Source organism: Notamacropus eugenii, chromosome 6 (assembly GCF_028372415.1).
Source record: "Notamacropus eugenii isolate mMacEug1 chromosome 6, mMacEug1.pri_v2, whole genome shotgun sequence".
NCBI lineage: Eukaryota > Metazoa > Chordata > Mammalia > Diprotodontia > Macropodidae > Notamacropus > Notamacropus eugenii.
The window spans coordinates 96,285,952-96,862,667 of NC_092877.1; the positions used below are offsets into that span (position 1 = coordinate 96,285,952).

General features: G+C 37.2%; 3 protein-coding genes, 1 long non-coding RNA gene and 1 pseudogene across 13 annotated transcripts in view; 4 read left to right on the plus strand and 1 right to left on the minus strand.

Annotated features, from left to right (window-relative positions):
- Positions 1–121,655: 121,655 nt before the first annotated feature.
- On the plus strand, positions 121,656–130,172 carry SHISA3 (shisa family member 3). Its single transcript, XM_072620624.1, is given in 3 exon segments — positions 121,656–122,277; positions 122,280–122,681; positions 125,360–130,172. Coding segments are annotated over 3 exon segments (942 nt in total). The 5' UTR covers positions 121,656–122,192; the 3' UTR covers positions 125,815–130,172.
- Positions 130,173–130,694: 522 nt separating this feature from the next.
- On the minus strand, positions 130,695–409,258 carry ATP8A1 (ATPase phospholipid transporting 8A1). Of its 9 annotated transcripts, none has more exons than XM_072620614.1 (37): positions 409,120–409,252; positions 373,150–373,264; positions 369,322–369,421; positions 365,094–365,192; positions 359,301–359,346; positions 347,385–347,425; positions 340,126–340,199; positions 337,505–337,574; positions 332,524–332,651; positions 327,539–327,650; positions 324,680–324,845; positions 321,709–321,836; positions 317,247–317,324; positions 315,945–316,033; positions 306,636–306,680; positions 290,287–290,359; positions 286,182–286,287; positions 284,194–284,276; positions 283,993–284,042; positions 279,003–279,072; positions 272,627–272,711; positions 270,687–270,826; positions 249,241–249,379; positions 247,092–247,156; positions 217,472–217,644; positions 199,451–199,634; positions 199,248–199,358; positions 193,186–193,260; positions 192,939–193,061; positions 189,083–189,161; positions 184,556–184,617; positions 183,400–183,456; positions 171,069–171,176; positions 146,653–146,741; positions 145,877–145,969; positions 136,797–136,888; positions 130,695–135,733 (listed from the first exon to the last, which is right to left on the minus strand). In XM_072620614.1, exons 1-37 carry the CDS (start codon positions 409,166–409,168, stop codon positions 135,636–135,638), a joined length of 3,495 nt encoding a protein of 1,164 aa, XP_072476715.1. In that variant the 5' UTR covers positions 409,169–409,252; the 3' UTR covers positions 130,695–135,635. The 9 variants fall into 9 exon arrangements, with proteins under 9 accessions (XP_072476715.1, XP_072476714.1, XP_072476722.1 ...); XM_072620613.1 differs by lacking the exon at positions 340,126–340,199 and adding an exon at positions 343,222–343,295; XM_072620621.1 differs by lacking the exon at positions 340,126–340,199 and having other exon boundaries at positions 409,120–409,258.
- Positions 409,259–409,676: 418 nt separating this feature from the next.
- On the plus strand, positions 409,677–472,892 carry LOC140511485 (uncharacterized). Of its 2 annotated transcripts, XR_011969566.1 has the most exons (5): positions 409,677–409,893; positions 410,969–411,098; positions 431,678–431,804; positions 444,918–445,004; positions 463,864–472,892. It is a non-coding gene; the product is annotated as an uncharacterized lncRNA (long non-coding RNA). The 2 variants fall into 2 exon arrangements; XR_011969567.1 differs by lacking the exon at positions 444,918–445,004 and having other exon boundaries at positions 409,807–409,893.
- LOC140510805 (AFG2-interacting ribosome maturation factor pseudogene) lies at positions 413,562–419,028 on the plus strand (annotated as a pseudogene).
- Positions 472,893–504,812: 31,920 nt separating the features above from the next.
- Positions 504,813–576,716, plus strand: part of GRXCR1 (glutaredoxin and cysteine rich domain containing 1) — a 225,062-nt gene continuing 153,158 nt past the window's right edge. The window contains exon 1 of the transcript XR_011969565.1: positions 504,813–532,986. The gene's annotated coding sequence lies outside the window, so the exon portion shown is untranslated. The remainder of the gene's footprint in view (positions 532,987–576,716) is intronic.

The window sequence follows — 576,716 nt, forward strand, 5'->3', positions numbered from 1 at the left end:
TAAATAGGACAAGTGTTATTATATTTCATTTCTTCAATTCATGGATGAGGAAGCTGAAATTTAATGAGAATGTGGAACTGGAAAGGTCATAGATGGCAAAACTACAAATGAAATTCATGTGCCTTTAACCTGAAAATAGTGTTCTTCCCTGCTAACCATATTGCTTCCTAATACATTTTTTAAATAGTTTCAACAGTGATTACCTTAGCTCACACTGCCCAAAGTCCAGGCAAGTTATATTTTAACTCTCCCCAAGGAGTTTAGGAGTTTGGGGGTGTGTAGTCTCTCTTTCATTGGCTTCAACCCTAACAGATGGAGTTTCCTCATTTTAAGGGGTCCTTTATATCCCAGCTCCATTTAATCTCTTAACAGTCAGATTAGCTTTTCAAAGAAATATTTACTTCAAGGTAAAGCAATAATAAAAATACAACCCCTTTAACTTCCCAGTACCTGAAAGTATAAAAACCTCCTGTAATTCCTCAGTCTCTGGGGAGGAGAAGTAAATTAGGTTCATAGCTTAGTTCCTATATAGTTCAGATTCTATATAGCACAGTTCCACCAAGTTCCAAGTCTAAAGTCTCCACCGTCCCTGAATTTTCTTTCTGGCAGCAACATCTAGTTTGGAATCCTCCATTCAACATCCCCATGGCTTGACTCAGGGTCTGGAGATTCTAATACTTAGATTTGAAAAAGATAAATGAAATAGCCCAAATGAAACCCCAAGCCCATTTCTGAGAGCCACGAGGGAAAAGGTGGGAGGAAGAGAAGGTAGCCCTTCTAGTTCAGTTCATGGTGACCATATTGTGGGTGAACAGGATCTTCACTGTTTCTGGACACCCTGGGAAAAGAGAGTAGTATCCAGCTATGGAGTCAATGGAAAGAGGGTGTTGCCATCTACATGGCAGGTGAATGCATGCTGTTTTATGCTGGAAACAGGTGACCTCCATGTTAAGTCATCTGGGCATGTGCAGCAAAGCCCCATTATATAGTCATTAAACATGAAAGCTAGAAGGAAACCTGGAGGTCAATTAGACTTGCCCTTCATGTTGCAGATGAAGAAACTGAAATCTAGAGATTAAGTGACTCAACTCTAGATACAATTAAATTAGAAAGTAGAAATATTGGAGAAACTTTAGGGAAACAAAAATGGTTTGCCTCTTAAGGAAGTTAATTTCCACTCACTAGAGATCTCCAAGAGAAGGATGAACTTGTTGGCAATATTGTAGGGGGGATTCCTGCACAGATGTGGCTTGGGCTAGATGCCCTCTGAGGTCTCTTTAAACTGTGGTTAAAAAAACAACAACAAACTTTCACTATCTGCAAAGGAGAGGCAAAGCCCATATGGTCTCTGGCCAGTACCTGGGTCCTAAGCATCTTTGATTCTTGGAATTTAAGTAGGAGAGGATAGTTTTCTTTTGCTCTTTGGTTGGTGCAAGTCTGGCCTTCTGCCAAGTGGACTGAGCAGCAAGTCTACAGAAATGTGTACCTATCCAGAGAAGTATTGGTGAAATGATTTGTTTGGAAATCCTGTCCAAGTTGATGCTACCAACATCCAGTTTTTAAAAACTATTATCTTGCAGACGCTTCTCACAGTGCTAACATTTCTATTAGGATAGTACCTGGTTTTGAAAGTCAAACATTTTTGGGATATTTTGCTGCATCAGTATTTCTGATGACCATTCGGTGTAAACAGGGTGGCAGCTTCTTTTAGTAGAATGAACGTTTCTGTCTGTAATTCAAAGGGAAATAATGTCTGGTTTTGGTTCATTTATAGTTTATTTGGCTTATTTATAGCATCATAGTATTAGAAAGTAGGAAGGGACCAGTAGGGATCATCTGCTCCTTCCCCTTAGCTTTTGATGGGCTGGTCCAGATGCTTACATGTAGGGTTGGTTATGAACACAAACCTGAAATAGGGACAAGAATCCTGGACCAAACAGTTCCTCTAGCACTATTTGGACACCATTAAGCACTTCTCCAATATTAATTAAGGCCAGGTCTAACACAATTTATTTTAACTTTTTACACACATTACTGGCATGCCACCAGAGGGAATGTGCAAAATCAGTCTCAACAATGAAAACAGACACAGGGAGTTGGTAGCACAGTTCCTCAGGCTATGGAGTAATAACACAACGTGGGGCACAGTGAAGGATTTTACCATGGCTTTCTTCGGTTCTAACAAGGCCAGAGTCATTAATCCTACTCTGAACTCAACTGGAAGATACTTAAGAAAAATGCAGTGATGTCATTTATCAGGGTTGCACTACTCTCTGGAGTTATAATGAGAAAAATATTTGTAAAGTGCTTTGAAAACCTTAAAAAGCTATGTAAATGCTCTCATCATCATCATCATCAGTCTTCAAAGTCCAGTCTGCACAGCCAAAGTCAAAGAAAGGGTAGGTAGGTGGGAGATGGGCCAAATGATAGTGGACAATTTGAGATGCTTGGAGATGGATCTATCCAATCTAAATTGGTTGTCTACACTGCATGATGCCTAGAGAGAAATTGTTTAACCCCCTGCTTTTCTTTGCTTATATAGATGTGGCCAAGCTACTAGGCCTTTTCCTTCACAGTCACTGCCTCAAAAATCTGTAGGGTTTTAGTTAAAGATTTGTGACCAGTTTTTGTGGCTCTTGAGCCATAAACTAAACAATAGAGCAAAGAAATAGCCTCAAGCTCCTGGTACTCAAGTTATTTTTCACATCATAGATCTTAAGCTGGAAGGCACAACTTCAGAGGTCATGTAGTTCAACTCCCTCATTTTACAGGACCTCCCATAGTTTTGGAGAGCCTGAGGTATGCTTGAGGAAAGTTCTGTACCTCATACAAAGTCATCCTCATCCTCTGCCCATGTTTTCTTTTCCTATCTCCTTTCTACTTTTCTCCCCTCCACCCTACAATTTGGTCTTTTTAAAAAGACCATAACAGACTTTCATTTACTATTTCAACTTCCTTTGATTATAGTAGGAAACAGTTTCAGAATCTTACTGAGAATTTTTATGGCCCCATAGTTCAAGTAAAGAAAAAAAATTACATGATAAGTGGGCTGCAGAAACCATTGAACAAGTTTTTCACAGCTTTTGCAATCCTGATTCTCAATGCCCAGCCTAGAGATGCCTTTCTTCCTGAATCACATGGTGCATGCTTCAGTCTGAATAACATTAAAAATATTTCTCTTAGCAGAATGTGGTGGGGTTGTTTTCTTTTTTAATTTCAAATAACACTACTCCTTGAACTGGGAACAAACAATTCACTTGCAGCCCGGCTCTGCATTTATTTGTAATTTTCACATAAATCAACTTATATGAAAATGTATTCATAATTTGAGCTTTCTCTATAGCGATAAAATGTTTCTGCTTCTCTGGTAGAAAATAGCTTATTATGCAAACAACATTGCCACTGTTACATTATGCATGGGATTTACCTGGAGAACATCACAAAAGCTTCAGCCAAAAAATGGGGAGGGGAGGAGAGGGGAGAGGAATGAACTCTTCGAATTGACTCCACCATTTGCCTATGATAATTAGCTGCAAATGAGCTAATGTCTGTACTTAAAAACTTCTTTAACATTGCCTTAGTAAAATCACGGGAATGAAAAGAGAAAAGGTTGAACTGGAGGGAGGCCATCTGAACCTGACAAATGGTGCCTTTCAGAATGTCAGTCTGGTGAAAAATGACACCCCAGGCTTTGGAAACTTAGGCCAGTGGCAGTAGGTAATTAACAATTCACTCGTTTGTACTCATGCACTTGATTTAATTTAGGCTATTATAAGTTTACATGAATTGGGCTTTAAAAAAATGTAAAGCAGTCTGATTGTGTAAGACTGATTCTGATGACCCTAACTTGAAATGACCATATATCCTCATCCTTCAAATTTCGAGATGCTGCTGCTGACAGTGTTCTAACCTGTGTATGGGAATATGATTGCCAGGGGGTGGGGAGTGACTTCTGGTAGGGCTCATGGATTCTGTCACTGGGTCCAGGACAGACAGTAGGCAGGGTAGGATTGGACAGGTGAGAGGAAGACTCTTGGTCCCCACCTAATAGCGTTTCCCCATGTGGGCGTTGCATGGGGCCGGACATTTCATCAGGAGGTGATGCCAAAATGGGGGAAAGAGAAGAAGAAGGAGACAGGGGAAAGAAGCCACCCACTCCAATGGTTTGCCCTGCCTCAGTCTTAACCTGGTTTATAGGTGCTGTTGCCATTTATAACTGTCTTCCTGTCATGGAAGTGGGGATGAATGCTGCAAATGAGTCACCACTTCTCAGATGACTGCTTACATGTCAACTTGATACTGCTGTAGCTGTTGCTTCCCAGCAGTTGATACTTTCCCTGAACAGTCTGAAGTGACTCCACAGCATGCTTTCCATGGTTCGTCTTTATTCTGATGATCTTGTCTATGATCTAGCATATATATGAAGTTTGAGTACTAGGTCTTCTCCTCAAGTGCCAACCCATGGTAAAGTTCATGGGCCAGCTACACTCCTTAACTTGCTTGTTGGAGATCTTGTCTTTCAGTGTAAAGATGAGTGCTAAGTGGGACTGCTCAAGAATCTGGAGGTGTCATCCGGATTTCACATGTCTCTTTGTTCAGGATAGTGGAGGGGGACTCTGAGAAGCTATAGCACGCACAGTGGCCACACCTCAGTAAACAACCTCAGGAGATGGGCTAACCCAGGTTGAGGGTAACTGATGGGCCTCAAACCCTTGAGTTAGGGGAATGTCTACCCCAAGCATGAGAAGACTTACCCCAGAGGAATGGGTACATGAGAACAATTTGTTCCAATGGCCATGAAGACAGCTGATGCAGGCGCTGCATAGTGCTCAGAGGTTGGCCAGATAGCAAAGATGCCCAGGTCATCCACTGCATTCTGGGACATTAGCCGTTGTCTTGACTTTTGTCCTACTACTGGACTTCGATGACTCAGGAAGAGAGAGTGAGACTGAAGACTTGTGCAACTTTGTAAGTTAAGACTTCATATCATGATGTCATTGGTCCTTTTCAAAAATGAAGGGCACACAACAATGTGTGATTGACATTTTCTGGCTAATTAACCAGAAGAGTCCATTTACAGTTATTATTAGGGAGCTACTTGTTCTAGGTATGCATTCTTCATAGGGTCGGCTTCTGCTGCTAGTGCCTTTAAACAATCCCATATTTAATTACACTGTATATATTTATTCACTTTATAGTTATTCTTCATATATGTATACATCTTTATCTCCACCATTAGAATGTAAGGTTCTTAGGTATGGACACTGTTTCATTCATTGTGTTTATATTCCTAGTGCTTGGCACATAGTAAGCCTGGCACTTAATACTTGTTGATTGAATTAAATACTCTTACTGATTCTGACTTATAAGTAGTCAGTCCCAATCCCTCTTAAGTTTAATGGCTTATTTCTGTTAATGATTTCATTCTTATCCTGTATATACCTTGTTTTTACATATTTGTAAGCTCCTTGAGGGTAGGAATTATCTATTGTTTTTCTTTATACTGTCATCACTGAACATCGAACCTGGCATATATTAGATGTTTAATAAAATGTTTGTTGACTAGCTGACTGATTTATGTCCTGTTTGTCCAGGTTTCTTTTAGCACAATAATACAATGAATTTCTGGGCCCAATTGGCTATAGAAATCCTTAGTTTCACATTGGGATGGGTGATAAACCCCTCCTCCATTGCTGACCACCATGTACAGACATAAAAACTCTTTATCAGGAGCCACACATAAACTTGGATTCTTTTCAGAACAGCTAAGAGATATCTAATGAGAACAACATGGTCTCTTTCTTCATGTAGCATAAAAATGGATTTGGAAAAGCAATTAATAGACAAATAAAAAATTATATCTAGGTCTCGATTAGTGAGACTAATGAATCCCTTGAAGTAGTTGCTTTTATTTGAATTCACAGGATTCAAAATTATAATTATGCAAAATATGGTAATTGGTTCCAGCCCCAAGGAAATATATGGTGCAAATTCAAGTAATGTCACCACTTCACAGGGATTCATTATTCCCATTAATGAAGACCTAGCTGCAAATAACAAAAGAACTGAATAACAATAAAAACAGCAATACAGAGGATGGTGTCATAATGTAATGTACATTAGGAGTCTTACAGCCACCTGATTTTCCACGCTGGATTGGAGGTCAAGAAATGTATTTAAATCTCAACTCTCACACTTATTTTGTATCTGTGGACAAGTCAATCAACCTCTCTTAGCTTCAATTCCCCCAGTTGTGAAAGGGGACCAATTATAATTACAGCTCCAGACACCATTATGCTACTCCAAAGGATCTGTGATTCATTGATGCAGTTACTTCAGTCCTTGTTGATGAGAGCATTCTTTTCAGTGATGCAGCCTACCCAACTTGTGAAACTCTCTTCTAGGTCTTCCCATAATTTTGGTACAGGAGTCCCCGCAATATGCCTTCTTACATTCTCTTACTAATACTGGGATATCGATGGAGCACACAAGCTATTTATTGACTATTCTGAGATTAGGTTTGGCTTGAGCTCCTCTTTTTGTGTTATGATGTAAGCAGTAACTCAGATGTAAATTTCAAGTAAAGTGAGGAAGGCTAAGACAATGTACTATTACTGTCTGATCTGACTTAACCTTCCTAGAGCTCATGTTCTTCATCTGTAAAAGGAGAGGAGAGCCTTGCTCATTTATAAAGTCCTTCCCAGTTCTAAATCTATGATCCTATATACTAAGCCCTGTTATGAGTGCTGGAACTACAAAGACAAAAATGATATTAGAACTTATATTCTGTGGGGTTTGGGAATTGGGAGCAGTATGTTCACAGTTATCTGACTATAAACTGTGTAAAGCAAACAAAAAGTAATTTCAGGAGAGTAGGAAAAGCACTCACAACTGAGGGGATCATGAATTATCACTAAACAGTATCCTCTAAGAGAAAACTTTTTTTGGCTTTTGAGTGAACAGGAATTTTTTATGGGGATGATTATTGGGGATGACCATCTATAGACATGACCATTTCCCACTATTCAGCCAGCTTAGCATTAGACCTGAAGTCACACTGATGCTAAGCTTTGTCTGTATTTTTAATATTGTTCTTCATTCTTGAGGTTCCTCTATTAAAATGGTGACAACAACCCTAGGAAGTAGGTGATATTATTATCCCCATTTTACAGCTGAGGAAATTGAGGCAGATAGAGGTTGTGTCTTGCCCAGAGTCACACAGCTAGTAAATGTCTCAGGCTGGATTTGAACTCAGGTCTTCTTGACTTCAGCTCAAGCTAGCAGCCTCTGGTAGCACATTATGACCTCAAGTTGGTTAAGACTTGAGATTGATTATGGCCCCCAGTAGTACCTAATAAATGTTTGAATACTAATATATAATTATGGTGTTTACACAACCATATCTCTTGCATGTCTGGTGTGTGTGTGTGTGTGTGTGTGTGTGTGTGTATTTCTAGGGCACAGTTATCAACACAGACAGATAATTGTCTCAAAGACTTTTGGTGATGTTTGTGAGCTGTCAACAAGTATTATTGATTGATTAATGGACTGAGATGTATAGGTTCCCCAGAGGACCAGAAACACAGTCCACCACTGGCTGTTGTATCTCTTGTTGGAGCTTCAAGCAGAGCTGCTTAGGATAGATAAAGTACAAACTACCAAGCAGTTTGGCTTCCTTCCTTTGCACAAAGAGATTGGCTCTGCCTTGAACTCATCTGTCTGCATCATGATGTAAACAGTAACTCAGATGTAAATTTCAAATTAAGTGAAGAAGTCTAAGAGAATACACTATTAGCTCACTGCTCAGCAAGCCAGCAAAATCAAAATGTCCCAGCCAAGGACTTTTATTTCACTCCCCAATAAACTTGACAATTGTTCTTTTCTCTGGGGGAAGCTTGGAATTCAGCCCTAAATTTCAAAATAGGCTTAGAAGTTTAGACCTTCATTTTACAGATGAGGACACTGAGGTTGAGAGAAGGGAAGACAAATAATAAAGTTGTTAATGGCCAACTTCCTCCCCTATGTCATAGCCCTTTCTGATACTGAACGTTTTCTATTCTTTTTTTTTTTAAATTTATTTATTTAACTTTTAACATTCATTTTCACAAAATTTTGGGTTCCAAATTTTTTCCCCATTTGCCCCTTCACCCACCCCAAAACACTAAGCATTCTAATTGCCCCTATCACCAATCTGCCCTCTCTTCTATCATCCCTCTCTGCCCTTGTCTCCATCTTCTCTTTTGTCCTGTAGGGCCAAATAAATTTCTATACCCCTTTACCTGTATTTCTTATTTCCTAGTGGCAAGAACAGTACTCGACAGTTTGAGTTCCAACTTTGAGTTCCAACTTCTCTTCCTCCCTCCCTCCCTCCCCACCCCTTCCCTTTGGAAGGCAAGCAATTCAATATAGGCCAAATTTGTGTAGTTTTGCCAATGACTTCCATAATAGTCGTGTTGTATAAGAGTAACTACATTTCCCTCCATCCTATCCTGTCCCCCATTACTTCTATTCTCTCTTTTGATCCTGTCCCTCCCCATGAGTGTCAACCTCAAATTGCTCCCTCCTCCCCGTGCCCTCCATTCCATCATCCCCCCCACCCTGCTTATCCCCTTCTCCCCCACTTTCCTGTATTGTAAGATACGTTTTCATACCAAAATGAGTGTGCATTTTATTCCTTCCTTTAGTGGAATGTAATGAGAGTAAACTTCACGTTTTTCTCTCACCTCCCTTCTTTTTCCCTCCACTAATAAGTCTTTTGCTTGCCTCTTTTATGAGAGATGATTTGCCCCATTCAATTTCTCCCTTTCTCCTCCCAATATTTCTCTCTCACTGCTTGATTTCATTTTTTTTTTAAGATATGATCCCATCCTCTTCAAATCACTCTGTGCACTCTGTCTCTATGTATGTGTGTGTGTGTGCATGTGTGTGTGTGTACTCCCACCCAGTACCCAGATACTGAAATGTTTCAAGAGTTACAAATATTGTCTTTCCATGTAGGAATGTACACAGTTCAACTTTAGTAAGTCCCTTATGACTTCTCTTTGCTGTTCACCTTTTCATGGTTCTCTTCATTCTTGTGTTTGAAAGTCAAATTTTCTTTCCAGCTCTGGTCTTTTCATCAGGAAAATTTGAAAATCCTCTATTTCATTGAAAGACCATTTTTTCTCCTGAAGTATTATACTCAGTTTTGCTGGGTAGGTGATTCTTGGCTTCAGTCCTAGTTCCTTTGACTTCTGGAATATCCTATTCCATTCCCTTCAATCCCTTAATGTAGAGGGTGCTAGATCTTGTGTTATCCTGATTGTATTTCCACAATACTTGAATTGTTTCTTTCTAGCTGCTTGCAATATTTTCTCCTTGACCTGGGAACTCTGGAATTTGGCCACAATGTTCCTAGGAGTTTCTCTTTTTGGATCTCTTTTGGGTGGTGATTGGTGGATTTCTTGAATACTTATTTTGCCCTCTGGTTCTGAAATCTCAGGGCAGTTTTCCTTGATAATTTCATGAAAGATGATGTCTAGGCTCTTCTTTTGATCATGACTTTCAGGTAGTCCCATAATTTTTAAATTGTCTCTCCTGGATCTATTTTCCAGGTTAGTTGTTTTTCCAATGAGATATTTCACATTATCTTCCATTTTTTCATTCTTTTGGTTTTGTTTTGTGATTTCTTGGTTTCTCACAAAGTCCTTAGCATCCATCTGTGCCATTCTAATTTTGAAAGAACTATCTTCTTCAGTGAGCTTTTGAACCTCCTTTTCCATTTGGCTAATTCTGCTTTTGAAAGCATTCTTCTCCTCATTGGCTTTTTGAACCTCTTTTGCCAATTGAGTTATCCTATTTTTCAAGGTGTTATTTTCTTCAGCATTTTTTGGGTCTCCTTTAGCAGGGTGTTGACCTGCTTTTCAAGCTTTTTTTTCATCTCTCTCATTTCTCTTCCCAGTTTTTCCTCCACTTCTCTAACCTGATTTTTCAAAATCCTTTTTGAGCTCTTCCATGGCCTGAGCCCATGGTATATTTATTTTGGATGTGTGGGATACAGAAGCCTTGACTTCTGTGTCTTTTCCTGATGGTAAGCATTGTTCTTCCTCATCTGAAAGGAAGGGAGGAATTATCTGTTCACCAAGAAAGTAACCTTCTATGGTCTTATTTTTTTCCCCCCTTTTCTGGGCATTTTCCCAGCTAGTTACTTGACTTCTGAGTGTCCTTTCCACACTCACCCTGCCTCCAGATCCACCCAGCCAGCCCTTGGGGTCTGAGATTCAAATGCTGCTTCCCAGCTTCAGGGCTTTGGGCCGGGGCTGGGCTGCTATTCAGTGTGAGATTAAGTTCAGGTGCTGGGGTGGGGGCAGGGCCACCACAAGGGGCTCAGTTCCCTCAGGGGGTTTATGTGGAGACCTTCAACAATGGATCTGGGCTCCTGCCGGCTTTGGGAGCCCCTGTCCACTGCTGCCTCCTCTGCTGCCTCCTGAGGGGGCCTGAGTTATGGAGGCACCCTGCTCCCCTCTTGGCGAGCTGGAAAGACCCTCTCACTGACCTTTGGCACCTATGGGTGGAGGGACCTGCGCTGCTGCTGGAGATTCTGTCCCTGAAGGCTGCTCAGATCTGCTCCTCTTGGTGCCGTGCGGCCAAGGCAGGGCTGGGCTCTGCTCTGGGTCCAGTGCGAGACTCACCTTTCTCGTCAGGTTTTCAGGGCTCTCTGGAACAGAAATCTCCTCTACTCCATTGTTCTGTGGCTTCTGCCACTCCAGAATTTATTGGGAGTTCTTCTTTACAGGTATTTTATGGGCTGTGGGTTCGGGGCTAGCATATGTGTATCTTTCTACTCCTCTTGGCTCCTCCCCCAGGAACTCGATACTGAACTTTTTCAAAGTGTGGTCTAAATGGGAAATTCTCCACTTCATTTTTTTGAGATCATGTAGTGAATCATTAGTAAGAAATTCATACTTTATATATGTGTGGTATGAGTTCAGAGTGATAGAAAACCTCCCATCTATATCCCTGTTTCAGATATGTGAAATTCTACCACGTACCTCCCTGAACTCACCTATTAAATCCAAATTCCAGAAGAGGAGATAACAGATAAGCCATCATTGGTCCTTTATATAGTATGAATTAGTTTATCATATTCTTTCCTTTGATAGCACAAAATCTGAGAGCAAAAGACTTTGGTGGGGGAGGGGAGATGAGAGAGAGGTGAGGGAAGAGAGGACATAAAGATGTCTGAGCAGGTGGTAAATGCTCCAAAGAGGAATATGAATGTTGAAAGGCAAGAGATGAGGGCACTAAAACTTCATCTATTTTACATCTAAGCACCCCTGTTCTGCTTAGAAGCTTCAACACTTAGAATTGTTCTAATAGAGCTAAATAAACTTGGAATGGGCTACCTTAGGAGAAGACTCGAGGTCTTCAAGTAGAGAGTGAGGATTATTTATTAAGGATGCTGTAGGGAGACATCAAGGTAGGTTTTGACTTACATGACCACTACAGCCCCATTGAAATCTAAGTTTCTATAATTATATAATATATGTAGAGTTTAAGTGTATTTATATATTTACATTATAAAAATTTATAATTTGCAGTTACATTATCATTATATATGTATATATGTATTGATGTATAAGTATGAAAGACATAGAAAGACAAAGACATAGAAACAGAAACAAAGATAGAGATGGTATTCTCCCTACCTGTATAGTCTTGGGTGGCTCAGCCATTCATTTACCTCTCTGGAGTCCAGGTATAGAGTGGATTAGGTCTTGAGAGCACAAATAATAGAGTTTCAGATTGTGAAAGAACTTTAGGGCCCATTTGGTCTAATTCCTTAATTTTATATGTGAGAAAACAGAAGCCTAGAGAGGTCATGACTTTCTAAAGGTCATACTACTGGTTAGGAGTAGAGTTGGAACTAAAATTCAGAGATTATAAGTACCAGTTTAATTCATAATATCTGTTTTCATCTCTGATTTCTCATAATCTTGGATGCCAATATGAAGTCCATACAACTTAAGTGCAAAATTAAACACATCTTTCTAAGAGAATTAATGGTGAGAATCCTCTGAAAGTGAGAAAATGTCCAGCTGCCCTTTCTTCTGAATGAGGAAAAACATGAAAGGAAAAAATCCCTCTTCTTGTGGATCTTTGGGGTCTTCAAAGTATCTTTGGGGTCTTCAAAGTACAGAAAGAGAAAAGGCTAAGTTCTTGCAAAGATTACAATCTAAGAATCTAAGGATTGATGGTAGGTGTGGAAAGGAAGCTAATGCTTTTTTGGTGCCATGCATCCCTTTGGCAGTCTAGTGAAGTCTAGGGATCCCTTCTCAGAAAAAAAAGGTATCAAATGCATAAAACGAAATATACAGGCTAACAAAGAAAACCAATTATATTGAAATAGTAATCAAAAATTTAAAAAAAGTTCACAGACCAAAGGTCAAGACCCTTTCCCTTAAAGGACAGGATTTTCCTTTCTAGATGTCCTTTAAAGATGAATGGTAACATTCACTTCAGAATTTTCTGGCACACCCTTGCCCACCTCTATGACACCTACACCCAAGATCTTTGGTTAAAAACAGTTCTTAAAAGCAAGGAAGGGTCCTATGTTGTTGAAGTAGATTTTCTTGGGATAGTTGAAGGTCTTGATAATTCTTTACAATGTATTCAAAACATCATTGAGGACATGTACGATTGGAAGGATAGGAACAAGAATTTTGTAGGTGAGAAGGCATAGGGGATGGATTTAATCTGCATAGGTAAAAGGAATGCTTAAACCTTGGAGATCATGAATCCACTGTAGTGTTGCAATACAAACTGATGCTCCAGGAAGGTACATTTTCTAGGGAAGAGAAGTGTGATTCAACCTTGTCCAGGAGCATAGTTTTCAGATAGGAAGTTGGGAAGGCATGCAAGGTTAATTCTCAGTTAAGCCTTAGGATCTGACTCCCCAGGGAGACCTAGAAACCTCTAAGATCTTACATTAATATGTAACCAAATTTTAAACTCATATTTCAGCAACAAAGAATAGTAAATAATGCATTGCTTCATGAAGATTTGCTTAGTTTATTTACTTAAATTATTTATAGGTTATGTTGGGAATATACTTGGCTTGCTCTACTTCATTCACAGTAACATTCCATAAATATAACAGCAAGTAATAAAATAGCATCGATTCAGAAGTGAGATCATAGGTTCATATAATATCAAACATAAAAACTCTGTTACAATGATAAATACTAAATCTTTAAAATATCTTTAAAATATTATTGGCTTTTTACTGCCATTACTTATGCAGTACATATTTCAGAGTTTCACATTCAGTATTGCACTTTAGGCAAATGAATTATGTCCTGTTGCTTTTGGTACAGAGTGAGCAGAATAGGCATTTTGTGCCTTAAAAACCATAATGTTGAAGATGTCTATCCTCGTCTAAAGGGAACATCGAAGGATCTCCATGGAGAATGACTCTGAAAAGGTCTGAATGACAAAGGACTCACATCTCCATCTACAGACTTCTATTACACTTACAATTGGTGCTGTCCACTTCAGAACTTTATTGCATTTTTCATTTTGTTTCTCCAATTAGGTTTTGAGGTACCTGAGGCTACAGACATTGTGATATATTTCTTCATATTACTTATAGCATTTGACACATACAGAAGATCATCAGCAAATACTAGTAAAATGATTACACTCCAAACAATGGATCACCCCAAAGTCACAGGTCAAATGATGTTGGAATGGGACAAATGATACTAGAAAGTGACCCTTTGCTATTATCCCATGTTCAGATCTTCACTAAGGTAATCTACTGGTTCCTTATGGTATATAGGTAACCCTAGGTTGTCAAAGGCTATACCAGTGCAAAATAATGTCTGCAAGATCCTACTGCAGAGTTAAGCCCAGTTATATGGAAAAGAGATCAGAATTGGTCCACTTGGTATCTGAGGGCCAAGCTATGAGTGATGGGTTGAAATTGCAAAGAGGCAGATTTAGGCTCCATATAATGGAAAATATGCTCATAATCCAAGTTATCCAACTGTAGAATACGCTGATTTGCCCCTCTGATTCCATTAAAGTTCTTCAAGTAGAGGCTGAATGACTACTTGTCAGTGATATTGGTAGGCATGATAAAGTATGAGATGAACTCTACGATCCCTGAGCTCCCTTCTAATACCAACTCTGAAATTTTTGGATTTTCCATTGTTTAAGCACCAGTATTTGTTGAGGCTCTATTGTGTAGGTCAAGGACAAAGAAGTATACAGCATTATTTCTAGCCTCAGCTCAAAACCTATTGGAGAGATAAATTAAGAATGTAATTAAGCACAAAAATGTGTGATATCACTTGTAAATGCTTTAGAAGTTTAAGGAAGGGAGATGGGTGTCCCTCTGTTAATATTTTTCTGATCAAAAATCCAGTGACTGGAAGCAGAAAAGATTTTGAGTGACTATAGATCACTCAAAATTATTCCCAGTAATACACAGGAGAAGACCTTCACAGCAGCTCTCACATCCATCCCCTTCTCTCTATTTACACAGGTATAACCTTCTCTCTTGGCTTATGCAAGAATCCTCCTAATGTCTCTCCCTCCCTCAGGTAGGAGTCATTTCTCATCCACCCTCCATTCTTTAGAGATATTCCTGAAGTATAGATATGATAATGTCACTCCTCCCTTCTAGAAGCATTAGTGACTTCCCACTGTTCCCAGCATAATGTGCAAACTCCACTGCTTGACATTTAAAGTCCTTCACAATCTAACTTTAGTCTGTCTCTGCTGCCTGATTACATGTTACTGTCTCTCAGGCAAGTTAAAGTCCAGCCATACTACTCTATTTGCCATTACTATACCCAGTATTCCATCTTTTTCCTCTATACACTTGTACAGAATGTCCCCCATGCCTAGAATGCTGTCCTTGCTCACCTCCTGTGGTCAATGTTTGCTGATACACTTCAATCATTACTCTTCCTTAAATTATCTTAGGATCACAGGATTATAAATTTTGAGCTTTAGGAAGACTTTGGAGATCATCTAGTCTAAGTACAGATGAGGAAACTAAGGCCCAATGATTTGCATGAGGTCACAAATGTCAGAGATGAAAATTGAATCTTGGTCCCCTGACTCCACATCTAACCCCTTTTCCATCATATTGTCCTTTCATACTTTACTTTTCTGTACCTGGATCCATGCCAGGAAAATTGAGTTGCTTCTGTTTGAATTGTCTTAGGAAGATTCTAAAGATTACCTGGCAAGATAAGGTACTGGACATTGAGGTTCTCTCTCCAGCTGAACTGCCAACCATTCAAACTCTACTGCAGAGAGTGCAATTTCATGGGCAGGCCATCTAGCCTGAATGTCAAACATACATTTACCTAAAATACTACTTTACCAAGAACTCACACAAAGCAGGCACTCCCACAGAGGTCAGAAGAAGTGATACAAGGACACTCTCAAGGTGTCTCTGAAGAGCTTTAGTATTGATTGTAAGACATGGGAGATGCTGGCATGGGAGGACTGTCCAAGGTGACATGTCTACATCATAGAAGGTGCTGCACTCTATGAGTGATGCAGAAGAGCAACAGCTCAAAAGAAACATGAGATGTGCAAATATCCATTCCAAATATTTATATGGACTATTTGTGCCCAACCTGGGGTAGAGTCTTCACTGATCATATTGGTCTGATTAGCCACAGGTGGACATACTGTATATTGACCCTGACATAGTGGTGTCATTTTGGACCTCTTTGAGTATAAAGGGCAATAAATCTTCAATGAATTTAAGCCCCCTAAACCACAGGATCATAGATTTAAAGCTGAATCAAATCCTCATTATTTCATAGATAAGGAAACTGAGGCACAGAAAATTTCAATGACTTTCCCTGGGGCACATAGCACATAGCAAGTAAGTGTCTGAGGTAGGATTTGCACTCAGGTCTTCTGGACTATCCACTACACTACCTCAGTAGAGATGGTTATTTCCTTTTGGTCATTGTATGCTCAACATCTAACACAATTTTTTGTACCTAGTAGGCATGTAGATGGTTGTAGGTCTATTTTTGAACATGCCCAAGGCAAGAATTTGTTTTTTGCTTCATAATGTATTTTTTTTAAGACAAAGCTTTTGTTTTTCTTTTCCCAAGGTGCAGAGTAGATGAGAGGGGAATAAATGACATTTTTTGATAATTAAAATCATTTTTAAACATGGGGGAAAAGCAAAAGAAATCTATTGGATTGTTGAACTGAATTTCCCAAAAAGTTAAAGCCAAGTAATGAAGAGCTAAGATTCCAGGTTTCCTGACTACCAAACTAGTGCTTCAAGACATCACCTATGTTTGGGTCTCCTAACTCCTAGAATGATATTCATTTCCCACTACATCATGCTGCCTCTAAAGGAATATGAATAAAAAGTAAGAGGAGGAGAGACTGGGCCAGGCCATTCTCAGGTATTACTGTCATATCACACTGGTGTGGTTAGCTTACCTTCAGGCTGATGCTCTCCACAGAACTCAGAACTTGCGTAATTGAGCAGAAAGGTTTTTGGTCCAAGCCAGATCTCATGATGTGTAAGGATAAGTCAAGAGCCAGGTACTTAGCCCCTCTTGCCCCTCACCCACATTTTGTTAAAAAGAGGCTTCTACAGATTCAAGAAAATGATGGGATAAAAGAAAGCAGCTCCCAGCTCTGCCACCAAAACCTGCGGATGCCCTGAAAATGATAGTGATGCTGATAACCAGTTCTTCATTTCCTATCTGCTTCTCTTTCAACCCTGGAACTGAATACACCATGTCAAAGGACTAAAAACTCCTGCTACGTGGTGCCATAAGACGTGATATTTATGTGTCCCTTGCCTACTTCACCAAGAACTAATGAATGTCTGCAAAAGCTCTTTGAGATCCTCAGGTGAAAGGTACAATGAGAAGTGCAAAGCATCATTATTGTTATTAGAATATAATAGACAGCTTGGAATGATAGGTGATAAGAATAATTGACAGGGTATTTAAAGAAGTGCTAGAAATCACCCAGACATCCACTCAGATACTGCAGCCACATTAGCATCCACATTACATATATTACACTGTTTCCTTGACACCCATTCCAATAACCATATAATTCACACATTAAATCATCACTTGTGGTGAGCAGCTGAGCTCTCTCAGAGCTACATCAATAGTGACACGGGGAAGGTAGCAAGCATTCCGAGGTAGATGAAAAGTACTGTGTCGGGGAGGGCAATTCAAGAAATTAAATGGCACCACCCAAATTGGAAAGGGGAGACTGAAAGAATGGAAAATGGTAATGACAAAAAATGTGAAGAAAGAATGGGTCCAGGAGAACTTGGAAATCAAGGGGAATCCTTAAAAAAGTAGTTGGCATGGGGTGAAATGGTTTCTTCCAGTTCTGTGGTTGGTGTTACCAGTCATTGACCCCCAATTGAACACTTTTTTGTAACCCTTTGATCATCATCATCATCAACGCCATCTTCTACCTCTTCTTGAGGCAGAAGTTTCCTGTTTAATTCTTCAGTAATGAGACTGTTCTGTAAAATCCATTATTATAAGATTTCCTTTTAGTAAGGGTACTGCTATTCACTTGAGTTCTCTTAATGCTGCTTTTTTCTCCACACTGTATCACTTAAATATAAATTCTCTCCAGTTTCTTATATTCGTTATTTTTATGGTTTGATAATGTTATATATAATCCATATGCCACAATTCTTCAGCAATCTTCTCCCCAAACAATCCATTTACAACCATTTCCAACCCCTTCCTAGGGGTTTGTTTACTTGTTTTTGTTATTACAAAGGGTGTTACTATGACTATTTTACTATGTATAGGACTTTCTGTCACCCACCTTGGGCCATGTTTCTAAAGGAGGAGAATAGATTCATTGTCATCTTCTGAATCTCCTTCTAACATTTACTCATGAGGAAGAGTAATTTTAGGGCAATGGTTCTCAAAATGAGGTCTGGGGACTTCAAGTAGTCTTCTAGGGTTGTTCAGAAGACATTATGTTTTGAAGTATTCATTGTTAAAATATTTCCACACTGTATTTTAAAAGGTTTTATTTTCTAATGAAGTCATAATTTCTGATTCAACAAATGTGCAATGAATGTTTATTGAACACCACACATTGTGTAAGGTGATGAAGGAAACTCAAAGATCAATAGTATTCAATCATATCCTCAAATAGCTTATACTCTAGGAGGAAAGAGAAGATATGCTATTAATAACATGTATTTATGTGATATTTTAAGGCTTATAAAGGTCCCCAAGGGGCATCCATCAATCAATAAGCATTTATCAAATATCCACTATGTGCCAAGCACTGTGTTAAGTACCAGAGATACAAAAAAAGGCAATAGACAGTCCCTGCTCTCAAAGAGCTCACAATCTAACGGGGGAGACAATATGTAAACAAAAATAGCCCAAGTAAACTTATATACAAGATGAATAAGAAATAATTAACAAAGAGAATCACCTGGAATTAAGAGAGGTTTTATCATTTTGTCAATGCAAACTAATGTTGAAAAGTTGTATGGCTGGGGCAGAGTCAAGATGGAGGAGTGACAGCACAGACTTTCTAGAGTGCTCCTACCAAGCCCAGACAAATACAAATGGCTCTAAACAAATTCTGGAGCTTCAGAACCCACAGAATGACACAGTGAAGCAAATCTCTAGCCCAAGACAGCCTGGAAGGACACTGGGAATTGTCTATTGTGCCACACAGGGGACAGGGCACAGTTCAGTGTCGGCTGACACAGACAGGATCTGAGCAGACTTTGGGGAGACTGAATCTCCCACACCTGTAGTGGTTTCCAGACTTCAGGACCCCAAAACACTGAGGATAAATTGGAAGATCTGTGGAAAAAGCCTATGGAACCAGTGCAGGAGAGTGGCTGAGGGAGTGGGGGCAGAGGAACCCAAGGCAGCCACAGCAGAGTAGGGGCAGAGGCAGTAACTACTTCTGGAGCTCTAGGCCCACAAATTGTGGGGGGATCGAGCAGCTGACAATATACCCCCTACCCCCACTGAAAGCAGAGAATTACCTTGACAAAGAGCTCAAAAGTCAAGTAAATGACTGGGGAAATGGGAAAAAACTGGAAAAAAAATCAGACTATTGAATCTTACTTCTGTGACAAGGAAGACCAAAACATGCAAACAGAGGAAAATAAAGTCAAAGTTCCTCCCTCCAAAGTCTCCAAGAAAAATATGAATTGGTCTCAGGCCATGGAAGAACTCAAAAACGATTTTGAAAATCAAGTAAGAGAGGTAGAGCAAAAATTGGGAAAAGAAATGAGAGTGATGCAAGAAAATCATGAAAAATGGGTCAACTATTTGCTAAAGGAGGCCCAAAAAAAATGCTGAAGAAAATAACACCTTTAAAAATAGGCTAACCCCAATGGCAAAAGAAAGCCAAAAAGCCAATGAGGAGAAGAATGCCCTAAAAAGCAGAATTGGCCTGATGGAAAAGGAGATCTAGAAGTTCACTGAAGAAAATAATCCTTAAATGTTAGAATGGAGGTGATGGAAACTAATCACTTTATGAAAAATCAAGAAATTACAAAATAAAACCAAAAGAATGAAAAAATGGAAGATAATGTGAAATATCTCATTGGAAAAACAACCAACCTGGAAAATAAATCCTGGAGAGACAATTTAAAAATTATGGGACTGCCTGAAAGCCATGATCAAAAAAAGAGCCTAGACATCATCTTTCATGAAATTATCAAGGAAAACTGCCCCAATATTCTAGAACCAGAGGGCAAAATAAGTATTCAAGGAATCCACCAATCACCGCCTGAAAGAGATCCTAAAAGAGAAACTCCTAGGAATGTTGTAGCCAAATTCCAGAGCTTCCAGGTCAAGGAGAAAATATTGCAAGCAGCTAGAAAGAAACAATTTGAGTGTTGTGGAAATACAATCAGGATAACACAAGATCTAGCAGCTTCTACATTAAGGGATTGCAGGGTGTAGAATAGGATATTCCAGAAGTCAAAGGAACTAGGACTAAAACCAAGAATCACCTACCCAGCAAAACTGAGTATAATACTTCAAGGGCAAAAATGGTCATTCAACAAAATAGAGGACTTTCAAGCATTCTTGATGAAAAGACCAGAGTTGAATAGAAAATTTGACTTTCAAACACAAAATCAAGAGAAGCGGGAAAAGGTAAACAAGAAAGAGAAATCATAAGGGACATACTAAAGCTGAACTGTTTACATTCCTACATGGAAAGATAATATTTGTATCTCTTGAAACTTTTCTCAGAATTAGGGTAGTTGGAGGGATTATATACATATATATATATAGACAGAGGACACAGGGAGAGTTGAATAGGAAGGGATGATATCTAAATAAATAAAATTAAGGAGTGAGAGAGGAATATATTGGGAAGAGAAAGGGAGAAATGGAATGGGGCAAATTATCTCTCATAAAAGAGGCAAGAAAAAGCTTTTTCAATGGAAGGGAAAAAGGGGGAGGTAAGAGGGAAAAGTGAAGCTTACTCTTATCATATTTGGCTTAAGGAGGGAATAACATGCACACTCCATTTGGTATGAAAATCTATCTTATACTACAGGAAAGTAGGGGAGAAGGGGATAAGTTGAGTGTGGGGAGATGATAGAAGGGAGGGGCAATGGGAAGAGAGGGTAATTAGAAGTAAATACTTTTGGGGAGGGACAAAGTCAAAAGAGAGAATAGAATAAATGGGGGGCAGGATAGGATGGAGGGAAATATAGTTAATTTTTCACAACATGACTTTTATGGAAGTCTTTTGCATAACTACACATGTATTACCCATATTGAATTGCTTGTCTTCTCAGCGGGGATGGATGAGGAGGGAGGAAGGGAGAGAAGTTGCAACTCAAAGTTTTAAAAATGAATATTAAAAATTGTTTTTACATGCAACTAGGAAATAAGAAATACAGGTAATGGGGTATAGAAATTTGTCTTGCCCTACAAGAAAAGAGAAAAGATGAGGATAAGATAAGGGAGGGGTATAACAGAAGGGAGGGCAAACTGGGGGAAGGGGTAATCAGAATGTACGGTTTCTTGGGGTGGGAGTAAGGGAGAGATGGGGAGAAAATTTGGAACTCAAAGTCTTGTGGAAATGAATGTTGAAAACTAAAAATAAATTTCAAAAGATCATTTTATAATTAAAAAAAAGAAAGTTGTATATCTTCTAGGCTACCAAATACAATGCAATCATTTAGTAAATTAAGAACCTGAAACCTCATTGAGGAATGGAGGGAGATGTTATTATAATCTCCACTTTATAGATACAGAAGCTAAATAGGCTGAGATGAAATGACTTGTGACTGATCACAAACTAGTAGGAATTTGAGGCTGGATTTGAATTCAGCTTTTCCTGACTCCAGGCCATGTGCTCTTTGATACGCCACACTGGGCTATTGACATCATCAAGGAATAGTGTGATAGGGAGGGAAGGTCCATCATCTGGCAAGAGCAAGTGATGATAAGCCAAGAGCCATAGTGCTCCCCTGATGGATGCCCTTGTGCTTGTGAGAAAGCAAGGAAGGCCTTGAGCATGTTGTGTTTAAATCTTGTGGAGAACTTTGGAAGAACTTGGATGTAACAATTAACACGTGGAACGATAGAATAAGGATCTGAAAAGATCACAAGTTAGAACAGTGAGCCTCACCAAGTGTGATGAAACTTATTAGGGCTAAATATAAAGTCCCTCACACAGGGTCCAAAAATTAATTTCATATGTGGAAGAAGGGGTGAGCATAGCAGGACAACTGTTTGTGTGGAAAATGAGAGAGGCAGCTAGGCATCATAGTGCATATGGCACTGGATTTGAATTCAATAAGATGTGAGTTCAAATCCTGCCCCTAAAACTTATGAGCAGTGTGACCCTATATAAATAAGTCATTAACCCTCTCTGTGCCTCAGTTCTTTCATCTGTAAAATGAGGGAGTTAGATCCAAAACTAACAGTAAGGTTATCCTCCAGATCTAAGGCTATGATTCTAGTGGCTATAATTCTATGATTTAAAAGCTATTTAACTCTAAGACATAAATAATAAATAAATAATTCTATGATTTTAGTGAGCTACATGCTCAGTATGAATCAAAAGTACAACATAACAGAAGAAAAAGCAAATATAACATTGGGCTGTTTGGGGAAGCAGTGTCTAGAATGAGGTAAGTGACAACTTCAACTTTGTATCATCCTGGTCAGATCACATTTGGATTATTGTGTCCAGCTCTGGGTTCCACATTGAGATTTTGAGATTATTTGTAGAATGGTGATCAAAGAAGAAATATTAGAAGAAAGACTGCCATGGGGTCCAGGAGACATCCATGCAAATTAAGTGTATTTCTGGACACAAGGTGGATACAGCGAAGCAAAGAAACATCCCCATTGAATGCAAATGTCGGAGGAATGAAGGGCATAGGATCAGAGAAGTAATGGGACCTTTTCAGTTCTAGGAAGGGAAACATCTTATGCAAGAGATGGGTCTCGATAAGGTAGCAATAACTGACTATAGTCAAACCGAGTAAGTACATCAAAAGAAACTACTGAGACACCAGGAAAGAGCTATGAAGCATTGTTAAAGCAATTGATCGCTTCCATTATTGCTTGTATGGATGGCATTTCACAATCAGGAGTTATCAAGTCTTGATTACAAGGCCTACAGAAATTCTTAAATCGAGGGGTAAATTGGCCAGATGATTACCCAAGCTGTAAGACTATCATTTCCAAATTGAGCGGTGGCGGAGTAAAGAAGAATCATAATGCACATACATTATCCTGGCACCCTGTGTTGGAAAAATGTTTGCAAGTCCGACATTAGGCAAGAAGAGAAGAAACAAACAGCCAAACAGATCAGTTTGTTTCTGTCCTAGAATAGCCAAGATTTGTATAGCCAGAAGGATCAAGACACTTCTATTCCCCTACAGAAAGTTTCCAAATTATTTCATGTGACAGCTCCAAGCAAAGCCAAACAGCCAGACAAAAGATCCATTTGTAGGCAGCTGGACTGGATAAAAATCGATAGGAAAAGCATTTCAGGGAAGTAGTGGACCCAGAGTGTGTCATTATTGGGCCACCATTAAACACTGCAGGACAAAATGCAAATGCCATGCATGGTCTTTCAGATTAGAGCCCTTTCTACTCTGGAATGACATCTGAATGATTAGCATACAAAGTACCAGGTACCTGCTAGTTTTAAAAGTGGAAAATTTAGCCTTCTCCCAGTCCCAGGATTTCTGTTCCAGCTGTCCAGATGGTTTTTGTCCAACTATTTCTCTTCCAAATATACTTCTATCATAATTAAACACTCAGATATGTCAAAAAGTATAGAACTCATGGAATTCTAAAAAAGTGAAACCTGAGAAATGTTTTAAAATACAGTAAAGCACTTTGGACTCATGGTTTATACTTTCCTATAATATTTTTTCTTCAGGAATCCACTGATTTTTTGTTGTTATTGCTAATGGTATGATTTAGAGTCATATCATCTCAGAATTGGAAGAAACCGTAGAGGTCATCTAGTCCAATCTGAAGCAACAATCTGTTCTAAAGAAAGCATGCTAGAAAAATAGTCATCCAGACTTCACTCGAATACTTCCATTGACAGGAAACTCACCATCTCTCAATGCAGCTCTTTCATTTTTGTACAACTCTACTTGTTAAAGTTAATTGTTACATACTTTTTGTTCAGTATCTTTGGGGTCAAAGTAAAATTACAATGATGATAATAATAACTGTATAGAGCTCTTAATATGTGCCAGGCACTGTGCTAAACACTTTGCAATTTTTATCCAATTTGATCCTTACAACCCTATAAGGGAGGTGCTATTCCTATCCTCATTTTTATGCACAGACTGACCGTTTTCCCACAAAATAGCAGTTCTGTAATGAACACACATAGCAAATAGCAAAAAACCCCCATTTATCTGAATTGTAGCAAAATTGTTAATTAAAAATTAATTTAATTAAGTTTTCATAAAAAAATGGTCAATTGCCAAGCTGTAACCATTGCCATTACCAATTCAATTCAATTCAACAAAGATTTATTAAGTGGCTTGCTTAGGGTCATACAACTAGTACTAGTCTGAGACTGGATTTGAACTCAGATTTTCGTGATTCCAGGCCTGATGTTTTATCCACTGTGTACATTAAGTAATAATTGTTGTAATTATAATTATTATAGTTATTTTTATCAAGTCACTCTCTGCCTATCATTAATAACTGTTGGTCCTATTTTTGTCCTCTGGGATGCAGAAAATGGAAATTTGGAAATATTGCTACCTTACAAATCTGAAGACCATGTCCTCTAGTGAGTCTGCGTTTCTCTAGGTTCACCATCCTCAGTTCCTTCAACTAATCCTTACATGATGTGGTTTCAAGTACCCCTCTTCTGGTCATGACTTGTCTTCTGGTCATGCTCCTGACGGTCAATATTCTTCTTAAAATGTTATATTAAGGGGGCAGCTAGGGGGCACAGTGGATATGATGGGGTGCTTGGGTACATGTGCAGCTCTAAAATCACATTTCTCTTTAAAAGTCACATTTCTCCCTAGCTTCAAAATACTATCCCAGGCAGTTTCTCCCCAGCCCAAGGACACAGCCTGCTCCAGCAATGACCATTATCTCCCTTCCTAATACAGCAGCCAGCTTCACCTCTAGAACTTATTAGTCTGAACCAAGTATGTACTGACTGAACTGGCTGTGCACTGGGTCATAATGGCATTTACTACTCACTGACCAATCATATGCATCCTAGACTTAGACATACGTACACTCCCTTACATTTATCTTGTCTAACACAACATTGATGAGAGCAATCTGTATTCCTGAGTCAATGCTGACCACTTAGTTGACTTAGTGATGTTTCAGGCCTAAAACCACACCTCCAGGTAGCCCCTCCCTTGAGCTATTTCCCAATGAATTTTGGGTAAAATACCTGTGCAGTAGATACCAAAAGTTCATGTTCCTTGAAGAACTGACCACTGCTTAACCACTCCCTAATCCCACCCCAAAACACCTAGTTAGCATATTTGGCACATACTTTACTGTGGAATATCCTATATAAACTTTACCTATACCCCTCTAAGGTTGCAGGTTCCCTAAGAACTCTTGCCTGCTAGAAAGTGTAATAAATCTTTACCTTGACCTCAACAATGTTTGAGTCTGTGAATTCTTTCCAGGCGGTTTGCCCCTGGGACCTTGGTCTTTGTGGGGGTCTCATCACACCCCTCTTCCAGCCCTCATCAGATAGAGCTCTGGTTCTGGAGTCAGGAGGATCTGAGTTCAAATCTAGCTTCAGATACTTACCAATCATATGACCTTAGGCGAATCACTGAACCCTGACTTCCTCATCTCTCTATCTGTCTATACACACACACACACACATACATATTCATATGAAAACAAAGCTCCAACTGTGGTCTGATGAGGACAGTGTACCTAGCAGGTAGGGCTATCATTTTCCCTGTTGTGAACATGACATTTCTATTGAGTCAGTTAAATACCGTTTGTTAATATGATCTATGACCATTATGCAAACACTGAGCTCACAGTTTGATCTTGGAGGCTTGTCTTCATGGTTTGGATCAACTCCTGTGCAGAGCTCCAGATCTGACTAAACAGTATGGTGGAAAGATGACTGGGTTCAGGGGATCTGACTACCTATGTGACTTTGAGCTAGTCATTTCATTTGTCTTGGGCATTTGTAAAACGAGGAGTTTGGGCTGAGTGACTTTGGAGGTCCTTTCTACTTCTAAATCTATGGATCTATTATCATCTGGCTTATTCTTAGCCCTCCCATAGGGGTTTTCAGTCCCCTTGAAAGCAAACAAGATTATCAAGGGGAGTAACATTGAATAAATACTTGTAGAGGTCCCCACATGTATCAAGGTCCATGTGTTTCTAGGGACTGGTCCCTCAGGTGGAGTACAGGGATGTGACAGGGCTTGAAGGAAGGTAGAATAGACATCTCTAGTCTCTTTTCTCCTACCCTTATCTCTAATTTTTGCCATGAGGGAAGCAGGAAGTTGGAGTCAGAGGTCACTCTGATCTTTTCAGAGAGAGGAGGTAACTGGGCTAGAATAATAGATATCAGCTCCCCTAAATGTTATTAGTCTACAGGATATGATTTTCAGGTCCATGCTAAACTTCTGGTTATTGTGTGACTGGGGGGAAGGAGGACCTTAAGCTTTATATTCAAGGTCTGACCCCTTTCCCACAAAATACCAAGTTCTGTAATGAACACAAGTAGTGAATAGCAAAGAATTTATCTGAATTGTAGCAAAACGGAAATCAGGGAAGGTAGACAGAGGAGGATATCTACCAGACAATACAGAGGGAGGAAGCTCTCCCACTGGGAGTGAGATAACTCAGCTCAACCAAGAGAGAGTCCCAGATCTCTCCCAAAGGGAAAAACTCCCTGCAGTCTCTGGTATAGCAAGCTGGGGAGAGTTATTCTGCTGTGCTATCTTATCCCATCCCTTTTCTTAGGGACATGTAATGGATGTGATGGGTCAGATGGACCCTTCTTTTGTTAGTCAAGTCCACCACCCTATATTGGGCACAGAAGCCTCCTTAGCTGACTGTGAAAACCTGCTGACTTGTTGATCACCAGGAAGGGTTCCTAGCCCTCATTCCTAATCAAGTTAGGTGGTGGAGTGCTGCTCACCTCTTCTAGGTGGCACAGTGGATAGAGTACTAGGCCTGCTGTCAGGACTCCTGAGTTCAAATTTTGCCTCAGTTACTTATTAACTGTGTGATCTTGGGCAAGTCTGTTACCCTTTGTTGCCTTAGTTTCCTCATTATAAAATGTGGATAATAATGGCACCTAATTCCTAGGGTTGGGGTAAAGATCAAATGAGATATTGGTAAAGCACTTAGCACAGTGGCTGGCACACAGTAGGTATTCTATAAATATAAATTCTATCATTATCATCATTGTTGTCATCATCATTGTCATCAGATTGTAAGTAGAGAACCCCAGCATGATTTGTATGTCCCTCTGAGACTTTTTTTGAGGCTGAGTATGGAATCACTGGTACCATTTTCTAATTTCTTTTCCAGTTCTTGTCATCTCCTTTCCTACCCAGGACCAAGTCATGTAAATTACCCTGAGATTAGGAGAAGCTCCTAGAAAGCATGAGAAAAGCCAGAGGATAGAGGGCAAGGCTCGCTGTGTGTGGCTGAGGCTGGCAAATCTGATGTATCACCAGATGTCACTGTCCCATTACATTAGTAATGGGTATGGAGTGTGTGTGTGTGTGTGGATGTGATGTGCATTGGAAATTCTAGCCATATGCAGCTTAGGAATTTGCACTTGCCATGTTTTTACCTTCCTTTGAATCCTCTGGACTTAGTATAGTGACTGGCACATAGTAAGCAATTAAGACTGCTTATTGATTTATTGAATGATTGACTGACATTAGACAGACTGGATTGCCCTGGTCAGGATATCACCTTTCAAGAGAGTCACAGTAAAGTGATCGGGACAATGGGAGTAGGAAACAGGACAGAAAAGGCTCTGAGGAACTTGTACTCCCTTAGCTATGTTAGCTTTCCCTTCAAATACTAAATGAGATAATGCCTGTAAAGTGCTTAGCATATAATAGGCACTCTATAAATGCTAATTCCCTCCCTTCCCCTTCCCTCCCCTTTTGCCATCTAAGGAAGCCTATGGATTCCTCACAATGTTGTTTTTAAGTGTATAAAATACTACAAAGGAAGCTAATTATATTGACATACGGTTATCAAAATATTTTTTCCTTTCCTTCCCTTCTCTTCAATCTAGGGAAGCCTATGGATTCCTAAGAATATTGTTTTTAAATGCATAAAATACATCCTATTACAAAGGAAACTGATTATATTAACATACAATTATCAAAATAGTCTTCCTTTCTCTTGCCTTTCCTTGCTTGCCTTTTATCCCTTTCCCTTGCCTTGTCTCACCTTCCCTTCACTTGCCTCCTCTCCTCTCCCCTCCCCTCCCCTTCTTTCTACCATGTATAGGGCTGTACCTCTAGGGAAGGCAGTCAGAAGCTTATGGGACTTTATTCCCCCAGATATCTCTGGGGGTTGGCAGGCTTTATGTTGCTCTGGCACTAGAACATGAAGTACATGCCATAGTGTTCTGGCAAGTGTTTAACCATCAGCTCTCCTGAAAAATAAGTACACAGGACCTACTCTAAAGTTTAATCTGCATTATTTACATTTTCTCCCTCAACTTCTTGAGTCTGGAAATTCACAGAACAATAGTAGCCTTTGCCCTTTTCTGAGGTATTCCTGTTCACACTGAGAAGTTAACAACCAGCTCTCCAGAAAAAAGTACACAGGACACACTTTAAAGTTTAATCTGTATTATTAACATTTTCTCCATCACTTCTTTAATCTAGAAATCAGCAGAACAATAAATCAAATCCTGATATGTAGTCTTTGCCCATTTCTGAGGTATAAATGCTCCCACTGAGAATTTAACAATCAGATCTCAAGGGCTGGCTCCAGCAGACCCCTGCACCCAAGAAGGAATCTGAGCAATGATGATATATTCTGAGATACATATGATCCTCCATCCCTGAGCTCAGTCCTCTGTACCTGGGAGCTATTTCCAGCACTGTGTATCTCTATGATAACATCCCATGATTGACTCATTTGGAGATTACAGTTTACTAATACAAATCAGGTCTTTCCACTCACCCCCTCCCATTACCATCTATCTAGCTCAGCTCCCTTTTCTAACGCTTGATGTAATTTGTGTTGGATTCCTTCTAGATGGGAAAGAATTTGATCTTGCTGGGAAGTCCTCATGGATCTGTGTAATTTTCTAGTTCTAACAATTTCTCAGAAATGTAAATATTTTCCTTTCCAGTAGTAGAAGAACTAGTTCTGAAGAGCAGGCAGCAGCTCTTATTCAAGTTAATTATGATGTTTAGCTGGATAATAATATGTTAACTTAAGTAAATCCTTATTTCCCTGGGTCTCAAAGGAGTCAGCACCTGACAGTCAGTATTGTCCAAGTTTTGATGCTCAAGTTTTCCTTGAAAAGGGATTGTAATAATCTGTTCCTTTAGAAATTACCATTGTAGTAAGAAAGGGAGAGTCTGGAAGGGCCACTTGATTTTCAATATGACGCTCATGTTATCATCATCATCAGTGATAGAAAGAAAAACAAGCAACAGCCTGACTTTTTATTTCTGCTATTTACACTTATCTCGTTATTATGGTACTACCCTGGAAAAGATGGAGATTTACTATGATAATAGAGATTTCTCTTGAGAGGGAAGGATGGCATAATAGAAAGGATGGAAGATGGAGTCAGGCAGACCTGGGTTCGGTTCCTGCCTCTGACCTTGGTGAGCAGTGGAACCAAGAGAAAGGACCTCTTGTCCTTTCAGAGCCTCAGGCAACTGGTGTAATCTGTGTTATGGAGCATCGGTTCTTAGCCTGAGGTATGTGAATTTGTTTTTTTTTTAAAAATTGATAACTGTATGTCAATATAATTAGTTTCCTTTGTATTGGATGTATTTTATGCATTTAAAAACAATATCCTGAGGAGTCCATAAGCTTCCCTAGATTGCAAAAGGGGTCCATGACACAAAAAAGGTTATCACACTTATTTCAGTGAGATAGGACCACTATTTACAGCGTTCTGGCCCTTATCCTTCCTCATTCAACTTGGACAGGGTCTTTTCCCCTGAAAATGTTCTGGAGACTTGGTTGGCTGGGGGATCTAAGCTATACTTTGGACTGTATTGATGTGACTTCCTGCTTCCCTAAGGGCATCAGAAGATCTACCTCCATGAGATGGGACTTTTCCATCATAATGGAGGTCCCAAGACATCCTGCCCACTGACCATACTTGCTGACTAGATCCACTTCCATACATAGATGAGGAGGGCCCCTATTTACACAGGACAAGTGATGGAGTCCACTTGTTGAATATATTTTCTATGGCACAATTAAGCAAACCACTTTTGATTAACTGTTGAATGACCTCCCAGCTATTTACTTTTTTCCAACAACAAGCTGAAGAGGTTATGGCATTTGTCAGACTCACACTTAATATTTGGCATAGAACAATGAATAATGAGTATAATTTTTAACCTCAGATTCATAATTTGTTGCTAAAAGTATGAAAGCAGAAAAACACAAGATTGGATCAGCTCTCTAAAGGTCGTCCAATCCATCCTCCTGCTTCTGAGCAACAAATGTTCATTTTCACTAAACCATTCTAAGACTGATAGGGACTCAAATCATATATGATAGATTTAGAGCTGAAAGGGACTGTATTTTACAGATTGAAAACAACAAAATCTGAATCCCAGATATAGTGAATGGCTTCCCCAAGGCTGTTGTTGTCAGATATCAGGACTGGACTTCCAAGTCAAGTCCTTTGACCTCAAATTCAGTACTCTTCTCATTGTACCATGCTGCTGTCAGTTGTCCAAATTCATTACCAAGTTGTACAAACTGATGAAAAGGGACAGGATGAGCTCAACTCTGTGCTCCAATCTATGGAAATTTATGTTTTGTAAACATGAAGTATAGCTACAAAGTAGGGGCAGCAAGGTGATACAGTGGATAGAGCACTGGGCCTGGAGTCAGGAAGACCTGAGTTCAAATCTGACCTTAGACACTTAGTAGCTGTGTGACCCTGGGCAAGTCACTCAACTGTTTGCCTCAGTTTCCTTATCTATAAAATGAGCTGCAGAAGGAAATAGCAAACTATTCTAATATCTTTGCCAAGAAAACCCCCAATAGGGTCACGAATAGTGAGATATAACTGAAATGACACAACAACAAAAACTACGAAGTATTGAGATTGATCCCATAAGGGTCCTAAGAGTGATAGACTTCAACTGACAAATAGGTTTTGAAAACCATCAAATGGTCTTCAGATGAAAGACTAGCTTTCTGTCAACAAAACTTCAAGACACTCTTAGTTTCTGGAAAGGGATTGGTTAAGTCAAAGATTTACAGAGAGTAATCAGAACATTTTATTTCATTGATATAAAAACTGCCTGGGTTTATTCCTTTCTTATAATTTTCAAACTCTTTTACCTAATGAGTTCTACTCTTGTATTTTTTTCTGAGATAGTTGCTGTAGACTCCAACCAAGTTAATAAACAGTTTGATTCAATTCAGTGTAATTCAATTTAAGCACTTTTTGCTGAGGTCTACTATAATGCAGTTTGGGGCCAAATATCATTTGGTAATAATAATGCTTGTTGTTTCACTCAAAAATTTTAAAAAATCAATAAATACTTATAGAGTGCCTGTTATGTGCAAGGCATTGTGGATGCCACATGAAAAATAACCATTTGGGGTGGCTAAATGGTGATGCAAAAAAACAAAACAAAGCACAGAATCTCAGAAGCAGAAAAGACCCTAAAATCCCTCCCAGTCCAATGCATCGCTGAACAAGATCCTGTCTACACCATATTCAACAAGTGGTCATCCATTCTTTGCTTCAAGATGTCTACTCAGTGAAAACCCATTACTTCTCAAAGTAGACCACTCCACTCTTTGGTTGTCTCAGTTTAGAATTTTTTCCTTAACTTAAGATTAAATGTGCCTCCTTTCAATATCTAATGTTTGCTTTTCCTCATCACTCTCTGGAACCAAACAGAACAATTATTTTTCATGTATCAATTCTTTGAATACTACCATAACCCCTCTATTTTCCTTTTATTTTCCAGGTTAAATAACCTGATTTCTTTCAATTTATCCTCATATGGTATGATCTAGATGTACTTCATACTGATTCCCATACTGGTTCCTCCTCTGGATGGTCTCCCACTTAATGATGATTCTTCCTAAAATGTGATGTGTAAAATGAAATAATACTCTTGGTGTCATCTGACTAGGGTGAAATACAGTGAGACCCCTTTAGCCTTGGATATTGTACCTGTGATCACATTAATTTCCTTGGCTGATGTATTACACTGATGACTCACACTTGGTTTGCTATCTTCTAAGATCCCTAGATCTTTTCAGAAAAACTTTTGTCCTGCCACATCTCTCTGATCTTGTACTTGCGAATTTATTTTTTGAACTCCAGTTTTTTATATATATATTTGGTTTAAGGTTTTCTATTTATATTTGTTAAATTTAATATTATTGGATTTTGGTCAATATCCTAACCTGTCAAGACCTTTTTTTGATCCTGACTATGCCATCCAAAGTGTTAGCTATCCCTCTCAGCCTTGTATTATCTGCAGATGAGCTAAAAATATCATTTAATGCCTTTATCTAAATCATTGATAAAATGGTAAAAATGACAGGGCAAGGCACAGATACCTGATCCTTTCCTCTCCTAGGGACCTTCTTCTAATTTGATATCAAATTATTAATAGTTACTCTTAGGGTATAGCTAGCTTGTTTTTGAAATCCCCTAACTGTATTATTGTCTTCTAAGCTACATTTTGTCATCATTCCCAAAGAGTAACATTAAAGACTTTGTCAGATGTTTTACTAAAATCTAGGGGCAGCATTCTCATGATCCACCAGCCTAGTAACTCTGTCTTAGTCAGACATAACATTAGTTATCTCATAAGATTAGTCAGCCATGCTGTCTCTCTGTGATCATCACTTCCTTTTCTAGCCATTCCCTTAATAATTGGTTCTAGAGCATGAATTCCTAATCTTTTTTGTGTTGTCATTGATCCTTTTAGCAGTCTGGTGAAGCCTATAGGACCCTTCTCAGAATAATGTTTGTTGTTTTTACATGTAACTGGGAAATAAGATACACAGGCATAGAAATCTATCTTATTGTACAGGAAAATAGAAAGGGAAGGGCATAAGAGAAGGGGGGTGATAGAAAGGAGGGCAGAATGGGGGAAGGGGTAATTGGAAGTAAAACACTTTTGAAGAGGGACAGGGTGAAAGGAGGGACAGGGATAGGAGGAATAGGATGGAGGGAAATGTAGTTGCTAATGTGAAAAAAATTGTGAAACTCTGAAAAAAATTTGAAGCAAGCTTCTCTGATAAATGCCTCATTTCTCTAACATATTGAAAACTATGTCAAATTTATAAAAATAAGAGCCATTCCCCAATTGATAAATGATCAAAAGATATAATTAGTTTTCATATGAAGTAAAGATATCTATAGCAATATAAAAATTCTATTGACTGGAGAAATGCAAGCTAAAACAGTTCTGAGGTAGTACCTCATATCTATTAGATTAGATAATAGGACAGAAAAGGTAAATGACAGATTTTTGGGGGAGATGTGGGGAAAATGAGACATTAATGTATTGTCGGAGTTGTGAATTGATTAAACCATTCTATAGAGCAATCTAGAACTATGCCCATGCTATAAAACCATGTATACCCTTTGACATAGCAGTACCACTACTAGGTCTGTATCCCCAAAGAGATAAAAAAACAAAAAGGAAAAGGACTTATATGTACAAAAAATATTTATGGCAGCTCTTTTCTGGGGGTAAATAATTGGAAATTGAGAGGATACACATCAATTGGTATGGTTGAATTGGGAATGGTTGAATAAGTTGTGGTATATAATTGAGATGGAATTCTATTGTACTATAAAAAATGATGAGCAGAATGCTCTCAGAATAACCTAGAAAGACTTATATGGGTTGATACAAAGTGAAATGTAATGGGTACAAACTAACAGCAATATTGTAGGATGCACAGTGGTGAATGACTTAACTATTCTCAGCAATACCGTCCATGTCAACTCTGAAGGACTTAGGATGAAAAATGTTATAGACCCTCAGAGAGAGAACTGATGGTGTCTGAATGCAGATTGAAGCAACTTTCATTTTTTTCCTTTCTTTTATCACTTTATTTTTCTTGTTTTTTTAAACCTATGTTTTCTTTCACAACATGACTATTATGAATGTTTTGCATGACTCTACATATATAATCTATATGGAACTGCTCTTCTCAGTGAAGGGGGGTGAGGAGGGAGGAAAGGAGAGAATTTGGAACGCAAAGTTTTAAAAACAAATGTTAAAATTGTTGTTTACATGAAATGGGAAAATTTAAATACCAAATAAATTAAAAAAATAATTTTTGTTGTCTGCATTCATAATTGAAGGGAATGATAAATTTTAGTGAGAGGTTAGTGAAAATAAAGATGTCCTTTTTTCCCATTCAGGTTCACAGATCCCTTGAAATCTGTCCATAGATTCAGACCCCAGGTTAAGAACCCCTGTTCTAGAATTTTGCCAAGAATTTGAATGTAAGCTCTTAGGCCTTTAATTATATTCTCCTTCCTGTTTTGAAAATTGGATCAGAATCTGCCTTTATTCAGCCCTCCACTGAAAAATCACTGATAGTAGTTCATCAATCACACTCACTAGTTCTTTCAGAGCTGGCAGACAGTATATGATTAAGTAAGTGTCAAGCATCATCCCCTTCCCCTTGATTCTCCCTTACAAATTTCACAGGGTATCCAGGGAGGAGCTGCAGAGAAGTGGAAATTCCCTTTCTATCCCAGTTTGGATTTGAACTGTCTTAACTAGAGAATATGCAAATATGGAATGGTATATGTTCAGTGATGAAGTGCTGATGTAGTGATGTATCTGGAAACAGAAGGCCTGAGAGACTTTTGGGCTCTGCCTCTGTCCTTTGCCCTTTATGGGCTTCAGTTTCCTTTTCTTTAAATCATGGATCATTATATACCTCATGGGGCTATTGGGAGTAAAGCAGACTGAAAAAGAGAGAAGGAAAGGCAGATACAACCTCAGCACAATACATGCACAAGTACTCTAAAGGGGAAGGAAATAAACATTTAGTGGTGCCTCTTCTGGTTCAGGCACTTCGCAAATGTTATCTCATTTGATCCTTACAACAACACTGCAGGAAAAGGGAGGTTATTATGTCCATTTTGTGGATTTGTAACTTAGGCATTTAAGTGACTTGCCCAGATTCACCTGGAAAAAATTACCCAAGTCCATATTTGAACTCAGGTTTATCCTAACCCTAGACCCAGTGCTCTGTCCATTGTACCACCTAGTTGCCTCTAGGAAAGAGAGGCATTACTTACTAAAGTGTACTATTCATACGGATAGTTTCGTTCAGTAAAGAGGGAGGGAAGCAACACAAGGCCATTGGGAGAGGTATCTACACAGCGGTCTTTTGGGGAAGGGAAGTGCTATATGTAATAGGTCCCTGGGATATTAGGGATCTTTAAAAATTAGGCATTCTTTCATAATTTAGGAAATGATTTCATGTTGGAGGACTTGGTAAGACAGTGTGTCTGGATTAGGGCAAACCTCTCCCTACACTTCTCAAAGTATGTGCTCTCCTGAAGCCAGGTAACACCATCTTTATCATCAAGAGAGGGCAGTGTTACTTTTATACTTAGAATGAGGATTGAACATAGACATATTAAGATGTTACTGAGTCTAGTTTGTTTTATACTGGAATTGTTTTTTTTTTTTTAAAAGGGATGGGGATTGTAGCAGGTGGGATGGATGGAAAGGAAAGTCAGTGGGGTATGGTCCAGGCATGTGGTATTGGACATTCATCAATCAGAGAGTATCTGTGCTTATTTATGTGTCTGTTCGAGTGTCTGTAACACTACCGCTTACTGTTTCCTTATTACCTCCCTAGGGCCTAACAATCTAAGGCAAACCCAGTAAAGGCCTATAGTCAGCCCCTAGGCCATTTTCTGTATTCTCTGGGTCTGAACAAAAGAAATCTTTTCAGAAGGATGAACCAAAACAGGTAGAAGGCTGCCTTTGTCAAAGGTCATCTGATCTTTTAGGGGCTCTCTCCCAGTTTCCAGTGTGCTTCACTGATTTTTCTTCCTTCAATCACCTGTTCACTCATGTCTAACTCTTCATGATTCCATTTAGGGTTTTCTTGGCAAAGATACTAGAGTGCTTTGCCTTTTCTTCTCCATTCCATCTCACAGATGAGGAAACTGAGGCAAACAAGGTTAAATGACTCACTCAGGGTCACACAGCTAGTAAGCATCTGATGCCAGATTTGAACTCAGGAAGATGAATCTTTCTCACTCTAGGCCTGGCACTCTATCTACTGCAACACCTAGGAGCCTCAAGTCTACCCAAGTTGAAATCTTACAAGATCCTAAACCCTACTAAAGTTTTTGCTGATTACACCTGAGGTACTTTTGGGTATTCTGTATCTCATTTTCTTAATGAACTTTTGTATCTTGCAAGGTTTTCAAGACCTAAAGATATAACCTACAATGGTGGTACTTCAGGTAGGTACTATGGGATAGATATTTTTGGACAAAGGTGTTTTCCTAATGCTCCTCATATTATGCTCTGGAGCAGAGCCATAACAAGCAATTTTTACCCTGGTGGAGGGAGCAGGAAAGGTGCAGACCAAGGAAGAGGACATTCAGGGTATAGTTGTAGGTAAGGGGAAGTTGGGTAGGAAATAGGCAATCTAATAACCTTCTGTTTTAACTAATTCTTGCAAATTAGGTGTTTCCTGGGACAAAATTTGTTGTTCTCCTTGGAGGTGGCCACCCTCTTTGTCCACTCATAAAGTTGGTCTTGCTTTTGGGACGATGGTGTTATCCGACTTGAGGTTTACCAGCGAACATATATCTTTGATTTCCAATCTTTCTGTTCAAAACAAGCACAGATTTATTTAGCTGGCTATTTATTAACTAGCTAAGCACTGTGGTAAGCAATAAGGGGCATATGAAGGAGGAAAAGGCATAATCCTTCCCTTAATTGCCCTGTCATGGCCCATTTCCCTTTGGGAAATCTTGGAGATGTTTGAGATTTCCAGCTGCAAGCTCCCCTTCTCTGCGTGAAGCATCCTGAGCCCCACAGCCTTCAAGCAGGTACATGCTGCTCTCCTTCGATTAGATCAGTGCTGATAGCTAGGGTTGCCTTTCCTCTTCCTTCTCACCTGGTTTTAAAGTGTGCAGTGGGAGACTCAGAACATGAGCCTCCAAAGCAGCAAAGCAAAGATAACCTTGAAGGGAGCAAACGAACACGCATGTTGATAGACTGATGTGTGTGCATATTGATTCCTCGCTGCCTCTCCCAGATTTCTTAGGTCTTCTGCTGTTTGTTGAGGCTAGTTAGAAGGAATGCTATAAAATACCCTTTTCTTTCCAATAAGCCCTGGACAGATTGTGCATTTGTTTATAAATACATCATTGATGAAGAACACAATGTAGAAGGCAGTATTACTTGGTGGTTACTGATTATATAGATACAGCTATAAGCTGAACTTAAGATCCATGGCAGGTACACAGTACCTAGTCCTGTTGGGAGACCCAGGATCATAAGGGATGGTTCTTCCCTGGATCCTGGTTTGAAAAATGGGCCAGTTAACAATAGAACTGGAAACAAAGTGGGTGCCCATTGACTAGGGAATGACTGAACAAACTGTAATATATGAATGTGTCAGAATGCTATTGCCCCATAAGAGATGACGTGCGTGGACAACCCAGAGAAATGTGGGAAGGCTAGGAACCGATGTAGGGTATAGTAAGCAGAAGGAAAACATCATTCAAAATGATTACAGTAAAGGCAAAAGAAAACAGCACTAAAAGGCAGCTGAACTCAGACACAACGGAAACAACTGAACAATGATAACAACCTACACACAGCTCTATATGCGGTGAGTACTAAAGATGGTGGTTGAATTGAATTGGATTGCACCATTTAGTGATGTGAAGAAAAGGGAACTTATGAACTAGTATAGAACAACTAATTGCCATATGTACACTTGTTCAATGTTCTTATTTACTTTTTTAAAATTTTTTTTAAAGCTTAATAAGTATTTTATTCTGTACCCAAAAGAAAGGCGTTTTTAAACTACTGATCCTTTTTTCTTTTTTTAAAAAATATATTCATTTTATTTATTTTCAATGCTCCACAATCACTACCATAAAACCCAGATTTCTCTTTCTCCCTACCTACCCCTTACCACCCCGCTCCCTCCCCAAGACCGCATATAATTCCATATAGGATCCACACATACATTCCCACCGAACACATTTCCATTCAATGTTCTTATTTATTATGATACCTAGCTTTTTAAAACCACACACACACACACACACACACACACACACACATTGTGTCTCCCTAGGCAAATCACTTCTCAATCCTCTAAGAAACTCTAACCTGGGGTCCTCGGAGAAATGTCAGGGAGGTCCCTGAAGTTGGATGGGGAAAAATATTACACCTTTATGTTCAGTAACTTTGAAGTGAAATTTAGCATTTCCTTCAAATATGAATGAAATATGAAAAGGCATCCATGGGCTTCATTAGATCACCAGAGGTCCATGATACACAGAAAGTTAAGAACATTTCCTGCTCTAAGAATATAAATTTCAGAGAGAGAGCAGACCTCCAATGGGGAGTTTCCTTGCTCAGGTGTTCCCTGTATGAATGAAATCAAAGGTCTGGTTCCTGTCTATCCCAAAGGGGCGGTGGAAGGAGTGGGGAGATAATGGGTTCAAATCCCAGCTTTGCAATTTAATGATGTGTGACTTTGGGCAAAGTGACATTCTCCCTGGGTTTCAGTCTCTTCATTGGTAAAAGTGAGGAGGTGGTGGTAATTGACCTCTAAGTTTCCTTAAATCTAAGATCTCAAGTGTATAAGAAATGTATTTTGTGCTCTGTGAGGTCTAAGGAAGAAAAAAAACATTTGAAGTTGGGAGATCATGGAAGGCTTTATGGAAAAAGTAGCATTTGAGCTGGATTTTGAAGGCTAAGAAGAGATTGAACAGAGAGGATAGAGTACTGAATCTCAGCGTTGGAAGAGTTAAGAGATCATGTAGCTTAATGTCCACCTGAAAGGGAATCCCCTCTTCGGCATACCTAATAAATGGTCATGTAGTCTCCAGTATAGTGGGGGTAGGATGGGTGTTGAGTGAGAAGGATCACATTCTAGTTGTAGGAAAAGGTGTGAACAAAGTTAGTCAGGTAGGAAAACACAGGATGTGTTTGGTGGGACTCTTGTCTGATTCACTGAGTGTTCCTTGATGGGAAACAATAAAGCGGGCACAATTGTGGCAATGAGCTGTCTGAGAAAACATTTTGTTTACCTATTCACCTATTCAGAAGGAAGTGTAGAACCACAATAAGCCATTTTTACATCTAAGGCAAGACTGGGGGAAGTCCTACCATATGGTTCTTCTGGGGAGGGGGCAAATCTTACCCTGTAAGCAATACGGGGGAAGGAGCACATCTTAGGACACTGGGAGGTTTCTACATTGTTGGAGAGAAAGGGTGGAGAAGGAGACTGGAGAAAGAGATTTCTTGGGTCCAGGGCTGTGGGTGCTGGAGGAGCTTGCCCTCCAAGTCAGTTATTTACAGAATAAGTTGAACTTTATTAGCAAATATAAGCATTATCTTGGACAGTCTATATGAGATTGACCATCTACATTTTATATGCATGGTGCTTGGGGAGGGATTGGTAATCGGGAGAATAAGAGACACTCTACTTTGTCTTTTGGTCATTTATCTATTAGTTTTTCAGTGGGTTTATTAAGTGGATAAATTAGCTGTTGCAAAAATCTGACCTTCACCCAGGATCAAACAGTTGAGCTAATTTAAATTCATGCATGCCTCTCTTTCTCTCTCAACTATTTGTCTATGCACATATTCATATATACATGTTCACATATTGTATATATATCATATTATATTTGGTTAACTCTCAAAACTAGATCAACTAAATTTGTTAAAGCAATGTCCTTATAATCCTCCTCAGAATGAATTCCTCAGACCATTGTAGAAGACATCTAAATAGCTTATGATGAATCTTAATGTCACTATTACTATGCAACCCTGAATCCAAAATGATGGGAATAGAGGGAGTGAAAAAACCCAACAATGCATGATCCTACAAGAATTAGCCAAATCCCAATAACTACATACAAGTGCTGAGGTAATACCTTTCCTGCTCCTCCCTCACGTGGTGGTGTGGATGGCTAAGTTTGTAAAGAAGGCAGGTGAACCTTGGTCAGAAGACCCCCAAGACACCATACCGATTCTAGGACTCTGCCACCTTCTAGGGATAGCTAGGGCTAACTTCATTGCGACTTGTTCCATGAGATGGATGAAGCCAAGGGGTAAAATATTTTAGGAACTATTCTAGTCCATGCATTTGCCTAGTGGCCCATTTCATATTTGCAAAGAACCCTAAAATGTGAAATACTGAGCAAAAGGACTTTAGTAAATGTTAACCTGTTTGCTATATCTACAGATTGCTCTAGAGTTCTGGATACCAGCTCAAGAAAGCTAAAATCTAAATAAAAAATCTAGATCATGAACAAACCCTGGCTCCTTTATTCTTTGAGTATATGACCTCCTGTGAAGAGGAGAGTTTCTTAGAAGCCCAGCCAAGACCTGGGAGAACAAGTTCCTATCTCTATGAGATCAAGTCCAACTGTGAGATGAGTCAGATTCTCATCTTGCTTCCCTTTCACCCTTCTCAGTGCCCTCTACTAAATATAGTCAATGTTCAATGATCTCAAAAAGTAGATCTGTAGTTGGAGAGAACAGGTAACACTTTCTACCATTTCCCTGCCATTTGCCAACCTTAAACTTCTTCCAAGATGAGGAATTTCCCCAACAAAAAGTCGATAATCAGACTTTTCCTGAAAAAGGACAAGCTGAGAAGTCATTTTGGAAGTTTGCATGCTACCATCCCAATCTGGGCACAGATTTCTAGGCCAACAGCTGCCCCCTCCCATCTCCAGCCATCTGAGGGTTCCATTAGTGGTATAGACTACCCTATTATAAATCTCATTAGGACATGTGAGAACTGTGAGTGGGTGTTCTCCCTCTCTAGGATAGATACTATTTTGTCACATGATCACTCTCTCAGAGACGCCTTTGCCACCAAATGCAGAAACGGGTGGGAGGAACTGATCAGTCTTTCTAACTTTATGTTCTTCACACAAATAGCCCTCTTTACTGCAATGAGTAGTCCTAATTTCATTATTTTCTCTAGCTCTAAGAGGCTTTGATTTTATGAGCTGATCATTGCCCTTCTAAGGATTTTATCATCTATCTGGGGATTTGTGATAAAAGGTTTGGGACTGACTGATAATCCAATAGGAGTTAGGAGAGGAAAAATCAATATGGGCTGACATAGTCAAAGAAGTCTTCATGCAGGAAGTGAGAGAATACAGCATGAATAAAGATACAAAGGTGGGAGATGTATGTAGAGCTTAGTATAAAAAGTTATTGACTTCAGCAGAGTTTGTATGTTGAAGGGTCTTAAGTAATAAAGATTTTAAACTTTAATAGGAGTCAGATTGTGGGTGAGCAGGTAGGTGGCACAGTGGATAAAGTGCTGGGTCTGGAGTCTGGAAGACCTGAGTTCAAATCTGGCCTCAGAAACTTACTGTGTGACCCTGGGTGAATCACTTAACACTGTTTGCCTCAATTTCCTCATCTGTAAAATGAGCTAGAAAAGGAAATGGCAAACCGCTCCAGTATCTCTGCCAAGAAAATCCCAAATGGGGTCATGAAAAGTCATATAGAAGTGAACGAGATTTTAGAAGGCTTTGAATGCATGTTTAAGGAGTTTGGATTCTATCCTCTAGATACTGGAGGAGACTAGAACTGCAAAATTATGATTTGAATTTTTTTTTTTAACAGAGGAGCACCTTGGTAGAGATAGCATTTTAGGAAGGTTAATCTGATAATATTACACAGGATAGATTAGAGCCTTGAAGGATTGCTATAAAGTCATCTAGCTAATGAAGCCTTGGACTAGGGTGGTGAGAATGCGGAGAGAGAAGAAAGATCTAACTGGAAAGGATTTCAAAATAAAACTTGGAGATTGACTGGATAGAGGCAATTTCTTCTAAGATGTAAGAATGGTGGCACCACAAATAAATAAGAGTGATCTTTCCCCAGGCTAGACTAGAATCAATCTGGGATATCTGGGTGGCAGAAGGACCTGCTACCAGTGGAAGCATCTCTCCCTCTACTTTTATTTATCTTTTACTCTCTCCCCTGCCAGCCCAGAACCATCAGGGATGCTTCATTGTTCACACACCTTGGATAACAGTCATGGACTGCATTCTGATGAGATGGAAGACTACTAGCTTCTAAAAGCAGCTAGACAGGCCAGTGGATAGAGCATTGAACCTGGAGTCAGGAGGATCTAAGTTCAAATTTGGCCTCAGATGTTTCCTAGTTGTGTGACCTTGGGCAAGTCACATAACCTCTATCTGCCTCAGTTTCCTCAACTATAAAATGGGGATTACAATAGAACCTACCTCCAAGATTTGAATTCAGGTTTTCTTGACTTTAGGTCCAGTGCTCTATTTCATTAACATCCCAAACTAGTTGTGTGGAGAAGGAATTATATATAAAAAAGGAGACAAAGAAGGAACTATCAGAGGAGTAGGAAGATAGCAGATTGTTCCACAAACTAAGGGAGGAGTAGGTGATCAAAAGAGTTAAATGCCCAAGAGAGACTAAGAAAACTGAGTACCTGGAAAAAGTCACTGGCTATTGCAAGAAGTGGATCATTAATGACCTTTAAGAGTGATATGGATAAGAGTCAGATTTCTTAGGGCTCCTTAAATTCTGAGTGGCTGTGAACTACTGACGAATGTCATTTCTACCATAAACATCTATTTCTTCTCCTTCCTCCTCTATTCTCCCTTCCCTTCATTGTACTTAATTTCCTTCCTCAAGCCTCAAACCAAGATAGCAAATGGGTAGGGGCTGGATGGTCAGGTTTAGGGTGCTTGATCAGAGTTGCACACATAGGATTTGGGTTATGGGAAGGTATGATTTCCCTTTTCTTGCCCCATAAGCTCTGTGCACAGAATGGAGGCAATTCCAGGGTTTTTGAAAAAAGGCATATGTCGGGAGACCCAATTTTTTGCTTGAGTATTGACCTTCTCTCTGCTTTGAATATGCAGCCCCTCTTATTTCTATCTTTCAAATGGAAATAATCATCCTGTATTCACCTACCTCATGCAGATGCTGGACAGATTGATTAGTTAATGTTTACAATTGCTTTCAGGATGAAAAGTGCCAAGTATTATTATCATGTTCTCTAAAAGAAATTTTATAGCAGTTAAAAAGAAAATACAGGCTAGGTTCTTATCTTAAAAAAAAAAAAACAACCAAAACGTTTTCATGGGTAGAATATTTATTTGGTCTCTCCCAAAAAAGGTATCAGGCAACTCCCTGGAGCAAGTTTTTCTGTTATGAATGACCTGGTCAATTTACTTCCCAGGAATGTAACTGGGGCACTCAGGTGAAGGTGAATGTCAATGCTTGATTTCAGCCAGGGATACAGGATCTTCTCCAGATGCACTGCTGATAAAATGTTGCTTTTGCATCTTGTCAGATGGCTATTGCCTCAAATGTTACTGACATCAAGTTAAATCATATAAAGGGTGTTGGAGATGAAGCATATCTGGGTGAGTTTTTTTTCCTCCCAGAATACTTTGAACTTACAACCCTTTCCCCTTGGCCCAGAATCAATTATACTTCCTTAGGGGTCACATGCAGTTTTCTGTATAGAGGTTTTCTTCTCCTTCTTTTTAATATATCTGAAACCCAGAAGGTTCAGTACTTAAATTTAAAAAAAGTAGAAATGTTACATTCCTTATGAACATCTTGTTTTCCATCTGGGATGAGACTTTTTCCTGTTTTCAAGTTGATATAGTCAGGGGAAGTTATAAAGAAAGTCTTAAATTACTTCTTTGCAAATAAAAAAGAAATCTTTCTTGGTTTGAAGTGCAGGGCTTGAGAATGGATGCTGGTGGCCTGAGGTTCCCAGTCTGCTTGACTGGCAGCTCCATAGTCCTTGGTGCTTTTAGCATGATTTATGCATAAACTTTTAAAGTGGAATTTATGAACTGCATTAAATGCTAAGGAACAAGCATAAAAATCAGTAATTTGAGAGTCTGGAGCAGTAGAACACTGTGTACAAATAGTCCAAATGAAAATAATAGGGTAATAGATGCATCAGAGAAGCATAAATGGCTTTCTGACATGAAGGGGCCAGGCTTTGGGAAATTCTTTAATTATCTCCTAATTGCCTGGATGAGCTAGTGCTGGGGCAGATTGATGAAATCAAAGGGGGGCTATTAGAAAGATAAAGAAGTAGAATTGTAGCTAGGGTAGTAGTAATGACTTGGTCAATTGGACCCGAGGGTAGAATCAGGAAAATGAAGTACTGTCTCCTTGAACTTTGCCAGTTGGTGAGAATTTCATTTCTTCTAGGATCTCAAAAGTTTTAAGTAACTTCACAAGTCATCTAACTCAACTCTTACCTGAAGCATAAGCCTCCTCTGTAGCTTTCCAGACAAATAAATAGTAACTCACCAGTGAAGGGAACTCATTATTTTCTGAGGCAAGCGTTTCTATTTCAGACAGTTCAAATTCTTTGGAAATTTGTCTTTTTTTAAGTCAAAATCTGCCCCTATGCAGATTGGTCTTCTGGAGCCAAATAAAAATCTCTTTCTCATCTTAGATTTTCAAATTAAATCATATCTTCAAATTTAATCATATCTTCTCCTAAGGTGTCCCTTCAACTTGAATAATTTCCCAACTTACTTCAACCAATCCTCCTTTGGTTTCCAATTCCTTCATTACCATGTTTGTCCTTCTCTGAAAGTACTCCAGTTTGGCAGTGTCCAAATTCAACGCAATACCAGCTACAGCCTTGCATCTAATAGGGCTATCTGACTGCATCTTCCCAAAGGCTTTGAAAGGATTCAAACACTCGGCAGATGATGGACTAGCTAGTATTATGCAGGGACTAGTCTAGGTAAATTCAGAGAGGCTGTTTACTAGAAGACTGACCCCCAGGTGATGGTTTTTTTGTATTTGATTTCGATTTTTATTTTTGCGACCACAGCATCTCATGAAAACTGTCTCTGAAGGCAAAGCAACTTCATAATCTGCAGTGGCAGAAGCTGTACCCACACTGATGAAATTGTGGCTCTTTTAAATTATTAATTATTAAATTAATTATGTTATATTAACTTTTTTTTTTACTGCAGAGTAATGCTCTTCGCTCATATTAAGTTTACAGTCCACTAAAATCCCCAGGTCCTTTTCATAACAAACTATTGGCACATCCCAGTATTGTCAGAGGTAGATATATAACCATGGGCAAGTCATTTAATTTCTTCATGCCTCTGTTTGCTCATAGGTAAAGTGGGCATAATAATAATTCAATCACCAATTTCACAAGATAATTGTGAAGGAAGAGATTTTAAAGTGCTATTTTCTTGAATTATTATAATTTAAATATGATTAGTTATAAAAAGTCTATAGAGACTCTGTAGTCTGGAAGAAGTGCCAAGTGCCCTGAAAGATGCAATCTTTAAAAAAAATTTCTTTTTTCAATTAAGAAAAATCAAATTTTCCCTCCCTCTCACTCACCCCCTCTCAAGTGGAAAGAAAGAGAAAAACAAAATTCTTGCAACAAATATACATACAAGGAAAACAATTTCTCATATTGGCTATGTCCAAACAAAACAAAACACACATCTCCTTTTATACCCTGAGTCCACCACCTCTTTGTCAGGGTGGGGAGCATAAGTCATTATTGGCCCTCTGGCATTGTGATTGGTCATAGCATTGACTTGAGTATCAGAGATTTTTGTTTTAATAGTACAAGGCTAGCTATGTTGATGTGATTTTAGTTGTGTGTGAATGCTTGGAAAGCATGGAGCCTACTTGGGGTCAATGCCCTTTAGTTAATGGTAATAATCAAGGTTTTTTGGCTTGTGGTTTGCTTTGGGAATTTGTGTGTCTTCTTCCCATGGAGAAAATCCATCCATATGTGCACCATGTTGGTTGGTCTTTCTCCCACTACCATTGTTTCCCAATATTTCTCAGCTTGGTCAAATTACCCCACATGCTGTTGTCAGTAGATTCCTCTGCTGGCTCTGTTCCTGGTCCCTCTTTCCCGTATAGCTGACCTAACAGCAGCTGCTTGGCTAACTTGCTGACATCACCCCACCCCTCTGCACAGAGTTGGGTTATCAAGCCTATTGTGCAATAAGGGTGGCTTCAGTACTGCTGGATTCCCTCTGGGAAAGTACTACTCAAGTCATTCTCTAAAATTGCCAATGAAATACGGTTACACCCTGCTCATCCAGCACTGGTTTCTTCCAAATACAGTATATTTGGAGCAACTGCAATTCCCTGACTTATCCTATTGTTCTTTAATAAAAATGACATAATCCAAATCAAGTTATTTTAATGGCAATTGGCCCCACCTGCTGCCTTTTACATCAAAGAAATTTAGACTCTGTGATCATTACTAAGGCAAATCATAGGGATCCTCTTTAGGTAATTTGAGTGTATTTTGTAGAAAGCATTCGTTGTCGAGTCCCATCTTTCTTCCAAGATACTAATGACTTCAGGAACAACGTTCTTGTTCACATTTCAGCTCTACTGTGGGTCTCTTCCCAATCTGTCATTTCGTTATTTATCTATTTAAAATAGGTAAGGGATACAATTATAATCTTATTTGGAGGTCCTGCTGGTATTGTCTGATTCTCCTCATAATTACAGGGGAAACCAGTTGCCGGCAGGACTCATAAAAGGGTCATCAGTACTTCGAAGAACCCTAGCCTAGGCGATGTACCACAATTACCACCGCATGTATGCTGCCTGCTTCAGGCATCTCTGCTACACCTACTCATCTAGTCTGCAGTGAAGCAAGGGGCGAGGGACAGAGAGAGACAGAGACACAGAGACAGAGAGACAGACAGAGACAGTGACAGAGACACCGACAAAGAAGGAAGAGACACAGGGACAAAGAGACAGAGAGACAGAGATATAGAGACAGAGAGACAGAGAGAGACAGAGCGAGAGACAGAGACACAGACAGAGAGAGGAAGAGACAAAGGGACAGAGAAACAGACAGAGAGAAGGAGAGAGGGAGAGAGTAAGACAGACAGAGACAGAGAGAGACACAGAGAAAGACTACTAATTGTTCTAATGGAATGAGACCCAGATTTGGAGTTTTGAAGCACCAGCTTTGATACTTAGTAAGTATATGACCTTAGGTAAATCACTTAATCCTCCTGACTCAGAATTTCCTCATCTATAAAGAGGCTTGGTTTACAGACAATAAACTCCATAAAAGTCCATGTCAGTTTTAAATTCTATGAAAAAAGTGAAATAGTTTATCATTTTCAAGAGGCTTTTCAGGCTGTCTGTTGTTCCATTAAACTTAGCCTGATCTAAGGTACTTGCTTTGTTACAGAAAAATCTTCGAGAAGTTGAATATTTGTTTTTTTCCTGAACTAAGTACACTCTTAGATATTTATTGTCAGCAGAATCTCAGACTTGGCGAGGACATTCATAACATCCCTTTTTTTATATGTCAATAAAAACAAAATTCCTCTAGAGGGCACTAAGAGATTCCTCTTGAAAGGAGAGGACTGTCTGTAGAGCCCAGCTTTCCAAAGTGGCATTTTGCTACAAATGTGCTGAATCAAACTAAACTAATGTTTAGATACATATTTTTCCCACTGAGAAATCACACTTCACTGGGGTTTAGGTTGGCGCAAAGAATGAATTAAGAATAAGAGAGGTGACAAGTCTAGTCTGGGGAAGACTTTTTCTGTTTCTTCCACAGTTGTTTTCAGTTTAAAAAGTAGGATCCAAATTCCAGTGTCATTCCACTATATAATAAGGATCTTAACTTTGATCCAGATTCTCCATTTTGTCCCATTAGACCTATCAGGCGAGGCAGTGTGGTATAATGGATAGTGTGCTGGACTTAGGATCAGAAAGACATGGGATCAAATTCCACCTCTGACCTTTACTAGTTATGTGACCTTGGGCAAATCCTTTCACTTCTTGGGAATCTCTCTAAAGTTAAGTAATTGGACTAAATCGTCTCTAGGGTCCCTCCCAACTCTAAATCTATGAACATTGGCTCATTCCATGAGAGGAAAAGGAAACAAGATGTTCAGCTGTTTGCCTTGTTGAATTGAAGCATCCGAATTGGGGAGAAAGCCAAGGAGAGCATCATGTTCTCTGCATAATGAGGAACTCCTCAAGAGGAACTTTCTGGCCTCTCACTTGCTTCCTCAAGAAAGATCATTTGGCCTCTTTGGCCACCTGTAACAGCTGACTAAATGAGAATCCCCTCCGCCAATGGCCTAAGCCTTAGAGAGAGGTCTGAGGTTCAGAGAGGTGGGGACTTCTCAGGGTTCACACAGCTAGGAAGTGTGAGAGGAGGGATGCGAGGCCAGGTCTTCCTGACTCCCACTTATCAAAACATCACACATCGCCTTGAACTTAGACAAACTATCATTAAATCATAGTCTGTGGGTGAGTTTCTCAGGAATTTTAAATGGAGTCAAGCACTTAATTTCATTATGTTCTTAAGCACATTTTGATATGGGAAGAATATGAAAATGAAGCCAAATGACTACACTTTCTTAGGACTTAGCAATTGGGGGGAAGCTTCATAAGGAATGACATTAAAGCTGGAAGCAAGAGAGGAACAATTTAGGATGACCCACTCCTCCTCATCCAGGAACAAACAGAAAAGTGAAATAATTTGTCCAGAGAGCTGGAATAGAACCCAGCCTCCCGACTCTCAAACTGGTGTTCTTTGTATCATATCTAGTCGCTAAGCTATTCATGTATTTTTTTCAAATTATAAACCATGTTTTCTCTTTCTCTTTGACTTGCAAATAAATGTGAAAGATGTGGATTAAAAGATTTTACCTTCAGCTTGTCTAGTGTTGAATGGTTCTGGTTTAGACAAACGAGCTTTTTTGAGGGTGGGTTGGAGGCATAGATAGTCAGGAAAATTGGTATATCTTAGCAAGTCTCATGAGAGCAAATTTCTTGACTTTGAGAGGCTTTGGTTTAAAGGCCAGGGTAGTACAGCTCAATAAAGGGTGACAGACACTGGTATGCCAAGGCGTCCTGGGGCTTGACCCCTCCTTTGCTGCTCGTTCAAGTATGCCCTATGTCTGTCATTTCACTGCAGGTGACTTTTTGATCATCTTTGTTGTTTGTTTGTTAAATGCTTTGGATAAGGGGTTCTAGATGAACACATATTTTACCATAGAAACTGAATGAATCTCTCTGTTGGTTTGAATTTGTTCATTCTCATCTCTGACGTTGTTCTCATACCACTCTTCTGCAATATCTTCTATCTTTACTCCAATAATCTGAAAACCTCCCCCTCTCTCAGGGCCCCATGCCTCCTCCATGAAACTTTCCCCAACTCCTCTAGGCCATAATAATTGTTCATTCTTTTGAATTCTTCCAGAAGAACAGAGAAGGATCACAGGTTCACAAATCAGATTTTAGAGGTCATCCAGTGACTAGATTCTAGTTGACAGCATTTCACAAATGAGGAACTGATGTCCAAAGAGGGTAAATGACTTGCCACTGGTCACACACTAGTAGGTAGAAGAACCAGAATCTGAGCCCCAGTTAGGATGCTCTTTTAATTGTACTGAAAAAAAGTATAATTCAAATGGCTAGAGACTTGAGAAGGGGAAATGGGTCACGAAGGGTAGAAGGCTCTTAGAAATGAAATTCTGATTATATAATGATCCTAAGGGAGAAGGAAAAGGGGAAACATCGAAAGAAAAAAGTATGGCTGCATGAGGAGACCTCTAATGAGCTTACATTTTAAAAAGAGATGCACAAAGTATGAAGGGAGGAAACAAAACCAAGGATGAATACAAAAGAGTAGCCCAAAACCAGAATGACATTTTCCAAACAGTTAAATTCAAAATGGGTATTAGGGTCACTGAGAAAGACCTTTGAAGGTGTATTTGGAGTAAGGGGAAATTTAAAGAAAAGATAAACCCATGGCTTGGGACAAGTGGTGTAATGTTAAAGGGTGATTGTAAAAAAGCATAGCTACTCAACTTCTTTTTTGGTTATCTCTGCTTATTTTTGGTGAACTTTTGGTGAATATTAAACCAGGAAAATAGTAGTTACAAAACCCCCACCAAACACAATAAGAAAAACTTGAAGCCCAAGATAGTCAAATTGTACCTGATTACTTTAAATGAGTTCAAATCTTCAGGTCTAGACAAATCACACCCAAGGGTACCGAAAGAGCTCACAAATGAGACTGCCAAGGTGCTGTCAGGAATAGTTAATGAGTTGTGTAGAATAAGAGAGATTCCAAGACTTTTAGAGACAGGCTAATGTTATTCTTATGTTCAAAAGAGGTGAAGGGGAGAGGAAGTATATTCTCTCTCCTTTTAGTGCCTTCCTACCTTTGGGCTTGCTTCGGATCTTCTTGAAGAGATTGTGAGGGGACGAGGAAGGAGCCCATGGAAATGAGGTGCTTCCATGCAGGAGGTGTAGAGAGTGTTTGGGATTCCAATTCTATCTTTGTCCCTTCCTACATATTTGACCTCAGATCTCTCACTTCCCCTCTCAGCCCCTATTTCCTCCTTTATAAATTAGGAGGACTAGGCTTAAAGCTCTTAAAATGTTTTTATACTGCTCTTGTTGCCATGAGGTTTGTGACAAATAAAAGCAAAACCAGTAAACCAGAGAGTTCAACAGAAATGCATTTAATACTGCTGAGCATGAGACTGCCCAAAGATCCCTTGTGGTCCTAAATGGTGGGTAATATCCACAAATAGTGAATGCCATGGCTAGGAACTTTGGTGTCTGTGGCAAGTAGCACCAACTGTGTTGAGGATAAGTGACATGAAAGTATATGTGTGTGGGGTGGGAGGGGTGGGCAGAGGGACAGGGACACTGGCTATTGGGGAAGTTGTTATAAAAGTGAGACTGGGAGAAGGAAACAAGTTGGGTTGAAGGAGGAACGCATCCCTGTCCAACATTAGGTAGTTTCCTATTTCAACTAATTATTCTTGCTACCTAGGAGCTAATCTATGTTTTTTCTATGCTTCAGAAGAATTGGGATTTCTGTCAACACCCACTTAATTCACCACTCTGGAGCAAAGCCCCATTTCTCCATCCTAGTTATGTCTCTGTCCACAAAATAAAGTAAAGCTTGGCTTTGGCCCCAAACAGTTGAGAATGTTAACTTATTAAGTGAGAGATTTTGAATAACCATGAGATACTGTTATTGCTCCTGTTATAGTTATAGTCTGATTATGTGTTCTATAATTAGGTGTTGGAAAACTCTAATACATATTAATATTTGATTGATTTGATTACCCATTCTAATTGCACTTTGATCACTTCTGATAAATATATTGTTTAATATTTTAGTTCACTTACAGTATTCATTGTACAACTATGCTTTGTTAATATCTGATTACATCTTAATATTTGATTGCTGAGAATTGTTCTCATTTTAACCACTGGGTACTTTGAATACATTGTCATGTTTTTTTAGGGTCAAGTGGCCTCTACAATCCGATGGTACATTTTATATTTTTTCATCGTAGGTTTTGTCTAAATTCATAATGAAACTACTGTACAATTTACCCAATCTCTCTAGAGCCAGATATGTACAAAGCATGAGGTGAGCCAATCTTCTATGGGACTGGAAAGCTATAGCCAAATTTTGGGGTGACATAAGAGATGGGATGGCTATATCTGAAGAAAAAGTTCTGCAGTGAAATTGTAACTAAGATTTATGAAAGCATACAGAGCATTGTAGTAGGGGCTTCTAACCTCGTGACTCAACTGAAACCTTCTCTGCAAAATGGTAATGGCTTTTCAATGACCAAATTTAAGGATCTTTTCTCAATTCTCATTCCTCTTGACCTTTTTGCAGCATTTGCCATCATTACTCATCTTCTTCTGGATATTCTCTCTTTCCTATGATTTTGGGACACTGCTTTCTTCTGCTTCTTCTCTTACTTTTCTGACCACTCCTTTTGAGTCTCCTTTGTTAGCTCTTCTACTAGTCATGGATGTCACTTAAAACACTTTCCTGGGCCCTCTTCTCCCTCTATGCTGTTTTGCTTAGTGTTCTCATTAACTCCCATGGGTTCAATTATCATTTAATCAGATAACTCCTAGATTTACAAATCTAGTCAAAACTCTAGTCTCACATCAACGACTGCGTTTTGGACAGCTCAAATCAAATATTTCATAAGCATCTCAAACACATCCAAAACAGAACTCCTTATCATTCCCCCTATACCCTCCCTCTCCTTCTAACTTCCTCTTACTGTGAAGATACCACCCTCCTTCTAGTCTCCCGAGTTCACAACCTTGGCCTTATCCTTCCCTCCTCACTCTCTCATCTCACATATCCAATCAGTTGCCAAGTCTTATCATTTCTACCTCCACATCTCTCTCTGTCCCCTTCATTCCACTCATAGAGGAAGCCCCCTGGTTCTGGACCTTATCACTTCTTTCTTGCACAATTGCTTTCTAATTGGTTCCTGCCTCAAGTGTCCTCCTCCAATCCATCTTCCACAAACAGCTATCAAAGTGATATTCCTAAAGCACAAATATGACCATGTCACTACCCTGCTTGATAAACTCCAGGAGCAGAAATGTTTTCCAGGATCGAATGCAAACTCTGGCTGTCATTTAAAAGTCTTTTACAAGCTGACTGCAACTTACCTTTCCAGCTAAATTATACTCTACTCCCCTTCATGCACAATAATCCAATCTGATCCAAATTGGCTTTACTACTACTTATTCTACATGACATTCCATCTCCTGGCTTCCTGCCCTTGCAGATAGGTTGTCCCCATTCCTGAAATGAACTCCTCTTGCCACCGCTCCATCTTTTGAGACCTCCAATTTCTTTAAAAACTCAGTTCAAATGCCACCTCCTGCATAAAGCTTTTCCTGGTCTCCCCAGCTGTTAATGTCCCCCTCCCCAATTATTTTGTATCAATTTTGTTTCTATTGTATAGATAATTTGTATAAACTTATGTTTTTACATGCATTCTCAGATAATGATAAGAACGATAGCTAGCATTTATACAGTGGTTTAAGATTTGCAAAGTACTTTATAAAGATTATCTCATTTTTACTCTCACAGCAACTCTTTGAGGTAGGAGCTATTATCTCCATTTTACAGATGAGGAAACTAAAATAGACAGAAATTAAGTGACTTGTCCAAGGTTCCATAACCAGTGAATCTGAAGCTAAATTTGAACTCAGACCTTCCTGACTCCAAGTCTAGCACTCTATCCAGAGTTTCCCCTCCCTGCATTTTTAAGGACAGGGACAATTTTATTGTTGTGATTATATCCCTAGAACCACAGCCATATCCTTGACACATAGTACACTTTAGAAAAATGCTTGTTGATTGACTGATCAATGGGGAAGGGGAATTTAAAAAAATTTCATCCCTTACATTGATATAGCATCTTATTTTCACAAAGCACTTTACATACAGTCTCTCCTTTAAGCCTTACGTGTTATATATTATGTTTTTATATGTTATATATTATGTTTTTATTGTTATGTCTATTTTACAGAAAAGATTCAGAGAGAGTAGGTGGGTTGACCAGTGTCAGGGTCTGGATTTGTACCAATGTCTTCTGACTCCAAGTCCAGCACTCTTTCCTTCCACTTGATCTTCCTGGGAAAGCTTCTAGCATTTCTCCATTATGTAAAATGCTGGCACTTGGGTTTAGATACAATTTACTGTATATTCTGATGTTATTTAATTTTTTTAAAGAAAATAGAAATGGAGGTTGTATTTTTAAAAAAAGGTTTTTCTTCACCTATTGATACAAGAGTATGATTTGTTTTAGTTATTAATATGGTCTGTTATGTTATAGTGTTCTGATAGTTGGACCAACCTTACATTCCTGGTATAAATACAACCTAGTCACAGTAAATGATCTTTTAATTTGTTGCTGTAGCTTCTTTGCTAATATTTTATTCAGCTATTGGTGTATATTTTGTTCCTCTGTGGTATCTCTCCCTGCTATGTGTGTGTGTGTATGTGTGACACACACTCATATACATACAGAGAGATAATATTAATACCACAGAAGGAATTTGGTTGGATCCCTTCTTTTCCTATTTTTGCAAAAAGTTTATTTAATTTTGGATTTAATTGTTCTTTGCATATTTGATAAAATACACTCAAAAATCCAATTGCTCCTAGATTATTTTTCTAGGAACTTTGGGAGCTCTCCTGGATGTATTTCTTATTCTCCTGATTTTCATGCCATGACTCAGTTGCCTTCCCACTAGGGAATTTCCCTGGGGTCTTTCTACCCTGGAACCATGTTGGCCTACTTCTTCCATTGGTGAGTTCCTTTTAGAGGCTTGTATTTTGGGCATGGCCCCAGGCAGACCATACTTCATTCCCCTCTTGGCTGTGTTTCTGACACTACAGCCATGGACATCCTATTCTCACACTCATCTAAACTCTCACCTCTGGACATTCTCTCTTCCCTTGGCTTCTGTGTCACTGAATTCACTTGATTATTCTCTTACCTCTTCTCTGTCTCTTTTATTGGATCATTGTCATCCTTTTGCCTTCAACAGAAGGGCATGTTTTAAGGCTCTGTCCTAAAGCCTCTTATTTTATCCTTCTGGGGAGGCTATGTGATGTGGAAGAAAGTGAGATTTGGAGTTAGAGGTCCTGAGTTCAAGTTCTATATTTTTTTGCTTACTACTTTTGTGACCTTGGGCAAAAGGACTGGATGACATTTAAGATACCATCCAAGTCTCAGTCTATTAGCTTTTCTCCCTTGCTGATCTCATCATCTTCGATGGGTTTGATGATCATCTCTATGCAAATAGTCTCTCCCTTAATCCCTAGTCTCATATTACGAACTGCCTGATGGGTATGTCTATGTGGATATCACAAGGCATTTCAAGCCTAAATGGCCTAAATGAAACATATTTCTCCTCAAAGCCTCTCTCTCCTTCAAGCTTCTCCATTTCTATTGAGGGAATTATCATTCTTTCAGTCATCTGGGTTTCTAATCTTGGAGTCATTCCAGACTTCTTCTTCTTCTCATCAATCAATCAGTTTTTAAGTCTTGTCAATCCTACTTCCACATCTTTCCCCTTCTACCCAATTATGTAGACTCTCCTTTTGTTTGACCTTTATCCCATCTTAGTCAATAAACATTTGCTTTCTACTGTGTGCCAGGTACTATGCTAAACGCTGGAGTCTGGACTATTCCAATAGCCTCTAAATTTGTTTCTTTCTGTTTGTAGTCTCCTGCTATCATTTTTCTTTCTTTCTTTCTTTTGTTTTATTTGGAAATATTTATTTATTGATTTATTTTTAGTTTTCAACATTCATTTCCACAAGATTTTGAGTTCCAAATTTTCTCCCCATCTCTTTCCTCCCCCCACCCCAAGACACCATGCATTCTGATTACCCCTTCCCCCAATCTGCCCTCCCTTCTACCACACCCCTCCCTTCCTTTATCCCCATCTTCTCTCTTTTCTTGTATGGCAAGATAGATTTCTATATCCCATTATCTGTATTTCTTATTTCTCAGTTGCATGCAAAAACAATTCTCAGCATTCGTTCCTAAAACTTTGAGTTCCAACTTCTCTCCCTCTCTCCTATCCCTACTGAAAAGGCAAGCAATTCAATACAGGCCATGCACGTGTAGTCATGCAAGACTTCCATAATAGTCATGTTGTGAAAGACTAACTATATTTCCTTCCATCCTATCCTACCCCCCATTTATTCTATTCTCTCTTTTGACTTTGTTCCTCCCCAAAAGTGTTTATTTCTAATTACTCCCTCCTCCCATTTGCCCTCCCTTCTATCATCCCCACCCATACCTCACTTATTCCCTTCTCCTCTACTTTTCTGTAATGTAAGATAGATTTTCATACCAAATTGAGTGTGCATGTTATTCCCTCCTTAAGCCAAATGTGATGAGAGTAAGCTTCACTTTTCCCCTCTCACCTCCCCCCCTTTCCCCTTCTATTGAAAAATCTTTTTCTTGCCTCTTTTATGAGAGATAATTTGCCCCATTCCATTTCTACCTTTTTCTTCCCAATAAATTCCTCTCTCACTCCTAAATTTTATTTTTTTAGATATCATCCCTTCCTATTCAAATTACCCTGTGCCCTCTGTCTCTGTCTCTCTGTCTCTGTCTCTCCATCTCCATCTCCATGTCTGTCTCTCTGTCTCTCTCTGTCTCTGTCTCTCTTTGTCTCTCTCTCTCTCTCTTTCTCTCTCTCTCTCTCTCTCTCTCTCTCTCTCTCTCTCTCTCTCTCTCTCTCTCTCTCTCTCTCTCTCTCCCTCTCTCCCTCTCTCTCTCTCTCTATATATGTATGAATGTATATGGATGTAATCCCTCCAACTACCCAAATACTGAAATAAGTTTCATGAGTTACAAATATTATCTTCCCATGTAGGAATGTAAACAGTTCAACTTTTGTAAGTCCCTTATGATTTCTCTTTCCTGTTTACCTTTTCATTCTTCTCTTGATTTTTGTGTTTGAATGTCAGATTTTCTATTCAGCTCTGGTCTTTTCATCAAGAATGCTTGAAAGTCCTCTATTTCATTGAAAGACCATTTTTCCCTTGAAGTATTATACTCAGTTTTGCTAGGTAGGTGATTATTAGTTTTAATCCTAGTTCCTTTGACAAGTGGAATATCAGATTGCAAGCCCTGTGATCCCTTAATGTAGAAGATGCTAGATCTTGTGTTATCCTGATTGTATTTCCACAATACTCAAATTGTTTCTTTCTGGCTGCTTGCAATATTTTCTCCTTGACTTGGGAGCTCTGGAATTTGGCTACCATATTCCTAGGAGTTTTCCTTTTAGGATCTCTTTCAGGAGGTGATTGGTGGATTCTTTCAATATTTATTTTACCCTCTGGTTCTAGAATATCAGGGCAGTTTTCCTTGATAATTTCATGAAAGATGATTTCTAGGCTCTTTTTTTTTTTTTATCATGGCTTTCAGGTAGTCCCATAATTTTTAAATTGTCTCTCCTGGATCTATTTTCCAGGTCAATTGTTTTTCCATTGAAAGATTTCACATTGTCTTCTATTTTTTCATTCTTTTGGTTTTTTGTTTTGTAATTTCTTGGTTTCTCATAAAGTCATTACTTTCTATCTGCTCCATTCTAATTTTTAAAGAACTATTTTCTTCAGTGAGTTTTTGCACCTCCTTTCCCTTTTGGCTAATTCTGCTTTTTAAAGAATTCTTCTCCTCATTGGATTTTTTGGACCTCTTTTGCCATTTGGATTAGTCTATTTTTAAAGGTATTATTTTCTTCAGCATTTTTTTGGGTCACCTTTAGTAGGTTGTTGACTCACTTTTCATAATTTTCTTGTATTGCTCTCATTTCTCTTCCCAATTTTCCTCCACCTTTCTTGATTGATTGTCAAAATCCTTTTTTGAGCTCTTCCATGGCCTGAGATCATTGCATATTTTTTTTGGAGGTTTTGTATGCCAAAGCCTTGACTTCTATGTCTTCCTCTGGTGGTATGCATTGTTCTTCCTCATCCAAAAGGATGGAAGAAAATACCTGTTCATCAAGAAAGTAACCTTCTGTAGTCTTATTTCCCCCCCCCCTTTTTGGGCATTTTCCCAGCCAGTTACTTGACTTTTGAGTCCTTAGTCAAGTAGAGGGTATACTCTGGGGACCTCAGTTCCTTCAAGGTGGGACAATAAAGGGAGAGTAGTTTACTCTGCTCTTGGCCTGTGCTCTGGTCTGGGAGCAACCACAAGCTTTTCTGCTCAGGCTCTTTGAGTAGGATTCCCTCTCCAGAGCCTCCACCAGTCAGTGATTCTCCTCACCCCAGGAGTACCTGGGTGAGTACTCAGAACTGAGACCCATATCAGCTGCTCAATTCCCCCAGGGTCTTTAGGCCTAGGGCTCCTAAAATGGATGCTGCAGGCCCCTGGGGCCAGGGCTAGGGCAGTACCCTACTCCCTTCTCACCCAGGTGAAAGAACTTTTTCACTAACCTTTGCAGCTATCTTTCGTGTTTGTGGGTTGAGAAATCTGGGAACCACAGCTGCTGCCTGTGATTCCATGTTCTGAAGCTTGCTCTGGTCCTGTGCTTATTGCACAGCCAAGGCTGGGCTGCCCTCTGCACCAAGCCTAATATGATAGACCTTTCCTTTTGGCCTTCCAGGCTGCTTTGGGTTGGAGATCTCTTTTACTCTGTTGTTTTGTGGCTTCTGCCACTCTAGAATTTGTTTAGAGTCATTTTTTACAGATATTTTATGGGCTATGGGAGGAGAGCTACAGCAGATCTGTCTTTCTACTCTACCATCTCAGCTCCTCTTCCTATTATTTTTCTTTTATGTAGTTGCCAAATGAAGCTAGGTGATGCAGTGGATAGAGTTCTGGGTCTGGAGTCAGGAAGACTCATCTTCATGAGTTCAAATGTGGCCTCAGGTAATTACTGGCAGTGTGATCCTGGGTAAGTCACTTAACCATATTAGACTCTTTTTCCTCATCTGTAAAATGAGCTAGAGAAGGAAATGGCAAACTACTTTAGTATCTTTGCTAAGAAAACCTCAACTGGGGTCATAAAGAATCAGATATGACTGAAAAATGACTGAACAGCAATAAAAGCTTCCAAATCATATCCCTGTAATGCAGATCTGACAAAGTCATCTTTCTATTAAACATTTTTAAGAGATCTCTATTGTTTCTAGAGTAAAATACAAAATCCTTAGCCTGGCATTTAAAGTCTTTCACAATATCGTTCTGATTTATATTTTTATTCTTATTTCATTTTACTCCCCTTCATATACTCTCCATTCTACTCAGAATGGTCAATCACACCTAATACCAGTATAGATTCAATTAAAAAATGCTCCTTAAAGAAATAAGGAACAACTTAAATAATTAGAAGAATACTCAATATTCATGGATGGTCTCTGCCAATATATTAGAAATGACAATATATTGTAGGATAATTATATTCCACAATAAATTCAAAATGAATATGTGCCTTAAACATAAAAAATCTTATCATAAAAAATTAGAAGATAAGCAGAACATATATGTTTGACAGCTAGGGATAAATTCTTAACCTAACAAGGGATAGAGTAACTATAGAAGATAAAATAGATAATTTTGGTTATAAATTGAAATTGAAAAAACTTTTAGAAAAAACAAAGCTAACACATCTAGAATAAGAAGGGAAGTGGTTGGGGGGGAAATTCCAACAAATATCTTTGACAAAGTTTTGACATCCAAGCTACAAAGACAACTAACAGAAATATATGGCTAAAAACCATTCCCCCAAAGAAATGGTCAAAACACATGAACAAACATTTTACATGAGAATAATCGTAAACTCTTAACAATTATATAAATGGATGTTTCAAATCACTAATAATGAGAAAATGCCAGTCAAAATAGCCATGTGGTTTTACCTTGCATTCAGCAAACTGGTAAAGATGAGAAAACATGGGAATCATCAATGTTGAAAAAATATTGTGGACAAGACAATGCATTATTGGTGGAGTCATGAAATGGTCTAAGCATTTTGGAAAGTAATTTGGAATTATGCAAATAAAATAACTAAAATATGTGGAACTTTCAACATGGAGATCCCACTGCCATTACCAAAAAGGTAACTGACAAAAAGAAATATTCCATATACACCAAAGTTTTTATAGCACTAACTTTTTTTTGTGATAACAAAGAACTGGAAATAAAGTTGATGTCATCCATTAAGGAATGGTTAACTAGTATATGAATGTAATAGAATATTACTATAATGTAAGAAATAATGAACATAATAACTGCAAAGAAACATGGAAAGATTTATATAAGTGGATGCAAAGTGCCGGGAAAGGCAGAGATAAGAAAACAAATTGTACAAGGACTGCAACAATGTACATTGAAAGAACAACCACCAAATAGTTAAAATAACAACAAAAACAACAAAAATGTTCTGAAATTATTAAAAAGAAGCTTGGCCTTAAAGAAAAGATATGAGAAGATATCTCTTACTACTTCTTTGCAGAGGCAGGGGTCCATGAGTATAGAATATTACACATAATGTAATATTTTATTGATGTGATGATTGACTTAGCTTAGTTTTTCTCTTATTCCTCTTCAAAAAAATTTGTGGCAATTATTTGTCACAAAAGCAAAACATACAAATTAAAATCTATTTAAAAAAAAAAAAGACCAGCAAACAATTCCCCATAACATTTCATCTCCTCACTACATTCCTTTTAAGAAGTGGTCCTCTGTGTCTGCAATGACTCCTTCCTCATTCTTTGCTTCTTGGGCTTCCTTAATTCCTACATGAGGCCTTTCCTCATCTCTCCTCCCTGCGTCTACACTTCAGTTATTAACACTTTCTCTGTCTTGAAATTACTGGGTATTAATGTGTGTATATGTGTGTGTGTGTGTGTGTGTGTGTGTGTGTGTTCATCCTTTGTTGCTGAAGAAGACCATGCCATCAGAGAAATAATGACATGAGTTGCACTTGACTATGTTTTGAGTGAGGGAGGGCTGTGCAGGTCACCAGCCTCACTTCTCCTCCAGAGCCATCTGAATCCAGTGACCAGATATTCATCAGGATGACTGGAGATGACTGGAGACTCAAGATGAGGCAATTGGGGTTAAGTGACTTGCCCAAGATCACACAGCTAGTGAGTGTCAAGTGTCTGAGGTGAGATTTAAACTCAGGTCCTCCTGACTCCTGCACTGGTGCTCTATCCACTGCACCACCTAGCTGCCCCTGTGTATACATATATGTATATATGAACATATGTATATGAACATATGTACATGCATTTATGTGTTATATATGTGTTGTATGTATGTATAAACACACACAGAGCTAGGTAGCTTAGTGGATGGAACACAGGATATGGAGTCTCCCTGAGTTTAAGTGTGGCACTGGACACTTGCTAGTTGTGTGATCCTGGGCAAGTCACTTAACTCTGTTTGCCTCAGTTTCCTCATTTATAAAATGAGCTGGAGAAGGAAATGGCAAACCACTCCAGTATCTTTGCCAAGAAAACACTAAATGGGGTCACAAAGGATTGGATATGACTGAAATGACTGAATTATATGTATGTATGTATATATATGTATACATATGTATGTATGTATGCATGTCATGGTGTATCTCCTTCCTCCCTGTTGAATGAGAGCTTCTTGAGAGCAGTGATCACTTCATTTTTGTCTTATATCCTTTGCACTTAGTACAATGACTTAATGTTTGTTGTATTGAACTTCATCTATTATATATTTCTATTCTGAACTCCAATAAACCTAGTTAACAAAATCAGCACCAGCCACATGCCCCTAAACCTGATGTGTCCACATAACACTATGATCACTAGTGGAATATATTCTGTTTTTTCCTTTTTGCACTTAGTTGCAATTGTTCAGTAAAAAATGATATTTTCTTAGATGGAACATTTTATGATGACTAACCAATTGCCCAACAAGAACCAAATAACTTGGTCCCCAAAGACCACAACTTCCTCTTAATTGCTTTGAAGACAAGGTCTTCTTTTTTTATTAGCCTGACTAACATTGCCCTGAGATTCTTGAAAACAGACATTGTATGTAAAGTATCTGTTTAATCCAGGACAGATGTTTTTGAAAACATTCTCAATGGGGTTTGGGAATGCTTTAGGGACAGGAAGTGCTTGAACTGCGTTCAACGCTTAATGAGTAACTTACATGATATACCAATGTAGTGTTTTGTTGATGCTAAACTTGTGGTACATCAAACCCCTGTGTTTCCTTCAGTTTCTTTACCACCACTGCCCTTGATGTGACTCATGACCCTGAGCATCAGTTTGGCCAATTAGCTTTCTCTGGGAGTGGTAGAAAGATACTGATGTGGTCTCTCTACTCTCAAAGGACCCTGGCATATACACAACAGATATAGTAGATGCTTTCAGATGCTCAGGGTGTCGTTTGGGAAAATTTGGTGACTTTTGTGCTTGAATTTTGTCTGGGGGGCAAAAAGGCTTAGAAAAATTTTAGGATGTGATAAACCTAAAAAAGTGATTATGGAGCAAAGTGGAACTAAAGGGAAATGGCTGGGAAGAAGGAAGGTGATGAAATATGAGAGGTAGATTTTATGGTGTCTGCTCTTTCCCTCGTCTTGAACCCTTGGTTCAATGAGACCGAAAGCTGGAATACTGAGTGGGCTTCCCAGGAGCTCTCTCCATTTCACTTTTAACAGCATTCTTGCTTGGCTGCTGACCTACTCTTTGGTAGGAGCCAAAAATAAATGGAGCAAATCAATGGCTTAGTTAAAACATCATGGTTTAAGCTTGTCAGCAACAATGGCCTGTATGACAACCTCAGTGAACCAACTCTCGTGTGAGATGCTCATGTACTTGGTGTATTTGTCCCTGCTTTCTATCCATCTGCACTGACAGCTCTTTTACCAGGGTTGACAGCAGCGGTGGCAGCAGCAATATTTCTAACCTTCATAACTTGTGGTTCTTCACTTAACTCTTTGGAAATTTCATTTTTTTACACTTGCCTTGCAACTAGGTGTGACTAAATGCACAGAGACACGTCTAAACGCAGCTGTCCTTGTGTCTTAAGTTCCTAGTTGTCTGGATCCAACCTGCCAAGCCAATTTTTATCAGCCACTATTCCGGGATGCAAAATTTTGACTTCAATCAGGCCAGTCTCCTTAATCATTTACACAGTCATTCTCATCTCCATGACTTTGTCCACATTGCTTTACCCACTGGGCTAACATGCCAGTTTAAAATGCTTAATCATGTTCAGTCTCTAGCCTTTGAACCCATTTCTGTCTGTCAGTAAGAATCTTAGTCTTCCTTTAAGATCCAACACAAATCCTCCCACATACATGAAAACTTTCCTGAGCTGGGAGGTTCACAATGACTACTGTGACTCCCCTGTAATATTCCTGGTTTTTATTATGCAAATAAACACTTATTTATTTCTCATAATTTGAAGATCGTTTTGTTTACTCAACTGCAGAAAAACTCCTGGATGAGAAGAAATACATCTCTTTTAAAATATAATTTTCCTTTTTTGTTATGAACTTAAATATCACCATATGTAACATTTCAATATATAAAGAGGAGCAAAAAGGATTGCCAATAGAACTGTGAACTTCTGGTATATACAGTTTTTGAGTGCATGTTTAATTTAACATGACAGTAAAAACAAAACAAAGTGCCCTGCTTGTCTGTGTCTCTGTCTGAACTCTTCCCCCTCCATCTGCCTCTTCTGTGAATTTTTATATTTTTTCATTGATAATCCTTTCTTTTCTTTTTTTTTTTTTGCGTCACTACCACTACCCATCAAATTGCCACCTTCCCTCCCCAAATGGAAGCCCATTCCATACGGAGCCAAGCCAAACATATTGACTACATTTCATAATGCATCAATCAATCCACAAAAAAAAACCCCATTTATTAAGTGCTTTCTATGTGCCAGGAATTGTGATAAGTGCTGAGGATACAAAGAAAAGTGAAAACAGTTCTTGCTCTCAAGGAACTTATGTTCTAATGGAGAAAATCACATTAAATAACTACGTACAAGCAAGATATATGTAGAGTATAAATGAATCACGGGGGAAGAATGCCCAGAAGCTGGAGAAGATCTCAAAGAAAACAATATCTAAAGAAATATTTCCAACTTTCCTAAGCAACTACACCACTTCAACATTAAGATATTTAGGAGCTGAAGGATTTTGATATCTTGTTTCTTGGGAGATTAGAAGTCGTGTGGCAGAGAGCATAAGATGCAAGGCTTACAGTTAGGAAGATCTGGGTTCAGATTCTGCCTCTGACACTTTTTAGGCATTCACTTAACTTCTGTGCCTTAGAACATTCTCTAGGACTCACCTACTATGTCAGAGATGGCTTTTAGCTGCCATTTATAGGAATCGGTTTCTATAATGACAAAATAATTTGTGGATATCAGTTGGAGCTACTTCACTCATATCGGTATCTTACTGTTGGAAATCAGGAGAAATTTCCCAAGTTTATTCTGGAAGCACTTTGTTTTGTCATTCTGTTTTTCCTTAAGCTGACTTTCTTTTTCTCTGTAAGCTTTTATAGTAGAGAGTTTTACTTACATGAATCAGTTGCATATTAGCTTATTTTATCATTTGGTTTAAGGGATAAATTACCTGAAGGACTTTATTGTAATCCATATTGAGTCACACATGGGGCCCCCAGAAAAGCTGGTTCAGGATATATTGTGGTCCTCCATCCCCTAAAAAACTATGGCTCATGTATCAGTGTTTTTAGTTTTACTGGTGAGCTGGAAGAAACAAATAATTTGAAGCAAGGTAATTTAATGAAATAATATAACAATAAGAATAGTAATAAATCCCTTCCTCCATAAAGCTAGGGCACACTTTCCCACAAATATAAATATATATATATGTATATATATACATACATATATATGTGTGTATATGTGTATGTGTGTGTATACACACACACACACACACACACACACACACACACACACACACACACACCAGTAGTGGAAAAAGTGAACACTCGTTGTAGATATTCATTGTGGAAGATTACATATGGGTAGGGAGGAGTGGATGCATGTTGGATCCGGTTGGGAAGATGATAACATTGTACCCCTGACCCTGAAGAGCTGCAGATATCTTCCGGAAATGCCACTCAAGTGTTCCCAGTGGACCTACCCTCTGTTGTTCTCATGGGACAGACACATTGTCTCTGCTTGTGTTGGAAGCGTTTCTTTCCATCATTAGTTTCTGAATCTCATTTGGAGTCTAGCTAAGGGCCAGCTATGGTAGGAACACTGTCTGCCTTGGAGGCTAGGCTAGAAGGTAGGGAAATTGTCCTTGAGACTCAATTAATCAAGGGGATTAAGTTTCAAGCTATTAGTTCAGCTTCCCAGTCACCTAGGGTATTAAAAAAACCATCCCAGGAGGACTCAGACTTGGCAGACTTCTCCCTGTTGTGTGGTCACTTCGTCCAATACACCCTGCTCACCAGACAGACATCCATATGACAATGAGGGGCACTATGTCTACATGGACTGATGTTATATCTTTTTGTAAATTTCTTCTCGACAGTTTATAAGAATCTCACTTTATTCTAATCTTGAACTTGAAATACCAGATGGGCTTAGCTCTTGTCTCTTATCTGCTAGAAAGCACCTATATTTATGAATAGGTGGATAGCTCCTTAGTCACACCTAGAGACTAGAGTTATATTCAGCTAAAGGGGTTTTGAACAAAAGAGAGCAAACTGGCCTTAGGCCAATATTAATTTGTTTTTTATCCCTTGTCCCATATCCTCCCCTAGGTATAAGATTAAATCACAATCCTTTGTTGTCCTATGGAGTTGTCTTGGATCATTGTATTCTGAGAGTAGCTAAGACATTCAGTTGATTAATGTACAGTATTGCTATTATGGTTTACAGCGTTCTCCTGGTTCTACTTCACTTTGTATCAGTTCATATAAGTCTTTCCAGGAATTTTCTGAAATCAGCCTGCTCATCATTTCTTATAGAACAACAATATTCCATTATAATCATATACCACAACTGGTTCAGTCATTCCCCAATTGTTGGACATCCCCTCAATTTCCAATTTTTTGTATGGCCATTATATTCATAAATATGCCTTTATGCACATATGTCTTCAAGAGACTATATTTTAATTTTTGGTAAGTTCCCTAAACATGGCCTACCTAGCAGTTAAATCAGTGGTTATTTATTAATATCTATTTTACAGATATTTTTTATACCAAAGGATCAACACAAGTGTTGCTTCCCATGACAGTTTTTTCTGACTATCCTTTCATATTTATTTCTGTTATCAATAGCGAAATTTTTGTTTTCTGATTCACTCTTCAAGTATCTTGGTTTTTGACTGTATTGTTGATTCCTAGCATATTTTCTGTTGCTCAGCTATTCTGCCTTACTGTCCTTCATCTGGCACATCCAATCATTTATCAAATGGTGTTACTTCCAAAGAATCTCTCCGATCTGATCCCTTATCTCAGATCTCATGGCCACAACTCTAATCCATTCCTTCATCACAGCTCTCTTGGACTACTACAATTGGTCTCTCTCGTTCGAGCTTCCCCCCACAGCAGCTAAAGAGTTTTTTCTATGTGAAAATATGATCAAGTCACTCCCCTCCTCAGGATCCTGCAGTGGCCTCCTATTACTTCTAGGATCAAATATACGCTCTACCCTTCACCACCTGGCCCCAACTGGTATTTCCAAACTTGTTACTATTACTTCTCTTTCCTTACTCTTCTGTCAAGCCACCTGGTCTTCTTCCTGGATATTTCTCATACACGGTATACATGCCATCTCTGCTCCTTTATACAGGCTCTCCCCCATGACTGGAATATACTCCCTCCCTCCTCACCATTGCCTCTTAGAAATCTTTGTTTCTCTCAAAACTCTTCTCTCTATATAATAATTGACTGGATGACTAATTGATTCTATTGCCACTAATATGTTCTCCATGAAGCCTTTCTTGACCTCTTACCAACTACCACTAATATCCTTTCCCCCAAAGCCAAATTTACCTTCTCCCTTGACAAAATGTAAGCTTCTTGAGGACAGGGGCTATTTCTTAAATCCCCGTTGTATTCCCAGTACCTGAATATGGAAGGTGCTTAATAAATGCTTTTTGATTGATTAACCTAGATTACATTTATCATTTATCCAAGCCCTATTAGCTGTCTATGTTGTAGCTCAACTCATAATGTTAAGGAACAGGTTTGTATAATAATACCGCCATATTTTTTTTTTTTGGAGGGAGAGAGGAGGCCTATGATTTTATTTTCTGTAGGACCTACCAGTGTGAAAATCATCATTATTAAGGCAAATCTACAATTATTCTATTATATACTCATACCCACAGAAAAGTAAAAGGTTAAAATATTTTATTTCTCAGCAATGCCTAAAATAAATTGCATCATTTTCTATCAATTTTACCTCATATCAGGCTTCCAATCAAGAAATGCCACGAAATGACGGAAAGCATGGCTACATTCCTGTTATGTCCTAGTAGGATTCTGCACTAGTGATGGAGTGCATCCAATTGTAACTGGGTCACATGATTGGGCAAGAGATCTGGATGGGCTTCTAATGAGGCAATGCTTCTAAATGCCACAGTGTGGTTATGACCTGGACCAAAAGACATTGTTCTATAACAAAGGATGAAAACTGAGGGTGTACATTTTATCACAAGTGGGTTACCTCTTAATTTTGCCACATCTTCTGTTTATTTGGCTATCCAATTGTCTGTATGTGGCAGTGATACTCTGGTTCAATGAATACTTTGATTTTTTTTAAATAATAAATTCGTCATAGTAAATTGTGACTATACTATTGATTTTTTTGTACATTGATGACATATGTGTCATGGGATGAAGGACCAAAGAAAGGGTGTAAAGTAGTTTGGGAGGGGAAGGAGAAGAAGAAGAAGGAAGCTTTTCTGTACAAGAGTTAAGTATTACTTAATGGCAGCTGCTAGCATCATTACGGTTGTTCCCCTTTCCATTCTTGTTTTCAGTGAAAAAGAAAACTATCCCATGGGTGCTTCCATTCAATGACAAAGCAGTTTTTTGAAGTAAAAAAACCTTTATGTACAGTGACAAGTCACTGGGTTGTCGGTGACACCATTTTGCAAATGTGTAAAAGTGTTCAATTTCCCACCCAGATATTGAAACAGAGCAAGGCCTTCATCTTGTCATGCTCCTGCTAGTTGGGATGAAACCTGTCAAAATGAAAACAAACAGATGGGTTTCGGAAGGACCATGAGGTTCTGTGAAAGATTCCACATGTAATGTATTACTGTTGACACTCATTAGTTAGAGGGATAACTTACAGGACAAAGCACTGACTTGGCCTTTTGGAGACTCCTTGGAAATGAGGGGTTCAAATGCCACTGGGATTTTGATTCCCTTATCTTTTCCTTAAGATAAATGGGATTTCACAAAGTTTAGGTCTTTTGGATAAAGTGTTTCCATGGAATTTTTCATTAGGGTTGAAATCTGTGCCAGAGCAGAGTTATCCAATGCCACCCTGGATGGTACACTTGAAACGCTTTATCCCACTGGAATTCTCAGTGGGTGAATAAGAAAGTATGCCAACAAATCAATCAGTCTCTACTGTATTCTTGTGAGAATCAAGCAACATGTACTTAGGTTTATGCAGATCCATTAATATGCTACATCTGAGGACATCTGATCACCTGTACACTGCCAGTAGCTAATGGACCTCAGATGTTCAGTTAAGATCTGTGAAGTCCAGTGACAATTTTCTTGAATCCCTTTGGGAACAATGACTTCTGAATTTTTTAAAACTCTAACAGACTATCAACAACTTGAATGTAAAGTCTCTCTGTTCTGAGGTGTAAGGTTTTTTGGCCTGGGTACTAGCCCAAAAGGACCCATGCTTCTGCTCCTGGTCATGGTACACCCAGGAAGAATGTTCCAAATGGCTGGGTGGAGGGTGGGGGTGATGGCAGGTTTTGTTTTTGTATTTTTGTATTTGTTTATTTTCCTTTGAATTCTTTTTGCTCTGTATGGTACCTGGCTGATGGTAGATGCTCAGTAACTGCTTGTTGACTTAACTAATCATCCTTTGAAGAGTTGTCTAGCTTATAGGAAAGTACTGGATTATACTAGAGAGATCATTAGATCTGAAGTCAGTAGATATGAGTCTGAATTTCAGCTTTGCTGTTGTTATGCTATGATGATGGTGATGATACTATCTGTGTAACCTTGATGAGGGGCTGGGGGATCCACTTCTCTTAATTGGAATTCAGTTGCCTGGCACATAGTAGGTGCATTGTAAGTACTTCTTAATTGATTTCTATGTAACAATAGGAATTTCCTTCACATGCAGGCCTTTTGAAAGCTTCCCTATGGCAAAGCGTAGACTGGCCTATACTTTGAGATCAGGTCTGGCATCATTTAACCCTTCTGAGAGTGGATTCATTGTCCGAAAAGTGATAAGGTTCCAAACTCCATTACAATTACTCTTTATCATTCGGATCCTATTTGTTGGCTAAATGATTTCTAGCTGCTTGGATTCTTTGCTCTGGAGTCATAGAATCAGGCGTGTAGATCAGAACATGGTGAAGAAGTACAGCAACGTGCAATCTTATTAATTTCACTCTATTTCTTTTCAATAATCACCAACTTCTAATTCTCCTGTTCCCATTACTCATGCTCAGTTCTTCTGTACCACAATCTCTGATACCTTTTTTTTCTCTAAAGGAAAATAGGGAATGATGTGCTGCTTGATATATATCCTGTTCATATAATGCTTTCCCCCAAACAAACTTGTGAGATGGGTAGTGTCTATTGCTTCATCTTCCTTTAATAGATGCAGAAACTGACTCTCCAAAAGGTTAAGTGGCTTGTTTTAGGCTAGGGCTTCCCTCCAAGGCTAGTTCTTTTCTTCAAAGGCAAGAAAGTTGTTCCCAACACTTGATTGACCCAGGGATCAAACCACATCTTCCTGGTGGCCTCAGGCTAGGTTGATGAGTCTTTCTGGTGACCTAAGGCCACAAAAAGTCTGCCCAAGTGGAACTGGGCCCTTCAGATGTGGTAGGTGTCATAAGGCTTCTTTAGTGAGTCACTCCATCTTGCCCTGCTAACCAGGTGAGTAGGGCTGTTGTTTACTGGAGCTGAGTGTCGGGCATCATTTCTGTGCTGTGGCAAAATGAACCTCCTTTTGTTAACTCTAACTAATCTACTTATCCCAGTGCCTGACACATAATTACTAACTAATAAATGATGTTGAGCAACTACGCGTTAAGGATGACCCCCCAGTGGCATCCTGTATCTTGTTAGTTCATGTTCAACATTGGGGTGAAATGAGACATATGTAGGTCATCAGATAGTTAAAAGGGGTGTTACTTAACTCTGCATTGCAAGGATATACAGTAGCATTTTGCTTGGGTAGATGTGGGCCCCTTTGACTCCATATGGGAAAATGCTGGTCAGCAAGAAAGAGAGTGGTGACTTCTCTGGTCTTAAGTGTCCACCAAATTTGAGGGGCACTATCCCCATGTGGATGGACCTTTTAAGCTTGAGAAATCACATTGAAGCTATGTTGAAAGAGGTACAGCTTGAGCCTTGATCAGGAGAATCAAGTCCTATCTATTTTTGCTTTTTAGGGGAAATCCAGCCTAACCCATGTGGTGTGAGAGTGTGTGTATTGATGGGGGAAGAGGAGGGGAACTCTGGGATATTGGTTTTTACTTTAAGACAAGGGTCTCCTTTCATTCCAGTATTAGACATAAAATAGCAGGGAACTGGTACTTGCTATTGTCAGACAATAAGTGCTAGAGTCAAGGTCTGTTCCCAGGGTTTCTAATTCCAAGCTCAATGTGCTTTCTTTTATAACCTGAATATAACCCATTTTTAAAATATAAGGGTAGGATAGCAAATTTTACCCAGACTTAGCTTTCTTGCCTTTAGTTCAGAAGCCCCAGCAGAGAAAAATATGTTAGATCTTTCACACATTGTTTTCATGTCATCTATTTATTTTTGTTCTCCCAGGGGGACATTTTTGTGTCTTTGCCCAACCAAACTATACCCATAGAGCAGGTAAACTTTCCTTATCTGGAAGATGTTTGTCATCCAATCCTAAGCTAGGTGATGAATGCCCATCATTAAGGCCTACAGTGGAGCAGTAGCTAAGTCTTCTTCTGAGTTATGATGTATCTTTGGCTCCATCTGGGGTGGTACTGATTATGCAGTCCTCCATGACCCTTTGAACTCTGTTACTTTCCAAACAGCCATCATGAGCATGGGGTAGCTTGAGCTGCATTGTCTAGAGGATCCAGCGATTTATTTCCAATGCGTAAGGAGATTTCGTCTCATTTGGTTCCCAACTTTTCCTTATTTGTGGCTTTTAAAGCAATTTGGCCCCAAACAAAGACTATAGACTAATCGGCTCTAACTAGCATTTGTTTCACATAAATCCTGGTCTACTTTAGGAGAAATTCAGCTTGGAATGGAAAGCAAATTTGTTTAGCTATGCTGGGTTGTAGGCACTAAATTGGACCATATTGTCACTTCTCTTCACGAACATAAACAAGCTCACAGACTGTTTCACTCTTGTCAGTAAATGTAATCAGTCAAGCGGGCTCGCCAAGCCATAACTCAGAAGGAAAAAGTTTGATAACTCAGTCTGAGCTTCACCTTTCATGAGCCATCAGTTCATACATCACCCCTGACATAAAAAAGGGCCTCACTCCCACAGAGCAGGCCCCAGAAGACTTTTCCTGGTGTTAAATTCTTAAAAATAGCATCTGTGCATAGGGCATTATTCTCAAAAATTTTATAAGAGCAACTATGATCCCCCTAAATCAGAAGTGAGCATAATTCATCAGGGCTATTCAGATTTATTTAAACCATAGTGTAGCTTCATGAAAGTCATACCTTTCAGGTCAATATATAACTATTAAAGCCATCGTAAAATATACTTCACACCTCCCTTACCAGACAACAGTGGAGGTCACTCTGGGATCGACTTGCTATTTTATATTATTAATTGAACTTTTCCTGCTCTCCCTGGGGATATCCTCTAGCTATTAGCTGCTGATGGCTACTTTATACCAATGGATATAAGCCACAACTTTTTTTCCCCTTGATTTTAAAATGCTTTCTTTGAAAAAGCTAATGGTTGTATTATTTTTTGAATCATGAGTTTCCTTGAGTAAACAGTTTCACTTGAGAGTGATTGTGCAGGGAGAGGAAAACAAAACTAGGGAGTGAGTGAAATAAATGCCTTGAAGATTCTCTCCCCCTGCTCAGCAGCTCAAATCAATAAAAAGTACCCCTTGAAAGAAAAACAGCAACGATAACAAGAAGAAACAAGTGCCCTAGAGTTATTTGATACAGAAAAATAAATGGAAAACCTGAAACATCCACCAGAACTGTTCCAGTTTGAGACACAATCTGTGTCAGATTTCCTAATTCTTCCCTACCACCACCATACCACCCCATCCCAGGTCCAGTCTAGTCAGGGTAGAAGTCTAAGACACTACCCTTTATCCTCTACCACCCCCTCCCGGACCCATCTGATTTGTTTCTCCGTTTTTCCCTATAAGTCTGATCTCATGTGCTCTGCCCAGCCCAAACCCCTGCTTCTTTCATCCCTTACATAGCTTTGTTACTTTTCTAGTAACCTAGAAAGCCTAGTAACTTTATTTCTTACACCCAGACTTGGGGGCTAGCCTGAGTTCCTTCTCTTTTCCCACCCAGTCCTGGACTCACGCTGGGTTGTGACTCCTGCTTTCAATTGTAAAACTACAAAATTGAACTCCTGATTCTATCTGAAGCTCCTAACCATAGAACCTCTCTAGAAACGGGGCTTCTTCTGACATGAAGGCTCCCAGCTGCACAGGCAACACCTGGCCCACACAATATTCTTGAAAAATCTCGGAAGGGTTCCACCAATAATTATTCTAGATTTCCAGGAGCAGCTATAAGAAGCTATAGTAGCTCAAAAGAATGGCAGATTCTTTTTTTAATTAAAAATGAAAGTTAGTATAGAAAGACAAGAATAGAAAATTTAAACAATAATCAAGAAATTCTCCCAAAGAGTAGAAAGAGAGAATGGTAGATTTAGAATGCAAAAATGAAGATGCCAAAGAAAAATTAATTGAATAAAATTAGAAGAGAATGAAGTTGGAAGAATACATGAGGAGAAAACTGTTAGGGAAGATAATATGAAAGATAATGAAAGTGAGTAGTAGATGGAAACAACTCTATTTTGTGTATCCCTTGCCCTGTTTGTGTTGCAGATCTTCCATTGTTTGTAACCCCTCTTTTTGCAGAAACAACAAGTAAGTTAGAACAGTCCCACTTGTTAGGGTGGGGTTATGAGGAACAACCAAAAGAGAAGCTTTTCCTGTTACACATTCCCAAATCCCATCTCCAGCCCCCAGAAACAAGCTCTGTCCAATCAAGAGCTGCCTTGTTCCCAATCTACCTCCCCTTGAGTTGAGGTCTATATGAGCCTTGTCCTTTTCTTCCTCTCAGGTGGAGATCCCTTGTTGGCAAACTCACTCTCATGAGTTCCAAAACTCTGGTTCTGGTATTGGTTTGTTCCAGTATCAAAAATCCACATTTCAAGGACGTGCTGGAGCCAGCTCAAACCAGCTTGAGAGAACTAATTTTTAAATTTTCAGTGTGAACGTTTACATGTTAGAAACTAGCAAACATTACAAAACAGAACCTGATTTGTTGTCTTGACTTAAGAAGCCAATAGAGAAAATGTCAATAATTCAGATCAAAATTAAAAATGTGTTGTGCATACTTTTTTTTTGTTAGAGTACCAGGTATTAAAACTACACAAGAGACTGGGAGGGCAGAAAAAGAAGGAGAGAATTCAGAACTCAAAATTTTAAAAAAGGCATGTTAAAAATTATCTTTGCATGTAATTGAGAAAAAAGATTAAATCAAGGCTTACCAGCATATCCCTGATTTTAGGTCTTCCAGAGGAACATGATAAAGTAAAAGGCTGAAATGTCATAGATAAGGAAATGGTTCAGGAAAATTGCTCAGTAGTAAAGGAAACAGAAGATGAAATCGATAGTAGTCCCATACACAGGACACCTACATAAAGGAATCCAAAATTGAACTAATTAAGAAATACTGTGGCTCAAATGCAGAAATTCAGTGACTATCGATGAACAATTATCTCAATCAGCCAAAAGAAAACCCTTCAGATATCAAAGAAAAACCAATTTGAATCATACTTGACTTCTCAATGAGAAGAATAGGTAAGAAAACAAGATCCAATAATTAGTTGCACAAAAATACATTTAAAATTTACATACATGTAAATAATGAAAATGAAACGTTAGAATAAAACCTCCTGTATTTCAATACACACACACACACACACACACACACATACACACACACACAAAACAGTAGGAACTGTTATGATTTCAGTGGAAATAATAAAGATTAATAACATCAAGTGAGATAAATAGGGGAACTACATTATGTTTAAAGGAACCAGACAATGAAGCAATAACAATGTTAAGTGTGTGTGTGTACATATTATGTATATATGATTAAATATATATATATGTCAATTGATGAACATTTATGAAGTGCCTCTAATGTATCTGGTACTGTATTAAGTGCTGGGGATAGGAAAAAGAGGCAGAAGATAGTCCCTACCTTCAAGGACCTCACAATCTAACAGAAGAGGCAATGAGCAAACAAATACATCGAGGTAAGTTAAGTATAGGAAGAACAGGAAATAATTAAAAGGGAAGAATTGAAAAGGATTGGGAAAGGCTTTCCGTAGAAGGTGGGATTTTAGTTGGGATTTGAGGGAAACCAGAAAGCTAAGTGACAGAGAGCAGTCCAGGTAAAGCCAGAGAAAATACCTGAACCTAAGAAATGAAAGTGTCATGTTAGAGAATAGCAAGGAGTCCAGTGTGACTGGATCAAAGATGGGCAGTCAGGTGTAGGAGAAGTGAGAACAGGGTGGGGAAGGTTATGAAAGGCTTGAATGACAAACAGAGCATGTTGTATTTGATACTGAAGGCAAAAGGGAGCCACTGGAGTTTATTGAGGAAGGTGTTGACATGGTTGGATCTGTGCTTTGGGAAAACTACTTTGCTCTTTCTCTGAATCCGGTATTGTTTCTTTTTCCTTCTCACCAACTTAAATAGTCTCCAGAGTTCCCCCTCCTATGTTCTCTCCTATAATCTGATCTATTCCTGTAAAGTGAGTCTCAAAGTCCACTGGTATGGGGCTACTTTTTCATTGGTGGATATCTATGTCTTGCACCTGTGTGAGGGAGGGAACAGTTAATGAGAGCAGGAGAAGAGGAGACTGCCTGTCTCTTCAGGTTCTTTGGTTGTTTCAGTTGCTTTAGGCACTTCTGGTTTCCTTCTTTGAGAGAGAAAATGAATAATTCCAACTTCATTTCAGGTTGCTGAAGGAAAAGACTTTGGGGAGAAACTGACATGAGAGGAGCTGGTAGTCTCAATTATGTTTCTGTTACTACATTAGAGACTTTGGAGAGTTTCCCTTTGGGGAGATCTAGAACTCTCTTCCTTGGTTGAGCTATGTTACCTCACTCCCAAGTTGGAGAGCTCCTTCACTTTGTATTCATTCTGGTATGCATTCTCCTATGACTCAACGATGGACTCTTCCTTTCCCTTGAACACTTAACAGCCACTGTATGGATATTAATTGGCCTAATTTCAATATTGTTGGGTCTCAGGGAATAGGAAGGATCTAGGAAAGGGAGACAGATGGGAATGACTGGTTCATGGAGCAGTTAGAACACTTAAACACTATTTATCAGTTAAGTTGACCTTATTTTATGGATGTCGTTTACAATGCTCCAAACAATTACAATAGTAATGTCAAAGATCACTGATCACAGATCACCATAACAGATATAATAGGAATGAAAATGTTTGAAATATTGTGAGTATCACCAAAATGTGATACAGAGACCTGATGTGAGCATATGCTGTTGGAAAAATGGTGTTGATAGACTTGCTCAATGCAAGAGTGACACAAACCGTCAATTTGTAAAAAATGCAATATCTACAAAGCACAATAAAATGAAGCATAATAAAACAAGTTATACTTATAATTAGCTGCCAAATTTTGTCTCCACAATATCTTTCATATTTGTCCCTTTCTTTCCCTTCTAGCTATCATCACTTCTAGTTTAAGACATAATAGTACCTTCCTTGGAGTATTATAACAAGTTCCTATCAGATCATCCACTCTAGTCTTTCAGCCACCAATTAATTCCTCTTACATGTTGTTGCCAGCTCAATCTACCTATTGCATAAATTGACCATGTCGGTCAACTAATAAAAAACCTCTAATAACTTCTCATTGACCAGTGAACTCATCTTGGCATTTAAGGCTCTCCACAAACATGTCTCCAATGTACTATTTCCCCATATTTGGCATTTATCCTCTTCTTTTAACTCATATGGCCACCATCCTAGTTCAGGTCCTCATCACCTCCCACCTGAATCATCACAGTAGCTTCCTAATTGATCTCCTTCTTCCAAGTTTTTCCCCATTCCCATCTATCCTTTACAAAGCTGTTAAAGTGATTTTCTGAAAATTCAAGCCTGATCATGGAACCTCCCTATTCAATAAACTCCCATAGCTTCCTGTTATCATTAGAATCAAACATAAAATTCACAGTTTCACTTTTAAAACCCTTCACAACTTGGCCTAACCTAACCATCCATCCTTGGTGTAGTACTATCCTTTCCTCACTCTGTATTCCTTTTAGTTTTCTTAGATTCCTTCAAATCTCAGCTAAAGTTCCACCAAGTCAGAAGAGTGCTTTCTCTACATAGGTGGACTTTTTATGCCTTGACGTTACCGAACTTCAAATGCTTGAAAATTATAATGTGTGAATCCATGTTAAAACTGGCTCTTAGGAACACTGTGTTTCTTTCAGGCCACACTGGGATACTTGGGGATACCAGGAAACTAACTGAAAAATCTCTGCTTGCCACGCATTTACAAGGTGACAGAGAAAACACTGAGTCAGAAGATTCTGAAGTCTCTATTGTTGCTTACTAGCCATACTCAGGAATACCTTGTATTCTCAGAATGCTGTTTATTTTGTGAATTGTGAGAAAAGAAGAATGGAGAAGCTACAGATATCCTTCCACGTTTCTGAATTCTTTGTTGTTGACTGATATTTATTGAATTGAGATGGTATGTGAGATATGATGAGGTATATGAGTTATGATGTATAGGGGGTGAGGGGAACTTGGATGTTACAGGCAAATAGATGTCATCATAGCATTAGACTGGCCACCAGCAGCCAACAATAAGTATTTCTTGGGCCCCATTAGCAAAAACTGTCTACATATGGCTTGGGTAGTTATAAATTTACATCCCATAATTAATGTATAGGATCTTAGAGGATATGACATCATTTTCTTTCAGTGGGTAGATAGACAGATTTGAAATATTATATAATACTTTATTTTTTAAAACATTGCCATTAATTTATATGATGCCTTTTGTATTTCTATCCAGATGCTTGGAACATTAATTATTTTATTTTATTTTTTCAGTTTTCTACAATCACTTTAATATTTCTTAGATTTTTTCCCTCCTTCCCTCCTCCATCCCCTCTCCCTCTCCAAGACAGAGTGCAATCTTATTCTACACATGCATTCTTATTAAATACATTTTCACCTTAGTCATGTTGCATAGAAGAATTAAAATGACTGGGAGAAACCGTAAAACAAAACAAAACACAAGAGAAAATGGTCTGCTTCTGTCTGTGATCCAATTCCATAGTGCTTTTTCTGGATGTGGAAGGCGTTTTGCCTCAAGGGTCCATTGGGAATTTTTTAGGTCCTTGCATTGCTGTGAAGGACTGAGTCTTCCAGAAAAATTCCTCACACACTGTGGTTGTTGCTGTGTACAAAGTTCTCCTGGTTCTATTCCTTTCACTCAGGATCAGTTCATATAAGTCCTTCTGGGCCTCTCTGAAGTCTTCCTATTCATCATTTCTTATGGCACAATGGTATTCCATTACATTCATATGCCACAACTTGTTTGGCCATTCCCCTATTGATGGGCATCCCTTCAATTTCCAGTTCTTGGCCACCACAAAGAGTGCTGCTATAAATATTTTTGTACATGTGGGACCTTTTCCCATTTTTATGATCTCTTGGGGATATATAGTCCTGGAAGTGATATTGCTGGGTCAAAGGGTATGCACATTGCTCTCCAGAACAGTTGGATCAGCTCACAGTTCCACCAACAATGAATTAGTGTTCCAACTCTGCTACATATTCTCCAACATTTAGCATCCTGTTTTGTTATGTTTGCCAATCTGATAGGTGTGATGCAGTATCTCAGAGCTGTTTTAGTTTGCATCTCTCTAATCAAAAGTGATTTAGAGCATTTTTTCATATGACTATAGATATCTTTAGTTTCTTCCTCTGAAACCTGCCTGCTCATGTCCTTTTACCATTTATCAGTTGGAGAATGACTTGTAAACAGTTTTTTTTTTTAAGATAAACATTAAGTCAATTAATAAAAGTGCTTCCAGAGATTCCCTGGCAATAGAGCATATGCATAGATGCATACACAGCTCATTAAATTGTGTTGGCATTTCCAAGTAAGAACTTCATGTGTACCAGTCTATTCTTTCCTGCTTCTCCTTTTGCTCTACCCGAAAGTTGCTTGGTTTGGGTGGGGCTGACTTTTTAATTTTCCATTGCTTTGAAGCAGGATTGCTGAAATGCCCAAGATGCACAGCCTGGGAGCATTTCTTCCCCCAGCCTTGCTTGATAGATTATTATGCCATCCCATTAACACTGATGGGAGTTCTGTGTATATATTTCTATGCTTCAGTGACAGCTGGCTTCTAGCTCTTGCTGTTGAACAAAATATGGAGTCACATGATTGTTAAAATGGAGCTTCTCTCTTTCAATAAACTGCTATGCAAAGCTTGTCTTTTCATGGGAAAGAATGGTAGGGAAAGCAGATTTCTATCAGAATTTTTCAAGTAACTGGTTATTCACAGAGGACCACCTAAGGATTAGCTTTTTCTAATACTAGTAAGATTTTCTCTTGCTTTTAGAAAAAGACATCTGAAGTCATATATCTAGAAGCTGGGTCACAGGATTTAGAGCTGAATTTTAAAATCCAGCACACAAGTTTGGGAATCAGAGATCCAAAGTCACATTGGGTAATAACCAGCAGAGTTGAGATTCATATCCAGGTCCTCTGACTACAAACCCACATATATATATATACACACATACATATACATACACACATACATATATACACACATACATATACATACATACATATACATACATATATACACATATATACACATACATATACATATATGTATATAGTCTGGCTTTATTCCTAAATCAAAATTTAGACCTATTGGAAATAGGTTATAGGCTCAAAGGAGTGTTGATTAGGCTTTTACTTCTTCTTCTTTTCAACTGGTCTTGTCTCTTCACAACGTGTACACCATCTCCCATCTTGGGGCCTTGGTTCTGGTTCTTTGTTCCTTATGCTTGGAATGCTCTCCTTCATCATCTCACGCCACAGAACCCTTTTCTTCCTTCAATAACCAAGCAGCTCAAGCACCATATTCTCAATACCAGGGGTTCTTACCCTGGAGTCTGTGAATTTGCTTTAAACATATTTTGATCATTGGTATTTCAGTGTGATCCGTACCCTTCTTATTTTGTTTAATGCATTTAAAAACATTTTAGAAGGGGTCCATAGATTTCACCTTTGGGCACATCGTATTCAAAAAAAGACTAAGAATCTTTGTTCTTCATTGTCTTTTTTTTTCTTTGGCTAGTGTACAACTTTTCTTGTTATTTAGTCATTTTCAGTTGTCTCTGACTCTGTGACCCCATTTGAGGTTTTCTTGGGAAAGATATTGGAGTGGTTTGCCATTTCCTTCTCCAGTTCGTTTTACAGAAATGAGACAAACAAAGCTAAGTGACTTGCCCAGGGTCACACAGCTAGCTAGTGCCTGAGGTCAGATTTGAATTCAGATCTGACTCCAGCCCCCTATTCTATCCACTGCACCACCTAACTGCCACATTTTACCCCAAACTACCAATATTTTGAGGTGTGTAGATAGATAAAATTCTAGCCTAATATTCTTCTTGGAGACAGGCAAGGAAAAAAAGCAAACGCTGCCCTCCACATATTTCCCAAAAAGTCAAAAATTGAAGTTTTCCTTTAGATAGGGGTAGGACAGATACCACATCAAATATCTATCCACATATGAGGCAGCTGTCTGTTTATATCAGAAACCACACACACACACACACACACACACACACACACACACACACACTGCATATGCAAGGCTCTTTTAGGAACAGGAAAAAATAGAACAGGAAAGAGACATAAAGATCAACCCCTCCACACTACAGATGAAAAAACTGAGACAGAGGGAGGAGAGTTGAACTTGAAGGCCACAATTTGAGATTCAAACCCCCAGCACCTGTCTCCAAATACAGAGATTTCCCACTGTGTCACAATGTTTTGAGGTCCTGGAGTTCTCAGGGAACTCTCTTTAGAATTCTACCCCTATAATTGAGGCCCACAGAGGAATAATAATTTGAGAGCAAATGGCAGGGATAGAATTTGAACATGACTCCAGATTCCCAATCTGGCTCTCTTGCCACTAAATAACCACAGGCAGCCATACATAGGGGCCTATTAGTCTGTGATTAGCCTAGCCTGCTTTATGGAGTCAGTTCAATTCTTGCTTGGACCAGATCCATCAGAATCTTTCCATTCAAAAAAGAATGAAAGTTGGCATGGTGAAGAAAACAACTTTTAATAGATCTAATGGGTGGTCAGGAAGTTGGCTAAGGGTACATATTTGGTGATTTTAATGCCAGTTTCACCTGTAACTGTTCCTAATCTTCCCCCTGACTCCCCAACTTTGTAATTTCATGCATTTGGCATGTTTTCTATACTTTGTGAAAAGGGCATGGTTGAAACTAGGAAAATGAAATTCTGCTGTAACCTGTGGTCATTGTGGAAATGTCTATTACCTACAGAGGTCATGATGGTGCTTGGAGAAAAGGCACCATTTCTTAGTGCATGTCTTAGTAGAGTGCTTGAAATTAATGTCCATCTATTTGTCTGTACACATTCACAATTGCTTGGGACAAATGAATTTTGACCTAATCAGTGAAAAGAATAGTGGGAACACACAGTGAATGGGAAGAACCAAGACAGGCAAGAATAAACAATATGTTCTGAGACAAGATGCAGAGATATAAGATACAAAAAAATTTAGTAATATGATTGTTTACAGAGCAGGGCAAGAACAGGAAAAATTCAGGGCCACTTCTTGAAAATGTGTTACAAATATTTCTGCTTTTCCTCTATGGGCCAGTCAGTAAAATTGTGGCAGGAGGAGACCTATTTTTAACTTTTAGCTCCTTTTTTCTATTCTTGCAGCATATTCCTGCTACCTACTTCTACAGAAAAAAAAATTAGCACAACATGATATTAAATAAATATTAATGAAGTCAAAGAGCACTGGAAAAATTGTGTCATATTAACTTCTTTGGGCTGTGTTGTGAAGCTATGAATGAGTCCAACCATTCTGGACCAGTTTGGAACTATATTAAACTGCATTCCTTTCAACTCAGTGATGCCATTTGCAGGTCTATACCCTCCAGAGATCAAAGAAAGAGGATAAGAAACTAAATATTTATTGCAGTTCTTTTTGTGCTGTCAAGGAACTGGAAACTGAAGGGATACTCTCAGTTGGGAAATGGCTGAACAAGTTGTTGGTGACATAATTGATAAGCACCAGGAAAACCTTGATGAATACTTAGTATTCTGATGAACATTCTAGCTATAAGATGAAACAGGTCTTCATCATCATCGGAATGAAGACTTTGGTTCTGGGGTTTTGTCGAGCACCAAAAATCCTCCAAGATTAATATAAGAATGAAAAATGGAGAAGGAAAGATTACCCTCAATCTTTCTGTTCTGTCTTCATATTTTTCCTTTCTAATTTTAGATTCTGATAAATTATCCTTAGACTAATTACTGATCTGAAAAATGAAGATGAAGGGAAGAGGGTGATGATAAGATAAGGATACTCCCACTAAAACGAACTGAAATGAACTCTTCAGATGTGAAATTCAGAAGGGAAGTTCCAGATTCTATTTTGGACATTAAATATTTGTGCCTCTAATTGCCTTCAATTTGGCTTATGAAATTGCTCTAATGCTTCTCTGGAGTCACTTAAGTTTTGATATATGAATATGATGGAATAAGATTGCACTGTAAGAAATGATTTTTTAAAAAAATAACTGTGATGACTTGAATAAACTGAGGCAAAGTGAAGTGAGCAGAACCAGGGCAACAATGTATAAGATAACAACTGTATCATAAAGATGATCACCTTTGGAATATTTAGAAACTCTGATCAACACAATGGTCAACCGTCGTTCCAAAGGACTTATGACAAAACCTGCTATCTACTTTTAGACAGATTGTTGATGGATTCAGAGTGCAGATAGAAGCATCTTTTCTTTTCTCTTCTCTTCTCTTTTCTTTCTTTTTCTTTTCTTTTGGACATAGCTAGTGCAGGAATTTGTTTTGTATGACTATAAATATTTGTAATGGGTTTTATTTTTCTTGTGTTTTCATGGGTGGAGAAGGAGGAAAAGGGAGGGAGAGAATTTAGAACTGAAAATTTAAAAAAAGTTAATGAAAAATGTATTGTTCTAACCTTAAAAAAATTAATTTCCTTTTAACTACTTGGTTTCTCCCTTAAGGATCAGTTGGAGCTCTAGTATCCATTGAAGAGTACTGTCCAAGCATCAAGGCCGCTGTCATCATTAGGAAGCGTAGTGGGCCAGCCAATAACATTTCTACACTGTAAATCAAATTGAAAACTCATGTAAGAAAGGCTTATTCCAGACTGAAATATTTTTATAACACTTCATTGTGCCTGAAAAGAATCGTAGAGGCCTAATTAGGCCTGGGGAGGCCCACAAAATGCTTGTTTCTGAGACCTTTGAATTTATAGACTGAAAACTATAGGCTACTGTATATTTTAATATATGCAGGGAGACAATTAAGATAGCTGTAGTTATGGTCTTGGAAAATTATCTGGGCAATGCTCAACAGCGCAGAATGACCTTTTTCTGTGGAAAACCAAACCAATGTGGCATTTTTGGAAATGTTTCACTTTGTGTAGAGGATGCAGAAAACCAGCCATATGAAACCACTCAATGAAAGAGAATAAAGTTGTGTAAAATTTGGAGATTCTCAGGAGAGAAGTAAAAGCTTGTGAAACAAAATTTTCTGCAAAGATTGCCCCTTCAACACTTTTCAGCTAAAGCATTCTTGGATAAAAATTGGGTCATAATTTAAGTGGGATCATATTAAAATTGTACTTTAAACTGGTGGCCAAGTCACTATATTCTGAGGATGGCAGTGAAGTTCACTGTTGTATTTTTTAATTTTCAAAAACAGAATACTAGAACTTTAAAGATGGACTGTCTAGTTCAATAGCCTTATTTTATAAAGAAGAAAGCTGAGGTCTAGAACGGTGACCTAATTGATAAGCACTAAGGCAAAATGTAAGACAGATTGATTTAACCTTGATGAATACTTAGTATTCTGAGCAACATTCTAGATCATGAAAATGAAGACTTTGGTTTTGGGGTTTTGTCAGTTATTAAAAATCCTCCAAAGTTAATATTGTGAAAACGAAAAATGGGAAGGGAAATGTTACTCTTAATCTTAAGATCTTTTTCCATTCTGATATGTAATATGCGGTCTAATTGCTGATCTGAAAAATGAAGACAAAGAGGGTGATGATAAAATAAGAATATTCCCACTAGAACTAACTGAAATTAAATGGTAAAGCCATGGTGGAACCTCCCGTTAGGTATAAAATTCAAAAGGTTATCTCCAGATTCTAAGTGTTTGTGGCTCTAATTGCCTTAAATTCTATTTATAAAAGTGCTCTAATGCTTTTCTGGAATCACTGGAAAATGACTAAATCACCTCTAGTATATCTGGATTATAGCATGATCTGGAAAAATATAGCTTGGAATCTTGATTTGAATTAAAAAAAAATCTAGTTGACATTTATGGAACCATGAAATTTCACTATGTGCCAGAGCAGTACAAGGAGATTTAACACATTTGATACAGTGTAATTTAAGAATTCTTCTTCTTCTTAATTAATTAATTGGCTTGTTTAATTTTAAAATAATTAACAAAACAATTTAAGAACATCTTCCTGTGGAATATAGTTGTTCTTTACCCTTGGGGAAGACCAAGAGCTACAGTGAGGTCTCATTTAGCTGAGTCCCAGAATCTCTGTCTTGTTTGTTGATTGTGAATAGTCTCCAGATGAGATAAAAGTAGACTTGATCATGGTCTACTGCAACGATGGCCTTGTCTAACCTTTTTGTAATTGCCTGCTGACCCAGCTCATAGATGAGAGACACTCCCTACATACTGAATCACTGAGTGAATATCAGCTTATTTCACTAATATGGAATGCTTTAGAATTTGGAGACTTGTTCTGGTATGATAAGAGTTCAGACTCTAAGAAGACTGTTACAGCACATAGCTATGTGTTGCCATTTTAATCAAAAGGTAATTTACCAATGATAGTGACTAGAATATGTATTTCATATTGTTTCTCCAGTGATAGGGAGGTAATTGTTTAGATCTGTCTATAGTTTTTTAAATGAGATATATTTTGAGAGAACTAATAGGTTTAGTGGTAGAAATCTGAGGTCAAAGATCATAGGAGAGCTAAGTGACTTTTTGGAGAATCCAATCTGTCTTCATTAAGATTCCATGATCTTTTACTGATTTATTTCTTGACAGTAATATGTCAGGCAGAGATAAAAGAGATAAAAGAAGTCAGAAAATCCGATTTCAAATTTTAGTTGCTTCCTAATGATTCAATAATTTAATCTCATATATAAAATAGGTCATCTCTAAAGCCCCTTGTAATTCTAAACTCTATTATTCTATATGCATTCTGAAATATATAAATCTCATTTTTGTGACATCAAATTATTTTATATATGTGTGTATGTATAAATGTGTATATGTATATATATATATATATATAAGTATCTAGTATTTTAAGAATTCTTTCTCAATTTTCTTTTTTCAATCTGGTCACAAAATGTTGCCTCTAGATTCATTTTAAGATTAACTTGATTCACCAAAAAGAAGCCATAGTACAGTGTAAAATATCTAAAAACTAGAAATGGCTTCCAAAAATTTTAAGAGTCCATAAAGAAATATTATTATTTAATTATGATTTTAATAGTTTGTTATCAAGAGTAAGAATATCAAATATGATCATCTTAATAGGGAGTTTGACAGTATTCCAATCTTATAGTTACCTCTCTCTGGGGAATTAAACCACAGGCTTTATAGTTGGAAAGAAATTTAGAGATCATCTAACTCCTTCATTTTAGAGATGATATTAAAATGCAGTCCCAGAAAGTAATTGACTTATCACAGGTCATACAGATGCCAAGTAATAGTATTTGAACTTGCGTGTTCTAATTCCTTCTCCAGATATATTTTCACTATAGATAATTATGGTTATGATATCTGACGCAAATATTAAGGCTAAGAAATCTATATTAAGTGTACAGAAATTCGACATAATGGTCCAAACATACTGAAGATCACTTAAATAGTAAGTGGGAGGTCAAGTATTTTTGCTTCCTATATAAAGCACATCCCTAAAATAAGAACTTTTAAAAAGGAACACATATATTGTATACATATTCATTTATATATGTGAAAGTGTTTATGCACACATACATTTGTATATATAAATACACAATACATATATACATTTCTTTCTGAGATCTCATATATGTATGCAGATATACACATATATTTTTTCTAAAAGATATTATATGTGTTCATATTTACATATACACAAACACACACATGCACATAAATGACATGTTTGAGGCAAATATATTTGTCCTATGTATGTGTACATGCATAGTGCAGTGGATAGAGCATTGGGTCTGGAGTCAGGAAGACCAGAGTTCAAATCCAGCCTCAGACACTTAATAGCTGTGTGATCCTGGGCAAGACACTTAACTCTGTTTGCCTCAATTTCCTCATCTGTAAAAAATGCTGGAGAAGGACATGGCAAACCAATCCAGTATCTTTGCTTAGAAAACTCCAAATTAGTTCACAAAAGGTCATGCATGACTGAACAAGAACAAATAAATTCACATTTGTAAATATAAAAATACATATTCTGTGCATGCATATATACATATATATGTTTACGTATGTGTAGCACCAATGCAATATTCAGAGCCCACAGCAGCCATGGATATTGTGGTGCAATTCTGAATCACAAAATACAATGGAAGACAGAACCAAATCACTCATTCAGACACCAGAAAACCAAATCCATCATAGTAACAAAGAAATCGATATACAATAACAATGCGGAGGGCAGCCCCAGCCCCAACCCTTCCCTCTGTTAGGTTTCCCACAAACCAGCTCCATTAGACAAATCACAAACAGGCTCTCCCACTCACACTAGCTGCCTGCTCTCTCTTTCCCAGCTCTGACTAGTATGACCAACTTCCTCTTAGCTCTGTTCAAGCTCTGCCTCTTGTTCCACCTTTCTTGTTCCACAAGCTCCTCCCGCCACAGGCTTCATGTGACTCAGACTCATGTGACGCAGGCTTCCATGTGACTTAAGCAGGTCACATAGGCCTATTAATGGATGGGGAAAATCTTTCCATTCCATTAAAAATGCATTAATTCCATTAAAAATACACTAACAACACAGTATAACACACATAAGACAAATATATTTATTTTGAATGTATCATATCAGTAAAATGAAATCTCTTAGAAAAGAATATATGCCCACGAATGTATATGTACTTATATGCACATTTATATAAGACCTCTTAGAAAGGAGTACAGAAATACTTAAGTATATATGTTCACATACATATATTATATACATATATATGCACATGACACAAGCATACATATAATACACATATACACTTAAGACTAAGTTTGTGAATTGGCTCATCTAAGGAATTCCCAATGAGGAAACTCCCTTTACCAATATGAATCTACCAGTACATATTGGCATCTGATTGGCAATTTTTAGTTTTAGAGAGTTTCCTGGGCCACTAAGTCTAAGTGACTTGCCTAAGGGTACACAACTTCTACTGAGATGGAAAGTCTAGAATACATGCATGCCTACCTACCTACATACATACATACATGTATTTTGTGAAATCATTGATGTGGTATCACAACTCACCCATGCTTGCACATCCTATGCAATTCTTATTTATGTTATCCTACAAATTTACCATGAGGTCCACCTACCATGCAAGAGTACATTCCAGAGTTCTCTTGCTAAAACAAGAGAAGGATGTGAGCTGATCATCAGATAGAAATGAGTTATTTGTAAAGCTCTTTGTAAATCTCAAAGTGCTATAAAAATCCTAGCTATTATCATCATCATCATTATTCTTTGTTTAATCTGAGTAGACAATCTTCTTTTTCAATCACACATTTCTTTGACAATGTCCTTTGAGCCACTTCTCCTACATAATTCCTCATTTATAATCTGTTGCAGCCCATAAATATTCACAGTATGTCTCCGTTGCTCTGTGGACGACTCTTAACTTCAGTCTTTTGGAGACTGTAATGTTTTGTGATTTACAGTCATACGATATCACCAGAAGAATGTTGGTGTTAAAAATATGAATCTTTCTTACAGGGAAAAGCTTAGAGACATCAAAAGATCTTTGCAATTTCCCAAAGGCAATCTAGCTCACTCACCTTCGAATCTTCAATTCAGAATGCAGCTGATTGTCTATTTATAGTGTCTTTTGAATACACACACACACCTACACACATATATGCGTATGTGTGTCATGTGTGTATGATATGTACTGATGACAAGTTCTATAGAATGTCCATGTAAATGCATAGCATAACTTGAACAATAGGTAGTCTTCATTTACTTGTTTTTTTCTGTGTGGATTGTCAGAGCAGAGTCTTTACAGTGATTATAGAACTTATCCAGGAAATGCTACGTAATTTCAGGACTTGATGCAATTAGTACGAAGTATTCACAACAGGAGCATTTGGAGAAACTTATTAAAGAATTCCTCTTTGATTTTGACAAATCTTGCTTTGGAACTCCTCTATGAAAAGTGGCAAACACCTTTGGTGAGTCTACAAGCCCATGTTTTATGTAACACTAGATAGTAACAACTCTAGATTCATCAGACAAGATTATTTTTGTTATTATATGTTTCAAGGAACCTTGTACAATTTTGACATAATCATAGGAGACATCTTGTTGGAAGAAAGCCTTTAGGGTAACATTTTGCTTTTCTGAATCAAATTTTTAAAAAACAATGCATAAATAGCAATCTCATGTGTTCTAGAGGTAGCTGATTGGCCAGCTAATAAAGCATTGTACTTGGAGTCAGGAAGAACGGTGTTTGAATCCTGCCTCAGACACTTACCAGCTGTGTAACTCTGAGCAAATCACTTAACCTCTGACCTTCTCCTGGTAATAACAAAGGTCCAAGATATTTTCCATATCTTTATTTAGTTTCTTCTTCTCTTTTCGGAAACCCTGTGAATCAATTCCTCAAAATTATATTGCTTCCAGCACAAATCTCATCTTTGTGCTTTTGTCAAATTTAGCTACTTTTCTCATTTTTTTGTTTTATTACAGGACATTTCCACTTTGTCTATAAGGATATCTAGAACTGTGGTATCAGAGTCCAAATGTAGTGGTTCCATTCTCCTTAATGGTGCAAAAAGAGTTTGTTATAAAACTGTTTGCAGATCTTTTCTACTTTTATCTGTTTGTGATCCTCTTTCTAGTTTCATTCTTAAATGTCCTGAGATGACTCTTCTAAATATGGTTTTTCAACCAGATTTCTCTTAATCAGGCTTCTTCCATTGTTTCTCCTATTTTATGAAGTAGTGTTGCTCAAAATTTTCCATCATCCTACTCTGTAAGATTTTGCAAAATAGTTCATATTCTAAACTGGTATGACCCTTAGTTGCTGTATCTCCTTATTAGAAGGTAAATCAAATATTTTCTGACTGAGATGGCTTAGGTTCTTTTGGTCTCCTCTTCATGGTAACTGATTTGCTTCATTTAAATGTTTATATAAGTGCATAACCTCTTCTCTGTCCATTTCCCATTTTTAAACATCAGCAGCTTGTTGAAATAGCCAAGCTTAGAATTGTTTTAATTCTTAAATATGCTGAAAGAGAAAGCCTTACTATTTATAGGCCATGCTCAGGTTTTATTTGGGAAGGTATTATATAAATTAAAATCAATATGGTAACAGTTAAATGGTTTTGTCAATTGCTTCAGCAGCTGCTACCTGTAGTAAGTTCCAGGGTAGCTGTGCCCATAAACAATGGGCAACTTATGGTAGGTGTCTATAACCCCAAACATTTAATCACATAACTTATTAGCTTCACATGGGTACTACATTAGGTAGTGAGGAGGGAAAGGGATTTAGAAAATGACCAGAGACATTTTAGAGTTTATGTGATTGAATAAAATTGCCCTGGTTTACAGTTTCCTATATTTAAATAAACGAAACCCCTATGTCTGTCACTGAATAGACTTCCATCTTCCCTTACAAATTTTCTGGGGGCTTTACTGACTCCTCTTTCCGGCTGGCACCAGATTTCCTTCTGTCTTCTGCTTTACCAATGTGGTCATGGCGTTTTCACATTAGAATGTGAGGTGAGGGTGAGGATGAAGACTGCGGCTATTTTTGCCTTTATTGTATCTGGGGGTTAGGGTAGCTCCAGGCACTTGATAAGTCTTTAATACATGCTTGTTGAGATAGATTCTAGTGGTCAGAACTGCAAGGAAGCAATTTAAAAAGATTGTGCCTATCTTCCCCCAAGAAACCAAGATCAAATGTCTGATAGAACTCAGTTTCAAGAGCTAATGGAATGTCTCAGGAAGAAAATATAAGAGTCTCTAAACTCTAAGTGCACGCAGGATACTTGGGCTCTGTGTCTCTTCATGCTTAGCCCAGCATTCCATCATGCCTACCCTATTTTAGAGAGAGGGCCACTGGAATTAGTTTGTTGTAGATTTGCTCTGACTTACCCTCCTATAACCACTTTGTTTTTTTCCCCAGTGAGTTATCACTTCACTCCCATGGACTGGTTTGATTTACAAGTGTTTTCCCAGATCACATTCTCTGTGGTGCTCCGCACCTGGTGCTTTCCTTGAGTTCCTAGCAATGACTGGTCTGCTGTGTTATCGTTTCTGTAAGTGTTCCCATCTCTGAATGTCCCTGTGTGGTAAAGTAGGAGGCTTCCAGGAAGGGGGGTATCCTTCAGGGAAGATGAAATTGACCAGAAATGTACTTAGTTAGCAGCTAGGGGGAACTTACAGGTGTGGAGCTAGACACAGAAAGCCCTTTATGGTGTCTCAAATGTAAGAGAGATTTTCAAAAGAGGAGAAACCCAATTTAACATTCAAGAATTGAAAACCTAAGCCAGATCTTCATTTACATTTTTATTTGGAGAGGAGCCCTAGTAGAATGCACAAGCACTGAATTCTGTGTTTTAAACTTAATTCAAGCTAAGCCAACGTGGCATGAATAGGCAAGACAGAGGAAAACTAAGTTCCTTCATTTTGGGCATCTGCCTTTAAATTTGGGGAATAGTTTGTAATGCGTGGGTCCGTGTAAGGAAGCCTGGAGAGGATCATAGGATTAGAAATATAAAGGATCTGAGAGGTCACTGAGTCTAATTATCTCCTTGTATAGGTAGGGAAACTGAGGTCCAGATATGGAAACACAGTGCCCAAGGTAAAACAGGTGGTAAGTGGCAAAGCAGGATTTGAACTCAGGTCTTCCGATTCCAAATGTAAGGTGCTTTCCCCTGCACCTTAGGCTGAGTCTGAAGTGGATTTTCCCATCAGGACACAACAGTCTACTTTTGGGAGGGTCTCCTTGTTAGAAATATACACTCCTATAGCATTCTCAGGTCAGACTCGCAATTAAACTATCATAATAACATAATGCTGAAGCTGTATGGTGCTTTGTATTTTTTCAAAATATCTTTCTAGGAATTATCTTGTTTGCACCTCAGAATTTACCTGGGATCATCCTTAGATGATCCTTAGAGATCATATCCTCGGACCTATACTCGAACGGTATTTCTAGCTTGGAAGAACCTACCAGAGTTTATATCTCATTGTGACAGCCTTCAGGAGCCCAGGGGCATGTCTAGGACAAGATGAAGTATCATAGGATTTTATTTATAAAATTTTATGTATAAAATAATCCAGGATTCAGTAAAACGACTTTTGAAGACTTTTTGTTCTGTCGTTTCAGTTGTGTCCAACTCTTTGTAACCCCATTTGGGGTTTTCTTGGCAAAGATACTGCAGCGATTTGTCATTTTCTTCTCTAGCTTATTTTACAGAAGAGGAAACTGAGGCAGACAGGCTTAAGTGACTTGCCCAGAGTTGCACAACTATTAAGTGTCTGAAGTCAGATTTGAACTGACCTGACTCCAGGCCCAGCTCTATCTATTGTGTGACCTAGCTGCCCCTTTAGAGAAGGTACAGAGTAGCTGAAAGCACTGACCTAAGAAGCAGGACTCTTTTTAACTCTGCCATTAACTGGCCAAGTGACCAGAGTCAAATCACTTAATCTTTGGAAGACTCAATTTCCCCACTTATTAAGTAGGCATAAGGTGTAGGAAGGGTAGAATAAAGGATCTCCACGGGCCTTTCCAGCTTAAAAATTTCACAGTTCTGTCTTGCTTTATATCATATCCCAGGCTAATGGAAAGATGAGACACAGAACCCCCTCTCCTGATTCTCAGTCCAGAGCTCTTTCAGCTACAAGATATAATACAATGCCATCAACTCTCTGGTTCTCAATCAGTGGTGAAGGAAGAAAATACTTTTCTGGACTCCAATTCCATTCATTCTAGAATACAGTTTATCTTCTGGTCAATGGAAGCCACTTTTAATTTGTCAAAAAATCTGAAATAAGAATACAGTGAATGCATGAATAAAAATTCTTAAGTACTTACTCTGTACAAAACACTAGGGACATAAATAGAAAAGCAGAATGGTCCCTCTCCCAAGGAGCTCACATTCAAATGAATGGTGGAGATAACACACATGGAAGGCTTCAGATGCAAGTCAGATGGAAAAGTCCCATTAGAGTGTAGTGGTAAAGCAAGTGTTCCAATAATAAAAATCCTATCAGGTTCTTATGTTGAACCATTGAACACTTCCAAGGACTCTGGTGACAAGAACTTTCTTGGTCTTCAGTAGCTGTGTCCATGGCATCTGCAGAAGCAATTGACAGCCTGCATCTTCCTAGAAGTTTCTTTCTGTTTGTTGTTGTTTGTCCTGTGTTCTCAAAGAGGACCAATGACAAGTTAATCAGATTTAAGTGAGGCAGAGCTGTGCAAAGTCTTCAGCCTCACTCTCTCCTCCAGAGTCATCAGAGTCCTGTAGCAAGATATAGGTCATGATGACTGGCAACGGTCCCTTGGAGTTTGTTCTGAAGGTGATATCTGTGGGCACTGGGTTAGAAGCGTTGCTATTCTCAGCACATACAATCTTATCCTAAACAATGAACAATTTCCTTCTGCCATGTGGAAGTTGTTTCACTAACAAGAATAGAGCTTTGATCTGGATGGGACCTTCAATGTCATTAAGTCCAATGTCTTTGTTGTGTATACGATGAACCTGAAACCAGAAAACATGCAGTGAGTGACCCTGTGAGAGAAGTAACAGAGTGAAGACTTGAATCTAGGTCCACTGCTTCCAAGTCTAGGATTCTTTCCAGTACATCATGCTTTCTCTCCCTTATTAATGTAAGCTATTATTATTATTGACTCAATTAGCTTCTTTATTATTTTTCAAACAATTTCCCCCCATGATGGACATGTCCTTATTCTAAATACATGGTTATAATGGATATGAGAAGCTTATAGCCTGTGCCTCCTAGGAATTCACAAACTGAAGCAAGAGAAGATATGTTGAAAAATTCAGTCTGCTTAATAATGAACTCTCTTTACATGTTTTAGTCTTCTCTCCCTCTCTTTTGAAACAGAGAAACAACCAGTTATAGAACAATAGATACAGTTGTTTTGCCTAGTCACCTCAGAGAAGTCAGCTTCTTTCACATGGCCTCAAAGCTACTCTCCTTCCTTTGTTAAGACGTTATTTGCAATGGCTCCAGGGGATTAAGATGTTGAGCTACCACCATTCTATCTTCCCAGGACAGGTGGTATTTTACAGCCACACACACATCAGAGAACAATGACCTAAAGAGGCAGGTTTCTAGCTCCCTGTATCTTTCAACCGATCCATTCCTGGATCTAAGCCAATGTGTCTATGTCCATATTTCAGGCATTTATCAAAAGAATGTTATGGTCTACTCACCTAGGTTCAGTCTTAGGCCTGCTATAGGCTCAATGTGAGCTCAATAGAAGCTCAAATGAGCTTAGTGAGCAGGTTGCTTCGAGATGTGTCTATACTGCCCTTAGAAATACATCCTGACCTCCTTAGTGCACTCTCTCCTTCAAAGTCCTCCTCTACATACAAGAGAAGCATGTGGTTTCCCGGGGAGTTGCTCTTCGTGCTCAATTCCTCACCCCCCCCCACTATTCCCAGTAATTATACTTTGTCAGCGATTGAGCTGAAAGAAGGATTGGTAGGTCACTTACAAGGGTAACTCAGAAGAGATAGCGATTGCTGTCTCAGAAATTAATTAGAAATTATTTCTCTTTCTCTGGTCTTTCTATCTCTTCTTTTGTGTTTCTTTGTTTCAGAAGCCTAATGAAAATTCATTAAGAGACATCTTCAAAAGAACAAAAGATATAAGAGAGAAAAGAAAAATGTGAATAGGAGGCCAGGAGAAGAAAAATGATGGGGAAATAGGAAATGGAGAGACAAATAGAATGAGAAAAGAGTTATTGCCTTTTATCTTTTTGAAACAGAAGAAAACACAGTTCTCCAGAAATGCTGAACAGAGATGTCCCAATCTGTTCCTCTTCTTTTTTTTTTCCCTTAAAGTGAACAATTAAACCTTCATATTGACGAGCTAATCTTAATCACAATTATGAAATAAATCCCAGGGAGTATAACTTTCCCCTTCCCTTAAACTGCAAAGTCAATTTACATCTCAACTCTGCCTTCTATTGCCATTCCAGAAACCAGAGTCTCTTTAGTTAGGAAGGCAGAGTAGTCATATGTGTGTATGTACATCTACATGTACATAAATGTATATATGTATGTGTATACACATGTATATATATATACACATACACACATAGGTCTTCATATGTGTATATATACTTGTGTATGCATATGTATCTATACGCAAGAGGAATTCTCTTTCCAATGGGATAGCAATGTAACTTCATATTTGTGTACATTCTAATTCAATATGTAGACCTAAGATATCTAGGAGTCCTATTTATACCTTTAGCTTACAGTGCAGACAACTCTGATGAAAAGGAGAGAGAGAGAGATTCAGAAAGAAGAAACCTTTTTTTGTTTGCTTGGGGAAAGGTCTAAAGGGAGTGACCTTGAAAGATTGTGGATCCTGATGGGGCAGGCACTTTGAGACTAATCTGAGGCAGTCCTTTCTTGTAGAGGAGGAGGGCCTATTAGAATCCTAGACTTAGCAGGAGAAGAGTGCTTAAGCTGGTCTTTTCCAACTCCAACTTTTTCCATTCACTGAGACCCATCAGTAATTTGGGAGGCAATGTCATGCAATGGAAAGAGCCTTGAACTTGGAATCACAGGATCTGAGTTTGAATCTTGGCTCTGCCAGTTTTAAGCTAAACTAACTCCTGTCAGTTAATAAGCATTTATTAAGTACCTCCCATGTGCCAGGCACTGTGCTAAGTGCCGAGGAAATTAAGAAAAATAAAAGGTAGTCTGTGCTCTCCAGGAGCTTACAATCTTAGAGGGAGACAGCATTCGAATAACAAAACTATATACAGGACAAATTAGAAGTAATCAATAGAGGGAAACTACTAAGATGATGACTTCCTGCCGAAGCCTTTCCTGATCATGTGAACTCAGGAAAGCCACATAACCCTTCTTGGCCTCAGTTTCCTTATTGGTAGAATAGATTTATCAGATGACCTCTGAGGTCCCTTCCAGCCCTAGATCTATGAGCCTTTAACTCAGATGAGCTTAAGGTCAGCCAGGTGCTAAATGACAGAGTTGGAATTTGGATCTAGATCTTCTGACTCCGACTCTCGCACAGTAAGTAGATACTCCTCTTTTCTTCTCACCCTCAACTTCACATCTGATGGGCTGGGGGAATGGAAAACCTTAAACTGTCTCTCTCTTCAACAGGATTGGGAGCATTTCTGACTCTTTCTTATGGGAGGAGGTGGTGGCGTGAGCTCAAAATGGAGCAGAGATTCTTATGTGGCTGCAGAAAAAAATCAAGATTTCCTTCATTTATTTCTACTGAGAAGATATTACTTATTTTCCTCAGCAATACCTCATTTGTTGACACATCTTGCCAATTCTTCCTCCCCTTTGTCTCTTGCATTCACCCTCTTCTCTTTACTCGCACAAACAGCATTCTTTGTCAACTACTCCTTACCTCTCCCCAGCAAAATTGTTGCATCCTCCTATTTAGATTCCTGATTTCCACTCTTTTCCATTTCCAATTCATCCTCCACTCAACTGCCAAAACAGCTTTGCTAAATCACAGGTTTAACCACATTACCTTACTCCTCAAAAATTTTCCATGACTTCCCCAATGGATAAATGGTCAAAGGATATGAACAGGCAGTTTTGAGAGGAAGAAATTAAAGAAATCTATAGTCATATGAAAAAATGCTCTAAATCACTTTTGATTAGAGAAATGCAAATCAAAAAAACTCTGAGGTACCACATCACACCTATCAGATTGGCAAACATGACAGAACAGGAAGATGATAAATGTTGGCAAGGATGTGGGAGAGTTGGAACACTAATACAGTGTTGGTAGAGCTGTGAGCTGATCCAACCATTCTAGAGAGCAATTTGGAACTATGCCCAAAGGGCTACAAAAATGTGCATACCCTTTGACCCAACAATACTGTTTCTAGGACTGTATCCCCAAGAGATCATAAAAATGGGAAAGAGTCCCACATATACAAAAATATTTATAGCAGCTCTCTTTGTGATGGCCAAAAACTGGAAATCAAAGGGATGCTCATCCATTGGGGAATGACTGAATAAATTGTGGTATATGAATGTAATGGAATACTATTGTGCTATAAGAAATGATGAACAGGAAGACTTCAGAGAGGCCTGGAAAGAACTGATGCTGAGCGAAAGGAACAGAACCAGGAGAACTCTGTGCACAGCAACAACCACAGTGTGCAAGAGATTTTTCTAGTAGACTTGGAACTTCACTGCAATGCAAGGATTTAAAAAAATTCCCAGTGGTCTTTTAAGGCAAAATGCCTTCAACATCCAGAGAAAGAACTATGGAATTCAATCTCAGAATGGTGCAGATCATTTGTGTGTATATGTGTGTGTGTGTGAGTGTGTGTGTATGTGTGTGTGTGAGTGTGTGCGTATGTGTGTGTGTGTGTGTGTGAGTGTGTGTATGTGTGTGTGAGTGTGTGTGTATGTGTGTGTGAGTATGTGTGTATGTGTGTTGCGCTTTGGTTTGTTACATGATTTCTCCCACTCATTTTAATTCTTCAACACAGCATGACTATAGTGAAAATGTATGTATAGGAATGTATGTGTAGAATCTGTACAAAACTGTATGTTGTCTCAGGGAGGGAGGAGGGAGGGGAAAATAATAATCTAAGTTATATGGTAGTTATTGTAGAACACTGATAATAAATAAAATTAATCAAAAAAACGAATTTTCCATGACTCCTCACTGCCTCTAGTATGAAATGCAAACTCTTCAGCTTGCCATTAAGAATCCCTCATAATCTGTCTCCTTTCTATCTTTCCAGAAATTTCACATTACTGGCTTTTGCACTGTAGCCAAGCTGGCCTTCTTGCTGTTCACTGAACTCAGTATTCTATCTCCTTCCCAGGTGCCTCTGCACAACTGTCTTCCATGCTTGGAATGCACTGTCTCCATCTTAAAAATTCCAAGTATTCTTTAAGACTCAGAATATGTGCTACTTGCTATAGGAATCCTTCCCGATTGGGCTCTCTCCTTCTTCAAATTATCTTTAATTCCCATATCTATTTACTTACTTATGTCACCTAATGGGATGTAAACTGTTTCTGTCTTTGAATATCCCCTTTGTAGTGCCTAGTACGGTCCTTGAACATAGTAGGTCCTTAGTATACTCTTGTTGATTCAAAGTTGATTATATTAAACAACTGCCTGGAGTTTGCCTTATCATTACAATCCGAATCTGGTCATCTCAAGCATTTTCCAAAGGCATTTGACTCAATACAATTAAATTTCTTGGATGAGATTATTGCTTCATTATGTGGAATGATGCTTACTGACTTAGAATTGTAGGGAAAACAATTCACCTACCTTAGCATAAAATGGAGGAAACACCACTGGTGATTTGGAATTGGGGTATGGGATCTGACATGTTTAGGGCTGGAGCAATGATGTGACTATGGGGTAGCTCAAGACTTTGGGGAAATGAGCAGTGGCAGCATAGACAGGCAGAGGACAGCCAAGGCAAGGCAGTTGGATTGGGCTTGGGATCTACTGGGCTTCCCTGAGGTGGACAGTATTGACTACAGGCAGACAAGATGGCAGCAACCAGAGTGGAAGAAAAGCCGAAGGGTTCATGGACTTTCCCTCCTGCTCCCCCTCTACTCCCCCCACTCCTGGCTGTAAAACAAATAGCTAAGGCATATCTTTTTTTTATTTTTGGTCATTTCTCATCCCACTCCCCAACTTGTCCTTCCAGATGGAGGACAATATAAATGCCTTCTCTCAGTCCTAATCCTCTTTCGCTTCTTTGTAGTATTTGACACCTTGGTTTCCCTTTCCTGCGTGATACTCTTTCCTCGATGGATATTTGTGACACTGCTGTCTCCTTGTTCTCTTTCAACCTGTGTGACCTCTCCTCAGTCTTCTTTGTACTCACTATCATCTATATCATGCCCCCTAAATTTGGGTCTACCCCACTCAGCCTTGGGCCATTTTTTCTCTCTTTACTGCCTTTCTTGGTGACCTCATTAGTTCCCATGGTTATAGTTATTATCTCTATTCAATTAACTCCCAGATCCCTATACTCAGCCCCAGTGTCTCACCTATGCTTTAGTTCCATATCACCAATTGCTTATTGGACATGTCAAACTGAATATCCTAGAGATACCAAACCTGACATGTCTAAAACAGGACTTATCTTCTTTCAAACTTACCTCTCTGCCAAACACTCTCTGCCTGTAAACATGCACCATCAATCTCCCAGTTTCTGAGGTTTCTAACCTTCATCTTATCCTCAACTCTACATTCTACCTCACCTCACATTTCTAATGTGCTGCCCAAACTTGTTTCTGCCTCTCCACCATCTCTTGTACACTGCCCCTACTCTCTACTCACACAGCCATTACCTTAGTTCATTCAAGTACTAATCACCTTTTGTCTAGACTATGGCAATGTCCTCCCGGTTAGTCAATCTGCTTCAAGCCTCACTCCAACCCCTCCTCCCTACAGGTGGCAAAATGATTTTCCCTAAGAACAGATCTGACATCTCATTCTCTCTACTCAAAAAATTCCATTTGTTTTCTATTTCCTCTAGAACCAAATATAAACATCTACATCAGAATTTTAGAGACCTTTACAACCCAACTCCAACCTTACTTTGCAGCTTCATATAGTTCTGCACACTCTTTGATTTAACCAAACAAGTCTCCTCTCTGGACCTCATACATGGTATGTCCATCTCCCATCTCTGAGTCTTTGTGCTGACCATCCTGAGCTACTAGAATGCATTGCCTCTTCATCTCTACCTCCTAAAATTTCTCCTTTCCTATAGTTGAAAGGAGTTTTCTATGTCACCTGTCTTAAACTCTCTAACTGTACAAGCCTTCTACCTTCAACACCTTGTCTTGATTGTATGTGTCTCCCCCAATAAGCTCCCTGAGAGGAAGACTGCCTTATTTTTTTGTAGTTCTGTTCCCACTTCATAAAACAATATCTGGCATATGGTAGAGTCCACCCCTCTTCCAAACATCCCTCTAGCTATAAAAAAAGCATCTAGTTTCTGAGGTTTCTACCTCCATCTTATCCTCAACTCCCCATTCTACCTCACCTCATATTTCTAATCAGCTGCCCACACCTGTTTCTAAGCTACCAGGTAGATACTCTCTACATACTTCTTGACTGACCAATTGATTTCTTAGAACATCCATACCCATTGACATCTTTGGTTACTGAGTACATAATTAGGGCCTCTCCAATGACCAAAACTTGGAGTACAAGTTAATAGAGAAGAAAAAAACCTTATGTCAATAAAAATGAACTTAGGTTTCCATATGAAATAAGTCCATTTGACTTGGCTATACGGTGTAATTAACTAAAAAGGATGACTCTGATACTCAAGGAATTCACTTGTCTGATGGAGAGTAAGGAGACAAGGTTTATCAGGAAGAATGATGAATGCTGGGAATGGGATGTGTCCAGTGTTTGGAAGTTTTTTGGGACTAAACTGTCTGAAAGGACTGCCATCTTCAGATATACAGTCAGGGAAGTCTGAGAAAAAACTGTGTTGAATCAACAGTATGAAATTCTACAACATGATAAATACCAAAGGGAGGGTAAAGGGGAAGGAATAGTGACAGTTTAAAGTTCAGCTCTAATGAAATAATTAGGAACTTAGTAGTAACCGAGAAGAAAAGCCAAACAGTAACTCCTCAAATAGAATCGAATAAAATACCCCAGGAGAGCAATACAAAACACTCATTCCTTTCTAGATTGCTTAGCATTATAAATGATAAGATATCAAAGCTCCAATAAATCCACTAATCAAGACTGTAAACAATTAAAATCTTCCTTTAGATTCGGGAATGTGTCAGAACTATGGAGACAATGCCAAAAGAGAAACATAAATTGAAGTCAGTTATTTGGATCTGGGAAGTGTTTAGGCTACCAAGCCAAAAGTCAGAGAGCAAAAAGTCTAAACCAAGCTGATAACAACTGATCATTAATTAGAACTGAAGCCAACTATCTCAGGCTAGAGAAATGTCTCGGCCGGCCAGCCAAAAGCCAAAAGCCAAAGGTCCATGTTGGGTTCACAGGAATTAATTATAAGGCAGAACTACTACCCAAGCAGTCCCAGTAGTGCTTGGGGGCCATGAAAAGGGAGGGGTAGCTTGGAGTACATGGCAAGGATGTCTACGAACAAAGGAAAGCTTCCTTTGCAAAAGTTTGCTTTGGGGTTGAGGATTCAAAAGGAATCATCGTGGTCAAGTTCAATACCGTTAAGATAAACTGAGCAAAATATCAGATTACATGGTAAGATACTATCTTTAATGCAAGGGGTTTCCCCACCTAACTGAGACCAGAATATAAAAAGAATACTATTCCAATGGGGAGAAAGGAAGATGCTGTGGAGGCAATCTTGGTGATGAGAAAAATAAAATGTGCTTTCAGGAAAATAGATAGTTTTGTGGCTAAAATCATTGATTATGAAAACAACCAATTAGAGAGGCAGCTAGCTCAGTGGACCTCAGCCTTGTAGTCAAGAAGACAGGGATTTATATCCTGTTTCTAACACATTAGATATGGGATGATAGGCAAGCTACAGAATTTCTGGGTACCTCAGTCAACTCTTGAAGGAATTATGGAGTAGTTGAACTGCATTGGTATAGGTTTCTACATGGCAATGATACTACAGGTCCAAATCATTTAGACAAACATCACCACTGCCACCACCACCACCACTGCCACCACCATCACCATTGCCACCATCACCACCACTACCACCACTGCCACCACTACCACCACTGCCACCACTACCACCATTGCCACCATCACCATCATTGCCACCATCACCGCCACCACCACCACCGCTACCACCACCACACCACCACCACCACCACTACCGCCACCATCACCACCACTGCTACCACCACCACCATTGCCACCACCGCCGCCACCATCACCACCATTGCCACCATCAAAATCTCCCAAATAATCACAAGCTAATAGTACCAGAATCATGGAGAATCTCTAGGTAAAGTCATGATGTACTCAGATAAGGAAGTAATGAGTTCCAGGGACTTTAAGTTTTGGTAAAGTTAGTCACCTGTTTCAAAATCTTCACACACTTTTTATTTTATATTCATTTATATTATATTGCCAGAGCTAGTTCAGTGTTTGGGAGGCTCTGAAGGAACATGTGGGAGAGAAGAGGTATTAGACTGACAACCAAACTGAAGGTCTACAGAGCCGTTATGCTGACCTCATTGTTGTATGCCTGTGAAACATGGACAGTCTACCAGTGACATGCCAGGAAACTGAATCGCTTCCATTTGAACGGTCTTAGGAAGATTCTGAAGATCACCGGGCAGGATAAGGTATGAGACACTGAGGTCCTTACTCAAATTAAACTGCCAAGCATTCATACTCTGCTTCAGAGAGTGCAACTCCGATGGGTTGGCCACATTGTTCATATGCAAAATGTACTCTTGCCAAAAAGATTATTTTATAGAGAACGCACACAGGGCATTCATATGGTGGTCGGAAGAAGTGATAAAGGGATACTCTCAAGGTCCTTCTTAAGGACTTTGGAATTGATTGTGTGACATGGGAGACACTGGCACAGGACCGCTCATTGTGGTGTGTCCGCATCAGAGAAGATTCTGTGCTCTATGAGCAAAGCAGAATTGAGACAGCTCAAAGGAAATGCAGGATGAGCAAATTTGGAATATTCACCCCAAATGTTCACATGAAATATTTGTGCCCAACCTGTGGTAGAGTATTTTGAGCTCGTATTGTTCTGATCAGTCACAGTTGGACACACTGAAACTAGACTCTAGCATGGTGATATCATTTTGTTCCTCTTCGAGAATGAAGGAGAACAACCAATCATTTCATATTCAAGGTCTTTGCTTTTACCATTCATTCAATAAACGTTTATTAAGTGCCAGATGCTAGAGATAGAAACATAAGCATGGTGCCATCTTTGCCCTTGTGGTGGAAATTTGTGATAGATACATACTTAAGTACAACAGAATAAGAGACGGGGCAAGGGAGAATTGTAAATAAAATACTCTAGGAATATTTGAAAAGGAAGAGAAATATTTTAGCTGCAGGAATCAGAAAAGACCATATGGAAGAAGTGGTGTTACTGATCCAGGAGGTTGATCCAGGTTCTAGAAAGTTCAACAACTCCTCCTTGTGGTTCTGAATGCCACCCAACACCTTGAGGAAGCTCTAGCAAATGTCAGGCTCTCTATAGCTCTCAGAGACTGGCTATCTCTATCCCTTGACTCTACCCCTTTGGTGGGTTGTTGTGTAGGCTTGTTACTGTAGGCTTCCAGGTAGACTCTTATGATTCCACCAAGAAACTTTATTTTTCTCTCTGCTATATTTCACACTACCATACCATAATGGAGTCTATTGAATAATCGTGGCATAAAGTACATAGTGCTTTATTAATACCCATGAAAGTAAAAGGAATAAAATTATATTAAAATAACCCCCATTCAGCATGGGTGGCTGTGGCCCTCCCAAATCTAGGCAACCCCAAACATTTTAGTCTGTAGGCAAGCCTTAGGAAAATCGAGGGTTTTAAAGACCTCCATTTGAGAGGTTAGATTCCAACATCCTCTTGTCAGTGCTGAAAAGAAAGAGTACGCTACCCACTAAGTCCTGGTTGTCTAGGTGAATTGGGTCTTCACTAGCTCTTAATGTGTGTGTTTGGACAGTCTGGGTCAACACTATCTACTGATATGACGCTATTACTGGGTTTTCCTCCTTTTTCTTTCATTCCAGCATGTAGAGAAGTCCTAAGTTTTTCCAGGGATACCTGGCCTCAGTCATTTATTCCTAAACCACAACTGGGTGAGGAAAAAGACATCCCCCTCTGCTATTATCCCATATCTACTTTTCTGTCCTTGCCTCTTTTCAAATTGCATACCAGCCATGTCCTCCTACACCTACACCACCTCTCATAGATGAGGCATCTTTACTGCTGACTTCTGGACTCACCTACCTCTCACACAGGCTTGAACCAACCACATCCTTTCAAGATGGAGAGAGAAGAGGGCCTCAGTCTGTGGGTGGGGTTACATGACCAAATCTCAAAAGAGTAATGGAAAATCAGTTTTGTCTGTCTGACTTCCCTTGTCTTATTCAAGTATTGGGGAGGTTTGGATGTTTGTTTCTGTTTTTTTATTTTTTTATTTTTGTTACTGTTCTCCAAAACCTTATGCATCCCTTCTCATTTTGCTTGTTTTGTATACATTTCCATCTGTAACGTGGAGATATGTTTACTAATTTAAAATACCCCTTTAAGACCCTTTTTATCCTAATGCTGATGCACTTTCTGGACCTTCTCTCAGACTCTCATGGCATGTCAGTTTCAGACCTCTGAAGAGTTGGATAGAACCATCACATTCCTTTCTGACTTGTCTTCATTGAGCAGACACAAAACCATGGTGATCGTGGCAGGCTGGGAGGAAGGGGATGGTCTTTAAATTCCATTCATACAGAATTAAAGGAAACATAATAATATATTAATTTTTTAGTGAAAATCTCTAAATGGAGTCACCTGTCTGTGAAAGATATAAATGTTTGTATTTAATGAAAAAGTAACTATTTCTTTTTATCCCAAGAATAAAATGTAACACTGAAGCTATTAGATATCCTTATATTGTCTCTCAATCCAAGAAACTTTTTCCATTTGAAAGATATATTTTTTCTGTCCCCAACTAGACTTTTAGCTCCAATAGGAAAGGGACCAGGCCTTAAATTTACTTGTATGACCCCATGCAAAGCAGATGACCAATACAGATTTCTTTGTTGAATATATTCCATATTTGTCATATTAGAGTAGCTGGGTTTACTATAGTCATAATGCAAGGGTCAGTATCTATGTTCTGAAAAAGGAAAACGAAAACTGCCCAATTTCAACTGTTTTTAAGTGCTAAAATAACTTCATGACTACTCCTAGAACGGATTGCCATCTGAACACTAATCATGTTGTTTCCCCCAGGAATCCTCTAACAATTTCTGAATTTCAATATATACTTTAAGATAAATAATGTATGTAAAGTGCTTTGTAAACCTTAAAATACCATTTAAATGTCAGCTATTCTTATCGGAGGTGATTTTATTATGTTTTGGGACAAATGTTTTCCCCCTGGAGGAATTCATTTCTGGCTTTCTAACCACTCTGTCACCAAGTATTTATCGAATGCCTACTCAGCACTAGGCTATGTAAAATATAATGGGAGGACATGGCAAAATAAGGCTTGATAGACTGCCATTTCCCTCCTCCCAAAAAATCCCCCAACAATTTTGTTCCCTGTGTAGCAAATGAAATAACTCTGGTGTTTACTGATGGAGTAGGGCTTACTCTCTATATTTTTTGGAATCTAAAATGATCTGCACCAACATTAACGTGCTATTGAATGCTAATAAACATTGAATGAGCTTCAGTATAGCCCATTTGGGGTGAAATTATGCCCTCCTATCTTGCCAGAGGACTGGATTTCAGAAGGTAAAGCATGTGACAACCTCTGCTAATCTCTTATTATCTTGCTGTACTAAAAGGAAGTCAGTCACCAGCTCAAAGATAGTGAGAGCTGGGAGTTGGTGACTACAGGTGCATCTGACCCACTGGATTTACTGGCATCCAGTACTTCAAGGAGCTGAAATTTCATCTCTGTGAGTATTCTTTCCCTCGGTATAGATTGTGACCTTTCCATAAATTAATAGATGACCTCCAAGAGTTGTGATGGCTGAACAATTCATCACTCTGCATCCAACCTGGTGAGATAACTCTCCTTGCTGAGCTGGGCTCATTCTCAGACACTGGCATATAGTTTGCTTCTGAGTCTGTACTTGAAGGTTTTTCAGTTGCTTGTACATGCTAGAGCTTGTATTTTGCCAGGATAGCTTTTGAGAACCCAGGATCATTTCCATGTCAGGGTGAGGTATTGACAGAGTTTTAACTGGGTTGTAACAATTGGGACTGGGGTGTAAAACCAAGGACCAGTCTCTGGTGTGTGTGTGTGTGTGTGTGTGTGTGTGTGTGTGTGTGTGTGTGTGTGTGTGTGTGTGTGTGTGTATGTGTGCTTCCTTCCTTCTACACTACCTTTCCTATGCCTATTATTCTGTCTATCCAAGGTCCAACCAGCCTGAGAGAGGGAAATAAATCAGAGTCAGTCTGGAGCCTCATTTCTTCTCTCCCATAGAACTGAATCTCTGTTTTGGATTGTAATTTCTGGGTCCCACTGCCCCGATTTCTTTTGCCCCCCTCTCTTCCCACTCTCACCCTTATCTAACTTAGCCCTGCTGCTGTGACCCTGGATGCTTTCCACTATTCATTTAAACATGTATGCATGTATATAATCTATATCAGATTGCTTGCTCTCTTGGGGAGAGGGGAGGGAGGGAGAAAAATTTGGAACTCAAAATCTTTCTAAAAAATGAATGTTGAAAATTATCTTTAGATGTAATTGGAAAAAAATGAAATACTATTACATTTTTTAAATGTATGCATGCATGTGTATATACAGACTTTATATGTCTAGATGTAATGTATATGTTTATGTATATGTAAATTACATAATTTATGTATATAAAACATGTGTGTGGTTTTGTGTTAAATTTGCATGCATTTCTTTTATCTCCAAATATTTTGCTTCCTTTCCATTATGTAGAACCATCCCCTATGATAAAGACTCCTCTTATTTTACAAACTCCTCAATCCTCTTAGATCTCTTTCTCTCATATTCCTTCCATTTTCTGGTAGTCACTGATATATAACTTTCTCTTGAGTATATCACATTTCTTGGCACCCTCCACAGGGTTAACTGAGTTCCTAGTCATGACACTGGGCACTGGTTGATGGAGGCATATTCACATGCTTTAAGCAGTGTTACTGTATTAGTGGAAGCAATTTTTACTAATTTAAAATTGGACAAGAATCATCTCAGGTCTAGGTGCTCTGGGAGAATCTACCAAGGACTCCAAACTCCTAGCTCTTAGGGTCATCAAATTATTTGAGCATCTCTGCCATCTACAAAATCACAGTTCGTTGAAATGAATAATGTATATTTTCTAGGAATCTTAGAGTGAAATATTTTTTACCACTCAAGACTTTAGTCAACACATAGATTTACTTTATACATATGTACATAATTTACATATATACATCAGTTCTAAACACAATTGAATATACCTATGTGAAATATGTATGTATATATGCACACATATACATAAACAAATTATCCAACCACGTATCTATCAATCTATTCCATTACAGTCAAATCCCTCATCACTCAAATCAATAGTAGCACAAGTATATTGAATACCAAAACTTTTTTCTCATATTTGATTGCTTCATGAATGATAGTTTCTTTTGGATCATTCTGGTTGCTGATCTTGTATGCAGCTGGAGACAAATAACATTTTCTCAGTGGAACTTGAGAAGTGCTAAATTTCCTGGTATTGAGGTTTCTACCCACACCAAGATGGGCCAAATGTTACTAGCCTCACCACAGTAGGAAGAGTGTACAGCATGGGTTAGGGAAGGACTGGGAAAATGCTTCCATCCCACACGAGGGCTATTGTTCAAGAAAACGAACAATGTCTTACATTTTTCTTTCCTAATTGAGGAAAGTATTATTCTAGAGATAAAGGTTCTGGATTTTGTCTGCTTTACCCCCACGTAACCATTGTCTTATGTCTCCAGTGATGGATGGGCGTTAAAAATACTTAAGAAGAGGACAGAACAAGCAGATGCATAGGAAGATTTAGAAGGGAAGATATCAGAAAGAAATATCTGATACTATTCAGTAGTACTGATTACCACATGTAACCTAGAGAGAATCAGGTCAACAATCCTTAGAGCTAGGAGTTTGGGGTCTAGAAATGAATAGAAATATTACATATAGCAGGGGATTTTGAAAAAAAAAATGAAGCCTTTCATTTTGATTGACTCTATAAGAGTGCACATGTCCTTCCACAGTATGTGTATCTAGTCTACATCTTATATACCCTGCCTGATTAGCCAGGGGTCTCCTTTTTAGGCTTTCAGGCTATCAGAACAGCCCTTAATCTTTCTATTTTTCTCTTCCACTCACTAACCCTTTTAAAATCTGATTACTAATAACAAACAAGAATTCATGGAGAATCATTCTCTTTGACACATGTCCTGCCCTCTCATAAGACTCACTGACCAAGGAACCAATTTTACTTGTCCTCATACCCATTCTGGTTTTCTGCCTAGCTGAATTCTATCCATTTGTCAGAGACTATCTGAAATTCTACACCCTTCATGAAGTCATTAAAAACAAATAAATGAGTGGTCTTTCTGCATTCAGTCTTTCACTTTCCATTGCCAACATATTTTGATATTATTGTCTAGATTCACATCTTCTATTTTTTCTGTTTTATGTATATAAGCAATCTCCAGAGAAGTGACATTTGAATATCATAGCAAGTTGTACCTCCAAACTTTTGGCTGATGGCCTTCTGTAGTTGCCCTCACCCGATAGGGATTTGGAAGTTATTGACAGTGAGACAGGGCTCTTGTGGCCTTCTCATTGACTTCTTGATCATCTATGATGGAGTCACCTTTACTCTTCCTGTTTATGGCTGTTTTGAAGAGTGATATTCAGCACACTAGACAAATGGGTAGTTCAAAAAGAGGCTATTAACAGGTGAAGTGTGTAAAAAAATATCTGTTCACTCGAAGAGCAGCTGTCTCTTTTCTTGAACTTTATGAAACCCTTGTCCAAACTAAATAATCACCCAAATATTAGTGTGTTCACATGGGAATTTTGATCTCATCTAATCCAGAGCAGTCCTCAAGAAATCTGCCAAGGAATGATCAGAAATATGAAAGGGAACACCCAAGAGTCATTCCATCTGCCAAATTATTGTGCAAAAGCAGCCATCAACATTCAGAGAGCTGTGTTTAGGACTAAACAGACAAGCTGATAGGTTGGCAAGAGTAAGGAAATGACTGGCACCATTGCCTGAAATAGCAGAATGGGACATTTTCTGTATTTCAGTGCATATAATGTGCAGTTCTAGAGCCTGAGACAGAGTGAGAAAATGATTTTGCTGCCAAAGTTTTTTTGTTTGAAATAATAATAGATCACCAACAAAATCTTCAGCATTTCAACTGTGACCGGCAAATGATAAAAACAATATTCATCAAAATTTAATAGAACGGAGGCAATACCCCAAGAACTCACCAAAGGATGGCGCTATGCTGTTTCCTTGGTGAATTTACAGAGAAATGCACATTCATAGCAACTTTGAGTTCAAACTTGGGTAGTTTTAGAGAATTTATTCTACCATTTGTAATTTGACACTTCAGGTTTTAAAATTTTCACATTCAATTGTTAATAAAGTCAAAGCTCCTGATACCCAATAAGTCCTCAAAAGAAATCCAAGGAAATAAGATTGAAATGAGTACAAGTGAGAAAGTTTTTATCAGTTATCTATTAAAATGTCATTTAGTATTATGAAGTCAAATCAAGTCATTAATTCTCTTGAGAAATGGAAACAAATATTTTAATACTCCATAATAATTTTGATACTCAAAGCAAATATACTAGATTTCATTGAGAGGACTTGGGTTCAGATCCTGACTCTGCACTTGCTAACCGTGTCCCCCTAGATAAGTCTCTTAATCTCTCTGGTTATCACTGCCATCTAGATGACCTGTAATTTCTAAATCTATAACTCATGATCCTAAGTCCCAAAGTATGATTTTCTATATCCTCTTTACTGTTTTGTAAGTATACAGCATATCTATATTGGAAAAAATGATAAAAATGATAATAGTTCTTTTAATACATATATCCTAGAAGTTCATTGTGGGGAATATTAAGATTTCAGGGGACACCCTGTTTTCCAGAGATAAGGTCCATCCAGAAAACTGTGCTCTGAGCTTGGCATAACAACAATCCTTTGTGCTCACCCTCTGGATGATCTTACTCTCTGTCAAAATCCTACATAATTATTGTATTGCTTTCACCAGCACTGAGTATTCTTTGATCTCTGACAAGCGTGGAACAAGCTCACACCCATGTCCTGGTCATGAAGTTCTGCTATGCATTGTCAGGGTGACAGCTCACTGCACAACCATTAGTGGAAGAGTGACTCCTTGCTTGCAAGCTATTTCTCTCACTTTGAAATTAAACTTCTGTTTGATTCCTGCCTCTCTTGTCTCTAACCTGCTCTGTTTGGCTTCGACCATCTATAGGTTAGAGGTTGCTTCTGTGCGGTTGACAGGACCAAAGAATACATTTGGGTTTTTCTTTTCCTTCTGAACAGGAGATAAAAATAATGTCTTTTAGGTAGCGTTATTTTCTTGATATTTTGTTTTAATTTCACTAACTTCATACCCGCCAGATGTATAATACCATATTTTTACTGGAAAAAATTATAGAATTTTATTAGATTTTTCAAAAGTTAATGGGATTATGGAAAGGTATCAGACTTGTATCTCTGATGACTCAAGTTGCTTTCATTCACTGAATGCAGAAATACCATCAAGATAGATATGTTTGCTTTCCCACACGGTTCCAAGCTTATTCCTGGGCCTTGGCTAAAAGAAGCACCCACTGGCAGAGTCATTTTGTGGGCATTCCAAGAAGAGTATTATTGCATATTTGATAAATCCACTAAGACAATATGAAAATTTTGTCATTAAATGGGAGAACTGGGTAAAGGAAAAAGGTCTCTCTACAATTAGCTGGACCTTGATAGAATGGAATAAGGTATCCAGAGTCCCCAGTACAGCTGATAGTTTGTTGTGGATGATCTTGATAATGGAGATAGAGATCATGATTTAAATACAGAAATAAAAAGATATAGTGCTTGGGAGCAACCCCTCCCAGTCCAAGGTCAGTTCCTTCCTACAGGACTTTTATAGGTTAATCCATGAAAACAAACCCCAACTGATGTATTTGCCTTTAACCGTCAACCATAGAATATAGTTGATTGGTTCAAAATAATGTTATTTAAGGAAATCGAGTCATAGGAAAAAGAGCAATAAAACATTTTTTTCAACAACCTTGGGCTGTGTCATGTACTACTAAGCTAGGAAGAATTTGAAAGTGTCTAGCAATAGGTCATCTCCTGTCTGAGAAGTAGCCTAGTTCAGACAGAAAGTTTCATTACAAGAAGATTGCTATCCAGTGATGAATTTAGGGAATTGGTAACCAATGAAGTATGTGTATGTGTGTGTGTGTGAGTGTGTGTGTTTGTGTGTAGGGAAGGAACTGTTACATATTGAAATCTCATTCCTTGGCAGAGTCCTTCTTGATGGGTGATACATCTGGTCTTTGTAGTAATTAACTATATGAGGAAGAAGCTGGCAGATCCTCCCTTAGCCAGTGACATGCCACGAGCACACCCAATGTTGCACAAAGCATTCATGTAAGAGAAGAAATCAAAACCCAGGAGAAAGCTTTAACACACTTAAAAATATATCATTTCAATAAAAATCCATTTTTAATTGTCAAAAACCCAACTTTCCTAAAGATGAAAGTTTGTTCCTTGAAATCCGAGCTTTTTAATTTATGAAACAAAAACACTTTTCAGCCTGTCAGGCCTGCTGAGGTGTGTGTGACACTTAATGGGACAGGGCTGTTTCTGTGATGGGTAAACCTTGAGGTTCAGGGAAATCTGTCAATTTACATATGAACTTTTACAGGGTCTCTGTAAAATCTCCTGAGGATAAACTCATCAACATATTTAATCCTGGACTTTGTTTATAGACATCCTAAATACGTTAGATCAGTTCAGGTAAGAAATTCATCAGCAAAAGGAAGAAATCAGTTTCAGTTATTGTTTGGTGTCTTGTAGATGAACAGCCAGTTGATTGACAGGATGTGTTCCTTTTCTGTTGATTCTTTTGGCATTGTATGACTACAACCCCAGTATTAGGGAATGACTTTTGTTGTGAAATCAATTATTAAAAAATACCCATTCACTGTTTATAAGTACTAATATACAGTTTGTAGTCTGTGTCACATCTAGGTGGCGCCATAGTGCACACAGTGCCAGGTTGGAGTCTGGAAAACTCATCTCCATGAGTTCAAATCTGGCCTTAGATACCCACTAGCTAATCATGTCATCCTAGGCAAGTCACATAACCCTGTTTACCTCAGTTTCCTCATCTGTAAAGTGAGCTGAAGGAAAAGGTAAACCACTCTAGTATCTCTGCCAAGAAAACCCCAAATGGGGTCACACAAAGTCAGACATAACTGAAACAATTAAACAACAAGCCCATGTCCAAACCTTTACGTTTGGAGGATTTCATTTTTTTGTGCTATGACTCTATTGAGGGCTTCCTTCCTGTCTTTCTTTCTTTCTCTGTCTCTCTCTCTCTTTTTTTTTTCTTGGAGGAAGAAGGGGGCATCTAGGGGAGAGGGTGGAGAGGAGAATGGAATCCAAATAAAATAATGCTTGGCTTCCAAGTAAGGTGCTCATAAAATTACACCTAATGGAAAAACAAAACCAAATGCCAAGGAAGTGCTACACTTTTAAATGAAGGTTTTCTATAAAAAGAAAGATCTTTATGTAGGAAATTGTCATTATTTTTCCATGTTGTAATCCAACCTCTGTCGTCTAGCTACCTTGTCAAAAAATATGTTCTAATATTTTCATTCAAGTGGCTTGAATTATGTAATGTGAAAGTGAATAATGACCAGAAGACTGATGACTTCTATAATTCTTTTGAGAAATTCTATTTCGTAGGTTTGGTTTACTTGGATAGTATTTTCTTTAGATAATGTAAATATGGGCATATAAAAATTAATTGTAGCTAACATCATACATGCCGTAAATTAATTTTGTGAATCCTGTACAAAAAGGTTCACCTATTTCAGCATAATCCCTTTTTCTATAACCATTTTGGATGGATATCTTCCTAAATCTAATATATACATCTCTGACTTCTTAAACAGTTAACTAAGATATAATTTAACCTTTTCTCCATGATTTGGAGGTAGTAACGAGTATGTCTGTTCTTATTGCACAGTTCTGTCTGATTCTTCATGACCCCATATGGGCTTTTCTTGACAACGATACTGAAGTGGTTTGCCATTTCCTTCTCTAATGGATTAAGGCAAACAGAGGTTAAATGACTTGCCCAGGGTCACAAAGCTAGTGCGTGTCTGAGGTTGAATTTAATCTGAGGTCTTTCTGACTTCAGGTCCAATGTTCTAAGCATTGAGCCATTAGCTGCCTATCTCTTCTTATCCTGGGATGAAATGCAGTGATGCCCTCATGCAGTGATACTATTGAGACCTACTGAGGTATATAGAACCATTTGTTTCTACACTAAATGGCTTCAGACTGCTCTGTTTGTGGAATTCTTGTGTCTGTTTTTAATAGTTTTTCTGAATTTTCCTTTGTTAGTCTGTTTTCTTCTTACAACTCAGCTCTCCAGAGTAAGTTGTTACCAGAGGGTTCCAGATGGCCAAGGTTTTGTGGTCATTTTACCTACTTGTCACATTTGTACAGTACTGAAGGATTTATAAAATGAATTTTCAGCTGCATGGAAGATGTCAGCTACAATTAATTTCTAATACCATTGTTTACCTGTAAGAAGTTCCTGTTTTCTATTTTAATTTGCGGCTTCTCTTCTGAGGATAACCAAATTTGTTAGAACGGTGCGTAAAGTAAGAATAAATAGGATCTGAATTAGAACCAGATGGACTCGCCTATGAGTAAAGCACATTGGCTTTAGTGCATGGATTTTGTGACATCTTTTTCAGCTGCTTAAAGATTTTCTTTTCCTTTTTTGCTTCTTTGCTGGTTTTTGGCTATGCGTGAGGTAGATGAGGTTGCCAGGCAGCTTACTTCTGCAGAGGTGAAGTATAGCAATGTGAAATTTAAGGGATTATAGGACCTTAAATTTAGAACTGAAAGGGGTCTTGGAGGTCATATAGTCCAACCTCCTCATTTTACAGATAAGGAAACTGAGTCCCAGAGAGGCTAAGTGATTTGCCCAAGATCATACAGGTAGTAACAGAGCTAACAGTAGAACCTAGGTCCTCTGACTTTCAGGGCCACTAGCTGACAGAGTGGATAGAGTGCCAGGCCTAGAGTCAGGAAGATTTATCTCCATGAGTTCAAATCTGGCCTTAGACACTTGCCATCTATTTGACCCTGGGCAAGTCACTTAACCCCGCTTGCCTCAGTTTCCTTATTTGTAAAATGAGCTGCCAAAAGAATGGCAAATAACGCCAGTTTCTCTGCTAAGAAAACCCCAGATGGGGTCACAAAGAGCTGGACATGACTGAACAACTCTGACTTTAAACCCAGCAGCTTTTTTGGCATCATTGAATCTTTGCCTGGTGCCATGATAAAATCCTGCCAGGAAGCCCAGTCTCTGTAATTATGGCAAGTGGGTAGGGTGCCCCAAGGACATGTTTACATAGTTCCCTATTCCAGATGGGTAAGTCTCTCCTTGAAAGAGCAAGAACCAGACTGAGTAGAAGATGAAAGAAGGAAGCCAAATAAAAGTTCTCTTCCCCTTTTTCTTTACTTCAAAGCTGGAACTGAAGAGGTGTGCAGAATGTGTGTGTGTGTGTGTGTGTGTGTGTGTGTGTGTGTGTGTGTATGGCTATGTGGAAAAGTACAAAATGGATTAGATGACAAAGTATTAAGAATATCCAGGTAGTTCCTTAAGGATTATATCACGAGCATGTGTGTACTTATAAATTATGATGATGAGGCTGCAATGTAACCTGGAACCAGTCAGCCCCTGCCTCCTCAGTAGGCACAGTCACCAAAGACCCATCACTAAAGTCCTTGGTGCTGTCAAATGGTTCCACACCAGAAACAGACTGCAACTCGTCAATGGAAACGACATTCAGGAGACCGCTTTGCTTTCTGCTTTGTCAGACCTTCCAAGAACCATGGGACTTTTCTGACGTGCAGCTAAATCCTTTGCGTCTCGTTGCCTCCACGACAATATGAATTCCATGAGAGTGGGGACATTTTGGCTTTTCTACCTGTATCCCTGGAACTGTGCACATAGGAAGTGTTTAAAGAATATTTTTATGTATTCATTACGGTGATGGGCTGTACTTTTTTCTTGTAACAAAGACATCATGATGGTTCAACCATTGGTGGACTGAATTATTGAGGTTGGATCTAAGCAGACATTATCATGACAATTTATAAATCTGAGCCAAACAAAGCTGGCTGGTGCAAAGGGGATTGAACTCATGCCTTTCCTCTAATTAGCACCATGCTTTAACGAAGGAGCTGATCAAATAAATGCCATTTCATGATGAGCGGCACGTATAAACCCACGAAGCATCAACTTGAAAAAAATCAACTTAATGTAGCTGTTTTGTTCTAAGATTATAAGATTGAAAAGTAAACTATTCGTTGTTTTGTTTTTGCTTGGGGTCTAGGTCTACCTGCCTCAGGGCAGCAAGGTAGCACAGTGAATGGGCACTGGGCATGGAGTCAGGAAGACCTGAGTTCAAATCTAGCCTCAGACACTTGCTAGCTGTGCGACCCTGGGCAAGTTGCTTAACCCTGTTTGCCTCAGTTTCCTCATCTGCAAAAAGAGCTGGAGAAGGAAATGGCAAAGTATTCCAGTATCTGTGCCAAAAAGATCCCAAATGGGGTCATGAGGAGTTGGACATGATTGAAACAATGAAACAAAGACATTAATTCCCTATCTCATCTAGGCTGAAAGTGCAGCAGTCACTAATACCCTGATCCCAATGTGGACTGTTATGGGAGTTTTGATTTGCTTTGTTTCCGATCTGAGCCAGTTTGTCCCCCCTTAATCAGGCTGGTGACCATCCTCTCCCAAGCTCTCACCATATTGGTGCCAAACGGTGCAGATACCCAGTTGGCTTAATTCATTGAAGCTGATCACTCAAGTGACCCACTAGCCTCATCTTCCCTGGTAGCAGGGATTACAGACAAGTGCCAAGACACTGCTAAATTTTAAGTTTGAAAACAGTCTTTTGAAGACAATACAAAGCAGGGAAGGGGAGCAAGAATATGGACAGAAGAAAGTACTCTTTATATCTTCCCTTCCTTCTCCAAATTAAAACAAAAAGCACAATGTCTTCCCTGTACTCTTCTAAAGTACAAACTGTAGCCAAGCAGTGACTGATCATTATTCCAACATCAGCTCACTTTCTGTGCTACTCAAAATCCTAGAGAATGCCAACTCCTTAGGGATTTCCAGGAATGAGGCCTGGACTCCATTTTTTTCCCCTTGTCATCAGTCCAAAGGAACTTCTTCATCTAAAGGAGCAGTTATGGAGAATCTCTGAACTTGTCAAGGATATCTCAACTGTATGGACAAGCACATTAATTTAATCTCTATTTCTTCTTGGATGTGTCACTACATCATTTATTTTCTGGAAGAATTCTAAGAGCTCTAGATGTCTAATTAGATATGCTATGAGATCACAGACTATTGGAAAAATGTCTTTAGCACCAACCTGTGTTTGGGGTTAGACTTGATATTTATTATGGCTTCATGGGAATCTGGTACTTTGACTAAGGGGGACATTGATAAACTGGAGCATGACCAGAGGAGAGTAACTAGAACACTTGAGGAGATTAGAAACCAAGCCTTCTGAGGTCTGGTGGAAGGAACAGGATGTTTAACCTGAAGAAGAAAATGCTTAGTGGAGAGATGATCACTGTGACTGAAATGTCACATTGAAGAAGCATTCGACTTGTTGTGCTTGGTCCCAATGGGTCCAAGTTATAAGGAGGCAGATTTCTCTCGGTATAAGTAGAAATGCCCCAATCATTTAGAGCCATCTAAAAGTGGAATTGGCTGCCTTAGAGTGTGATGACTTCCCTGTCAGTGGAAGTCTTTAAGAAGAGGCTGGAGGACAAGTATTTGTCAGGAATGTTGCTAAATGGGAATTGTGCTTTGGAGGGCTTTGGTTGATTCTTGAGATGCTTTCCAGTCCTAAAATGCTATGTTTCTATAAACAGGGAAAAAAGAACCCATAAGAACTCTAGTTTCAGCTGAAGTTGGCTTATGGTATACTGAATTAGGATCATCAGCTCACGTGAAGTTTGGGCAATGACTCAGGAAGGGTATCTGGGAGATGAGGAATGGGCTACACCAGGTGGTACCAGAAAATAGTCTAAGACACTTTTAACTTACAAATGATTTGCTTAATTGACTTCCTCTAACCCTTCTCACCAGGACAAAGCAAGCAATATCCTTTGCTACTTTCCTGGGACTTCTTTTCCCCTTCATTTTCGCTAGTAAAGAACACACCTTGATGTTCTTTTTTTTTTCCTAAAGCTGATTCCCAGACACATAATGAGGGTGGGTGGGGAAACTAGAATTTGTTCCAGGGCCGTGAAATTAGGAGGATACTATCAGTACAGTCATTGGCACAGAGGCACCTGAATTTAGCGCCTAGTCAGCAAGAAGAATTCCATCAGATGGTAGATTTTCACGTGCTTCCTGCCACGACTCCCCTACCACCAGCTCCTTCGCAGAAGCTTTTGAGAGACTTGTCCCTGGTGCGAACATCTCCAATTACAGTTCTGTGGATCTCCCTTGGAGAGAAATGTGGGATTTGCCTCAGGCCCTACAAAAGCTAAGGCTGGTCCTGAGTTCATGATTCCAAGGGATGTGTATGTTTAGGAACTCCAGTCCTATAGTAACTGAAAGCAGTGGAGAGACAGGCACTGAGGGGACTGCATTTCTTTTTCGTATCCATTTTTTCTGTCTTGGTCATGTGCTCTTTGACCAAGAGTGAGAGAAATAGAACAGGAGAATGAGATGGTGAGAGCAGTCAAAGGCCTCAGCAGAGAAAGAAGAGTCCCAATAGCAAGGTAGAAAGCAGAATGCAAGGTGAAGATTGGAGTGGAGAGAATTAGAGAACTCGAACTGTAGAAGTGAGGATATAATAGTGGAGAATGTCTGTGGTGTTTGAAAAAAAAGCCTCCTTAGGTGCCGTCCAACTTGTTTTGTCATTGTTGAATCATTTTGCAGTCGTATCTGACCCTGTGACCCCTTTGGGTTGGGAGGGGGGTGTGTTTCTTGGCAAGGATACTGGAGTGTTTTGGTTCAACTTGTACCTGATGACTAAAAGTTCCTTAGTCTGTTCACCATGTTCCTTTGGGACAGATAAAGGGTTTATATAGTTGAATGCTTATTCTAACTGATAATGTCCCCATTGTCCTTTGTCATTCCTATACTTTTGGAGAACTGAGGGTATCTTTGTGGAGTGAGAGAGAATGGAGAGGGTGCCTTAAATGTTGGATGAGTGTTCATGGGTAGGGGGAATGTACATTCAGCTCCTGAAGATCAGTGGGCAGACTGTCCCATTCCTTACTCTCCTTACTCACCACTCTCGTGTGATATAAACCAGGTGGGACAAAGACACCATCTCATTATCTATTCCAGGAACATTAGGAATGGGGCCTGATCCGAGGAGGTGGCTTGGAGTCATCAGTTCTCAATCTTTGGACAATTTTCTGTTGCCCAGAATGGGCCACTCAGAGGTCAGGCAGAAGATATTATCTTCCATTTTCCATGATTCATTCATTCACAGAGGTAACTGAAAATTGCATGCAGTTATTTTTAGAGGTGATTTCTTGTGATTGTGTTATTTGTCAAATTATTACTATTACTGTAGTAGCTAGAGTCAGGTAGGCTGAGCTTCCACTCCTGGGTCTGACATTTGCTAACTGTAATCATGGGCAAGTCACAGAGTCACAGGATTTGAGAGTTGGAAGGAGCCTCAATGTCCATACCTGAAAGAAACCTCCACTATAGCATCCTTAGTAGTGGTCATTTCGCCTGTTTTCTAATCTGTAGACTAGGGATAATAAAATAATACCAGTGAAACCTGGATCACCAAGTTATGACTAACATCAAAGTGCTTTACAAACATTAAAATGTTATGGAACTGATCATTTTGATTGTTTTGTAGGTGAAAAATATTACTTAAAAAAAACTTGTAGAGAAATCTGAGAGAATCATACAGTCCAATGTGCATGGTAGGGCAAATTTGAGTTAAATCTTAAGCTGTTGGAATGGATTTTCCAAGGTACTGAAACTTATAAAAGAGCAAAAGGCATTTTTAGGTTTTGTATAAAATTCTCTTTAATGGGTTTTTACTGACACATAAAAGCACTCACAGTGCCGAAACATATAAAAAGAACAACAATTTCGATGTTAAATCATGGAAGGGAAATAACATACAAAAGATCTCTGGCCACAAAGCACAAATCAACTGGCATATTTTTGGTTTGTTTTCTGTGTCAAAACAGCTAAAGTGGATGCTGAGTGAAGTGAGCAGAACCTGGAGAACATCGTACACAGTAATGACAACGCTGGGTGATGACTGACTTTGACAGACTTAGCTCTCCCCAGCGATGCAAAGATCTAAGACTACTCCAAAAGACACATGATGGAAAATGCTATCCACATCCGGAGTCTGAATGCAGATTAAAACATACTATGTGCTCTTTTTTGTTTCGTTTCTTCTTTCTTGTAATTCCTTCCATTGGTGCTAATTCTTCTTTACAACATGACTAATGGGAAAACGTTTAAAAAATGTATATAGTCTATATCGGATTGCATGTGGTCTTGCAGAGGGGAAGAAAATTTAGAATCAAAATCCTCTGGAAATGAATGTTGAGAACTAAAAAAAAAGTTAATAAAAAATAAAAAAATAGACCTCCCCCCTCCCTCCCCCCAAAAAACCCAACTGAAGTGGATGTTTCTGTAATGTTGCGACAATCAAGTACACACAGCTATTTCATTTCCCCAATACTCTGCTCAGAATTCTTTGGGAAATAGTATAAGTATGATTTCCAATTTATAGATGAGAAAACAGGTTCAGAGACGTTCAGTGACTTGTCTGTGGCCACAAAGCTAAGGCACACTGGATCTGGGATTCCAGTTTAGATCTCCTAATTCTAAGTCTCGCCCCCTGAATCGTCATATCTTCTTGATCTATGTAGCATGAAATGAAATGGGGATTTGGCCCCTAGGCATGATTTTCATAGTTAACCAAATCTAGGTGAAATATAACCTGAACAATTCATATGTTTTGAAGCTTGGTGTAACAGAATGGGAGTAGGAATGTCAGAGAGGCAGGGTAACAAGATAGCTTAGATGGTTGCCCTGGGAGTCAGGAAGGCATTTATTTAAGTCTTGCCTGGGATGTTTAACTAGCTGTGTAACCAGGGGCAAATTGCTTAATCTCTCTGTTCCCCAGGTAATTCTTTAAGTCAATCAATTACAGGTGTGTTGATGAAGTGTATTGGTGGAAGGAGTTCATGGACTCATAGGATCTTAGATATAAGGCTGGAAGAGACCTCAGAGGTTATCCCATGTGACACCCTTATTTCATGGATGAGGAAACTGAGAGCCAGAGAAGTTAGAAAACTTGTTCAAGATCACCTAGATACAGGAAGGGACAAAGACGGGATTTGAACTCACATCCTGGGTAACTCCAAGTTCCCTTTCCACTATTCTGCTCCCTCTTTACATCAGGGAAATCACAGGCTTAGACCAAAAAATAGTGTTTGACTGGAGGGAAAAAGATTCCACTGAAGTGTTAATTAAAGGCTTGGTTAATTTATTTTGGATCTGGGCAACAGTTTCAACATCTAGTGGCCAGAAGAGGTTCTGGATTTTAAAGAAGCTTGTTGGTAGTGGGGAAGGTAGAAAACAAATGATACCCAAAGTCAAAACCTATATCTGGATCACTGAGGTTCAAAATTCTAAGAACCTTCTGGCTACCAGGGGTAGGGAACCCATGGCCTTGAGGCCACAGCTCTCAGCACTGTCCTTGGCACTAGTAAGCGCTTAATATTTAAATATTTGCTGACTTCCTGACTTCCCTTTTCTTACCTTCAGATTGCTATGGGACTGGAGCCCCATCTCTGGCCCCCAACTGAAGCCAGAATGATGGCAGCTCAGAAGATGGAGGATGGAGCCTCCAAGCCTCTCCCCATTACTCCTCTTACCAAATGGCCTTGTCTGGTAAGGGAAGAGTTTATAATCTTTTGGGTTACTATGTCAAGAAAACACAAATGTGCACAAGGAAAAAGAATGGAGTATACTCCTATTAATTTCCTAGAAGACCACTCTGATAACACCAGGTATCATCAAGATATTGCTACTCGTGGTATCATGAAAATCTGATGCCTGGCATTTTAAAATCATCCAGTATAGGAAAAGTAGACAATGGATGGTGATAAAACAAAGCAAGTCTAAAAGTCCAACAAAATCTAAGAAAATATACATTTTTTCTGATGAAGTCTTAAAAAAAAAAAGGGTGGGAGAACTAATAAATAAGAAAGTAAGGATATTTCTCCAAACATTATCAATCATTTCATAAAGCATGACTTTGGGAAGATTGTTAGTAGTAAATATGTATGTGATATTCTGTACTTTTTTTTTTACACGATCATTCTGGTTATTTATTTTTGCTATCCCTTCTAATGAACTCCGTAATCTCTGTGATACATAGATATTTCATAACAATTGGTATATTCCAAAGCCTACTTCTCAAAAGTATCCCCTAAAAGTTTAAAAAAAAACTAAACAAACCCTGTGGGTCCCAAAAGAAAGCCGCCTCTGTTGTCAATTAAAACAAATTATGTGCATAGAGAACTATAAACTATCCTGGTGCAACAAATATTCAGAAGTTTAAATCGGGCCATTGTAGACAAAGCAAATGAAACTACAACACCCAATGAAAAGCATAGCCTTATTTGGTTTATCCATGAAAGTCCTTCCTTTAGATTGTCTTAATATGCTAGCTCAACACACAACTACTTCTCAGAGGTAAAAATGCTGTTTATTACATTCCTGTCTAAAATGCAAAATATTGGGCTAAGAACTCTATTTTCATAAAACAGAACTCGAAATTCTCAAAAACCTGGAATTCAGAATCCAGAACGCATCTTGAATTTGTGTTCAATTAATTAAATCTTAGTTAATGAGTTAGTTTAAAGAAAATTGTCTTCTCTTTTTGCTTTCCAAGCTTATGTAACCAACAAACCCAAACCAATCAAGTCTATCCTAGTACAACCAACTGTCAGCCGAGGCGCTGAGGTTCTGATAATACTTTTGAACTTGCTATTTTGTTGCCAGCACACAAGCCACTTTGTTTCTTTTGATTTGCCCAACCTGCTAGCGTCTAATTAGGGAAACAGGCATGGAGGGAGTTTGACAAACAGTCGGGCCGAGATAGGCTGTACATATTCATACACACCAATAAATGAAGTTAGGAAGTGGAAGATGCGGTAAAAATACATTTCGAGAGTTTCGCTCTGGTTTCATGTAACAGCACTTCCATAAAGCACTTAGAACACTAAGGCAGCAGTACCCTTCAGATAGGACACAGGGGACACATCCTTTAAATAAATGTGATCCTTTGCCTGAACAGAAGTTCCAACCTGCTCAATTATCATTCATTTTGTTCGTTTTATTATTATTATTTTTTCCCCAAGCGTGAACGAAGACCCCCCGGCCTCTGAAGCTTTGCAGGCAGCCCTTGGCCCGTCTAGGTTACTGGTGATTATTCATCCAGCCGCGATCTCCCAGTCGTGAGCTTGGGGCAAAGCTGTTTTTCAGCCTTCTCCGCTACTTTGGAGAAACTGAGGAGGAGGAAAGTGGTGTAGGCACTTTAGATCGAGCCACCAATACGCAGGTGAGTCAGTCAAGGAAAAGAGCAAGGCCGAGGACAGTGTAGAAAGAAGTCCCTGTAACAAACTCAGATGCGTGGAACTTAAAAGGCATCCCAGGCTTGCTCGGCACTAAAAACAATGGCCATAGCTAAGGACGATGAAAACAGCTGCAAGAAAGCTTTGATACAGAGGGCATCCCCTCCCTCACTGTGGGGGCAGTTCTTCCAGAAGTACTCGCCTCTGGGAGACTGGGTTAGGAGTCCCTAGGGGGCCAGGTTCGGGCCTCCTGGAACTTCTGGCTGGCTCTTTTATTACAGTGACAATGGGAAAAGTGGGGGGCGAATGGGCTGCTCGGTAGAGGGAGAGAGAAGGGAAGATTGAGGGCTGACGGGATCACTCGGGAGCAGCAGCCGAGGCAGTGATTTGCTCCTGCACTGTGACCCGGGACAGCAGACTTTTTTATACCCCCACCCCCCCACCCCACCCCCGCCCTTTCACTCCACCGCTCTCCCCTCCTCTTCCTTCTTTCCTTTTAAAGGACTCCTTCCCGGGAAAGCTGTCAGCAGCTCTGCTCAGACCAGAGGAGCCTCTTCTCCCTCTGCCCGCGGAGCGGTGATGAGCCCTCGGGACGAGCGCCTTCATCGCCTGCCTCGTCTGCTGTCCAGCCGCCGCCACACGTGGGACGCCTCTCCCGTTCTTACCGGGCTCGGGTCCCTTGGGTTACTCCAGGCAGTTCGGAAAGGTGCGGGGAGAAAGACCTCCACCAGCGACTTCCCACCTCTTGGTGTGATTCCTCCTGCAAGGAGTGGGGAGGGAGTAGGGGCGGGGGGGTTGGCAGGGTGTTAGAAGCGCCCCCAAGCCCAGAGAACTATGATCCGGGTAAACAGCCTCGGCAGCAGCAGCAGCAGCAGCAGCCCCAGGAGCCTCGGTCACCCAAGCAGCAGCAGCCAGGGCGGCCGTCGCCCCTGCCCCCTCCGGCGCGTCCTGCTAGCCAGTGGATTCCCAAGGAAGCGCCTCGCGTAGCCCTCTCCTTGAGCGCTCCCCCGACCTCGGCCGACGTCTGCCTGATGCACCATGCTGACCTCGGGGCTGCGGGGATCCGAGAGCCACCGCCACCGCCTGCCTGGCTCGTGCTGATCTCAGCGGGAGCAGCCCGGGGTGCTGGGCGACGACGCGCCCCCTGTTTCACAAGTTACTGCCTAAGGGAAGCCAGCGCAGGTCCTGCCCGTGCCTCCCGCCACCACACCCTCTCCTTTCCCTAAAATCCTTCGGGAAGGCGATGGGGGCGCTGCTGGCTCTCTGCCTCCTCTTGGCCTGGTTGCGCTGGGGCCCCGCCGGGGCGCAGCAGGACGGGGAGTACTGCCACGGCTGGGTGGACGCGCACGGCAACTACCACGAGGGTTTCCAGTGCCCGGAGGACTTCGACACGCTGGATGCCACCATCTGCTGCGGCTCCTGCGCCCTGCGCTACTGCTGCGCTGCCGCCGACGCCAGGCTCGAGCAGGGAGCTTGCACCAACGATCGCGGCGAGCTGGAGCACCCGGGCATCACCGCGCGTAAGTGTCGCTCCCCCATCTCGCCATCCGTGCTGGCTTGTGCGCGCTCGTGTGTGGGTGCGCGCGTGCCTGGTCTGTTTCTACCCTACCCCCTCCCAAGGTTGAGCCCCTTAGAGGACCGAGGGGGAGGAAGGAGGGGCTGCTTTCTCGGTTCCCTTCCGACTCCCCCTCACATCCCCCCAGGGCTAGTCCTCCGTGTGGGACTAGAGGGGACGGGTGTGAGACCGGGGACGCGGGTGCCCAATTCCACTCCTCCCCATCCCACTTTCCGTGGCCGGGCAGAGGAGGCGCGCAGCCCATGAGATGGGCACGGGTCCGAGTGCCAGTTAACCTGAGGAAGCCGGCCCTCCCTCCCTGGCGGAGATCAGATCTAGTTCTGATTTCTCAGGACTTAGCACGGAGCCTGGCACTCCCTAAGCTGCCCTCACTTAGGCGCCAAGGGCTGGCATGCTTGCCCCGTGTACGTGGTATTGTAGGCTTGGGCGACAGTGCCCCAATTCTCCGAGTTTTCCACGTAGACTAGTGAGGTGAGTGGGGGGAGAGTGCGGGTCTGCGGTGTCCCTGGAGCTGGGAGACTTTAGTGAGTGCTGATGGAGTGTGAAACTTTACTCCGGACGCCAGTTAATCAACAGCCCCGCGCCGAAGGCAAAGCCTCAGTCACTTTTTCTTTTAACTCTTTCCCGCCCCCCTCCCCCATCCCCTTTCCTTTCTTTGCATCGAATTACCCTTTCCCTCCCCCCACGAGCAAACTGAAAACAGCGCAAATCCCCGCCACCGGCGTGGCGATTTTAAAAGCCCCAGTAGGCAGCCCTCCTCCCCTTTATTCTCGCATCACAAAACACGGCTCGAGTTTCCGCTACCTTCAGAGCCGAATAAATCACCGGCCCGGCCCGGGAACCTTATACCTTAGGAAGAAGGCTGGCTGGGTTTTTTTCCACCTGAGTCTTAACTTTGGGCAAACACTCTAGGCATGGTTTAAAGGTCAACGAAACCAGAGGAGACAGCGAGGCCAGGGAGCCCTGACGTCGTGGAGATTTGGAGCAAACAGGTGAAGTGGCCAGAGGGCAGCTGCCGGGTCGGTGGGAGTAGGTAAAGGCAAGCGAAGAAGCCCTCCGCAGATGAGAGGGATTGCTTTTGGAAAGGGAAGGAATAAGAGCTTTCCTGGATAAGTGTTTTTAGAATCTGGTTATTCCCCTCATTTCTTTGTGTTTGGGGGTCACTCGTACGTCAGGAGGAAGACTTGGGAAGTAGTTGTGGGGATTATTTTAAATGCTCCTTGTGAGTAGCCTGCTTACTCCGCAAAAACAGCTGCCTGTATTAATGAATCCATTTACATGGTTTTAAATCACTTTGCAAACTTGAAAAACCTCTATAAATGTCAGTTATTATTATTGTTGTTATAGAAAAAGAGAGGGCACCAATCTCTCCCAACCACTCCTTCCTCCTCCTCCTCCTCCTCATTTCAGAACCTGGTACCTCCTTTGGGTTGGAGATTCTTAAACCATTTATGCTTAATTTCTCGGGTTACAGCATTCTTGCTACTAGCTGCCTAGGAATCTCTCTCTCTTCCTCTTTCTCTCTCTCTCTCTCTCTCTCTCTCTCTCTCTCTCTCTCTCTCTCTCTCTCTCTCCCTCTTTCTCTCTGTCTTACGTCTCTGTCTCCATCTCTGTCTCTCTATGCATTGTCCCTCCTCCATATTTTCTTTACAGTGAACAGAGTCACACCTAAAAGGGGGCAAGCAATACTGTGGATTTCTCTCCACATCCCTTCAACCCATCTGGCTACCGCTAAACCTTTCTTAAATGCAGCTTTTACAAGGGAAGTCTTGGCCAACTTGGGCGATTAACTGATGAACAGAGAGACAGTACATGAGACATATACATCTCATATATATTTACATGGAGTGGGTGCAAATAAAGATGGAATTTGACCTTGCTTATGAAAAAGGTTGTCATGCAGAAAATTAGGGTTGAAGATATCAAGAATCGCAGCAGTAGCATGGTCAGTCTTTGGCCCAGTCCCACCTCTCAGGGGTTCAGTAACAGTGAGATTTAGGGGCCTAGATGCCTTGAAATAAACATTTAGTCCTTCTTGGGCCCAGGGAGTTGTTGATAAGAAGCTGTAGAAGAGATGTGACTAAGTCATGAAGAGGATTAGGAAACAGAGAATGCTGTGGATTTTTATACGGGTTTCTGGAGTTTCTTAAAACAAGTTCTAAATGCAGGTCAAACCAGGTCCCAGGCTTTCAGCTGTGAATTGGTGCTTCTGGTATGCCAGAGAAAGTTTTCAAGACAAGTCTGATCTGAATAACATTTTAACATTTTAACACTATCAAATTAGTCCAAATTAAACTCTGCTGCCCCTACCCCCATTGCTATAATGAGGGCAGGGATTTTTCAGCCATAATGATTTCCCAGCGAGGGTAATATAAAGATGTGGCTAACAAATTGCAATCTTGGTTTGGTTTCTCCCTCTTTAGTCATTAGACCTGGAATCAATGTGCATTGGAAGTTGTAAATAAAAAGTTTTGAGAAATGGAGTTACAAGACCTCTGGGTCTCCCACATCTTGAACTCAAGCCAATGAGCAGCCAGAACATGATACTTTTAAATAGAACGGGAAGGCATTGAAAGTATTTAACAAGAACATCTTCCTTTTTTTTTTTTTTTTGGCTTTTAGAACCAGTCTACGTGCCATTCCTGATCGTTGGCTCCATCTTCATCGCCTTTATTATCCTGGGCTCCTTAGTAGCTATTTACTGTTGCACCTGCTTAAGACCTAAACAAACCTCTCAGCAGCCCATTCGTTTCTCACTTCGAAGCTATCAGAATGAGACCCTACCCATGATTCTGACCTCCACTAACCTCAGGACACCCTCAAGGCAATCCAGCACTGCGACCAGCTCAAGCTCCAATGGAGGCTCCATTCGAAGATTTTCTTTCGCCAGAGCTGAGTCTGGTTGTCTGGTGCCCTCACCTCCTCCACCTTACACATCAGGCTGTTTACAGACAGGTCATTCAATCCACCTGACTCAACCATCTGGATTCCTGGTGTCACCACAGTATTTTGCTTATCCCCTCCAGCAGGAGCCAACACTTCCTGGGAAAAGCTGCTCAGACTTCAGCCCAAGTTGATATGAATAATGCAGCAGAGTAAAGGACAAGTGGAGTGTGTTTTGAGTTATGCTCATGTTAACACTAAGATGATGTTCTGGGGCATCAGAACAAGATCATCATGGAAAAATATTTCTTTTCTAGAATTAATATGTTCTCTCATTTGGATTACACAAAATGGATGTTTTAGGTAATTACTTTTTTTTTTTGCCTTTTTCTAAAAAAAAGGTGACTATTACATTTTAATTTGATTTACTCATAATTGCAGCAATTAGAAGTTCAAACCAGTTTCTGTTGAAAATATTTCACTAGTCAACTCAAAACATTGTTTGTATAGAAGATATTAGGAGTTACTCTTTTAAGACTGAGTGGTTAATTTAATTATAACAAAAAAGGAAGTACCTGATTATAGTTATCAGAAATTCATCAAAAAAAAAACCCTAATCACTTCTTAATAAACGAAGGGAACCCTGAGCATCTTGGACAGTATTTAAATACGTTGAGATAATTATTGTATTAGTAACCACACAACTCAAAATACATACTTTTCAGAAGACAAGACGATATGAAAAAATTTAATAAGTAATTTTCATTGTTAGGCAAATCCTAACTAAGATTTCCCCCTAGGGAATATTTATTGTGAACTTTGGTTCAGTGACATTTAGTATATAAATGAAAGTTGGACAATTGAATCTTAAAGTTTTATTTGTAAAATTAATTATGTAAAAAATGTGATATTTGTAATTTAATGTATTTACACATTGACAATACTAATTATTTAGTAATCACACTGAATTTTTATGTTAATAAAAGCTGTGGTTAAAATTCCCATTATTGTTAATCTGTGGTAGATAGCTAAGTCCAAGCGTTCTTTGAGCAAAGACCAGATACATACATACTGTCGTGAGATGCAGTATTTGATTTATTTTTGTGAAAACTTTATAGTGTTTAATCAAAGCACTTCATTTTATAGAAGACCTATGTAAACCACTTGATAATCAGCAAGAGACATTTATTACTAAATTTAGAAATTTAGTGGTATCTAATATTGAATTTAAATTGCGTTAAAAAGCAATTTCTTATATCTGATTATAAAAAATATGCAGGTAATAAGCATATATTCAGCACTTACTATATTCTCACTTACCATATTCTAGGCACTGTGCACCTAAAAAGGTGAAGAAAGTTAGTAAAAATGCTATCTATTGTATCTTCCTTTCTTTTATGACAGTCACTTATTCAGGGATAGACCCTTATGATCATCTAAGAACAACTTGGTTTCTGTACGTCCTCCAAATATTTTTAAAATGGATCTGAAACTTGTATTAGTGATAATGGCTTGTATCATTGATACAGGTTGCAGTTGTTTTCATATGTGGAGTCTTTGCATACATAACTGCTTCACTACCAGTGAAACATAAGTTGAGGTTTCTCTAGTGTCTATGTATGCAGAGTATGCAGAAGATACAAATAAATATAAAACAGTTGCTTATCTCAGGAAACCTGTTCGTCTGTTGACCGATCTAAATCTTGGTATATCCCCAGATGATAAGTATACATACACATTTGCTATGGCTTAAAGGTTCTGCTTCAGTCTATGAAACAGCACAACTCAGACTCACAGAGATCAAACTACAACTTTAGCATTGTCAACAGTATATTCTAACCAACTGAGCTTGTTGGCTATAAGTAATTGAATGGTTTTTTTTTAAAAGACTTATTAGTTAAAAATTGTACTACGCCTTCTCTTTTTATTTCTGTAATAAATTCATGGGAAACCTGTTTAAAACAAATCTATTGATGTGAGGAATTTAATAGGGTTTCTGAAGTTAATTTATTAAAATCTTTAAAACCTCAACCTTAAGTCTTTCTAAGCACTATTTCCACTTTAGAGTGGTCATTAACTTCCAACATATTCACACTCTTTCAGCATTGCTGGTAATGGAAACTTATAAGGATAGCTTCAAGAGTAAGAAGTCTCCTGTAAATGGCATTGTGAAAGCAGTCCAGAATAATTGTTGCATAATACACATCCATAGAAAATAGATACCATTTGTGTGAGTTTATTATAGGCCTAGAGAGAAAAGGGCCCTTATGGGAGATCTAGGGTAATCCCTTCATTTCATAGATAGAGAGGAATAAACAAAAGCCCTGAAAGGGGAAGCAACCCGTCCAGTGCTTAAGCAGTAGATACGCTACGTGCCACTTTCCCTACACCTTTGATAATGTCAATTTCACAATAATTTCATCATTCTTTCGCATTAACTCAATTAACATTTCTTAATCCAGTATGTGGCATAAGCCTATAATAAAGTACCCCTCTATATACCTTGGATTTATTCATACAGATTAGATGTTATGATAGAAAGTGTAGAAATGTAGTGACATAATGGAGAAAGTCTATACATTTAACAGTGTCCTCGCTGTCTGTCCAGCAATAGTGTCACATTGATGTACGGGAATGTTCTTTCAGACAACAGAACAAAAAGATTCTATGACATTTAATTCATTTCTTGCAATTGTCCCATGATGTAAGAAACGGATATGGGCATCCCTCTGGTGTCTTTCAGCAGTCAGTGTTGCCTGCAACCTCATGATTATAGCCAGTAGGATAATCCCCGCTCCCAAATGACTTTCATAACTAGGTGATTAAGTATAAATTGCACTTGACTATTGTTTTAGTTGAACAACCAGCATTCATCTGCATTAAACCATTATTGTGGATAATGTAAATCCTACAATAAAAGAAGAGGCACATATCTGACCTTATATTTCCTGGGGTGGGGTGGGGGACATTTTGTTGACCTACTTTTCAGGCAATCTATTAAAAGGAAAAGTTATGATCAATTCTTACAATGCTACTGCAAAACAGATTTTCTTGATTAGAGTTCTCTGTGATAAACAGGAGAATTTGCTTTGGCTCTTTAGACACAATTATCCCTTGGCTGTTGACAGAGTGGGGCAGCTATACGGTGAAGTGGAGAGAGTGCCAGACTCATCTTCCTGAGTACAAATCTGGCACCAGACAGTAACTATGTCACCTTGGGCATATCATTTAACCCTGTTTACCTCAGTTTTCTCATCTGTAAAATGAGCTGGAAAAGGAAATGGCAAACCACTCCAGTATCTTTGCCAAGAAAACCCCAAATAGGATCATGAAGAATAGGAAATGAATGAAAAACTGAACAACAAAATGACAGAATATTTTAAATAACTGACAAGCTTCTCTTTAAACACAACAAATCTACCACTACATCAACGTGTACTTGGGAATGGCAAACTTACTTTATTATTGGCTTAAGAAAAAATAATTAAGCAGATTTACTGGGTAGCTAGGTGGACAGCACAGTTCAAGAATGCAGAGTCAGGGAGATCTGAGGTTTAAATTTAGTCTCATACCCTGAGGCAAGACAAAATTTCTATCTGCTTCAATTTCCTCATTTGTAAAATGACATATAAAGAGATTATTTGTGAAGTATTTTGCAAACCTAAAAGTGCCATATAAATTGTAGCCATTATAAAAATATTCATATAATGCATTCCAAAACAAACATAAATGATTTAATTGACTTTTTTTTTTATAATCTATTTTACTTTGTGGATAATCTCATTAGTGTTGGGGAAAAGCTTTTAAATTGTCCAAATAGATGACATTCTTGGGAGTTTTCCCTACTTTTTTTCCTTTTCTTTTAGGGGAATTTCTTCTTAACCCGTGCGGTACCTAAAATTTAGTTTGTTAAGAAATTATTCATATTTTTAATTAAGGAACTTCCATAGATGAAGGTGGCATTAAACTCAATTAAGATGTATCCAAGAGTGTTTCATTTACTTTTGAAAGCTCACAGTAGAAAGTGGTGGACTTTGGTATTGAAAACCTGGGTTTAAACTCCAGCTTTGTTACTACCTGGGCAAGTCAGCTGACCTATCTGGGTCTTATTTTCCTAATCAGTAAAATAAGAGGGTGGTACTAGAGTACCTCCAAGGTTGTCCCTTCTAGCTTTTAAAAAAATTATCCTATGACCTGAGGGTGAATAAGTACAACAAAAATAAACCTGAATGTGTGTGCGTACACACACATATGGTTATGCATAGTAAAAACATAGTAATTTGGGTTTCACCACTTAGGAATTTGTGATGGTTGTCCTGGGACAGACTGAAATTTACTTTCGTACTATCTGAAAAAGGATTTGCTTAGAGCACTAATAGTGAAGAAAGACTCCATGGGGATATGTCTAACCTCAAGAAAAGAAACTGTTACTATGCTGTTTATCTGCACACAATTGTTGCTAATCCCAATTAATTATCTGGCCTGACAAGAATTCTGTTGAAACTCTAGTTATTGTGTATTCTTGAAACTAATAAAATGAAATTTCATATTTTCTATTCAGTATTTCTTACTAGTAACTTATAAATAGTCCAGGCTGATGATATATTGTTCTTTTTCCAATTAAGATGAGGTGGTTTGTGTTATTAAAAATAGAGAAATGTGAAGTCAGAAATGCTAAGAATACATAGAGAAATAAACTACAGTTCTGGGCAAAGGACTTCAAAATTCTCATAATATATATACCTTAAAGTAGTCAGGACAAGTACAATGTGTATTAATACCAAGTGTCCAATTAAATCTGCTAATAGTTCAGGAATGATTTACGAGTAGTAAAAACAATTTTCTCTTTCTCCTATTTCCATACAAATAAAACACATACTTCCAACGAAGAGTAAAAGTACATTCAATCATCATTATGTTTCATTTCATTAGTTTAAAAGGAGGGGGTGTTTGGTGGGTTGTAGGTTTCAAAAAACAAATTCTTTTCCAAAGCAATACAGGTTCTATACATCATTAAAGAAACTCAAACAACTATTTTGAAATTTTTTTGGACGAGTATTGAAAACATGAAGACTTTTCTTTATGTAATGACATTTTATTTCATTTTTAATAACAATTAAAAGACAATGCATTTAAAATTTGCAGGTCAAAACATGCACATTCACAAAATGCCAGTGACATGTAACACTGCACAGAACTGAACATTACTAAATTTTAATAACTATTTATAAAACACAGTGCATTTAATGTCAAGTTAAAACAAACCTGAGAAAACTACCATAAACACGAAGTCAAACAACTCTCCACTCATGCAATTGTGAAGGTCCCACAACAGTTTCTGCAGTAACAGCGTGGTGCTGTCAGAAAATCCCCTACCTTCCCTTTAATACAAACTGTACTTTTGTCTAGCTGCTGCTTTCAGTGCAGCACATTCACTTAATATACACTGAAATACTTAAGTTCAAAATGAAGCTTAAGGTAGGAAAAAACTCACTGCTAACTGTATTTATGGCTTCTATTCTAGAACAACAAAACACAAACGTAATCTTTTTATATATTCTGGTCACATTTTTACAACAAGAGATTCACTTATAGAAGTCAGAATTAAGAATAAGCAGATAGGAAAATTCAATCTTCAGAATGCTACCATATTTCCTGCTTGAGGTTTATTTGCCAAGAAACTTTAAAATGCAAAATTTCTGCCAATCAATCCAAATAAATGATTTAGTTAAATATGCTGAAATTTGTTTGAAAAGAATATACTCATCTAAAAAGGTCAAACTGAGGACCAATCTGTTTGCCTACCAAACATTAATTCTTGGATATACTATGATATGACTTTGGAAGGCAGAAAGAAATACCAAGATTTATAGCAAAAGCCATGCATTTGCTTAGGCCACTTTAAAATATTAATTCATGCAGACAAACTATAAACTCATCAAAAACACAGCTGCTTTTACATAGAAAATGAATCAAGGTTTCAAAAGGGAAAAATTCATTTCCTTTCCTTTAAAATGTAACATACATTCCAATTTTATAGCTGTCCAAGGTTAATTAAAATGCAACAAAATAGAAGTTTCATACATGACATTTAGTTATTTTCATGAGAAAAATTCACAATATGGTAACCTTTCATAGGTATAGTAGAAATTTTCATTATCATCATCATCTCATTGGTGTTACATGCTTTACAAAGAGAACCAGACAAAGCTGGTCCCTCTGGTTTTGTGTGTGTTTGTGTGTGTGTGTGTGTGTGTGTGTGTCTGTGTGTTTAGCAGTCATGTCGGGGAACAATTTTAGAAACTGATTATTCCTAAGCCTACGGATTTATTTGAAGAAAGAATTCTTAAATGAAGAATTGCCAAAAGGCAATTTCACATACATATAAAAATCGTTGAGCTTAGCTACACAATAATTATGACATAGTTGTAAGTATTTCACAATTGTTTGTAAGAAATCAATGATTTATAGCTGGCATTGTTTATGAAAGGGGATTTTAAATGCAAAGTTATTATTAAGCACTGCACATTATGCAGAATTTCACAATACTGAGTTCAGAAATTATAATCTGTTTCACAATAAGATTTAATGTTCAATAACTGACCATTCATTTTTCTCACTTGAAATTAGCAGGAGCCTCTGGCTTAGATTAATAAGTATACGCAAAATGCATAAAACTAACTCTACTGAGCAGGGGACACGTTAAAGTGTGTAGCACATCTGACCTGATTAGCAATAGGCAAAGATTGCCTGAAGTTCTTTTTTTCAACTAAAGTATCCGGACCATTTCTATTTTTTTTAACACTAACTTCCTGAGAAACATCATTAGGCTGTTAATTTTTTTTTTGTAGAAAATAGCGACTACTTGGTGCAAATATACCATTAAAACCCTGATACAGCTAGATAAGTTGAGATTTCCACATGAACTCAAATTGATAAGTGATAGCTTTTGTGAAGCAACATTTCCTTTGTGCCTAATGGTAAAAACCAACATGGGATGTCTGATTTCTAAGACAGACATTCTGCTTTGGAACAGGCTACAAAGACAGAAAGGTAGAATTAGTGTACCTCATCAGCTCTATTAATCCTGGGAAAACTTTTTTCTTATGAAGATGGTAACAAGAAATCTTAGAGTAGTTGTGATTTACTTTAGCAAGGTAAAGACCCTAAGATTAAATAGCATATTTAAGTTTTACTAAGGTTTGATTCATGAAAACAAAGAGATGGTTTTTTTTGTTAAAATGTTCTTTTTTGGAACAGAAATGTGGATATTACTGATAACAAATTTATATAGTACATGCAAGTTTAAAAAATGCTTTATATTTTCATTTCACAATATCCTACCAATCCCACTAAATAGGTACTACAGGGATTATAGTCTTCATTCTATAGATGAGGCAAACGAAACTCAGAGAGGTAAATTACGTTGGCCATACTAAGTATCTGCAGCAGAATTCGAATTGTCTTCTTTAAATCCAGGACCCTATTCTCTATGCCAGACGGTAACTCAATTGTTAGTAGAAATTGAGTCATCTGTGTTCAAATAATAATTCAGAATAAATTATATAGATACAACCCATTAATGCTAACGAATTTCACCAAAGTAAATCATGGATCAATGAAGTATTACCTTCCTCAGGCCAGGAAATTCAATTCTATCCCATTGATAACTTTTGGAAGTTAAGGTCTTAGGAATGAGGGGCAGGAAATAGAAGTAGAAAATGAATTTTATTTTTGCAAGTCCTATTTTTTTTGCAAATGGGTTATATTTACTTCTTTTAGAATATTTCTGGTTTTATCTCAACTACCTTCACTTGGGTGTATATCTATCTATATACATATATGAAAGCATATATATGGACCCAGGGAAGGGATGATTAAAGATACATTTAAAAGAAGGAATAAATAATTTTAGACATTAAACATTTTAAACTTTAAAGATGATGTAATTCTGAAAATAGCTCTACTATCCAATACTCAACTCTTCAATGATCTTTCTGGATTATATCTTAAATCTGTATCTCTGAATATAGATTGGAAGTGAACAGACCTTGGACTAAAACTAAGTTGAATGTGTGACATCCTTCTGTAGGTACAAATTTGAAAGACAGAATGGAAGGGAATTTACTTGGCAAAGAAGTAAGTAGAGAATAGCTGTGGATATAGTGAGTGAAATAATTCTTTTGCCATAGAACCAAAGAAGTCCAAAACTGAAAGAGACCTTAGATGCCCTTAAGATATGACCTAATTATTTTAAATTTGAATTTAGAATAATGACTGTGAACTTGTGAAACTCAAGGGTTGATTTAGTAAGCTCTCCTTTCTTAAAAACAAAAGGCTTACAAAATGACTAATATGGAAATGTTTTACATAAAAAATTTTCAAAAACCCTAACCCAACAAAAGGCTTTGCTTAAGAAAAAAGAAGCAAGTTTCACTTTTTAGGCATCTATTCTTTACTGAAAGGCAAATCTGCTACTCACCGAAAGGCAACACGTGTTTCAATCTATATATGTATCTGAAAATTGGAATTCTCTTTATCGAAAATAAAAGCAATATGTTTAAAATGGGAATACAAATTTGCTTATGCTTTGTTAAGTACGTTTTGTCACTTACTTTTGGTATCAAAATAGACATTTTTAATAGATAATTCAGAAGTGCCAAATGAAGTAAACATTCATTTAACAAACATATCAGTACAACCTATTTATGAGAAGTGCTCCTCATTTCCAAAGTATGACTTGGGTAAAATGGGCAATTTAGTTTTTGCCAGTTGAAAATGTGTTTTTTCCATTAGCATGTGATTCATTTTAGTTAAAAGAAATGTGGTAGCCACCTCTGACAACTGAACTGCAAACTAATTACTCATTCTTAAATATAGATTACACATGGTTTGGCTGCGTAAGCCAGAAGTAACCTCTGGGGGGGGACCGAAAGGTAGAACCAAAGTAGATTATAAAAGCAAATGCATTTATCTGATGTGGTATTCCAAATATTTGAACAGAAACTTTGGAAATCTTATATAAATATGCAAATGTATTTTTCTCAAGTGGAAAAAAAAAAAGCTCCTCTTAGGACTTTACAATACCGTGTCAGGCCAGAAAATTTAGAGCAGAAACATCATAGAAAAAGATGGAAATACACTAAAGCTGGCTGATAGATATGAACACAACATTAGAAAATTACCACTACAACCAAGAGAGTAGCCACATTAAAACGTACCTCTCTGACACTGACAGACCAAACGAGACAAGGAGGAAAGAAGCATTCGTAAGGCTGAAGGTGCAGAACGTTACAGATTTTAGTAGCAAACGCCATAGACGAAACCTGAATTTGACTCATTTTTGCAAACTGATCATCTTACAGATAAAAAGTCAGGCATGCAGTTCTGACAAAATGACAAGAAGGAAACTTCCTTTGACATTTCTGTGCAAATGGCTACTGAAAGAGAAATACATTTATTGAATTTCTTTGGCAAACATTTATTCGGACGGTTGTGACAACTAACAACAATCGATGCCTTGCTTAGACATTTTGCTCGGGAAGGTGAGTCCGCCCCTTAAAAATGCTGGTTTTCAGCTCATTTAATCTGAGTCCTGTTACCAGTCCCTCTGACATAATGCCACTTCACATTTTTCATAAATGGTAAAGGTCTATCATCGTATGGTATATTCAGTAATCTCAGCATTAGCTTTCTCCTAAGGTGTGGAGTAAGAACAACACTGAAAGAGCCTCATTTTAAGGAAGCAGTCTGGCAGGATACAAGGTCATTTTCAACTTCTGTTTACAAAGATTAGGCAAATACTTGTTTATAAAACTTTGAAAGAGATGTTACAGTATAGTCCCACAGTGCTTATGTCTACATAATAGATGAATCTGAACTTCACGCAACGACATCAGCACGGATCTGTTTTGTAACTTCCTGGACTGGAATTATTTCATGGATTCCAGTAAAGACCTAGCAGGTTGTCTTACGGAAGTAAGTATTCGAGCCCACTTCTTAAGCAAAGTTCCTTTCACCATTCATTTGGTCTTTGTTTTGTGGTATCATAAGCTCTAATCACTTCAGACTGTGAAACTATTCCATTTTCATCTTGAGAGAAAGCATATCCATCTATAGATACAAAAGAAAATAGGAATTATTTACTCTGAAAAAGCACCTGGAAGCAGACTATGGGGAATCCTTGTCATTTGGGAGTTTTGAATATTTACATGTTGTGGGTAACATTCCAACTATATTTATATAGCACAATGACACTTTCCTTTCATTAGGTTTCATGGTGGGACAAATAAGTCATACTCCTATTCCCCTGTGGCCCTCCTCCCCTTGGCTATCTGCCACCTCCTGTCTCCTTGGTTCTGCCACTGAGGATGCACTCTTTGGTCAACATGATGGGAAATCCAAGGGCAGGATCAACACAGGGAGCAGCAGTTTTTCTAGGTTTCCCTACTCTCAGAGCTCTTTAGAATGTATTTTCCATTTATATCAAACATCTCCTATATTTTAAAATGTAATAAAAAAAAAGTTACAGTACAGGTAATTTAAAAAAAGTCAGATATGCAAATAACACCAAGCTAATAAAAAACTAAGCATTAACAATATGAATGAGAAATTTACTTTGGGTCTGATGATACACTTCTTTAAAATAATAGTGTTTATTTTTAGATTCTCATAATATAAGGTAGAATATCTAACCAATTTTATAAGTGTTTATTTATGAATATTTTTAGTGAAAAAATAAAAAATAGATATTTTGTTTAATGTAAGAATCCCACTCCTTTCGCAAAATAGAACAAGTAAAAAAATTATCTCTTATAAAAGTTAATGTACATTATCCAAAGTACTTACTTTACCATATCCCGTCACATTCTATCATCGCAACCTTTTTGAAATGTGGCAAAGGACCATAAAATACAACATTTTACTGTCTGCTTTGTTGATTTCTTACTTTTTGTAGCTATACTATAAAGACAAATTTAGATTGCTGGGCTAAAGGAATTCTCTGCTGATATGTAAATTGTGTGCTTTATTTTGTAGTGGCATCCTATTTTTTCTGGTAGCAGGCAATGAGTTTTATATTGTACAATACCACAGAAACCTTATGTCAACAATATTTATGAATCATGCCAACACAGACTCTTTAAAGGAAAAATACGAATTAAAGCTCAACACTTACGGAGTAGGTTTTGTTGCAAAGATTCAGAACGGTACAAGTTCACGTGATTTTTCTTAAAGACATTCTTCAAAAGCTGTGCTCTTTCTGTTAGACTACCAAGAGAGTGCAAACATGAGAAACACACAATTATATACTAAGGAAATATGCAAATGATATGAGAGCTTAACCTAGGGGCCAGAAGAATAAATATTCAAACTGTAAACAAGCACTTCTTCAAGAAATTTGTAATCTACTGATTTTACTTCTTTAAAAAAGAGGATTCACGTAACCCCAGTTTATATTATACACCGCATCTTAAGCTGTTTCCATATTTGAAGAATACTACACCCCAATAATCCAGTCAAAAGAAACTTTTCTTTTTAACTTCCGGTATTTACTTAAGGCAAGTAAATGGGAACAAAAGTGTTGGGGATTAAAAGACAAGATGATTTTCGGTATTTCTGCTTACTTTAAAAATTATGGCTCAAGATAGGCCTGCAAAGAATTCTTAAATCAATTTCTACTACATCAGGTAGAATGAGTCACTTGGAAAGCCTGAGCATGAATCTGTTTTACTAAGAGATAATAATATTGTAACCAATTGTTTTATCCTTCTATGACATTTATTCATTTTATATTTTAACACCACAAAATCATGAAGTATTTTCTACTGTGGGTATTATCTTAGGAGAGGAACAGGGATGAATCAGTTGCATGTACATTTTACGTTCTATCAGTTATACTGGCATACTATAGAATCACACGCTTGAGAAAGCAGTACAGATACTTAACTATCACGGACAGATGAAGTCAGACCATGTTCATTGAGGTACTAGATTCAAAACGTATTCTACAATACAGAATATTCTAAAGATATCATGCTGACTGTGGGCAAAAAACCCCTTAATTATAAACATGTTTTTTCATGTTGTTTCTTAGGGTACAAAAACATGTCTTGGAAAATAACAACAACAAAAAATCCCTGCGGATGTTTCATTTATGTAAAGAAGGAAAATTAACACCATGTAAATATTGTGTATAGCTCTCCAGTCAGAATAATTCAAATCCTACTGGGATATAGTAACAGAAAATGTGTTTATAATTTTATTTTTAAAATGTGAAGTTCAAACTATTTTTAGAAATAATTATACAATATAACACAGCAAAGGGAAATATTTATTTTTCAATAGATTTTCACACCAGTCTTTCTGATAACAGTAAATTCATATAATTAATCATATAATGACTGAAAGCATGCCTCAAGCAATAATATTTCTTGAACTGAAATGCACTCACACTATCTTGCTGACCAACTTTACAATGGAGCCAGTCCTCCCTCGATGGATAATGAAAATTGGCTCTCAATGATAGACAAGAAAAATACGGATCAGAATGAAGAAAAACAGGGAACAAAATGCTTTTCAAGAAATCCAAAACTGTTTGTACAGTTTCCCTTCTTTGATGGAACTGACTTAAGATTATAGAAATAAGATTTTACCATTTAAAATAATTACTTGCTATTTTAGAGGTTTAGATTATTTAAAAGCTAGCTTTTTCCTCTGATCTTCCCAGCTGAGTCTGACCCTTCTCCTTAGAGTACTCATGGTTCCTTGTGTTTTAACTTAAAATGCATTTTTCTGAAATAGTGTATCATATTCATTTTTGCTTGGCTTATTCTCCTATTAGACTCCAAGTTCCTCAAGAGGAGGATGTATCATTTCTCTCTAGGGCCTGGAACAGGGGTGGAGAACCTGTGGCCTCGAAGCCACATGTGGCCCTGTAGGTCCTCAAGTGAGGCCTTCACAGAGCAAATCCCTATTCAGCCTTGAGGTCACAGGTACCCCACCCCTGGGCTAGAATGTTCTACATACAGTAGGCAAACAATAATTATTTATTCCTGTAGAAGCTCTAGGTAGATCTGTGATTTCAGAGCTATGCGGAGTCCCACTATCAGTGTAGACTACTGTTTTTTTTTAAATACCTTCTCTTCCTATGTAATCGTGGTCCACGTTTCTTTGTGGACAGAAATATTTATGTATGTGTCAAGAATATCCTGGATGAAAACATCAAAAGAAAATAAGCAGGCTTTCATGGATGAGTTTCTAATTCAGACCTCCATCTTCATAGTCGCATAACAGACTGAGAGGTATAAAGAATATGCTTTTTGGTATAATAACATTATATTTATGTGGTCTATCTTCCAACATCTGGTGTGAGAAGTGCAAGGTCATATAACCAAGTAGCCAATGTTTCTCACTGTCCTTTGAGTGCATGATAAGCACAACTCCTCCAATCCTTTATTTATCTATCCAAGGAAAACACTTAAACTTAGCTGCAATGTCTTTAGGTCTTCCAATTTCCATTTACCACGAATTTTCAGATAATTCCAACGTGAATATGGCTCAGTTCTTTCAGCAGTGTGTTTTTTGCATTTTGTAAAACAATGTCAAATTAAAAATATAAAGTTAAATGACTAATTTAATGTCTAATTCTACTACTTGGGCAGCCAGGTGGCATAGCTGGTAGAGCCCTGGGCTTGGAATCAGGAAAACTCATCTTCATGAGCTCAAATTTGACCTCAGATACTAGCCAGCTGTGTGACTTTGGGCAAGTCACTAAACCCTATTTGCCTTACTTCCTCATTTGTAAAATGAACTGGAGAAGGAACAGGCAAACCACTCCAGTATTTTTGTCAAGAGAACTCCACAAAGAGTAATGAAGCGTTGGATATGACTGAAAAAGACTGGACAACAACAAAAAATCTACTATTTAGATAACTCAATAATTGAGAAAGCTTTACTACTGTCTCTCCTCTAACTTGCTCCTCACTCCATCATCATTACAGATGTGTAAAGGAGCACAGAGTTAAAGGCCATTTTGCATTTTTATCCATTTGCTGAATAGACACAATACAAAAATATTCATTACCTGGTGGTCAGTCTTCTGGTGATGAATCTCACCATACTTAGCACTGCTGGTTGTTACGCAGCTGAGACAGTCTGTTGCTCTAGCCATACTTGAAGTCTTTCCTACTAGGTAGGATCTCTCAATGACTCTCATCATCACTGAGACCCAGGGCTACCACCACGCTACAATGAAGCCCTGGAGAAAGACTCCGATTGTATTGTTACCAGCTTGAGTTACATTTTGCCCCAATTTTTTTAGAAATCAAAATAAATTATATCTATATCGTGAATGTTGAAAACGGGCCATGGGAGAACGCAAATTTTGCAATTAGGCATTTCATCAATTACAATAAATAAAACAAAGTGTCCATAGGGTGGTACTGAAGATTTGGAGATTATAGTTATATTTTATAAACATACTGGAGAAGAAAATGGCAAACCACTTCAGTATCTTTGCCAGAAAAACCTTAAACGGGGCCATGAAGAGTCAGACATGACTGAGACAACTGAACAACAACAACAAAAAACCTATTTCAAAAGTGCTGAATGTTAAAGTCCTTCTTAGTGAAAACAAATAGAAAATTCCACAGTGTCACTGGGAATAGTTACATCAGTGCAAACAGCACACTTCACGCATAACTGCGTTAGTTTTCCAAATAGCAGTAAAATTTGCGTTTTTCAATGGAATAAACAGATATGGAGAAGAAGGTGCCATTTTTACGCAGTTACTTTTCTGACTATAACTACTCTTTAAATGATATAACATTACAGGCTTGAGGACCCTGTGGGATCCTAAAATATGTAACTGCTTTGAGGAAAGAGGCAGCTTTAGCAGCAGGTGGTCTAATTTTGTTAGCAGAACCACTGGCAATGGGGGTGGTGGGAAGCCTCTGGTGTTTTATGCTAAAATGACTAGACAATAACAAGGTAGGGCAATTTCAAATGTATCATGCTACAACTTTCTTATCAGAAACATTTCTGGCATACCGTTTTCCCTATGTATATGATGTCCTAATGTGAAAACATAAATGTGTTTAGAAGGTATATGTGAAAATTAACCTCTACATTATAGATCTCTCAATAGAAGACATTTTTATTTGTACAGGTTTGCAGCTTCACTGCAGAAGACTGCATCCAACCAACTGTTTATAACGAGGTAATGTTCCACATTAGCTGAGTAATGTTAAATGTTAGCCTGAAGGGCTGTCTAATGTTCAATGAAAAAAAAAGCACCCAACCTGTTCCCTTCCCCTGAGGTTCAAGCAATTTAATTTACCAATTCAATCAGAAGAGATGCGATCACAAAATAGCAGGTGCTTTTACCCTTTCAGAGGGTGTTTTGGTTTATAAGCAACTCCTCAGGCTAATGTGGAACATAAACATATTGTTGAACATTAGCCAGAACATGTGTGCACACATACATACACAGCAATGATACTTCGTCATGTAAAACACCAAACGCCGATATGCATGCCTTTTTGTTCTGTCTCGATTTAATAGTTTATTCCTTACCACGGCACATAAATATAAATGCCATGCACAGGAGGGAGCACAGTAAGCATTATATGATGAGGAATGGTATTTCTCTAGTATTTCACCTAGAGTGAACCTTTCAACTTAGAATTTATACGCCTTTCAACAAGGACTCTGTTATATTTAAAAAATGCTCTTCAGTGCCATGGATATTTATGGTTACCAATATTTACTGTAAAGTAATAACTTCTACTCTACTGAAAATATGTGATACATAAAAAGGAACAAATAAAAATTCTGTGTTTTTGCTGCAAAAACCCACCACAGAAAATGAAGAAAAGTTTTCTCTACCTCCATCATCATAAATCTACTTCGTATCACATTTATTCCCTTTCTCAACATTAGGCTATGTTAGATTCTGTACCATATCCCAGAGTCCTATGAAGTATTGTGGTTAGGCAGCGTCACACAAACGGATGCAATTCAATGAAAAGTTCAAGTCTAACTGTCACTTAAGCAGATGAACTATTTCTATCATCATTAAAATAGAGCAGCACAGAATTTTCAATGAAAAGTGAGGGCATGGACATATTATCTGAAAAGCAATATCTTTTTTAGATACACCAGCAATAGATAATACAGTACAGTTAACAATTCATTATCTACTAAGTCATATTTTGTTACTTAGAGTATTGGTCAACTTAAGTATGTTTTATTACGTTCAGCTGGCAAGTTATTTTGTTCAATTTATTAGAACTAACCTCCAACATATAAGTGATGACCACATCTATATCTCTTTATATCAAATTCTGGAATCATGGTATCTCAGTCGATTGCTGTCCACAATTAGTTCTGTGATGATATCCAGTTGGCTTAAACTAGACCCAGATGGTAGTGGTGAGCTGGTGCTGGGACAGCCAGGAGTGTGACAGCACAGTGGTTGTGTATTAACTCTTGGTGAAATAATTCTAAGGTTTAACTAAACTTAGTCCCACATATCTATCTTTCACTTAGCTATCACTTCAAATCATATTTCTGCTAGGCCAGGAGCTTATGAGATAAGCACAGAATATCATATTTTTGTTGACATACATTTGACATTAAAAAAACCTGTAAAATTTAAAATGGGGCTTGGGGGATAGGTCTAATGTCATTATGAGGAAAAGCAAGTAATGAATTAACCCCTTTCTTCAAAACTGTCTTAAAAATTCTTTCTGTAAAAATTTCTTTGGATAATTCCATGCCAGCTTAGGTTACTTAAAGCTTATTTTAAAAGCATTAATTATATACACATAGGACTGATGACCAAACTCTGGTTCAGATCTACAATAAGGAATAAAAACTGGCAAACTCAGTGATTAGGTCTCCATTAATAAGTCTATTAATATCATTTATTTTAATTAATGTTCTGCCTTAATTAAAATCATTAATGTTCAGAAGTAAAGAAGAATTTGCTTTATATACTTTATATATGTATATGTATATACATATATTTATATACAATTTGTTTTACATACACTGACAGGTGAAACTGGAATCCGGGCTGAGTCAACACACATTGTGTTTACTGATATGAAAATGACAGTTGTGTCACAACTCTGAGAAATCTGAGCAGCCAGTGGATAGATATTAGTCAGTCTAGAATTACAAACTGTATTTTCTACATTCAAGACCTGATCTGATGAATACGCCATTATCTGAGAACTCATCTCTGAAATTAAATCTTAGAGGGAAGAGCCCATGTCTGGTCTGGTTTGTTTGGAATATCACCTACCTCAACAGAATAACACAGGTCCTAACTATGATATAAAACTAATAACTGCTAATTAAAAAAAAATCACATTCAACTCAGACCACAGTGAAAAATCTATGAAATCTAACCATGGTACGCAAACTCAACATCTCTGCTTATAAAACCTGGCTTCATTCATTACTCTTGTATCTCTTGGGGGTCTCTTACAACTGTTCTGTCTGACTTCAGGTCCTTCTTATTTCAAACTCCTCCTTTTCTTTTTAGTTTCTCCCATTTCTTTCCTTCTTGCTCTCTCCTTATTTCAAGGGGCTAAAGAATGTTAGGGTTGGAAGGGAAATTAGAGATGATCTATTCTGATCTCCTATCCAGCACAGGAGTCACCTTTACGACATCCCTGAGTTGGGAATTCTCTAGATTCTGAACACAGGTAGTGGTGGGGAACTCGATTTTTCAGGAAGCAGACCACTCCATTGCTGGATAGCTCAAACTGGGAGAAAGATGCTCATACTGGGTTGAAATGTGCCCCTATAACTTCCATTCATTGTTCCTTACTGTGCCCTTTGTAAGAACACAAAACACACTTCCACCCTCCTTCATATGACAGTTATAATATCCTTCGTTCCTCTAGCTTTCTTTTTTCTGGCAAAACCTCGTTAGCTTCTTTCAACAGTTATGCATGACCCAATTTCCAGAAGCTTCATCATTTAATTTCTGGATGTATATGCTCTAGTTTATCAGTATTACTCTTAAAATACAGTTTTTAGAAGTGGCCGCAGTACACTAGATGTGGTCTGACTAGTGCAGCTATTATATTCAATAATCTGACATTCTATTTCCATTAATACAGCAAAATCTATCACATTATTGTTTCATACTCAACTTGTAGCTGTTTAGTATTCCCAAGTTTTGATTTTTTAAAAGTATAAACTGTTGTGAATTCAGGCCTCTGGCATTTTGACAATTACTCTTTTGAGGCTAAGAGCCTGATTTTATATTCATGCTTATTAAATTTCATTTTGCTTATAAGCCCAACTTTCCAGCCTCCTTTTAAATTTTGATTTAATCACCTTTCATATCATTTATTTCTCCTATTTGTCCATCACCTGTACATTTGACACAGCATGCCTTTTTGTTTTTATAATAATGACTCAAACTCACATAGTACTTAAAGTTTATTTTTACCAAGTGCTTCTCTAAGTCATTATTAAAATCACTAAAAAGGATCAGCCAAAGATTGACTCCTGTGGCATGCTATTAGAGACTTCCTGCCAAGCTGACATCAATCAGTTAATGTTGTTATTCACCCAGTTTTGAATCCCTTTAACTGTTTCTATCCCATCCACATACCTTGTTTAAAAGGATATTTTGGCAGACTTTGTCAGATGCCTTGATGAAAACAAGATACCTATTATGGAATTCCTTTAATATGCCCATTCTAGTAACCCTTAAAAAAAGGAAGTTGTTTGGCATAACCCATTCTTCATGAATCCATGTTAGTGCCAAATGATTGCTTCATTTTCTCCCTAAGACTTCACATACTATTTAGTTTAATGATCTGGTGTCAGTAGAAAGCTTATTGTAGTCTGCAGAATTCCCTTTATTTGAATAACATATACAAATACATTATACTTTGGAAAATGGGACATTTGCTCAATTCCGGTCTTTGGGATCATTCTTATGGGCAATTGTTTTAAAAAGATGATTGACACTGCTTTTGTGATCACATTACCAAATTACTTTAGCCCCTTTGATATACCAGCTGATTCTAGTGACTTTTTCTTCCAATTTCTTTTTTGACTTTTCATCTGATCTGATCCTTCCCTTTTTTTATTTTTCTAGATCCATTCCCCCTCCCCCCACCTTTGTTTTCTTTAGGGAGAATATGCTGCTGTTCAGATTTGCCATCATCATGGTGGCAGCAGAATCTGTAGACCAGAATACTCCCTTTTTTGTAGGGAAGTGCTTAGCCTTTGATTTAATCAATTTCCCTTTTCTTTTTAGTGGAAATTTGGGCCACTCCTTCTGGCAGATGGGTGATGCAGCTCCTAAGAGTTTAATGTCCACTCTACTTTCCCTCGGTCACACTTTTGTTTAGCGTGCATACTCGTATTCCGATTTCTCTAAATGACTGCCATATGACAACTCTAAATTAATTAGCATTCATAGGAGTCAGTAACTTCTAAAATTGAGAAACTTACTTAATGGATGTATCTGCCACTTAATTTTGTTAATAAGCAATTTTATTCACAATTCTATGAGACAGGGTACCTAACAACTACTCAGGGAAAAAGGAGCACCACGAGGTCAAGTATGCTTAGTATCATACAACTGCAGGGTAAGGGAGATGGCAATAGCATTCTGAAATCTGTAAAGGATTAGGCTAGAGACTGGACCTGTACTTCCATTAGAGGATTGGAAACTTGTGCTACCAGTGTGGGTCACCATCTTCTAAGATGTCTGGGAGTTTCCCAGAGCCCTAAGAATTTAAGTGCCTCGAATCCTTAAATCTAAAACTTATTGTATCAAACGAAACAATTAATTTAGACTAATGGTGACTTTTGGGGATGGGACCTGGGATTTCATTGGTTCTGGGAACTTCTCACGAGGAAACTCTTTCTTTCAATGTGGATCAGCACAAATGAGGAGACTCTGAGTTTTAGAGAATTGCCAGGGACAATGCAAAGTCTAGTGGCTTATTTGATGTCATACACCCAGAACAAATCAGAAGTGGAACCCAAATGTTCCTGATGATAAGTCCTAATTAAAAAAATATGCAGCAGGTCTCGTGTTGCTATTAAACACCTATGTTAAATACTAATTTTGTTTATATACACATAAATATGTTCTATTTTGGTTACCTTTTAAGCTTAGTGACATGATCATATTGCATCATATTTTCCTATGATGTTAGGAACCAGAGAATTACAAATAGATGTGTAAAAAAAAAAAAGGACATGAAGAATTTTTACCTTTTTCCATGCACAACTGCCCCTGGATCTTGAGATTTTGCCTCCAGTTCCTGAACTTCATCTACCAGTGTTTTAAAAGTGGCCCTCTTGATTCTGTTAAAAAAAAAAATTCTTATGAAAATTTCCTTGAAAATGTAAAAAAAAAAAAAGAACTAGCAATTCAGTTTAATGTCAAGATAATAATTTATAAATGTAATGATGGCCTTAGAAAGAGCAACAATTACATAAGTAACAGTCTTAGCTGTGTTTCTTTTAAACATTAAAATCATCATGCAAATTGCTAAAAGAAAAATATTTTTGGCTTAACATAAAAACATGGATAAACATTAAATGAATATACAAAGTCAATCTCAGGTGAAAAATTTATGTTGTGGAAGTATTTAATGTTCTAAAACATTCTTAGAATGAAAGAGACAAGGCTTTAGGCAACCGTTCTAAATACTGTTATCAGAGGGAACAAACCTCTTACATCAATCTCCTTTATATCTGGGATGCTGTAAGTAAGAACCTCCAAGTACCTCTCCTCCTTGGTGCAGGGCTTCCCAAGGTTAATACAGACTTTCTGCTTTAGCTCAGTTTTTCTACCGAATGAGTGGCATTTGTCCAGCAGCTCAGTCGACCCTTTTTTCTCTTAATTTTCTTTTTTCTAATCTCATAATACTACTAAACCTTGTGAATTGTTGAAAAATAAGCTCTGAAGATGACCTCACATTTAGAGAAATAGATCAATCATACAAAGGTCTATAATCATATACACCAAAGACAGATAAACTTACACTTTGTATACGATATCAAGAAGCAAAGACGTCACAGGAATAAATAACAGTCCCATCCAGAAGACTCCAGAACTAAAGAGCATGGCTGCCTGAAGAAAAAAGGAAAATAAATAAGCTTTTAAAATAATCTGAGAAGCTTGGGATATTACTGAATTTATAATACAATAAAAAATCCAGACGTCCATTTTGGAATGAGTCATTCACATAATCAAGTAAAATGTTTCAATTTAAGAACCAAATTTGTGAAAATTTTAATTTATTAAATCTTCAGAGTAGCTTTCCTTTCCATAATACTCTAATGGTATTAGTTTTATCCTGTGAATTTTTTTAATAGAGTTTTCTCTCTGTTCATCATGAACATTGGAAAGAGATAATAAATCTTGACATTCTTATATGACTTTTCAATGGCTTGGAATATCATGCTCCATTCTTTTCAAGCAAGAGTCCAAGTACAACCCAGACTAGGCCTGAATAATATTTTCCTTATACTCTAAAACCTTAAAAAAAAACAACAGAAAATCTTGTACATTTCCAACACTTTTTAATGTAACTGTCAAATAAAATTAAACTCTAACAAAATCCCATCACTATAGCATTTAGCTAAATTATGTAATATCATAATTATGTAATATAATTTCCCTACAGCATTGAAAAAATAGATATCACTAACAATAGTTCTGTAGAGACATCAGTTATATTACATAACTTAATAGCTATATAAGTTATTATATAACTTGCTTCAACACACCTGTTAAGGTTGAGCCAATGCCAAAGCAAATAACTTGCATGTAAAATAAGAACAAACTGTATTAAAATAAATAACCTGCCACTGGATCACATGCCAAGTATCTATATCAGAAGTATTATAGTTGCAAAGAAAATGATTCTTTTATTAATAAATTACTGTTCTGTTAGTTGCCTGCGATTATACCACAGAAATGCCTTTGTTATATAATTAGATTACACAGATAAAAAGTAACAATGCCACACAATGGCACTACAAAAATCTTACTTCATTTCTTAGCTTCTAATTACTTCTAAAAAGAAAATCTGCAGATTCTAATAGAAACCATTTAAGAAAAACACTGTTATGCTTTCTCTAAAAAGCAGCCAACTAACAACTTCGAGGAATGAAAACAGAAACCTCTTACATTGCAAACAGTTGAGGAAATGTTTCCAAGAATTTAGTTTTTATGGATTGTTGCTCCACCAATACAACTGAATAATGAATACATCATTATTTATCTTTTCATATATGGAAAGCTAGTATTCAGAAATTGAAAAAGACAGCTCTTATGAAGGGTCTAGTTACTTTTCAGAGTTTCTACTAATACTGATACAGAATCATAGTCAAACATCCAAGTTCGTTCTAAGAAGTGGTATTGCCTGTGTAACAGATTCAGCACACACATAAGCAGCTTTGAGGCACTGATTCTATCTGCACCAAGCAGAACAACCCTGAAAGTACTCCTCTAAAAAACAAAGTCAAAACCATTATAAAATGGTACCCCAAACAAACTCTGCAAATAAAATTAAACAATCCCCGGATTTCACAGAACAACACCCATATACCTCTGAAAACAAATGAGAAGGAAAATATTCACATAAAAGTCACTTTATTTTATAAGCAAAACATGATCTAGGACATGTTTGCTGACATTCTCAATTGTTAAAACCAACACTAACTGTGTAATAGGAAATGTCTATCAAGGCTGGGGGTGGTGGGGTGCTGGTGGTGGTCGTTTGTTTCCTAGGAAGCTTTATAGTAACATAACAACTGTAGAAAGGCCATTTTTTTCATATATAATTCCAGGTATTTTCATCTAAAATATCAGGTCTGCCTGGCTTCATTTCTAATGTTTTATTTGCCTGGTAAGGCAGGAAAGGTTTATTTTGCGCCTTGGCCACCTAGTACTAACCGTCTGCGGGTGAAGCTGCAGAAGTGGGATGCAGGTTTTAGGATGGTAATTCTGGCCATTGTCATGCTAACTGTGAATGAAGGAACAACTGGCGCCCAGTATTCACAGCCTGCCCAGCCTTGGGCTTTACAAGTGAACAAGAACTGAGGAAAAAAAGTTTTTTCTGCGTCATATTTGAAAGCCTGTCAGATTTTTTTCTTCTTTTGCAGAGTTAATCCAAACCTAAAAGATTGAAAGCCGACATTCGCATTAAAGACAGAGAGCCTCTTTGTATTTTTTGGAAAAAAATAAAATCCCACAGAGGTATTTCCTTCCTTTCTGCACAAGAAAGCTCCCCCTCACTCTGTAGAAACCATTTTTGTCTCTAACTTTTCACATCTCTCCACACACAGGCAGGTCATCTGGGAAATGGCAAACCAATCCCTTCCAGACAATGGCCGTAACAGGAGCAGCCTGTTCTGGGGATGGACTCTGGCTCCCTCTGTTCGAAGTTTACAAATTGTTCCTAATGGGTGAGATTTGTGGTCTATGCCAAGTTTGCCCCTGCCCCCACCCGGCCTCGAGGCCTTGTGAAACCAAATGGAATCTGCCACAAAAGTGGCTCCCGGGGGAACTTGAGAAAGAATCAGAAAATCAGGGTTGCAAAGCCTGGTAAACGGAAGGCCCAACAAACTCAGGAGGTAAAACAAATAAGCTCTTGTCTCTGTGGAGCGACAAGGACTCAAAATTATACAAACGGGACTTCAAAAATAAATGCGCAGAGTCTCAAAACTCAGGTTATGTCAAAGAATTATCCTCAAAATCTCTGTGTGAACTTGCGGAGAACGGCCTTTTTAGAATCCATGTGCGCCTGGCCTCCATCTAAGCACACAGTGGCAGTCCGGACTGAGACACCATGAAAAGGAAACCAATCTCCAGGACTGAGGAACCAAGAGCTAGCTGTTCCACAGATTTTTCAGAACTGTTCGAGGGCACTTGAACAAGAGTGGAACATCTCTCTTTCCTCTTCTCTCTTTTCTTTCTCCCACCACTTCCTATCTCTCCTGGAGCACTCCAGAGCATTCCAATCCTCTTCATTTTTTTCTAAAATCTCCATTTTCTTATTTCAAACTAGAGAACAATAGTTAAGTGCTTTACATTATTATCATCTCACTTCACCCCCCAAACCACTCGGTGACATGTAAGTGCTATTGTTTTCTCCATTTTAGAGCTAAAGAAAGTGACCTCTGTGCCCAATGGGACACAACTATTACGTGTCCGATTTGAACTTAGGTCTAGAGACTCCAAGTCCATTGCTCTATGCATTATGCTCAGCTGCCTTCCAAGTCAAATGTAACCTTATTCAATTCAGACATCTTATAGGTTTAACCATGATTTTTTTGCATATATGAAGAAAAGAAAGTGGTCTGTCCCTCCCTTAATAAATTGGAGACAATTTCAGGAACCTTCACTTAACTCACAAGAAAAATGTAAGACACAGACCACTTTTTCTAAAAATTGTCCTCTATTTATGACACATAGTTATGAACTTTAAAAGAAAATAGTCAGGGAACTTGAAGTTATCAAATATTAGTCACTGATTAGAATAAGCTAAGAAGAGGTGACATCGAAGAAAGAAAGGTAATAAAAGAACAACTAGCTGCTTTTGATGAGTTTAAACTATGAGATCTTGACGAATTAAATTCCTGGGTATTGAAAAAAATCAGCAGATGTGATTGTTGGGTCCTTGTTAGTGATATTTGAAAGGTTAGAGGAACAGCAGAATTAATTTCAGGACAAACACTGATTTGGCTTTTTTTTTTTTTTTAAGACAGAATAGATTCTAAAGTACTGTAGACTAGCCACTGACTTTAAATCCTAGCAAAAAGTCTTGATGGTATTATTAAAGGATATGACTGGTGAACATCTAGAATAGGAAGTAGTGAATGGAAAGTGCTTTGCACAACTGCCTGGCACACATAAACACCACATAAATGTTAGCTGCCATTTTTGTCGTTGTCACTACCACCATCATCATCATCACCAAAAAGAGCCGGCATGGTTACTTCAGGGGAAGTTAGTGCAGTGGAAAGAGTGCTGACCCTGGAGTCAGGAATTACTTAGTAGCTATGTGACCCTGGGCAAATCACTTAACCCTGTTTGCCTCAGTTTCCTCATCTATAGAATGAGCTGGAGAAGGAAATGGCAAACCACTCCAGTATCTATGCCAAGAAAACCCCAAATGGAGTTTTGAAGAAAATGACTAAATGACAAAAACATAATGGCTTCACCAAGAATGGATCCTGCTTAAGAAACCCAACTTCCTTTTCTGTACAGGGTTATTAAATCAGGGCAATGCTGCAGCTAGAATTTACCTACGTTGTAGAAAAGATCTGACAAAGTCTCTCATGCTTTTCCATAGAAAAAGGAAGATATATGAGCTAGAAGATGATATAATTAGGTGGACTTGGAACTCTCTGAGTGGTGTATTTCAAAGAATTCTGAGAAAGAATTGGTAGGATTTCATGATCTCAAAGAGTGCATACTTTTGCAGATGATAGCTTGAGGGGAATAGCTAACATGTTACATAACAGTTAATATCCAAAAGATTTTTGACATTGTAGAATGTTGAGGTGAATACAATCAATTGATATTTAATAGTAATAAACACAACCTCTTGTACCCAGGCTCAAAGTATCAACTTTATAAGTACGAAATGTGGGAGTCATGACTAGACAACAATTCATCTGAAAAAGGTTTTAGTGGATTATAAATTCAAATGAGTCAACAGTGATATGGCCACCAAAAATAAATATAGTCTAAGAAATTCAAGGTGTTCAGGACACTAGAAGTGAGAGTTTCATTCATCTACCTTGATGACACATCTGAAGTATTTGTTCATTTTGGGGGAGTCATATATTTTAGGAAGGACCTTAAAAAAATCGGAGATGGTCCAGAGGAGGACAACAATGAAGGCCTTGAAATCATGCCATGGGAAAATCAGTGAAAAGAACTGGAGATGTTTAGTCTATAGAAGAGAAGGGCTAAGGAGAACATCATGGCGGTCTCTAAGCACTTGAAGGGCCTTCATGAGGAAGAAGGAACAGACATGTTTTGTTTAGCTTTAGAGGGCAGAACTAAGAACAAAGTCTGAAATTTGCAAAGAAGCACATTTTGGCTCGATGTTGCCTAACAATGAGGCACAACAATGTAGAATGGAATCCTTTAGGAAATGGTGAGTGGCCCTTTCCTGGAGATCTCCAAGCAAAGGATAGTTGACCACCTGTCAAGTACATTGTAGACAGGTTTCTTGTTTAGATATGAGTTGAACTAGAAGGCCTCTGCAACTATGTGATTCTGGGTAATAAATTGGAGACAATTTCAGGAACCGTCACTTAATTCAATCTTTCTTTATTTAGGACTGATTCCAGTAAATAGAAAACAAATTTATTGAAGGATACTTTTAAAACACAGCTTCTTAAAATATAAAAACTACCAGGAACTTTTATGATACATTTATTTATTGTCCTTTTGAAATAAAGATGGTATCCTAACCTTTCTATCAATGGGTCTTAAGTTCACTTGAAAATGTTCCTGCCTACTCTGAAGGATATTCATATAGTGTTAGTTTCCTTATTTCAAGAACATAGTTTTGGGAATGCCTTTAGCTTGACTGATATGAACCTGAAAAAGCATGAAACAGTGCTTGCTCAGGATTATTTGCTTTCAGCCACTGATGAGAGGAAGAAGATTCCCTTTTTCTAAAACCTCAGACTCAAGAAAATATTATGTTTCTGACAATGGTTCCTTTATATGATGTTATATCAAGGATAGTGAAATACCTGGATACTTGAGGCATTCACTTGTTTCTACCTTTTTCTTTTTAGAAAGTGATGATAACCAGAGTATTAGTGAAGATCTGGAGGTTTTTCTAGGTAATCAAGATGGTAAGAAGAAAGGCAAAAGATGTCAATATTGAAATAGCCCTGTTCTTCTGTCTATGAAATCCTTAAAAAGTTTGTGTCATGTGTAAAAGGTTTCTTTTTTTTTTTGTCCATTCTTTAAGGTTGTAACTCATTTTGAGGCCATTATTAATGAAGTCCACAAGCTATTTATTAGAAGGAAGAACTTCAGAGATGATAATCACACTAGCTAACAACTATGTAAACATTTTGAAGTTTGAAAATTGCATGATCTCATTTGATTTACATTATTTCATCCAATCCTCAAAACTACTGGAATCATCGTACCCATTTTTATGAATGAGGAAACAGGTTCCTAGATGTGAGATGAACTGACCATGGTCATATAGCCAGTAAACACTTGGAGAGAGGATTCCAATACATACATGTGCTCATTCACGTTCCAGTGTTCTCTTCATTAGACTACACTCCTTCTCTAAGACATACTGATGTGATCTCTGAAATGCAAAACGTTCCCCTTTTCCTAAGCTAATGGCCAGATTGCTCCAGACAACTTTCACTTCCCTTTGTCCTCTAATCTCTGACATGCTAGGCGCGCAAGGCATATCTCATGAGGATGCTTTTTTTTCAGCCTCATTTACTTTTTCCAAATAGCTCTGAACATTTCCTGTCTTCCCAAATGAAACATTAAATAGGTAATCCTTACTCTAACATAATACCATAAAAACATGAATCCACTGTTTCATGAACACATTCATCTTTTATTCATTCATTCACTTCTCTATTGGGAGGCAATCATAGTTAACTGAACTGACTTGCCCAGGGTCACACAGCTAGAAAGTGTCTGAGGCCCCAACTGAGCTCAGGTCCTCCTGACTCCAGGGCTAGTGCTCTATCCAGGGAGTCACCTAGCGGCCCAATATATTCATCTTTTACATAATTAACGTACAGCTATTCAGGAAATAAGTACTGGCTTAAGCGTCAGGAGACCTGAGTTCTAGTCATGACTGTTCCAACTTGTTAATGTGACAGTGGAATGATAATCATGATAACGTCACTATCTTTACATAGTGCTTGAAGGTTTGCAAAGTGCTTTAGAAATTTTACCTCATTTTATCCTGACAACATTCCGAGAAAAAGGTATATTATCCCCATTTTATAAATGAGGAAACTGAGGCAGACAGAGATTGTGACTTGTCCAGAATCACAAAGGTAAGTATCTGAGGCAGGATCTGAACTCAGCTTTTCCTGACTCCAGGTCCAGTGCTGTGCCACTTCATCATTTGTGCCTCATTTTCTTTATTGGTAAAGTGAGGGACTTGGACTAGAGTATCTTTAAGGCCCCTTTTAATATCAACATGTTTAGTATTCAATTACTGTAAAATACATTAAATATTTATCGGTATCATTATTTGACTTAAGTTATGAACATTTTGTAGACAAGAATATTTGCTAAATTTTGTCTATCAGAAATGTCGTATCAAGTCATTGACCCTTGTTTCCTTGAATGCATGGAGATTTGGAAGGCTGGACAGGAAGAAGGCAGAGCATCCTGGGAACGTCCTTATGTCAAAAATATCTACTCCACACATTTCAGAGAAATTAAATAGTCCTATGCCAGTAATTCCAATACTGGTGTGAATTACCCCCAAGCAAACAAATAAAATCTGCTATCTACTCCACAGTAGCATACTCCATAGTAAAGGAACAGGAAATATGTGGTTTATATATGTGTGGCAGACAATGAGGGAGAGGAAGCACTTTTGGAGTACAGAACATTCTAGGGAGGGTGGGCTTGATAAGAAATCTGAATGTAGGGTCTTGAATAGCCCAAGGGGAAGCATGAAAGCAAAGGGACACTTTCCCCTTCTGGGAATAGAAGAATAGAAGTGGAAATTTCAGGAGCCAGAACCAAATTTTGCTTCCTTTTCAGTTTTCCAGGAATAGGGACTTGAGTGGTATGTCAGACTTAAGCAGTAAGAATATCCCTTTAGCAGCTGTGTGGGGATAGAATTCAGAGAGGAGAGATTAGAAGCAGAGAGACCATTTAAGATGCTCTTGCAATAATCCAGGAAAAGAGATGATGGGAATTTGAGCCAGGGAGTGGGCTGTATGAGTAAAGAGAAAGGGCCTGAGATATGTTGTAGAGGGACAATCAATTGAACTTGTAAATTGATTAGATATAAGGTGTGAGGGAGAGAAAAGAGTTTGAGATGATTTGCCAGACTTGAGGGTGAGTGTCTAGGAAGTCAACAGAAATAGGGAAGTCAGGAAGAGGCCTGGATGTTGGACATAGTTGAATTTGAGGTATGGTCACTTATTTAATCAGTAACTAAGTATTCATTAAGAACCTACTATGTATCAGGCACTGTGCTAAGTGTAAGTGCTGAGGATATGAGTAAAGGAAAAAAAGAGATTTGGTCAAAGGCAAAAGAAGAGGGATTTTTATTTGTAAGGAGGGCTACCCCTTCCTTTGAGACTTGAGAAAAGGAGCATGACTGAAGGCTAATATGGAGGCCATGATGTGAAGTGTAGAGCTAAGAAAGAGACAGAGCTTATGAAAACTTATTTTTTTTTCAATGAAGAATGAGGTAAGGGTTTATGTTAAAAAGGAGAAGGAGGTCAATGGCCTTCCTAAAATGTGGTGCTCAGAAATAAACATAATGCTCTAAATGCCCTTTGACCAGGGAAGAATAAAGGGAGATCATATTCCTTCTTTATATTTGTTAATGCAGATAAAGATAGTATATACTATCAATGAGCACTGGCAGATACCTGGTGTAAATCAATGCATGACCTACTGAGGCATTTTCTAAGAGTGTTTTACTATTGGATCTGACACTTAACCACTGTTGGCTTCAGTTTCCTTAACTGTAAAATGGGGACCATAATAGCACCTACCTCCCTGGGTTGTTGTAAGGCTCATATGAGATAATAATTATAAAGTGCTTAACCATCCTGGAGGTCGGGATTCCCAAATTCAAGAGCTCCACCAACTTCAGTCTGCCCCAGTAGCAGGGATTACAAGTAGATACCAGCCTGATGGAACTACACAGATTTGTTTGCAAAGCAGACAAACTATCCTAAGGTTTTAGTTGAAAGAGCATATTACAAACTCAAACATTTCTTAGTGGTATGAAGGCAACAGCTTGTTAGTGGCTTAGCACAGTACCTGGCAAACAGCAGGCACTACATAAAAGATACCCATTATAAGCTATTGTGTTAGTTTTCAAAAAAAATTTAAACATTTTAATTTAAAGTTTGCAGTTCCAAATTCTGACTCCTTCCTTCTCTCTCCTCCCCCTTCCCTGAGATGGTACGCAGATATAGATTATAGATAGGCAATTATGGAAAACATTTCCATATTAGTCATTTTGTTCAAGAAGACTTGAATAAAGGAAGAAGAATCAAAGTGAAAAATAGCATGTTTCAGTCCACATGCAAAAAATGTCAGTTCTTTCTCTGGAGGCAGATAGTATGCTTCATCATTAGTCCTTTGGGATTGTCTTCGATCACTGTACGTCCGAGAATAACTAAGTTATTCACAGTTTTCCATCAAACAATGCTGCTGTTACTGTGTACAGTGTTCTCCTGGTTCTGTTCATTTCACTATGCATTAGTTCATGTAAATCTTTCCAAGTTTTTCTGAAATCGTCCTACTTGCTATTTCTTATAGCACAATAATATTCCATTACAATCATACCACGGCTTGCTTAGCTATTCCCCAATAGATAGCCTCCCTCCGGATTTCAATTCTTAGCCACAACAAAAAGAGCTGCTATGAATGTTTTTGTACAAATAGGTCATTTGCCCTTTTTGGGGGATGTCTCTGGGATATAGACCTAGCAGTAGTATTGCTGTATCAAACGGTATGCAGTTTCGTAGCCCTTTGGACATAGTTCTAAATTGCTTTCCAGATTGGTTTGATCAGTTTACAACTCCACCAACAGTTTAGGTATTATTTTAATTTTAGTCAGGAGAAGCCTTTCGTTCAGGTCAAAAAGATTTAGTTTGAAAAGAAATATGTGTATCAATTCAATAAACATTTACTAAACACTTATTAACTTCAAGACACTAGATACAAGGATTTATTAATCACTTATTATAGGCTAGGTAGGTGCTAAGTGCTTTACAAATATGATCTCATTTGATCCTCAAAAGAGCCTACTGTCCTCACAAGTAGCTATTATGATCCTACTTTTACAGATGAAGACACTGGGGCAAACAATAACTAAGAGACTTGCCCAGGTCACACAACCAGTGAGGATCCAATGCCAAACTGGAACTTCAGGCCTGGTGCTCTAGGCACTGTGCCACTCCAGATACAGAAGAAGTTACTAGCTGATAGGAAGAAACTGTTTTTAACTGGTGGGGTGGTGGTGGTGGCGGGGAATTGGGCACTGTCAGAGAAGACATTCTATTGGATTGGTTCTTTAATGCAGGGAGATACTTTAAGAGGAAGGAAATAGGTATGGAGAGATGCTCTCTCCAGAAACTAAGGATGGCACGAAGATGGGGGAGCGCAGGACAAAAAATATCCATTCATCCCTCATAGTGGATCAGAGACCTAATAACTCTGTGCCTGCGCAGTCCAAGTTGGATATACCGTGGAGGACTGGGGAGCTGAAAGGAGTTTTGTTAAAGGTCAGCTTCTGAAAAGAAGGCTTTATTCTCCTTACTATTCTGGAGCCAAGCCTTCTACCACAAAATCATGAAAAGAGCTCCTTGCTAATTGTTTTGTGGTCTATTATTTTGTCCATTTTCCTCAAGCAATTCTTCCTAAATAGATGATCTGTACTGGGTGTTTTGGTCCACAAAGCAATTTGTACTTTTTCTGTGGTCTGCAATATCTTTAATTTCTTCATTATACTAACCTACCACCTTTCTGGGCATCTATTCTAGACATTTAGGAAGCCAACTTTTATGTTTCAAGGTTTTTCTCACTTTGCTTCTGGGAGCTCATTAATCTTAAAAGCTTGTTTTTTTTTTAAAACTGAAGCTAACTATAATGACAATGACTTCTGTCATCTAGAATGGAATGTTCAAGTACCACCCATTTATTCCTCATGACTGTATTTAAAGATGGCACCTCATTTCCTGTGGGGGTAGATGCCATATCATCATGGAAATTCTGTCGCATATATTGCACTGCTTTCCAACTTCATACTGAACCCTGGCTCAAAGTCATTAGAGATCAGTTGAGATAGTAGATGCTTTGGGCAAAAAGACAATCACTGCAGACAGTCTAATGCTTACATGTTCCAACTTCGTCACTGACCATCTGTGTGACTTTAGGTGATTCATTTAACTGCCTTTAGTTTGCATGTTGTTAGAATGGGGCTAACAACCTCTCTTCTCACCCTTCCTCTAAGGACCATTATCAGGATCAAATACTATGGAAGTGAGAGCCCTCTGAAAGAGAAGATGACTTTATGTGCTATGTAGGACCCTACCAGCTACTTCTTAGTTACCTTACAATTAATATCATGTCAATAAAGTCTGATCCTATGAGAAATACTTTTGTCAGTGCTCACTTTGAGAGTGGCGGGGCTATAATAATCTATTCTCTTGTTGCTTTTTTTCTTTTCTAAGATTCAAGAAATGGAATTTTCACATGGAAATTTCTACTTTTTAATGACTTACTTTTCAATGACGTATAGCTATGGTAGAAAGGACCAAACTATAGGGTAGGGATGACTAAGTTTAGGGACTTGCTGAGACATGGGGCCTTGTAGAGGGTTGGAAGCTGTAAGAAACATGGGACACTTGAATTTTCTGGCTATAAACCTTCCACTTTACAAAAATGTCAGCCCTCTACTTAATTCTGTCATGGCCTATAATATTACTTTGGAAGCCTTTTGGGTTTCCAGTCTAGCCACAAGGTGAAGTTTGGTTTCAGGCACCTCTGAATAAACTGTAAGTAGGCTGCACTACTTGTGGTAACAAAGATCTAAAAAACAAAGTGGCTGCCTGTCACTTAGGGTACAGCAAAGCAAACTGTGGCATTTGAATGCAAAAGAATACCACTGTACTATAAAGAACATGGAGAATAGAGAGAAACATTAGAAGAACTGTATGGAGTGATACAGAGAATAAAATGTAGAACTGGGAGAATATAAAGACTACAATGATGTAACTTTTAAAAAATACACCCCAAGAGGTAGCTAAACAAAATTAATTGCAACGATAAAAATTCTGGTCCCAGGGAACAGCTAAAGAAACTAATTTCCTTCCTCTTGGCAAAGACACTGAAAAAAACAGAAGTGGGATGTTGCATATGCTGCCAGATACACTAATTCTGTTAGTTGCTTTTACTTAACTGGTTTTCTTTGTTACAAGGGAGAGTAACAGTAAATATGCCAGGAAATGATTATGGCATAAAAAAATAAAGGCAGTAATAAAACTTAATAAAGTAACAGTTGAAAATGCTGATTTCAGAGTGATCAGCACATCACTTTATTCTTTCCTTACAATCCTTCCTATGTTGGCACTAGGTTTGTACTTATCATCAGGCACCCAAATTTCTATTATTTGGACCTGTGTACGAAACCACTTCTGCAAGCTTCTCCCTTAATGACGATGCTAAATTCTCCATCAGAACACTGGCATTTAGCACATGACATATTTCAATAAAGTTTAAAAAAAATAAGCTTTAGCCAGTGTGTTAGCTTTCTTACTGAAAGCTGCAATTGGGTATAATTGCAACATTTTATTTGTTTTTCTTAATTATGATGAAAAGCTGTTTTCATTGTTCTAAGTTTTGCTTTGCACAGAACAAGTGATACCCTTGAAAAGTGAATGTGGAAAATAATCATAGATTCACGAACAGCTAAACAAGTGGCTAATACATGATTGTGATGGAATATTATTATGCTGGAAGAGCCGATGACTGTGATAAAATCAGAAAACAAAAGGATAGGGGACGTAGATTGGACTTAGGATTTCTTTTTTTAAATTTGTTTTTAATTTATGGAATAAAACAAGTATTTCCATAATAGTATAATAAAAGATGATTGAACATGAAACTGCAAATCTATTATGTACAACTTGCTATTTCTTCTAAATATATAATAAAGTTATGCAAATTTCTTTTTATCTTCTCTCCTAGATTAAGATTTAGGAAATAAGGGAGAGATTTTTGGAGGGTTTTGCAGATCCAGATTAGGAGGGTGGAAGTGGGTAAAATAAAGAATAGAAGGAGAGAAGATAAAGTAACCAGGACAGAGTAAAAAGAGAGGCTGAGAAAGAAAACAGTGAATAAAATAAGATAGATGGAAACTCACAAATAGTCATAATTACTATAGTAGATCTCTTTGTGGTGGCAAAGAACTGGAAATTGCAGGGATATCCATCAACTGGGGAATGGTTGAACAATTTGTGGTATATGACTGTGGAACTATGATTTCACTGGTACTGGGAATTCCCAGGTTTTCTGATTTTATCACATACATCAATTCTTATAGTATAACACTATTCCATTACAACTGGGAAACTTCCTCTACCAAAGCATCTTCTCTACAATTTATAGAAAATTTTAAAGCAGAATCTGGAAAATAAAATCCAATAATATAAATGGAAAGTACAACAATAAAATATTTAAAATTGAATGCTGTAAAATTATAATGACCCAAAATGGTCCCAAAGAAGAGATATAAGAAGGCAACTTCCTTCATATACATATATATATTTTTTTCTTTTGCACAAGTGGGAGACCATGGGTTTGAAACACTACAGAAGATTCCTGTCCCCTACCATGTGTTGGTTAATTATGCACAAATGTTTTTTTTTCTTTTTTATTCTTTGTAATAAGGGATACCTCTTTGGGAGGGAAAGAGAGAAGGAAATACACTGGGAAATGTAAGTGATCTAAATACAAAAGACCAATGAATATTATTATTATTAGCAACCATTTATATAGCACTTTAAGGTTTACAAAGTCCTTTTTATCTGTTATCTAATTAAAAAAAAAACAGTGAACGTGGAACCTGCTTTCCCATTGAGACCTAAAATTTATTTTCCTCTTATTTTCACTTTCTATAACTGACAATGTCTTTGGCATCCATGCAATTAAGGTTAATGTCTATTCTGGGGAATAGAGATTATGAGCAGACATTATCACAGCAGGGCCTGGTCTAGATCTGTTTACATAGTGATATTTCATAAAATTAGAATCAGGATTAGAATTCAATATTTCAGAGTAATTTTAATCTGAAGTTATAATGGCTATAAAATTATGCAAGCAAGATACGTGAACTTCACTCTCATCTCTTTTTACATAAACAATCTGTCAATTCCTTTCTTGATCTGCCTTATAAAAAATGAACTCTTATCAATGCTTTTGATAATACTGTTTTCATTTCCCATGCCACTCTGCTAATACAGCTGTCCCTTGTAGTAAGTTAGGTAAAAGAAACTGCCAACACTGACCGTGCCTGACAGTCTCATTCCACACCTGTAGTCTACCATCTCGCTAAGATGAAAAGTATGTTCCAAGATGGAGAGTCAAGATGGGTCAGTGTAGAGATCTGAGTTCTGATGTCTTAGTGTTGTTTCCTCTATCCTATTGTGGACATTATTCTCCTTGTTTATTTCACTCTGCATGAATTCATATCATCTTTCCAAGTGTCTGCATTCTTCTTTGTCTCTTCTTATGGCACAAAAATTCCAATATATTTCACATGCCACAATTTATTTAGCCATTCCCATATTGATAGTTACCCACTTACCTTCCAGTTTTTTTTTTTGTTACCTCAATGAGTGAAGTTAGAAATATGTTCTTTGTGGGATCTTTCTTTGTCACTGAGCTTCTTGGAGTAAAAAGCCTAGTTCAGGCATTGCTAGGTCAGGTGTTATTAATAGCTTAGTCACTTTTCTCATATATTTGCTATGTTTTGTCACATCCTCAAATAATCTTATCTGTTCCTTACTTCTCTAGGTTTATCATACTTTCCTAAAAGCCCGGTAATATCCCAGAGCTCACTTTCTAGAAACAGCCCAAGTTTCTCAGATAATTTGGCCTTGAGTACAGAGATAGATTTGAATGATGAGCAAAGAGTGTCTGAATTCGGCACTTTTAACTATGAAGGACTCCAGGCTTATTCAGTCAGTCTCACTAGAAAGACAGGAACTTTGCACTGCCTATGATGCAAGTAAGTATAAAACAGTGAGGAAAGGACTGGATGGATAAGTTGCTAATAGATGCCAATATATACACAAAAATTTATTTGGTTAAAAAACATTTTACCATTCATCTTGATCCAGAGATGAAGGAAATCTCTACTTGGACTGCCTGACTCATAAATACTCCAGCAAATGTAAATCAGACCTCCATTCATAGTACTATAGTATTCAGTTTAGACTGGTTGCTATTTTTGTAGATCCTGTTTTATCGGTGAGGAACCAGGACTGCAAGCATTTAGTACCTGGCTCAAATTCATGAAGCCAGAATTTGAACTCAAATCTTCTGGCTTCAGCCCTCTTTCTCTTGCACCTTTGCTGGCACAAATGAATACACAATCAACTCCCAGGGTTACTGGATATTTGTAATATTCAGAAAATGGCTTCAGACACTAAATGACTGCTTCCTCTTTTTCTTCCTCCCTCACATCTGGTTAAGAAATGAAACTGATCAATCAATCAACACTTATTAACGAAATGACTAAAATGTGGATGACGCAAGACAGAAAAAGAGAGCTTGGGGATATAGATCATATAGAAACTGAATAATCTCCTTATGAATAAGTGAAATCATTTTATATTTTAAAGCTTAGTATCTACATGTCCTGAGTTACAGCAAACGGCTTTGGAGGAAGTGATAAGAGACCTGCATGTATTGCTACCAATGTAGCATAAACACTCAGAAATAAAATGCTCCTTCTGTGTTATAAAGATTATACACCATTAACACAAGAACCAGGAAAAAAAATAAACATAACTATGACAAAGAAAAAGCATAAAATCTGTGAATAAGTTAGTGAAAAAATAGGAAACAATATTTTGCCAGAAGAAATAAATTCTGCATTATTCTATAATCTTGTTTTAAACAACTTGATATATTTAACAAATTATTCATGGGAATGATGAATTTGCTTATATCCCATGGAATTAGGTGAAATGAAGATTTTAAAAGCATTACTCTAATATCATTATAGATAGGTAGGGAAAATTTACATACAAAGAACTTCCACAATATGATAGAAGCATTATACATTTTTATAATTTTGTAGGGTATTTGCTGTTTTATCTCTATAAAACTTATCAACTCTACAAAACTTTATTGTGTTGTTCTTGTTAAGTCAATTCAGCTGTCTGACTCTTCATGATCCCATTTGGGGTTTCTTTGCGAAGATTCTGGAGTGGTTTTCCATTTCCTTCTTCAGCCCATTTTACAGATGAGGAACTGAGGCAAACAGGGTGAAGTGACCCGCACACTCACACAGTTAAGTGTCTGAGGCTGGATTTGAGTTCATCTTATGTGTCTCCCTGATTTCAAATCCAATATTCTATCCACTATGCCACCTAGCTGCCTATAAAACTCAATAGTAGCTATTATTTGAGGCAAAATTTGCTAATCTGCAAAATGAGATGTTCAAAGTAACTATCATACATTGCAAACAGAAATGAAGGGTAATAGATAACTTGTTTTCATGTATGTATTCTATTGATAACAGAGAAAGGGCAGCAAATAGAATTGTTCTGAATCAAAAGAAACACAATTTCTTTTGGTAAGCAAAACACTCCATAAAACAGCTAGGTTTTTTTTTAATTTAAAAAAAGTAGCCAGTGATTTCTGGTAGGGCTACACTAGACTTGATTTATGATTATAAACTAGAATTTCAGGTCAGGAAGGTTCAGAAGAAAGAGTGCAACACTGGGAGTCAGGAGATCTGGATTCAAATTCCAGCTCTAGTTTCCTGAACTTGAGCAAGTCACAAAATTTTAAAGTCTCAATTTCCTATTCTGTAATAACGGATTAATAATACTTGCATAACCTACTTTCACAGGGTTGTTTTGAGGAAAGCACTTTGTAAAGCTTTCTTACAATATAAAAATAAGTTATTATTGTTACTACCTCGTTCCATACAGCAAAAAATAACATGATTTACTGACGCAAACGTCATGACAACATTTCTGATTCTTCTTTGTACTTTTTTGCAGGGCTTACAGATCTCTGAAAACGAACTGGGCCAATCTATGGGGAAAGATGTCTACACTTGCAGTGATGGAGAAATCATTCTTCAGAAGGGTTACCATCTACCTTACTAAGTCTAATGGGTCCCACCTGCCCTACATTTTCCTGTGATCAAGACCATTCTTTATGACATTATTTCAATCTTAACTTGCTATGTGACTTTAGCTAAGACACCGAATCGTTTTTTCTTATTTTAATATATCCATCTTTACAATAAATATGCCATCATTACTGAGAGTATTTAGGATTCCTGTAAAATAGCTAAAGGGAAAATTGTAGAGGAGGGTGACAGATTTGATGTATTCACAAAACACTGGCTACCTCTCTTGCCAAGTTGAGTAAGAAATTGCTTGCTGATTTCCCCTTTCTGTTGCGACCCGAACTTCTGATTTATGATAATAGATGACATCCATTTCCTCCATTTTACTTAGCACTCCTGCAGGACTACAGGATTATTACTACAAAATGTATTCCAGAGGTACACAGGGATGGTGCTACCTGAGTAACTCGGTGTGTCTGACTAGTTGTCTCATATATTAGGGATGCAAGGACCAACATCAATGAGAGCTTTTTATTAGACTGACTCACAACCTTTGGTTCACTGGAGAATATCTGACAGGGTTTATGAAAGCTGCTCTCTCAAGGCTTCTTGTCTAAGCATGATAACCTTGGATACAATTCCATCAAATCATGACCTCACCCTACCCCCATCCCTCAAAAGGACTAATTTTATGGCCAATAAATTATTCAATGCTATCTAAATTATAAATGCCAATATGTGAAAAGGAGTATTTTAACTAGGACATTCCTCACATGAAAAGTAATTTATTATGCTGGATAACATAGACAGCAGCAAAATTTAAGAAAATAATACTGCTAATATAGCTTATTAATACCTTTCCTATAGGGGCGACACTAAAGAGTTCGACAAAGAGTTTTATTGTTTTTCAGAGAGACTCTACAAACCTCAATCAAGTGATCTGAAATTCTGTAAAACACATGCTCGTTCCTTAACTTCAATTTCCTTCAGTAGTTTTATAGATCCCTTAGGCCAGACAGAGCAGAAACAGATGGCGCTCTGGAGAACTTTACAGTGCATGCCTGCAATACCACAATAAATTTAAAAGTTTTGCAGATAGTGAGCTTCTGGTATTAATCTTGACACGAAATGGTTCTGAGTATACTATGGTATTTTCAAATTTTTTAATCTGTTTGCTAATCACATCAGCTAAAATATTTTCAAAACTCAATCTCAAAATTCAAAAACCTTGGCAATATCATTTTGACAAGTTGGAAAAGCAGGCCGGCATCTGTTTATATACCATTGTGCTTTTCCCTAAGGTCTACCTTGCCCCATAAATTGTTCTACTGGTGTGAAAAAATACAAGTCAGGTCTGAAAAAAAAAAAAAAAAAGGACTCCTCCTAAATCACAACCATATTTGCCAGAAAAAAAGAAGACAATTGCATATTTAAAGGAGTTGCAAAGCATGCCACACTAGTTTCCTTTGTTATTTTTCTTCCCTAAATGATTTTCTTATTGTTATTCTATCTACCTAAGTTTCACTGATGCCATGATAATTCCTTTAAAAAAAGGTGAATATTTCAATTATTTATGGTTCTTACATAATTTTACTAAGGGTAGTCATATATGGAGGTCCTCTGTAAGAGAAGTTTAAAAGCAAGTAACTTTAAAGAATGTGTTTTCCAAATGGAGATTGTGTCAAATACCCCCTTCTCTCCAAATTTTTATGTGAATTGAGTACCAAAGTGTGGCTGAGGCCAAAGTTATCAAAATATGCAAGAAAAAAACAACAAAAACACCAAAACATCACCGTAACTATAAAAAAAACAACCAGTCTTCTGCAATCCTTAAGAATCCAGAAGGATGTCCGATCTGGAAGGGGGAAATTGGTAAAGAACCTTCAATTTAGGATATACCTGCCTGAATGGCTGATAGCATCTCCGAAAGGTCAATTTTCCCCACCTTTACTTCTCTAAAATGGAGATGCTTGCAGGAAGTGACAAGGAACACAAATGGGAAATAAAGTGGAAAGTAAGAGGGGAGAGTGTAGTAGACACTAAAACATCAGGAGTTTAAAGTACACAATGATTAGAAGACACAAAGGGGCAAGGGGGAACAAGCAACAGTTATTCTAATTTCAGGAAAATAGAGATAAAAGAGGTAAGAGAAAGAAGCCTTGAACACTAGGAAGGGTGAATATCCACCTAAAAACAAATCGTGTTTGGATAAGGAGAACAGGAAAGTAAGGGAAGATCATCTATATTTTAGCATCTCCCGAAGGTCTAACCTAAGAGGTAAACCCTCAGTTATCTTAAAAATTCTTCTATAAAGATATCCTGTGGATAGATGAGGTTTTTAAAAATTGAAACTTTTCTTTTTTAGAGATAATGGAATTTATGCTTATCATGGTGCTAAAAAAAAATAATAGCTCAGAGAGGTGATTCCATGGCTGACAGTCAAACTCAGAATGGGAGATAGGGAATCCTGGGTCCCGACCCATCAGGATTGGTGAGGACAATGATGGTAAGACTCACAGTTTTTAGGGAAACTGAGGTTAACTCAGAGAAGCTGGCCAGTGGCTGAGTATCTAGACAAATGAGACGTTAGTTCTGAGCAAAACATGGGGGCTGCAGAGAGCCATGAACTGGAGTTGGGCTGTTCAAATGGAAAGCATTTTCAACCAGGGAAAAAGAAGTAGACCACCTAGGCATCTGCCATAAAGGATCCTGTCTCCATGATCAAGGGTGATGAGTAAAAATACTTTCGGACTTAGGGTTGGAAAAAGGGTGAATTAGGAAGAAAAAATGCAAGTGACTTTAAAGGCTGGAATTATGTTTGAGTCTGCATCAAATTGACAAGTAATATGAGCTATATTTGTATTTTACCTAATTTGTGCTTTGAGATTTTCCTGCACCATAGCAAAGTAAATGGTAGAACTTAAAAGGCCAATGAAGATAATTTAAACTTGCCCTTAATGTAAGAATCCTTTCTACATCATTCCTGACTGACTGACATTCTTTATATGAATACTTCCAAGGACAGGAAACTCATCATCTTATGCACCAGTCTACTCTGTCAGAAGACTCCTTCTTATATATTTCTTTCTACTTACTGGTCCTTGTTTTGACCTCTGGAGCAAGGGCTCTTAGCTTTTTTTTTTTTTATCATGGCCTCCTTTAACAGTTTGATGAAGTCTATGGACCTCTTCTCAGAATAATATTTAAATTGAATATACAAGACTGCAAAAGAGGCCAATTATATTGAAATCATTATCAAAATGTTTTTTAGGAGAAACAAAGTTCATGGAGCCCAGGTTTAGAACTCATACTCTAGAGCAGGGGCAGGGAACCTGTGGCCTTGAGTGCAGCCCTTAGACAGACGTTCTGTGAAGTTTGGATTACCTCAAAAGGCCACACCTGAGGACATAAGAGGGCCACATGTGGCCTCGAGGCTGCAGGTTTCTCATCACTGCTGTAGAGTAAAACAGATTGAGTTTATCCTCATGACCACTATTCTCAAATATTTAAATACAGCTACAGTGCCATCTTTCCCCTTTAGGCTCATCTTCTCTGTGGTCTCTTCAACGAAGCATTGCATGAGATGGTTTACAGATTCATGAAAAGCTGGATGAAGTCCACTTTTTCCAATATCTATCTTGAAATCTGATGCCTAAAAGTGAGCAGAACGTGCGTCAGGTGTTGTCTGACAATGAGTAAGTAAAGTGACATTAGCAATTTTCATAATCTGAGAATTAAAATTCTATTAATGCTGACTAAGATATTGTTTGGTTTTATTTTTGTTTAGAAGTCTTACTACATAGATGCTACTATTGCTGAGAAATATGAAAACCACCAGATCTATTTTCAGAGCAACTGTTTCCAAGCCCAGCCCTGGGGCAAGCGTTATGATCCTAGAGGTGCAGTTTTAGGAAGAATTTTCCTCCCACCCCAAATTATTTCCTTCCTTTTGCTGCCTCCAATGGTGGTAGTAGGGAAAAATAGGCCAAGTGAAAGGGAAACTGGCCAAGGGCACTTCTGCTTGTGGGCTGCCATGTTTTATTACAGATATGATGTATAATATGTCAAACATTGATAAGAGGGTTTATATTTCATCCAACATTACAATTTCAAATAATGCTGCTAATGAGAATTTCCTCCAAACAATACAGTATTGCTAATAACATTAACAGATGAATAGCAGTATTTTTTTTAAAGGTGGTAGACCAATTTGTTGTATGTGGTGTATAGGTATCCATGTTTATATACAAATGCTTCATTTGTAATCCCAATAAGATTTGATACAGATAAAAATATAATAGTAGCATATCTATTCTTTTTGTAACGTTACTTGGTTTTACATAAGTAAAAAATGAGTTACATACAGAGTGCCGATGTAGGGTAGTGAGAAGAGAATGTGGCTCAGAGTTAGGACAATTTGGGTTCAAGTCCCTCCTGTGACTAGCTGGGTGACCCCAGGAACATATCAATTCCCTAACAGTAGGAGGTGCACAGCAGGTGCTAATTTATTATAACACCTATTATCATACTAGCTACAAAATGATACACATAGGACATTCACTAGAGAATCTGAGATATTTTTTCTTGAATGTAAAGTGATGTGCATAATAGTATATCAATAGAGGTTACTTTTGCATTACCTCCCATTCCTTACTACTTCTAGAGCTGTCTTAGCTATTTAAAGAGTATACTAAAAGAGGAGGGAGTAATAAAATAAAATAAAATAAATCCTGTTAACCCTTAGCAATACATATGAAGTTGACTGAAATATGATGCTGTAATATTCATTTCATTATGAATTATAAATAGTGATACCACAGGTCTCAAGAGATAAAGACAAGGCTCAAATTTTCTAAAATGTGGGGTGCACTGAAAGGGAGGAGAGATAAGACATTGTAAATAGTTAGTGGTGTGATTTTTTTTTTAGCACAACTCCCACACATTTAAAACCCTAACCCTATATATATTCTATGTTTACAACAAAAACAAAATTCCAAAGAGAAAAATAAATCTAAATGAACACAGCAAATTTATCCCAATGGGTGTGGGGGGGGGAGGTGGGGTTAATGAGAGTGTACTGTTACTGGGTAAGCAGTGAATCAAGCTATAGATGGCAGTGGGGGATTTGCATCATGACTTTCTCTCCTTCTCACATGCTGGCATGGCTTCGTGCAGATGCAGGGTCTAATCTCTTCCTGACTTCACTGGACACCAATGAAATGCACCCTACCCCCCCAGTCCTGTTAAACAGGCCCATGGAAGTTTCCTGAAAGGTAAGGTTCCATAATTCTAAGGGCTCTTCTGATTCAAGCCTGAGTAGTGATGCCAGAGGTCTGATTAAGCTTGCTAATAATAATTCTGGGGGAGAGGGGGAGGGTAATAACCTCATACTTTTGCTCTACCTTGCTGCCAGGGCATGTCTTAGTGTAGAGATTTAGACACTTAAGAGACCATTGCCTTTTCTTTTGAGAGAAAGCTTGGCTTGCCAGAGTTGAAGGACTTGGGATCAGATTCTGCCTTTCCTACTTGCTACCAGAATAGAAATTAGCATCTAACAGAATTTCTACCCCTGCCCATGTTAATTCCAGTTTTGCTAGGAAGCAATAAGGTGCAGTGAAAAGACTTTTGGATTTGGAGTCAGGAGAAATTGGTTCAAATTTTCCCTCTTTTGTTAACTACCCATGTGACTTTGGAAAAGTCACTTAACTGAACTATCAGCAAAATGAAGTAATTAAAAAGTCCCTTCCAGTTCTCAACCTAGGATTCTATGATTCTGTATTTGCCTCATTAAAACTATGCTTTGTATGTGCTTTAAGAATAACTGAATCTTAAACACAGAATGGAACTCGATTGTCCTAGGTGCCCAAACCATTAAAATGGTATTTACTTAAAAAAATAAGAACAAGAACACAAGAACTTAGATAAAATGATTGGCATGGAGGGGAGAGGAGGAAAAGTTAGATCAATAGTAGAATGCACTAAAGGATGTCACTAGATATACACAGTCTTTGATTTGACTAATGCAGTAGGGAACAAGGACTAGGGTTGGGAGGGGAAATCTTCATTCTCTTTTTCTTAAAATACAGAACTTGTAAACTTCTGCAGGGTTTTTAAACTGGAAGTCTAGGAACTTAAAGTTTTTTTTTTCTTACATATTTAGCATTTACATTTTGATAACTATTTTAAAATGGTTTTCTTTGTAAATCTACATATTTTATCTTATGCATTTAAAAATATTCTGAGAAAGGAGCAATAGGTTTCACCAAATTGTCAAAGGGTTCTATGATACAACAAAAAGGTTAAGAACCTTTGTCCTAAAGTTTGAATAGTTACAAGCTTCAAAAAAAGCTTTCACTTTACATGGAAGTGAATGTTGATATGTCTGGTTTCATTGTAACAGTATCAAAACCTTCTCCCTAATAAACTTAACCACAAGAGTTTTTTTAAAGTGCCTGCTTTCTGCTAATTTATAAAAAGCAGAATCCTGTCAGATAAAATTTCATGAAAATGATCTATAAACCAGACTGTCAAAAGTGAAAGGTACTCAGGGCAGTACTTATGGACAACAAATACAGCAAACCACTGGAAAGGTTTCCCGTTACTGCAGCAACAGAAAGCACGGTAACACAGCTCACGTTACGTGGATTTGCAAGTTACTGTGAGGTCACAGGAAATCCTGAAATGTTTTCCACATTTTCTTTCATACATTTTATGTCAAATTTCCTGCAACTGAAATCATAAACCATCATCCTGCTGGAACTTCTTTTGAAAGAAAGGAGATCTTCTGACACTCCCTCCTGAACACCTAATAACTCAATTCGTACTCCTGTAACAAGACACTGAAAGACAGGATTGAAAATAGACTATGATAAGGCTGAAATGTCAAATGTGCTGAATTTTCATAATGAAAACCAAACTGATATCATTAAGAGCATTATAAAAACTACATTTAGTGGGCCAGTGAAAGCCTTTTTCCAGAAAGAGTAACAGCACAAATGATTATATTTAATAAGTATATATGTATATACTCAAGATTCCTCCTATTTCAAGATTCAAGATGTATAATTGGCTTAAAGTGCACATTTGATTGTATAATCTCTGTGTAAGCAAGTATATAGATGTATACACAATGCTTCCAATTCCTTACAAAGTACCTTTTATTGTTCCTCAAATGATTATGAGGGGATACGTAGAACATGGGAAACTTGGAAAAGTCAACATTCTCACAAGATTTATCACTTAGAACTACAGAATTCAAAAGCAGTTCAGGCCAATGAAAAATGATGCTAAGATGTGAATATTTTAGAAGTAAAATAAAATCTGTAGATCATCATTTATGGACAAGAATGTTTAGCATACATTACCTCTCCCGACATATCAGGTGCCATAGGAACAGTAGGCCATAAAGATGAGTAGATTGCAAAAAACACCACCCAGAGTGCAATGCTGCCCCAAATTGCTATATGGCTGAACTGTGGGGGGTGGGGAGGGGAGAAAAAGAGGGTATTGAAGTTAATATACTTTTTTAAAAAAATGTTGCACTATTATTTCAAGAAAAAGATGCAGATGTAACTTTCGTAAATCCCTTCAAGCTCCTGATTTTATCCCAAAAGGATTATTTTCAACATTTTGAAAATAATCCTTTTTTCTCCCTAAGGTTACATGGCTATTCAGACTCTCACCAAACGCCATTCCCCACTCCAAGCCCACAATCACAATATATACAGCATAGAGTTATGAACTAAATGAGAAACTTGTGTGCACAGTAATTGGAAGCCAAAAGAAAAATGTCATTTCACATAAACCACTAACTTCCAGAGAAAAAGTCTCAGTTGAATTAATCAAAAATGCTACGGAATAAAGAGAACCCCAGTGCATATGGGCTCAGAAGTCATCTCTGTAATATATTCCAACGAGGTCACACCCTACCAGCTTTTAACCCTGGAATCAACTGAAGAATCTGCAGTCATCACATCTACCACATCTTCTGCATTTTCTCCTTTGGCTGCCCCCTACATGTCCCTTGTATGCTTAAGAAACAACCACAGCTCCTTCTATATCAAATTAAATTATAAATCAAATTAAGTGTTAACTCATCTGTACATTGCACCAGCCTTATTTCTTAATACTTAAGATAGATCGCCGGCTTGATCCAAGCAAACTTAATTGTTCATCTCCTTGCTTTGCATATACCATTCTCTTCCTCTGGGTTCCCCTACTCTAATCTGGAATTTCATCTTTAGATGAATTGAAGTCACTGTCTATAAAATTTTATTTAAAAATCTCTCCTAAGAAGTTTTTCACTGATTTAACTTAATATTACTGCAATCACACTCTTTCATTCTATATCTATCTTGCATTTAGAGATTCTGTATGGATTATATTAATTTGTACTCGATGTTTAGTTGAGTGGTTTCTGGCTTACACTTTCCCTTGGGCAGGTTAAACAACTAAAAGTTTTGACTGAAATTGCTTTAAAAGCTTTCTCTTCCACTTTGGCTTCTTTTTTTACAAGTTACTGAGTCAAGTTACTGTAGGACTTGACTAGAAAATAATAAGATCTTGAACCATGTTTTCTGTTTCTTTCTAAGAGGCAGCACAGGACTGACTGGAATCTAGGTGGTGTGGGGTTGAGTGTCTGATCGGTCACTAACTAACTATCTGGTAAAGAGAATCTAAAGTTCTTTGAAGTCAAAGACTCTTTAGTTTTTGGTCTTTGCATCCTTAGTACCCAGGCACAGTGTGGCACATAGCAGATGCTCAATAAAATTTTCCTTAATTGATCCATGGCCATAGTAAGACATAGCAATAGTAACTCGAATGTAAACACATATGGCTTTATAATTTCCAAAGTATTTCACTGAACTTGCTTTCCTCATTTGTAAAATGGATTAGATTTCAAGAACTCTAACATCCTTTAAAACTCTAGAAGTCTAAGATACTTGAAATTTTGCATCCTCCTACTGCTCCCCTTCCAAAAAATAGCTCAATGCCAATATCAGTGACATTGCCAGTCGGTGTTTATGTCTATTTTGGGTTCCACACAAACTTGTAAAATTGCCAGAACCTTAAAATTTAAATGTCAACTAATCTGTGATAAATAACATTATGATAATGAATATGCTGTGTACAAAGAAAAAGGAATTAATGGAGAGAAAAGAGAATCATGATTGGACTTGGAGTCAGAAGACTGAACCCCTATTCAGTGACATACTCCACAAGTTCTTGGGCACATTAAATCTCTTGGAGCCTCAGTTTCTTTATCTGAATGAGGATAACACACAAAACTGCATACTTTATTAGGTTGTTGTATCAAATGTAAGAATATGTACAGAGTGCTTTGTAATCCCAAAGCAATATAAAAATGCGAAATGTGATCATCATATATGACTACAGAGATACAAGTAGAACTGATTTTTAATTATTCACAAGAAGACTACTCGAATTATGATTCAACCCATTTGATCAATATTTACTTTTAACCTCTTGCTGATTTAGAACCGTTGTCAATATTTTCACTCCTAGAAAAGGCAAATTCCCACTTGTAGTTTACAGGCTATCATGACAGGAAAGAAGAGAAAAAACCTATTAAAACCCAACACTTTCTCAGTTATTTTGCCTGTGCTGGGAAAAACTGGAAAACTAAGAGGCTTGTGGAATAGTAAATGAGGTATCCACCAGTTGCTTTGCCTTAGGCTGAAAGCTGGTGCAGAATGTCTCCAGCACAGAGCAGAGTGGAGTTTTGGGTAAGAGGGAAAGAACATGGGGACTCAGGACTTCTTTATTCTCCCTGAGCTGGTTTGTTTAAAATGGAACTTTAAAGGATGCATTGGACTTAAGTCTGAAGACATGAGTCTGAGTCCCAACTCTGTCACCAGCCTTGAGACTTTGGGCAGATCCGTTCAGTATACTCACCCATAAAACAAGGACGGTGATATTTGTAATGCTTATAGCATAAGAAAAAGAAGTACAGTGGGAAGGCATTAAATGTGAGCCATTGTTACTTGTTTCACAGCATTATGAATTTCCAAGTTGGACATAATCACATTCAATTTAAAATGAACAAACCAATTATAACTCTTTTGGATTATTTGCTGTTTTGAATTATCCACCCTACTTCTTGTATTAATTAACATGGATATCCGAGACTGAACTGTATACAGACGCTTATCTAAGAATCTAATGGTAACTCGCTGGATTCAATTACAAAGTTCCAACTACAACCAAGATATCAATTGACATTTATATGTCTATGGCTTCGGAAACTTACCAGTTGAGATACAAATTACTCTGCTATGAGAGGTTAAGTGCCAACATCTTTGCCAAATCCAACTAAGAATTCAAAACTCCCCACCAAAGGAAGTTCATGCAGAGGAAAAAAGGACATATGCATGTAATTTCCCATTTACATATGACAACCCATGGACTGGATTTTTGCTTCAATGATTCATAGCATGCATGGCATGGAAGGTACTAGGTTCTTGAAGACCATGTTAGTGGAGTCTAAGTTTTGGCAGAGCCTATATAAAGCTGGAAAGACTGTCCTTAGTGACTGAAAATCACCCAAAGAAGAGGTTCTTTATCATTAGGCTGACCACTAAGTCATGAATTGTGCATAAAGCAACTCATGAAACCAATTACTAAGACCTGAAGGAATTTTCACAGCTACATTAATTGAAAGAGTGCCCATTTTTAAAAAAATCACAGATCTTTGGAAGTACTCAAAAGCCAATGCTAGGTAATGCCTAAAATAAGGAAGACAATCCAGCAAATTCATAAATGGTGCATGTGTCATCCCCACTCTTTCGCTTATTTTTTCTCTTCTATCACCTCTCCTTTTTCACTTATTTTCAATCTCTCACTCTCTACTGGCTCATTTTCTACTGTCTACAAACATGACCATGTCTGTGCCATTCTGAAAAAAAAAAAAATTAAGCCCATCACTTGATCCTTCTATCCATGCTATTGTCCTTTACCTCTTATACTCTTTGTAGCTAGACTATTCAAAAGGAGGACCTCCCCAACTTCTTTTAAGACCCAACTAAAATCCCACCTTGTACAGGAAGCCTTTCCCAGCCCCTCAGTTCCAGCATTCTTCCTTGCTTAGTTATTTGCCCTGTATATAGCTTGCTTTGTATATATTTATTTTCATGTTGTCTCCTTTATTAGATTGTAAGCTCCTTGAGGACAGGAACTATCTTTTGCCTATTTTTGCACCCCCAGTACTTTGACACAGTGACTGGCACACAGTAGATGCTTAATACACATTGAAAGATTATATGCTTACATTTCTCTTTACTAAAGTAATCACTTATTTAAGTAGAGCTTCCTGCTTTCATTATTTTGAATAGTCAAATATAAAGATTAGTTTGTTTATAATGAAATATGAGACTTGTGAAAAGACAAACATTTGTGAAATTTAAAGTTGTAATTAATTAAAAGATTTAAAAAATGTGGATAATAATCATGACACTTTTTCTTAACTAATTTTATGAATATGAGCAAATAGGCACAATGAGAAAATTTGGTAATTGTTTTCACTGCTGCAGTTGCTTGGAATTAGACCTATGGATGCATTCTAGAAGCAAGAATATTAGTGTGATGAGTGACTATAAGCATTATCATACTTTATAATACATGGACAGACAGACATATATGTATATAACATACATATATACACACTATGAGTATATGTAGATAGATAAATATAGCTGCTGTCTGAGGGTCAGCATAGTTAAATCTAGAGGCACAGATTATATACTATTATAGCCATTGTTTCTCCTGACTTCTTTAAAAATATTACTGACATCTGTTTTTTTATATTACCTTTATTTCCCAGAGACCCAATGCTTGTAACAAAGAAAAAAAAAAATCAGTTCTGCAAAACTAACCAAGAAGTCCATCAAATCTATATGCAGTGTTCCATAACCACAGTCGCTCACCTCCACAAAGAGGAGAGAGAAGTGCATTTTTTCCATTTATTTTCCAGGGCAAACTTTGCTTACTTTAATTATAAAATTCAGTGTTCAGTGTTTTTTTTTGTTGTTGTTCTGTCCATTTACTTCTTGAAGTCATTGTGGATACTTGCCTTCCTGGCTTCTGCTTATTTAATTTTGCATCAGTTCATATCACTTTCACTGCTTCTCTGTATTCTTCACAGTCATTTTTAATTGTACAGTAATATTACATTATATTTATGTACCACAATTTATTCAGCCATTTCCCAAATGATGAACACATACTTTATTTGCAATTTTTTGTTGCTATCAGAAAGTACTGTTAGGAATATCTGGGTATATATGGGGAGCTTTCTTCTGTCCCTGATCTCCTTGGTATATGCATTTAGCAGTGAGATTTTAGGGTGAAAGGGAGTAATCATTTTAATCACTTGAAAGAACAACACAGTTTCAAATGGCTTTCAAGAATGGTCGGGACATTTCACAGTGCTAGTAACATTGTGTTATTGTCCTTTATTCCTCTCCAGGCTCAACTTCAGATTCCCTGGGCTTCTTTTGCCACCTTTGCCACCATAATAGAGCATCCTTCTCACCCTGGACCAGCACTCAGCTCCAGCAGCCATCTGAACGTGGAACATAACTCGGGCCCTGACTGACTGGTTCTTCCCAGAATCACTATTTAAAAGAAAGTGCCCAGGCAAGTAATATCTTTAACCCTTTGCAGGCCCCATTCCTGACCTGTTGCACTTTGTCAATCATGCCCCACTCCATGTTCCTGCTGGCACTATTTCCCCCTCCCCTTGCCCCCTTTCAGCTTCCTTTTGTGTGTTATCCTCTCCCAGTAGAATGAGTTCCTTGAAGGCAAGGACTTTGTTTCTTTTTGCTTGTATGCGTATGCCTACTGCTTAGAACCATACTTGGTACACGCTAAATTCTTGCTAGCACAGTTAGATAGTGGATAGAGTCCAGAGCCTGGAGTCAGAAAGACTCATCTTCCTGAGCTCAAATCCAGCCTCAGACACTTACTAGCTGTGTAACCCTGGGCAAGTCATTTAATCCAGTTTGCCTCAGTTTCCTCATCTGTAAAATGAGCTGGAAGAAGGAATGGCCAATCAGTCTAGTATGTTTGCCAAGAAAACCCCAGATAGTGTCATGAAGATATGGACATAACTGAAACGACTCAACAGCAGCAACAACAACTGCAACAAAAAAAATTCTTGTTAACTTGATTCGACTTGACTCATGCAACCTCTTCAGCATCAAGCATTTTCATCTTCTGTCATCTCTGGCAATTTGGTGGATGGGTAGTGAAACCTCAAGAGTTGTTTTCATTTGCATTTCTGGCTTATTCTTCCGAATTTCACTATAACTTCAAACATGTAATTCTACAATAGGAGATTAGACACGTAACATCTATTGTAGGAATAATGCTTTATGGAATTCTTTTTTTTAGAAGGTTATGCACAAGTAAAAAAATTAATCATAGAAAATAATCTCATGAATTAGGCTAATACGAAAAGCATACTTAAATATCACTGGAACTATTGTTTCTTTAAAAAAGGACCTCTTTCCACAGAAGAAACCCCCAAATTCTTAGCAATGAGTTATGCTTTTAGAAATTGGGGATAACTGCTACAGACATCTTTAGGAATCTGAATGCTTACTATTATGTCACTGACTGACTTGAAAAAGCTCTTTTTTTCCCCAAAGGAAAAAAAAAAGGACATCAATAATGAAAAGTAAAATGTATCTTCCCATTGGTATCAGAAAGGCATGAGGCTTTAATGTTGCTGGAGAGTTCATTTTAAAGTTTTAATTTTCATAAAGTAGAATATTAAAAAAAAACTTCAAAGGATCTAGGATTTTGGAGATGGAAATGTTCCCTTCCGCTATATAAATAACAACCTGCCCATGCCATCTCATCAATCTTTTCCCTGCCCTTCATAAATTCCCCGAAGATGACCTTTTGATTCAATTTATAATATTAAGGGACATTCTCCAACAATTAAATGGCTAAAGGACAAGATCAAACAGTTTTCAAAAAATTTCTTCTTTTTGAAGCTGTTATCACATTAAAAATGCCCCAAATCACTAAGAATTATAGAAATAGAAATTAAAGCAACTTTCTGGTTCTACCTATCAGAGTGGAAAAGATGACTAAAGAGGAAAATCACAAATACTGTTTGGACTGAGGGAAAACAAGTATATTAGGGCACCTTTACTGGGTCTGTGAACTGGTCCTGAGATTCTGCGGAACTATTTGGAACTATGCCCAGAAAATCAGCACAAGTTAGAGGCAGGTAGGTGGGTCAGTGAATAGAACTCTGGGTCTGGAGGCAGGAGGACATGAATTCAAATCTGGCCTCAGACACTTACTAGCTGTGGGCAAGTCACACTTAATCTCTGTGTTTGCCTTATTCCATAGGAGAAGGAAATGTCAAAACACTCTAGTATCTTTGTCAGGAAAACCCCATGAATAGTATGGTCCATGGGGTCACGAAGAGTTGGAAATGATCAAATGACTAAACGACAATAATCATAACAACCCCCAAATTACCAAACTTTCTAAACCCTTTGCCCCAGCTATAGTACTACTAGGCTTATATCCCAATGAAATCAAAGAAAGATGTAACTGTCTAAAAGGATCCAACTGTCTAAAAATATTAATGGCAGCTCTTTTCATGATAGCTAAAAACTGGAAACCAAGAATGCATCAACCTTTTCTGAGAATGGCTAAACCAGTTGTGGCATGTAAATGTAATAGAAAATTATCATGCCTTAAGAAATGATTTAACAAACAGCTTCAAAGGGAATTTAGAAGACATGTAAGACTGATGCAGAGTGAAGTGCGCAAAACTAGGAGAAAAAAATTATACAATGGTTATATTATAAAAAATAATTTTGAAAGACTTTATAACTCAGATCAATGCAACAAGTCCAAAAGAATGAATATGAAATGAGCCATGAGATAACATTTTCCTACATGATTAATGTGTAAATATTTTGTCAGACTCTGCAGCTTTGTACCAAGGATAAGTGTCTTATCCAAATGCTATACCTGTCGAAGATATATGTATTAATGTACTGACTTGATGGGTGACTGATCCAACTGTAAGTCATTGTCTAGAGAACAGGAATTCTTTATCTACTTGGATTTTTTTTTTTAATGTAGAATCCCACGCGGGTTTCTTTTGAGTGATTTTGGCTACTACTGATTAAGGAGGCTCTGAAATATTTTGAAGCTGAATGTAGTCAACATAATGTCATTTTCAAACAGGAACAGAACTCCTATTCCATTTGGCCACTTGTGCAAGACATCCTCCACAGAAGTGATGAACACCTTTGGAAAACCAATCTTTCCCTCTGTTCTTCCTCATTTGATAGCAATAACCAGAGAACTACTACACAAAATTACCTCTGTAATTTTATTTGTTGAGGAATTTGGTATGGTGTTGGAATATACATGGGAAACATCTTGTTGAAGGAAAACATTTAAGGTTTAACTTTCTTTTCCTGAGTCAAATACTTAAAAACCCAAATAATAAACAAGGAGAGATCCTATATTCTTCAAACCTTTCAATCAATCATGTGACTAGAAAGCTGTAGTTTGTTATAGAAAACTGTTTGCAAAAGCCTGATTTTTTTCTTCTGTTTTAACAACAACTTAATTATGGATCATTCTCATAAACATTTTATAGAGATGAGAATCAATAGTTATTTGAGAACTCTCAATTTTATTGTATTCCTAATATTCTATCTATGATTTTCACTTTTTGGAATTTTCCCTTATTTTGGGTACCTTAAAAACTGATCACATAATACTTTCAAAATTGTGTCATTTTAGCACTTATCTTTTTGTTTTGTTTCTTTATGAAACAAAACCCCATATTTTTAGTACCAGTATTCCAGTGATTCTATATGGGTACAAATAATGGAACATGAGTCTTGCAGAATCAAAACAGTAGGCCTATTAAAGGGAAATGAAGGGCATACATAACTGTAGCATATTACCAGTGATGACTGGTACACAATAGGTCACACACAAGTTATTATACGAGAAGGAAATGATTGAAAATTGGCTGTCCAATCAAGTAGTGCAACCAGTAATAAGAGATATATTGCATGTAGCCTGTATGCTGCTTTATTACTCATGTAACATTAAAAACCTAGATTTAAAGATTCCAGCACATCGAATGGACTCCCTATGGAAGTAGATGGTATGATATGAGTAAGTGGCACAGTCTGGGAGGGTTTCAACTTGTATGATATGCAGAATTATACATATTAATGAGAGCACAGAATTAGTGACACACTGGCTCTAGTCTAGCTTCTCATCCTGGTCTTTGTCTTCTTTAACACCACTCCCCTCCCTTACCACCTCCCCCCCTCCCAATCCCAAACCCCTTTGCTGAAATTTTAGAGGTTAAATTTGTGCACTGGTTCCGCTTTATTGATGATCAAAGTTTTTTGTTATAGAAATGCTGATAGATCTATTCCATTCTTTGCTTATTTTCCTTTCAGTTTCATCTATAAATGTTCTTGCAATTATTTGGATTGGATGGATTTCATGTTTCTTCTCAGGACAATTATTCCCATCTACCACTCTTTGCTGTTTTGCAATAATTCAATTTTCCAATTGTATTACAATAAAACAACACAATAACATAATGCTTATCCATATGCTTGCTTATTATGTTTTACAGATGAGTTAATGGCAAAAACCAACGTTGCTCTTGGCTACCTACATTCACTTGCTTAGCAAAGATAAAGAGAATTTGTTGAGTTTTTTGACCTTCTTGCTATGATGAGTACATAAGTTAAATACACACAGGAAAACCCAATTTACACTCATGTCTTTTCCATGAACAATTTCCAATTCTTGGAGACATCAACACTTGTGTGAATAGGTCAACTTAGAGCTTTTGTGACAATATTTAGGATCTTTTCATCTTTTATTTCTAATTTGGTGTTGAATCTGACCTTTGTTCTAATAATTTGACTGGCTTGACTTCACAAAGACATGGCATGGCTTGGAAATGACCCCCACCACAGTAGCCAGTCATTTACTGTCTCTTAAGACACAGCCAATGCCATTTTTGTAATGTTCAATGCTTACCAAATCTAACACCTTTTGAGTCTTCTGGAAACCCCTTCCCCCCCAACCTATGGTATTATTAGAAGACATCTCTGCCCTTTGGTATATTCTATTTCTTAATCCTGAACTCTAGTTTCCAACATACTTTTTACTTTCTTCTTCTATGCCTATATTTCCATTTAACTCATTAAGTATCAATGAATATATTCACTTATTTTAAATGATCCCATTGAGTCTTTGCATAATTTCTCTACTTCATCATCCTCTGCAATAAATATTGGCACCTAGCCATAATTACATCATTACTATAGGTATGCTATTTCAAAATGTGTGGTCAATTTAATCTATATTGGGTGTTTTAAAAGATACAAATAAAAAAGATCATAAGTGAAGGGAATTATCTGATTAAAAAGGAAATTAAGGATAAGAACTATACCTGTGATTCCATTAGTGTAAGAAACTGTCTACTAGTGCAGTTCAGCACCTTTTCTGGAAATGACAGTCTTACCAAGTTGCCCAGAATCACACACCCACTATGTGTAAGAAGAGGGATTTAAATGCGGATCTTCTTAGCTCCAAGGTTGGCTCTCTAGTCATGATGTCATGTTTTCTAGATACTATGAGGTCAGGAAATTAAATCTTACAAATTTATTTTAATCTTTCTAAAATTGGAATGAAACTTCAGAAATAAATATATTTAATGGCAGACAAGAAGATTTTCTGAAGAAGCATCTAAATCACATACAGAGTAAATTCTAATATTTGAATGAAGTGTCTGATCTGAAAATATAGTTGTTAACTAAAGTTGTTAAATATTTCAAGAAAATAATGCATCAGAAAGAAAATTACTTGGAACTAAAAAATGAATAAAATAATTTTTAGATATTAATGATAATGAAACATTGTCTATTATTTGGTCAGAAATAGCCAACAATAGTTAAAATTGGCATTCTGCTTACACAAGACAGATTAAATATTTAGTTCTTATTTGTGCAAAGTTTTAATTGTTTTCATTAAAGTAAAATTTCCACCATCTCTGTCATCTAATATCCTGTTATATAACAATACCTTATTACTTGAGGAAAACAGTAATGTAACAACTATAAATACATTGTACTTCTTGTCAGTAAATTACAGAAATAATCTGATGACAATAAAAAGTATAACAGAAAACTTCAAGATTACAAACTCCTAACAAGCAGAGACTATCTCTCCGGGGTATGGGTTGGACTAGATGGCCTCATGCTCAAATTCCGTGACTTGATCTGCCATTGTTATATGTAGTATCAGGGAGCAAGAATGATGGTTGCAAAGGGGCGCAAAGTACAAAGAACTTGAAGCAGTAGACCTGAACTTTAACGCTGAACCTGACACTTAACAACCCTATGATCCTGGACAAATCTCCTGACTTCTCTTGGCCTCAATTTCCACTTTGTTAAAAGAAGGAGCTGAAACAGAGAATCCCTAAGACTCTTTTCAATTATAAACCCTATGACCCTAAAATGCTTTACGAATAGCATCTAATTCTCCCTAATAACAAATATACACACAATTATTAGGAAAGGCATATCTGTAGTGACAAGCACGGCAAAATGGATAGAGAGCTGGTATCAGAGTAAGGGAGACCTGGGTTTGAGGCTATTGTGTGACTTGGGTAAGTCACATACCTTCTATATACTGCAGACAACTTGACTGAAGAGTGGATGTCCATTGGAATTGGTAGGGGAAGTTTTCTCACCAAGACTTCCCTATATCAAACCACAGGTCTAGTCTTAAGACAATTATGTAAAATTACTGCTACTTTAAAAGTACACAATTTCCGCTAAGCACATATATTTGTATGGAAGTCAGACTTTTAGCAAGCTCCACGATGACTGTGAATTCTGAGGTGAGCAGAAGGGACCTCTGTGCCCTAAAGAAAATAGCTATGACAAGGCCTATGAGTTTTACTCCACTGAAAAGGGAAGGGGTCACCTTCAGGTCCTTATCAATAAAACTGCAAACAAAATAATGTAGCAGGGCAAAGGAAGTGAAGACCCAGACATAATTGAGAAATGATTGCTAACAAAGAGGAGAAAAACTATTAAAAAGCAAGAAGAAACTTCACCGGGACAGCTATTTAGAATATTTCAGCACAGCAGCCCTAGACACTTTTACTATGCCAAGGGCATAAGTGTATAAAAGAATAGTGCAGTGATCAAAGCTCAAAATGCTGACTGAGTCAAGAAAGAGTTCTTTTTGAGTACTTTCTGTTTAAAAAGGTAGTGATATATATATTTTAGGATCACATTTTATAATAAATATTTTTTAAACTATGGGTTCACAGGTGTGTAAGCCTCTATCATCTAGAAAATTCACTTATTTGAAATATCTGGCTATTTTTTATCTAAACTTGGAATCTCCCTTAGTTACTAGCCCATAGTTCATGCTGAATAAATGTTTGGTGGATGAATTATGCTGGACATTGTTGATGTTTCGGCATATAAGTGTTATAACCACATTTCCCCTTCATTCTTTAATATGAGAATACCTTATATTTTGGGAAATTACATCGTTAGAAATGAAAAAGAAAAAAAATGGTATCTATACACACACACCCATAAGGCACATGAAGCTTTTTGTCTTAATGTAAAATGTCCTTACCAAAGTCCAATATGATGTCTCCAACCCAGCTTTCAAACACACAGTAATCACCACAAACTAAAACAAAAAATAAATTGGTTATTTCCATAATAAGCCATGACTGTTTTTATGATATAATCACAAATTTTGAAAATGCCAGTTATTATTCAGTTCGTCATAGGAATAGCTGGTTACTTGTTGGTCATCATATAGACTTTAAAGCTAGATAGGATCCTAGAGTTCATTTAATTCAACTCCTTAATTTTAAACATGGGGAAACAAAACGTCTTATAAGTGACTTGACCAAATTTTCTGCATCACAGCAAACTCTCAGAATTTATCTAGGCTTATTCTTGGATAAATGAGCTATCTTATGATAAATGTCCAGACTCAAACCCAAAGTGATGCTAGGTAAAACACCTGCCAGGGCTTTGGTTGGCACTATTTTAGTTATGTAAGTACACCACCATATATCACAGATAATTAATAAAATAAGACTTGAGGGAAAGGTAAGTTAAAGTTTTTTTTTTAAAGATCTAAAAATTCAGTGACAGTAGAGAATTCATATTATTATTTTCTATTCAAAAGGCAGCTTGGTATAATAGAAAAGGTACTGGATGTAAAGTGAAATGTCTCCTTTGCTAGTCATAAGACCTTGGGTAAATCACAACCTTTTCTCAATCTTAGCTTCCCTATACCTAAGATGAGTAAGACAATACTTGTGAAATTTTCTCCTCAGAAAGTCTAAACGAATCACAGATTTAGAACTGGAAGGAACTTGGAAGATATGTTTTATAGACAGAACTGGCCTGATGAGGCTAAATGGCAGCAGGAAGGAGAGGCTGCATTTAAACTCAGGTCCTTGGACCCTATATTCAACATTTTCTTTCCTCTAGCACCTTGCTTTGTTGTGAAACAGTCCTTTGTAATCATTCCAGTGATACAAAAATCTTAAAAGTACTACATAAATCATAAGGAACTATAAAAATTTGTTATTGTTTAAAGGGATGTTAATTTATAAAAATTCAAAATAAAACAATTTTATTTTTAAAAATGCCAGTGAGTTGAAGACCTAATGAAAAACCATGAATTTATACATTTAAAAATAAAAATTAGGTGGATAAGCAATAAGGAAATGTCTTTATTTGTAAAAAAGAACAAAAATGTTTAGACTTACAGTGTAAACAATGTTTCCCAGCAACAGATAATCAGAAGTTTTTCCATTTCCAAATACAGTACCTGAAAGAAAATAATTGTTTTTAAAAAAGCAATTTTTACTTTTTTCAACACTTTTCTATTCCTCAAAACATGTACACATAATACAGGAATATTAAATTATGTGTACAGACAAATTTATTAAGTATATACTATCTGTAGGAAGACACTGTGATACACACTCGGGGAGAAACCTTAGATAAAATATAGTTATAATGCAATTGGACTTCACAATAAATATCTTATTATACTCAACAAGAGGTAGATACATGCACGTGTGGTAAATAATAAATTAGATAAATGGGCAAATGTCTAATTAACTCACCATTACCAATCTTTAAATTTGAACTTATTGCTACTATGCTTATGGATCCATTAAATTACATATATCAATGAAAAAGCAAACAAACATAAGTGATCAATCAGATTCAAATTATGTGTACTTAATGGACTTAATTAGATTAAAGTGGCCATATTTCTGACCAAGCAGAAATTCCTATGTATTAATGTATCATTGATATGAAGGATGAACAGGAGGCAGTTAAGAGAACTATGATAATGGTTCAGGCTGATAGTGATGAGAGCACGTGCTCTGGCAGTGGCATTAGGCACCTTGCGCCAATATCTCTGAAGGATTTATTTTCTCAAATGCTTTTTATTGTTCTGTGAGGTCATTGTTATGATATAAGTCCACCCATAGCCTCCATAATGTTTTATAAGTGAACTTAAATTTTCAAATGGTTTGGCTATCACATCTCTCTACTTGATGAGGAAACTGCTGCTGTGCTGAAGTGGATTCTGGCATCTTGTAGCTTCCTTGGTTTTCTGATTGTTCCTCACTGGTGAAAACTTTTGTAAGACTCAATGTATTTAATTTTGTTATTTTTCACTGTTGATGGCCTATACAATTGGGTCAGGTTCAGTGATAATTTTGAGAGTTTCCTCATCTCACCCTTTCCTTCTGTAAGGTGGCTTTTTTATGTGGGCATTTTGTTTATGAAAGAGACAAAAACAATGACAATTATTTGGGAAAACAACAAGTTCTTAGGAAAAAAAGTATTTGCTAAAGTCAAAGATGGTCAGTTTCTTGTTTCCCAGTATCTCTTTTTTGGAACTATTATCATACTTCAAAGTATTTTTAAACATCTTGGGACTAGGATTTTGAAGCTGATACCTAGGAAATCCTCATAACTTTTAGAGAGAATAGGATAACTGTATGTTGCCTATTTATTCCATGTCTCACAGAAATGGGAATTTTGATATCTCAGCATATAACAGAGGTAAGTCACTCCAAATACAGAGACCTTGCTTTGAGGTAGTAATCAGTAAGTGACTGGAGAAGCAAAGTAGGGGAAGGCATATTGTCCCTCACATCCTGAAATCAGCCAAGCCCAGCTGATCGCAGGCCTTACAACCAATTCAAACCCTGTACTACTCGAAAGATGAGTCTGAGTGGAAGTCTCAAAGAGAGTCTGAGACTTGAGAAGAACTCAGATCCTATCTTTCCTCAACCTCCCCTCATTGTGATAAATGGAGGAAGTCAGGTTTTGAATCTGTGGTTGAGAGCTGAACTCTCTGGGAGGAGGAGAGTCTTTTCTGTCTTCTGCTTTACTTTCACCTAGGGTCTGAGAGAGGGGAGGCTCTTCAGAGGTTGGTTTGTTCTGACCTTTATTGCCACCTATGGTTTGAGATAGGGAACCCCTTCAGAGTGCATCCAAGAGACTAGACAAGAATACCTTTGAGGATCCCAGGTATGGGGGAACTGCCTTTGCTGAAAGAATTGAAACTGATTTTAGAGCCCAGCCAACGAGCATCTAGAGGAGAAGACTTGGCCTAGTAGGTGACTTTTGATGCAGATTATTCTTTAAGATGATCAAGGACTCTAAGACCTTCAGTTCAGAGGCATGACTTGTCCCTGGCAAATGAGTTATCCTACTCATGTGCCTACTCACTAGGCCAACTTGGAAGTTTGTATCTCGTCTTCTATACTGACATCATACGTGTTGGTGAGAGTCTGGAACCCAGGTTTACAGACTGACTGCTTTGATTCTTCTTGCCTTTGCATTTTGTGTAGTAAACGTTTCATGACTAAGAGTTAATGGTATCATCTTGGCTGATCTGTCATATGTAGTGGAGGTATAGCTTCCCCAAACCAGTGTTACCCTTAGAAACCTGTGAGTTATAGCACTATGGCTATCTCCTCAGAACTGTTACTCCACAGCCCTTGACTTCCTTTCCAGGGTGAATACAAGTTGAGGAGAATGAGCCCCAGCCCGGAGAGTCTAGAGAGAAGGAAGGCATTGCACTTCTAATTTGGTATTTTCCTTGACATTGTCTCATTCCAGACAATCATTTTTACTATATAAACTGTTTTTAAAATGACTGCTTTATAATACTTTCATTTTTCATTCACTGACACACCAAATGCCTTCTAATTCTCATCTTAAAAAAAAAAATCTAATGTAAGCTCCCAAAGGGCAGCAGCTATTTTCGTTTTTCTCTCTGAAATCCTTGCACCTCTCTGTAGAGAAGCTGGTCAATAATGCCAAAATTTTGTTTTGACACAGCAAATGCTTCTTATTAAACACTGAGGAAAGTTAGTTCTGGTTGTCTTCTGGAAGAGAATATTCAGGCTCTAAATTCATGAGGCTTCTGCCCTTAGGCTTCTTCATTTCTTGATCCCCACCCATATTTCACACCAACTCTGTCCTTCCTTGAACAAACTTTCTCAATAAAATAGCCAACCAAAACTGTTCATTTGGTTTGCAGGATCTTGTTAAAGCCTTTAGAGAATTTTTCTAGCTCTTTATCCTCTGGAATGCACATTGTCACACTAACGGCATTTACCCACATGGTATTATATTTGTATAAGTTCATCATGAGCACTTCTAGGTGAGATATCTAAAAAACTAGGTTTCTCTTTGCCTTTGGGATCATAATGAAATAGCTCCTTTCATCACCTTTTCAACTATAATTTGCATACACTCCTTCCATTTAGTTATAGTTTCTTGGTGCTCTATTTTCATTTATTAATAGAATAACAGTACGGATTGTAAGGCAAACAGAGGTGACAGGAGGATATTACCCACTGGTTGGTTGCCTGACTCTCCCTTCCAACTGAACTTTATGCATAAGGAAGAGCCACAATTTTGAACACTTCCTAGATTAAATGGAGTTGGGGAGCAAAAAATAAATTCGGATGTTTATGTCACTTGATTTTTTTTTTTTCAGATTGCCCTTGTCTATTTCGCTTTCCTATTTCCTACTCCTATTTTCAGGACAGAAGGGAAATCCAGAATTCACTAAATAAGACACATTGGAAGGTACTGAGAAGAGAAAAAAATGATTTACTATTGAAAAACTGACAGTAGTTTAATTTTCAGTAATGAAGTTAATTAAGAGGCAGGAAATCATAGACAAAGAGAGATTTTTTCCACCTCCCTTATCACTTGATATCCCTAAGTTTTAATTATTAAAATCAATAAAAAGTGTAGAAGTAGAGAGAAACATTTTCAAACCACCAACAGGGATGCTATAAAGACCGATGACTTCATATAAGCAAATCTATGTAAGCCACACTATCAGAGGAAAGGACATGTACAGTGAAAACAATCAGTAATTCAAAACTCTTTATTTGTGACTTTGGGATAGACCCAGAGACAGACCAGATTAATTCCCTGAGATTCTACACATAACTTATTAAGCAGATAAAATGCAGTTACGGATGATGAAGGGTTGCTTATGTTAATATAGTATTTCTGAATCTTCGACTTTGAAGTATATAATATGCATATTTATTTATTTACTTAATAGAAGCAGAGACTCTGATAAATTAGCATCCCTCCCAAGATTTCCAACATAGTAAGTCTGTTACAGAGATGCCAGCATAACCTATTGCATTCCTGGGGAACTCCATTCAGAAATATCTGTGTATTTACTTTTATGGGTGAAGGAAATGTACTAGAATTCTGTTAACAAAGACAAAATAAAACCATGCCCTTAAAAAAAAGAGGCAGCAAGAGGTCTTAGACCAAAGGATAACCCAGTAATTTCAAATTAAAGAAATCTTACTCAAAGCATATATTAAGGCAGCTGTAACAAAACAATGACATATTTTCTTAGTGTTTACAGCCTCACAAAAGTCTTGTAGATACAGAACAAATGGAATGCAAATACGCATTCAACCATACGTCATATGGACATAGCATTAAAAACCTTTTGAATTAAAAGAAGTGAAATTCATTTAACTCTCTTTTAAGTTTCCAAAACATGAAAAGCTGAGCTTTTGCATACATTAAAACCCCTTTGAAGTCAAAAGAATAATAAGAAAATTTAATGTATATGCAATTTTAAAATATATACATTACTTCAGGTCAAGAAAAATGCAGCAAAATAAGATACTGCAGTAATTGTAACACATACTGACACCGAGTTATTTTTTTTTTAAAGTAAAAAGGCATCTCTTAACATTCATATCCCTTCTACTTACCATACTGGAGGGCTTTTAGTGGAAACCAAAACAGAATAACTGAGTGGAAGAGGCCATTTAAACAATGAACCCAGAAAACCTAAGGGAAAACAAAAATCCATGAGAACCATTTGCGATAAACTAGCTCTATGAACTCTGACCTTTCTTTTTATCTGTGGGCTAGATTCACAAAATGTGTTTCTGTCAGGCCACCACTGTGAACTAATAGAACTGACAGACACTTTTTGCCTCTTAGCCCTTCATGGGTCATTTATTTATTTTTATGTTTCCAAAAGTGTTTATTCAGTTTCACTTTTAATTTTTTTCTCTTTTTTGAAAACCTTGAAAGAATATACCAAATTTAATACCTGTCTGATAAAGAAAAATAAAATTTTACATTAAAACAGACCAAATTCCTTACATGGGAATTATTTCCATATTTCCAAGAGAATTGTTTATACCTTTGGCATTCACTTAATCTTCCCATGCAAGGTTAGGGGTACGGTCTCGTATAACAAACATACGATGCTTTGTGTTTTTTAAAAAATATAAGTATAAAATTTTGAACAAAAAAAATTGACTATAAAATGCACAATCTTATTCAAAAGACTTTCTAACTTTTTTTCTTAACACCTGTCGAATGTTCACTGGAATACTGCCTGTCATAGATATTAACATTCATACAAGTCAAATAACCTACTTAAAGCAATTGCATTCTAAACACCATCACATAACTATCACTGGCGCTTTCTCTGGAAGGGATGTGTGAAAGAAAGTTATAGAAAAACGATTTGGAACTCTTGTAGCCTTCTGAACGGTAATTACCTTTTCTCATTTAAAAGAGCTACTTGCAAATGTAACTTTTGTTGTACAAAATTGGCATGTATTAATAGTTTTAAGCTGTTCAAACAACAGAAATTAAGTTGCCTGCCTCCCAAAATTTTCCACTGTGATCTCAACATCCTTTGTTAGCTTATTCAACTATACTGGATTGTATGATCCAATTTACGCTCCAATCCATTACACATTTGAACTTGTGTTACTCATTAACCTTTGTCTCTTCTCCTTGCTATGTCATTACCGCAAGTTTTATTTGACAGAAAGCACAGGTGGGTGCAAGAAAAATTAGTTCTACTTTTCCATTTTCCTGACCGATACTTATTGTCACAGGCTAATCCTTTAACCTCTGTCATGACCCCATAACCTGTGACCCTTTTTACCATAACAAACGTATGCATCATCACTCAAGGCAACAATGCTCCCACACTCGGGACCCCCATCAACTGCTGTTTATACAACTATGTATTTTGTAGCCATTTGTCTTTGAATCTTCAAACTCTCATATGGAATTTAACCACAGAATTGTCACTCAAATTAATGGGAAATTTAATATCCTACAAAATAAAATAAAATTGGGTGGCAAGATTTAAAACTAAAAACATACTTGCTATTTAAAGAGATGTGTCCATAAATGTATTTGTATATATGTATGTATAACATATATATGAATGCTTTTAGTTGACTTGTATTTTGGGGGGGACTTGGACATATTGAAGCTATTTTTGCTCTAAGAGAAGACAAAGATGAGAATGTCCCCCAAAATGTGTCTCCTAAATCCCAACTACCTGTTGTTAAACATCCTAGACCCTTTCCTAGTACTTCAACAACAATAAATATGAGATTCATCAAGCCAACACAGTTTTACATTTCTCATAAAATACTGTCATAGCTTTGCATGTATTTACAATGCTAAGGACTACTGTGAAGCACATAAAAAGACATGCTTGGTTTCACTCCTTGTTTAAAAAACTAACTATTTACAACCAAATGCAGGGTGAGCTGGTGTCTTATTTATTTAGTCACCAACCTGATATGTAGAATATCTACAAATCATCTGATTTTGGCTTTTCTTTACCGTATGAAGCCAATTCCTGATTTTGCCAGTGGGGGAAATGAGAACATAGAAATCTTCCTAACGTCTATATGTTATCACCAAGATAAAGTCACAATTTTGTTGTTGAAGAAAGTAATAATAGAAATGTGGGAAAAAATACAATAGACCATCATGTAGTCGGATATACAAGAAATTCATGACACATTTATATGTTCTTTTAAAAGGTGCTGCATCTCCTGCATAACCTCTACCAAACTGATTTCCTTCTCAATGTCGGGGGCAGTGAGGGGAGGGGAGAGAGAAGGGAAGGAGGAAGGGAATTTGGAACTCATAACTTAAAAGAAAAACAAATGTTAAAAAATTTTTACACATAATTAGAAAAAATAAAAAAAAATATGCTGCATCTGATCCTTATCAAGTGGCATGTAAACCATGATTCCTTTTCCCTGTAGTCCATAGCACTGTTTGTTGAGTGATACTGAAAACACCATGCCATCTATATTTTGGAGAGTTCCATGAATTTAACAACACTGAAAAGTATCACATGGCTAGTGAAAAGAGAAGCACCATTTATATTGGCAGATCTCACTCATTACTAGGATCATGTTAAAATACATACACACATACACATATATGTGTATATATATACATGTGAATATCTATAAAATCAAGGGATGAATTAAAAGTACAAGTACTTTTGAATTAAAAGTACTTATGAATTAAAAGTAAAAGTACATATGAAATAACCTTGTATCAATTCATATAATTCAGTGTATTTGTAATTATAATAATGAAAAATGTTAAAGTTTCAATAGGGCATAATCTTTTTTTATAGTATGTATTCTTTCCCCGCTCCGCATGGAACCTTATAGCTATATGAAACCATCACTGATGAGGAGAGTGGTGAATATAATACACCAGGTAAGACAACGCAGAAAGTCACGACGCCTATGATTTTGGGAGATAAGAACAGTATCTAGGATAGAACGAGGCAAATAATTAGCACTCAAGAACTTTATTTGAATAAACAGTAAAAGCCTGTGCTTCCTATATGATATAGGACATAAACTCCAAAATGGAAGTGTAGACTGAAGTATGTCACGTATGCTAATTTAATAGGGAGACAGCATGGCATGTGGAGTGGACACAGTGATGGTCTGGAAGCCAGGAAGAGTGTGGTTTGGCCTTAGCACTGGCTGTGTGATTCTGGGTGAGTCACTTAATCTCCCAGTGTTCTAGGCAACACTGAGGCGGGAAGTTGAAGGGAAGGCGATGGATGACCTGCAGTGGTAAATTTTGTTTCCTCATATGGGAGCTGCTTATATCAACGACATCTCAGGTCTAGTTTGTGTCTCCTATCTAATTTTAACATCTACTTTTGTGGCTTGGCAAAGTTGAATGTCATTATCTCTTTGTTCTTCCTCAAAGTCAAATATTTAAAGCCATAAATATAACCTGAAATTTAAATTAAAATAACATAATTTTGTATGACCCCAAATTAATGGAGAATGATATAAAAGCTCCATACCCTACAAACTCAATGACAGCCCTCATTGTCCTTTGCTTCACTTTTTCCACAGAGGTCAGTAATCCATTTCCACACAATGTTGCAAGTACATGAGACCAGAAGGCCATGGGGCAATCACTTCTGACTACTCAAGACAGCTTTATTACCAGCTAGTAAAGACCAAACACTGTTGGTAGCAACTGTACTTTAAAAAAACAAAAAGCTTGCCAATGTGTTATGTTACATAAACACACACACACACACACACATATACACTCGTGTGTGTATACACATAATATATATATAATACACAAGCATATACATATATATGACTTGTGATCATCACGAAAGATAACTTATTATTTATGATTCTCAGAATAATCTTGTTCTTGGAAGGCACATACCAAATGGGAATCCAGAAATTATCTGATCATAAAACAAATTGTATCATGAGCCCAAATGAATTTCCCCCCTACCTTAGTGTTGAAATCCAATGCATTCTGAGAAGTTTTGTATAATTCTGGATACTTTAGCATATTCTCTTTTCGACAAGATCTCTCAAATATTCCAAGAGTGAGTGGAGGCATTGCTGTAAACATCTAAGTCAGACAAAACATAAGATTTTAAGGTTTTAAGTGTAAGGTATCATTTTCAAGCAGCCAAATGAAGAAATATTTATCACGAGGTGATAGCAATCATAGGCAGCCTACATATCCAACTTACCACGTTGTAAAGGCCAATACACCAGCGTTCAAAGAGAATTTGTCCAGAAAAGCCATTTACAAAGGCAAACCAGATCTGAAAAAGAGAAAACATAAAAATGTAAGTTTGTCACTTTGTTAGATAACCTAAAATATCCTACACATAAGGTCACTGAGATTATATTTAAAAATTTATAACTCCTTTCAACTAGATTTCATAATAGTATTTCTATTTTCACTTTATCTTTCTGCTTAAATGGATGCTTTCAGAAGGCACTTGTTATTTAGGTCAACATTTGCCAACCTAAATAATTCTGTTGACTACAACTTGATATTACCTTCAGTACAAATGGGCATGAAATAATTTTGTGCTTAATAACCTCAAATTGGCTTTTAAAAAATACAGTTAAATAAAATAAAAGCCTTTTTTCTAAAAGGCACTCTGAAATCTAAATATATGTAGAAATACATAGGCATATATATTCATAAGAGATTTTGGAGATACTTCAGGTATCTTGTGTTAATTTATTTTAATGACATGCCCCACATTTTTGCAATGATGAAATCAGACATTTCACAAAACTTTTATACTTTAACACAAAATTAGAAAATCATAAGTTAGAAAACAGAATTACAATCCAAGTTCTTGACTTTTTTTTAAACTAAAATTTCATACTTTGGTAAGAAAAGTTCATCTTAGTTACTGGGGCATAATATTCTCCTAGCAACACTGATAATTGCAGTTGTTCTCTAATTTGGATTACTGACTTTGGGATGCCAATATCTAAAGCAGAAAAAAAAAAGAAATTTTTTTCTTCAAAATATTCAAGTCAAATGGAAAAAAAAATTACACAGAAAAAGAAGTTGTTTTTTTTTTAAAAAAGGAGTTAAATAGTGTTCTGTGTTCGTAAACACTTTCTTATAACAGTGGAAATAGAGCAGGAATATACTTTAAAATCAACTTTATCTGAAACAGTAGAGAGGTTGCTCCGCAATAAGATTACATAAAAAAACCAAACCAAAACCTGTTAAAAGAAAGCTGGCCGGACATGTTGGTCAAGTGAATTTCAGAATCAGTGTTGCAGAGACTTTGCTACACTTCACGTTTCATTTAACCTCATTATGGAAGCATGAATTGCTACAAATTCACCATTTATCAATATGTGCCCAGGCTGGCCCCCAGATGAAGAGCTCCTGTACACAAGCTGGTCTTCCTCCTTTTTATCGTGTAAGGGAATGAGTGAACATGTATAAAAACAAATGTCGCCCTCATGAGATGGAAAAGACAACAAAGTAGCAAGAGCACACGCAAAATAAGTCTAAATTATGTTGGGACTGTGACATAAATGGACAAAAAAAAAGGCATGTACTTTCAAAGTTGAAACTAAGATTGTAACTGTGCATGTCATTTATTTATCTAAAAACTCTCAACAGTGTACCCATAATGAGAGTGGGAGAATTTGCCCATGCAGACTTGAAATATCTTGGCGTCTCCATTTGAGCTAAGATTATTCCTTGGAGTTGTGCTTTAAAAAAAAAAAACAAACTTTTTTTTTTTTGCATAAGTACACGCAAATTGATGAGCTAGGCTTTAATGCTGTCTATTGTGTCGCTCGTTTGGCCTTTTGGAAACGTGGATTATGTAAATACATATTTGTGATACCCACTGTGACAGTAATGGTCCCCCCTTCAAAGCCACTACAGCCTATTGTATTAATACATACTAAGAAGCTCTTTCAGAGTTCTTAGAGTATCATGGAAATATATACAAGGACTTTAAAAAAACAAACTTTCAATTATAGTCTCAGTAGACTACGGGGAATCGTTCCAAGCTCTTGTGGTGTGAAGACGACTGATGTCTTTGCATACCAAATTCTCTAAATGGACAGAATTTAAACTTGAGATTTTTCTTTACAAGTACATATGATATCTTTAATATTGCAATTTCTGGGGGGGAGAAAGAAGGCATTGGAAATGTGAATAGCAGCTTCTTGTTTATACAAAAATATTAGTATGCATCAAAAAGGTTGTAGAAACAGAAAATGAGAAAAACCTCAACAAAATAAACTAGAGTTATATATAAATCAAGTTACTTTAATAATTTTAAACTTCAAAATAAGTTTCGACTTTCAAATCAAACTAACACATCTAAGCTCACACTACATTTTAATTACACTTTAAAATGCATCATCTAGTGCCTTGTGGTAGAAGTGTTGAGATACTTAAATTGGCAGTGTCAACACATTCTTACCTTCATTATTTTACCTACTAAAAGTTACTGTGAAATGAATTCACTTCCTTCTAAAAATGTCTTTTAGTATTTTAAACCAACATCATTTTAGAGTTTAGTCAATAACAGTATAAAATGACATGTAAATAAAATTTTCATTTAACACCACTGTTACTAGTTATCTCTAAATTAGAAAGTTTGCATTTGCAAAAAATTCTTTTTCTTTAATGTAAGTAATCTTTCAATCCTGAAAAAATTATCTTTTTGTTATTTTTATTTTTGTGAATATTATGCTATTCAGGGTTTCTTTAGGATCATAACATTAAGATAGTTTAAGGAATAACCTGATACTAAGCAAAAGAATGCTTAAATTCACACAAAAACATTAAAGTTTTGTCTTGAACTGAACCAAAACCAAGGGATTTAGAATGAGAACATGATTACTTTGAGGGATTCTGTATTATTTACAGCAAACACTCACTCCAAAGAGGGCCAGTAACTTGAATGAACATATGAGTGCTGGTGTGTAGTTATTTGCAGCTACTTTAGATCGAAACTCATATGAAAATGAGACCTGGATATTTGATTGCAATTTAAAGGAGCAAAACAGATTATGATAACAAACTACCTGTTTACTCATACCCTTCTCTCCAATATCCCCTCTCACCAAAATAAGGAGGAAGATGGAAAGGATGTAAGAAAAGATAGTTGTAACGGTAATTCATATTGCTCACGACAATTTCTTTATTAGCAAAGAAACTTCAGACCTGTCTCTCTCTGTATTATTTTCTAAATTCCAAGGCACAGCAGAGGCGTGGCAGCAAAAGCCCCACAGACATGTTCCTGATGTAGCATTTCTGCATATTAAACAGCAGCTTACAAACAGTCAATGAGTTCTCTGCTCCCACGCCTGATCAGCACAAAAAAACTTAAAGATTCAAGACTGGCAGTTGTCCTCACTAGGGACATTCAATGATGTATTTTCTGTCTATTCATTCACAGTATTGACATGAGCCATTAACATCTGCAGAACTTGTTTTAGCTGGCAAAAGTTGGGTATCTGGGAATTGATTTAAAAGGTCAACTTGTTTCCAAGATAGCTGAATTACATTTCTTTAAAATACATTTCCATGAAGTTCTAAAAGAAAAATACCTTAAAATGAGATTTCCCTAAGGTTCATAACCTGTTTCCTTTTTAGAGTGTAAAGAATTTGATAAGTATTAAAGTATTAAATCTCTCATGATGAACTTTCAAATTCAAAGCCAAGTAAAATCGAAGACTAACCAGCTCTGAATCACATACCCTCTGGAGTATATAACAGGCTATTCAAACCTAGTTATCATTAATTTAGGTTAAAAAATATTTCACTTTCCCTCCATTAGTCCCCAAATTGGAGTCATTTAATTGTTTAATGTCAAATAATCTAGACTAATATAAAAAAATCCAGCCTTAACTCTCATGCTTCATTTTGTTAAATTATATTTTTGTAAACTGATTTATTGTTGGCAGTAGTTATGCTCCACACATTTTTAACCCATGACCTCTACCAGGAGTTTTATAAGACAAATCCATTAGGAGACATTCTTTTAAAACTTTGGGGTGAGGGAAAGAGAAAAATTAGGAAAACAGGGAACCTAGAGTCTGCTTTAAAGCATTAAATTGTATATTAGTCTAATCTAGTCCAGTCTCCTCCTATACGGCTTTGACCTCAGCCCACTGCCCATGAATAGCAACTATCTAAGGTATACACAAAAGTATGATGAAGAACCTAGATGGGTTCTATGTCTGCTTGTATGATACATTTTGAGCAAAATTATACACAAACCAAAATTTTCATAAAACTTTCAATACTCCTAAGTTGCTTGATGCTATGAAAACCCACCTTTAATACCAAAATTCTTACAAGTCTATGAAACTCATGATCTCAGAAGAATGAAAATGGTAAGTGAGCCAGAAGACAATGGAAAGCTGCACACAGTGCTATAAATATAACTTGTAGCAGGATCCCAACAATGAACTATATATAAGAATTGACGCAGAAGTCTTCATTAAGGACATGCATGACTAGTAAAGGAAGAAAAGTAGTTATCCAGGGAGTTAGGTACAGCATGTGAAACAGGTCTGAGGGCTATGTATTGTTCTGCTTGAAATACTAAAAGAATCAGAGGATGCATGGCTACTAGATTGCTGGGTGGACCTTTGAAGAAGGTGCTTGGATAAGAATCTCAAAAGGGTAAGAAGTCATGGAGGGGTTGTAATCTATGAGAGTGGAGGGAATGCCCAGATGGATGAATTCATGAAATCCATCTAAACAACAAAAAGCTAAATATAATGCTTATCTAAAAACTACTTGCTTATCTATTCAACAACTGATTTAATGTTATATGTTATGAAGGTGTTCAAGAAAGGTTAATTACGTTGCTTTCCAAATACAGGCCAATATATAGTAGGGAAGAACAGTGAATAAGTTTATAAATTACCTTAAAGGTCTGTTTAAAACAAGCAAATTATTTTGCTTGTTTACTCCACGTTTGCTTTTACTGACCATTAAATAAGTGGTACTTGTGTTTTTTAGGAATGTCTGAGTTTTGCTGGTTTTACATTTTATAGAAAGCAGTGAAGTTCACTTAATATTTTCATACAGTTCACTTCTGATAAAAGCACAGGATCTTAGGATAATAGGACCACAGATTTAAAGTTGGAATGAGCCCTACAGGCTCTCAAGTCCCACATCTTCTTTTTGTAAATAAAGGAACTGAGACTGGCAGAAGTTAGTTAGGTGGCTTGCTTAGGGTATCAAGCTAGTGTCTGAGGTAGGATTTTAACCCACCTCTTCTTAAATCCTAATAGAACATACTCTTCCCTACTCCTGCTACCACAGTTTAAACCAATGAATTTATAGCTTTTTCTAAATGAAGTAAAAATAGTTGGGATAACGCATGTACCTGGCCACTGGTCATCTCATTGGAACATTAGTTGGCACATAAGTATCAAATTGTGTTTTCATATTTTATTTTGTTAGACTGCCCTTTTTTCATCTTTCACTCTGCAGCGTAGACATACAGAGTCTCTCTAGTTCTCTGATGCACAGATTTTGGACTCAGTAGCACAAATAGTTCTAGGAAAGCCCTTGGATGATTTATAAAGAAATGGGAGAATCTGACTCAATACTTCCTTGATAGCAGTGGAAGACGGAGGATTTACTCCGAGTTGTGGAGGGCACATGGACATGACATGTAGAGCTGGAGAGTGAGAACTGGGCAAAATAATTACATATTATTTGTTCACATATCACTAATATCTACATGGGACCAATAGGTCTTCTGTTGATGAAAAAAATTTAATTTCCATTTTTAATAAAAGGAAATATGCATTTACATATTACCTACTATGTGTCAAACTGTAGTAAGTACTTTTGAGAAATAATATCTCATTTGATCCTGAAAAATTTTTACACTTGTCAGAGGCATATTAGGTTTTTAACAATTTTAAGTATTTTCTTTTGTTCAGTTAGGGATAAGAAAAACTGTTAAAATTTTTTTTTATAGAATTAAGATAGTAGTACATTTGGTTTTAATACTTTTCAATATTTAGATGTGAACTTTCCTAATAGAAAGTTATAGAAAGGACCATAAATTTAGAACCAAAAGATACTTTTTTGAGGTCATCTAGTTCATTCTCCTCATTTTTATAGATGAGCAAACTAGGGCCTGATGAAATACAATGATTTGCCTAAGGCCACAAGTAATAGATTAGAGTTAGGTTTTGAACTAATGTTCTCTGGCTCCACACTCAACTGTTCTTTAAACTGTGACAGTCTTCCTTCCACTCTTAACAGTTATTGGACTTTTACCTCGATAATATAGAGCACTATATTCTTGTAGAAGCAGTAGAGGATACATTTGGACACTCGGTTGTAATTCCAGGCTCCATGCACCATCAGTAAGTTCTTCAGATACTTGAACTGAAATAACAACATGAAAATCATTAATCGGTCCCCGCCCTATAACTGAACTTATCCAACAAGGGTCACCCTTTGTGGCAATAATCTCTTACCTGTGCAATAGAGTAATCGGAAGAATTAGCCGCTTGCAGTCCTTCGTTGCCACTTATGCCAACACCAACATGGGCGGTCTGTATCATGCTAACATCATTTGCCCCATCCCCGATTGCCAGCGTTATGACTTTAACTTGTTTTTTAACCATCTCTACAACTTCAGATTTTTGAAGAGGTGATACCCTTAAATTGAAAATAAAAATTAAGTCAGACTTCTGAAAAAAAGACATTCTGAAACCAACCACCTGCTTTAAACAAGGTCAGGGATGTACATATACATCTAAATGGATGATGACATGAAGAATCACTAGGGACAATGCCTTGGGTCCAAAACTTTATAAGAATTTGACTTTCATTTTTTAAGTGAAATTTTTTTTTTGGAAAAAGAAAAATTTGAACTTTTGAAACACATCCCATTTATAAGTGAGCTGCCACTACAGAGGTCCAAGTTCGGAGTTGTGGTCCTTTGGTTGGCTCAGTTTCAAGGTTCTATAACAGATGGAATGTTATCTACATGAACTTATGGAAAGAGCAACAATACCAAAACTTCAATTCTGGTTCAGAAAATACCCTTACTTCTAAAAACTGTAGGTGGCTCCACATTTCTGAATCTAATAACAAAGGTTAGAAAAATCACAGAATGGCATTCAAAGGGATTAAAAATCCTCACTTTGGATACACATAAAATATTCCTGAATCTCTATAACCTGCTCTAAGGAAATCTATAATATATATAAAAGAACTCCCTCAATATTTCATTTTAATTAAAGGTAAGGAATTATCTACTCTTTGACCTATCCTTAAATACAACAAAGAACTTAGAAAATTCCAGGTTAACTAAAAAGCCAGGAGCCCATTTACAGCATAGCTATTTATCCTCACTATTTCCCAAAGCTTCTGAAAAATTTTGCAAAAAAATATTCAAAATCTTTGCTAGAAACTTATGTTGGAGGTAGAAGAATTCATTATTAGTATTTAACATCATTCCATTTATCTTTGGGCCTGATCTGAAATTAAATCATTCATCAAGTCCTATAAAATGTATTAAGGTTATTTCAGCACAGAAATAATACCCAAGACAACCATAAGAGGGTTCATAGAAAGTGTAGGAGCTTACTTGATTTTGAAATGACAAGCCCATTCTATATTAAGGGATTTCACAGGAAAGAAAACGGGGAGAAGAAATGACTACCTGACTCACCAAAAAGTCAGATGCTGATCAAATGTTACACAACAGCTAATGCAACACAAAGCATTGTGAAAAACAGAAGTCAGAGAATCATTCAGGGGTTACAGAGCATAATTATTTTTTTGAATGAAAAGTATCCATCTGATTACATGTTGTCTATTATACTCAGAAATGAAGCTGTTTATGACACTGGATGGAGAGATAACTGAAAAAAGGAAACAGCTTTTCTGACACTGCTCGTAAAATAACTGGTCTTGAAGGCTGTTGGTTTGTGGCTGTCTCAGGATCTCTAGGTATGGATATTACCTTTATTTAAAAAAATGTCAAGTTGCCAGGTATACTTGGGCTGGTAACTGGTACTAATTCCAAAGTTTCCATAACTATGTCAAAGTATTTGAATTAGTGCTTCTGGTTCCATCCCTTCAATGGGATGGCACATGTAAGGGGCTTGGAAAACCTAACTGATGATGATCTTCCTACACTGCTTCTCATTCTTCAATGACCTTTGTATCAAGTTGATATTTATTCTCCACAGATGGTGGCAGAACAGCTGCACTCTAATATGTATTCTACTGTACTGTCACTTCATATTGAATACAATAGCTCATGGGTAACATGAAACTTCAAGAAGATATATATATGAGACATTTTATGGCAAATTTTTGTCTCACTAGTAGGTCGAACTAAGGTGTTAATAAAGAAATCATGAGTGGTTTTTGGATCACCACCACTACTTGGAATTTTAAAATATGTGTGTGTGTGTCAAATATGACATGGACATGAATAGATGTAACGCTAATGTGATACCCACAGCAGCCACTATGGATATGCATGCGTATTTCCAGAGTAAATTTGTCAAATATAAACTCTCTTCTTCAAAGACAAAACCAAGACATTTATTCAAACACCAGAAAGTCAAGTCCATTATAGTAACAAAGAAATCTATATACACATTATCAATGCAGGGAGCACAGCCAGCTCAAAAGCCTTTCTTCCTTCAGGCATCCTCACAAATAAGCTCCCTTAGGCAAAATCATTCCCCCTCTCATTCATGCTAGCTGTTTTGCTCTGTCTGCTGCCTCCTTTCTCTCTCAGCTCCACTTCACTTTCTCTCTTGCTGCACCCTTCCTGCTCTACCCCTCGGGCAAGCTCCTCCCACCATAAGCTCCACATAACTCAAGCTGTGCACCGGGTCATAGCTTGAAGCAGATCACACAGGCCTATTAGGGGGCAGGGAGATCTTCAAATTCCCTTACTGTTATAACAGAATAAGGGAAAGAGTGAGATCCTGAGTACATAATAGACTGAGCATATTTTCCCACCATATATTTTCCCCAACGTATTTTCCATCCCTTTTACTTAATTTTCTTCTTTTCTATAACATGATAACTATTACTATGAAAGTCCAGTGGATGAGGTCAAATATTTTGTGAAGATCAGATATCCTTGACTTCAAGCTGGGAGGAACTTCAATGACCTAATCCAATCTTCTCATATATTAATGAGGAAACAGAGAACCAGAAAGAAAAACTGAATTGCCCAAGGTCACATGGGAAGGAAGTGGCAGAACCAACTCTGAAACCCAGGTTCTCTAACTGCAAATCAAGCTGTCACCCACCACACTGCACTACTTTGGCTGACATCAAATGTGACTACAAAGAAGTGATCTAAAAAGCAAAGACTGAATGATCATGGATTAGCATGAGCATCTGAAATTCCCAAGTTTTCTCTTTGAGTGTTAGAATATATTCAAATTATAAGACATTTCATCTTGCTGAGGAGCTAAAAGACTCCATAAGTTGCAATGGCACACTGAGGAAAATGTGATGAACCACTACTAACAACTTCAAGAAATAGCCAACCCCAAATGGGCTGATTTCTATCTTCTACTAGAATGACTGGTGCCATATAGAAGGAAAGATTTATTAGTCACCTACTATGTGCCAGTCACCGTGCTAAGGGCTTTATATATACTTCATTTGATCTTTACAACAACCCCATTATTATCTCCATTTTACAGTTGAGGAAACTGAAGGAAATAGTAGTTAAATGACTTTTTCAATGGCACATTGCTAGTAAGTACCTGAGGCCAGATTGGAATTCAGGCCTTCTTGACCCCAGGCCCAGTGAGTTTAACTTCCTCTAAGCAGTAGTTACTGTCTTCTCTGGTCAGGACTGTTAGGTCACCAGTACTTTTGGGCCTCAAGTTGACTCCTAGATTAGCAATCTACTAATGGTCCAAGAATTCAGCTTCTAATCACACCAGAAGCGAACAATCTTGGCAGATCAATTCTTATTAATCCAACACAGAAGACTAATTTGTGAACGACCTCCTTCCCCCCAAGCACTGGATATATTGCAACAAACTACCACCCAGCTGCCACTGGGTAGGGGTCAGCAGGTTCATACCTGCTGGGGAAAGAATTAAGATCGGATGGCTTGTTTGGCATGCAAGGGAACTAAAATGTTCTCAAAATGTCGTCTTTAGATTATGAAAAACCTACAAGCTGATACACTTTTTGAGCATAAAATTATGTTTGGCACTTTTGTGAGACATGGAAACAACAAACACTTGGCCTCAAGAAATTTACAATCTAGCTAAAACTAAAAGAAAGCAACTGGAGAACTGTTTGCAGTTCGGCAACAGGGCTTCAGAGAAGACAGGTCAAGCAGTTTGGGTTGAAGACTGAATATTAAAAGAAAGCTTCAGGGAAGAAGGCAAAACTTTCTATTATTTCAATATATAATTTAGTGTATACTTAGAAGCAGAGCAGGGTAAGATACTTGGTAAATACAATCAAACACAGAGATAACATAACACAATTATAAAATAGGATATGATAAAAGTAGAGGGGAGGCAGAAAGAACTGTCAGGAATGTGTAAAGAGGAGATCACTTCTGGTGGAGAGGCATCAGGAAAGAGTTATACAACAAGAGGCAGTCTTCGAGCTGAGTAGAATGGGGCATATTTGATTTTTATTACAAAACCATCTCACTTTCATTGATGCCTTTTGTTTTTAATTAACATTCATTTTTAATAAATACCCTTCTCCTTCCCCTACTCTATGAGCTATCCTTTGGAATTAATATTTAAAAAGAGGGGAAAAAAAGTTTAGCAATATTCTATACCCCAAATCGCCAACTCACTTCTGCTAAGAGGGAAGGGAGATACATTTTCTTAATTCTTTTTCAGGGGCTAGGCTTAGTCATTATAATTACATACCATTCCATTTCTTATTTGTGTTCTTTATACTTGTACTTATCTATTTTTTCTACTTCTGTTCCATCATTCTCTATTAGTACATATAATTCCTTTCATGTTCCTCTTAAGTCTTCATATTTATCAATTCTCAGGATGCAGTAATATCCTATGACATGCATGAACTACAATTTTTTGGTGATTCGCCAATTCATGGATTGTCCCTGCCCCATTCCAGTTCTTTGCCATCACAAAAGGGGATGCTATGAATATCATAGTGTACATAAGCCCACCATACCCCTTTTCCCCCCTAACTTCCTTGGAAGTATATGCATTGAAGTTAGACCTGTGGGTCACAAAGTAACGTTAGGAAGGACTAAGTCAAATTTGGAGAATAACTAGTCCATTTAAGCTGGAATGTGTAGTGCTTGATAGTTCTTAAAAGATAAGTTACATTTAGATAACCAGAGGAGAAAGAATTAGAATAAATAGACTCTTACTTATCACAGGACCAACGTTTTGAAAATAAAGATTCCAATTGTCTCCTGTGTGGACAGTCCTTGATCTTGCTTTTACCTAGCTTGCTTCTGAGGAAGTGTGTATGTGGTACAAGGGAAAGGCTGTAGTTTTGTAGTAAGAGGATCTAAATTAGAATACCTTTTCTATCACCATGACTTTGGGTAAGTTACTTAAACTGGTCAATCCTTAGATTCCTCACATAAGAAATGATTGTTGGCTATGGGACTTTTGAAATTCCTTTCAGTTCTATGATCTGGGCATTTTCTCTCACTGTCCTCCATTCCAGATCTGTAAAATGAGCCAGAGAAGGAAATGGCAACCCACTCCAGTATCTCAGCTGAGAAAACCCCCGATAGGGTCATGATGAGTTGGACATGATTGAAAAAACTGAACATATGGAGGTATGATACTTATACACTTCCATGGATATTTTCAGTTCCATTCTTTTCTTTTGAAATGTGTCTACCTCTTCAAGCCCTTTTAATAATAAATAATTCAGTATAACTTCTTTAACTTCAAAATTCTTCCTATTTCTTGTTCTCATCCCTCTTTTCAATATATGAAGTTGTACCTGGGACACTGTCCCATAGTATGAATCTTGAAGCAGTTTCACTACATTTCAGGTTACCTTCTCAAGTTCCTCCAGATTTTCATCTCTCAAACAAAATTCAATCAAGAGGAAAGAAACAAAAAACAAAACCCATGAATTTGATCTTTTAACATATATTTGTTCCTGACTAAATGTATGCTTCCAAACTATCATAAAATCTGTGTATGTGCTTTCTAGGAAAGGTCTATGTTCACACTCTGTGTAGGAATGTCAATGATTCACAGTTCTGAGCCACCAACTTGATTCCTTTTTCTTCATTGGGAATACCATTAAGAGCCTCTGTGGGCATGACTTCTCACTGAGCTTACACTTTTAAAGTCCATTTTCTTCCCCCATGGTTCCACAAACAGAGGGTGGTCTTGTGCAATACAACTTGAAAGTACAAAAAGGGCAATATGTTTTTCAGATATTATTTTGGCTGCAGTTCCTACACATGTTATTCATTATTTTTCTTATTTTCTGGGCAGCAACTCTCACTGCTCTTTGAGTACTACATAGAAGCACCAGAAACATACCATTTCACTGGTAGAAAAAAAGTTATACAGGGCTGAACCACCTAGTACCATTTTGCACAAGGTGGGATCAATTAAAATGAATCACCTTTATTATATAGGATATTTTTAAAAAATCTACAATAAATGGCGTCATATAAAAATAAAAAGAAAGGCCTCATAGAGCAATAGTTAAAAGGGCTTTTTTAAAGGGCAGCCAAAATGGACAGAAGAAGAGAATCTACAGAATTCTGTTTGGGAAGCAGCATCATATGATTCTTGAGATTTCAAAACCATCAGCTCAACAATGTGATGTGTCCAGGGTGACTCTACAACGTGTGAGATGGATTATTTGGCACACTTCAAATGCTTTTACTGATAAAATGTGATCATTAAATGTACTGCAAAGTTTGCGTCTGAAAGATGAAGACCTTGAGATTTCCATAGGAAGACATCAAGGGAACCTGACTTGACTTCATTATCCTCAGGTATGAAAATGTAAGAGTGAGAACCACCCTGGTTGTTCAGAGATCAGGAGATTTAGTGTGGGGCCATTGTACTTTCTCTTTTGATAAACTTCCTTAGAGTTCCCCTTGTGACTATCAGAATATTCCTCAGTGAGTTATATTTGGCTGACTACATGAGGAAATTTGCAAAATTAGAGAAAGAGATTCTTAATGTAATAACTACATTTTTTTTTTAACCCAACTTAAGAGTGCTCTTTCAAATCTGCCTTGACTTTAAATATAAGATGGGGGCAATTGTAATTGATATCTGAAATTATGATAAAATCTAAAAGCCCCTAAAATAAGTTCTGAATTATTGTAAGTGAAAAAAATCTTTCTTCATGTGAGTTGCTCCAAATGCCACAATTACGTATTAGCAAAAGTCTCAATGATTGTAACTGGATTATTGGAATATAAAGGAAAAAATGGAATTCCCTGTCATCCAAGGGTTGTTTTGCACAATCTACATAAGTAAAATTCATTCAAATATTAACTAATAAGATTGTAGGCACATGGTTAGGGTAATATGTGCCTTTCTTCAAATCTTGCAAAGCTAAGACTTGTTAACATAATGTGTTATCACAGCTACTGAAGATCCCTTACAATACACAAACTGAATCTACAGATGTAATAGATAGTTATTTTTTCAGAAAAGTTTATTTTTTGAAAAGGAATTCCTATATAAAATGTATTCAAGATACAAAAGGGATGTTTAATTTCAAATATCTTTTTCTAGCTAATAGAAGACCTTGTAGAAGAGATGGGCTGATGTAGGTAAAGAACTTTATAAATGTCAGCTAGTTGGTAATATTATGGTTCAAAACATTAATTTAGAGTTAGTGGAAATTTTGGAGCACATCTAGTCCAACTTCTTCATTTTACAGATGAAAAAACTGAGGTCCAGAAATGGTGATGTTACTTACTCAAGGTCCCCAAAATACTAAGTAGCAAGAATCAGATGCAAACTCAGGACTTCAGTCTGCCAATGTTTCCATTACTTTACTTTGCATCTTTCCACTGTACTAGCATGACCTGCCCTCTTTCAAAGGACAGAATCTTGCTTCTAAATAAGACTTGTTTAAAATTGTGGATTTTTGCATTCATCGAAATGTTCTTTGTAAGTGGAAAAATATTAATGTGGCGTGGTGGTGATGGTGGGGGTGTGTGTGTGTGTGTATGTGTGTGTGAAGGATGTAAGTGTGTGCTAGAATCTGAGCCTAATACAATTACCAGAAAGCTCTAGAGAGGGTTAAAAATCACTACTGACATTAAAAGTATGTTCAAATGAGGTAAAATTCATTCTTAGTTCAATGGAAAGGGGACAAGACCTGAACAGGATATAAGGTATTGGTCCCACAATTCCAAGGAGGCAAGTCCCCATCTGGGTGCTGGCATTGATCTTTGATCACTAATTGTGCTTTGAGTGGTTAGCGTTGCTATCCATTTCACATTAGAGTGAGATGCCATAAAACTTTAGTTCTAGAAGGGAACTTAGTGATCATCTAGTCCTTTAAATCTAAAGGTGAAGAAATAAAGGCATGGAAGCGAAGACTCAAGTCAATGTCACACAGATTATTGTACTTTTTAAAATTATGAGTTTGTAGAAGGTAGGAGCTTGTGTCTTCAATTTGCTTTGATTACAGTGAATGTGAATATAGTAAATATTGTTTGAGGATAATAATATAGCTGCCTACAAGGGAGAATCAATGATTTAACAAATATTGATTGAATGCTGGAAAGAATCCACAAGACAGTGACCAGGAAGAGAAGACGGGAAGGGGAAAAGAGAAAGCACTTATTAAGTACCTTATACTTCGCAGCCAAGGACTGTGCTTTTACAAATATTTCATTTGATCCTTACAACCTTGTGAGGCAGGTGTAAATTATTATTATCCCCATTTTACAGTTGAGAAAACAAAGGCAGAAAGAACTTGACTTGTCCAGGATCCCAAAGCTAGGAAGTCATGCTTTCCTAATCCCAGGACCAGCACTCTATCTACTGTTCCACCTAGCTGCCTAGGATACCAAGAAATTAACCAAGATTGTGAAGAATCTTTAGATCATGCCACTAAAGGTTCAGTTGAAGGAACTGACATGTTAACTTAGGGCAAAATTCTGATTTTTCAAAAAGCAAAAAGCGTGATACTGACACATATAGGCTGTTGAAATTGATGGTGAGCCACAGCATCCTCTTGGATAGACTAAAGGGATGATGTGTGAACATTTAGAAATGGGTGAGTGGTAATATCAGGAATCAGTATAAGCCTTCTGAAAACAAGCTTAAAGTAAACTAACTTTCATTTTTGATAGACTTGTAGACTGGCAATACAAATACAAGGGGAAAAAAGATAAAATGTGTGAGCATTTAACAAAGCCTTTCATGATATCCTTGCAGGCAAGATTGAGAAAATGAGTGGTATAGTCACTAATTGGATTCACAGTTGTCTACAAAAAAATATTTTAAAAAGTATAGATTAATAACTGATGTCAACCTGATGGACAGAACCTTGCAGTGCTTCAAAATGCTTCATACTTGGCTCTGTCCCTGACAATATTTTTTTTCATGACTAAGGATCATATGAGGTATGCTTATCAAATTTATTGATGACATAAAGCTGAGGGGTATTATTAATGTCCCTGGATGCCACAATCAGTTTCAAAATAAACTCAAAATGCTGTAATACTAAAAAATAGGTGATATTTAATATAATAAATGCAAATGATAAACTTAAGCTCAAAAATACTAATAAATTTAGAATGGCAAGGAAAGGTGGTTTAACATCAGCTTATAATTAAAACCTGTGGGTTTTTAATTCACTGTAAATTTGAGATATGTCAACAGTATGACTGTGGCTACAAATTAAATTCAATATTTATTATTCACATATGATGTAAAAGTGTTTAATTCCCTCTCCCCCCAAAAAAACTAATGTAAATTTAGTGCATTAATAGGGTGAAGAACAAAGGGTTTAATAATTTCATTTTATTGTACCACATTAAAGTATTGTGTTGAGTTCAGGATGTTACATTTTAAGTAGATTTTATACAAACTATACTATGTCCAAATGAGGAAGAGAAGAATGGTGAATACTTAAAGTAATGTCATATGACAAAAGATTGAAGAAATTTGGGATTACTGTAATATTTATGAAGGATGATCATATGGAAAAGGGAATAACCTTCTATTTGTAATTCTACAGGACAGAATGAAGAACAATGACTAGAAGTTATTTAGAGGTAATTACATTTTGGACTTGTTCAAAATTTCCCTCCAGTATATTTGAATTCAATCAAATGTGATACTGACCTCCCTGTAACTAGAAGTAGTTAAGCAGTTGTCCATACACTGTCTATCAGGATACTGTCATGGGGTATCTTTACATATACACACACACATATGTATGTATATACAGATATATGATACACGCACACACACACATATATATATGTGTGTGTGTATATATATATATAAATACACATATATACACATATACAAATATATATATATATATATATATAAAATCACATATCTTCACTGGGTAGGAGATAGGACCAGATAATTGCTGGAATTTCTTCCAATATTAAGATTATATGAAAAGAAAAAAATCTTGTGAACAAGAGGGAAAAGGAGTGACAAAGCAAATTAGAACAGAAATAGAATCAGAGCAAGTAGATCATAGTATTAAAATACTGGAAATAGAGTCAAAGCATTTCAGTTCGAATTCCAGCTCACTAATTATTTCCTATGTAACTATGAGCAATTCATATTCATTCTCTGGGGCTTAAGATTCTTCAAATGTAAACTTAGATGGGGTTGAATAAGATGATGTCTGAGGTTGCGTCATGGGAGCTAAAAGGAGAAATTTTCAGAAGACGGTGATTGTACATATTTATAATGTTAAAGTTTTCAAAATATTTTCATATACAGGGCTGATTGACAGAAAATAATATATTAAAGAGTGCCCAAAGAGAATGACAAATCAGTAAAGGCCACTAGATCCTTAAGTCAGGAGGTGGTTTATGAAGTGTTGCCTCAAGAGTATGGTGGGAAGGAAACCACTGATGCATTAATGCATAAATGTCAATATATTAGTCTTTTGAGGGAGCATAAGCATTAACCTGTAACTTTTCTTGTAAAGGAGTTAACTGCAAAGGAATGCAGCATACTTTCTTTGGGTACAGATACAACCTAACAATTCTGATCTATCCTCCAATGAGCCACCCGAATGATTTTCCTAAAATACGGCTTCTACCATGTCAGCCCCCTACTTAATAAACTCCTGTAGTTCCCTATTCTTTTTAGGGTAAAGTACAGAATGCTTTGCTTGGTATTCAAACTGCTCCATACGTGGCCCCCTTCTAGCGTGCCAGCCATCTCATACCCTACTCTCTGCCACGTACTCTTTGGTCTGGTGACACTGGCCTCCTGGTAGTTTCACGAAGAAAACACTTAATCTCTTGGTTCTCAGTATTCATTCTGGCTGTCCCCCATGCCCAGAATTGTCTTCCTCCTTAATTCTTCCAATTGACCTCTCTGTCTTCCTTTTAAGTCCCAACTCAAATTAAAATCACGTCTTTTACTGGAAAGTCTTTCCCAGCCCCTTTTTATTTCAGTATCTTCCCTCTCTTCACTATTTCCCATTTATCCTCTGTATGGGTTGCTTTGCATATATTTGTTTGCATACTGTCTCCTCTATAAGACTGTAAGCTCCTTGTGAGCAATGGCTGTCTTTGTATATTCAGCCCTTAGCACAGTGTCCAGCACATAGCAGGCATGTTTAATTATTAATTTATATGGAATAATGAGAAAAAATAAGTCTCCTATACACGATACCAAAATATTCTAGCAGCACTTTTTGTAATAGCAAAGGGCTTGAAATAAAATAGAAATCCATCAGCTCAGAAACAACTAAGCAAGTATGGTCCAGGTAGTGGAATAGTACTGTGCTATAAATAACAGAGAAAAGTACGAGGAAGTGTGTCCACCGATGTGAAGTGAAAAAACGCCGAATCAAGACAACAGTATACACAATGACCACAACAACCTAATGGAGAAGAAAGGAGCTGGATGCTGTGACATGGCAACAACCAGGCTTGACCCCCAAGACGAGATGTAAGAACGTACCTCTCTCCTTTGAGAAGGGAGGGACTATGCACATGGAATGAACACCAACATAACGTCAGACTTGTTGGATGTGCTACTTCTGCTGGTTTTTTCACCCTCTTTTCTCTTTGTTATAAAAGGATAGCTTTCTGAGATAGTGATGAAAGAGGGATATTTTGGGAAATATGTGATACAAAAACAAAGATATCAATAAAATGTTTTAGAAGTATATTAAGCACCTGCAATATGCAAGACCTGCAGATATACAGACGGAAAACTGATACGCTCCTCGTCTTCAAGGAGCTTAATTAATCTCTTCTCCCTCAACATTGACGATACTGCTAAATACTTCACTGAAAAGAAAATGGGGTTCATCTATGTGAGTACTTTCTTTTCAACCATCTCAGCACTCCTGGTGGAACATCCAAATGAAGGTTTCTAATTGGCAGTTGAAAATGTGCGACAGGCTCTCAACAGAGAGATTGGGGCTGCTGACTTGTATGTTTATGGCAGTCATATGCACAGAGTCATGACTGAAACCATCATTGTGGTTGAGATCATTAAGGGAGGGAATGTGTATGTGTACACACACACACACGCACACACACATGCACAGAGACAAAAACAGAGAGAAAAAGTATGTGTGTGTGTGTGTGTGTGTGTGTGTACATGATACAGATAAAGAATACAATTCTTCAGGATATCCATACTTACAGGTTAGAAGGAAATTGGGAGGAAATAGATAAACTACTAAGAGAGAGTAAAAAGAGGGATGAGTTGAGAGGAGAAGAATGAGAAAATGAATGGATAAGGGCAAGTCCACAAGGATTATGGTGAGGAGTAAGGTCATCACATCATTGCTGGAGAGAAGGGAGGACAGGTAAGCACTACAGATTCTAAAGTATGGAAAATGGAAGGTTAAAGGAGTTCACTATGAAATGGTCTCATCTTCTAGGTTAAGTAGGAGGAAAGATCAACTTCTTAAGGAAAAAAAAAAAAGGCAGGTAGAGTCATAGGCCCAAGGAAAAACGTTTGGAAAGTTACTGCAAAATACATGCTCAAAACAATGAAATCCTTGCTTTGTAATAGTGAGAGCCCACTAAGGTTGGATGAATGATTTTGTAGCATATGGCATGTTTTTTTGACTTTTTCCAGCAATGTTTTGTAGCTAAAGAGTTGTTGTTCACCCCTCTTTTTGAAGACTTCAAAGCACCCCACAGCAACTGCTTCAGCAACCTTGATGGCTGCTGGAATAAATTTTTTTCATCCATTCATTCTGTGAATGAAAGTATTCACGTTGGTGTAGACCTCTGCCTAACTGACTCATGGGTCTGAAGTGCTGGCTATCGTCAACCTGGTTTAACCTGTCTACTGAGACAGTTTTACCAGGGTGTGATCATCACACATGCTACAGCTTCTTGGAGTCACAGGTGACAGTGGACTAGGGAGTAGGAAGTGAAGGTGGACAGTGGGGATGATCTAGGTGTGGGAATTGGCAGGCCTAGGTCAAAAGAATAACAAGAGATTTATTCAAGAATGGAGGACAGAACCCTACTAAAATGTCTATATACTGTGTCAATACTGGAAGTGGGGAAATCAAGTCAGAATAGGATTAAACAGACAGAGAGAATTAGGAAAGATTAAGAAAGAGGAGATCAAGTTGAGGATAATGAGTAGTTCAGAAAAAATGAGACAGTGAGGAATACAGGACCTAATTATATTTAGCTCATGCCAAGAACAAAACCCAAAGAACTCTTTTATAATGCTGGATATTGGGGATAGGACTAACACCTTCATATTATAGGCTTGTTGTATTCTATCAAAATCACACAGCTGGTTGTGCTGGTGTTGGGATAGGATTTAAGTTCTAATGTCTATATTTGTATAAAAATAACAATGGAAATTATGAGAAAAACCTACCTTCTATATATATAGACAGTTTATAACAAGACATCTTAATGGGTATTAGGTAGCCATAGAATTTTTCAATGGAGCTGGAATAGCAAATGAATCCAGTGGAGCAGGAACAGTTGACTACTATACTGAAGCAAAATCTGGCCTTTTTATATAGCTATAAACTTATCTGGGTTTAGTCACATGCGTCTACGAGGGAAATACCTGCTTAACATTTTCAACTTTATTCATACTTTTCTGGGAAGCAAGTATGAGTTTGGGATTCATTAGCAGTTTGTAAGTCTTTCCCAAGCCAAACATCTGCTTGGCATTCATAGTGTTTGCAGCTTTTCTGGAAATGAAACGTCTGCTGAACATTTATTAGCTGTATTTATGCTTCATGACTCTCCTTTAAGTGGAATATTTTTAGAGGAATCCTTCCTTAGAACTAAATAGAAATTCTAAGGGTTCCAAAAACTAAACCTAACTGGACCCTTTATTTAGGGTTCTTCTCACATCATGGCAGAAAACATACAAAGTGGCTCTCCAGATCTCTTTTCTGCTTGCAGGACCCTGTTAGTAAACCGAGGTGAAAGGTTCTGATTGGTATGTCAGTCCCAAGTGACAGCAGTTACTAAAATTGAGTCTCTTTACAGAGTAAAGGAAAAAAATAGCCTGGAAGGGGATTAAACTTTGATTAGCAATGTTGCAAGTAGGGAAAAATGCTTACTTCAATTTAACTTCTCTTTTTGAGAAGACATGGATACATAAATTATGTAGAAGAACAGTGATTACCAGACAGTCTAAAAGCTGGAGGCTGTAAGCCAATTTTCAACCAACTGTCACAGAACATAAGTTTCAAAGTATGTTTAAACTAAACTGACAACTGTAGGAAAAAATGTAAAATAATTTTCAAGGCTGGCCTACCAGGACTGATGAGGACCTTGGAAGTCATGAGCTATTTAACGTAGACAATTTTCACCATTTTGTTCCCACCCTTTCAAATAGGGAGTGTTCAAAGCAGCGTTACAAATGGTTATTGAAATAAAGCTGACCCAAGAAGGAGAGAAACCAACTCCCAGAAAAAAAAGTACCTAAATAAAACTAATGCTCAGTCAAGACACGTTGTACTCTGGCCTTAAGATGATAAAGAGTAAAAAGTTAGAGAGAATGGACTTTTACAAATGATATAGGCCAAGGACCTCATTTTAAAGAGGAGGATACAGAAGCCCAGAGAAACAAAGGGCTTTGCATAAGGTTACACAGATTTTTGTTGTTTGGTCATTTTTCTGGCTCTTTGTGACCCCAGTTGGGGTTTCTTGAAAAAAATAATGGAGTAGTTTGCCATTTCCTTTATCAGTTCATTTTACAGATGAGGAAACTGAGGCAAACAGGGTTATGACATGCCCAGGGTCACAAAACTCGTAAGTTTACGAGGTCAGATTTGAACTCAGGAGAAGTTCTATCCATCAGCTGTCTTTACCTAGCAGAGATAGATTGAGGCTTCCAGTTTCTTAAGCCAAGGCTCTTTTTACCTTGTAGCTTTTAGTCTACAGAACTCCCTAAACCTCTAGACTAGTTCTGGCAATGAAAAGGTCAAATCTTCCCTAGTAACAGACTCCACCTATGCTCAATTTAGTGAATTTTAATTGAATTCAATTCAATAAACATAAGCACCAACTCGGAGTAATATACTGTGCTTGGTACCAGTGATATATAAATGAGAGAAGGCACACTGTCTGCCCTCAGCAGGTTTGCCATCTGGTTAGGGGGAATATGGCAAATATGCATGAAGAAATTTCAGTGATGTAAAAACAAGACATATCAGTTACAATTTTATTTAGGGGGAAAAAAGAAAAACAAGAACCTAGAAGGCAGTAAATGATTTCGCTGGGCTTCTGTTATTCTGTACATTTCCCCAAATCTCTGGCTTCTTACTGAGGAGCTTAGGGTTTTACAATCATTGCTTTGTTTGAGTGTAAGTGTAGTAATAACCGCTACATTGGATTCCATAGTAATTATGATGTACAGACAAGGACTCTGGGGTGCTCAAAAAGTATCATGACTTGTAAAGTCAACTGTTTGCTCTAAGTGGAAAAGATAGGTAGTTTTTAAGGAAAAATTCATAACTTAAATATTGCTTTTAATAGGCAGATGCCTCCAAATTTTCTTCTTCACTTGTGCGGATTGTGTCAAGAAAGATAGTAATGGATTTAATTCTGAAGATGGAATAGAGTGTCAGAGCCACATTATCTAATATGAGATAGCTGGTTTTCCTTCCTTCTCTGTAACTAAGACGTGAGGCTTGAGGGACAGAGTATGGAGCTGAGGAGGATCAGATTGTGAATTCAACTTAGGTGTGGATGGGTTTGAAATATGCCTTTAAGCATACTAAGTTTCAGAGACAAGACCACACAGCCAAGACTGAATATAAATAGGCTTTGGAAAGAGTTCTGTCCAGTAACTATTCTGAAATATTATACAATACTGACTTGGAGGCTCTCTACTGGAAAGACTTATGGGATAGGATAGAGTCCTTTGATAGAAAGGGATTTCAAGAACCTGAGAAAGGATTAGGGACACTTTCCTTTTCTTAGACGGAATGATAAACTGTTTCACCCTAGCTATGTTTATTAAGGGGTAAGAGTTTACTCATTGACACAGTGCTTGGGGCTTAGCTGAGCCAGGTGCCAAGGAGATGCCCTATGCCAATGGTCTCAATGCCAAGAGGCATAGTGCCAATGTCCTTGGTGCCAACAAGGTGCAGAGATGTAAATCAGCTAATGGCCCTGATGTAATTGTGGGCTTGAAGCCATATATAGCACCAAGCAGGAAGCTGGACAAGATTCGTTATGGGAAAGGGGAGAATATGAATTAAGATAATTAGAAGAAAAATGCTGAGGAAAGATATTTTATATTAAAAAAAAACAAAACAAAACAAACAGAGCAAAACTCAGCGCCTGCACTGGGACCTTCAAGGTCCTCAAACGTGTATAAAACAAGACCAAGGGAGGAAGAGGGCCCACACACATCTTTATAATCTCAGCTTCAGTCCTGACCTGCACGTGTATAATAGAATGTGATCCTCTCCTAAGGGCTTGATGCCTTAAAGATTCCTGAGGCCCATGTGCCTTGTGACTACTCCAGGACTGGGATCTCTGGAGGCAATTTCATGAGTCAAGAACGTATTTTTTTTCTCCCCTGACTCTACCTCCTAGTTTCCCTCCCTGCTCTGCTATTGTTTAATTTTGTGGTTTAATGCTGTGAAGGGGGAGAAAAGGCAGCTTACTGAGAAATGCTACCAAAAAAAAGTTTAACCGTGATTATTTTTGCAAAAAATCTGCTTCTCCAATTTTAAACTAGCCAATTATAATTTTTCTTTGACCCAGCTCATCCATTTAGGTTCCAGAAGGAGTCCTCTCTGTACTCCCCCAAAATAAGCAAATGGTCATACAATTCAATCAAGATTTATGTGCACTTGACTTATCACTTATGAGCTCTTTAATTATTATTACAATAGTAAAAACAGTAAATTAGGAAACTCTATCCATTAACACTACTGGAAAAATATAAGAGTGGAGCATTAAAAAAAATCTCTCACCAGTAGGCTATGTGAAAGGTCATGGAGGGATACTGTACAGCATTTTGTCCCTCAGGCTCCAAGGAACAATGCTATAACACTAGCAAAATGCTTTACTATCATATTCATTCATCTGTGTTATAGGTAAGAAACAAAGAATGTATATGACTTTTAAAAAGGTGACTGTGCTAGGAAGAAGAAATAAAGCAGCTTAGTTTACTGATTACTTCATCTTGCAGACTATATCTTGAAACTATATAAACAGTACAAAAGATGGACATTTTAAAATCTTAGGGATACACAACATAATTTCACAGTCCCTGAGTAACTTAGTAGACGGTCTTTAAAAGTGCTGCAGCCAAAAAGATTCATCACCCCTGTGTGGACAAGTTACAGATGAACTTAGGAAGGCTGGCCTTCAGGCAAAGGGGAGTTCATCTCTTTTTATTCTTAAAGATTCTCCTGTCAGAGTTGGCGTACACTTTGCTGGCTAACCATTCAAGAACCCATGATTGCCTTCGGGATATTCATCACATGGAGACCAAGTATCCATGGGATATTTTCATTTATTGTGTTTTTAAATGATTAAAATATGTATTTCAAAATTTAATAATCTATATTTAAAATATAGATTAGTAAAGCTATTAAAATATTCAATGAAAAATATAAAATTAGGGGACAACGAAACGCAGATTTCTAAAAATAAAATGCTGCTAAAATAAACCCATAACTCTTTAGAAAAATAGCTTTAAAAAAATGTTCAAAACTAATAATTTATGTATGGAAACATAGCTTTTGCGATTAATGAAGCTTAACTAAGTGCTCTGAAAACAATTTCAGAACAAACAAACATGAAGGACATTTATACAGAATATGTGAAGGATACTTTCAATTGGAAGATTTTTTTGTATCAACAAAAACAAACTTACCTGCAACAGATAACAGCTTTGCAGGACAAAGCTAAATCCAGGAAGTACTGTCTCACTCCAAATGTTAAGGCATACTTCAGAGTTTTGCCATCAATTATTAGAGCAAAATCGTTTTCCTTCCTGAGAGCATCACCAAGGGTAGTACAATGATGGCTGAGAGTTTCTCTTGTTGCCTATAATAAGACATAAATACTAATTATTGATTCCTAGATATTCCGATCAGAACATCAAATATTATCACTTTATTACAAAAGCAGATTACATTTGCTTAGTCTTTTACTATTCAAAGTGCTTTCAGGGATCTGATTATTTTTCTTTTAAAATTATATTTTATAATTTATTGTTTATTTTAAAATGTATCCACACACTTCTTTCTACCACCCAGAAAGCCATCTTTTATAATAAAGAATAAAAAAAGAAAGAGTTGGGAGTTCAATTCTAACCAATACATGATCAATCTGACATTTTCTGTGTGGGTCCACATTCACAGTCACCCACCTCTGCACAGAAGGGAGGAAGGTACGTACCATATTTTGAGGGACCATCCTTGACCACTGTTTCAGGTTCCTTTGTCTTTCCCATTTATATTGTTATAGTCAGGGTGAATATTGTTTTCCTGGTTCTGTTTTCTTCTTTGCAATAATCCACCTGCATTTTCTCTTGTTTTTCTTTATTGGTATTTATTATTTCTCTTAGCTCAGTAATATTTTATTACATCCCTGTACCACAATACATTTGACCATTCATCATTTGGTGGGCTATACTGTTTCCAGTTTCTTTCCACTAAAAAAAATCCTGCTTCAGGTATTTTGGTATACATGGGGTTTTTCTTTCTATCTTTCATCTTCTGGGGTACATAGCTTATAGAGGAATCTTTGCATTCACATACATATCTTATATGAGCCTCACAATAATATTATAAGTATTTTTCCTCCTCTGGCAGTTTTGTGTTTAATATAATTGTTCTAAGTAAGGATTAAACATTACATTATCCACACGGATAATTCATTATTATTTTTCATAAGCAGGAGGAAACAGACATGTAGGTTATCCTACGTAATTTACAACTGATTTGGAATGGGTTTCTGTATTTATATTAGAATATGGCTTTAACTAATGCTCTTGACTTATAAAATACTTTTAACCAAATAATCCAACTACATGAAGTGTGATGGTCCAGCTTCCCCATCCTGCCTTCTCACTCAAGCTTGTGCTTTTCTACACTGTCTGGTATACAGAGTGCATACTTCCGAGAAAGACGTCAAAGGCCAAGCTCAAAGCAGTGTTCTTTTATAAATTTCACAGCTCACAACTTCACTGAAGATGGGGAAAATTATTCAAGGCTCCTTTCCATTTTTTTCTTGGGCCAAAGAAGAAAACATAAAGCCTTATTGTTATTTTTGAAAAGTGCACAACTGAGAATTTTAGGGGACAATGCCAATAAGAAACAAGGTCAGCTTTACACTGAATAATCTATAGCAGTGTGATTATCTGGATTATGAGTTGACTATGTAGAATTAGGAGAAACCTACTAGATAGGTAAGTATTTTTAAAATAAAATTTTGTGCACTGCCCTAACTGAGGAGTAGCTTATGTAGATAGTGGGAGGAACAATGGGACTCCAGGAAGAGGGACTGCGTTTGAATTCTAGTTTTTACTAAATGTTTGACTTTGGGTAACTTGATTTTACCTCTCTAGGCTCCAGTTTCCTGATCAGTAAAATGAGAGGGTTTTGATTGGGTGACCTCTACAGGGCTTTTCCATGCTATCTCTATGATTCTGAGAGGAAATGAATAATCCTTTAATGCTTATTGATGCCTGCTAGTTTCATATAACTGATAGTACCTTCATCCAAAGACTTCTGCTCCACTGCCAACTCTGTGGAAACATTCTTTCAACAGGCTTACAAATTAACGAGTTTTGCTCACCCAAATATCTTCTTACTTTTTCAAATGAACACAGCAACTAAACTATTCATGAGCCACAGAAAAACTTGCATTTGTTGTCAAAGATGAGCCATGAAGCTAAAATAAAAACCAGGTAACTCACAAATCTGTGTGCGAATGCCCTAATTAATTAGCCTGAGGGATACAGCTAAGAAAAAAGAAGATTCTCTCTTCCTAATATTTTTCTCTCTTCGAAGACATTCTCTGACACCTTTTGATTTGTTAAAGACCTCTTATTTATGGCATAAATGTACCTGGCTTTCTTGGTGATTATCACAGATCTTCAGAAATCAAAAGGTGTCAGGAGATGTAACAGAGAAGAATAACATTTTTTGAAAGGTGAGTAAAAAAATTCTTTCTAAACTGAAATTCTCCTGTCAGCACACCTAGGGTGATATACAGAAACTCTTTCTCTCTGTCTCTCTCTCTCTCTCTCTCTCTCTCGCACACGCACATGCATACAAACTAAAATGTAAAAAAAAAATCTACATTTAGTTTTTCTTGGTAGAATTAGTTTTGTTGGCTAATTGTCAGTTATGTTTTTCCTTATTTTTTAAAATGTGAATTTAAATTTATTTTATTTATGTAAATTTATTTCTTCTCTCTAAGACTTGAGGCCATACTTTATGACCATAATGCACTGAAGCTTATCTCCTGGAGTCAGGGGTAAGTTTATTAGTATATGTTGCTCTATTTTATTTTTGTCTCCTGAAAGGAGAAATGTTAAACATTTGAACCTGACAACTTGTGAAAGTGAAATTTCACAAATAAGCTAAAATAAAATAGAAAATGAATACAAGAACATACAGTACTAAAGAATGAAACCACCATTTCTCTTTCCCCTTTCACCTCTCCTCCTTCCTTCTTTCCTTTTACATATCTTCTTTAGAGTAGAAAATAGCATCTGTTGCTACAATCTAAACAGTTTCTGAATTATGAGAGATCAGGACATTGCCATGCTGCTTCTGGGAATAGACAGAAGGGTGGTCAGGGAAAATCAGCCATCAAGAGAGGATATGTGGTACCTCTAACCAGTGAATAAAAAGACCTGAACTGTTCATTTACATGTGATCAGCCCATAAACCAAGACAGAGTTGGTAGAACTTAAGCTGGTTGGCTGACAATAATCACTGCCCTAGTTACACTCCTTTAAATTTAAATTAAATAGTTTTGGAAGTGGCACAAAGGATGTCATCCAATAAGAAAGTGATTTTTAAAAGTGGCTGGCCATGTAATATGAGCCAAGAATAAGAGGACAGTCATGTACTGCAATGTATCCCAAATGTGAAAAAAATGACTTGGGAGAAGGCCTCCAACATGTTAGATAGATCTCCTTGGGGGCGCACTGGTAGGAGAACGTGGACATGATGAGAAATTCTGGATGTACTGTGATCTTCACGTACTCACATAAGTGCTAAAGTTCTAGAAGGTAGACAGTTTTCTTTAATACCAAGGTGATTATTTCCCACAAGTCAATAAGCATTTTAAAGTACTTACTACATGCTGGGAATACAAAGGAAGGCAAAGGACAGTCCCTGCTCCAAAAGAGCTCATTCTCTTATCTTTTCATAATCTCGGAACTCTAATCTTTTCATCTTGTGGAAATTATTCCCAGTTCTTAGGGAATCACAGCTGTTCTTTATTGGTTCTTTAATATACAATCACAGAGCAAAGAAATCAACTTCTGTGCTTAGTTTTTGCTGATTTCTCATGCCAACAATTCTGTCATCCACACAATAGCTTTTTTCTTTTCTTTTCATGAACTAAAGGAGATGTTTTCATGTTCTTATCTTACATAATGCATCTTCTACAAATAAATAGGCATACGATATACACCAATATATACATACATATACACATGCATATGTATGGATGCCTATATATAATCATATATGTAAATGAGCATATGTACATATACACATATAATTGAACTGTAGGCTTTGTTAGTTATACATATTTCTTTGGCACATCTCAAACTGAAGTTCATGTAAGAGGAAAATCTTCTTTATGAATTTGCTCATAGGCTATACCTTTGCCTTCGAAATCATTAAAATGCATGAGATTACTTTATAGTACAGTGCCACTAACTTTCAAAGGGGAAAGAGTCTTTCCTTTTTTTGTTGGTTACTCTTTCTTTCTGCAGAGCCTTCACCCACCATAAAAAGAACCCAACTCCAAAATAAACTAAATAAAACTTTCTCTTTTATATCTAACTGCAATTATCTGTCCTAAAACTTTTCAACTTTACATTACAAACACTGCTCATTTTATCTTTTGTAAATCATCTTTATCCCATATTTTGTCCAAAATGATACTGTAATCCATAGTTGTAAAAGTTATTTCCTTCACTTCTCTTCTAATTTATGTCACTGTCTTTAATATCGAGAATGTGTATTCATTTGGTATTGAGGTATATCATGTGAAAAGTTAGCTTAATCCTAATTTCTGTTAATAGCATTAGCAGGATTTTAGAATATTGAGTCTTTATACCAGTACAAGAAATCATTATATCTATTGAAGACCAGTACTATTTTTTGTCCATTTATAGTTTTCTTAATATTGAACCAAACATGTATTCCTGCTATAAATTTAACTAGGTCATAGTGTATAACCTTTTTAGTAAAGTTGTAGACATTGAAGTTTCTTTGCAAAGATTTTATTAAAATGCTTACAATAGTATTTATTAGACATACTGGCTTAATAAATGCTTATGGAGTAATCAAAGCTTTCTTTCTCTCATTTATCTTCTCCTGTTTTATGTATCAAGAACACATTTGTCTCATAGGAATTAGGAGATACAATATGGAAACTAATAGTTCTTTGAGTGTTTCATAGAATCTATTTGTAAATCCATCGAGTACCAATTTTTCCCCCTCTAGGAATTCTTTTGTAGCTTGCTGAATTTCTTTTTCTAACGTTAGGTTAATTAATTTTTCAATTTCTTCTGCTAACCTGGATAGTTTATATTTTTAACTTTCATCAATTTCATTTGTAACTGAAAATTTTATGAGAAAATAATTCCTAATAGTTTTTCTCTTCATCTGTTGTAAGTTTGCCTTCCTTTTTACTTTAACCACTTGGTTTCCCTTTCTTTTTTGTAGGCTAAGCTTGCTAGTATGTGTCTAGTTTGTTAGTTTTTTCAAAATGTAAATCAATTCAGTTATATTTACCTACTATCCTTTTTGTCAATTTTATATATTTTTTGATTTTCAGAATTTCTATTTTTGTGTTTAGTTGAGGTTTTTCCATTTATTTTCTATTTTTAAGTTCCATACCTAATTCATTTATCTGTTCTTCCTTTTATTTATGAGAATATTTAGATTAAAATTTCTTCTAATAATTACTTTGTTTCCAAAAAGTTCTGACATGTTGTCTTGTCAGGGTCTTTAATGAAATTATCTATTACATGTATAATTTTTTCCTTTGATATATTTTAAAGGTTATTATTATCCTTGAAATTTGAATATTTTCTTCAAGTATCCTTTATTGATTATAACTTTATTGTTTTATGATCAATAAAAGATTCTGTTATTCGCTATTATTTTGCATTTGCTATTTTTTAATTTATCAGGATTTTGTGCTGTAACACATGGTCAATCTTTGTATGTTAAATTGAGAATATGTATACTCTTGTCAATTCCCATTTAGTAATCTCCAGATAGCCATTATATCTACAGTTTCTAAAATTACATTACCTTCTTACTATCTTTTTTTGTAAAATTTACCTGTTTGAAGGCTCCAATTATTTTAATTTTCACCCTGAAATTCAATTAGTTTTATTAGAATCTATGCCATTTAGTAGAGACTCATTATTTTACTGTCTACAGCATATGTAAGCAAAATATAGTTTCTATGACTGTCTCTTTTAATCACATGCACTTTGTTTTTTACTGCTGTCTGTAGTCATGAGCACTAGTCCTGTGTTTTTTAATGTGTCCAGGGCATATTTTGGTTCAATCCCTCATTTTCACTCTGAGTGAATCTCTGATGTTAGAAATGTGATTCTTACAGACAGCATATTGCATTCAAATCCACTCTGCTAACCTACCATTCAGTGCATTCAAATATCTGATTATGATTATTAACTGTATTTCCCTTTCATTATATACTTATACTTTTACCTATCTTTTCCTCCTTTCCACTTTATAAAGAATATGGGAAAAAAAGGGAATGGGATCAACAGAAATAATCTACTATGCTTGTACATGCTTCTCATTATCCCAATGAGAAATACCAAGTTCTCCTTTCTACTTTATTTCTTCCCCATTTCCTTTTCTTCTCCTTTTTCTTTTGTCCCTTGAAACTGATGAAATAGAACAAAAAGTCTCCAGGTATGTTTATTTTTCTTTGTTCCCTCTTTGGCTGTTTTTTAAGTCTTCTGAATTTAGAGATTCTGGAGGGACAAAACACTTTATCCTCTGTTGGAATGTAAACACAGTATCATCATTTAGTTCTTTCTAATACTTAGTGTATTTGCCTTTATAAGTTATCTTTTCTTCTGCTTTTGTATTTCTAAGATTGTATGCAGCTCTGGTCTTTTCATCAAGAATGCTGAAGAATCTGCTATCATATTGAAGGTTATTTTCTCCCTACTCTATCATATTTTTTTCTCCTTTTTTACTTTTAGAATATTTTATTTTTAAAAAATTCCCTTTTATAGTAGTTACAGAGGTAACTTGGTATTTAGGATTTAGAGAGCTGGTCTCAAAACAAGGAAGATCTAGATTCCAGCCTCACTTCTGACACAAACTGTGATTCTAAGAAAGTCACTTACTGAATGTCTTGGTGCACTAGGACACTCTCTGACTCACTTATTCTTTAGGATTAGATTATTTAGTTTCCAAATAATTTTTAATCTCTCTTCTGCTTTTTGTTGAATGTAATTTTTACTGTATTGTGATCCAAAAGAATAATTTAATATTTCTGCCTTTCTACATTTGATTTTGAGGTTTTTAATGCCCTAACACATGGTTAGTTTTTGTGTAGGTACCATGTGCTGCTGAAATAAAAGTATATTTCTTTCTGTTCCTGTTCAGTTTTCTCCAAAGGTTTGTCATATCTAACTTTCCTAATATTGTATATGCTTCCTTAGTTTATTTCCTGTGTATTTTTTGGCTGAATTTATCAAGCTCTGAGAGGGGAGAATTGAGGTCCCCACTGACATAGTTTTGCTTTCTCTTTCTTCCTGTAACTCAATTAACTTCTCCTTTAAGATCTGGATGCTATACCACTTGGTGAATATGTTTAGTATTGATTTTGCTTCATTGTCTATGGTACCTTTTTAGCAAGATGTAGCTTCCTCCCTTATGTCTTTTAATTAGGTTTATTTTTGCTTTTGTTTTATCTGAGATCAGGACTACTACCCCTGTTTTTGTTTTGGTTACTTCAGCTGAAGTATAATAGATTCTGCTCTAGCCCCTTATCTTTACTCTGTGTCTCTCTGCTTCGTGGGTGTTTTTTGTAAACAATACACTGTAGGATTGTGATTTTTGATCCACTCTGCTCTGTTCTTCTGTTTACGGGAGAGTTCATCCCTTTCATATTCACAGTTCTGGTCACTATGTATTTCTCTCCATTCTATTTTTCCTCCTGTTGGTCTCTCTCCTTTCGCCTTTTCCCTCTTCACCAGTGTTTTGCTTTTGTCTACCACCTCCCCAATCTGCCCTTTCTTCAGTCAGTTTCCCCATCGCTTTACTTAATCTCCTCCCCTCCTACTTCCCTCCATCAGGAAAGATAAATTTCCATATTCAACTGATTGTGCATATTATTCCCTCTTTGAGCCAATACTGATGACAGCATAGTTCCAGTGATGCCTATTAGGCTCTCCTCCCCATCTTCCCCTTTTTATTTGGGGATTTGCGCATAGCTTTTTGACACTGTTGTCCTCTTCTGAGTTTATGGTTTGAACTTCCCTGTTACCGTAATAACTTTCTACAGTCACATTCTTTTTTTGTTGTTTTTTGCTCATCTTTTTTTTTTTTTTTGGACCTTTACCCTTTCTTTTAAATTTGAGCCAGGGGCTGCAGACCCTGGGTGTTTATTGTGGCTGTAATGATGTTGCTCTGAGCCCAAGGATGAACTTTGTGTATGGTGCTGCACTGAAGCGGTGGTGTGGGGGTGGCTGGTGCTTCTGGAGGCTGTAGGGATCTGGCAGCTTACCTGGTGCTGAGATGGGGTCCTAGTGCTGGTGTCTGGTGCTGATGAGCTCAGGCTTGAGTGGTGTTTCTGCACATCCCCACTGGCATAATGAAGCATATGGGGGTCTGACCAAGGGAAGCTGTCTATCTACCCATGGCTATGCTGAGGCATGTCAGGTGAGCTGGTGTTGGCTGTTGCCTTCTCCACCGTACTGGGGCTCAGGATCTACCACTGGTTTGCTGACTTCTTCCTGTCCTAGACTATGCTCCCTTTTTACCCAAATGACACAGACCTTTCTTGCTGATAAGGAAACTGAGGCAGATAGAGGTTAAAGGATTTGCCCAGGGTCACACAGCTAGGAAGTTTTTTAGGCTGGATTTGAACTCAGGTCTTCTTGATTCCAGGCCCAGGGCACTGTCCACATCGCTCTTACCTGCCCCTAACTTAGGAGATCCTTATTATAATTCTTTTATACTTGAACTTTTTCTTTTTGGACCTTGCATTATTTTTTTTCTTTGACCTAGAAGATCTGGATTTTGCCTATCCCATTTCGGGGTGTTTTTAATATGGGGTTTCTTTAAGGAAGTAGCCAATGGATTCTTCCTACTTTTACTTTGCCTTAAAGTTCTATTTGATTTGAGAAGCTTGCTCTTATGATTTCTTGACATATGGAATTCATTATTTTGTTTGGTCATGATTTTCAGGGAGTTTGATAATTCTTAAATTTTTTATCCTATTTTGATGTTCTATTTTTTTCAGTCTTTTTACCCTTTCTTCTTTAATACTGCTTCTTGTCTCATTGAACCATGTGTTCTATTTGCTTTATTATTTAAAAATAAAAATCCAACTACTTGGGTGGGTTTATCTCTTGGACTTAATATATATTATTTCATTAAATTCATATTTTTTTCTGTTTCTATCTTCAGCTTTATTTTCTATACTGGGATTCAGTTTAGGGCTATCTTCCTCATTCCCTACTCCCACCTCCAGTCTAAACCCTCACAGTCTACGAGGGGATGTACAGGCCCTATTTGGTCCTGTCCTCTCCATAGTTTAGATACTACTGTGAGATCAGGATAGGGTGACTGGTTCTAGGCTCCACAGTCAGCCACAATCCCTGGCTTCTCCCTTTGTCTCCTGGTGGCCCAACATGGAGTTGGCCTTTAGGTCTCCGTCTTCTATTTTTTGCACAGTCTCTAATAAGGCATTAGATCTGTTCCCTGCTGCAATTTTGACAGGCTCCAATCAAGTGTTGGCAATTTTTCCCCCATTATTTCTACATGTCCCTTTACAGGGACGCTTTGTGAATACAATCACAAAGAAAAATCTCTGACAATGAAATCTGACGTAGTTTTATAGTGAAATAAAATGGAAGCCCTGAATTGGGTGGAATCAATCAATCGTAACATGCAAGGTGTCATTTTAATTTTTGCAAAACTGGGCTTGGCAAAGTTGGAAGCAACAAGAAGCCAGATGTGCCAAGAAAATGTTAGGCCATCTAAATGCTTTATCTTTAATGACCAAAAAAGTAACCCTGCAGATAGCACCCCACATTAAGTCAGCACTTCTGTTCTTTCAGTTCTGTGAAAAACCCAGAGATTTCTCTGCAAAGGTCAGGATAATCTTACTCAAGAACATGGCCAAGGAAAGTTTTAAAACATAATGTATAAATGCTGCTAGAAGAAAGACAAAAGTGAATGTGGACAGGTTTAACTTTATACACAAGCAAGAGAAGAAACAGGAAATAGTCAAAATTACAAGTACACAGTTTCAGAGAGGATGCTCTGACTACCTCTAAACTTGCCTTGGATTCAGCTGTTAAACTTCTTCAGTTTAATCAACAAAAGAGATGAAAAAAATCTTAAAGTAATACATGCAATATGTGCTCAATGATTGTAATTGTATCAGATGCCCTGACTGCTTCACTCCACACTCTACCCTGTCAAGCTATTTAGACCCTTGTTTAAGGGTCTAAACCTGAAGGGTTTAAGAGTCTAAAACCTGAAGCTGACCTCTCCAAAAAATCCTGAGAAGAGGCCATTGTTTTCTTTTATCCTGTCTATTCTGGAGAATACACACCTCCACCCAATATAATTATCAACATAGTATTGTGTTAATATATTTAAATCACTGCACATTCTTCTATTGGCTTAATGTTTCTATTAACCTAGTTACCTGGAAGGAAGCACAATCATTCATGTATGATCTGACACTATCTCTTTCCTCCATCTGGATACTAGGATTTCATTAGCTTTTTTGGTTGCCATGTTACACTGATGATTCATGTTGAGATCACAGTCCATTAAAACTTAAATCTTTCCCACCGAAACTATCACCTAGCCATGCCTTCAATTATTTTGTACTTGTGAAGTTGATTTTCTGAACCCAAGCTCAGAATTTTACATTTATCTCCATTAAATTAAAGACTTTTTTAGAACTGGCCCATCATTCCACCTTTAAGACTGTCAAAAATTTCAAAGCAGGAGAAGAAATATAAGGAATTTAAACTAACGTGCATATTTTATTAGCCCTTTGGTGGTCTGTGCCACCACCTAATCATCATTTAAGACATGAGGTATTTGGAAATTTATGGCCAAATAATGTTTCTCTCTCTCTCCTCCATGATTACAATCTCTAAACATTCACACTCCAAAGTTATTACAAATTAGCAGAACATTCCAAGAGTGTTCTTTACAATATGTTATAGCCAAAATCAAGTATGAAAAATGTTACCATGTTCTTAAACAAAGAGTTATGACTCCCCAAATAGCAATTTGTGTAAACTATTGGACATTGCTTATTTTTCTACAGTGTGTTACTTATTCAGCAGTACCATGAATATTTTAGATATTTTTAAGCGCAGTGTCTAAGAAATGGGAACTTCAGCTTCTCATTTGATTCTCATATGAAGTAGCAGAGAAGAAAGAAAAGTTAAGGAAGACATGACTGGCTGTCTAGAAGTAGGTGAAAATTATACTTATGATGTGACGGTCCCCTTGGTAACTGTCTCAAACAGGATCACATGAAAAATTACTGAGCTTTATGCTAACAGGGCCTGCAATCCCTAACTTCCCAAGTTATATCAATATATAACTTTTAAAAACACATATAAATAGAATATATGAAATATAAAGTGATTTTTTTCCCCTCACCAAAAAAGCAAGGGTAGAGAGGAGTTGACACAATGGAAAAAAATGGTCAGAGATCTTTGGGCGTAGCAAATAGTAGGAAAAAAAAAGCCAGGATTACTTTCATGTCTTTTAAATAGGAGCATTTAATAAATATAAGTTGTGAAATATCATAAGATCAAAGATTTTGAGGTGAAAGGGACTTCAGAGGTCACTTAGTCTAACTTAAGGGTGGGGAATCTGAGCCTCGAGGCCACACCTGGCCCTCTAGGTCCTCAAGTATATCCCTTTGACTGAATCCAAACTTCACAGATCCAATCCCCTAAAAGGATTTGTTTGGTAAAACTTGGACTCAGTCAAAAGGCTGTACCCAAGGATTTAGAGGGCCACATGTGGCCTTGAGGCCACAGGTTCCCCATCCCTGGTCTAACTTCTACATTTTACAAATGAGAAAGTTCAGGTCCAAAGAGGTCGACTTTGAAATCAGGAAGGTCTAGGTTTGAACCCTGGTTCAGAGACTTACTAGCTATGGATTATGGGCAAATCTCTGAACTCCTATAGGTCTGTCTGGGCTTCTTCATTTATAAAATGAGATGGTAAGACTTGATTCCTTCTGAGGTCTCTTTGAGCTCTAAATCTACACTCCTAGGTTAGGAGAGAGCAGGTAGCAAAACCAGTTTTCAAAGAGAAGTCCTCTAGTACCAGCTCCCATCCTCATTACACTACATCAATGCTTCTCAAACACTGGGGCCCTCGGTTCCCTTTACATTCTTAAAAAATGATTTAGGACCCCAGTACCCATCCTACCCTTAAGAACCTTTATTTATTTAGATCATGTCAGTCAAAATTTGACATATTAGAAATGAAAGTATTTTGGTATTGATATGAAGAGATTTTTGACCTTGAGGACTTGATCATACTTTGGTATCACCTGCAATTTACCAAGTGCCCCAAGAGAGAAAAACAGAATAAAGATAACCTAGAGCTTCTCATCATTTAGAAAAAAACCCCTTTCTTTTTTTGGCTTTCTTTCTTGGCTTTCAAGCACTCAAATAATTTAGTTGGGATAAAGGCTCTATCTCTCTGGTGGCTATGGTCCCTTGTAATGTCAAACAGAATAAAGGAATGCAGATAGGGATGGCTTTGCTGTTAGAATGTGAGTGCCCAAACAAGTAAGTTCATTCAGCTTAGGGAAATGGTTTTGATCAGGTGCCGCTATCTTCCAGGTGCACAGCCACCACCATGCAGAATAGTGATGGTGGAACCTAAAGCTATACACTAGTACCTGGTGTCAACTATTATCTTAGCTAAGTGATTCTTTAAAGTATTATCAATACCTAACATATTTGCTTCCTCATTACCAGTTCAGTACTTGAATCCTCAGAACTGGTGTTCCCACTACTTTTCTAGAATTGCTCTCTAAGGTGTCTAATGATGTCCTTCCTAATTGCCACACACAATGGCTTCTTATCAGTTCTTCCTTAAGTTCTCAGCAGCTATGGACACTGTAGATCTCTGTTTCCTACTAAAAGACAGCCTGCATACTCTACAGGTTTATGTCAAGAAACAATGAAGTGAGTCAGTGCAGTGGGATGACCCTTTATAGTAAACTTAGGAGATGCTATGAATAGGCATGGCACAGGATGAATGGTATGGAAGGGTGGTGATTTTTGTCATTGGAGGGAATATTTAATCAATTAATAAGCACTTAATAAATGCCAGGCACAATACCAAGCCCTGTCAAATAAAAACACAGGACAGTCCTTTACTGTATAGAGCTGTATGTCCTGGGATATATATTTACAGGTAAGTACATACAGGACGTGTGTGTGTGTTTGTGTGTGTGTACGTGTGTGTGTAATATTTGGTGGCTGGAGAAATCGCTATCACATGAAAAAATTGGGAAAGGCACTGGAGTGGCAATTAAGGTGAGCCTGAAAAGGTGCAATGGGTTACAAGAAGGAGAGCAAGAAGAGAGAAGGAGAATGCCACAAGATAGGGGCCAGTCTGTGCAAAGGCATGGACATAGGAGATCTCATGTCACAGACAAGGATAGCAGGTAGGCCAGTTTGGTTGGAGCACAGATGGAGAGCGTACGTGTGGGGGAAGTAAATGAATAATTAGTATAGCAAAACAAATACTTTCCTTGGTTTCTGGTCTCTTAAAAGGAAAAGCACACACACATACACACACACACACGCACATGCATGCATATATATCACTTTTTTTTTTTAAGGATAGAAGCAAGATGAGCTGGAGATGGATTGTGAAATGTCTACGTAGAATATTTTGCATTTTATCCTGATGGCCATGGGGAACCACTGAAGCCTATAAGCATGGCAGTGAGTCAGGTGCACCAGGAAAACCAATTTGGCTTCCACGTGGAGAACTGGATAGAGAACAAAGTGGCTGCAAAGGCATCAGTTAGGATGAAAACATAGATCCATTTGATTAGAAGAGTATTTCACACATGCATTTATCATGTAATACAACAATAGACTGCTTTGTATAACAGAATAGCCATTTGTGTTAGGTTTTTATCCCAATAAATACAGCGTAAAAGCTCCCTGAGGGCAGAGATCATGTCGCATCTAAACTTGTTCACCAGGGCCTTACCATAGTGCTCTGCACACAGCAGGTGCTTAACAAACAGTTGATGTGTTATATCACATTATACTACATTCCCATTTCATTTGGGTTGAGCAAGGAGAATGGGGCAGAACAAAAAGAAAATTAAGGGAAAGAAAAAAGAGAAAGCAAAGTGATATGAAAGCCATGAAATGATTTAAGCATTACCGTGTGTAAAGGTTTTACAAAAGCCTTCATGGTGATTATTTCACATAATCCCCTAAATGCCTAAAATCTGAGCTTTGTGTTAACTTTTTTTCACTGGTGATAGAATGACTCAAGTGCAGAAGGAAACATTTTCTCAGGATTTATGCTGGCATATATCCCATTGAGCTACATTTTCCTGGAAGAAGCTGTTCTCAGTGTATAGCAGCACAAGCCCCTGAAGGTGAATAAATTATCCAGTTTAAGGCTTAAGGAAGGCAATAGAGGAGGCTAGAGTGAAACTACTACTACCAAGAAAACAGTTTTAAACTGCAAAGTAAAAGGGGAGAAAGAAACTGTCTGCATTAGAGGGTCTTAATTTTTTTCTGTCATGGACCTTTTTGGCAATCTGGTGGAGTGTATAAACAACTCTCAGAATAATATCTTTAAATGCATAAAATAAAACACATAGGATTATAAAGCAAAGTAATTAAAATGAAATAGTTATCAAAAAACATATTCTTCAAAAGCCAAATTCACTGACCCCAGGTTAAGAAACCCCTGGTTTATACCGACTGGAGAGATTAATAAGAGTAGGTAGGACAGACGAACAATAAGAGATAGCTGAGCTATCCCGAAGATAAGAGGAGGAAAAATCCACTCAAGGAATCACTGAGTCAAAACAAAAACCAGGGTCTCAAATGTCTATGTACAAATGCTCAAAGTATAAGCCATAGGTAAGAAGAGCCACAGACTCTAACACAAAGAGGTAAATCTGATTGGATAGCTATTACTGAGATTTGGTGGGATGGGAACCATGCCTAGAAGTTAGTATTAGGTGGATAGATCTTATTCAAAAGAAACCAGAAAGGTTAAAAGAGGTAGGGGGTTTTGAGGGAGTGAGCAGTATTACATAGCTATAGCTATTTAAGCTTAATACTGAACTAAGAATTTTAGGACATCCTGTATATCTAGAAGGTATAACTCAAGTGTGGAAATCCTGGAACCAGAGGGGAGAAGCAATTTGGGTAGCTTTTGGGCAAAGGTAAAAGGAGGAAAAACAGAGGTGATTGTCATTAGAACACATTAACAGGCTTTTGCTTTTGTTTCAGTTGTGGTTTTCCTGACAAAGATACTGCAGTGATTTGCTGTTTCCTTCTTCAGCTCAATTTACAGATGAGGAAAACTGAGACAAATAGGGTTAGGACACCTGCCCGAGGTCACACTACTAGTAAGTTTCTGAGGCCAAATTCCAACAAGATGAGTCTTCCTGACTGCAGGGCTGGCACTCTTTCCACTGTACCATCTAACTGCCCTACTGGCAGGCTACCAGAGCAGAAAGAGAAAAGAAGTCAGGGGTTCACAAAATGGAACACAAACCTCACCCACATACAGAAGAATGATATCATTTCAATTATCCTGATATCTGCTGGAAGTCTATCCCTGCCAAAAGCATAACAGCTCATAACTTGGTGACTCACTTTAATGATAGTTTCATCCTTCTTAAAGTAGAAGAATTAAAAAGTGAGAATTCTATTCTGGATATCATTCTCGCAAACAGGGGAGGATTGGTTACTGGGGTAGAAATAATGGGAACCTTGGGAAGAAGGAACCACTCCCTTCCAGAGTTGATGACAAAAAAGGAAGAGAAATCTGGGTCTAGTCTGACATGTATATTACTAGATTTGGAGAGAACAGCTCTCAAAAGTGTTCAGAAGAAACCCTGGTTTCAGGTGCCCATGGAATATGATTTTAATAGGAAAGTGAGCCCAGGAGGGATGAGTAGGTCTCAAGAATGGAATTCTTATGATGTAAAGGGAAACAACTTTATGAGGAAGAAAAACAGAAATTGTCTGAAAAGTCTGATAAGATTGCACAGAGAACTCTCAACTTAGATTTAAAGCTGTATGTACAAAAAATATGTAAAAGGAAAGTATTAATTCAAATTCATAGCATGGTTTTACTGTAAGAATACTGTAGTAGCGCAAAACCCAGAATGAAGTAAGGTGGTCAAGGAAAGCTAAGGAAAATAAAGTGCTTCAATTTTTTTAAGCTATATTTGGAAAAAGCATAGAGGTAGTAGGAAGATCACTACCACTTGGGTATTTGGAATGATGGTGGCTGATGAAGGAGAGGAGGCAGAGCTGACATTCTTTTTTGCTTGATTTCTCTGCTAAAGATGTTGACTTTTGTAATGGAAAGGATGAAACAAATACTTCTGATAGGGAGTTACCATCAAACATGTTTAAGGAGATACATATTCTAATCTAATATTTCTAAGGAGAGCATATAGCTAACCTTGATTTCAGGTCACATGGTTCAAAATAGACTATATCCTAGCTCACTGAAAGTACTGGCAGATGGGATTACTGAATCACCTTTAATCATCTTTTCTTTGAAATATTGTAAAAACAGAGGAATTGCAGAACTGGACTGACAAATGGAAGAAATGGTCATGTGACAAACAAGATAGAAGACTAGCCATTTTCTCTGGTTCCCACAAACTCATCCAAAAATCCCCCAAAAATCTTTAAAGAGAAATTTTGTGTCAGAAGTTGAGCAATTATAGATGGAGTCATATAAGAAAGCAAGAAGTCCAACAAAATACTTATGATTTAAAAGTGAAGAATGCCAATCTCTCCATGCATTCGATCAGTATGCTGCCAGCCTCCAAGCTGAAACAGAGCCCATTATCTGTCCTAGAGCTGTCTCTTTTGGAACCCACTCAAAATGTCCTTTTTGCTTCAGAGACTGCCAACATACTCCATCCTGACTATACCATCATCATCGTCCAATTGGAATAAGCCGTTCTTAGTCACATGTTTGTGTGAGTAAGGGGAAAATTAGGCTTCCCTCCGCCAGGCGTAGCCCCTAAATAAACTAACTCCAAAGCAGCAAATTTTGCTGGAAACACCCATCTTCTCTTTTCCCCCCCTCATTCTCAATACTGTGAAAATTGGCATTCATAGATTCAACCAGAGAATCTCAAGATGGAGGGAGATGTAGTAAGGGACTAGTTTGTGTGTGCATATGGCTGAAAGAAGAAAAGGAAGTCGTCCCTCCATATTAACATACTAAACACTGAGCCAGTTTAATAAGCTGAAATTCATTAGGAATAGGTGTAAAATCTTATTTTTAAGCTAAAAATTTTTACTTCACAAGTTGGGGAAGTCTGAGAAAAAAAACCCTGAGGTTTTGGTAAACTGCAACCTCCCAATAGTTAATAATATAAGCAATACAGCCATCAACTAGGATAACATAATCATATAATAATTCCAGAAATAAGAAAACGATCATCCTTTTTGTATTTTATTCTGATCAGACTAAATCGGGAGTACTGTATTTTCTTCTTGCCACCACAACTTAAGAAGGGATGTTATAAGCTGGAGAACGTCTATAGGATAGCAACCAGAGTGTTTAAAGGCCTCAAGTCATGCCATAGGAGAACTGGTGGAAGAAATTAAAACTGTTTTACAAGGCAAGGAGATTTAGGAAAAGCATTACATCTGTCCCCACGTACTTGGAAGAGAGATTAGATTTGTTCCATTTGGCACCAGAAGATAGAATAGTGGGCAAAAGTCACAAAAGCAAATTTAGACTTCATACAAGGAAATGATTCCTAATAATTAGAATTGTCTAAAAGCGGAACATGCTGCCTCAGAGGGCAGCAGGATCCCCTTCATTGGAAATCTTTAATCAAAAACAAAGGCTGGATAGTAATTTTTGGATTTTGCTATAAATGGAATTCTATTGGGGCCATGGGCTGGGTTAGATGTTTGCTGAAGTCCTTACTAACACTGAACTTCTGCAAGTCTGTGACATAATATATTCATGAAATTTTAGAGGGGCAAAGAAATCTAATGTCAAGTTTGTTTCCTGGGCATCAACTCGTTTGCCTTTGATTACTTTCAGAAAACAGATGACTGTCAGAAAAGCTGCCTTGACTAATGGGCATGCTTACCATTATCCAAACATCATCATGTGCCACCTATTTTAAGAGTAAACATTTAAAACTGAAGATTCTTCTTAGTTCAGAAGCTGTTCCAAAACTTGGAAGCACAGAGGACTACAAAATTTATCCTTGAGGTACTTTTTAAATTTCTTCTGGGGTACAAGATTATTGATGAGAGTGGAGGTGTGAGGATCTAAGACTAACAGCAAAGGGTAAGGGAATGACCTACTACCAGTCAGGTACCATGCCAAGTGTTTCAACAAAGTACTTTACAAACATATCACTTGATCTTTACAACAGAGGGTGCCATCACTACCTTAACTTTACAGTTGAGGAAACTGAAGCAGACAGAGGTTAAGTCACTCGCCCAAGATGGCAGAGCTAGCACATGTCAGAGGCTGGACTGTACGTACTGACTCTAGGCACTATCCACTAAGCCACCAGATTCCCCTAAAAGCTGGTAGTAGCCAACTAGAGGCTTTGATCACCCATGATGAATTATTTGGGTCATAGTAATTTATAAAGATAGGCTACACCATGGCATGCTAGGATTGCCATAGGCACAAAGGAGGCAAATACACGTGCTAATAAACTTGAAGGACTGAAGGATGACATCAATATTTTTCATCAAATTGTTTTGTTATAATGTTGACATGGCCTTAAATCAGTGGAGAATGGAAGCATATGATCTGTTATATGCTAGTTTCATTCTTTTAAAGCATTTATATATTTTTTTTAATCCATTTCTTTTCAGTGTTGCAAAGTTGGCATTCTCCCTGAGGTCTACTTTTAGTAAGCTATGTGTCAAACAATATACGAGCAATTTTAACACTCTTTTCCTACCAACGCAAATGGCTAACCAGTCTTTTTTAAACTGAAAAAAACAACACATCACCTTTTTTTCCGGTAATTTCAGCCCCAAAGAAAGTGTCACATTTAACTTTATTTTCACAAAAAGCATTTTTTTCAAAGTGCCTTTGCTCCTGAGGTTGATACATTAAGCACAGCTGAAGCTAAAATAAGATCTTAAATAAAATGTTCAATGCAAAAGAACCTACAACATCTTGCTTGTAAAAAGAGAAAAATCCGTGGTACCAAGCTGACAGTAACTCTAGTGAAGAAAATGCAATGTTTTATCATGCCGAAATGACTTTTCAAAGCAGCATAAAATTTACAGTAAGAGACTTAAGGGGCACATCAGAACAAAGCATCAAGTAGCCCACTGGAGTCAAGTCAATAACTTGCTTATTCTGGATTCAGTTCAGAAGTCCTTCAGCAGTGGCTGGCTCCCCAGACAGTTAGACTTGACTGAATAATACATACACATCAAGCTTGATAGGACGTAGATGACAACCTCACAATGACATTCTGAGATGACTCATGCAGAGGGACAGCATTTTACTTTCTATATGATACTGCTGGTATCAAATTCAGATAAAGAGAACTTCTTTCGTCTGGGAGGAGAAGAATACACATTCCTGGCCTACCATCAAAAAAGAGACTGTCAAGTTTGAATTATCTTTGTTAAGGGAGGGGGAAAAGCACTATAACAACATGAAGTTGTTTTAGGGCCGCAAGTTCACTTAGTGAGCAAGAACATTTGCTACGCACAGTGTGCAATGGGCTTATCAGACTGGTCAAAAATGGTCCCACTTGTCATCATAGTGTGGCAAAGAACACAGGTAGGGGAAATGAGGTAGGAAGTGATGATCAGAAACACCCAGATTAGGGCCTGTTATACAATACTTAGTGACTGGGCTCTCTGTGACAGAGAGAGAGAGAGAGAGAGACAGAAACGGAGATTCAGGTAGAGATTAGATGGGCAAAATATAAATGTGGATAGCAGTAGAGGCATTGATACTGGATCTGTATAATTATGTGAAATGTGAAAGCAAGTCTTCTCAAGGATGGTTTTTCTTGAGAACCTTGAAGACTTTGAACTGAAATGGGAGAATTCTATTTCTTCAACCCCCTCTGAAGACTTAGACACTCTGTTGTCAATATATCATGCCTCTGTCCTTTCCCACTACCTTATGGCAAGAAACAGCAGACTTGAACTCTTCCTAATCACTTCTAAGGAAGAGTAGGCCTAGGAAAATGGAAGTAGCAGCTCAATGCAGCATTAGTTAGCCAGAGAACTAAAAACAGAGGGAACTGAGACATGTGTGTGTGTGTGTGTGTGTGTGTGTGTGTGTGTGTGTGTGTGTCTGTGTCTGTGTGTGTCTGTGTGTGTCTGTGTGTGTGTGTGTGTCTGTGTGTGTCTGTGTGTCTGTCTGTGTGTCTGTGTGTGTCTGTGTCTGTCTGTCTGTGTGTCTGTGTGTCTGTCTGTGTGTCTGTGTGTGTCTGTGTGTGTCTGTGTGTCTGTGTCTGTGTGTGTCTGTGTGTGTCTGTGTGTTCTCTCTACAACAACCATGAAGGGAAGGAGACTAGTATCTGACTGGGCCCAGTTCTGTTCCCCCAGAAATCACTTGGTTCAGGGTCCAAAGCCTGAAAAGTGAATTAACCAATGTGGAAGGAGGCTGAGACGATTCAGAGGCCTACTCTTTCTTTGGGAATCTGCCATCAACACAGGAGGAATCAGAAAGTATGAAACAGGGAAACAGAAAAAAAAAAGAGTGAAATTACCAAAGATCACAGGAGGCAGAAAATGAACTTAAAAACTGTAAGCATGAGAAGATAAATTCAATGGAGAGATATTAAAAGCAGAAGGGACAATAAAAAAACACCTAAACAAGTCCAAACCTCTCTAAGTAAATATCCTCAGACAAATGAGATTGAAACAATATCTGATGAGGCACAGGACCCTGTGGATTCCCCACAACAGCTTACAACAATAGCACAATGTTCCCAAATGGCTCAAGAGAGAAAGAAGAATCATAGAAGTGGCAGAATTTATGGCTTATACAACAACAGAAAAACTTGAATCCATGGAGGTGAGTTGCTCCAAATAAATGAAAGAGAAAACTGATTGATTGAGAATATATATATGCACTAAAGTGAAGGGCAAGTGGAAAAGTAGAAGCAAAAAGCAATTACATTGAAAGAGGAAAGGAAATGAATAAGGATATATATATATATGTATGTATGTATGTAATACCTACTATGCACTAAGCATGGTACTAAGTACTTTATAGATATTATCTCATTTGACCTTCTTCAAGATTGGTCATTTTACAGTTGAGGAAACAGATAGAGGATAAATGATTTGCCCAGGATCACGCAGCTAGTGTCTCAGGCTGAATGTGAATTTAGTGCTTCCTGACTCCAGTCTCAGTGCTCTATCCACTGCATCATGTAGCTGCCCCACAGAACGCATGACCTCTAAAAAAAGGCAAAACATATTGATCTTGAAAACAAGATGCAACAACTTTACAAGTTAAAAAAAAACAAAACCTGAACACATAATAAAAGAAAACTGCCCAGACCTTTAAAATATAGGAAACAAAACACAAATGGAAAGAATCCACAGATTGCCTCCAGTAAAAAAGAAAAAAACCCCTAAACCATATGTTGTAAATTCCAAGAGATACAGTATCTAAATCAAACAATTCCAATGACAAACAACAAAATCTACTAGCAATCAAGAAAAGACCTCCAAATAAAAAGTACAAGAAATGCAAATAACACATAACTATCTCATTGGAAATTGCAGAAGGGAATGAAATAATGTGTTCTGTTGCATCAGGAACTCAAGATGCAATCCAAGGTGACATACCCTGCAAATCTAAGCCTGATCATTAATGAAAAAAAGATGAACGTCCAATAAAAGAGAGGCATTTAAAATATTTCTAGAAAACAAGTTGATATAAGCAGATTATCTGCTAAAACAGAAACAGAAAAAGGGTAAATACAACCAACAACATATGATTACCATTCCATAATCTAGGCTGATGAGACATTTAACAAATACTTTGTAAGGAGATTATGGGTGAGAAGATACTGAGAAGGAACCTAAGTGCTCAAAGGAACGTGGGTTAGGCAGTTCATTACTCACAGACATATGAGCACATGGTTCCTTTGCCCTACCTGCCTGTGTACCTTGGTCAGAAGCCCACATCTCCAGGGTTTCTGATAAAGGCCTGAGCTAAAGTAGTGGCCAAATTAATGAAAAAGTGAATGCAAAAAGAGGTGGAGGTAGAATCCACAAGATCTGACAAGTGATTGTACATGAAGTAAGGGAATGGAAAGAACTGATGATAACTCCAAGCTTCTAACCAGGTTCCCCTCAATGGAAATAGGGAAATTCTGAGGAAATATGTGTAGAAGAGAAGCTAATGCTTTCCGTTTTGGACAGGTTGAGTAACAACATATAGGACATTTAAGTGGAGATGCCCAGAAGGCAACTGGTGATGCAGGACTGGAGAGAAATGTTTTCATTTGGTCTTTATAATTGAAAAATGACAACATTCCAGTCTACACCATGACCTTAAAGGAACTCAAGCTTTTGTATACTTAACAGTCACTCAAAGTAAAGGTAATAATTTCCTCTGAGAAGAGTTTTAAACTAAACTGAAACAAACCAGCTCCACCATGGGCAAACTTCTTGGGGGTAGCTTGGCCCTGTCTCTAGCCAAAGAAAAAGCAAAGCTGTTTATGATGTGAGGGACAGAGGATATGATAGTTACAACCTGTAACAACATATAATCTTAGTTCTTCTTGAAAGAGATCTTGTGCCCTCAAGGAATAAAATGACTTTTCAGTGTGTTGCTGTGTAGAATAAGGACAGTTACAAATACTGAATTCTTAAGCTTCTATTTCAATTCAAGTTTGATAAATTTTACATCTTCGTGGAATGACTGTTTTAGAAGAAGTATCTGAAACTTCAATAGAAAGGGGATAAGGCTTCCAAGAAGACCCTCATGAGTTCTAAAAGTGATCATCAAATGAACACTATCTTGGGCTGTACCAATAGAAATACATTAATTTCTCCAAAAAAGAAGGTAACAGACTAATTCTGTTTTGCATTGACAAGGCCAGATCTGGAGCCCTGTGCTCAATTCTGGACCTCAGATTGTAAAAGGAACACTCCTGAGCTGCATGTCCAGATGATGGTCTCTACATAACTGACAGGACTTTATTAGATGAAGAAAACTTGAAGAAGAGGACAGAGGGATCATGATAATAGTCTTCGACCACGTGGCCTGCTATGTAGAGATTTAGATTTACATGTCATTCTGTAGAGTGGGATTGGTATAAGGGATTGTCATTCACTATCTTTACATGGGATAGGAAGAGTGAATGGATCTGTGATTTCACTGATAAAGAGGAAATTCCCTCTTCAATGCAGATAGCCATCTTTTCTCTAGTCTTAAGAGTATTGCCTAGAGCTCTGAGAGAGTAAATAACTTCTTCAGAGTCACAAAGCCAGGATGTATCAGATGTTCAACTTGAACCCATGTCTTCCTGGTGTGTGTGTGGGGGGGCCAATTCTGGGTCCATCATTCCATGCTACCTCTCATTTTTGCATGACCTCGAGGCATTTATGACAGTTAACATCTAAATAGGACTTTGAAGTTTACACTGTCTTCACAAACAAACCTTTTGAGCTATGTAGTAAAATGCTAAACATTTAAGTAAAGAACTCTCTAAATGTGAGATTTTTTAAATTAGTAACTCCAATTTATAAATGAGGACTCAGAAAAATTAAGTGACTTGCTTGCCGCCACACGGCTAGCAAGTATCAGGGTTGGGGTTTCACAATGCAAGTCTAACTTGAAGACCAGTTCTCTTCCCACTATATCATGTTGTGCTTCTCATCATATTTGTTTCACAGCCACATGGCAGAGCCAGAATTCCTGCCCCCAAAATAAGCAATTATGAAAAAAATATTACTCACAATCCAGCAAGCCTCAACAAGAATATCAATGATGTAAAAATATGCATAGCCAAGCCTTTCTATTCTCACAAAAACCATGGTTTGCCTATTTGTTATTGGATTATTCATGTCAGCAAGGAGGCAAAAAAATCACAAGAAAGGGGAAAGAAATTCTTTTGTTGCTATTGTCAACATCTCTGTTCAGGGCCCAGTAGAAAGTGCAAGAAGAGGCTAGGTCTTTTTAATACAAAACAGTTAAAAGTCCAAGGAAGGAATGTGCAAGACAGCAAGTAAGGAAGCTAAGAGAAGGAAAAAGGAAGCTTTACATTACTCTAGAATAAGGGTTTTTAATTATGGATCTCCAAGGAGAGAGATTTCAGTAGATGTGTGAATCTGTATGGGGAAAGAATAAATTATGCCTTTATTTTCATGAACTACTCAATTTCAGTGGTTAAAAAAATGATTCTGAGAAGAGGTCCACAGTTTTACCAGACTGCTAAGGAGCACAATGAAACAAACAAACAAAAAGTTTAAACCCTGCTCTACAGATAATGCTGCCCATTCTGTGACTGGAATGGAGAACAAGGGCATATGGAGGGAAAAAACACTTGCCTGCTCAGTTAAGTCTGTGGGGAATATGACTATTTTCTTCATCATGTTGTAAACTCCCATACAAAAACTCATGTTCAAACATAGACATAAAAATGAATTGTAAAGCCGAGTATAAATGTTTCTGACTTCTATGCTGATTTGAACTTGAAAGTTGATAATGATATTCTAATAAACATATGAATATTTTTTTCTTTTGGTCATATTCCACAGATGTATATATGAAGTACTTTATTCTTAAATCAGGAAGAATCTTAAAGAAGACTTTTTTTTTTTGAAGATCAGCACTTAGAGAAACATTCAGCTTTTTTATTTTGTTATGAAGTGCAAAACTATTTTGCAGAAAACATTCAGATGAATTAAGTACCATTTATGCAAAGTAAAATCAGAATTTATAAAACTCCATTAACTTAGAAAAATAATGATGAAAGGTCATTTCCATATACCTAAGTAATACATATTATTATTATATCAAACAACCTCAGAGTATTTGGAGAGAATATTTTTTTCTAATTACTGACAATATTTAACATTTAAATGACAGGATTTCATCTTATATGGTATCTGAGTTGCCCAATAAATTTCACTTGTGAAGAGAAAGGATATAATTTTGTTCTATTATTTATTAGTATAGGAAAGCATTAATTGTTTTCTGTCATAACCTCAAAGTAGTAAATTACTTAAATGTTAATTATTCTCTAACCATATGCTGATAGAATTCATTTTACATGATGATTATTTCAGTAAAAGCTGAACACAGACAGGATGCTTTTTCTTTGCCACTGTAACAAAGACAAATGCTTCGTCTATTGGAATCCCAACAAGTCTAGCAACCTGCTTGAAATTTCACCCATGGATTTTATGATATGAGATTTGAAGGATCTATGCAAAGTGATGTTTCCTTTCCTGCTGAGAAACAAATGAGTGTACCACTGTGCGCCTGACCCCAAACAGTGAGATCTGTAAAGTTGCCACTTAACTCCCTGGAAGAAAAACCGCCCTCAAATAGCGGGGCTAGAATACTTGGCAGCCTAGGGCTGAACAAATTAGAGCTAATCTGTTGAGCCACAGTGCTTGCCTGTGTCTCCCTCCCCTCCCGACACCTTAAGGAAGGAAGGAGGTTGCTAACCACTCTGGTTTTAGAAATTCAGACTGGATAGATTACTGTCAAAATTTTCAAAATGGATATATGTATATATTTAAAAATTAAAGAAAGGTATTATTTTATATGAAAGTTATAATCATCACAAAATACCCCAAATCATGAGAAGTTTGAAAATATATGTTGTCTTGATACTTCTGTTCATGCTTCCTTCAGAGAAAGCAGATAGAACAATTAGTTACTTTGACATGTTTTGAACTCTTGATTTTTATAAATTTTGAATTACTCCCCTGGAAGATTTAGACTGAAGTACAAAGTCGTATTTCTACAAAAATGTCACAAATCCTGATGTTTGTTCTTCCTTCCTTCCATTACTGCAGCTACCTGACACATCAAAGATTTCAAGATTCTCTCCTCAGGTGTGACAGACAATGTGGGTAGATAACAGATCTCAGAGGAAGGAAGATCTGTGTTCAAATCCTGCAACCCCTGAGTACTCAAGGGAACTCTTTATGACTTTAAGTTGCAGAGATGGTGCTGATTTGCTATAGAATAAGGACTTACTTCATTCTCGAGTTTCTTGGACTAATGAAATCCCAAGTTTGGTCCCTATCCCCTATCCCTATTTTTAACTGAAAGCAGACAGAAAATAGCATACATTAAAAGTAGAATAGTCCTCTAAATCCTCAGTGCTCACTACCAGGGATTAAAAGGAGTACATGGGACAGACCTTGCCCTTTAGAAGTCTACAATTTAGTTGGGGAAACAAGGCTAACATTAACATGTGTGTAAGTAAGAGTCAAACCAAAGTTTTTTCAGACTCATTAAGTCACAGAGGCTCAGAGAAGGGAGAAAGATGAGTTTGGGCCAATGTGAATGGGAAAGGTTTTATGGAGAAGATGGGATCGGAGGGATACTTCAGTAGTTGGGTAGTATCGGTGGGGAGGGCATTTCATAGGGGCAATAATATGAATTTAGGTACTAGGTCATGATGTCTGGCTCTGGCTGATATAAACCATCTGTTTCAGGGAAGACATGGCTAGAAATATTAGGTGGTAGTAGATTATGTAGGGCCTTGAATGCCAGGCTGAAGGGTTTGGACTTACTCCTATGGGATATGAGTCACTAAGGGTTTTGTATCTTGAAACTGTCAAGATGAATTAGAAATCATAATTTAGCACCCCACTTCTTTACCTAGTGTTTCAGTTTCCCTATCTAGAGTTTATTTGTACTGCCTGGCATGTCAAACATTCATAAACACCCTTCCATGTGGAAGCAGTTAGAAAAAAATAAATTAAAACTATACCCTATATGATTTATACAGTAGCCTAAACAAGCAAAACTGAACTCATCTGCAAAAACAATTTTTCTTATATTATATAAATTTGACATGTTCTGTCTGATTTTTTTCAAGCATATGAATTTTATACACAGCATATAACTCCTATTATCTACTGATCACACAAATAGGAAATAATGAAATGCCTTTTGTTCACGTCATCAGTTCTAGACACTCAAACTCCCTCTCAACTTCTTTCTCTTCCTTCTACATTCTTTTCACCAAGTTTTGCTTATTCCCACTGCTACTACACACTTACTTGCCTAGACTATCACAATAGTCTCCTAACTGGTCCATTCTTTTCACTGAAATACATTCTCACACTATACTCTGATTAATCTCTCTATAGCAAGGCTCTGACCATAGCCATTTCCTGATAAAAAAAAAACAAACTCCAGTGGCTTCATGATGTCTATTAAACAAAGGTCAAAATCTTAGTCTGGAACTTAGGGCTGGCAAAGATAGAACAAAAAAGGGAGAGAGAGCTATGAAATGAAAGTTAAGTGAAAAAGGGTATAAAAGCACCTGGCTGCTTTCTGTAAATGAATGTGATTGAGCCCAGATCAATTATATCCCACAGTTCCAAAAAGAATTCATGAACCTGAAAACTGTCAGAAAGCTTTGAAATCAAAGGTCTGCCCACATCACGCTGCTCCTCAAAATCCTTCCTTGTCTTCTCACTGCCTCAAGGATACAAAAATAAACTCCTCAGCCTGACATCTGGGTCTTTCCACTACCTGTACTCCTTCCACCCCAACCTGGATAACCTTATTTTATATTATCCCTCTTCATGAACTCTCATGTTCATGGACTGAGTGGCCAGTATTTCTCTAAATTCAGTATTACACCTTTCATCCCTGCCCTGCCCAGAATGTACTTTCCCCCTTCAGAATCCTTGACTCCTTTCAAGCTCAGTTTAGGTTCCATCTTTCTCTATGAAACTTTCTTTGATCTATTCCTCCATCCCCTTCATGTCCTGCCACAGTTGCTTGTTTTCTCTATCTCAAATTTCCTTCAAATATACTTGTGTCAAGTAGACCACAAACTATGTGACAGCAGAAATTAATTCATTTTGTCTTTGTATCAACAAGGCGAATGATGGGGGGGCTATATAAAGATACTTGAAGCAAATTCATTAAAAGTTCCTTCAGTCTTGAAATGGGATGATATTGCAATTATCCAACTACTGATTAGGAAGTTTGATTTAGATTGCTAACAATATTCTAAAATGTATTATTAAATGAACCGTTTATGAGTATTTGGAAAGGAAAGCAATGATTACCGAAAGAAAATATGAACTTACTGAGAACAGGTCACACCACATAAACACATTTCCTTTTTCGTTAGGGCTATTAGTCTGGTGTATTAGGGGAAAAGAACAGACATGGCATTTGGAGAATATAACAGGTATGGTTAATTTCAGCAAAGTTTTTCATAAAGTACTTGTGGAAAAGATGGAGAGGTGAGTAGGAAATAATGAATTTAGAAGTAGATGAGTAATCAGATCCAGTGATTAATGGGAGAATTTCCAGCAGATTGTCTCCTGGCTCTGTCCTCAACACTTAGCTTAGTATATTGTTAACTAACCAACTGAAAATGGAGAAAATAGCAAAGGCTAATCACTGGGACAAATTATGTCAATGTATAACATCCAATATGGAAAGTTAAAATATTCGGGCCAGTTCGAACACAATATTTGTGTGCATGTCTCCCCATACTGTTCCCTTATAACAATGACCCTTTCTATTAGTGAATTTGATGACTGTCTGGTAAAACAATGGAGTTTTAATTTTTTGTTTTTGTTTTATTAATTTTAATGTTTCAATTTTAACAATCTCATCATTAGTGATTGGAGAACGCTTTCAAGTGGTCACTGATAACTGGTAATTCTTCTTTTGAAAACTGTTCATATCGTTTGACTATCTACTGGAGAATGATTCTTGATACGAGATTTCCATCTTTACCTCCCCTCCTCACTACAAATAACCTTTTCCAAAAGACCAAATTTCTCTCCACTCTCTCACGTATTACTTTATGCTGCCTTGAACGCTTAAATTTCAGCCATGAAAATAAATATTAGCCCCCATGCTAGTATTCATAAATATTGGCCGTGGACCAAATATTGAGGTTTCAAATTTAGGGTTGGTTTAAAACTTAGGACAACATTCTTCCCTGAAACGTTGAAGAACATTGTTCTAAGCTCTGGGCCAAATACTAAATTAGAAATCACACTGTTTGGTCTAGAGCTACTATTTATAAATATTACAACATGGGCTAATATTTATTTTCATGGCTGAACGAGGAATCTAGGGCAATATAAAGAAGTATGTGAGAGTATATAGAACAATGTTAATGCTGGAAAAATCATTAATAAGGAATAATACAGACATACGCTTTCCTTCTCAGTTGATTTCATGAACGTTTACAAAAAAGCAAACCCTATATTGGCACTCAAAGCTGAAACAGATACAGAATATTCCATAAAATTTTGTACTAATAGATACCGACTAGTGCTGTTCATTCAGCAACCCTCTGGCATAATGCTTTTATTATGCAGCTTTCCTGTCGCACAACATTAAGCAAATCATCTAGCAATTTCTTTTGGCTGTCAAAGAAGCAAAGATTGAATCCATTTACATTACTGCGGTTCAAAACAGTGTACATTACATTAGAGGAGTGCAATGGATAATAAGTTATTTTTTCCCTCACTAAAGGAAAATATTTTGCAGCCACTCAGATAGACCACATTAAGAGTAAAATAAAACACTTCGGAAGGTTAGGTTATCTATCAAATTGGTGGATTTGCAATTTTTACTTACATCAAGAGACCCTTCATTTATGACGATCATGCCCATGTTCTTCTTCAAGAGTTTGCAAGAATGCCCTATAACCCAAAACACTGCAGATTAGGTGACTGGTATGTAGCGAACTCTTGATAACTAACAGATGGCACGATTTTATAACTAAATCCAACTCTAGTGAAATTTTGACATGGATCCTAGGGTTCAAAGGAAACGAATCAAAATGATTCAGAATCTCTAAGGAACTCAGGCTTTTCACTGTGAAGGTGAGAAGGCTGAGGGCTGGTAAAATAATAGTCTTAAAATATGCCAAGGCTATTTTATCCAGGGGATGGGGGCCAGCTTTTCTCCACCTTCAATGGATGAGACTCAGGAAAAGAAGGTCTTCCATTGCTATAGGGAGGATTTAGGTTAGACACAGGGATCATTTCCTGCCCATAAAGGTTGCTATGTTCCTAAGAAGATTACTAAGGGAAGTCACTGAGTCTTTTCTCTTCTGGAAATACTCAAGACAATCATCCATCAAATAGCTTAGGTGCAGACTGGCTGGGATTGCTGGAGATGGAGCAGATGATTAGTTTTCTTATGTTTTTTAAAGTATAGCCTCTTTGGAATAAGCTGACCATATAGTGAGTTCTTTTAAAAATTGACTAAAAACATTCTTCTCATGATGGACTTTGCTTCTTGAAGATAATGACTAACAATTTATTAAGGTAGGTTAAATAATTTTGATTTAGTAGTCTAAAAGACAAGAGGAAATAGAATGATTTTCAAGTAAATATAGATACAGTCTGGCATTTAAGGGGGCTTTCTCATTATTTCCAACCATATTTTCTTGTAACAATCATGATAAAAACCTCCAATAGTTCTATGTTCTTCATAAATCATCTCGCTTTTTTCTACACAGGACTCCCCCAAAGAACTGCTTGTCCTGAGCCAATTCTGCTCTTTTCCTGCTGGACTTAGCCTCACTAAAACTTTTCTCTCTCTAGTTCTGTTTCCTTATTGCAGTTGTATGTTATACTATATCACTACATTTTCATATAAATACATAGTATATTGTTATATTTGTATTATATTACTTACATTTCATTTTCAAAATATAATATTTTCCAACTCTTTTGGTCTTTTTTGCAGTTTATGTAATCTAGTTCTTTATTCATAAGTCACTTGCTTTTAATTAATTGTAATTTTTCCTTCTGACTACTGGTAATAATCTTCCTAACCATCAAACAAACACAACATGTCATTTTTAGGTTTATCTTTGGGAATGTTGGTGAACTATTTTTCATCAGTTTTATGGATGTGACCACATCAGTTACTATGAAAATGTGTTAGAATCCTTTGCTTATATAGTATCAAAAGCTAATCATTCCACTTCTCAAAGGAACACAAACTCACTCTCACTTGTATGGTGTGCAATGTTAGTCTTCTAAAAATGTCATCTTATACTTTCTGAATGTATCTGCCAAGGTGCAGTCACCTTTGGAAAAGGTTATTTGTTCAAATCAATATGCAATGCCATGCTTAATTACAGAGAAGTTGGAGGTTAGATATTGATTAGAGGCTCAAGTGTATTTAGGTCACATTTCAATTAAAAAGAAAGTTATGATTTCCTGAATGTTAATGTACTGTTGGGAACTGAGGCCTTTAAGGCCTCAAATCAATTCTTTTCTCATTCAGTTTTTCTTTTCTTCCTTTAATTAATATTTATTGTATATTATTCCTTATGCAGGATTCTTTCTGAGAGATTGGGAAATATGACATTGACATTAAAGATTTCTCTGAAGTATGGATGAAATCTAGTAATCTTTTAAAAAATATTTCCCTTGCCCTCAAAACACAACCGGAGTCACATAAATGAGAATCAGTCCTAAGCAGCACAGACTTGCCACAAGCAGTCTCATCATTAATAACTAACCACAAGAAGGTGGCTAACTGGCTCCTGTATAATTACAGCAGGGGTAGCGACAGGCAGAGATGAGAAAGGAAGAGGAGATATTAAATAGTCTCCCCAGGCCAGCTGTATACAGGATGTGGCAGTAGTCACTTCGTTTTGAAAAGAGTCAGGAACACGGACAATCCCTCCTTTAAATTCTCTATCCCTTCCCCCCATTTTTTATTAAAAAAAAGACTTGAGAGTGAAAGCTCGAATGGTATTAATTACCAATGTTAATGGCAGTTTCTTGCTTATCTCCTGTGAGGATCCAGATTTTGATGTCAGCTTTCATTAGTGTTTCTATGGTCTCAGGTACTTGATCTTGCAATCTGTCCTCAATGGCTGTGGCACCAAGTAGCTGAAGATTCTAGGGAAATAAACATGCAACAAGCTCAAGTGAGTAGGGTACAGTTGTGAAGTTCTCTCACATCCCCTAAACGTTAAGAGTGAAGTCTGACTCACAGGCCAAAAGATAATTTACTGACTCTGGAGGTGGTCCTGCAAAACGCGCCAAATATATTTTACCCTTTTTTTACAAAGGGCCTCTGAGTTTCAGACAACTACTTGAGTCATACAATGCAACTCGAGTTTGTTGATCTCACTTTCCAATTCCCCCTATGCTATGGAGAGAGAGATCAGACAGGAGAAAGGATGGGGAAAGCTGGAAATCAGTTAAAGCTGGGTCAGTAGCTGTTGAGGAACTGAAACAGATGCCTGTGTGGGAGATGATTGCAGCAGCAGGAGCAGCTGCGTGGCCTAGCAGGCGAGGAAGTAAGAATGTTTGCAGATGTTACCCAGTTGTAGGTTATTGCAAACACCCGGAAGACTATGGGAATAATACACTTAAGACTTGATGAGGAACAAATATCAGCAGTGACCACAAATCGACAGCATTAGTCTCTGAATGGAAATCAATATGTATTTCTCACATTTCCCCACACACCTGGTAGGGGATAGGTCAGAGGCTCAGGGTATTAGTTTGTTTGCATCTGTCTCAAGATGATCATGAAATGTGCACACAGAGGAACACACTTTCCTTTATCACAAGTTCCCTGCTATTAAATCACCACGGAGAACATCCACCAGAAGTCATGAAGATTGATGTTCACAGTCATAAGTTTCCCTGGGAGATAGCATAGGTTCATGTATTTAGAGCTGGAAGGGGCTTCAAAAGGGCTTCATCTAGTCCAACCCCCTGTTTTATAGATGGTGAAATTGAGGCACAGAGAAGTGAAATGATCTGCCCAGATTCTTCCAGGTAGTCAGTTGTATCAAAACTGGATTCAAATACATGCATTCTGGGGCTGGGGCTAGTGCTCTTTCTATTATGATATGGGAACCATTCTTCCCTCTGCTCCTCTCTCTTTTACCTGGATTATGTTCTTAGTAAGCTACTGATTTAATACCAGATCTTTAGTTTAGGTAGAGGTCACTACAAGAAACATTCATTTGAATAATGATCAAATTAAATAAATATGCATTAAGTACTTCCTATGTGAAAGGCACTGTGTAATGTAATGGAGATGGACAAAAATGAAACAATACCTCTCCTCAAGTAGTTTATATTCCTTTTGGGCATATATAGATAAGAAAACAAAAGGTTGTTTGAGGGGGATGAAAATTAACAACTTGTGAGAAAGGTGATGAATGAATGTTTCATGAAGGCAGTAACACCCTACAGGAAGACAGAGAGTCTGAGCGATAGAGATGAGAGAAAAGTAGACTGTAGGCATGACAGGTGGTCTGGCCAATCCATTGTATTATTCAGTGTCCCCTACATATGAATTCCCGCAACAAGTTTCTCCCTAAATTTGTTATCAGGAAAATGTTTATCTTTACACCCAGACAACAGCATTGTTTCCAGCCTGACCCCTGAAGAAACTGAGGGTAACATTTGGAGCTTCCATGCCTGCCACTTCCATCATCAACTACTGTCCAACTACCACCTATGAAGTAAGCAGACTAGTGTAGTTGAAATACTAAGATGCCCTAAGGGAGAAACAGGGGAAGAGCATTCCAGGTACGCTAAACCATGGCCACCACCTTCAACTGCCACCTTCCCTCGATCTCTAGTAGAGACAGAGAAGGACCTTGTGGTCAAGAGTCCTGCAAGCAGCAACACTTCCTTCGTCCCACAGTCATTATTAAGAGCAGTGCTCCCTTGTTTCCTCTCTCCCTCCTTCCTTTTTTCCTCACATTAATACGCATAGGTAATCACAACCTAAACATGCCTGCCTCTTCTGGAAATTCAGTGTACAATTACAATTCATTCAATATGCACAATAATTCACATTTCTATAGTACTTAAAAATGTACAAAACAGCTCCATTACAACAACCCTGCGAGGTAGGCTGTGTGAGTGCTGTCCTCATTTGAGTCAGGTTAAATGACTTGCCCAGATCCAACCAGCGTGAAAGCTGTGGATCAAATTTAGTTTTTCTCTTTCCAAGAACAACAAAATGGCAGATATCCCCTGCTTTCAAAAGAACTTATAATCTGATGCAAGAGAAGAAAAATACATGCAAAAGAAAAAAATAGATCTAGCATTATAGCTCTACAGAGAGCTATATATTACTGATGGGAGGTTGCAAGAATAAATAACCATGAATTCAGATTAAAATGGAAAAGTTTCAAGAACATGGTTTGTTAGAAACTCCATATGAGGAAAGAATACAAATAACAGTATTATTTATACTACTATGAATAATAATAATTAGCTTTATGTAGCACTTTAAGATTTACAAAGTGTAATTTATTATTTCATTTGATTCTTACAACAGTATTATGCAGTAGGTGCCATTTTAAAATTATAATTATATATTATTATGTAATATAAATATAATATATATTAATCGGTAGTAGTAATAATAAACATTAATAAATGCCCATTTTATAGATAAGGAAACAGGCTGAAATCAGCAAAATGAACTGCCAACTATCAAGTATATGAGGCAGGATTTGAACTCAGGGCTTTTTGACTCCAAGTCCAGCACCCTATCTATAGGGCACCTAGATGCCATACAAAGACTAGATTTGGAGTTGGAAGACTTGGACTTGAATCTCAGCTTTGCTGCTACCTTGCATGATTTTAGGCAAGTTATTTACCTATTTGGGTCTCAATTTCTTTTTCCAGAAATTGAAGGGTGACTTCAGAAGAGTACAGCAGATTCAAATACAGTCTACTCATGACCATATTTTTGGAAATGACAAAGAATGGATGAAACTCTCAAAATGGTGCTAAAATTCATTTAAAAATTATATGTGCCTACTTCATTTTTCAGTGTTAATTATTTTTTCAATTAACAAGCATTCATATTCTTTTTCCTACATATCACCATGATGAAAACAAAATCCTTCTAACAAATATATATAGTCTAGGAAAATATATGCTTCTACTTTATGTTACCATTCTGCAAGATCCAATCAGTCTTGGTACTCATATTTCATCATTCCCCCTGCCCTTCTCATTTGGAGAACGGGATCATGAATCCCAAACTCTTCATTTAGGAAAGGGGCCCCAGCCTGTCATCTCTTCATTTTCCACTTGGCTGTACTCTTTTGGTTTGCTTTGCACTTCATTATGACCCTTCCCCCAAAACCTTGTTTCCTCCCACCAATCCCTGACTTTTTAGCTTCCTTGTGTATATTGTCTTCCATCACTAGAATGCAAACTCCTTGGGCAGAGTCTGCCTCTTTCTGGTACCACAGAGTGTGGCACATAGTAGGTATTTAACAAATATTGACTGGTTAACGTAAAGAGTTTTTCTAGTTTAATGCTCACTAAATTTAGTGGAAAGCTTCACACACTTATTCCTTTGTGTCTCTGGATATTATTTATTTTAAGATGAGATTCTTCCATAAGGGCTGTACTAAATCTGGAAATTCACATTTCAAACTATTGTTTACAGTTGCATAATGGGCATACCACCAGTGCATTTATGCCTTAATCAATTCCATTCAAAATACATATTACCTTACACAGATGGCTACTAATGGGCACCATGGGAATTACATATTCAGTGAGTGGAGAAACATGTGAAAATCTTGATAGCATTCAGGGAATAATAATAATTAAAAAATATAAAAGCCAAACTACATTAATTTTTTTTTCAGAATGCCACAGCATCAATAATTATAAAGGTTCTAAGTTCAGGAATAATTGATGTTAATTACACTTAACTATTACTTTAAATTCATTTAAAATATTTCTTGGTTCAGGAAGCCCCCAACTCATCTAATTATCTTTAAAAAATATTCAGATAATTTATGCAGATTTTGAAAAGCACATATTACATGTAAATTACATGTAATTACCTTAACAAAGATAAATAACTACATGCTGAGTATTTAATGTTTATATGGCAGAATGTTACATGACAGATTTATAAATTATTTGGAAAAATAACAATGTATATTTTATTAGATGATAGATTCTCAAAATGACTTATTTCTGTATTAGTAATTTTTTCAAGTGGCTAAGTTATTCTATTCTTCAAAAGACCAGTTTGGCGTATGCCTACAAATAAAAAAGGGAAATATACCAAACTGACCAAGACATGACTACTTCTTTAATCTACAACATGGCATTTTCTATGATGATCCTTAAACAAGGGAAAAGGAATGCTTAAAATTTTTCTCTTTGTTTCAAACATGTGTGAATAACAGAATTCTTCTGTTCCTAAATACTAAATGAGATGAAACGCTGAAGAAAATAAAACAGGAAATTAAGTAAATATTGGAAATGAATCAGAAAGAATTCAATTTAATTCAACAAAATTTTAAGTGCCTACTATATGAAAGCAACTTGATACAAAAATGAAAAACAAGTAGTCTGTGTCTTTCAAGGAATTTAAAAGGGAAAACCAGAAACAGAAAATAAATGAAATAAAAGCAGTTTGCTCTATGAGTCAGCTAGCATAATTGTACACTACATGCATTTAAGAGAGTTACAGCTTCCAAGAACAAGGAGATGACAGGCTCTCTCAATTCTGCCCCAAACAGACTACATCATGGAGTCACAGAATATCAGAACTGGTTGAAAGGAACTTCAATGCAGATCTAGCCTAATTCTAATCTCTAACTAAAAAAAGAAAACCCTCAAAAAGTAGTTCAAAAAATGCTCACCCAGTTTTTGTTCGAAGACCTCCAGAGGCTCCTACTCATGCCTCTTTTGAATATATATGATGACAGGAATTTTTCCTTTTTAAGCCTAAAATGTGTTCTTTTACAACTTGCACTCACTGTTCCTAGCTTTGTATTCTGGGGCCAAGAAAAATATATCTATCCTCTCTTTCACATGACAAGACTTCAAATATTTGCAGATATTTATCATTTATTGCTTAATTCTTCTGTTCTATGGGTCAGACATTACAATTTCTCACAATCAATTCCTATATAGTGAGAAGCAGAGGCCTCTCATGATCCTGGTCACCTTTCTCTGAAAAACTTCCAATTTGTCAATGTTCTTCCTAAAATAGGGTCCAGAATGGAATATAATACTACAGGTAGACTACGCCTTGGACAAAGTGAATTGGCATCACTGCCTCCCAAATCCTGTACTCTACAACTTTCTTAAAGATTTAATTAGCTTTTGCCCATCACACTCTTGAGATGCACTGAGCTTTAAACTCCCAGGTCTTTTTTCCAGATGAACTGAATTGTAAATGATATTCTCTTTGATACAAAAGCCCTTATGTTATGTTTTATTATAACAAGGTCTACTACTCTGGTGATGGGAAATTAAGTCCAGGCATGAATAACCTGATGCAGAATGTTCAGGACACAATCCAAGTACTGCTTGGATCTACTTTGGGTTGCAAAGCAATGCAATATCCAGCTACAGACCATACAAGACTTTGGGACACACATATGCCACATCAACTACTGACTACACTCTTCACAGGTACAGTCAGGGTCTCACGTTGGGGAATAATACCAGGGAAGTTGGAAGGCAAATGCTTAGACCACAAAACCCAAGATGCCTCAAGCATTCCGTGAAAGCTTATCTGTTGACTATTTACCTGCTCTCTCACATTCAACACTGAGAATTGCAGAAGGGTAGGCATGACTTGAGGCACAGAGTTTTATATATCTATATATAAATATAGATACACACACATATATATGTATACATGTGTATATACACATGTATATGTGTGTGTATATAGATATCTATATATCACAATTCAAGAAAGACACTGATAAACTAAAGAACAACCAGAGGAAGATAACTAGAATGGTGAACTGCTATGTACCCATGTCATATGAAAATTAATTGAAGGAAGGGGGGATGTTTAGTCTGGAGAAGAGAAAACTAGTAGGGATATCACAGCTATCTTGAAGCACTGGAAGGGCCTTTGTGGATTACCTCCAATTTAAATGAATCTTGTCTCTAAAAATTTTGCATTTACTTTGTATCTTATATCATTTACATTTTGAGCTATAGGTTGTTTCCCCTGACATAATGTAAGCTCCTTGAGAGAAGGAACTGTTTTACTTTTTGCCTTTGTATCTTTGGTATCTATCACAGGGTCTGGCACGCAGTGGCCACCAGATAAATGCTTGTGATTATATGCTAATATCTATAATACAGTAGACGGTGAGTAGTTTCCATCATGTCTGATTCTTTGTGACCCAATTTGGGGCTATTTTGGCAAAGATATTGGAGTGGTTTGACATCTCCTTCTCCAACTCATTTTACAGATGAGGAAACTAAGGCAACAGTAACTTGGCCAGGGTCACACAGCCAGTCTGAGGCCAGATTTGAACTCACAAAGATGAGTCTTACTGATTTCAAGCCCAGTGCTCTATCAGATGTACCTAGTGGCCTCAGATGGAAAAAATAGAGACTATATAAAAAAATTGTTAAGATCTGAGTGAAGACATATATTGTTACTTGGGGACTTCAATGGGAAGATGAACCTAGGCAAAGATGCCAAAAATGTTCGAAAATATGGTATGGTATTAAGAAACGAAGAATGCATACAACAAATAGATGAAAATGGAATAGATCTTCCATTGCTTCTGTAGCTCAAACGACTATGCTGCAGAAGATACAAAATATAATCAGCATTTCCCTAAGGACCATATGATTTCGTAGGGAGATAAAGTAATTATGCACATAATTATATTGCAGAACAGAGCAACATTAATTCACAGAGGTACAAAGTGCTAAAAAGACTTAGAAGGAAGAAAAGTTTACTTCTCGACTGGTTAGATAAAGAAAAGCTCCCTTGAGGGTTTGAGCTGGGGCTTGGAGAATGAGCAGAATACTGACCTGTAGAAGTAGAACAGTTATAATTGCAGAGGCAATTCTAAGCAGCAAGAATTGTGTGGCACAGAAAGAGAAAGTCTTCAGTTTGTTCAGAGAGGGGTAGCAGTGTAGTCTGGCTAACATTAGTTGGTCCTTCCTTCTCAAAGAGGACCAAAATGACATAACTATGTGAGAGTCAAGGTATAGTATATCTGATTGTGGCTGATCATACCAATAAGAGTTCATAATGCTTTACCACAAACAGGGCACAAATAGTCTATGTGAACATGTAGGGTGGGTTCTCTGCACATCTCACACCTCTTTTGAGATACTTCAATTTATAACATAAAGAACATGAAGGAGGATAGTGTGAGGAAGCTAGAAAAGCAGTCAGTCATGGTATACAGTGAAAAGCTTTGAATACCAATTTTAGGAATTTTTTTTATTTGATTGGCAGACTCACTGAAGATATCTCAATAGTGCAGTAAATTTATCGATCAATGTATTAATACAATAAACTTCACATGAGTGACTAGAGTGGGGAGAGATTAAAGGCAGGGAGACTGGTTAGGAAGCAACAGTCCTAGCAGTAGGAATTGGAAGGATGGGATGGATGGAAGAGGTGATTGATTTAGTTACATCCAATCCTTCAAAACCAGAACATTTATAAAATTGTTTCCTGTGTGGATCTTCCATGTCCTTTATGCATGCATCTTTCTAATAGCACAAGATGTGAGTATCTGGCTCCTTTTCTTCCCATCTGTAGAATCAACCTCACTTACCTTACACTCTGGAATCAATTGGACCATAGCCATAGGGACTATACTGAAAAACAAACAAATACCAACCTCAAGCCTATTTTAGTTAATCTCTAACTAATCACTGAGAGAGTCTTTTCAATAGGTGCTATTTCTGCCCTTGTGTCCTGTCCAGTGTCTTAGTTCCTAGTCCCAAATCCCAGTTATCTGAATATCTTTGTATAAGTACATGACAACTGCTGCCCCAACTTCTTGACGGGCAGTTTCTACTCAAGTCCACCACCAATTAGCTGAAGAATCTAAAGAAAGATGTAGGAGAACAGGTTCAGGGCTGGAAGCAACCTTAAAAAGGCCATTTGGCCCAACCACCTCATTTTACAGATAATACAACTGAACCTCTTAAAATTCCATGATATTTGTACTGACCACTCTACATCCTTGCTATAACGGAAGGGCTTGTAAAGTTCTATGGAAATATGTGCTGTTATCATGCTCTCTTTGGGAGGCAGCAGAGTACGTAAACAGAAGAGTTATTGTATTTATATGGAGCTAACCTCAGTTCTAGTCCAAGTTCTGTCGGCAAGTTCTCTTTTACTTTTCTGAGTTCTGTCTAATTTGTAAAATGAAGATCATAATTATTTATGCTATCTACCTCATAGAAATCTTATGTTGAAATTGTATATAAAGTGTTTTCCAACACTATGTGCATATAATTAATCACCTATTCAGGCAGCATGGCACAGTAGATACAAATATGGGCCTTAAGAGTCAAGAAGACCTGGGTCCCCTCTGACATTCATTAGCTGAATGTGCTAGGCAAAACATCTCTAATCATTACCTTTCTTATTTGTGCAATGAGGTAATACCTACCTCATAGAGTTGTTTTGAGTTTCCAACGCAGGAAAATATATAAAGTGCTTTGCTAACTTTAAAGCATCGTATAACTGTCAGTTATTACTACTACTCAAGTGGACTTCTGCCAATTTCCTAATCTTGAAAATTTTTAAATCTTGGTTTTCATTACCTTATATTCTACTCGTCTCATCCTTTTTGACTGACCTCCTAGTCTCACTTTCCAGAAGCACATTCTAAAGATATCCCCACAAGAAGTCAAAAGGAAAAAGAAGTTCATCAACGAGGTTTTTTCTAAGCTAAATCAATATTAAAGTGTTTTCATATTAGTAGACTATAAGTTAGTTGAGGGTAGTGAGGAATTTTTTGCATTTGTCTTTGGATACCTAGCACAGTAAGTACAGTTGAATTACTGAATGGTATGAATACCCTGAAAGGGTTACATTATTTGAATTTGTCCTGCCTAGTTCCACTGGACAGAAATCAGTGACCACATTTTATATAAATATCATTTCAAATACCATGAATTTGAATACATGCAGTATTAGGGTCTGGTACAAGATGGACCCTGAGTAAGTGCTTGTTGAACAGAACTGAAGATCCGTGATTACCCCTTCTCCCAACTTTATAGACAGAAACATAACATGGATAATTTCTCTTTCGTTTTGAAGCAAAACTTTTCACTTTTAGGTCATTTCATTAGCTGAGCAGATGCAGCACATCAGCAGCAGTAGTGGCTAGGCTTGGGCTCAAGTGTTGCTCAAATGCATCTATGTCCTCAGCTGTCTTTCTGTTAAGCTTCCCTAACTGTTAGAAGCCTTATTGTTTCCTTCTGATTGAGCTGGAAATACTCCTGTCAACTGAAATGAAGCAGTAAATTACTACAAGTTTATAGTGCTAAGCCTCTCCATGCAACTTCTATTTCAAACCAGTTTTCATCTAGTTTTAGTATAAATGAGAAGTGATGTTTGTAGTCCCTAAGGAGAATAATGGTTATGTTTTATCTGAGAAAAAAAAAGCATTCTGTTGTTAATATAGAAGCCAGGGTGAGTTTGGCTGTCACATATGCTCAAGAAAAAGTCCTGTTTTTCATTAGGTTTCATATCTCACATGAAATCTACTAACCTAAGACTCTGCCACATGTTTAAAGCACTAGATTCTTCCATCTATATGCTGAACAAGGTTGATCTATTTTGTGGCACATCAAGGAGGTACTTAGTCTCAGATGACACAGACACACTTTACATAACACTAATGTATATAATATGAAAGGAAATGTTACTTATTTTTAGCTGAAAGGGACAGCATGCTAGACTGGATAGCACACTGGCTCAAAGTCAGGAAAATCTGGGTTCATTTCCCACTGCTGTCACTGGCTATGTGACCTTGGGCAAGTCAGTCAATGTCTGTATGTCTCTGGCAAATCCCTTGGATTTCCCTAAATTACAGAAAGGTTGGGATCTGCATTGAAGGAGAGAGTTCCCATATTGGGAGTTTCTTTGCGGACAAAATCACATATCCTTCCTATATTCACACATTGTAGCTCAATCAAAACAGCAAACCTATTAAAAATATATGTCTGTTTTCTTTTCTTTTCCTTCACACCAAGTCCTACTATCAAGATTACTTTCTAAATCAGTCTGTTTGCAAGTTTGCCAAACTCACCTTACAAGACCATAGTCCTTCTGGGTGAATCAGTTGCCTCTATAGAACACTGGTCCTCTCTTCCTAATGTACCATAAGCACCTTGAGTTTCCATGCTTCAAACAGAACCTAATATCTCTCTCCGACAAATCTAGTCCTCTTCTTAAATTTCTTATTTTTGTTGAGGGCAACAGCATCCTTTCAGGCGTCCACCTTTGAAACCCCTATGATTCCTCACAACCTCCTTCCTGCCTAAAATCTCTCAACTCCATTCCATCTTTCACACAGCTGCCCAAGTGATTTTCCTAAAATGTGGGTCATACTATGTCATTATCCTACTCACCAATCTTCAGGGTCTTCCTATTATCCCTGAGATCAAAGATAAACTAACTCCTTTTTTAAAGTCCTTTACCACCTAGCCCAGTCAGGAAGACTCATCTTCCTGAGTTCAAAACTTGCTTCAGACACTTCCTAGCTGTATGACTCTGGGCATATCACTTAACTTGGTTTGCCTCAGTTGCCTCATCTGTTAAACGAACTGGACAAGGAAATGGCAAACCACTATTCAATATCTTTGCCAAGAAAACCCCATATGGGGTTACAAAGTGTTGGACATAACTGAAAAATGACTCAACAACAACAACCTTAGCAGCATTACAACCATGCTTCACTCATACTAGGGTACAGCCAAACTGGCCACTTATAGCACTTCATTTCTTCTACCTCTGCGCCTTTGATCTTTCTGTGCACCATGTCCTCACTTCTGCCTCTTAGAATTCCTTCATGACTCAGCTAAGTGCTATCTTCTATGGGAACCATTCCTGATCTCTCTAGCTATTGGTGCGTCCCTTCCTACCCCTCATTCCAACAATTTTGGATCTGTTTTGTGTCTACTACCTTTATATATGCATGCTGTCTCTTCTCAATGGGCTGTAGGTTCCTCAATGGCAGAACCTATTTCACCTTATCTTTTTATCCTTAATGCCTACCACAGTATCTGGCACATAGTAGAAGCCTAAGAAATATTTGTCAGTTGATGGACTGATTTATCTAACATCTCATGTGAGCGTGTCAAAACATAGTGGAGGCAAGATTACTTCTTACCAAATTTCTTTCAGTTCAGAAGCACTTTAAATTAAAAAAAATTGTTGATGCAATAATTTTTTAAAGTGCCACAATCCCCAATAGTTTATTTCTTTTACTATTTGTAATGGTAACTAAAATGGGAAGCTCTTTCACATTCATGAATAGGCCCATGCGACCTGCTTAAATCACATGGAAGCCTAAGTCACAAGTGGAAGGAGTAGCTTGCTGAATGGTGGAACAGGAAGGATGGAGCAGAGCTGAGAGGAAGTGAGTGAGAACAGTTAGGGCAGAGGGAGAGAGAGGACTCAAACAAGCAGGCACAGCTTGACTAGTGAGTGTTTGTTTGTGGGAAGGTGGGGATGGGGGAGTTAGGGAGGCTTGGAAATGCCTTTGTCCCCTGCAGTACTAATGTATTGACTTTCTGATTACTATGACAGATTTTGCTTTCTGGTGTCTGAATAATGTTTTCTTCTGCCTTCTATATGGAGAGCGTTATACTTTGCAATCAAGAACTATGCTGGCATATTCATAGTCACCACTAGTGCTGTGAATATTGCCTTTGTGATACACCATTTCATAAAACATACTTTCAATGTTGGAAGAAGCACTGACCAAAAGTTTTAATCTTATCAAATCTGTCAGTGAATGTCTAAAAGTAATTACCACCCTCCCCTTTCTTATCCCCATCTTACCCCCATGAAGTATATTAGGAAACTAAAGTGTCATTCTAAGGGATATGCATGATGATATATGGAAATAGAAGATAAGTGAGAGAATGTGGATGACAAGAGGGGACAATCTGTTGGAGAAGATGGGATGGGATGGGATCACTTGTTCATACGGCGGTGTTTGCCTTGCCAAGGAAAAGGGCCACCTCAGTATTTGAGATAAGAGTGAAGGAGACAGTGAGAGACATCTCAATGATGTGAAATGAAGAAGGGAGAACAGGATGCTCTCAGTGAATGGACTGAATTTTTTCACTAAACTATGAGGCAAGGTTCTCAGGTGAGAGGATGGAGGAGGAGGTGGAGCCATGGAAGGTTGAAGATGAAAAGATTAGGAAAAGCCACCATTGTGAGTGAGTGGAATAGTGAGTTAATTAGGGAGGTGTTAAAAGGATTGCCCTGGAGCAGTAAGGGACCAGTTACAGTTATGAAATAAAAATTTGTAGTGGACCCAGTCAGCACAATTTTGTGATTTACTCTAACTTCATTCAGCAGCATATGTGTAGGAGCAAAGGCACAAAGTTGTGTGAGTGTCCAAGGCAGAGGCTTGGCAGGGAAATTTCAGCAATACAATAAGGGGACAAGAGACTTAGAGAAGAGAAACCACTTGTGGAAGTTCACAAAGAGAGGAAAAATATTCAAGAGTTTTTGGTTTAATTTCTTTTTGTCCTTATCTTGATTCCCCAAGAAGTCACTGAAGGAGTGAAAGATTATAGAACAGACTTGCACTGCCTTAGAGAAAGGAAGACTAGGTAATATTTTGGCCTACAACTTAACATAACCCTCTAGCTGGTTCAGAGCTCTGTGATACACACAGAGGATACAAAGACAAGAACCAAACTAGTCCCTGCCCTTCAGGAAACTGACATTCTATATGACACTCGGTAATCATAAGTAGGAATCAGTCTATGTATTAATGGGGAAGGGTAACATGTAAGCCTTATTTTAGGGGTTTTTTTGGGGGGAGAAGACAGAGAAGTAGGAGAAAAGGTGAAAAAATCCCCTCAAATGTGCATGGTACCTCTGAAATGCTGTGATACTCACTGGAGCCAGGGTTTCACTAACTGCGGGGATCCAATTTTAATTTAGCAAGTGCTTACTGAGCTCTTACAAATTCTTCTCTTCCCATGGTTTGATTTATTTTGAAGTCTAGTAACAGTTCTCCAGGACCAATGCAGCCTGCTGATACACATGGCAAGTTTGAATTGTTAAAACAAAACAAAACAAAACTTATTTTTTGGAACATTTGCTTGCTCTTTAGGCTTCACCACAACTCAGCCAATTCAGTTCAATTCAGGAAAAGGTTCTTCTGTATATAATGCACTCTATTAAGAGAATGGGAAAAGAGATGCAAAGATGAATAAGATAAGAGCCCCTTCCCTTAACTATCAGACTACTGTCCCTTCCCTTAACTATCAGACTACTGTCTAATAGGGGAGATAAGGCCCTTGGGATAGGTATAAATAAAGGGATATGGGAACCCTAAGAAGGGAAAGGTTGTTTTTGCCTAAGGTGATTTTTAAGAGTGGGTATCACTACTAAAAAATCAAGGTGCCTTTATTAAATGCCCATTTTGAGGAAGGCACCACTAGGTATTGATACAAGAGAAACATAAAACAATGCCTGCCTTCAAGGAGCATTCTAAGCCTTGAAGGATAAGTTGGATTTTGTAAGTAGACGTGATGGCAGTTGGGGTAGAGTATTTAAAAAGGAAGCAATCTCATGGACCAAGGAAAGGAAGCCTAAAGATACAGCATGTCTTCTTGTGGGGATGGTTTAGCTGGGGTGTTTAAGGTAAAACACTGGACAATTACATTGGTAAGTAGGCTGGCATTGCAGCAGAGAATGCTAGGATTTTGGACTTCATTCTTTAAAAAATAGGGAGCTCCCCAAAACTTAAATTTGTAACAGTCCAGTATGGACTGTGAATGCACAGAGGGGACCTGAGCAGGTCTTGAGGAGACTGAAACTCTCACACCTGTGGTGGTTTCAAGACATCAGGACCCCAAAACACTGAGGATAAATTGGAAGGTCAGTGGGAAAAGTCTGTGGAACCAGTGCAAGAGAGTAGAGTGGTCTGGCCTCAGCCCCAGGGCAGCAGAGCGGGGAGGGGAGCAGAGGAACCCTCAGCAGCCACAGCAGCAGCAGGGGCAGCTGCAGTCACTGTTTCTGGAGCTCTAGGTACACAGACTGTGGGGGGGATCGAGCAGCTGACAGTACACCCCCCACCCTCATTGGAAGCAAAGAACTACCTTGACAAAGAGGTACTCAAAAGTTAAGTAAATGGCTGGGGAAATGAGCAAAAACTAGAAAAAGAATCAGACTATAGAATCTTACTTTGGTGACAAGGAAGACCAGAGCATGCAAACAGAAGGACACAAAGTCAAAGCTCCTCCATCCATAGCCTCCAAGAAAAATATGAATTGCTCTCAGGCCACAGAAGAGCTCAAAAAGGATTTTGAAAATCAAGTAAGAGAAATAGAAGAAAAAGTGGGAAGAGAAATGAAAGGGATGCAAGCAAATCATGAACTTTGTTTAAATATTTGATAACCGAATTTTAACACAATTGTTTTCCCTTGTAATCCTATGCATTTTATTTTATACATTCAAAAACATTATTCTAAGAACGGGTCCAAGGCTTTGTCACATTGCCAAAATGGTCCATTACACAAAAATAAGGTTAAGAACTCGTGATCTAGCATAGCATATTAAAATAAGAGAATGACTTCTATACCTGAAAGAACTGTTATCTCAATTACATTTTCCTAACAAATCATCATATAGAACAGATGCGTCAAACACAAAGACTTCAGAGTAACACTCCTGAGCATGTGGGACCAGACAAAAATATAATTGGGAAATCTTTAACAAAACAAATAAAAATACAATAGAACATAGGTAATGTTAATATGTGGTTTTCTAAATTAATATGCAGCCTGCAGGGATCCTTATGTATGGCTTAGTGACTTCAGTTTCTATTTAAGTTTGACACCACTGATGTAGACCATATGACTACGAGGGATTGCACGTCTCACTTTATCTTCTCTCTAACTCACACAAAGCTCACATTCACAAATGTTAGAACTAGTATTAGTTACTCTGCAGGGACAACAGTGCTACTGTGTATAATGGCATTTTTATGTTTAACTTTCTTTTAGAAAACTCACACGAAGAACTTTTTGGTTTCCAGCAGAAGACAACCACTTTTTAATATATACACACATATATGCATGTATACTATGCACATACTTTAATATTTGTATATTTATATACATAGATTAAAATATACATACGCATATATGTACATGTATGTAATGATAAAATAACCTCTGAGTAGGTCGATTTATGCCATGTATTCACAGAGAAACCTTGTGAGGAAATAATGAGTCAGATGTATTTATTCCCATTTTGCTTGAGTAAAAATTGGGACATAAATCATTGAGTGCCCTCGAGGTAATAATTAAGTTGCTCTGCAAGCAGTAGAGCAAATACGAAAGTTAAAACATCCCTGAGCTGAATGAAGCATCTCTGGGTACAATGAAGCAAATGTGTCACTTTTCAGTTTATCCATTCTTCTTAATGTTCAATAGAAAAAATTGCAAATGAGAGTCTTGTATGTATCACAATATTGACTGACCACCACGACCAACAAATATTTTTTTAAGTACTGATTCCAATAAATGTATGTCAATAAAATAAATTATGTTGACAATTCACAGAGAAGAGGGTTAAGAGAGAAAGTGAGGATGGATTTTGTCTTTTGAAAGAATGAGACAACTGCAAATTCTCTCAAGTAGTGACTAAAACAGACTCAAAGTGTTGTTGTGTGCACAATACCACACTTCCATGCTGACGTTTTCCTTCTCAAATTGGGTCAAGGTAACTATGAGGGATCTTATGATAATTCTAGTGTCTTTTCCTCCGTTTAATAATATCATCAGTTTTGCTATTCAACAATTCAGGACTTTTCAAAAAAATTTCATCACTTGTCCTAAATTTGTTATTAAGGAAAATGCTTAAGAAACTGATAGAGCAGGCAAAACATCAGAACTTGGTTTTGCAAACTGTTATCATACACGCACATTTATCTATCTTCCTTAAAAATTCATCCTAATTATGGTGCTAGAGCCCCAAACTGCCGCATTTTGTAGGACAGCCAATCATTACACAGAATGAAGAGTGTAGGCAGTATGGTTCAGGGGAAACAGCACCGATGAAGGAGTCGGACCTGGGTGGCAGACTCAGCTTTCTCTTGCTACTTGGGTGATCTTGGACAAATTACTTCATTTCTCAAGGGGAGAGGAAGGGTTAGTTTTCTCTTTTCTAAATTGAGGGTTTGGATTAGATGATCTCTGAAGTCTGAACCCTAAAATTTAATGATTCTATGCACCAAGAAATGAATTTCCAATCCTTAATAAATGCCCAGTTGACTTAATTAGATAATTTTTCAGCTTGGATGGCAAATGACTACTTCAAAAGATAGAAATGCTTTGATTACATTTAAAAACAAATAAGGAAAAGCACAAAAATGAACCGCTAGTTTCAATTAAAACCAGGCTTGTGGAGTTTGCAGCCTTAATGTGCTATGCACTTCCTCCACCCATTTCATAAAATTAAAAAGAAAAGAAAACCTCCACCAAAATCATATGCCAAAAGCAAAGTGGAATGAAACCATATAAAATATAAAGTTATCATTACATCTAAAGAGATTAAAATATAATTAAAAATGTATTTTTTGAGGCAAAATACAATGTTCCTTCAAAAACAAATTTATAAATTTTTTTCTCTACTTATAAGATTAGGAACAATTTGGTCTTTGATTACAGTTGATATTTTTTCTTTTGTTATCAATTCAAATTACTAAAAATCATGATTTTTTAAAAGATTAAGCAAAGAAAGATGGACTTTGGTATCCAATATTTTAACTTGATATTTTGTGAGATATAAAGATGCCATGAAGATCTAAGCCAGCCAAATAATTAATAGGTCACTTAGGCACCATGTGCAGTTGACTAGGTAGTTAAGGGATGTCTTGAGGTTGGAATGACGAAACTCAACCCTGTCTGGTTCTTTAGATGTCTCAATAAGAGTAATGTCCACCATAGTCCCTTAATTAGGTGAACTGGGGCCAAAGAAACTTATAATAGTTTTAATTCTATCAAGCCACCATTTCAATCCTATGCTTCATTAGCCTCACCTGATTACAGAACACAATGGAAACTCCTCTGAGGCTTAAGCTACCTATTCCTAATTAAGTCCAGGATGGAAAACAGTATATACTAAGGAAAACATGTAGCAATCCCAGAATACAACCCCAGAATGTCTCCAAGGTTAGGACAAGTGCTGAGTACTATTCCTTATCTGGCCCCCAAAGCAAAGCTTTTCTGTGGTAAAGTGGAAAGACCAGAAGCCAGATATCTGTGTTTTAATTTCAAGTTTGACATTAATTAGCTGACTGACTTTAAGTTAATCACTTAACCTCTCTGGATCACAGTTTCCTCATCAGTATAACAAGGGAATCAGAATGAGATGATCTCTAAAGTCCTTTTTAGTTCTAAAATCCTGAGACTATGATTCTTCTTGTACCCTATGATCCTATGTTATATCGGAAAGAGGAATTAGAAAGCAGTTTCTTGTTTTTATTAGTTGAAATAAGAGGCAAAGGTGATTAGGAGGCTCCTTTATTCATAAGTCAGGTTTACTGCTACACCCTATTAGTGTGACTACTTCACTTCATGAAAAATTTAATCCAGTGAACATGTGTATCCACATTTGCCCTATTCAAAATTATAATTTATGTAATATATAATAACTGTTTCCAGCCCAATAGAAATATGCAGTGTGAATTTGAATAATATGGGTACTTCATAGGATTCATTATTTGCATTAATTGGAGCCTAGCTGTATCAAGCATACATTTTAGAGATCTTCAAGTTGTATGTGGATATGAAGACGACTCATCACCACCATCTGCTGGCCAAAATGCTGAACATTTACGTTAGGGAAGAGCTATAAATTTTCATTCCTCAAAATATCTAAAGTTGGGAAAATCATATCCACCAACTTTAATCCTTTCATAAATTGTTACTTTCAGTTTGATTCTTCCAGGATTTCCTACAATATTCTTCATTTGGAATTAAGAATTTGACAAACATTCTTTTCTAGGTAAATGTTAAACTTTCATTAATTCTATGCCTGTTTATATTTGCATATAGATAGTTAAATAGATACACCTGTACACACATTCTTGGGCCACACTTCCATTCAGATGATTTGCTGTGGGACAGGTTTGATTGTGGGATCTTCAAATACTTCATCAGGGGAACACAAGCTCTCATGGAGATCTTATCGATTAACAAAAGTTTGCTGACAAACTGATATTGATCATTAAAGGACAAGCCTATCTAAGTTTGAAGAGTCTCTAGTGATGAATGTTTTGGTCACAGCAACACAAAAAATTATCTCCTTGTGAAGTCAGAAGGATTGAGCCATGCAGAGGTGGAAGAAATACTAATACCAATGAGAAGCTGGGAATTGATTCTGAGACAATTTGGAACTCTGCCTTTAAAGTCACTAAACTACGTATGTACCCTTTCACTTAGAAATATAATACTAGGATTATACCTCAAAGAGATCAAACAAAGAGGAAAAGAAGCTATATATCTACACAAATATTGATAGCAGTTTGAAACCAAGTGGGCACCCCACCTAATAGTGGGGCTAAGCATATTATTTGAATGTCATAGACTATTACTGTATCATAAGAAGAAATGAAATGGAATTTTAGAGAGAAATGAGTAGAAATAAGGGATCAATTGAACTACTAACAACATTATATAAAAAAAAAAAACTTTGAAAACTTCAGAACCTTAATTAATGAGATGATAAATCATGAGTCCTGAGAACTAATGAAGTGTGCTACCCAGAGTATTTCCTGCCACAGAGGGGCCAGAAATAAAATTCAAAATGAGACATAGAATCTTGGACATGGCCAATGTGGAAATTTGCTTTTCTAGACCAGTGGTGTCAAAATCAAACAGAAACTGGGGCTTACTATACCATAATCAGAATTCCTGCAGGCCACATAACTGAGGTTGTTTTTGTTCATCTGTTATTTTTCATATCACTCTTATCTGACTCTCTTTGATCCCATTTGGGGTTTTCTTGGAAAAAAATACTGGACAGGTTTGCCATTTCCTTCTCCAGTTCATTTTAAAGATGCGGAAATTGAGGCAAAGAGAGTTAAGTGACTTGCCCAGGGACACAACTAGTAAGTATCTAAAGCTAGATTTGAACTCAATCCTGGTACTCTATCCACTGTGCCATCTAGATGCTCTTAGAAAACCACATATTAATATTACCCATGCTTTGCTATGTTTTTATTTATTTTGTTAGCATTTCCCAATTATAATTTCATGTGGCCATACCACTGATCTCGACTATGCATGCCTTATGAGGGTTTTCTTCTCTTTTTTAATCGAGGGGGACAGTGGGAGGGACTGAGAATGTCTATAAGAAAATAATTTTTAAAAACACCAACATCATAAAAATCACTGATTCTTAAATCTTAAAGTACTAACAGCACTGTATTCCATTGCTGCTGGGAAAGCATTCTGCATTGTTTGGATTGCAGAGAAACGAAGTAGGATGAACAAGTCACTATTTCAGAAGCACTTGTATTGTTTCTGACTTTTATGAGGGAAATTTCAAAAACCTTGCTAAACGTTGCTGAAAAAAAGATATAAAAGGTAATGATATCACAGCAGGTGTAGCTGCTATGGGATATCTATAGAGTAATTTAGAAAATGTACTGAATTTCAGTAACTGGCTTAGCATTTAATCAGCTAAATTATATATACATGTATGTATGTATATCATTGTATATAGAATAGGCAGTGAGGATTTTCTATGTCTGGACATTCAATTGATATGGGGACCCAGTAAGAAACTCCTGTCAATGCAAGATGGGCACTTTCTCTACAATGTACAGTCTTTCAGAGTTGTCTGGGGCCTCTGAGAAGCAGCTAGGTGGCTCAGTGGCTAGGGATCCAGGTCTGGAATCAGAAAGATCTGAATTCAAATCTGGCCTCAGACATCTATTAGCTGTCTGACTCTGGGCACGTCACTTAATCCTTGTTTACCTTGGTTTCCTCATCTGTAAAATGGAGGTGATAATATCTCATTCGTATAACAAGGGAATCCCAGGTTGTTGTAAGGATCAAATGACATTATATTTGCAAAAATGTTTAGCACAGTGCCAGACACATAGTAAGCATTATAAAAAAGTCAGCTGTTAATATTAAGTGATTGACTAAGGTCACATTGGTATGCATGTGTTAGAGGCAGGATATGAACCCAGTTCTTTATATCCAAGGCCAACTCTCTATTCACTACGCCACAAAGGAAAATCTATCAGACACTCAAGTTTTTTTGGAAGTGCATAACATACAGAATTTACCTAGTTCCAAATACAAGGAATATTATGGAAAGGGTCAAGGAGGGTGGGAAAAAGGAAAACAATGTCTAGAGCAAGGGTTTTAATGTGGAGAACTCCTGGTTTAGAATTGTATAGGGAAAGATATATCTACAGAAAACCAACTGGTATCACATACACAGTCATTAGGTAACAAGAGAAGAAAAGAGAAGAGAGTGGAATTTGGGAAGAATAAATATTACCATGACTGTAAGGGTTGGCCTTGGCAGATTTTACAGAAAGGTGGGGTGGTGGTGGGATTGTTTCGTCAAGTGGAAAGAGGAAAGCATGCCAAGCAAAGCAAATGTACTCATAATTATTCATAGGTAAAAACAGGTGGAATGTGAGAGCTATACAGTGGGAAGGTTGGCTTCAAGTGAATGGGGCCCAAACTCTGATATAAAAGTAGATTAAACAGCTGGGCAACAGGAAAGCCAGTTGACAGAAGTCCTGAATATTGGGAATTTGGTGAGTCATCACCAAGTTATAAGAAGTACAATAAAATCACCTAAATTACATTTAATGAGGTTTTCTCTTAATGTTTTATATAAATATTGGTTGGAGGGATAGAGAAAGGATGGAGCAAAGGAGGCTGCAATGGAAGTTGTATATAATGGAGGATGGCCATTTAGTGCATAGATGAGAACTATGCAAAGAAAGAAGCAGTAAATGATCTAATACTGATTCAAGATAGCTTCTAGCTATACGTGTGTGTACATATATAATATCAGGCAAGAAATTAATTTCTACCTAGATTTGTGAATTCCATCTACGATAAACAAAAATGGTCTAGTACCCCAAAAAAGTTGTGATCCTGACTCCAGTACTCCCATAAGGAAAGGTGAAAATTATCTGATACAAAGGTAAAATAATCTGCCACATACCTTTTCAATTAACTCATAACTCTCCTCCAGTTTGAGCAATCTGTTCTGAATAGCACTTGAAGCGCGCTCATATACTGAACGCCATTCTTGAAAGTCACTTTCTGAAATCTCAGCCACAGCAAAACACAAGGTCCTTAACCCTGAAAAAGTCAACAAGGAACACTGCTCAAAAGGTGGTTTCTTAGAAATTATGATATTTTAATTTAGCAACTAATTCTAAAAGCTGAATTTATTTTGAGAACATAAATTTAAATGACTTAGACGTAAATGTTTTTATTGAATAACATTATTTTTTAAAGTCCTTTAAGAAAAGAGATTTCACATACATACTTGGTCACGTCTTAATATGTAATTAATAACCTTCATCAGAAATAAAGATTCTATATATTAATCTTGATCCCTCCTGCTGTATCACAATTCTACTTTTTCTTGTTCGCTCTCATTAGAAATGGTTAACATTTGTTTACCATCCTTTGTTTGCTAACCCTTCCAGTGACTGTAATAATAGGTTGCTACTAGGTATTGTTCATTTCACATCCAGGTCTTTTAGTTTTTCTTAGGAAAGACAGGCAGTTTGGTATTGTGGAATAGGCATGCAACTTGAAATGAGAAGACTAAGCTTTGTTATAAACTAGCTTGGATTAGTCATTCACGTCCTCTGAGCCTCGGTTTACTCATTTGTTAAATACTAAATGTTAGATGCTTTGGAATATTTTTAGAGTAATTGCATTAAATGAGAAATTTTACATGAATTTGCTTTATGGACTACTAAGCAAATGTTACTAACAGTTGTTTTGGAACTTTGAATGAGCCATAATTTTGTTAGTCTGCATAACTGCTGTAAGGACCTCAGTACCTTTCAACTCTGAGAACAAAAGAGTTGGGGGAGACTAAATCCCCAGAGTCACCAGGTCAGGTCAAATCATGGCTGGGGTAGTGGACAAGAGTTCCCTTTCCCACTGGTGACTCTGAATATTAATTAAACTGACAGTTCCTCAGCAATAAGCACCAATCCCCAAACCACGACTTCACTAGGTTCTAGACTCCATGCTTTCAACCCACACCCCACACTCCACCATATATCTGGTCCTGAAAAACCCACCATGCTTTCCTGGTTTTGACCTTCCTTTCCCCTGGGCACCCCCAGTGGACCTGATTTGCTTCCATCCTCCCTGACTGCCCCTCATATTTTAATTATGTCCTTTCAATAATGATGGCTTGCTTTACTTCTTCTCTTGTGCTGTGTTCTATCTTGGGGTGCTCTGTTTCCCAACCATATCAGTTTTCTTCTATAGAAACATCAACAGTGGACAGGAGCTAGGACTGATGGTAGGTACCCCTACTTTCCAAGTCAAGACTCAGGGAACAGAGAATGTTAAGGGCTGAGACCAGGAACCCTGTGCCCCAACAAGTGAATCTCCCTTCCTTCTCCCCAGTACCAGGGTTGTGACAAGGCACCTGTCCTGAGCTATATGCTTTTCAGCATCTTCCCTCTGGCAACCAATGTGGCAAATGAAGGAGACTGCCACCATCTCCTTGCTCAATCTGCATTAAGATACTCATTCCATCACTGCACAACGTTATAATTTTTCTTAAATTTGGTATCTTTTAAGTTTAATATTTTCAAATGCAAATATTGTGCATGTTGTTGATTAATGACAAAGCAAATACCTACTCCTTCTCTTTCCTACCCTGGCCAAAACAAAAAAACAAACAAACCAAAAAAAACCAGAGGGAAAGCAAATTGTTGATAAATTGTGGTCTGAGTCAAGTAAATGTAAACACTGAATTGGGTATAATTGTTCTTTGCCAGTATTATATTACCAACCATAATCAAGACTTATCTTTAGGAATCTGACAATTAAGACTAAAAATAACTCAATCATTAAAAATTAGCAGAATTATTACCCTGCATTTAAAAATCACACTTTATTACTTACCTTCTGTAGCAAACTGCTCTAAATGTTTTAAAGTAATTTCCTTGTATTTTGAACTTTCTGCCAGACGATCATAAATTACAGTGTCCTGCAATATAAAGGAGAAAATTATCATTTACTTAATCAAGTGTGCCATTTCAGGTTGATTTGGCATTAGTAAAAGCAATAACTAGTAAAATAGTACTCAAAATAAACACATTTCTGAGAATTAACTTTTAATGCCTAAATATTTTCCTCTCCCCTAAAGATAAGAAAATTTCAGGAACATTATTTTTATAACATTTTCAATTTGCCTCTCAGTCATTCTAATTTTCAAGGCTCCATATCCTGAAAATTTGACCTTAGCTTCTTTACTTGTATGAGGGCTCCACCAACCCAGAATCCCAAATCAGTAAAGTTACTGATATTGTTCAGGTATTCCCAGGATAGTGGTAGTGGCTTTTATTTAAGATCTTTTCTTTGTACCACTGGTCAGATTCCTCTAGTTCTTCTTCTGCTTGAGTTCATTGTTTTTAAGCATTTCAGTAAATGGCCTTTTTTTCCATGGGCTTTATTAAGCCAAGACCAAATAAATCATTACCTGAAATTACTTTCTCAGAAGGTACTGCCCATCTGGGGGCTCCAGCATCAGGGGTGAGATTTGAAAGCTGACTAATAAGAGTTAGATTTACAACCCTTGAGAGAAACAGAACCTTCTGACCTCAACCCAGATGGAATACCCTAGGTCCCAATTATCAATTTCTTTTCATTTCTCAATGGTAAGAAGAGGAGACAAGGGAAATGGGAAATGACAATTTCCCCTCGTGGCTGCCTCCCAAGAATAAAAGTTATAGTTTATTAATTTCCTTTATCTGGAGGCAATTAATATTCTGAATGAAATTGGCAAAGGGTTTTTAAAAAGCTGAAGGAATCTCTTCCATAAAATTAAAGTTTTACTGAGGAAAAAACTAGTCTACAATATGTGCAAATATTTTAGATACAAGACACTGTCTAAATAGAATTAATTTTCAGCTGTCTCCTCAGTTTCAAGAGTATTAGTAAACATTAACACATTGTTCAATGGCAATAATGTTAATTACAAAGTTAAGAAAAAGAACAATAATTTTTCAAATACTTAAATATTTATAGTAAAATATCAATTTCATGAGTGTAGAGACTCCCACCATCCATGCTTCATCTATAACTTAGGAGATAACTTCAGTGAACTGCCTGAGACCTGAACAAATTAAAGTGATCTGCCTGTGATTATGGAGTTACAAAGCTTCACAGATGAGAACTGAATCCAGATTTTTCTACACTCTACCCTATGAACCATGCTGCTTTGAGTAAGGCCAGTACACAATAAAAATGGTCCTTATCAAGGGAATTCCAAACAGGAATTTAAATCCAGTAATCAACAATGCATTTAGTGCTCATTATATGCCAGGCACTGTGTTAAGTGCTGGGAACACAGAAAGACGTAAAATATTCTTGCCCTGGAAGAGCTTTCCTTCGAATGGAGGAGACAAAATGGGTGTGACTTTATATGCACATTGTGTGTGCATTTGACAGATGGTATATGTATGCTGCAGGGTGGGTACCGATAGCTGGGAGGGGTGTGTGGATCAGGAAAGGTTTCGTAAAGAATTGTGGTGCTTGGGTTGATCTAGAAGGATCAAACAAGACACCATTTGTAAAGTGCTTTCCACAGTATCTGGCACATAGTAAGTGCTATCTAAATAAATGCTTATTCTTTTCCCTTTGCCTTGAAGGAAATGGAATTACAAAAGGTACAGGTAAAGAGGGAGTGTATTCTAGGCATGGGGAACAACAAAGATCCAGAAATGGCAATGTTCTGTGTGTGATATAGTGAGGAGGTCAGTATGGCTGGGACCCAGAGTTTCTGGAGGGAACCAGTGAAAGACTATTGGAAAGGTAGGAGGAGGCTTCGTTGTTAGACTTAAATACCCACCAGATCCAAGAGGTACATACAAGCCGCTGGAGTTTATAGAATAGAATGGTTACATGATCAGTCTTATGCTTTAGGAAAATCACTTTGGTGGCTATGGGGAGGATAGACTGTAGCAGGGAACAGGCCTGAGGTAGGAAGATCAAATACATAGGAGAATATTATAATCATCTGGGTAAGAGGTGATGAAGTTCAAAACTAGGGGGGTGCAGTGTGAGGCAGGAGGACAGTGTATATTTGAGAAATATTGTAGAGATAGAAATGACAAGATTTTGGAATTTGTCGGATATATGGGATAAGGAATATTGGGAACTGAAGGATGTCACTGTATTTGTGATCCTGATGAATGGAAGACTGGTGGTGCCTTTAAGAATAAAGTTGTTTTTTGGGGGGAGAGGGGGAGGGTAGAATGGAACAGGACAATAATGAGTTCTATTTTGGACATGTTGAAATGCTTAGGGACATCCAGTTCAAAATGTCCAATAGCAGTTGATGAAGTGGGACTAGAGTTTAGGAGAGAAACTACAGCTGGATATATAGATCTGGGAGTCATATGTATAAGGATGGTAATTGAACCCATGGGAGCTGATGAGCTCAGGAAATATGAGTGAGTAAAGAGAGAGGAGGTATATAAGTTCAGAGCCTTGGGGAATATCCTTAGGTAAGGGAATGACAGGGATGACGAATCAGCAAAGAACATTGAGGAGAGGTCAGACCTGGGAAAGAGCAGTGCCATGATGGTGCAGAGAGGAGAGATTATCCAGAAAGAAGTGATCAGCAATGCCAAACACTGCGGAGAGGTTAAGAAGGATGAGGAACTGGAGGCTATTAAATTTGCAATGAAGAGGTTGTTGGAATCTTTGGAGAAGCAGTGTCAGTTGCAAGAGGAAGTTGGAAGCCAGAATGCAAGGGGTGATGTTGCAACTGAAATTTTATTTCCTCATATGGAGAGATGGGGGAGGCTTGAGTGTGTCTATGGGTGGCAGAAAAGAAAAAATTAGGGAAACATTAAAGATTGTAGAAAGGGGATGATAGCAGATTAATTGGTTAGAGAAGACAGAAAAAGGATATGAAATCAAGGGTATGTAGAGGGGTAGGCTTTGGAGAAGAGAAAGATCACCTCTTCATCAGAGATTAAAGTAAAGGAAGAAATGATGGGGGAATTATGTCAAGGGGATTCGAGATGAAAAGGAGCAGAAAAGAGGGAATGTGACTTCAATTTTTCACCAAAGTATATAAGGTGAGGACCTCAGCTGAGAAGGTAGGAACAGGAGGTCTTGTAGGACACTTAAGGAAAGAGAGATTTGAAATAAGGCATTGTAGTCAGAAAGGTGTAGTGGACAGTGTGGAACTCGGAATAGGGGGGGCCCTGAGGTCAATCCTACCTCAGACACTCCATTCTGTGCCTCTGGGGAAGTCCTATAACCTTTCAGTGCTTCGGTTTTTTATTTGCAATAAAAAAAAGAGAGAGAATAACAGTACCTACACTTCACTGGGCTGTGAGGATCACATGAGTTAAAAGTATTCTGTAAACCCTAAAGCACTACGTAAAACACTAGCTTCCTTCTCTCGCCTTCCTCTTTTAAAGGAGGAGAAAAATACATGCTCGAATAATGATAATATTGAAAAAAAATAAACAATTCTGAAAGACTTAGGAATTTTGATCAATGCAGTGATTCTAGAGGACCCATGATGAAGAATGTTATCTGTCTCCTGACTGAGATGTGATATAACAGATACACATTTCTGGACATATATATATATATATATATATATATATATATATATATATATATATATATATATATATATATATATATATGTACGGACATTTGTTTTGCTTTGCTTGACTATACATATTGCTTTAAAGCTTTTGCTTTTCACCCTTCTGGTGAGGTGTGGGGTGGTTAGCTAAAGGAAAACAAATTTCGTGATAACTGAAAAACATGTAATCTCAAAATTACTTTGTATTTACTTTTCTGTATAACCCAAGGAGAATGTAAATGCCTTGAAGGAAGGAACTGTTTTTTGTCCATATACCTCCAGCGCTTAATAAAGGGCCTTGCACACAATTCTACTGAAATGAACTAATGTGAACTATGACAAAGAAAACAGCACAGACTACAGAAGTTTTAGACCTCACAGGATGCTCTTGTTTGTGAAGCCTTGATAGTACGTGAATATAATTACATCATTACACCCCCCTACAGGAAGGCTGTGTGAAAATTACTACTGATAAACTTCCTATAAAAATTTTCCCCCAATTTTCTGCTTTCCTTCTGATATTCGCTACATTCGCTTTATTTGCACAACCCCTTTTTAATTTAATGTAATTGAAATTATTCATTTTGTACCTAACTTTGCTCTTCTATTGTGTATTCATAAATTGTTTGCCTATCCTTAAGTCTCATAAGTAATATGTTCTATGTCATTCTAAATAAAAGAAATGAAAAACCCAATTACTACTGATGCAACTTGTGCCACTTCAAAAGAGCTGACAGTTATATTGTCTTCATGAATGATCCTCTGAGAGTAAGACACAAGAGGGAGAAGATGACCTTATCCCATCTGTATCCACTTTTGTCAAGGAGATGTCCTTGTATAGAGAAAGCAACTAGGATTCCATAGACTGGATTCATATCTGTACATGTTTTGTGCATTTTCTTATACCTTTTCCTGTTTTTTGGGAAAGAAAACACAAGAATTCTTCCTCACACTATTGACCATAACATATTCAGCTTGAGAAAAGGGGTAAGGGAAAGGGATAGGGAGCTGACATGAAAGTTAATATTACCAATATGACTAGGTATATGAGTCTAAACTTTTGTGCTTTATTCAAGATCTTAACCCCAAAATATGAGGTTTCGGATGTAGACAGTTTCAAAATTTTAACTAAAAAAACCACAAAACTAATTTGGGAAGGGTGACTAACCATGAATTTTTTTTTGTACCAGAAACCTTAAGACTCTCTTATCTCTAAAGAATGACCCACCAAAGATCTAGCTTGTTTTTAAAAATTCGTATATGGTATATTAAAGGCTTTGTATACCCAGCAATTAGTACAGTGCCTAGCACATAGTAAGTTTTTAATCAATGTTTGTTGACTGACTGACTTGCTGACTGTCCTTGTATCAATATTGAAATTTTAAAAATTTTGGCAGAAGAACTCAAAACAATTATCAAACCAAATCAACTAAATATCACATGAAAAATACCACAAAAATTTCTTAAAATCAATTAAAAAATCAAGTTTCAAAATAATATGCAAAAATGGATTAATCTATATTTTACAGGAATCAGTGATTTCATAATTCACCAACAGACAGAAAGTAAGAAGATGAAAAACTATGGACTTCTGAATATGTCTGAAAGCCAAGTTTTGGATACTTATTTTCTATATTTTCAGAAATTTTGTAACTATAATGTAGAGTGCTCGGAAAAATAATAACTGAATAGTAGCACAATTTCCTTGTGACCTTAGATGGGCAAGAGACCTGTAACTATATCTTCCCAATTTTCCCACGTGTATTAAAAAGAACCTGTCACTAAAGTACTACTCTGTTTCAATACAGTGGATGAGTGTTCTCATATTTTCAATGTCTATGTTAGCAGAATACAACCTCAATCATATTCATCCTCAAAAGTTTTTAAGTGAGAGTTCAATGACAATGCATGTCTGAGGACTGGTCTCTTTAGATGCAGAGCTACTTAGAGAATTGGCCAGCAGGTAATTAAATCTTGCTTTGGCTCTTCTAACTCAAGAATGCTGCCTATTTGTGCAAAGAGTTGCTATCTGTATGGTGGAAGGAATACATTCATGAAATCACAAAACCTTAAATTGAGTAACAAGGTATAATCAGAAAAATTCATAGGATATGTGTCTGATCATGTTATTTCAACAAAACCTGACAAGACACTGTAAACCAATCCAGAAACTTCAAATCTGCTATAGCCAAACCAGTAAAAGTAACATTATAATCATAAGAAGAAATTGTTTTCTAAATATAATTTAAACTACTTACATTATAGTTGTAGTTAAAATAGCTTTTTCATTTTGATAGCCTGAAAAATACACTAAGCCCCATGTTAATTGTAACCATTAATATTTGTAATGAAAAAATCTAAAAATTAAAATTTTCCTAACAGATTTCTACAATACAAGCATTAATATTTATGTGTTAAAACTGAATTATAAAAATAACCTAGCACAAATTCTTCAAAGTATACGTGGTTTAGGCAGAAGGAGCCCCACATTTCACTAAAAGAGGCTGGATAATATTACCGCAAAACATCAACAGGGGTTGATGTCAAGAGACTTCATGCTAAACATCTGTGTTACATTTCCATCGTGGAAATTTTCCCTTTTACCTAGACGATGCATTTATAAACGCTCATAAATCAAAACTCTAACAATGCAAAATAGAACCTTACTGCTCCTTTGCAGTAGAGCCGTAACTTCCCAGATGGAGTGCGGACAATCACTGACATTCTTTTTCTGGTGCTGAAAGAAAAGAGACTTTCCATAATGTGCACTTATACCAGAATGTGCATAGAAATGCTTGCCATGCATCACAGACTTTAATACTCACAGTGCAGAAATAAATTCGAACCAATAATGGGCCACATCCTTCCGGACAAACAAACTATTCCCCAGGAGTAAAGTTAGGCATTTTTAAAGCAACATTAAATTTTTCAAAGCACTAGGGCACAATTTACTATCTAGGAGGAATAATTTAGAAAATGGTCCTCTAGTGACCTGAAAGAGTTAATGCACCTCCTGAAATGCTACTCCTGGGGAAAAAGTTTATCTCCTGTGAAAGGTTCTGGTCCAGTGTTTTCAGATTTGGTATATTTAGACAAATAAATATGTATCATAGTAGATGAATTACATGTTTAAAAGAGAATGTGGCTAAAAAAAGATATATGATCAATCTGTCTTTAATTTTTAATAAAAACACTGATTAAGTTAACTACTGACCCTTAAAACAAGAAGTTGGACATTTAAAATGATCCTTCTTCAGTGACTGGAGGCAGCCCACTGGCATCATGCAAAATCTAATTTACATAAATAAAGCTGAGCTATCAAGAACAAACATTTCATCACTGTGGTTGATGGTACAGATAAGCACAGTTTAATGAAAACTGCCTGCCAAATGCACAGAATGTCTCAATGCATCAATGAAGAGACAGCAACTTACACTGAGAACAAAATGGCACCACACAAAAGATGCTAGGCCTTCATTTGGAAGCCTACATGCTCCTTTCCCATGACTGGAAAAAGCTTCTTTTATGATACAGCTGCACCTATGAGTCCCCCTTCTCCCCTGTCCCCCACTCTGTTTATGAGCCTCTTATGAGCAAGAACTGTTTTGAGATTAGTTGGCTCTGCTGCAGTAGTTAGGGATAGCAGTCTACTTCATACACTGATGACTGCATTTGAAATTAAGCTAATAATAAATTGTTTTGGTATTTTTATCTGATAGTAGTATACGACAAAAGCAACTTGGTTTTCTTTTGTTCCTTTTTTCTTTCCCTTTTTGCAGGAGGAGCAGTAATGGCTTCTTTTGAAGGCAAGGCATCAGCACTACAAAGATCATTTAGGTTCTCATAAGATTGTGAGGGCAGGTCTTTGTAAATTATAAAATGCTACATAAATGTGAGCTGTCATTATCATCATTAAGAACATAATCAAAAGTATTTCTGCCTGAAATGGCTGTTTGAATGGGAGTCAAGGTGCCCAGGTCCCACATATCTATTCCTAAATTTTGGACCTAAAACCTCAAGTTTGAACTGGGCCTAGTAATGATCAAGAAATACACTGAGAAACTGAAATAAGTGATTTCTCGTACCCCAAAACTGCACAAAAAGTCAACATAAGCCCCTGGGCAACAGGAAAGGGGCGTCTACTAGCAAAGTGAGTACCAGAATAGGGCAAGCTGTCTTTCAGGGCAATGGTACACAGGGACATGTGTAGCCTGTGAAGAGGGTTCCTTGCAGTGAGGTAGCAAGCCCAGATGGCTCTTTTAAGAAAACCCTAGGGTAAAGGCATTAGAAGCCCTAGGGAACCTCACCAGGACACCCTGATCAGAGCAGGAACACAGAACTCTCAGACCATAATACTCAGGTTCTCAGACAAGGGTCGCCCAGGCTCAGGGACACTGAGATTTCAGAGAGGTCTATGAGTATCCAGTATTCAGAACTTCAAAGATCCAGGGGCCTCACCCCACAAAGCTGGCGGCTACCAAGAACCCAGGGAACCTAGGATAAGATCAAATAGATTCAATCTAAAAAGGGTAGAGGCTAGCATTAGCACAAGGCTTCAGTTCAAGAGTTAAGGCTGTAGAGATTAGTAAATCAAAGAAAACACCAAAGAGTATCAAAAATTAATGAGTAGAAATTTACCAAATTACTCAACAATAATTCTGCAGACAGAAATTCAAAGAAAAAAATGGATTACCTACAAAGACTGTAAGAATACCTAGGAGAAATGAAGCCAGAACTAAAAGAATTCTAAGTTAGGAGAAAAAGTAGTAAACCTTACCAAAGAAATGGAATCCCTGAAAACCAGAATAGATCAGATAGAAGATAGGAAGAAAGAGTAGAACAAAACCAAAAGACTGAGAAAAATTAAAAATGAGATATCTGAGGTTAGAAAAAGTCAAATGACTTGAAAAGATGAAGTAGAGATAATTAAAGAATCACTGGGATCTCTGAAAGCCATGATTTTAAAAAATAATATCATAAATCATAAAGGAAAATTGCCCAGATCTATCAGAACCCAAGAGTAAAATGAAAATAGAAACAATCTACTAATCACCTCCTGAAGAGAACTCCAGAAGGAAGTTCCAGGAATGTCATTGCCAAAATTTAGAATTCCCTGTCAAAGAAAAAACTACTGCAGGTAACTAGAAAGAAAGAAGCAGTTCAAATATCAAAGAATTACAGTCAGGATCACACAAGACCTGGCAGCTTCTTCTAAAAATGTGGAGATCTTGGAACATAATGTTCCAAAAGTCAAAGGAGATAAAGTTACAATGAAGAATAAACTGCCAGCAAAGCTGCACACAATTAAACAAGGGGAAACACGGATCTTTAGTGGAATAGAGGACTTCCAAGTATTTATTACATAAAGACCAAACTGAGCAGGAATTTTGAAAGATAAACACAAGTCCAGAAAAACCTATAAATGCAAATTTATTTGATCAAACTGGAAGAAACTAAATAATTTCTCATAACTGTGGTGTATGAGGAGAATATGTGTTTGTCCTTCGTTGCCGAAGAAGACCATGCCATCAGAGAAATGATGACATGACTTGCACTTGACTTGGTTTTGAGGGAGGGAGGGCTGTGCAGGTCACCAGCCTCATTTCTCCTCTAGAGCCATTTAAGTCCAGTGACCAGATATTCATCAGGATGACTGGATATAACCCAGTATGAGGCAATTGGGGTTAAGTGACTTGCCCAAGGTCACATAGCTAGTGAGGGTCAAGTGTCTGAGGTGAGATTTGAACTCAGGTCCTCCTGACTCCTGCACTGGTGCTCTGACTCCTTTACTGGTGCTCTATCCACTGCACCACCTAGCTGCCCCCAAGGAGAATATATAAACTTGGAAGAAAGTATGGAGGAAGTGGGCATCGGATGAATCTCACTTTTTATCTGAAATGGGCAGATGAGGATTGAACCCAAATACACAAATTTGGTGTAGAAAACTATCATACACAACAGTGAAACAAGTGGGTATAGGAAGGGGGCAGGTTAAGAGAGAGGATGATACTGGCAACAGAATAGTCCCATGTCAAATAAACTCCCTGCTCTTGTAGGAAGCAACTTAAAGAGAGGAAAAAGAACTAGAATCTAAGAGGGTGACTTCTTTTTTTATTATTAATTTATTTTCAGTTTTCAACAATCACATCTATATGTTTTAAATTTTCTTCTCCTCCCTCCCCAAGAAGGCACGCAATCCTACATTGGTTCTACACATATATTCTTATTAAACACATTTTCACATTAGTCGTGTTACACAGAAGAATTAAAATGAATGGGACAAGCCATAAGAAAAACCAAACTAAAGCATACCAAAACATAACGAAAGAGAAAATAATCTGCTTCATTCTATGTTCTGGTTCTATAGTTCTAATGTAGACAGCATTTTGCCATCAAGAGTCCTTTGGAAATGTTTTAGGTAGAGGGTGACTTCTTAAGACAATTGGGGATTGGGTCATGAAATTGTGTTATATGAGCGTAATGGCATATTATTGTGCCATAAGAAATGATCAAAGAGAGACTTTGAAAGAATCCTGGGTAATATGAACTGAAGCATAAATGAGAAGAACCAAGAGAACAATTCTTACAGCGATAATGACATTGTGAAAAAATAACCATGAAAGACTTAAGAACTCTAATCAATGCCAACTACCAACTGTGTTTCCAAAGGACCTATGAATAACGTCACCTATCTGAGATGATGCACACAAACTCCTGGACACAGATTTGGACATGGCCTCTGCGTGGATTAATCTTGCTCGACTATGATAATTTATTATGAAGTTTTTCTTTTTTGTTTCCTCTTGATTTATAGTTGGAGAAGCAGGGTTGAGAGGAGGAGGAAGTTAGTTAATAGTGATACTAGAATACAAGAGTGCCACTAATATTTTTTTTAATGCACTGAAGGAACAAAAGGAAGCTCAGATAATTAGGACAGTTTTGAAAGTTAATGTGTAGAATTTTTAGAAAAAGGAATCTCTATGAAATGGAGAATCATGGTTTCCTACAGAAACCTCTTTTTCTGTTCTGCTGTTTATATAGAAAAGCTCTTTTTTGGTGTTTAGAATAATTTGTTTCCTAAAAAGTTAAGGAATTTGAATTAAAAAAGTAAACAGAAAAGAAGTATTTATCTCCTTTTGGTAAAGCACAACTACCAAGGTGCAGTTGTCTTAGAACAGAGGAAATCATTTCAGAAGATCTATTTACTTAACTCTACAGATAAATATAAGCATATGAGAATGAAGAAACAAGTCACAGAAATGTTACTGATCACTGTAGAAGGGATGAAGTAAACAACTGTCCTAGAAAAAGATAAACAGTAAGAGTTTAGTTAATTTTCTAGTTATTTATCCTCTGTTAATTGGCCATTGATCTCTGGACCTACTTGTGATGCAGAATCAAACTGTCTAAAAACTTTCATCCCAAACCCTATTCTGGTACACTTTGAAATGGCCTGCCTATGACTATTATCTAAAGACATGTCTGTTAACTTTTATAGACAAAATTTAAATGTTTTAGAGTAAGCCTAAATTCAATTAAACATAAAATGGAAGTAACCATCATTAAAACTTTTAAATAAAAATAAGCATTGATAAATCCCATACAGAAGTAAATTAAAAAGAATAGTGAAAAAAAATCAATGGAATAGGTAGTTTACCTGGTAAACTCCAGGACATTGAGTAATTCATATCTTTCTTCCTGTCCAAGCTAAAAGAAAAAAACCCCCAAAGTAGTAAGAAGTTATCTTTTTTGGCTTTTGTACTAAATTTAGTATTAAAACAATAATTATGCATTAACATAGAACATGTTAACATAAATATATTCTCTTTTGAAATACATTTTCTTAACATGAACTTACAGAATCTATGATGACTGAATCAGGTGTTCTTCCAGTGAAAACAAAATTCAGCTGTTTAGCAGCTCTGACCAGGGCTCCTTCATCTGTTCAAAGAAATCACTTGGTATTAATGATTACCACGGACTTGGATCAATTAAGGTTTCAGATATGCACTGGCTATGTGATGCTGGGGAAGTCACTTAACCCCTGTCTTGTTCAGTTTAACAGCACCTTCTTCATTCATATGGTTGTGCTGAGGCTCAAATGAGGTACTGTATGTAAAAGGCTTTGCAAATCACTTAAAATACTGTAAAAATATTAACTATAATAAGTTCCAGAACACTGATCTATCCGCATCAATGGAGGCATTTTATATACGGGGAATTCCTGACCTCAATGAAATCAGAAATTTGGAGAAAAAAAGTCAAAATAATGACAAGAAATAACAAACATACTTTAAAAATTAATATATTATGGTAACATATGGATTGACTAATATGTTAATATAAAAAGAGGCTCTAATAAATATTTTGTAAAAAATTAATCAAATACTAAGCAAAAAATCCTTTTTTGGATCAATTATTGTTTTTGAATGTCATTTTTACCTTAATAACTACTGCATACTGCACATAACAATCTTTGGTGTTTAAGAACCTCTCAAGACTTTGGAGTAATGACTTTGAAAATTTTCTGTTCCAGGGGCTACAGAACTTGCACCAAACACCTATATACAGTAGGTGTTTAAAAAATGTTGAATTAACTCAGAAATGTAGGGTGGACACATTAATGCACACAAAACATTTCCTGGGTTGCTGCTAATGGATGCTATCATGCCCTAATTATAATACCATACTGGCATAGTTGAAAGGGTATTGTTCTGAGAGTCATAAGGCCTGGGTTAAAGTGTTGGCTTTATTATTGACCATGTGACACTGGGCAAGTAACTTTCTAACTTCGGTTTCCTTATATGTAAAATAAGACAACTGGACCAGTGAATTTGTAAGATCTTTTCTAGCTCTCTCTTTAAAATGATTTAACATAGCTTTATCACTTTGGGCACTTAAGGCCCATTGTTGCCCAGTGACTTTAGAACTGAAGCTTGATCAATGGATACACTGACAAAAATGGCAGCACTAGAACCAAAATGTAATATTAAGGGAAGGAAAGAAGCATTTATTAAGAGTCTACTATGTGCCAGGCACTGTGCTAAATGCTTTACAACTATTTAGCCTGGAAACTATGAAATACAACAATATTTTAAAGGGTACTAGTTTATTTTATGGAGTTTTGTAAACCAAGCTCCATGTCAGTGTAGAACATACTATTCTCCAGACTGTTTGCCTCCTTAGTTTTGTTTTTATAAGACTGGCAATGTCACCAGTTTCATACTTAGAGTACTACTAAATCCTGAGTTACTCATTTGGTACTAAGCTCTCCGTGACTATTAAATCAATATATTAGATGCAACATCAACAAACTACCTTGAAAATCTTTTCAAATGATTTATTCTGTTCTCACTGAACTAAGCTTAAAAGACAAATTATTTGCTTAATAGCTCCACAGTGGAAAGAGATATACCTAAGGAGTGACTACTCTTCGGCAAGCAGGATTTTCTTCCTGAAAGTTTTCTTGTACCGACAGTTTATTACTCTTACCCTCAGTCTAATTATTCATAAAGAAGGAATAAATAGCATGCCTGTGTATCAGAAAATGTTTTCCACTTCAGTGTTAAGTTCATTATTTGGGACTACATATTAAAAATTGAACATAAAAGTTATGCTTCATATTATCAACTGTTTTAATTTGGTGAAAGCTTTCAAACTATGAGACAGAGACTTTTATGTCTACATAAAGCAGATTCTATCAGACAGTGATTATCTTTTAGAAATGGTATCAGTTCACTTTGGGAAAATAAATGTTGGGATAATTCTAAATCCTAGGAAATGAGATTTTATTTGCAAGGAGAATAAATTTCTAAGGTAAAAGTTCCAACAATTAATTAGTGTTACCTGGAGATGCAGCCTGGTAAATAATCTTATCACCTTCTCGTTCTGGTACTGCTGTATGACAAATGGCCATCATCGTAAGAAATTCACATATAATTGGTGCAGTTGGCTAGAGAGAAAAGAGCAAATAAATAAAAGTGTTTATTATTAAGTGTTTTAACTCACTAGTGATAGCAACATTACCATCTTGTGTCTTTTCATAACTTCCTTAAAAATCAAGGCATCTCTATGGGTTAGGATACCGCCATTAATTTATAAGTGAAAATTTACACTGAAGAAAATTAAATAGGGAAAGAGTCTGTTGTCTAGAGGTTTTAGTTACAGAACTGACTGATTCAACAAATATTAATTGAATTTCGTATTGCAAGTTGCTTAAACTACAGCATAGTATAATGGATGTAGGAAATATGATGAAGAATAAATACTGTTCACATGAAGCTTGTATTACAGCAGGGGAAACTAAAGAGGATTACAAAATGACAGTTCACAGAAGTTCTACAGATACATAATACCTGGATTTTGTTATGACTTTTCACAAAATTTCACTTGATATTTTTGTCAACAAGTTGTGCTGAAATTCCATGATTATTTATGATTAAGATAGAGAGATATACACTTGACAACAGTGTAACTGGGCCAACTTGGAACTGGCTGAAACATTTTACCCAAAGAGTCCAGACATGGACCAATGTCAATCTAAAATTTCTCCTAGAAATGCCCTGGAGAATCTGTCCTGGCTGTTTCATTTAACATTCTTATCAGTGACCTGAATGAAGACTAAGATGACATTTTACAAAATCTGAAGATGCTAAGAAGCAGAGAGGGATCGCTGCACGACAGAATCACAATCTAAAAGGATCTCCGTAGATTGGAAGGAAGGGTCAAATATAACATTATGAAATTTAACAGCAATAAATGTGAAGTCTTGCCTGTGGGTTTAAAATTCTAAGTACAAGATGGAAGACACATCAGGTAGAAGACCATTTATTTATTTGGCCATTTCATATTTGGTAAAAACAAAAAAGAAGCCAGCCCCCCCCCCCAAAAAAAAACAAAAGAAAAAACCAGCAACCCAAATGAGAGGTTTTCTTACATTCCAAGGTCAATCTGAGTGAAAAAAGTATGGCCTAGTATATATGACCTTGCCAAACTACCTAATGTAATCTTAGGCTATACTGACAGATGAAAAGTGTCCTGAATGAATATAGTGATACTCCCTGGAGTACTGTTGGGTTCTGGGTATCATATTTTAGAAGTTGGAGTACATTCATGAAAGCAACCAGGATGAAGAGTGGACCTCATATCCAAGCTAAAGGACTAGCTGAAGGAAGTAGGGAAATAGGCCTCTGTAAGAGAGGACTTGGCAACTGTGACCCAAGATTCACAACCCATGTGTCAGCTTTGACTCTCATGCTCTTTCAACCCCAACACCCATCCAATCAAGTCCTGCTGTTTCCATATTTGTAACATCTCTTGTGCATGCTCCCTTTTCTCCTTTGATACTGCTGCAACACTGGTTCAGGCTTTCATCACTTCATGAGTGGACAATGGTGATAGAGGTAATCAGGTAGCACAGTGGAGAAAGTATGGGACTTGGAATCAAGAAGATCTGGGCTCAAATCTTATTTTATATATTCAATAGCCTTGGGACCCTGGGAAAAATCACTAAAATATCTCTAAATCTCAATTTTGTCATCTTTAAAATGGGGAAATAGCACCTCTCCTTGTGAGGATCTGCATAAAATGCTTTTCAAACCTTAAAGTACTATTACATTCATGAGAGCTAGAGTGATTAGAGTCCTGGACATGGAGTCAGCAAGATCTGGGTTTTAATCTGGCTTCAGATATCGGTTAGCTCTGTGACACTGAGCAAGCTGAGAACCCTCTCTGTTTCCTTACCTAGAAAACTTGGAATATTAATAACTGTCTAGCCAGCACCTCACAGAGTTCTTGTGAAGTTAAGATAAGGTCAATTAAAATGCTTTCTAAAACTAAAGTACCATCCAAATGCAAAGTATAATAAATTCACTTGTACATTTCAATACTTATTAATTGCCTGTGTTACAGAGATTGTACTAGACACAGAAGAGATATGGAATTTAGAACATACCTTCCTTGCTCTAGTGAAAATGGCAATTTAACAGGGAGATATAGAATAACAACACCACCAATAAGAATAATTATATAAAAAATTAAGATTTGCAAAGTGATTTGCATATGTTATCTCATTTGATCCTCACAACAAGCAACCCTGTGAAACGGCTGCTACTAATGAGCTTAAGTGACTTGCCCAGCCAGCAAGAAGTGTCTGAGGCCAGATTTGAACTCCTCTCTTTCAGATTCCAAGCAGCACTCAATCTTCTACCCTACAGAGCTTCTTTCCACTAAAACATAGATGACTGTAATATACCATACTACATGATACTTTCTTTGGAGAACTGCAAATCAAAGAGTTATAATTTTGGGCAGTGGCTGGCTTCTGAGCTGGGTTTTAAAGACCAGTTAGGAATGAAACAGAGGAAGATGCTGAAGGATTCTTGGAGCCACAGGGAGCAACGTGATCAAGGGCATATGAGGCAGGAGAACACAGAGAGGAGAGGGAGAAGGTGCAGAGAATGGTTTCATTTGACTGGAGTCTGTAGCACACAGAGCCTGGTCATAAAAGATGGTGCTGGAAGAAAAGGATTCGTGCCTCTGGGGGTGAACACAGACTCACAATTGTAATAGAGGTGACTCCAATCTTTTCAATCTTTTCTTTTGGCTTTACCTTGAAGTACTAAGCCTTTCTTGGAAGGGGCTTAGACAGATTTCTTGGACAATGAGGCTACTCTTCTAACTCACGACAAAGTAAAACCCCTCTTATCTTTAAATATTATCTCCATAGAATCTCAAATAGCAAAATGCAATGAGGGGATAAGAGGTGAAACAATGTTTTCTATTTCCAGGTGTTTCAAGTTTTGTAACCTAACCTTCAGGGGATTAAATATCGTGAAAACTGAAGGAAACAATTTCTTAGTGAATCTGATTCTACCAGTATCAGCAGACTGGAGTTTTTTTAATGAAAATCTAGATCACACTTATGATTTGGGGCAGGTTAACTGATGTCTATGGGGCATTAGATACATATTAAAAATAAACTTCAGAAATCCAAGTGGGGAGGCAAAGTTAGACAGCAGCTGGCTGAAAAAGAGCAGATTTTGGTGGGCTGTAAGCACCAGAGTCAAAAATATAACATGGTAGCCAAAGAAAGCTAACACAATATTTGGCTCCAGTAAGAGAGCCATAGCTTCTAGGAGTAGGAAATATTCTTGCTCTATTCTGTCCCAGAAAGAGCACATCTGTGCTGTTGGGTTCAGTTCTGGGCACCACAGTTTGAGAAAGACATAAGATGGAGGAGGACAATCAGGACAGTCAAAACCCTTACATCTATGCTGTACGAGAACTGATTGAAGAACATGGAGCCCCAAGATGAGAATTAGGGCACTAGAGATGCTATGACATGGAAAAATTTGGTTGGCCCCATAGGGTAAAATCAGGAACGACGAGTGGAAATTGCAGAGGTAATTTGAAAGAGATCAAAGGGGCTTGATGTTAAGAAAAAACTTCCTAGCTTATCTAAAAGTAAAATGGGCTGCCTCAGGAAATAATGAGTTCTTCATCATTTGAAGACTTCCAGTAAAAGATGGATGACTTCTTGATCCAGTATGTTACACAGGGGACTGTTTTTCAGGCTTGGTTTGGAATAGATATCTGCCTATGTCCCTTTCAACACTGACATTATGTGGTTCTGCAAAAATAGTACTAATTATTTAGTAGGAATAAAGAGCTCCACAATTAATTCATGGAAGGTATTTTGAAAAAAAACGCATTCTGGTTGTTGATGTTACTAGACCAACTCATTAAAAAAGTAAACATTTTTTGCCAGCTTACTACTGATTCAGTAATGTTATTTCAAAATTTGTTAAATATGTATAGAAATGAGAAATTATGATATTCCCACAGATTCATTATTTAAGAAGGAATATACAGAGAAAGGAGTTTGTGCTTCAGAAGACCTCTTTGATCATTTCTCATAAAAATTTTTAAAAAATGTTTCCATGCCACTTACATGATTACTTTGGAGATTTTCCAGTAATGATGAATCATTAAATACTTTTTCTTCTCCAGGCTGTGAGCCCTGCCTAATTTGGGGGTGTGGGGAAGAGGAAGAGAGAAAAATCGGTTCATTAGTTTGAGCATGGATCTATTTGTCACTGACTGTTACCAAGATAATCAACTAAATTTCTATACCCTAAAACATTTAATAAGGTGAGTATAATACTTGTATTTCTAATGAAAATATTACAAGGTTGACTAACAAAAAGTTATTTGCATCAAGAATATATTAAAACCCAGTATATTCAATGTAGTAAAACATGACTCACTTTTGTAATCTGAAGGAAATGAAAAGTACTCTTGTAGCTAATTTTACAGATATAAAATCATGCCTTAGCAATATAAAATATAACATTAAACAATTTTTAATTATCAGGAAGGAAATACAGGTGTTTAAACACAGAATGCTATTCGTGGTGCTGAAAGGTTTTCCTAGAACTGCCTTATTTACTTGTGTGTGTACGCATACATACATGTACATTTGTATTTCTGTTCACATTGGTTCACACCTGTGTTTCTATCTAACATAGAAGTTAACTCCAATGACTCAACAACTCATCTATAACTTACTGTCTTAGAGGACTGTTTGCCTGCTAATGCACTCTGAACAAGTGGGCAACTGGTTTGTGGTCACACAGCTAGTACGTGACAGTCAGCAATTGAACCTAGCACCACTTTAAGGTTTGAGCCTGCACCTTTGTAAATTGTCCTCTAATTGGGCTTAAAGAGAGAGAGCAAGTAAACTTGTTTTCCTCTCTTGTTTCATAACCATAAATTGCTCCATTCCCCTGTGCTTAGAGTGGTATTAGCCATGAACATCCTTCTTTCATTTCTGATATTCATATGCTCTATTTGAAATTGTGTATAAATTCTTAATACTCTACAACCACTATGAGACCCACTGAAAAATGGGACTGTTTCCCAGATGTTTTAATAAACTCTGGGAAATCAATGTCTTTATCCTATATCAACTGCATTTATTTTTTTTCACTTTTATTTGCATTTTAATGTTTTATTTACTCCTGTGTCAAACTTTTTTTTTTTCTTCAGTTTTTTCTGGGATATCTTTTTCTTTTGAGCAACCTCCTCTGGTTTAGGAATAATCTGTTCCTTTTCAGTAAGTATCATCTCAACATGACAAGGAGAATGCATGTATGGGTTGATTCGACCATGAGCCCTGTAAGTACACCGTCACATTTTGGGAGCCTTGTTAACCTGGATATGCTCAATGACAAGAGAATCCACAGTCAAACCCTTCACTTCTGTGTTATTCTCTGCATTTTTAAGCATATGCAGCAAGAATTCAGCACTCTTTTTGGGTCAACGACCCTGTGTCCAACCTCGTTGCTTAGCCTGGGCACACCTACCAACTCCACCATTATACCAACAGAAGGGAACACGTTGTGTCTTCAATGTAACATCTTTCAAATACTTGGTAGCTTTTCGGATATGCATGCTTTTGATAGCTTGGGCTGTTTCACAAGTGTTCTTGAAAGTGGACCCAGAGATCTGAACTTCTTGACTTGCTTGATTTTGTGGGGTTCTCTGGATCAAGAGAGTACCTCACCATTTTAACTGATTACCTAGGATGGCTCAAGGGAGGGGGAAGAGCAAAGGCTTTCGGGAGGCTTAATGATAACTTGGTTGTCTATCAACTACATTTATTAGAAGGACAAAGAGCATCAATATTTTTCATTTTGTATTATTTACTGACACATTCTACAAGGATCACATAGTGGCAATTTCTTTATCTATTATAGTCCAAATATTTGTCTTTCTTTAAGGCTTCATGATTTTTCACTGCATGTAAGGACAACAGTCCACCTAGTCATGTATAAGTTCACAAAGTTTAAAGCTTGAAAAAGATTTTAGAGAAAATTGAGCCTTCTCAGAAACTAAGTCACAGAGAATGTGGGTGATATGCCTAATGTCACACAAGAAGCTAATAGCTGAGTCAGGTCTCTGGAGTTAATCCCTTCCACAGGAAGGGTAGAGAGCTGCTTAACCAAAGCTTTGAGAAACTGGTTAAGTCTTCATATATTATATATGATTTTGCCTGTATGAAGACAGTAAGACACTTAGAAACTAGTGGAAAATTCTGCTATGGGAACTTCTCAATATAAGTTATTTTTTTTAAACCAGGACATTTAATTTCATCAGAATAGAGGAATTTCTTTCACTAAAGCCCACTTATAACTGGTTAGCAACTTAGTTTTAGAGAATTGTCTTTGGGCTCATATACAGAACCAGCATGTTTTTGCATCAGAGTTGGTACCTGAACACAGGTCTATCTGGCTCTGAGGCCAGCTCTCTTTTCACTATGGCCTCTCAAATATATGTTGCATATAAATCAAATGTGACCAATGGAAGATTCCCAAGGTGATCTGCATTTATAAACATTAACATACAACAGAGAAAGAATTAAAATTTGTTATCCAAAGGAAAAAAATTGAATAAAGGATGTGAAACCATAAAAGCATTGTTCGTTGAAAACTGACAATTTATCTATACCCTTCAAATGAGAGGAATAAAACCTGGAAGTAAAAGGTTTTCCCCTGAAAACATCATCATGTGTCTCCAGGACCAAATAATTTAACTCTATAAACTATTAGCAAGAACACTGGATTTTAAAAAAAATTTATTCTGCTATTTCTGCTCTCCCTGCAACTGGAAAAGAAAAAAAAAAAAGAAAATCAAAACTCTTGCAATAAAGATATGTAACTAACGAAAACAAAACCACATATTGGCATGACCAAAATAATGAAGCTCGTTCTGTACCATGAAAACATGAACTCTCTGTCAGGTGGGCAGAGTGGTCTGGAACTGAGGTTGTTCTTTTTCATTGATCCAATTTCTTATTCCCTTGACTCTGTTTCTTTCATGCTGCATCAAGCTATATCAGTTCATTCAAGATTTCCCAGGTTTCCATGCCCTTTTATCATTACTTACTATTCAACAACATTCCATTACATGATGTAGTATTTGTTCGATCTTTCCTAACTCACAGGCACCTTCTCAATTTCTAGTTTTTGGCTACAATAAATATAGTTTCTATAGTTTTGTACATTTGAGTCTCTTCCCTCTTTCTTTGATGGTATGGAGGCACAGATCTAGCAGTGGTATAACTGGGCCAAAAGATATACACAGTATAGTGACCATGGGTGTGAAGTTGCAAGGTCCTTTCCAGAAATTCTAGACCAGGTCAAGCTTCATCAATAGTTTGTTAGCGTGCCTGTCTTACCATCACCTCTCCAACAACTGTCATTTTCCTTTTGTTTTCTATCATTTTGGGTGTGAGACATAACCTTGAATTTATATCTTTATTAGTGACTTGAAGCATTTTCCCCATATGGTTATCAATAGCTTGAATTTATTCCTTTGGGAATTGTGTTCATATCCTTTTATCTATCTATTGGGGGAATCACTCATGTTCTTTTATATTGGAATCAGTTCCTTTTCTATCTTGGATATCAGGCCTTTAACAAAGAAACTTCCCACAAATTATTTTTCCCAGTGAATTGTTTCCTTTCTAATTTCAACTGTTTGAGGTTGTCTGTACCAAACTTTTCAATTCTATGTAATAAAAACTATACATTTAGTCTTTTATGATCTTTGCTCTCTGTTGTCAAGTTACAAACTCTTCCCCTATCCCTAATAGCAGTACCACTAAACCATATGCCCTATAGAGCAGCATCTATGTCACAGAAAGAATAGTGGAATGCAGAGGACTCCATAGGGGAAAAATTACAAGGAAGAGGGGCAGAAATAATTCACATGGTCTCAGATGACCATATACTAATCTGAAGAAAATACATAAAGGGGATCACAGATCTTGTTCATAGGAGGAAAATACAACTCTAGAAGCAACACTGAGACTTGGTAGAATGCAGCACTGGAAGCATACACCTTGGTAAACAGGGACCAGAAAGAACACTTAGCAAAGTATCATTGGATAGTAAGAAGATATAGATATGTGTAGGAATTCATGAACCTGAGCAAGAGGGGAAGCATGATGGTAGACATTTGAGTAAAAGGGAGAAACAGAAACAATAATGTAATTAGAGCACACCATAGAGATCAATGTACCAGATGGAAGATATGAGTGTTAAGTGCAGTACTCAGGTCTCAGAAATGAGATAAAGATGGAATAAAATTGGACTATCTGGAAGCCTCTCCCTGTTAGGAATATAACAAATACTCAGCAAGTTCTTGCTTGCCTTAATGATAATTTCATGTCTTAGAAGTTGGAAGTGACAAAATAAATAGCTATCTTGAATCTGATTCTGACCAAGGAATTGGTTACTGAAGCTGAAGTTACATGAATCTTAGGAAAAAGTGATGAAGTCTAGAAACCCAGGCAGAGACTGCCCATATTTCAGATATTCATAGAAAGGATTTCGGAATTCAGAGAAACGCTGTATAGAATCCTATGGTCTGAGAGTCTAAAAGGAAAAGTCAATTTAAGAGGAATGGAAGATATCAAGAGCAACATTCTGACAACACAGTCCCAAATTATTTTGATGAAGAAAGTGGAGAGTTGCCTATGCCTAAAACAAAACAAAACAAAAACAAAACTAACATGGCTCTGCAGGAAATTCATTGGCAGGTTAAGGTTTTAAAAAAAGATATATACATGATATGCAAGTGAAGGCACACGACTATAACAGCAAGCACCCTAGCATACCCAGGATGACAGGCTGCACAGGTACTTAGTTCTGCTTACTAGGAAAGATAGATGTTTAAGGGGTCAATCATCTTTTAAAATTACACTCATTTGTTCAGGGGAAAAGTCAGCACCTTCAACTTCAGAGAAAATATGAACAGAGAAATAACGACCAACAGACAGGGCTCTACTGCCTGAATCAAAGCAATAGTGTGATACACTTTACGTACGTCTCTGGCTTGAGAAAGCCTTTACATCTGGGCAGTTGAGGAGCTCTCCACATACGGCTGCTCAAGTTCTCAATCAGCGAACCACAAGTACCTTCTCATAAGCAAGCCCCCCAAAGCAAAACACCAACCTCCCAGTATATATAACAAAGACTCAGCTCCTGATTAGCTCAGTCAGTAGGCATGGAAACCTACATGACTCAGCACAGCTGTAAACCATCAGGGTTCAAAGAAGATTGAGTCTTCAGAGGTTTTCAAAGAGCCTGGGAAACTGAACTCCAAAAAGAAAACAACAAAAAATCCCACTTTGTTTGCTTTACAAGAACTCAGGATGGATCCAAGAGTTTATAATTCTACAAATATGGCCTCATGAAGGATAAAGCAGAGTATGAATGGAGGCTTCTCATAAAACCTACGTTGAGCAGAAAGAACAAGGAAAGGATAGGATCATGGGATGGGTTCAACACTGGCTACAGAAATACAACGTGGCATAGTAGATAAAGTACCCGGATTCAAATCTTTGACACAATAGTTATCTGACTACTAAGAGATTATTTAAGCTATCTGAGTCTCAGTTACTTTATCTATAATAATACATGTAGTATCCAACTTACAGGGGCAGCTAGATAATGCAATGGATAGGGTACTAGGCCTAGCATCAGGAAGACTCCTCCTCCTGAGTTCAAGTCTGACTTCAAATACTTACTAGCTGCATGAATTTGGACAAATCATTTAACCCTATTTGCTTCAGCTTCCTATCTGTAATATGAGATGGAGAAGAAAATGGCAAGCCACTCCAGTATCTTTGCCAAGAAAAGCCTAAATGGAGTCATGAAGAGCTGGATATGACTGAAATGATTGAACAACAATAAAATGTCCCTCACAGGCTTATTATCAAGGTCAAATGAGATAATGTATAAATGATGTAAAATAAAGGGCTTTGCAAATTTTAGAGCATTATATGAACATTAGTTATCATTTCTACTGCCTAACACCAAAAATATTTCATGAGTCAGGGTCAAAATGCTCTGCATTATTCTGTTCCACATTTTTTATCCATGACTTGAATAACAACACTGGTAATGTAATCATTAAAATTTATATATATAACACCACATTCGATTGCAAAAGAGATTTAGAAACATGGGCTAAATTAAAAAAGATGAAGTACTTAATAAAGATAAATGTAATTGTGCAATTGGATTTTTTTTAAAAAATCAAGCGCATGACTTCAGGAGCTGTGGCTAGATGGTAGTCCCACATGAAAGAGACTTGTAGACTGAGGGGACTAGAAGGTATACATGAATTAATAGTGCGATTTAATAGTCAAATGAACATGATATAATATTAAACTGAATGAAGAAAGGTCTAGTGTATGAACAAAAGATGATAACTGCATTATATTCTGCTTGGAGTACTATGTTCTATTATGGGTACCACATTTAAGAGGATGTTAACAAGCTGAAAAGGTTCCAAAAGGGCATTTGAGATAACAACATGACTCAATACTGCATCACAAACTGGTGATTATTTAGCCCCGAGAAAAGAAGAGGTAGGGGATGTGAAGGGAATGATTGCTATCATTAAATATTTGAAGAGCTGTCATGTGAAAGGAGAATCAATCTTTTTGTTCTCAGAGGTCTGAACAAAATCTAATGCGTGGCAGGTAAAGTGGGGAGAATTTCAACTCAATACAAGGAAACATATTTTAATGGTTAGAAATGTTCCAGCAGAGAATGAGCTACCTTGTGTTCATCACTAGAAGTTTTTAAACAGAGACTAAGTGGCCATGTGTCAGGGATCCTGCAAAAATGGACTTTGGCTATTCAGGGGGTAGATGAATTTTAGGTCCATTTCAACTCTAAGATTCTATGGTTATATATAATAAAAGAGCAGGCAGAGGAAATTTAAATAATCAAAAGTCAAGAAATTACACCAACTCAAATACCAGTCCTTACTAGGCAAAGCAATTTGAATATTATTCAACAGTATAAGATATGGTTAATTTGCTACCTAAAAATAGTCAAGTCCCTGATTTCAAAGAAAGATGAGAATTGCTAATATACTGAAAAAAGACAGAACATTTTTAGATATGCATTTATCCTAGTTAAACCTTGGATATTTTGATACCTTAAAAAAGTACATGATTTTATTATGTGCTGGTATTCTTCCATGGATGCAGATAACAACTTGATACTATTTTGTGCTACCTGATTTTCCATGTTTTTTCTCCTTCTCTAAATCTATAATGGATCCATCTGATATGTGAAGTTTTATTCCTATTCTTTTTGTGTATTTGGCATATGATTTGACCATTCCAGCTGTCTCCTATCTGTTGTTCCCATCTTTTTCTGGTACTATAAAGTCACACTAACATCTTCTATACCACTTGTTCCCCATACAAGCAGGCATTGACCAGACAAGGCAACCAGCTAAAAGTAGGCAATAACTAATAGTAGACTGTCTCTTTCCATTGTCTTTAGATTAAATGTAACTATAACTGAGGTAGGTTAGTCAGACTGCAGTCACATAAGTTACCAATCACAAAGGATCACTAAGAGAACACTAGTAATGAAAAGGTAGACTTTTGTTGTGACAAGGAGACTGGGGTCAGATTACAGCTGAACTGTGAAACAAATTTCCATTTCAAAATTAGTCTGGCATCCCATAATTTTTATAAAAATATTTTAGAGCACAAAATTTTTGCACATCAGAAATTGATAGATGGATTTAGACATTATAATATATGGTAGTTATCATTTTCTTCCAGTACCAATGGATAATTTTTGGTGCAATAAAAGTCTAGATTATAATTGAAAAAAAAGAACCACTTGGCATATATATATATATTAAAAAAAGATATCAGAGCTGGAACAAGACCTCAGAGGTGGCTTCCGTTAATTGAATATCTGCACAGCCAACCCAGTACAGCATTATACTTGGACATCCAATACTGTCTATAACATGGCTGCCAATTGCTCATCAAGCTTCTGAAGATTACAATGAGAAGGGCCCCATCACACTATCCAAAGCAGTCCCCTCCACTTGTGGATAGCTGCAATGCTTAGCAAGTTCTTCCTTACATTGACTGGATCTACCACTCTGAACCTTTTGTCCATTGTACCTATCCTCTAGGGTCAAAAAGTCAGTCCTAATCCAACTTCCATAACAACTGCAGTCATGAAAATGTAGTATACTTTAATAAAACATTTATACTTCTTGTTTCTGACAGATGGTCCAATAGTTATGTTCTATGTTTTATTATGAAGAGCAAGAATGGCTGGGTACAGGACTGGGAGCAGGGAAGGTAATCTCTTTATTAGATCTTTCTCTTCACCTTATAAGTAAACTTCTTCTAATTCCTAGTTTCCCTCAAAGTTCACCTCAAGCATCACCTCCTACAGGAGGCCCTTCGTGATCCCCTCAGCTACTAAAGCTCTCCCATCCACAAACATTACCTTCTATATATTATGTATACATTTACTTGAGAGCTTCTTCTTGATAGAGAATACTAAATGGTATCCCTGAGGAGTGGGAAAAGAAGGCTGGATAAAAGTGTGTCAGTTTCATTGTAGCCATCTATACATATAAATGGCTACTATTTGTTTCTGGTAGACACTGCATTTCCTTCAAACTTAATTTGTTAATTTAAGTTAATTTATCATCTGCTATATGTTATAAGTTTCCTGAGGGGATGGACTGTTTAATTTTTCTTTGTATCTCTAGCACTAAGCACAGTGCTTGACACATAGGAGCTTAATAAGGACTTAATGAATGACGAGTAAAGAAATATATACCAAGAAGCTACCACCTCTTCAGCACTGCACCAAGCTTTTCTGTTCCTTACACAACACAATTTCATATGATAGATAAACAGCTGATCTTGAATCCAGGAAGCTCTATATTCAAGTCCCACTCTGACATATACTGGTCAGGTAGCACTGGGCAGATCAGTTAACCTCATAGTGCTCTAGGCAACTCTCTATGACTAGAAGTTACAGGGAAGGTGCCAACTGCACTGATAGAGGGGATTTCCTCATCTAAGAGTTCCCGTACCAATCAATTCACAGATCTGGTCTCTATTCTTAATTGTCTCTGCTACTCATTCACTGCTTTATAAAGCAATACCCTTTACTTTAAAAATCACTACTTTACATAAGACTGTCGCATTCTTGATGGAGCAATTGTCCCGCACCCATTAAATCACAGGCCCAGTCTTTATCCCTGACTTCTGCAACAGTACAGAACGTAAGTGTTTGAGGATATATCATCTGTATCAGCTACATGAAATATAAATATCTTTGTTTTTTGTCTAAATGAGGGATAGCTATACATCCTCTGATAGCTGAAAAACCAGTATCTTAGACCTTAAAGGTGCCAATGAGTGTGACATCTTTAAAAGTTTAGAACCTGAAGTATAACCTTTTGAAAATCCTCTATGTTGGCAAATCTTTGTGTTTTAAAGATGATTATGTATTTTTATCAGCAAAAGCCATTTCGATCCATGACTAGTATATAAATAAGATGATCTCACTAACCAGTACTGGTTTTGGCCCAAAAGAAGTTAAGATTATATAAGAATGGGATGTATCTCCTTGTGTAGCTCCCAAGATATCTTTGAAGCTAAGAAGGTTCCAAAAATGCCCCTCTGGAATAAGAACCTCAACCTCCAGAGTTGGACTTTTTGAAGACTAGCACTCACTTATATCATTTATGACTTCTAACATGTGTATTGAAAACTCACTCTCAGTTTTTCCTCACGATACTTCTTATATATGAACATAGAATTAACTAGGTATCCAAGTGACTACATATAGTCAGTTAAAAAAGTACCATTTCTATAGCATGGAATGAGAGATAAGCTCAAAATGTGAATAAGAAATACAAGAGAATATACCCTCTTATTGTGATACCACTAAAAATACAGAGACACTAAATAGCTAGCCACTGAAGACTCAAAGCAATCTATTTGGAAGGTTACGTTCCTTGGTTATGTAATTCTTCTTCATGGATTTCTACAAAGTTAAAGTAGGTTGTATAGGTATAACAACATGGAAATTAGGGGAGAAAAGTCTTACTTATAACCACAAATTAAAGGAATTCTAAATTTGCAAAAATTTTGTAACATAAAAATTTGCTAATATGTCCAAATCCTAGAGGTAAGAGCCTAAAACATGCAAAACAAGAAAAAAACACTTACTCAAGACTAACCCATGCTTGCTATTGCAATGACCACTAGGGGTCCAACAAGTGCCATGTAAATCCTGTATGTATCAGTATTCAAATCTAATAACTAATAATTTCCCACGAAAGGCACCTAGCACAGTCATTTCTTAGTGCTATGTCCTTTACCAGGAGTTGACAGGATTTTGAAGTAGCTCATGTACTTTTAAAACTTAATGTACACCTAGAACAGTGGTTCTGAAGCAATTTTGATCTACAGTGTGATAAAAGAAACTATGAACTACTAATATATGTCAAGCACGCGCATACGCGCGCACGCGCGCACGCGCACACGCGCACACGCACACACGCACACACACACACCCTACCTCACCAGAATTAATGGAAAGAATGATATCAAGGAAACATTCCATTTGGTTTTTTAAAAAGTAAACATTTTAAGTACATTCTTCATTAGAAACAAGTTCTACCCCACAAAAATTCAGGCTAATTACGCATGCTTTTCACTGTAATTAATTATACCAAAAAAGCAATATAACATTCAATCACTGGTTATGGACCTAGAAATGCTATTATGATGATGAAATCTGAAAAGAGTACAGTCATAATAATTTCATAAGCATCAACACCACAAGAGAAGAACAACTTACAGATCAACTGATGAAACTTTGTGGGATAACATACTTTGAGAACCACAGATCCAGAGAACTTTGGGGCACAGACCAAAGATACAAGTGAGGGATGGGAAAAGAAGACTGAATAAAGGTACCTACTTTTCATTGTAATTCTATCTATCTACATCTCTCTTCATATGTTATATATGTGTGTGTGTGTTTATTATGTACATATATCTGAATCACCGACCGTATTTCAGCTTCATTATAGCAGATTTTGTTGTAACTATGTTCAATATAATAAATGCAAAGAAGAGCAGTCATGGTAATGTTTGAAATGTGACTATTTACTTCCAATAAACTCTGCATTTCAAATTAAATTGAAGTATCTCAATTACCTATCCATATTTAGGAGCTATTCTATTAAAGTGTGCCTGAATTTTAACCTCACATTTGGAAAATTTCCTGGAATATACTGGTTCAAGTCAATTGCATGTATCTAATATGGATTATTTAGGTTCAGATGTACTCACCTGACTTATTATTAAAAGAACATGCACTTAAGAGTTGTGTTCCCAAAAGACATTGCTAGCATGACACTCAGCCATCAGCCTCCACTAACACTTATCCATACTGGAGCCAAATGGAGAAATCTGCAGAAAGAATGAGTTTAAGGAGAGTATCTGTGGCCGTAGAATAGACAAGGTAATTGGGCTCAACAAGGGTCACACTTGTGACCTTGGCCATTAGAAGTGAGAGATGAGAAACTAAAAGTACACAATGATTATACAGAGGGAAAGGGCTAAGAACTGAAGCTGTAATTTCACTGGTATAGGGAACTCCCACTGCATGAACCAATGCAAGTTGGCTCCTTCTCTGCAACTCAGTCTTAGAGAACTTCCCAGACAACTGAGAGATTAAATGACTTGTCCAGTGCCACAAACAGTATGTATCATAGCTTTGGAGCTGGCTATCTACCCAAATGAACCATACTGCCTCTTTAATTCGTATGTATAATGATGTTTACAAATTAGACATGTGACTCTGTCCCTTATGCTGATCTTGTTACGAGTTCAATTTTTATTACTGCTATCCCCTAAAATAAAGATGGGTGAAAATAACTAATCACGAGAGCTTTGGGTTAGAAGGGGAAAGTGTGCACAAATATATGCCAGGCTTGATTTCATAGAGAGGGCAGGTACAACACAGACAGAGGACAAGCAGAAGACAGTACAAGTAATTCATGAGAGATAATATTTAAGAAGAGAGTTGGCAATAAAACCTATGGTCTCATATGTTTAAGCACAAATGCGCAAAGCATTTGGCAAACTTGAGATCCAAACTACAAGAAGGATAATTTGACCTTGTAAGTATTACTGAACCTTAGCAGGATGGAACACATTTCTAAATGTATACAGCCATATACATTTGGCTCTATAAGGTCATAGCATTTGTAAAAGCAAAAGACTACAAAAAGGGGGCAGTGGAGGAGCTTTATATATTGAGAAAATATCTTGAAATGAAAAAAAAAATTCAGGAACCTAATGGGGAAAACTTGATAGACAGTATTGAGATGATGAAAACAGAAGCAGAAAGGATACTACGTTGGGAACTTGCTACAGATCATCTGGCTATAGGGAGGAATTGGATGAAAATTGTGTGCAATATCAAATAGCTCTTGTGAAAGCATGGTACACTGGGTAATAGGGTTGTTAATGATCAGCCAAAAGCAGAACATCAGATTAATGACAATTTTGGCCTTCAGAAGGTAAAGGAAAGAGCCAAAGGACTGCTATTTTGCCCAACAAGAAAAACCAGGTAGTTGATATTGGAAGTGAGCACAACTTGGGGTCAAACATTCACTCTATAATAGATGTTGGGAAAGGAAAGGGAAGAGAAACTGAAAATAGTCTCACATGGACCCTAGATATTTTGGGGAAAAATTTCAATGGATTGAATGGAGAGCGGGCAGCGAGGAGAGAAGGCAGTATCCAATGACCTGATATTTGAAGGGGGAGTTGTTATCCCAAGAGGAATATAACCCTAAATTCACAAGAATGAAAACTTGAAAATACAAATAAGAGGAGGAAACTATATAAAGAGAGCAATGTAGCTTCAAAACGGAACATAAAGAGTAACTAACCTTTTTAAAAGACAGGTAAAGAATTATTATAAGCAACAACAGATAACTGAAAATAATTGCAAAAGAGTAGCAAAATTCTGTTAAATAGTGTCAGGTATGTCAAGTCCCAGAATGAGAAATGATTCAAGTTTCCCTTTTCTTTTTTTTTTTTTAAGGCAACATTGAGATAAGAAGAGAAACAAAGAGGGGGCAGGATTTTTGCTCATGGTGTTGGAATTGACTGAATGGTCAAACCAAAAGAGTAGTCAGTAATAGATCAATAAAGACTGGGAGTGGACTCTAGTGGAATGGCTCCAAGGTATATTATGACCCTGTGCTATCTTGCATTTTTATCAGCGATGCAATTGAATTAATAGAAGGCATATTTGTCAAATTTATAAATGACATAAAGCTGGGATAGAGAGACAATCTGATGAGTGACAAGAATTAGAATCCAAAAGAAAGCTTGGGTTTAATGAAATAAAATGAAATTTAATAGAGACAAATTTAAGGTTCTACACTTGGGTTAAAAAAAAATCAGAAAGTATATAATGGGGAGACACAGCTAAAAAACAGTTCCTGTGAAAATGATCTGAGAGTTTTAGACTACAAGGTTGCTCTAAGTCAGCAGAGGGATATGACAGCCAAAAAAAAAGACAATGCCATCTGAAGTTGTGTTTAAAAAAGGTATAGTACCCAAACAAGGGAGGTAATAGTTCCACTGAAGCATGCTCTCATCAGCACACATCTGAAATGCAATGCTCAGTTCTAGGTACCATATTTTAGGATGACCACTAATAAATAGGAGAGAATCCAGAGGTGAGTGACTTAGATGGTAAACTATGTCTGGCTTGGAAAACAAAAGACCTGATGCTGGGAGGTGGACAGGGGGTATGAGAAGATGATAGCAGTTTTCAAATATCTGAAGGGCTATTGTACAACTGTGTTTAGAATAATTTTGTTTGACCTCTGCAGGTAGATCCAATAGCAATGGTGGAATTAGAAAAGATTTAAACTTTATGTATAAAAAAATTGTCCTCATAGTCAGAGATATTTAAAATTGAAACAGGCTATTTCAGTAGGGAGCAGGTTAGAAAAAGAGTCATTCAAAGCCTGGATGACCATTCATTGGAAATACTACAGAGGCGAGATTCTTGATTCTGTGGGTGCAAATAGAGGATCGCTGAAGATCCTTCCAACTCTGAGATTCCACTGTTTGTAATTCTGAGAATTTAAAGTTATGTTAACAGTAATATAAAGATGCCAAAAGGTCTTCTGGTGTTTGATTTCCATCTTATAACTAGTAAAATTTATGCCTATTACTAACAATTTCACGATTACTATCAGTCCAGTGGAATATCTGTAAGCATTTAAGGGGAAATAGTGACTGTTAAACTTTACCAATATGTTTTAAAATAGAAAAGTCAAAAAGTCTGATAAGAAAGGCCAAGTATTTTCACAAAGTTTCTTTAAGAGTCTGGAAAAAAAACAAATTGCAGGTTACACTAAATTATACCATATCTTTCAAATTATTGGCAGATGATATGAATGCAACTGAACAAATATTTTCTTTTTAAGTGATCTAAGCACCTCTAATATTAACCTGATGACATTATTATTCAGTATTCAAGCTAGGAATGTCTGATGATGATAATGATGATGATGATGATCAACAGGCAGCATTTATATAACACTTTAAGGTTTGCAAAGAGTTTTAAAAATAGTATCTCCTTTGATCCTCACAACAAGCCTGAGAGATGCGTGACATTACTATCACCATTCTGCTGATGCTGAAACTAAGGCAGAGGCTAAATGCCTTGTCCAGAGCTACGCAGCTAATAACTGTAACTGGTAAGAGGAGACCTGGAGTCAGGTCTTTTTGACTCCAAGTTCAGCACTCTCTCTACTGTGCCACCGAGCTACTCTGTTCTTTATTAGGAAGAACTAAACACAGAAATTTCTATCAATTAAGCATTTATAAACCTGATTAGTAGCAACTTGATTACAACCCTACTGGGGACATCAGAATAGCACCTAATTTGTAGGACTGTTGTAAGGATCAAATAAGATTTTGGAAAGAGCGTTCCAAGTGTTAAGCCCCATAAAAATGTTAGCTATAATTACACAACTTATTATTAGGGAAACAAAGAAAATCTAAAAAAGTAATACAAGAAACCTGGAAGTAGAACGAAGTTTTAATTGGAATCTTACAAGTGCTGAGGTATGCAAATGGAGCTCCATAGATTTAAGTATCATTACATTTGAGTCACTCACAAATGCTTAGTCCAGAAAGTTTAAAAAATAACAAGAATAAGTCACTATGGACGTAGGTGCCAACACTTAAGAAACATGCCACAATGAACCTGAACATGCTGAATCATTAGCTGACACATGAACCGTAGCTGTCACTATAATTATTATTTGTAGGCTCACTTTAGCTTCAATTTAACAGAGGAAAATATCTTTTTGCTTGATTGTGGCATTTATGTGATTAATATTTAAAGATATATTTACACCCTGATATCAGAAATATGTCATTTACTGCCCTCACACATGATATATTCTCTTCTACTGGTGTTCAAGGAATCTTACTATCTACATGTAACCCACAGCAGCAGTTAGTGCACTTAAAAAGCAAATTAAAATCAATTTAATAATTTAAGTCAATGGGTAGCAGGAGAAAATGCTTTGAAAATTACAGACATTCAGGTGAAACCTCACCTAAGAAACCCCCAACGTCTTCTTTTCAGGGTAGATATTACAAACAGAAATGGGGAACCATTTGTTTAACCTAATATACCAATGTCCATTTTCTAAATATAAATTTCACTAGATTTTACAGAAAGTTACCAGGTCCTAAGCTTTTCTCTAGGCTAATCATTCATAATGATTACTGTTAAAAGTATTTACGATGATTATGGTGTCAAAAGCATGCAGAGAAGGTAGACAGCAGCGGTACCTGGTGGATGTGAATGATACTGGGAGATGGAGAGAAAGAAGGCTTTATTCTAGAAGTCAGTGTGTGTGTGTGTGTGTGTGTGTGTGTGTGTGTGTGTGGTTTGCACACTATGGTCATGATGGCAGAAGGTGGCACGGATAGTAATGAGTTTATTAGACATTTTTAAGGGTTTTTATATTAAAGTTATAAAAGCTAAATAATACACAAAATGGAAATTTAAATGTCCATATTTCTAAATTCCCTCCCAGATGCATTCATCACAGATATAGAAGATTTTCATATTAGTGAGCTATGGAACGTAATACTTCAGAGATTCCACCATTACATTTGTAAAACTGCAACCAGAAACAATGACCACATATTATAGTAAATATCCAATGTATTCTGAGGAAAATCTACCTCACAGAATTACAATCGATCCACTACCTTGTTTTGAGAGAGAGAGAGAAGAGAGAGGGGTGACAATAAAATGATAGGATGCAAACATTTTGAAGAAATAAAAACTAAAAGTCTGAAAGATCTTTAGGGCTTACCAATCTTCAGCAGAGTACCCATAATCCTCAGGCTCAGGGAAATGGCTTCATAGAGAGCAAAAGGAAAAATAGAAAAAGAGGGAAAATAATCACAGAAAGGCTAAAAAAAAAGGAAAGCATGAATAGAGGTATTAAAAGATAACTATTAAAGTTAAGGAACAGAATTCTTAGTAAATTTCAAAAGAATGGCTGTTAACAATAACAAGTATATCAAGATGGCAAATAAGATGTAATTGGTGGAGTCTTAAACATGCAGGATTACTAAGGTACAGTCTCTGACAGCCAAGAAGTTCCCTGATATTTTAAATAAGAGTAATTTGATAAGACATCCCCTACACACACATATACATATGCATCCAAACCCATACAAATTTATATAGGTAAATGCAAATAGCTGGCCCTTCAAGCTTGTTGATGGCTGAAGTCAATGGACAAAGTACTCATATAAATAATGCAGCCAACATAAAGTGCAGGGATTTATCAGTGAAACATAAACATGCCTTACTATGGGACATTTTGGCAGATTGCAAATTTCCTTATTTTTATTTGAGGAGATACTTTCAAGACCCTAGTGTGATATATGTGTGATAAATTACTCATTTCTTGCTTACATAAAGCAAAGATATTAACACAATTCTATTTTATCATAAAATTAATAGTTTAAACCAAATTACCAGTCAAAGTATTTTCACTATAGCAGTAATTTCATTACATAAAATCTTTAACCACAAATATGTAATGTGTTCAAAGTGCCTCAATAACTCTCATACATAATATGTACTAGTGAAGTCTAAGTATTTGATTAACTTCTTCAACAAATATTTACTTTTGAACACAGGAATACTTCCTAAGTAGACAGTGTGAAATCTCTGTCTCATCAAAAAAATTAGTTTCAATTTCTGGGATTAAACATGACTCAATATTATTCATCTAATACCATTAACAATAGGGAAGTCACAGAATTTAAAAAACAAAAATATCACTTCTGGGGAACACAACTTTAAGATAACTTTTAGAAAGGAAGACAAAAGGCAAAGATTCTGGCTCAAAATCTTATTAGATTATTTTAATAGTATATTAAATGATTTTGAAGGAAAAAGATTTGGCTCTTTAAGAAGCTGATGGCTAGGATGCAGTTCTACTTTCTCAGTCTTTAATGCCTGGGTAATTTTCCTCCTTTCCATTTAGCCAAATCAAACTTGATCACTGTAGCATTTCTTGGATTTCATAATTCTCTAACTCTCTCTGCCTCTTACCCACATTAGTCTTCTGATAGAAGCTCCTTATTAGATCTTCATCTCCCAAGACTTGTAATTTAGTGTTCTCTTCCATGATCATCTTACCGTCCCCCGTTCAACACACTTAACCAGCTCTCATCACTCCGTACCGCCCTATTTGGAACCTATTAGCACATTCCCTGGATGTTGTCATTTAAACACTATCCTCACAAATGCCCTCTGCTTCTCTGTTTCATAGTCCTCTTGCTGTATCAATCCAAGACCCTGAATTATCCCTTATGTCCACTTCCTCTGTTGCTGCCACCAAACCTAAGAACAAGTCACAAAGACACGCTTAACTAGCTCATTACAAATTCATGGTAGCTAGCTTCAAATGGGCCTTTACTGAAGCTTAGTGGTTCACGTCTTCTTTTCTTTTTCTTTTCCCTCAACCATTCAATTTGCCCAGCACTCTCAATAAACTCTCATTTTGTTCAAAAGCAACAGTTCCACCTTCTCCCAACCTTGATGCTCCTTTTTCCATTCTTGGCAGACTGGCCACTCTTCTGCTTAAGCGAACAAATCCAGGTCAACAGGCAAAAATACTTACTTTTTCCCCTCTTTCACATATCTAGATGCAGAAACAGAATGTTGGGGTGGGAATGATGACTTCATCTCAGAATTCATGATAAAAAAGGAAAGGAAGTCTAGGGAGAGTCTGATGTAACCTAGTATTTAAAAGAGCAGATTTCAAAGGGTTAAAGGGATCTCATGACCTAAAATTCCCCAGGAGTCAGCTACTAGGGCTGAGAAAAGCACAATAGATGGCAAGCTCTTAAGCATAAAATTCTCATGAGGCCTGGTAGTACATACCCATAATCCCTGTAACAAGGGAAGACTGGGGCTGGTGACTGAGAAGTTTGGGAGTTCTGAGATATCATAGGGATAAAGTTTTTAGGGTTTCCTCACTAAGTCTAGCACTAATACAGTGAAACTCTGAGAGCAGAGAATCACTGCCAAAGGAGTGGGGAACCAGTAATGGCTGGAAAAATAGAGTAGGTTAACTTTTCTGTGTCAGTCAGGGTTGTGAGTGGCACTGTACATTCAGCTGAGGAGATAAGAGAGAAAAAAGGAAGGGAGGGGACGCAAGAAGAAGGGAGGATAAGGGGAAGAGAAGAGAGCAGAGAGAAGGGAGAGAAAGAAGAAGGAAAGGAGAGGAAAAGAGAACACTTCAGCAGAAGAGGGAAAGGAATAGGGAGAGGAGAATGAATTCTGAAAGCACGAAGAGAAGCAATTCTTATGAACAGGGAATGGGGAAGTTGTCTAAAGGGACTGATGCAGATGAACAGGCAATTCATTAACTGGTTGAGACTTTGCAGACATAGGCACTAAATATGGAAGGAGGGTAGATAAAGAAGAGACATTAAAAAAAGAGAACCATGGCAGAGCTCTGTGAGGACAGTGTAAGAAGGACTAATATTCAAAAGTGGCAAGAAAATCTAAGGAGAAAAAAGGGTGTTTTTCTTTTTTTAAAAGGCAACAAGGCTTAAAGAGAGAGTATTACTGCTTGAGGTAAATGGACAAAATTATAACAGACAATAAATAGAAGATGGCTCCCCAAGTTTTATTTTGGCACTGGAGAGAACAACAAAAAAATGGCTTTTAGGGAAATGAAACCCAAGGTAACCAGAGAGGTAGTAGGCAAACAGCTTACTGCCCTCACAAAGTTTAGTTATCAAGTCTGAATGAATACAATCCCAGGGTACCAAAAAAACCAAACTGGCAGTCATTTAAGGATCTAAGTGTCAGTGATTCCTGGAAGATTTTGGAGATTAGGAGAAAAATTGAAGGACTCAAGGGAAAAATTTAAAAATGGGTCAATGAGTTTGACTTGACTTTTCATTATTGTGCCACAGTGTAGCACAATGGATAGAGAGCTGAGTCTGGAATTAGGAAGACATGAGTTCAAATCTAGCCTCAGACACTAGCTTTGTGACCCCTTGGCAATTCATTTAATGTCTACCTCAGTTTCTTCAACTGTAGAATGGGGCTAATAATAGTACCTAGCTTCCAGGGTTGATTGTAAAGATCAAAGGAGATAACATTTTTATAAAGTTCTTGGCATTTAGAAGCCACTTAATAAATGCTAGTTCCCTTCCCTCTTGCTCTCAGATAAAATCCTAGCATGTACTATTAAAGAGATAATTAGAAAACATTTAAAATAGGAAGAAATGATCACAAAGCGCCAAGGTGGCTTTATCAAGAAGACATCGTGCAAGACCAAATTCATTTTCTTTTCAATGCTTGAAGACCAGGAGAAATTGTAGATAATGCTGACCATGATTTTAGCCAATGATTGAAAAAAGTTATTCATGTTAGTCTTGAGGACAAGATGTATAGTTGTGAGTTAGATGATAGGTGTATTCAGACCCAAAGAGTAGTCACTAATGATTCACTGTCAGTTTGGAAGTAGATGTCAAAGAGGGGTGGGGGGTAGAGTGTCTTTTCAACGATCTGTGCTTGGCCCTCTTCCATTTAATATTTTAGTCAATGATTTGGCTGAATCTATATAGGGCACTCTCATGAAATCTGCAGATGACAAGAAGCTGGGAAAGATAGCTCACGTACAGAATGTCAAGTCCAAAAATGATCTTCATAGAAAAGAACATTGGGCCAAATTAAAAAATACTAGATTTCATAGGAACAAATATAAAGTCTTATATCTATCTGGTTTTCAAGTCTATGACTACCAGGGCTTGGATAAAGGTCAATTCCTCTGAAGATATCAGAAGATTTAGTGGTCTGCAAACAAACTGTGTATGTAATTTCATATGGCAGTCAAAAGTAAGTTAGGCATATCATACTGGCCAAGGAGAGTGTGAGTTCATTGAATTCAACAAACATGTACCCTCTAGGAGCAAGGCACAATGCTAATCCTGCCATACAGCACCCTCATCAGACAAAGAGGGAGTATTAAGTTCAGTTCTGGATATATTTTAGGAAGGTCACTGACAAGGACTGGTTAGAGGAACTGGGACTATTTAACCCAGAGAAGGGAAAGCTTAGGGTGGGCATGCATGAAATAGAATCATGAAAAAGAGCTGACCTAGACTTGGTCTGTTTGGTTCTAGGAAGCAGAAGTAAAAGCAATGGATGGAAATTGTGAAGAATAAGTGTCAGGCTTTATGTTAGGAAAGGCTAAAATTAGGGAAATTCATCCTCATAGTTAGAGTTATCCCAAAGTGGGCTGTCCTAGAAGGGACTGGATCACCTCGCATGAGAGGCCACGTGCAAAGGCTACTTTTGACTGCTTTTTAGGTATGTTGCCGTTGGGCTTCTTGTTCCCATCTGGGTTGGAACACATGGTTCCTGAGGTCACTTCTAACTGAGATTTTGTGGGCACCTTCCTCCTTCAATTTCTTTCCCTTTGGCTTGCACAATGCTTCTCATCTAAATTCTCTGAACAGTTATTTCTCTACCTCCTTTGCTAAGGTCTTGTCTTCCTTCTGTCCCTGAAGTCCAAAGAGTCCTCCTTATGGTTTCCAGCTGCTCTTTCCATTCTAGTCTTTCTTCTTAAGAACATGATATATTCTGGTTTCAACTACCCTTTCTCTACTGTGTCATCCTGATCTCACTCTCCAACTCTCCATATCCAACTGCTATTAAAAATGTCCATTTAGATATCCCGCTGTCACTTCAAATTCAACATGTGCAAAAATCAAATTTATCATCAGCTCCCAACTTTTCTATTATTGATAATGGTATCACCATTCTTGCAGTCTTCATTCTTAGGCAAAAGATCTCAGTCAATTTTAAATCCTTCTTCATTCCCTCAGTACTCATATTCATTCTACAGATTGTACTTATCTTCCTTCTCTTTCCCATTACCATCCAAATTCATCCCTTACCACCTCATACCAAGGAAGCTATAAGGATCTTTAATAAGATTCCTTGCCTCAAGTTTCTTTTCTTCCTCACAGCTAAAATGCACAAAACTGTCAAATCAATGCCCTAAATCATTAATCATTTTATTTACTTGCTCAAAAATCTCTGCTGGCAGCCCATTTGAATGAAATCCCAACTCCTAACCTGGCTTTTACAGCTTCTTTCTTAGATAAATCCCATCTCACCTTATCACCAAATAAATACTTAACTTCTTCATATTCATGTACTACTGTCTCCTGAGATCTTTTATTTTTGTCTTAGTATTGTCTTTGTACAGACATTTGTCTTATCTTCTTAACCAGACTATAAACTGTCTGAAGGCAGGCATCTGGTTTTTTTTGTGTTCCATACAGCATCTAGCCCACAATACAAAGCAGCCACTTAACAAATATTCTTGGTTGCTTCACTTTGAGTAGCTACAAGAGATTAACAGGATCTAGATTCTTATACTGTTAAATACTGTCCTCTAAAAGCCCAAAGCTACAGGTGAGATGCAGCCTTTTTTGATAGAAATTAAATGCAACTTGTTCTAGGCAGATTAGTCAATGCCAGGAATGTCTGGAGCTAACGTAATGTATTAACATGTTCCTCCTGTTAAGCAGATAACTGTCACAGCTGGAAAATGGTCAGGAGCTATGAAAAAATCCTAGGGAAGTATTCAAATTGAGAAACTCAACATGCTTAATAATATTTCATTTTAGTGACAAAAGTATGTACACACTAATGTGACTGTACTATTTTAACCTTTATTTTAACTTTGCATATCATGGTTGTAAGAAAAAATATTTTGAAACAACCAAATACGTACTGTTAGTATTTTCATTTATTTGTGGAAAATACATTAAGAAGTAGGTCATTTGGAAAATACATCTGAATTATTCTGACTTGAAGAAGAATGGGCCTATGCACTCCGAAACAAAATCTCAATTTACTTGGTGGTAATTACCCAAAAAGTGAGGCTAGAACCAAAGAAGAACGAATCACTCTACAGAGGACTTGCCTTGAAATCTTAAACCTTCTTTAAGTTCCAAAAAAGCATCACAATTTTTAATAGTGCCTCATAATCACAAAATGTTATTGAAGTTAGAAAAAAATAAAATTCAGGCACACAAAGACACTTTACTAAAAATTCTCTTTAAAATCAGCTGACTTACAGTGTGTAGTTATCAGTAGTTTTTATAACAGCACATTGCTGATCTTCCCATTATGTACTGGTATGTTTTTTGTGGCTCATGATCTCATTTATTACTACTCAAAGATTTAAGAAAAAAATTCATCTCACTGTCTCTTGCTCTTATTATTGTATCTGGCCTTGATTGGACTCCCCTCTCCAATTCATTGGTCTGAGCATTCCTCTGCTCAAAAACCCTTAATGCTTTCAGAAAAAGATACCAAACGCTAAGGCAAAATAAACTGAAGGCCTTCCACAGTCTGGCTTGAAGCTATCTGTCGAACCCTATTTCAATCATATTCAATACATTTCTTAAATGCAGCAAGGCACTGTGCTAAACTCTGGGGATACACAATTTTAAAAAAATGATAACTTCTGTTCTCAACGAGTTTGTAATTGATTGTGGAAATACAGTATCTGGAATGTTAGGCATATACAGGATATATAGTGTGACAGTGCTCTGGGCAAATTTGGAGAAGGGAAGGATAGTTTCAGTAGGCAATCAGGAAAGTCTTCATGGTGGAACTGGCTTCAGAGTAGTAGAATTGCATCATGTAGAAATGAGTATGGAATGCGTTTCTGGCAACAGGGATACTTTAGATGAAAAGCATAGAGAGACAAGATGGAAATGCTGAGTTTGGGGAATATCTGATAGTCCTATTTGGCTAGAACATAGTGTTTCAACAGGAAGTAACATGAAATAAGACTAGAAAGATATGCTGGAGCAAGTCTGCGAACAGAAAGTTAATAAACTGGTAAAGTGCTCACATTCCAATTTGCCAAGATGATAGCATTATCTGTCAGTCAATTCTGGCTCTGAAGAAGGTTTCAAAAACTGCCTATGTCCATTTGAAACAGTCTCACACACACAAATACAAATATTTTTACTTTATAAAAAAAAACTCATATTCAAGCTTGATGTATCAATATTAGAAAATCACATTTTAGATATTAAATATTTATAACAAGTTAAAAATAAATGATTATCTAATGATTCTCATTAATAGATACTTTTTTATTTAAAAAATTTAAAATTTTTCTGATTGTGAGTAAATTATTTCAATAACTAAGCATGAAGTAAAAAACCCATAGCTATCACCATGAGAAAAAAATTAAATACTCTTTAGTTATTTCTGAAGGTTATGCGCATGGATTTGATGTCTCTAAACTGATCATTTTGGTGGGCCAAATAAGCTACATCATTCATTAATACTTCAGAAACAATTCTCCAGTTACAGTATAGTTTAATTTCCTTCCATATATGCTACTTCACCATTGTATCTCACTATATTAAAGATTACAAAATTTAGGAATACATCAATCTATTCCATTCATGTCTCAGTAATTTAATGTCTGAAGAGGTCTATCTGAATTGTTAGAAATTTTGAATTACAGAACAATCCAAAGAAATTCAGCAATATTTTAAAAATACAAAAAATATATTAAAATCATTTTCTTGATAGACTCAAATGACAAAACTACATTCACCATCAGGTTTCACATCCTTTTACTTCTAGCTGAAATTGATCCTTGCCTAGGCAAAAGCACCTTTGTTACTTGTTAAAGATATTGGGATTGTTGCCATAAACATAACACTTCAAGAGGAAATCAATAAGGGTTGGTTGATTCTAAACATATATTTGGGGTAGAGAAAATAAAATCAATGATGGTTTGATATCTCCTGGAGACAAGCTCCCTATCTGCTCAGTTCTCCCATACAGGGCCTAAAGGAGCATGTCAGCTGTTAAGGTTGCTATAATGCTGAATGCCTTTGCCCCAAGGGAAAAGTATCAGCAGAACCAAGCTATCTTCAAGTATCACTATCTGCATACCAAGATGAGTCCTGATATAACCTCCACAGAAATGTATTAAGTTAAAGGTGCACCTTACCCTCAGCAGTGTAAGGGTGCTAACTAGATCTTTAGGGAATGGAGCAAAGATTAGCATTTCAAGTGTCAACTTTGCCTACAAATCCAAAATCAGTCCTCACGTGTGTGCAGCATGGAAATGAATGTTACTGAGTTTGCATTTTGTGGGGTGCAATGTTCAAATACAAAGGAAAGATATGTCTATTTCCATCTAATTCCTTTAAAAGAATACTTTTCAAGAAACGAAACTCCTTTAAACAAGGAGTTCTAAGTACACAATTTTAAATACTGATTTGCTGCTCTCTGTGCATACATGTGTACCCATGGAGAAAAAACTGAACGAGTGTGACCATGTATGAATAGGAAAGTGTTTTAATGCCTAGTGCGCTCACTTTTTTTTACACAGTAAATGCTAACGGCATCAGGAAAATTCCATAATGTTGGTCCTCTCTAATCACATCTTTCTAGCAGATGAAGGCTCTGTGCAATTAACTTTGGTATTACTCTGCATTTATCAAGAAACAGCACCTCTAACAAATGAGACAAACACACCTGGAAGAAAGGAGAGGCTCCCTCACACTAGGACCTGCGGGCCTTTACAAACCTGATCAAGATTTAACCCTGGGGGAGCAGACAGCAAATTAGGAAGGGACTCCTCTCAATGGGACAATAAAATCATTTAAAACTGAAAACTGCCTGAGTTGAAACTGCAGTTTATAATATATGCCAGATATCCACTACTCTGAGGCCAATGTACTTGTGATCCCACTACTACTTCAGAAGGTTAGCAGTGGTCTTCAGAAAATCGTAATAGAGAGCACTGGGGAGGATAACTTCAGGAAGGTCCTGAGAGCCAAAATTCTAGGACTGAAAAGGGAGTGGAGCTGTGTGGAAAAAGAAAATAAGACAATCAAGTTAAAGTGACTTTCAGTTCGAAAGAAAATACTTGGTGAGCTTATTATTAAAAATAATACCAGTTAAAGGAAGATTCACAACAATTTATGTTGAGGGAGGAAATAAACAAATTAAGTTAAGCTGAGAATTTAAATTGAACCTATATGGGCCATTCTTTAACTGGGAAAAAAATAACAAAAGAAAAACAACTTACCCATAAGCAATTCCGGCTATTGTACATTTCTTAAACTGCATTACATTGCAAGTTAGGGTACCAGTTTTGTCAGAAAATATGTACTTAACCTAAACAAATGTTTAAAAATTCACATTAAAATTCCAAAGATCATTTTCATCCTTATCCATTAAAAGGTGAGCACAAAGAGAAAAGCCCAATCTACTTCCTGTTTTGCTCTTCACTGGCAACTCAGTTTTAACTGATTTGTTTCTACTTATCTCAGAGTACCTCAATTACTTTTCAATACACTTTACAGCAAGCTTCACATATGACTGCAGAATGAAAATAAATGTTCAGTGAAAACCATTCAGATTGTACCCCATTTATGGTAACGAATGGCATAAAGATGCCAAAAAATAGTACTGCTTATTGTTTGTAAAGAACTAAAATACTTATCAGGGCCTCCCAAGGCAGTAAACAATGAACTAGGAATGTACAGTATTTAGGGAAGTGACGTCAAACAATAATCGATTTAATCAGACAAGCATAACTGTCATTAAACAAAAACTGGGTAAATGGCAATAGTATATGGGAAAAGTTCTTTTATACTGCCATGAACAAAACTTAAGAGTGTTTTTACAGTGTTAAATCTAAGCTGGAAGCAACTATTGATCCAAGAGTTTCCTTCCTATTGATCATTTTTATGAGATCTCAAATAACACTCACTCATTCACTCAATAAGCATTGATCATTAAGTGGTTATTATATTTCAGGTACTGTGTTAAGCACTAAGAATATACAATAAGTAGCAAAAGACAAAGCCTGATCTCAAAAAGCTCACAATCTAATGGGGGAAGACAACACTATATACTACCTTCTCCATTTATAGTAAAAAAAAAAAAAAACAAAACAAACTAATAATGGTCATAAGATCATTGGATCTTATTCAAAGATTCACAGATTTAGAGCTAGAATGAACCTGAGAAGTTGTCTAGTACAACTCCCACATTTTGTAAAATGAGGGCACTGAGGCCCAGAGAATTTCAATGACCTGCCAAGGTCACATAGTTATTAAGAGCTAGAGATTATCTACAGATAATAAATCCTCTCCATATAAATATTAGTAGTAAAATCTCAATGTCTGCTTAATAATTTTATCTTTAGAGCATAAATTTCTTTAGAGAATTCTTCCCCTACAATTACACCCCTCCCCCCATCATTTCAAAGAACACATCATGAACAAATGCCTGTTAAATAGATTAAGTGACCTGTCTAGGATCCCCCAGGTCAGCTAGAAACAGGTCTGACTCCCATTCTAATATTATGAGGTATTTCATTTACCTGGCCAAGTTCTTCATTAAGATTGGATGTCCGAGCCATAGCAGAAGTGTCTGTAGGTTCATAGTGCATATCTAGATCCTAAAAATCAAACCAAAAGTGAATGTGCACTCCTAAGTCAGGTATTTTCAGCCAACTAACATTTACTAAGCGCCTAAGCCTCACAGCTCCTGTGACACGGGTAAAAACTGGGGTTATAAAGAAAGGCTAAAAACAGTCCCTGCTCTTAAGAAGTCTAACAGATATTGTCTGTTCTTTAAAAAGAGACAGAGATAGACAGACATTACTCAGAGAATGGGGACAGGGAGGGGACCATTGATTTCACTGGTATAGGGAACTCCAATGTGATGAAACAAGGCAGCCAGGTGGTTTACTGGATAGAGTGCCAGGCCTGAAGGCAAAAAGACTCATATTCTTTAGTTCAAATCCAACCTTAGACACTTATTAGCTGTGTGACCCTAGGCAAGTCACTGAACCCTGTTTGCTTCTGTTTCCTCATCTATAACATGAGCTAGAGGAGGAAATGGTAAACTACTCTTGTATCTCTGCCAAGGAAACCCCAAAGAGGCTCACACTGAATTGGACATGACTGAAATGACTGAACAACAAGGTGTGGAAAATCCCTCTAAAATGTAGATTGACACCTTCTTTCCAGCTAAGAAGACAGATTAAGTGATTTGCTTGATGTCCAATAGCAGTATATGTCAGAGGGAGAATTTGACCTTGAGTCCTCTAGGCTTTTCAGATTCTCTATCCATTATGTCAGTGGGTTATAACAATTTCTTAATCTTTAATGATATCTGATTAAAACATTACCAATCCAAATGGTTGTTTAAATGATAGCAATCCATTTAACCACTCCCATACAGCAGAAAAGCTTGATTTCATCCAATTTTTCTGAAAATATTTAATGATAATATCACTACCTTTATCACAGTTTTAAAAGCAAATTAGTCTTAATGTATTTTAGGATTCTGGAATAAAAGGGAAAACACAGAGAAAAGTTTGCTTACCTAAGGATTTTCTACTTGGTTATAATATATCAGAATCAGAAGAGTTTAAGAACTTACAAAGTCAAAGATCATTTTATCTAAAATTATCATTTGATTGATGAAAGTTAAGGATTTGGCTAAATTTATTCTGGGATAATTTATTCTTCTACAGTTTGAGATTAAGCAATTTCAACCCAGGTGGTACAACTACTTATGAACAGTCAGGAGTAGAATTTAAGTCTTTTGATATATAGTGCAACCCTCTTTTCAGTGCACCACAGTTCACTTAGCTTAATTTGAGCGTTTAATGGTAAACTGTTTCACTATTATAACTCATGCAGCTACTTTAAGTACTTAGAAATATGCAATATAAATCTCTAAAAATATTCTATAAATCAAGTCACATTAATTCAGACAGTATTGTGGCTATTAATCATGAGTGAGCAAAATTTTGCTGTAATATTTTGACAAAATAAGTATATCCTGTATATTTACTTTTATAGCCTTGCAAAGTTAGTGTACTTATTTTGACTTTAAAGGCTCACCTTTTTTTTAAGAACTAAAATAATCTATAACAACTAATTTATAATACTCATTTTGTAGTATCAAATAAAAAAAGAAAAGTACATATCAAATTTGATTTCTTAATTTGTACAAGTTTAGACAGCCCATTTCAAGTAATCCAGATATATGAAGCTAAGCGATACAAAAGGATTATTTGCTTTATGAAATAATTCTCTGCTCTTCACATTATCGCTCTCGTAAATTGTGAAACCTAAGTCCACTCTGAATATGATTTTATTTACAAATGTGAATAATGTTCAAAAGCAGAACTGATGGTGATTCAGAAGTAGATCTTTGCCTCCAAAACCATTTTTCCTCTATATTTTCCTAATTCTGTTTAGACCACTACAGTTTTTCATTCACTTGTATTTGAAACCTCAGAATAATCCTTAACTCTTCCCTCTCTAACACCATTTTCAATCCTAAGGCAAAATTCATAGTTTACTTCCCTATATTTCACTTTCATCCCTTCCCCACCATTGCATAAATTATTGTAATTAGCTTATTAATTCCAGTCTCTCTTCTCTATTATACATTTTCTATATAGCTATCAAATGAATATTTCTATGACACAGATCTGACCATGTCACTCCTTAACTTATAAACACTCTTCAGTGGCTTCCCAGGGGCAGCTAGATGGCATAGTGAATGGAGGTTTGGACTTTGAGTCAGGAAGACCTAAAGCCTTAGACATTTACTAGATCAATTAATATTTGTAAAATGTTTAGCAACATTCCTGGCACACAGTAGGTGCTATATAAATGTTATTTGCTATTATTATTACCATTGTTAATTATTATCTCTAGAATAAACTTCTCAATTTGGAGCTTAAGGTCCTTTGCAATGTATCTTCCATCTATCTTCCTAGTTTTATTTCATGTTTCTTGCCTTCAAGTACTCTACACCCTAGCCAAACTGGACTACTAGGAGGCTTAACCCTTAAGGGAGTGTATATATGTTAGTTACTAGTAGCAGTAGTAGGATTACATGAATATGTGAAGTATTTATGGTTTTATCAGCATGCTTTAATTATCAGTACTATTAAACAAAAGCCCAAGTAATACTTTCATTTAGTGAACATTTAGTCAGAAAAAAAATTAGTTTGACTTTATATCTAGAATTTTAGTTAGGAACATATGGTTGTCATATGGCACACATCTAAAAATGGATTTAGTTAATCAAGAAGAAAGGCTTAATTTACTTTCAGTGGATTCAATTAAGGAACCTAACACTGAAGACTTTAGCCCTGAGGGTCGAAAGTGTTGTCAATTTTAAATCTCCCCCAGGGCAAATGTTAATTAAAAAGCCACAGAGAGAAGGCATATGAAAAGGAAAGAGACACCACCAGGTAAGCAAGAAGACTCTCAGGAGTCTTAAGGGAAATTAGAGAATGGATTCAACAAATCCACAGTTATTAGTCTTATGCTTTAGAAGAACAACACTGCTATTGGAACAACTAATTTTAACGACATAAAAAATTCTGGCAATGAATGAATGTCCATCATTTTATTTCAATACCAAACTTTATGAAAATTTAGACTACGTAGAACTCCAAATGAAAGAATTTACTTAAATTGCTGAAATTCACCTCACTATGGAAGAATGAACTACTCTGGTGTATACAATACGCTAGATATGACCAAATACTAAAAGGTGAGGTAAAATGACAAATTGGGCTTCTCAAAGGTCAAATGATTCCTCAATGTTCTCTCTAGTAAGGCACTACTTAGTAGTAAATTAATGTTAAAAGGGGGCAGGGGGACAATAATGCTATTGTCTAAACTTGTGGAGATACTACCGAGGGAACATATATTTTAAATCTATCAATCAAACAACCAGCAATCATTTACCAAATGCCCTATATGTGCCATGAACATAGAAACATAGTTTGGTGTAGTGGATATAGAGTGGCCTTAGAGCCAAGAAGATGATGGTTCAGTTCCCTGACACAGAAATTATGGGACTCTGGGAAAGTCCTCAAGCTCTCTGTGCCCTAGACAAATTTCTAAGACTAAAAATTGCAGAAAAGCTACCAACCTGGATTGGTAGAGGGAGCTTCCTCACTAAGGAGTTAGTTTCCTATACTAGTGAAATAACAGGTCCGCCCTGTCCCTATCTAAGGCCAATTAATGAGCTACATGTTGTTTTAACCACATTTCTTTTAGTAATCTTCTCACAGGCAGAAGAATGTCTCTATAACATGCAAGGCCCATGGTCTGCAGCCTTGGGTCACAGTACAAAGCTCACTAACCAAAACTGGGCTCAAATCGTATCATCTTAAGTTGGAAAGGAACTTAAAGGTTGTTCCAATCCCCTCAACTGCAGAAGGGAAAACTGAGGTCCAAGGAAATAAACTTTAATGATTTGTCCATGATTATAGAGCTAGTTATTGGTCGAGATGTATCTAGTATCTGGGTTACAGATTCACAGACAGTCTTTTGTTTAGGAATTTTTAGTCAATTGTACTTTAATCCAGATTTTAAGTCATATTTTGAAAGTTCAAATTTTAAAATGAAAGAGAATCACACATTATGTGACTAGAAAAGTGAAGAGAGCAAATAAATAAAACACATTTTAAATAAAATAATTAAAAATGTAACTGATTCTACAGTCTTGAATTTTTAATACATTACACTTCTGACTGAATAAATGTTCAGTATAGCAAATGACTGCACACAACAAAATATTTTTAATGTTATAATAGGTTCAAGAAATAATTATGCATGAAATTGTTTCCCTTCACATGTACAATGTATTTTATAAAATTTCCCTTAGGTCACCGCAAAATTGAATGTATATTTTGTAATAAAAAATTTCTAATGTAAGAAAAAATGCAAGCAACAAATGTCTTTTGATAAATAATACAACATACAAGATTGATATAAACAACAATAATTAATCCTATTTACCCAATTTATGAAGTAAGCCTGGGTAAATTTAACAACTTCTAATGTAACCAACAAGCTGATTGGAATGAGGTTGTTGAAGAGGATGATAAAAGTCAAGAAATTCAGTCCAAAATTGTTAGCTCCACCATCTATTAAAAAGGAGAATAAAAGTTATTTCTGGTGACAAAAAGTAAAATAGCTTAGAACTTCAATAAGAAAATAATTTGTCTTCTAATATGTGAGATAAATAATGATCAATTTTTAATGCATGTCCCTTTTCCTCAAATATGAGTTGTGTTTCAGCATCAATGCTCACACTGTTGGCAGTCTTTAAGAATTCGAAGATAGGGTAAGCACTATCAAGGATTTCAAAGTTCATTACTAATCAGGAAGTCCTTGGACAACAAGGAAAAAGCAGTGGTTTTGAAAGTGCAAATCTCACAGAAGTGAGGGTTATCTTACACAAGGTCTTCTGAGGAGCTTCTTTTAAAAAAAAGAAAACAACCTCTCTATGGTATATATTTCCCTCAGATTTAAATAAATAATGCTCTGCTTTGTCAACAATCAAAATGAAAAATATTCCATCCACATGTCCCCGCCCCCACATATTTACACTGAATATTTGTGATTTCCCTGCCTTTTTGACTTCTCCAGCTTTCTTTCTCTTGCTAAGTCCTTATCCTCCTTTCTCCCCTTAAACCTGGGTATTTCTCATGGGCATGTACTAGGCTCTCCTTTTGGCCAACTTTCTTTTCTTTCCTTTGATGAATACTGACTCTGGAGTCAGAGGAGCTGGGTCCAAATTCCACCTCTGATGATTACTATTGTATAACCTTTGCCAAGTCCTTTTCCTCTCCAAGAGCTTCAGTTTCCTTATCTGTAAAAATTCAGCACTGAATTAAATGGTTTCTGAGCTCCCTTAGACCTCATAATGTTACGAACCTTTAAGCTCTTCCACTCCAGTGACGTTAAGGCCTCAATTATCCCCTCCATGCAGGTGAATTCCCCAATATCTATTTGCATACCCTCTGTTCCCAAACTCTTCCTAGAACTTTGGTTGCATACTTCCTACTATCTCCTGGATATGTTCAAGTAAATATTGCTCCATCACTTCAAACTCAACATATCTAGACTGTAACTCATAATCTTCTTCCCAAGACTGTCTCTACTCCTAATATTTTTATTTCTGCTAATGGCACCATCACCCTCCTAGTATCCCAGGCTCATAAATGGCATTCAAAGGCGCTGGAACAATTTGGTTTCCAACTTTGTCTCATCTTAATACCCTTTGTATTCCAGTCACCATGGACTTTGCCCCTGATCTCACCGTGCCCTAGCTTTCAATTCTGTTCACTTATCATCATAATAATATGTTATTCTGAGACTGAAATTTCATCCTCATCTTCATCAGCAAAATTCCTTGACTTTCTTCAAGATGCAATTTAGATGCTACCTCTTCTGGAAAGCCTTCCATGAAGGAGCCAGGGAAAGTTCTCTCTCTCTTCTCAATCTTGGAAGACTCTGCCCATATCTCTGCTTTACAGAGTCATTCATTCCAGTCTTTCCCTTGTGTCATAGTTACTTTTGCACATACTATTTACTGCTTCCCCCAATCAATTATAAACAATATAAGTACAAAATTATAATAGCACCAGGGCTATATAGGCATAACAAATGACATAAAGATAACAAATCAATTACTCCAAGACTAGATTTGGAAGGCATGTATCCCTGAATAAATGTAATAAAGCAAAGAAAGAAAATTAGTCTTTTTCTAAAAGGTTTCATGGCATTTTTTTTTACATTTTCTAGAGTGAGAATTATTTATTAGCTAGATACATATCAAAAGGAATTATAAAGCATTTACTAGAAATGTTCATTAGTGTTTCATTAAGTTCACAATAGTAAAGAATATAAATGTTCTTAAAGGAAACTATTCTAATGATACTTCTCAGCAGAAAAACAATTAATTGTAGAGAATTCATTTGCTCTCATGAGTTTAAAGTCAAAGTACTTTCACTTTTAACATGTTTTAAAGTTTGTAAAATACTTGGAAGTTCCAAAATGATTAATGTAATTGCCATAAATACAAACTTCCTTGAGCTCTGCTTTTATTACTAAAGGTAACTGGGCAATTTCCTACTTTAAAAAAAATCTTTTTAAAGGAAATTTTCATTTGCTGTATATCCCTATCTATTTATTAAACTATCTTGTATTCTTATAAAATTTCCATTTAAAAATGAAAATTATAAAAATAAATGATTAAAAATATATTTCCAGTAATTTCATCATTATAACAAACAAAAATCAGCTTCTCTTTGCCTTTTATATCAGACTTATTGTCCAGGAACAATGGGAATATTTTCCGAACACCTCAAGGATTTTTTGTAGTCTGGACCTGATTTCTTCTCAGTATGGAGAGTTACCTCCATGTAGAAACTTTCTCAAGATCTAGGAGGTGAACTCAGGAGGAACTTAAACTGCCTGGGTTACTGAGCAGTTAAAGGCCATGTCCAAGGTCATGAAGTCAGTGTGTTCCCAAGGTAGGACTTGAGGTCTAGATCTTACTACTCCAACAGCCAGCTCTCTATTGCCTCAAAGATAGGGACTGAGAAACAGTGAATACCTTCTGGGCATGTTTGCAAGAGTCTAAAGTGCTCTGATGTTTTACCCATAGTCATTCATTGAGAAATTTCTGAATAAAATTTAAGAAAAAACTATGGAACACAATGCAATGAGTATCTCATTATCTGGATCTGAGAAGGTACATGATTTAACACAGCTCATGGCCAAATGAATTCCATTTAGATATTCTAGAATTAGTATTCTTATAAGCTGAGAGTCCTCTGTTCCAAAAGGATTCACATAAAAGCAGCAAATAGCTCTTTCCATTCTCTTCAAAGATGGTTGTTCGGAACCATTTAAACATGAGTACCAAAATTATCCTCATCACATAGAAAACCCCTTTTGAGGTAATTATTTTAAGACTTACAGTTGAGATTGAGATACCAGTCCTTTCCAGAATGCCTTCTATTCCAAATAGCTGAACCAATGGAACAGATTAGAGACATGGCAATCAAGATACAAAATAAAATCAGAATCTGTATGTTTGTAATCCGTTCCACGTTGGAGAGCTTCAGGGGTGGGCTTGTTGAATTCTGCAGGGATAAAAGAACAGAAGCAGTCAAAATGAGTTCTCACAATGTGAGTGTTTGTGTGCGTATGCATATAATACTTTATAAACCCTGCAAGTCATATTTCCCTGTACTTTGAGATTTAAATTATTCATTAGAATAAAGTGGGGGGAAATTTTATTTATTTACAATTTTACAATTTACAATTTACAAATTTACAATTTATTTACAAATATATCTATTTACAAAAGATACAGCTTATCTCACAAACTCAAATCCCGTATCATGATTATCCAACACCTTTAAGAGTAAAATAAAAATCCTTACAAATAAACAAAGTATCTCCAAGTAAAATTTATATAAAATGCTTCCCTTTGAATTTATATGTGCCTATATTATACCCCAAAGGAATGCCTGCAACCTCAATACATTCCATGTGCCAGGCTGGGTTTTGGCTACTTTGTGCTCCCCTTTAGGTTTCAAGCTGACATCCTCATTTCTTTTTGCTTTCCAGCACTCCATAAATCCTTAGCTTCCCTTCCCCTGGTCCCTAAGAAAAAACTCATCAAACCTTTAAGCATTTAAAAGGACTTTCTATGAAGTCTTACAAAGGAATATAGAAGGGCAGGGGATAGAGAAGTAGATTTCTGTTAACGGATGAAAAGTTTAGTTTACAAAAGCTATTTACAGGTGACACTTGCTCCTTTACCATTCACATCAGAGGTGTCAAACATGGAACGCATAAGGCCAAGCCAGATTAAACTGGGGAATATTTAACAAAATGAAAGTACAATAAAACACAGATAATTTTATATATTTTAAAACTAAGTCAATACGTTGCCCAGAGGGTCTGTTAGGTACAGATTAGAGGCCCCGTTTCTCATTAAGTTTGATACCTCTAATCTATATGATATTTGTCATTCTCCTTAGCTTCTGCTTACCATTAAGTATTTCTGTGGCTCTTAATATTAACTTACTTCCAGTTTACAGATGTTGAGTTGGCTAGCCTGAGTTACCCTTTGTAGGTTTCCAAAATCTTCTTCCCCAGTTATCACTATAACCTAAAGAAGTATGGGCCTAATGAATCAATCAGTTACTCAGCTAACAAGCCTTTATGAAGCACCAACTACAATCAGGCCCTGTAGGGGCTGGGGATATGAACGAAAAAGTACAAAGAATGAAACAATCCCAGTGGGAGAGACATACATATGAGTATAAGCAGAAGATAAAGATAATAAAAAACAAATAAATGCAAGGCAATTAATTAGGAGGTAGTTTGGGAGGGAGGGCACTAGAAACTGGAGAGATTAGGAAAGGCTTTCTGTAAAAGATGGTCCCTGAACTGCCTCAAGAAGGAGGAGAGGAATTCTATAAAGTGAGGAAGGAGTGCATTCAACACAAAGGGGATGGCTGGTACACAACTATGGAGAAAGGAGGGGGAGGGATACATATGAGGAAGAGAAAGTCTAGTTTGACTGGAATGCAGAATATAGGAGGGAAGTAATATCTAATAATGCTAGAAAGACAGGTTGGGGTAACAAGGTTCAAAAGCAAAGACAAGAAGTTTATATTTTATCCTAGAGGCAGTGAAAACCTTTGGAGCTGGCTGAGTAGGAGAGTCATGTGGTTAAATCTGCACAAGAGGAAAATTACTTTGGCAGTAGTGCATAAGATCGATTGGAGTGGTGACAGATGAGGCATGGAGATCAATAGGAAGTCAGTTGCAATAATCCAGGTGAAAGAAACTGAACTAGGGTGGGTAGCTGCGTAAGTCAAAAAAAAAAAAAGGATTGGATATGAGAGATGATATAATGGTAGAAATGGCAAGATTTGGCAACTGACTGGATGTGGGGGGAGGGGCTAAGGAATGAAAACTTGAAGACAATGCTAAAATCATTATTTGAGAGACTGAAAGCAGTGAAGTGCCTTTAAGAGAAAGAAGCCTGGAAGAGGGGAGAGCTGATTTGCAGAGGAAAGACTATAAGGTCAGTTTGGGACTTTTCTCCCTTTCATCTCCACTTTTCTCACTTTCCCTCAGTCTCTGACAAACAAGTAGCTTATCTTGCCAAGGTCAACATCTTTACATGTGTGCTTGGTTCAACACTCTCCCTCCTTCTCTAGCAGATGCAATCATCCTCTCAAATCTTCAACATCTTCTGGTTCCTTTCCAACTTCATTCAAACATGCCCAAGTTTTCCTCATTCTTCAAAAACTCTCGCTAGATCATAAATACACGATAAACATAGACAAGAGCCTCTCATACTATTGTCTTACATCTCTCCTCATTTTATCAAAAGCTTTCTATCTTGTCTTCACTTCTTTTCCTCTCACTCACTCTTCAACCCTTTGCAATGTGACTTCTATTCTCATCACTCAAATGAAATAACTCTCTCCAATTACTGATGATCTCTTAATTGCTAAATTTCATGATCATTTCTTAGTTTTCATCTTTCTTGACCTAGTGCCAGAGGTAGTATTTGGGAGTCTTCCTGACTAAATAACATTTAGGCTAATGTAGAAAGTGATATCCAGAAAATATTGAGGATGTTCATATGATGATGTTTTGGGACAGGGGGAAAGTTCATCCTGGTAGTTAAAATAACAGAATAATATAACCTGCTTAAGGATAAACATACACAAATGTGCTAGAAACTGGGTGCAAAATAAAATTTAAAAACTAGGTCACCAAAAATTTGTACAACTCAAAAGAGACCTACCTGCATTAGCTTGGTATCATGTCCAGTATAGACCACTATTCCATGAACCCACTGAGTATTTCTCAATTGAGCTCCTCGTAGAAGAATTTGATCAGCTCCCAGGGGAACAGTTCTGTCACGAAGGATATATTATATCAATAATAAAGTCTATTCCTTCTAAAACTCTTAAAAAGCATTTTGTTTAGTCTGTAAAAATATCAGATTCCCCCTTACGACAGCTAATGGCTTCTATGTTCCTGATGTCATAACTGATTTCCAAATGACTTTTATTTTTTTTGCCACGAGCATTTTAGGAGTTACTCTCGTTCGTACATGAGAACACATAAGGAAGAACATGGAAGGCAGACTTCAGCCTGCCTATTCCCACTATTATATGATTTCTCCCTCACTACACAAATTGATACTTAACTGACATGGAATATTTTGAACTCTTGTACACTTACCCCTTCTGTGGAATGAATCTGACTACTTTGACTTTTAAGACACTTGGATCTAGACATCATCTTTGTTTTCCCCTCAAAATGAAAAAAGAAATGTTTCAAAATCCCTCTTCAACCTTGTAATGTGTTAATGGGATTTAAGATCTTCCCCAACCATTTATAGGCACCATGTGGAGCCCATTAAGGGAAGCTTGCTTGTGGGAAGGCTTCCACACCTTTTGCTAATTTCTAATTAGGCACTGAGTCATGAGGGTTGTGATGCTTTCTGGCTCTGAGAAGTGTATATATACTCTGAGGGGAAGTTTTGGGGCTTGCTTATGAGAAGGATCTTGCAATTCCCTGCTTGAGAGTCTGAGTAGCTGTATGTTTAGACTCCCTGACTGCTCAGATATAAAGACTCTCTCGATGCAGGGATGTATGTAAAGTGTATAGCAACAATGCTTTGATTCAGGCAGTACAGAGCCCTGTCGGTCTTTATTTCTCTGCTTATTTTCTTTATATTTCTATTCTCTGAGGTTCATGGTGCTGACTTTTCCCCTGAACTAGTGAATGTAATTAAAAAAGACTGTTGACCCCTTACACAGCTTATCTTTCCTAGTAAAGCAGATCAAAGAACCTGTGCTAGTAGGTCTTTCTGGGTATGCTAGGGTGCTTGCTGTTACAAACCTTGAGAAATATTAGATTTAAAAACAATTTCACTTACCTATAAAACATGTATTGGTCACCCCATGTTAGTCAATGCTACCTGTTCCTCCCTCTCTTTTCTCTTTCCAATCCTACCTATGAATAAAATTCATCCATTTTGGGGCACCCTGAAGTAACTAACTAGTGATGTATGAATATATATGGCTCCTATTTCTTTAATTCTTTGGGGAGTTGATTAATTCAAACTTATCTTACAGCAGTGATTTCCAAACATGTTTTAAGTTGTAACAAGTCCCACTGAAGAGAAGTGAAAGCTGTCAATACAATCTATTATCCAGAAGACCAGTTTTCCAATAATTAGGCAAATGATCAGTTGTGTCTTTCACATCTATTCTGGAGGACTAAGAGTAGAAATGGGAAGCACAGAACCTTAAACATTTTTACAAGACAAAAAAGGGGGAGGGGAATTTAGTAGAAGAAATCAAATGGCTAAAAATTCTTAACACTGGGTAACTGGCTTTTAAAAATATTATGAATCCCCCCCCCCCAAAAAAAGTCAAAAAGAAGTCCAATAAGAAGAAGAGTGGCTTTTAGAGGGGAGAAGGATAGAAAAACCTATCTTTGAACCAACAAGGGGTAATTGCCTTCAGAATGTAGAACTTCTCAGTCAAGTAAAGTCAACAAGCATTTATTAAGTACCTACTGAGTGACAGGCACTGTGCTAAGTGCCAGCTAGCAGCAGACAAAGGAATTGACGCCCAGAACATTGTAAGCTAATAGATACTTAGAGAAATCTATGTTCTACCAAATGGATAAACAATGAGAAATTATTTTCTTAAATGCCATATTTTGGTCACATGAAGAAACAGATCACTCCACATGGACCTCTGATGTTATGTCTTTTGATTCAGTGAATTATGTTCACAACTAATTGGAAGGGCAGAGCACTGACCTGTAAAATTACTCCAGCAAAATAAAGCTACATACCATCATAAAAACAAGTAAGACCTAAGGAAATTATCCTATATCAATTTGGATTAGGAAAAAGTAATAAGAGAACTAGCTAGAGTATTTATGCAAAAAAGCACACTTTTTGGAGAAGCCATAGAAGGGAAAATACCATCTTTCCCTATGCTCCTCCCTAATCTGATGCTCAAACATGACTTATACTTGGCCAACATAGGTTCCTCCCACCCCCCACTCCAAAAGGTTTTGAAGATTTTTGAAGTTGTTGGACTTAAAGCACAAAAGGTCACACTTAGATGCATGGGCTGCCATTTTTATCCCCAAACAGTACTATAATAGCCACACTTGTGGTCAATGCCAATATATTAGTGGTTATAAATTGAAAAAAAGAGGAAATAAGACCATGAAGAGTTATCACCATCAATTTATACAATACCATGGACTAGTGAGAGAGTAAAAACAATACTGATTTGAAGTCAACGAAGAGCAGACTTCATATCCCACCTTCAACACTCAATCACAACCAAGTCAACTCTCTAAGCTAGTTTCCTTGTCTCTAAAAATGGGGATGATGATAACATTTATAAGCACAAGCTTCATTTAGTGTGAGAATCAAGACATCTCTCTCTATAACATACATATGAAGATACATGTGTATGTGCATATATACAGTTTTAAGACATTAAGAGACTTGGAGTCTAATCCTTGTCCTTTCACTAACTGCAGTAGTCTTAGACAAATCATTTAATTGCTCTTGGTCAATGTTTCTTCATCTGTTGAGTGGGGATATGTTCTACTTATATTACAAAAAAATTAAATTGTGCAATTATGACCAGGTCGGCACCCAAAGATGAGAAAGAAAATGTACTGCCCTTCCCCTTCTTTGCAGAGATGGAAGACTACGGCTGTAGAACACTGTTCATACTACCAGATTTGACTGATGTGTTGGTTAATTTTGCTCAACTGTTTTTTTTTTTCTTTCCTTTTAAAAATTTCTTATTTAGAAAATGGAAAGGAAGGGACATACTTGGGAACTAAGATGATGTACAATGAGATAACATTTGTAAAGCACTTAGCACAGTGCCTGGTATATAATAAGTGCTTTTAAATGCTCATTCTCTTATTCCCTTCACCTAAAAGCAAAATATGGTTTTTTTTTTAAATAGTGAAAGTACCTTGAAAAATTAAAAATGTCTTAGAAACCAATGGGTTAAAAATTTTGGTTCAATTTTTTTCACATGGAATAAGCTCCTTAAAAACATTCTATGAGTAGACATTTTATACTGAGCAGTGCATCAGAGTGGGGTGGTTTGGCCTCAGTGGCATAAAACAACGTAGAGAAACCGGTAGAAGGATATGGGTACCAGTCAGGCAAGAACAGAAAAGGGCTGACATCACACACTTGCAATTCCTTGTATGGGGAAAACTCTCATATATTACTGAGCAATCACTGCATGGAATTTTGGAAATTACCTTGAAATTATTTCAAAAACCACAAAAAATCAATTTTATGCTCTCAATGAAAATTAAAGTCATGGCAAATCAAAGCCATCTCATGTTCAACTATAAACATGAGACCAGAATGGAAAGTATTGGCAGAAATTCCTCAGAGTACTGTGAGCTAAACTTAGGTGTTCAAATACTAGCTAGCAGGTGGCTCTACGTACAACTTGATGATACTGGAAAAAAAATGAAACATAGAGATGTTGATGTAGAAAAGGAGATCCAGAGTCTGGAGTTCATATTTTGATCTAATATTGTATAACCTTGGGAATGGTCCTACCACTAAGCACTTTTCAAAGTCCACCACTGTTTCTCACAAATAAAAGAAAGGCTCAACACAAGGGACTGTTGCTGAGTAATCCCAGAGTATATGACACACATCCAGAAATCCATACTTCACTTTCCCCTCAGCCATTATCAAGGGAACAACTCCTGTGGAGAAAGGACCCAATATCCTCACCACCATCGACACCAACTGCCATCCCAATCTCCTCAGCAATTAGAGCTACTCAAGATTGGGGAAAAGTGCTCTTGCCATCAGAGTTTTTGGCACTGTCAAATATTTCAACATCAGAAACATACATATAGTCAAATCCATGTAAACATCATTAAAGAGGCTGCATTATCATCTTCTATGTAGGGCCTTTCTATATAACTTCCAGCTGAAATCTCCAGTGAGTATTTTCTTCCTGTTACAATGTGAGCTACTTAATAACAGGGATTGTCCAGAGCTTAACACAGTGCTTTGCATAGAGTAAGAATTTAATAAATATTTTTTTCATCCATTCATTTATTTGTACCTTAGAACTATAGCTATGATGGCACATTCAGAGTCAACGGTATCTATTAGATCTCAGAACTGATGCTATGAGTCTAAGAAATTTATTTGGAATCATTTGGAACCTCTTTCTTGGGAGATACTCTACCTTCTCAGGATAGCCCCATAAATGAGGAAAGCCTAATCTGAGATCCCATCACTTTGCACTGTCCCATTACCACTACCCTTCTATATACAGGCCTAAGTCAAGATCTATCAAGAACATTCTGGGGGTCCCTGAAAATCACCAGGAGGAAAAGGTGCGGTAGGATTATACTTTGGCATGACTGTGACAGTCACAAAGTATCTGACTGGTTCTGATTTAACTGACAATAGACATACCTCTGGGGGTATAATGCTATTAGATTATAAGCATTGGCGAGCCTCTATTCATCAGTTTACCTACATAATAGAATTATTAAAAAACCAAAGAAACCCTAGACAATGCATTTTCACAACAGGCTTTAAAGGAAGCTAACATGTCAATATTAATAATTAATCAGATTTGTAGGTGAAGCTTCACATATGTAACACAATCCAGTGGGAACATAAGTTTTTAAAAACCTGTACTTTATTTTATAAAGTAAATAGTTTTGAACATAGATCATACGTACCCATGTCCATCAAGCCTAATATTGCCAACAAAATCATAAAGATGCCGATTTGGACTCTCACACTCAATTCTGCCAGATATTCTCATTAAACTGTCAATATCTTTAATCTCTGAGGTTGCTGGCAAACCCTGTTTTACAAAGAAAGAAAAGTTAATCGTATCTGACCATATTAATTCTTAGGCATAATCTTTAGAATTTATTTCAATCTTGAAAGAGGACAAAAAGTCAAAACTTTTTCTTCAACTTCATTGTAAACCAAGTCCAAATATTGATTGGGGTGAATACTTATATAGACTTCAATTATGACATAATTTTTTAAAGTGGAAGTATAAGGTAACAAATTTGCAGTACTGAGGATGGCACAGTGGTGAGAAGTTAGGGTGTGAGTATGATAATTCTCTTTTCAAGGTTAAATTCTAGAAGAAAGTGGGCATGTTCTCTCAGACTGATTAAGAATGAATTTTGCTCCCAAATTGCCACTGCATTTTCTCCTCCCAGAAACAACTTTGGCTAACTGCTTACTTTATCTTTCTCTCTTTCTACCAATTTGAACGCAGGTGTTCAGTGCTATTCTACTTTTAGTAAATCACTAACATCCAAGTTACAAATTTCACAGCTCACCTAGACCCTAGGGAACCAATTATCTGAATGAGTATTTCAATTATGCTTCTCATCTCCAAACCTGCCTCGTCACAACTTCCAGATGTTTTACATGCAGGGGGCCAGTGGAAGTGGTGACTCAGAAAGTAGGAATACTATAGGTTAGAAAATGAAAACTTCTTCCCGAACTTAGTGAATTATTTTACAGCTTCTTTGGAAATAATCATCCATCTATTTTGTTCATCTTAACTTCTTGTGGTTGGTTAACACAAAGGAACTGACTTTTTTCACTTCAAAACCAGTGTATTTTCACTGACCACAAGGCATTTATTAAATGCATACTATGTGCTAGACATGTAATAAACACAATAACTTGTGATATAATGCACAGTTAAGAGACACCATATGTAAAGTATTTTTTAAACTTTACACAACTATAAAATAATGGTGATTGACTATTCTAAATATATTCTGGTATTTTAATAACAGGAGAATTCTTCAGAAGGTAAAGTCATCTGTTTGCATAAGGAAAAATGACTAACCTATAATATAAAGATATGAACACTGTCATATGGAATCACTCCCTACCTAAAACTTTGGAGGGAAATTAATTCAATTAGCTCAACTAACTAACACATGTACAACTAAACTAAAACCACAGGGAATGAATTTCCTGAAATCATATTTCCTTTATTCCCCCCCCCCCTCCATAAACATACACACACACACACACACACAATATCTGTCCCTTACTTCTCTACTTTTCCAGTCTCCAACCTTGGAGTTATTTATCACTACCATAAACTTCTACTCTCCCAGATGCCAACTTCACAAATGTCCTACTCCTTGGTAAGGCTATCTTCTATATCTAGTCCTTGATTCCCTTTTACCTCCTCTGGAACTTTCCTTCCTTCTCAAATATCTTCAGTCGATCAGTCCTCTACTGACTCCTACCTACTAGAATTTTCTAAAATGATGAATTCCTTAAACTCTCATTAGAAGATACTCACTTCCCTACTGACTCATTCTGAAGTATGCTCCATTGTATACCAGCTACAGATCTCCTTTTTTTATTTTCCTTTCATATGCTATCTTTTTCCACTATGAAGCTTCTTGAGAGCAGGGATCATCTTGTTTTTGTATCCTCACAGCTTAGCAAAATGCCTGCTACAGAGTGCTTAATGAATTAATGAATTCTCTATCTCTTTTTTAACCCTCTACATCAAACTACCATTTGGCGCTTTTCTTTAACTGCCAAACTTCTTGGGAAAAAATACCCAGAACAGGTCTTAATGCCTCTTTTCTCATTCCCCATTTACTAAGCAACCCCTTACCATCTGGCTTTTATACTTACCATCCATTGGCAAATGGTCAATTTATTGACCAATAATCAACTATTCATATTTTTCCTTAAAGGTCACCAATGATGTTATTGCCAAATCCAAAGGCCTTTCCTCCATCTTCAATCTTCTCATACATTCGGATGTCACTATATTCTCATGGTTCTCCTACTTCTCCAACTGTACTTTTAATTGTTTTTAGTGCTTCTTCCTCACCTCTCAATATTCATTATGTCCTTGGCCCTATTTTTGTCTCTTTTACAGTCACAAACTGCTAGAAATTATGTTTATTTTCTTTTCCTGAAAGCCTGTTCCCCTACTGGCTTTTCTATTTTTTGGGTGGCACTGCCATTCATGCAGTTACCCTTATATGAAACCATGTTATCTTTCCCCACCCTCTCTCCATTATTCAGCAATGTTTTCCCTCTCTGCAAGTCATTAAGTCTTGTCCATTGTACCTCCAAAACCTTTTTCAAATCTGGCCCCTTTGTCTTTTCTCTCACTGCAACCATCCTAGCATAAAATTTCATTATCATCTGTTTGGATTAATTTAATAACCATCCCTCCTAGATTCTTTCCTACTTAATTAAATCTTCATATCATTTGGAGAGTAAACTTCTTTATTCAAAGATATGATCATATCATTCTTCCATTCAAAATCCTTTAATGGCTGCCTATCACCTATCCAATAAAATTTTTAACTCCTTAGCCAATTGTCATTCAAGATCATTTATAATTTGATAACCACCCTACTTTTCCACTTTGACTTCATGTCACTCCACCATGTACCTGGTCAAACTAATTCTTAAGATAAACCTCATCTTATAGCTAAACTTTGTGCCTTTATTTAAATTGTTTCCTATGCCAAGAAAGCTGTTCATTGCTCTTTCTGGATTCTTCACTTGTTAAGATTCTACCCAACTGTTAAGATCCAATTCAAATATCAGACCACCCATGAATCACTGCCTAATTTAGGGAGTCACAGACTACAGAGCAGGAACACACTTTAGAAACCATCTAGTCCATCCTTTAACCAAAAGGAATCACCTTTATTAACATAACAAGCAGCCATCCAATCTAGGAAGAATTCCAATGGGAGGAAATCCACAATTTCTCAAAGCTACCCATTCTTTTAGATATGTCTGTCATGAAGTTATTTTTCCTCTGATACTGTCTTTCCAACTTCTATGCACTCCTCCGGATAATACTTTCTGGGGTCAAATGGAGAAAGTTTAATTCATCTTCCCCATGAAAACTTTGAAAATATTTGAAGATGAGTATCATGTCCTCCTCCTTCCTTCCTCTTATCTTCTTGTCTCTTCTTTAAACATGCCCAATCCATCCCTTCAACTGATTCTTATAAGACAAGTACTCAAGGCCATTCACATGCCTGCCTTCCTTTGGATAATCTCCAGTCCAGTAATCAATAAGAATTTTATTAAATGCCTATTATGTGGCCCACCATGAGCATCCTTTTTAAACCAAAGTACTCAAAGCTGAACCCAATACTCAAAATGTGGTCTGAGTAGGGCAGATCACAGAGAGAAGACTGCCTCCTTATTCCAGAAGCTAATGACTCTCTTTGTGCAATCGAAGACTGCATTAACCTTATATTTTGGTTGCCTCATCACACTGTTGATTGATATTGAGGCAGGACTCTATTCAAATCCCCAGAGATGAACTGATGCCTCACCACATTCACACTCTATTCTGTACCTGAGAAGTTGGATTTCTGAACCCAAGTATAAAACTTGACATTTAAACCTACTGAATTTCATTGCATTAGATTCTTTGTAGTGCTCTGGATTTCTAGGTTTTTAAACTTTGCCAGTCAAGCCAATCCTATGGAGCCTCTCTCAGAATAAATAATATGAACATTATATATTTAAATGCATATTATAAAGGATTAAAAAGAAATTAATTATATTGAAAGATATAATTTTTTTCCTATCCAAATTTTTATAGTTTCCAGGTCAAGAACTTGTTCTAGTCTGACAAGAATGTTTTTGATCCTGTCTGTCTTATTCAGTATTTTAGATTTCTCTTTTCATTAATCATTTCACCCACTCTCACAGTAACAAACAACAAGTGCTTAGTTTCTTCCTCTATTATGCATTTATCATATTTCATTGTGTATTGTGAGTTACGTGTGTATATATATCTTATACACAGCCAATACAGATTCTTCTTCACTGAATTGAGCTCCTGGAGGAGCTTTTCTTTAGATCATCTGATGTTCACTGAATGCCAGTGGAGTATAAGAAGTGTCCCATCTGCAATTTTGATCTTGCCACATGACCAGCTCACCTTCTTTTTCATTAATACATCTAGGATGAAATCCTTTGGACCTTTTATGCAATCTTAACTTTTATGCAATTCTTAACTGGCATATGCTACAGCCTGTTCATGCCCAAGGTGACTTTAACCTTTAACACTTTAAAGACTTTGGCAATTCCATAATGGCAACCAAACAACATCACTAAAAGAATACTACTGTTAGCCAGTTGGCTAAGATATGAAATTGTAATTTCAAAAAATTTTTATGGTTTTTTTTAGGAGTAAACTAATGTTCAAGCCAGGAAAATTAGTTCTGACAAATGACCAACATTCTCTCAAAAGTACATAAAAATCTCTGTGCATAGCTTATCTCTCTCCATATGTAGAGTGTAGGAATTCTGTGTGGCTTTTTCTTTTTATCTTCAGTACTTAATAAATTCTTGTTTATTAACTGACTGACGTACTTCTCTCCTAGGTCTCACGAACACATAGGAACACATTTGTGCACATCCAAGCACGCATACACACACACACACACACACACACACACACACACACACACACATACTCCAAACCATAAGATCCATGACAGCAGAGACCCAGACTAATTTAATCTTAGCATCTCCTCCATCAATTAGCATAGTACTTGGCACATACATAGTAGGTGCTTAATGAATATTTAAGCTGAAGAAACATGGAAAAAAATAAATTTTTAATATTGCTTGATAGAACTACAATTGATGTTTAAAAAAACGAGATTTTACCTGTCGTATTTTCAGGTTAGTTTCACCATCTAAGTTGGATGTTTCAATGTAACACATGGCCTGGGGCTCACTGTTATTTAAAATTAAAAATCACAAAGATTTAGCCAAAAAAAAAAAAAATCACAGGAGCAATCATCAATTATATAATGTTCCAACTCATGAAGTCTCAAAACTTATCTTCTCTCTAGGATACAGAAGTAAAATATAAAAATTCCCTTTTACATATAACAGCTCAATTTGAACAGCAAGTCTCAGATTCTGTGTCTGTCGATACATGAGAAACTAATGGACTAGAGCTTTTTCTATCTCATAAGGAATTTGGCTGCAGCAATCAGTATTTATCTGAAAGATGTCCTAATTGGATGAATTTGTCTATCATTCTATAGTCCACTTTGCTCACCATGTATAGGTTCAGCATAGACATTAATACATAAGGAAGGAACTAACCTTGTGTCAAGGTTTATTGTTAGTTCAGAATATAATGTATGATTCATCTTGACAGCTTGAATTATCATTGATGAAAGAAATTGATTAGAACATTCTAGATTGTTTCCTTTGTACTTTTAAAACACTTTTTAAGTAATGAAGAAAATGAATATATTAATTCTAACGTAACTGTCTCCAGAAGAATCAACATAGGTCAAATGAATGAACACTGTTCTCAGTAAAAGTGGGCATATATATGCTTTTCTGTTACTTCTTCTGCCATTTTGTAAGGTTTATTTTATTTTTTTACCTGAAAAAAGCCCCATTTTCCAAGATGGGGGATGAGAGGAAGAACAAGGTATTAAAATTATTTTTTAGTTGAATTTTTTTTTTTTGTATCTAGTTTCTCTATAATATACACAAACCTGGAAGTTCTACTTTTTCATGCCCAGAAATGAAAAAGGAAGCATTCAAAAATCACATTGATCTATTTAACAGTTGGTTGAGTAATGAATTTGATTTTCTAATTATCTTTAATAAACAAGTTTTCTTAGCAAATATACTAAAATTCTATCAAAGTTAGATGAATTATTGCTTTGCTGTGTTCACAACTTCCAGAAAGAAGTTAATACACAGTTAACTAGATAGTCTGGTAAGTCAGGCATATCTGGAATGCCCTAATCAATTTCCAATTTCATAAATAAGTTACACTAAGATTCAATAATGGAAATTTAGCTTTTTATGTCCTCAAGACATGAATAAAAAGTTGTGTTAATCAAATGTCACAAAGATTTATTTCATATAGTAATTTTGGAAGGCAACTAAATAATTTCACATTCTTTTAAATTCATAAATACGCCTACTTATATTCCATAGGAAAGCATTAATTATGTCTATACTTTCACTTTATCAATTTATTTTTCATTACCATTACAATGGTAATTGAGTTTTTTTAAGCTATTGGTCAATCTGTTACTTTATTATGTGAAAGTGTTAAATACACAATTCATTAAAGAATCACAAACACAGATTAAAAATATGGAAGAATGGAAAGATACCAAATGTTAAATTGAGCAACATGGATGCCATATTGTCATAGGAAAGCATGAACATTTTCCTGATTGTCCAAAGCCACTTGACATTCAAAGGAGAACATCCTCCTCATACTATTGTAATCTTTCTCTCCTTCCCTACGTATTCTCTCTCTCTTTCTCAAAAATAACCATTTCTTTCAAGAAAATTAAACAGACAACTTTTGTTTCAACTAGATCAAGTCAAATGCACACTCAAAACACATGACATTTTCATTAACCACTGAAGACAGCCCATTACCAAAGCAGTTTTCAAAAGGTAGCACTCAGAAAAGGCAGCAAAGATGTTTCAGATAAAGAATCATGCTAGATAATAATAATTATAGCAAATTATGAGGACATCCAGAACACAAACTACAGTCAGAAAAGCAAAGCAGGCTTTGTGATTAGTAAGTGGAATAATGAAACAAGATGCAGTCACAGGACAGACACTAGGATATAGCTGAAAGATATCACAGGAACGTGCACTTTTGTCACAAGGAACGTGTTGATAATAATTCCAATGCATGCAGTACAAAATGTATAACATTTAGTTTTGTGCAGGGGGTCCTCTACAAATGTCATAAAACCTTAAATATCAGAGTAATTCCTTTAGGAGTAATTTATCAAAAATTTCAAGCAGTAAAAAAATAAAGAAGCATTTATTTCTTCTAAAAGAAAGTTGAAAAGCAAAATGCAAACTTTTCTTGTAGTTTTCCAACAACAGTTTCTTTCACAAAAATTTCTTTAGCTAAATGTCATTTTACTCAATAATCCTAAAGAAGCAAGAATAAAGCTTTAGTATGTGTTCTTAAATATAGACATATACAAATATTTTATATAAAATTAAAATAAATCACAAATATACTTCTACTGTTGTGCTTGAGACTCTTATTGAATCCAATAGGAGTTTGATATGCACAATCAAGGGTCAAAAAGTGACCAAACATCTTCAATTATGTTCATTAAACGCCTTTAGAACATCTGCAAAGTGTCCATTTCTAAGAAAAGAAATTTTTTTGTGTGCTTCAAAGTGAAACACTACCCAATGACACTGGGTCAGACTCTTCTAATTTGGTGTGAGGACCCACATACACATTTCCTATGCAACTTGTTCATTCTAACCTTGAAGAAAGACTGATGAGATCTGCTGGGAGGTGTTCCCCATTGGTCACTCTCACTATTTCCCCTACTGCCACCTACACATCCCAGTTTGAAATTATTAGAACAGAAAAAAATGAGTAACAGGAAAAAAAACATAAATGGACAAAAGAGACAGAAAATTTGAAATTATTATATAAAACAATACATGTTAATAAAAATGTCTAAAGGCAAATTTTTCAAAATCTATTTTAATCAGGTCCAAAAAGATTAGGACAGCATTCAAAAAAATTACTCAGTTGTATAACTTATTTGCAAATCTAGGTCTCCAGTTTAATAAATAACCATGTTTACAAATGTTTATTCTCTCTTGTTAATATCCTCCAGCAAACAAAACTATGGCTTCCAACAGTTATTTTATTCAAAAATCTCTCTCTTTTGTTAAGGCTTGAAAATATTTTTAAAGAGAAAACTTACATTTTTATGCAATCTATTCAGCAAATACTTATTCAAAACATTTTTCTAGAAATAATATTTTAATGTCTTTTTAAACAGAGTTCAACACTAGAAATTAATTACCTAACTACCACATGTTAATATCAAAGTTGTATACACAGACGATGAAGGGGTAGAAAATCAGAAATGTAAGGGTTTCTTTTCCCCAACTAAGAGCACTGGGCAACATGATGTAGGAAATAACTCTATGGGCCAATGAATCAATTTTCAAACAAATGCAATAAAACGGCCCAGCCTAGCAATACAGCTAGTTGACCATTGTTGCTGAAGCTTCCTTCTCATGGGTTTGAGTAACTAAAAAGTAGCTTTAGTAACTAAAAGGCATTTATCAGATAATTTAAGAAATATCAGTGCTCATTAATACGATGTGAAAATCAACATCAGTATATTCTTCTCTTTAAAAAGCAAAGATTGTTATGGCATGATTTTCTGCTCTCTTTATTAAAATGAAAATACCACCTAGCAAAACTCTCACAAAAGTCTCACAGAAGAGACACCATATAAGATAATTCTTAGCTAAAAATCTGGAATATAAAATACCCTAAATGCTAAAAATGTATCATAATGATCATCGCCATTATCACTTAGAAGTGTGTTAGTCCACACTTTTTTTTTTTTTAAATAGTGTGCTACAATGGACCAAATGGAAGGTAGGCAGGTAGGCATTGTAGTTCCCACTCTCTCAGTAAGTGGGTTGTTACATTGGCCAAATCAGTTAAATTTCTCATGCTTTGACGTTCTTTTTTTTTTGAAATAGTGGTGGTAATACCTGCTCTATGCATCTTGCAGGTTGTTACAAAAAACAAACAAAACTTTTTGAAAAAGAACAAAGAATTTTACAAATATAGGAAGGCATTGTTATCAGTATCACCCTGATAGATTTGTGTCTTGCACTAATTAATGAATAGCAATGTTCATTGCTTGAGCTAATTATATAAAAATAATTAATAATAAGAGGAAAGTCAATTATTTCTAACTCTCCAATAATGCTGTTTTGATTATAGTAAAAGAAAAAGAAACTCATAACATCAAAAACAATGACAAAAGAAACCTGTTTTTTAAGGTTTATAAAAACAAATCCTGAACATGATTTACGATTCAATAATTATATTGTGTTTCTTTATAAGATAGATGGATGGTCTCAGGGAGCCTGAAGACAAATGTACATTATTAAAAAATACACAAATGAAGAACCCATATTACTACCCTGTTTCAAAACAGGCATAAAATAACAACATAGCATTCAAAATTAATTTAACAGAAGTTAAATAGTTAATAAGTTAAAAAATAAGTCATTCATTTTTGTCATTACCTGCTTGAGTGAAAAGACTTAATTTTACCACAATATAGGGAATTCCTAGTCCTTGTATAACCTGCAGTCTTAGGAAGGCACTTGGGGTTACCTGAAGTACTGAAAGATTAAGTGACTTGCCCCTTGTCATATGGCCAATACACAGAAAAGGCAGGGTTTCAACCCAGGTCTTTCTGGTTTGGGAATACTGGCTACTTGGAATATCTATAATAAGTGTGTAAACTCAGAAACTACTTAAAGTAACTGAATGACTTAGTTATGATTTGGAACATTCTTGAGGCAAAACATTACTTTCAAAACAGATTGAAGTTTAAGAAATAAAACTTCTTCCTTTTGAGATATAAACAAATATAAACCATTAAAAAAAACCCCTCAATACTGAAATTATTCATGAACAGTTCATCCAGTTACTCCTGTAAATGTCTTGAAAAATTTTGTCAGCATAATTATTTTCCATAAACTCATCACAAATCCAGTCACTCTAAGTAATGACCTGATTAAATAGATTTTGAAAAAAGTGCACTTTCCACATTATGAATGTGGATTTTATAAATAAAACTGTCCAAGGAAATGAAGATAAACAATCTCTAAAGTATTAAATTATTTAAAAATTAATTATTATGTTTAGTTTTATAGCTTTTATATACAAAATCATTTAAAGTTTATATTTTATAAAGAATAAAATCATCTGATATTTGGAATTCCAATTGTAATACATGGGCATCTTAAACAAATGACAAAGTAATACAAAATTATTTTGATTCACTTTTCTGACATGAAAAGCACAGAAGGAAAAAAACGTATTTTTCAGTGTGTATGGGGGAATAAACCATTTCAAATGGTTTCACTTTTTCCCTGTACCATCCCACTGTAAACATCAAGAAAATGCAAAAGAATATGAATGTACCATTAAGAAATTGACTAAGAATAAATTAAAACAGCACAATCCATGTATTACCTAAAATAAATGATAGGAAAATTGAAGGAGGCTAAAAATCCATGCAGAAGTCCTAGAGCACCGCTGCTCCTGAGTATGGCTTCTACAGGTAATTCTAACTTTGAAATTTAAAAGTATAGGACCTATCATTTATTCTATATGATAAGCAGTAAAATGTTTTGACTTCCCAAACATTTTTGAATACTTAAATTAAATTTGAATACTAAAATTAAAATCATTAGAGAGGTTTAAAAAGTCTTCTGTTTATTCCTTATTTCCTTGGAGCAATCAAAGATTCATTGCAGGGTAGAGAAACCAGCCTCTACACTGTTTGAGCATCAGTAGGTATCTCTACCTTGATGACAGGAGTACAGTGTCTGCAGGTATATACTCTTTGCCTTTTATTATAACTATATCTCCAACATTTACCTGAAAGAAAACTGGGAATTGGTTAATAATCTGTAACTGAGTATAGTTATGAATACATATCCCATTGAGGTTAAGTATATGAAGGTGTAAAATCCCTAACAACCACTGAATTTCACAAGATGATATACAACCAGGAATATAAAATGGAAATGATTGAATACTATGCATAGGCTGTCACCAAGACAGACCATCCATTCTTATCACCTCTAGTATGTTTCATCTAATTTTTCTTTAATAAAATGAATTTAGTGAAATCTACATAGTCTCATCATTCATCACCTTGTTATATCTATCTCAAACCAGGAGAAAATTCTAAAATGGAATCTCAAGAATATTCCTTAGGAAAGTCCCAATAAAACTGAAAAGAAATAGCACCAGAAATGGCATTTTATAGTAGTCCCTTGCTAATATAATCAATTTATGTTTATCTTGGTAAACAAAGATGTAATGAAGGATATCCAACTTTGTCTCCTTTCCCTATTCCCCTGGGTAGAATAATTTTCTTAATGGAAGGGAATGTGTCATTTTTCATTGTACATCCCCAGTGCCTTCCATGAAGTAGGCAAATATTTTATGATAATGGGTGCTAACAGTTTAAACAATTATTCCCAAGTTTTGTATATATATATATATATACATATATATATATAAATGTATACAATATGTATATTATATACAATGTGCATACACATAAATATTACACATCTGTGCCCATTTCAAGAGATAAAACTTGGCACACTAAAGAGTGGACATGTACTTAGAGCAGCTCACAGAAGAGCTACTGTTTCTGTAGTCTTACTGCCTCACACAGGCTGGAAGGAGAGATGAGAAGTCACAAGTCATCCTCACTCCCCACCTCCATTTCCCACTTGCAGCTCTCCACTTCAAATTAACCTGACTTTAGCAATGATTGTGAGAGCACTGTCTGCACAGTGGCAAAGTCACTACGTCCAGGAAGGTGTTTTACTTTCTGTCTTTGGCTAGGACATTGCTTTGTATACTTGGTTTAGTGAAAGCCAAAGACAATTAGCATTTATATTTATCTAGCCTTAAAGTATTTTCTAAATTTGGTCAGACCGCATTTGGCGATTTACAGCTTATTACAAACTGGTAGAACATCATTTTCCTTAGGAATTGCCCTCTGTGATTCTTCCTGTAATGAATGGATGCTCAAAAGTGATACAAAGGCCTTTCCAGCATCAAAAAGAGGAAGTGATGTGGAACCTGCCCAGCACCACCACCTCCTCATTAGCACTAAAAAAAAAAAAGCCCAGGCAACCTCAGGCAATTACAACAGACTGCAGCTCTTCGCGCCCTGGGAAGAAGAGTATAGTTAATGATTGAGCATAGTTAATGATGAGTAATAGTGATGCCGAAAGTCACAGTAAGAAGCTCTTGTCCTGAAAAAAAGAACATTTCTCAATAGGAAGTAAGGACTCAAAACACAAACATCCAGTTTGTCTTTAATTTAATACATACAGCAATGTGTAGCAATGGTATCTATTGGGATGACAGTCAAATTAAAACCTTTCTGCTTGTTTATTTATAAGATGGGAAAAAATAGGGGATATAAGATGGGGAAATAATATTAGAGGATTATTATATTTTAAACACTAAACCTTTTTTAAAATTAGTGTATTTCATTATTATTGATGTGGTGACTATCTTCAATTCTAAAGAAACTATTTTTCACTTCTATCTTCCTTTCCTGCAGATTTAACCAACTCAAAATACCAAGTCCCATAGTTTGCACTGGATTCTGTTCTCTTTATTTGGTTTTGGAATATACTGTCTTTCCAAAAGTTTCATTCCTTTGGGTTATTTTTTCAGACAGAATTGGGTTAACCATCCAAGAAAAGACGATGACTTATGTCTGTTTTATATTTTGCTCCTAAAAAAATTCCTAAAGCAAAGGGAAGCTTGTCTTCATATAAAACAAATGTCAATCATGTGTGGGTATGTTAAAAACTGCCTGCAGCTCAATATTTCTAGATTTTTTTTTGGTGTAATGTCTTTGGGAAAAAGCCTAATATCCTTTTGTTTTTTGTACCATAAAGGACATAGTTAACAGATTTGATTCAAACTCCTGAGAGTCTTACAATATCATCAATGAAACAATTTAACAATATAGGAAAATGAAGACAATTTTTGGAAAGCTCTCCTAGTATGTTTTATAAGCATGACAAATTATCATTTTTTTCAGTATTTCATTATTCTATCAAGCAGGTCAAGGATGGGATTCATACTACAATTGATATTAAAATTAAAGATGAATAACAAATGCTCTTCCTGTGACTTTATTGGTATTATTTTTTTTTCTGAGTAGATAGAGTGGTGTAAAATGTAACTTGGAGATACATTTTTGAATATGCTTCTAGCAAGACACTGGTAGAAAATTAAGCTCTCTGATGATTTAAAATTATATTTAATAAATGAATTCACTAGGTTCAAATAAAATCTGTACTTGGCTTTCTTGAAAGAATTGTCACCACAATTACCACTTAAAGAGAAAAAAATGAAAGTCTGAGATTTCTCAAGATCTTTCTCAAGGTAATAAATATCTCAAACTATCAAAAAGGAACCACCACTGAGAGTCTCCAGTGACACAAATAAAAGGTTCTAAGTATTACATCAAAGCTATGTATTTCCCCCTGTTTTATGAGATCTCAAGCTATTAGGAACTCACACTTTTCCAAGAACTTCACATTTTTTCTCTGAAATAACAAAGGGTTCAAATTCTAGTATAAAGCAATGAATTTCCAACCATTCTGCATCTATTTATCTCTTTAAGTATACTTATGCATTTAGGAATTTCTGTTAAATTATGCAGAAAAATACTGAAGAAAATACTCAAGTGGGAAGCCCACTTTATTGACCTATAACTAATGTTTTCCTAAAATACTTAAAGGTTAAAGCTCCAGCCAAAAACTTTCAAAGCAACTGCCTTTGCTTATATGATATTCTTTTGTACCCTTCCTTTGCTCCTTTGAAAAGGAAGTCAGCTTTATAGCATCAAGTAATTCAGGCCTTTTTTTTTCTTTTTGGACATACTTAAATCAAAGAACAAGGACAAGGGATTAAATTTTTTAAGGGATACATAAAGGTCTATTTCTCATTATATAATTAAAATTACTGCCAACATGGTCAATGCTCAATAATTTGCAAGCGGGAGTTACAAATTAATTTTAAGAATTTGAAACAATTCATTCAGAGATATGGTCCCAAATCAGATGGGGATAATGGGGCTTCAAAAGACTCTGGCAAAAAAACAAAACACACTTCTATTCTCCTGGAAATATTCTTTTCCAGGCCAGGAACTAGAGTCCACTGTCTAGGATTCCTTATCAGTTGGGTTCACTGCTAAGGTGATCCCATCACTAGATGTTAGAATTTGATTACATATCCAAAATATAAGAACTTTTTCATTTTCAATGAGAAAACATGACAGGCTGAATGCTTGGGCACCATCTGAGAAATTATGTCTCTGATTCATTAACTGCTGAATGATGCACCTTAAGAGTAAAATGTCTAACTGACTGAAGGGAAGCAATTTATTCCCTAGCAAAGTAGTAGTTACATTTAAAAGGTAGATATTTTATGAAACTGGGGTTTTTGTTACTTATGTACCTTAAAATTACAAATCTGAAACATTCATTAATTTTTTTTTTTTACTTGACATTGTCTTTAAAACTGCTTCTTTTACTCGGATGGTAAATGATTAGAATCTAAAAAATTAAACAAAGTAATTCATGGTTAAATAGAACCTATGAAAATAGCACTAGAAGTACACTATAGCGTAAGCAGAAACTTTTAAACATTATTTTAATAACATATATTCTAGCATTCTGTGGAAGCATTAAACATACATTACTATTTGAGTATATATACCACTACATTGAATACATACACCACTATAATGGCACATATACCACAATATTTATATACGGTCACTATTAAATTCCATTTCATATCAGCAGAATGCTACATAATTTCTTACATTGGCTAGCTAATAGTATTATGAATAGGACAATACAATAGCACCACTTCAAATTAGTTATCTAACGGAGCAAAATAGTAACTAACGCTTACCTTTTCCCAGTGAACAATTTCCCAAGCACCATTTCTCAAAACTAAAAAGAAAAATCACAACAATATATCTTGATAAGATTTTCTACCACAAAAAGCAAATTTCTCATGGGATGGTAATTTTAGATGATTATATTCTTTAAAAATACATATTTAATATAGATTTTAAAAAGGTTAATATTTTTATTTGTAGGACCAATGCTTTTAAAAGTAACATAATGAATAGGGAATGACAGTATATGTCAATTTCATATCCCATAGGCAGGCACGCCTCCGTGAGAGTCACTGTTTCATCATGGTGTGGAAAGTATGCTAAGTTCTTCAAGCTTAGACTAGAGGGATGTAGGATGAAGCTACCAAACTGCAAGGGCATCGAGTCCAAGCTGGCTGATGGGTTGTGTATCTGCTGTCTATCCAGCTAACTGAAGAGATTCATCACCAGGTTTGCTATAGGATAATTAATTTGGTGGAAGAGGGGGATACAGCTAGGTGGCTCAGTGGAGAGAGTGCCAGGCCTGGAGTCAGGAAGATGCATCTTCCTGAGTTCAAATCTGGCCTCAGACACTTACTAGCCTTGTGACCTTGGGCCTGTTTGCCTCAGTTTTTTCATCTATACAATGAGCTGCAGAAGAAAATGGCAAACCACTCCAGTATCTTTGCCAAGAATGGTATCACAGTCAGGCACAACTGAACACCAACAACAATGAATTTTTGACCTCAGTAACAATGAAAAACTATCTACTAAGGCTTAGAGATGTGAGTGGAACTACCCAACCAAGTGAAATCACAGAGCCTTGAATTTTTGTTATTAAAGGCCACTAATAAACAAAAACTAAAAACTAAAGAAGGGGATCAGGACAATCACATGACTACAATTTATGTTACCTCATACAGAAAATTTCAAGAAAAAAGAATAAGGTAACTCTAGCCAATTGGCATAACAATGTAAGGAAATGGGATAAGACTGCCAAAAAATGCCGTATTAGCAGTTTAATATATGATCTTATGATAGAGTTAGAATTGAAAGGGACTTTAAAAACCATCAAGTCCAATATCCCCATTTTACAGATGAGGAAATGAAGCCTAGAGAAGTTAAGTATTCTGGACAAGACCTATTCAAATGGTAAATCTTAAGTACTTCTAAATAAATTATCCTAAACTACAAGTAGCTAAACCTATGAATATGTTATTAATTAGCAGATAATTAATCATCCAAACATAAATGGAGAGTGGTTTCATTGATGACCATGAACGGCATCATACTATATATTTTGTTCTAAGACCCTACATTATTTAAAATTATAATATGGTTATCCTTTGTAAACAAAATACTAATTTAAATAAAATATTAACAAATATTTCCAAAATGAGAACAGGTACTTAAGAAATGAATTTTGCCAAGTTCATCTTGGAAACACAAGGCTAAATAGCTTTAATTTTTCATGGCAGTAGCACTGGTGGAAAGCCAACATCTAAACTACTTGAATTATTGATAGTTACCCTCTAGCATATTGGGCAGAATTTAACACAAATATACATGGTCTGGAACTCTTTGAGATAGCTTATATAGGGCTCCTCCAATCTGTTGTCTCTGAAAGAATTGTGTCATAAACACACATATATGAATTGTACTAGAGCTGTCCCCTCAACTAATTTGAGGGATCTGCATTCAAGTTTAGGCTACTGCTCAAAAAACAGGTTTTGGTTATGCATAGATAAATTTAAAATAGAAGGAAAAAAATGTCCACAGTATACTGCATTCCATATTTCATATTATGAATTCTTAGTCTCTGCAGGATTTTGAATGGGGCTTCTTCTCTCTACATGTAGAACACTACCATGTCTTTGGGGCAGGGTTTTTGGTTTCAGTTTCCACTGTTCCATTTCTTTAGTTCTAAACCCTCTTACTATTATGTAAACAAAAAAAATCTGGCAGGTTTTGTTTTTACCGCATAATTTTTACTATATCATCTTTTTACTGAACTTTTTTTGCTATATATGAAATCTGATTTGGTTTTTGTTATATAATCATTAACGAACATTTTATGTGCTAGTAGATACATCCTCTACTCAGGTCTTACTCATGAAGCTTCAATATGGTACAGAGGAAACGCTGGACTCTAGAATATCATTTCAGTGTGGTGAAAGTTCTGGGAAGTATAATCAATGTGGAAAAGCTTAAATTATGGGCCTGATGAAATACTGTTTCTCTAACAGAAAGACTAGCCTAGCTAGATTTGAAGAGACTGTGAGTTATTTGTCTACAATGACTATGAAAGACTATACTGAGTTGTAGATGAGTGGTAAGCTGCAGAAAGAGAGTCCAATCTTTTAAATAGTGAAATTAATATGAAGGAAGATAGGATGTAAAGTAGAAAGAATACCGGCTCTGGACCTGGGTTCAAATCTTAGCTCTGACACTTGCTATTTGTGTAATCACAGGTAAATCACAACCTCCCAAGGCCTCCATTTCCTGATCTGTATAAAGGAGGTGAGGGGTGGCATGGGAGCAGATGGGTGAGGCTATTGGACTAGATAGTTTCTGGGGTCCCTTCCATGTCTGGATCTACAATTCTATGATTCTAAGTATATCCCATGCACATAAGTGCCACCCACTACCCCGCCTCCCTGTAGCTTTTATACTAAAAACAACAGATGCACACATAATATTAAATAGTTTATATAAAAGATAGATAAATATGATAGTGCAACTAGAACTACTTCTCAAGTTTGTGTTGCACTTCTTTTCTAAGGCCAGTTTCAGCATGGAAGCATGATGACTAGGTAACATGCCAGATGGATGAGCTGGTGTAAGATATCATCTTACAGTGTCATTATAGGAAGCCCTTATAATACAAGGATATAATACAGGGTAGTGAAAAGAAGAGAGTATCTAGAGTGAGAGGTCCAACAGGTTTTAAAAACTGGCTCTGCCATTTATTATCTGTGTGACTCTGGGTAAGTCATTTAACCTCTCTAGGACTCATTCCTCACCTTTAAAAACCAATAGTCTAGATTAAATGATCATTAAGGTCTCTTTCAGGTCTAGGCCTATGAGGCATGAGACAGAGAACTCTCCTGGCTATGTTTTGTGGCTTTGGAACTTCAAGTAGACTTAAACAGCCACCTTAATCGCTGTTTATTAGCATACACACAAATGGAAGGATAACATGGCAAACCTCTCACATACAACTGCAAGAACCAATAATTCACAGTTCCTACAGTACAGCTTTGATTCACAGATGGAAATTGTTTTCTACTCCTGCCCCTCTCTCTTTTCTTCTCTCAGATCTGGTCCTGTGGTCACTTCCCTCATTGTCTTAGCTCAGTCAATGTCTATGATTTGACCTCATTCTCCCATAATCCTCTTTGTTATCATCTTGTCCTATCACTCTGCCCATAGGGTTCTTGGACTGTCCACATACTACATTCTCCACTTCTCTCATTTCTTCCCATCCAGGAAAACATTTCTTTCAATTAAGCAACGAAAAGAAAGATGAAAGTTCTGCCCACTACAAAATATGTGTCCACATGTCCTGTCACATATAACTATACAGGATATCCCAAAAATCTTAGTGTAGTTTTAAGCTATTAACACTTAAATATTAAGATTTAAATGAATTAAATTAAATTAAAACTGCATTGGCTTATGAGACATCCTGTATATTGTTACACACACCTATTATATTTTTCTTATCAACGGTCTTAGATTGGGAATGCTTTAAGAGCAATTACTAAGTCTTCTTAATTCTAATTTGTTTCTTGAGCTCCAGTAAAGAAAACCATGTAAAAATAATATTAGCTGCCATTTACACAGTGTTTTATGGTTATCAAGTGTTTTTACATATGTTATTTCATTTGATCTGATATGTACACAATAAGGCTTTCAAGAATGACAAAGAGGTCATTTCACTCAAGACTCCACACCCATAATTCCATCCTTATCTCCTCATGCCACAATATTTCATATCTGTTAAGAGAATTTGGAGGCAAGTTCAGAGAAACGATAGGCTTGATCTCAGGATCAGAAACTAATAAAATAGAAGATAACCCAAGAGAGATGGGAGGCTCTCAGATACAAAATTGACAACAGAATGATCTTGAAGATGAAGAAAAAGATAGGATTCTAAGTGCTTTTGTGTTGTATAATCCATCCACACACTCCTTCTCAGAATAATCTGATTAAGCACTTACAAAATACACTGAATTGTAAAGTAAACCAGTTATATTGAAAAATAATTATTTGTTTAAAAACAACAACAACAAAAACAACTTTAGTGACCTTGGGTTAAATGCTCTTACCTTAATGAGAATGATAGAAATACAAAAGGGTCTCTAAAAAGAGCTCAGATTCTAAAGGTGAAGTATAAAAAAAATGAGAGGAGGAATAAATAACTAAGGATGACTAGGAATGAATGGCAATTAACAAGTAATAACAATGTCAAAAAGATTAAAGCCTTGAAGTTTTTTGGTGGCAAAAAGCCACCAAACTTTTTTTAGGTATAGATGGTGTAGGGGATAAGAGTGCAAGGTTTATAGTCAGGAAAACTCATCTTCCTGAGTTCAAATCTCACCTCAGACACTTACTAGATGTGTTGTCCTGGGCAAGTCACTCAACTCTGCCTCAGTTTCCACATCTATAAAATGAGTTGGAGAAGGAAATGACAACCCACTCCAGTACCTCTGTTGCGAAAACTATCCATAGGGTCACAAACTGAAAATGACTGAATAACGAAGAACAAGTCAGAGCTCTTGAGTAAGATGCTTAAAGCATCTTGGTAGATAACAGAGAGAAAACAGAACTTCTATCTCCTACCTTTTCTACCATTTCAATCAAGGCAAATGTTCTTCAAAACGGAAAGGGTTCAACGAGCAGGAAAGAAACAAACACCAGAATTGTTAGAAGAAAACTGTGAGCGGATCTAACCTATAGGACTTATTGTTCCAGCTGAGCTGACGCTTCATTTTGGATGCCTAGAGGGTATGTCAAGAAATGGGCATTAGGCTAACAAAGCACTGCATTAAGTGCTGGAAGTCAAAGAAAGGTAACAGTGACTCCCATCCTCAACAGTCTCACCAAGTATAAGCATGAACATCTCAGAAGGAGGGCACTATTTCTCACTGCTGACTGGCACAGGGGTAGGGAATTAGAATTCCCATGAGACACATGCATCCATGCTGAGAGCAGGCAAGTACTTAAAGACAGCAGACAAAGAAAGGGCAGTCATCAAATGTCCACTGGCCCTAAGACTGTCTTCTCAAAACAACCAAGAAGAAGAGATTTAGAGGCACAACACCAGAGGGAACAGGGTCAGAACTGGGTGAATTCATGAGTGTTAAGGAGACCTTTGGCTGAGAATAGTATAGGAGAAGCCAATTCAATTTAACAAACACTATGTGTTGTAACTTACTTGCTATACACAAATCACTGTGACTGCATACTGGGGATACAAGGTCAAAAAAGGAAAAAAAAACCAAAGTAGCTTCTATCCTCAAGGAGTTTACATTGTACTGACTCATTACTTCAGGTTACAGGATTTTAATATTAATCTAGCGCAGTAGGTGGAAGAAACAACCTCCAAGAATGAGAGCTTTTCCTTGGAATAGAGAAATATTATATAAAACATGCAAATTCAATTTAACAAAGATTAGAGAAGACTATTCCAGGGAAAGATCTTCCCCGGCTTAAAGAATCATGATCTCTCAAATCCCCTAAATCTCAGAGCAGGAAAGGACCTCAGAGACCATTTAGTCCAATTCATTCATATTCAAAAAGGAGCTTTTGCTTGAAAACTTTCAGTGAGGTGGAACCCACTTTCTTTCAAGAAAACTCTCAAAAGGCCAGTTCTAATCCTTAGGAAGTATTTGCTTACGTAAGCTTAAATTAGCATCTTTATCATTTTCATCCATTGCTACTAATTCTCTAATGTGAGACTAAGAACAAGTCTAATAGTTCTCACTCAAGTTAACAGCTGTTTAAGTATCTAAGGATAACTATTAGGTCTTCATTTGCCAACCTCCATATCCCCAGACCTTCAATCAATCTTCATATAAAGCATGTACTCAAAGCCCTCAACATCCTGGATGCTCTGCCCTGGACACTGGCCATCTGAAAATCCATCAATGTCCATCTGAAAGTGTGGTTCCCAGAACCGGACACAATACTCCAAAAAAAGAGATATTTGTATAGCTGTCTTATCTTTTTGAAGTCTGGACCTGTATCTCATTCATCATTGTATTCCCCAAAATGCCTAACAGTGTTATTTACATAAATGACACCTAATAAATATGGAATTGAGCATTCATAGTTGGAAAAATGTGGTAATTAAAAAAAAGCACAAATAGTGCCAAGTATTTTAATTTTGAACCTAAAGCTGACTTTGTGATTACCAGGAAACATGGTGACACTATTTGTTTGAGTTTCTTTGAAGTAAAGAGAAGAAAAGGCTGTTTTATGGATTCCTATCAGGCTATCAGGTTTGACTACAACATTAAAGGTGAAAAGAGCAAGGATTATTTGGTTTGGGGAAAAAAAAACACAAGGAACAAAGTAGTTACTAAAGTTATCAGTGTAATATAATCTATTTTAATCTATAATGAATAGGCATTATGGTCCTGTAAACAGAATACTGGTCTTGGACTCACAAAGACGTGGGTTCAAATTCTGAAGACCATGGGCAAGTCACTTAATCTCTGAGTTTTAGTTTCTTTCTCTGTAAAAAGGGTATAAGAACAGTTTCCAGCTTAAAGGACTGTGTTTTGAAAATCTGAACGTGCTCTATAATGATGAGTTGTAGATCTCTAAATTTCCTTAGTGATTTTACTTGGTATTCTCTCACTTACAGCACAAAAATAAAATCTAGGGAATGCTTCCTCACAAATAAACACCTTGAGAACTGTATACCAAGGTAATAAACCCAATGTTCTGTCTTTCTCTCTTTATATTCTCAATTTTCTAGCCTGCCACTTAATATTCAGATATGAAATTCACACAAGAACATAAAATCAAGCATCATGGGACGAGTATTTTTTTTTTAATGTGTTCTATTAATGTGTCCTGTTAGTTAGATGACCTCATTTTACCTCATCTTTAAAAACTCTTGGCTCATTCTCAGTAAGGAAGGCATAACAATACTGAAGAGGGAAAAGAAAGTAATAAGACTTTTCAATCATGCAAAGGGTCTTCTTCATTCTTTACAGATGTAACTAGAGCTAATGATGCAATTCAAAAAGTATACATTTCCAACCATTCTAATTAATGTAAATCTTTGAGTCCTTTAGTGGTTTATAAACACAATAATCTAGTACGTGTCTGAAAGTACACCTTATCTTCTCTCAACTTTTGACTCCCTGAGTCATGGGAATACCAACTTTAAATAGCTCTTAGGCAAGTTGGCAATTGGGTGTCTGGGCAGATGGAGAAACAACAGCCAAACAGGGGGATGGGATAGATCAGTGAGAAGGAGAGTAGAAGGCTAAGAACCTCTAGAGCTCAGAAAACACTAAGATCTAAGATCATTTTCTGAGGGCATGGTAATATTCTAAAAGAAAGAAAAAGAAGTGAAAACAGATACAAAGAAATCTAACTGGCTCTCCCAGCTTAATAAAAAAGTTTAATTTTCAAAAAAATATTAAGGACTAATGAAACAGCTTTGTGTAACAAAATAGTTCTATTTGCTTATTTGCAAGCATAAAAAATTAATTTTCATCGTAAGATTCAATATCTACCAGAAATGTCTTATGAGAAACAAGAAAATGGAATGTCTGCTATTTTCCTCCTAATCTCTTGTCTTATATGCTAGAGGAACATCTTTGCCCTCTTCTAGTCTCACTCTATGGTCTTTGAGTGGTCAAAAATTCTTCTACCCAACTTCTGGTAAGTTGATCTTGGCCCCTGGACTTAAGCAGGCAGAAACAACTGCCACTTGAGTTTGCAAGTTCGGGCTTCTAAGAGCTCCCAGTTTATAAAAAAAAAAAAAAGATTATTTTTCAACTTAGGAAAGGAAAGACCTAGAAATCAATCACTTAATTTCTGATAAATATGAGTGCATAATGAGACCAATCTTTTCAAATATGGGAAATGCTGTTGATGTGTTTTCCTTGAAACATATTTGTTATAAGGGCAGGCTACTTTCTGTAGTATAAAGTGAGTAATAACAGCATGCAAAAAGAAGGGAGAGAGAGAATCAATAAGGCATTAAAAAATACTTAAGAAATGAAAAAAGTTCAGAAGGGCACACAAACTGGGCAATTGAATTACAAATGTGTTATACCTAGTACACACTTAGAAAACAAATCAAAAAGAACAGAAGTTCTTGAGTCTGTTCATATTCTCTTTTCTGCTCTTTGTATATTGAAGTGTTCTGCTTAACATTTTTAAAAGTCTGGTCCTATAAGCAGGGGCAGCTAGGTGGTGCAGTGGAGAAAGCACCAGTGCAGGAGTCAGGAGGACCTGAGTTCAAATCTCACCTCAGATACTTGATACTCACTAGCTGTGTGACCTTGGGCAAGTCACTTAACCCCAATTGCCTCATCCTGAATGATCTCCAGTCATCCTAATGAACAATCACTGGATTCAGATGGCTCTGGAGAAGAAGTGAGGCTGGTGACCTGCACAGCCCTCCCTCACTCAAAACAAAGTCAAGTGCAAGTCATGTCATCATTTCTCTGATGGCATGGTCTTCTTCCTTAATGAAGGACAAACACACACACCTATATGCAGGCAGGGGTCCCAAGGCACCTGTCCAGTCTCATGCTAAAGAAGGAAGTTTCCTGTGGAATATGAAACTCTGTAGTAAGCAGCTTTATGTACCAAGGACAGCTTCCTCAGAACTACAAAGAAAGAATGAGGTAATAGGTATGTGCTAATGGGGGAGGAATATTAGAAAGGGAGCTGAGGTTCTAGACTTCTAAAGTTGTTATTAACCAAGAGAGAAAGAGAAGGAAAATGCTTCAATTTCCCTAATGCAAATTAGAGGATAAGAGTGCTTCTTCTCTAATAGTTAATAAAGGGTCTTAGAGAAAGATGTCGCTTGGAGGGCAGAAATCTTACTTATAAGTGTGAAAGTGACAAGTTTAATGCTTGATTTTCTACTAAAAAATAATAATACAGTCCCCCTTCCTCTTCTGCTATACGTACTCCAATCTCCAATTCAACAAAGCAAACTGGGAATTCATTCTGCTCTAATGGCAACAGACTGCTTTCAAATTAAGCATATTGAGTTATTTAACAGCAAGCAGTGCCCTCCTCAAGCCTTTTTATCTTCCATCAGCTGCCAAATTGCCAAACCTCAAAAAGTGTCTAATATGCTCAAACCAGGCAAATAAAAAGATTCTTTTCTCTCAGAATATAAATGCAAAGTCTTAGTCTGAAAGCAAAAATTCTTCAGATGTGAAATTCATAGAAAAATAACCTGTTGTCTAAACTTTTTCTGTAGCTCTAAGCGTTACATCCTCCCATTTAGCTCCTGAAAAAAGTTTTGTTCACATCAGCTATATGCCCTGGTTTATGTTCGACTAAGCTTCTTTTGGAAACATCAGTTTCTGGAGTTAGGAACAATACTGTCAGAATCATGCTAAATATACTGCAGATTTTTTTTTCCTGGAAAACAGTGACCCTGTCAATTCAGTGAAGTATGGCCCAAGGAAGACAAAAGAAATACTTGTAATAGCCAAGCAGAATAATTTTATCTGCAACTGACAGATAAAAGAAATACTTTGAGAATAAGAAGCAAGATATACACTTAAATGCTAGAACATGTAAGTGCCACACTATGGTGGCAGGCAACCGTCAGAGAAATGGGGCTGTTTTTCAGCCATAATTCTAGATTGACAATGAGGGCTACAAAAGCAGCTGGACACGTCTCTGTACACGGTAGCCACTCCTAGGACAGACCATGTGTAAAACACCACCACAGTCATAATAGTTAGCATTTATATTATGCTTCAGGGTTTTCTTTTTTTTAAGTGAAAATTTTTATAGTTTCTTCAGTTACATGCAAAAACAATTTTTAACATTCATTTTTAAAAATTCTGAGTTCCAAATTCTCTCCCTCCTTCCTTACAACCTCCTCCCCCATTGAGAAGGCACAGAATTTTATAAAAATAACAGAAAAAAGTATATTTCCATCTGTATTCAGACTCTCTCAGTTCTCTGTCAGGAGGTGGAAAGCATCCTTTGGAATAGTCTGGGATCATTGTATTGAAAAGAGTTAAGCCATTCACAGTAGATGATCATACAATAAAATGCTTTAAGGTTTTCAAAGTGCTTTACAATTACTACATCAGCTGATCCTAACAAAATAACAACAACAAAATTGAGTGCTATTATGGCAGATAGCAGTTAAGTGACTTCCTGGAGTCATACAGCTATTAAGTACCTGAGGCAGAATTTGAACTCAGGTCTTCCTGACTCTAGGCCTAGCACTCTATTTCATGAAGAAAAATCTGCAAAGTCTTCTTGTGTTATTTTTTTTTTTTGGTCACATACAATACTTCATCTTCTGTCACCATATCTTTATGCTGACTTTCACCTCTGCCTGGAATATAACCTCTCTTCAGCTTCATCTTCACCTTCAACTTCTTAGAATCCCTAATTTCCTTCAAAACTCAAATGCCATCTTCTATATGAGGGTTTTCTGATCTATCCTCCTCTGCTGCTAGGGATTTTTCCCCCAAAATTAGTTTGCATTATATATATGTGTGTGTGTGTGTGTGTGTGTGTGTGTGTGCGTGTATATATGTATATGTATATATGTAATGATTCATCTGTACGTACATATAGATACATATGTATGTGTATACACATATGCATGTGTATATATGTGTATACACACACACACACATACACACAGACATACGCACGTTTATACATGTGGATACTATCTCCCTGATAAGGCCCTTGAGGATGTTTTTCTTTTATCTCAGTGTCTTCTAAACCTAGCCTGTAGTACACAGGAGTTACCTAATCATGCATACTGATTGGTTCATGCACTATCAGGAAGCACCACATTCTAATGAACCTTTGTTCAGTTTCCTTTCCATCTATCCTTTTCCCATTCACACTATCAATTTCAGGCCCTAAGCACTCAACACCCTGACTATTGGAATAGCCTGTTTTCCTCCATTCTTGATCATTCCAATTAACCTTTGTACAACATCATCAACCTTCCTTAAATTCTACTTTTTGTCATAATGTCAAAAACTTTCAAAGCCTCGCCATCACCTAGGAGATCAAGTTCAAAATTCGTAAACCTGAAATTCAACAAAATCAGCATTCGGTAAATACTGCTTGGTATGACAACAAAGGGCTTTTTTTTAAACCAGATTTACCTTCCTGGATGAGTTTCATTTAGGCAAATATTAAAACTTAATAGATAATGTCAGATAATCCAACAGCTTTTCCGTGGCAGAAGGTTTCCAAGGGTATTCTGAGATATATTAAAATCTGGCTTAGATTCTTCTTAATTTCTAAAGAAAATTTTGATAATTGATAGATCATGTGGATAGCTCAAAACTGCCTTTAATGATGTCCTAGCATCTTCCACCTAGCAGAGCTAAACTTCAGACTACTACCCAGGAACCATTATGAAAAAAGCCCTGGGGACCCCAGATAAAACCATACACACGTATTTTATGGCATTCAATACTGTCAAAAGAGTTACAGAATTTATAGATGGTACTTAGGATAACACTGCTTTGAGGCATTTAACTATATTAAAAACATTACCTTCCAAATATATTACCATTGTAAATCATTCTAATGTGAATTTAAATGTCACGCTGACAAATACTGAGACTCAGATTCCAGAACTGATAGTTCAAAGAGATAGTCTTTGAAACTGAATTATATTTAATTGGAATCATTTCTTCCCCCAAAATATGCTAGAAACCTATAAAATGAGAAGTAATCATTCTTACCTTGTGTCTGCTTCTTATTCACTGCATTGTCAGCCTTGTGCCGTTTCTGAAATATAAAAAACAAAACATATACCATTATTCAAAATAACTGTAGCACTGCACATAACAAAAAAAAGTACTCAAGCCTAAAATGATTTAATTTGTTTTTCTCATACTAATGAGTATTTCTTAATTCCAGTTATCTAGGTAAATTAACAGACATAAGCCATGAGAAGGTGAGTGAATGTGGGCAGTAGTAGGGAAAACCAAAAACGGGCAATACAGGCAAGAATTTCAAAACTGAAAACAATAAACAAGCCACTTTAGTATACTTCTATAAGTTGGAATACATTCCTACAAAGGTAATCAGGAAAGTGAGAATAATGAAAACCATGCCATAGCGGATCAGCTGAAGGAACTGAAGGTGGAAGGGAAATGGGCAATGGAGGGGCAAGCCAGCTGCCTTCAAATATTTACAAGTTGTCATGTGGAAAAAGCAGATGATCCATTTGGCTCCAGAAAATGGGGACTGCACAAATAGGCAGAACATAAAGAGAGCCTAATTTTAACTCAATATAAGTAGGGATTTTTCTAACAATTCAAACAAGCTGAAAATGAAATAGACAGACTTGTTTGAATGAGCTCCCCATTAGAAAAAGATATTTAAACAATTGTTATGGAGGATGTTCATGATTCAAGGAGGGAATTGTCTTGACAACTTCTAAGTCTCTTCCAACTCTTAAGTTCCTAAGATATTTTTTCAGTTAAAACAAATATTTGGCCACCAGAAGCATGTTTATTAGCACACCTTAACATGTTAACATGTTAAAACTTAGTGGCCTAGGAAAATTTTGAATGAAAAATTATTTTATGTTAGGTGTATCACGAGAATTTTTTTATGTTTTTCCATAGGAAACATCGTTCAACTATGCTGGTCACGTATTCCTTAATTGTCTCTTTGGAGAAATTAGTAAAGTGCTACGATTAATTATTATTAAGTACTCAACAGGACTTTCTAATTATACATCATTCATAACACCTGCCTTTCCTACCCTGTTCCATATTCCCCCTTAGTTACAAGCCATTGACAGAAGATATACTCTTAATGACCTATATTAAAACTACTTCACACCTAATCAAAAGTGTGACTTATTGCTGGGTGGGAGAGAATTTTGTATGATATTTAAATGGAAGACAAAGAGTATGTAGACTAGATTGGGAAAAGAAGTACAAAGGAAAATATGTGGGTTAGAAAAAAGGGAAGTAGGTTTCAAAGGGGCCATTTGTAATTCAATTAGGCTCTGGGCCACAGGGATTCCCACACCTTCCCAATTAAAGATTCTCAAAGTCAATCAAGTGCCCAGTCTTTGAATGGAAACAGTATATATTGCATTGCTTAGAGGGAAAAGTGTGGGCAGAGAGAGAAGCATGTAGAGGGAGAAATGGGTAGAGGGAAGAACTTGCCTAGGGGAAGTTGCTTGCAATGTGAGCGTTCACTGGATCGGTGATGAGGACCTTACTAAATCTTGCCTTCTGGTATCCTAACAGCAATGTTCCAAATAAATACTCTGATTTTGTCTTGAGGAAGAAAGTTTATTACATTTTGCGAACCAACTCTGGTGATACATATACATATTTATAGCAACTGCCATAGGTATCACATTGATGTTACAACATTGAACATCTGATTTTCCATAATTCCATTAGAACAGATCTTCTTAACTTGCAATCTATGAAGTTGGATGGTAAAAAAAAAACCCAAAAAACCACATCTTTATTTTTGCTTAGGTCTAGGTGAAATTTAACATTTCATTTAATTATGAATTTTTTTAAAACACATAATTCTGGTAAGGGAGCCCAAAGGCTTCACAAGATGGCCAAAGGGCTCTACAACCCACACAAAATAGCTTAAGAACTGCTGTCCTACTAAAAGTATTGGTTAGGAATGTTAAGATCACTATACTGAATCATATAACTTTTAGCATAGTGCAACAGCTGCACAGTAAAACTGTGTGAAAGCACAGAGTACAACTCTGGTGCAGAAATGTTTTCTACTCTAAGGACAGAAGTCTGATTTAGCTTACTCTAACAACAGACTGAAAACAGATTGGGGCAATGTGACAGGAGGCCAAAAACCACTTTCATTCTTTCTAAGTATCAGAGAATCATGTACCTCTACAGATACCTTCTTATTGGAAAATAGGAAGGCTTCCCAAGGAGAGGATTTTGTAAACTCTGAAGTTCTACCTGTTGCCGCGTAACACAAAAAGTACTCAACCTGAAAATGGCTTCATTTGTGTGACCAAGGATTAGGAGACATTAACATGCCTAGAACATAAGAGCACTTACTAGGAGAAGCCTAGTGTACAGTAATCCCATTTTCAGAGAATCAACGACATGTTAACAAGGAGTTTCAAATGTCTCAGTGGCAAATATGGTGATTATAACTCTTATCATGTCTAGACAAAAATGGTTCTCAAGATGAAATGCATTTGTTACACACACAACTTTGAACTACTTTCCCACTCAAACTTTTTGCTTCCAATACTATTTATTCTGCAAATTATTCAAAATTTACTTTCCTCACTAAAGAGAGTATAAAAATATTAGCACTGAACAGAATTATTATTTGCACCTAATAGACCTAGGAATTATTTTCAGAATTTCATCACCTATATTTTTAATTCAATTTTTTAAATTAACAAAAAATCTATTTTTTTCTCCCTCTCACCTCCACCTCCCCATTGAAAAGAAAAGAAAAACATAAACCTTTGCAGTAAATATTCTTAATAAGAATATCATAACAAATTCCTTCCTTGACCATTTACAAATTTAAATATCTCATTTTGTCCCAACTGGGTCCATCACCTATTTGGAAGGTGGTAAGCAGCATGTTTCATCATTGGTCCTCTGGAATCATGGTTGTCTACTCATGATTTTTAATGAAGAATGGAAGGAGCAGAGGGAATGAGAAAAGAGATCTGGATTTGAGGCTTGCAGAAGGTACAAACATTTTAGGCTGTAAAATAACATATGTGTTGTTCATTTTTAATCATATCCTACTCTTTGTGATCCCATTTCGGGTTTTCTTGGCAAGGATCCTGGAGTGGTTTGCCATTTCCTTTTCCAGCTCATTTTACAGATGAGGAAACTGAGGCAAACAGGGCTGAGTGACCTGGCCAGGGTCACACCGCTAGTAAGTGTCTGAGACCAGATTTGAACTCAAGAAGGTAAGTCTTCCTGACTGCAAGCACAGCACTCTATCCACTGCACCACCTAGCTGCCCCAGTACGTGTACTAGGAATGTTTAGCACTCCATTTGAAAAAGAAAATGAGTAAAAACTAGGTAAATTTTCTGGGTATGGTAAAAAGTAGATTCTTGAACAAGGACATCTATTTCCACCTTGTTCATAATGTGTGTTTTGTGAATTTAACTGAACCTTACCAGTAGCAGAAAGAATAAAAAGGCTATACTTTTCCCCAGAGTGGGATAAAAAACGCTAAGTTTAAGGGATTTAGGATGTAGACTCTGCTTTATTCTACAGCTTTATCTATTATCCCTAAAATTTTATTTATGATTTTATTCCTGTTATGAGCACACAGTGTACACATTTGCAGAAAACCTGAAAAATATAACCAGGGATAACATGTCCTCCTAAAAGATACCTGTCTTCTCCAGTAAATAAGTAAACACTGCTCTGATACTACAGGAAAAAAAAATACTTTCTATTTCTATTGTAGAATAAACTAAGTTTAAAGTTTTTTTTCCTTAAGCTAATCGTGTTGGTACAATTGCCCTGAAATTCCTTGCTATCTAGCTAATTGCCAGCATTTTAGATTTAATAATGCATTACCTTGTGTTAATCCTTGATTAAAATGTTTTTATGTGTGATATATATGTATATATATGTATATATAGATGTGTGTACATCTATATCTGTCTAGATATAGATATATAATTAGTTATGGGTGGTGGAACTTCCTTGTCAATTTGGCACTTATGTTAATCTATTTCTATTTTCACCAAATGTATTGTAAAAAAGAAGACAAGTCTTCACTGATGAAAATTAACCAATTAAATTCAAACATTCCAACATTTAGTATGATAGGTACTGATCAACATAATGAAGTTTCTTGTGGCCTGATATTTAGAAATAAGTCATTTGTTACTCAGACACAAAAATACAGCATCATATCACTTATATAAGTTCAAGGCATCAAGAATGGCAAGGATCTGTGGCACGATAATATCCATGAAACTGTCAAACTGCTCTGCTTCCAATACTTTTGTGCACAAATGTGCTGTTCCTGTAGTCCTACTTTTACTGTAACAGCAGCACTGCTATCAGTCATCCTTTTATATTTCTTGAACATTTTCTTCTAGCATTAGGTAAGATTTAATAGTGTCAAGCACTAATGGTAATCTAATTATGTTTAAATTCATTTCTTTACTTTTTGTAACTAATTTGCACATGCATAATGTTCCTTGATGAACATCATGGGTTCCACACTGTCTACTATTGACTAGGTATCTACAATATTTAAGGCAATATTCCTCCTTCTAGAGTATATAATTTGATACTGTTTCATGAACTACACCTTGGAAAATCATAACAACAGAAAGATCAGAAACCTGACTATGTGGCAGAAATGGATTCTTTAAAAGTAAAAGATATAAACCAAAAAGGCAGCATCATGAGTAGGACCAGGCTGGCAGATGTGAACTTCAAGCACAAATTAAATGCCAAAGTTTTCCACATAAGAGATAATTAATAAATGGTACTTGAATCTTCACGCAGTGTGGAGATAAAGTGACATCAGTCTTTTTAGCTAATCAATACCAATCATGTCATTTTCAAACAGAAAGGCCATGTATCTTTGAGTGTGTGTGCATACACATATATACATTTCCAGACTTTCCAGATGTCTGAGACCAATACTGATGATTTAAAACTTCACTTGACCTATTAAAATTCATGAGAACAAACTGAATTGAGATTCTATGGCTCATCTTGGAGCTCTGAGTGATTGCCCGGTTGGGTCTCAGAGAGAAATAATATGAATTCTCGCCTAGAAAAATAATATCAATAGTAAAACAACTCAAGGAATGGCTTTACTGATTAGACAATGTCTCAGATTTTTTTTTCCCTGAATCTCATCTTGTTGTCTCAGAGCTTGATGAAAGCTGAATGAGAATCAACTCAAGAAAAAAGTATCAAGAGAACATGACAAATGGAATCTCGGGTTGCTTCAAGTAAGGTGGCTAAAATAATGCTTGAAATGGAGAAAAAAATACCTCTAACCTTGACTTTCCATTCTTTCCATTGCCTCATAGCAGCTGCAAAAATAGCAAATTGGCTTTTCAAAAAGAAAGAAAAAGAAAACTTAGAACTACTGGAATGAAAGAAAAAGGATCAAAGAAACTTAAGGAAGAAAAGGACAATTTGAAAGTAATAAGAAGAAAAAACTGATCAGAGATATTTAATAAGAAAGATAACTTAAAAGGTTATTAGCCCCATTCATGGAAGATAATGCTGCATACTGAATTCCCCCAAGGTTAATTACTGCATTTCATTTATTGGGTTATTTCTCTGCCAGATTATAAAAACCATAGTTGGATACTGCAACATTCTATAATACTAGTTCTGTAATGATACTTTTATCCCATGGGAGTATAGTCCATATATTTTTAATCCACATAGGCATTTCAAACATCCTGTGGCAAAGTGTTATATAACAATACAACTTTCCTTCAAGACTAGAATATAAAATTACAATTAAATTGTACATCTGTTTAGAAAAACATTGACTTACAATATCTTCAATGATCTCCTTAATAGCTGCCACTGCTAAGATGAATAAGAGAGGAACCAGCGTTGTATAGCGACCTGTTGGTGATACATCAGGTATTTGCTATTTAAAAAGAAAAGGAAAAAAAGTAATGAGAACCAGCCTTAGTTTTGCAATATTTTCAGAACAGAACTTCATAGTGTCTCTTATGTTAGGGAATATTAATGTGCCACATTTTCAAATACCTGGGGCCAGTTGCCTCAATTTTTTCAAACTAAGAAATGGATAGAAGGGGGAGCCTATTAACAGGCTTTGTGTAGAAGCCTGGCATTTAGAGGGCACTTGATATATTCCTGTATATGGATTACCTAATTAGTTGTCAGTGTGATAACAGATAACCAACAAGTTAGTTATGTGAATGACAAAAGTATCTGTGATACTACTGATCCCTTTGCTAGAAATCTCACTAGCTTTCAGCAGGAATCAATCCAACTTGAGAATTTCTGACTGCAATTTCCTATGAATATCAGTTGAAAGGGTATGTACTCACATAACACCAACATAATAAATTAGCAAACAACGTTATAAATGAAATGGAATCACATATGACAGAACTCTGAAACAAAAATTTTGATAATTCATCTCTCTAATTCCAAGCTTGTATGTGAAATGTAATCCTATTCTTTACCAACACTTTCAATTCTTTGGTGGGAAAGATGGGCTAAAAAGGCTAACAAAGATAGCTTTTTTTTTTTCAAAATGAAGAGAAATCAATTGGTATCAGAACTCATAAAAGTCACTTTTAAATAAAAAGAACCAGTATTCCAAAAATGTATAATCTCTACCTCTTGGGTGCTATTGCACTTGAAACAGTTTAATCAGAATGACCTAAATTATTCTGTGAATACCACTGCCATGAAAAGATTCTTGCAACTTTTCCCATCTTTGATCATTTATCACCAATTTAACAAATGACTAGGTGCATGATTCCAGTTTTAACCTTTAGTCATTTCAGTTGTTAAGCTTTAGAAGTCCAATTTTATGTTTAAAATATTTGGCACCTGCCCCATACACTTTAACATTTTATATTCTCATATTTCATCTCAAGTGAATAGCACATTTCAGACATTACAAAATACATAGTTTTCAAAAAAGCATAGAATTTAACATATCCTAGAATTCAGGGGTGGGGAACCTGTGGCTTTGAGGCTACATGTGGCCTTCTAGGTCCTTGGGTGAAATCTTTTGACTGAATTCAAATTTTACATAGCAAATCTATTTATTATGGGGATTTGTTTTGTGAAGTTTGGATTCAGTCAAAGAGCCACACTTGAGGACCTAGCAGGCCACATGTGGCTTCAAGGTCAAAAGTTCCCCACTGTAGATCAATGCCTTAAGCACTAATGTTGAGAGTAAGAGAGGCAATTTGGCATAGTAGAGAATCATCCAATGATCCATCTAGAGTCAGGAAGTTCTGCCTTTGACACATAAATTATGTATCCCAAGGCACATCCCTTGACTTTTCTGCATCCAGGGAATTCTCTACCACCACAAACTGCATAAGTATCACAGATCTGCATTAGTAAACAAATTTTTTCACACACACAGAATTAGTAATCTCCCTAATAAATGCTATCATTCAGTCAAAAGTCCAATATTTCAACAGTGTTCACCCACCATGTGTGTACACACACACACACACACACACAATCCCAGAATGGTCTCAAAAAAACTTAAGTACCAATTATACTCATAACATCCTAAAGACATTTAAATTCAGGAACACTGTTAAGAAATGTATACAAGTTTCAGTTATTGCCATAAAACTATTAACACAAACCATGGTCCAGAGAGAATGAACATGTGAGAAGAAAATACCTCATCAAGAGCTATAAAAGCCCTTGGGATCAGGGAGCTGATAATTACACCCGTGAAAATCAAGCATTAACCAAGACTCTCTAAGGAGTATTTCAGAAAAGTACATTTTCTCACAATGCTTCATAAACAAAACCTAAGGGAGCAGAAGAAGAAGATTTGGGCCTGCTGATTCAATCTGGTAATGGGACACAAACACCTGGATTCATAGTGTGAGACATTCTTCTAGGCACGGACTTATCCAAGCTTCACAGCCAATGGTGGTTAAGAGCTATTACCTATGGCAAGATAGCAGGAGAGCAAGAGATCTTGAAATAATATTTAAGTATTTGTTCCCACAAAGATCTCATAAAGATAACAGTTGGAGACTGTAATCACATTTTAAATGGGTGTAGAAAACTAAATTAGTTTCCTCATGTGAATCTCCTTCAGAGATTCTCATCTGTAGCTAATTAGCCAGTACAGGAACGTGCATGGCTAAGAGTACCTAAAAATGACCCTGAAGTTGCATATGTTTTTAAAAAAAAACCAAACACAACACCCCTAACAGCCAAGATGTAGTGGAAGAAGAGTGAATTTGGAGTCTGAGGAGCTGAGTCAAAATCTTGGGTGTTACCTGTTACTCTCTGGGCCTCAGTTCCCTTATCTTTAAAATGAAAAGGCTGGACTAGACTATGACAAGCATCCCTTCCAACTGTCCTATCTATGTATTTTATCAAACAGACTCCTCCTGCCTGTCTAACAACTCCTGAACGAAGAATGGATCTCCATTCAGGACACTAAATCTGGGAATCCCTAATGGATCTCCATTCAGGATGCTAAACCTGGGTATCCCTGAAGGCTTTGCCCTTACTCATCTCCTCTTCTCTCCATCCTATCTCATCAGCTCACACAAATTTAATTAGAGTCTCCATGAAAATGATTCTAAGATCTACTTACTTATCTAGCTATCACCTCTCTCATGGCCTTTGGTCTTACATCACCAGCTACCTGTCAGACAACTTGAACTGGATATCCCACAGACATCTTAAACTCAACATGTCCAAAACTGAAATCATCTTTCTCCCCCAAATTCTCCAGTCTTCCTAATTTCCAATGCTGTCTAGTATACCACCATCCTCTAAGTCACCCAACCTGAAAACCTAAGAGTCATCCTTGACTCTTTATTCTCTCTCATTCAATCTGTGGCCAAGTCCTATTTATTCTCGACTTTGGCAACATCTCTCATATATGCTCTATCCTTTCCTCTGATAATGCTACCACCCAGTTGTAGGTCTTCATCATTACATACTTGGACTATTACAATAGCCTCCTGATTGTACACCCTGTCATAAGTCTTTGGGTCCCTATGACCTCCAGGATCACGTATAAAATCTTCTGTTTGATTTTAAATCCCTTTATGACCCAGCCCCCTTCTAACTCTGTAGTCTTCTACTTTACCCCCCACTTTGTATTCTTTATCCAGTGGCACTGGCCTCCTTGTCATTCCTCACAAAGAATACCCCATTTCCCAACTTCATACATTTTCACTGACTCTCCTCCATGCTTTAAATGCTTTCCCTCCTCATCTTCACCTTCAATCTTCCCTCAAGTTTCCACTAATGTCACCTTCTGCAAGAAGACTTTCTTGGTGTTTAATTCTTCCTGTTGAGATTATATTCAATTTATCATGTACATATATGTACATAGTTTGTTGTACTTTTTCTCCCCACTATATTGTGAGGTCCTCTTGGGTGCAGGAAGGGATGTCTTGCTTTGTACCCATAGTACTCAGCACAGTGCTTGGCACATGTTAAAGGCTTAATAAATGCTGGTTCACAATACTTGACTATGAAAAAAAGGGCAATACAAACACACACATATACACACTAAATATAACATTCCTGATGGCAGGTCTAACTGGACCAAAGATAAGGCCTACAAGAGTTGAAATCTGAAGAAAGACAAAATGACATAAAAAAAACTCAATTATATAGCCTCAGGGAGGAAGGATCAGCAAAGGTGGGGAACCTGTGGCCTCGAGGCCATGGGTGGCCCTCTAGGTCCTCAAGGGTGGCCCTTAGACTGAATCCAAACTTCACAGAACAAATTCCTTTAACAAAAGGATATGTTTTGTGAAACTTGTACTCAGTCAAAAGGCCACACACAAAGGACCTAGAAGGTCACACCTGTCCTGAAGGACTCAGAAAAAGATCTGTTACCACCTTTGACCGAAACCAGATCTGTAAACTAGTTTATCTTCATTTGAGAATTTGAGAAATTTGAGAATTTTGAGAATTTCCCAAGGGTTAGGCTATGGCTTATCAAAGAAATTTGTCAATACCTTAACATGTGACCTTAAATGCCAGGTTGTTGTTTTTTTAACAGAGGCACTTACCTGAAGCAATGCAATAAAGAGAAAAAATGAATTTGCAGCTCTTCTGAACTGAGAATACAGAAATCTTGGCAGGAATGTGATGATGTTGTACTTGGCTGTGCTATAAAACACAAACCAGGAGAAAGAAGCCTTATAAACACACATTAATTCGTGACTTCCACATGACTTATAAAGTTCACTTATTACTCTTCAAAAACCATGTCATCAAGAAAACTTTACATCCTCTTCATCAGGGGGAGAACATTCCAGAGGACCATAACAGTGAATAAAATACAGAATAGTCTCATCTCAGAGCTAAGTCCACCTTTATGAGAAGTAAAGAGTCTCAAGAGTCTCAAAGCCAAAGTGGATTTTGTTTTCTCAGCAAAACCTTTTTGTATGTGTTTTTGACCGTTTTCTACTTTAATATGACAGTTACTAACTTACAGTGGCCTCTGTTTTTAATCAATCACAAGGCATTTATTGATGGCTTAGTATGTGTCTGAGGACACAAAGACAAAAGTTTAGTAGCCCTTGCCCTCAAAGAGCTTCTGTTCTGTCAGAGGATATATGGATATACCAATATACAAGGTAACTTTTTTGTGGGGAAGGCATTTGTAGCTGTGAGGAATAGGAAAGGCTTTAAGTAGAAGGTGGTCTCTGTGACATTCTAGGAGTCAGATGGGAGTGCATTTCAGGCATGGGGGATGGTCAGTGCAAAAATATAGGGAAGGGAAGTAGAATTCTATATATGAGGAAGGGTAAGAAGGACAGAGGGACTGGACTATATAGTGCATGTATGGGAAACTATAAATGATGGTAAAGGGAGATTGAAGCCCAGTTGTGCAGGGTTTGGGGAAACTGCCTTAATATTTTTTTTAAATTTTATTTATTTTAATCTGAACTTAATAAAACAAGTATTTCCATAATGTAGACTACTCTCTTCAGTACATGAAACTACAAATCTATTATGTATAACTTGCTATTCTTTTTAAATATATAATGAAGTTAACATGTAATCTTTTTTCTCCCTCTTACCCTAGAGATGGCTATCATTAGGCACAAATATGTATAAATATGTAAAAATATTCTACACATACTCCTATTTACCTTTCTCTGGATGCAGACAATGTTTTCCTTCATGTCCTTTAGTTTAGATATTTATAATACTCAAAATGACTTAGTCACTCAAAGTTGTTCTTAAAACCGTATTATTGTTACTGTATACAAGGTTCCCTTGGTTCTCCCCATTTTGTTTTTCATTATTTTGTGCAAGTCTACCCATATTTTCCTAAGATCATTGAGTTCATCATTTCTTATAGCAAAATAGTATTCCATCACAATCATATACCACAACATGTTCAGCCATTCCTCAACTGACAGGCAAACTCACAATTTCCAGTTCTTTGCCACCACAAAGAGAGTTGCTATCAATATTTTAGGACATATAGGTTCTTTTCCTTTTTCCCTAATCATCTTTGAAAATGGACCTAGTAGTAATATTGCTGGGTCAAAGGGTACAGGCAATTTAGTAATAACTCTTTGGGTATAATTCCAGATTGCTCTCCAAAAGGCAGCGTTGGATAAGTTCACAGTTAACATCAACAGTGAATTATTGTCTTCCACATTCCCTCCAACATTTGTTGCTTTCCTCTTCAATCATTTTAACCAATCTAAAGGGTAGTGCAGGATTCACTGAAGGGAAATAACATCTTTGCTAAGATAATTCAGCAATTTGGATAGGAGATAAATGATTTTCAACATTTCTAGACCTGGAATGCATGCTTAGAAAATGAACCTTTATAAGAAGATGGCATTTATAAGATGGTGCCAAGAGTAACAGCATCTGAACTTGGTCTCTGATGAACCCTTCACTACTATAATTTCAGCCACAAAGCTAGCTCTCTAGCCTACTAGATCCATCCATATGTTTCTCTTGCTAAGCAGGTGAAAGAATAAATACTGTAGTTACAGGGTGATATCTGGCAAACTCACACTGAGCAAAAACCATTAGTATAAACTTGTTGCAGAGAGTAAAGTTCCAACTATTAATAGCCCACATTGAAGATCATCTATCATAATGGGAACTTGTGTAACTCACCACTTCAGAGTTCATTTCTCTCTAACTTGTTACGTTCTATTAACTTGTTACATACTGAGCAGTGATGCTCAGTGGTTCAACTCTCAGACTTGCTTTCTTTTTTTATAATCTACTTTCAATTACTGAGAGGCCAAAATATACAGCTAGTGGATTATTCATCCTCCTGGTTTCTATTTTCTTATCTTGGGTATCACTTTCTCATAAAACATCTTGATCACTAGAGAAAGGAAATAGAAGTAAAAACTGAACCAGACTACTATTTCGTTATCTGATGGCACTTCTAGTGGAAAAATTTGGAAATGATACTTGTAGCTACAATTCATCTTTTAGATCACCAGAAAATTTTATGTAATTAATGCCCTCTTGCTGCTTCCTCTTACCTCTCCCACACACACAAACACAAACACAGAGAGAGAGTGCAATAAGTTGGTCAAACATTTTCTAAGCAAATAATATTAAAGCAGCATTCCAGGGTGCAAATATGTATGTGTGTATATATGTATGTACATATTATGTGTGTGTATCTATTTGAATGTACATATATGAAGGTATACATTAAGAAAGCTTGATATATATCATTCATCTTATCAATGTGCTAATCAGAGTCCCAGTGAGAAGAAAAGTCAGTATTCTGATAGAGACTTTCATGTCTTAACTTCACTTAACTTATTTGGAATGATTAATGAATAGCTTTTGGTTACTAGGTAACAGATGGGAATAATCATCTCACAACTGCATGCACCTTCACTTTTTAAAAAAATAAACTCTTCTTAAAAGAAAACTGCTATATAAATTCAAGGCAGAACAATAATTATAATGAGAACTCAAGATGTCCTACAGATTTCAGGTTAGAATTTACAAGGATCATTAAAACTTTTAGAAAAAATACCCCCAAAAATATATTCAAAAAGCAGTTAACCCAAAATTTCAACAGGAAGGACGTGAAATGGGGAAGGGAAGAGAACGAACTCTTAGATAACATCTAGGATATGCAAGGAACAGTGCTAGACATCTTAAACATATTATCTCCTTTGTCACAGCGATCTTTGACATTGACCTACTAGTATATAACTCTTCCAGAAGACCTTTGTCCCCTTCCAATGTATTCTCTCCATATATACCCCAAAAGAATCAGTAATCTAAGTCATGTCTCCATTCTTGCATACACTGGAAACTCAGATATTTATTTTCATAGCTAAAATCCTGAGTGGAGATATTCTCGGTTTACGCATTTGAGGGTACTATTGTTGTTGTCAGGATTAATAAAAAAATTATGGATAAATGTCTGCTAAGTTTATGAAGTACTTGGCTTATATGTTTTCATTTGATCCTTTGAGGCAGATAGTCTCCATAGAGGCAAAGTGATCTGACAAAAGGTCACCATGTCCAGCAAGTACCAAAGTTGGACTAAAACCCACGTCTTCTGAATTCAGATCCTTCTTTCTACCATCTATGGTAGAGGGGTCAAACACACAGCCCATGGGGCTGCATGAGACCCACAATACTCCCAAGGGTGGCCTCAGCCAGATTAAAATATAGTTGGGAAATATTTAACAAAATAAATTAAAGTAACACCAAATACAGATAATCTAATATCTGGTTTTCTAAGTCAATATGTCACCTGCAGGGATCTCGTGTATGATTTAGTGGCTCTTGTTTCTCTGAATGTGATACCACTAATCTTGACCTGTCTCTATTTTATAATGCCAAAAGATTTGCAGTACAATAATTCTTAAGGAAGTGCATACCTCACGTGGTTATTGCAGAACTTCGTCAGCTGAGGTTGGTTGAGAAATATAGTCCTTATTTCTTCCTGATCAGCCAGCGAAGTTTTCTCTGAAACATCATCTGTCTTCTCATAGCCTTCAAAAAGACAAGAAATTTTTTAATAACTAAGAAATATTTCATTATGTATCAAAAATGTCAGGCTTTGTAGAGTCTTCAAAAATGATCAAAGATTTCTTTCAGTTTTCTTTAAAATTCAACTTATGAAGTTGACTTTTCTTTCTATATAGTTCTTCTAATAGTAGAGACATTGTGTTTAATTGATTTAATTGAATATTCCCTTGTTTCTCTTCTCATAGGCCAGTGATCTAGTAATAGATTAAAAAAATGATGGAGATGAACAAATAAATGAATAAAAAAATGTATTAAGTATGATATTCCAAGGACTATACTAAGCACTGGTGACAGTTCCTTCCCACAAGGAATTTAAAATCTAATGGGAAGAGATAATATACAAAGGGGAACAGAGATGGAGGATTGTGAGGCAAAAGGAGCAAAGACTGACACACCACATTCAGGTACTCTAGGGACCACGGTGGTTGGTAAGGCAAGGAAGGAGGTGGTCAGAGAGGAGGAAATGAAGTCTACGTAGGTGGCTAGGGTTTTCCAGAAACTGGTCTGGGAGACAACCAATCAGGACAATGGGGAGATTTTGCTACAACAGCAAGGTGAGGTAGGGGAAGACATGACAGAGGAGGAAACAATCTTAGATCACTTTTTGGATGAATGTATGTCAGGGATTGAGGAGGGGGAAGAAAACAGTTTTTGGTTATTTAGAGCAGGAAAAGAATTCTATATGTATTCAAACCATCACCATCATCATTCTCTTGCCATCTCTTTCCTAATTAAAATCCCAAAGAATTAAGACCTTAGTTTCAGGGGATAGTACTTCTTAAGGCACCTTACCACAGTTTACCTAAGCAAAATAAACAGAATCAAAAGATTACACTCAGGTAATACGTTGCTGCATTGCTAAAGATAGATTTTAAATATAGATAATCTCTCAAGGATATCTATTGCAGAAATGAGTTCCAGAAGCACAAAAAATAACCAAAAGTTAAAAATAACAGTAGTTTTGTTTCTTCACTTTCTGATAAGAATATGAAATTCAAAAGATCTGGATTCTTCCATTCTAGGAGTCTTAGTGATAACACTCATTTTAATCATAAATGGGTAGCATATAAGTAGTTAAATGATCATTTTGGTAAGCAAATTAGAAAATTTACACCCACTCATAAAAATTTGGGCTAAAAACTGACTGAAAAGGAAGTCCATAATCAATACGTCCATGGAATAATTTAAGAATATGCCAAAAAGACAAATGTGTGTGTATATTATGACGTTACAAAATCTGATAATGCGTAACATAGGAAATGCTCATTAAAAGAATCCAGAAAATCTGTTTATAAAATAAAACGTCTATCCTATTCCCCACTAACTTACTTTTAAAATGATTGATTCCCTTTGATACATTCCCTTGAAAAGCTATCCTTAAGTACCAAAAGAGTGAGAAGACAGGAATTCAAGCAACAGGCTGGCAACATTGAGGATACTATGGGATGAATGCTGAGACAGAAGCTAAATCTTTAGAGACTAGTTCTACTCCAGGGGATTCCTGTACTCACCAAATTCAGACCATGCCCACCATGTTAATTAAAGAGGCAAGAATACAATGGAAAGGTTTCTGAACTTGGGAATGCTAGATTTGGACTCACAGTTAATAATCCCTTATTAAAGCAACTATAATGTTCCAGGTAAGCTCCAAGTTGTGAACACATAAAGAAAAGTAAAAGACAAGTCATTGGTCAAGGAGTTCACAACTGAATGTGTGAAACAACTTGTAAACAGCAAGGTACAAGGATGAAAGAGAAAAACTAAATCAGAATGATCTCAGAGGGAAGCCACCAGCATTGAGCTGGGGGGCTGTGGAGGAGCTGGGAAGGATTTGTGTTGTTTTTGTTTTGTTTTCAGAAAGTGAGATTTGAGCTGAGTCTTGGAGGAAGCCAGGTGGAGATGAGGAGCAAACATATTCCAGGCCTGGGGGAGAGAAAGGAAAAAGGCAGACCAAGAGAACAAATGCTAATACTGGAAGAATAGTGCAGCCAGTGGTAGAGTACCATGGGGCTATGAAGAGACTGTAAAGGTACAAAGGTCCATTTTCAAAATCAGAGGATTTTATACTTGATCCTAGAGAAAACAGGGAGCTTCAACAGTTTAACAAACGTGGGAATAATGTAGATCTGCCCTTTAGGAAGATTAATTTAGCTGCTGAGTAAAGAATAGACCCAGTGAATGGTAACTTGAGGCAAGGAGACCAACCAGAAGGTAGGAGTGGTTGAGAAAACAGCCTGAAAGCTGGAAGCGTATTACAAATAGTGCAACTGCATATTTTCCTTTATTTCCCCAGTAGCTGCTGGGGCTTCAACCTCCAGGGCTTTCATTTTTTACTGATGAAGATACTTTGGACAAGATCACTGTCTTCTGAACTAACTCCTGAAGTTGAGAAACTTCATCTGTTCACTTTGTAAGTAAGAATCCAGAATGGCTAGAATACTATTTCTTAAGAAAGGGAGCAGCATTGATTATAATCATAAGACAGAGAGGTTCTTATTCTTTTTTGTGTCATTAGATCCCTTTAAGCACATGGAAAAGCCTATGGATTCCTTCTCAGAATGTTTTTCAATGTGTAAGATAAAATGATCAGCACCACAAAGGAAACAATTTCTATTTGAAAACAGATGTGTATTTTCCCACCCAAATTCACAATCCCACATCCCTTAAATTAATACACCTCAGGTCAGGGGCAGCTAGGTGGTGCAGTGGGTAGAGCACCAGTGCAGGAGTCAGGAGGACCTGAGCTCAAATCTCACCTAAGACACTTGACACTCACTAGCTGTGTGACCTTGGGCAAGTCACTTAACTCCAAATGCCTCATCCTGGGTCATCTCCAGTCATCCTGATGAATATCTGGTCACTGGATTCAGATGGCTCTGGAGGAGAAGTGAGGCTGGTGACCCGCACAGCCCTCCCTCACTCAAAACAAAGTCAAGTGCAAGTCACATCATTATTTCTCTGATGGCATGGTCTTCAGCCATGAAGGATGAACACACATACACCTCAGGTCAAAAATTTCTGCCACAAAAAGTCATCTCAGAAGTTAAGCTCTTGCATTTACATCACTAACCACAAATGTATGATTCCCCACCTTCTCATTGGCAACTCTAATGGCTTATTATAATTTGAACTGGTTTTCAGGAATGGAAAAATACATGAACTGACACGAAATGAAGCTGGACCAAGAGAACAATTTATACTGTGATAACAAAGCAAAAAATGAAGGAAAATAACTTTGAAAGGCTTTGGAACTCTGATCAAAGCAACAAACAACAAAGACTTCAAAAGGACTGGGGATAAAAGCAGTGGGCTAGAGATAAAGAATGTAACGTGCATTATCACTCCACCACCAAAGTGTCCATTGGTTTTGTGGAGAGAGTAAATTAGTGGGTAGTAATAGATATGTCAAAATAAAAAGGGAAACAATAAAGACACTTTTAAATGCACAGAAGAAAACAAAAAAGTAGAGAAGGCACTGTTTTTTGTTGGTACGTTGCTAAATTATGTATATGTATATATCTTTAAAAAACAAACTACACATGGCACTTTGATTGGCTATACAAACCCTTGTACTTCTCTCTCTATACTGAAAAGTAATTAAGTTTGCAATAAAGAATAATTAAGTACATAAAGATGCTAGTTATTAATGTGGACAATTCGAATCAATAATTACTTACTAAGTGCTCTATATACAAAACACTTAGGTTACAAAAATAAAACAAAATAAAATGTATACAAGTACCTTCCATTTTAAGTGCCAAGTGCATGCAAGTAACCGGTACAGATATAAAACTAAGATAAGACACAAACACTGCCCTCATGAAATTTAGGGGCCAGGAGGGAAGACATCAATATAAATAGTTATGTATAATGTATAATCCTTAAAATACATACATTAGAAGATTAAGTAACAAAAAAATCTCATACCCTGAGGCTAAACCAGTTATTTTCTTTTTCAAAGTTTATTTTATTTTCAAATTCTGAACCTACAAAATACCAAACAAAATGCCCATTTCCACATACACAACAGAACAGACAAAAGAACAGCGTGCAAATCTCTACTATGTACCACTTACAAGTATATAAAAAATTCAACAAGTAAATAAATTTCAAAGCTGGCTATTTAGGGGAGTTTGATTGGGGAGGATTTGTAGTAAGGCCCACCCCCGTAGTTAAGGAGGCACTGGTTCTCAAGGATTGTGATGCCCTCTGGCTCTGAAAAGTGTATAGATACTCTGAGGTGAGGTTTGGTTTTGGGGCTTACTCACTGCAAGTGTTTGTTAGGCCAGATGAGACTCTGGGCAGCTGCTAAGGAGCCCCCGGGTTTGAGAACCCAGATGTTGGTGCTTCTCCCTCTGCTAAGTATGTATGTATGTATGTATGGAATGGTCAGACAGCTGGATCTGTGGTGTGTGTATTGCTTATGGTCAAACTGTTGGAATCCCTGTCTGTCGATTTTTATTTCTCTGTATTTTCTATGACGTTCAGGATGCTGACCTTTTTCCTCTAAACTAAGTGAATGGAATATGTGCTTGATTAAAGTTGATTGCTGACCCCTCAAAAGTTGCTTTCCTTTTAGAAAAGCAGATCTAAGAACCTGTACAGCAGGCTATCCTGGATGTGTCAGGGTGCTTGCTTTTACAGTGCTCTTCTGTGCATTTAAAAATATTGCTTCAATTATCTCTATTTTTTCTTTTTTTTGGGGGGAAACTGCTGTTCCCACTCTTCCTTCCAATCTTGAACCTTCAACCCCCATAAAAAATCAGGAAATAAAAAAAAAACCCTCATCAAAGATACGCATTTTCCAACAAAAATTCCCATACTGAGCACATCCAAAAATGTATTTCTCCTTCTGCATTTTGAGTCCATTTCTTCTTTGTCATGAAGTGGGCATCATACTTCAAAATTCAGTCCTCTGGAATACTAGTCATTACTAATCATAGCCTTTTGAAGCTGTTTTTCGTGCAACTGATTGTATTCTAAAAGGACTTATTTTCCTCACTCCTTACAGGCATCAGCTACTACAAGTCAAGAGAACTGGGTTTTTGTTACTGCTACCACTAACAAGCTACAGTCATTTAACTTTCTGGGCTTTAGTTTTCACATGTATAAAAAGTCATCTAATCTAGATCATTTTTAGGTCTTTTGTAGCACCACGATGCTATGAAATTTTGAATTCAAGTTAATGAGCATTTATTAAGCCCTTGTTATATGCCAGGCATTGTGGCAATAATAGCAAAATTAGCTCTTTGTGGCAAAAAAAAATAGCTCTTTGTAAGATCTAGGGATTTAAAAAAAGGCAAAAAACAGTCCTTTCTCTCAAAGAGGTCACAGCCTAATGAGGAAGGCAACATGCAAAGAATTTTGTATAACAAGATGTGGACAGGGAAAAAAATGGAGATAATAAATAGAGGGGAGGCACTAGCCTTAAGGCAACTGAGAGAGACTTCTTTCAAAAGGTGGGATTTTAGATGAGACTTAAGGGAAGCTAGGACGTAGAGATAAGCCAGTGAAAATGCACAGAGTTGGGAGATGGAGTGTCTGTCTCCAGAGGTATAATAGTAAGAAGGCATACCACTGGATCATAGAATAAAAGGTGGAGGGCAGTGAAGTACAAAAATAATGGAAAGGTAGGAGAGGACCAAGTCAAAGGCCCTTACAAGATAAATATGATTTTATATTTGATACTACAAGTCATAGGGAATCACTACAGTTTATTGAGCATGCAAGTGACATGGTCAGATTGTGCTTCAGAAAGATCTCTTTGGTAGCTAATGAGGATGGACTAGAGTGGGGAGAGACTTGAGGTAGGCAACCAACCAGTAGGCTATTACAATAATCCAGGCATGATGTAATGAAGACCTGAACTTGGTCAAAAGAGAGGTAAGACAGGACTTGACCATGCATTGCTTGTGGTTATGACAGAGAGTGGGAGTCAAGGATGAAACTTAATTTCCAAGCCTGGGTAACTGAAAAGATGGTGGTGCTCTGGACAGTAACAGAAAATTTAGGAATGGGGGTGGTTTTGAAGACAGACTCAATAGAAGACAGGCACATCTCTGTAACTGGTCAAAGAAAAAGATATATAAATGTAGGTGAATCCATTTTTGGTAGAACACATAAGAGGCAGAGACTTAAAAATCTTAAACATTTCTCACATTATAGTCTAAGGCCTTGTTAACACCTTTGCAAAGGCTATTTTATCTAAAAAATAAATACCATAGGACTTCTGACTACAAAGTCAAATAGTTCTTTGTAATAATGGATGAACACACAAGAAGGAAAAGATGAACATAGGGTAAGATACAGAAACTACAATCTGTTGCCTGCTACTACTTGGCACAAGAATAAATGGGAATATGTTAGTAAGATTTACTTTTTTCTTCTAAACTCAAAAGCTGCATGCTTTTTGCACAACCATTCATAGAGAGTACCAGCTTTAAAACAGGGTTCAGTTTTTACTTATGAAACAGTATTTAACTGTACAATACACCAGGAGCCTGTGAGTTCATCAGCATGGGAACACTTGATTTGAAAACTCAATACTAACTGCTTATGTTATACAGTATTTTAAGGCTTGTAAAGTGTTCTATATTTGTTTTCTCAGTTAATTCTCACCAACTGACGCTACAGGGTACATATAGTTTTATATATATGGAGAGAGAGAGGGAGAGGGAGAGGGAGAGGGAGAGGGAGAGGGAGAGAGAGAGAGAGAGAGAGAGAGAGAGAGAGAGAGAGAGAGAGAGAGAGAGAGAATTACTATTGCTATTTTACTTACACATGAGCAAACGAAGGCTCAGAGGTCAAGTGACTTACCTGGGGCTACAATGATTAGTAAGTGTGAGGAAATGAATTAATTTAGCTGTTACATACCAGAACTCTCCATCATTTCTATAACATATAGTCTACAGAGAGTTACTCAAGATTCACAAAGATTCTCTTACTCAGCCAAAGTACTATGATTGTCGGAAGGATTTGGGCCTGAATCCTTCAGTCTAAGTTCAGCACCATATCCACTGCACCACATTTCCTCTCTGCTTGTATAGATCTACCATATTCCATGATAACAAATCTTTTCCTAATTAATGAGGATTCCATTCTGAAAGAATATCCTATTGCCAGACTGTAGATTTAGAGCTTGAATGGAATTTAGAGGTTATAAAGTTCTAAATGGATAAAGAAATCAAGGCTGAGAGAAAATAAGACTTGTTCAAGGTCATAACATTATTTATGTTTACTTATTATTATTACTGTTAATGGCTGGGTGAGGAATTGAACCTAGGCCCTTTGACTCCAAATCTCATGGGGTTTTTCTCTGACCATATAAAAAAATCTTGCACCATTTTATTGTCTTATCTGTCTCAACCTCACATTTCCACAATGATAATTAAGGCAGCTGGGTGATGTCGGGGACAAAACACCTAATGTAGAGTCAGGAAGACAGAGGACAAAATTTACCTTGGCACTTCCGTGCTATGTGAGGCTGCTTAAGTCACTTAACCTCTCAGTAATTCTGGTTCAAAATCTGTAAAATGAGGGAGTTGGACTCTGATGGCCTCTAAGATCCTTCCCAGCTCTTAAACCTGTGATCCTGTACCCCAATAGACACTACTCTTAACTGAAAACCTAAGAATTAAGAACCACCTCAAAACAGTCAAAAATAAATGTCAACAGTAAGTATTGTAAATAAGTGCTCAATAACTACACTTTGTGTACTCAGTGCCCACCCTTGCATAGTCGGGTATCTCAACCAAACAATCAACCAACACCTGTTAAATGTCTATGTGCCCTACACAACCCTAAACCATGGGGACACAAGGAAAGGGAAAACAAAGTAGTGAGTCCCTGCCCTCAAGGAGCTCACCAGTTTCCTTTCATTCCAGGCCACAATCTTCCACATGAGGCATACATTCTTACTAGCCTTACATCTCAGACTCTCCCTTTAAAAAGAACACACCATGTACACACAGAATTCACATTTTCACTCACTGGGCTGCCATTCTATTAAAATTCTAACCAAGAAATATTAAACCATAAACACAGAGGGTTTAGCAATACAATTTGGTAAACCAAAATGAAACAAATATATATTTCCCCAAACTTGTACATTAGATTAAGATTATGCAATAAAAATGCAGGGGATGGACAAGGATAAGAAAGTAGGAGGGAGAAGAGAAAAAGACAAAGAATCATTATGTTGCCAAGGCTTATTACAGAACTGTTCAATATTTTCATAAACAACCTTCTGGCACTTTGACACTGACTTAAAAAAAAAGATGTAATAGGATCCTGGGATTTTTCATTATCACATTTAAGAACCTAAAAAAATCTCTAATTCAGTGGTTCACCGTCTCGATTCCTTGAGATGGTGACATTAAACAAATAAATGCCTCCCTAAACTTGAGACCCACACAGGTCCCAAGATTCCATTACACTTCTTTTTAGTCCTTGTCAAAATTTTGCAGGTAGAACCTTACTTAGCAGTTAAGCTTGATTTTAGTACTGGACCACAGACTATGAGGGCTGCCTATAGATAAATGCTAAAAATCTTAATGATATTTTTGATATATTATCATTTGGGGAAAAACTTAAATTGATTGGAGAGTACTCTGTTCAAATATTTGCTCTACTATTTAGAACAGAAAACAGAATTCTGCTAAGTAACAATCTCTAAAAGTTTAGAGTTTTTTTTACTTTGTTTTAAATGACATTGTAGGGCACATTTGATGGCTGTACAATTAATATAGAGACAGACACAGGCTACTAAAAGAATGAAGAAATGATCTATTCTGGCATTCTGGGAACAGAGAGAGTATTTGATATGTTCAGTTGTAAACTTGACAGCAGCTGTTCAGAACAGAGGGGGTACAAAATGAGAGAAGAAAAGCTGATAGAAAACACAATGAACATGGAAGCTTAAAAGGTCAAGATTTCCATTTTGCATTTGCAAAAAGTATTTTAGAAACAGCACAGTTTTTGGCTCTCTAGGCCACCTCTGCACTGATGGAGTAAAAATGAAATTTCCCACATCAGTAAATACATGTCCTTCCAATGGCCTGTTTTCGTTTTAAGAATTGGCAAAAAAATAATACTGGATTAGAAAAACTTAAGGTTACACAGCATAAATCACATTTAAAGAATTACACATTTTTATAGTGCCTGAAGTTTTAGCAAGGTCTTTAGCTATAGTAACACTACGAAGTAGGTAATCTAAGTATTAGTCATTGTCATTTTATAGATAAGGAATCTGAGGCTCAGGAGTTAGATGATTTATTTGCTGACAGAAACACAACTTAGGAAGTGTGATGGCTTCAAACCCAGGTTCTCTGACCCCAAGTCTACTCTGCGTGTGTGTGCGCGTGCGTGCGTGTGTGCATGTGTGTAGCTTAAAGTACTAATTAATAAGGGGGTAATTGTAGGTCAACTATAAAAGCCTATGGGTGTTGTCTCAGACAAATTGAGACCTGGGAAAGATCTTAATTTAGAAAGGTCAAGGTCGCCTACTGCATCCTAGGCCATCAACAGTCATCCTGACTTTCATATTGCTACTGGACTTTGAAAACTCTAGAGGAGAGAGTGAGCCTCATGACTTTGTGTAGCTCTGCCTCACTTAAATCCAATTCATTCACAAGTCAAGACATCACAATTGTAATGTCATCAGTCCTCTTTAAGAAGGAAGGACAAATAACAACAAAAACCTCGTAATATTTTTGGTATTTTATTACGTGGGGAAAAATCTAAATAAAGGGAAATCATCTGATTCAGGAATTCTCCTCTGTTATCTGGAGCAAAAAATACCATTCTACCAATTTGAACCCTAAATAAACAATTCAGAAATTTGGGATTCCATTTCTTTCAAAATCTGAAAGAGAAGGGAATAAAATACAAGATGGAGAATAGTAAATATGTCTGTTTCTTTAGGCAGGTTTTGCATTAACAGAACCCAGAAAAAATAATCAACTCAAGTTAACAAAAGAAAGAAAATTTTTACTCAAAAAATTTTTTCATTTTTATAAAAGGAATGACTACAGGCATCCTGAAAAGGAAAGTTCTTCCTGCGTACTTAAAACAGGACTCAGATTGTGAAAATTCTAATTCACATGTGCCTTTTTAGGAATATAGCTACTGCATTAACCTAAGTATGCCTGCAGAACCAAAATGCCAAGACTCCACATCACAGAAAACTGTCATTGGTGGATGTTCAGCCACCTGACAATCCTCTAATGATGTAAATAACAGCAACTCAAGAAGTAACTATTGTTTCCTTTGGAGTTGCAACAATTAGGATCAGTTGAAAAATCTAAGGGAGACAATTTCAGGGAATGTGATAGGACTTTTCAGTCTCAAAGGTTCTGAATGATAGATACAAAGTGAACAAAACAGATTTGATTCCAAGCAGCTCCACAGATCAGCATGGTAGGCATGACCTTGGGCACACTGTCCAGAAAGGAGATGAGGGAAAGATTGGGGTTTAACAGTCAAAACTTGAAGTCTGTAATAAGCAAATGTCATGTTTGATGGGTCTGAATGCTTCAGATGGTTATGGGGGAGGGCAGAGTTCTGGACTAGAAGGCAAGAGAGAAGAACTAGAATAAGTTTACAACTCTCAAATTCTGTGATGCTATGACCTGGTGTGAGGTATATCGACATAAAATACTCTCAAGTATGCCTTTTGTTTTCCATTGAACAGTCAAGCCGAAGAAGCACATGTGGGTTTGTCTAAGGTGTTACTGCCCTCTCTCTTCCCTGCTCCATTCCACAGGCTCAAAGCCATTGTTAAACCAAAGTTCAATTTGGCAGGGGGAAAAGGAGTGTGGTACTTATCCTCTAGGCAAGATTGAAAAATGGAAGCAGTGTGTCTTAATTATCACACCCCCCTTCTTCTATCTCTAGACACTTTACTATGACCTCCCCACATACACCCAAGGAACAAAGTCCTGAAATAGGGAAAAGAAAAGAGTAAAGAAAGAACATCCTTTACTGCATAGGAGAAAGAATACAATTCCCCTTTAAATCAAGCTCAGTCCAAAGACTCTAGTATTTGCCCTGGCAGATAAAGTGAAGGTGGGCAGCAATGAGTTGCATGGAAAAGTAGGCTCCTATTAAGAATCTTGACTCACAGGTCTTGAGAGAGACCTGAGAGAAGTTTCAGCATCTACTCAATAACCCATCCCCATCCCTTGCCCCATGTGGCCTCAGAGATGCCCCATTCTTTCAACCCTAGGATTCCCTCTCCAGGTTGGCTCTATTATGGTTTCTTTGTTATGTGGAGCAGATAGGCTGGGTGAATTAAATCCCATGGTTCTACTTCTCAAGGTTACTACACTGGTGTGGCTTAGGGTTTATCTTGGCAGGTCAGTATTCTGGTTCTATGAAGAATTTGACTGAACCCCACCAGAACTAGAGCTTATCCCTTTAGATCAAAGGAGGAGAGGATAGGACAGACAGGTAGCATGGACAGAGGCAACTTTGTGAATTAAGAAAGCTTTTGTTTAGTCCCTCCCACTTCCCTTCAATTCAACAATAATTGTTTATTAAGAACCCAGTAAGTACCAAGACACTGTACTAGGGTATGAGCATAAAAGACAAAAGTTAAAAAAAAAAGTCTTCTCCCTCAAAAAAGCTACTAAAAGTTATAGGTAGTAGTTATTGTCTCCAAATGCTCATGTAGGATACTGGTACCCAAATAAGTGAATCAAAATAATTTAAGCCAGGGGTCAAATTCCTGCCAAACTCTAGATTGCTATCCTAACCAGAGTAAAATACAATTGCAAAATGTTTGACAAAATAAAAATACAACGCAATATAGCTAATGTTCATTTGTGGTTTTCTAAGTCAATATGCAGATGGGACCAGTTTCTATTTGAGTTTGACATCACTGATTTAAGCAATAAAAACAGCACTAATAGGGAGAGGGGAGAAAAGAGACAATCAGGAGGAAAGGTTCTACTGAATAAGGAGTACCTAAGCTGAGCCTAGAAGAAAAGAAAGGATTTTAAGAGGTGAAGGTAAAGAGGCAATACATTTCAGTCTGGAGACAGTCTGCAAAGGGAACAGATAGAGACAGAATGCTTTGTTAGAGGGTGAACAATGTGAATTAAGTGAGAAAACACAGGCTGGAGCCAGACTTCGAAGAATTTCAAATGCCATACTAAGACATTTCTATTTTGTCTTCAAGGAAATAAGGAGCCACTAAAAATCTTTGAAAAGAGGTATTACACAGTCAGAGAAATTGCAATTTATATCTACGTCATCTCTTGTAACACAATCTTAGAGGCATAATGTTATCAAACATGGTGGAGATGTCAGAGAAGGCCTTGAGCAGAACAGCCAGGTGAGAATGAATGAGGTGTTTAAGCTGAGCTTCCTCCTTAAATGGAGATTTGGGAGTTCCTGGCTCAACTCTCCAATCAGAGGGGCAGAATGCCAAGCTTGATGGGATCTTGGAGGATGAGGTTTTCCCAAGAATGAGCTTCCTGGCACATACTAAAAAAGAGAAGTCCCACAGTTGTACAGTCAAATGAGAAAATAAAGGAGTTGTATTAATGATTTCTAAGATCCTTTCCAGACATAAGACTTTTTTATAGAGCCATAACAAAGGACTGATTACTTCAACAATTTTCTAAGACCCCCCTGCTACCTAAATCATCCCTCATCATTGAAATCCACCTCTTTGGAGATGGAGTGAGGTGTGAGTCAAAACCAGTATTAGTCTATAAGACCTAATCAAGAGTTTTTGTTCTCTTAATAAAGCACCAGGAGCATGTCCATATAGTAACTGGTGCTTACTAAATATTCCAAAGGCTCAGGCTCTGCAAACGTGATAAATTGAACTCATTTAGTGAACTCTATTAACTGAATCCCCTTACAGGGACATGGACAGAGGAGTAATCGTTCAGTAAACACTTACTAAAGGACTACTATGTGTTAGGCATATGAGAATGTTCAGGAAAAAAAATAACTACAAGAGTGTGGTGCAGTTCTGTAACAACAGCATCATGGAGGGTGAGCTAAGGCTGGTAAGTGATTCTCAGGACAACAGAAAACATTATTCATTGGCTGTATATTGTTTTTCAATTGGATTCTCTTCTCTCATCAGTCTTGCTGACAGTCATCTCATCTCCTGCCTGTAGATCTTTACAGGCAATGCTTCATTTTCTTTTCCTAATTTTCTTAAATTTGTTTTTAATTTATGAAACAAAACAAACAATTCCATAACAGTAGAATAATAAAAAGATGATTGCACATGAATCTGCAAATCTATTATGTAGAATTTGCTATTCCATTCAAATATATAATAAATTTATCATGTAAATTTCTTTTTTCTTTTTTCCTCTCATCCTCACCACCCCAGGAGATAGATATCATTAAACCTAAATATGTACATATATATTTGTATATACACACATATGTAAACTTTTATCAGTTCTTTCTCTAGATGCAGAGAGCATCTTCTTTCATCTGTCCTTTGTAGTTAATGCTTCATCTTCCATGAGTGTTCATCTTGGTTTCAACTCCAGGAACACCTTTTCCTCTCCCAGGATAAGCTGGTCACCTGAAATGTCATTACCATGTAGACTGACTTGGCGTTTTTACTCAACACAGCTCCCTCAATGCCTCTGCTCCTTGATTGAGGGTTTAAGTAATACACTCCTTTCAAAGCCATCCTTTGTAAGGGTTTGGAATTTTCAGATAACTCTTCATTTTTCATCCACTTGTTTTCCATGAACATCAATCAATCACACTGCTGGTCCCTCTTTTTCAGCTTCTCTTTATGTATGTCATCCTCTGTTAGATAGCACCATGAGGGGAGGGACTAGCTTTCTCTTATCTGTATCCTTAATAAATGTTTATTAAACTGAATTCTTATTCATATTTAAAAGTCACCTTCCAGTCCATCCAGTACAGATGATTCAATCTTCTAAGCTAATTCATATGGAATTTTAAGTGTCTTGTTTTTATAAATAGTTTTCAGCCAAAATCAAATTCATCTTGTTTCTTCATTTCATTTAGGTCCATAATGACTTTATGTCACTAATTCTGTCCAAGATTTGTTTTTCAGTTGAATAAAAGGAAAGAGCTTTAACATATAAAACATAGCTTCCCCTCATCAATGTCACCCCAGAAATGCTGCTCTTGCATTATGTAATAATTACTCTTCGTAAGAAAGAAACTTTCTGAATGTGGTAGAGGAAGTGACCATCAACGTAGATCTCAAGAAAGATCAGTGGTTCCTCACTGAGTAAAGTTTAAATTATGTTGAGGGCCATGAGCCAGACAAATTCGAACATTTGAAGTTTTATTTCCTTCTATGCCCTTATTACATAATCCTGTTCTGAGCTCTAAACTCCTCCTTTGCCTTTCTTTTAAATGCTTCTTCTGCCTATAAGTGCCAACTCAATAAAATATAACTTTCTGAATTGAGGACTGCTGTGATTCCTCTGGTCAGCAATAAACTTTTGCTTTCTAGGACTTGTGTCACACTTTCTTGTACCACATCTTTAATGTACCTACCAGGCAGGGGTGGGGAACCTATGGCCTTAAGACCACAAGTGGTCTTCTAGGTCCTTGGGTGGGGCCTTTTGATTGAGTCCAAGTTTTACAGAACAAATCCTTTTATTACGGGGATTTGGATTCGGTCAAAGGGCTGCACTTGAGGACACAGAGCAGGGGTGGGGAACCTGTGGTCACATGTGGCCAAGAGGCCTGAGGTTCCCCACCCCTGACCTAGGCATTATTTTGTGGTAGATATTCACGTCTGTGGGGATAAAGCCCTGTGAGCTCCGAGGTGGGAAGAAACTGTAGTTACAGAAGCATTAGCATTACTGAGTACTTTTGCATGCATGCATACAGGAGTCATTTAAACGTTTCTTGTACTTCACTCCATGTGTCTGGAGAGGAATTAGTACCTTAATTTTGCAGGGCTATTGGACCTGGCACTTATTCAGCGCCTAAGCAGGAAGTGTCAAACTACTGTTTTTTTTAAATCCTGGTGTTCATTTTCACACGTTTAATTTTAGATTGATTCACATGAATAGACATGTAAAAATCACTTACCATGTCTATTAGTGACAAGGGAAGGTTGAGAAATTGTGTGTGGGTGTGAGCGCACTGTGTGTGTGCAACTTTTATAAGTAGAAAATGAGGACAACAGGTTAAAGTTCGTTTATGTTACGTGACTGAATAGAATGAAATTGTCTATTTTTCATAATAGAGTAACAAATGTGTTACAGGTTTATGCTGAACAACACTCTTAGACACCACAAACAGTGGAGTATCATGGAAACAGATTGGCTTTAGAATCGGAGGACCTAGGTTGAACTTGAAGACTGCTACTAATTACCTGTGACTTTGGAAAAGTCTCTTCCTAGATTCATAGTACAACCTTGTGGGATGAACTCCCTCAGAAGGCAAATATGTTTTGGGGCAGCCAGATGGGCACCTTTCTTCCATCTAACCCAGACTGTCTGAATAACTCATTAGAATAGACGGTGTAGGTGTGTGTGGGAAGATCCACATTAGGGATATATTACTCCCTCTCAAGTCACAGTAAAGATGTTGAGGAAGAAAAGCTAAATTTATTCTTATAAGCCTAATTCTGATAAAATATTCATAATACTACAAATTTCAGTATAGTTTAGTGTTTGGAAAATTTTTTCCTTTGTCCACTGAATTGTTTAGGTATTAAATAGCACTTGAAATTGAAAGATACTATAGAAATAGGTGTGATGTACTTTTAACTTAACACCCTAGTTTTTTTGGTTAGGAAACTGTGTATCTAAGTATGTACAGTCATTTCCTGTCATTAATGGGCCACAAAAAAGGAGAAATGAAGCAGCTAGGTGGTGAAGTGGATAAAGCACCAGCCCTGGAATCAGGAAGACCCAACTTCAAATTCTAATTCAGACATTTACTAGTTGTGTGATCCTGGGCAAGTCACTTAATCCCAGCTGCCTCCAAAAAAATAAATAAATAAAAGGCATTAGGTCAAATGATGAAATAAAGTTACTGTGGGGTGTTGTAGTTCTGTACAAACTGAGGTGTGCAGAGATAGGCCTCTTCCCAGAAGGGAGTGGCACAGAGGGAAAGAGAAAGGAAGCTGTGGATAATTTTTATTCTTATCTTCCATTTCTTGGAAGCTTGTTCCATTCAATTCAACCACCACTTATTAACTGCTCACTAGCGTGAGGTACCATGTTTGATGCAGAGGATATAAGAAGAAAAAAACCACACAGTCATCCCTGCTTTCACTGACCTACATTCAATCACCTCCCTCACCTTTAATCTGTCCTTATTCATCAGATAAAACAGATCTAATTGTCTCCCCGGTCTCCAATGTCTGGAATATACTCCCTAGTCACAGAATCCGTAGTTTACTTCAAAATACAGCTTTACACCTAGGCAGGAAATAGGCATCATGAATAAAGCTGAGCCAGAAATTTTTTTATCATTAACCCGTTAGTCACCTCAGCTAAATTTTTGGAGGTGTCAGCTAAATTCCACAAAAAGAAAAGACTTGACTTCAACTAGTTATGTGACTTATTTTTTAATGGCCACTTTGAATCAATAAAGAAGAAATTAAATTGTTCTTGATGAAACAAAATTAAAAAAAAAAATCAAAACTTGTCAACACCCTTTTTTCTCCTTTTACAGCCACACTTCTAAAAATTAGTTATCTATACTTATTGCCTCCATTTTTTTTATCTTGTAATGTGGCTTCCAGCTCCACCAAATGACTGCAATTTCTCTTCCCACAATCACCAACTGATTTTTTTTTTAAACTTCTAAATCCAATGACCCTTTCTCAGTTCTTATTCTGCTGACCTTGCCTGACGCTGTCATCTGCTCCCTTCTGGAATCTGAGCCTCTCTCCTAGTTCATCTATTAGGTTTTGGAGCAACATTCAGTCTTCTTTGCTGATTTATGATGCATTTGTCTTCCCCTAAATATGGGCCTGTGTTATCTGAGGCAAAGTCTGGGGCTTTCTGCTCTCTCTACGTTCTCTCCTTGAGGCTCTCATCTATTCCCTTGGGTTCAATGATCTCTACACAGATGATCACAAATTTGTGTGAAGTCTAGGATACAGAGCTGGAGAGGACCTTAAAAATCATCTAATCTATCCCTTTTATGTTATTGATGAGGAAAATATAAATGAGAGTTCAAGAGGTAAAGTGACTTTTCCTTTGATAAAATTTTTACTGGTCTATTTTGGTTTTATATCACCTCTATTTCCCAATGGATACTTCTCACAGCTCCATGAATAGTTCTCTTTCCAACTGGCTGTTTGTGAGGTGAAATCTCAGGCTTTGTATTATTTGCATTTCTTTTGTTACTAATAATTTGCAACATTCTTTCATGTGATTGTTAATAGTTGGGAAATCTTATGACAACTGTTTATTCCTGTCCTTTGATCACTTATTTATTGGGGAATGGCTTTTGGTCTTATATAGTGGTCTACCTGGGTATCAGATACATGTAGTTTGATACCAAGATTATTTTCCAGTTAACCATTTCTTTGTTTGGTTGCATGGATTTTTGTTGTGTTATTCTCAATTCTATGTTTTATGAGTGGATGCTGTTTTACAGCCAACATAGACATTGTAAAAATGGTCCACCCATACCGATCAGAATAGAAATACTGACAGATCCATGAGTTACATTCTGAACAGCAGGTAAAACTCTGTCAACTTTTTTCAATTTATGACGATGGGCACAGAAAAAGAACAAAGAAACCCACACTGATACAGAAAGGTTAACTGAAGATGTCTGAGTGATGGGTGGTGAGTGGGATATAAAAGTTTAAGATTCAGGGTTTATATAGACTGCCATCAAATTCATGACATTTCCATGGTGTTTAAGTCTACCAAAGGCTCTAAATAATCTCAACTGGAGAGAACTACTACATCAACAACCCTGCAGTACCATAGTTTAATTTCTTCAAGTTATCAACTTAGAAGCCTCCTTTTATAAGGCTTTCCTGACTGCTTTGGTGGATGCTGTTCTCTCCCACCTCAGATTATCATCTGTTAGGTATCAATCTATTTACTGTTACAGTTCTCTGCAGAGGGCTGAGTTGGCTTTTTATAGACAAAAATTACAGTGAGAGAGAAATAAGTTTTTGACATGTAGCAATCTCATACATCCTCTTCTTAGGCCACAAAAGTTGAACTAACTTAGTTAAGCAAAAACATTATCTCATACATCCCGTTAAGAAAACAGACCTAGTTCAGCAGACTTTATGGGGAAGCTAAGTCAGATAAGAGGTTAAATTACATTTAGAGGATTCACAATAGGCTAATTGAGAGGAAGAGATTTTTACCTGTTGAAAACATAACCAACCTCTAGGAGCCAGGATAGTCTTTCCACAAACAGTTTTTTGTTGTTGCTCAGTCATTTCGGTTGTGTCTGACTCTTTCTGAGCCCATTCTGGGGTTTTCTTGGCAAAGATACTGGAGTGGTTTGCCATTTCCTTCTCCAGCTCATTTTATACATGAAGAAACTGAGGCTAACAGGCTTAAGTGACTTGCTCAGGGTCACACAGTTACTTAAGTGTCTAAGGCCAGATTTTGAACTCAAGTCTTCCTGACTCTAGGCCTGGTGCTCCACCCACTGAGCCACTTTGCTGACCACAAATAGTTAGCTAAGTCACTTTGGGAAGCTCAAACTCCCTTTTGCCTTCTTATCTAAGGAATGTCAAAAGTCTTCCCTTACTGCTATCATTCCATGAGTCAAGTTTTAGCCAGGTTAAGGTTGATATGAACAGAAAACAGGCTTTGGTTAGCCAAATGTTGTCTATAAAAAGCCTTGTTAGAATCCCATTCTTTGCTCAGGGTTATTTTTCTGGATCCTGGACTTGGACTTAAACATAACAGATCCTAGGTTTTCATCTCTATGATTTCTGCATTGTAATTGATTTATTTAGCAGCAGTTACTTATCACACAAGTTCAATGGGAAAACACTATTCCCAAAACATACCTAAACTTTAAAAAATTTTTCTTCCACCACATTTCCCAGTCTGACCTAAGGCATCAAATTTCATTTTTGTAAGTATCTCTGGACACTTACATACACTCCTGAATAGTTATATACAATAATTTTGTAAATATGGAATTTCTACTCATTGCAGAGAAATGCCCAGGTTTTCTTTAATAGGAATGATCTACATAGTAAAGAATGGGTAAGAGACAGGGAGAAGCAAGGACAACTATAATCCCAGCAGAAATATCCTAAAAGAATATACTCCATTCAACATATAAGTGCTTAATCAATCTTTATTGAATCAAATTGTTTAAGAACCAAGGCTGTGACTAAAGAAAAACAAAGAATAGGAGTTTTAACATTCAAGAAACATTTATTAATCACCTACTATGTGCCAGGCACAGTGCTAATCACTGGGGATACAAAGAATGGTAAGAACACAGTCCAACGAGTCCACATTCTAACAGGAGAGACACTATGAATATGTAAATATATTTACATACACACAGAGTACAAAAAAAGAAATTTGAATAACGGGAGCTCTTACAGAAGACAGGATTTTAACAGAGCCCTAAAGGAGGTCAGAGAATCCAGGAAGTAGAGATGAGTAGAGAGGGAGAACATTCAAGTATGGGAAATAGCCAGTGCAAAAAGTACACAATTGGGAGATGGAGGATTGTGTATAAGTAAGCCTGTGTAGCTGGATCACAGATTGTGTGGAAGGGAGTAAAGACTGGAAATATAGGAAGGAGCCAAGTTGTAAATACCAAATGGAGAAAATTAGATTCAATCTGGGAGGTAATAGAGAGTTACTTAAGTTTATTGGGTAGGTAGAGGGGTAGGGAAGGTGAGAACAGGTGTGCATTTTAAGAAGTTTAATTTCAGGAGTTTTGCAGTTTCGTGAAAATAGAACACAATGATTTTCTATCGAGATTCAGCATAAAATGGACAAATATCAAGTAGACAATCATAAAGAACATGACAAATCTAAATTCTTTTAAGAAGGACCTTTTCAGCCTTATCTCACTACTCTGGGATACTTCAGCTCTGGCTCTTTGTCCTACCCTTCCCCCATGCCTTGCTGCCACATCCCACGCAGTATTTGGCATGGCCTTTTTCTTTGTTTCCATTATAACTTGTTGAAATTCCTGCCTTCAAAGCCACTTCCTCCAGGTAGCCTTCGGTGCTCCCTTTATGAGGAAGTAATTTAACAATACAACATTATTTAATGTAGTACAATATTATTGGCTTTTACTTGAAATTCTGAATTGGTCAATTCTGTAACTAATTATAAACATAACATGAATCCCCAGGTCCTAGGGGCATAATTTCTCTACATTTATTCATAAACGCTTTGCTTGGACCTCTCCTTTACAGTTAGGTTGTTCTAACTGTTACTGTAATTATTATTTATGTATAAGTGCTTTTCCATTTGATTCTAAGTTCTTGGGGACAAGGCTCTTCCCTTATTTCACCTTTGGAAGTCTGATACCAGCATATAGTGGACAGAAACCTACCAATTATTCAGGAGGAACATAGCTGTCCTGATCTATATCTGGCCACTGGACCCAGATGGCTCTGGAGAAGAAAGTGAGGCTGATGACTCTGCACAACCCTTCCTCACTTAAATCCAATACACATGATGTCATGGCATCAACTCCCTGATGTCACGGTCCTCGGAGAACAAAGACCAAACAACAACAACAAAGAGAAATAACTCTCCAATATCTGCTTCTAAAGAAAACTGAAAATGTTAGTCCTGGACTGGAGACATTGATAATCATCTTGGATAAAAATGAAAGACACTGGGTGGGGGTGGGAGCACAGGGAAATCCAGACCTGTGATTTCATCAAAGTGAGGACCTCAGATAACTCCTTACAATAGTGTAGATTTGTGACTTTTCTGCAACTTACATTCTTAGAAGTTTTCTGGGGGCCACAATGTGCCAGGGTTACATAACAAACATGTCAAAGTCAGGACCTGAATTCAGGTCTTCCTCATTCTAAGTTTAGGCATCTGTATCCAACACACCAAGCTACCTCTCTAAAAAACAACTACAGACAGAAACATGGGCTGGCAGACTCTGAAACTGAGCTCTGTAGGGAAGATGTAATTGATTCCTCTGGGAAAATCATTTTAATACCTAGAGAAATTAAGAGGTTTTTTTTTCCTCTCCAGTCTCTGCTAACTTTTCAGTTGAGACTCAGCCAAAGACCAACTTCTGTAATAAATTCTGTATTCTGGATTGCTGAACAAAGAAGAATAAGTTGACTAATATTACTCAAAAAAGGTCAAAGGTTTCTGTTCTCTCAGATCAAATTCTAGAAATGTATTTATAAACAGTTTTTCTCAACTCCTTTAAAAATACTTTTCAGCAATGTTGACTCAAGTGACACTGTTTGCAAAATTACAAATTTCAGAGCTGGATTCTTGCAGAATTAATACAGTCTAACCCTTACCTGACAGGAATATTTTCTACAGCACCTAGCTCATTCCACTTTTGGACAACTCTAATCATCAAGAAATTTTCCTTACAAAAAGCCAAAATCTACCTATTTGCAACTTCCACACATAGTTTTTTATTCTCTCTTTCTCTCTCTCTCTTCCCCTGCTCCCCCCCCCCCCCCCAGATTAGGAAAACAAGTCTAATTACTCTTTCATATGACAGGCATTCAAGTATTTCAACCCAATGCAACAACAATTAAAATTAGACGCAACACACTGTACAATGTTCCAGAAAAATAAGACAAACACAAGCCCTAGAAGGGCTTACATCTTCTGGCGGTGGGTGGGGAGGATATGGCCGGTACACAAAGAAGTAAAGTACATGACAGAATCTGATAGAAGCAAAAGTGAAATCTTGACAAAATGTTCTAATATGAGGAAGGAGCAAACGTTTTTAGGTTGGGGATAGGGTGAAATTTCATGGAATGTTCACTACCTGTGAGCTAAGCCTTGAAGGAAATATATTTTAATAGGTAAGGATAGGAAGGAGGCCCATTTGAGTCACAAGACACAACTGCATGAATGCAAAGAGACAGGAAATGACAGGTCAACAGTGCAGTATCTAGCAGTACCGTTTAACTGAGATGTAATGCATGTAAAAGGAAACACTGAGAAATAAGACTGGAAAGGTAGGTTAGAACTAGATTAGGAAGGCCTTCAATGTTGTCTCAGAAATTTTTATTTTATTCTATAGGAAGCATGGCAACGGTATAATCAGGTCTGTGCATTCAGAAAATTTTCTTGGCAATCACGTAAAAGATGAACTGGAGAGACTGGAGTCAGGGAGTTTAGTTAGGAGGCTATTTTAATCATCCAGAGAAGTGAGGGGGCTTCAATTATAGTGGTGGTAGCATGAAGGGAAAAGAGTTAAATGCAAAAGTTGTTATTGAGGTAGAATTAATAGGGCTTGACATCTGACTGAATGTGCAACTATTATATTCCTACTATCTCCTCTCCTCTGGGCTAAACACATCTAGTAATTACAATCTGATCTTAATATGACATGGTTTTCTCTTGGTTTTCCCTTGTTTGGAGAAGAGATTTTTCTTCTTCTTTTAATAAAGTCCAACTTTTCAATGTCCTTAAAATATGACACTCAAAACTGAATAAGTCAGGTGTGATCTGGCAAGGGCAGAGTATAATGGGGCTGTCGCCCTTCTTATTTTGAATGCCACACAGCTCTCAATCTAGCCTAAACAGAATTAGATTGTCATGTCACAATGCTGGCTCATACTGAGTTTTCAATGTCCCAGGATCCCTAGGCCTCTCCCACATGAAGTGCTTCCTAGACATACCTACCCAGCATATATTGGGTAAGTGTTGGATTTTATATACTGTATCAGCCCACCATTCCAATACATTTTGGATCCCAGTTCTGTAATCCAACAGATTAGTGATTTCGCTTTTGTTTTATTCATCCACAAATTTGAAAATTATGTCATATGTGACTTCATTGAAGTCTTAATCTCTAATGATACTCTTCCTATGATGCAATTTAATTCTTGGTGATGTCTGGTCTAAGGGATTCTACACTTTCTGTCTAAAACCCTCTACAAGGTTCCAGAAAATAAATATTTAATGGTTCTTACTGGATGTTCCCAATCTCAGACCAAAAAACAACCATTCCTAGGGCATAATTGTTATAAATGTGTCAGAAATGGAGGTGTGTTGTTAAATGTTTAACAATTGGCCAGGGGAAGTATGCATGACACACTTTCAAGTTTAACTGCATTATTGTCATTTTCATTACTTTCTTAAGTTTAGACAATTAACAAAATAATATATTAAACCTCAATTTGTAGCATTTAATGGTTGCTGAAGTATAAATGTTCACACTGAAATTTTATAATTACTTCTCATGAGCCAGTGGGAGCTGGCTTTAACATACTTTTACACACAAATACAAGGTTGTTGTTAATAGGGAGTTCTTTTTCATCTCATGTTTTTGTGTTCTCAGAAATAAGCAAACAAGTCATCAGGGGGATAATTTGTGGCTTAAATACAAAGTTCCACTACAAAGGATGAAAGAGAGAAATTATTTGAAGAATTTTACAAGAGCCTCCAAATTAATAATTTGGTAATCAGCAATTTAATGAAAAAAAAGAATATAAGGGAAGATAAAAATTACATTGGAAAAGATAATCTGGGATTAAGAAATGGAAGAAGCCTAAGGTTGGTAAATTACTAGAAAATTTTTTTACCTGTATATAATGTATACATTGAAGAAAGGAGTTATGAGGTAACTGGACATAGTGATCTTTCTTTGACACCTCTATGATATTGTCAATATGCATGTTCCATTCAGGGCTATAGACTAAAATGGGCCACATCTTCTCATCTTATTTGACTGGTGTCCACGCTTTTCCATAAACCTACAAAAGTCTACCCACACGCTGGAGGTTCTTTCTCTGACATGACAATGGAAAGATCCCAAGAGAGCATGAAGGCTACCCACTGGTTATGCCTCCCTCTCAATATATGATTGGCTGAGCTCCCTCCTTTTCCAATCACACAACTGGTATCATCCTAACCTTTACATTGCTCTTCCTAGGTAATTCTATATTAGGATTAATGTTGCAGCCTACTAACATCTACTCTGCCATCTGGGTAGCCTTCAACTTCAATTCTTAAGAGACTATCATGTTCTATGATTCACAGCCACAGAGTGTGACCAGGAAAATACTGATGCTAAAAAGATGAGTCTTTGTTTCAGTGATGTCTGCAAGCATTAAAAACACTGTGAAATTCCTCAAAAGCCATCCAGCCCATTCCCAACTTTCTACTCAATTTTGGATCCAGTTCATATCTGCACACAAATAAATAAATTGTCCAATAAATAAATACATACATGTATATGTATATATATACCCAAATATATATGTGCTGTTGTACCAATATATATATGTACTGCTGTACCAATTTGATGGTCGGCCTAGCCATCAGAATAGTATGGTCTGGACAAGAGGAATTTTTCACTTAACTTGTTTCATCTCATGTGGATAATTAGGGTGAAGTCCTTTGTGATTAGGGATCTCATTTAAGAGGCTCTACTCTCTTTCTGAGCTTGGTGAACTCAGCAAAATGTCATCTGCAACTCTGAGTATCTAGAAGACTTCATTATCCATAAGGAATCCTGCCATTTGGACTCTGCATTAGACATCTTCCATGATAGTGGCAAACCTCTAGTGAGCTCGCATTTCCGTGTTTTGTACATAGCTTGATATTAAAAATGAGAGGGCTGTCAAACAATGTTAGCTCTGTTATTATATTTTTCAAAGACTACTGTATGATTTGGACACATGCATGGGAGAAACTTTGAAAGCCTAAAGCAGCATTTTACTCTATCCAATAAAAGTTTTCTTTTTAATAGTCAGCAAATAATAGGTACAATGGGATCTTGTATAGATAGTCCCTACTTTTTTTGTCAATTATGCAACTGTAAAGATGCAATCTGCTATAAAACATCACCTAGAAAACCCGCTTGATCATGTTTCACATGTTCATCAAGGATATTCAATATAAGCATGGAGATTTTTCTCATAAAGCTTCAAAGGACAAGAGAAATTACCTAACTGATCAATAATTACTGATATTTTGGTCACTTGCGGGGGGCATTAATGAGGTCACTAAATCACATAAAAATGAAATTGACTCCACTGCAAACAGAAAATAATCATTTTACACAGCAGTCACTTCAGAATCGCATTTATATGTGTAGTCAGATAATCAATTAGAAAAAAAGGTTACAGAAGCTGAAAAATTAGGAGAAAGTAGATACTGCATGACCTTACAACATCTCCAAGCAACTCTGTTTAAACAAGTTATCCATAATGAAAAATAGGAAATGAGCAAAAGTAAAACCACAGAATATCATTTTTTCTTAGGGAATTTTATGTGACACAAAACAGATGCTACAATAAGAAGGTTGAAACAGTCCAGAAACCACCTCAGCCAAAGAGCCTTTAATATCTTTTGCCAGTGGAGAGACAAGGCAATCAAACAATTTACCAAGGTGTATTACTAATCCATTCAGTAACTATTCCAAATGAGGTGGTAGGAATAGTATTGCTTCATAAGACTACAAAAAGCAGATAAGGGAAGGGAAAGGAGGAAAGGGAATAAGCATTTGTACAGTGCCTACTATGTGCTAGGCACTATACTAAGCCCTTACACAAATATAATCTCATTTGATAAAGGGGAAATGAACTTGCAGATCTTGATTTAAATGAGATCGAGCTAAGCCAGATCATCCTGAGAACATATACAGAAGGAACTGGAAGGATAATACACAGATGTGGAAAGAAGATATCTCAGTATTTCTAGAGCAATCTATTTAACAACAGTAGTAGAATCACTCTAACTGATGATTCCTACCACCTCAACACATGATGTGGCAAGGGCAAATGAGAATATGAAGCTAGACCTGACAAGATACATATGAAAGACACCTGTACTCGAGAGAATATATTTTAAATGCATGCAAAGGGCAGTTTTCAAGTTCCCTAAGACAAAAAAAAAATTGTTAAAGTACAAAAATGGTTATAAATCATTCTACCTGAAAAAAAAATGTAGCCAAGAAGACACCGGCAACTATGGACTCACTCTCATTTCCTTGTCTTTATAACATCTTTATGACAATGATCTATCTATATATATCAAGGAAAAATGAGAAGGGAACATGGAAATATGAGAAGACAATAAGTAGTTTTTCATTTATTATTTTCAACAATAGGTCGCATCTTAATGGTTACACAAATGGTGGAAGGGTGTAGAGAATATGTGATCCTACTATGTCCACTTGTTTATTGTGCTTCTATTTTTTTAAAGCATTAGATCCACTAGAATAAAAAGCAGCCATATAGACTTTCATCAAACAAGGCACCTGATCAATCCACACCTCAAAGTATCTTAGATAAGAGCTGCAGATGAAAAATGAGTTGGGCCCAGTACTGAGAAGAAGGGATAGAACTGTAGTGGATTGTACTTGGGAAACCAAACGGTATTTTCAATTATCACAAATTGGTTACTCCTGTCAAGTTTATCTCTTTAACAATAATATCCCGCTAGTGTAATTATACGGCTGTAATAATGGAATGTCATGAACTCAGAGGGTCAAAATTATTAGCTATCTAAAGGTCAATGGAAAGATATATGGTGACTGTAAATTGGATGCAGGATTTTACAACTATTTACTCACATACACAGACACACAATCCCAAGTGAATGTAAAACGCTATGGATAAATACTACACTTTTTTAAGACCAAAGAATGACATTTTCTTTTAACATTTCCCTCAAGTTTCAACCCATATACCAAATTTCATTGGAATTACTTAAAAATTACAGAGGATGTGTCCCCTTTGATAACCATTGACACCATTTCATTTACAAATCAGTGAACTCAACAACAAACTGAATTTAGGTTGCATTTTGACACCCTTTAGCAGTATACCAAATATGATCAAAACCAAATGATTTCAATAGAAACTTATTATTAAATAACACAATAGATAAGCCAACAACACTGAATGTTGAATTTAAATAGACTTCCCTTTATTCAGTTACTTGTGCAAATAACTCAAGAATCTAAGAACTCTTCCTTTTAAATATTTATCATCTTTTAATTTTAAAAATGACTGATTTTACAGGTAGAAGTATAATACTTGAAAATCTCTAACAATGATAGAGGCATTTTTATTCTGATCTGAAAGCTTCACACTGCTTACATATAAAAAAATAGGACAAGATGGCTATTTTGGGAGAGAAGTAATGTTTGTGAAATCTATTTAAAGCCTTTTTAATGTAATACAAATACAACAGGCATCAACAGATATCATAAATTCACATGCAGTCCCATAAAGATCACAACAATGGTTATACTACCTAAGTATTGGTCGTATGGTATAAAACTTTGTAAGGGTACATGCATGTCTGGACTCTGTTCTAGGGAGCAAAGTTAAAAGGCAAAATTCTTAGCCAACAAAGCACTTCCACAAAGACTTTTTTAATAAACTCACTTTGAGAAGTGGAATTATTTTAAAATATCTTTAACACATTGAAGAGACGATGTATGGACCCTAATATGTAAATATATGCTAGAGGACATTGTTTATTTCCAAGCACTAATTTTGAAACAACCAGTCTCCCTAGAACCTGCACTCATAGGGAGACTATAGTTAGGTCAAAACATCCCCACAATACATTCAATTAAAAGTTAATTTATTAAGGGACTAATACTATGATAGGCAACAGAGTTGCAAGGACAAAAACAGTGATCCCTGCCCTCAATAAATGACCATTCTATTGGGAACAGGACTCCTTGGAACTACAGTACTAGATTTCCAACTTTCTACCATGTATTTTCCTCTTGGAGGCCCTCTTGGGGGACATCCCCCAGTTTTGGCTGGCATCTTTTCAAGCCTGGACTAGTGGAACAGTCTGGTTGGCCTTTCAGGCTCTCCTCCAATTTCATCTTTCACAGAAATGCCTGAGTATTTGCCTAATTCACTACTTTGAGCACATCATTTCTTTACTCTGTATCCCTCTGCTTTGCAAACCTTTACCAATGTGAGTCATTATTCAAAAAATCTTTGTTAACATACCATTGCCTACAAAATAAAGTTGAGATTTCTCATCCTAGCACAGAAAACATTACACAATCTGGTACTAACCTATTTTTCCAACCTTACTTCTCACTGAGACTTTCTATGTTCATATTCTAACTAAACTAGAATACCGAAATTTAACTAAATGCTCATTAAGTACCTACTATGTGCCAGGTGTACTTACTAGTCCTCATAATCCTCCTGTCCCTCCTACTTTCATGCCTCTGTCACACCTGTCATAGCTGAATAGATTCCCTCCCATCTCTATCTGATAAAACCTCTCCCTCTTCAAGGCCTAACCAGTGTTCCCCTTGCTCCATGAAGCCTTCTCTGATTCTCCCTGGTGGAAATGATCTCTCCTTCCCCTATTTCTTCTAACACGTAGCCTTGATCTTACTTCTTCAGACTCATCACCTGATTCCCCCATCATCTCTCCATGTCCACTTTTATCAGATTCTAAGGAATTGAAGCCAAAATCTGACCTATTCTCCTACTTCATTAGAATGTGAGCTCCTTGGGAGTAGGGCTGTTTTTGCCCTTTTTTTTGGGGGGGGGGGGTAGGGTATCCCTAGGGTTTAGCACAGCACCTGGCACAAAATAGGCACGATAAATGTTTTATTAAGCACCTACTATGTGCCAGGGACTGGCGACACAGAAAGATGCAACAATAGTCCCTGCCCCCCAAAATTCTAAGCGAGTGGTGGAATAGGACAGACTTGAGCTTCAGAGACCGTACTTGCCCTCAAGGAGTTTATAATCTAATGGTAAGCCTAGAACATATCCCAGTTTCTTGGAATATAATAGGAAGGCACTTATATGTTTTCTGAACTGAATTTATTCAAATCCCAGATAATTTACATTCTAATCTATCTTCTACAAAATGAATAATGAGATTACTACACAGGTAATTAATTAAGTATAGGCTATAATTGGGGAATTAGGGATTTGGGTCCCAGTATTATCTAGTATTACAACAAAAAGGATATTCTTAACATATGATGAGGAATTAGTTCTGGTAAGCCAACTAGTTTTTTTTTTTTTCTCTCTCTCTTTCTCTATTTCTTGCTTTCTTTCTTTCTGTAAGCAAATGCTGTTAAGTGATTTGCCCACAGTCATACACCTACTAAGTGTCTGAGCCCAGATTTGAACTTAGGTACTCCTGACTCCAGGGCTGGTGCTTTAGCCAGCGGGCCCCTACCCATACCCCCCAACTAATTTCTCAAGAGTAAATATGTTTTAAGCAAATCTCTAGTTAGCCCCTATACAAGTCATGGTTTGTTTAAACATGGATTGTTTAAATCTTAATATTACTCAGAGACCCTTTATAACAATAGCTTTGCTGTTTTTTTCAGTATATATTATGATGTGACTACTTAAAATATTTTCATTTCTAGGTACATAAATGTTTATAGTGCTGATGTGTTGGAGAGAGAGAACTGAAGATATTAACTGCTTTAATAATATCCTTTATCTTTTGGTAACAATGAAAGTATCTTCCCAAGCTGCTAACATTCAATAAACTCAAAGAAAAAAAAAGACCTTCCTTTAAACAAACTGAAAGATCACTCTGCTTAGGCTGCTGCTGTGAAATGACACAATGACAAAATTGGAGATGGACTCTAGATTAGGAAACCTTTATGTATTTGCTTCTGCTGCCTCTGGTCTTTCCAAAGCACTGTTAAGTAAAAGAACTCAATTTCACTCTGGAGTCTCATGTATTGGTAAGGTGAAGTAATTTCTAACATGCACACTCATTCCTAACTTCTCCATTTGTGTAAATAGCACAATTAGGTGTCCCTGGGAGTTGACTTTAATTCCCACTCCTCCTCAAGGCAGCTAGGTAGCACAGTGGAAAGAGCACCAGGCCTGCAGTCTGGAAGACCCAAGTTCAAATCCAGCCACAGTCTTACTAGATGTGTGACCCTGGGCAAGTCACTCAACCTGTTTACCTCAGTTTCCCCAAATGTAAAACAAGAATAATAACAAAACCTATCTCACTGGATGCTGTGAAAGTCAAAGGAGATGACATTTGCAAAGTGTTTAACGTAGTGCCTGGCATGAGGAAGGTACTATATAAATTATATATATATATAATATATATCTACATATATATAAATATATTTTACATATATATATGATTTTAAATTCACTCCCTCTTCACAAGTACCACCGGAGCCAACCATTTTCTTCCACATGTAGCCTCACTATTCTCAAAACTCTACCCATTTTATTCCTGGACTACTACAAATGATTGGTCTTGACCTTTAAGAAGCATTTAAGGTGTGAAGAGGATTACTCATTGCTGTTTTTCACACCTTGCTACAGAAAGGGTAATGAAACACCACATTTCACCACATAATCATCACTGATTATACAACAAATTTTTGCAGAAAGTGGGGTGCGACCATTATGTGAAGCTTTTTATTTTGAAATTTGTGCCAATATTATTTTAAAATCATTTATTACCAAACTGTCTTTGGTGCAAGATTAGGATGCATGGAATTCTCATGAATACACATTAAAACTGAATACTGACAATGCACGTGCACAGAGAATTCTTGGCTTGTAGTATGAGAGATAAATGCGTATCCATATGCAACTAGTGAATATACTGCTGCTGTTTATAATTTAGCTGGCAGGAACAGAATTATGCCATGCAACAATTACATGAAGAAAAGTTATAAACCAATTTTTGGACTGGAAACCCCCCCACAAATAAACAGTGTGTGACGATTATGCAGTAAAATACGGTATAGCTATTTCATGCTTTATATGTGCTTTATGAGAGTCAACTAGGTTGGTACAGTATATAAAATGCTGGACCTGGAGTCAAAAAGATCTTAGTTCAAATTTGGCTTCAGACACATACAAGCTGTGTGGTGCTGAGCCCGTCATTTAACATTTGCCTCAGTTTTCTCAACTGTCAAATGAGGATTATAATAATATCTAACTCACAGGGTTATTGTGAGGATCAAATGAGATAATTTGCAAAAGTGCTTAGAATAGTATGTGGCACACAGGAAGTGCTTAATAAATGCATGCTCCTTTCCTCTCCAGCCTCTTCCCCTTCTCTTTATCACTGAGAAATAGAAACAATTTTGAACATAATTGCTCCATAACCATTCTACTTGAAACATGTTCATATACAAAGGGTTGTTTACATTTCAGCACTGTAACATTAAGCAGATACACATTACAGCTTCATTCAGTGTGTGCCTATTTTTGAATTTTCCTACATTTGGCACATGTGTAATTTCATGTATACTTCACATTTGGCACATGTATAACTTTATGGCACATGTATAACTTCACAAACATTTTAGGAATGCTGGACCCCTGTGTCTATTTTAGTGTATGGCCAAAATCTTTTTAAAACTAAGGCAATTTCATAGACTTAATTGGATTGCAAGGGAGTTTAAGCAATGTAAATTAGTTGTATAAGGAAAACTACCTCAATGGCACATTAGAACACAAGAACACAATACTGTGGTCATTAAATATTAAAACCAGATTTCCCAGGAATCAGGGTATTTAAAAACAGAACACATTAATCTGGAGGGCTTAAAGAATACTCCTTTTTGAAAGCATGGAGTGATTTGCATAACTTCTTATTAGTATAATGAAATGTGATACTTTTGACATCTTGGGCTGTAAACTTTTATTCTGAAACACTGCTCCCTTGGATTCTATAACATTATACTATCCATTGTGTGACAGGCATCACAGTAGAAAGAAAATTGGTTTTCAAGTTAGGATACTCAAATCTGTTACTATGTCAACTTGGTCAAATAGCCTTTTCCTGGGCCCATTTCTTTCTCATTTTGGGGGTTAGTTGATCTTTAAGGTTCTTTCAAGGCCTGAAATGCTTTATTCTTCTAACCTTCTTACACTTTACTCCCCACCATAGACTCTGATGTGTGACACTGGTCTCCTGGCCCTTCCACAAACAAGACAGGCCACCTCTTGATTCTAGGCATTTTCTCTGGCTGTCCCCCATGCCTAGAACACTCTCCCTCCTCAATTCTCCCTCCTTGGCTTCCTTCAAGTCCCAAATAAAATCCCATCTTCTGCAAGAAGCCATTCCCAACCCCTTTTAGTTCTAGTGCTTTGCCTCTGTTATTTCTATTTGTTTGTATGTGGTCTCTCCCATTAGATTGTAAATTCCTAGAGGTCAGGGACTATGTATTACCTTTTTTTATAACTCTAGCTCTTAAGCTTAGTATCTGGTGCTTAATAAACGTTTATGGATTAATTGATATTATTCTTTTCTAAGACTCTCCAATATCTTATGAGCTATCTTCTCATATTCCTTTATTCATTCTATCCTACTTAGGCAGTCTTCTACTTTATTCTCCCTTTCCCCTAGACTCTCTCTGCTCAAACAGCTCATCTATTTTAATGGTTTTAACTGTTTTCTTTATGTTCGTGATTTTCAGATCTCTGATTCTGGTTCTATATTCCCACAGGCCTTCAGAACATTACCAATAACCTAAACCTAAAAATCTGAAAGTCCAGGTTCCCTATAACTGATAATAACACCAGGCTTAAAATCTTGAAATTATCTTTGTGTAAGAGAAGGAAAAGACAGATGAGTCAATCTGTTTCAAACTGTCATTATTTCCTTCATAAAGTTTCTCTCCCTCTTTCTCCATACCCACTGTCACTATTCTCAGTCTGCACATTATCTCCATGCCTGAACCACTGGAATGACTGCCGAACTATTCCAATCTTCATTCATGTCAGCTGGCCATCCACCAGGAAAAAACCAAAGCTTACCTGGGCATCTTACCATTTGCTCCTCTTTTCCACAGGGAGAAAAACTACCCTCCTAATCTGATCTCTAGAGACAACAGCACCTTCCCCTCAGTTAATCCATTTATTTTTTGAACTTCACTCTGTAAGTCACAAACTTAAATAACCCACTTTACCTAAATCGCCCCAGACCATGCTTCCAATCCTATATGGCTTTTTCATATTCAGTGTGGTTCACAGATATTGATGATTAAACTGGTGCTAGAAGGTTCACAATAACATTTTGCAGGTCTTTATCTGACACTTTGCTACTGAACAATAAATAACTCAGGAGTGACTCAATAAATAAGACCTAAACTGAAGTACACTAATTAGTGAATTAGTGATATTATAATTATCCTTTCCATGTCTGTTAACCTGTAATGAAATTTTACCTCCTCCAATTCTGCAGACATTGCTTTTATGTTCATAGCATTTTCTGGTCTCTTTCTCAGCCTCTTCTTCCCTTATATAGGTTACCTAGCAGTTCATGTTACTGGAATCAATACTCTTCCAACCTTATCACTTATCTTTCCTGTACCATTCTAGATCCAACTGCTAGGCATAGAGCCCAGTAAGATCAATGATAAAAAGAAAGGACTTGTATATACCAAAATATTTATTAGCAACACTTTGTGTAGCAATCAAAGAATTGGGGGGGAAAAAGTAGTTGATTGGAAAATAGCTAACAAAGTTTTATTATGTGAGTATAATAGAGTATTAATTACTCTATTACATATTACTGTAAAAAATTATAAAAAGTATAGATTAGTATGGGAAAACTTATATGAACTGATACAAAATCAAATAAGCAGAACCAGGAAAACAGCATATAAGAAGACTATATTATAAATGAAAGAAACAATAATAACAAATTTATCAAACTTGAATATGGTGAAATTGTAACAACCAAGGGTGTCTTCAAAAAAGACCTAAGACAAAGTACCTCCTCCTAGCTTCTTTGGCAAAGTAGGGGATTATGGATATAGAACACTGCATATTGTTTTCAATGTGTCACTGATTTTGCTTAACTTCTCTTTTTTATTCATTGTAACAAGGGATGGCTCTCTAAGGAGAGGAAATGAATACTGAGGAAATGCAGATCTTGAAAAAAAAAAAGATATCAGTAAAATCTTATATTATAAAAATGCTGATTCTTTCTTTCAAGATCTGAAAAACACTTCAAGAAATGTATAGAAAGGATGTTACAAACCTAAGAAGGAAAACACAACATTTTTAAAAATTGTGCTTTAGGAGAGGGATTTCTATAATATTTAATCTAACTAGACTGTAAATTCAGAAATACAACATTCTAATAAAATTCTATTAGCTACAAGTATCTTGAGTGAACATATGACTAATGAACATGGAACTAGGAACATGAGCTCCCACTCCTGACTTCTCTTATCTATCAGTTCCACTTTAGGAGACAAATTTGTAGTCAAAAGAAACCTAGATTTAGCATTAGAAGACCTAGGTGGGTCTGAAGCCAGCTCTGATATTTGGCTGGTAGCTATGCAATAGGGACCAAGTCACTAGGTACACATCTGAGTCTCATGTTCCTCACCTGTAAGATGTGGATAACAACATTTGCACTACCCACCAGGAGGTTTTTGTGAAGATTGCTCTTTAAAGTACTATATCCCTGTGTTATTTATCTCCTGCTATTTATTTTGACCTCTTCATCTTTTACGATCCCTTCACCCTCTGCTTCACCTTAAAAAATAAAAATTAGCAGCGTCAAAAATTTCTCTATCTGCATTCTGCCCTGTGATTGTACACACAAAAATCTGAGTCTGTCACATCTTGAAGAAAAATTCAGGTATACATAAAGCTAGGTATTGCTAGAAAGACAAGGGACACATATACATGTATGTATACACAATACACATACACACACATATAAATACATACACATACAGATATACACACATGTTCGTGTATATACACATATACATACATACATGTATATACACACGTACACACATATACAGATGATATACACACATGTTCGTGTATATACACACACATATAAACATACACGCGCATATATACATCTACGCGTGTATACACACACACACACACACACACATACACAGATGCACGTACACAGATACACTGTTGCTCAAGGCTCACAAGTGTGGATGGTAACAACTCCACAGCCGGCCCTGGGTCAGGCAGAAAGGTACCACAGGCACTTCCCTCGGCCACAAGTGACAGGTAAGCAGGCCTAAGTCTGGGTGTCAGGGGAAAGGTAAGCCCACCCACCCAGAAGCACCAAGACTGAGCAGTCCGCGGTCCTCCGACGACAAAGCCCAGGAGCAGCCGCTTCCTCCCGGCTCGCAGCCAGCCGGGGCCGCCAAGGAGCGGCTCCCCCGGAGCCGCGGAAAGCTCGTGGGGGCTGAGGGGGCTGCGGCCTCCAGATCCTCTAGTTCCGGGGGCCACCGTGCATCTGGGGGGCTCTGGGCCTGGGGCCAACCTGGGCAGGAGGGTCACGCTGCACAGACAGCGCTGGGCTCTCGCCTTGGATGACCAGGAGGGGACGGGGTTCATGGCCAAAGGCAAACCCCGAAAGAAAAAGGAGATGGGCAGAGGAGAAGGCGCGGCCGACGCCTCCGGCCCGGAGGAGGGTAGAGAAGAGAAGATGGGGAGGGGGAAATAGAGGTGATTGCTAGCGGCGAGAGGAGGTGGGAGGGAGGGAGGAGAGGTGAAGGAAGTGGGGGAGCGGGAGGCAGAAGGGGGTTTACAAAGCGCATCTGCACCCCTTCCCTCCACACACACCCCCCCCCCGGCCCATCCCCACCCCAGCCCCGTCCCCAGCTAGCCCCGCAGCCCGCCCCCCCCAGGCTGCTCCGAGCCGCATCCGCAACCTCCTCCGCCCCCCCCCCCCCCCCGGCCCCGGGGACCCGGCCGTCCCCACGCTGCGGCGGCCACTCACCCTCGGCCCGGGAGCGGATCTCGGACACCGTTCTCCGCATGGTCGGCATCGCGGGGACTGCCGCCGCTGCAGGTGGGTCCCAGGCCCGGGAAGCGCTCCTCCTTCCTCTTCTCCCTCGGCTGGAACTCTGCACCTGTCACCGCCCGGAGGCCGCCGCCGCCTCCGCCCCTAGCCCGGGACCTCGGGGCGCCGCGCTGCCTCCTTCGCACGCACCCAGACCATTACCGCCTCCCCGGCTAGGAGGGGCCCCGGCGAGCCCACGCAGCCCGCGCCGTTCCCGCCGCGGCTTCGGATGAGGGAAGGCGGAGGTGCCCGTGCTAGCCAAGCCGAGCGGGCACTGCAGCCGCCGCGGCCCCGGCTGGCTCGGCAGCCCCAGCGCCTGCACCTCGCGCTAAGGCTGCAGCAGCCCGGAAAGACCCGGAGGGCGTGAGGGGCGGCCCCAGCCGGCTCTGGGCCCGGCCGCCCACCCCTCGGCGGACTGTACCATGCTTCATGAGAAGGGGGAGGGCGAGGCGGCCAGCGCGCTCCCGGGACGCGTTTCTCCCGCTTTTGTGCCAGCCCTGCCTCCGCATTCCTCCACCCGCTTTGTCTGCTCACCCCAATCCAATTAGCTCATGGCTCAGTGGGGAGAGAAACAGGGCCCGCCTTCATTTTAGACCCTTGGATTCTTCCCCGACCCCTCCTTTGCTCTCAGAGCCGATGGAACTGACCTTCCCGGGTCCCGGGCTAGCGCCGTGCTTCTGGGCTCTGGGGGAAGGCTGTTTGGGGGCGCGGGTGAGAAGGAGGAGCTGGGGGGAGATGGGGAAGGCGGAGGGGCCCCTAGGCGTGAAAGGGCGGGGTGGCGAGAAGGAAAGGAGGTGCGCAGCGTCACTTCTGCAGCCAGGTCACCCACTGTGCTGAAGGGGAAGCCCCGCTTGCCCCAGCTGCCCCCTGCGGAACCTCCCCGCTGGCAGCTGCCCCAGCTGCTGGGGCTCCTGGTCCTCGGCTGGGGCAACAGGTTCCCCGGGAAGCTGCTTGAGGGTCTGACCGGGGAGGGTCCCCCCGCAGGCCGGTGGAGCCCGGCGTGACGCTGCCCTTCCTCGCTTTGGGAAAACTCCGAAGCCAGAATGGAGAGCCGAAACTGGCACTGCCAGGCCTGGGGCTGGCGAGGAGCACACCCTTCAGGCCGTGGGTGTTAACCAGTGGGTACTAAAGTCCATGCACTTCAGCCTCAGCCCTTAAAAAGACCTTAACGTCTGTAAATAGGACACATTTCAGTTTGGCTAAGGTGTCCCCCTGCCATTAGAATGTACTGACTTGCACCCCTTTTATTCTGAATACCCCACGGAAAAAGGGAAAACACTCTTTTGTTTTCAAGTTGGATGCTAAGATTCCACAGGAAAGGAGGACCTGAATTGTTGAAATATTAAGGAATAAACTTAAACAAACCCCTTCTTTCTTAATTGGTCTTTGCCTCCCTCCAGCTTTTCATAAAAGACGGATTCAAATTCAGATCATTTTTGTTGGGAGGTCCTGCCATGACTGAGGTGGTTTTGGATAGATCCTTGGGAAGTCTGATTACACCCAGGCCTCAGGCCAGAGAAGCTGCTGGTAGCAGACTGGCTCCAGGACCGAGTGCTCCTCTCTTGGGTTTCTTAGTGCATGCTGCATTTCCTAATCTTGCTTCTGACACACTTTAATATTGAGCCTGGAAGTCAATCAATATGTTAAGCCCCTACTGCTTACCTGGTGCTGTTCCAGGTGTTGGGATTACTAAGAACACTGAAAGCTCATTCTCCTTATTAAGGAAAACTCAGTCTCTAAACGTGTAAGATAACACACTAATAAAGTTTAAAACTCCCAATCCCAGGCCAAATACTGCTTTAAAGAATATACTACCACCGCCTGCCACTATTATTTCATCCTGACCTGTTAGAGAGAAGAGGAGAGTTTTCATGGGAACATAGTCCGGATGCTGAAAGTAAAACATGATGATAAAGGTAAGCAGAGCGAAAACATGGAAAGAATAAAATAGATAAATATTCTAGAAATAACATAATAAAATCACTGGTTCTGGAAGGGAATGCTAAGAAGGAAAAGGTGGGAAATATAGTGATCTTTTTGTAGTTTGGGTAAGAAGCTAACACTACCCGGGCAACTAGGTGGCATGGTGGATAGAATGTGTGGCCTGAAACCAGGAAGACCTCTTCCTGAGTTCAAATCTGGCCTCAGACATCAGTTATGTGACCCTAGGCAAGTCACTCAATCCTTTTACCTCAGTTTCCTCCTCTTAGCTGGAGAAGGAAATGGCAAACTTTGCCAAGAAAATATTGTGGAGAGAGCCAATGATATATTTCTCTTCCTCATAGAATTTATAATCTAAAAAGAATATGACACTATTGTTCCTGAGGACAGACTAAGAAAGAAGGGGTGGCTCACACATACATATACAATATACATAGACACTATGTACATGCATGCCTACACACACATGTGCATGTAATAAGCAATGTAGTCATGTATGTATATGTATAAAATATACAGACACATAGATAGAGATGCATCTATACGTACACCTATGCGTATAAATAAGTGTGCACACCGAGATATAGATGCATACGGATACATTTTCATAAATACGTACAGGTTTATACATATGTTATATATACATACATATATAGTATACACAGATATATTCACACTCATACATATATGTATCATATCACATGATGCAATGTTATGCATTATATGATATATGTGTACACATATTTATGTTATACATACGAGTTTTAGGTATATATACATACATGCAGTGAAATAAATTATAAAATTATATAGATGTAGATTCATAGGAAAGTTTTGTAATTATCTTAGATCAACTCAAGAGCCAAAGAAATTGAGAATAATGTATTATTTTGTAGATCATAATGTTTAGCTGTTAAATATTGTCCCTTCAAACTCTAAATTTATGATCCTGTTGGGTAAAGATAAATTTTAAATATGCTGGATATCCTCACTGCATGAAGACTTTGGGATATACTTATGGTGGTTGTTTTTCATTTTTCAAGAGGACCAAACTGACATCACTATGTTGGGGTGTAGTGCCAACACAGTATTCACCTATGGCAGCCATGAATATCCAGCACAATTCTGAATTGCAAAATAACACAGACTCTCCACATGGAAGACAGAACCAAAACATTTATTCACATGCCAAAAAGCCAAATCCATCATAATCTATATACAATAACAATGCAGAGGATAATACCAGCTCCAAGCCTTCCCTGTCTTAGACTTCCCACAAACCAGCTTAAACAAAATCACAGACAAGCTCTCTGATGCTAGCCAGCTACCTGCTTGCTTGCAACCTTCAGTTCTGACCGTTCTCATGACTAACTTCCTCTCAGCTCTGCTCTAGCTCTGCCTCTTCCTGTTCCACCCATTCATCCAGCTCCTCCCACCGCAGGCTCCATGTCACTTAGACTTCCATGTGACCCAGGCAGGTCACATGGGCTAAATATTCAATGGGAAAGATCTTTCTATTTAAATTAAATTTGACATAGGGTCAAAGTACAGTGTGTCCAACCATGGCTGATCAAACCAATGTGAGCTCAGAAGGCACTACTACAGGTCAGGTACAAATAATCCATATGAACATTTAGAGTGGAGATGTCTCTGAATTTGCATATCTCATGTTTATTTTGAGCTACTACAATTCTGCTTTGCCCCTTTGATGTGGGTATGCCATGCTCAAGAGTCCTGGGTCAGTGTCTCCCATGTCTCAATTAAACACACACACACACACACACACACACACACCCCGACACCACACACACACACACACACACACACACACACACACACACACCCGACACCACTCAGTTTGAATTGACTATTGGCTTATGCCTGATAGCTTCTAAAAGAATTGAGAATGAGATGTTTTATATTTAGATCAACAGAAGGAAAAGAATAACTCACATGTATATAATATTTGATGCTTTATAAAAGAGTTGCCTCACACCAATCTTACTTAGTAATAAGGGTAAATATTTTACAGACAAGAAAGGACAAACTTTGAAGAGTTAAAATGATTCATCTGCAGCCACTGCAGCCACACAGCTTGTAAGTTTCAGAATTGGAATTCAAATCATTGAATTCCCAGGTCGATACTCTTTCTGCTCACTATACCATACTTTCTCTCCATGTTTGATGTTGGTGACACACTTCTCCTCAGTTCATACCCTATTTGAAACTTAGTGTTGAAACACACAAGGCACCAATAGATGTGGTGCTTTGGGCCCCTTTGGTGGTACATACCTTTGTTGATATGTATAACTGCCTGCCTGTGTTAACAGGTTATTTGGTGGGGGAGCAAGAGAAAAAGAGGAGGAGATGGGAGTAGGAACTACATTTTTACTAGTGTATAATGTCTAACTTTAATTGGTTCCACCAAAAGGGCTACAATGGCACAGTCATACTATGATTCAGGGGTGAGTTAATTCCATAGAAACAATGGAGAAAACACAATAAATTTCCGGGCAGACAGAATTCAGTTGGTTAAAGCTTAAATTGCCTAATAATATATCACCTTCATAATAGGAATATTTGTGCATTTCCTCCCATAATATTTCTCTTCCTCTGCCCCAGAAACTTCAAATTTCTCACCTGTCTGGGGAGTCTGAGGAGAGAATGTGGTGAAGGGTAATCAATCTATATAAGCTCGTCCACAGAGAAGAGGGGAAGGTTAGGGACTGCATGACATCCCAGCACTCTGAAACTTTGTCTCTTCCCCAGGATTTCAATTTTCATCCTCCTAGCTGATAGTAGAACTAACACGTTTTCTCTATGATTTCAGTTTCTCTACAACAAGGGTAATTAGCTTGAGGTCAATGAATTTTAAAGGTTATATATTTTGCTAACTTATTTCAATATAATTGGTTTCTTTATAATCCTATGAAACAGCAATGTGCCACAGTGAGTAGAGTTATTCAGCCTAGAGCAAGGAAGACCAAATATGGTCACAAAAGGTTCTAGCTGTGTGAACCTGGATAAGTCATTTAACCTCTGCCTGCTTCAGTTTCATCAACTGTAAAATGAAGATAATTATAGTACCTAACTCCCAGGATGGGGTGATAGAATATTTGTAAAGGGGCTTTGCAAACCATAAAGCATTGTATAAGTGCTAGCTTTGGCCATCATCATTATTAATAGTTATTATCAATAATAAAATTATTTATGATAAATTATTTATAATTTATTACAAATGATAGACTATTAGTAATATATTGTTGTGAAATTGTTAAAAGTACATTAAAATTATTCTTTAAAAAGGAATCCCTCCTCAAGTTTTTGTGAGGTTACATTATATAGAGAGAGATATTTGCCTGACTGATCTCCACTGATCTCCAAAAAAAGGAGTGTTTGAGATATATCAGCAGATAAGTCAATCTACTTTGGGGGACTCAAAATACAAGCTTTGGGTGGGCCCCCTGAAAAGATTAAGCACTGAGTGGGATTTAAACATTCCTTACAACCATTTGACTTTCCTGAAGCATCTCAGAGGTCAGCCTGACCTCTGTAGTAAGCTGCTGGAGTTAGACAGTTTTTTAGCCAACTAGCTAGCTACATGATAGATAGATAGATAGATAGATAGATAGATAGATAGATAGATAGATAGATAGGTAGATAGATAGATGTATATATATATGTATATAATATAAACAAAAATGTTCAAACAATATTCATAAATGATAACTAGTAATCCATAATACATATACACATAAGTGTAATACAAAAATGCCAAGTAGCAGGGGCAGTTAGGTAGCACAATGAATGGAGCACTGGCCCTGGAGTCAGGAGGAGCTGAGTTCACATCTGACCTCAGATACTTGACACTAGCTGTGTGACTTGGAGAAGTCATTTAATCCTGATTGCCTCACCCCCAAAAATAAGAAATGCCAAGCAGCATGTGAGTAAGAGGTCTGTTGATATAACTAGAAAGGCAGCAGCTACTGCCAATAGTCCCTAGACAAGCACCATACTCTGATACTGAAGCCGCTTACTGCCAGTACATCTAAGTTAAGCAAAGCAGAGCTTCCATTTTTGGTATCTAAAACTAGAACTTATGACATTCCCTGAATTAGGAACCACGTAGCACTTGACAGAAGGAAAGAAAAAGCAGACCACCACAGAGTGACTGACAACAGGAAGTAGGTGTTTCTTCCGTTTCAATTCAGTTAAAATCAACGTGTCCGGCAGAGAGGAGCTGGAAGCTCCAAGGAAATGATGCAGAAAGGATGCCTTGGAGGGAGGCTTTGCTAACCATGCAGGAGCTCTGAAGAAAGGTTTCCATGTGGTCCAGCACCAGCAGGCTCTGCAGAGATACTTTGAGTGACTGTCCACCTTTCCTGGCCTCCCTCAACAACCTGTAGCTGCAGGCCAGTCAGAACGTGTAGCTGGAGAAGACCCCACTTAAAGCTTTCCCTGACCAGAAAGATCACCTGTGACAAAAATTGCTGGCTACTGGTGACACCATCCTGGACCAATTGGGAGAGAAGCTAACCGTTCTCCTCCAGGTGTGAGACAGTCAGTGGCTCCATGACCCAATGAGCCAAAAGTAGATGAATTAGGCCTTGATGTATTCTTGCAAACTTTATTTGTCAGCCCCTCGTTGGCTGATATGTTGGCACATTTACAGGACATTAACAGACATTATCGAAATGCGTACCTGGAAAGCAAGTACTTCCTCTTCTACATCCAGTGGGGAAATTTGCCAGACTTCCAAACTTTCCCACAAGCCTGGGATCAAATTTCAGAGAATGACCAAGACCTAGTGGAACACATACTACTGAATGGATCTTTTTTTCCCCTGGAGACTTAAGGATGCTGTCTTTCTATTCACAGAACAAAGAGACGATAGCTAAAGTCCAACCTTACTTCACCTGCCTCTTTAGAACAAATGTGGCCATTCTGTAATGTTTGGAATGCAAATTTCTAGAACAGTTATCTCATAGAATGTTGGGACTACATGTTTCTAAACCCAAGAAATTTGTATTCTATATTGTATATACAGCATTCTATATTGTATTCTATATCTACCTGCAGACCAATCCCTGGCCCTTATTTGAGGCCCATAGGCTGGTAGTCACAGAAGGAAGTAGTCAGGGCAGTGACTGACATTGTTGGAGAAGCCAAAGTAACTATTGAAAGAGGAGACTGTAATGAAGATTAGCAAAGAGGCACAGTCAGTACCATGTGATTTTATTTTTTTTTGATACCCAAAGCATTTGCTCCATTTGCTCTGGGTCTTTACTTTTTGGGAGGTTAAATTTACTTTTATCTGAAATTTAAGGAAATGTGATGAACAAGTTTGTCTAACTAAAAAAATATATATATGTTTAAAACTACTCATCCAAGAGTTTGGGGACAAATATAAAAATGACAAAACTCAATACTAGTGGGATTGTGGAGAAGTAAATATGCTCATACTTTGTTAGTGGAATTGTAAGCTGGTAAGTCCTTGTGGAACAGATGAGCAGCATGCTCTTAAAAAAAGGTCCCGAACATATATTAAACTGTGTACAAAACACTTGGTATAGAAAGACAAAAATGAAATAGGTGTTACTTCTCCTCCTCTAGTCAGAAATGATCTTTAATAGCACCATCTGAATTATTTCCTTTCTCATAGCTTGTATCTGTGTATTAACACCAAAAAAAACCACAGGTGCTCCATCAGCCACCACCACACCATCCATACATGGAACCATTGATTACAACAAATAGAGAAGTTTTGAATGCTGTGGATAAATTCACTTACCTTGGTAGTGTACTTTCCAGGGATGTACACATTGACAATGAGGTTGATGCACGCATTGCCAGAGCTAGCTCAGCGTTTGGGAGACTCCGAAGAAAAGTTTGGGAGAGAGGAGGTATTAGACTGACTACCAAATTGAAGGTCTACAGAACCGTTGTGCTGACCTCATTGTTATATGCCTGTGAAACATGGACAGTCTACCAGTGCCATGCCAGGAAACTGAATTGTTTCCATTTGAACTGTCTTAGGAAGATTCTGAAGATCATCTGGCAGGATAAGTTACCAGATACTGAAGTTCTTGCTCTAACTGAACTGCCAGGTATTCAAACTATGCTTCAGAGAGCACAACTCCGATGGGCTGGCCATCGAATGCCAAATGTACGCTTGCCAAAGAACTTGCATGGGGCAGGTGATCACATGGTGGCCAGAAGAAATGATATAGGGACACTCTCAAGAACTTTGGATTTGACTGTGCAACATGGGAGACACTGGCACCACTCAACATGACATGCCCACATAAGAAAAGGTGCTGTGCTCTTTGAGCAAAGCAGAATTAAGACAGCACAAAGTAAATGCAGGATGCTCAGATTTGGGATATTTACCCCAAATATTCACATGGACTATCTGTGCCCAACCTATGGTAGAGCATTCCGAGCTCGTATTGGTCTGATCAGCCACAATTGGACACACTGAAATTCACTTTACAATGGTGATGTCATTTTGGTCCTCTTTGAAGACGAAGGACAATAACCACCACCATCTGTGTATCATGAGATCCTGACGAAGGAAAAAAAAGATCATTTCTGATTAAGAGAGGAGAAGGATAAGGCAAGAGGAGAAATAGGGAAGACTTGATGAAGAACACATTTGAGCTGGGTCTTGAAAGCTGGATATCAATAGACAGAGATGGAATTCAGAGGAAAGAGCAAAATCAAGGCCTGAGGCCATCCTTGTTTAAAATCAAACCAATTTTTCTTTCCCTAAAATCAATTCCTTTTTGAGACACCCCCTTTCATGCCAAATGGCATGATTATTTTCCTAGTCACTCAGTGTTCCTTACTGAAGTGGAAAGCTGAAGCTTGCAGGGTTAAACAGCAACTGTGATGGGAGATGTTGCTTCAGACTTGCATAATGTTGTCTACTAATGAATAAAATAATTGCCAATATGAGGCAGTTAGTCAGCATTGCTAACAACTTGGTCTTCCTTATTATAAGGAAGTGAACAGACCATAGTGTAATATGCTTCAAGTTTATCCTATGGCTCTGTAACATTTCTGAATTGGCAGCTGTGCTCTCCATTGGCATTTTAAAAAATAAGGTTTTATGGATATTTACTATGTCTTACATTACCATAATTATCCCAAGAAAGCCATCCCATCTGATGAATAGTATTTTTTTAGAGCACAACTGATTGGCACATTGAAAAAATCCAAAAAAATGTGCAGTGTGGATTTGTGGACTTCTTGTCTCCCCAAAAAGGTAGGTTAGGGGTGTCTTATAGTTCTTCATTTAAATCCAGCTTGATCTTTATAATTTTGTTACATTTACTTTTGATTTTTTTGATGTGTATTTGTTCTTTCTTTTTGCACTGTTGTGGTTGCTGCATATATTTTCTTAGCTCTCCTTACTTCACTCTGCATCAGTTCACATACATATTTCTATGCTTCTCCATTTTAATCACATACATCTTTCTATGCTTCTCCATTTTAATCATACATATTATTTCTTATAGTACAGTAATATTCCATTACATTCCTGTACCATGATTTATGTAGCCATTCCCCAACAGATGAGTATCTATTTTGTTGCCAATTCTTAGCTATCACAAAAAGTGCTGCTATAAATATTTCGAATTATATTGAGACTTTCTTCTTGTTGATGGCTTCCTTAGGGTAAAAGTTTGGTAACAGAATCTCTGGTTTAAAGGGTTTTGACATTTTAGTCACTTTATTTGCATAATTTGAAATTTGTTTCCAAAATTGTTGTGCTACTTCACAGCTATTTTACAACAATGCATTAGTATGCCTATCTTTCCACAACCCCTCCAATATTGACTATTGCCATTTTTGCCAATTTTCATGGGATGAGGTCAAACCTCAGAGTTATTTTGATTTTCATTCCCCTCATTATTAGTGATTTGGAAAATTTTTTCCATGTGATTGTATATACTTTACAATTTTTTTGAGAAATGTTTGTTTATATCCTTTGATATTCATCTATTAGGTGTTAATATTAATCATATATATTTATTAATTATCAATATATCTTAGATACTAAACCCCTAGAAAAATTTGATACAAAGATTTCGCCCCTATTCATCCACTTCCTTTCTTATCCTAGTTGCATGAATGTTGAATGCACAGAAATTTTTCAGTTTTAAGTAATCAGTTATTTTTTTTTATCTTTTGTAATTTCCCCTATCTTTTGTTTCTTAATAATACATCTCCTACCCATAGCTGTTACAGGTACATATTGTTTCTCTTCTAATTTTTTTTGTAATATGATCTTTAATATTAAGTATCCACTTAGAATGTATTGTGAAATGTGAACTAAAGTGTTGTTCTAGGTCTGATTTCTGCCAGATTGCTTTCCAATTATCCCAACCATTTTTGTCAAATAGGGACTTTTCCCTAGACACTTTATGTTTTCCATTTTTTTAAACACTGGGTTATTTCTTCATTGGTTTTTATAAGTATCTGTCTGTGTCTTCTCTAGAACTCCAACCCCTCTCTTAAGCAAATTTATAGTTCCAATTTATGAGCTGTCATATATGGAAATCTTGGACTAGATCAGGGCCATGAGAATTTGGGGCAAACTCTCCACTTTAGAGTTCTAGTATATAGTTTTCTCAGTTAACTAGAGACTGGATGATCTCATGCTTATAACAAGAACCCTGTGCTTTTGATACCTTAATACTTTGAGTCTGTTATCTCATTAATGTGAATATCTTTCCAATGGCACAGATCACAAGTGTAGTTTTTTCAGTTATGTCTGACTCTTCATGACCCCTTTTGGGGTTTTCTTGGCAAAGATACTAAAATGGTTTGCCTTTTCCTTCTCCAGCTCATTTTACAGAAGAGGAAACTAAGGCAAAGAGAGTTAAGTGACTTGCCCAGGGTCATACAACTAATAAGTGTCTGAGGCCAGCTTTGAACTTATGAAGATGATTCTTCCTTAATCCAGGTCTGGCACTATCCACTGCACCATCTAGCTGTCCTGTAGATCACCAGTATCCATGCTTTCTCATCCTGTACAGCTCTTATTCACTTCTTTCTATAAATTCTCTGCAAGAGATTTCTATATCTCTTGGCATTGTTCTGACACCAATGGAGTATTCTGGCTTTCTATAAGCCTTGTTCCACTATGTGATTCAGCCCACCCCCTTTTTCCAGTCATATTTTCTAATGATATCCGTTTCACAATGTATCTTGTGCAATTTGTTGGCAATAAGTTGTAGCCAACTCCACCACCACCCCATGCCCCAATTAGGTGATGGTATTTCAGGATTCGCAGCCCTATGCTATCAACATAAGAACACATATAATAAAAAGACAAGCCTTCCTTTCATGGAGAAACTTGGAATATTTAAAAGCACTGACCTATTTTCAAAAGACAATTCAGCCTGCAATCTTTTTCTTCCTCCTCTCAAGTCTTTGCTGACTGATTTCACATTATTTCACTTATGCACTCTATATTCCCACTAAATATGTCATACTATTGCTGTAAACAACATTTGGTTTCCCGTCTCTACTTTGGCACAGTGGGCTGGAAGACATCTTCCATGTCTTGGAAACCCTAGCTCCTCTCAAGGCTTGGCTTAATTGCCACTTCCTACAAGAGGCCTTTAGTGATTCATCCAGGTTTTAGTACTCCCTATTCCTAAAAGTACTTTATAATACATACACAAACACGCACACACACGTTTACTTCTGTTGTCTCCCAGAAAAATGTAAGTAGGTCTATTATACTTTTTGCATTCTTAGTCCCTGGCACAGATGCTTAATAAATGTTTGTGGAATTGAATTAAATTAGATTCCAGGATCCTGTGATCTCTCAGATCACAAACTCTTTAAGACTCAATAAAAGTACCAGATGAATTCAGGAGTCAGGTGAACTTGACTCAACCTGTCTTGCAGAGTAAGACTCCATCTGTCTTATAGAATAAGAGTACGAGAAACAGCAAAGATCTTGGAAAGACAGAAGGGCTTAGCATGTAGTCACACACCGATAATCCCAGTTCCTAGGGAGGCTGAGGCTGGTGGAGTTCTGAACTGCAGTAGGGCTAAAGCTGATTATGAATCCATACTGTACAATTATAGGAAGCCCCTGGGAAGGGGAGCAGCAGGCTGCCCAAGGAAGGGAAAACTGGCCCAGACTGGAAATGGAGCAAGTCAGATCTTATGTGCTGATCAGCAATAGAATTGAGCGCATAATTTACCATTGCACTTCTAGCCCCAGCAAGACAGGAAAACTCAGTATTAGAAAAAAAAAAAATCAGAAAATTTACATTTTTTTTCTGGGAGGGGAAGGCAATCAGAGTTAAATGATTTGCTCAGGATCACACAGCTAGTAAGTGTCATCAAGTGTCTGAGTCCACATGTGAACTCAAGTCCTCGTGACTCCAGGGCCTGTGCTCTATCCACTGTTCCACCCAGCTCTCCCTGAGAAATTATATTTTAGTAGATATCAGATTCATAACTTGGGTAATTGGGAAGGGTTCTAAGGGCTTAATCTTTTGTTTTTTGTTTTGTTTTTTGTTTGTTTGTTTTTTTATTAATTTATTTATTTAACTTTTAACATTCATTTCCTCAAAATTTTGGGTTCCAAATTTTCTCCCCATTTCTCTGCTCCCCCCACCCCAAAACGCCTAAGGGCTTAATCTTTAAGTTTCTGGGAGGGGCAGTTTGTATCAAAATTACACAGGCCATACTGTTTTTATTGGAATGAGGTCAGTTGCATAGGTCAATTCTCTTGTACTGTGCAAACAAAGAACTTAAACTCTAAGGTAAAGTGGAATCCTGGCATCTCTTAATAGTGCAGTGGATAGTGCACCCAGCCTGGAGTCAGGAAGACCTGAGTTCAAATACAGCCTCAGACACTTCCTAGCTATGTCATCCTGGGCAAGTCACTTTCTCCTGTTTATCTCAGTTCTTTATCTGTAAAATGACAAACCACTCCAGTATCTCTGCGAAGAAAACAAAAAATGGGGTCGCAGAGAGTCAGACATGATTGAACAACAATAACGACAAAGTTGCTAGGTCCTATTTACAACTGGTGAAGGCACAAGACAGGCCCAGCTCTTTAGATAAGTACTTAGATAATCTGAAAGTAGGCAATGGGGCTCTGGGAGTAGTATATGAATAAATGAAGATTGGAACACAGGCAAAATTTTCAGCCTCAGGAAAGCTAGTCAGAATAAGCAGTCATCAGAATAAACAAGTGACTAGGGTTCATGTCGACTTTGCGTGTCTCCCCATCTTCCTGTTTGGCATCCTGCCTCTGTGCCTGATTCCATACCCATAACATTTCTCTAGCCAACGCCAGCTCCTCTCAGTACTATGACACAAGTATAGTTGAAGTTCTACAGAGAAGGGATGAGAGAAGAAACATGAATTAATTCAAAATATTCTTCAAGTAACTCACAGTTCTATGTAGAACCTGTCATACTGATTCATTATTGGGTATCTCCATACTCTTCATACTATAGGTAATGTGTGTGGAGGGCACATGAATCCTCAATCTTTGGTGCCTATTATTTATATTAATCACTTAATACTTTTTCACTCATTCTGACTAGGAATTCCTTCCTAGAGATCTCTAGATTCCTAGAGCTGTCCTGGTAGTAGAATAGGACCTAATTCATACACCTCCCAATTCATACATATCCTTAACTGACCTTGGTTCAAGGGGATACTGACTAGAAACTAGAAAATACTAAAACTTAAAATGTTTTTGACCAGTCCTCACATTCTATAGGACCATATACTACTAGATGTACAGCCGGAAAAGACTTTGGAGGTTATCAGAGGTCATTGAGTCCAACTCCCTCATTTTATGAGGACTGAGGACCAGAAATTTAAGTGACTTACAGATGGCACTAGTTAAGTATCTGAACCCAATTTTTCCTGACTGCATATTCAGCCCTCTATCTACTGTATCACCCTTTCTTACCTTCCAGTATTTACTGATGTAGGTTGGATTATTATATACAGAATGTACTGTAGGTTTGAAACACCCTGAAATGTGGAAATTATATGAGGTAATCCAAACACTAGTTAAGATTTTCTTCCTTATCCTGTAGTTAACAGAATGAGTTAAACATAAAAATTGTTTCTAGATCTTATGCATGCTTGTATCTGGAATAATGCAGAAAAAATAGTTTTCTAGGTATGTTTTCAATGAATATTCATTTCCCACTAGCCTTTTTTTTTAAAATTGTGTACTCTTAGCAATTACTGAATATAGCTTTCATTTTTGAAGTAATACAATGTTTTACTATGGCAATGTATGTAAAGGGTGATGTGATACACAGAAAAGTCAGTGCTATTTGCCAGAGGTCACACAAGAACTTAGTATTAGAAATGAGAAAAGAGCCTGAACATCCTCACTATATTTTGTTGCCTTAGGAGTTACCTTAGGAAATCATGGGAATAATAATGAAGTATTACAAGAGAGAGAGAGAAAGAAGAGTTTTTCTCATTCAAATTTTGGAGAGGGTAGTATTGCACAGAAGAGTGAAAATAAATATTATTAACAAAGAAAAAAATAATAATTCTAAGTTTTAAGTTTTAGAAAACATGCCAGGCCAGTATCCAAGGTTATAAGATGAACCATGAAATAAATGTAAGTCATAGTTTTCACTATCAAATAAGGAAATATACCAGTGGTATTCAGGCTACCTTTGTTATGAAAACTGTTGATAGTACTCCATAATTCTCTGGGGTATTTAAAAGATTTATTGCAAAATCATAATGATTTTTTATATCACTGACCTAGACATATCTCAGAAACAATATCTCCTAAAAGAAGTGATCATTAATCCTCAAGACTTTTCCCAGCTTTGCCTGAACCTTGAGAAAATCCATAAGACACAGAATGGATGCTTCTTCCAGGATAATGTTTATTCCCAAAGAAAAGAAAGTAAGAAAAAAAAGTCAAAATATTAATAAGTAATTTTATTTGGGGCTGCTAAGTGGTGCACTGGATAGAGCATCTGGCCTGAAGTCAGGAAGACTCATCTCCCTGAGTTCAAATCCAACTTCCAGACACTTAGAAGCTGTATAACTCTGGGCAAGCCACTTAACCCTGTTTCCCTCAGTTATTCATCCATTAAATGAGCTGGAGAAAGAAACAGCAAACCACTCCAGTATCTCTGTCAAGAAAACCCCAAATGGGGTGACAAAAGTCAGAAATGACTGAACAACAACAATTTTATTTCATAAAAGCAAAGTTCTATTTGTTTACAGTTAAGTTGGTAAACAAAAATTGGTAAACACTGAGAATAAGGTGAGTAAGTGAGCTAGGTAGAAGCAAGGAAATTAGGGGATACATGTTACATGCCGTCATAAGGAGATTGATAACTTCTTTTGGTGCTGGTGATTCAGCTAGGCCTACATATCACTAAGTGAAGTAGGAACTTATCAATTATAATGTTAATTTTATAAACAGAGCTAGCAAACTGGATAATTCAATTCTCTTCTCTCCTGCACTAACCGGTCCAAAATAATGATTACTTAAATTTTCACTTTTTAATCAATCAATAGGTATTTATTGAACACTTAGTACTTAGCCCCACTGTGCTGGGTGTTGGTGTTGGTTTTATAAGACCTAGTTCCTACCCACAAGAATTTTGCAATGTAGTTTGGGATATAGAAAATGAAGCAAAATAAATGAAAGATAGCATATGAAATAAATGTTCTCTGAGCTCATGCTCTCACTACAAGGCTGGCTACATCATCCTGTTGGGGCTCTAGGGGTACCCCTGAGGGATTGGGATGTTTCTTCTTTAAGGGTATCAGCTCAAGTGCCCCTTCTGGAAGTCAATTAAGTGATTAGCCAAAGTTAAATTAAAAGAGATTTATTAGTATTCTAGAGAAGACTGGGGCAGTTTTATATTCCTGGGGTATAGATTTAACTTAGTTAGCCTTTTTAGGCTTTCTTAGGGGACACAGCCAATCAGTAGCATGCTGCAGCAATGGACCAGTGGGATACAGTTTGTCCCTGTAGGAATGTTGGTCTGGAAAGTTCCTTGTTCCTGTTGTGTGCAATATTTTTGAGGTTTTATGAAGTGCTGTATACATAATTAAGCCTAAGGAAGATGGAAATAGTTGAGTCAGGTTTTGCTATTCAGTGAACAGTAAAACAGAGGTTGGGGAGGAATTCAGTTATGTTTTGTTATTTAGTATTTAGCAGAATGGGTGGTAGTTGAGTTAAAACATTCTTTTCCTTTACTGTATCACCACTAATATTACTATTAGGTGCCGACATCATAGTCCACAGGATACATGGCATTACGGTAAAGAACTCTCTAGGTTCTGAAAGCATTCTTCTCATATCAATTGTTCTCATTTGTTTCAGTAAGAGTTTAATTACACTGTAAATGATTGGCATGTAATTATATTGTAGAATTTGATCTGTTTCTGAAACACTGCAAAAATAATTGCTAGTTGTATCCATCAAAATTATAAAACATACATCACTCAACATTTTTAAAATGCTTATTATGTGCCAAGCAATATGTTAAATTCTAGGAATATAAAGAACAGCAAAACTGCTCTCCTAGCCCTTAAAAGAAGCTCATATTCTAATGGAAGAGATAACATGAAGGTATCTATTTACACACAAATTGTCTAGAGAGTAGTTAGAGGGTAACCTTAAGAGGTAAGATATTACTATCAGCAGGAGGGATTGGGACAGGCCTCTAAAAGAGAATAGTATTTGAACTGAATGAAGGAAGTCATGGAAGCTGAGGTAGCCATGGGGAGGAACAACATTCCAAGGTGGGAGAGAGTCAGTGCAAAGTTGGGTGATTAATCATTCAGGTATTTATTAAGCACCTTCTACATTTCAGACACTCTTATTAATCATGAAAGATATAAGTACAAAGAGAGAAACAATCCCTACTAACAGAGAGCCTACATTCTAATAAGGTAACTAGGTGGTACAGTGGATGGAGTACTGATCCTGGAATTAGGAAGAATCCTTTTCAAGAGTTCAAATCCAGTCTCAGACACTTCCTAGCTGTGGGACACTGGATAAATCACTTAAACCTGTTTGCCTCAAATCTTCATCTGTAAAATGAGCTGAAGAAGAAAATGATAAACCACTCAAGTATTTTTGCCAGGAAAACCACGAAGAATTGGACACAACTGAAATGACTCAAACAACAACAAAAATTTTAAGAGATACAACAAATATAGGCAAAAATATATATGGCATAAGTATAGAGTAAACAAATATAAGCATAGGATATTCCAAAACTATTGGTGTAGTTTTAAGCAATTAGAGCCTTTAAAACTTAAAATTGCATTAAAACTTTTGTGACATTGCATACCTATAAAACAGTCATATGTAAGGTAGTTTTTGAGGGAGGGCACAGAAAAGAGTTAATGTAGAGACTGTGTTTGAGCTACATTCTTAAAAAAGTAAATAAATATGAAAACTTACTGTGTTTCTGGTACTGTAAACAGTGCTAAACATACACAGAAAGGCAAAAGACAGTCTACACTCTGAAGGTTTAACTACATCTTAAAGGAGAAAGGACTCTGTGAGGCTGAGGCAAGGAGGAGATATGTGTGTGTGTATATACATATACAGACAGACATGTAATACTGACTGTTCCACATGCCTGCAATGAGATAAGTACACAAACACATGTATATGTCAATATATCTATATCTATCTATTTATCTGTCTGTGTTGCTTCTCTCATTGAATCCTCACAAACACTTGTGAAGCAGGTACTGCTATTATCCCTATTTTACAGATAAGGAGACTGAGGCTAAGAGAGATGAAATAACTTATCCAGGATCTGGTAAATGTTTGAGGCGGCATCAGAACTCAGGTTTGTTCTGAGCTCATCAACACTCTACTGTACTGTACCATTTACCTGCCTCTGCCAAATATCATCTGAAATTAAATTATGTGTATTAAGTATACAAGTAAAAAATATTACTACTGTCCCCTTAGTGATGAAATTTAATGCTCTTATCATTTTTGCTGTTTAACTCTTGTAACTCTCCCTTCTCTCTTAAAAACAACACTTTTTTTTAAACTCACAACACTTCTGGCAATTGAAAATCCTGATACTTCAACCAATCCATCATTCCCTCCCTGTTAGCTTCTAGGAACTTGGCCATTAAATACCCTAAGAGGGTTTTTTCTTGTTAGCCTTCTTAACTGACCATTGATGGCATATCTCTCTCATACTTATCCTCAGCTATCCCTAATTACACGAACTCCCTTATTAATCTCCAGTAAGATTTCAAATGATCTTTTTTTAAAAATAGTCTTATTTATATGTTATTCATTCTACAGATAAGAAGTGTAAAAATGAAGAAAATACTATGCAGCATTTTCTTCCTACTGACCTGCTTTCCTCTTTTAGGAAACTTTTAGCAAAGGCAGTTATTTTAAAGTTCCAATCAGAAAGTTACCTTAGAAACAAAGTTACTAACTCACTCGATTGATTTCCCATTTGTTCTTTTATGAAGATGGTCATCAATTAGATTTGAATCATTTTTGGGGGGTTATCCTTCAGTTTTATAGTTTACAGACTATAGACTTTTTTTCCCACTTGTTAATAGGTCACATTTTTCACTTTCTTAATTTTCCTTTCTTTTTCAAATATTTGTTTCTGTTAGTACTATATTTTTTCTTCCACACATAACACACCAGGGTTGAATCTTTAGAATTTAAATATATTGGCTTCAGTCATTGCTGAAGAAAATAGTTTGTGACAGAAATATTAATAGATCTTTTCCATTTTTTTGTTTGTTGTTTACTGAGTTTTACCTTTAAAATTAGAAGGACTAGGTACATCAATTGATGCAATTTTTCTTTAGACACTTATAACTCAAAAGGCTTAGGTATTTCTACTTCACATTTAATGTTTTTTCTTTATCTCTGTTAGGAACTTCCTTAGGATTCTAAAGACTTTTCAAGTAGCAAAAAGAATTTAAAAAAATGGTTCCATGTGTAAGGATCAAATGCATCATATGACATATATGCTAAATACTTCATATCTTTGTTATAAGAGGAAATGTTCTGACATTTATTTCCATTGGGTCATTTATTTGTCCATATGAGACTTTTTCCTTTGGAGTATCAATATAATTCATCAAATACATCAAAAATATTTTTGAATAGTATATTATATAAAATGCAAAATTCAAAATACTTTGCATGTAACTTCCACTATTTTACTAATCAATTTTTTCTTGTTTCTGCATTTTCAAATTTATAGTTTGACTGTTAAATAATATAGTTTTACTTGTATCTTTGCTGCTAAAATGTCTGAAAGACTTTCTGATGAAGTCATTTTAGAAGTAATAAGGGGGAGGGGAATAAGCATTTATATAGTGCCTACTAGGTACCATGTACTGTGCATTTTACAAATATTATCTCATTTGAATAAGAAATATCCCATCTGATTCATCCCATGAGAACTTTCACAGTGAATTTGATCATGGAAATGGTACAATTCCAATGAGTGAGGCAGAGACAAGGATTCCTCATCTGATTCCATTTGATGACAAGTCCATCAGGGAAGTTCTTTCTGGGTTGACAGTCTAAAAGATAATGAACAATGTGGTTCTCAAATTACGGTTGGTTGGTTGGTTGTTGTCCTTTGTTTTTGAAGAGGACCAAAATGACATCACCATGATAGAGTGAAATTTCAGTGTGTCCAACTGTGGTTGATCAGACTAATATGAGCTTGGAATGCTCTACCACAGGTTGGGCACAGATAGACTGTATGAATTTTTGGGGTGGATACTCCAAATTTGCTATGTTTACTTTGTGCTGTCTCAGTTCTGCTTTGTTCATAGAGCACAGCACCCTTACTGATACGGGCATGCCATGCTTAGGGGTCCTGTGCCAATGTCTTCCATGTTGCACAGTCAAATTCAAAATTCTTGAGAGAGACTTTGAGAGTGTCCTTGTATCACTTCTTCTGGCCACTGTGTGATCGCCGGCCCCATATGAGTTCTCCATAAAAGAGTCTTTTTGCCAAGTGGATATTTTGCATTCGGACAACGTGACCAGCCCCTTGGAGTTGCGCTCTCTGAAGCATACTTTGAATACTTGGCAGTTCAGTTTGATCAAGAACTTCAGTGTCTCAGAAGAAATGAAGAGCCATAATGTCTGAAAAATAAAAATGACTCTTCTTGGCAATGGGCTACTACTTCTCAAACAGTACAGGGGCACTTGCAACAGCTAAATATTATTACACTTCAAGCTGGTCCTTCCTCATATTGCACAACCCATGTTGTCCACAAAAATTCTATTTCTTCTTTTTGAATTTCATTTAGTGATCCAAAGCTTAGCAATAGTCAGAAATTTTTAAATGTTGAAGGCCAATGCGTAACACGCAATGCTAAATGGGTCATTAAATTACATGAATTTAAAAAGTTCATTGTTCTTGTTGGCACTTATGGCATTATTGATGGAAGAAATCTACCCATAAAAAGTGTGTGGAATAGGTCCTGGGGGTGTCTTTTGTTTAATAAGTCTATGCCACATAATCAATTCTTGGATATAATAAAGCACCTTCACTTTGAACTGAAAATTAGTAGGAAGCAAAATCTATCTTGGGACAAGTTTTGTCTAGTATCCAAACTATAGAATCCTTTTAATGCTATATATGTAATGTTGATGAGCAATTGCGTTTCAAGACACTGTAAATTTATTCAACGTATGTCAAACAAGCTGTATAAATGTGGTTACTATCTTGGGAAGCAGTAGTCACTGAGAACAAATATTCGTTCAACAGATTCTCTTACTGAGGAAAAGGTGATACTGGAAGCAACGATACCTGTGTACCTACTGAAGTTCATGAGAGCACTGTTGAATAGAGTGCTACAGTATAACCCATGGCACTTATTGTCCATCCCTTGACCTTTTCTTGAGACTTGTAGAAACAAAGGTGCTGCAGAATTGGTACTAATTGTCAGAACTGTAGAGATCATCCAGAAATAATGAAGAAACATGGCCCACGATATAAAACACTGGCTGTGAAATTCTCCAGAGAAGCCCACAGCAATATTGACTTCATACTAGTACACGAAAACTGTCTTTAATTATTATAAAGATACTTTATCTAGATGTTCAGATTCCAGATGAGAACAGCTCAGAGCTGGGTTGTTTTTGAAACAGAAGTAATGCAAAACAGGATGGTTCTTTCCAAATGGCAAGGGACAGCTACGTGGTACGATGGATAGAGTGCCTGGCCTGGGGTCAAGAAGACTGATCTTCCTGCGTTCAGACCTGGCCTCAGACACATACTATCTGTGTGACCCTGGGAAAGCCACTTAACCTTGTTTGCCTTAGTTCCTCACAGGTAAAATGAATTGGAAAAGGAAATGGCAAACCACTCCAAGTATCTTTGCCAAGAAATTCTCAAATGGGTTCACAAAGAGTCAGACATGACTGAAAAATGACTGAACAACTTCCAAATGGCATGGTGTTTCTCAATGAAAACAGCCAGAAAATGACTATGCATGCTTTCTACAGTTTTTAGTTATGATTCTCATCAATAGCTGGATAACATGTAAAAAAAAAGTTTGTAATTCAAACATTAGCTGTTGAGAATACGTCCATAATGTTAGTTAAATGCTTAGTGGACATGGTCTAAGTGGCAAATCAAGAGTTACAGCAACTATGGTTGGAGACATAGAAGCTTCTTCTGCCCAAATGCCCCACACTTATGACACTATGAAGTGCCATAACAGGACCGTAAATGCATGTTTCATTTGTAAATAACCTATTTGTGATAAACGAATGACCAAAAAGTATGCAAAAAATGCAATTCCTACAAAAGTGATTGCAAGAAAATTTATATCATATTATTTTTCCTCTGTGTACAAATGCACTTTCAATACAATTTTTTATAAGCAGATATTGCTATTTTACTCTGAAATAAAACTTTTCATCTTACTATCTTCATTTTATCTTATGGACAAAACAATGTTTTATATCAATTAATATAACTTGATCCTTCAAGGTAGTCTTAAATATTGATTCTTCTAATGCCACATACTTATGAAAAGAACTAGACTAATTGGGTCTCATGCTAAGCTTTCTACATGTTTTTCTCTCCATAACTGTGTCATTTTTTGTTTCTTTTTGCCCACGTTACATTACTAGCAAAATACTGCAGTTTATGCTCATCATACACTTGTCCATTTAACTCTGAGTCATGTACAATTTCATTTCTTTGGAAGTTGTGTTGCTCCATGATTCTCTGCTATATAGCTTCAACTGAAGGGTATTAGTGTCAAGAAATTGGTTTTATTTTGTTTGTTTCACAAATAACTAGAGGTAATTGAAAGTTCTGCACAATTTGTGAAATGAAATTCAGCCGTCTTTCTTCCTTTTTAAGTCAACCCACATTATTTTTCACATGTGGCATCTTTCAAGATTATGTAATGAATTATCTAACCACATATCATGGTCTGAATAATAGGTATTCTTTACAGATTTCTTTTTCCTGTGTGGATTTTTAGACAGAAATCTTTTGATTAATTGTAAATCTCTGTTGTGTTCCAGGCCTTGATGCAACCAGAAAACTGGAATTCACAAACAGGAACAATTGAACATCCTTATCATTAAGAAGGAATTCTTCTTGCATTTGATCCATGTTCTGGAATCCTCCTTACCTGTGATAACCACTTTGGTAAGTGCATGTCTCCCTATTTTATTCCTTGTGTGATATTCACAGTCCAAGATAACTCAGAAAAGTTCTCTCTTGTTTCATCACTGTAGGTAAGACTCATATAATCTTATTATGTAATATGAGGTCTCTTCTTAAAGGAGAAGAGTCTAATATTGCTGCACTGAATCAAATGCTTTTTTAAAAAAATAGTAAACCAACAATGAACCAGAGAGATCTTGTATTCCCTGAAAGCTTTAAGTAATTGTATGCAAAGATGTAATCTGTTGAATATCATTTGCAAAAGCCTGGGTATTCTCTTATTACATGTTCCTTAAGTATACCCAGGATATGTATACAGATCATTTTCATAATATTTTTATAGATGTGAAAAAGAGTATACAGAGATTAGTAGTTACTGATGCCCTCTGAGCTGGTTTTTTTTTTTTTTTTGTAATAATGCCTTTCATGACTTTTTTCTAATTTCGTATCTTCTAGCTTAATTATCTTGAGAACTGATCACTTAAAATTGTTTAATATGAACTACCTCTGTCTATATTTGATGTGATTCAGCAGCTTTTCCAATTTTATCTCCTCCGCACAATTTCTATTTCTTTATTAGCCCTCTGATTGAAATGTTAGAGTCTGAATATGGTGGCTCCATTGTCATAGATAGAGAAAATTGAAATGGATAGGAGAAACATTGATATGTTTTTGTAGGTTTCAGTTTCAACTGTAAATGCTCAGAGAATGAAGTGGGTTAATTAGGCCTTATGCTTAGTTTTCTGTAAACTTTTTTCTTTCTACTACTTTGGACTGGTTTATAATTATGAGATGTTGCTTGTTTGTTTTTATTGTTTTTCCAATAATTGCTTTTTAAAAAATTTATTTATTTATTTTTAGTTTTCAACATTCACTTCCACAAGAGTTTGAGTTCCAAATTTTCTCCCCGTCTCTCCCCTCAGCCCACCCCAAGAGATCATGCATTTTGATTATCCCTTCCCCCAATCTGCTCTCCCTTCTACCATACCCCTCCCTTCTCTCATCCCCTTCCTCTCTAAATGTAGGGCAAGATGAATTTCTGTGCCTCATCACCTGTATATTTTATTCCCAAGTTGCATGTTTTTAAAATTTAAAATTTTGAAGTTTTTAAAATTTTTTAAATTTTGAGTTCCAATTTCTCTCTCTTTCTCCCTCCCCACCCACCCCCACTGAGAAGGCAAGCAATTCAATATAGGCTATAAATGTGTAGTTATGCAAAACACTTCCATAACAGTCATGTTGTGAAAAATTAACTATATTTCCCTCCATCCTATCCTGTCTCCCCCATTTATTCTATTCTCTTTTGACCCTGTCCCTCCTTAAAAGTGTTTACTTCTAATTATCCCCTTCTCCCATTTGCTCTCCATTCCATCATCCTCCTTACCCCTCCTGCTTATCCTCTTCTCCCCTACTTTCCTGTAGTGTAAGATAGATTTTCATACCCAATTGAGTGTGCATGTTATTCCCTCCTTAAGCCAAATCCAATGAGAGTGAGGTTTACTCTTTCCCTCTCACCTTCCCCCTCTTCCCCTCCATTGAAAAAGCTTTTGCTTGCTTCTTTTATGTGAGATAATTTATCCCATTCAATTTCTCCCTTTTTCCTTCTCCCAATATATTCCTCTCTCACTCCTTAATTTTATTTTTTTTAGATATCATTCCTTCATATTCAACTCACCCTGTACCCTCCAACTATATATATGTGTGTGTGTGTGTGTGTGTGTGTGTATATATATATATATATATATATGTGTATATATATATATGTATATATAATGTATATAATCCCTCCAACTACCCTAATACTGAGAAAAATCTCAAGAGTTACAAATATTATCTTTCTATGTAGGAATGTAAACAGTTCAACTTTAGTAAGTCCCTTTTGGTTTCTTTTTTTCTGTTTACCTTTTCATACTTCTGTTGATTCTTGTGTTTGAAAGTCAAATTTTCTATTCAGCTCTGATCTTTCCATCAAGAATGCTTGAAAGTCTTTGATTTCATTGAATGATCATTTTTTCTCCTGCAGTATTATACTCAGTTTTGCTGAGTTTGAGATTCTTGGTTTTAATCCTAGCTCCTTTGACCTCTGGAATATCATATTCCAAGCTCTTTGATTCCTTAATGTAGAAGCTGCTAGATCTTGTGTTATTCTGATTATGTTTCCACAATTCTCAAATAATTTTTTTCTGGCTGCTTACAATATTTTCTCCTTGAACTGGGAGCTCTGCAATTTGGCTACAATATTCCTAGGAGTTTTCCTTTGGAGATCTCTTTCAGGAAGTGATAGATGGATTCTTTCAATATCTATTTTACCCTCTTGTTCCAGAATATTAGATGTCTAGGCTCTTTTTTTGATCATGGCTTTCAGGTAGTCCAATAATTTTTAAATTGTCTCTCCTGGGTCTTTTTTCCAGGTCAGTTGTTTTTCCAATGAGATATTTTGCATTGTCTGCAATTTTTTCATTTCTTTGGTTTTGTTTTATAATTTCTTGATTTTTCATAAAGTCATTACCTTCTCTCTGCTCCATTCTAATCTTTAACGAATTATTTTCTTCCATGAGCTTTTGGATCTCCTTTTCCATCTGACCAATTCTGCTTTTTAAGGCATTCTCCTTATTGTCTTTTTGGATCTCTTTTGCCATTTGCATTAGTGTTATTTTCTTCAGCATTTTTTTCAGTCCCCTCTAGCAAACAGTTGACTCATTTATCATGACTTTCTTGCATCACTCTCATTTCTTCCCAATTTTTGCTCTGCTTCTCTTATTTGATTTCTAAAATCCCTTTTGAGCTCTTTCATGCCCAGAGACCAATTCCTATTTTTCTTGGAGGCTATGGATGGAGGAGCTTTGACTTTGTTCTCGTCTTCTTTTTGTAATTTTGGTCTTCCTTGTCACTAAGTAAGATTCTATAGTCTGATTCTTTTTCCTGTTTTTGTTCATTTCCCCAGCCATTTACTTGATTTTTGAACTCTTTGTCAAGGTAGTTCTCTGCTTCCAGTGGGGATGGGGGCAGGGGGGTACCGTCAGCTGCTCCATCCTCCCTGCCCCAATCTGCGAACCTAGAGCTCCAGAAACAGCCGCTGCTGCTACCCCTGCTGCTGCTATGGCTCCTGCAGGCCATTCCACACCCTCCACCACCCTGGGGCTGGGGCTGAATCATGCTATTCTCTCCCACAGGTCCCACAGGTTTTTTCCACTGACCTTCCAATTTGTCCTTGGTGTTTTGGAGCTGTGAAGTCTGGAAACCACCACAGGTGCCAGAGATTCAGTTTCCTCACCTCAGTCCTGCTCAGGTCCCATCTGTGCTGGCACAGCCTATGCTGGACTTTTTCTTGCTGTCTGCACTGCACAGTAGATGTTTCCTGTTGACTTTCCAGGCTGTCGAGCTGGAGATGTGCTTCACACCTTCATTCTGTGGGTTCTGCAGCTCTCAAATTTGGTTGGGGTCATTTTTTACAGGTATTTGGCTGGGCTTGGGGGAAGAGTTCTAGCGAGTCCCTGCTCTTCATTTTCATAAGCATTTATTAAGCTCCTGTTATGTGCCAGACACTGTACTAAGTGCTTTACAATGATTATCTAATTTGATCTTCATGAGAACCCTGTGAGCTAGGTGCTGTTATGATCTCCACTTTACATTTGAAAAAACGGAAGCAGATAGAGAGGAAGTGATGTGTCCAGAATTACAGAACCAGGAAGTATTTGGGGCTGGATTTGAACTTAGGTCTTCCTGTCTTCAGGACTAGTGCTCTATCTATCCACTATACCACAGAGCTAATTTTCCTTCATATTCTTACTGGTTCCACTACATGATTCTCTAAACTTTCCCAAGGGCCTAATATTTGAGAGGGTATCATATGCAAATAGGATTAATGACTCTAGAAGGTAGCACTAAGAGCTCTGAGTTTAAGTTGCCAGGAAGCAGATTTTTGTATCACTAATGTACTGCCTAACAATGAGAACTATTCAAAAATAGAACAGGCTGCCCCACAAGGCAGTAGCTTTTCCCTTCTGAGCTGTTTGGAAGCAAAGGTGGAATGATAATTTGTGAGGGATATTGCGATGGGGTCCCTTTTCAGACATTGTTGGATCACCTGGCTTTTGAGATTTCTTCTATTCTGAGCTTCAGTGAATCTTTGAAAATGGATGAAATATTTAAGAGCAGTATGAAAAAATTAGATGTCAGTTTTGTTAGAAGTTAGAAAAGAGCTAAGGGCTTTGTTTCTCCCAGAAAATTGAAATATATAGCAAGCCCTGCATATTTCCTATCATTCCCACTGTGCCAAAAAAACAAAACAAAAATACACAAAAACAGCAACCCTCAGACAAAACAAGTTCAACACATACTTTATCCCTTGCAATGTGGAATAAAACTAATGTACACTCTCCTTTCCCTTCAGAGAATGTTCTTTTATTGAAAGTAAAAGTAAATACGTGGTTTACTCACATATTAATATAGTTTTGAAATGGGTAACCAACTGTCAAGATAGGGAGCATACTATATGGATTTTGAATCAGTGGATCTGAGTTCAAATTCTAGTTCTGCCACTTATTTCCTTAGTGACTTTGTACAAGTCTTTTATGTCTGGGTCTCAATTTCTGCTCCTGTAAAATGAGGGGCAGGGGTAGACTACACAACTCCTAACTTCCCTTCCAGTTCTCTGACTACTTGAAAGCATTTGGCAGGCATCCAAAATATGTCATCATTGCTAATTAGGGATAAAAATCCATTGGCCTTGGAATTTTTCTCACTCCTTATGGTCTGTTGGTCTCTTTCTGATGTTAAGAGACACTGAGGGAGATCATTCCTTGTTTGGAATAGACCTTTCTTTCACCCTCATGGGGACTTTGTGGGGGATGTGAAAAAAATGGAAGAAAGGATGAGCAGGTGTAGATGGGCAGCATCTTTGGAGGGTATATCCATGTTGATGAGATCACAGATCGATTTGAGTGTTTGAGTGTGTGTGTGTGTGTGTGCGTGCGTGTTTGCTCATTTGAATGTGTGTGGAGTATGTGTATGTACTCACACACAAAAATGCACAAAACTCTTTTCATAGTAATGTTGAGATTTGTGTTGTTTTTATCAGTAGCATTAATAATTGTGTGCATTTCTTAGTCCTCTATGGTTTCTAAAATACTCTAAGTACTGACTGATTCTCATAGCATCTCAATGAGGTGATTTTTAATAACCCTGACAAATATCCAAGACAATTCATTGGATAAGGTCTAAGAAACAACTTCTTAGAATTTGCTTAAGGATCTAGGAATCATCCTAAAGTAATTCATTCTTGTCCCCTGAGCTCTTCTCAATTTCCTAGTGATAAATACATTCAATGTCTAGACGTCTGAATCAGAAACAAAAAATATTAGACATATTCATGTTGCCCAAGGGTTACAGTAGTTTTGCTTGACCTGGAATGCTCTAGGATGGAGAAAGTTTAACACTCTTGGAATTCATCCTCACCCTATTACTTATATTTATCCTTAACTCTCATCTTTCTATACTTATCCTACTATTTGAGTATGTGTTATGTTTGATGGGTAGATATCAATGTGACCAAGATATATTTTACATATTGCAATCTTGTATATTTTTTAGGCTGTAAAAGTAAAAAAAGAGACAGATTCATAATATCATATTTTCTTTCATGTCATAGAAGTTGAACAAACTTAGTTAACCAGAATCATTATCTAATATATCCCCTAAGCACCGAAACCTATTTAAACAGATTTTTTTGTAAACTAAGACAGTTTACAGATTAAATTATATTTGGAAGGTTCACAATTGAGGGGAAAGATTTACATGTAACTAAGATAACCAAGGAGTTGGGGACAATTGTATTCTTTCCTCTGGCTTCTTTAAAGCACTTTCATTTTTGAACCTCAGTAATCTCATCTGTAAAATGAAGAAATGGAAATAGATGTTATTTAAAGTCTCTTCCAATTCTAAATCCATGATCCTATGATCACTAAGGCTTCTTCCATTTTAAAATATAGTGGTCCTATAATCTTGTGTAATTCATAAACCGAAGGATATTTGCAAAATTGCACAATACTTTTATCAATCTCCAAATACTAGCTGCCATAAACCCTTCTTTTTCACCAATATCTGACTCTGAATTCTTTATGACTATGACTCATGAAATATCATCACCTTGGAAATACTCGAAAAAACTTGAAGGTTAATGGAAAGAGAGTACTTATTATATGTAAAACATTTAAAATATGCCACCAGAATGACTTGCATGCAAATAATGTAGAAGAAATTTTTAAAATACATACATATACCTATATACAAATAAAGATATAGGTTTATGTTATACACATATATAACTATTAAAGCTAAAACTACATGCAGGCTTTTGGTGCATTCTGTGTGTGTGCTTGCACCCAATCAGAAAAGAAGTTATGGGAACTTTTTTATTTTTTTATTTCCTTTTATTAATTTTTGTTATGGAGGGGAGATGTGATGGCCTTTCCCCCTAGGTAGGAGTTTATTGAGCTAGCTGAAAGCTGTTCCATGGGATTCAAAAATTTCCTTAAGGCTTCAGACATTCCTCAGATAAGAAGCCAAAAAAGGGAGTCAAGGCTTCCCAAATAATTTGATCTGCCTTATTTGAGGAAGGGATTCCATTGATGTGAACTTTGTAGGTATGTATAAAATTTCCCCTTTTAATCAGCCCATTCTGAATCCTCTAAATGTAATTTAATTTGTAACCTGCCTTAGTTTACCTAGTAAGTCTGTTGAGCTAGTGTTTCTTTCCTTGGAGGATATATGAGATTATGACTCTAACTACATTTGTCTAACTCTTACGGCATTAAAGGAAGCATGGGATTATTAATCTTTTAAAACTTTGATGGCCTAAGAGGATGTATAAGAGTGCAATATGTGAAATACTTAGTTCTCTGTCACTTTGATGTAATTTTGTCTATAAGAAGCCTTATTAGAATCTTAATATTATTCAGGAGCCATTTTCTACCTTCTCTGTACCTGTGTTTAAGCATAATAAAGTCTAGACTTTTACCTTTACAATTTTTGCTTTGTGGTAGATCGATTTTGGCAGCAGTTACCTACCAAATGAACTCCAAAAGGAGGTATTTCTTCCATAACAGTAGACAAATTGCTTATCAAAAATGAAGCAATAGATAGATGGTACAAGGTCATACATTCACCCTGATCATTCTCTTCCATTATGGCTTTGTGTCAACAAAGAGAAAAGCTGGACTGACCTCAGTATTTTATTGTGCCCACATAGTTCTGGCTGAAAGCTGTGGGAAATAAGTTTGCTCCACATTCATAGTTCCAGTTGAATTTTCTCTTTGTATACAGAACCAGATTCAATATAATACATTCCATTCTCCTTCATATCTATGATGCTCACATATTCCACTCCTCTATTACAGAAGGCTTTGGTTTCATTGTGTCCACACTAATGAAACCAATAGATCTTGCAAAGTCACTGTATCAAAAAATTAATGTGATGCCTCGTGAGTAGTGCAAAAGACCTTTTCAAATCTGTAAGTTTTCTAAATGCACAGGTAACCATCTACTGTTATCAGGAAGATATTTCCTAAAATGGGAGGTTCATTAGGAAGAATTTTCATATTAATGAGTCAAGAAATAATATTTCGCAGTAGGATTATTACTAATGTATCAATAGAGACTTGAAAAATAGTACAAATTCAGTAAGCAGGACCTAAGAGAAATCAGGCTACATCCAAAGGAGTGTGTCCAATACTTGATACACAGCAATACATGTATTTGGTCCTTTCATTGACTGAATAAAATATGTTCTTGTGGAATAATAAAGTTATTTTAGAAGTATGGTAGTCAATAACTTTCTTATTGTCCAATGAATAAGACTGAAAGACCTAAATCCTAAACTGATTCTATTTATCTCCTATGTAACGGTCACATATTCATATCACAAATTTTGGTTTTTCTAGTTTCATTTTCTAGAAATTAGCATCTCTCAATCCTTGAATTTCCCCACTAGGGAGGAGAAGGTTATATACTTAACATTGAGCCCTGAGCTCTTACATACACACACACACACACACACACACACACACACACACACATAATATATATATGTATCTATGTACACACATATATAATTACTTTGTTAACTATTTCCCAATTACATGTAAAAAATTAACGTTTTTAAGAATTTTGAGTTCCGAATTCTTTCCCTCCCTCCCAGAGCTCCTCTCCCTTGAGAAGGCATGTAGTGTGATATTGATTATGCCTATGAGGTCATGCAAAATATATTTCCATATTAGACATGTTGCAAAAGGAAATATAAATGAAAAACCCAAGAAAAATAAAGTAAAAAAGTATGTTTCAGTCTGTATTCAGAGTTCATTAATTCTCTCTGGAGGTACATAGCATTTTTCATCATGGGTGCTTTGGAATTGTCTTGGAGAATTTTCTTAGATTGTTGCCTTGATCAGAATAGCTAAGTCTTTCATGGTTCATTATCCTTACAAAACATTGCTATTATGGTGTACAATATTCTCCTGGTTCTGCTCACTTCACTTTGCATGAATTCATATGTCTTCCCAGGTTTTTCTGAAACCATCCTGTTCATCATTTTTTATAGCATAATAGTATTCCGTCACAATTATATACCACAACTTGTTCAGCAATTCCCCAACTGATGGGCATCTCCTCATTTTCCAACTCTTTGCCACCACAAAAAGAAATGCTTAAATATTTTTGTACAAACAGGTCCTTTCCCCTTTTCTTTGATCCTTTTAGGATAAAGATCTAGTAATGATTTTACTGGGTCAAAGGTATGCATGGTTTTATGGCTTTTTGGGTGTAGTTTCAAATTGTTCTCCATAATGGTTGGACTAGTTTACACCTCTTGTTCTCTGAGCTCTTGACTTCTCCTTAATTATACCTTGGTGCCAGGTCAGTTTGGGAGGATTTCAAAGGCCCAAGGAGTTTGAGGTGTTTTGTTTTTTTTTTTTTTGTCCCCACACCTGGACCTTAGAGTTACAAAAACTCTCCCTGATAGAGATGTTTGCATGACTGATCATTTGAAGTAATGGTCCTAGCACCATTTCTCAGACCTGGGAAAGAAAGTTTGTTGATGGGAGAATTGTGTGCCCTGCATTTGAGTCTGGGGTCTGGAGTGATGCTTGACTATTTAGGCTGTTGGCTCAGAGCCAGCAATGAATTCTTTTTACTGATAATAACATTACTGGTTCACACATGTGCCTTTATATCCCTGAAATAAGCCCTACTTCACTCTCTAATTGTAAATCTTTCTTGGACATTTACTTCCTTTACTTTTGAATTAGAACCTAGACAGTGATTTACTTTCCCTCACAATGTCAACCAGATGGAACCAGCCTCTAACCTGTGTTGGCCTCTAATAAGAATAGCTCAGGAAATGCTGAGTCCTCCTCACTCACTCCCTGATGATTTCTCTAATAGAATATGAGCTCTTTGAGGTCAGTAACCTTTTCATTTTTGTCTTTTTATTCTTAGCTGCTAGAACATTGTAGGTGATTAGGAAAATGACTTGAATTGAATTGTACAGACATTAAACTAAGATATTCATTGAAAAGGAGGGCAGGAAATAACAAATATTGGTATACCATATGAATATTATTATAGAAATTTGCAAAATTTATGATGACAAAGTACTATCTTTTTGCTTCTGAACTATCATCTTCCCAAATCACAGCCTAGCCCTAGGATTCTGTCATTCTTGAGAGAATTAAGATTGTTGTTCAGAATTGGCTGTTACTGTTAACATTTCCTGTTACATCAGTTCTGCATTTTCATGCCCCTAGTTCACTCACTTCACAGCTTTTTTATTTGCCTCACACTGAGATAAAGCCTCCTTTGGCTGATAATTATGAATGATAATATTAATCCTTTGTTTTAAGAAAAAGCATAAATAAAGATCTTAAATAACTTAGTCAAAGATGTGGTACCTTTGACTACAATAGGACTTAGCTTTGAAATCTTCCCTTTGATCATGGAAATATTTGAACATTCAGTCAAATCTAATAGAATGAAATTTAATCAGGATAAATACAGACTTACTCTTTAGCTCAGGAAACTGGTTTTTTAAGTGTAATATGAGAGATGCATAGACAAATAGCAGTTGTCTGAAAAATATCTGGGAGTTTTAGTATAATGCAAGCTTTATATGAATCAACAGTGATACAGCAGTTCCAAAAAGCTAATGCAGTCTTGGACTGCATTAAAAATGGCATAACTTCCAGGAATGAGGAGGTGATAAGGTCTCCCTGTACTCTGTACCTTGATCAGACCATATGTGGAGAACTGTGGGTTCAATTCTGGGTGTTGCAATTTAGGAAAGATGTTGATAAAGAAGAGAACATGCAGATGAGAGCAATAAATGTGGGTGAAGGGATTTGAACTCAAAATCTATAAAGATCATTTAACAGAATTCAAGATGTTTAGCTTTAATAAGAAAAGATTCAGGAAGATAAAACTATCTTCGGATATTACATCGGAAGATCACAATTGTCTGCTTTGGCTTCAGGGAAAAGCCAAGAACATTAGGAGGAAGTTGGAGAATATGTATTTAGGTTTGAAATAAACAACAACATGGCAATTAAAGCTGTCTGAAAGTTGAATAGGCTGCTTCCGGACGTAGGACCTCTCCCTAAGCAGCCTGTTGAGGTCAGTCAAAGCTGTAGGACCACTTGACAGACAGTGGGGATTCTTTTTTGGATTTTAATTTTTGGGCTAAATTAGCTGGCCACCAAGGTCCCTTCCAATTCGGAAATTTTATGATTCTGTGAACCATTTTTTTTTGTTTGTTTCTAATCTTGTCAGTCCATTCCTCACTCCCTTATAGCTCACAAAATAAGCTCTTATTTTAATATTACTGATTTTTTTTAAAGGCAATGTATCTCTTCATATTGTCTGTATAGCTATATACATTTTCTATAATACAAAACATCATATCACAAAATGCATTAACATTAAACAAAAATGGATTTCATCACAGATGGCTTGGATACAGATATACCCTATCACTGCACCATTCACAAGCTAGAACTACTTTTGATTATTCATCAGTTCTAATCAACACTGCCATGCCGTCCTTGATACTGAAAGAAAAGACCAAAATTACTCAGTGTTACATGCAAGGATATTGCTACTCTTTTCAAAGAGGGAAAAAAATCCATGGGAAAGTAGAGTTTGAGCTGAGATTGTTCTTTAATTTAGAAGTTCAGTGGATGGCTCAGATTCTTAGACATAGTATCCTTAGAGTATAAGAGATGAGAGTTTTGATGCAAATAAAAGTAATGATTTAATTCATGATAGGGAAGCCCTAAGGGAATTTGAAGTGTGACCAATGACCCCTACTACATATAGGCTCTTCAGAACATTCTGGACTTGGTAATTCTCCAGAGAAATTCAGTAATAAATTGCCATTTGCATTATATGGACTTAAAATTCCCATGTGGCAACGATTCCTGGGATATTATCCTTCTATTTGTGGCTTAATAGCTGTAATAGAAATAGCTTTCACACCCTTCAAAACAAAATTCATGGTTTCAGGAGGAATTTGCTTTTTTTTTTTTTTGCATGGAAGATCCTCTCCCACAAATCCTCTCTATAGCTACTGCCCTTCAAATGCTATTTAAAATCATACCATGTTCAACATTTTCCAATGAGGGAGAGTTCTGACTATAATAAGTGGCCTGTTGGGAATTGGTTAAGGGAAATTAAGTCTAGGGATTCTACCTGTGATTCCACTGCTGTGGGAAACTCCTGAGTAAACAAACTTCCTCTCCAATGTAGATCAGCAACTTCCTGCCATACAGCCTGACTTTTAGTTTTAGACACTAGCCTAGACTAGATCACTGAGAAGTTGTGCCTTACCCAATTTTATACAACTGGTATGTGCCAAAGTCAAGCCTTGAATTCCTCCTGGCTTTCAGGCCAGCTCTATCCATAACACCAGTCTTCTTCCCACAGAACTCTGAAAAGCTTCTACTTTGTGTCTGCCCTACTTAGCAATTTACTAGCTTTACTGGAAGCATGTATTAGGGAAAGTTTTTATTTTTTTATTTTTTGTCTTTGCCCAGTTATTCCTTCAAGAATCTGAACAGTCTATCAGCATAGTTCTGTTGATAAGGGAAAAGTTGGTACAGCCAACCCCTATGAGAAAGAAGGCCACGGTAGCAGAATCCTTAGCTTGACAAGTCCAAGACTTGTCAGTCTTGTCTACATATATAAAAGTAGGCTTACTCTTATGCTAGGATATGAGACTTCCTAATTATACTAGTGACTTCAGAAATTGGAAATGAAGACCTTGATTATTTCCATCCACTTTAAATTCACAAAGTTAACTTCTGTTACCTTGTAATGAAGTAGCTTTGGTTCACTGATTCTGGGTAACAACCAGTAGAATAACTCCCTTAAAGATATGAAGTGTCGAAAATGTATACCTTGCAGAGCAAGACATATCATCATCTTGCATTTTCAGTGCATAAGTTTGTTCTATTATCATTACATGTATCTTGCTGCTTTCCCTAAACTGGAAAATTTATATTTACAATAGTATGGTTTTTTTTAAATTGAGAGAATGTCATTGCAATTCAATTAATAGAGTTGCCTCTTCCCAAACATATGTGAGGCCAGTAAGAAAGGAAAGAGCTGGAATTCAATTTATTTATCCTCTCTTAACTGCTGCTAATTTTCTAGAACTAGTTTATCAGTTCAAATGAATGAATGAATTAAAAAACATTTATTAAAAACTCTTACTGTGTGCCCAAAACTGTGCTAAGAGATGGAAATACAAATATAAATAAGCAAGACAGTCAAGAAGATTATATTTCAGTAAAGAACTGTAACTCATTGAAAGAATGAAAAATGCTGAGAGACAGAGTTTGGGGGTAATAATAAATCTTTTAATTAGAGTAACCAGCAGTGAATAAATTGATGTTGGTGCTTTCTCTTAGTAGCCAAAGATACTGAAGGAGTCTCTGAAGTGCTGAAAGTATTTTCTGAAAGAGAATTTCCCTGACAAGTAAAAATTAACTTTGATTAATGAGCATTTAATGAAGAAGTGTGCTAGCAATCATCAACTCTTCCTTCCAGATCTCTCTAGATGGTTTTCTCCTTCAAGAACTGGGTCACCATAAACTGTAGTGAAGGAAATCAAGGAGAGAGCTTCTTTCCCTCAAGGTAAGGGCTCTCCCAGACTGGATTTTGATTACGTCCTAAACAGAAATTAGGCTTGGGTGGGGTCCTGCCCAAGATTGATGAGCATCTTCCTTTAGGGCTCAAAGTAATCTCATCAGTCAATCCTGTCCATCAGAGATGGGCTGACCTTAATTTGAGTTGAGACTCTGAACAGAAATTAGAAGATCCTAAGTCAGGGTGAATTATAATTATAACCATAGCCCTTATCAGAAATCAATGATTTGATTTGATTAGTTTGATTACTGTCCTCAGAGCAAGAGTTGGAAGAGGAACCTGAGGTTAGAGGACAAAAAATGGGATGATGCACCTGAGACTAGGGCAAGATAAAGTGAATGCTAACCATCAGAGCCCAGAGTTACAGGGGTGGAACCTTCAGTTAGAGGAGGAGGCTAAAGTGCCAGTGGTGTGGCACGGAGATGGTTGGGAAGTGGCAATTTGGTCAATAAATATAAACTCAAAGAAAAAATTGTTTCTGACAAACTTGTGCCTAAAATACAGAGTATATTACTAATATTTTTTCTTCTATAATAAACTCTTAAGTCCCATCATGATTTCAGACTGACTGGAATGAAAGTCTAATGATTCTCTCAATTTATAATATGCTATAATCTATTTTTCTTATATTAAAGAGGAAAAAGAAACTAACCTCCATAAGAGACTTACTGAAAACTTTGAAAACCCACATGAAAACAATTTCATTTTGTAAAAAACACAACACAGCACTATTTGAAAAATAAAACAGAACACAACAGAATGCTGTCTTACCAGCAGATTGTTTGAAATACTTACCGGTCTTTTGCCTTCAAATACAAAATGTACTATTTCATTAGGAGAGCTCATGAACCTAGAGGATAATAATGTTATCAATTCTAAGGCTTTGTGCCAACGGTGCTACCTCCTCTGAGATAGTCCAGATGGACATTTTGTAGCACTGATTTTTTTTTCTTTAATGTATTACTTTTATAAAGGGAATATAAGTAGGATACAGTTTTCAAAAAGAACACTCAAAATGACTAAACTATTTTGCTGTCATCAGAGAAAAATAATGTGTGTGGGAGCTTTTCTATTACTTCTTAGTAAATTGCCAAGTATTACTTCAACTGATTAGTTGTGTTGCATCGTTATCAAATGCCAAGTGATCAAACCCTATTAATTGCCAAAGTCTGTTAAATCAAAGATATTCCTAAGCAAGCATGATTTCCTATTATTTTTCTTTTGAGATAGGCTATGAAGATAAAGGCATCTGAAAAATCTTTTAATCTAAATGTGGCACTAGTCAGGCAATTAGGAATTGATTACGAAAATTCAGAGTAGCTTTTGTTGTGGTCAAGATCAGAGTGTGATTATGGGCAATTTAGAATGTATCAGTATCAGTAATTAGGAGTCTTCATTTGAGGATGTGCATGAATAGATATATTTTGTTTTCTATGATAGTTGACCTTTGTGCTAAAAAGTGTATCTGAAATAATTTAAAATAGCTGGTATACTAGACAAATACAGTTTGAATAGTTAAATATATCAAGTTCTCTACATAGAAAAGATGTTTAAAATAGAAAAGTAAAACAAAAGTAAAATTGAAAAATTTGACGTTGAGTCTTTTGGCAAATATTTTTATTTCTTTGTGCAGCAGAAAGCATAATATTGAAGGACAAAAAATGAGTTTTACTGTTGTGATAGTCCATTACATCAACTCAATATCATTTATTAAGGCTTTTGTTTTTATGAAGCCTGGGGAAGATACACACATTTTCCACTTTAAAGAGAACAACAGCTCTGTAGACCAATTCAGCATTCAAAAAATGACTGTACAAAGCTCATTTATATACCACCTACTGCTAATATATGAATTATTGAGTGAATCCTGATTTGTCAGATAATAGACCCTGTGCAGAAATATTTCTTAATTTCCTTCCGTTCTTGACAATATTCTTAGCCTATTAGAAGAGGAGGTGACTTTGGAATAGACAATCTCCTCTTTTTTCACTCTTCTCTAATCTATTCACATCTCAAATCTCTTGAGAATTTATATTCTTGGGATTATCTATAGGCATCAGATATGAGGACACCTAGAAATCTGAAACATACAAAATAGAGATACAAATATACTTAAGAAAGAAATTTAATGGGAACTTATTAGCCTTAGAAGAAATTATTCAGTCAATAATGCATATACTACCAAACACTAGAACTATCACAAGAACTTCTTAAATCAATACACAATGCAAAATACAACATATAATATGCAAATCTATAAAATGACTCATATAAAAGGAGAAATGAATGCTTCATCATAATTTTTCTCAGGATTACAATAGATTTTTCCCTGTGGGCCTAGTTAGCCTTTGGCATAAGCCTATGTGGATTTCCAGCTACTGGGTAGGAGAGAAGAAGAAAAAGTAAAGAGAAGGCAATGATTGGGGAAAGAGAGTGGAGAGAGAGAAAGAGAGAGAGAGAAAGACAGACAGACAGACAGAGACAGAGGCAGACAGAGAGAGACTGAGGCGACAGAGAGAGACATAGACAGAGGGAGAAAGAGACAGAGACACAGAGAGATATATTGAGAGATGATTCATTGTAGAGGAGAAATAGAGATACATACAAAGAGGAAAAAAAAAAAGCAGAATCTGCTTTGTTTTCTTGGAGAGAAGAGAAAAGGGAACTGAGCTAAGAGTCTTGAGGCTGCTCAGAAGAGAAAGGAGAGATAAGGTCAGATGTCTAAATTCTGAAAGACTTGTTGAAAGCCCTGCCTACTACTTCAAGTCAAATCAGAGGACATGCTGCTAAGTCCTAAAATTTGCTAGGATGCAAACCTGTTTGTCTTCCAAGGTCAGAACAATATCTCAAACTTCTTGATCCTAATGGGTGAAGCAATATATTTGGTTCTGTAAATAAGGAATCAAGAGAATCTAGCTGCATTCTCAAAAGAAAATACCTCCTTAATCCATCGGCCTCACCAGGCACTATGATTCTGAATTTAGAATGATATACCCTATTCATAAGAGACAGCTGTCTCTTCAATACATGATCTACTGGACACTACCTTTAAGGACTAAATGAAAAAGGAGAATGTTCAAATGCAGAACATTGTCATTGATTCACTTTTACACTTTCTAAAATTCCCTATTCCCTTTTTGTTTTTCCAAATACCCTTTTAGATGCCAAAGACCAATGGCATCACTTGTTCATTTTTTCCCCCTAACAGATCATCCAGGGAAGAAGATTTTAGCTCAATATAAAGAAAGACTTTCTATATAAGGAAAAAAAATGAATGGTATGCTTTTTGAGGAAATGAGTTCTTTGTCACTGGGAGAATTTAAGCAGAGTTAGAATTATATCTAATCACTTACTATGTACAATTTGGTGAAGTGATAATTTTGGCAAAAGAACTGTTATATGAATATCTAATATGAATTACTCCAAAATATATTTTGATATTTGGTATTTAAAATTTGGAATCAACAACTAAGTAGGATTTTTTAATAGGTTTGCTTCTCCAGCAAATTCATCTTTTAATCTTCTTTAGATTTATTCCTTTCTTTGAGTTCTAGTCCCAATTTTCTGGAATTCTTTTATCCTGCCAGAATAGTCTTTTCACTCTGGAAGTTCACCCCACTCCTGTAGCTGCTTACTCTGATTTGTCAGTTCCTCCCAGAGTCTCTATTTCAAGGAAAATGCTTTAGCTGGTCGTATCCACATCTCTCCAGGACCTACTCCTCATTTTCTGGACTTTCTCCACTATGCTTCCATGCAGTTACTTTCTCCCCTTCCCTACTGCTCAGTTTCCTTTTATATTTCATCTTCTCCCAGGTTTATGGAAATTCCTTGAGGGCAGGAACTGCCCTTTTACTTTTTTTTTTGTATTCCCAGCACTAGCACAGTTCCTGACTTATAGTAAGTGCTTAATAAATGTTTGATGCTTTGTTGCTTTGGCTAAACATTGTATTGAAGGGAGGGAGCATGCATAACACTAAAGAATTTCATGAGACATTTGAATCATTCTCACCAAAATGCCAAAATTTTAGAAAGCTCACTCAATATTTTGGTGCGCATCTGTGGAGAGGTTTTATGAATAGTGGGAACAAACCTTTCATTGATTAATCTCTCTTGACACCTGTAGTGGCGACTGTGGCTTCAAAGTTTGCAGGATTGCTGCAGCCAGTGAAACCTCTTTGGATTGCAGGTGGCCAGGAGCCAGCCGATCCATGAACAAAAGGTTTATTATAAAGCTTAAGTGTTTAAGCTCTCCAACTTAAGAAGCACTCATTCTTTGATCCTACTCTCTGCTTGTCTTCCTAGGATTGTTTACTTGGATCTGTGTTTATCTTAAGTCCTTTCCAAAATATTTTGGTGTGTGTCTGTGTGTGTTTTCACCTCCTTAATGGACTCTTTTAGCCCAATAGTGGTTCTTAATCTTTTTTGGGGGAGAGACATTTATAAATTCCTAAGATGAAATACATAAGATAAAAAAGGAAATCAATTATATTGTTAACTGTTAACAACACTTTTTTTTTTTTTTAAGAAAACACCAAAACAAGTTTAGCCAGTTCCAAAGGCTGTTGACTAAATCTTTTCTGGTTTTGACCAATGGCTCTTAGAGTATTGACAAGTCCTGGATCATAATGTCTACAGCTGTGCCCTCCTCCCAGCATAGACTTATGGCCAACCTTTTATGGGTAGGAGGGAGGGCTAAGTAGAACAGGATTCTCCCATGGAGACTTCTCCTTACATCCTTTGGTGCCATTCTCTGGCTTTCACTGTTCTTTTGTTACTATTTTAATTATCTGTGTACACATCTTATCCCTCCTATCAGGTGGTGAGTTCATTAAAGGGGGGAGCTGGGTGGTGCAGTGGGTAGAGTACCAGTGCAGAAGTCAGGAGGACCTAACTTCAAATCTCACCTCAGACACTTGACACTCACTAGCTGTGTGACTTTGGGCAAGTCACTTAACACCAATTGCCTCATCCTGGGTCATCTCCAGTCATCCTGATGAATATCAGGTCACTAGATTCAGTTGGCTCTGGAGGACAAGTGAAGCTGGTGACCTGCACAGCCCTCCCTCACTCAAAACAAAGTCAACTGCAAGTCATGTCATCATTTCTCTGATGGCATGGTCTTCTTTGGCAACGAAGGATGAACACACAAGTTCATTAAGGACAGAGATTGAATCATTTGTCATTTTAATACCACTACTAACCTAGCACTGCGCCTTGCATATAGCACTTGTTTCATATTTTAAAAATTGAATTCATAAAGAAGTTGCCACTCCAAATTACTGACTTTTCTCTCTGCTTTAAAGATGACTCTTTAGAATAGACCTGCTTATTTTACCTAAATGGACTCATAACTTTTTCCTCATTGGACAACTTTTTCCTCTTAGCTACCATTTAGTTTAATCAGTTAGTTTGATCAGTTTAACCTGATCAAAATTTTACAACAGTTTCTGTTCTCTTTATTATGAAAAGCAATATTCCTATCCCTAACAACTTATGAGGTTACCTTAGATGTCCCATTTCTTTCTTTTCCATCAATTCATCTAACTTGTTTTTGAGTGACTTTATTAATTTATATAGAAACACCATGTTTTACCTCTGAGGCCCTGAGAAATGAAGCAGTTTGCCTCTGTTTCCAGTGGTATAGTGGCAATATTTGCTCTAGAAACCAAATGTCCTCATGACCATTTTAGTTCTCTTTCCACTATACCCTAGCTACTTTTTAACATATCTTCAAACACCTGCATGAGGTCTTCACTAACAAAGATACCCTAGGGAGCCAGAGGTGCAGTTAAAGAACTATGCATTAAAAGCCCAAATCCTATTTGAATAGCTATTTACAGATAGCTGATAGTAAAAACCAATTAGAGGGAACAAAGGCTTAATTTCATGCTCTGAGGTATTAGAAATTATTGATATTTTTTTCCAATATACAAAAAACCCTGAAGGAAAACAGTTCAGTGTGAGTTCAGGAGACAATTCTGTCCAGTTTAGTTTAAGTATAGAATGTATCGTAATGTGTAATTATAGGATATATATGATATATACTAGTATGTAATTAGCTGGAAGAGCAAGGTTATATCAGATTGTCTAGGGCCTTGAAAATCAAGCAGAGGAATTTGAAATTTCTTTGAGATGTGATAGGGAATCACTACTGATGAGCTATGTATGCCTCTGTTCAGGAAAAAGAAATAGTCTAAAGGATGAATTAAAAGGAGAAGAGAGGAAAGGCAGACTGAGCTATTAGGAAACTTTTATACAGATGGATGATAAAAAGGACATCTATTAATGGAGTGGCTTCTTCTTGTTGTTGCTTGTCCTTCGTTCTCCAAGAGGAGAACATGACACCATGGATGGTGATGCCATGATTTGCAAGTGAATTGGGTTTGGAGGGCTGTGTATATCACCAGCTACATTTTCTCCTCTAGAACCATCTTAGTCCAGTGGCAAGATATAGATCAGGATGACTGGAGATGGCCCTCAGTGTAATAGCAGTCAGTACACAGAGGAGGGAATGGTACAAGAGGTGTTGTAGAGGTGGAATCAACAGGATTTAATAAGAAGTAGGACTAACACGTCTTGGTGAACTGGTTGAATTTGAAAGATAAAGGAAAGAAAAGAATCAGAGATGACTCCAATGTTTTGATCACTAGGGAATAGCATGAATATAAGTAATAAAATCAGAAGGAGGAATTGGTATAGGAGAAAAGGTGATAAATTTGTTTTTTGGGAGGTTGAGTTTAATGTGCTGGCAGGACATCCCAGTAGAGCTGGGGATCTGGAGCTCAGAAATTATGTCAGAGTTAGAGATACAGATTTAGTATTCATTTGACTAGAAGTAGTTGATGAAGTCATAGGAGCAAAAAAAAAGATTAACAAGGTTGAGTGAAGAGAGAGTGAGGGAGAGAAAGAGAAAGAGGGACAGGGAGAGAGAGAGGGAGAGGGAAAGAGAGAGAGAGACAGAGAGACAAAGAGACAGAGACAGAGAGAGACAGAGAGAGAGAAATTCAAATCTTTGGGAAGACCCAACTCAAAAGATTAGGATGGCTTAAAGGAGACAGAAACAAGTAGTTATGGAGATAGAATGATTTTTTTAATTTTCTAGATACTTTCATCTTCATTACTATCAAAAGAGATGATAGTATCCAGTAAAAAACGATGTCAGTAGTATTGAATGCTGAAGATTTGTCCAGGAAGATGAGGATTTGTAAAAGACTGTTTTATTTAGCAATCAGGAAGTCCTTGGTAACATTTAGTAGAGACATTTCAGTAGATTAGTAGAGCTAGATACAAGATTATAAGGAACTGAGGAAAGAATGAATGGTGAGAAAGTAGAAGTCCAACACAAGCAACTTTTTCAAGAAGCATAGCAGCAAAGTGGAAGAGAGATAGGTATAGTAGATAAGTTAAAAAGGACAAGGGAAGATAGTTTTTTAAAGAAATGATGGTCATGCCTTCTCTCATTCCTGGAACTCTCTTCCAGGATTTGTTGGAGTTACTTTCTTCTTTTAAGTAACCGACTCAAGTACTAGCTTCTCCATGAAGTTTTCCATTACTCTCCTCCCTCAAGTGAAAGTGATTCTCCCCCCATCATTTTAAACCTCATGGTTTATTTATTTAAATGTTTTATATGCTTCCTTTTCAATATGTCTGTTTTTCCCATATTACAATAGAATACTCTCTTATAACAAGAAAAATTAAGTGAAATAAGTAGACACATTGACAATATGGCAGAAGCTGCTTCATTTCATCTCTTTAGGCCACTATATCTCAGCTTAGAGCCATGCTTTATCACTGGTCCTTTGGACTAATTGGTTATTGTGTTGATTTGAATTCTGATTTTCTTTACATTATTGTGTATTCCTTTTCATCATTACGTGTATTTGTATTTTCTTTGCATTTTGTGTATCTTCTTCAGCAACGAAGGATGAACACAACACAATATGTCCTCTTAATTCTCCTTCCTTTGCTTTGTATAAGGTCATACAAGTCTTCCCAAATTTCTTTGAATTATTCATATTCATTCTTTATTATATCACAGTAATATTTCATTACATTCACATGCCACAATTTTTATTCATTGCCTGAAAGTTCCTGCTATTGTCTTGCCAAGGCAATATTTACAGCACTGAGCATGACTATGAATATACTGGCATAGTTTTGAATCGCAAAGTGTAGTCATATAGAAGGCAGAAGAAAAACATTTATTCTCATACCATAAAGCCAAATCCCAACACCAGAAAGCCAAATCCATCATAGTAACCAAGAAGTCAATACACATTAGCCCTGCAGAAGGGACAACACCTTTCCCAAGCCTGCCAGGGCCTTCCCACAAGCAAACACTCTCAAGACTAGTTGTACCTGCCTGTGTCCTCTTTCTCCTCCACCCTACTCTCACTACTCACAACTACTCTCACCAAGTTTGTCCAAGCTCTACTCCACCCTTCCTGTTCTACCCATTCAGCAGATTCTTCCCACTACGTGTAACTTAAGCTTCCATGTGATTTAAGCAGGTCACATGTGCCTATTAATGGTTGGGAAAGATCTTTCAATTAAACAAAAATACATTAACAGTACAGCTATAAATATTTTGGTATCCATTGCTATCTTGTTTTTGATCTTCATTAGGCATAGGCCCATTAATTGTATTCATTTCAATTCATTTTAACAAACATTTATTAAGTTCCTACTATATGAAACACACTATGCTAGATATTGGGCATTTAAATGAGCATTCTCTTACTTGAATTGGGCATTTAAATATTTTTTTCTCAGACCTTCTTTTTTTAAAATTTATTTATTTTTAGTTTTCAACATTCATTTCCACAGGATTTTGAGTTTCAAATTTACTTCCCATATCTCCCCTCCCCCTCCCCCAAGACACTGTGCATTCTGATTACCCCTTTCCCCAATATGCCCTTCCTTCTATCACATCCCTCCCTTCCCTTATCCCTACCCCCTCTATTTTCTTGTAGGGCATGATAGATTTCTATACCCCATTACCTGTATTTCTTATTTCCCAGTTGCATGTAAAAACAATTTTTAGCATTCGTTTTTTAAAACTTTGAGTTCTAACTTCTCTCCCTCCCTCCCCACCCATCCCCATTGAGAAGGCAAGCAGTCCAATATAGTTAATACATGTGTAGTTATGCAAAAGACTTCCATAAAAGTCATGTTAAGAAAGACTAACTGTATTTCCCTCCATCCAATCCTGCCCCCCATTTATTCTATTCTCTCTTTTGACCTTGTCCCTCCCCAAATTGTTTACTTCTAATTACCTACTCCTTCCATTTGCCCTCCCTTCTTATCATTCCCCCCACCCTACTTCTCCCCTTCTCTCCTACTTGCCTGTAGTGTAAGATAGATTTTCATACCAAATTGAATGTGCATGTTATTCCCTCCTTAAGCCAAATATGATGAGAGTAAACTTCACTTTTTCCCTCTTACCTCCTCTCCTCCCTTTTCCCCTCCATTGAAAAAGCTTTTTCTTGCCTCGTTTATGAGAGATAATTTGCCCCATTCAATTTCTCCCTTTCTCTTTGCAATATATTCCTCTTTCACCCCTTAATTTTATTTTTTTAGATATCATTCCTTCATATTCAACTCATCCTGTGCCCTCTGTCTATATGTATATAATCCCTCCAACTACCCAAATGCTGAGAAAAGTCTCAAGAGTTACAAATATTATCTTTCCATGTAGGAATGTAAACAGTTCATAGTAAGTCCCTTATGATTACTATTTCCTGTTTAGCTTTTCATGCTTCTGTTGATTCATGTATTTGAAAGTCTAATTTTCTATTCAGCTCTAGTCTTTTAATGAAGAATGCTTGAAAGTCCTCTATATCATTGAATGATAATTTTTTCCCCTGAAGTATTATACTCAGTTTTGCTGGGTAGGTGATTCTTGGTTTTAATCCTAGCTCCTTTGACTTCTGGAATATCATATTCCAAGTCCTTTGATCCCTTAATGTAGAAGCTGCTAGATCTTGTGTTATCCTGATTGTATTTCCACAATACTCAAATTGTTTCTTTCTAACTGCTTGCAATATTTTCTCCTTGACCTGGGAATTCTGGAATTTGGCTACAATATTCCTAGGAGTTTTTCTTTTTGGATCTCTTTCAGGAGGTGATTCATGGATTCTTTCAATATTTACTTTGCCCTCTGAATATTGGGGTAGTTTTCCTTGATAATTTCATGAAAGATGATGGCTCTTTTTTTGATCATGGCTTTCAGGTAGTCCCATAATTTTTAAATTGTCTCTCCTGGATCTATTTTCCGGGTCAGATATTTATCCAATGATATATTTCACATTGTTTGCTCTTTTTTCATTCCTTTGGTTTGGTTTTATAATTTCTTGATTTTTCATAAAGTCATTAGCTTCCATCTGCTTCATTCTAATCTTTAAGGAATTATTTTCTTCTGTGAGCTTTTGGATCTCCTTTTCCATCTGGCCAATTCTGCTTTTTAAAGCATTCTTCTCCTCATTGACCTTTCGGATCTCTTTAGTCATTTGGGTTAGTCTATTTTTTACAGTGTTATTTTCTTCAGCATTTTTTTTTTTTGGTCTCCTTTAGCAAGGAGTTGACTCATTTTTCATGATTTTCTTGTATCACTCTCATTTCTCTTCCCAATTTTTGCTCTAGTTCTCAATTCCCAGATTGATTTTATTTGATTTTCAAAATCCTTTTTGAGCTCTTCTGTGGCCTGAGACCAATTCATATTTTTCTTGGAGGCTTTGGATGTACGAACTTTGACTTTGTTGTCTTCTGTTTGCATGCTTTGGTCTTCCTTGTCACCAAAGTGAGATTCCACAGTCTTATTCTTTTTCCAGTTTTTGCTCATTTCCCCAGCCATTTACTTGAAATTTTGAGCTCTTTGTCAAGGTAGTTCTCTGTTGGGGTCCCCTAGACCATTTACGGGAACCCCTGACCCCGACCCAAGGCTCTTGTCCGGCAAGAGGCCTTGATCTCGTGAGTAATGAAATGGGGCAGGAGACAAAGGTGGTGAAGACTCCGTTTATTTCATCTAAATCACATGCATATATAGTCTTACCTACGTAAAACATTCCTAAGCCTTACATAGGACCTATCACCTATCACCTTTCACATTGAACCTATCACCTATCACCTTTCCTTATATGGGTGTCTTCTCCACTGGACATCCTGAGCCAGGACAAAGAACCACCACGTTGCAAACAAAGACGAGACCCTTCCTCCTGAAATCCATCTAGTTCCACCCCTACTGACAAGCCCCTAGGTTATCTAGGCAGGCTCTCAGTGTGGTGTCCTGAAATGGATAGGGGTCGGCTCTAACTCGTCCCGTTACAGTTCTCTGCTTCCAGTGGGGATGGGGAGTGTACTGTCAGTTACTTGATTTCCTCCACAATCTGTGGGCCTAGAGCTCCAGAAACAGTGGCTGCAGCTGCCCCCACTGTTGCTGTGGCTGCCTTGAGTTCCTCCACCCTTTCCCCCCTCAGTCGCACTGGGGCAGGGGGCTGGACCACTCTACTCTCCTGCACTGATCCCACAGGCTTTTCCCACTGACCTTCCAATTTATCCTCAGAGTTTTGGGGTCATGAAGTCTGGAAACCACCACAGGTGTGAGAGATTCAGTCTCCTCAAGGCCTGCTCAGGTCCCCTCTGTGCACTTGTGGCTCACACTAGACTGTGCTCTGTTCCCAGCATGGCGTGATAGGTGCTTCCCGGCAAACTTCTAGCCTGTCTTATGCTGGAGATTTGCTTCACTCTGTCATTCTGCAGCACCAGAATTTGTTTGGAGCTAATTTTTTTAGAGGTATTTGGCTGGGCTTGGTGGGAACACTTTAGAAGGTTGGTGCTGTTATTCTGCCATCTTGGCTCTGCCCTCTGGGCCTATACATTTAAAAATGAAAAGTTCCTGTTGATACAAAGGATATGAAAAGTTTAGTTACTTTACTAGGGTACTTATAAAATTTTCCTTTAGAATGGTTTAATCAATTTATGCTTCTAGCAATTGTTTATTAGTACACCTATCTTCTCATAATCTTTTCAGTACTGAATGCTTCTGTCTTTATCAAATTTGCTAGTCTTCCAGGAATAAAGGGAATGATTTATCTCTCTTTAAATCTCTCAAAATTCTTTTTTCTGGTTTATTCTTTTGTACTCTTATACCTTCTCCCCTTATAAAATGGTTATTTGGGCACATAGTGTCCTTCTTGTCTTTCCTCACTTCCTATGCCAGAAACCCTTAGGGTCTTCCCTTCCCAGATTGATTTTATTTTTTTTGACTAGGTAAAGAGGTCTTTCTCTGCTTCTTTTCTTACCTAGCCTAAATCATGGAAAGGGTGTTGCCTCTGTCAAACTTAGGCCTGTTAAAGACCTTAGCTTAAAAAGACCAACATCTCCCACTACATCCAGAGGACATCTCCAGTCATCCTGATCTATATCTTGCCATTCAACCCCAGATAGCTCCTGAGGAGAAAGTGAGGCTGGTGACTTTCCACAGCCCTGCCTCACTAAAATCTAACTCACTTGTATGTCACAGCATCACCTCCTTGATGTCATGGTCTTCTTTGAGAACTAAGGATGTACAACAACAGCCTATGCTCAAGTCAAGACATCATAACCCCACCCCCCACCCACCCTATGTCACTGAAAATGAGAATGAAGGACTAACTATAGCCTGTCCCAGTGCCTTGTATGTTGTATTTCATTATATCAGTGAATCTTTCACCTTATCAAGGAAAGAGTTCTGTCCAATTCCACAGTGCAGTTCCACCTATTTTTTTTTTTTTTTATAGAGGCAAAAAATCACTGACATTCTACTTAGGGAGATGTCCTTCCTTTAGCCAGGACCTGTCTTTTCCCATTTTCTGGGATATGTGTCTGGGAATAAGATACACTAGGGAAAGTGGAGAGAGAGAAGACCATCTCTCAACAAAAGAAGAGGTGAGATTGTGATGCTAACTACTTTATCCAGGTTCTGAGCAATGGAAAGAATTTAGATAATTATCTTTGAATGCACTTTGTTATGAAAAACATTACAGATGTATAAGAAATAATCTTTGGTGTTCAAGTCAAGCAATGCCTTTTCATTAATGTTATTCAGATTTTAAAATGAAATGATTCTGATAAATCTTTTAAAATATCAAACTAACCAATATTGCTATTTTCCTTAAAAATTTTTATTATCATATTCCCATTTTGTATGTCTTTGGGAAAGAAAATTATGTCAGGGTGATTTCCAGTGCTTGCTCTCAGTTTCTGAAGAACTTTAAATGCATGTATCACTTAAGAGAGGAAGAAAGTGTTTTTCTTTTGTTCTCAGTCATTCCAGACTCTTTTATTTGGATGGTGTGGTAAAATCTCTGTCCTTTGTTATTCCTTTGGACAGCTTTGAAATTGCTTTTTTCTCTTTACAAGGGTGAACCATGCTCAAGGCAAAGTTGTATTTTACCTACCCTGCTTCCATTTCCCTGCTGCTTTGACCATTAACTGCTTTTATCACACATTGATGTTTATGTAAAATGTGCTATTACACTTTGAGTAATAACTCATGTCTTTAGCTGTGTTTCCATATTAAATTCCTTATTTTTGAGCCCTTGATAAATACTGTGATATAGGTTTCTGTTATTTATATATGCTAACAATCAGGTGACAAAGTTCTGGTTTTCAGCATAATAGGAAGTGCTCTCCATGAACTCCTGAATAAAAACTTGCCTTTTGATTCATTGAAAACCATTCCCTGGCTGAACAAGTTGTGGTTTATGAATGTAATGGAATACTATTGTGCTGTAAAGAAATGATGAGCAGGCAGATTTCAGAAAAGCCTGCAAAGACTTACATGAACTAATGCTGAGTGAAGTGAGCAGAAGCAGGAGAATGTTGTATACAATAATAGCAACACTGTGTGATGACCAACTCTGAGAGACTTAGCTCTTCTCAGCAATACAATGATCTAAGATAATTCCAAAAGACTCATGATAGAAAATGCTATCCACATGCAGAGAAAGAAATAAGGAGTCTAAGTGTAGATTGAAGCATACCATTATCTCTCTATTTTTTTTTAAATTTCTACTGGCTTTCCCTTTTTGTTCTGATTCTTCTTTCACAATATGACTCATGTGGAAATATGTTTAACATGACTGTACATGTATAACCTGTTGAGGTTCAGGGGTGCTAGGGACCCCGAAATACCGACATGCCAGGTCCTGCTCGAATGAATTTGACACAAGCCTTCTTAAAGCCAAAGAAAAATAGAGTTTATTGGGCTGACTCTTAAGGAGCCTAAGCATTTGTAATGCTTGTATTCACAAGTAGGCCAGATAGAATCTCAGCTAGACAAAGTCTGAGCTGGATTGAATCTGAGCGCCTTCATGGAGGCAAGATGGAACTTAAATACAGAAAAGACTGCAGGAGGGAAGAATCCAGGTGCCACCAACTGGTCTGGGGTCTCAGGGATGTTCTTGATATGGGCGGTATGAGAATGACTAGTACCCCGGGGGTGAATACAGATTGACTCTAGGGAGGATCTTGATGAGAATGGTCAGCAGCCTGGGGAATGGGTTTTTGATAGAATCAAGGGTGGGAAGTGCAACAGAGACCTGGGCACAGTGATAACGAAAAGCCCATGGGCTTCCAGAGACTGCCAGAATAAATGAAAAGATTAAATTTGAGTAAGAAAGGCTGGATCAAATGGAAAGATTCAAGGGGAGTTCAGGGAGGTTCCCCGTCATAACCTATGTCAGATTGCTTGCTGACTTGGGGGAGGGTGGTGAGGGAGGGAGGGAGGGAGAAAAATATCTTATAAAAGTTAATACTGAAAACTAAAAAAAAAAAGAATAAAAAGAAAACTATTCCCTTTTTTGGCAAACATGTTAATTAAAGAGATTAGTATGATTATATCAATTCCTGCAGCATAGTGTAATGGAAGAAGACACCAGGTGGTACAATTTTCAGCTCCAATATTTAACTGTGTGACCATGGGCAAGTCACTTCATGTGGTTTTGAATGTCTTGATCTGTAAAATGTTGGAATTGGACTAGAAAGTAGCCAATAGCTCAAATGTAGCTTTCAGTTCTTACCATTAGATGATGTATGTCTGACAAGGAACTCTCATTGACTAGAAAAATGAGCTATTTGTATTCTGTATATTCAAAATGACGTCCATCCCTTCCATCTCCACAGGACTTTGTGCTTTCTAGTATCTGAGGGTCTTTTTGGGGGTCTGAAGCTGCCATCAGGACTGTGCATCAAATTAACCAGATGGCTAATTTGTTCCTCTTTGCCTTTTACTATGTTACCCTGAAGACAGGCAGAGGCTGTACCCTATGGTTAAGAGTTATCAGTGGACCTTTCACGGAGTAAAGCAAGATTAGGGTAATTAAGGCAAATCCCATTAGAACTGGGCCTTCTTCAAATTCTTAGTATAATATGCTGCTAGAGAGTGTAAGAGAGGTGAAAAAAATTCTTCTGATTACTGTCCTTGTTCAGGTATATTTTTCTAGTTACATGAAGATTGCATATGCTTCCGTGTGGGTGTGTAAAACTGAAACAGCATTTTGATTGATACTGAAAATGTTTCTCTGGGGAATAGCAGGCCAAGCGAATTATCAGCATTTTAAAATATCATGAAAATAACTTTATCTTCTTTCTACCATGTCAATGGCATGTATGGGGTGTATGGAGTACTAAGTTGGTATGAGGGCTGGTGAGCCCTTTTTAGGGCTGCCCATCCACCTTTGTGACCCAGTTCTCACCCATGGCTTCAAGAAGCTGTAGCACATGCAGTGGCCACACCCTGGTAAAGCCATGTAGGCAGACAGGTCAAACCAGGTTGAAGATACCCACAGGTCTCAATTTGTCAATGAGTTAGGAGGATGTCTATCCTAAACACATGAAAACTTCCCCTGGTGAAATGGAGGGATGAGAACAATTGGTTCCAAGGGCCATGAAGGTCCAGAGTTTGGTCAAACATCGAAGAAGTCAAGGTCATCTACTGCATGCCAGGCCATTGCCAGTCATCTTAACTTTTGTCCTGCTAATGGACTTTGATAACTCTGGAAGAGAGGTTGGGTCTGACAACTTCATACAACTCCGCCTTAGTTTAATCCAATTCACACACAAGTCAAGACATCACTCATAACTTCGTGATTGTCACTGATCCTCTTCAAAGGGAAGGATGGGTAATAATTGAGTCAGTACAGAGTCTATGTCTGTGGTACTTCTATTGTCTTACAAGTTTTAGAATTATTAAAGCTCTGTAAGATATAATTTGTGGATGTTTCCTAATGTACATTCACCAAAAAAGATAGGAAAGGTACAGTAGGTTGATGAGTCCTGTTGCTCTGGGAGTGTAATTGGGCAATAAAAGGATTTTGAAATGGGACTCAAGAGCCGAGCATGGACTTGTATTCTCAGTTAACAGGGTTTTACTAAGCCAGTCTCTAACCTGAGAATGACAAAACAGCAGAACAGAGAAAAAGTGCCAGTAACCAGGTAACTGTTTAATTAATTTCATTCTGAGGAACAGATTTGCAAATTGGGAATTCTCCTGACCAGAATTCTACCTTGCTGAAGTGAAGACAGAGGTTTTATATATATATATCACAAGCAGGAAGGGAGGGGAGAAGGTAGATTACAAACAAGAGTTCCCTGGGTCAGAGTGATTTCCTAGGACAAACCCACAAATGGAAGACAATGAAACAATTCTGGAATCCTGTGGGAGCAATATTGTTTGAGTCCTTGGAGGCCGTTACTTGGTGGATCACAGGACCAGAGTTCTGGGACAGAAACAGGTTCACAGTCTTTGAGTTGTTTCACTTTAGGTACATAGGCAGAAGTATGACAGCAATTGTGAGCTTTGTCAAAGTTTGATTGATCATTTTAAGCTGCATTGTGAGCTCTCACAAGAGAGGCGGTTTTGAAAAGTCTAATCTGTTCATATATTTATTACACATATCATATCAATTGTTATGAAAATCAGAATTCCCTCCACAACTCTAACAGTATAGCTCTATAGCTCTTTGTCTAGGTCTAGGAGCTTTGATGGTCAACCATTTGTCATGGTACAATTTCAGTTTTTTATTTTATTTTTTTTACATCTGATAAAACACATAGTGTTTGTAGATATGTATGTGAATATTTTTAGGATAAAAACTTGGTTTATCTGTTTCTCTATATTGGTGGGGACAGGAGGAAAACCAAAAAACCCCTGTTGGCCAGCCCTAGCTCAGGCTGTTCTGTTTGTTCAGTTGTAACTGGAGAGCCATAAGACATTGGCAGACCATATGGCAGTTAACAAAAGGAGATTTACTTAACAAGAAGATGGAAAGGATATTCAGCAAGAATAAAGTATTGATTTAATTAAGGACAACTTCTCTCTCTCTCTCTGCATTTGTCATTGTTACTTGATGGTCAGAGGCCTGTGGCAAGCCTGAGGAACCAATGATTGCCTTTTGTATTTCAGCCACTAGGAAGCTACTTCAGTGGTTTGAACCTTACTTCTTTGGACCAATTAAGTTTTAAGGAGTATTTCATAATGTTTTAAGGAAAAACAAAACAATAACAACCACAAAACCCTGTCTGGCTTGAGTGGGGGTAAATGTTGTTCCTACAGCATGAGCTGCTATTAGCTCAACCCTTGAATGTCTCCCTGAGGAGGCAAGAGAAGATAATCTTTGTTTGCTTCCCTTCATACACAGGTGTTATGCTGCAGCTCTTAGCCAAGATTTATGTGTAGCCAGATCCTGGACAAAGCCCAGAAGAGCAGGGTTTAAAAGGGGGAGGATAGTTTATATCAATTGGGGAATGGCTAAACAAACTGTGGTATATGAATGTGGTAGAATATTACTGTGCTGTAGGAAATGATGAATATAGTAGAGAACATGAAAGACCTACATGAATTGATACTGAGTAAAGAAAGCAGGGCCAGGAAAGCAATATACAATTAATAATTTAGTCATTACTAAAACAGCAAGTGGTCATTACTACAGCAATGTGAATTAAAAAAAAACAAAACCCAATAACCACAAAGCAATCAAAACAGAATGCTGCAAAGTTATAAAGAACAAGCTTGGCTCCAAAGAAGATATATGAGAAGATAACCTTTCTTCTTCCCTTGTGGAGATCCGAGTTCATAGGTATGGAGCTTTGAGATGATATCAGATTTTTCAGTGCATTAACTGGCATTGAACGTTTTTCTTTTTTCTCTTAAACAATTCTTTGTTACAAAGGCTGGTTCTCTGGAAGGGAGAAGGAGGAGGAATATAAGGGGAAATTTAGGTTATATAAAGAAAAATAGATCAATAAAAACTGTTTTAAATAAGTAAGGGTTTAGAAATAGTTGAAGCAGAGCTGGAGAGACTCCCTTCAACTAATTTCCTGGGATGTACTTCTGTCACTTGATGAGTAAGTAGTGCATCCTCCCATTTGTCCTGGATAGAGGGTAGAAGAGGATCCTTCATCCCTATGTTCTTCTATTGCATTTGTTAGAGCAGGGAGAAATGATTTGGTATTGAGATATTTAGATGTATGAAACTGCTAGTTACCATGCTGAGCCTAGGAGCACACAAAACCGTTAAAAAATAAACAAATGAACAAACTTGGAATTGGTAACTGCCTCTGCTATATGCAATTTTCATAGCTATACATTAAATAATTTAACAGCAAATTCAAACTCTCATCTATTTCTTAATGATTACTCTATGTTCTTACTGTGATGCCTCCTTGTGGTAGGGATATAATCCAGAGCACAGGTAGTAAGAATGTTCTGCTATGTGAGAATGACTTTCAATATAATGATAGCTAGCATTCTTAAAGCAGTTTAAGGTTTACAAAGCTCTTTTGTATATGTTCTCTCGTTTAATCACAGGCACAGACCAGTCAAGCTATATACAGAAATGCTTGTCACTAGTGGGCTTGCAACTTGATCCTGAAACCTTTTGACATGGCAAGTGAAGACATAGAAAATATGAAATGACCTTTGGTCTGGTACAACTTTTGACTTCTGCAGTGACAGCGCAGAGTGGGGAAAAAAAGAGGCTGTGAGAAATAAGTATCATTCTATTTTTAGACTGTTTGCAAACGTGGACTAGCTGTTAGTGCTATAAATGTGAGATCCTTGCCCAGTGATCAGTGAGTCTATATAATTCTGGAGGTGTGGAACCATATTAATTCAGTAGAATATCAGCTCCTTGAAGCAAGAGATAGTTTCACTTTTAGTCTTTGTGTTCCCCATAACCTAGCAAAGTACTTCACAAATGGCAAATACTTAATGTTTGTTAATTGAATTGATTCAATATTCTTACCATAAATGGAGTAGAAAGATAAGGGGAAGTTGCAGCTAAATGGAAGGATGACTTACACATTCTGTTTACAGAGGTAAATAAAGACGTAGGTGGAGTTGCTTTTATCCTATCAGCATGCTCAAAAGTCACGTAGAATAAGAAGGGATGTTATGTGTTACAATGGACATCGCTGGAAGGAGCTCCCAAATTGATGTCACCAATCTATTATGCAGAGGTTCCCAAACTTATTTGGCTTACCGCTGTCCTCTTTTTTAAAAAAAGTTACTTAGCACCCCCTAGAAATTTTTAACCCTTTTAATGAGTTTTTAAAAAAAATTTGCATCATTTCAAAAAAATATAAAATATTTCTTAAATTTAATAATTTATTGTAAACTTTTTTCTTCGCTGAAATTTTGATGATGCAATATTGTGACATGTAACTGTATAGTATTGTAAACAAGTCATTACACATATATATTCCTGCCAATGCATGCTGCACTTCCTGACAATGTACAGCATGCTCACCTGCCAACACTTGCTTGTTAAGTGGACTTGACAAGAGATCAGTTATAATTTATATAATATAATTTATATTACAGTTATATTACATATAACATATATATGACATATTGTAACTTATATTTATAATCTAACATATAACATATTTACTTGGAAAATAATATAATCACTATGACTTTAACTGTTACACAGCTGATGAAATATGTATGAATGGTTTTTCAAAATTTTCTTCTCTTCTCTTCATTCCTTATGCTTCTACTACCCTCTTATTTTTATTCAATTCTCCCCAATTACACCTGAGGCTACTACTGCCCTTCCTCTCCCCAGATAGGTCCAGCTCCCTGGTATTGCCCACTGTGGAAACCTCTTTGTTAGAGTATTGGAGTTAGTGAACTAAGGACTTTCCCAGAGTAGATACTGAGCAGTAGTTAACTGCAAAATTTACCCATATATAAGAATTATTTTCATGAGCAATTGAATGATTATGAAAAGCTTTCATTTGAATTGTCAGATTCTGAGAAACATAGTGAAAATATTACACCCTTTTTTATAGATGAAGAAACTGATGTAGAGCGATTACGTGCTAATGTATATTAGTGATTATATGACTTACTTGCCCAATATTAAATAAATAGTAATTGTTAGTTTGGAACTTGAACTCATATCTTCTAAGTTCAGCACTCTTTCCAATACACCATGTCTGTAGTCTAGATTCTAGTTAGTTACTGTTGATTACCATTACAAACCAAAATATTAGATAAGTAGTCACATTGTAGAAGAAATCACATTTATTCACACAAGGAATAAGGTTTCAAGGTGGTGATGCTGACAGAAGTTTTACTTCATTTGAGTCCTTGATATCAGCCCTGTGTCTCTAGTCCACACAATTTGGCAATTTGCAACATGTCCCCTACTCATTAGCATTAATCGGTAACATTTCCTTTGCAGTATAAAATAGCATTTTTCTTGTTTAGAATGGAGGTTTCTGCGCATACCCTGCTATTAGAGAACATTTATGCTGACAATCTATAATTTAGAAGAAATAAGTGTGAATACTGGGATCTGTACCTTCTTAACAGTTTTGCCTAACTCTTTAAATGCAATTTCAAACCATGACAACTTGTTTCTTCTTATTATCTTCTACTTCTCTGACATCTATTTATCTTTTTATGTTCAGGAAGATGCTGAGGTTTGCTTGATTGTTTCTCGAGTATTCTGTACCAAACTAGGTGCTGAATAGGATAATGTAAATTCTAATATACACTTGGAATTGACTGACGCTTATTTTACTTTTTCTAGTTTAATGAAATGAATTCCTTTTTTAAAGTGTATAGGTTTTTATTAAGATATTTTCCTAAATATATCATGGGTCATTGTTCAGTTCCTAAATTGTATACTAAGAATGGTATAGGTATCAAGAGATTTAAATATCTTTTTTTTGTTGAGATCTGATTTTAGGTGCCACTAAGTCTCCTAATGTTTTCAGCTACAGCCTTTAATGAAATATATTCTTAATAATTATTAATTCGTCACTCCTAAGTGAACTATTAGCTTCAGCGTTCACCATATGAGCTCATATTTTAAAAGAGCAGTTAAGGTTGGACAGTGGCAGGTGGTGAAAATATTATTTCCATTTTACAGATGAGGAAACAGATTATGAGAAGTTATTTGAAATACCTTTGGTTACGTAGCTAGAATATATTTAAAGCTGGATTTGAACACAGGTATGCAGTTTTCATAAGAATATTTCCAATCTGCAAAACTTCTCTTAAAGAAGTTAGCTAAGGATAATATGTAAGAATAAGATATCCAAGACTGAAGATACAAAATGTATATCATATTATTTGGTTTGGGGATTTGATCATGAAAATTAAACTAATTTAGTAGATTCTTCATGTCTTATTTTTTAAAAATGAAAGATCAAAATCTCTCTTATCGGATAATACATATATACATACACATACATATACATACATACATACATATATATAGATATATAATGTACATATAAACATATACATATACACATATACTTCAGGTAATATTCTTTTGGAAATATTTAAGTTTTAAATAACACAATTTTCAAATTATTCAAGTGTAACAGTACACTAGGATTATGTCTATTCATAGATATAATGGAGGGATGGTGAAAAGAGAATTGAATAATGAACTGATAATTTGGTCTACGTAGATAGTCAGTCTTAAAAAAATTGGTCTTCATTATTCCTTTAACATCCCTTTTCCGTATAGTTGTCTCTGATCAATTTCATTTTGCCCTATTTAGAGAAAAAGTCGGATCAAATTTACCTCTATTGAATTTAACATAAGCTTAACAAAAACGTTTAAGGGGGAAGAGAATAAGCATTTACATCTTGCCAGGTACTGTGCTAATTACCTTTTATTAAACACTCATAACAACTCTGTGAAGCAGGTGCTATTATTATTCACCTTTTAGAATTGGGGAAACCAAGGCAGGCAGAAGTTAAGTGACTCGCCCAGGATCACACCATTAGAAAGTGTCTGAGGTCATATTTGACCTCAGACCTTCCAGACTCCAGGCTGCAGGGGTGGGGAACCTATGGCCTCAAGGCCACATGTGGCCCTCTAGGTGCTCAAGGGTGGCCCTTTGACTCAGTCAAAGGTTTGCCACCCCTGCAGGCCCAGTGCTTTGTGTACCATGGTGCCACCTAGCCACTGAGATGTCTATGGTTTAAGTGTTGTACTGCTGTTTAACTTACGGTTGTCTCATTGCTCTAACTAGATTTTAAGGATTTATGTTTTATAATTTTTTGTATAGACTCGTCTACTTATTCATTCACTCTCTTATTCATTCATTCTTTTTTTCCCCATCATACTTGTTTTTGGAACTTAGTATGTGGAAGGTGTTGTACAGGATACAATAGTAAAATATTTAGCTTATTACATAAAATATTACAATGATAAAAATTTTAAAAATATAGCACTCCCAAGTTCTGAAGTACATATCTCATTTTATCCCGACAACAACCCTGGGAGGTAGGTACCATTATTTCCCCCATTTTAGAGAGGAGGAAATTATCCTTAATTCTGAGGTTAGGGTTAGAAGTTAAATGACTTTCCCAGGGTCATGGAGCCTAGTAAGTATCTGAAGCATTTTAATTTGAATTTGGGTCTTCCTGACTCCAGGTGCAGCAATCTCTCTACTATGACACCTATAATTTCTGCCCTCAAGAAGTTTATTAATAGGAAAAATAAGAGTGATTCAGGAATAGCTATACTCAGGTAATACCAGGTTTAGCAGGTGTGCTGGTAAATATTTAACAACCAGCTCTCTGAAAAAAAATACAAGTGACATACTTTTAAGTTTAATTTACATTATTAACATCACTTTCTTGTCTAGACTAGAAATGTCAGACATGGGCCTTGTTGAAAGCAGCTGAACCAGATTAAAATGTAATTGTGAAATATTTGACAAAACAAATAAAATACAGTAATATAGATAACATTGCATATTAAAAGTAAATCAATATGTACCTCCAGGGATCCTTATCTACAGATTTTCAGTGACCTCTATTTCTATTTGAGTTTGATATCACTGCCTCTAGACAATCAATGAAACAGTGAATCAAGCCTTGATTTTAAAGTGTTGGTATATTTCCGAGTTTAAATGCTCATACTGAAAATTTAACAACAGGTTACCTTGTAAGAACTGATTCCAATACACCTCTGGAAGTGAATTATGTGATTAGAGCTATGACATAAAGGAGGATCATTTATTTATTAAATGAACCTTTATTAAATATTTAGATAACACTGACTTTCATCTCCTAGGGTTTTTCAGTACTCTTAAGGGGATTTGGGGCTACATTTATTACGTATGAAACACTGTGCAAAAGGCTGAGGAAGATATAAAAATAAGGAGGATCTAGTCTGCTTTCAAAGAGGTTACAAAAAAATTGTTTACCAAGGGGATGCTGGGGCTTGCTGGTGGAAGAGAGTAGCAGATATATAGGACTCTCTTTTAGGGAGTGACAATTCCCTGGCAACTTTATTGACAATTCAAGGAATAGGGAATCATGCAAGACTTGAAACTAGGGTGTTGGGACTGAGAATAGAGGGGAAGAATTTATGTGATAGAGACATTTCAAAGAAAGAATTAGAGAAAGACTAGTCCTAAGAGTCAAGAGATCACATTTGTAATCCCAGTTAGGAACTCAATCCAACAATCTCATTTTAAATGCCTCTGATGTGGACGCATACTTGTTTTTTAAGTAATTTTCAGTTGCGTCCAACTCTTCATGACCCCTTTAGGGATTTTCTTGGTAAAGATACTGGAGCACTTTGTCATTTTCTCCTCTCCCTCATAGAAGAAGAAGGACAAACAACAAATGAACAGATAAGGAGACTGAGGCAAATAGGGTTTAGTGACTTGCCCAGGGTCACACAGTAAGCGTCTGAGGCTAGATTTGAACTCAGGTCTCCCCAGCTCTGGTTTTGGCACTCTATCCATTGTGCCTTAGGATCTGTACTAGGAGGACCTTATTTTGAATATTAGCTCTGCCACTTGCAACTCCTGTGACCTTGGGTAAATCATGTAACCTTGCTAGGCCTCAGTTTCTGCATCTATAAAATGAGGTGGTCAGTAGATGATTTCCAATGTCCATAATAGCTCTAAATCTATGTTTCCAGGAAGGTGATGGTACTAGGTGCTGGAGACACAAAGACAACCATCCAATGTTTCTTTGAGGTCAGCTTTAATTCTTTCCTTGTCTATAAAATGTGATAATAGAGACATTTTGAGGTGGAGAGAAGTTGATAGAACTCCTTTTGGAGAGCCTTCATCTTAGAAGGATAGAACATTCGAAAGGGAGGGAATTAGTAGTTCTTTGGTGATTAAGAAGGTAACTTGGAACATCCACTATGAAAAAAAGAGATGGCTGTCCAATCAGAGATGGGAAAAAAGGATTAGCAAGCACTGAGTGTTGCATTGTCATTACTTAGCGTGGATTTATAGTGAACCTGCTCATCGCCATGATTTTCTCATTTTCTCCAGAAACCTGGAAGTAGAGAAAGTAAACCATGGGAGGATATCCAGATGAAGGATTGCCAACAAGTAAGCGCAGTAAAAGATCAAGGCAAAGAATGGTGGGAGAATAGAGACAGCTCTGTTGAAATGGGTGACCATGAGCTTCTGGCTAGGAAAGGGAGCAAAAAAGCAAAGAGTCTGATGAGCTGTCAGAAGTGGAGAACTAAATCACTAAGTTACTCCCCTTTAGCTCTCCTGTTGGGTGTCTCAGGTTAAAATTCCTTCCTTTGTTGAGTTAAGACATACTAAATTAAGACTATTCATTGCTTTTAGCATGGTTGTCCTGTTTTTTTACTCTGCAGACATGTCAAAGAACTCATAAAAAGCAGCTACAAAAGACTGCTGGAGTAGTAATGATCAAGAATGAAAGTGGTGAATGTGAGATGGAAAAAAACGTAGTTTGGCAAGAAGACAAGCAAGAATTATAGTTATTTATGGAAAAGAAAAAAAGAACAAGGAAGTATTGGAAGAGATAGAAACATTGGTTTGCAGGCATGGCTTTCAGCCTCCTAGAGGGGGAGTGGTAAATCATCTTAGTCTTTTAAACTCCATCACAATGATCAGTAAAATGGTTGGCAGTACAGCTTATAAATATTATTCACTGACAATAGGATAGAATAGTTGAAAGGAAGTCCAAGAAATTGTCAACTTCTAACAGGGGATCCTGACAGGAAAACATTTAAGAATCTTTGGATTAAAAGTTTAAGGGAACAAATGTTTTTGGAAGACATACCTTCCTGAAACACCTCCAGTAACAATGATGAACCACCAAGATTTCATTTTTCCTTTTACTATTTAGGAAAAGGAAATGGCTAAAAATATGGCATTAGTTTTGAGAGTTAAAATGAAATATAAAGGAAGCTGGTGTAATTTTCTATTTTTATTGCAGTTGTCATTATGAAAATATATTCGTGTCACGCAATTTTCTGTTCTCTGGGAAACTAAGTACAACTCACCAGGAATAGACTGTTATCCTGAACAGTCCCTGCTGTTCAAACAACAAAGTTGCATTGGTGTACTATCTCATTTCTACATTTATCTTTTTTTAAAAACAATTCTGATTTCTGGTACCCCTCAAAAATCTGTGCTCCTAGAGAAATACTAGAACTATGTGTGGATTGAATAGATAGGGATACATGAGTAGGAAAATGTCCTAGATCAAGAGCTAGAAGAGAATATAAAGTCATCTGGTCCATTTTATAGATAAGAATACTGAGACCCAGCAAAGTTAAGAGGCTTATGACCATATAAGTAATGTCAGGGGCAGAATTTGAAGCCATGTTCTTTGATTCTAGACAGTGCTCTTTCAATTATACTGCAATTCATGGGACACTGGGCAGGTTTTATATATGATACAACCTTGGAAATCACCCATCCTACCATGCCATTTGTCTCATTTATTTGTAGAGTGACTTTAGGAATTGCTTAGATGGCATATCACTTCAGATATATACATACATACATATATATATACATACATACATATATGTGTGTGTGTGTGTGTGTGTGTGTGTGTGTGATAATGGAATTACTAGACTAAGTCAGAACACTTGGCCTTGAGTTCTAATTCTGTTTGTTATGTCTGTGTGACCTTGGGCAAATTATTTAGTCTCTCAGTTCTCTAATCTGTAAAATGAAGGATTAAGACTAAGTGACCTTTGAGGTCTTTTACAGCATTGATGCTTTTTGATTTCACCAGAAGTCATTTTAATGTGATATTTTATAGTCATTTTGTCTATATGTTAAATATTTGGAGATAATCAGATCAAAGAACCTCTCATATGAAAATATTGAGAGCTCTGTGATGGGATTATGTTTTCTGAACAGGAAGATACCTTAGAGGCCATTTTAGGCCAAACTTTTCTTTTCCACAGAGGAAATTGAGAGATGAAGTCCCTTGTCCAAGGTCAGGTAAGTAACAAATATCAGAAAAAAGTCAGAAATGAAATCCTTGGACTCCAGCTTCAGTGTCTCAGAGGAGACTGAAGAAGCAGAAATTAAAGAGAATAAAAATTCATCCAAGGTATTTCTTTTTTATTTTCCCTCTTGTTTTCTTGGGAATCCTAGTTATGTAGTAGGAACATACTGTTAACTTGAATATGTGATAAGTCCCCATATGTTGTGAAGTCCATGTGGTGGGAGGACTGTCCTCATATGTAGCATTTGGGTGTTATTGTATGACTCAAAGGGAGGCAGAAAAGACATCTCTGGCCCCTTCTCTACCCTAACCTTTCTTAAAGGAGGCTTTAATTCTTGACAGGAGGGGAAAGCAGGACTTTGGGGCTGGAGGTTATTCTGCTCTGCTCAGAGGGTGATAATGGGCTAGAATTATATCTGTCTGCTCCCTTAAATATTGAGTTAGTCTAAGGGATGAGTTTTTCAAGTTCAAGCTAACTTCTGAATATTGTTTTACTATTGGGAGAGAAGTAGGATCCCAAGCTTTAGATCTAAGGCTTGATTCCTTAGTAGGAAGTAGGTAGCAGTTACACAACAAACCCATGTAGCGAAGAGCAAAGAGATCCGTTTACCCGAATCACAGCAAAAGAACCCAGAGAAGATATTCTCTTTTCTTTCCACTTTCTCATTCTCTTCTCTTACTACCTTCTCCCACTCATACGAAAATCTGCAATAAAGGTAGAAGTAGGGAGGGCAGAACATGTCTCTTTATTTGTGTTAAAGAGTTTATTTGTGTTAAAATAAACAGTTGCTATTTCCCCCCAATATTAAAGTTCTTAAGAGCAGTATTATTGGTTTTTTTTACATATGAACACATCACTATTCATACAGTAGGGAAAATTGTGCCAAGAAACATGAGTATCCTTCTGCATAGGAGATTTTATACTAGACAATACAAAATAAAGTAACTGTCCCATTGGGAGCAAGGTGACTGAGCTTAACCAAGAGAGAGAGCCTGAGATATCATGTAAACAAGATGTACCCTGATGTCTCTAGTATAGCAAAGTGAGGATAGGGATATGATAGAGATTGTTGACTCTTCTTATGTCTTCCTTGAGTCTTTTCTTTCAGCAACCTGAAGTACAGTTGGCTTCTTCCATCTTCTCTCTTGAAGCTGAAAGCCAGAAGCACCCAAAGCAACGGGTGGGCTTAAAGTGATTTGAAGCTGGAAGATAATATGAAGAAAAGTTTATGAAAACTGAAGGACTCTCCTCTTTCCTGCTCTCACCAACTCTGTCCCTCACACTTACTAGCTGTGTGATCCTGGGCAAGTCACTTAACCCTGTGGTCCTCAGTTTCTTCGTTGGTAAAATGTTCTGGAGAAGGAAATGACAAACCACTCCAGTATCTTTTCCAAAAAACCCCAAATGGGGTCTTGAAGAGTTGTACATGACTGAAACAACTGAACAAGAACCACAACCACAACCACCACCACCACAACCACTTCCTATGAAAGTTTAACTAATGTAAAACAATTAATACAATAAGGAGTCCAAAAGAGCTTATCCAGCAAGCAGTTGGTCTCATTGTAGCTTAGTTTTAGTTTAGAATATAATTTCATACCAAAAAAACAAAAAACTTATGAATAAGCATAGGGGAAAATTGTGAGCAGAATTCTTCATCAAACAGCAAGAAACAGAGGGGAAAGCAAGTTAAAGAAAGTTTAGTACAAGTTGATTGGGCCAAATAATTTCAAGATCACAATGATCGATTGGCAAAGAAAATCAATGGATGAAAAATGGCAAAGAGTCGTCAAAATTTCTATCACAATTTTCTTCAGCAATGCAATGGAGTCAACAATTTGGATTCTAAAGACTTCAATGTGCTAAATGATGAAGTTGAAATTGCACTAAAGAAAACAAACATGGAAAGACCACTTGGAGAAGACTAAGTAGGAAGAGACTTAAGAAGTCATTTAGTAAATCATTCTTATTAAAGGTGACACAGTTTTAAGGGCACTGCAGGATATCTTTTCAAGATATCTCAAAGAAGGGAATCACTGAAAGAATTAGGTATTATGACTATTTTTAAAAAAAAACAATTGAGAGAATATCAATAACTATTGTCCTAGAGTACTTTCTCACCTCTACAACATTATGAGAATAATTTATGCATATACTAAGGGAAAAATGGAAAATGAATCAGTCTTAAAATTATATTCTTCTGATGATCAAATTAATATAATCACATTATTAACTGAAGGGTGAGAATACAAAGTTTCACTATGCTTATTGCTTGTTTAGTGAAAATTGGCATGCACTTTAAAGGTTTTTCCCCAACATAACGTCTTTTTTTACATTTGTTAAAATCTTACAAAATTGCTTGTTTTGACAAGAGACATAACTTCATTCAATGATCCTCAAATAGTATTAAAAGAATAATAAAATGGGGAAACCTACCATTGCCAAATATGCTTGCCATTGCATGGAGGATGTCCAACATCATCCAACTGGAAGAGGGAATCTCTATACATGATTAACTTACGCATTTATTGAAATGAAATATATTGCCTGATGGAAATTTCTAGCTCTTCTCATTGGTCAAGATGAATGCCTTGTCTTTGTTAGGTGCAGAGTAGAGTTGGTGAGAGTGGGAAAGAGGAGAGCTCTTCAGTTCTCAACAAGTCTTCTTCATGTTGTGTTAAAGTTTCAAATCACTTTAGGCTTAGTAGTTGCTTTGGACATTTTCAGATGAGAAATGACTGTTTCTGTATGCAGTTTAACAGGCTGCATGTAGAATAGAATGATATATCAACAGAGTTGATTCAACAAAATACATGTTTATCCTGGACAAATGTACAGAGGAACAATGAGGTAGGCCCAGAATTCTAAAGGAGAAATATAATGGGTCGGATTTTGCATTTGGTAAATTTTGTAGTACTTTCAATGATCCAAACTTCTTCGTGAAATAAAAGGCTTATCTTTTAAATATCAATAATCTTCCAGTGGTACTATGTGACTGAAAATAATGGAATATTATGATCTTTGAGGAACAGAAATCACCCAAAGAATGAGAGGGAGATGCATAGTAGGTGTAAATAGGCTGCAGCAGGTTACCAATGATGAATTATGCATAAAAAGTCATGTGCATGATATTATAAGAGATATATAATCAGAAACAGAAATAGATTGGTCATATAAAACAGTAAGGAATACCAGATGAACAGTTCACATGCTGCATCAGTCTTTATATAATGTTAAATGACCTAGAGATACCCCTCAGCACATTGGATGTATTCCTTGAGGAGAGTTTCAATCAGGGGTGGGGAACCTGTGGCCTCAAGGCCTTATGTGGCCTTCTAGGTCCTTGGGTGCAGCCTTTTGACTGAGTTCAAGTTTTACAGAACAAATCCTTTTATTAAGGGGATTTCTTCTGTGAAATTTGGATTCAATCAAAGGGCCACACTTAAGCACCAGAGGGGCCACATGTGACCTTGAGGCCACAGGTACCCCACCCTTGCTTTTGAGTAAGACATGGACAAGAGTCTCAAAGAATGAGAAGACATACATGGGTTACACTCTCTATTGTTGGAGGGAGGATCTGTATTTATTGAGATCACATATATGTTGAAATATTGAAGAATATTTCAAATATTCAAAGAATATTCTTTTCTTGTAAGATATTTTGTGTCTCTCCTTTCACAAAGCTCTACATATAGTAGTATGGTTGTGCATGTTCATTGAACAAAATGAAGGAAGAACTTTCTATTTGTTCAACAATGGAACAGGCTACCTTGAGAAATAGTGAACTCTCTATCAATAGAAGTTCTGAGGAGAGATTCCTGGTTTCTGTTGGAGATTATCCTTGATAACCCATGAGGTAGCTGTTCTTAATGTAAGGTCCATAAACTTAATTTTTTTGACAACTGTATTTGAAAGTAATTTATTTCCTTTGTAATCCTATATATTTTATTTTATTCATTTAAAAACATTATTCTAAGAAGGGGTCCAAGGGTTTTGCAGACTACCAAAGAGATCCATCACTTACTCACACACACACACACACACACACACACACACACACACTCAACACACGTTAAGAATTCATGGTCTTTGAATTCTAAGATATAGTTCTTTGAAGAATGCTAGGTGTTCTGTGAGAAAAAATGGGAGGCAGAAAATAGAGGGAAATTTTTTATGGACAAATAATATATATTGATAAGTGAAGACCATTTCAATTTGTAGAAAAATTTTAAAAATTCCTTAATGAATCAAACCATTTTTAAAAAATATTTTTCTTTTTTTTTTACATCACCTGCATTTCTGAATGTATCTGCTCTTCTTCCACTACCCATTATCCTTTATAATGAAAATTGAAAAAGGAAATTAAAAAAAAGCTGTTCAGTAAAACTAACCACTGTATTAATATCAACCAATTCTGACTGCATTTGTGGTGGTCTATAACCAGTATTTCCTACTTCTGCAAAGAAGAGAGGAAGATACATTTTCTTAATTGGGCCATGATTCTTGGTTGTTATAAGTACTCAGCATTCAGTTTTCTTTTGTTATTATTCTTTCCCTGTTCGTTGTTGTGTTAATTGTGCATATTGTTTCCCTGGTTCTGTTTGTTTCACTCTGCATCAATCCATATGACTTCTTTTGTTAACTTCTCTAAATTCTTCGTATTTCCTGATTCTTACGATGTAACAAATATTCCATTATATTTATGTACCACAATTGGTTTGTCCATTCCTCAATGAATGGGCATCTTTGCTTCCAGTTCTTTGCTACCCTATGAAGTGCTGCTGTGAAATATTTTTATGTATGTGGAACTTTTCTGCCTCCGACTTCTTTAGGGTATGTGCCATGCAATAAGGCTTTCTGGGTCAAAAGGCATGGACAAGTATAATTCCAAATTGCCTTCCAGAGTGGTAGGGCTCCTAAATGCATTTGTATGCAGTCTCCAAGTTTAAGATTTTGGAGAGGATAGATTTTTTTTTTTTGAGCATGTACGTTAGCAGTTACATAATTGTATACTCTCTATCCTGAGTTTTGGACTACAAGGTGGGACCAAGCCCTTTTTATGATAACCCTGCTGCTATCTTCAGAGTTGTTTACACTCTTGAAATTCTGAGACCTGAAAGAAACTTGCTGCCTTGCCAAATAGTGAAGCAGTGGAGAGATCATGAGCAGTTTGTAACTTCAGCCAACGTCAGCCTTGGTGCAGGCTTAAATCAACTTGTGACATAGTCAAGTCTCAGTCTCTGTATGTCTCAATTTGCTTTTCTGTAAAATGAGAGGGTTTTCCTTTCCCGAAGGATATAGAGATGTTTAGCTATTATATCCTCTCTATTTCTGATATTTTAGCTTTTCCTGTGTATATGTTTGCTGATATATGTATATACACGTGTGTTGTAAACTATTTATGTTGTAAACTCTTTATTACCGAATGTTGAAAGTCACTTACCAGATAGTACTCAAGGATGTTGTTCATCCAGAAGACAAGGGCTTAACAACCTTAACCAAATAAAACCCAGCTAAGGACCTAAAAGGCATCAAAAGGATTTTTTGCAGCCAGAATTGGCACTCATCACTTGATTTATAGGAGAGGCTCTCACTTTGATCCTATTGTATGTGAAACACAATTATAATGAACATTATATCTAGTTTTGTAGCCTGCAGCAATTAAGAAGGCTGGGGAATAGAGCCATTCCAAATAAGAGACCTGAGACCAGTAAGAAGTGAGAGCTGACAGCCTAAAAATGTATAATAGAGCCAAAACAATCTCTAATAAATAGGTAGAAGAACTTCAAAGGCATAACACTCTGGGAACTTTTGGTACAGGTGCAAACACATCTGATTAGACCTTAACTCACTCAGGAAACTGCTAAATTATGTTTGACATACTATTGAAGAAGCATGGAATCTTGGAATAAATTTTTAAAAATTCCTTCCAAAAATACACAAAAAAGCTTTTAAAAAAATCTTTATAAGCATAAGCTTCAATTTTTTTTTAAAAAAATTCATTTGTGAGATACCAGTGATATGAGATCAACTATGAATGCAATGTGAGTTGAACAGGTGTTAATGTTTTATTTTACAAATATAAATGTCATTTTCAGGGGAAGTGAAATATTTTATCCTAATTCATACAGTGTGATACATATTTTATTATGATGTTCAACATGTTATGCATACAATAGGATGTGAACTCTTTGAGTAGCATGCAAGCTCCTTTGACAGGAACTTTTTAATCTGTCTCTAGCAGTTAATATGGTGCCTTTAATGTTGAAAGTGTTGAATAAATGCTGGTTGGATTTAGAGTCATTATGATGTAGGGGATAGGGCACTTAACCTAGAGTCAGGAAGACATGTGCTCCACTTCTAACGTAGGCACTTAGTAGTTGTGTAACCCTGGGCAAAACACTTAACCTTTCTTTGGAAAATGAGGGGGTTGATAGTCTCTAAAAAGGTTTCTCTTTCAGCTCTCCATTTCTAATTCTATGATAATTAAATGTTTTAACTCAGAGGAGATTTCAAGTAATCCTTGTGTCATGCATGTGCCCCGTACATGACATTAGGGTGGGTACCTCGGGATTAAGCACAAAATACAATCATAAAAGATATTATCTTTATCCATCTAACAAACTGAAACAAACAAACCCTTGACCGAATTTAAATTTTAAATCAACTATACTTTAAAAAAAATAAAAAAGATGTTTTTTGAGACAGTAGGGTATGCTTCAGTATATTTGGACTGCTCATATGCATTCCTGTACTTAATTTACAGTCTTACCCATGCAGTCACTGAGATTTTATATAATAATTGAAGAGGCAGAGAATTGAATCCGACCTTGAAAATTTTCAAGAAGCTCATTCAAAAATGAAACATCTTGATCACTCAAAAAGAAAAATTTCAAATACCTAGGTGGCAAAGTAGATAAGGAGATGGGCCTGGAGTCAAGAAAACGAGTTTAAATGTAGCCTCAGACACTTACTAGTTGTATAATCTTATGCAAGTCACTTGATCTGTTTGACTCCGTTTCCTCAACTGTAAAATGGGGATAATAATAGTACCTACCTCAGAGGATTGTTGTGAGGATCCTGTGAGATAATATTGATTTAAAAAAAACAAAACACTTAACCCAGTGCCTGGCACATAGTTAGAACTACATAAATCCTTATTCCTTTCCTTTCTCCCCTCTTTGCCTCAGTTTTCTCAGCTGTAGAATGGGGATAAGGATAGCACCTGCTTCTCAGCATTGTGAGGGTGAAACGAGATAATATGTAGGAGAGTGCTCAGCACATAGTAGGTACTATATAAATGTTATCTACCATTTTACCAACAAAATTGAATGGGACACCAACTATAAATATCACACACACACACATAAAGTATACATACACATATATCCACACACAAACATACAGATATAATCACAGGCTATGTAGTTATCCTATTTATTTAGTAATAATGTAGTTAATATTTGTAAACAAAGTCTATCTTGAAGTTTCAAGAGTCTTAAGTCGAGACCAACACATTTTCATACCCTACCCTCTCCAGTTTAAGTAAAATAATAACAGGTTACATTTATATAGAGCTTTAAGTTTATAGTGTATTTTCACAACAACCTTGGGAGATAGGTGCTATTATTATCCCCATTTTACACATAAGGAAACTGAGGAAGATAGGGCTTAAGTGCCTTGTCTAGGCTCACACAGCTCACATGTGAGTGAGGCATAGTTTGAATGTAGGACTTCCAGACTACAAGTTGAGCACTTTGTCTGCTGTGCCACCTAGCTGCCATTTTATTCTTTTGTTTTATTAATGATTATAAAAAGCTATTAAGTGCTTTATAAGAACATTTCACTTACATAGGCCTAACAGAATCAGTAAAAGGCAACCCTTTTCACAAACAAGATCCATCAATTTAGTTGTTTTCCCTGGCTGTTTGCTGTTTCTGCCTATTTCAAACGTAAAACATATGGGATCTCATTAATATAGGTTGCAGCAGCTCTTCCATACCTTAGTAATCTTTAAGAATTACTCTGTATATACATCTATCTATCTATCTATCATCTATCTATCTATCTATCCATCTCTCCACCTGTCTATCTCTATATACATAAAATCACCCTCCTGGTAATGAGCCACCCTAAATTTAGCTAATCTAAATTTCTCCCAAGACAGATGTGCACCTAGGTACTCCAAGTCCCTAGGGCTTTTACTTGAAGACTTTGCACCTTCAAGACCCTGTGCTCTATTGGCACAGAGTTCAAGAACCCAGAACACAGGGAGGTAATGGACGATAATAATGGAGAAGTTCCTTTTGGAAGATAAAAGAAAAGCAAAGAGAAGACAAAAAAGATCTTGAGGTTTGTTAAACTAACATTCCAGGCTCTGTAAATTTTTAAGTCATTGTTCCTTTGACTTTTGGGATCTACTGTTCTGAAGGAGATGAGTGTGTGGTTAAGCGGTTAGATGGAATGAGTAAAATTTAACTCTTAAACTTCCAGACTTTACCTTTAATCAACTGCTTTTCCCTTTCCTCTATCTCACTACACTAGAGATTCTCTTTCCCATTGCTTTTTTCTGTGTAAACTATTTTCTACAGCTATAAATGATGTGTGTGTGTGTGTGTGTGTGTGTGTGTGCATTTTAATGGAGAAGCAATATTCAAACTTATTTGAAAGCTGGAAAGAACCTTAGATTGCCTTCAGTCTGAACCTCTCATTTCCCAGATCAAGAAACTGAGGTAATAAGAGGTGAAACATTTATAGTTTCAATTTCAGCTGCTTAGTTTGAGGACTTCCATTTGTAACTGTTTAAATATTTATGGTTTCTCTGAAGCTAGCTGCCCCCAGTAATAGTTTCACTCTAGTAATTTTGCTGAGTCAATTAAAAATGTTAAGTAGATTATGAACGTTTATAGAATAGAAAGGCTAGTTTTGACTGGCTTCAGATGAATAAATGAATCAATGAATCAATGAAAAAGCATTTATTAAACATGTACTATGTACCAGGAAGTGTTCCAAGCACTGGCTGATACAAATATAAGAAAACTACCCTTAAGTAATTTACCTTCCAGTGGGAGAAGATAGGACATAAAGGAGAGCTGGATAAAGGGAGGGAGGTGGGGAAAAGGGTATTCATGTGGTGTCAAGGTGGCTATCTGTAAAAGAGTAGGGAGTACAAAACAATGTGCTTAGCATGGGAATACAAATAGAAAACCAACCCAGTCCTTGGTATTCAGTATTGATTTAATTAATTGTTCCCAGGGCAAGAGGGGGAAGGCAATGGGGAATAGGGGTAGTATGAGAACAGTGATTGGTTGGATGGATTGATGGCAAGGTAAAACATGGTTGACTCTGAGATCAGTTAGATTCAGGGGACTCTCGTCAAATAGCATCATCTAAGGGTAGAAGTTCCAAAGCTCATTGTCTTAGCTTCTCCACGAAATAGTTTCTGGAGTTTTTGTTCAGACAGTGAACCAGTATCAGGGTGAATAGCAAGAAGATAGGTCACCAGAGTGAAGTATTCTGGGGCTTAGATATGACCCAGGAACATGAAGCCATATCTTTTTTTTTTTTAAGAAGCATTCATTACAGCTGGAAAGTATGGGTGCTTGACTCCTTCTTTTGACCTATTAGATATTATAACCATTTCCCAAGATACTAGAGTATGGGATAGTCAGCACTTTAAATTCCTCTACACACTAAACAAGTATAGGATTGCACAGAACTTTGAGAGGTATTTAACTCTTTGGAAGAGGGGATAGAAGGATCTCAAGCTAGAATTTGAAATTGACCAGATTTATGACTTTCATCAGAGACCATGGCATCTCTGGGTTTCCCAAACCAAGGGTAAAATCAGAATCAGTGGATGAAGTAATAAGTTGGAAAAACAAGAAACAAGATAGATCAAGAGAATGAGTTCAAAGATGGCACCAAAAGTAAAACAATAAAGGACAACTCAAAAAACTACGTGAGAAACCATTGTCTTTTGTGACAGATTGTCACATCAATACCTATTGACAACAGTAAACTCAGGACAACTGCAAATATACTCTAGATTTTTTTGTGTGTTACATTGTGAATACCTAGGAGTTTTTAAACTGCAACATTATGTTACAAATCTTATCTCTTTGATATTGTGGTTTCCTTTTCCTTGTGGTATCAGCCTACCTTCCCAATCACCCAGGTGGGAGGAAGCTGTTTTGGGACTTGGCAGGGGAAACTCTAGACCCTGAAAAATCAGAGCTGGGTTAACCTCACAGTATTTCTTTTGAAAAATGCCAAGCACAACACAAAGGAGTTTTTTGTTTAGAACTAAAATAACAAGTAATGGCTTGCTGCTTGGGCCATGGTATAATATTGTTGTTTAATGGAAAGTAGGAACTTATTCAAATTGTGTCTTGCTTCTTTTTTCCCCTCTTGGGTAGTGGTAATAACACTGGACAGAAGGGGATAAATATGATAGAGGGGTAGCTTAGAATAGTGAAATAGGGATAAGACAGAGTTTAGAAAGACAGAATTAGGATAAACTTTGAATGGAATCTTGAATCTGTTGTAGTGATTACATAATTTCCAAATGAACACACAAAATGCCAATTATAACTAATCAGTGGTTAAGTTCACCAATAGGTCTTAACAAGCAAGTGTTGGCAGGCCAGCATGTTGCACATTGTCAGGAAGGCCAGCATGCATGGGCAGGAATATGTCCATGTAATGACTTGTTAGAAGATGATACTATATGGTTGCCAGATTATAGAGTTGAGGGAAACAGGCACCTGAACTATAGTCATATTGACATTCTTACCATTAGTGACATCAGTAGCTGTAAAGAAGTCATAGCGAAATGCTTGAATGATTCATAAACTCTCTTTCCAGAGATAAATCAATGAATTGATATGATTGGTTTATATATGAACCTAAAGGCAACATGAGATATTATTTAAAGGGAAACTTGGTCATATTACTTTTCAGTGTAATAATGACAAGAGGACCTTGAAAATAACTTTATTTACCAACATCTATTATAAAGGACAAAGTGGAAAAGTCCGTGAAAAATTGGATGAGATCCTCCAAATTAGATCAGAATATGTTTTACTCTTCAGTGACTTGAGAGAAAAAAGTGGCCACTGGAAAGAATGGTTAGGAAATACAGATCAGGAAGACACAGGTATGAAACAAAAGAGGTTCATAATTTTTAGAATAGTCAGGGACTTACATCTACATATAATTTATCTATTTTTCACCAAGAAAGACAAAAGATAGTAGACAAGTAGTAGGTAAGTGCTGAAGTCCCTTCCAAATTTGAAACAGTATGTCATAATAGACAGGAAATGACTACTTTCTAACATTTCAGAGTCAGCAGTCTATATACAGTCATGCCACCTAGTTATAAGCAAGGGTCAAAATCAAAACTCATTGAAAGAAAGGATAAAGGGGAGAAGGCACTAAGTGGTGCTGTGGATAGAGTGCAAGACTTACAGTCAGGAAAATTCATCTTCTGGAGTTCAAATATGCCTTAGATACTAGCCGTGTGACCTTGGGCAAACCATTTAATCTCGTTTGTCTCAGTTTCCTCATCTGTAAAATGAGCTGGAGAAAGAAATGGCAAACCACTCCAGTATCTTTGTCACAAAGTCAGACGGGACTGAAAATGACTCACCTGTTTCAAACTGCCTATTTAAATAGCTGCTGTTTCTAAAAAAGTGGTGGGGTGCGTAGAGGAAGATGCGGATAAAAGCAATGAATTCCACCTACTTCCTAGAGAAACTTAATTGAAACAAAAATAGAACAAGGAGTTCCAAGGTGCCCAGAAACTATGTCAGCGGCAAATATTTGATGTCCCCATCAAATAGAGAGGACAACAGCCAAAGACAACAATGAATTGCTTAGACTAGAGTAGGTTTTATTTGCAGAACACTACAGAGGAGGACCATAGGAGAATATTAGGGATAGTACCTCATAGCACAGTGCAAAGCCTTTGACACTAAATTGATTTTGTAAAGGGTGAGGCATGAAATCTAAGGCAGTTTTTTCCTAAGGCCATTTTGTGGATGAGACTAGAAGTAGGACGACAAACAGATTTAAAATGGAACGGATTTGTCAGTGTTTTTACAATCTATTTTCACTAGTAATGGTTCTAAAATCAGTGCATTTGAAACTTCCTAATTCCATATTTGATAAATCATGTAAAAACTATTAGCACTTAAAAAATAATGGAGAGGAAAGTAGCTGAATGTGACCAAATAGATTTGGAGTTAAAAGATCTGGTTTGAACATCACTTTGACCATTTTTCTAGCAGGTAACCTTTTGGAATTTTAATTTCCTCATCTGTGAAACAGACTTCTTTACAATAATAGTTCATATTTATATAAAAGGAAGTTTACATATAAAGTATTTTAATATAACAATTCTGTGAATTAAATTGTGTAATTATTCCTATTTTAAAGATAAGGAAATTTACTCACAGAGTTTAAATGACTTGTGCAGTATTTATATATCTGATAAGCATCACATTCAAACCTAGATCTCTCATGATTCCAAGTCCAGAGCCCTTTTCACTATACCATGTTGCACATTTGTTTTTAGTTTTGATTAAATTATGGTTGTAAAGCACCATTTAAACTTTTGATACATATGATGTTAAACATTTTTGTTGTCTTTAAATACTGAAGAGGTCTATATTAGAGGAGAAGTTATTTGAAAGATACGTGGTAACCAATCTGCAAAATAATCTCGATTATGAGTTAATTCCAAATGAATGGAAAATATCATGGATATTATTACCAACAGGCTCGTCCCACCAACCCTCGTCAAAAGCATTTGTGAAGAGGTCAGCAACTATTGACTTACAGGTCTGATATCTCAAGTCTAAAAAATGTTTGAAAGCAGTCTGTGCATGCACCTAGGATATTCTTTATGTAAAGCTGAAACAGAAGCAATTAGATTTTCATCATTGATTTTCTTCAGTGGACCACACCTTTATAATCAGACAATTGAATCTAGAGAAGTCTAAAGAACATAAGATCTTGGAGTAATGCCAATAGACTCTCTGTACTGCTCTAAGGCTATGGATCATAGAACACTATGATCTGAGATGAATAAACTTATAAATCACGCAAAGAATAGTGGAAATAGGAATGAGGGAAGTAGCATATATTGCCATGAATGATGTGTTCTTGCATTAAAAAATATTTTTGAGGAACTCTGTGCCTGAAAAAGGAGGCTAATCACTTATATAGTAAGGATGAAAGATTGCAAATGGAAAACTTGAATGGTATATTGGTACAATGTTAAAAAAAAATCATGAAAGGTCATACCTTGTTAGGTGATTTTATGGGGGAAGGAAAAAGGAGCAAACATTTATTTGGCACCTCCTAATATACTAGGTACTTTGCTTAAGTGTTTTGCAGATATCTCTTTAATAACCCCCTGAAGCAGGTTTTATTGTGATCCTCATTTTACAGTTGAGAAAACAGTCAGAGGTTAAGTGATCTGCCCAAGGTCACACTGTTAGTAAAGGTCTGAAACCAGATTTTAACTTAATTTTTCCTGATTCCAGAGTCAGTGCTCTATCCACTGTACTGCATAACTGCCTCTAGGAAGGTCTGACAAAAACATGATGAGAAGGTATAGAGGGATTGTGATCTGCTTTAGTGGAGGGAACATTCACATTGTTCAAATCAGGGGTGCAACAATGTACCCAAACTGGACCTGTTCATTCAGCATTAATTGCTTTCGTGCGTGTCAGGCACGATATTGGACTCTGTAGGTGTAAAGACATTAAAAAAAAAGCAACAACTCAGAGCCTGCCCTCAAGGAATTTACATTCTATGTGATACAGACAACTTTAAAACTACCGTCATCTCTTTGGAGCATAAAAATAGAATACTCTTCTCAATAGTGATCCATGTTTAAAAAAATTAGGACTTTTGGTTGTTTTCACCAGTTCAACATAAGCCAATGATCTGATGCTTCCCGAAAATGCTAGTGCAAGCTTTGTTTATAGAGGCACGGTGTCCAAACTGAGTGAGTCGTTACTTTGAATTGGATTAATATCACTTGGGGCATTGTGCTCAGTTATGGGGGTCATATTTTGTAGGGGACGTTGATGACAAAGGCAGTGGGATACAATGAAAAGAATACTGGATTTTGAGTCAGTGAGTTTGAATTCTAGCTCTTTCTGACTACCTGTATGACCTGGGGCAAGCCCTTCTTTGGATCTCAATTTCCTAAACTATGAAGTGGGAGTGAAACAGATGGCCTTTGGGATACCTTCAATCTCTAAATTGAGATTTCTGTGACCCAAACTGAATTTGTGTCCCAGAACTTTTCAAACCACCTTGAATACTGTAAGCATGAACATTATAGAGTTAAAGCTGGAAGACAACTTCAAGCCCTTTGCATTCAGCCTCTTTATTTTACAGAGGAAGAAGCTCAGGCCTGGAGATGTTGAATAAATGGCTTTACCAAGGTCACATAGCTAGGTCGCAGTGGAGTCGGAGTCAGAATTCTAAATGAAAAATACTTTTCATGGTTACTGTACTGCTTCTCAAATGTTTATTGATTTATTGATCCAGAATAGTGAGTCCTCAAAATCATGTCCTATGAAAAATGGCTGCATTGATGGTTAGCAAAACAAGAGAAATAAGAGACCAATGTGCTTTCTTCAGATCCTTAAAAGAGTGTTATATGGAAGAAGAGTAATGGACTCATTCTACTTGGTCCCAGAGGGCAGAATTTTAGAATAAGTGCTTAGAAGTCATAGCAAGGCAGATTTTGGCTGTAAGAATGGAACCAGCTATTTCTTGGGGTCGAAAGTCCCTTTGGCTCTGGAGTTATTAAATTTGAGGCTGGATTACAATTTATTTGAGATAATGTAGAGGGTTCTTTAGACAGGAAAGAAGTTAGACCATATGACCTTTAAGGTGCCTACTACGTATGAAGAGGAGGATGCTAGATGATTCAGTAGATAGAGCTCTGAGGTTAGAGTCAGAAAGACTTGAGTTCAAATGTGACCTCAGACACTTACTAACTTAAGTGGCCAAGCCATTTAATGTCTATTTGCCTTAATCCACTGGACAAGGAAATGGCACAGCACCCCACCTTGCCAAGAAAACCCAATGGACAGTATGGTCCACAGGGTCATGAAGAGTCAGAAACAACTGAATGACAACAATGAAGGTACTAGGCAGTGGAGTCTAAAATTTTATTGTAGATAAAGGCACATGTATGTAATATGCATGTATCATTTCCTCCTCTGTAAAATGGGAGGAATAGGTGTTCTAGAGAGGCAGTGCCTCAGTTCATAGAGGACTAGTTTTGTTTGTGCAGGCTTTGTTTACAGAGGCATGGTATCCAAAATCAGTGGAGCATTACTTAGAACTGGTTTGACATCACCTGGGTCGTTGTGCTCAGTTATGGGTACCATATTTTGTGGGGAAATTTATGGCAAGGGCAGTGTGGCACAATGAAAAAGTGCTGGATTTGGAATTAGAGAGTTTGAATCCCAGCTTTTTCTGACTACCTTGGAATCAGGAAGTCTGGGGTTCAATTTCTGCCTCCACTGTATAATGATGGGCAAGTCACTTCACCACTCAGTGCCTCAGTTCCCTGATACTGTAAATTGTACATCTAAATTGAGGAGAGAAGAATGGAAGTGTAAGTTTTCCCACTGGGGTTGAATAATGAAATCACAAGTCAGGTGCAAGAAAAACTTATCCTACCTTTCTCATGATTGTTAGGAAAGATCTTCTTAAACTCTGATGCTATATATATATATATATATATATATACATATATATATATATATACATATATATATATATATATACATATGTATATATACATATATATATATACATATACATATATGTATGTACTCTCTCTGTGTCCATATACATATGGCTGTTTTTCATTCTTGAAGAAGACCCAAATGACATCACTATATTAGAGTCAAATCACAGTGTGTCCAGCTGTGACTGATCAGACCAACATGTGCTTGGAATGCTCTACCACAGACTGGGCACAAATGGTTCATATCAACATTTGGGTTGTATTCTCTAAGTCTGTGTATCTTGCTTTTCTTTTGAGATACTTCAATTCTGCTTTGCTCATAGAGCATAGCACTTTCTCTGATGATGGCATGCCATGATGGGTGGTCCTGTGCCAGTGTCTTCCATGTCAGTTCCAAAGCTCTTAAGAGAGACCTTGAGAATGTCCTTGTATCGCTTCTGATCACCATGTGATTGCTTACCTTGTGTGAGTCCATATACATATACTTTAACAATGCAGACAGTATTGCTTTAATTGTATTTTTTTTGTAGGCATGTTAGTCTCAGGGAAACTCAAATAATGTAGTGTCATATAAATGTGATATTTTAAATGAATTGTTGAGAAGTACTTCATGTTTATAAAGGTTGTCCTTGCATTCAGCTATCACTGTTTCAAGATTTTGATTATTCAGAGCCAAGATGGCGTAGTAGAAAGACGCACATACACTTAGCTCCGAACCCACAACCCATAGAACAACTACAAAGAAGTAACTCACGGCGAATTCTGCACCCAGAGGCCACAGAACATTGGAGCGAGGGAGATTTCTGTTCCGGAGAGACCTGCAAACCTCTCGTAAAAGGTCCTTTGTGCTGCGGACTGGGCGCCGGGACTGGGAGCTGAGTACAGCCCTGCCGTGGCCGCGGCACCGAGAGGAACAGATCCGAGCGGGCTTCAGGGACGGGATCTCCAGCGGCCGCACAAGTACCTCCACCCACAGGTGACGGGGGTCAGTGAGAGAGTCCCTTTGGCGGGTCGAGGGGGGAGTGGGGTGCCCCCATGGCTCGGGCCCCCTCGGGAGACAGAAGCTGAGGGGCAGCGGCAGACCAGGGCTCCCCAAGCAGGCAGGAGCCTGGATCCATTGTTGAAGGTCTGTGCATAAACTCCCTGAGGGAACTGAGCCTGAGAGGCAGCCCTGCCCTCACCTGAGCATCTGAATTTAATCTCACACTGAATAGCAGCCCTGCCCCCGCCCAAAGCCCTGAGGCTGGAAGCAGCATTTGAATCTCAGACCCCAAACACTGCCTGGGAGGATCAGGAGGTGAGGTGGGTGTGAGGAAAATATTCAGAGGTCAAGTCACTGGCTGGGAAAATGCCCAGAAAAGGGAAAAGAAATAAGACTATAGAAGGTTACTTTCTTGGTGAACAGGCATTTCCTCCCTTCCTTTCTGATGAGGAAGAACAATGCTTACCATCAGGCAAAGACACAGAAATCAAGGCTTCTGTGTCTCAGCCCACTCAATGGGCTCAGGCCATGGAAGAGCTCAAAAAGAATTTTGAAAATCAAGTTAGAGAGGTGGAGGAAAAGCTGGGAAGAGAAATGAGAGACATGAAGTCAAAGCATGAACAGCAAATCAGCTCCCTGCTAAAGGAGACCCAAAAAAATGTTGAAGAAAATAACACCTTGAAAACTAGCCTAACTCAATTGGCAAAAGAGGTTCAAAAAGCCAATGAGGAGAAGAATGCTTTCAAAAGCAGAATTAGCCAAATGGAAAAGGAGATTCAAAAGCTCACTGAAGAAAATAGTTCTTTCAAAATTAGAATGGCACAGATGGAGGCTAAGGACTTTATGAGAAAGCAAGAAATCACAGAACAAAGCCAGAGGAATGGAAAAATGGAAGATAATGTGAAATATCTCATTGGAAAAACAACTGACCTTGAAAATAGATCCAGGAGAGACAATTTAAAAATTATGGGACTACCTGAAAGCCATGATCAAAAGAAGAGCCTAGACATCATCTTTCATGAAATTATCAATGAAAACTGCCCTGAGATTCTAGAACCAGAGGGCAAAATAAACATTCAAGGAATCCACAGAACACCGCATGAAAGAGATCCAAAAAGAGAAACTCCTAGGAACATTGTGGCCAAATTCCAGAACTCCCAGGTGAAAGAGAAAATATTACAAGCAGCTAGAAAGAAACAATTCAAGTATTGTGGAAATACAATCAGGATAACACAAGATCTAGCAGCTTCTACATTAAGGGTTCGAAGGGCATGGAATAGGATATTCCAGAAGTCAAAGGAACTAGGACTAAAACCAAGAATCACCTACCCAGCAAAACTGAGTATAATACTTCAGGGGAAAAATTGGTCTTTCAATGAAATAGAGGATTTTCAAGCATTCTTGATGAAAAGACCAGAGCTGAAAAGAAAATTTGACTTCCAAACACAAGAATGAAGAGAACCATGAAAAGGTGAACAGCAAAGAGAAGTCATAAGGGACTTACTAAAGTTGAACTGTTTACATTCCTACATGGAAAGACAATATTTGTAACTCTTGAAACATTTCAGTATCTGGGTACTGGGTGGGATTACACACACACATGCACACACGCACACACACATAGAGACAGAGTGCACAGAGTGAATTGAAGAGGATGGGATCATTTCTTAAAAAAAAATGAAATCAAGCAGTGAGAGAGAAAGATATTGGGAGGAGAAAGGGAGAATTGAATGGGGCAAATTATCTCTCATAAAAGAGGCAAGCAAAAGACTCATTAGTGGAGGGATAAAGAGGGGAGGTGAGAGAAAAACATGAAGTCTACTCTCATCACATTCCACTAAAGGAAAGAATAAAATGCCTACTCATTTTGGTATGAAAACCTATCTTACAATACAGGAAAGTGGAGTATAAGGGGATAAGCAGAGTGGGGGGGGATGATAGAAGGGAGGGCATGGGGAGGAGAGTGCAATTTGAGGTCAACACTCATGGGGAGGGATAGGATCAAAAGAGAATAGAAGTAATGGGGGACAGGATAGGATGGAGGGAAATATAGTTAGTCCTATACAACACAACTATTATGGAAGTCATTTGCAAAACTACACAGATTTGGCCTATATTGAATTGCTTGCCTTCCAAAGGGAAGGGGTGGAGAGGGAGGGAGGAAAAGAAGTTGGAACTCAAAGTGTTAGGATCAACTGTAATGTTCTTACCACTAGGAAATAAGAAATACAGGTAAAGGGGTATAGAAAGCTATCTGGCCCTACAGGACAAAAGAGAAGACAGAGACAAGGGCAGAGAGGGATGATAGAAGAGAGAGCAGATTGGTCATAGGGGCAATTAGAATGCTTGGCGTTTGGGGGGGGAGGGGAGAAAAGAGGAGAAAATTTGTAACCCAAAATTTTGTGAAAATGAATGTTAAAAGCTAAATTAAAAAAAAAAAAAGATTTTGATTATTCTATTAAAAAAATTTTTTTTAAAGTTTGAGTTTGTAACTTCTGTTTCTCTCCAGAGAGATACTTTATGAAAAATAAAAGATGAGATAGAAGATAAGTGAAAGTCTAGCTAGGAAAGAATGGATATGAATTTTCCCACCTCAGTACAGTTTAACTCCCTAATCTAGCTTCTCTTCCATTCCCCCACGAGGAAGACTCCTTTACTTGCCTGTCAAAGCTCCACCTCTCTAGCTTTTGCAAGAACAAGCAACAGTCTAATTTATGCACAGCAAAATATCATCTATTCATGACTTTTAGCAGTACTTTACTCGCTGCATGGTATTTTCAAATGTTTCTGAAATGTAGAACTTTTTTTTCTGCCAACTTAGTCATATCCAACTTTTGAAAGGTCAAGGCTTTTATTTCAATATTTATTTAGCTTGCCTGGCTGTAGTAACCAGAATCCAACAGGATAAATGCAGGCAAGGATTTCTTTCTGGATTTCTGCATGTATTTACACCAGAGATTTAGTCTCCATTTCTCTTCCCACCCTCCCCTTTTCCCTCTCCAATACCTCAATCAGTGTATAAATATTTAAAGGACTTCTATGTACAAAGCACTATTCTAGGTCCAGTGGAGGTTTTGAAGTCTGCTATTTTCAAGGCTCTTCCAAACTATTTGGGGACTAAAACATACAGATAAAAAGGCAGCTAGCAATGTAAAATAATACATGAAAAGAAATGAGTTAGAATGATTGGAGAGATATCCTTTGAGGCAAGAAACCCTGGATTCAAGTCCCTCTGATAACATGTACTGGCTGAGTGACCTCAGGCTGTCATTCATATAGTAAAGTGGAAAGAACACTGTTTGTGGAGTCAGAGGACCTCGGCTCATAGCCTGCCTCTGAAGCTTATTTACTACCTACATGACTTTGGGAAAATCTCTTTAACATTCCTGGCTCTCAGTTACAAAATGAGGAGGTTGGACATACTGGTGCCAGCTCATATTTGCTTACAAGAGCCTCTTATTAAATTTTTAGTGGCAGTCTTTGTTCCAAGCACTGTTCTAAGCCCCAGGGATGCAATGACAGTCCCTGTTCTCAAGGAACTTACAGTCAAATGGGAGAGACAGCATACAAACAATATGTACAAACTATATACAGGATAAATGAGAAATAAACAACAAAGGCCAGGCAATAGAATGAACAGAGATAGGGAAGGGCTTCCTGTAGAAGGTAAGCATTTACAACTTGAAAACTGGGAAATGCTACAAATCAGGGCTTTACATATTATTTTGTTGATTATCTAGATTTAAAGTGATGGAGAAAATGTTAACGATGCAGTTTAAACTTAAAAGGGTCTTATGTATACAATGTTTTGGAAGAGAGTTTGTTGTTAAACATTTACCAGCACACCCCTTCTTTGACATTCCTTCCAGCTTCAGATGTATGATCTTACAGTGGAAAGCCCACCAGGGGTGTTGCAGCAGGGAGATTGCACCATATGCTAACTTCTTAATTTAACTAATTGTTCTTGCTAACTAGGTGCCAAAATCGGTTGTTCCTACCTGCTGAATGAGTAAAGTTCTGTCTGTCCCTCTAAGTTTCAGTACCTTAGGACCTTAGTCCTGATCACTCCACCCTAGTTACACCCCTGGGCTGAATCATAGAGTGAATGGAGGGAATAGGATAAGACAAGGCTGTAAAGGTAAGGTGGTATAGCAGATTACAAAGGATATTGAATGTCATTCTACTCTACTTTTACTTCTGTAAATCCTAAGGGAGATTCCCATATGCCAAGGAATAACATGGTATAATGAGAAGAGAATTGCTCTTTTAGTCAGAAGGACCAGGTTCAAATTTCTTTTCTGTCATTTACCAGTTCTTTGACCATGGTCCAGTCAAATAGCCTTTCTGAAGGCTAGGAAATTGGATAATCGTATTTGTACTACTTTCCTCACATGGTTGATATGAAGACAGTGCTATAGAAATGCAAGTTCTTGTTTTTCTGGTTATACCTGAAATGAAGCATAGAACACTATGATTTTCAAAGACTCAAAATTGCAGGTGACCCAAAGGACAATGGCAATGAATAGTGGGTGTAAATAAGCTGTGGCATATTACCAATAATGACTCACAGGCCATATAGTAGAGGAAACAGTGGATTTGCAGCCACATGACCTATGTTCAAATACCAGCTCTGCCACTTACTGCTTGTATGATCTCTCTGTACTGCAGTTTCCTCATTTGAAACATGAGGATGTTGGGTGCGTTGACCTTTAAGGTCATGCTTTAAATCTGTGATCCTCTAAGTGGTACAAGGACATTTTTGAGGATATGTTGTAGCACCAACACGATATTCACAGCACCTACAGCTCCCATGAATATCCCAACACAATTCTGAATGGCAAAATACAACAGACTGTCCACATGGAAGACAAAACATTTATTCAGACACCAGAAAGCCAAATGCAGTATAATCTATACATAATGACTATGCAGAGGACACTATACCCAAGCCTTTCCCCTGCTAAGCTTTCCACAAACCAGCTCCCTTAAACAAAATCACAAATAAGCTCTTTCACTTATGCTAGCAAGCTGCCTGCTTGCCTGTATCCTTCCTAGCTCTGACTGTTCCTCTGACTCAGTTCCCCTCAGCTCTACTCCACCTCTGCCTCTTCCTGTTCCACCCCTTCAGCAAAATTCTGCCTTCACAGACTTATGTGATTCAGGCTTCCATGTGACTGAGCTGATCACATGGGCTTATTAATGAATGAGAAAGATCTTCCCATTTAAATTACCATTACATATATAAGGAGTGAGCAGGTCATGCAGTGAGACTGAGGAATAACAGGTGAACCACCTAAGTGTTGCTTCTTGTATCCAGAAATACTAGAAGACTCAGAGGAGGGTCTTCAGGATGTGGATTGATCTTCTTCTGGTTATGGACAGACAGAGACTCGAAGTACACATAGAAAGGTTAAATGATTTACCCAGGGTCACAGAGTAAATGTCTGAGGTGGGATTTGAACCCAGATCTCCCTGACTCAAGGTCCAACACCTTATCTATTAATCATTTTGCCCAAGTCTAGATCCCTTTTTCATAGCATCAAACTATTTCCCCTATTTCAACTACTGAAGTAACTGAAATGCAAGATACTATTTCTTCTTTTGGAAGATTCTCAGGATTTGTTTCTGCCTTTTTGTCCTGACAATCTTAATAGTAAAATGATGTCTTAAGTATACTTATGAATACTTGATAAAAAACTGAAGTGGTTCTTCTCATTAATAAAGTAGACTATATGAAGTCTGTATCATCCTACTTAGCAATTTTCACTGAGCACCATGTATAATTCAATCAACGTAGGGATCTTAAATCTTCCTCATCTTCTGTACCCCTTAAAAAATAATCCAACTTTGTGCTCTGCTAATTCACTCCCTGTAGAGTTTTACATTGCTGGGAAGCATATTTAAGAGGGACATTGCCAAATGGCAGTGTACCTAGAGAATACTCTGAACATGGAGACATGCTAATTCTCTTTAAATATTTAAGAAGCTATCATATAGAAGACAGAATAGATCTGCTCTGCGTTATTCCAGAAGAGTTGAAAACTAGAACTAGGTGAAAGTCACAGAGAGGTTGATTTTAGTTCATTTCTAACAATTGCTGCCATTTAGTAAAGGAACAATAAACAGTGTTTGATCCAAGGCTAGATGGTCTGGAGTGATATTAAGAGTACTGCATTGTGTGGGAAGCTAAATTAGGTGACATTTAAGGTCCATTCTAATTCACTTGGGTATTCTGTGACAATCAGATGGCTCACAGGCCTCCTTTCTATCTTTGGATTTGGCCTCAGTGTGAAATGGATTTTTGAAGTAGTCACAGGTTAAGGGTTCCCTCAGATAATGGAAATCCTGATTAATTTCTAAATACAAATACAAATAGTTTTGTGATACTCCTGATATAGATCTGGGAGGGACCCTAGGGATCAAATAGTCTAGGCCTTTCATTTTATAGAGGGGTGAGGGGAGATAGTGAAATAAAAATTTATTAAGCACCTATTATGTGCCAGGTACTTCTCTAAGCACTTTAGAAATACTTCATTTGATCCTCACAACAATCTTGGGAGCTAGAACGTATTATTATTTCCATTTATAGTTGAGGAAACTGAGGCAAGCAGAAGTTGTGACTGACCCAGAGGCACACACCTAAGTAAATGTCTGAAAGCTGGATTTACATTCAGATCTTTCTGACCCCAGGTGGGGCCTCGCTGCCTATATTATAATTATGCATAGGTCTAGCTATGTTACTTCTTTAGAGGATCAAAACAATCTTTCTTGTCTCACCCTGTTGCCTATTGAGTAATCCTCAAACTTGGTTGCCTCATATTCAAGACTTTCTCTAAGCCAATGTTTACTCTTCCTTTTCAATATTTTAATTCTTTGCAGTTTATACTCCAGCCAATTCTTTATTTCATGGATATGTACTGTACTCTCCTCTTTACTTCTTTTGTGCCTGTAACGTTCCCTCCTGTTGAATTCCTACCAATTCTTTCTTTTTTTTTTTCTAGTCCAAATTGTACCTAATCAAGAATTCTTTCTTTCTTCCCAACAAGCATTCCATCAGCCTTCTTCATTCAAGACCTGTAGTGAAGGGTAATCTACTTTCCATGGCAGCACAATGCACTTTTGGATAGTATTAGTTTTGGAGAAATTGTGCCATATGAACTGGGAATGATTAGCAGGAAAAGTGAAGACTTATTTGGGGGCAACTTTTCAAAATATTTCAAGAAGTGTCACATAGAAGGAGAATAGACTCACTCTGCTTAGCTCTGAGAACAGAACTATGAATAACTTAATTGAAGTTGAAGAGACATAGATTTAGGTACAGTTAATGGAAAAACTTCCCAGTGCTTGGAACCATTCAGAAGGTAATGGAGTAAAATAAGGACATTGTGAAGACTTCTCATAATAAAATATGGGGAATATTGTATTTTCTAAATAAAATTTCTTGTCCATAAGGCCTCTTTCTGTGATCCCTGATTTCCAGGAATCCAGGGTCTGTGGGCAGTTAGGGCCCCTCCCCCCACTTCTCTCTGTGATAGTGCTGTGACTGTAGCTGAAACTTGGAAGTTAATCAGATCTCTCTTTGTTTAATTACTGTGGCCATGTCAGCTAAGGTCCCTCTCCCTGCCTCCCCTCTGCCTCCTTTTTACTTTAGTTGTAGAATAGCCACATCAGCAGTTAGGTATTAGATGAGGAAGTGTGTTTGGATAGGTGGATCCTGGTTACCTAATTTCCCAGGTCTTGTCTAGTTTTTTGTGCTTAGACTGTAAGCCTGCCTCCCAGCCAACAGAGAGGTGGGATGGGGGGGATGGGGTTGGATTCTCTGTGTTAGGATATATGATGGTGTTTTAACCTCTGTAAGCTGCCTCCTTCCATTAGCCCAGTCCTGGTGGAGGGATGCCCCTTTCTCCTGAGAATTGAATAAAACATTTTCTGTTCTTACCTTGAGAAACCTCTTAATTTATTTAAAAGCTTGGGTAAGGGTCTTGATTTCCCCTCATTAGAAATTAAAGCAGAGGTTGAGTGATCACTTGATAGGGATATCAAAGAGAAGATTCTTTATTTTTGATAATTTCTTGAAAGATGTTGTCTAGGCTTTTTTTTTTTTATCATGGTTTTCAGGGCAACCAATAATTTTTAAATTGTCTCTCTTGGATCTATTTTCCAGGTCAGTTGTTTTCCCAAAGACGTATTTCACATTATCTTCTGTTTTTTTCATTTTTTTGATTTTGTTTTATAATTTCTTGATTTTTCATAAAGTTATTAGCTTCCATCTCCTCCATTCTAATTTTTAAGGAACTATTTTCTTCAGTGAGCTTGTATACCTCCTTTTCCATCTGACCAATTCTGCTTTTTAATGCATTCTTCTCCTCATTGGCTTTTCGGACCTCTTTTGCCATGTGAGTTTGTCTATTTTTTAAGGTGTTATTTTCTTCAGCATTTTTTTGTGGCTTCTTCAGCAAGGTGTTGACCTGCTTTTCATGATTTTCTTGAATCACTCTCATTTTTCTTCCCAATTTTTGCTGTACTTCTCTTACTTGATTTTCAAAATCCATTTTTGAGCTCTTCCATGACCTGAGACCAATTCTTATGTTTCTTGGAGGCTTTGGATGTAGGAGCCTTGACCTTGCTGTCTTCCTTTGGCTGTTCATTTTGATCTTCCTCATCCAAAGAAAATATTTTTTCACCAAGAAAGTAACCTATAGTCATATTTCCCCCCTCTTTTGATCATTTTCCCAGCCAGTTACTTGACCTCTGAGCTCCTTGTTAAATGGAGGGTGCACTGCTCCAAGTTTCAGGGACTTTTTGTACCTGCTTTCAGAGGGAAGTCCAGGGACCTGTAAATTCTCAGCTCCTCTAAAGTGCTATGATCAAAGGAAAAGTGTTTACTCCTCTCCTGGCCTGCACTCTTGTTTGCGAGCAGCCACAAGCACTTTTTTCTGCTCTGGATGTTCAAGTAGGATTCCCTCTCTACAGCAGCCACCAGCTCTGCCACACCAGCACTCCTCCTTTCTCTGGGACCACCACCCAAGACTGCAATCCAGATCAGCCACTCAATTCCCCCAATATCTGTACACCAAGAGTTCCAGAAGCAGCAGCCTCTGCAGCAGTGGGTGCGCCACTGCCCTGGGGCTGGAGCTGGGGCTAGGTCCAGAAAAAGTTCCTCTCTCATCTAGGTGAGAGAGCTTTCCCACTAACCTTTGAAGCTGTCTTTGGCATTTGTGAGTTGAGAAGTCTTGGAAACTTTGTGCAGTGATTCAGCATCTTGAGGCCTGCTTTAGTTCCTTCTGTACAGGTCCACACTGGGCTCCCAGCCAGGTACAATAGACCCCTCCTTTTGGCTTTCCAGATTGTCTTGGGCTGGAAATCTGCTTCACTCTGTCATTTAGTGGCTTCTGCTGCTCTAGTATTCGTTGAGTCATTTTTTTACAGGTATTTTGAGGGATTTGGGTGGAGATTTCAGGCAGCTCCTTGCTTCTACTCAGTTGTCTTGGCTCCACCCCCCTCCCCAATTCTTTAAAGCCTAACTCAAAATCCATGTCATCAAATAAACTTCCTTTGATCATTCCATATGGTAACAACCTTTGCCTTCAGAATTCCCATTGCACTTTGTAATGAAACTCATACATTTATCATATCATGTTGCATATTAGGTTATCTGTTGTGTTTTAACAGCTTCTAGCTCATTGAGAGCTAGAATCATGTCTTAACTAAACTTTCCATCTTCCCAAGTACCTGACTCTGTTCTGTTTACAGTAGGTACTTATAAAAATGTTTGACACTGAAACTCAGTGCTTAGTTAAAAGCCTTTGGGCTTGGTCTCAGATTATTGATTAGACATATATCTAAGTAGCATACTTTCTTGTTCCTGGCTATGTGTCCTAAACTTCTGTCATCTGACCCTCTTCTCAGACTCTCAATTTGACAAACTGGTAACTAAAATCTACCTAGATGTCTGATCCACCTATCCTAATATCTTCTCCTTTAGATTTATCAATTATTGAGGACTACTCTACTCCTAACTCGTCCCTGCCACTATGATTTTGTGGTTATTTATTTGTTCACTCATGTTTGACTCTTTGTAACCCTGTGGACCATAGCATGCCAATGGTGTCCATGAGGTTTTCTTGGCAAAGATACTGGTGGTCTGCCATTTCTCTCAATGGATTTAAGCAAACAGGCATTAAGTAAATTGCCCAGAGTCACATAGCTAGTAAGTGTCTGAGGCTGGATTTGAACTCAGATCTTCTTGTCTCCAGGACCAGTGCTCTATCCACTGAGCCACATAGCTGCCCCAGTAGAGCCACTGTAATACCAAGTCCTAATATACCTTAGTAGCTAATGTTTATCTGACGTCTTGGAAAACTCTTAGCTACATCCTACTGATGGTTCCATGCCTATGAGACATAACACAAGTCTAATGTTCTTCTGATAGTAATATGAAATATATTTGTAAGAGATGTTCACAAATGATGATGAGGGCTCCAGTGCCAGAAGTACTGTACTAGGCTAGACACATTGTTTGAAAGAATAGAAGATGGATAGTATATATTATGTATTTGCATTCATAGGACTCATATATTTAAACATGTTATGTGCAATTAATCAAATATTTGTAATGTACATTTAAATAATGTTTTACCATAAGTTGTCTATTTATTTTTTATGTAACTGAGAATTAGATCAGCTTATTTGATACCTGAAGTATCTTACACTATAGCTAATGTTAATGAAGTAGGACTTCATGGTAAAATTTAAGTAACCAGATTTCAAGTACTAATCATCTCAGTTTGTCAAAATATCATAATTTCTTTTAGTTGGGAACGTTTTTAAAAATATCAGTTCTACAGAAAATGAGTAATGGATTTTAATATATTCTTTTCCAATCAGCAAGGGTAGCACTGCTTTTCATGTTATATATTTTTAAAGGTATGTTCTTTTACATCCACAAAATCCTACTCCAAAGTTTCATCATGGATGACTTAGACCTTTCCAGGCTATGCTAGTTGAATACAGGCTGTGGAAGGGAATACTATGCTGGAAATACTTCGAAATACTGGAAATACAATTTTGTCAACAGACTAAGCCCATTTTTTAAGGGCTAGCTCAGCTAAATACAGAGAGGTTAATCTACATCAGTTTGGTAATGTAGAGTGAATTAAGTCTTGGCAACATGAAAATAAGAAACCTACAAAATAGTGCTTGGTTCTGTCTCCTGCAGTAGAAGTGGCAGAGTAATACAGAAGATAGAAAGTACTAAAAATCACAGTTTTTAGGTCATCTATAGCATTAACTGAGTCATTACTTTAAATGCGAGATCTTGTTCAATAATCAATAGGTGTGTATATTCTTGGAGGAAAAGTACCATATCAGCCTTGGCATTCTTGTACTAAATGAAACTAGAAGACAAAAGGAGGTTGCAATTAATTACAAAGGTTACTCATAAGGTCTCTTTTGAGCCACAAATAAATGAGTTGGCAGAAATTGTATTAAGGTAACATAAAAAATAATCTAACAAGACAGTCATTTCATGTTGTATTGTAGACATTTGAAAATGACCACCATCAAGATAATTATGACCTATTTATCAAATTTTCTTACAAATGATGGAGGTAGAGAAATTTTACAAAGAACTTGATATAGCCTTCCAAATTAAATCAATATGTATTTTATTATTTGGTACCTTCAATGCAAAGGTAGATATAGGGGAAAATAGGCTAGAAATCATGGTTCAGAAGTAAACTGCAGGATGTGAAGGACTTATATATATAGAAATATTACAACTGTAAATCACAAATACTTTTTTTTCCAATTAGAGAGTTGGGAGACATTGGTTATAATGAGCACTGAATAACATAAAAGAAAATGCAATTGATTATGCTGTAACAGACAGAAATGACTGGTTACTGATGTGAGAATCATTTCCAAGTCCAGGGCTCATTTATAGTCAGACCACTGACTTCTAGAGCAAAGATAAAAATTACTGCCAAAATAGAAAAAAGCAGAGAAATGAGAAGATATTATCTGTAATTGAGGCAACTTCAAGCTGATCTGTTTAAATAAAGAAAAAATGAAAAACAAAAATGAACAGATATCATCACTGGCTAGAATCATTTTCTTAGATTAGGTTACATTAGCTTAGAAATCTCTGTGATATTTTTCAGGAGTAGACATTCCACTTACTTGTTGTTGGTTTAGTTGATATGTCTTAATTACCAGAGGTACAGAGAGGTTTTGTGACTTGTCTAGGGTCTTACATATATTGTTAATAAATATCAGTTGTGGAATTTGAACTCAAGTTTTGTTCTATTCACTATGCCAAGCTGCATCAAAACAATCCTGTGACTCATAAATAAAGTTTAATTGATATGTTGATTGGCACATCAAGAAGTTTAAAAGAATCTAGAAGCTACCTTAACTGGTACATTTTGATCTGTGCCAAGTACAGTGATGTATTTGGCACGAGTAACCCTGTCTTTCCCAGTCTCTTCCCCACTGCCGGTTCTACCCCTTGCTCATTCCTTCTCTCTGAGATTACTTTGAATTCTATCTCCCTCTCTGTGCGCGTGCATATACACACACACACACACACACACACACACGAGAGAGAGAGAGAGAGAGAGAGAGAGAGAGAGAGAGAGAGAGAGAGTGAGTTATAGTTGTTTGCTTACTATCTCTTCCATTAGAACATGAGTTCCTTGAGGGCAGTATTTTGCCTTTCCCTGTATTCCTAGTTAGCACAGTTCCTGGTAAATAGCTGTGTGTAAGGTGAATTTAGGGTAAGTAAGGTGGTTTTAGTGTGTGTAAAGTGAATTTTTGTTATTATTTCTCAGAGCTCAATTTCCTAGGATCCATAGCCATAACAATTTCTGGTTCCCAAGTACTAGATATGAGTTTCCACAGCTGTGGTTCAAAACATCTCCAACATGCTTGTGCATAGTTATATAATGGTAAATAACATAAACATCCACTATGGCTGCAAAGTGAGATATAGGGATGGGGTGATGTAACCTTGTGAGGCTATTGCTGGCAGTGTGTCTTGTCTGTTGGTTTATAAAACAGGTGGTCACTAGACAGTGAATGGGGAGCCCTTAGGGTTGAATGCACAAATGCTGTGTGTGCCTCAACTGGCCCCCACTGAAGCTTGAGGGGATTTAGGGGGATGCAGAAGTTGTGCCTGTCTCAATATAGAGACATAGGGGTAGTTGTCCCTCCTTCTTGCTGGCCCTTTTGAGAAGGGTGATCAGGGAATGCTGTGCTCCTGTTATCAGCAATTCTCTTATGAGAAAACTAGACTAGAATAAAGTAAGATTATTAACCCTTTCTTAGTGTCTTTCCTGTCTGACCAAATCAAGAGTGAACCTATGCTAGCAGTCCTCAAATGTGCTGTGTTTGTCTGTCTTACAATAGCAAATGCTTAATAAATGCTTGCTGACCGATTGACTCATTTGGTAAGATCTTATAGAAGAGGGTGGTGGAGAAATAAGAGAATCACTTAATAAAACAGCAATGAGCAAAGGAAGGGATAAAGCCAGTCTGGCAATGGCTCATTCCAAGAGAATTTAGGGCTGGAAATGGAATGACAACAAATGGATGAAAAACAAAACAAAACAAAATGATCTATTAAAGTTTCTATAACTTCTTGTGATCCATTATTGAAAGGAGACAGGAAATGGGATTTTAAAATTAGTTCCTAGCGTGCTAAGGAAGACATTTGTGTAGGAAAAAGGACAGAGGAGGAAAATGGCTGGCTTGAGCTAAATAAGAAAAGAAGGAAATTCTGTGGGTGATTTGGCTTTATACAGAAGGTCAGGAGTAAATTTGAGAAAAGCTGAGGAGAAACGGAATAGAAGGTCTTAATCTGGAGGGGGATTCAATCTGATGGAGGAGCAGAAGGAAAGTGAAGATGATGGACCTGAGAAGGAGGAGGAAGAGAAATGATTTAAGGAGGAAACTGGTAATACTTGGTAAGACAGAAAAAGAAAACCATATTGGTAAGACAAGATAAGACGTTAATGAAGGAAGGGAAAGAACCAGCAAGATAAAGTGTTAGGAGTTATTAAGGTCTTTCGATGAGGCTCTGAAGAGATGCGGAGAATGACAGCTCTCCAGATGTAATGATCCAAAGCACGTTGCCACAACAGTTCTGTAGGGGAGCTACTATCAAGGGCTAAGGATCTTGTTTCCAATAAGTAGGGAGAATGGGGACAATTTTACTGTCACCTGCATTCATTGTGCAGTTCTATAGCTAAGTGACTGCAAAACGGTGCTCTAAGTACAGTCTGATCTTTCTCCTAGAAAAGAAAGTGAAAGGCATCAAGGATTATCTCCACTTTCTAGGTAAAGACTTTAGTATGAAAATAAAAAAAAACTTTTGGAAAAACAGAGGCATATCTCTACCTAGGACAGGAGACCAGAGAGTTAAAAAAAACATTGAAAGAAGGAGCAAGATAAAAAACCTTCCAAATACTTGGAGCTAAGAAATAAATCTGAAGTTCTTCCAAAGAGGAGGGAGCTAGATGCTCTGGAGGAAGCAGCTTCTTTTTTTGCAAGGAATGATAAAGTACACCTGTAGCTTTTTGTATCCCCATTTGCTATATGTATGGCACTTGCTATATACTTTTTCATATATTAATAGTGTCTCAGGTGAAAGGCTATGCAGTAAGACATAGAGGAAGGAGAAAACAGTAGTAGAGAATGGTCACATTTTGTAGAGAGGTACAGAAACAGCTACTTACCAAGCCAAGAACAGAAGCAGCACTTGCTCTTTCCCCCTAGAGTATGCTGTGGTTCTGGATGTTGGTGGAACTAGTGAGGTCTGAGTTTTAACTCTCCTTCTCCAACACCAACTAAGGCTATTGCAAGCAAATGAATTGTGGTGCAAATGTGGAGGCAATTGCCCTTAGCTCTGCCCCAAGGTGAATTAATTTGGAACTCAGCTGTAGACCCTTCAGGCAAGATTACTATAAAGGTACTTTTTGAGTTTTAGGTAGGGAGTTCCTGAGATCCCAGAAAACTTCCTCGATATCTTTTTAATCTTGCCTAACATCTTTATTTGTTTTTATTTTTTTTGTACTGCTTTTAAACCAACTCAAGAATTGCTTCTATCTAAAGAGTACTGGAATTTGATTTTAATAAAGTTGATTTTAGTCTTCTAGCTCTGAGTGATCCATTGTACCAGATGCAGGATAGCCATTCTATCAACATATGTCTAAGACATGACAGAAACCTTCCTAAGATTAAAAAAAATGACTACTACCCACTTCTGGTGAGTCAGGTGGGTACAAAAGACATCCCTAGAAAGAGCCTAGAAAAACACTGCCAGTGATTGTGAGAGTGGCACAATGCAGGATGAAGAGATTTGCAGCACTCAGAAGTTGAAAGATATGGTTGGAACCTATGACCTTCCTTACATGTACAAAATCTGTGCAGTGAGCAAGAGGAAACAAAGGTCTTAACACAATGAAACAACTTTGAGCTAGTAGGTATTTACTGAGGTTTGGTGCTATAAGATCCATGACTAAAAATACCTTTGGAACTGTATCCCTTATTCAAAATAAATAGGAAAGGAACAGATAGGGGATGGATAGCATCACATACTGATAAAATATATGAATGTGAGGAAATCTAGAAACAGATTCCCAGAGAGGGGAAGCCTAATGGAGGTCATTTGGGCAAAGATCAACATAGGCAGAAGGACTATTGCCATTTCTACAGAATATCTATTTTTGAGAAAGGTAAGAGGTGTTATGATGAGGAGTTTGATTTTAGTGCCTGGGGAAAAAATTCTAGAATGTATTATGAAAGAGGTGATTAGTGAATATCTTCAAAAGGAAGAAGAGATATCGAGAGCTAACATGACTTCAGGAAGAACAGATCACACCATCCACATCCAGAGAAAGAACTAGGGAATCTGAATGCAGATCAAAGCATACTATGCTCTCTCTCTCTCTCTCTCTCTCTCTCTCTCTCTCTCTCTCTCTCTCTCTCTCTCTCTCTCTCTCCCTCTCTCTCTGTCTCTCTCTCTCCCTTCCTTCCATTCTCCCTCTCTCCCTCTTCTCTCTTCTCTCCCTCTCTTTCCCTTCTCTCTTCTCTGTCTCTCCATCTCTCCTTCTCTTTTTCATCATTTCCCCCTTTGTTACTGGTGCTTCCTTCACAACATCACTAATGTGGAAATGTGTTTAGCATGATTGAACATGTATAGCCTATATCAGATTGTCTGCCATCTTGAGAAGTGGGGAGGGGAGGGAGGGGGAAAAATTGAAACTCAAAATCTTATAAAAGTGAATGTTGAAAACTAAAAATAAATTTTAAAAAATTTAAAAAAAAGAAGCGATCATACCTAATGAAAACCTATCTTCCTTTAGTATCAGCTGATAGAGCAAAGGAATGTTGTATTTATGTAGATTTTAGTCAGGGTATTCTATGAGTATGCTAATTTTTTTGGCGGGGGGAGATGATTGAGAGATTTGGTTTAGATGATAACATAATTAAATAGCCTCAAAACTGGTTTAATATCAGGACCCAAAGAATAGTCCTTAATAACTTGGTATTTACTTGGAATGAGGTCTCTCATGGAGTGCCCCAGAGATCTGTGCTTAGCCTTATACTATTTAACATCTTTATCCTTGGCTTGAATACAGGTATAAATGTCTTGTTTTGAAACCTGAATATGAAGCAAAGCTGAGAGGGAGGGTTAAAACATTAGCTGAAAGCATCAAGATCCAAAATGCTTTTCACAGGCTAAAACATTGGCCCCCCCAAATGAAAACTTAAAAAAATGAAATTTAATAAGGGTAAATGTAATGTGATACTTAGGTTCAAAAAATCAACTCCTCAAGTAGGAGATGGAGTGAGAAAGGGCAATATATCAATTTGTCTGAAGAAGTAACGGTATTTTCAGAAGACTATAAGGATAACATAAGTTAAAATTATGATATGGAAGCCAAGAAAGTTATAATGTAACTTCAGACTGCATTAAGAAAAACATAACATCCAAAAATGAGGAAGTGATATTCCCAATATATCATTTCTTGGTCAGGTGCCATTAATACCTGGTGATTGCGTATAGAAACTACTAGTTCAGTCTTTGTTAAAGTGGTACGTATAGCCCCTTTAAAATTGAATCTGTAAACCTTAAATTATGATGTTAAAGACCAGTCTTATACTCTTCCATTTCAAATTCCTGTATTACTAATGAAAGAAGAATCTATAATACCTATAGTTAGAGATACTTACATTGTGCCTCATGCCCCATACAAAGGTAGGTGATGGAATGGACAGAGCACTGGATTTGTATTCTGGATTATCAGTTTGAATTAGTTTCCTCTTCTGTATAAAGGAGATATTGACACCTATTTCCCAAGGATCAGAAGAGATAATATATGTAAAGGGATTTATGAACCTTAGAGTTCTATGTATACATTAGGTATGATGATGATGATGATGATGATGATGATGATGACGATGATGACGATGATGATGAAAAACTGAGACCTTGGGCAGGGGAATAATTCTTCATTTTCCTGGTCACTATTTAAGAAGAACCTAAGACTTGGAGCTTGTATTTCCTTTCAGAAGACAGCTTAATTAAAGTGAGTGTGTCACCACTGATCTAGTGCAGAGGGCTATTAGGCAGAAGAATCTTCCAGGTCTAAACCTAGAGGTGAGGAAAGAAGCAGCACATGGGAAGGCCAGATTCTGTTGGACTGCTAGTCTTACGAACAAAATGCTTAGAACTGGGAGAGACCATGGAGTCTAATCTTCTCACTTTAGAATGACAGACCCAGAAAAGTGATTCATCCAGTCACGTGGATAATAGTAGCTAAAAATACAGCTTAAATACAGCATTTTAAAATGGATTAAAAACCAAATCTTCTGAATTCAGTGTCCTCTCTAATTACTTCAGGCTGCTTCTTGTGAGAAAATAGAAAGTTGATACCAAATCTGGAGCTGATATCAGAGATGTTGGACGGACATGGGTGATTGATTTTGTAGTATCTGGTTGCCCAGGGGAAGGAAGCTGTACCATGGAAGAGCCCTCACCTCCTGGTGTAAAAGGGAAGGCATATTGAGAAGGGTCTTGATTGCTCAGAGAAAAAGGAGTGTAGCATCTAGAAAGCATGAGTATTCGTTTTTTTTTTTTTTGACTGTTTTTAGGGTTAATTCTGGCAAAGTTTTGTTCCCTTAATTTAAATCTTGTCCTCTTAATTTAAATCACAAAGGAAACATTTCTTGATGACTTGGGAATTCATGGGATGATCAACAAAGCTTATCTTGCTTCTTATTTAGCTGAGTAGAGGAAGCTCTGCCTATAGCCTGAATGTTCCATCCTACTACTCCTGTTGGGGTAGAACATCAGTGAACTTATCATCCTCTCATCTGATTATTTCTGAATTTAGGCAAACTAAATCTCCTGCAATGGAGGAAATTACGTTAATTGGGAATTTATTAACTGGACAGCAAATGAATTATAACTGCTTAAGGTTACAGAAAAATATTTTGGGGCAGGGGTGAAGGAATCATACATAACATATAAGTATAATCAATGAATGTGTATTTGAAATCCTTTATATGTTTCTAATTATGTATTCATATATTTATGTAAATTAAGTTTAAGATAAACAAGTACATAGTTTTGAACTTGTGGATAAGGGCATAGCCATTTTTTAAAAAATTTTTATCAGTACAATCTTGTCAGATTCTCTGGGAGGAGAAAATTTATTTCCTGTATAACTTTCTTTAATTGTAGGAATTATCTTGCTCTTTATGGGTTTTCTCTTTCCACTCAGAAATAAACAGTGGTCACATATGTAAAAAATGGACGTAGTGCTCAACTGAAAACAATCTTTTGGTAGGAGCACTCAAATATTTAAATAAAAGTGAGTGGAAAAAGTTAGCATGGGTAGCAAACTGAGATAAATATCTCAACACTGTAAAACAAAGTAGATCTAGCACTTTATAGAGAACCAAATTCAGGCTTTTGTAATAGAAGAGAAAGTCTTCTGGAAAATGGCATTTCTTACACATGCTCTAAAGCAATCTTTTAGGGAAGGCTATCAAGTTAAACAACTGTTTTTGGTTTTTCATTTTTATGAATATATAGAAAGTTTCCAGCTGCAGAATCATCTCTTTTTAGGTAGTTTTCCTCACTTGCTGCTCACATATTGGTGAAGCACTGCCCTCCCAAGCAGCCCTACCACCTTGCTCACACCCATAGGTCCATAGATCTTTTGGTTATGGAAAGATGATAGAATAGACAGATAGTGACAAATGAAAATCAATAAGATGAAGTGACTTTGTGATTATTGAATAAGATAGTCAGTAGGAGACATAGAGTGAAGTAATATAAAAGACCAAAGAGTTCTGAAGCAGTTTTCTTTGGGGGATATGAAGAAGTTGAGAGGGAGCTTAGCATGGTAGATAGAAAGCTGATCCTGGAATTAAGAAAACCTGAGTTCAAACCTACTTTTCTGTATCAGTCATCAATGAGAATTTATTAAGTGCCTACAATCTACTAGGCACCATGCTAAGTGATGGGAATACAGAGAAAGACATCGGACAAACAAACAACCAGTTCCTTTCTTCAAGTAGCTCACAATATAATGGGAGAGACAATATACAAACAACTATGTGTAGCCAAACTAAACACAGGACAAATAAAGCGTAATCATTAGAAGGGAGACATGAGAATTGTGAGGGATCAAGAAAATCTTCTTATAGAAGGTGGGATTTTAACTGGGCCTTTAAGAAACTCAGGCAAGCCAGGGGGCAGAGGTGAGAAGGGAGAGCATTCTAGTTATGAGGGACAACCATGAAAAGACCTGGAGATGAGAAAAATGGAATGTCTTGTTTTGAGGACCAGCAGGAAGGCCTGTGTAACTGTATTGAAGAGTACATGGAAGCGTAAGAAGATGGAAAGGATGGGGGGTAGGTTGTGAAGGACTTTGAACATCAAACAGAGGACTTTGTATTTGATCTTGGAAGTGATAGCCCTTGGACTTTATTTAGTAGGTGGTTGACATGCCCAGACCTGAACTTTACAAAAATTGCTTTGGTTGTGAAGTGTAGGCTGAATCAGATTGGAGAGAGATTTGAGTTGGTTTGTTTGACCATTTAAAGTTAATTAGATCAGCATGCTGTGGTAATTGTCCAGGTATGAGGAGATGAGGGCCTGCACCAGGGTAGTGGAAGTGTTAGAGGAAAAAAGGAGGCATGTTTGAGAGATATTGCAAAGATAAAATTGATCGGCCTTGTCAACACATCGGGTATGGAGAGGGAAAGATAGTGAGGAGTTGAGGATGACATCTAGGTTGTAAGCCCAGGTAACTGAGAGGATAGTATACTTATGACAATCATAGTGAAGGGAAAGATATTGATTTTGGATTTTCACATGGTGAGTTCAAGATGTCTACTGGACATCTAATTCAAGATGTCTGAAAGGCAGATGGAGATGGGAGTCTGGGAGTCAGTAGTGAACTTAGGTCTGGATAGAGAGATGATAATTGAATCCATGGGAGCTGATGTAGAGAGGGAGAAGAGGACAGGACAGAGCTCTATGAGACATCCATGGTTAGTGACCTTGGGTAAGTCAATGTAATAGCAATTTAAACGGAAAGATCTTTCTCATTCATTAATAGCCCCATGTGACCTGCTTAATTCACCTGGAATCCTAAGACACATGTAGGAGGAGGAGCTTGATGAAGAGGCAGAACAGGAAGGGTGGAGCAGAAACAGGAGGAAGTGAGTGAGCACCCTTGGGGCAGAGGAGAGAGGATGCAGGCAGGCAGGTGCAGCAAGGCTCAGGCTCTTGAATGTTTGCTTGTGAGAAGACCCCAGCAGAAAGGGGGAGGCTTAGGAATAGCTTTTGGTGATCTTGTTTATTAACTTCTTGGTCACCATGATGGATTTTGCTTTGTGGTGTCTAAATAAATGTTTTTCTTCTGCCTTCTATATAGCCTGTTATACTTTGCAGTTGAGAACTACAACATATTCATAGTCACCACCACTGCCTTAGTGCCACGGTCAATTAACCTCTCAGTAACCCAGGAACCTCTTTAAGACTGTCCGTTGTAGAGCAGTTGGTAACATGCATTAGTAGAGAAATTTCTTCATTGGGAATTCTCTGTATCAATGCAATCACAGACTTGGATTAAAAAGTAACTCCTGAAGCCAAGGAACTAAACCAGAGGATTGCTTGAGGATTTTTTTCAATTCTATAATAATGTGATATTTACAAAGGTGCCCTAAACATTGCCTGCTTACCCAGCCCTGGCCTGATTACCTTGGCAGGTGGGGAATCCCACTACACAGTCAAAACACAAAAAAAAGTACGAAAACATCTGCAAAGATGATTCCACTCACCATCGGCACATGGAACATGAGCACACTAATAGAGAACACAAAATTCAGTAGACCTGAAAGGAGAACCGCTCTTATTGCAAGAGAACTCACCAGGTATCGCATCCAAATAGCAACCCTGAGTGAAACCAGGTTGGCAAATGAAGGCCAGCTTACTGAAGTTGGAGCTGGATACATCTTTTTTTGGAGTGGGCACAGTGAAGGGAAACGCCGTGAAGCTGGTGTGGGTTTTGCAATCAAAAGTAATCTAATCAGCAAGCTGGTATGCCTGCCAAAAGGAGTGAATGACAGGCTCATGACAATGTGATTGCCACTCACTGGAAAATGCCATGCCACCATCCTCAGTGTCTATGCTTCCACCATGACAAACCCTGATGAAGTCAAAGAAAAATTTTATGAAGACCTAGAGACCCTTATCGTCAATGTGCCAAAAGAGTACAAGCTTAGAATTCTGGGTGATTTAATGCTAGAGTAGGTTCAGACGACCAGACTTGACAGGGAGTCCTAGGGAGGAATGGGGTTGGAAACAGCAATAGTAATGGTCATTTACTGTTGAAGACTTGTGCATCACATGACTTTCTCATCACCAACACTGTCTTCTATTTACCTAAACACAATAAAACTTCATGGATGCACCCTCACAGCAAACACTGGCGTCTAATAGACTACGTGATTATAAGGAGAAGAGACAGACAAGATGTGAGAGTGAAAAAGGCAATGTGTGGTGCAGAGTGCTGGACTGATCATAGACTTATTCTTTCCAAGCTAAATATTCACATTCATCAAAAGTGCTGCCTCCAAGGCAAAATGACTACCAGAAGAATTAATGTCAACAAATTAGAGTTCTTCTCTAAGCGTGAACAGTTTGCTGCTGACTTGAAGGGAAAGTTGAGCCAACACATAGTTGGCAACAGTGGAGCAGAAAAAGAGTGGGTAGCATTCAGAGATTTGGTGTACAGCACTACATTTTCTCATCTGGGTCAGAACACTCACAAACACTAAGACTGCTTTGATGAAAATGATGGGGAAATTCAGAAGCTGCTAAATGAAAAACATGAACTCCCCAGGATTTACCAGTAGGATAGTTTATCCACCTCCAAGACAGCAACATTTAATTCCATCAAAAGCAAAGTACAAGCAAAGCTTAGAGAGATGCAGGATTCCTGGCTCAGTAAGAAGGCAGATGAAATTCAGTTTTATGCTGATAGTAACAATCCAAAATGCTTTTATGATTCCCTGAAAGCTATTTATGGACCAAAAACTTATGGTGTATTACAACTGCTCAGTGCTGATGGAGCCACATTGATTAGTGATAAGGACATGATCCTAGAGCAATGCTCTGAACACTTCCATAGTGTTCTCAACAGACCATCATCAATCAATGTTGAGGTCACTGACCGTTTACCTCAGGTTGAAGTCAATCCCTCCTTAGCTGAACTTCCAACTGAAGAAGAGGTTTTGAGGGTCATTAGGCTCCTTTCATGTGGCAAAGCACCTGGTGCTGATTCTATTCCAGCTGAGATTTACAAGGTTGGGGGACCATTGCTCATACAAAAGCTGACTGAAGTTTTCCAGGTTATATGGCAAGAGGAGGTTATCCCCTGGGAGTTCAAGGATGCCTCCATTGTCCATCTCTATAAGGGTAAAGGAAATAGATTTTCCTGTGACAATCACAGGGGGATCTCTTTCTTAGCCATTGCTGGCAAAATTCTTGCTAGAGTCGTCCTTAATATGATGATCCTTTACCTGGAAGATGGGCATAAACCTGAGAGCCAGTGTGGCTTCAGAAAGGGCCAAGGAAGAGTCTATATGGTGTTTGCCGCCCAACAACTCCAGGAGAAATGCCAGGAGCAGAACAGAGGTCTGTGCACAATGTTTGTGGATCTGACCAAGGCCTTTGACACTGTTAGTCGTGAGGACTTATGGAAAATTATGTCAAAATTTGGTTGCCCGCAGAAGTTCATCAATATTGTATGTCAATTTCATAATGGCATGTTTGCCTGGGTTTTGGATAATGGACAAAGCTCTCGTGCCTTCCCAGTTGCCAATGGAGTGAAACAGGACTGTGTGCTTGCTCCCATGCTTTTTAGCATGATGTTTTCAGCCATGTTGACAAATTCTTTCGATGAGGATGAACACAGCATCAAGGTCAACTACCATACTGATGATAAGTTCTTCAATTTGAAAAGGTTACAAGCTAAGACCAAATGGAGGGAGTGTTGGTGCATGATTTTCTGTTTGCAGATGATTGTGCACTCAATGCAGCCTCTGAAGCTGAGATACAACAAAGTATGGATAATAAATTCTCTGCTGCCTGTGCTAATTTTGGCCTAATAATTAACACCAAAAAAACACAAGTGCTCCATCAGCCACCGCCACACCATCCATACATGGAACCATCGATTACAACAAATGGAGAAGTTTTGAATGCTGTGGATAAGTTCACTTACCTTGGTAGTGTACTTTCCAGGGATGTACACATTGACAATGAGGTTGATACATGCATTGCTAGAGCTAGCTCAGTGTTTTGGAGGCTTTGAAGAAAGGTTTGGGAGAGAAGAGGTATTAGACTGACTACCAAACTGAAGGTCTACAGAGCCGTCTTGCTGACCTCATTGTTATATGCTTGTGAAACATGGACAGTCTACCAGCGCCATGCCAAGAAACTGAATCGTTTCCATTTGAACTGTCTTAGGAAGATTCTGAGGATCACCTGGCAGGACAAGCTACCAAACACTGAAGTCCTTGCTTGGACTGAACTGCCAGGTATTCAGACTGTGTTTCAGAGAGCACAACTTCGATGGGCTGGCCACGTTGTTTGAATGCCAAATGTACGCTTGCCAAAAAGACTATTTTATGGAGAACTTACATGGGGCAGGTGATCACATAGTGGCCAGAAGAAATGACACAAGGACACTCTCAAGGTCTCTCTCAAGAACTTTGGATTTGACTGTGCAACATGGGAGACACTGGCACAGGACCACTGAGCATAGCGTGCCCACATAAGAAAAGGTGCTGTGTTCTTTGAGCAAAGCTGAATTGAAACAGCATAAAGTAAATGCAGGATGCGCAAATTTGGGATATTCACCCCAAATATTCATATGGACCATCTGTGCCCAACGTGTGGTAGAACATTCTGAGCTTGTATTGATCTGATCAGCCACAGTTGAAATTTCACTTTACTATGGTGATGTCATTTTGGTCCTCTTCGAAGACGAAGGACAACAAGCACCACCATTTGCACAGCACTTACATTGTGTATGATGCTTGCTAAATTTTTAATGTATTTTATATGATGTTAGCCTCACGACCAATCTGTGAGATGCTATTTCCATTTTTAAATATGAAAAACTGAGGCTCAGATAGGTTAAATGACTTGTCCAGGGCAAGTGTGTCTCAGGTAGGATTTCAACCCATGTCTTCCTGAGTTCAAGTCCAGTGCTCTGTCTCCTTGGAAAAACTATCACTTTATGATTTACATTTTGAAGAAATACTTGCTCATTAGAGCTTTAAGTGCTAACACTGAAGTATTTAAAAAGAGAAAGGAATCTATTCTTTTTTAAAAAAAATATCCCTCTTTTGTGCCTGGTAGATGTTGTTTGAGTCATTCAGTTGTGTCCAACTCTTCATGACCCCATAGGCAGTTTTTTCCATGGAGTTGTTTTGGCAAAGCCATTTGCTTTTCCAGGGGATCACCTTTTCTTTGTGTGTGTGTGGAAACAGGCATGTAGTAAATGCTTAATAAATGTTTATTGATTGATAATATACTCATGTATATAGTTACTGATAATACATGGAACATTGTCTGAAATAATCATATTGATTTTCTGAGCTCCAAATGGAGCATAGGAAAACTAGAAAATCCTATCTTATTTTCCTTTGTATTTAGTCAGACTGTTGTCAACTGACATGGAACCTATTTGGAACAGAGTTATTTCAGGGCTTAGTAATGGGACTTGTAAACCATTGAGTGGATCTGTACAATAGCTAGCTTTAGAAGTAATCATCAGTTATTTGTCCTAATGCTTTATAGAGCTAGATTATTTTCTGACTCTGAAATCATTGCCCTTTTGTCCTATGGATTGACCAGTTTTATCTAAATGCTATCTGATTTATTTGTATAGTAGCTTTGAATGACTTATGACATTCTCTCATTCCCCTCCACACCAACTACTGGCATTCTGATGAAAAGTCTTATGGAGGCAGTATCAATCTGATTAAAGGGCATTTGCCTTGGTTAGTGGCATGGTAGTTGAAGTCTATAGACTATTTCTCATCCTTACTCCATATAGCACCAGGAGTTCTTTGTTGTTGCTATATTCAGGTTTTCCTTAGTCCTCTGCACTTCGTGACCTATCAGCCTTTATAGAGAGGCAAAACTGTGTGGTGATCTTGGAATTAGAAGCTATAGATTGTAGAATCATAGATTTTGAACTGGAAGGGACCCTAGATGTCATCTACTACAATACTCTCATAAATTGTACAGATGATGAAAAACTGAGGCCCAGAGAGATTAAATAACATGCCTAAGGTTTTCAGATAATTTATCAAAGTAAAGATTTGAATTCAAATCCTCATTCCAAATACAGGGTTACTTTCCACTGTACTATAAGTATTCAAGCCCTGGCCAAAATTTCACTTTCTAAAGCAATTCTTTCTCCAATCCTTAATTCTTGTGCCTTCCCGCTGTTATTTGTTTCCAATTTATCCTGTAACATAGCTTGTCTGTATACATTTGTTTGCATATTATCTCCCACATTAGACAGCTCCTGGAGAGCCGTAAACAGACCTATTCAATGAATGGGTGTTGCCTCACCCTAAGTGATACATAGTAGGCACTTAATAAATGCTTATTGACTGAATAATTGGCTCTGATACTCATTCTATGACTCTAGGTAGGTTATTTGGTTCCTTTTAACCTTAGCAAAATGGATATAAAAATAATTACATTATCTATCTCCCAAGGTTATGGTGAGAAAAATACTTTTAAAGCTTAAAAAAGTCCTAAATAAATAGATATGAGTCATATAGTGGAGTAATTTGAGGTAAAGGGAGATAGAAAGAGTTGTGAATTTGAATTCAGTAGGTCTAATATCTAATTCTTGTTCTGATCCAAACTAGTCTTGAGACATTTCTATTCCATTGACTCATCAATTATCTATTTAGCTTCTGTTATATGGAAATCACTGTTGATGAGGATACAGAGAGAAAAGCAAAATAGCCCCTGCCCTTAAGGAGTTTAACATTCTCCTGGGAGATCCAGAAGTGTGCTGGATTCGATTCTTGGAGCTGGTTGTCAAATGTTCAGTATGATCATTTATACCTTGGAAATTAGCAAATACAACAATGAGGGCTTGATTTACTGTTTTGCTGAGCCACTATCCTACTGGCAATACCCTAGATCTCCCCAGAACTTGCTATACAGTTTAAATTTTTATGTTTTAGTGGTTTAAAATTGCACTAAAACTTTTGAGACACCCTATATTTCACTGAATTCTAGTCATATGCTCACATTAATGTTGGTGCAGTAGAATTGTTTCCCATAGGAATACACAGAACACCCTTAACTGTGTGGAATGCTTTACTCTTGACATAAAAACCAGTAACAATTACAATTCTTAGTCTCAGTTAAGCCACAAGATATAACTTATTCTGAACCCAGAGGTTGCAGCAAACAGACAGTTTGGTTTATTTAATTCTCTACCACTATTCCTCTTGTGTATGTGTAAAGGAGGACTGAAAACACACTACCTCCCTCTCTCAAACGTGGAGCCCTGAAATTCCCATTTTTACTAAATGGCAATATATCTCTTACTCCCCCCACCCACCTCCCACCCTCCCTCGCCTTGGTCCAGTGACCTTGTTCATGGTACCTCTCCAATGTTGCTTCTTCTCTTTTGTTTCTATTTGCATTCTTCTTTTGATTCTACTACTGGGTAATCAGAGTCTATATGTCAAGCAAGAAGCATTTCTTACAATGAAGAAAATACAAAGCAGTTGCAAAGCAATTGCAAATACAAAGTAATTTCAGTTCAGAGGGGGAGAATGCTAACAATTAAGGAGAATCAAGAAAAGTCTCAAATAAAGGGAGTACCTAAGTTAAGGCTTGAAGGTAACTGAGAATATTAAAAGGTATAAAGAAATAAATAAGGAGAACCTTCTAGTCATGGTGGACAGCCTGTGTAAAGTATGGAGGTTGGAGATGGAGAGTTGTGTGCAGGACACAGCAAGTAGGACAGTTTGACTGGAGTGGAAAGTGTGTATGGGGAAATAATGCAAAATTGGTTTGGAAAGATAGACTGGAGCCAGACTGGAAAGGAATTTAAATATGAAATAAATGAATTTTTATTTTATCTTAGAGGTAATTGGGAGCCACTGAAGCTTTTTGAGCAGGGAAGTGATACAGTCAGTTGTGTGCTTGAATTAGAGAAGGAACCAATAAGGACTCTATTGTAATACTACAAGTGGGAGATGATGAAGACTTGAATTAAGGTGATGTCTTTGAGTGAGCAGAAGGAAGTGGATGAGAAAGATGTGTAGGTGGAAGCTGAGAAAGACTTAGCAACTTATTGGATGTATGGGGGGTAAGGGAAGCAAAGAATCCAAGGATACTTCCAAAGTTGTGGATTTTGGGGACTGGGATAGCACTTTTGTCCTTGATAGAAATAGGGAAATTAGGTGGAAGAGTGAGTTGAGTCCTTTTGGATCTCAGGTTCCTTATCTATAAAAATAGAATGGATTAGGTCTAAAATAAATAAATTTAGGATGTAACTATAGTTAGGGAAGGAGCTCTCAGGGGATAAATTCTCTGATCATTAATAAAGAGAAGCAAACTTTACTGTATTCATGATACCTGATAATTCCACTGAATTAAGGTTCAGCATGTCACCATAGTTCAGATTTTTCATTCAATATTATTTTATACTGAAAAGTGGCATATCCCAGTGTATAGCAAGCCAGCTTTGGGGTCAGGAAGACTTACTTTACTTCAGGTCATTCTTCTACACTTATACTGGATAGGAAAAATACAACTTCTCTGTGTCCCCAGGATATTTTCTAAGACTATGAGTTGTTGATCTGCACGAGTGGACAATTTCCATGCCAAGAGTTTCTCATATAGATGAAATCTCAGCTCTGGACTGAATAGCAAATCTTTTCCCCCCACCCTCACCTGGGGCTCCCCTTCCCCCAAACTGTTGTACTATATGTAATTTAGGCCTGGCAGTTTCTTGATTTATTTTTAGTAAGGGATGGGTGGCAAGGTGTGAAAAGAAAATTAATAGAACTGAAGTCAGAGTATCTAGGTTTCAATCCTGGCTTTGCTACTTAATTGTTTATGTGACTTAGCAAGTTATTTTAATGTCTCTGAGGCTTAGTTTTCTCATCTGTAAAATAAGAGGATTGGGTCACATAACATCTAGGATCCATTCAAGGCATACATACACACACAATACATACAAATACACATATGTTTCTTTGACTTCAATAACTCCAAAAATTATCCTACATCATACAAACATGGAGGGTTGCAATTAATACTTCAACTAAAAGTTCTTATGCTCAAATATTAGTTTTTTGACCTCATGTGTAGAAACAGCTTCAATGATGAATGAGTTTAGTAGTTTCAAAGTGGGTGTTAGGTACCATAACCTTATATTCAGTAGAAGCTCATGGATAGTTTCATTTTTGTTTTTCTATTCTTAGTGCTTAGAATAGGCACTTACTAAATGCATGTTGATTGTGCTGGAAAGAAAGCTGGACCAAGGACCAGGAGATGTGGGCTGTAATTACAAGTCTGCCTCTAACTATGTGTATTACCTAGAGCAAGACACTTGCCCTGTCTAGGACTTAATTGCTTTCTCTGTAGAAAGGGAAATGATGATGCCTGCCCTGAATTCTTCATAAAATCAAACTGGAAAATGTAAAAGTAATTTGAAGAATAGTACGAATTATACAAATGTAATAAATTAAATTAGCATGCTACTACTAACTCAGTTCATATAGAAGCAAATTAAATGAGCCTAAGAAACCTACTATATGCCTTTCACTTGCAAATGAGGGAAATACATTTTAAATATCACGTCATTTATTACTGTAATTCTAAGAATGATAAACTTGGTTTTGATGCAACAGTATACTTTAACAAAGAATGGTCAAATATCCATCTTTTAAAAAATGTTTACACGATAAAGGTAAATCAGATTTAAAATTCAGTGAACCTTGCAGTTCCCCTTAAAGGATATTTTAAAATTGTTAATTTTTTTATATAGCTTTCACTTCTGAATATCTTTTCCTTCTTCATTCCCTAGAGTTATTATCAACAGTAACTGCTGTTTCCCTCCCAGTCTGAGGTCTTTCTTTTCTTTGCCTCATTAAAGGGGCCATGTCTTAGCTACTACTTAAAAGGACCTATTCAATGAATGGACATTACCTCACTTTAAGTAAGTACCTGCATAGACCTTGACCTAAACCAAGGCCTCCCAGTGCATCCTGCGTCATCTCCAGTCATTCTGAGGAATATCAGGTCACTGGTTTCAGATGACTCTGGAGGAGAAGTGAGGCTGGTGACCTGCACAGCCCTCCCTCACTCAAAACAAAGTCAAGTGCAAGTCATGTCATTATTTCTCTTATGGTATGGTCTTCTTCAGCAGTGAAAGACAAACACAACCCTAGAGTCATCCTTTTTAGAAAAGAATAAAAAAGGGGGAAAGGGAGTTCAGTAAAATTATAAACACATTGAACAATTTTGACAACATACGTAATGTTTCCCACTCATATATACCCCTCTTGCAAAGAAGAAGGGAAGTGCAGTTTTTGTTTCTTCTCTGGAGTCATTAAAATTCACAGGATTAATTTTTGTTGTTTCCATTTGCATTGTTGAAATCATTATCTATGTTATTTTCCTGGTGCTGCTTATTTCATTCTTCACCAGCTCATGGAAGTCTTAAGGAATATTTTTCATTAAAAATAATCTTTCCAATGATAAATCCATAGAGTTCAATTCATCTAAATTATCATTGGAAAGATTGTTGGGCTTTGTTCAGTGGCCATTGGCAAAACCACACTTGCTTACTTAAGTGTTTTTTGTTTCTTCAGGACAAAGTAGTTCAGATTCTCTTCCAAAAGTTCAATATAATTAGAGATGAAAGTAAGAAAAGGCATGAGGCTAAGGAAATAAGATTTCAGTCTTGATTAAGCATTGGCATTCACCAGGAGCTTTGGTAGTGAATTTTAAGAGAACTTACAATGATAATATATTTCAAAGAGTTGTGGTGGGTTTGAGGCCAGTTGCCCACAGAAGCAATTAGTAACTTAGTGACATCATTACTTACACTTAGATGATTTGAAATGACTTATTGAAGGTATCAGATGTCATATAGTTTTGCTATATAAAAAGTAAAATTATTTTCAACCAACAGATTTAAATATAATATAATGGAGAACTGAGTTTTAGTTATCACTTAATAGCTGTGTGACAGACAACTCAAACTTTCTAGGCTCTTTTCCCATATATAAAATAGGAGTGGAGGGGGGGAAGGGTGATATTTTTCTTACCTTCTATAAAGAATCCAGCTCTCATCCTGTAGCTATGTCAACAGAGAATTGGTACTGGAGATGTCTAACCTGAAAAAGAGAAATACTAGGGGGGCACGTTCTAGATATCTTCTAGTTTTTACCTCTAAACCCGTCTCTCTTCTTAATGCCCCAATTTCTGTCCTGGGCATCACTTTCCTTTTATTTATTCAGGTGATGCTTTTACTCATATCTCAGGAGCCTTGTGATAGATTTTGAGGTTCTCAAAGGAAATTCTGGGTAGGAGTAAAATGAGTCATAGCATAATAGATTTAGAGGAGGAAGACAATGAACTGGGATTGCAGTGGGGGTGGGGGCACTGCCATCAAGATTGAACCTTTTCCATTTAAACCCAGGACTAGGCTTCAGGTCATGGACATTTGAAGAAAATGAATCTTGCAGTGGTGAAAGGAGTTCCCTAAGTGTCACACAGCTAGTAAGTGTCCTTGCTACTCCTTGCTAGGAATAGGACCCAGGTCTTCTGATTTGAAGACCACTGACTACTTTGTGCACTCTACCATACTGCCTTTCATTTTTTAGAAAAGGAGAGAAACAAAGGAGAGAAGTGTATGCTGCCGTTTGAGTGAAACATTTTGTCTCCCACCTCAAATTTAGGAACTAACACTACTACATTTGATCTCAGCAACTGGATAAAGTAAATAGTGCAAAGATTCAGGGCAGAAGGATAGGGAAAGAGGAAGAGAACCCAGGCCCTAAAGAAAGGAAAATATTTGGAGGCAATAGATAAAATGGGATCTTAGGCTGAAGTATACATTTGGGGAGAGATATCTAGAAATAGTTGCATATGAAAAAACATAGAGGTGTTAGCTGAGGGTAAGTTCAAGGATTAAGCAATGTAATTTGACTGCCCAAAAATGGTGATACCGATCTTAATATAGCATCCAACAGTCCTACTAGACTACTTTGATCAGACTTGCTGAGATAGTGTTTGGTTCTAGGGGCTTTATTTTAAGACACATATTGATAAGCTGGCATGAGTTTAGAAGAAGATTACTAGGAGGGTGTAAAAGCATGACATATGAAGGTGGAGGGAAGGAAATGAAGATTTTTAATAGGATCACAAGGAGAATTAAAGGGGTTATGATAGCAGTTTTCAAATATTTGAAGGGTTTTTATGTGGAAGAGGGATTAATTTTATTATGCTTAGCATCAAAGAGAGAACTAGAGAAAGTAGCCAAAAGCTTGGGTAGGCTGATTTTGGCTTCTCAGTGAGAAAGACTTGAATTGGCTCCCTCTTAAGGTAGGATCTGGACATATACAAAGAGAATGTGCAATCATTAGTCAAATTCTATCCATCTCAGGGAATTATTGGACTATGCTAGGGATGTAAAGGTGGAAAATGACAGGATCCCTGCTCTTGAGGAACTTATAATTGTGCTTCTGTGTATGTGTGTGTGTGTGTGTGTGTGTGTGTGTGTATGTGATAAGACGTTTAAGTAAATATAATTCAATATTTTTAGAAAAGTTTATAAGAAAGTTGAAGGAAGGATAAGATTTCAAGAGAAGATATAACAGGAGTTTACTTTAGAAGCTCAGGCTAATGTACATAAATACAGAGGTGAAAGAAGAAAGGATGTAATTTGAATATAGTCCTGCTTACCAAGAAAAGAATACATGTAAAGGAAGAAGTATGAAATAAGACTGGGAAAGTGCATAACAGGGAATATCTTGAATGCCAAAATGATGAGTTTACATTTTACCTCTAAAGATCATGATCTGAAAAGCAAAATAATGAGGGCTTCACTTAGATTTCTAGAAGAGGAAGTAGAAAGGAAGGAATAGATACGAGGTAGATTTCAATGAAAGAATTTATAGTTTCAGAGTTTGAATTAACTTCAACACTCATCTAATCTAACTTCTCCATCTTACGGATGAGTAAACTGAAGTTTGAAGAGGTTAAATGATTTACCTTGGATCACAGTATCAAAGATAGGATTCAAATTCAGGTCTTCCTGACATGAAACCCAGCATTCTACCCAACCTGTCATACTACCTCAGCAGCATCCAATCTGATATAAGCAACAGGTAGAGGAAAAGTCAAAGATGACTCAGAGTTGTGCAGCCTTGGTTACTGGGAAAATGATGACCCTTAGAAGAAATACAGAAGTCAGAAGGAAGATTAAACTTTAGGGCAAAAAGATAATATAAAGGATGTCCATTTGGAAAATCAAGACTAGAGCTAAGGGGAGAGGTAAAAACTGGAGAGGTAGATTTGAGAATTTTGTACTTAGACTTGATCAATAAACTAAAAGAATGAAGAGACAGAAAGCAAGAGACCCCAAACAAGAAAAAAATCTTATGAGATAACCACATATTGGTGAGAATTTCCAGGATCAGGCAGAGACTAAGGCATAGTGAGAGAGATGGGAGGAAAACTTAGAAAAAGTAATGTTATGTAAACCATTGGGAAAAGAAGTATTTAGAAAGAGAGGCTGACCAATAATGTCAAATGATATGAATAGATATGAAGATGGAGAAAAGGAGATTGGAAGTGATGAGCCCTTTGGTAATCTTGGATAAAATGTTTGAGGACATTAGTAGAAGCAGAGAGCAAAGAGTTGAGAAATGAATAGACAGGCAGGTAGTGACAATAGCAAGTACTGATGCTTATTAAGATTTGTTTTGAATGAAGTAGCAAGGTCAAGGAAGTTTTAAAAAACTTTTATTTTATTATTTTAGGCTAGAGAAAATTTGAACATAAAAGAAGATCAGAAGGAGTCTTGAAAGAAAGAGGGATTTGAAAATGAAAGACAGTATAGGATAATGAATCAAAAGAGGACTTGAAAGGGATTGAAGGATCAAGAGCGTGTGTGAAGAGAATAGCCTGTGGTGAAAGGACAAAGGTCACTGTATTCTATAATGTGAAAAATAATAAATACATTGAGATGTGGAGGGTGGAAGGTGAGAAAGCTCATGAGGATGATCAGTTATGGGAGATATAGAGAAATAATAATTCATTCAGGGAGAAATTAGACTAGTTAACCTTTTAGGTCATCTTCAACTCTGAGATGCTCTTACTTGTCAGTTCACCCCAAAAGGGATAGAAAGTAAGTAAGACTATTTACCATAAAAATTTTAGGTCAGTGTGTAGAAGGAGAGTCAAAAAGGGGCTGGAAGTATAACAGATAACTGCCTTTGTATTCTGGGAACCATCAGGGACAGCTTTCCAGCAAGTCTTGCTGATTTATTGAAGCTTTGCAACTTCCCCTTCCTTTGTTACCCTTACTTTTATTAATTTTTCTGCTGTTGTCAGCACTTGAAACCCCTTATATCTTCAAAGAATTTTGAAAAGTGATGAAATTCTATTCTACTCTTTGGGGGGCCAGTAGAGAAGAGAAACCAGGGTTTGAAGAAATGAGTGATACAGCAAAAAGGGAAGCTGGTGATCCCAAATAGGCTGATCCTGTCTTAAAAAAAAAAATGTGTATTATCTGTGACTCATGCTATGTAGAGAATTGGCTTTGCTCTTTTTATTGTTTCTCTTTTTTTGTATTCAGGTAGCATCAATTGCGAGGAATTGCTCTTAACTACTTTATCCTAGATATATGATCATTGGGAAGGTAAATCCACCCAAAAGCCCAAGCCAACAAAGGAGAAAATAAATTTGAAATAAGAGGAAATAAACTTGTTTTATTTGGGCCCAAAGAATAAAACTTGGAGTAATGAGTGGAATTTGCAAAGAGGCAATTTAAGGTTCATGTATGAAAACATTTTCCTAAGAATTAGAGATATTTAATAATGGAATGAATAACCTAGGTTCCATTTTAATTGGAAATCTTAAAGAAGAGGCTAGATGACAACTTACTGGGGACACTGTAGGGGGATTGCTTTCCAAGTGTGAGCTGAACAGATGGTTATTGGTGGCCTTTTCAATTGCGAATTAATATGTTTCTGTGATTTTGGCATGAAAATAAAGTGGTGTACCTTTGCAACTGGTCTAGGACAAAATAAATTCCTTGGGGTTTATTTACACTGCTAGAGACTTGTGCCACACACATACAAACACACACCCACTCTCCTTGAAACCCTGTTTATGTGATGTCTTTTGTTTTCAAAGAGGGTAATGTATTGACTTGTGCATGAATTGGATTTAAGTGAGGCAGAATTGCACAGTCATCAGCCTCATTCTCTTTTCTGGAGTCATCCAAGCCCATTGGCAAGAAAAAAGTCAAGATGACTGCCAGTGGCCATGGCATACAGTAGATGACCTTGGTGTCTTTGATATCTGACCAAATTCTAAGCACTTCACCTTCACGGCCATTGGAACAAATTGTCCTGATCTACTCATTCCACCAGGGGAAGTCTTCACATGCTTGGGGTAGAGAAATAACTCTTAGCCCTTCAGAAATGAGGAAGACAGCAATCTTAACTACACAAGAGATATTTTTTGTTTTACTTTTGGTTACCAATGTTTATTTATTAGATCCAAGACCTTAACTCTTGTTCATGATTTTTTTAATGTACTTTACTACAGGAAAGAATTTAGGAAAGACTTTGGATTACAAAACTATTTATTTCTTACTATTTTCAGTTGAACTAAAAAGGAAGTTTTAAATATGCTTCCATAAAAGTCACAAAAATAGATACTTAAAGGTTAGAGAAAGATTTAGGAAAGAAAGTGTAAAAGAAGGCCAAGGGTATTTCACTTATAGAAGAAAAAGGTCAATGCATATGTGATAATTATCTTAAAATATAAGAAGTCCTTCTGAACAGAGAATAATCACTAATTGTTTTCAGTCTTTACTGAACATAGAATAAGAAAAAAATGATCTTAAATTGTAGTTCAGCAACAAAAAAAGAATGAGTTTCCTGACAGACAGGTTTATTGACTATCAGAATGTTACCTAATTTGTCCAGTTCCATTCAATAATGTGTGATTTCATTGAAAAGGATGGCTTAACCTTTTTGATTGTTTTTCATAACAATCTTGGGAGGTAGGTGCTATTATTATTCCCATTTCATAGATGAGGAAACTGAGGCAAATAGAAATTTAAGTGACTTCCCCAGGGTCACACAGCTAGTATATGTAGCTGGATTTGAACTGGTCTTCCTGATCCCAGCCCTGACATTCTCTACTGCACCACTTAGCTACCCCTAAATAAAGATAACTTATCTATAGAATAAAGTATCACCTGACTCCTTAGGAGCTCTTCTCTAACTTAGTGGTTCTAAATAGTTTAATGAATTTACATCATTATTCTAATTTCTGTGGGGCTGTTTTCTTCTGCTGGAATTGTCAACTGTAATCGCTATATAATTATTTTTTATTTCTATGATAGTAGAGTTCTTCAGTCCACTATTTAAAAATACTAATGATCTATGAAGAACCATGCATGTCTATTCCAGTTTGATCAAAAAAAGAACCTTCTTCCTTTTATGTTTTAAACCCTGGTGATATTGGATGGGTCCATAGCAAGAGAGATTGCCATAGAAAGAACATCTTGAAAAAGTTTTAGTGGCATTTATGTGACCATTATGTGAACCTTCCGGCACTGTGCTTGATTGAAGCTGACACTTTCCAATTCGTAATTGCCCACACTAGAAAAAGAACCCCCAAGGAAGGAATAGTAATTCACAATTCATGATTCCTGATTGTTACCGAAAATGATAATGATTATCTTGCCTCTGAACCTTAAATTAATTATATGCTAGTTAATTATTGTCCCCAACCCTAGGCTATCTTCAACCTGTGATTTACTCCAACTGTCTAGGACTCTTGTTGGCCACCTTAGCTGAAGCCGTATTTCAAAAGCAGTCAAAGAATAAATTTTTCTTTTAGATTGCCACAAATTTAAGGAGTTTAAGGTCATTCATTTTTCAGCTGTAGCCTCTAGACAATGTTTAATAGTCACAATCTATAGTTCACAAAATTCTTGTCTGGCTCTAAATTTATGATCATTTTGGTCTATGATTTAAATTTGGATGAATTCAGAGATCTTCCAGTTATGCTACTCCTCTCATTTTACAGATGAGGAAACTGAGATCCAGAGAGTGTCGTTCTCTCAAGGTTATATAGGTCAAAAATAAAAAGCCTGGGATTCAAATATAGGTTTAGTATGTATTTTCTTTTAAAGTAAAGGGGATAAAAGGGGAGAGACTGTAATGAACGTTGCTTCAGGAGCCAGGAAGTATGCTAGCTCTTGAGCCTTGGAGTCAATAGATAACTGGGATATTGCTTTATTCAAAAATCCCCTGCTAGATTAAGGTGTTTTCTGTTTTTTGCGGGGAAGATTCTGAGGCTCCGCATTTTTTAACCCTTTCCTTCCTCTGGCTGACGAGTTCAGATTTGGAGGCAGAACCCAGGGAGTCTATCTTCCTTATGATGCTTTTGGATTGACCCAGGTTCCAAGTCCTTCCTGATGTCCTCACTAAGTAGAGTTTTGCTGGAGCCTCACTAAGGCCCCAGGAACCACCTGCTGACATCCCAGAGGAGGCAGGGATAAATAGAGGTAATGGTGTCTCATGTCTTAATCTGTCCCATGTTAACCAAAGCCCATGAAATTCCCAGCTGCCTTGCATTGCTTCAGCCAAGGGTGTTAGGATCTGATATCCCTCTGTCCTGTACCCAAATCAACCTACAGTCATTGCCAAAAGTTGTGGAACAACCCACTATCTTATAATATGTAGGGGCTCAAGTAGAGTTTCTCCAGAGAGTTTTCCTGTGGCTCTGTTCTACTGTAGAGGAGGCAAGTGCCAGGGAACTGAGACTTCATCCCTGATTCAGCCTGAATCAGTCAGTCAGTTAAAAAACCTTTATTAAGTACTTAAATATATGTGCTCAAGCATGTGCTAGGAAGATGCAAGCAATAGAAGCATACCAGCAAAGAGAAAGACACTCTCCTCACAAGGTTTTCTTTCTAATGGGGAAAGTCATTGAATGTTAAGAGGAACTGAAAAGCTGGGAGAGTGGGAGAAGGTACCTGGACAGGGGTATGGTCATTAAGTGCAGACAATGAGGAATGCGTGGGTGGTCTGGGAGCCTTTCCTCAAAATAGAGGTTCTGGGAAAGACTCGCTAATGAGAGAAGGTATTGCATAAGAGCGGGGAAACTGAGGCAGGAGGCAAGACTTACTGTCTTGTTTCTTTTCTTACCTGCTAGATCACACCCATATCCCTTTCCTCATCCCACACTGGATCAAAGTCTTTCACTTGGAACCTAGCTCAATGCTTCTCCCATTCCCAAATAGAAAAATGAGTAGTAAATTAAAGAGAACCTACAACTTGATAAAGAAAAAACAAAGGGTGAAATTTGTGTGTAGTATACTCATCATAGCTAGATTTTACATGCTATTTTAAGGTTTGCAAGTTACTTTGCATGGATTGTCTCATTTTACTCTCACAAGAATCCTGTACGGTAAGATATTATTATCTAAACGTTACAGATAAAGAAACTGAGCTTGAGGGAGGTTGTGAGTTGCCTGAAGTCATACAACTAATAAGTGTCTCAAGCAGGATCTGAACTCACAACTTCCTAAATGTATCACCTAGCTGTATAGGGAGAAGAGTTCAGTTTCCAAGCCTGTTTATCACAAACTCTGAATGCATTAGGGTGCTTTAAAATAGAGGGGGGAGTGGGGAGAGAGGAAACCAAAAACACAAACCACACAAACTATTGTCTCATTCCACTGCCAAGCTTAAATTAAAAGCATTGATTTTCTTTCTTTTTTCCTACCTCTTTTACAGTTACAGGAAAGAACCTACAGTACGAGGATTTATAGCCAATTGATTACCTTCCCCCCCATATTCCTAATTAATCATGACTTGGAATTCAAAACCAGAATTGCTTCCTTGAGGCTAGATTATAGCATGCATAAATCGAAGGGAAGCTCATGCTATAATGGTTAGAAAGCTATTTTGATAAATTGTACATATAAATAAAAACCCACAGACACCCACAAAAAGATGAAAACCATATGTATGTTGAACCAATGAAACAAATAATTAATGGAGGTGTTAAAACAGAGACTGTCAGTACCCAATGTATAATTCCAGTGAGCCTTGTTATTTATGTACCCTTTGCAGGTACACTTTTTTGAGGTATCTACAAAATGTACACTCTAATTCCTCTCCTTGTCCTGTTTCTTCCCACTGAATCCCTGCTACATAAGGAATCAAGATCCTTCTGAGGTGGAAATCAGGCCATTGAGTGAGGCAAATGAGGGGTAAGATATAGTTCCATGCCAATATTCTTCCTCTCTAAGTTCATAGGGCATAGATTTAGACCTGGAAGGGACGTTAGAGATGATTTTAGTCAACCCCTTCATTTTACTGACAAGAAAAGTGAGACTGATTGAAGTTAAATATATATTCCCATAACATACATAGGTAGAATATGAACCCTACTTTTCCTGGATCCTATCAGCATTCTATCTACTATATTGTGGTGCAGGGATGTACTGGTAAATATTTAATAACCAGTTCTTCAAAAAAGTAAGCTGGATACAATTTTAAGGTTAAACCATATTATTAACACTTTCTTTCATAACACTTTCTTTCATCGCCTTCTTAAGTTGAGACAGTCAACAGGACAATAAATGAAGCACTGATCTATAGCCTTCACCAATTTCTAAAGTGTAAATACTCGTACACAAAATTTAACAATAGGCTCTTGAAAGCCAGCACACGCTGTATCTAGCACATTCTCATGCATGCTGCCTTTGCTTTTGGCAGTCTGATAAAAAACAAACAAGCGAATCACAAAACAAACCAAGATAACCCTGCAAGCTTATGGAATAGAATTTCTCCTGCATTCATATGCAGCCATTGTCACCACAAGTTGTTCATTCAACCAGTTTCATTACACGAAGCACTTCGCTGTTTTCAGGATTAGTGATTTCTTTGATCTGGGAATGCCCTACACTAACTTATGACGTGAACCTGATATACTGATATAGATGGTAGTTCACATTTACTGGGGCCAAATGTTCATTCCCTAATAGCCAGTGTTATGGTGATGATAACATTGCTGGCCTGATCCTTACCCAAGATATCTAGAGTTCGTTGCTGGGTCATGGAGTCTTTGAAGCTTGGTTGGATTGAAAAGGATGTGGAATCCATTGAAATAGTATTTAGGAACCCAGGATCTCTTTGGCAGGACAATGAGGTATCATGATAAGACTGGCTGAGGGTAAACCTTAAAGTATGGTATATGTGTAAGTTAAATTCCAGTAGATGGTCAACTTCTTGAGGGCAAGAACTGTTTTTTCAGTTTGTCTCTCTATTCCTGTCACCTAATGCTGCATCTTGTACTTAATAAATGCCTTTTTTTGTCATCAACATTCTCCATTTATCCATCTAGGGAAAAAAATATATGTATATATATATATGTATATCTTTATATATATGTGCATGTATTTTTCCTAATTAGTGAAATAAGTCTTCCTTTTCCATTGGAGTCAATTGCACACACACACAACCAATTGCATCATAAAATTCAATATTATCTATTTCCATTTTGGATCTGGCTTTAGTAAGAAAAATACCACAATCATGTTGAAATGGTTTCATCTGTGATAGGGTATTATGGTATGGACTCTGCAGAAGGTGTTATAAAGTCCTAGGGTATTTGTGGAGCTCAATTGTTCTGCTTAGAATGGAGAAAGGACTTACATAAATATCAGGGAGGTATGGGAAGGCAGCATGACGTAGTGGGAAGCATATTGGGCAGGATGTCATCGATCTAGGTGCTAGTTCTAATGCTATACTAGGTAACCTCATTTCTCTGGTCTCAATTTCCTTAGCTACAGAATTAGAGCAAGGATTCTTAACCTCTTTTGTGCCATAGACCTCTTTGGCAGTCGGGTAAACCTATGGCCTCAAAATAATGTTTAAAAATGCATAAAATAAAATAAACAGGATTACAAAATAGGAAACATAGTTATCAAAATATTAAAAAAAATTCAACTTCCTGAACTCTGGGTTAAGAGCCCCTAGACTAGATAACCTTTAAGTGACAGAATGAATAGAACCCTGGGCCTGGAGTCAGGAAAACCAGAGTTCAAATTCAATCTCAGATACTTACTAGATTTGTGATTTTGGGCAGTATCACACTTAACCTCTGGCTGCCTCAGTTCCCCCAAATGTAAAAAAAAAATGAGGATAATAACAAGTACCTACCTCAAGGGTTGTTTCGAGCATCAAATGGGATATATTTATAAAGTGCTTAACATACTGCCTAGCATAGAGTAGACGTTTAATAAATGTTTGCTTCTCTGCTCCCCCCATCCCCTCAACATTAGCTCTACTGTGCTTAGGGCATGCTTTGTCCCTGGAGCCTGTGAATAGAGCTGCACATGTCTGAGGGTGGGGCATTATGATTTCCTCCCAGATACAAAATGTATATGATCTTGTCTCTGGTTTTGACACAACTGGGATGGCCAAGATTAGAACTGGTTTGTACATTCTTTCCTTTAATCTGGCACAAACCTAGATTAAAGAAAAAAAAAGGGTATTTGTGGCAGGAAGAGCAGAAGAAAAGTGATCCCCAACTGGACTAAGGGAACATATATTCCTCTTTGGTAGAGAGGGAAATTGAGCTGATCAGTTGTTGTTTAAGCTTTCATTCCAAGTGAGAGAATTCCATTTGCCATACAGCTATCTTGATTACCCAAGGTAAACATGTTCATGATATCCACTTGGAAATTCCATTTGTCAAATAGACTTACACACTTGGTTAGCAGATCATTCACTTTCTCCTTTAAAAAACACTCATATTTGAGAGGAAAGAAAATCACAAAAACAAGATTATCTTTGTTCTGTTAGTTTCCACTCTGCTGTCAGGGAGACATCTATAATACACTGTGTCTAGACAGTGTTCTCTTAGGCATTTCATTAACCCATTTCAGTGCTGTTATGTTTCATTTTCTACACTGCAGGAAAGAAGAGAGAGCCACAAGTCTGCATTTAGTAGAACTTTAATTCTAGTCATTGACTTACTGATTGTCACTAAATAGCACCTCTAAATGATTACTTTAAAAAAGCATATTCTTTACTTTAAAAATATGCTAGAATGGGGATGGTAGATGGGTTCCTAATATGGCTGCACCTTAGAAAAGGGCAGCAATCCTAATGCACTGTAACCCAACCTCAACAGCTATACAAAAGATGAATGATAAAGTATAAAGAACCTTCACACAGACAGAGTTTGATTTCAGAGCGCTGGTAAGAATAATAAAATACTCAACAGAAGTCTTCAAAGCAGTAAACACTCATTACTCTTTGATCTTTGCCTAACTTTAAAAATCTACTCTGAGGATACATTAGATCTGTCTTTTCATTGATGTGGGTACTCTTTCGAGTGAGAGTTGAAACTCACTTGTGCTCACCCATCTCCTGCACACACCACTCTTGTCCACCTCCCTTTTTAATCACACGTGTCTATGATGATGCCTTTATGCCAGTTCTAATTCAGGTATTGTTGGTGATAGACACACTGAAACTTATTTACTTGATCGGTTTAATTCAACCTACCTAGTCTCAGAGACAGTCTTTAGAAATTGTTAGATGGTAAAATCTGATTTAGTTCTGACCTCATGCATACCTGTATTTGCCAGTTCTCTACCTTCTCTCTTCTTGGGAAGCCCTATCTCCTTCTGCTGTTCTGTGTGCATTTGGTCAAAGAAACACAAACATTTGCCTGTAGTAGATATATTCTCTAAGAGTTCTGTAGTCAGTCAACAAGCATTTGCCAAATGTTTACTCTGTACCAGGCATTGTGTTGCATGCTGAAGATAAATACACAAGCAAAGGGCACAGCCCTTGCCCTCAAAAAGCTGAAATTCTAATAGGACAGCACAAGAATGGAAGCTATAAAGTGAGGCGGGCAGGGAAAGGTGTTCAAGTGCCAGAGTCTGAAGAGCCAAAAGCAGAATTAGGAAAGAAAAGAAGGATGGCTGGCCTTGGGCCCATCCTCAAAATGGAAATTCTGGGAGGAATTCACTAATGGGAGAGGAGGACTTTAGGGGTGAAGAATGTTTCAGGGTGAGAAGGCCACAGATACTCAGGGAAATTTCAACTTGAAAAGGCAAGTGAGGCATAATGGCAAATTCCAGAGAGCCAGAAGAAGACCATCTGTCTGTCTGTCTGTCTGTCTGTCTATCTATCGTCTATCTTGTAGGTAAAATTTTTTTCATATCTTTTTGTGTATAGTGCTGGAACATTGTATAGACTGGGGCATGGAGTGGACAGGATACCAAAGAATGACAGAAATGTGACGTTAATATGATACTATTAGGGCATGGACTGTTTTACATAAGTGATTTTTCTTCACAATTGAAGCTAAGCACACAAATTAGCCCAATTTTAACCATTATGAATAAGAAACTTCACAAGTTACTGTAAGCTACTGCATTATTAAATCTAAAGCACCTCAGTACAGGCTGTTCTTGTAAAAACCAGACACAAAACAGGAGAGAAAGCTAAATGCAAATCGGGCACTATTGACTGCTTTTCTCTGAAAAAATGAATGAGTGACAATTCATTGCTATTTGCCAGGCACTGGGGATCCAAATTCCAAATCTCAAACTTATATTTTAGTTGGGAATGGGAGTGGCCTGAGAAGGATGAGTTGGTTTGGAATTTCACAAGGACGGTCATGAAAAACAGTAGGGAAGTCAGTTGATGGGTCCTTTCCAGAACCAATGGTACTATTGATTTGATTATGGGTTTCAGAACAAGAGGTAGAAGAGGGTTGGAAAATGTCCTGGGTAAAAGTGTATGATCAGATCTAGGGCCCAGTCCCAAGATAAGAGATCTAAAGCTCTTCCATGGCATAGCTTCTGCAGGTTTGGTTGGTGGGTATAGCAGCAGCTTGGAAAATGGGACCATATAGACCAATTCTTCTTGGATTTTTTTCTCCCAATTTTGTGGTATAGCAGCAAGCACCCTAGCATACACAGGAGGACCTGTTATGCAGGTTCTTACATCTGCTTTTCTAAAAGGAAAGCAACTTTTGAGGAGTCAACAATCTACTTTAATTACATTCACCAACAGAGAAAATACAAGCAGAGAAATAAAGACCAACAGATTGACCATAACAATAGAGAGATCCAACTATCTGACCATTCCATACATACATAGATACCAGAGAGAGAAGTACCAACATCTGGGTTTTCAAAGCAGGGAGGGGAATGTCATTCTTAAGGGCTACACAGAGACTCATCTGGTGCATGAAACTTCTTCCAAGCCCCCAAATTAAAACCTCATCTCAGAGTATATATACACTTTTCAGAGCCAGAGGACACAGCCCTCCTGACCCAGAGCTTCATTGAAGTTGACTAAAGTTTCCCTTAATGGGCTGCAGGTGAGGCCTATTAATGGGTGGGGAAGATCTTTAACTCTAATTAACATTACATGTGGGCTCAGGAGAAGAAAGTGAGGTTGGTGACCTTGCACAGCCCTCCCTCACTCAAATCAAAGTCAACTTCAAGTCATGTCATCATCTTGATGTCATGGTCCTCTTCCAGAATGAAGGACAAACACAACATATGAGTGAGTAGCAGCTCCTCTCCTCTCTCCTCTCCTCTTTTGTTCTCTGGTGTTCTACCCAGGGGAAGGTACTCTTTCATGCCTTTTTTCCCTCTGAGTTTACTGGCTACATTTTTTGCTTAAAGATCGAGCCTTAAACCCAATTCACTCTGGAGCGCATAGATTGGACAAAAGTCCCCACCTCCCTAGCACAGAGTGTAATTACTAAATAGTAACTGCTTCTCTTTTATCCAGGAACCCTGAAGGCCTTCCCCTCCCAGTTTGATTTTTTAAAAATTTTTATTAAAGGGGACATTCCTTGAGTAACTACTTAAAGAAGCCTATTCATTGAATGGGTGTATCTCACTCAAAATAAGAATATGATAAGACCTTAGCCTGAAAGGGCTAGGATCTCACATTGCATCCTGGGCCATCTCCAGTTGTCCTGATGAATATCGGGCCACTGGACCCAGATGACTCAGGAGAAAAAAGTAAAGTTGGTGACCTTGCTCAGCCTTCCATCACTCAAATCAAAGTCAACTGCAAGTCATGTCATCATCTTGATGTCATGGTTCTCTTTGGGAACAAAGGACAAACACAAAAACAGTATTATATGTGGATATGGGCTAGTGCTGATTTTTGGATAAATGAGATTATAGTGCCAGAGTTATAATTGAATCATCTCAGATTGAATAATCATTTATTGGATTTCTATTGCCCTTTTCCCCTCCAGAGCTTAAAGCTTTCAACAGATACTAATACATGGAGTATTCTGAGATGCTGATCATTCTATAGCATTTACTTCCCACCTAAAGGAACTTTATTAAGTTCATCTTACTGTCATTGCCTATCCAAAGAAGTACAGAATCCTTAGCTTGGCCTTTAAGATATTCCAAAGATTGTCTCCTAACTACTTCTCTAGTCTCCTACCCGAGTTCCTTTCCAATGTGATGCATCCTACAAAACTAGAATGTAGCTTTCCGTAATCAAACTCTGACTTCTCCTACCTCCATCTTTCCACAAAGAACTGCTAGATTTGGGATAGACTCTTTTCCTTTCTTTCTTTAGGGAAATCCTTACCTCCTTCAGCTTCTTCCTCTGAGGATATCTTCTCCACAAAGTTTTCTCTAACTTTACTTGTTGGAAGCGATTTTTCTTCTAATCTCTTTGATAGGGCCATTCTGTTGAACTTGTACTTTAAGTAATTAGTATTAGAGTTGTGTATCTATCTGACATGACTGTCCTATATCCAAAACTACTTGAAGGCAAGGATTATTCTTTTTATAATATTTTTATAGGTGCTTAACAAATGTTGAGTGGAATGGCTTAAATAATAAGAAGCTAATAGTAATATAAAGGTGATGAACTTAGGAAAAAATTGTAAAACAGGCCTTCTTTGACTTGGATGGTCATCAGGAGGGGAACTTGTGTACTTTCAGTACAATATTTTGTGTTCCTACACTTCAGTGTCCTATAATCCATAATTTATAAGAGTTTATCTGATAAACTAGAGTCATAAAATATTAATACTCACAGGGAGCTTAGAAACCCATCTTACTCAGAAGTTCTTAACTATTTTGTATATCATATACCCCTCTGGCAGATGGTGAAACCAATAAACCCCTTCTCAGATAATGCTTTTAAATGTTTAAAATAAAATACATGTAATTACAAATGAAGCCAATTTTATTGAAATGCAATGATCAAATCTTTTAAAAACCTAGTTTATCAAACCCAGTGGGTGGGATCTTTTGATCTAGTCCTTACTCCCTTATTTACAGATGAGAAATGGAAATACAGAGAAATGACTATCTCATTGGGCCAAACACAAAGAGATTAGCAGAGCAAGCACTGTGTGGTAGGTTACTTGTATTGTTAACTGTATTTTTCTGTAGAAAATGCAAAGGAGTCAAGCTAATAGTTGGAATTTTGGAATGAGTATATTTTACAGCAGGGCTTCTTAAACTTTTTCCACTCACTACCCCTTTTTGCCTGAAAAATTTTTACTCAGTCCCAGAAATATATATGAGAAAGGTATACAAATCAAACATTTACTAATAATAGAGAAATTTATTTTAACACAATTATTTGGTATACATATAATTTTACCATTTATTAAAGATGAGAACAAATTTTCATGCTAAAAAGATGGATATACTTGTTTATTTTTATGAATAGAATTCAGTCTTGGCAGAATATTTGATACCACGGGACAAAGAGCATCTTCAAAGTTTTTCAGTTGATCAATATTTTGATTTTATAATCATCAATGCTGAGAACACTGCTTTGCCGAAATATGTAATTCAAAATGGCAGAAGTATGTTTAAGGCCATTTCAGAAATTCTTCGAAATTCTGCCCTAATCCCAAACCAAAATTCATTTAATGATTTTGTACGTACAGTAAAACCACTGCACTTCATAGCATACAATAGTCTTGAATCTGTGCCAAGATGGTTCTGGCAACCTTCATTGACATTGGGTGTCGAGACTGTATGCCCAGTGCAAAATATGCATGTTGTATGTTTAGAAGCAAGGCTGCAGTGAAGTTCCGTGTTGTAGCATGGAACACCTCAGATTCATTATGCATTTCATTTTGAATTAATTTTTGTTTGTTGAAAGTTCAGAAACAGTTTACTATTGCCAAATTTTTCGAGACCCACATTCAGTTACATGACCCCATATGGGGTTGTGACCCACAGTTTAAGAAGTGCTGTAAATTTAGAGTGTGTCTTTCTCTGCCTTGCAAATTTAGGCTGGTGCCTACCCTTTCTACCCATAGGCTTAGTCCTGGTGGCAATTATAGCTCTGCTACTGTGGGCTTCACTTTCCTTACTTAGAAATGGGTGTATTGAACTAGGAGCTCTCCAAAGTCCTCTTCAGCTTTAACTCATGTAGACATGTGTCATCACATAGTGATGGGATAAAGGTTGTGATCTAAGTTGAAATAGGAAGAACTGTGAGCTCAGATAGTTCTTTGGTCCTCACATTTTCTGGGTTCTATGACCAGGTGGTAGAAGTAGTGGTGGTTACTAAACTGATGGGGAAAGATTGTCAGCATTCCTCGGTTACTGGTCTTTCTGTTTACCAGCATGGAAATCATGTATCAAACCCTGTTCATTCTCTCTCTCTCTCTCTCTCTCTCTCTCTCTCTCTCTCTCTCTCTCTCTCTCTCTCTCTCTCTCTCTCTCTCTCTCTCTCCCTCTCCTCTCTCCTCTCTCCTCTCTCCTTTCTCTCTCTGTATGTATATATATATATATATATATATATATATATATATATATATATATATATATATATATATATACACATATATATGCTGGTGTGTATATGTGTATATATGTATCCACAGGTGTGGGCATTAGTTCTGTAGAACCTAATAATATACGTACATATGAATACCTTTAGGGCAAGTGATTGACATCTGTAGGTCATTAGGCTTGTTTTATCCATATGAGATGATGTGATGAGACAGGGCACAGAGGGTAAAGGAGGAAATGTGAGGAAAAAGGTCATGTCAAAACAGATTCTGATGGTGAGCTCAGGCCTTTGAGAGAAGGATAGCTCCCAAACAAACTTCTTGCAGGCTTGTAATTTAAGTTTGCACACCTGTTAAATGATGCCGGGTTGTATTGATAATGCATTTTTACTTATTGTTAATGGGAACATCTTTCCCATTCGTTAATAGGCCCATGTGATCTGCTTAAGTCACATGGAAGCCTGAATCACACAAGTCTAAGTCACATGGAACAGGAAGGGGTGGCGCTAGAGCAGAGCTGAGAGGAAGTTAGTGAGAGAGCAATCAGAGCTGGGAAAAGCAACTGACTAGAGTGAGTGTGAGAAGGGCATTTTGTTTAAATGAGCTTGTTTGTGTTTTGTTTAAGGGAGCTGGTTTATGGGAAGCCTAACAGAGGGAAGGCTTGGAGCTGGTGTTGCCCTCTGTGTTATTGTGTAGAGATTTTTGTTACTATGGTAGATTTGGCTTTCTGGTGTCTGAATGAATATTTGGTTCTGTCTTCCATGTGAAGTCTGTTATATTTTGTGATTCAGAATTGCACTGGGATATTCATGGCTGCTGTAGGCTCTGTGAATATTGCATTAGAACTGCAAGGGTAGACAGACCAGTTTATTGGGAATGCAATCCCCATTACTCCTTAGTTTGCAGAGAAGAATATTATCATCTCCCTCTCTACCCCAGCAGTATGTAAGAACTTGCATTGATAGAGATGTCAAAAAGTTGTTGTCCAGTCATGTTTGACACCTTGTGACCTCATTTGGGGTTTTCTTGGCAAAGATACTGGAGTGGTTTGCACTTCCTTTTCCAGATCATTTTACAGATGAGGAAACTGAGGCAAGGAGGGTTGAGTGACTTGTCTGGAGTCACACAGCTAGTAAGTGTCTGAGGCTAGATTTGAACTTGAGGAGATGTCTTTCTCACTCCAGGCCTGGAACTTTATCCACTGAGCTACCTAGCTTCCCCATTGTCAGGAAGACAAGCATCTTATTACTTTTTAGATATAGTTGTATTTAGATATTTTAAATATAGTATTTTATTTAGATATTTTAGAATTTTGGTGAATTAAATAGTGCATTTTGGTATCTCTATATTTCCAATGTTATTTTCCCTTCGAAAGTGCAGAGAGAGTATTCCTTAGATCATATCAGTATATTCTTAGAGTGTTGCCAACAGTCATAAGAGTAAGAACTAAAGGTAAAAGACCTTTATTTAGGGCTCATGGGACTAGGTGTTGTGCAGAACATTGAGATCCTGTGCTTCCTAACATACATAAACTGTATTGCCCTTCTGGGAGTTTATAGCTTAATCTTGAACCTTTGGAAGAATCATAAAAGAATAGGAAATGCTTTTTTTCCCCCTGTGGGCCAAAGCTCTTGTTTTGCATTTGATCCATTCCCTACTTGGCCCAGGAACACAAAGAATGTGGAATTAATTTAGTCTACTGACAAAGCATCATGAGCTTAGCCTAGCCACATTTAAAACAGAAATGGAAAATTTTGGTGAAAGATATATAAAACAAAACAAAATGGCATTGTCAACTCTTAAGATAGGATCCATGAATTTAGAACTGGAAAAGATCACAGAAGCCATTGCTTTCAACTTTTTTTTTTTTAACAACAGATGAATAATGACCTTTTCAGGGTCACATAGTTAATATATATTTGACTCAGGATTTCAACTTAAGTCTTCCTATCTCCAAGTCCTGTTCTCTCTCCACTACGTCACCCTTCCTGATACATCCAAAGCAGGTTTCTGCTAACCTGCAGAGTAGTGGAAAGCCATATGCACACATACATATACCTTGGCTAGTTTAAGAACAATTATAATTTTTCCCCTTTGATTATTTGTCTGCTCTTGCAATGTTTTCAACTATTTTTACACAAAGTTTCTTCAGTAAATATAGACATTTATGGTGAATATTTCAAACTATAGGTTCTATCTCTACTTGAACTTTTGAAGTTTAATTTTTATCTCCTTGACCTTCTGAACTTTTCCCAAAGCAATTAAGATTCTCGAGTCTTTCCTTCAAAAAGATCTCTTTTAAAATGGTAATTTGGTAGTGTCTATGAGAACAAACTACTTTCTGATATATTTAAAATAAGGATAGAAGAGAGTCTTGCTTGTTTTTAGTTAGGGCATTTCTGCTTAACCTCAGCAGATGCACAACAGTTCATTTGAAAATGATCAAGTCAACCAACAAACTAATTATTGTTTCATTCATTTCTTAAGAATTCATGTTTACTTCCAATGAGAAATAAAATGTCTTTAGAAAGGCAGCTTCACAGACTCAAAAATGCAGCCCTGAAATGATAATACTGGGAATATTAAGATACACAGACATCTATTGCTCTTCCCATTTTGTGTAGGCCATAAAGGAGAATAAAGAGTTCCATCTTCAGCTGTGCTTTGGTACTGCAATCAGTTATCTCGTCAGAGGCACAGTTTAGGACAGCATCCTTTGGTCATTTTTTTGTTCATTTTGGGAGTGAAGATTATGCGAGAGATAGTTGGGCTGTGTTTATAAGCACAATATCTATAGGGCAGGGCAAAGCTGATATATTTAATTTGCTCATTTGTCTGGTATTTATGTATATGTGTTATATATATATGTATATATATAATCTGTGTGTGTGTGTGTGTGTGTGTGTGTGCATGCGATGCATGATGGTTTCAGCCACAGTTTGGGACTATCCTTAATGAGAATGAGTACAAGGGTTAAATAACGTTTTGTGCCACTCCTTCCCTGCTATGCTATTTTTATAATACAGATGAAATTCATCTACAGTGAACATGGAGAGATATTTCAAAGGAGGAAGATCACCATTTGATAAAAAGCAGGCTTGCATCTTACCCAATTGTTTTTCTTTATCATTGGATTTGTGATTTCATTAGTACAGAAAGATCCCAGTGAGAAAATTTCTCTACCGATGTAGATAAGTGCTTTCCCCTGCAATTTATAGTCTTAGGGAGTAGCTTGGGGAGGTGATGGAGCGCTGAGATGTTAAATGACTTATTGACAGTCCCACAACTAATATGTCAGAGGCAGAATTTCAATTCAAGTCTTTCTGATTTTGAGGCCAACTTTTGACCATCTCTGCCATGTTACTTCTCATTTTATTCTTGGTATCATAGCTTAGAGATGGAACAGGACTCAGAGTGTATCTCTTATCTAAAATCTGAATTTTTGGACAATATCTCTGGAAACTAACTTCATTCAGCTATTGCTTGACTATCTAGAATGATAAGAAACATTCCCTTATGAAATCACCCATTCTATTTCTGGGCAATCCTAATAGTTAGCCATAATGAAATTTGTTTCTCTAACTTCCACTAGTTGAATCTAGTTCTGCTTACTGGGACCAACTTGAACAAGCCTAATTCCTCATCCACAAATCATTAAATCCCTTTCATAATTCTTCACCTCTTTAGAGAGGATCATAATGTCCACCCTATTTTGTCTGGGTTAAATATTTCCAATTTCTTCAACTTATTCTCCCTTAAGCAGGTTTTGAGTCCCTTCATCATTTTTGTTACTCTTGTTTAAATAATCACCAGTTCATCATTTTTTTCCTTTAAAATATTGCTCTGGTCAACAAAGCGCAACGTTCTAGATATAGTCTGTTTTAGAAAGATTTGTTACTCTTGTTTAAATAATCATCAGTTTGTTGTTTTTTTTTTTCATTTAAAATATTGCTCTGGTCAACAAAGCATAATGTTCTAGATATAGTCTGTTTTAGAAAGATTCCCATTTCCCCCTTTCTGGACACTATATAGTAATTAATAAGGACTGAAATTACATTTCTGGAGTGACTATTCTTATATGACTACTCTCATACTTTACTCATATGGAGTTCTCAATTGGTTTAAAACAGGCCCCTTTTAGCATGAACTCTAATATAGCCACATCACCTCATCCTTAACTTGTGAAGTTGATTTCCAGTAACAAAATGCATTAATTTCTATGAATTATCATGTAATTAGATTTCACTCAACATTTAATCTCTGGAGAACATTTTGAATCCTTATTTCATCATTTAACATATTAGAATCCATCTTAGTTTATTGTCATCCATGAATATAAATATCCCATTTATGGCCTTTCCTAGTCATTGATAAAAACGGTTACTCAGGACAGAGCCATAGACCAAACTTTGTGACATGCCACTAGAAATCTCCCTTCAGGTTACTAATCAATTCATTCATTGACTGTCCCCAGATTTGCTTTGTTCAATTCTTAATCCATCTAACTGTCCTATTATTCAGTCCACATCTCTCCATCTTGTTCAGAAGGCTATCATGAGACTTTTTCAAGTGTCTTTTTCAAATTCTAGTAAACAATGTTTATATTTCCTGGCTTGGCAATATTGAAATCCAAAAAATAAAAAGGAAAGAATGAACAAATGGAATTAGTCTGACATAACTTGTTTTCAATGATAGAATCATAGAATTTTAGAACTGAAGTCCATAGTCATCTAGACCAGAGGTGTCAAATACTTGGGCACAGGCCACGTGTGGACCACAATGTTCCTGAGTGTTGCTTGAAGCATATTAAAAGGTAATTGAGAAATGTTTAACAAAATAAAGAAGAATAGAATGAAGCACAGATTATATTATAGAGTGTGACACCTCTGATCTAGACCAACCTGTCAAAAAAATATAGTCCATAAGTGGCCAACCAGCCTCTTAGTAAAGGTGTCTAATTAGCCAATACTAGCCCAAGATGTCTTTTCTGTCTTTTCTGAATCTTTTAATTAATGTTTAGCAATATATTCTGGGAATGTATCTGTAATTCACATCAAATGCAAAAGCATGTAGTTTGACCAGTAATCCATTCTATTCAGGTGATAACTCATTTAAGGTAATTAAGTACTCTTTTATTTTACTCTAATTTATCTTGGGTTTCAATTGCCTCAATCATTTTTGTTTTTCTCCTTTTCAGTCTGAGAATATTCTTTGTAGACAACAGAATTAAAATTATACTCCCATTCTAGTAGATTTAAAGACTGCTGTAAATATAGTTCACCTAGATTTTAGGAAAGCATTTAATGAAAATTCTCATGCAATTATAGTGGAAAATGTAGAGAGATATACAAGACAACAAAATTAGGTGGATTTAGAATTGATTAGAATTGATTCATAGGATCATAGATTTAGAGCTAGAAGGGATCTTAGAAGTTAAATCCAAATCCCCAGTTTTACAGATGAGGCACAGAGATATAAAATGATACCCATAGTTACACATCTAATCGCCATTTGAGGAAAGATTAGAACTCAGGTCCTATCCTCTATGCCAAGCTGCCAGACTCAAATGGTAGTTTGATGATATCTTGGAAGGTTTCCAGGAGAATATCTAAGGGATTTGTACTATTTAACATTTTATCGATTACTTGGATAAAAGTATATTTGAAGATCTTGTCAAATTTGTAAATAACATTCATCTGCAAGGCAAAGCTAATACACAGGATAAAGAAAAAACAGGCTAGATCACTGGACCAAATAAAATAAGATAAAATTTAATAATTGTAAATGTAAAATCTTAGAGAGAGTTTGAAAAATTACTTACACAAATATAAGATGGGGGAAAGGCATTGTTAGATAGCAGTTTGACTAACAGAATTGGTAGATCTCAAGGTCCAAATAAATGAACTATCTGAAATAGCAAAAAAGTTGATGAAATACTATAGTGTATTAAAGAGGCACACTTTCCAGATATCAGCAGCTCATAGAACTGAAGCTTGTAGAACTGGAAAGGACCATGGAGGCCATCTTGTCCATCTCCCCCATTTTACAGATGAGGAAGCTAAGGCCCAGAGAGGATAAATTACTTTCCTGAGATTATGCAGGTAGAAATAGAGCCAAGATTCAAGCTCAGGTTCTTTGCTTCCACATCTGGTGCTCTTTTCTGTGTGCCAGTCCTGTGGTACTATGTCTTGGTCAGGTTATATCTTTATATTGAATTCTGGTAACCACATTTTAAGAAGGAAATTGATAAGCTGGAGAATATGTAGACAAGGAGAACCACGATGGCACTGGCCCTTAGGTCCATGACATAGGAAAATTGATTGAAGGAACTGGGGCTAAAAAAAGAAGACCAATGGGCAGAGATCGTGATGACTTATGTTCAAATATTTGAAAAGTTGTCACTTGGAAGAAAGATTAAACTCATTGTGTTTGACTCTAGAGAAAAGAAATTGGAGCAAATGGTGGAAATTTCAAAGGCAAATTTTGACTTCATGTATTGCTTTGAATTTTCCTCTTTTGCCAGCAGCTCCATTTTGATTAGACAAGCCCCTTATAATGGTGATGCATTTTTGCATTAATAAGATAACAAAATGCTAGGGGGACATTTTCATAAAATATTATAGTATAAAGTATAAGCAAAAGTTGAAGGAAATGAAATGAAATAAAAAAATTAGAAAGTAGTGAGTTTACTATTATTGAAGATCTTCAGGAAAAGGCTGAATGATCTCTTGTCAGGTATTCTATGAAAGGAGGCTCTTTTCGGGATCCATGTGGGTAACATGGCCACTCAGGTCCCTTCCAACTCTGCCCTTCTGTAATTCTGTCATTTTTTTCCAGTCAAATGCGATCCATTGGTTTTATTAAAACATTTCATTTTAATTCAGCAACCAGTTATTAAGCACCTACCGTGCTTGTTAAGTAGAGCACTGTGAAACATGCTGGGAGAGATTGATAACATTTCTTTCAAATTGTTGTGTTCTAGTACATTGTACTAAGTTTTGGATAATGTGTGTATATATATTGTTTTCAGTTGTGAAACAGGCCACAAAGCTTTCTCTGTTACATGGTTATATTACAACTGGCTTTCTTGTCAAGAGGATATGCATTGGGCCTCATTACAGTTATTATTTCTATTTTGGAGGTCACTGTCAGTGAATCAAAAAACAGATTGGAATGTCTCTCTAGAGTGGTCGTTGTTGTTGTTTGTCCTTCGTTCTCCAAGAGGACCATGACATCAACATAATGACATGATTTGCAGTTGACTTTGATTTGAGTGAGGGAGGGAGGGCTGTGCAAGGCCACTAGCCTCACTTCCTCCTCCTGAGCCATCTGGGTCCAGTGACCTGATATTCATCAGGACAACTGGAGATGGCCCAGTATGCAATGTGAGACCCTGGCCCTTCCAGGCTAGGGTATTATCAGATTTTCACTTTGAGTGAGATACAACCATTCAATGAATAGGCTTGTTTAAGTAGTTACTCAAGGGATGGCCCCTTTCATTAAAAAAAAAAAAAAAAGTCAAACTGGGAGAGGATGACCCTCAGGGTTTCTGGGTAAAAGAAACACAATTATTATTTAGTAATTACTATAGACATCAAGTTATCCTAATGCAGTCATGATGGACTGCTAGCATGGGGATTCTAGGTAGCACAGTGGATAGAGATTCAGGTTGGAAGGTCTGAGTTCAAATACCAGCCTCAAACACTGACTAATTGTACGACCCTGAGTAAGTCACTTAAGCCCCTGTTGTCTCATTTTCCTCATCTGTAAAATGGAAGTAATAGAAGCACTTACTTCTCAGGGTATTTGTGGGGATGAAATGAATAATAGTTATAAAATGCCCAGCACAACATCTGGCACATAGTAGGTGCTATATAAATATTACTATTGCTATTTGATCCATGCTTACCCTGGAACATGGGTAACTTTGGATGTTTCATTCTAGTGGTTCACAAGTTGGTTTGCCTGGAAAAAAGACAACATGGTAGCTAAATTTATTACCAAGATGCCATCAATTTTCAAAACTTTATAATTTCTAATCCTTTCTTCTGATCTTCAAATACAGTTGCAGCGGAATGAGTCACACATCTGGGACAAGTGTTGTTTTTTGCTAAAAGTCAAAATACAGGAAAAGAACCTTAAGGAGCTTTCAGAGTTTTTCTTTACTTTTGTAAAGCTATGACAGTGATCTTTAAAAACATTTTCATTGATTATATTCTGCTCTTCTGAACATACCCTCAATGATAATTTACTATAGTCCAAAGCTTATTGGCCTCTGACACTGATGATTGATTCACTGTTTCTATCAGGTACTTAATTAGAATGAATTATTTATAACTTCTCCTGATGAAAGACCTAATTATTATGATAATCATAATAATCTAAGCCTTCAATGTTTTCTGAAGCATTCTGCCTAATGGGGTTATTAAATATATGTATAATTATAGCCTTATAAAAATTCTGAAACATGCTTTGACAGACATTTTAATTTATATTTAGACTTCTAAATGTATCGAATGAAGAAGGCACTCTCTTCACCCTGCACTCAATTAATTCCTTAAATGTCATTTTCACTTCCTCATATAAATATATGAAGGACTCTAATAAATGAAAAAGTAACCAAGTCCATTAGAAACCCCATGAAGCAGAATAGAATTTTATTACCAGACCCTCTTTTGATTTGGTTGAGGGACCTTTGCTTTATTAGAAAAATTTTCCTTCATGTTATTCTCATTGTTCTGGACTCAAAAGGGAGAGAACTAAGAGGAATGTTAATTATAATTATCTGTAGATCAATAATTAGAAATGCTAGCACCTGGGATAAATTCACTTAGTGGCGGGGAAGGACGGTGGGTGCCATTATCTGGGGATAGAAGAAGCTGTCTCTAGTCCTGGCAGATGCTGGTGAGAAAGCTGGCCTAGGAGAAGTGTTTTCAAGTTAGGACTTTGGCTGTGGAAGTCCAAGTTGTTGTGCCACATGGTAGTACAGATGGAGACTGTGGCTGGGAGTTGTGCCGATCCCTATGCCTGTAGACTCTAATTTTCTCTTGTAGATTATCTACTTAGACTTGAAGCTTTTCTCATTTCCCAATCAAATGGACACCAGGCTAACAAGCACATGGCTAAACCCAGTGTGTGCATGAATAAGTGTGTGTCACTGAGTGCTGAAGTCACATTAAGAGGAATTTCCTCCCTCTCCCCCCCATTGTTTGCTGTATTGTAAAAGCTACATACGAAGTTGCTTAGTTAAGCTTTGATTCTGACCCAGAACTAAATCAATGTGTTTTAAGAGGCTTTCTGCCTCAGGGAATTAGATTAAGCAGTGCTATGTTGGCCTATGACTGAGTCTGCACAACTGCGAAGAAATCAAACCAGGTTAAAATTTAATTGGTTTGATTCAGCCCTAACCTGGCATTGCAGAGAAACTATACTACTAAGAGCTAAAACAGCATTTATTGCTTCTGGGACATGAGGATTATACTGAAGAAATATAGTCAATCCTAGATAAGTTCAATAAGTTAAAAAAAATTCCTTCCTAGAATCATGAAGTAACTTTATGAGGTCTGTTATTATAGTTTAGTAAGACTGAGATGCTTTTCACTATAAATGTAATTAAATCAATAACCATTTATTAGGAATATGAAATCTGTGACTGTTGATATAAAAAGTTCCTGAAATTGTTAAAGCAAGCCCATGTTTTAATGAGTGTGGAAAAGTACAAAAGAGGAGGTATAAATACAATAAGGATAAATGCAAAGTTGTACATTGGGGTAGGTACCTGTACAGGTATGAGATGTAGATTAATGGTTAGAAAACAGTTCTTGTGAATGGAGTAGAGGATATATCAATGTTTCTCTTGTTAAACCTTAGGTTCCACTCAGTGAACTTAGGTAAATGAATCTAGACCGAAAGGAGAGGAGAAGTTAGTCCTGGAGATTTGACATGGGCTTGGTTGGTGTGTAAATTTTGAAAGAAAGGGAGCTCAAGGACAGAGGAGGTAAGATGGAAAACAGGCCAGAATATGACCATTTCATGTCAGCCAACAAGTTCCCCTAATAAGACTGCATTGCCTTTAGGCACTGTCTGATTCTTGAGGCAAGATGGCATGAAGACATCAGAGATCTAAGCACAGTATTTTGTAGGAAGAAAGGCAGTTATAGGGATCTCTTGTGGAACTGAGGGCTTTTCCAGAGACCAGGCCCAGTGTTTCTAGGAGAAACTGAGTCACTACTGATCTTACTGAGTCTTTCTGGGAGTCTTGGGGTGGATGGGTACTTGGGAATTGAGTTTTATTGTATTAAATAGCTTTGCTCTTACCCCAGGATGCAGTAGGAGCAGCAACAGCCAAGTCTGAGCCCTATGTCCTAGAAGTCTTGGATCTGGAATTTGTCTGTCTGCAGTTTGGTGCCTGAGGCTCAGACTTGGCATATTTTGCCTAATGTTGGCAAAACTAATGGTGTCTAGCCCAAGCAGAAATTTAAATCAATTCTGATTTTGTTCCTTTTGCTGAATCCATGCTGAATATAGAAATCGTTGTTTACGGTAGTTACACAGTTGGTGCTTACCACATGGTAGACACCTTATTGACTGACAAACTGAGGCAGCACTGTTTTATGGTGGCTATCAATATACTGCACTGATGCAAATGCTACTTTAGATAAGGATGTTAGAAAGAAATATTGTTTCAGAATGTGTTTGGGGTAGAAAGGGAGACAGTTCTAGAGGCGAGTTTTTGTAGCTTTGCTCTCCTGTGGAGTTTCTGATTGGGCTAAATCATTGGCCTGAAATGGGGTCTCTTTAGAGGACTGGTGAGAACAAGTAGATCCAACTGGAAAGGAGGAAGGAAAAAAAAAAGATGTCTATTCTTGTCTAGTTGCTTATGGAAGATGCCATTTTGCCATGTTCAGGTGACATGATGAATTCAGAAGTGTGATAAGCTTCCCAGTGGGTGGAGGCTTAAAAATATTCTAGTTGTTTAAATTTACGCTCAGTAAACTAACAATATGAGCATACAGAAAAGATAGAGATGAAGGAAAGAAGTAATGGATTGTTTGGGAATTGACAATTTGGCATTCCCCTGGAGCTCCCTCTGGTGTTGGGTCAAGCACATGACTGCCAGGGTAAGGTTTTCTGTTTTTTCGTTTTATTTTTATTTTTTTTTCCTCCAGATTGAGTAGGAACAGAACTCCACCAGTAATGTTGCCTAGTAGTTAAATGAGAAAGACATAGTGGCCTTCAGACTCAATAAAGGTTAAGTCAAGTCAAATCAATAAGCATTTATTAAATGCTTACCATCTGCCAGCCACTGTTTTTTATTGAATGGGAGTGAGGTGACATGGTCATATTTGCACTTTAAGAAGGTCACTTTGGCAGCTGAGTGAAGAATGCTCTAGAATGGGTTAAGATTGTGATATGGGTTCTCAAAAAGTTAATGAACTTAAGCTAAATTAATAGAGGCATAGGAACCAGAATGAAGGAGGGGAATATTTGTCCTGGAGAAGAGAAGGCTGGAATAGGGGCATAATCACTATTTTAAAACATTTGAAGGGTTATTTTGTGAAGAGTGATTCACTTTATGTTTGGGTCCAGAATGCAGAACTAGGAGCTAAAGGCAGAAATTACAGAGGGAGATTTTAGCTTGATATAAGAAAAATCTTAATTATTAAAACTATCTCGAAGTTAAAGGGCCTACCTTAGGGAATTGTGAATTTTTCATAATGGAAGGTTAGATGAGCCCCCATAGAGGAGATTTTCTTTAGGTATGGATTGATGTACATAACTTTTTATGTTCTGACAATGGGTGAGAAAACTTTTCTCTCTCTTTCTCAGGACCATTTGGATATTTTCCCTCCTATTTTATGAGTTAAATTTAAGGGAAGAGCTCAACTTTTCCAAAATGTATTAGAGTGATTTTAGTCAATGGATAGGAGGTGTGAATGAACTTGACCTCCACCTACTAAGGGCCCTCCTTCAGCTGAACAGTGATGGCCAACCCTTGAAAAGTTTAGACTGAGAGAGAAACTTTCCATATTTGGCAGAATTCAGAAACTGTGACAAAAGGCTACAGTCACAGCTGACTGCTCACCCTGACTTTAACCAGAGGACTTGGCTATTATCTCGACTCAGTTGAAATTGTAAAGGTAAATGGTACTTCTGACATTGGCATTCGAGGCACTGTTCTATAGAAAGGCATTCATGCCTTTTTTATTTGACATGGAACAGAAAGTGATCCAGATAGTTTTTAACCAATTTCAGCTAAGGGAAAGAGAGGACATTTGTAATTTATTGTAAGCCTTAAGAACCAAGCGTATTAAATTTTTGGCTCTACTTAAATGAGCAGAATAAAATATTATGGGAATAAACCATTAGTTACACATTAGAATGGAAAGTTATTTGTTGTTAATATTTTCCATTTTATTCAATTTTCTTTTGTTTCAAATAATTGCTTGTCAAGTATTGGCCATCATACCCACTAGTTATTTTATTGTACAAAACCCAACAAGTGCTACTTTAGATAAGGGTGATAGAAAGAGGCATTATTTCAGAATGTGTGTGTGTAGGGGGGTTGGTGGTGGAGACAGAGACAGCTCTAAGAGATAGGTTTTTGTAACTTTTCTGCTATGAGTTTCTGATTGTGCTGAATTATTGGCTCTGAAATGGGGTCTCTATAGAGGCCTAGTGAGAATAAGAAAATCCATCCAGAAAGAAAGCAGGAGACCAATTCAGGGTTTCCGGAAAAGAAGATGCAGGAATGACTTGAAATGTCAGACTACATCTAAGAAATATCAAACTACAAAGGAACAAGAGGGCCGCTGATGAAGTCAAGAGGACTTGGATCCACATTCTACCCCTAACACTAATTGTGTGACTGTGGGTAAGTGACTTAACCTTTCTGAGTTTTTTCAGCTATTAAATGGGATCATAGCACTTATAATAATAGCCCTTACCTCACTGGGCAGTTGTGAAGCTCAAATGAGATGTTTGGAAAGCACTTTGTGAACTTGAAAGTGCTCTATAAATGTCAGTTCTTTGTTGCTATTGTGAAAAAGCTATCATGACTAGTTGGTTAAATTCACTGAGGGAACTAGGACCTTAGGACTCTTCTTATGTGCAGATGGCATCCATTTTGAGGTTTGAAAAATATTTAACAAATATTAATTGATCTTCAGTCAACTCTGTGATATCAGTGATCCTTATTATCCCCATTTTATAGATGGAAAAACCAAGTCTCAGAGAGCTTAAGTGATTTGCTCTTGGTCATAATTATGATAATAATAAATAACATTTATATAGCATATACTGTGTACCATACACTTTGCAATTATTATTTTTACTTAATTCTCACAACAATTCTGGGAAATAGGTGCTATTATTAGCCCCACTTTACAGATGAAGAAACTGAGGCAAACAGAAGTTGAGTAACTTGCCCAAGGTCACACAGCTAAAGAAGTGTTTGATCTCAAAATTGAGCTCAAGTCTCCCTGGCTTTAGACTGGGGACTCTATCCACTGCTTCACCACGTGACCATGGTTAGAATAAAGATCCAAATACAGTTCTATCCTGCCTCGAAGTATGTAGTGCTATGTGCATTCTATACCTCAGCTGCCTCTTTGGACTACAAAGTCTGCCAGATGATGCTAGTGTACCAACCTACATGATTGGTGCTCATTCTGAAGTGAGTCCTGGACCTGGAGGATCTGATTGTTCTTATGTAAGTAAGCACAACCATGTATGCTTATTTTCTTCGATTTAGCTCATTTGCTATGGGTGGTTAGCTGTTAATGCCCAAGTTGTGGGCTTGATCCCTATGTGACTTAATTATCCTATTTTCTTTAAATGTCCAATGATCTTATTCTGTATATTTCCTTTTGACTCTCTTTCTTCTACAGGGTAGGAATGGTTGACAAGTTTTAATGACATTTGTGCCTCTTGGGCATTTGTAAGGCTTTCGTAATTGAACTAGTGACTGCTCAGTCTTTATATTTTGGTTTAGAAATTATCTGGGGAGTTTTTCATCACTGTTAAGCTCAGCTGCAACCAAAAATAGATAGACCTTTTTAAGACATAGGAAGGAAGACAGTTATAGCTTTGACCTGGAAAGATAACTCAAAGTCTATGTGAAAGCCATTTGTGTGGTCCATATGGTTAGCATCCAAACAGCATAGCTATATCTGAATGTCTGAATTTCTGGGCACTTGATAATTGTATTCCTCAAGCTCAAGTCACATATAAAATGTAGCAGTAGTCTTTTGGAGATAATAATCAATAAATATTTATTAAGCACCTACTATGTGCCAGGCTCTGTGCTAAGCTTTGGATACTCCACCCTTTGTCACCTGAGTCAGGAAAATGAATCTAATTTCAGGCTATGTTGGAAGACAGGCCATAATAGGCTCAAAGTGGGGATAGAAGGGAAAATAGAAAAGGCAGAAAAATACATGTATTTCATGTATTGCCATCAGTTGTTTACTTGGTTTACATGTAGGGACAGATTTGCAGTTGTTCTTTGCTGGTGCAATTTTGAAATTCAGATTATACAGGACAAAGATCTTAGCTATTGAATCTAAAGGTTTTTTATCTCCCCAAAGCATTGTCACCAGGTAGCCGCATACTAACTGCGATCTCTACCCTCCTGTGGAGGATTGTGTGTACTACAGCCAGACAGCAAAGGTGGGAGTTTTAGCCAGGTTAGTTTGCAGTTAAGCACATTCAGATTGGGAGCTGGAAGTGATCTTAGGGAACATTTAATTAACCCCCTCATTAAATGGCTTGTATGACTGTATTCCACTGAAAAATTTTCTTAAAAATTGGAGTTGAAAAGCTAATGGTACATCAAAGAATCTTAAGATGTTTGAAAAACAGGTTTGCTTCTCTGAGCTCAGGCCTGCCACATCAAACATTCAAAAGCACCCTTGGGCAATGAGTGATCCATCTGAACCTAGAGGCCTCTGACCACAAAGAGGACTCTAACTCTGAGTACTGCCTTCTGTATATCATACTTGAAATGTGAATAATTTGAGGTGGAGCTAGTTCTATTTTTGTGAATATTCGTCCCTCTCCTAAAAAGGCACTGTTCTGAATGTTTGTCCAGATAATATTTCTTTCATGATTCAATTAGAACCTGGTCTAGAAATAAATTCATTATTTTTAGTATCCTTCTACTTCTTGGTGACTTTTAGGGTTCTTTTCATTTTTGATCTTTCAGACTACAGTATGGTGAATTGTCCACTGACCACCAGGTTCTCAGCTCTGCACTGAGTTCAGTTGATAATAAGTTTTAGGGATGCATAAAAACCGGAATTAAATAGCAGATTTTTGTATCATGGTAAAGAAAAAGGCTCAATAATGAGTATTTTTTTTAACCTGGTGTAAGAAAGTATGACATTTTTGTTATAATCTCATTCATTATAAACCTTCTAGATGACTAGGCCTAGAACTGTCAAGTAGAGAAAGTATATAATTCAGTGTTAAGCACTATACAGATATGGGTGGATTGACTTATTTTTCCAACTTTTACTTCTTGTTATGCAAGAGAAAGAAATGTTCTTAGGCCTTTTATGGGGATCTTATACAAATTTTAGCTTTAAGGCACTAAAGATTCAGCAGAATCTATTTTATAAAAGAAATGAAAAAAAAAACACACTTTCCAGCAACAGTAACCTTTAGGAGGTGGAATAGATTGCATAAGCAAAGAAAATAAAATGAATATCCATAGATTCATGAAGAATGACTGAACAAAGTGTGGTGTTGGATGTGACTCAGGGTTTTTTAGCCTGTTTTTGTGTTATGAATCCTTGTTCAGAATAATGTTTTTAAATGCATATAATAAAATACATAGAACTACATAGGAAACTAATTCAATTGAACTAGTTATCTATATATCTGTATATTTATATATATGTGTATACGTATATGTGCACACGCTTATCTAATATATGTATATTTTATACACACACACATATTTAAAACCATAAGTTTGTGAGCCATAATTTAAGAACTCTTCATGTAATAGAATATTGTTGTGCAGAATAAAGTGATGAATATGAAGATAAGTGGTTTTTTTTGGGGGAAGACTGTAGCTATAAGAACCATGGTCCAGTTTTATGTATGTACTACATGGTCAGTGTTGACCTTCATGGAGCAGTGACGAAGGCTGGGTCTATCTAAGTTTACCAACATAAAGCACTATGAACTAATATAAGTTCTGAGGCAAAATCTTAAATATTTTTTCTTTGAATAAGTCAATCTAAATTCTTATATCTGGTATGCCAATTAATCTAGATTCTGAAATTTAATACTCTGTGTAAGAGTGTACTAACAGAGTCCCAAACAAAGTTTCATCTTTTCAGAAACATACCAAGCTGCTCAAGGAACTCTTCTATATTCCTTCTCCAAATGTCTATATCTACACACCACACACACACACACACACACACACACACACACGTATGGTTATATGTGTTGTATTTAGAGGTATCCTAATACATTATAATGTGTATTTATATATCAAACTGTCAGAGGAAATGTAAATCTCTAAATGACTGTCTAAAAAAAAGTACACACTACTTTCTGGTCCCCTTCCATGAGCCCAAATGGATCCATGTAGCCATCTTTTTCTTAGGTACAATCAAGAGTATGCTAGAGCTAGCTCCAAATAGTTCAGGAGAGTCAATTGTTAAATGATCACTGTGAGCATCCATATCTCAGAAATTGGCAAAAGGCTGCAAATTAGGGCTTGATTTATTGTTTTGTTGCTTGTTTAGGCTGAAGGAGGGGTTGGAGAAAATGTTAATGATGTAAATTAAACTTAAAATTGCATCTCACATGCAGGTTGCTGTTTTTGGAAGCCTTAATGTTAAACATTTTCTAGGACACCTCTAAGTACAGCATTCTCTCACTGCAGCAATGAGTCTATAACTCCTTCTCTCCATACACAACAAAATAACGTTTTCTATGTTTTCATCGATTGAATTTGATAAACATTTATTAAGCATTAGCTATGTGCCAGGTACTGTGCTAGATATACAAAGAATAAAAGGAAACAGTTCCTTACTTCAAGGAACTCATATTCTACTTGGGAGAAAACAAAATATACATAGATGAGCAAATAAAAAAAAAAGCAGATGGAAAATAGTAGAAGGCATAGGTAGGACATATTTGACAGTAGGGAGGAAGGTAATAGTGAAAGAGTTCCTCAAATAAAATAGAACTTGATTATAGATGTGGCACTGAATTAATTAACTGTTACATTAAGCAAATGAAAAGAGATATTTGAACTTCTTATTAGTAGATAACAGAAGTGAGCGACTCTGGAGCTGTTCAATTTTTTGACTAGTTTCAACTGTAGCTACTCGATGGTAGAGTATTGTAATAATTCCAAATGACCCTTGATCTGCTCTATTTATATGCCACCTTTATTTGTGCAGTAAACAAAACACTGATAAGACAGATGGAGGACCAAATGAATTTCATACACAGACCTAAAAAATTCAATTTTCAGACTTAGTCCAAACCATTTTTGATTCTTCTCCTCCTGGGTTTTTTTTCTCATGCTCCCTAATCAATATGACATATGGAAGGGAATAATTTCTAGAGTTTATTGTGCATAGTCACCTAAGAAATAAAATAAAATGTTTAATTTTTCACAAAGAAAACTTTATTCAATACATAACAGTATTTTTTATTATCATGGGATAGGAAAGAAGAAAATAATGGAATATGATTCTCCAAGGGTATGCCAAAATTTTGTAACTTCATTTTTTAGCAGAGGCCATTAGGTGACACAGTGAATAGAATGTTGGGCCTAGGGTCAGAAAGACTGAAGTTCAAATCCAGGTTCAGACACTTAGTTGGTGTGTGACTACCTCAGTTTCCTCAAATGTTAAAAAAAGGATCATAATAGCATCCACTTAGCAGGGCTGCTGTGATGAGGTGAGATAATATTTGTAAAGTGTTTAGACAGTACCTGGCACATATTAGATGCTTAAGAAATAATTGCTCTCCTTCCGTTTGTAACAGCAAGCACCCTAGCATACCCAGGATGACCTGCTAGCACAGGTTCTTAAAGGAAAGCATCTTTTAAGGGGTCAACAATCTTTTTTAATTACATTCACTAGGTCAGGGGAAAAGTTAGCACCCTGAATGTTAGAGAAAATACAAGTAGAGAAAATAGAAGCAGAGAAATAAAGACCAACAGAAAGGGCTCTACTGCCTGAATCAAAGCAGTATTTCTATACATTTTACATACATCCTTGGATTGAGAGATCCTTTACATCTGAGCAGCTGAAGAACTCTGAACATATGGTTGCTCAAAATTTTGAAGAGGGAATCACAAGATCCTTCTCATAAGCCAGCCCCCAAAGTAAAACCTCACCTCAGAGTATATACCCTTTTCAGAGCCAGAGGGCATCACAACCTTCTAGACTCAGTACCTAATTAGAAATTAGCAAAAGGTGTGAGCCTTCCTCCAAGCAAGCTTTCCTTCTAAGGCAAGTCTCTCCCCCAAGGGGATCCATAATGGATGGGGAAGATCTTCAAATCCCATTAACATTACACCCTTTATACCCCTACCCTTAAAACCTTAAATGTGAGCCGTGGTATTTTCACATCAAAGTTCAAGATCATGAAAGAGATTGCCTTGTTTTAAAAATTGCTATTGGTTGCCCAATAGTGGCTACTGATCTACTTCATTCTTCTATCTCATGGTAGTACAAGACAGAATTCTATCCCTGCCTACAATAAAGAGAATGCTCTTTCTTCATTTCCCTCCTTGATTCTCTGCTCAAACCAGGTTCATGGACAATACAATATGAGGCCAGATTCTCTGACTCTTAAGCCAGCACTCTTTTCCCTGAGTCTCTGGAGTCTATCTGTCTCTCTCTCTATCCATCCATCCATCCATCCATCCATCCATCCATCCATCCATCCATCCATCTATCCACACACATACACCCCTCCCATATAGATAGATGTAGATATAGATGTATGTGTGTCCCTATGTGTATACATACACACAAGGCACACACATACTATATATATATAGTGTGTATGATATAACTGTAGAGACATCTTACTGACTTGCTGACTTCATATAGGAGAAAGGCAAATAGAGGTTTGCCTCAGGTGATACTTAGAGGGTGATAAGCCATATGTGCTAGATATACAATCTATTGAGCTTACCATCTCTATGGCAGGAATAGTCATAATAAGGAACTCCCAAATCTGCTTCTGTCTCTCTCCCTATACCCCAGCAGTTTCTATCTCAGGTGAGTTCTTCCCTTGCCTGGTTCCCTTTAATGTCCTTTTGTCTCTGCCCCTCACCTCTTTCCAAGCAGTAGCCCCTTCAGCAATAGAGGCTTTCTATCCACTTTGTCTGCAGTCTTAGGACCTGATTCAACTGAATTCTGAAGGTACGCTTTGCATCTTTTAGGGCCAAGTACATTTTGACCTGCTCGTCCAGAATACAGAAATGCCTATAAGTCTGTCTCTGAGATTCCCTGTGATGTGCTATCACTGTGAGTCCCATTACTGGAGAAATGAAGGAAAGACTTGTAATTGAATGAGTTAGAGTTGGTTTTGTTGTGTTTATTAAATTATTGGGACTCCTGAAGTAAGACATGCTTTCAGTAGATACAGCAACATCAGAGTAAGAATTCTCTTGCTGTGGCAATTGAAGTGTGTCCTAGAGCATGCCATCATACTATGAGTTTAAAAACATGCCAGGCTTTGGAGTAATAAAAACAATATAATGAAGACATTTCATTATAGGACTCCAGGAGCCATGCAACCATTTCTTTGAATTATAGAATCAATGGTGGATCTGACACTTTGTGATGAAAACACTAAAACCCTGTAGCTGGTTACTAGTTGGTAGGAAATAGTCATACTGTGTAATTAATAAAGATGGCTCATTACAGAAACCAGAAAATACAATTAAATCAACTACACATACAAATCAACCACTGAAGGGGGAATCATGTTGCAAGGAATGAAATATTTTTTAAAAGAACTTGCTTTGGACTAAAATTACATGTTTTCATAGTTAGAGACTGAGATATTTTATTTGTTCTATCATCTTTAATAGTAACCATATTCACTGCCTTAAATTAAAAAAAATATTGGCATAGGCAAGCTTGAAAGCTTGACCATAAGCACAGATGAGTCTATAATGAAATTGCGCTACAGATAAATGTTAATTGCAAATGCAGACAGAAAACAAATCGTTATTATTGGACTTCTTCTTACTGTTAACAGCCACTCTCTTCAGTATATCTATTCTCCTTCACTGGAAGATCATAGGATGAAAGAAGCGTAGAGCTTGAGTTGGAAGGGACTCCATGGGCCATCCAGTTTTACTCTTAATTTTAGAGATGGGGGAACTGAGGCTCAGGTATATTTTTGACTGATTTCTCATGTGGCTTTAGTAGTCAATCTCTCAGGAAAGGCCTGGATTCATCCTATATATATATCTTGCTTGTACATAGTTGTTTTTATGTTATATCCTCCTTTAGATAGGGAGCTCCTCTAGAGATTTGGTTGGTATCCACAGTGCTTAGCATGGTGCCTAGCACAAAGTAGGCACTTAATACACACTTATTGACCAGCTTACTGACTTGGTTGTTGTTCATTCATAGCACCATAGCACACCAGGCCCTCCTATCCTCCATTATCTCTTGAAATCTATCCAAGTTCATATTCCTTGTTTCCATGATACTCTCTCTTCATCTCATCCTCTGCTTTCCCTTTTCCTTCAGTCTTTCCCCAAACCAGTGTCTTTTCTAATGAGTCCCATCTTTTCCTTATGTGGCCAAAGTATTTAAGCTTCTGCTTTAGTATTTGATCCACTGAATAGCCTGACTTAATTTCTTTAAGTATTAACTGATTTGACCTCCTTGCTGTCCAAGGAACTCTCAAAAGTCTTCTCTAGCACCACAGTTCAAAAGCATCAGCTCTGCAGTGTTCAGTTTTCCTTATAGTTCAGCTTTCATAGCCATATATTGCTACTGAACCTTTGCTGGCAAGGCAGTGTTTCTGCTTTGTAGTATACTATCCAGATTGGCTGTAGCTTTCCTTCCAAGGAGTAAGCATCTTTTAATTTCATGGCTTTGGTCACTATCTGCAGTGATATTTAAGCCCAATATAAAATCCGATACCACTTCCATTTCTTCTCCCTATATTTTCCAGGAAGTGATGGGATCAGTTGCCAAGATTTTAGCTTGGTTCTGTTCGTGTTAAGCTTCAAGTCAGCTTTTACACACTCTTCTTTTACCCTCATCAAGAAGTTTCTTAATTTTCTTTCACTTTTTGCCATCAGAGTATCATCTGCATACCTGAGATTGTTAGTATTTCTCTCAGCAACCTTAATTCCAGCTTTTGATTCATCCAGCCTGGCATTTTGTATAATGTAATCTCCATATAAGTTAATGAATAAGGTAACAATATATAGCTCTATGGCACCCCTTTTCTAATTTTAAATTAATCAGTTGTTCCATGTTTGGTTCCAACTGTTGCGTCTTGGCCTGCATACAGGTTCCTCAGGAGACAAATAAGATGATCTATTACTCCTACAGCTTTGAGGACTTGCCACATTGTGTTGTGATCCACACAGTCAAAGACTTTAGTGTGGTCAATGAAAAAGAAATAGTGCTTTTTCTCTATAATCTAGATAATGGTGGCAATTTGGTCCCTACTTTCTCTGCCTCTTTGAAAACCAATATGGCCTCCTGGTAATTGTTGGCTCACATATTGCTGATGCCTGTCCTGCAGAATCTTCAGCATAACCTTCCTGGCATGTGAAATGAGTGTGATTGCTCAGGAATTTGGATATTGCCCTTTTTTTTAGGATTGGGAAGTAAAATGATCTTTTTCCAATCCAGTGTGTTTTCTAACTTTGTTGGCATATTAAGTGCAGCACTTTAACGGCATCATCTTTTAGAATTCTAAATAGCTCAGCTGGAATCCTGTCACCTCCACTAACTTTACTGTTATCAGTGTTTCCTAAGGCCCCCTTGACTTCATTCTCCAGGATGCCTGGCTCTAGAGCAGTAACTACGCTGTAATGGATATTGTCATGTTAGGAATCTTTTGTGTATAGTTCTTTTGTGTGTTCTTGCCACGTCTTATTAAATATTTTCTGCTTTTGGATTTTATCATGCCCATTTTTTTACATGAAATGACATCTCTAATATTCTTGAAGAGATCTCTTTCCTTCCCCACTCTGTTATTTTATTTCTTTGTGTTGCTCACTTAAGAAAACCTTCTTTTCTTTCCTTGCTCTTCTCTAGAATTCTGCATTCAGCTTACTGACCACTATGTGATTAACGCTGTTTTCTTCAAAGACTTTGCTATAGTCTAAGAAATTTAGCAAACTTTTATTAGATACCTACAGTGTGCCAGGCACTGTGTTAGTCAGAGAAGACACAGGAAGTTTAGATAAACCAATTGTTGTTCGTCTTTGTTTTTGAAGAAGACAAATGGCGTTATGATGTTGAGATAAAATAGCGGATGATAGGGGATATCTTGACTTGCCCATGACTTGAATTTAAGTGAGGTAGGATGACTGGTGATGACTCAGGATACAGTCTTTGATGTCTGATCAAGTTCTAATCACTCCAGAGTGCCTGCTTTAGCTGTCTTCATGGCTATTGGAACAAGTTGTTCTCATCTGCCCATTTCCCTGAGAGAAGTCTTCATATGCTTGGGTTAGCTCACTGTTGGTTACCCTCAACCTTGTTTAGTACATCTGCCAAAATGGTTTACCAGAGTATGGCTGCTTCCTATGCTATAGCTTCTAGGAGCCACGGGTAAAAGCTAGGTGAACACACCCAAAGATGTATAAGCAGCTCTTAAAAAGGCTCAGCAAGCCCTCATTCCAGAGGTGCTGGTCTTCTCTGAACACCCCATACACCCCAGAGAAGCCAACAGCTCCTTCTCAAAAGGATCTTAGACTACCATGGTGGGATAACCCTTTAAATGCTTAGGTGGATATGTGCTTTATTAATTTCTGTTATTGATTTTCTCCCTCCTGGCACAGACTGCAACCACTTCATGTTTTCCCATTCTGTATGATTATTGTGTGTATACTCTCATAAATTCTCCATAGAATGTCTGCCCCCCTTATTGGAGGTCATCCTGCATTCATTGAATTGCTTCAGAGTACCAAGATAGCCCATGGTCAGGTGGTGGTGGGAGTCTACCTTTCTACTACATGACTAGCCCACTTCCTTTTCTGGGCATGCATGTTTGGGTGATGCCTTTTGGGCCACCTATTAGTGAATGAATTAATAAAAATCATTTGTTAAGCTCTCACTGTATGCCAAGTTCCAAGGAGACAAATACATGATTTTAGCAAGATGAGGCATTATATTTTTACTATTCCTCTTTGGCAGTGTGGGTTAGTGCCTGAAATTTAATTCAGAGCAACATCACTATAGAGCAGAAATTTATATTGAAATAAATGTGGTATATCAAAGGATAAATATAGTTTACTATACTATATTTACTCTCTTTGATGCTTGAGCAAATTTGAAAAACAACAACACAAAGCAAAGCCTTTACTACATAGCTATAGAGTCTGGCAGAACAAATTCCTTCTTTGGCTATGTCCTAAAAGTATGCCTTTTTCTGCATGTATTTTATCTTCATTTTTTTGGACTGAATGAGTTATTATTGTATTGATCAGAGTTCTAAAGTCTTTCAAAGTTTTTCTCTATAGTGTAGTTATTATTGTATATTTTTTTCTGCTAATTCTTGCTCACTTCACTCTGCATCAGTTCATCGAGATCTTCCTAGTTTCCTATGAAACTCTACATTTTGTAATTTCTTATGGCAAATAATATTTCATTATATTTACATACAACAATATGCTTAGTCATTCCCCAATAGGAGGACAGCTCCATAGTTTCCAGTTTTTTACTCGCATGAGAAGTGATGATATAATTCTTTTCTTTCTCTTTTTTTTGGTGAATACAGATCCTTTTCTTCCTTCTTTGATATTTTTGGGGGTATAGGCCTAGTAGAGGTATAATTAGTCACATTTTAGTTACATTTGGAGGATAGATCCAAGGAACTTACATTCTAATTGAAAGAGGGAACATAATGGGAAGTAGTGACTGGGGAAGAGTATTTTGGTTCAGAAAGTTGCAGGAATGGTAAATGAAGCTAGATAGACATGCAATTTCCTGTAATAATGGCAGAATTTATTTTATTATGGCTTCAGAACTGGAAATTGGAGAATAGGTATGTGTGAAATAGCAAGGAGCCTTTTGAGAAGACAACCAAGAAGTAAAGTGAAACATGACTGGGATCTCCTAGATATAGTGAAACATTTGAAGCAGGCAGCAATCAAAGCATTGGGAGCTTCTCTGGGGTGGAAGTTCTGGAGATGAAAGGGTTAAAGCTTCTAAGTCCTGATCTCCCTTGTCTGGGTGGCAAGGAAGTTTATTGTTTGCCACATTGTAGGCATTTGATAAGTAAATGCCTGCTGAATAAATGAATACATGTGCCTAACGAACAAAAATAACTTCATTCAAGAAAAGAAAAAATAAAAGCATGCCATGAAATCTAAGGTGAAAGGTTGTTCCTTTTTGATGGAATCAGAAGGGAAGTTCTAGTCATGAGGGACAGCATGGGCAAATGCTTATAAGTTGGAAAGCATGGGTGGGAGAGAGGGCACTCATAAATCAACCTGCTTTGTTGGAGCTGTGAGTAGATAGAGGGAAGTATCATAAAATAAGCTTAGAATGCTGAAGTTGTACTGGTTCTGGACTTTGAATGCTAGGCAAAAAGGAGATGGAGCTTTCTTCACTAAAAATTGTTGAGCAGAGGAATAACAGAACTGAATCTGTGCATAAAAATGAAGTTATATGAAGGGTGGGTTGGAGGGTTCAGGAAGTAGGGTTTGGAAGACCTTTTAGGTGGTTTCTCTAGTAGGTCAAGTGAATGCTAGTAACAGCCTGTATTAGGGTGAAAGGGAATAGAAAGGAGGGAAGACCATTAAGGATATGGTGAAGGACAAATCTACAGGTCTTGGTGATTGGATATCAGATGAAGGAGAAGAAAGGAATGAAAGCTGACATCAAGGTTTTGAACATGGGAGACTGTGTGTGCATGATAGAAATAGTGAAATCAGAAGTAACCAATCAGAAGGAGAGCGCAGACATTAACGTGCATGAAACAGTAGAGAAGAGAAACTAGCTAATTAGGCTAATCAGCATGGTGCAGACTAGGTTTGTTTGAATAGTACAGAGAACAGGCAACACAGTGTAAGAGAAAGCATGAAGAGGAAATCTGACTCAGCTACTTACTAGCTGTGGCCAAGTCACATTACATCACCCTTTGGAGTCTCAGCTTCCTCATCTGTAAAAAGAGAAGTTTAGTCTTGTATAAATGGGAAAAGAACTAGATTTGGAGTCAGAAAACCAGAGTTTGAATGCCAGTTTTGTTATTTGCTTTCTGTATGACTAGGAACATGTTACTATATCTCTTGGACCCTCAGTTTCTTCATCTGGAAAATGAAGGGATTGCCCTACGCAAATTCCAGAGTTATTTGGGGCTCTGAATTCCTATGGACCAATAACTAGATGATATCAGAGGCCCTTCCAGTCCTGAGAGTCCACAGAGATCAGTGAAGATGGAACGAATCAAGAAAGAATTCCTGAAGGAGACAGGACTTGAACTGAATGAATGGTTGGAAGGATATGAATAGGCAGATGGTAAAGATGAAGGTATTCCAGTAGCATCAGCAAAGTCAAAGGGGTTAAGAATAACATGATGCGTGAATCTAGTTCTCCTAATTCCTGTATCAATGGCTTCTTGAATATATTCTCTTATTCCTTTAGAATTTGCCCCCTAGCTTTCTGCTGTTGGCATATTTGGATTATTTACCTTTCTGACTGAGAATTTCAGAGATTTCAAAGGCTTTAGAACTAGGAGAGACTTTAGAGATCATCTAGTTCAACTACCTTTTACAAATAGAGAAATGGAGGCCCAGAGAAGCTTATGAGAGAGGGAATAGACCTACCTCCTGTGGTTGAAGCAAGTCATGAAACCATAAAGACAATGAGCAAAGTTTGTTTGCTCAGAAATCTGAACCAGAGGCCACATATTTGGGATGATTGTGTGACACTGTAGTCCTTCACAGAGCTCTAGAGACACACTCTAGTGAGACTGATAGGTTGTACTATTGCTTTCAAAAGAGCTGGTAGGCATATAGAGTATTGGGTCTGGAGTCAGAAAGACCTGAGTTCAAATCCCACCTCAGACTCTTACTGACCATGTGACCTTGGGCAGATCACCTAACCTTTGTCTGCCTGAATTTATGCAACTGCAAAACAAGGATAATAGCAGTAGCTGAATTGCAGGGTTTTTGTGAACATCAAATGAGATAATATTTGCAGAAAGAACTCAGCACGGTGCCTGGCAGATAGTACACACTATTTATTCCCTTTCTCTGCCCCCTTTCTGGAGGAAAAGTGAGCCAAATAAGAAAGATTACAGCTACTCTGGAGAAAACATGGTACTGTAGTTCACAGAGAGATTGCATGTGAAGAAAGAGTGAGCAGGAATCTGGCAAAGCTTTAAATGTATAGCAAAGCAGTGTGGTTTGGGGGGTAAAGGGTATATTTCTTTTTTATACTGATCCCCTGGGTAGTCATGGGAATGACTCTGTGTGTGTGTGTGTGTGTGTGTGTGTGTGTGTATGTGTGTTTGTATGTGTCCCCAAGGGACAATGTTGTTCATTGTCCTAGAACCAGGTACCTGCGAGAAATGTCTCAGGTCTGAGGATCTTTTTCCATTTTCCATTGTCTCATGGGTTGTATGATAAGGGCAAGGTATGGGCTGGTCATGTGACGAGACCAAATAGTTGATAACTTGAGTACTCCACTGGCATCCTTGTTGTTCCTGGAGAAAGTGAAGGAAGTCACCAGATCGTTGGATGAACCCTGGATGGTGAACTTATGGAAAGACATGCATGTGAATTACCCCAAATGGACAGGTATTTGATCTGCACCACTGGAGAAAGCATTCAAGTAAATTAAATCACTGATCCATTTGAGCATTTGGGCAAAGGAAAGAAATACTCAGTAGCATCAGAAACTCTTAGTTACTTCCCCTCCCTGCCTCATAGAAACAACAAGTTCCAGGCATTTGGGTGAAGTGGAGGGGGCAAGGGAACACACATTTATTAAGTACCTACTATATTCTAGGCATTGTCCTAAGCACTTTAGGAATATTAGCTCATTTGACTGAGTCAGACATAGGAATCCCTTGTAGTCATTTGGGAACCTATTGAAATAGTTCAGGGAACTGGAAATTAAGCATATTAGATGGTAGCAATAAGAACAGAAGGGAGGGGATGGATATGAGAGAGATTGTGGAAATAAAATTAATAGGATTTGGCAACTTTATTGGATGTGGGAGGTAAAAGTCAAGTTATAGTCAGTAAAAATTAAAAAAAAAATCCCCAAGAATATAATTTAAAAATGGGTATAAATGCATTGCTCAGTTCTAGAAGACAAAAATATACATATACATATCTTAAAAAAAACTGCAAGACAAATTTTGGGCATGTGTTTCTCTATATTCTCAAATGGATTTTTGGGCTTCTTATTTGAGAACCCAACATTGGTTGAACCAGATGTCAAAATGTTGGTCCAAATATTCTTGGTGCAAACCAAGCTTTAATTTTTTTTTTTTACTTTTTAAAGATAGAAATATGTAAATCAGGAAGGAATTTAAATTATGGTCGTTATCCCACTGATGCTGGGAAATAGGTTTTCTTTTTAGTATCTCATAATCCTTGGTGAAGTGACAGGACTCAGACATCTCTTTCCAAATTAGCTCATCTCTTCTATAAATATGTCATGACCATATGCTAGCTGTGTTAGCAAAATCCATTTTTTTCTCCATTGTACCTTGTGCAGTCTTGCCCAGTGCTGTGAGTATTTCTGTTTAAGAATCTTGTGTACTGCCATGAAAAATTCTCTGAGCTACATGACTTCATTGAGGGGCTTTCAAAGTTTTCAGTGATTTTATTTACAATCAATATATATTTATTAAATATAAATTTCAAGTAAGGTATCAGATCAGATATTGTGGGGGAATCGGAGGTGACTAAGAGAGAAAACATTGTGATGGACTAGAAATCAGAAGCCCTAGATTTGAGTCTTGGCCCTGTTGCTTACTAGATGTCTGGCGTTATTAAAGTCTGTTAATCCCTTTAAAATCTCCAACATCTCCAGATTTTCAAATTGAACATGTCCCACATTGAGCTTATTTTTCCCCTGAAAGCTTCCTGTCATCCTAACTTCCCTTTTACTGTTGAGGACACCACCATCCTCCCAGTCATCTGTGAACCTAGATGTCTTTTCTGTCTCCTCATTTCCCTTAGCACACTGCCTGGTGCATAGTAGGAACTTGATAAATGTTTGAGTGATGGAGTGGCTCTGAAATTCTTGATTTCCTCATCTGTATACAGCTGATTTCATTGGCACTTCTACTGGGGTATTTAAAAGAGCCATACAGTGGAAAGCCCATAGGTCTGTCTGGGCTAAGATAGTAATAAAAATACTTAACACTAATATTTATACCTCACTTTAAAGTTTGAAAAGTGCTTTACATATTTTATTATTTCATTTGATCCTTACAAAATTCTTGTGAGGTAGGTGCTGTCTGCATTTTGTAGGTGGGAAAATTGGAAGCCGGGAGAGGTTAAATGACTCATCCAAAACCACAGTGTTTGTAAGTGTCTGAGTCAGGATCTGAACTTAGGTCTTCCTGACTCCAAATCTAGTGCCTGTGGGCAGGATGCTGAATGGAGTTAGTGGTGAAAGTGAAGGCAGCTGACGAGCTGTGAGTTATAGAATTTTGGAGCCTTGGTTTGTATTCTTCTTTCCCAGATGAGGGACTGTGAGGTTCTGTTTCCTCATCTCTAAAACGAGTCCAGCTGATTTCATTGGCTATTGTGGTGAAAAGCCTGATTCATAGGTATCTAGGCCAGTTGTAATAACTGTGCTGTTCTAGGCTTTCCCTACCCTCCACCCAACCACCCCCACACATTCTCTTACCCTATCCCCACACACTGTACAAAAAATGAAAGAAAAAAAGAAGAGACCTGTGGTTAGATCCAGCCTCATGCTACCAACCTGAAAAGTACCAGCTAAGCTAATTTCACATTTCCATCCCTAGAGATGGAGGCGTGGCTGGGAAACCCATGACAGTGCTCTTAAGAATGGTCCAGTCTGGGGTATCTCAAATGGTAATGAACTGATGTCACTTACAAACAAGGCACCTATATTCCAGAAGAGACTCTTTCTCATTTCCCAGGATATGATGTGTTTTCTATCTTCCTCCTAATTTGTCTCAAATTCAGAAATTTGAGTAGGGTGTGTCAGAAGAGAAGAGCATATCAAAAGACTCTGATGTACTTTGGTTATTCCATTGAGGAAAATGTTTACTATATCACCTTGATAGGTAAAACTGCATATAGGGAGAAAACTGATTCACAATTTGTTTACCTTTGAATAATGCCTAGCACGTAGTAAGCACTTAATAAATGCTTATTGATTAATTGATTCAGGGTTGGCTTTATGAATATGATGAGCAGGCAGTCACCTTACCTGGTATAGTTGAGGATTGCCAAGAAGGACTTTGATTCTCCAAGGATTTCTTCCCACCTACTTGACATCAACAATTAAAATTCTACTGTTTGACATAAAATAGCATTTCATTATTTAAAAAAAAATGCAGACTTCCTTGAACTGGGTAATGATATATTAACCCATTATCATTCATTTATCTATATTTAGTATGAATTCATTGACTATGTTGCGTTTCTCAAGTGACAAATAAGTTAAATAAAGCAAAGAAACAAATGGGAAGAGTATTGTCATATTTCACAGGTAGAGAAACCAAGATGATCAGAGAGAGGTGATGATGTCTGTTCCCCTTCCCCGCCCCAGTTTTTACAAAAGGATACTATCAGAGAGATATATGATTGGAGAAAGTGGTACTTTTTGTAATAGAAGGGAATAGTAATTCTGAAGGAAAGGAGAGATGTGGCTAGGATGCTTTCATGGGCAGCAAGGCCAACAAAATGTCCAGTAATTGCATAGTGAAAGAGAAGGTATTAGTATGCTAAAGATAAATTTTGCTTATGACTGATCTTGATTTTATTCACAGGATTCTCACGTTACATAAGATATTTGGCATATAGTTGATAGGATGCTGAACTGAGAGTCAGGAAGATGTGAATTAAAATCCTGCCACAGGTATTTACTACTATGTGACTGTGGGCAAATCATATAGCCTTTCTGTTATTCATTTTTTCTCATCTGCAAAATGAGATGGTTGGATTTGATAATTTTTTAAGGTTCCTTCCTGCTCTGAATCTAATCCTGTAATCTTTTTCTTTGAAGGTTTTAGTGCCTTCCAAATGTTCTAGAACTGCTAACCATAACTTATAGAATACATGATTAGGTAGACCCATCTTGGATCTTTCCTAAGAGAACTGAGTTCCTGAAATTCCATATTATAAGATTTTCCTAGTATGGCATGTGCCCTAAACATGATGTTGAAACAAGGTTCCAGTGAACTCTTATTTGTCCATATGACGTGCAGCCAATTTGAATGGAGAGATGATTATTATAAGTTGCAGGTAGAGAATCCAAGATGCCCAGAGAGATGATGCTCTCCAAACCCCCTTCTCCCTATCCTTTAAAAACAGCATAAGGGATATTATCAGATGTATGATTGGAAAAATGAGGGAGCCTGGTCATGCAGTGAGAGTGAAGTGTTATCCATGTGATTCATCAATTTTGACACAATATCAGGGGACCTAGAGAAATTCTTCTAGCCTGTTAGATGGAGCCCTTATGAAGAATTTTTTTCTGAGGACATGGAATGGAAAGATATTGATGGGTCACAGTTGACATTGTTGGAGGGAGTACCCACATTGCTGAGACCACAGAGCTGTCATAGTGAGTTTTTTTGTAGGCTTCTCTGAGTTCTGGAAGTAACAGTAGCCATAGCTAGTGGTCAGGTGGAGTAGGAACATGACTGGACTCCAAATACTGCCATTGGCTGTGAGGATCCATATGGAGAAGTTGGGAGTAGAGAGATGATGGGGTGGGACAGATGGGTCAAGAGATGCTAAATCAATTCAACAACCACAGAGCAAGTCACAGGGTTGAGTGCTGAGGATACAAAGACAAAACTGAAGAAATCTCTGTCTTTGAGGAACTTAAATGCTGTTGGAGGGATACATGTACACAGATCAATAAGTACATGGAATGCACAAATGAATAAAAAGTAATTTCAATAGGGAAAGGACACTAACAACGAAGGGGTTGAGGAAGGACACTATTCCATATATATATGCAAAGATAGGAAGGCAAGGTATGGAATATCATGTATGGGGAATAGTGAGTAGGGCAGTTTGAAAGGAATGACGATCTCATGAACAGGAATCTTATGAAATAAGACTCAATAGATAGATGGAAGCCATATTGTGAAAGTCTATAAATGTCAGGATAAGAATGTTTTATTTTATCTTGGAGGCTTTGGAGTATAGTGTGACATGGTCAGGTCTGCTTTTTAGGAATGTCCTTCTGGCATCTCTATGGGATATGGGCAGGAGAGGGGAGAGACTGGAAGAATGATAAACAGTTAGACAAATGAAAACAAATTATTTGTCAGAAGAACTAAGCTTGAGACAAAAAATACTTGGGAAAATTAACAGTGAATATGGGAGAAAGATCCAACAGAACCTTCACTAGCTGAAAGAATATTTTTTCTAAAAGCTGTTCATTTAAAAATCTTACACAGCCTATGTATGCATAGCCAGAGTGTCCTAATAAGTCCCTTAGCAACAACTGGCATCAAAGAAAGAACTGTTTTTCTGAGTTCTGGTGTCATTTATCCATTGCCTAAACTTTGGTAACAGATCAACAACTGACTTCCCATGACATTTATTTGTTATAAAACTTCCTAGGTTTACCTTTATCAAAGATCAATAGAATGAATATCTGTGACTTTAATCAGTTTAAGATCTCTGAGAAAATTCACATAAATAGGCCACTCACTAGAACACTGAGAATTTGGTTATTCATTCCTATTTATATTCAGGTGATGTCCCGGGAATTGTTTTTTGCAACATATTTTTCAAGACATGCCAATTACACTTCCTGGCTAGGTATAAAAATCTCCTATTTCCAGCACCTTCCAAAGCTAATTTATGGAAAAAAGACAGTCCCTCCTGATCCATTCTCTTTCTTAAAGTCAGTTCCTTTTAATTCAATTAAAGTAGTTGTATTTTAGCTGTAAATTCTTTCAAACAAAGCTACAGCTTTTTAAATTGGCATTTCAAGAAATTCTGGATTGAGCTGGATTGTACTTTAAAACTCATTTACATTGTCACAGAATCTCTTGCCTTTGTAATTAATTTTGAAAGTCAGACACACTCCTCTAACTCATCTGGAATACTGATTCATGCTTTTAGAGAATGTCTGGGCTACAGAGCCTTAATTTTTCTTTTTCAGCTACTCTGAGAACTTCTTTTCATAAGCTATTGATTCAGTCCATTGGAGTTCAAATGGAAACATAAGTTCCAGTCAGCTTTTGCACAAGTCTTCAAATCGACCTCTTCTGCAAAAACCACTGGTCAAAACCCATCAACAATCAGGTAGTAATTCAGAGACAGGCATCCTTTGTTTCCCTTTATGTAGTCTTTTGTTTTTTAACAGATGAACTTTTTGCTATCAAACTTCTTCTGTATCTGATTTGATTGTTGTAATAAGAGGCAACATAATAGATGCAATACTAGTTATAGACAAAATTGTCAAACAGGCAAACGTGGTTTTTTAAATAATTTATTTTTAGTTTTCAGCATTCACTTTTACAAGATTTTGAATTCTAAAATTTCTTTTCTCCACTACCCCCTTCCCAAGGTGGTATGCAATTTCATATAGACTATACATGTACAATCATATTAAACATATCTCCACGTTATTTGTGTTGTAAAGAAGAATTAGAGCAAAGGGAAAAACTATAAGAAAGAAAAAGCAAAAAAAAAAAAAAAAAAAAAAGAAATAGTCTGCTTCAATCTGCACTCAGACTCCATAGTTTTCTCCACATGTGGATAGCATTTCCCATCATGAGTCTCTTGAAATTATCTTAGATCCTTGCATTCCTGAGAAGAGCTAAGTCTATCACAGTTGTTCATTGCACAGTGTTGCTGTTTATTGTGTACAATGTTCTCCTGGTTCTGTTCTCTTCACTCAGCATCAGTTCATGTAAGTCTTGCCAAGTTTTTCTGAAATCTTCCTGCTCATCATTTCTTACAGAACGATAATATTCTATTACATTCATATGCTACAACTTGTTCAGCCTTTGCCCAATTGATGGGCATCCACTCAATTTCCAATTCTTTGCCAGCACAAAAAGAACTGCTATATATTTTTTCTTTTTTATTAATTTATTTGTTTTCAGTTTTCTAGAAATCACTTCCATAAATCTTAGATTTTCTCCTTCTCCCTCCCCCTTTCCTCCCTGAGATGGCATGCAATCTTATATGGGTTCAACACATATATTCATATTAAATACATTTTCACATTAGTCATGTTGCATAGAAGAATTAAAATGGGGGAAATCATAGGAAAAAACAAACCAAAACAAAGCATAACACGAGAAAATATTCTGCTTCATTCTGCATTCCAATTCCATAGTTCTTTCTGTGGACGTGGATGGCATTTTGCCTCGAGTCCTTTGGGAATGTTTTAGGTCCTTGCATTACTGTGAAGGGCTAAGTCTATCAGAAAAATTCCTCACACACTGTGGCTGTTACTGTGTACAGTGTTCTCCTGGTTCTACTCATTTCACTCAACATCTCTTCATATAAGTCCTTCCAGGCTCCTCTGAAGTCTTCCTGTTCATCATTTCTTATAGCACAATAGTATTCCCTTACATTCATATAGCACAACTTGTTCAACCGTTCCCCAATTGATGGGCAGCCTCTCAATTTCCAATTCTTGACCACCACAAAGAGAACAGCTATACATATTTTTGTACCTGTGAGTCCTTTTCCATTTTTTATGATCTCTTTGGGATACAGACATAGTAGTGCTATTGCTGGGTCAAAGGGTATGCACATTTTTATAGCCCTTTGGGTATGGTTCCAAATTGGTCTCCAGAATGGTTGGATCATTTCACAACTCCACCAACAATGCACTAGTGTTCCAGTTTTCCCACATCTTCTCAAACGTTTATTATTTTCCTGTTTTTTTATGTTATCCAATCTGATAGGTGCAATGTGGTACTTAAGAGTAAACATTGTTATTTAATATCTCCTCTTCATTTTCTGGAATCATCTCCCAGCTATCCCTTTTTCTTCCTAATTTTAACACTGTTTCCAGTGTTCAATGCTATCTTCTCCATCCTGATTCCTTAGCTATACTTGTCCTTCCTTGCCCTTTCCTCTCCCCATTCCTTAAATAAAATGCAGCTATTCATCAACCCTGATATATATGGACCTGGTGGAAGAATCTGATAAATTCATATGTGCTTATATGTTTAGGTATAGATGTGATTTCATTTGTGTTGGTACTTTCAAGGTGGAAACAATACATACATGTATAAGTATGTATCAGACATTTTGTGGGACTGCTGAATTGACATTTCATCTTCACCTTGGCCCTACACTGTTTGAATCATTTTCTCTAGGGTTATGTCTTCTGACTTGCAAGGCAACAGCTAAGGCTGATTCTCTTGCTGGTTACCATCTTTGAGAAAGGTATAGTTGCAGTAGATTCCTCCTGTTTTGTAGCTGGCATAAATTGAGGGACCTAGGAGGTTCTGATCTTTTAAACTAACAAGGTAAATGCCAAGGCTAGAGACATTCATCTCAGGATTGCCATTTTGTCATCTGAGCTCAGGAAAATAAATAGCAGAAAAAGCTTCCAAAGGCCTGAGGCTCAACTCAGACTTTCCTAGTCAGTACAGGTATTCAAAACCATTTTTACTGATGGGGAGGGGAGGGGAAGAAGAAGAAATCCTCTTCCTTACCCTTTTCACTATGGGGCAGGGTAGAGAGAGAGAGAGACACAGACAGAGACAGAGAGAGAGACAGAGACAGAGAGAGAGACAGAGAGACAGAGAGAGAGACAGAGAGACAGAGAGAGAGAGAGAGAGAGACAGAGAGAGAGACAGAGAGAGACAGAGACAGATGAGAGACAGAGAAAGTCATTCTAGAGAGATGGAGAGAGAGCACCAGAGGGAGGAACCCATTATTTTAAGGTCTCCTTTGTTATAGATTAGTTGCTGATTTTCAGGATTTGAATTAAGTTTCAGATCAATCATTCAAACACTTATTAAGTACTTATGTGTCAGGAAATGTGCTAAGTATGGTGGATACCAGGACTAAGCAAAAACAATCTCTGTCCTCAAGGAGTTTACATTCTAAAGGAAGATAAAGTCTTTTTTACAATAGGAAGCAAATTCTTAGAGGGAAGAGATTATCTCATTTTTGTCTTTGTACTCCCAACACCTAGCATTAGAAATGGCTCTGGAGGACGTGAGGCTGGTGACCTGCACAGCCCTCCCTCACTCAAAACAAAGTCAAGTGAAAGTCATCTCATCATTCTCTGATGGCATGGTCTTCTCTGGTAATGAAGGATGAACACAACAACAACAACATGTCCTATCTGGAACATGGTTGGTGTTCAATAATATTTATTGAATGAATTGATTGCATGGATGGTAATGACACAGTTGATTTAATTTTTCTTCTCTGTATAAAGGAGAGGGGCAAGTGGTATAGTTGATGAAGTTTTGTGCTTCAATCAGGAAGACCTGGGTTAAACTCTTGCTCTGACACTTACTAGCTGTGTAAGTCTCAGCAAGTCACTTAAATTCCAAGTACCTTGTGCAATTCCCTAGGATTTATTTCCCAAGTCGCATCTGTGTTGTTGGAGAGACTTCTTGCACAGGGATTTCCCCAGGGATATTTATATGTATGAATGAGAAATAAAACTAGTAAATGATGGAAATCCTAATCCTCTAGTTTGTCAGGATATCCTTTGGAGTGTGTATGTGTGTGGGGGAAGGAAGGCTATTAAACATACACACACACATGTACACACATACACACACACCAGCATACTTGATTTATTTTTCAAAATGGCACTGTAAAATGCCCCATTTCTTCTGCTTCATCCTTCCTTCCTTCTGTCATTTAGACAGTTATGCCATCCTGAGACTAGGGTCCCTGAGATCGGGGTCAATCAGAGGAAGCTCAAGAGATTTCAAGATGCTGCTGCTGGTTTTTGAGACTCATCAGGGAGATGCATTGTCTCCTATTTGATTTGCAGTTCCAGATTAATGGGCCTGAAAATTGCATTAGCTTAGTGGCTGCTTAGCATCCATGTTGAAATAAAAACAAATCACAACAGGATTAACTTGTGGCTAGTTTTTGCTAGCTTTTGCTGCTTCTGCTGCTGCAACAGCCATGACAGGTCATGACTCTTCATTTCAGGCATTAAAATGAATCTGAAACAATAACAACATAGAAATAAATCAAAGCCAGGTTTACATCTCAAAAAAGGAAAAAAATACTCAATTATCAACATTTCATGGCCCGAGTCGCTGCCAGTCTTTTCAAAGGAGTGAAAGTAAAGATTCCAGATGAGCAGACATTTAGTTTTCCTGCTGTGATGCTGCAAACCACTCATTTTTCTCTGCCTCTAGATCTGAGATTCATGATCTTTTTTCTTCCTTAAAGTAACAGAATTAATTAAAGAATAAAATAACTTAATTAGAAATGTGGATAAAGCTTACTCAACATAATGGTATTTTCAGCTTGGAAATGAGTTAATTCCTTCCTTTGAACTTTGTGAAATTTCTAGAAGTGAAATTCTCCCCTAGACTGTTCATGAAGTAATATTGGGAATCTAAATGTGTAGGTTAAATTCTGTTAGAGAGGGTTATAGATAACAATCTAACCATAGGGGTAGCCATTTTGGGCAAAAGATTTACTTTTGTATCTAAGACTTAGAACATTTTTGAATACTGGAGAGAAAGGTGCTCCTGGGAGAAGGAATTTTATAGGATTATATAGGTCAAGAATTGAAATGGAATGGAAAGTGAATTGACCAAAGTTACAAGGAAGTAAGCTTCGGAGACGATCTCAGTTCAGCCCTTCTGACTCCAGGGAATTTCTTTCCACTATACCATACCCAGAGGGTAATTTCACTATAGGGACTGGGTAAGGTAAAGAAGCATCAACCTCTATGTTAGCTCGCTGGGCCAAAGCCCTGTGTTTTCCATGTGACATGTTACTGTGTCCTCTGGCTTCAGAGATTGTTTTCAGTTAAATCATGATGATGGTTATTATGATTTTATTATCTGTTTGCTTTAGAATGAGTATACACTTCAGTCAATAGGTTGAATCTTCCAGATCAATCTCTACTACCTTTTACCCTGAGTCTACAATATATAGACTACTTTTTATGGCTGATCCCTATAGTAAAAGGCCAGTGAACTGAAGGGAAGTAGAGTAAGGGTTGAAAGGGCTTATGCTCAGTGATTTCCAAGACATCCTCAAATCATTGATAAGAGCCATGAAGGGAGGTGAGCAGTTTGCTCCAAAACATGCAAAATATTTTGAAATCTTACTTTTGAGGTTCCCTAAATTCTCTGTCCCCAGAAATCTTATTTACCAGAAATGATTTGGCCTCGTAAAAATTTTCCCAGACCCTACTTGGGATTGACTGGAGTTGATGTAGCTTCTGGTAGAGTCTTAGTTTTTGAGAGCAGTTCACATCCTTGAAATATTTGGCTCACATATTGATCAGTGTACACAGGGCTGCTGGAGGATTCCCAGAGGGTCTCTTCTCTCTTTGTTTCAGTGCTCAAGCAGCAAACAAAAACATGAACTAGAACAATTTATTGCTAGTGTAGCAAATGATGTCACTTGTGGCTCTCAGGGAGGCAGGAATCTCTAGCATCTCTTTCCCCCATTATTCTCCAGGGAACACTCAAATTTCTGCATCCTAGAGCTCTTTCTGGTTTGTTTGTCAAAATGATATTTGTGTCATAAACGGAAGTTAGTAGGATTACTTTACCTATTTTTAAAATAGTTTATATAGTATTAAGATTAATTGTTCCTTCAGTGTTTGGTAGAATTTGCTTATGAATTCATCTGGTGCTAGGGATTTTTCTCAACAACTTAATTTATGGCTTGTTCAATTTCTTTTCCTAAGATAGAGTCACTTAAATATCCTTTTTCCTCTTCTGTTAATCTGGGCAGATTATATTTTTAAATATATTCATCCATTTCACTTACATTCTTAGTTTTACTATATAATATAATTATATAGTAATTATATATATTATATATTATATTATATTAATTTTATTATATTATTATATATTATATTAATTATATTATATTAATATAATATATAATATTATATACATAATATAATATATAATTATATAGTAATATAATATAATTAACAAAATAACTCCTAATGGTTGCTTTCATTTCATCTTCATTGATGATATATTTCTTCTTTCCATTTTTGATACTTGTAAAATGGTTTTCTTTTTTTAAATAGTCTATCTCTTTTATTTGTTTCTCCCCCCATAAAACCAGCTCCTAGTTTTATTTATTCATTGTTTTTACCTTCAATTTTATTATTCTCTCCTTTGATCTTCAAGATTTCTATTGTGGTGTTTAATTGGGGATTTTTAATTTGTTCTTTTTCTAGTTTTTTTCCCCCAAAATTCCATGCCCAATTCATTGATCTGCTCTTTCTCTCTTTTATTAATGTGCACTTTTAGAAATATAAATTCTCTGCTAAGAACTTCTTGGACTGAGCTCCATAAATTTTGAAATGTTGTCCCAAATTTGTCATTCTCTTTAATTAAGTTATTGATTTTTTAAAATCTGTTCTATGATGTACTCATCCTTTAAAATTAGATTATTTAGTTTCCAATAAATTTTTAATCGATGCTTTCACATCCCTTTATTAAATGTAATATTCATTGCATTATTGTCTGAAAAAGGTGCATTTAATATTTATGCTTTTCTGCATTTGGTTATGAGGTTTTTATGCCCTAATATATGCTCAATTTTTGTGTAAGTGCCATGTACAGCTGAGATAAGAATATTTGTTGTTTAGTCATTTTGGTCATATCTGACTCTCTGTGACCTCATTTGGAGTTTTCTTGTCAAAGACATTGGAGTGATTTGCCATTTCCTTCCTTCTCCAGCTCATTTTACAGATGAGGAAACTAAGGCAAACAGGATTAAATGAGTTGCACAGGGTTATACAGTTAGTAAGTGTCTGAAGTCACATTCGAAATCAGGAAGTTGAAAATTCCTGACTCCAGGCCTAGCACTCTATCCACTGTGCCATCCAGTTACCAAAGACAGAGGTATAGTCCTTTCTGTTACCATTCAGCTTTCTCCAGAGATCTGTCATAACTAACTTTTCTGAGATTCTATCAAGCCCCTTGATTTCTTTCTTATTTATTTTATGGTTAAATTTATCTAGTTCTGAGGGAGAAAAGTTGAGGTCCTCCTCTTGGAACTCATTTAACTTTTCCTTTAAGACTTTGGGTGCTAAAGCAAGGACCTAAAACATTTTCAGAGGATTCGTGATGCAAAATGCCATCCACATCCAGAAAAAGAGCTATGGAGTAGGAATGCAGAATGAAGCAGATCATTTTCTCTTTTTGTTATTTTGGTTTTGTTTAGTTTTACTCATGCTTTCTCTCATTTGTTTTAATTCTTTTATGCAACATGACTCATGAGAAAATGTGTTTAATAAGAATATATGTGTAGAGATCATATAGAGACCATATGATTATTTACTGTCTTGGGGAGGAAGGGGGAAAGGAAGGGGAGAAAATTTAAAACTTATGGAAGTGATTGTTGAAAGTTGAAAACAAACAAATCAATTTGGATAAAAAAAAAGAATTTGAGTGCTATTCCATTGGGTGCATATATGTTTAGTATTGATATTACTTCATTGTCTATGTTGCCTTTTTGCAAGATGTAGTTTCCCTGCTTATCCCTTTTAATTAGATCTATTTTTGCTTTTGCTTTGTCTGAGATCATGATCTTTCATCTGCTCTCCCTTTTATCACGCCCTTTCCCCTTCCCCTCCTACTTATATTTTCCCTCTTTCTTTGAACCAATGTAGATGTGAGCGAAGTTGAAGTGTTGACCTGTTCCATTATTTTCCTCTCTACTATAAAAGTTCTTTCTCACATACCTCTTTTATATAAGATAATTTTTCCTATTCTTCCTCTCCCTTCCCTTTTCTCCTACTGCATCCCTCTTTCTTGCCTGTCCATTTTTAAAAAAAAAATCATCTCAACATAATTGATTCACTCCCACATCCTTTTTCTATGTAGAATCCTTCTAACTGCCCTAATAATGACAAAGTTCTTAGAAATTACATGGATCATCTTTCCGTACAGAAATTATTGAATCCCT

What these genes read in the sequence shown, in the direction of transcription:
- ATP8A1 (XM_072620614.1), bottom strand. Translation starts at nt 409,168, where the DNA reads ATGCCGACCATGCGGAGAACGGTGTCCGAGATCCGCTCCCGGGCCGAG. An exon ending in GATCCGCTCCCGGGCCGAGG is followed by an intron (nt 373,265 to 409,119) that starts GTGAGTGGCCGC and finishes GTCTTTTTGAAG; the next exon opens with GCTATGAGAAGACAGATGAT. An exon ending in ACTAAAAGCCCTCCAGTATG is followed by an intron (nt 184,618 to 189,082) that starts GTAAGTAGAAGG and finishes ATTTTCTTTCAG; the next exon opens with GTACTGTATTTGGAAATGGA.